The sequence below is a fragment of the Macrotis lagotis genome, chromosome X (assembly GCF_037893015.1).
Source record: "Macrotis lagotis isolate mMagLag1 chromosome X, bilby.v1.9.chrom.fasta, whole genome shotgun sequence".
In the NCBI taxonomy this organism is placed as follows: Eukaryota; Metazoa; Chordata; class Mammalia; order Peramelemorphia; family Peramelidae; genus Macrotis; species Macrotis lagotis.
The window spans coordinates 186,902,626-187,406,200 of record NC_133666.1 but is presented as its reverse complement, the minus strand read 5'-3'; the positions used below and the strand labels follow the sequence as shown (position 1 = coordinate 187,406,200).

Genomic DNA, 503,575 nt, shown 5'->3' with positions numbered 1-503,575 from the left:
CCCCCCCCCCTAGATTTGCATACTGAGGGAGTTCCCAGAAGGCATAGCAAGCGCAGGTGCTAATTTAATTTTCACCCGAGCAAGACCCGGTCAAAGCTTCTGCCGTCCCTGCGAGGCCCGCGGCGGGGGAGGGAGGGACAAGCGGGGAGGGCGAGGGCAAGGCTCCGGGCCGGCGAGGGTCCAGCCACGAGGAGAGCGCGAAGGAAGCGGAGGAGGACGGGGCGGCACCTCGCGCCACGTGACTTCCGCCAAGCCGGGGCCGGAAGCCGGCGAGCGCTCCGTGCGTCACATGACCGCCGTTGGGGGGAGGGCGAGGCCGGCAGGCTCGATGGCTTGCGTGGCTGCTCTGCGCCTGCGCGCCGCCTCGCCCGCCGCGGCTTCCCCTCGGCGGCGGCTCGCCCGTCAGCCGTCCTGCGGGCGGGAGCCCGGGCCCCGAAGCCCGCTGCGATGGGGGCCGGCCGTCCGGTGAGTCCCGGCACCCGGGGAGTGGGCAGAGCCGGGCCCTTCCGCGTGTCCCGCCTGCGGCGCGGCGGGCCGGAGGGCGCGGGGGCAGGCCTGGCCTCCCCCTCCCCCCCTGCTCGGCGGCCGGGCGGGGCCGGGAGGGCGGAGCCCGGGCCCCGCGGAGGGCGGCGGCTGTCCACCTGCGGCCCGCGGGGCGGGGGGAGGGGAGCGGGCCCGGGCGCGGCGGGGGCCCGCGCAGTGCCCCCGCTGCCCTCCTGCCCCGGAGGCGCGCCTGGCGGCCCCAGCCCGGGGCCTGGCTCAAGGGCGCCGCCGCCTCCGCGGGGCCGACGCGCTGCGTGCGTGCGTGTGTCTGTGTGTGGTTTGTGTGTGTGTCCGTGTGTGTGTCCGCGTGCGCGCGCGTGTGTGCGCGCGTGTGTCCGTGTGCGTATTTGTGTGTGCGCGCGCGTGTGTCTGTGTGCGTGTGTGTGTGTGTGTGTGTGCGCGCGCGTGTGTCTGTCTGTGTGTGTCGGGGTGCTGGACGCGTTCCTTGGGGAGCAGGACCCCGGTTGTCCCCAGTGTTGGGCACGTGCTGCCGCGCTGAGGACCCGTACCCCGGGGGCCCTGGGCAGCCACTCGTGGGGTCCAAGTCTCTAAACTGCTCTCCAATGTGGTAGGGCGTACCTACATTTTAAAAAATAATATTTAAACATTATCCTATATTTCCCCTATACCAGTGAAATCCCAATGCCTTAACGCTAAAAGAAAAAAAAATTAGTTTTTAGCAAATTTTGTTGGTATCCAAAAAAAAGGATCTTGTATCATTGGGAATTAACTTTCTCCCAATTTGCAGCCCGCTCCTTAACTTTTACCATCCTCCTAACCTGAGTAAGATATTTGTTGGGAGCTGAGCAAAAGGAATAATAAATTGAGTTTAAAGAGAGTTTACGGATCATTTCCTTCACTTAAAAAAATTTTATATCTAGAAATGTCCTTTTGGTGAACCTTAGAGGTCATCTAGTCTAGCTGATTCTTAATGGTGTCTGTACATTAAATGATTTGTCCAATATCACAGTACTAAGTGGCTGGAGTAGGCATTTGAATTCAGTTTTTCTGCAAATTAGAACTGCTGGCTATTTCTATAGTACACTGCACTGAATTTTTGTCCAAGTTGTTTTCCTGAGTGCCCATTTGGACTAAACTTGTATTTAAAAAAAAATTTCCAATTACACATAAAGATAGTTGTTAACATTTATTTTTTTTAACTTTTTGTAAGTGACTTGCAAAGGTCACACTGCTAGGTAATTTTTAGGTACTAGTTGAAGTTCGAACTCGGGTCCTCCAGACTTGAGAGCCGGTGCTGTATCCACTGCGCCACCTAGCTGCCCCCAACGTTCATTTGTTAAATTTTTTTTTAATTTTGCAAGTTTTTCCCTAATCTCTCTCCCTTCTCCCCACCCCCCACAGAAGGCAGTCTGATAGTCTTTACATTGTTTCCATGCTATATATTAATCAAAATTGAATGTGTTGAGAGAGAATATATTCTTAAGGAAAAAAAACATAGACAGCAAAATTACATAAGACAACTTTTTTAAAAAAATAGAGGTCTTTGGGCTTTGTTTTAAACTCTACAATTTTTTCTTTAGATACAGATGGTATTCTCCATTGCAGATACCCTAAAGTTGTCCCTGATTGCCCAACATTCATTTTTGTAAGATTTTGAGTTCCACATTTTCTGCCTCCCTCCCCTTGACAGTGACTGTATAGGAGGAAGCCACCTGTGTAGGAAATTTTTCTGCATTATCTTTGGTGGGAAGAGAAAGTTAAATCACAGTAACTTCAAAATGCATGTTTATGACTGTACATGTTTAACCTATATGCTTAACTTTGCTGAGTATGGTATTTTCCAGAGAAACCTCAGTTCTTTTGCTCCTCAATTGTAGCATTTCAAGACCTGCAATCTTTTATCAATTAGCCAGTTATATTTTGTATAATTCCAGTTCAGCCATAATTGAATTTTTTTTGCTCTGAATATTTTCTTAACCTGGGGTTTTTGGAATTTATTCCTGTCAGTTTTCATCCTAGAATCCTTTTCAGGTGGTGATTGGTGAATATTTTTCTGTTTCTCTTTTCCCATATTGCTCTAACACCTTACTATAACTTTCTTTCATTATTTCTTATATTATTGATACAGGATTCCTTTTTTGTTTTTTGATCATAGCTTTCAGGTAAAGTCAGATTATTCTTGTGTTTACTCTTTTTGATCTGTCCTCCAGATTGGTTGTTTTTCTTATGAGATGTTTCACATTTTTTTTCTACTTTTTTCATTCATTATATTTGGTTTTATTATTTCTTGGTCTCTTTCTTCTAACTTCACTGGTTTCCCCTTGCCCAATTCTAATTTTCAGAGTCATTTTCACCCTTAAGATTCTGGATTTCCTTTTCCAGTTGGGTTATTTACTTTTCATAATCTTGTTTTTCTTGGATTGTTCTTATTTTCTTCTCGTTTTTCCCTCAGTCTCTCCTGTTTGACTTTAAAGTCTTTTTTTGAGTTATTCTATGAATTCTTTTTGAGCAGGAATCCATTTAATATTACTCTTTGGGTGGGGATAGGAGAGCCTTTTCTTTTTTTATTTTTTGCTTCAAAATCTTCCTCTGAAAAAGAATCCCTGTCTTTTTTATTTCCATAGTCATTGTCTATGGTTGGATTCTTTCTCCTTTGCCTGCTCATTAAAAAAATTTTTTTAGCTTATTGTTATATTCACCTCTAGTCCTGGAGTGCGGAGGATAGTACCTCTGGCCTCAGCTCTGTCCTGAGTCCCAACTTCTGGACTCCTTTCCCTTTCCAGGTTACAGCTGGAACCCCATAGTATACTATGCTGGAAATGCTCTTACTCTCTGGGACCTTTCCAGTGGCTATAGCTTTCTGTTTTCCTCTCTGGCCTAGTGTCCACAGCCAGTAACATTTCCCCACCACAGCTTGTACACTCACCTGGTGTCTGCTGGTTCCTTCTTGCCCAGGACCAACTTGACCTCCCTTATCAGCAGCAGTTCCATTTTCTTCAGCTGCTCAGACATCCCACTCTTAAACTGTCCTGGAAGTAAAGAGTCCTGTGGCTGAGGTGAGCACCGTGACTGCTCTGAGGGCTGGCTTCTTGCTGTTTCAGGGAGCTAACCTGGAGGTGTTTACATTTCACTAGGCTGAACCTGGGTCTTCTGATCTTCTCCAGTTGTCCCAGGAGGAACACTATTCTGCCCCAAGTCTTTTTTTTTTCCTTCCCACTACTCTATATTCATCCTGAGATGATTTATTTTGACTTATTCATGAATGAAATCTGGAGAGCTTGGAATTTTCTGTTCTACTCCACCTTCTTCCCAGAACCCTTTCCCTCAGGTTTTAGATTTTTTAAAAAAATATTTTTCACATCTGGGGAAAAGCAGAATGGAATGGAGTAAAGTACAGTACCTACTTTCTTGATGTATTGGGTTAAAGTTAATGTAGTATGTATGCAACTGTGGACAAGTTTTCTCTGGAAAAAATACTGTTAATGTCTTTTTGTTTTCATATAACCTAGATTTCTTCCTGTATCCCTGTTGCTGATCCTGCACCACCACCATCACTATCACTTCTTTCCTCTTTAAACCTCCTCAGGGAGCCATGTCATATAACAAAGACATTTTTTAAAAGAACAGTAATAATGAGAGAAAAAAAGTCAAATCTAGTGAAAAAAAATCTGTCAGTATATGTAATTTTCTACTCCTGCAGTCTCTCCACCTCTGGAAAATAGTGGGGAGAAGTGTCTTTTCACATTTCTTTTGAGACCTAGTTTGTTCTTTGTAATTTTGCCACATTCATCTTAGATTGTTTTATAGTTGCTGTTATTTCAATTTACATTCTATTATAGTCATTATGCATATTGTTTCCTGTTTACTTCACCTTACATAAAATTTACGTAAGTATTTCCATGCTTCTCTTTTAATCATATGATTGTTATTTTTTACACTACAGTAGTATTCCGTTACTTTGCTATACTACAGTTTTAGTCATTCTCCAGTTGATGTGCATCTAATGTACTTTGTTTCAGTTTTCTGTTATCACAAAAAAGTGCTGCTATCTATATCTTGTTGTATATATAAGGTATATTTCTAGCAATGAAATTTCTGGGTCAAAAGATATTGGGGGGGGCAGCTAGGTGGCATAATGGATAAAGCACCAGCCTTGGAGTCAGGAGTACCTGGGTTCAAATTCGGTCTCAGACACTTAATAATGACCTAGCTGTGTGGCCTTGGGCAAGCCACTTAACCCCATTTGCCTTGCAAAAAAACCTTATAAAAAATATTTGCAGGTACTTGCATAATTTCAAAATATTTGTACTAATTCACAGCTTCATGAACAATGTACTAGTGTAGCTATCTTTACCCAACCCTCCAAAAACAAATTTTTGTCATCTTTGTGTTTTACAAGATATAGGTTGAAACTAATGCCATTTGCATTACTCTCATTAGACCTGGCTAGTCTGACTTAACCACTTAGTATCTTTAAGCAGCCCTTTAAGACTAGAAGTGAAGATAGATGAAAAAAATAACTTTATATAGAGCCCATTATAAGTCTAACCTTAATTTTTGCCAGACACTGTGCTAAACTACTTATTTTTACAAATCTGTGGGTTAGGTGCTATTATTATCTCATTTTACATTTGGGGAAACTGAGTCAAGCAGAAATTAAGTGGCTTTCCCAGGGTCATACTCTAAAGTGTTTGATGCTGTATTTGAACTCAGCTTTTTATGATTCTGGATTCAACACTCTCCACTGTGCCACTAGTTATAGAGTCTAATTCTTAAGTTACGAAATCTATGAAATCATAGGAGATAACCGTCGCATTCTCCACCCCACCCTACAACTGACTGAATACTGGTAATAAATGTTATAAACTTGATTTTTCTCAATTATAAATTTTGTCAGAAAATGAAAACTACTCATCTGTATAAATGTTTTTTCAAGCAGTGCTATTGGATCTGTATTAGAGGAGGGTAGGCTTTGGAGGAGGTATTATTATTAAACTTAACCTTGAAAGAATGGTGAAAATGGTGAAACCTTTGGAGGGCAACATTAGCCATGAAATAATGAGGGTCTGAATTATGATGGTAGCCACTAAGTAGAGAAGACAAGATGGAATTCCTCCCACCCAGAGCACATGATTCCCTATTAGCCCTTGGGTCAAATATAAATTCCTTTGGTTTATAAAGCTTTTCACAATCTGGTCCCTTTCTCTTACCCATTATTTCATACCTTCTGGTTCTCACCCATAAAACTCCTTCAATTGGCTGCCCTCCATGCATGGAATTCTTTTCCTTCTCACTTTTTGGAATCCCTAGACTTGTGAAAATTTGAGTTTTAAGGACTACCTCATACATGCAGCTTTTCTTGATTCTCTCCTAATTGCTAATACTATTCCTCAAAATATTTTATATTCATTTTGTATAGTCTGTTGTCTCCTGTTAGCTCCTTAAAGTTAGGGACTATTTATTTCACTTTTTTTAAATTTATTTTTTTAATTTTTTAATTTTCTTTTTTTCTTTTTTTAATTTATTTTTTATTAAAGATATTATTTGAGTTTTACAATTCCCCCCATCTTACTTCCCTCCCCCCCATGGAAAGCAATCTGTCAGTCTTTACTTTGTTTCCATGTTGTACTTTGATCCAAATTGGGTGTGATGAGAGAGAACTCATATCCTTAAAGAGAATTCTCAGAGGTAACAAGATCAGACAATAAGATATCTGGTTTTTTCTGAATTAAAGGGAATAGTCCTTGTACTTTGTTCAAACTCCACATCTCCTTATCTGGATACAGATGGCACTCTCCTTATTTCACTTTTTTCTTTGCATTCCTAGCACCACATATGTGGTGATTGTCCAATGGATGTGAGATGTTTTACAGAAAATAAGCAGCAAAACTGAGTCAGTTGGAAGGGTGAAGAGTCAGATTGATCCAAATTGTGAAACTATATGAGGACCCATTCTGGGTGATGGTGAGGGCATTTCTTGTATGTTGAGTTTCCAGGACCAGTGAAAATTCAAGTGATATCTAGGAAACTGTTGGTGGTGTGCAACTGGAGGTCAGAAAAGATGTTACAAGACTGCAGAGAGTTAGGAATCATCTGCACAGAGGTGACAAAGCCAATGACTCAGTCATTAAAAGAGAGAGTAGAACAAAAAGAAGATGGGTCAACCGCACATTTGAAAGGTCAAAGAAGGATGTCAAGATTGTTAACATTTTGCAAGTCATATACATATATAGGTTGAACTGAAAAGCAAGAGAAAACTGATCCTTTTCTGTGTGCTTTGTCAATATGTGCTGAGATATGGGCTTAAAAAGTTAAACTGGAGCAAGTTGGTTTTATTAGTGATTGTAAAAACTATCCTCTGTAACTCAAGGAAATTGTTATTAATAATACACCATTGGGTGGGATTTAGTAGAATTTGTGCATCTTCCTAAAGTATATGTTCACTGTGTGCTTAGCAGTATATGAGTTTAAACAGCTGTTTTGGTATCTTTGGGTATTTTTTTTTTAGGTTTTTGCAAGGCAAATGGGGTTAAGTGACTTGCTCAGGGCCACACAGCTAGGTAATTATTGTCTGAGACCGGATTTGAACCTAGGTACTCCTGATTCCAGGGCCAGTACTTTATTCACTGCCCCACCTAGCTGCCCCTCTTTTTGGATATTATAGTACATCTAGATGAGTGGAACTTTGCAACTCTAGGATATGGGCTATACAGTTAAAAAAAAAATCAGTCACTGTTTAGTTTTCAGTGTTTGACCTCATGATCTCATGAAAGTTTTCTTGGCAAAGATACTGGAGTGGTTTGCCATTTCCTTCTCCAAATTATTTTACATACAGATGAGGAAGCTGAAGCTAACAGGGTTAAATGCCTTTTTACACAGCTTCTAAATGCTTGAGGCCGGATTTGATCTCAATGAGATGAGTCTTCCTGACTCCAGGTCCAACACATTGTCCACTACACCACTTAGCTGTCCTAAACAACTATTAATTAGCAGAGCTGAGACTCAAACTCAGTTTCATTTGACTCCAAAATCCAGTGTTTTTATACTCTGCCACATCACCATTTCTTGGTGTAGTCAACTTAATAAATGTCTGGTGGTAAAATAATATGATGATCTTAAGAATTTTAACTCTTAGATCAGTAGTGCCAGTATAGCCTTGCACCCTAAGGAGACCAAGGTGATGCTCTACAAGGAGTTCAGTCCAGCTTGGGCCTATCCTCTTCATGGATCTGCAAGGACAAGATCACTCACCATTCCCTAAGCTGTGTCAACTTTCAGCAGCTGATGGACACACTGAATACTCATTAGATAAGAATTTTGATGTTATTAAGGGCAGTGCTAATCATGTAGTCTCAGTGTGATATATTACTTTGTAAAAGATATGTGGGCATTATTGTCATCAAAAATTTAAACTTCATTGATGATAAGGGATCATCATATCGTACATTTTCTGCTTTTTGAAAACAATCCTATCTTGTAAGGTCATATGTATAAAATGAGTCAGAAGGCTTTGGAGTTGTAGCTGCTGAAAGGACTATTTAGAAAATGATTGCAAGATCTTAGTAAGTTGGTTTAAATCAGTAAAGACAGAGTAGCAGAAATTGGAGCTAGAGTAAAAGAGTTCCCCAGTTTTTACGCCAAAAATATGCATGCATGGTGAAAGACTAAAAACCCTTTGGCAAATTTGGACCTATGTTAAGTGTAAAAATAATGACTAATAAAGTGGAAAATTCAAAAAGAAAGCTCACTTTCAAAGCTTTCTTATAGAACAATGATATTACATAGTATTCATGTGCCATAACTTGTTTAGCCATTCCCTAATTGATGGGCATTCCCTCAATTTCCAATTCTTTGCCACTTCAAAAAGAGGTGCTATGAATATTTTGGAACATGTAGGATTTTCCCCATTTTTTACAATTTCTTCTGCATACAGTCCTAGGTTTGGAATTGGTGTGGGTCATTTGATAGTGAGCTTTGGAAGACATGAAGATGCAGAAAAAAGCTATAGAGAAATGAATGGAAAAGAAATTTATGTTGGCTGAGCTCAGAAAAAGTGGAACTCAGAACAAATGCCTTGATGGTATTGATGAGTTTCTCATCATTTGTTAAGGTGATGGTGGAAGGTGGTGGGTTTAGGTGTTTCACTTTGAAGACCAGAGGAAGCCACCAAAGCATTCACAAAAATAAATGACATGATCATTATCCCCAAGCCACTGATTGTATGGTAGCTTTTAGCCCAAGCAAAGAGGAGCAAATGGTGAGCTGTGCCCAACCCTGTAATCTATCCTATTAACTTCTTTCATATTACTTCATGGCAGGTCTTCCTCAGACTCAGAAACATGCTCTATACTATCCGCTAGCCATATTGTTCAATTCAGACCGAGTTCTCACTGGATTGCTGCTCATGCTATTCTAGAACATGCCCAGTGTCATCCAGTTCGTAGGCTGCCATTCAGTACAAGAGACCAACTTTATGGTCTCCACAAAATGTTGCGAGCACATCAGATGCACAGTTGATGGGTCTGTTGCTGTTGCAGCTATTCCTTTGTCTGCACAGTTCCACAGATATTCACAATCCTTAACAGCGTCTCGGTGCACAACTACAAGTTACCATGAAGTAGTAGCTTGCTATTAATGTGCAAGGTCAGCAATCTTTAGCTGTTTCCATGTTGGTATTCATCCCTCCTCAGGATCAGAAGTAGTTGTTGAGTGAATTCCATGCCCTATTTAGGATAGAAAAATCCTGGCAGATTGCTTGAAACTGAGAACTCTGAGTTTCTTCTTGAGTCACCTCAAATCTTTCCATTGTAAGGTTAGTGCAAGTACACTAAGCTAAAGTAGCAGCCTAGAAAACTGCTAAGATTAGGGACCATGAAAAAGGAACCTTAGCTTCACTGCAAAAAAATATTTAACCATTGAAAAAATTTAAATATTGAAAAAATTACAAAATATAAAAAGAGCAAACTGAAAATAAAATACTTAATACTATTTTTAATACTTTTTCTTGCTGTATTGGTGGCTTTTGCTGATTTTTTTGTCTCTTTTAAAAAAAGATTGTTATATGGGATGACTCTTCAAGAGGGAAAGCAGGGAGGGATAATAACTGGGAGAAATTTTTACAATATAAAAACAAAAATTTTTTTAAAAATTTGTAATTTTCCATCCAGAAAGACTGTCAACTGTTCAGATATCTTAGTCATTTTTCCTAAGTCAAGAACTAGCAGAGAAATGAAGATATTAACAAAAATTAGTCATCTTACCACAGAGTGGGAACTATTGTTCATGATTACTCAGTAAAAACAATACTTTTTAGAGGAAATAAGTATGCTTTCCCTTCCTATGTTAAAGTCATACAAGATTCTTAAATAGGTGTACCCACTTAGATGGTTTTCTTTAGTTATGCTTTAATTATCAAGCCAGGTATAAAATAAGACAACTTGTATTTGCAAAAGTTATTTGCTATTGAGAATGTCCAACGTAAAGTCAGAATTGAAGGGATTCCCTATAAATAGGTTTTCCAGATGGTTTTGAATCCCATCATAATTTTAGGACCTGAGAGGAAATCCAAAGTGACTCAAAATCATTGACCTTTTTTGTGTTGATTTTGACTTGCTCTGACTGGTTCATGGTTTAATTATACAGAAATGATTCTGAAATAATTCCTAAGTTAATGATTGATTTCCTTTCTATTAAAATAGTCAATTTTAGGGGTGGCTAGGTGACACAGTGGATAAAGCACCGGCCCTGGAGTTAGGAGTACCTGGGTTCAAATCCAACTTCAGACACTTGTTAATTACCTAGCTGTGTGGCCTTGGGCAAGGCACTTAACCCCATTGCCTTGAAAAATCTAAAAAAATAAAAAGCTAGTCAATTTTATATATGATGACATTAGATACTAAAAGTTAGCAGAGAGTAGCTGTGTGACCCTGGGCAAATAGCTTAACCTTGATTGCCTAAAATAAAAAAAAGTTATACAGGAGTGAAGCTCTTAAGTTGTCTATAAATCTTCAGTCTTCCCTCTCCCCATCTTCATATTAGAATGTCCATTTTTGGAGGATCAGGTTACTTTAGGGGGGGCAAGGCAATGGGGTTAAGTGACTTTTCCAAGGTCACACAGTGAGGCAATTAAGTGTCTGAGTTCGGATTTGAACTCAGGTCCTCCTGACTTCAGGGCCGGTGCTCTATCCACTGTGCTGCCTAGCTGCCACAAGGATCAGGTTCTTAAAAGGATTCTTCTGCCTCTTCATTCTGTAGAATTAGATGCTAGAGTGTAAACTATAGTTAACTTGATGGTGGTCTTTTTTGCAGTATTCACAGTGAGGTAATGCAAGTTACCTCACTGTTGTTTCTTTTTGGAAGTAACTCTTCTATTTTTTTTTTTCTCTTAAGAGAACCTGTGAGCCAGTCTTACGTCCTGATATCTGGTATATCGAGAACATGGACGTGATTCATTTCTTGTAGATCTCACCTTGAGTACTAATACTTAATATTTATAATTCATCTCTAAAATGTTATTTCTTCTGTCCCCTTTTTTCTCACTTCCAGAAAGATATCCTTTATTCTGACACACTTTTGACTGAACTTTTCCTATGAACCTTCTCTCTACTTATATATTTGATATATTATTTTTCTGTATACATTTTCACAATGTTTTATAAATGTTCCAAATGAGTTTTGTGTGAATATGATATTGTTCTAGCTACTGTAATTTCTTAGAGGACAGGCACCTTTTCTTTCTTTTTTTTTTTTTAAAGATTTTATTTTGAGTTTTACAATTTTCCCCCTAATCTTCCTTCCCCCCATCCCCTGCAGAAGGCAATTTGTCAATCTTTACTTTGTTTCGAGGGTTTACATTGATCCAAATTAAATGTGATGAGAGAGAAATCATATCCTTAAGAAGCATAAAGTATAAGAGATAGCAAGATCGGGCAATAAGATATCAGGTTTTTTTTTTTCTAAATTAAAGGTAATAGTCTTTGGTCTTTGTTCAAACTCCACAGTTGTTTCTCTGGATACAGATGGTATTCTCCATTGCAGACAGCCCCAAATTGTTCCTGATTGTTGCACTGATGGAATGTGCGAGTCCATCGTGCCCCCATGTTGCTGTTGTTAGGGTGTGCCATGTTTTTCTGATTCTACTCATCTCACTCAGCATCAGTTCCTGCAGATCCCTCCAGGCTTCCCTGAATTCTCATCCCTCCTGGTTTCTAATAGAACAATAGTGGAACCTTTTCTTTCAGTTTGGAAGGGAAGATTTTAGCAGAATAAGCCTGGAATGATCTTTCTCCTCTCCTCCTGACCACCAAGCCCTCTTACTTCCTTAAAATTCAGCTAGAATCCCATCTGTTAGAAGAAGCCTTCTCCAACCCTTCTTAATGAATCTTCCTTGTTAATTATTTACTATTTTTCTTGTAGCAGCTAGGTGATGCAGCAGCTAGAGCAAGAGCTGGAATTCAGGAAGCCTTATCTTCATGACTTCAAATCTGACTACAGGTACTTACTAGCTGTGTGATTCTGGGCAAGTCACTTTACCTTTTTGCCTTAGTTTCTCATCTAAAAATGAGTTGAAGAAGAAGAAAATGGCATACTTCAGTATCTCTACCAAGAAAACCAAACAAATGGGTCATGAAGAGTTGCACATGATTGAAAGACAACCCATTTATCTTGTACATAGTTTGTCTTTATATATATATGTTTTCATGTGGTCTTCCCTATTAAATTATAAGTTGTCTCTTTTTGTATCCCTGGCACTTAGCATACTGCCTGCTTCAGAGTACATTATTAATAAATGTTTGATTGATCTGATTGTCTATGATCACAGAATTGGGGACATTCTATTGCTCTTCCACTATTCTTTAGCATGTTTTGGTCACTGCTTTGCCCTGAATGCTTACTAAAGTAACTAGAATGTGAAATTGAAAGAAAATTTTGATGCTTGATTTTGTTCCAAAAATTTCTCATTTCTTTAGACAATGACTTCTTAGTTCAGTTTTTCTGAGGTATTTTTTTAGATTTTGATCCAGTATTTTAATCATCTAAGAGTTTTCTCTCATTTGAATGTAATTTAGAATTCTGCAATTAGAAGAATGGGTTTTTTTTAAGGTTTTTTAGTGTTCTTTAATGTTTATAAGCCCCCAAATTAAAGTCATTCACAGAATCATCCTTACTAGTTGCTATTTATTTGTCCAGTTCATCATGGGACAAACCTCACTATATCCTATATTCTATCTTATCATCCTTTTTTAAAAATTTATTTTTATTGAAGATATTATTTGAGTTTTACATTTTTCCCCCAGTCTTGCTTCCCTCACCCCTCCTCCCCACAGAAAGCACTCTGTCAGTCTTTACTTTGTTTCCATGTTGTACCTTGATCCAAATTGTGTGTGATGAGAGAGAAAGCATATCCTTAAAGAGAATTCTCAGAGGTAACAAGATCAGACTGTTTTATCATCCTTCAAGAGAAATTTGAAAGAAAAAAAATCATAAAGAAGAGTTATGTTGGGGTGGGATCTGGAAATGAAAATATATTTTTTGAAGAATACTTTTTTTTGTTTTTGCTTTTTTTTTTTTGCAAGGCAATGGGGTTAAGTGGCTTGCCCAAGGCCACACAGCTAGGTAATTATCAAGTTATCTGAGACTGGATTTGAACCCAGGTACTCCTGACTCCAAGGCCGGTGCTTTATCCACTATACCACCTAGCCGCCCCTGAAGAATACTTTTTAAAAAAACAGCAGCTAACAAAGTCACCACTTCCCTCTCCCCACAACTATTTTCCTTTGTCTTGAATGCTATTAAAATGTTACTGAGATATTTGTGAAATAAAAAATAAATTTAAAGAATTTTATTTCGTTCCCCAAATTATTTCTAGTGTTTTTAGGTAGTGATTTATATTGAGTTACCTTGTGAAAGTTTTAATCCAAATTTTTAAAATCCCATGTGGGGCAAGATAGGCTGATTTACTCTAGTTCTAGGAATTCTGTTTTTCACTGTAATTTAATTAGAATATGTGTTAGGCTAAGGAAAGCAAATTGTCAAAAATTCAGCAAATATTTTGAATTTGGGGGAAAAGATTTGTGGATCAAATCATATAACTTACTCACATGCTATGCCTTTTGTAGGTAAAAAAAATTCCCAAATGAAGAAGACTTTTTTCAATATGATGGATTCAGAAGCTCATGAGAAGAGGCGAAAAATCTTGACTTCTTCCCAGCAAGATATATCTCATCATGCTGTTAATGAGTTTAAGCATTACCTTTGTGGCTGCTGTGCAGCCTTTAACAACATTGCAATCACATATCCCATTCAGAAGATCCTTTTTCGTCAACAACTGTATGGACTCAAAACCCGAGGTGCACTACTTCAGTTACAGAAAGAGGGATTGCGAAACTTGTACAGAGGAATTTTGCCTCCATTAATGCAGAAGACCACAACATTAGCACTTATGTTTGGTCTCTATGAAGATTTCTCTTACATTCTCCATCAGCATATCAGTTCTCCTGAAATTGTGACTCGAAGTGCAGCCGCTGTCCTGGCTGGAGCAACTGAGGCCCTTCTTACACCACTGGAACGTGTGCAGACGTTGCTGCAAGACCACAAGCATCACGATAAATTTACAAACACTTACCATGCTTTCAAGGTTTTGAAGTCCTATGGAATTGGAGAATATTATCGAGGTTTGATACCCATTCTTTTCCGTAATGGAATCAGCAATGTACTCTTTTTTGGCCTTCGAGGACCCATCAAAGAACAATTGCCTGAAGCAAAATCTTGTACCGCTCATTTGATTGATGATTTTATCAGTGGAGGTCTATTGGGAGCCATGTTGGGATTTTTGTTTTTCCCAGTGAATGTTGTCAAAACTCGAATGCAGTCTCAGATTGGTGGGGAATTTCAGTCTTTTCCCAAAGTTTTTGAAAAAATATGGCTAGAGCGTAATGGGAAATTGACACATCTTTTCAGAGGTGCCCATCTGAATTACCACCGGTCCCTCATATCCTGGGGTATAATCAATGCAACTTATGAGTTCTTGATAAAGCTTTTATGAAAGATGTCATCAATAAAAAGCTCAATAGAGCTTCTGAGAAGACTTTCAGTTATGCCCTGGTTATTAACAGGCTGAATGCTAAACAGTGTCCTAAGTCAAACTGAGCAAGATGAAATATGAGCAAAATAATTTTTCTTGGGGATAAAAAAAATGAGAATAAAGGTTTATGGACCGGAAAGTTAAATTATTTTTATTGATACTTGCTAGGTTTAGACTTTTGTTGTCAATCACCATCAGTATTGATGGAAAGGTTCAAAGGTTGTTAAGAGTGATTTTTTTTTTAAAGAAAAAAGTGTAAATTCTTTGAACCACTATATTAAAACTTGAGCTGCCATGAACAGCTGGAGAAAAGAGTAATAGTGTCCTGAGATTTCTCAGACTTCTTATGCCTCACTTCCTTGTTTACTCTCTAGAGAAAAATTTTTCTCTAGTTTTTGTGAGGTTTAAAATTTAGAGGGACCGAGAGGAAAGCAAAATAGAGTAGAGAAAACCTATCTGTAAGGTATGGGCTTTTCATGAAAACTGCCTACCTTCATCATAAAGCCAAATGTGCATATTTACCAAAATTGTGTTGCTCTTAAGTCATGTGATGGTACTGAGTGCAACCTTTAGTCACAGAATTATTTTTTGTTCTGAAAAACTCAAATCTAAACAATTACAACCTCCACTTTTCCTTCTTAGATGCAATTCTCTTAATTGATCCAAGATTTATGTTGAGCCATTCTTGAATGACTTTAGATGTTGATTTATCCAGGTTTAAAGTTAAATTTAATTACAAAAATGAGGGAACTTGAATCTGTTAGTTTGTTCTTTGAAACAAAAATTTTCATTACATTTTCATGTGGCATAGAACTGTTTTTTTGAGTTAGTACGTCATCAGCAAAGATATTTTGTTTCCTTGCATAGTAATAGTTGGGTAACTTGAAATTCCACTCTCTTTCTCCATACCTCTTCCCCCCCCCCCCTTTAAAAAGAAGCAGCTTTATTTAGTTGCTACTTCATTTCCATCTCTGCTGTGAGTACTGGCTTGCAAAAGTTCATTATTTTGTAGGCTATACTTTTTTCTGATTTCTGAATATAAAGAAAAAATGAACTCTTGCTTTCTGTAATACTAGCTAATTTTTTGCATTCACCTATAAATTTCTTGGGACCCTAATTTTAGATCATCTTCATAAATCATAACTAGTAAAACTCAGCCAAGTCTCAAGCTCCTTGAAATTTTAGCAGTTGATATAATTGAAAGTTAGTAGCTAAACAGGTTGGAAATAACACTTACTAAAGAAATGGGATTTAAATATTTTTCCAGCATGATAGAAATGAAACAACATTCAGAATGTTATGAACAGAAACATCCTAGGAAAATTATTTTACCCATTAAAATAAGTTGGTTTTAAATATCTTAGATCAGTGACTTCAAATTAGAGAGATCTGCTGCATCCTTTTTTTATAGGAATGGTAAATGGAGTTACAAAACAACTTAATGGCCTGACCTTGCCATTCAAATGAGCATCTATGCTTAAAATCAAAACTTTGACAAGTGGCAGTTTATTAAGTGTTACATGAGATAAGTTAGTGAAAAATCCAGAAAGGATTCATACTTCTAAATACAGTATGAGACTGGCTCCAACTATATAAGATGAGAAATTCAGCAAACACCATTTTAAAAAATTAATAGAATAGTATTAACAGCTTTAAAAGTCCTATTTTGTTCTGCTGGAAATGGAAAGGTAGCTTATAAAGTAGCATTAAAGATATTAACACTGTTCAGGGTTAAATGTTACCTTTTTAAATCGCCAAATATATGTGTATGGCAACCTAAATGTTAATAAATGGAAGATGATTTGATCAAATGGATTGGAACCTTTCAGAGTTTGAATTTTTAAAAAATGTATGAGGTAGGCTTTGACTTTGGTCATGTTTTCTTTCAACATCTTTGGAAATATTTCCAGATACTAGCACTTATGCATGCATGCATTGTAAATTATTTCCCCCTCCATTGTACATTGGTCTACTGAATTGACTGTATTATCTTTATTCCATCTTGGTCTAGTCCTGTGTTTACACTCCATTTGGTAGAAGTTGTATTCTTAGGCACTTTTGTAGACTGACTTCAAATGAAATTAGAAGTCAGGGAGAATGCCTTAGTTTTCTCTCTCTAAAAATGTGTTTAGTTTTGTTTTCTTTTTTTTTTAAATAAACAGGTTGGCTCATAAAATAATATTTTTAATGCTCCTAACTCTGATGTTATTTTGAATTTCTTTGTCACTTTTCTACAGCATGTGAAACCCAGATTGCATATGTATAAAAGAAAATTATTTTGCTTCACATTAGACAGCCTAAATTCAACAAAAAAGATTGAATGATACTTATGTGGATCATTTCACCATTGGCTTTATTCTGGACTTTAAAAGTAATAGTGGGCTAGGCAAAAAGGATTAATCACTGAAATTTTAACTTCAGTATAACTGACTGGCTGTCAGACTTTTGAAAAGGTAAATATTGATGGAATAACTATCTGGAAAAAGTGGTCTTTGTGTCAGTCCATTGTCTACATGTGAATGTGGGAAGTCCTTTTGCCTTTTTGTGCTAATTTCTAATGCTTCCATGATGGAAGTTATGGTTTTGTGAACAGAGCCTAAGAGTTTCTATGTGGCCTCAATGTAGTAAAACATAGCTTTTGTATGTTAACAGCTTCTATTGTTACGTCTACTTAATTACGGGTGGCAAGAAAAAAATTGTTTTTGTTATAGTGTCAGCATTTATCTTAACTAAGATTGTACAAACCATGTAATATATGTTGTTAACAGTGCTGTAAAATGGGATTGTGTGGATGGAGAACTGAAATTCATAAGTTTAAAATACTTAGTAATATTTATAGTTTGATGCAACGTAGTAGAAAGATAATTGTAAGAAAGAGTAAGGGCATAGTAACGAAACTGGGCTTCATTGTAAGCCAATCATGTTTAAAAAGTAGATTCAGTATAAGTGAATGTACACATATGTACTGTGTGATATTCAGTCATGAAGTAAAATTTGCAGTAAAGGGAAATGGGGAAAAGCACTGGGATCTAACTTTGTTTTTTTTAACTATAATAAAAGGATTCTCCATCTGTTTTCTCATAAAAAGGTGTTATGTATATTTCAGAAACTTTAAAGTTTTCTTTAATCTTTAAAATTTATCTTGTTTTTTAAAAATTCTGTCCTTGGATTATTTAGATTACTCTAAATTGAATAATTAGCAAATAGCATACCATATGCATTGCATTAAAACTATTTTCATTTGATATATAGAATTTAGTGATTTTATGAATTTATAAATGAAGCCTACTAAAATGTCTGATTTTTCTTTGGATATTTGGTGTAATGTATTTCTCAGTCTTCCCTACTTTGGTCTTGTGTAGTTTAGTGCATTTTTTTTGCAAGGCAGTAGGGTTAAGTGACTTGTCCAAGGTCACACAGCTAGTCATTAAATGTCTGAGGCCACATTTGAACTCTGGTGCTCCATCACTGCACCATCCAGCTACCCCAGTGCAATTTTCTTTGACCCATTTTTTTTTCTGAGTCAACTGACAGAATTATATATGCCACATGAGGCTGCAGATCATTTACCATTTCATTTGAGTCTCTTAACCTGGGGCAGCTAGGGAGCCCAGTTGATAGTGCATTGACCTTGGAGTCAAGAGGATGGGAATTGGAATCTGGCCCTCAGACACTGGACACTTACAAGCTGTGTGACTTTGGGCAAGTCTGATTGCCTAACCATTTCCAGTCTTTCTGATTCACACCTGACCATGACCCAGATGGCTCTAGAGAAAGCACTCACTCAAATCCAGAGCAAAATATCATTGTGTCTCAGCCAAAATCAACCTTTATCATCCACATATTCATTGTGCCTTAGCTGTATTACTTTTCTATTTCTTAGTTCTAGAACTTTCTGCTCGTGTTAACTGGTCAATTTGCTTCATCCATAATAATTTTTTTTGTATACTATGCCAAATTTTTACTTGGAAAACCTTTTAGTAATAATTTCTTTAACTGGCTAAAGAGAATAGCTCAAGATGATTTCCATATACCTGAAGCTTACTGCTCTAAACTTTAAAATTTGCTAAATGATTGGAATGTATTTCACTGTTAACCATTTTCTTAAACAGATTGAATGGAATTAACCTTGTTTTTGAGGGCTGAGTCATTATTATTGTAGTCCATGGTGTTACATAGATCTTTTTGTCTTATTTAGGTGTATACTGTTATTCAGTCCTGCAATATAGCCCTCAGCTGGTACACTTTTTGAGTTCTTCTGTTTCTACTTTTTGATAATTTTTAACTGTTCTGATGTTTTCAATATTACTTGAGCATTCTACAATTTAGGCATCTGGGGAGCCATATAACCAGGTTTATTATAATTCTTAGAAGTCAGCTCTAAGCAAATACCTGAGGAATGAGTAAAATTCAAAAACTTTAATATATTGTCAGATCAGCCACGTTAACTGAGTTTTATTTTGTTGTGTTCTGAAAAGACTGCTGGTTCTTTCTTCATAGGAATAATGAAATGGATATAGAGCTGCCAGATTTCCTGTCCTTGTCATTTGAATGTTTTAATACTATGTGTGAATCTAGAATAAAATCAAGGCCTCAAAAATGGTAGTTTAACTGCTGCATGGGATTAACAACTGCACCAAGTCTGGAATGGATATATCTTTCTAAATGTACTAACTAGTTGAACCAGAGAATATGATAGCCTTGCATAAAGGATGAAAATCTAGCACTTTTTAAAAACTGTTTTATAATATTAATATCATTAATGCAGTACAATCTTGTCATATTTGAAATGAGATTTCATAAACTAGGACAATCTATTACAAGTATCCTTTGGATTTAAATTCTAACATTTGAAATTGCCACAAAAATGAATTCTACCTTATTTTAAGAGCTCCTTGTAACCAAACTTAAAACTTAGAGAATTAACAACATAGTAAATTATTTTATGGAATATAAAACTTTACATTTGACGTTTATAGTAGAGGTGGAAGGATATCATAAAAGCATAAAAAAATTTTCACGTAAATATCCAATTTAGCAGTGGAAGTCAGTATTAAAGAATTTAATCAATCTGATTACTAAACAGTCCTCTACAAAGTTAGATACCCATATATTAGAAAACTATATCAATTTTTTATTTGACTCTTATTGGCAGATTCCTAAGTTCCTTAGGAATTTTTTTTTTAGGTTTTTGCAAGGCAAATGGGGTTAAGTGGCTTACCCAAGGCCACACAGCTAGGTAATTATTAAGTGTCCGAGACCGGATTTGAACCCAGGTACTCCTGACTCCAGGGCCAGTGCTTTATGCACTATGCCACCTAGCTGCCCCTCCTTAGGAAATCTTAATTAACTTAGTTTAGCTTATCCTGGGTTATTTCTCCCATCTCTTTAAAAGAATAAACTGACCTTTTATGCTTTAAGATGCCTATTGACTTGAGATATTTAATTTTAGAAGTGTCCCAAAGCCAGAAGAATAATTCTCAGACATTTTATATTTCTTAGGTTACTTATAGACTATGCCAATCCCTCAGACTCCTCTGACGAAAAGTGTGGACAAGATGGAGAGGACTGCACCATCCAGTGACTTGAAAACTCTTTTATCAAACATGCAGATGATAAAAATTGGGAGGAATTCTCAGATATTCAAAGAAGCTAAAAAGGTGACCATGTTGGAAAGTGGGCTGAAAGTAATGGGAAGCTTAATAGGGATAAACAAACTGGAAATGACACTGAAGACAAGGATGATGATCAGTTAGACTAAATTTACAATAGTATCTATGCTTAAGGTAGATTCACAGGTGCTGTCCTCTCAAGATTCATAAAATTGTCCTGCCTAGAGGCATCTAGATGATGCAATAGTTTGGGTCTGAAATTGAGACCACAGTTCAAATTTAGCCTTAGACACAAAGCCGTTAAGACTTCAGGCAAGCTCTGCCTGTCTCAGTTTCCTCATGTATAAAATGTGAATCATAATAGAACCTACCCCTCAAGCTTGTTGGAAGTCAATTGACATTTCTAAAGTATTTTGCAGACCTTAAAGTTTAAACTATAAAGGCTAGAATTTTAACAAAAAAAGTCAGTAAGTCAGTAATTACGTTTACTATCCCATCTCTACAAAAGTTTTATGAGGATAATCTGCATACAAGAAAATTCTTAAGTTTTGAGAAAGGAACAGAAATACTTATGTAGGAGAATGACCACTTCTTTATAGGCACAAGATTCAAAGGTGTAAACAATACAATGAGCCCATTATGCTTACTTTTTATTGATTATAAAAAGCATTTGATACAGGAAAAAGCCACTTTTTTAAAGGCAAGAAAAAACCAACTAGATCAAGAATAATTGTACAGATGGATGGCTAGGACATAGAACTGGTCCATTTATCTTAGACACTTCAAATGGATCTTGAGCCTGATTGGGTAGTTAACAAGAGCAAAGCAGTTTAGATTGTATTTGAAAAATGCAAGATGCTTTTTTCAGTGACTCTGGGCTTCTCACTGAAAAACAGTATTCCCCTGGTGATAACTGTATGACCAGTTTCTGAAGAATTAGAAATTGAGGATTACTGAAATGATAGAGGGACACAGTGAGCATAAGCAAGCAACAAATTGTACAGGGAGATAGTCATGGGACAAATACATGAGCAGGAAAAAAAGGCCTGTCATGTAGTAAGAAAAAAGATAATATGATATTGTCAAGTTGAAGGACAATGGGAAAAGATTGGCCAGTCACATGTAATATTTAGGCACCAGTAAGTTGGGATTTGCATTGTAAGGGAATACACAGATGGATACATAGATGAATATATAAATCCATCTAAGGAAATGTAAAAGGGCTACAGTGAATTTTTTTCATTTGCACAATTGGGGAATGTTAGTCTAAGACACCAGTTCATGTGAAAAAAGTACTTGGAAATTTTAATGCCTGCAAACCCAATTTGAATAAGCAGTATGATGTGGAAGCCTAAACAAAACCATAATGCTTTGGCAAGTAAGTCTATACCTTTAGTATTTGGGCTTAGACACTGAATTTGAGAGGGAGTCTAACAATCTAGGGTATCTAATGGAGAGAACTAATTAATCCATAGAAGAGTGTTACTGGAAATTTTTATTAGTATGGTAAAGAAAAGACTGGGGCGGGGGAGCAAGGGTCAGAGCTGATAATTTAAAATATATTAAAGGACTGTCATGTAGAAAAGGAAATGGATGTGTTTTTGTTTGGTGTCAGAAGGTAATACTATGTCAAGGAGCAACCAGTAAGAGTTTGAAAAAAGAATTCAAGGCAAATCTAAGTCATAAAGGAAATACATTCTCTATCACTGAAGGTCAATATCTACTTAGCTGCCATGTTTTAAAAGGAGATTCCTTCTTAAGTTACCATGTCTTCCAATTCAAGTGAGGGGAGAGAATGTTTTATTTATTTAAAGCAGTGAGGTTAAGTGACTTGCTCAAGGTCACAAAACAAAGTAATTATAGAACATTCTTTAAATTGTCCATAAGCATTGTTCTGAAGGTTACTCATTTTTAAATCTTAGTTTGAGGCAAAGCATCTCCCTAGATTCTTATTTCCTGTGATGAAAGGCAAATGGTTACCATTCAGAGTTCTGTGTCACTACTTGACATTGTGAATTAGATGATCCTGTATCCTCTCTGCTTATGCCTGTTATAGAATTTGGAAAATATAGTAATTCATTAAGTAAATTAATAAACTGGTTAAGGACATATAAATTGATGAACTGATTTGTTACAATTAGTTTTATTGAGAATTAGTAACCCTTTTTTTTAGACAAAATAAGAACCAGTGAAATGATGCTTACATTTTCAAGTTTCATTTACAGCTGATTCTCTATTTCTGCCTGAAAAGAAGGTTAAAGCAGTTTGAATGGTAGGAAAGTATACATGCTAGTGGAATTGTACTGTGAAGGATGCTACATATAGTGAAGTCACTTTAAAAGGGTCCTTAGGTAGTACCTAAAAAAGCAGAATGGGGAAAGACAGTTCTAAATATGGAAATACTGCCATTGAATAATAATTTGAACTCGATATGGACACTTAATTGAAATTTAGATTACTCTTTGCTGCAGATGAAATTTTTAATGTTATAGAAAAATCTAGAAACCTGCATTCTTTTACATCCTTAAGAAAAATAGTCTGTACACTAATTTGGTCCATATGTAAGGTCAGTGACTCTGGCTGTTGGTTTTTAACTTTTAGCTCTAACCAGAATGGAAGAGAGTGCCAATTGAACAGATAAAAACAAGTCATTTGCTCTTGCATTTTTTGACAGTGTACTATCAAATATACTACTTAAGGGGCAGCTAGGTGGTACAATGGATAGAGCACTGGCCCTGGAATCAGGAGTACCTGAGTCCAAATCCAGCCTCAGACAATAATTACCTAGTTGTTTGACCTTGGGCAAGTCACTTAACCCCATTGCCTTTCAACCCCCCCCCCCAAAAAAAATATACTACTTAAATGCTTGATTTTGTAGAGCAGGGCTTAAAAGGTTTAAGTGCCTACAGAACACTCTGGTCCCTAGAGAAAAATAATTAAAAGTATGAACAAAAAGACTGCATTAATCATTTGGTTATGCTGATATAGTAAATAGGAATTTGATTTAAACTATACAGCTGATATTAATAATACAGAGCAAACATAAAAGGAAATGTACTCTGATAAGATGACATATATTGAGGGACACATTTTTGAGAACTGAAAGCTTGTGCATTAACGTTTTAATTATCTATATACTTTCCTACCTACCTGACTTAACATGTTAAGATAACTATAATAGAGGGCACAGGTCTGCAGCAAAAGAAAAAAGATTAAAGTAAATAATTCAGGGGTGGCTAGGTGGCACAGTGGATAAAGCACTGGCCCTGGAGTCAGGAGTACCTGGGTTCAAATCCAGTCTCAGACACTTAATAATTACCCAGCTGAGTGGCCTTGGTCAACCCACTTAACCCCATTTGCCTTGCAAAAAGACTAAAAATAATAATAATAATAATAATTCACTAATATTCTATTGATGGGCACATGCTTCATAGTAATATGGAAATGATTATGTTTTTAAAGTCAGCACAAAGAAAACATAAGGCTCTGAGGCAACAGGAAACAATACAGTAAAAAAATTGTAGTAACATAACAATGAGTCCTTGAAATATATAGTAAGTAGCTATTGGCATCAGAGAATGTTTTAGTAAGTTTTGTAAAAATAAAGTTCCTCAGGGAAGGAGGTTGTTCTGAGGTTCAAATTTAGTATCTGTAGCATACTGGTTAATGAGTTCTTACTAATTTCACAGATCCAGCAAAACAATACTGTTCATTTCAAAACTGAAAATGACATGTTATAACCTCCCTCAACCCTAAGAAAAATAAGATTGCCACAAGTAGATCACAAGGTACAGAGGTATGCCTCATTTTGCCCTTAGTTCAAAAAGTTTTTGAATGTGATCTATGCCTTCCAAGCAACCTGGTAAGATACCTACTTGGGGGCAGCTAGGTGGCACAGTGGATAAAGCACCGGCCCTGCACCAGCCCTGGAGTCAGGGGTACCTGGGTTCAAATCCGGTCTCAGACGCTTAATAATTACCTAGCTGTGTGGCCTTAGGCAAGCCACTTAACCCCATTTGCCTTACAAAAAAAAAACCTAAAAAAGATACCTACTCAACCTATTGTACTAATAATGCCTAAAACAAGTTGTGCTAATGATTGGATTATGTGGATTATTAATTATTTGAATTGGATTATTAAGAGAAATTACTTTTAGCTTTTAAAAACGTAATGAAGTCATTTATTCATTTTGCTTTGTTCATGTATTTGGAACAAATCTGATTTTTTTTGGCATTCTGTGTAACCTAGATTTTTTTTAAAACATATCTACCTCTAATTGGTTAGAGAATAATTTAGTTCTGACAATTGTATTTTATGATAAAAGTTCTGGGGAAGCTAGGTAGCACAGTGGATAGAACCTGGCCCTGTTCAAATTTGACCTCAGACACTTAGTAATAATTGCCTAGCTGTATGACCTTGGGCAAGTCACCCCATTGCCTTAAATAAATAAAAAAATTTAAAGTACTAATGCTTTTTTTTCCAATACTCTGATATAAATCTTTTTTTTTTTTGCAAGGCAAATGGGGTTAAGTGGCTTGCCCAAGGCCACACAGCTAGGTAATTTTTAAGTGTCTGAGGCGGGATTTGAACTCAGGTACTCCTGACTCCCAAGGCCGGTGCTTTATCCACTGAGCCACCTAGCTGCCCCCGATATAAATTTTATATATAAATTTTTTGTCTTTCCTAGGCAGTGGGGTTAAGTGACTTGCCCAAGGTTGCACAGCTAGGTAGAGAAGTATCAGGTCACATTTGAACTCAGGTCCTCCTGACTCCAGTGCCAGTGCTCTATCCACTGTACTACCTAGCTGCCCCTCTGATATAATCTTAACTTTAAATAAACTTAATATGATTCAAAGCTACTTTCAGATTTTATGCAAACATTAGGTTCAAAAACTCATTTTTTGTGATAGTATTTTAGGATTTTAAGTGATAGCCTTCTGGAGTTTTTTCTGTTCAGACAGGGCCATAACAACTTGGGTTAACTATGAAAAAGCTTAATGGTACTCATGTTAAAGTTAATACCAAAAATGCCATCCTAATCCTTTGCCTCAAGAGTAGCAACAGGAGAATTAAGAGTTAGATATGCCCAAACCAGCATCAACTTCTTACATCAATTGTAGGATTGTCATTTTCAGCCTTGTGCACCTAATTTTTATGGCTGTTCTTCTATAGCCAATTAGTATTCTATTCCCTTTACTGTTGAGATCTGGCAAATTATTCTTGGCATCGATATGGAAGGAGACAAATACACAGAACACCTGACTCTTGTGAATTCTAATAATTTAATAGTGTCATGAGTTAGCCATTTCATTAATCCTCAGAATCTCTCCTAAAAAATCTGGTGAAAAATGAGGTCTTAGATCTTTTAAAAAAAAAAACTTTGCTTTATCTTTAACTGCATTTCACAAAATGGTGTTATAAACTTTTTTTTATAATATGGTGATATAGCCCTAATCAAATTAATCATGCTAACTTAAAATAGAAAATTTTCCATTAATATAAACAAATTCAGCCACAACTTTTTTGAAAGAGACAGTTATACCTCTTTGTGACCCTAGTGTGAACCTGAGCCAGAGTTCCTTATCCTTTTGGGGCCTATCTCTTTCTCCATAATGTAGAAATTATACTTGGATTACCCAACTCACAGCATTGTCAGAAATGTTTTGAAACTTTCAAGTGTTATGGAAATGTTAATTATTAGAAAAAGCAAACAGATCACACAATCCAAGAGCAAATAGTCAGAAAAATCATACCTGTGATCTTATCATACAACATCTCCTAGAAACACCACAGATACTACCTCTGTTATTTACTGGTTTCTTCTGGGCTACAAGTGTATGCCTGGATTATTTAAACTAAAAGTGCATGCTTCATAGTAATAGTCTTTCAATTAAGAATGAGGTAGAACATAATGTTATGAGGTAGAATTTAATCAAGTGTCGGTTAGCTTTTATTTCCATGAACTTTCATGTATTAAAATCCGTGATGCTTTATCTTCTTAGTTTATAGGCCTTGATACCTGATAAGGGTTTTGTTGGAGATTTTTAAAATCCTAAAGCACTGGGAATTATTATGTATGAACTCAAAAAGTAAATGAGAAAATTACTGGTAAGCATAATCTGTATAAGTAAATTGTATTGGGCTAAGCTATCTGGTATCCATACTAAGTCTGGCTCCTTGGAGTGAGAGGGGGCCACAGGGTTTACCTAGAGGACTGAACTGTCGAGGATAAATAAACAGCTAATTAAACAAATAAATAAATAAGTGGCTAAATAATTATACATGCATACAATGAATTAATAATATTTTTTTTCTGCTTAACTTTTCTAGTGGCATTTTATTCTTGGATGAAATTTTCAGATTTCCTTTTCAGTTTATATTTATATCTGCTGTATACAAACTATAAATGAAACTGATTTTTTTCACCTGTTTTCATTTAAAGGCGCATTAGGGCTTAATGCCATTTGAGTTCATTACATTTTTTTAAATCTAAGGAAAGCTACATGAAGTCACAAATATTACATAAATGTGAAGACTATAAATGATCAGTGGTTTAAGTTTATGCTACAAACATTTACCTGTTGGAGCTGAACAGATTCCAAACAGTTCCTAAGGTAATGGTTTAAAGTTTTGTCTTAAGGATGAAATTTTATCTGGAAAGTCTTCAAGATTATTCAATATATCTAATTCCTAATTATTTTCTGCACTTTTTTCCATATTTAAAAAAATCATGAAATACATCTATACAACTATAGAATCAGTTTATCATACTAGATTTCTCTATCATACATAGACATTTAGACATGGAAAGGACCCCTTTTCTCATTTATAGATGAGGAAACTGAGTACCAAAGAGTGACAAAGTAACAGAGTTGGGAATTTAAGCTCATGTGTGTGTTTTTTTTTAAAGACAATGGTGTTAAAAGTGGCTTGCTTTAAATACTTGTATTATGTATCTGAGGCTGCATTTAGAACTCAGGTCCTCCTGACTCCAGGGCCAGTGCTCTATCCACTGCCCCTACCTAGCTAACCCCAAGCTCAGGTTTTCTGACTCTAAATCCAGTTCCTGTTGATTTCTGACTTAAAATTTTCATTTTTGAATATGTTTAGTCTTTATTATTGAATGTGGGGAATTTTAAGTGTATATACAGAGCCCATTTGTGATTCTGTAGCTGCTTTTTAAGAATGCAAATCTGGTTGTCCTTTCAGTTCACACCAGTTTAGAAGCAGGACATGGGATTTTGTGCTAAAGGCAAACATAGAAAGATAACCAAAAGAAAAACTAATAACAACAAAAAAGTCATGGTTTAAGTCTATGGTCATTTATCATAGGGTCTATTGGCCCTATCACATTTTGGGAACATCACTGTACAATAACTGATTTTCATAATGATCTAGAATATAAGTTTAAATTTTGGAAATTTTCAATCAAAAGTCGTTTTTCAAACGTATAAACTTTACCTGGAAAATTCATTTTGGTATAATAATAATAATTCCTGGAAAGATACCAGATGAAGGGTTAATGTATATTTTATACATCATTTATTGTTAATTCACAATTATTTGATTGTCATCAACTATTAGAATGTTTCCATATCTCCTTTTATTATCTACTCTAGAGGATAAAACCAAGTGGGGAAAAAAAGATCTATTTTCCAAAAAAAAAAAAAACCTACCAAGAACAACTAGTTTAACAATCTTTTTCCTACTTGTCCCCCTAATAGTGTAACAGTGTTATCAAGTAATACTTGTACCTTTTCCAGGGATATGTAGTAAAAATAAATGAAAGAAGTCCTTTAGCACCTTGGGACAAAGGTTAAATATATTCAAACACACACTAAAATGGAATTTGCTATCCACTTCTGTACCCCTGAATGCAGTTATGTATACATTTGTTTATGCTCAGGTCCCCCAACAAAGATCAAAAGTTCTGTTCTCTTAACACTGTACAATATGTTATGACTTTAAGTAAGTTATAGAAATGATGGGGGCTAAAAGCTCTTTAAAGGTGGAATGCTGTTCAATATACCCATAAGTTTTACAACCTATTTTGAATAAAAATGAATAAATTTAACATGAAATAATAAGATTGAATTTTTATTACTATAAGATGTAACTAGTTTGAAAAAAATTAACTTGAAATAGAAATTATAGAAATAAAAAAGGTTCATTGCTTCAGATAAAGTACATCACTCCTTATGCTGTTTTCTTCTACTTAATACATGCTGGTTACTGTGCAGTCATTACAGAACATTATTAAAAAAAATTTAGGATCTACAGAATCTAAACAGTTCTTAAATTTTTAATTTTTCATTTGGGGCTTATCTCCACTCCCTTTTCATTATATTATAATATCTACCTGTTCCTTGAGGCATTTCTGTTAAGAAATTGTGTTCCAATTAAAGATGATTTAATTTGCTACATGTGGAATTCACTCTCAAGGACATAAAGCATAAGGTATCCGATACCCCAACTGTGTAGAAAGTTATACCAATACTTTCCATAATGAACTTTTGAGTATACTAAATAGTTTGACAGTCACTAACAGCCCCTAACTAACCATCTACCCTGAGACTTTTGAAAAACTTTTCAGTCTCAACAACCTTTAGTGCTTAAAAACCAATAATTGTCTTTACCAATGAATGAATTGTAAAAGACCAAGGAACATGACTTCACAACAGCTTTCTCTTAAGGATTTGTTCCCAAGAGAACACAATTTGTGATATGGTTTTAAAGTTTCCATGTAATAAATTGCATTTTGTGGCTTCATTTATTTTGGCTAGTAGCGTTGAGGGCTTTTGCCCCAGAAAATTTTTTTTCTCTAAATATATTACATATAGAGGTTCTCTGCATGCACAAGAGTGGTTTTTATTATGTCTTGTGGCAACATTTTTTCTACAGAAAAGCATCTCCCAATTGTATAATACAAATCAGTGAGAAAATGATTGAATGGAAATTAATTTCCCCAATATATGAGGAGTGTATCTACTGGCTAACATGAGGCACATTTGTACATTTGAATGATTGGTTATGAGGGCTTATTAAGAAAAGTCACATATGTTGATTACTGAAATACTAAATATACAAAAAAATACCCTTTTCTCCTTATGAATGAAATTCTTAGAATCCAATTGGCTCAACAGGTTTAGAAACTGGCTTCATTTGATATAATTATGTCAATATTTTCGTTGTTCTGAAGTTTACTGCCTAAGCTGGGATATGTGATCTCTAGTCCAAGAGAGGCCTGAGCTACTTACTAAATTTATAATCTAACTCTTCACAAGTATTCTACCAATACAGATCTATGAAAGTAATATTTTAATACATGCAAGTACCAATGATAGTTACTTAGCAATAACAGTGGATGGGATATTTGCATTGACATGGCAACCTGTGAACAATAGTCATTTCTTAAGTATGGCCCTTGATTGTTGCTTAACAGGCCAATGATTTTCAGGCCCATGATAAAAAAAAAGAAAGAAGGGAGGAAAAGATAAGGTAAAAAAAAATTTCCAGCCCTGGTTTAAATATGAAACCTATTCAGTATGTGCTCTTATGTTACATTTCATTCAATACAGTCACAATATCAATAATATTATAACTAGACAATTAGCTTGGAAATAGTGCTGGAGTTCTCAGCTTAACAAATATAACACTAATGAAACAAATTAAGAGTTCTCAAAGAACTCAGTATTCTTACACACAATTTTTCCCAATGGGAATAAGGGAAGAAAGCAGAGTAAGAGAGGGCATCTTTACTCACTGATTTGCCCCAGGTAGTATAACAATTTGTACTACGCTATATAGATTGCAGCAAAGAAGATGACAGAAGTGTCTAAATGATGCTTCTCCCATCACTCAATAATAAATGCATTCTGCTAAGCAGCAGAACCTTTTTTTGCACCACAGGAAAAAGATAAGTCCCTTTCTTCACTTCACAGAGCTGTCAATAAAAACAAGTATACACAGTTAAGGAAACTAGCAATTTAACTTCACACAAAGGAAACAATTACAGACATGACAACATTTTTCTATTATTTTACAATAAACAAAATCCCCCACATTGTGAAAACTAGTATAGCAATTTTAATAAACTTCAAAGGTCATTATGATAAAATCTAATCTAATACGTATGAGAACATTTTTCATTATCTAGTGTTTGTAGTGAAATAATGGCAATTTAAAAGGGCCAAATGAATGGACAAGATAAAATTTCACTTCTAAACCAATATGCCAACATCAAACTTCTAGGTTTTATTCAGTACTAGGACCAGTTTCCTTCTACCCCAACCAAAAATCCTGCCCAGTGTCTACAAAGAGTCACACCCAAAGAAAAACCTTGACCAAGAGCTACTGTGCAACATAACCAGAGGAACAATGGCACAGGATCAGCAGGAGCAGAGGAATGCTGAAGAGGAAAGACAATGCATAGAGTCTGACTTAGAGATGCAGTACCGAACATCCAGTGCTAGACTGAGTACTCCTATGTCATTGTTAAGATGTTCATGGACCCCTAGGAACGAGGATCTTGAACCACACTTACAAGATCTATAAAGAAAATACTTCACCTAAACTGAAGTAATTTAAAAGTCAAACACCAGAAGAGTTCCTTTTTTGATGTCAGTTGTGCCTAAAACTTTGGCTGATACAAAGAAACACGTCCACTAAGGCACCCTGAGGCAATCTGACAATGTGTGGGAGAGAACTTGGTTGTCAGAACCACATCATTGTGAGAGTAGAGAGAACGAATCTCCTGCAAGGGACTAACTTCTTGGGGTAGGCAGTCAACAAGTTCATTGCACTGGGTGTCAAATCCCAACAAGCGGATCCCATAGCCATGTGGGGAAGAAATCATCCGACCATCAGGGCTGAAACAAAGTTCTTTGATGTACCCCCTGCCTACATTAGCTTCCTCAATATAATGAGTCAATCTTAGAGAACAACGAGGTGAGACAGGTCGTACTGGAGCCCCTTCTTGAAATTCATAAACACAGGTCCACTAAAAAAAAGAAGAAAAGGAAATGAAAATCAGTGATTCTCAAATGTTTTATATTAATATTAAAAAATTCAGCATCATGATAATAGAGGAAAAAGCATAGGATTTGAAGATCTGGCTTCAAGTCCTATTGGCACAGGATGATCTCTATTTTTCTTTCATTTCTAAAGTCTATGATCCTATAAAATAAATGAAAAATTTTTAATCAATGGAATTTATAAAATCAGATAATTGAAATGCATAATGGTAGTTTACCCAGATATCCTCAAATCCCTCAACTTGTCTTCATTTAAAGAGCAGTAGTTGCTGTGACTACACTCTCTACTTGGAAGTTTTTTTCCTAGCTTCTTCTACAGGATTTTGTGCAGTATTTTAAAACAATGAAAATGGTAGATGCCCACTGAAGTTTCAAAAAGTACCAAGAAAAGGATATCTCCCTCAAGTCCTATTTCCCTCTGCCTTGTAAGGGAATTGGAATAGCAAGGAGTAGAGTGAATCATACTGATTCCATCTTGTAACAACTAGTTCAGTTTCCTTTTTATTCAATAACAGGTCTAATCCAGTTCTGTCTTGTGAATAAACTATATTTAATTGTAGGAATTTCAAGAAAACTTTATTATACTATTTGACCCTATAACTATGTTGAACCAAATCTATCTGTTGCTTTAGAGAATCTTAACTAAGGACCTATATATGTTAGGCTGATCAGAAACCCAGTCAGACTCAAAATTGAGTTTTCTCACAATTATACATCTCATGGTATCTGAATACAGACCAAAGCACACTGGTTTTTTTCTCTCATTTTACTTTTCTTGATGTTTTCTCTCTTTGTGAGGAGGAAGGGGGATTATATTTACTTTTACAAGACTATCATAATATGAAAAAAAATAAATTCAGAAAAAAAAGAATTATACATTTCAAGTAAACCTGAAAAATGGCCCTGAACTGGTCAGTTATTGTTTTCATGTTCCTTTGATTGAAAACAGGCACTTGGGGAGAGTGCAACACCTCTTTTTCTGTTTTCAAGTAATTGCACCTTTTTGCTCTCCCCCCTCTCAACTTGGAAAATCCCTAATCTTTCCTCTAGATTACCTAATTTCATATCCTGGTTAATTGTTTCTTTTTAATTAATTGGTCTTCTTTGATTGTTTTAAATGAATAAAAATACGGGGTCCAGTCCTAAGCTGAGGAAGTCTGGTCCTAATTTATTAGGCAGTTGGCATGCATTGCTTAATAAAACTAATATGCTCAGAAGTTCAAATCTTTCCTTAGTTTTTCACTTTCTAATCCACCATACTTCCAAACTTTATAAAACAGAACTTTAAATTTCATATTAAGTTTAGCATAGATAACTCTACTGAAATATTTTATATCTATAAAGTCAAGGGAGTCACCAGATGACCTTTTACACATTAACCAAAAACTTTTTATGACATGGTCTGTCAAATGTTTTCACATCAAAGAAAAGACTGGTATTTTTAAAGCCCATCCTTCCATATATAATCTCTATGAGAAAGTTGCCACTCAATATTAGTTAAAAGGATAGACCTCAAACATTCACTAAAAATAGAGCACAGTACAGGTTCTACTTGAAAACAATTATTAATCCAATTAACACCACTTCTGTAAGCTAATGTTTTTCAAGAACAAACAGAAGCTATAAACCTTTGGTTTCTTACCTCCTGATCATCTGTATTACTAGAACACCGTAGAAGGGTAGCCCAACCTTTAGGATGTAGCTGCAAAGAGGTAATGCAATTACCACGGTCCCTCTCACCAGGAACTTCTGGCGTTAAAACTTCAAGACTATTACGAGGCGACACACCTAAGACCACAAAAAAGTTTAAAAACGGTAAATACAAGCATTTTCATTAAATACAATATTAGAACCTGTACTTTATCAAAAGATGTTTACAACTAATCAACTGCTCTTATAAACTTTTATAGATTGTTATTAACAAGCTCAACTTAAACTATAGGACAGTTAAATATAAAAAATTAATGGGCATAATTCTTTCTACTTGCTGAGATGAAAATAATTTAGCTCCTGTCATTCATTTCATTCCATTTTCTAGAGATTTTTTTTATGTATATTTTCCATATAAACATGAGAGACTACAATTAGCTTTTTAACAGTGTGCTTTTTAATATTCTTGATTTTTTTCCATGTAAATTTCATCATCACTTTTTATTCCTTAAACAAGCACCTGGAAATTGATCGGTATTGCATTAAATATATGTCAATTTGGAAGTACTGCCATTTTTACTATATTAATCTAATCAACATCAATATATACTGTCATTCTAGTTGTTCTGGCCTTATGTTACTTTGGTAATTATAGTTTTATAATTCTTTTCCTGAACTAGATCTTTTGTATTCTTAAGTAACTGATCCTTATTACTAATAAGAATATTAAATATTTTTGCAAGTTAGTCTAGCCTTCAAATTTACTGATCTAATTTACTGTCTTCAATAAATTTTTAATTGAAGTGGCTAAATCTTTAGGACACATAAATATGAATGATAATATTTTATGTTCATTTCCAATATCAATAATTACTTTTCCCTATCTTATGGCAATTGCTAAACTTTCCAAGACCTCATCAAATACAAGTACTGAAAGAATACTTATTTTGTATCTGTTTTGGGTAGAAATTATTCTAAGGTTTCTTCATGACTGGCTCTTGACTTAGGTTAAATACTTTTGATTGTGTTTAATAAAAACTGATTTACATTTATTTCCATTTCTTGTTTTTAATCTTGAATGAATTGAATTTTGTCAAATGAAAATGCTAATAGGAAAATGAGAAAGATGAACATTTATTCATTGCTGGTAGCACTGTAAACTTATAAAAATATTTCTGGAGAGGAATCAAGCAATAGGAAATCATAAGCTACAAAAATTATCATGTCCTTGGACCCATTCTTTAGTATTAACAAAAATTGTAAAACTTGTCTGCTGAAAAAATTTCCTGGCATTTTTATGTTAAACATAAATATCTGAAATAATCTGAAACAACATGTTAAACAAAATTATCTGAAATAATCTGAATATCCAATGGTTAAATAAATTGTGGTACATTATTGCACCGTTGTGTAATGAAATACTATAAAGCAATTAGTTGACCAAATAAAATGGATGCAAATAACTTTAGAAAGACTTTTTTTGGGAACAATACAGTGTTTAAAAAATAGCAGGGGGCAGATAGGTGGGCAGTGGATAGAGCACTGGCCCTGGAGTCAGGAGTACCTGGGTTCCAATCTGGCATCAAACACTTAATAATTACCTAGCTGTGTGGATTTGGGCAAGCCACTTAACCCCATTGCCTTGCAAAAACCTAAAAAAATAAAAATAAAAAAAATAGCAGAACTAGAAGACTGACCACAAAAATGTGAAAAAGTAAATGAAAATGAATGAACAAAGAATTCTAATGGGAATTTAGAGTGAACTATAAAAGAACTATAGTTCTTTTATAGGCATTTAACAGTTTTTCTAAAAATATTTCATTTTTAAGTTAATGCAAATAAAGGACTTATTAATGATAAATGCCAAATTAATAACTGACATTTACAAAGCAGTTTAAAATCTGCAAAGTAATATACATGTATTATCTCAGCTGAATCTTAAAACAACCCTAAGAAGTTCAAAGTGCTGGAGAGGTTTGGAAAAAGATACTGCTTTGGGCTGAAAAGCTTTATATGAGTGGTAGAATTTTTTTTTTTAGGTATTTTTGCAAGACAAACGGGGTTAATTGGCTTGCCCAAGGCCACGCAGCTAGGTAATTAAGTGTCTGAGGCCATATTTGAACTCAGGTACTCCTGACTCCAGGGCTGGTGCTCTATCCATTGTACCACCTAGCTGCTCCTTTGAGTGGTAGAATTTAAAGTTAAACAGGACCTAAATTACAGAGAGTTGATTTCCAATGGGAGAAGCAGTTGGAAAGAAAAGATATCTAATCCTCTCATAATCCAGTAATACAACTTAGAAAACAACTAGATAGGAGTTAAATTTTACAGATAAAGAAATAGTCACAAAGACGTCAAATGATAAGTCCAGTTAGCTAACCATTTAGTTACAAACTAATCAGAAAATTAGTAGTAAAAACAGGTATAAATTCAGTCTTTTGGAGTCTAGGTTAACATTCTTTTCCAGACTAAATGACACAATTTCCTCCTAATCAAACAACAATACAAACTCCCACACAGGACTATGTGGAAAGAATTCAATATTAATGGAGATTTAAAAAAAACTGAGGAGACAAATGCTTTTATGGATTAAAACTAAAGAGAAAACTCCTTGCTTATTTAGTGGAATTCATTTTTCCAAGATATGAACATACTATTATTTTAACTACCTTCTCGCTGAGAGGATCGTGCCACATTTTTCTCAGATAATGAATTAGCATCACTATGATGACAAGGTGAACCAGAAGCTCTGGGAGCAGATGAACTTGGAGAAGTAGCTGCATCTTGAAAATACAAAAGACACCACCATGAATGCAACAAATTTGTGATTTTGGCAATTACATTTTTTATATTTCTGAACCATTCTTTAAAATGTCCCCCAAAGTACATAATAATAAATATACATGTCACACTGCAACTAAGATTAAATACAGCAAACATACCCCAAACACTGGTCTACTTCCAAAAATCTCCTTTTATTAACTCCAAGATTTAAGTGAAATAAAAATGAAAAACATACATAATTTTAGTACAGTATCATTTCTTTTGAATTTGAGTAAGATAAATCTAATAAGTTTAATGGTGTCAACTTAAACTTATGTAATATCTTCTTGTTTTTTTTTTTTAGGTTTTTGCAAGGCAAACGGGGTTAAGTGGCTTGCCCAAGGCCACACGGCTAGGTAATTATTACGTGTCTGAGACCTGAGATTTGAACCCAGGTACTCCTGACTCTAAGGCCGGTGCTTTATCCACTACGCCACCTAGCTGCCCCTATGTAATCTTCTAAAGCACTTAATATACATTATTTTATTTGAATCTCACAACAACCCTGTGCCCCTTAGGTACTTAGGGTATTATTGCTTCCATTTTACAAATGAGAAAACAGAAACTTGAAGAAGTGGCTTGTTTTATAGTAATTTATAGTAGTTTACACTAATGATGGTAATAGGAGGAAAAAATCTAAACTTAGTTCTTACTGATTCCAAGTCCAGAACGTTTTCCATCACAGCTATACTCAGTGTCTCAATGTAAATATTTGTTGTATTATGAATACTGTTTCTAATGCTAGAAAAGGAATAGATTCATTACACGAATTTCCTCGTTGGGATCAATTCATAAAAATTGATTTCAAAAGCATATTTAAATTTTTTTTTAAACATTAATTATTTTAAAACCAGGAACAATGTACTATTTAAAAAAACACTGTAAGGGGCAGCTAGGTGGCGTAGTGGATAAAGCACCGGCCCTGGAGTCAGGAGTAGCTGGGTTCAAATCCGGTCTCAGACACTTAATAATTACCTAGCCATGTGGCCTTGGGCAAGCCACTTAACCCCGTTTGCCTTGCCAAAAAACCTAAAAAAAAAAAAACCAACTCTAAAAAACACTATAAAAGATTATAATTAGGAGCATGAATTAAGAATTGGAAAGGACTTTAGATGACATCTAGTTCAGTATGGTGAATTTATTGCTGAGGAAACAGACTAAGAGAAGAAATGATTTCTTCAAAGTCAACAAGGTAATAAGTGAAAAGGGTGGAACTTGAACCCAGAACTTCTTCACTGCAAGGTCAGGACTTCAGTCACTATTTCATACTGCCTTTCAGCCTCACAAATAAACTGAAACTGCTTTCTCCAGAGACTTTATGTGAAAAATACAAAGGTGTTTTTCTCAATTCTCATTCTTCTTAAACCTCTCTGTAGTATCAGACACTGTTGAATCCTCTTTCCCCCTGGTTAATATTCTCTCCTCTGCTATTTTTTGCCTAGATTCTCTTCTTACCTATCTAACTGCTCCTTTTTCAGTTTCTTTTGCTAGCTAATCACCCATATCCTATATATCCTATCTGCTGACTGGGGATAATCTTTTTTTTTTTTTTTTTTTAGATTTTTCAAGGCAATGGGGTTCAGTGGCTTGCCCAAGACCACACGGCTAGGTAATTATTAAGTGTCTGAGGTCGGATTTGAACCCAGGTACTCCTGACTCCAAGGCTGGTGTTCTATCCACTGCACCACCTAGCCACCCTGACTGGGGATATAATCTAAAGCTTTCTCCTGGGTCCTTCAGTAGAAGCTCCTCAACAGAAGCTCCTTGCACTGACAAAAATCACAGTTCTTATCCAAGTAAGTATATTACATTATATATTTGCATGTATATGTATTTAGTGTGCACATGCGTATGTCTGCACTATAGCCACGATACATATATGTATACATAATATACACAAAAAAACAAACCTATATATGTGCCTGCTGACTCTTTGAGGGTAGGAACTAGTCAACTTTTGGCCTCTGTATTCATAGCCCCTACCAGAGTACCTGGCATAGGGCAAGTACTTAATAAATTCATGTGGATTAGCAGATGCTGTAGAGAAGAGTTAGGTTTCAGGATACCCTCTGCAATCTCTTCCATCTCTGGGATTCTATAAAATATTTCTCCCCACTCCAGTGCCTATTGTAAGGCACCATGACACAATGAAAAGACAATAAAACTCCCAGCCAAGAAAATCTTGTCTTTAAACTAGAATGACTGACACCCTAGGCAAGTCATCTCTTTTCTAGCAACTCTAAGACAATAATATTGCAGAGCAGTTGGAGATCTGCACTGGTAGGAGTTTCCTCACTGGAAACCAGTTTCCAAAGTTCACCTAAACCGATGAAATCACAGTTCCTGGCAACAAAAACAAACAAACAAAAAAAACCACCTAAAAAACCCCCATCTTCTTCTCCATCTCTCTTATTTCCCATCCTACTTATCAATCTGCATTAATCCTTGCGGATCTTATTCTCCAGGCTTATCATTTAATGTCAGACTCATTCTTACAACCTTTAACTCTTAAGTAATCAACATGTTCTTGCCAAACCCCAAGAGTGTAGCAGGTCTGAGATATTTAGTGCAAAAAGGAAAAAGAAATTAACAAAAACTAGTATCACTCTGGGTTCTACCACCCAGTGCCATGTTGGGATGCTTGTATCAATTGGTAATTATAAAAGAAAATACTTAAGATCCTCTCTAATCATGTGATCCAATCTGGATGTCCCTAGAAAAACTGTCTTTTTAACTGTAAATCAAAACACAAGGCAGTTCTTTCAAATTACTACCTCCCTTCAGCCTACAACTGATTATAAATAATTCGGGCATTCACATGTGTATGGGTTTGTAAAACAGCAAGCTAAAAAGGAAATTTTCTTAGTATTAGTATAATTTTAGGATGTTGTATTACTTTTCGAAACTGGGTATGTGAGGGAAGCATTTGTTGTTTCATTGTTCCACTTCCTGAACATTTGTGGTTTGCCATTTTCTTCTCCAGTTCATCAGAGGCAAAGAGAGTTAAGTGACCTGCCCAGGGTCACATAGGTAGATCTGAGGCTAGATCTGAAGAAAATAGTCTTCTGATTCCAGGCCTGGAGTTCTATCCACTGTACCACGTAGCTGCCTTACATAGTATTCATGATTAGCATAAGAAGATAATTGAAACACATATAGCTAACAGCTGCTGGAAAAGATAAAGAAGTAAATAAAGTTTGTGAGAAATTTGAAAAGTTCTTCCAAACCAAATTACCACATATTTTGATGCCAGTTGATATCAATTCAATTATGGACACAGGAAAATATGGCAAAAAAAAATTGTATGTATGTAGAGATGTGTATGTGTGCATGCATACAGACACATATATATGTATATATATATATATACATGTGTGTATATATATTATATATATATGAAAATATGGTTAAATTTCAGATAAAAGAATCCAAAGGCTTGTAAGACTATAAGTCTTATCCTACAATTATTATTAATATTATTATTATTATTACTCAATAAAGAGTTGGAAGGTGCTAGATATGGCAAATTTTATCTTCTCTCCTACCAAAAAAAGGAAAAATGATTAATATTGTGAAAAAGACTAGTCACTGACGTAGAAGTAACTTTAGAATCATGTTGGTGTGCAGTCAAACTATCAATTAGTTCATGGAAAGGTCAAAAAATCTATATTGAATTCAAGAAAAGGATAAATATGAGAAGAACACCATATACAATTCCAACAGCTTTAATCTGCCCAATTCAATAAGTCACAGATAGCAAAAACGGGAAAACTAATGAATGGGCAGATATTAACAATGGTTATCTGCCATTTCTGCCAAAGTTTACCAATATGAAAGCATTAGGCAGCCACCAAAGAGACCAAAAAAAGCCCACAAACTGCCATAGTCAACAGACATGGCAATAGTTTATTAGAATTCAAACTCATTTATAAAATACCATTGAAGAGAATGATAAAAGAGTATGAATACTTTAACTTCTTAGCATAGCAAAAGGGATTAGAGGAGTAAATAAATCTGCAAGAAACTTGGGATAATGTTTAGGAACTATTGTGTATGGGAGCACTGCAAACTATCATCATCACCTGGTGTCCTTGAGCACCAGAGCCTTGTCTTACTAAATGCCAGGGGAGTGGGAGTAGACTAGAGACTGGGAAAGCACTGGTATTTGGTTCAATAAATGGAGACCTTGGAGATCTTGGTACAAAGGGAGAACTTGTCTTCCTTACCTCCCCATCCCTTCAACGCTCACCTGGGGAAGATTGAGGGAGTCCAGAAAAGGACTCAGCATATGGCATCTGGAAAAGGGACTCCACAGGATAAGCATCAGTAAAGCTAGATTAACAAAGATTATCCATAGATGCAAATGACAAGAAGAAAAATATATATATATATATAATGGTACAGATGTCAGTTTCTCTACTGATCATTCACTTTGTAACACAGGCATTCTTAACCTTTTTGTCAGATAATACTGTATAAAGATGATAGTCTTTGATGAGCAGTTGTGCTACTTAATATTGTGCAGCCTCATAGACAGGCCTCCTTGGAGGTTAATGATTTTCCTTTGTTTATAGATAAATATTTCCTTCTCTTTTGGTATAGGGTGGTCACCTTGGATAGATGGCTTCCACCTATAGGTTTTGTGGTAAATCCCAGAGATTAGATCTTCATATCTAATCTATATTTTCTGTCATTTTATTTTAGCCCTAATATTCTGAGACATATTAGTTTCTATTTGAGTTTAATGTCACTGATCTAGAGGACCTAATTCCTTTTCATCCTGGGCTCTGTAATGGATCTCCTTCCCATCAAGGTGGGAAATATTTTTTGGTCAATTTAAATTTTCGTATATGTATTATAGGAGGGTCAATAAACAGGATACTTTCTGTTGTTACAACTCCAAGGAATCTTGAATGATCCTGTTATATGGATAGGAGACAAGTTGCGGTAAAAGAGCTCATTGGAAGACATTTAATTCATTTATTCACTCATTTATTCATTCATTCATTCATGGCAATGGGGTCAAGTGACTTGCCCAAGGTCACACAGCTAGACAATTATTAAGTGGCTGAGGCTGAATTTGAATTCAGGTCTTCCTGACTCCAGGGCCGGTGCTCTATGCACTGCACTGCCCAGCTGCCCCAAAGATATTTAATTTTACTGAATCAAATACTTTTTAAACATAATCAACAAATAAGCACAATGGAATCTTATAATTTTCTTTATCTTCAGTTAATTGAGATGGTAAAGATGAAGTCCATTATTGATTATATCTTATGAAAGCTTGTTTTTTCTCTACTAATATCCTCATCAGGGATGCCCTTACTTTATGATCACTTTTTTCCAGTATTAACATGATCCAAGATACCTTTCTTCTTCAGATAACTATTATATTAATTCCCCTATCTCCCTTACAATTACCATCTCCAATATAGATCTCTATATAGTCTTTTTTTTTTTTTTAGATTTTTGCAAGGCAAATAGGTTTAAGTGGTTTGCCCAAGGCCACACAGCTAGGTAATTATTAAGTGTCTGAGACTGGATTTGAACCCAAGTACTCCTGACTCCAGGGCTGGTGCTTTATCCACTGCGCCACCTAGCCACCCCCGATCTCCATATATTCTTGATCCAATATAGTTATTTTTCTCGTTCTGCAAATAAGTCAAGAAAGATACTAAGGTCACTTTTGATCTCAATGTGACAAATAAAACTGGTTAAATTTCTAAATATAAATAGTACTTCTTATATCTAGGAAATATACTGTATATGGTCCCATTGAGTACTCGAACTGAAAGGAAGAAAAGGGGAAGTGGTCTGAATTTGGAAAATTAAATAGTGCTTTTAATGACCCCACCTTCCTTGAAATACTGTCTTTTTAACATAGTTGTTCTCCTAAAGAAGCTACATCATTGTAAATGTTGAAACACCAGAATTCTCTTAAGGCTAAAAAAAAAAAAAACAAAAAAAAACTAGTGTAATCCAAAGGGCAATAGAGACACTTAGACAATATAAGTAGGCAATAGTATTCTTTATAATTAATTACAAGGAAATAACAGAGATGTTACTGAGGAAGTGAATGATAGGAAATGAAGGTATAGATAGGGAGAACAAGGTTAATACATAGATAGAATAGCCTAAGAACTGCACTAGTAAGCCTGGAATGTTTAAGGACCCGGGGTGGGGGGGGCAGTTTCCTGGGTAAATCGTTTGTGGAAAATTGATAGGAGAATATGGACAAAAATCACAAGAAAACTATGATCTACGGTAAAAAGAATACCCATGCTGATAAGATTATGAATGTAGAGTTAACTCAAATTACCTGACCTCACTGACAAAAGGAATGTTGCACTTCATAAACCAGTTGGATTACTGGTGCTGCCATCTAGAGTCTATAGATATTAACAATCTCAAAAGAATTAGAAAGATTGTCTCAACTTCCAAGGATATTGCATTCTAAAAATTAATTTATTTCAGTTTATGGGAATTTAGAACATATTTTCCCCCAAAAAAATCATATTAAAAATAACAGGGTCCCATAAAACCCTAATGAACACACTAAATAATTCAACTAATCTGTACTCAAATCCTATTAATTGCCCCATCAAGGCATGGGAAAGTCTCTGGGTTCTTAAAAGCTACATGGACTCTAGCAAGTGCTGCCTGCCATGAGAAAGGCTTCAATATATATCATATGAGAATCAATTAAAGCTTGGAATTCATGAGAAAATTTGTCCCTATGTATTGAATTACTTTGGTCTCTGTAACTTATAAAGGTATGGAGAAACTGTGATCTGCTTAAGTATGGGAAGTTCTCACAATGCATGAATTCTTGGACCTTTTCAATTATAGTTGAACAACAGAGACTAATCAATCTGGAGTCCCCCTGAGGTCATGAATAAGTCTGGTGCCAAGAAAAGGGAAAGACTCCGCAGGAGTCTTGAGTATTAGCACATGTCTATGAGTTTGTGTGTGTCTCTATGAAGAAGCATGTGTGTCTATATGTATGGGAGTGAGCCCATTAAAATGTGAGCTCCTTGAGGGCAAGAAGTATATATTTGCCTTCCTTTGTATCCCCATAGTTTAGCACAGTGCCTGACATATATTACTTAATGCTTGTTGAATGGCAAGCAACTGGTCATGGATGTATATGGATATTTATTATCAAGTATTTCTTAGCTGAAGACTACATGGAATAAAATACACATAAAACTAGTAAATACATAGTAATTCTTCGTTTGAAAATTCCAAAAGGTACTTTAGGGTCTTACAGCTTTTATTTTCTTTATGAACATTTATCTTAATTATAGTGATGAATCCTTGAAGAGTTCATTAATAATGGAACTAACAAGTTAAGAGAATTTAGAAAAAAAGCATTTGTGTACTTAGTATTATCTCCTGTAACAACTGTTTGCAATGAACCATAGACTAATGAACACCTAGATTCAAGAAAGATACTATGTCAAGGATATAAGAACAACATGTTCTGAAAGTTTCATTCAATGATATTCATTCAGAATCTTTTGAACTGAGTTGCTTCTTTTCTTTTTCTCATTAATATTGGAAGTCTTTTGAATTTTAAGAATTTTTTTTTTTACCAAAAAAGCAAGCCTTACCTGAACTTGACGTAGTTCTTCTTGCCCTCAAGATTGGATAACTTCCAACCTCTAAAGATTTTGTTAAATCAAGATCATGTAAAATTAGAAGATAACCAGAAGAGGTTGAAATCAGCATTTTGGAACAATCTGGAGTTAACCTCATTCTCATAAGAAACCGTGTATGAAAGAATTTCTTATGTGGGCATCCATCTTCTGTGCACCTATGGATCAGAAATAGTTAATAGTTATTCAAATACTTCCCAAACATTGCTTTTTAAAACACTGTTAATTACTGGAGAAAAAGCTAACCTAACTAACCTAACAATAATACATTTCCATTTGTCCAAAATAGCTGGAGAATGAAGCACAGAGTATTTATCACCCTTCAAATCCAAGACTACTACCATGCAATAGTAGATAGTTTCATGAATTGCAGTGTCCAAAAGTAATTTGTTGCCTGATGGTCAATTTCTTGGTTAAATCTCTCTGAATCAGATAAGACAAAATATCTGTTGCTGATTTGTACCCAAATCCTTCCAGCTTACAATCTATCGGTACAGACTTTGGGAACTCGGGGTCACTGCCATGTCAAAATGAGGCACTGGAATAAGACTGGAGAATAGAGTTTATAAATCACCAATTTTCTAAGTATTGACATATGATAAAGTAGACAAACTAAAAGGAAAATAATAATACTTCTTTCAAAACCGAGAGGTCTTATGGTATTTAAAGTTCATCATTATGAACATTAATGATTACTGTAGGATGTAAAAAAGGTATAGATGATAATGAATCTGTACTATATTTATAATACTCAAAATTGCCCCCTTCTTAGTCTTTTTTAAAATAAATACAGTAACAGTTTGATAACTTGTTCTATGCATCTCTCATGAAAAAGGGATAAAATGGGTTTATAAACTCTCTACTTCTTTGAATACTAGATAGATAAGTTTACAGACACTTTTTGATTCCCTATCCCATCAATGAAGAAAAACCACTTTCAAAAAGCATGAGCAGTAAAGAAGAGAAGAAACCAAAAGAGCCCAGAAACTGCTTCCATCAACAAAACTTTATATCTTTGCCAGGTGGAGAGAAGATGGGAGTAACATGGATTCAAGAGATGTCTGAACTTAGGGGGGGGAAAAGTTGTATCTTTATTTCATTATAACTGGTTTCCTTTGTAATCCCACCTGAGCTAGAGAAGGAAATGGCAAACCACTCCAATATCTTTGTCAAAACCTTAAATAGGGTCACAAAGAGTTGAACATGACTGAAAAACAACTGAACTGAAATATTTGATACATTTAAAAAATTATTCTGAGAATAAGTTCATATGATTCAGCAAAATGACAAAGGGGTCAATGACATAAAAAGTTTAAGAATGCCTACATTACAAAGCAAAGTGAGCAGAACCAGAAGAACACTGTACACAATAATAGCATAATGTCATGATTGTGAAACTCTTAGCTAATCTATTCCATACAAAGATCCAAGACAATTCCAAAGGACTCACAAAGGAAAAAAATTATCTACATCCAGAGAGAAAATTAAGGAACTCTGAGTACATAGTGAAATATACTTTTTTTCACTTAAATTTTCTTGCTTTTTTTTTTGGGAGGGCAACATGGTTAATAAGTAAATATGTTTTTTATGACTTACATAATTGATATCATATTGCTTGCCTTCTCAATGGGTAAGGAAAGGACCTGAAGGGCGGGCAAAAACTGGGAACTCAAAATTTGAAAAAAAAATTAATGTTGAGACAGACAAATTATTTAAAAAATGACTCAGAGAACAAACTCATTTGTGAAACACTAAAGGAAGAAAGTGGAAGATATGTTATCTTAAAAAACAGTAAAATACAGTAGAGGGGGAAATGAGCCTGTTAAAAAGATTATCATATGTGATTCATTCCAGAGACAGAGCTGATGGTATCTGAATATAGATTGAAGTACATTTTTTCTTTTTCTCTCACTTTTTTTTTAAGGTTTCTCATTGTATGGGTGTTGGGGCAAATGGAAATGGCTTTCGACAAGAAAGAAACTGCTAAACCTAACTAAATACATAACATACAAAAGAAATCTTTGTTATAAGCATAGATTTACACAATGGTAAAGGTATTTGGGGAATCTATCTTTAAAAATATCCAAAAGAAAGAAAATTCCAGAAAAATGAAAAATATCATAAATGTTATTGTCTCCCTCTCCCTCTCAAAATAAAACAAAAACAAAATTAATGAGAGCAGCAACTACTGACACATAGGATGACTTTCTCATCTTCATTATGAAATGGATTTATTCAATGGATAATTTTGATTATAAGCCGCTGAAAAGTTTTTGCACAAATAAAAGCAATAGTTACATTCAGAAGGGGAAGCCTTAATGAGAGGGAAATGTCTTCAACAAAGTTCTCTGAAAAAGGTTTGAAATGAAAAATGTATAGGGAATATTTTATATATATATATTTTAAACTGTCATTCCTCAATAGACAATAAGTCCAAGGATATGAAAAGACAGTTCTCAAGAAAAGACAAGCTGTTAACATTATGAAAAAATGCTCCAAATCACTAATAATAGGAAAAATACAAGTTGGAATAACTCTAAAGTTTCATATCACACATATCAGACTGATGTGGAGACATCAAAATATCTTTATACTAATACACAAATGGAGGAGCTGTGAATTAGTTGAGTGTTCTAGAAAAAAATTTAGAACTTTATCAAAAAATTCACTAAGCCGTGCTTTACCCTGTGAGTCAACTATTTCTTTCTAGGTTCAAAGATTCATGCTCTAAAGATTTATAAACAAATAGATGAATTTGTTTAGAGTTTACTCTGTTCTCCTTCTGACAAACCTGTTAGTGTCCCAAATGATGACATTTCCATTGAATCCTGACCTAACTAAAAGTCTTGTATTAGTATCATCCCTGAGGGAAAGGATTGCTTTTTGTAACAAATAACTGGAAAATTGTGGAATGGTTGAACAGAAAAACTGCATATGAATTTGACACCATATTAATGTACAAAAAAATGTGGGAAGATTTGAATGAACTGATGCAGAGAGCAGTGACCAGAACCATATGATTATTATACAATAACCATTCACAATAAAGCAGAGGAAAACTGTGAGAGACTTAAGAACTCTTGATCAGTGTAATGAAGAATCACGACTCCAGTGGACTGATGATACAATTTACCCCTTGGCAGGGATATCATAGGACATAAGTAAAATGAGACATTAATGAAACACATATTTTTAGATTTGCCCTTACCAAAAGAAATTGTTTTGTTTTATTAAGCTCAATTTTTACAAGGTGAGGGTGAAGGGAATTGGGAGGGAGGGAGGCTAGATTAATGAGGCAGCAAAGTAATGTTTAAAAATGTTAATGAAACATTTTTTAAAAAATACATGAGAACAAAAGAACATTCAGAAGAGATCAAAGACAAGCAGAGCAATGTTTGTTATAATCCCATAACATTTAATATGTATTTAAAAAAACAAACTCCATGTAACCAATTCAGCTTTATACAATCCATTTTTCTATCCTTTGTATAAAACAATGTTTATTGACGATTTCTGGGTCATAATAAATTTTTTAAATCAACTGAATCATAAAACAGGGAGACTATCGAAGATATTAAAGGTATTAGCAGTATCATATAGGGTAGTAGCATCAAGTACCAATGGGAACAGAGGTCCCTACACTGTATCTAAGGCTCTCTTGGTGGTCACATACTGACTTAGAAAAACCACATTAAACATTATCTATGTTGAATCAAAGGTGTCAAAACCCAATTTAACACTCTTGAGTGAAGTCCAAGCATTAAAATCTAATTGGGAAATATTTATTAAAATGAATAAAAATTAAATAGAACATAGATAACATTAATATGGGGTTTTCTAAGTCAATATATGGTCTGAATATATTGGCACAATCCAGTAACTCCCACTTCTATTTCAGTTTGACATCACATCATCATTATACTAGGAGCAGCCTCTCTTTAACATTTTTTTTAAAATCAGATTGCATCTGGCTTGGACAGTGGAAATATTTATAAAATTTCACTTTTTATACCATTTGTATTCTGAAAGACATTTTTAGATCTGGCCTGGCCATGTCGGTTATTATAGAAATTAAGGCTGCACCTGTGATTTAACTGGTATGAAATTTTCCTTACTGAGGAAAACTTCCTCTACCAATACAGGCTGGTACTTTATTTGAAAGTGGGAATCTTAGAGAGTTGCACATAACAAAGAGGATAAGTAACTTGCCAGTGTATGTAAGAGGTAGAATATGAAGCAGTCTTTCTGGTTTAAAAAACAGCTCTGTATGAAGTTTTTAAAATGACAGTTATTTTTCACTTAGGCAATTAACATTTTAGCACAAGGATATTCAAATAAAAATAGCACATTAATAAATGCTTAGATAGGAAGAGGTTCAGAGGAAACATTTTTCATAAAAGACTTTTTGGTAAAAAGCATTATTTGTATACAGTACTAGAGAAGTAATCTATTAATGTAATTCACTTCACTTCTAAGTAGGGAATTATGAAAAAATTATTTTTAAATCAGACTCATTTTATAGGCATTTATTAAGTAGTCTATTAATTTATGACATATTTTTCAAATTTTATATGACTAGGAGATAGCAAATAGATCTCATGATCTGGATTTTTTTTTGTTCAGTCACCTTCTGCTCTAAAGATTTATAAAAAAATAAATGAATTTGATCAGTTTACTTTGTTCTTCTCACAAACCTGTTAGTGTCCCAAATGATGACATTTCCATCGAATCCTGACGTAACTAAGAGTCTTGTGTTAGTATCATATTCAATGTTCTTCACCCAGCTAGTGTGACCATGTAAAGTGCACACCTTTGAATTTAATTTTCTCAGGTCCCAAAGGGCTATTGTAGTATCATCAGAGCATGTTGCAAACAGTCTATTATCTAGAAACCTACCAAAAAAGGAAAAAGGAAAATCAGTTCATTCCATCTCTCAATAAATAAAATATGGAAATAGTATTAATACCCTCACTTCATAATAGTAAAAAAAAAATCATGTAACAAAATGTTTTTTTAAAGATATTCACCAGTATTAGGAGGGTCAAGTTGAAATAAAATCAAGACAAAGGAAAACATTCTCAGTTTTTGTTTGGAATGAGAACTAGAATAGGCAAGTGAAAATAGAAATCTTAAGGTTTACCTCATAATCAAAGCACATTTGGCAAAGCACATTTGGCACATGTGACATAAGTGATACATATAAAAGAAACTTTAGTACCAGTGGAAAATAAGATTGGCAAGGGAATTACTATCAATATAACTGTTTAAGGTTAATTACCATTACTAATGAAATTTAGCCAAAATGGAAAGCTTCCAGTCTGTTCATAAACATGGAACTAGAAAGAATCTTGGAGGTCCATCTCTTTCCATCTTTTCATTTTCAAGATAAGGACACTGAGCCCATACAGGTTAAAATAAATGACTTGCCCAGGGCATACTAAGAGCAAAAAATTTATAATGGCTAATAAGCTTTCCCCTTCTAGAAGTAAACTGATTTATAACCATTAACACCAAAAGCTGTCAAGTGGCAAATTCAATGTATTTGGCCAAATAGTAATAAAAAATAAGCTTTTATTAGATCAACTAAAGAAAAGAATTTCAGACTTAGAATTTTATAATAATATGAATAATAAAATTTATATCTACTTATTTTCAGGTTTTTAAAAGCCTATTACAATGTAATCCCAGATTACAATGCTGATTCCCAATCCAAAAGTTCTCCATTATGACACAATGACTCTCAATTTTTATCTTTTCTTTAATTTTGATTTAAGTAGATTTTAAAATTGCATTAATTTTTAAAATTTACAAATATAAAAAAACTTCACTAAATGGGAATATATTCCATTCCACCCCACCATCTGGCAAAATCTTATCATTGAACCAACTACTTCAAAGTAATAAAATTATTTTTAACATGTATTCCTGATGATTTATTCTCTCACCAATCCATTTTCCCTCTTTAAGAATACATTCCAAACAGTATAATGGCAAGTAAGCAACCAAAGAATGGCACTCAAGTATCAGGATTCCCTAAAATGAACTGCAACTTTGAATTTGAAAGACATGACCTACTATTCCCTTAATCATCTACTTAATTGTCAAAGACAATATGGGAAAAGAGGATTTTTTTGGGGGGTGAGGTGGAACCCTTACAAATAAGTAATGCTAGGATTAAACAATCAATCAAATTAAGGAAGCAGTTTACCAGGAGAATTTTCCTCCCCTCACTCGATTAATCCATAAAAGGGAAAAAACACATTGTCAGATATACAAATTTTAACTACAAAATACAATTCATTTGGGGGAAAATAATAATTAAAAGAACACTTCATGTATATACCAACTGTAATTCTCAATTCTGTGGCCAACAATGATTAGATTTTTCATGGTAATGTAAAATAACAATAACATAGATAAATAAAACCTATAGGTTTAAAAAAACCCAAACTCATATTTTTTTCATTAATCATAGCCTCCTCTTTCTCCCCCATCTCCCAGCCATTATTCTAAAGCTGACAAAGCAGTGGAAAATTGACAAAAGTGTATTTCTTTTCTTTCCTTCTACTGTAATTTATTTGAAGCTGCACATACATTAAATGTATAGATAGTAGCCAAGTTCACTAACTTCTAAGAAAATTTCTGCTTACCAGCAGAAGTATTAAGGTGGTGCAAAATATAGAAGACAGGCAGAAATTCAAGAAGTTCAATCAGCCCTCCCTCCAATCCCCAAAGTTCACTTTCTAAGAATTGCCACCTCAATGCAAACTTATAAAAAAGCAAAAGTCTTAAGACAACTAGGAAACCTAAAACCTATCATTACTAAGTTAATTCCAAGAAAATATACTAGGCTAAAATCAGAAGACACTAGGGGAAAAAAAATGAGTCCTGAACACTCCTTATTCACTCATACATACCTGGAGAAACCCAGTTCAGTTCTATTGCATCAAAATTCCACCTACATATCCACAAAGACACCTAGGAGTACAAACAATATAAGATCCTACAATATTATAAAGCTTCAGTAACATCTTAAACTGTCTTGAACATTCTATTAATTGGTAATGGCAATGGCTAAAATAGAACAAAATACCTTGTCTTTTTTTCCCCAATTCTCCCAATTTGTGTTCCTTGCAAAGTTGAATCCTTATTAAAATATCTGAGATATATGTTTTAATACTCATGGCAAAAATATAGTAAAGCATAAGTTTAATTATTAAAGAAAAATACAAAAAAACAATCTCCATTTAAAATTCTAGAGATGAACATGACTATTTTCCACATTCCATAATGATTAGACATACTTGCCTTAACAAAAGTATAATTTACTTCAAAGTATAAAACATGAGTCCCTAACATGCTAAACAGATGAGAATTTATATGAACTCTTCAAGAAAACATTAAGAACAAAAATGTGGCATTACAAGAGTACTAAAGTACTAGATTTAACAGCAAATTACCATGTAAAAACCACTACCAGAATAAACTATTTTAAGGAGTGCAATTTAAATGTCATCTTTTTTCTAACACCAGAAGGAAAAAAAGGCTCTGCATAATGATAAATTTTTATTTCATATATTCTCACAAGATAACATTTTTGGGAATTCCCACTATCTACATGTAACACCTCACTTAACCAGATGTCACTCATCATTCACCTTTCTCTAACAATGACCAATAAACCCAAACCTCTGTGACCCCTAAAACCTCTGAAATGAAACTCATATTTTAATCATGGCAGAACTTTTGCTAACTAGAAGCAGATTTAATAAACAGATACATAAATTTTATAAATGTGGCAGAATAGAAATACTGTGAATTGGGAGTTCTAGTTCTGACAGCCATTAATTAGCTATGTGTCTTTGGGGGAAGTAATTTCAACTCAGTGGGACTCAAATTTCACATCTGTAAAATGGAAAGACCGTACAAAATGAAAGGCAAGGACCCTTTTGATACTAAAAATCCAAGAACTGAGGAACCCAGATTATGTTTCCCCAATCCATAAAAGACACAATAAATAGGGTTAGAGCAAGCACTGACACCAAAAGAAGAGACACATAAAACTATTAAAAACAAGTAAAAGGAACCAAAAGTCAAAGTAAGACAGAGCTACCTCTATGGAGGCAAGAACAAAACAAAACAAAAACTATACCTGAAACTATACATGAAAACACCAGAGGGCATCACTGTACTGTAGCACAGCATAAGTGCAGATCAAAATGAGGATCCTGAGTCATAAAGACAAGTTTAAATGGTCACATTATGTTTACACAGTAAGAAATATAAAATATATTCTGGGACTACAAGCTAGAGACAGAGATGTATAGGTATAGGCACACACATAAATTACAAACATACATGCATACATCTATATGTATGTGTAGATGCACATGTTTATGTATATATTCAAAGTTTAATTCCCAGGAGGTTATCTAAAATATTTAAAAGTATGGAACATTTCACTCCTCAGTGATATACAAAAGTGAGACATTATAGGTTTTCAACATTTTGCAAAACATAGCATTCAGGTCACACTGAGTTTTTATTATTTTCTACTAAATAACTTACTAACCTGATATTATTTACACAGTCTTCATGAGCTTCAGAAAGTGTTTTTATATGTTTTGAAGATATGGGGTCAAAAAGAAGAACTTCAGTCTGTTCACAAGCAACTGTTAACACTGACCTAAAAGAAAGTAAACATTTCATTTTTTTAAAAAAGATTCTTAGTATTTCTTTTAGTCAATAGTCATATTACTCTTTTCTGTGAAATCATGTTTCCTATTATCTGTTTTACATTCAATTCCTAAATTCAACATTTACCAAGATCCAAATACCAATATTCACAAGGCTTACAATATGTTTATCAAAAATTATTTATAGTCCTCCAAAACAAATAATTACAAAGTGGAAAATGTTAAAAATAAAATAAGTCATATTGTAAAACATGCAGTTATTTTATTTCACATTAAAAAAACACATTAAAATAGTAGGAAAAATATACTTTGGAACATATAATATCTACCAATCTAAATAGGCTAAGGTGATAAACTAAATCTTAAATACTATCCACAAAGTCTATTTGGTTAAATCTGATCAAATAGGGGCAGCTAGGTGGCTCAGTGGACAGAGCACCGGCCCTGGAGTCAGGAGTACCTGGGTTCAAATCCGACCTCAGACACTGAATAATTACCTAGCTGTGTGGCGTCTGGCAAGCCACTTAACCCAATTTGCCTTGCAAAAATAAAAAAAAAAATCTGATCAAATAGTTCATGATCATTTATATATTAGCTGCCTATCTATATATGTAAATACTTCACAGAATAACAATTATGTAAATAATTACACAAGTTTAAATAAGTAATTATTTAATCTGACTTCTGACCTATCACTAAACTGAAACAGCTCTTTCTTGATACTTTTTTTAATTAGTTTTTTTTTTTATTTTTGCAAGGCAATGGGTTAAGTGGCTTGCCCGAGGCCACACAGCTAGGTAATTATTCAGTGTCTGAGGTCGGATTTGAACCCAGGTACTCCTGACTCCAGGGCCGGTGCTCTGTCCACTGCGCCACCTAGCTGCCCCCTGAAACAGCTCTTTCCAAAATTACTAATGATCTTTTTTTCTTTTTATAAAACATTTTGTTTTCCCAACTACACACAGTGCTAGTTTTTATTGATCATTTTTTTGTAAAGTTTTGAGTTTTACAATTTTTCTCTCTCCCTCCCTTCCCTTACCCCCTACCACCAATAGAAAGCAATCCAATAAAGGCTTTACATTTGTAACCAGGCTGAACATAGATCAAAATTGACAGTGTTGTAAGAGAAGAATCAGATCCAAAAGGAAGAAAGAAAACATAAGGGAAAACAAAATGATATGATATATAAGACAACTTTTAAAAATTGAAGATAGGGGCAGCTAGGTGGCACAATGGACAGAGCACCGGCCCTGGAGTCAGGAGGACCTGAGTTCAAATGTGACCTCAGACACTGAATAATTCACCTAGCTGTGTGGCCTCGGGCAAGCCACTTAACCCCACTGCCTTACAAAAAACCTAAAAAAAAATTGAAGATAATAAGCTTTGGTCTTCATTTAAACTGTTCCTTCTCTAGATATGGATGACATTTTCCATCACAGTTAGTGCATAAAATGTTCTTCTGGATCTGCTCATTTCCTTCAGTATCAATTCATGCAAGTCCTTTAGGTTTTTCTGAAATCCTGTCCCTCAAGATTTCTCATAGAAACCATGGTGTCTTCAATAATCGCTAATTGCCAGATTTGATGTTTTTTTCCTCAATTCTTCAATGCGTCATTTGATATTGTACCACCATCTCTTTTTGAATAGATTCTCCTCTCTGGCCTCTTCTGAAAGTACTCTTCTCTTGATTTTCTTATCTCAAACTCAAAATATCCAAAACCAAATCCAGTACTTTTCCTCTCAAACCTATCCCTCTTCCAGACTTCCCTAATTCTATTCCAAGTCCTTAACTTTGGCATTATATTAAACTCATTATTCTCTCTCACCTTTTATATCTACTGTCTGATTAACTGCTAAATCTGAAGTTTGACTCCATAACATTTTTCACATTCACCACCTTTGTTTCTTTAGTTCAGGTCCTCAAATACCTCTCCCCTACATTAATGTAAATATCCTCCGAACTGGTCTCCTGATTCAAGTATCTCTCCAAATTCAGTCCAAACTCCAATGTATTTTAGGCATAATCTGGGATTTCTCTCAGGTCCTTAAACAGAACACTCCATCTCCTGTCTCAGTGCCCTTGCAATGGCCTCTACTCCAAGTTTAGAATGTACTCACTCCTCACCTCTTACGTCACAGAATCTCTAAGACAGTGCAAGAAGCATCTTCTGTATAAAGTCTTTCCCAACATGCTATCTTCCTGGGTCTCTAATGTAGATTGAACAGCTTTCTGTTTATTTGCATTTATTTTCTTTATATTTATTTCATGAATACATATGTCTTTGCTTCTAGTGAGTACAAATTGCATCATTGATTGTTTTTCTATCTCTAGGGTCTAGCACAGTGACAAGTACATAGAGATGTTTAGCAAATGCTTATTGATTTTTTGAATGATATATACTGAACTCTAAAATGTCTGTTGCCACTTCAAAATTATTTTCTACAGCTGTAGTTTTTAAGAGGTTTTACTACCTTTGTCTTAAAAATATTGAACTTGTGATCTAAGTATGCTACCACCAGAGAACAGTAATACCTCAACCACATAGTATCTAAATATCAAAATCATTAGTTTTATTTGACAGACAATAGGGCCATAGGCAACATGAGACAAGTACATAAAAATATCCTAGAAAGTAACAACTACAAGTAGTAGACCAAAGTAGAACAATTATCTGCATTATGACAATGACTGTAAGTCAAGAGATTTAGATAAATCCCAAGCAAGAAATGTTAACACACTACAAAAACATGGGAATCAATGAGGTCTTCCTTATTTGAACAGAAGTGGAACTGGGAAAAGGTATTTAAAGTGAATCAACTCAATCAGAGTTCAAAGAAAAAAGCAAATAGCAGATAAAATTTTTTTTTACTAGGTCTTTGTCCTGAAAAATATAAAATACACTAATTTTATCTTCTATTTAACAAAATTTAATATATAACTGCAACTATATGTTAATTTTTTTTTTAGGTTTTTGCAAGGCAAATGGGGTTAAGTGGCTTGCCCGAGGCCACACAGCTAGGTAATTATTAAGTGTCTGAGGTCGGATTTGAGCTCAGGTACTACTGGGTGCTCTATCCACTGTACCACCTAGCTGCCCCAACTATGTTAATTTTAAGAAAAAAGAGTAAATAAAATATTATTTTTGCTGTACTTATCCAACAAGATTGTATGACAGCACAGTAAGATATCCTTTTAAGTCTAACACTTCACAATCCCCCTGCCCCCCACAAAGATAGAGAAACCACAAGAAAAATAAAGTGAGGGGGAAAAAGTGTACTTCATTCTGTATAACATTTCATTTTTGATGTTCGCAGCTAATAATTAGCATGATTATTTAAGGTTTTTGCAAGGCAAATGGGGTTAAGTGGCTTGCCCAAGGCCACGCAGCTAGGTAATTATTAAGTGTCTGAGACCGGATTTGAAGCCAGGTACTCCTGACTCCAGGGCTGGTGCTTTATCCACTGTGCCACTTAGCAGCCCCTGTGCTAATTCTTAAAACAAAGAATATCAAGTGTTGCTATTTATGCTATAATTTACTCACAAAAATACATAACAGTATAGTAATACAGCCTTTATTTTTATTTTTTTTAGTTTTTACAGTACAGTCATAGTAAGAGTCACTGTAAAACTATTCAAGGACTTTATCAATTTTTCCCAAAGGTATTTAAAATTAAAATCATTCTTTCTTGAAATGGAGTCAAATGGTCAATGAAACAATGACCAAAGCTATTTTTTTTTTTAGGTTTTGGGTTTTTTTTTTTTTGCAAGGCAATGGGGTTAAGTGGCCACACAGCTAGGTGTCTGAGGTCGAATTTGAACTCAGGTCTTCCTGACTCCAGGGCCAGTGCTCTATCCACTGAACCACCTAGCCACCCCGACCAAAGCTATTCTTAAGGACCAAGAATAGGTAGAAATATACATCAGTGTTAAAGAGACAGAGAATGGGTACTAATTTTGCAAGTAGTTCACTAGTGAGTATATTTATGCTTATAGCAACTTTTGTTTTGCTGACTAATGTTTCCTTAGCAACCACAAGGTTAGGTACTCTGATAAGAGTTCTCTAAATCTAGGCCACCTGGATTCCACTCTCAACACATAATGTCAGTATCACTTGGGAAAATCACATTCACTCAGTGCCCCCAGGTTAACAGTCTAAAAACCAAATTACACAAGTGTTGCTAATTTACAATGGCAGAAGGATTTTCCTCAAGAGAAATCACAAGTCCAAACAAAAATAAAATGCTAACCCATAACCACAGGGAATGAGATAATACTGAAGTATACAGGATGCTTATAATTGTTTTCCACATCCACTATCTCAAAAAAAAAAGGAAGCAAGCACCAAATATGACCACAGTTGAAGCCACAAGTCAGGAAGACAGAAATACCTCACAAGATGAAAGCATCATGAAAGGAAAGGCACCAAAGTATTTAAATCTTTCTTCTTGAGTCTGCACCCCTAGCCAAAAACAAGGGTCTACTCAAACAACCTTATAGTTTGTGTTTTAGATTCCATTATGGAGACAAAAACTCATCCTGACACCCCGGAAGAAAAGACACTTTTAGCTCAGTTACTCAAAGGAAAAGGAGAGAACTTTTAGGAATATGCTAATAACAAAGAAACATATGCAAAATGAATTACAGGCACAAGTATTAATTTAAAGGAGAAGGATTTAAGAAATCAATAAAAAAAGGAGGAAAATATACTTAATGATCATAACTCTCACAATTATAATTAAGGAGAGAATGGTTTAAAAATAAAAATAATCAATAATTTCATTAAAGAGAATGACAACTGTGAGACAACAGACCAAAACTTGTAGGACATAGTCAAAGTACTTGGGGCAAAATTTATATTTTTCTTCTTTTTTTGGGGTACACTTTGGGGTTAAGTGACTTGCCCAAGGTCACACAGCTAGATAATTATTAAGTATCTGAGGTCGGATTTACACTCAACTCCTCCTGACTTGAGAGCCTATGCTCTATCCACTGCACCACCTAGCTGCCCCCCAACAAGCATTGTTAGTCACAATTTTAAGGATTTTGAAATATTTTGGAAGAAAACTCCTGGGAAAGCCTGTCCTCATGCTGCCATCTTTCCAAGCATTGTTAACAGAAATAAACAAGAAGCTTTCTCAATAAGATGAGGGTGAAGCAAGAATGTCCATTATCACCATTACTATTCAATATTGTACTAGACATGCTAGCTATTACAATATGACAAGAATAAGAAATTGAAAGAATAAAAATAGGCAATCAGAAAACAAACCATCATCACTCTAGATGACATCTAGAGTTTTATTTAGAAAGCCCTAGAGAATCAACTAAAAGAAATTAATTGAAATGATCAACTTAGCAAAGTTGCAGAATATAAAATAAAGATAAATTAACAGTATTTCTATTATTCAGACAGTTCTCTCTTTAGATAGATAAGTGAATCTATGGTAAAGTGATGTTTACATAATGTGAATTTGCCTGAGGACATGAAGAAGGGAGGGAAGGGGTCATATGCCCATCAAAAGACAGAGCCTGGGCATGGGTCAGGCATAGAGAAGGAATAGCTAGCCAGAACCAAGAGGAAGAACGATGTGGGGTTGGGGTTTGCAGACATATGGAGGTTAGAAACAGCTACAGTCAGTAGAAGAAAATCCACAAAGCAGTCAGGATAGACATTTGGTACTTGAATGCAGACAGAAACGACAGAAATATAGGTAGATAGGAAGAAGAGAGTAAAGGTCTTCTCTTGGTGCAGAAACTCTCAAGGTAAGTCCCTACTCTGGTGGCTTTGCATGCACACTCAGAAGGATTTTTTTTTTTTTTTTTTTTTGCTGATGGTGGTGGTGGTAGTGGTGATGGGGGAAAGGATAGGAAATGGTGGAGCACAGAGCCATGGAATAGGAGTAAAGAAAGAGCATAGTATTTTGTACTGAAAAGTTATCGTATTTGAGTTTTTTCGGAATGCTGACTTCTTTCAGCATTCTTTAAAGTCTAATTTGCATAATGCAAACATACACAAAGCAAAAACTGTCAGTATCACCAACAAATCCTGCAGGAAGAGAAGAAAAAGAAATTGTTACATTATAGACAGTATAAAATACTTGCAAATCTACTTGCCAAAACAAACCCAGGAACTAACTATAAGAACACAATTACAAAATACTTTTTATACAAGTAAGATAGATCTAAATAATTGGAGAAATATTCATTACCCATGAGTATACCATGCCAATATAATAAAAATGACAATTCTACCTAAGTTAATTTACTTATTCAGTGCCATATCAAAACTACAATGAATTATTTTAAAGAGAAAAATAATAACAAAATTCATCCTGAAGAACAAAAGGTCATGAATATCAAAACAATTCAATTTTCGAAGGAAAGCAGTACAAGAGTTCAAACAGTAATTCTCAAAACAATCTGATCTTACTTAAGAAATAGAATAGTGGATCAGTAGAATAGATTAGGTACACAAAATATAGTAGTAAATAACCATCGTAATCAACTGTCTGATAAACCTTAAGATCTAAGTTTTAGAGTCAAGTATTCACTACCTGACAAAAATTGCTGGGAAAATTAGAAAGAAGTTTGGCAGAAATAAAGCACAGACCAACAACTCATACCATATACCAAAATAAGGTCAAAATAGATAAATGATTTATACATAAAGGGTGATACAGAAGAAAAGTGGATCATTTTTACCATGAAATTTAAGAGGTATTGCAAAAACAAAACAAGAGTGAAAAAATTGAGGCAAAATTTTCAGCAAGTTTCTCTTGTAAAGTCCTCTTTTCTCAAATATATAGAAAACTGAGATAAATTTATAAAACTACAAGTCATTATTTCCCAAATGATAAATGGTCAAAGGAGGGGAATATGCAGTTTTCAGGAGAAATCAAAGCTATGTTCTAAATCACTAATGATTAGGGAAAACAACTTGGGAAATACCACCTTATACCTATTTTCTGGCTAATGTGACAGAAAAGGAATATGTTAAATGGTAGAGGGGATATGGAAAAATAGGGACACTGTTGACAGTGTTGTGAATGGATTCAACCATTATGGAGAACAATTTAGCTATGCCCAAAGGGTTATAAAACTGTGCACATATACTGAATCAGAAACATCACTACTGGGTCTGTATCCAAAAAGATTTAAAAAGACGGAGAAGGAGGGGAGGAAGAAAAGAAAGGATCTATTTGTACAAAAATATTTATCATAACTCTTGTGGTGGCAAAGAATTAGCTATTGTAAGGTTGTCCATCAAATGAGGAATGGCTGAACAAGAGGTAAATGACTGTGACGGATATTATTGGGCTACAAGAAATGATGAACAGATGGTTTCAGAAAAATTTAAGAAGTTTCAAATGAACTGATACAATGTAAAGTAAGCATTACCAGGAGAACATTATACACAATAGAAGCAATATTGAAATGATAATCAACAGTGAAAGACTTAGATTCTCTAATCAAGATAATTATTCAAGACAATTCCAAAAGATCCATGACGAAAAATGCTATCCATTTCCAGAGAGAAATGATGTCCAGATTGAAGCTTACTTTTTTTCACATCTGTTATTCTTTTTAATGTTTTTTTCTTTTGCCACATGGCTAATACAGAAACATGCTTTACTTGACTTCACATGTATTCTTATCATATTACTTGCCTTCTTAAGGAATAGGGGAGGAGCAGACGACAGGGAGACAATTTAGAACTCAAAATTTTTAAAAATGAATGCCAAAAATTTATTTAAATGTAATTGAGAAATAATAAACAAAATAAATATTTTTTTAAAAAATAAGACGGGGGCAGCTAGGTGGCGTAGTGGATAAAGCACCGGCCTTGGAGTCAGGAGTACCTGGGTTCAAATCTGGTCTCAGACACTTAATAATTACCTAGCTGTGTGGCCTTGGGCAAGCCACTTAACCCCATTTGCCTTGCAAAAACCTAAAAAAAAAAAAAAAAAAAAAAAAAAAAAAAAAAAAAGACGAATATCCAGAGGAGGGGAACCAAGGATAGTGAAGGGCTTTAAGTCTATGTCACATGAGAATCCATTGAACAAACTGGAGATGTTTACCCTCAAGAAAAGATTCAAGGGGAGCATGACAGCTATATTCTGGAGGGCCATTATTTGGAAGACACATTCAATTTGCCATGTGACCCATGAAGACAGAAGCAGGAAGAGATAGAAGTTATAAAAAAGACAAATTTAGATTTTAAGTTGAGAAAAACTTAATAATTTTTATTAACTGTCTAAAAGTGGAAGCAATAAATTTCCATTCCTTGGAGATGCTTCGAGGAAAGTGAATGATTCTTTTTTTAAAGTTTTTTTTATTAAAGGTATTATATGAGTTTTACAATTCCCCCCCATCTTACTTCCCCCCCCCCAGAAAGCAATCTGTCAGTCTTTACTTTGTTTCCATGTTGTACATTGATCCAAGTTGAGTGTGATGAGAGAGAAATCATATCCTTAAGGAAGAGACAAGAAGTCTAAGAGGTAACAACATCAGACAATAAGATATCTGTTTTTTTCTAAATTAAAGGGAATAGTCCTTGAACTTTGTTCAAACTCCACGGCTCTTTATCAGGATACAGATGGCACTCTCCTTTGCAGACAGCCCAAAATTGTTCCCGATTTTTGCACTGATTGAATGAGCGAATCCTTCAAGTTTGAACATCACCCCCCATGTTGCTGTTAGGGTATACAGTGCTTTTCTGGTTCTGCTCATCTCACTCAGCATCAGTTCATGCAAATCCCTCCAGGCTTCCCTGAAATCCCGTCGCTCCTGGTTTCTAATAGAACAATAGTGTTCCATGACATACATATACCACAGTTTGCTAAGCCATTCCCCAATTGAAGGACATTTACTTGATTTCCAATTCTTTGCCACCACAAACAAGGCTGCTATAAATATTTTTGTACAAGTGATGTTTTTACCCTTTTTCATCATCTCTTCAGGATATAGACCTTCAGTGGTATTGCTTGGTCAAAGGTTATGCACATTTTTGTTGCCCTTTGGGCATAGTTCCAAATAGCTCTCCAGAAAGGTTGGATGAGTTCCACCAACAGTGTAATAGTGTCCCAGATTTTCCACAACCCTTCTTCCAACGATGATCATTATCCTTTCTGGTTATATTTGGCCAGTCTGAGAGGTGTGAGGTGGTACCTCAGAGAAGCTTTAATTTGCATTTCTCTAATAATGATTTAGAGCAATTTTTCATATGGCTATGGATTGCTTTGATCTCCTCATCTGTAAATTGCCTTTGCATATCCTTTGACCATTTGTCAATTGGGAAATGGCTTTTTGTTTTAAAAATATGACTCAGTTCTCTGTATATTTTAGAAATGAGTCCTTTGTCAGAATCATTAGTTGTCAAGAATGTTTCAAAAGTGAATGATTCTTGATGGGTTTGTGATAATAAGAGTATTCTGAGCAGTTTGATTTGCACAAGATGGCTGTTAAGGTCCCTTCCAACTCTCAAAAAACTGATTCTGTGACTGTATATTTGGGTTAATTCAATATATACTTTAGATGTCCTTTATTAGAAATATTTGAAACAAATTCCCCACCCCAATCAATGGTTTTCTTTTTTATATAGATTACAATAATTTTATATAGGTAAAGGATTTTGAATTTCATGTAATAAGTCATTTTATCCTTTGTGATAAAAGATAAAATATCATTATTCTTATTCTACTGATTATCTAATTCCAATTTTTAAAAATACTATGAACATTAAAATTCAGTTCACATACCCATTTTGAACTTTGGGATTATCAAATACTGGATTATTGAGATTGTTTCTGTCTCACATGTATAACTAATGTATTCCACAGATTTATTTTTCTACTTTTTAATGGTAGCACCACTTACTTTTGATATTTCTTGCTGTATATGTGCAATTTGATGTCTGTAGGTGTCATTCCCCTTTTTATTTTTACTTTTTCTTATTATTTTTCTCAAAATTCTAGATCTTTTGTTCCTCTGAATAAATTTTATTATTTAGTCCAGCTCTGCCAAGTATTCTCATGGTAGTATTAAGAGGTATTGCATTAAATTAAGCAAAGTAAGCAAAATCATGAAAGCAATTTACACAGTGAATACACTGGAAATGGAAAGAATGATAAAACTGAACATCATATACCTAGAATGACTAACTAAGCTTTACCCCTGAAAGTAATTGAGAAAATTCATCTCCTTTCAGTTAAGAAGTAGGAGACCATGGACATAGAATATTATTTATGTTATAACAACTAGTGACCCTTTCCAGATATAAGCCAATTACAAATTCATGCATTTTATAACAAAATAATTCATAACCAAACCCTCAAAACGTATAGGAGGAGTTAATGTGGTTGACTGAGTAGCAGCAAAAAGCACCACAAATTTCCCTCCAAATTCTTCCAAACAGATCTAGATAATATATCGAACCTGCAAGGAAAAAAAAATCACAGGGAATCATTTTTTCCAGCCCAGATTAATATAGGGATACAGAGAGGTCTGTGGAAACTGGAAACATGGCCTAGCCATAAGGAGAGCATTCCAGCACATGGACAGGCTGTGCATCACTAGGGAAACAGGAAGTCCCAGATCTAGTTTAGAGAGATTCATGCATGTTGCCAAAACAGGTGTCAACTGCCATATTTGTTTCTCACTACCCACTTTCAGGTCCAGGAGTATATTAAGGAAAAGGACTTATTTCTAGGTGTGTCACTACAGTTGCAAGCCTTAGACTTTTTACAATGCTAGAATCAAGTTCAAAAGTAAGCAAAACTTTGTAGCTCTAACTCCAGGAACAGAGAAAGGTCTCAGTTGGATCCTCCAGCCCAGTTTGAAACCTGCAGCAAAATACTTGGGGCAAGACTCCAGGACCAAAGAGGTTCTACAGTTCTATCCTGGTGAACTAGTTCATAATGGTTCATAACAGCTGACTACAGTAGCAGTCTACAGAAATTCTCAAAGGGGCAAGCCCAAAGACCTGCAGCTCAGACCGAAGTCCAAAAACTTGCAGAGCCCAGACCAAGGAGGTTGACTTTACTTTGGATGAGATTATTAGAACCCTGAAAGCTTGCAGGTCCCCAGCTGATCCTGAGATAGATCTTGGATTAACACAGCATTCAGTACTCCAAGAAAGCAGCAGGAAGAACAACCCAGATATTCCCTACAGTGCACAAAGTCTGGCTCTAACATAAAGTTCATTATCAGCAAGTAGACTGGAAAAATGAACAAAAAAAAGAATCCCACCAAAGAGAGTTATTGTGGTGACTGATGGTGATGCTCAGGACACAGATCAAGAAGAGAATGATTTCAAAATAGCTACAAGCAAAACTTCAAAGAAAAACAGTTTGGGAACAAATTCAACTAGAATTCTTAGATGAGAGACAAGGCAAAAGTTTCTAAAAGAAGTTTTAAAATGTTTTTGTAAATGAAATGAGAGTACTTTAGGAAAAGAAACAGAAAAGAAACTAGAGCTATGGAATTAGAAAGGAAATTTAGAATTTGGTGCAAGTATACAAAATCTTGACCAAGCAACAATTCTCTGAAAATTAGCTAATAACTTAAGAAACAACAACAATAAAAAGACTGAAAAAACTAGAAAACTATCTCATAGCAAAAATCTAGACCTAGAAAATAGTTTGAGGAGAAAAAAAATTAGAATCAATAGATTACCTGAAAGCCACGAACAATAAATGGACTTGACTTCATATTTCAAGAAATTCTAAAACAAGGTTAAAAAAAAAAAATCCTGCCTAGATCCCTTAGAACTACAGTCAATGTATAAATAAAAGGTGTTGTTTCTGAAAGAAACTCCAAAAATGAAAACTTCTCCAAACAGCACAGCCAAAATCTGACTACAAGTAGTCAGAAAGAATTCAAGTACCAAGGAACTACAGTCAGGCTCACTCATGATTTAGCACCTACTACTATGAAGAATTGGGCAACTGACACAGTAGATAGAGTGCTGGGTCTAGAGTTGGCAAGCCTTCCTGAGCTCAAATCTGACCTCAGACATATACTAGCTGTGTGACTCTGGGCAAGTCACTTTATCCTGTTTACCTCAGTTTCCTCATCTGTAAAATGATCCAAAAAAGGAAATGCAAAATACTCTAGTATATTTGCCAAGAAAACCCCAAATGGGATTCCAAAGAGTCAGACATTACTGAAAATGACTCCACAACAAACTATGAAGATTCAGAGAGCTGAGAATGTGATATTCAAGAGGGCTAAGGATGTAAGTTTATAGCCAGAAATAACACAGTCAAAAATAATAATTTATCAAAACTGATTATAATCCTATTGGGGGAAAATGGACTTTTAATGAAATAAAGGACTTCCAGGTGTTCCTTGCAAAGCTGTATAGAAATCCTGAAGTTTAAACGCAGGAGCGAAAAGAAACAAAAAAGTAAACACAAATAGTGATAAAGGACTAAGCAAAAATAAGCTGTTTACATTCAAACATGGGAAGATGATAAATGTGCCTTCTCTGAACCATATAATCATCAGAAGTCACAGAGGGAGTCCAATTAAAATGGCAATTTCACAAAATTGGTTCTCATATGCCTTGGTGAACTTAAGGAATGGGTGGAAAGGAAAGGAGAAGGGAATATTCTAGGAGAGGAAAAGGTTATAGAAAATTATCTTACATAATTGAGTACAGAAGTAGAAGTCTATAAAACAGGAAGAAGGGGTGAGGGAGCAGGTGACATGAGTTTCACAGTCACCTGAACTGGTCAAAGGAGTTAATATAATAAACATAAAAAGGCTAACAATAGAAAGGAAGAAGAGGATTGATATCTCAGAGCAAACAGGTTAAAAATTTACTGAAATATTTTTAGCTATTTCCTTCTTTTCTCATTCCTTTCATCCATGTAATAAGGGAATTTGTTTGCAAAGGGCCCTGCTTTTCTTTCCCTCTCAATAGGTTGGGGAAGAGAATGGAAGAATTTGAACTATAAAAGAAAACTGAAGTTTAAAAAAATACATTTAGAACAAATAGAACTGACTTTATAAAGGAATAGTAAAGGCTAACAACATATATAGGCCATTAGATTTCTGAATGTAACCAAAAGTGGTCCATCACAAATAGAATCAAAAGAGGCTCTATGTATAGCATACACATGAACTCAATAGTCAACAAGATATAGATTTAGTCATGGAAATGGTTTAAATGGTTCTTGCAATGAGAAATTACAGAATAGTCATCCCATTTAAAAACAAAAAAGACTACTCGGTAGAGGAATTTTAATCTCAGGCTCAGGAACTGTAAGGAATAAAAAGAAAACTCAGGAAAAGTTATGTATTATTGATTGAGCTCAGAATTTGTTAATTATTGAATTTCTATCAATGACCTAGTCATAGTAAGTGGAAGGGACCTTAATGACTGCTGACTTAAATGAGAAAGAGAAAACTGGCCAAAAAGTAGACCCGTTGTGATATTCAATTTCAATTCAATTCAAATTCAATCAAGAATGATACCATAAATTTACCTGTGACAGATTTAGTTCCAATTCCCAAATCTTATAGCCAAGGAAACCCAGGTGTTAAATAACTAGTTGAAAAAGTTGAGTGGTGGCAAAGAATTGGAAATCAAGTAAATGTCCTTCAATTGGGGAATGGCTTAGCAAACTGTGGTATATGTATGTCATGGAACACTACTGTTCTATTAGAAACCAGGAGGGATTTGCATGAACTGATGCTGAGTGAGATGAGCAGAACCAGAAAAACACTGTACACCCTAACAGCAACATGGGAGTGATGTTCAACCTTGAAGGACTTGCTCATTCCATCAGTGCAACAATTGGGAACAATTTTGGGCTGTCTGCAAAGGAGAGTACCATCTGTACCCAGATAAGGAGCTGTGGAGTTTGAACAAAGTGCAAGGACTATTCCCTTTAATTTAGAAAAAAAAACAAACAAACATATTTTACTGTCTGATCTTGTTACCTCTTAGACTTCTCTTCTCTTCTCTTTAAGGATAAGATTTCTCTCTCATCACACCCAATTTGGATCAAGGTACAACATGGAAACAAAGTAAAGACTGACAGAGTGCTTTCTGGGGGGGGGGGGAGCAAGATTGGGGGAAAATTGTAAAACTCAAATAATATCTTTAATAAAAATAAATTTAAAACCTTAAAAAACATATAAATATAAGAATACTATATTTGTGAAATGTATACAATTTCAGATGAAGTCATTGTACTATTAATTTTATTTCAGTACATGGAGAGTGAGTAATCTATAAATTCATGTAATGTAAAAAATGAAACATACCATTAATATTGAAAGCTACAAAAATCTATAAATCTATGCAATAGATAAGTCTATGTGAACAGAATAAATTAAAGAATTTCAAAAAAAAAAGTTGAGTGGAGATTTCTACCAGCTTAGAAAACTGTGATAAAAAAAAGTTCTAGATCATTACTAGTTGAATGTATTCATCTTTAAAACAAGATAGTTATATATAAGCCAACAGAGATCCATTCTCATATTTGGCTTGCTGCTCTTGAGCTAATGAGTGTTAGGTTTCATTTCCTCTTCAATAGATCTCTTTTTCTATACAGCAACTAGGAGGCATTCAGAACTGTCTAAGATAATATCCCTTACATCAATCAAGGCTTGTCATCAGTCATCTCAAATGGTGGACTAGGGACCTATCTCTAGGCTCCCCCAGTGCATATTTGAGTTCATGGGCTGCAAGACAGATCACCTTCCTCTAGCACAATGTTTAAATTTTCAGTCATCTGGAGGAACAAAGGGTCAAGGATCTCAAAGAAAAATCAATTTTTTTGTTCTCTTTCTTTCTTTCTGGCAATGGGGTTAAGTGACTTGCTTAAAGTCACATACCTAGAAAAATCAGTTTTTAAAATTGGAAAGGAAGGGGATTTAGTAGTACCAAATCTCAAACCATACAACAAAAAAGTTATAAGTAACTATTTGGCATTGATTAAAAAAATAAAAAAAACTACTCAGCAGTGGAACAGAACATGAGCATAAGGCACAAAAAAGAACATAATAGCATAGTGTTATTGCCCAAAGGCAAAAAATGACTAGGGTATATCTCACTATGTGACAAAAACTTCTGGGAAAGACAAAAAATAAAATAAAATAAAAGGTCACATTATAAATTTGAATAGCAGGGAAGGAGATATCTTTCTCAACCAGCAATAAAAAGTGACCTTGACTCAACAAGTGAGTCACTGACAACTCATATAAATTTTACATGAACAAAATTGATGTACTTAAAATTAAGAAGAAAGATAGCCTTCTCTGATAATGACCTGATATCGAATTGTTCTGATATATGTAGGGTACCGATTTAATTATATCAATCTGTAATAAATAATCAAAGGTTATGAAGGGTATTTCTCAGAAGAAGGTCACGTTATCAACAACTGTATAAAAAATGCTAAAAAAAATAACAAGACAAATACAATTTAAAATTACCCCTAGGTTTAGTCTCATAGCCATAAGATTAGCAAAGATAACCAAAAAACAAAAAAAGGAAAATGCAGTTGTTAAAGGGAATAAAAAAAAATGGGTCCAATAATGTACTGTTGGTGGAGTTATGAATGAATCAAAATAACTTGAAAACAATCTGGAACTATACCCCCAGAATTACTATTACTCTGTGACCAAGTAAATGACTACTAGGCCTATGCCCCAGAAGGATTAAAGAAAATGAGACAAGACACATATAAACACATGAATTTATAAAAATACTTTTTGTTTGAGAAAAGATTTAGAAATTAAGGGGGGGGCAGCTAGGTGGCGTAGTGGATAAAGCACCGGCCTTGGAGTCAGGAGTACCTGGGTTCAAATCCGGCCTTGCAAAAACCTAAAAAAAAAAAAACCCCAACAAAACAAAACAAGAAATTAAGGGGGGTGCTCATCAACTGGGGAAAGGATGAATCAACTATGAAATAAAAATGTAATAGAATATTATTGCACCATGAAAAATGACAAAAGGAAATGGATTCAGAAAAAAACTTGAGACTTGTATATGGAATGTAGGGACCAGAACCATGAAAACATTTCATAGAATTCCTATAACAATGTACAGAAAAATAAATGAAAGACTTCAGAATGCTGATCAATGCAGTGATCAGCCACAATTCCAAAGGACAAGCAATACTACTCACCTCCGGATACTGAAATGATAGGCAAGAGATGCAAATAAAACATTCATTTAAAGACAAGATGATGAGTTTATTAGTTTTATTTGAATTATGCTTACTTGTTTCAAGGAAGGATGGTGGTGATTGTTGGTTTTTTCTCCAAATTGGGAGAAGTTAAAGATGAGCTAGTCATAGGATGCCTCCACCCCAAAAAAGAAAGAAATCATAAAGCAAAGATAAAGTACAGAGCAGAGAATTTCTGGGGAGCTATATCAAAAACCCCCAATAAAACCAAATGCCCTGACTCAAAGCAACCAACATTCCCCATTAGATTCCTCACAGCTGCATTAGTTAATGTAAAAAAATTAGAATCAGTTATGTTCTCAGACTCAACTCTATCACTCAAACCAAATTCTCCATCCTTCAAACAACTCAAACTGCTCTCAATACTTTCTGCCACAAATACCCAAGAAATGGCATCCAATATCAGCAACAGGGACCATCTTGATGCTCTGGTATGGTCCAAAAGGTAACTATCACAGATGGTTATACACCTGCTATTTCTTCCTGCACAGTTGTCTGTTCCTTTCTAGTTTTCAAATCCAACATATGCTACTAGAGCTATTGGGCTTTTTTTGTTGTTGTTTTTGTTTTGGAGGCAAATGGGGTTAAGTGACTTGCTCAGAGTCACAAGTTTTTTTTTTTTTAAATTTCTTTTATTTTTTTTAGAAAGATTTTATTTATTTTGAGTTTTACAATTTTCCCCCACTCTTTTTTTTTTAAGGTTTTTGCAAGGCAAATGGAGTTAAGTGGCTTTCCCAAGGTCACACAGCTAGGTAATTATTAAGTGTCTGAGACCGGATTTGAACCCAGGTACTCCTGACTCCAGGGCCTGTGCGCTATCCACTGCACCACCTAGGCGCTCCTCCCCCTACTCTTGCCTCCCTCTCCCCCGCCCCACAGAAGGCAGTCTGTTAGTCTTTACATTCTTTTCATGGTATACATTGATCTAAGTTGAATGTCATGAGAGAGAAATCATATCCTTAAGGGAAAAAAAATCAAGTATAAAAGATAGCAAAATCACTTAATAAGATGTCGGGTTTTTTTTTTTTAATTAAAGGTGATAGTCTTTGGTCTTTGTTCAAACTCCATAACTCTTTCTCTGGATACAGATGGTATTCTCCATCACAGACAGCCCAAAATTGTCCCTGATTGTTGCACTGATGGAATGAGTGAGTCCATCAAGGTTGATCATCACCCCCAAATTGCTGTTAGGGTGTACAGTGTTCTTCTGGCTCTGCTCATCTCCCGCAGCATCAGTTCATGAAAATTCCTCCAGGTTTCGCTGAATTCCCATCCCTCCTGGTTTCTAATAGAACAATAGTGTTCTGACCCATGACATACATACGTATATCATAGTTTGTTAAACCATTTCCCAATTGAAGGACATTTACTTAATTTCCAATTCTTTGCCACCACAAACAGGACTGCTATGAATATTTTTGTACAAGTGATGCTTTTACCCTTTTTTCATAATCTCTTCAGGGTACAGACCCAATAGTGGTATTGCTGGATCAAAGGGTATGCACATTTTTGTTGCTCTTTGGGCATAATTCCAAATTGCTCTCCAGAAAGGTTGGATGAGTTCACAGTTCTACCAACAGTGTCCCAGATTCCTCACATCCCTTCCAACATTGATTATTGTCCTTTCTGGTCATATTGGCCAGTCTGAGCAGTCACACAGTTCTTAAGTGTCTGAGGCCAAATTTGAATTCAGATCATTCTGATTCCAGGGCTGTAAGTTCCATTGACAGTAACACTTACCTGCCCCTAGAGAAATTATGACAAAATTGAATGGGTGTGAATTAGAATTAGGCTTTCAAAAGTTTAAACCCTGAAGTTCTCCAGGAAAAAACAGATGGGACAGACAAATGTCAAGATGTAGGTTCTACCAGAAAAACACTGTATACCCTAACAGCAACATGGGGGTGATGATCAACCTTGATGGACTCACTCATTCCATCAGTGCAACAATCAGGGACAATTCTAGGCTATCTTCGATGGAGAATACCATCTGTATCCAGAGAAAGAATTGTGGAGTTTGAATAAAGACCAAAGACCATTACCTTCGATTTAGAAAAAAAAAACACCTGTTATGTTATTATGTAATTTTGCTATCTCTTATACTTTATTTTTCTTCCTTAAGGATATGATTTCTCTCATCACATTCAACTTAGATTCAATTTATAGCATGGAAACAATGTAACAACTAACAGACTACCTTCTGTGGGGGGGGGGGGTTGGGGGGGAGGGAAGCAAGAATGGGGGAAAATTTTAAAACTGAAAATAAATAAAATCTTTCTTTATAAAAAAAAGTAAAAGCAAAAGCAAAAAAAAAAAAAAGATGTAGGTTCTAGTTTTAGTGCATCCCCAGGGCATCTTGGGCAAGTGTCTACCTGTTTCAGAACTTTAGTTTTCCTCATCTGTAAAATAAGGGGACTGGATAAAGTGACTGCTATAGTCCTTCACAGTTCCAACATTTTTTTGAGCTAACCTATCTATTCTCAAGATTTCCAAACCCATTTGACCATGCAGCCTTATCAATTAAAAACAAAAAAAAAATTGATTTCATACATTCAATATTTATATTCATAAATTACATATTGTATTAATGCATATTATAAACAAAATAAAAAACAAATGAGATAAACTAAAGATTTTAAAATAACTATTTTAATTGCATAAAACAGTTTATCTCACTAAAATGTTAATTTTTAGTTAGTGAAAATGCTGAAATACTTTATTTTTTAAATTCTTGATTTAATACAACATGATATAACAATTTCAAAATCACTTTTGAACTAATTGGATGGCACATAGTAAGGGTTTACTGAATTTTAGATGACTAACTAGGAAGAAGAAATAAATACTTTCAGCCATCTGATGAAACTCTCCAATAAAACCAATTGCTGCTGCTTCTTTTTTTTTAAAAGTTTTTTTTTTTTGCAAGGGGATGGAGTTAAATGGCTTGCCCAAGGCCACACAGCTAGATAATTATTAAAGTGTCTGAGGCCACATTTGAACTCAGGTACTCCTGACTCCAAGGCTGGTGCTCTATCTACTGTGTCACCTAGCCACCCCAAAACCAATAGCTTCCTGATTTGTTTTGCAGATTATCTCATCCTTTCAAAGGGAAATTTTATTTTGGATCTATTTAACTATTTTCTAAAAAAGAAAATGATGATAATTGTACTTCCTCTCTCTCTCCCTAGTTTGGGGCCACATTTGCCTCAAAAAAAAGTTTATTAGGATCCAATCTTTCTCTATTTTTGCAAACAATTTATTTAATTTAAGAAGGTACTTTATTCTGCCAGTTTCATAAAACAGTATTCTGTAAGGTCATTGTATACAACCTAAAGATTAAAATTCACCAATAGCTCACAAAATTTAAAAGTCAGAGAAGAATATACTTTTACAATGATAGGCCCAGTTTTCACTACCATACTATTCTACTAGTAAAAGGAATGAAAAGTGGTAATGTTTCAACATTACCAATACAGAAAAATGAATAACATAACAGATTATACAAAAGCACATTAAAAAACTCACAAAACTCCTAGAGCACTCCTAATTTTCTGAAGCATTTTTGTTCAATTTCTTTTTGATCCATGTTATATCCATCTACAGGAATATTTTCCATAACTGCTACTACCCTCCCTTCCTAAGAGCCTTGAATTTAAATATTTTGTATATGTATTCTCTACATATTTGTTCTGCATATACTTATATATTTCCTTTTTTGTCTCCTGTTTCTTTGTATTTATATTTCCAGTAGCTAACATACTACCTAGAATACAGGATTTTAATAAGTATCGTCATCTAAAATCTTAGGGTTCATCCTAAAGCTAGTCTTCATAAATATCTGCCAAGCCCAAGAGAGTAGGAGACCCAACCTTTTTTCCTCTTTTCCTTCTGTGATCCTTTTTTTTTTAACACGTCCCTCTTTCCTTCCAATGTACTATTTTGCTCCTGATTATAATCACTTCCCCAACCACTAAGGTTGCATTTGCAATCCTTCCCCACCCTCCTATATGAACAATAGATAAGCCACGTTTTTCTCTGGGACAAGCATAAAGGAATATACTGTGGCCTGTCTAGCTATAGAAGACATAACTTTTCTGACCCTGGTGTAGTTTGATAGCAGAAACAACAGGTGGTATCATATTTCATCCTCTCATACAGTATGATCATACTAGCAGACTCCTCAGTGCCTTCAGAATAGGAAATGAAAGATAGAATTAGGGAGAACCCCCATATCTAGAGTCAACCAGCTAACTGAGCTTCTTTTCTCCCTGATCCAAAGTGAGTCAACAGGTGTGGAGACAGATTCATGTCTTATGTTATGGTATCAGTATTCATTGTTCTCATGCCTCTTCTTCACTTTTTCAGTTTGACAGCTTTTCAGGGCAGTCAAAAAGAAAAAACGTTCAACTAATGGAGTAGTGCTGCCTTCCTTTAGGGAACAACAAAAGGTAACGGGAATCAAATCCTACAGTCAGACCTCACCTGTTTTAGGGAATTCAATAGCACAGCAGTAAAATTCTTGAAATTACTATCATGAATTCAAAGTACAGCAATTAGTATTATGCAATTTCTTTCCACTTGCCTCTATACCAATGGTGTCAAACTCAAAAAGAGGACTATTAATTGATAATAAAAAGATCCTTAAAGATATGTATGGATATATATACACACACACATGCACATAAATACACACATATATATGGAATCAATATGCAAATGACAATATACTGATAGTTTTAAAATGTAACATTATTCACTGTATTTTTATCTTTTTTTGAAAAATATTTCTCAATTACATTTTAATCTGGTTCCAGCAATACTCAGGAGTATTGCCTGTGACATTTGGCTATTTGGTAAACTCGGTTTAGTGTTTATGTGGGTATTTCTCAGTTTTAAATATTCAATTCAAAATTTTCTTTTGAGCTCCAGTCCTATGTTATCAATTTCCTTTTGGACATCTCAAATCGACATGCACAAAACAGAAAGAATTCATTATCTCTCCCCTACTATTGCCTAAGGTTCAACTATCCTTCCAGTCATCCAGGTTTCCTTCCTTGCCTCTTCATTCATTCACCCCACATATCTGTTCTCACCTCCTATTTTTGGATCCTCATATTTCTCTTCATCCAACACAACCATAACACTACCTTTAGTTTTACCTCATCATGTCTTGCTTAGACAATTGTTGCAAAAATCTTTTTTTTAAAGCTTAGCCTTGTGTCTGCCTCGCACACAGTAGGCACTTAACAAAGGTTTCCTGACTGCTAATTAAGTCTCCCTGCTTCAAATCTCACGTCATTCTAATTCATCCTCCAATCAGATGTCAGAGTTGACTATGTCTTTCACATCCATTCATTTATTTGACTCTTGATAACTCTCAGGTCCAATGGTCCACGCCTGATATTCAAACTTCCAGCAGTGGGCCTAGCTTTGCAGTGTTCCTTCGTTTCCCTCCTTTCCACACATACTCTCGGACCTGATCTGGCCGCTCAGGCCTTTCTTCTCTATTGCCTGGAGCTGTCTGAACCCAAGGACTACAATGTTGCCGCCGCCTCCTCCTCCTCCTCCTCCTGCTGTCACAGAATTTCCCCTGCTCTCTCCAAGATTCAAAAATACTGATAGCGGTTCTTGGCAGGGCAGTCAAAAAACAACAACAACAACAACAAAAAACCGTTCAGGTCACGGAGTAGTGCCGCCTTCCTTTAGGGAACAACAAAAGGTAACGCGAACTGCGCTCGCATCCTCCGGTGAGACCCCGCCTTTTTGCAGGCAGCTTTTCTCAGGGCCCGTCCCTCCGCCCCGCACCTCGCCACAGCTCGAGGTTGTCCTCCAGCTATTCTGGATACAGGTGTCCCAAAAGTTTTGGGACAGTTTTCAGCTTTTCCTAAAAATATATATGCACGTTTAGAGTCAGGAGGGCACTAAGACTTTTGGGACACCCTCAGCCCACGGTGATTCACCCCCCCCCCCGGGGGTGAGGCTGTCATCGCTATTCACGGTCCCTCGGGGCTTAGTAGTAAAAAATGATAATAATAAAAATGAGGCTCGAGTGAGCGCCGGGCCCGCAGTGCGCGCCCCACAAAAATGGCGTGGATGCGGCGCGGAGGCCCCGCGGGAGGCGGCCGGGCTCCCCACCTACCCGTCGGGCGAGTACTCCAGGTTGAAGACGGCGCCGTGCGTGCGCGTGCTGAGGTACACCGAGTCGGCCGGGTGGATGGAGCTGTACAGGCTGGTCATCGTGCGGAAGTTGTCCCGCGCGGGGTCCACGTACAGCCCGCGGCCCAGGCTGCGCGCCTTCAGCCAGCGGAACAGCGGGATGCCCACGGGGCGGCCCGTGGGCCCGGCCCCGCCGCGCTTGGGCTCCGGGGAGGCCGCGCCGCCGGCCGCGGCGGCGGCGCGGCTGGAGAAGAAGGTGAAGGCGGACGGGCAGGCGGCGACGGCGGCGGCCGTGGAGTGCGCCGTGGGCGAGTCCGGCGGCGAGGGCGCGAGGGCGGCGCGCGGGGCGCCGGGGCCCGGCTCGCCCTTGGCCCCGGCCGCCGGCTCCCCCGCGCGCGCCGCCGCCGAGGCCGCCGGGCTGGCGAGTCGGGCCAGGAAAGGCGTGCGAGGGTCGCAGGGGCCGTGCGCGTCTCGGGGTCCGCGCGGGGGGCTGCGGGTGGGGTCCGAGGAGTCGGAGGGCTGCGGCGAGGAGGGGGAGGAGGCGGGCCCGGCCGCGGCCGCCGAGCGCCCCTCGCCCGGGCTCACGAAGCCCAGCTCGTCCGCCTCCAGCCCGCCGGGGCTGCTGGGCCCGAAGGGGAACATGACGGACGGCGAGGCCGGCGCGCCGCCCCCGCCAGCGCCAGCTCCCGGGCCGCCCCTCAGCCGCCGCCGCCGCCGCCGCCGCCCGCCGCCGCCGCCGCCGCCACCCTACCGCGGCCAGACACTTCCGCCCGTGCCGCCGCCTAAGCGCGCCGGCGGGGGAACTGACGCCGAAGAGAATGTGGAGCCGGCGGGGACCCGGAAAGCGTGAACACCATGGCGGCCCCGGCGGCCCCGCTGCTGCGAGCGCCGGGGAGGCCGGCGGGAGGGGGTGTGGCGGAGGGGGGGAGGGGAGGGAGCGGCGGCCGCCCTCCGCTCCGGCTCCCGGCGACGCTTCTCCGAGTGCGCGTGCGCGCGCGTGCGCAGGGGCCCGCCCCGCCCCGCCCCGCCCCGGCGCCCGGCTTCCTCCCGCCGCCGATGCCGGGGTCCTCGCCGGCTGCCGCCTCCCCCTCCTTTTCCACGGACTGCGCCCTCGGGGTTTGGGGCAGAAGGGCTGCTCTGAATTCGGGTGCCCACTCCCCGCCTCCCAGGGCCCCTTTCCTCCGGTTAACACGGACGGATCGCGGCTCGTCTGGCCCGGGCCCTGTCGCGCCCCCCCCGCAAGCAGGTGTCTGCCCGGCCGCCCCGCCGCACAGTAGCTGCGCCGTAAAGGCTGCTTTTTTTCCTTTATGTTCTTGCAAGGCGATGGGGTTAAGGGACTTGCCCAAGGCCACACACAGCTAGGTCATTATTAAGGGTCCGAGGCCGGATTTGAACTCCTGACTCCAGGGCCGGTGCTCTGTCCGCGCCACCTAGTCGCCGCTACACTGAATTGTTTTGAAGATCAAACGAGATGCGTGGAAAGCCCTTTGGAAACGTGCGTGACCTCCAAGCCCACGAGTTCTCATTTCTGCCGACCCACGATGGACGGCTGAGGGAATTCTGCTCATCTCCATGACTTCCCAGGCCTCCGGCTATCCCCCGTCTTCCAGAAGAAGCCCTTCCTGACTCACCCGAGTGCTAGCTCTGTATTTACTGTATATCTTTTTTTCCATAGTAGCTCCGCAGGGACTGCCTTTTCCCAAGCATTTACCAAGGTTTGGCACATAAGTAGATAATTGACTGACTCGAAAACATATCTTTACTGCTTTTGCTAAAGAAATATCATTTCAGTACTACAAAATTACATGTAAAATATGCAAGCGATTATTTCCCAGGGGGGCAGGCAAGATGGTGCAGTGGATAGAACACCACTCCTGAGTCAGGAGGACCCAAGTTCAAATAGGCCTCAGACACTTAATAATGACCTAGCCGTAGGGGCGGCTCGGTGGCGCAGTGGATAGAGCAGCGGCCTTGGAGTCAGGTGTACCTCCGTCCAAATCTGACCTCAGACACTTAAAATTACCTACCTGTGTGGCCTTGGGCAAGCCGCTTAACCCCATCGCCTTGCAAAAAGTAATAAATAAATAAATAAACAAACAAACAAACAAATAAATGCCTAGCCTTGTGATCTTGGGCAAATCACTTTTTGCCTTGCAAAAACTAAAATGAAAAAATAAAGTTCATAGGGTTAAAGAAATCTCTCTTGAAACTGCTTTAGTACATTTTGTATGAACCCAATAGGATGTAAGCTACTTGAAGAAAAGACTTTCATTTTTATTTTATCTTCACAACTCACGTTAGTGCTTTTTATACCTATTATGTATCTCAGAAATTTTCATTGGAAAAAAATATTTAATGGTTCACATTTCAAGTCAAAGACCCAGGATGTTATCTATGTGACTTCAATTCCCATATCTTTATGATGAGATCATTGGACTCAGTGACTTCTTTGGAGCCATCCATCTCTGAATATAGGATGCTATCAAATGCTGATATGGACATAAAGTATTCAAAGATTTCAGGGAGACAAACAGGCAAGAGGGTCTTCAGAGGTCTCAAGAAGATGGTAGAAATTGAACTAAGATTAAGATTAAGTAGGCAGAAGTAAAAGAGTGATATTAGAAACCATTCACAGGCAAGAAATGGAAGTTTGTTTGAAGGACAATGAGTAGAGAAGTGCAGGTGTATCTTTTGAAGCCACATGGACAGTGATTTCCACCAAGCATTTTTAAAGACATGTACTGAATATAGAAACAAGAGTCGGTAAAAGAAAATGGAATGCAAAAATTTGGAACCATGTTGTGAAAAATAGTGTCACTAGTGCTGAGAGAGTTTGGGACTATGTTGAAAAGATGAAGTAGAAGAAAAGTCAAAAAAAGGGATGACTGCTGCTGGAGAAGGGGAGGATGGAATAATTAACTGACAACAGAATGGCATAGCATCTCAATTCTTTGTTTCTGTTTCACCTGATTCAAAATTTTAGATTGAGAAGGACATAACAAAAGTACCTAATATAGAATTAATATCTAAGATAAGGATACAGAAAGTGGCTTGATGAATTCAGATCACCTGAATGAACTACAATCTTGGGTACTCAAACGACAAATGTGAATGGTTGCTGAGCCACCATCAGTGATATTTCACAGAATCACAGCATTTTAAAATTGAAAAAGACCTTTGGGGGTACAGGTTGAGCTAGATGGCTGGTGTCCCTATTAATTGAAGTCAGTGAGCAGTCAATGAGCTTTTATTAGCACAATAACTTCTAGGCAGTCCCACTTATAATACAAAGTAGCAATATTATTGAACCTAATCCTGACCTAGAGAGGAGACTAAATTACAGTCCACAATTAACTACTCCTCCTAACCATTTTTAGGAAGTGATACTTATCTCCCATAGACATGAACAGAAAAATAACATTTTAATGGCCCAAACCTAGGGGCATGGTGAAGCGTCCCTTCCTGGGCAAACTATTATTAGGAATTCCAGCCAAATTTCACTCTTCTGTAGGCAGTATCTCTCCTTTAGCCAAAAAGATCAGGCACCTTAAAATTGGGATAAGGATCCAAGGGTGCATTGCTGTTTGATATTTTGGAGAAGGAAAGCATTGAACACTAGACTAAGGGCTCCAAATTTAAAGAAGAGGAACAATATGAGCATAGTGGTGGCTGAGGGGTTCTGGAGAAACCAAGTATTGATAATGGAAATGGAGAGGTTAGTGCCACTTCACTTTAGACCCTTAATTATACTGTGCCTATACTATAACCATTTCCTTCTAAACATGTTTTGTAGTTAATATTTTCTCCTAATCATGTTTCTGTGATTAAAATTACACAAGTTTTATTATTAAAAGTAGTTGAGAAATTCTAGGTTCTAGCATTGATACAGTGAGATCATGTTAAGCCCCGTGGCCCATTTTAGAGATCAATAAAATGTAGGCACTATGACCCCATATGCTAAATTTTCCAGTTTTAAAAGTCTTTTATTAGGTGTCTACTGAATGCTAGTGATCAGGGAAATATAAAATTTAGATAATCATCTCTGCCCTCACAGAACTTACTCTGGTAATGAGATTCTGAAAAGTTATATCCTTTTCCAGAATACATCTCAATTTTTTGAATCTGAAAATATGGTCATATTAGAGATAAGCTAACCAATATGATTTAGGGGTTGAACTACCTACTCTCAGAATATCTATCCCATCAATTTTCTAGGCTTAAAATTCGTACCATAGAGTTATGTTAGACAATAAAGGTATGTTTGCTAGAACACTACAGTTAAAAACATTCCTTATTAAAAAAAAAAAGTACAGTAGAGAACAGGTCAAAATCACAGACAAGTAGGACAGCTTTAAAAGTCACATACTGAATTTTCTTATAATTTTTAAAAAGCTCTACATAGGGGTGGCTAGGTGGTGCAGTGGATAAAGCACCGGCCCTGGAGTCAGGAGTGCCTGGGTTCAAATCCGGTCTCAGACACTTAATAATTACCTAGCTGTGTCCTTGGGCAAGCTACTTAACCCCATTTGCCTTGCAAAAACCTAAAAAAAAAAAAAGGCTCTACATAATGGAGCCATGGTTTCTGGCTACCCCATGTATATGAAAATGTTGATCAGTTAAACTAGAATTTATTAGTGCCTACTACTATTTTCCTGGCACTGTTGTAAGTACTAGGAAGACAAAGAAAGGTCTATGATAGTTGGTATTTAAGTTCAGAATTAAATGACTAACTTCTCTTAGAAGCCTTCATTCATTTGGCATTACATTAAGCAAGTTTAATTATGTTAGACATTTGACTCTCTTCTGGACTCCAAGAGCTTCACCTGGGGTGTAGACTCCGCAGCCCTCTCACCCTCAAAGAATCATGGTCTCCGAAGTGGCTTTTCCTCTTGTCCCTCAATGTATTTCTTAAAGAAACTCCCAATGCAGGTACTCCTATCAGAACTGTGATCTATGGACATTGCTACTGATGTCAGCAAACTCCAGATCTTCCAAGCTTTGGAAAGCTTAAAAGGTTGTCATCAGGTCAGTGGGATCCTCTAAGGGAAAGGCAAATATTGCTTAGTAGTCCTATGTCACGGGATTCAACTACTAAATTGATTTGCTTCAGACTAGCTTACTGTTTTCATAATCCCCCTTCACAGAATATGGGGGGGACTATATTATCTGCAACAAGGTACAAGATGGTTCCTATATGGCATCATCTCTGATCATCCAATGACTCAAGGCTATGATTCTTTTTAATTGCTTAAGGACCTAGTCATATGTAATTTACTTTTGATTGATTAGCTCAATCAAGATATCTGGACCTTCAGTGATTAATTAGGGTGGTTAGAAGAAATAGAAGGAAAAATTAGTACAATGAAAAGTCAATTTTTTAAAGGAAAGAGGACCCCTTCTGAAATATTTTCTTGACAGCCATAAACTCCTGGCATAGTCAATTCTCCAGCAAACCAGGATATAATATATTGATGACTTTATGTTATACTCAATCAGCAAATTTAGAATTTGACTACAGAATGTTTTTTTTTTTTTTGGGGGGGGGGATGAGTTGTCTTCATTATCCTAAGTCCACCAAAGAAGTTTCTTCAATATTTTTTCCCACGGTTGCTATTACTAGTTGTATTTCCCTCCACTCTATTCCTTCCCTCTTATTCTACTCTCTCCTTTTATCCTATTCCTGTTCAGAAGTGTGTTGTATGTGAGCACTCTCTCCCATGATCCTCCCTCCCCCCCATTCCCCCTTATCACATCCCTTTCTTATCATTTTTCTCTAGGGTAAGATAGATTTCTATATCCTATTGTGTATATTATTATTTCCTCTGAGCCATTTTGATGAGAATGAAGGCTCACTCATTCCCCCTCACCTTCCCCCATTCCACTCGATTGAAAAAGCTTTCTCTTGACTCTTAAATGAAATATCTTAGGCCCTTCTTCCTCTCCTTTCTCTTCCTCCCAGTACTTTCCTTTATCACCCATTGGCTCCATCTTTTATTATATTGTATTATATTATACCATTATATTTAGTTGCTTTCTGTGCCGTATTTATATATGCTCTTTCTAACTGCTTTTTTGTTAAGGTTTTTGCAAACCAAATGGGGGTAAAGTGGCTTGCCCAAGGCCACACAGCTAGGTAATCATTAAGTGCCGAGGCCGAATTTGAACCCAGGGCCTGTGCTCTATCCACTGTACCACCTAGCCTCCCCTAACTGTTCTTAAAAATGAGGAAGGTCATATGAATTATCAGTATCTTCTTCCCATGCAGGAATGCAAACAGTTCAACATGATTATGTTCCACATAATTAGTCCTTCTCTTCTACCTTCTTAGGTTCATCTGAGTCCTGTACTTGGAGATCAGCTTTTCTGTTCAGTTCTGGTTGTTTCAATAGGAAACTTTGAAAGTCCCCTCTTTTATTGAAAGTCCATCTTTTCCCCTGAAAGAGGATTTTTGCTGGGTAGTTAATTCTCAGTTGTAAACCAAGATCTTTTGCCTTCTGGAATATCATATTCTAAGCCCTGTGAGCCATTCCAAATGTAGATGCTGCCAGATTGACTATAGAGCCTGACTATAGAGCCACAGTAGTTGAATTGCTTGTTTCTGGCAGTTTTTGACTTGGGAATTGTGGAAGTTTTTCTTTAGGGATCTCTTTCAAGAAGTGATCAATGAATTCGCTCAATTTCTATTTTACCCTCTGCTTCTGGATCTCAGGGCAATTTTGTTGTATTATTTCTTGAAGAATGAAGTCTAGGCTCTTTTCCTGGTCATGACTTTCAGATATCCCAATAATTTTTAAGTTATCTCTCCTGGATGTGTTTTTTAAGTCACTTGTTTGTCCAATGAGATATTTCACATTTTCTTATAATTTTTGGGGGGGGGATAGTTTTATTTCTCACCAAGTCATCAGCTTCCTTTAGTTCCATTCTACATTTGAAGGAGTTATATTCTTCAAAGGTTTTTTAAAATCTCCCTTTCCTGCTGACCAATTCTGCTTTTTTAAGATATCTTCTCCTCAATTGCCTTTTGTGTTGCTTTTTCCATTTGGCTTAAACTGGTTTTTAACATTATTTTCATCAGTATTTTTTTTGTATTACTTTCACCAAGCTGCTGATTTGGTTTTCATATTTATCTGCATCACTCTCATTTCCCCTTCCAATTTTTCCTCTACCTCCTTAATTGCTTCTTTTTTGAGTTCATTCATTGCCTGAGCCCATTTTCTATTTCTCTTGAAGGTTTTGGGTACAGAAGCTTCAATTTTTGTCATCTTCTGAATCTTCCATAGGACTAGAGTAATTTTCTATGGCCAGATTCTTCTTTTCCTTTTGTTTGCTCATTTCCTCAGGCTATGACTGATTTACCTCACTTCCAAGGCTTTTTGGGGTTTGGGGGACAACCCATAGGTTTTTTAATTCCTCCAAGGTCTTATGAGAGGCTTTGACTGCTCTCTTGCCTGTGCTTTTTTTTTTAGGTTTTTTTTTGCAAGGCAAATGGGGTTAAGTGGCTTGCCCAAGGCCACACAGCTAGGTAATTATTAAGTGTCTGAGACTCGATTTGAACCCAGGTACTCCCGACTCCAAGGCCGGTGCTTTATCCACTATGCCACCTAGCTGCCCCTTGCCTGGGCTTTGATACATGGATAACCACAGGTACTCCTCTCTGCCCTGGAGCTGGGAGGAGGGGCCCTGCTTGGCTACGGTAGTGTCGTGGGGACCAAGACTGCAACCTGGATCTGAGTGTGGGCAAACAGTTGAGTCCTACCCCAGGGAGAACAGAGAAACCTCTGCAGTCTCCCCATACCCCTTAATATCTGTGAGCTGCAATCTGGAGGTGCAGGCTGTCTTCCCCAATTCCCAATGCAAGTTCTCACCACAGGGCTGCTCTAAGGCCAGTGCTTTCTCTGCACTCAATCTGGTATAGCAGAGTCTCTCACCATCACCCCTTCAAGCTGTTCTTAGTGATCTAAGGGCCAGTAGGCCTAGAAACCACTCCCTCTGCCCCCCCAGGGATCTAGGCACTTGGCCTGGCTGTGGCTGCACTTGCAGAGGCTTTTTCCAACCCCCAGTAACCAGTGAAACAAACCTTTCCCGTGGAACTTCTATGTTGTCTTGAACTGGGAAGTTGCCCCTCTAAATTTTGACTAGAGTCATAAATTGATGGCTTTTTGGAGTTTTGGGGGGAAGAAGTTTCCAGGAATTCTTACCTTCATGCCGCCATCTTGGCTTTGCCCCTCAATTTCATTACAGAACTTTCAATATTACACATTCATTAATTAGCTTTATTTGTGAAATTAAATTAACCCTACTTCAAAAGATATTTCAGGAGGTACAGTATTTGAGATGCAAGCCATAACAATTCCCTCATTTGAAATTTTGTTCACAGACTTAAGTTAATCCTTTTCACAGTTAAATCAAATCAAGCTTTACTATATCTGTTCTCAAAGTTGATTATGATTTGTTTACTAATTCAGAAAATATTGAGAAAAGACATTAATAGAGAAAATACTGTATAGGCTATATATGTCTTATAACCACATAAAAACTCTGGAAGCACTTTAAAAAGTCAGAGAACATACAAATTGAAAGAAGCAACAGTATAAGTACATAGAACCAATTCCCCTATAAAATAAATCTTGAAAGAATTGTTTGAATATAAGAAATTGTTTTCAAGTTTTGTAGTTCTTTGTAGTTCTTCTGCTCTTACTTCAGCAAGAGGATACCTATTGGCCAATGATATGAGGTCCTACTCCTCTCAAACAACCCTTATTTAAACCTAAAATAGAATAGTTATTTATGATTAAAATCCTACTTAAATAACCAATTTCACAATCTGTTAGTAAGTCACTGGAGGTTGGTCAACTGAGAAAGAAGGCACTCAGTACACCTCTATATCAGGTCTCATTGAAAGGTTTGGTTTTTGTTTTTTAAAAAGGTGGGGGGACTGGAAGAGGTATCCTAAAATAGGTTAAATGTTTTTTTTTTTAAATGGGTCTGCTCATGTTGACATGTCTTTCATTTGACAGTAAATATACTTCAGAAAAGAACTGTAATGTGTTTATACTTTGAACAGACTCATTTTTCATCTAACAGCTATTGGAAAATGACAGTTTTAAACCCTCAAGGCTTAAATTACAATGGCACATTTGATCCAGTTGGTTATACATTCGTAGAATTTCCCTGAGTGTCATCTGTTTCCCTTTCCTCTGAATGCTCTTTCCAGAGTAACAGTATACCAACACAATTATCAATAAATGGCTCAATATGGTATAGTATATTAATATAATGGAATATCATTACTGTACCAGCAAAACAAAGAATTCAGAGAAACCTAGGAAGACTTTTGAAGGCAGCAGAATCAGCAAAACAATGTACATAATGACAGCAATGTCAATTTAAGCTTAGCCCAAGCAAGGAGTTCAGAAACTAGATCTCCCTCCCTCCCTTCATAGAAGAGGTTGGAGACTGAATATACTGCATATACTGTTAGACTCAGCCAATGTACTTACTTCTTTTTATTTGGAAATGCTATGGGAAGGATAAAATGGAAGAGATAGTTGGAAATGAAAGTAATTTTTTTCATAATAAAAATATTTAGGATAGCTTCCTTTATGGGTAAAAGAGCTTCAGAATTATCAATGTTTACACAAGTGCTAAATTTCATCATTTCAACAAAGTACCATTAACTGTGATGAACTTAGCAAAACCAGTATTTTCAGGTAAAATAGTAAATTAGTTTATTTCCCAATGTGTATATAAACTAAACATTAGGGGAAAACTATTACTAGACACACCATATTTTGCACAAATAAAATAAATACATACATCTTATGGTGCATCTGTGGTGGACATGCTCTTACACATCTTGATTATTTTTTCTACCCAATGAATAAAATTCTTTGTTGGGCATCAGGTCAATAAAATGAGCAATACGGTTAGACATGGAAAAAAAGGCCGAAATAGAAGCTATGTCCCAGGCATCTTCCCGATCAAAACCTTGCAATTCCAGCTTTTTAAAATGTTCTTCTGTTATGTCATCAGCCCGACTAACAGCTAGAGCAAATTCTAGCATAGCCAACTCTCGAGGTGATAAGTCAGCCTTCTTCCAATTAACAATGACCTGTAGGAAAATAAGCAGAGAAAAAACTTGATGTACTGCCATAACTATGTGTCCATTATGCTTACTTACTAAATGAACTTGACATTAATAATAAAATATTGGGTTATATCAAAGAGCCAAAGTCAGAGGAAATAAACTATCTAAAAGTATGATTCACTTTTTTATCAAGCAAAGATTTTTTTCAAGATGGGGAAGACATTTTCATATCATAAGGCACAGGAAAAGAGGGAGACATTAAAGGTAAAAGTTAAACTGTTCTTTAGCAGTGGTTTCCAAACTTTGTATGGTGATGCTTTTGTTCCATCCTAAAAAACATCCTCTCAAACACTGTAATTTCCTCAGCAGAGCAAAGAAGACCTGAGTTCAGGTGACCTTAAGGCAAGTCTCTTACCCTTTCTGTGCTCTACACTATCTTTCCTTTTTTTTCACTATTTTATTTTTTTTATTAAAGATTTTATTTATTTTGAGTTTTGCAATTTTCTAAGCCTTTCTAAGGCAATTTTTTTGCAAAGAAATTGCTGACCTGCCTTGGTCAAGGATATTTATTCACCTAGAGTTCCCTATGTCAATGGAATCAAAGTTCCAGTCTCTAATACTAAAATTTTCATATCCAAAACAAAATAATTGTTAGTTATTAAAGTGATATTTTTGACAAATTCTTTAGAGAATTATACAAAAAGGACATAGATAGTCTTTATGGTAGTATAGTTTAAAAAAGGAAAAGATCCTGTTTCACATGACAATGAAGTTATGAAAAGTGGGAAAATATGCATCCTTTTTGTTCAGTTAAACCATGGAATTTTTTTTGCAACCACAGTAAAAAAATTCAAACATTTTTCCATGGACTATCACAAGTCAGGTCTATTAACTTTTCTTATTTGGATGGAATGAGATGAAACTACTGTATTTGTCCATGGGAAACAAATTTCTTATCTAATTATATATGAAAGTATCATGTGTTAGGGCAATAAAACTGTGCATACCCTTTGATTCAGCAATACCACACTACTGGGTCTGTATCCTGAAGAGAACATGAAAAAGGGTAAAAATCCACATGAAGGGGCAGCTAGGTGATGCAGTGGATAGAGCACCAGCCCTAGAGTCAGGAGGATCTGAGTTCAAATGTGACCTCAGACACTTAATAATTACTTAGTTGTGTAACCTTAACAAGTCACTTACCCCACTGCCTTGTAAAAAAACAAAACAAAAAACCAAAAACAACCTACATGGGGAAAAATACTCTTTTGACTTGGCAAAGAATTGGAAATTGAGGGGATGCCCATCAATTGGGGAAGGGTTGAACAAGTTATGGTAATGAATATGGAATATTATTATTCTATAAGAAATCATGAGGGTCAGGATATCAGAAAAGCCTGGAAAGACTTGCATGAATTATGCTAAGTGAGATGAGCAGAACCAGAAGAACATTGTACACAAGTGCAGTACAATAATCAAAGACAATTTTAAAGACTTTGTGATGGAAAATACAATTCATATCCAGAGAAGGAACTGTGAAATTTAAATGCTCAGTTTTTAAAAGATGTAATTTTTTCTCTCTGTTTTCTGTCTTCCATTTAGATCTGATTCTTCTCTCACATCATGATCAATATCTATGTAGCATGATTATCTCAGATTGCATTCTGGCAGGAGGGGAGAGGGAGAAAATGATCGGTAAAAGAGGGTTGCACATGGTTGGATAAATAATTATCAAAAAAAAAAAGTATCCTTTGTTGTTGTTCAATCATGTCCCATTTGGGGTTTACTTAGACTCTTCATTTTACAGAAAAGGAAATGGACAAACAGGGTGAAGTGACTTGAGGGTGGCATAGCTAGCTAATAAGCATCTGAGCCAGATTTGAACTCAGGAAGAAGAGTCTTCCTAATTTCAAGGTCAGTGTTCCATCCACTAGGCCACCTATCTTGCCTTAAAAGTATTTAAGTCTTTAAAATTAACTGTTGAGGGGGCAGTGGAAAGAGCACAGGCCCTGAAGTCAGTATGACTTGAATTCAAATCCAGCCTCAGACACTTAATAATTGCCTACCTGTGTGACCTTGAAGGTCAAGTCACTTAACCCCATTGCCTTAAAAGTAAATTTTTTAAAAAAATTAACTGTTGCCTGCTCAAGTCTTTAATAAACTGGTTTTTACATCAATTCCATTTTCAAGGCAGATGGTTCTTAATTTGTTAAACAGTTATCTAGACGCCAGTCTGGGAGCAGCTAGCGGCCTCGCGTCTGGGGGGATCCCTCCACATCCTCACTAGCCACCTCACTTCCTGCCCGGATTCACCCCAAAATGGGAACTTCTGTCAAGGATCAACTGATTTTGAATGTCCTAAAGGAAGACCATAACAAGATCGCTGTTGTGGGGGTTGGTACCGTTGGCATGGCATGTGCCATCAGTATCTTGATGAAGGACTTGGCTGATGAACTTGCCCTAGTTGATGTCATAGAAGATAAGCTAAAGGGAGAGATGATGGATCTCCAATATGGCAGCCTTTTCCTCAAAACACCAAAGATTGTTTCTGGCAAAGACTACAGTGTAACTGCAAACTCAAAACTGGTTGTTGTTACTGCTGGGGCACGTCAACAGGAGGGAGAAAGTCGTCTTAACTTGGTCCAGCGAAATGTGAATATTTTTAAATTCATCATTCCCAATATTGTTAAATACAGCCCTAATTGCAAGCTGCTTATTGTTTCCAACCCAGTGGATATTTTGAATATGTGGCCTGGAAGCTGAGTGGCTTTCCTAAAAATCGTGTTATTGGAAGTGGTTGCAATCTGGATTCTGCCCGTTTCTGTTACCTAATGGGGGAGAAACTTGGTATCAATTCTTCAAGTTGTCATGGATGGATTCTTGGGGAACATGGAGACTCCAGTGTTCCTGTGTGGAGTGGTGTGAATGTTGCCGGTGTATCTCTAAAGAATCTTTATCCTGCTTTGGGAACTGATAGTGATTCAGAAAATTGGAAGCAAGTTCACAAACAGGTGGTTGACAATGCTTATGAAGTCATCAAGCTGAAGGGCTACACTTCTTGGGCCATTGGCTTGTCTGTGGCAGATCTGGCAGACAGCATTATGAAAAATCTTAGGAGAGTGCATCCCATTTCCACCATGATTAAGGGTCTATATGGCATTAATGAAGATGTCTTCCTTAGTGTCCCTTGTGTCTTGGGGCAGAATGGTATTTCTGATGTGGTGATGGTAAATCTGACTCCGGAGGAGGAGGCTCGTTTAAAGAAGAGTGCAGAAAGTCTTTGGGGAATCCAGAAGGAGCTGCAATTTTAAAACTTTAAATGTGCTTCCATTTTACTGTCTTGAGAACATGACAGTGATTTAGGGATTGTGTATGACGTGCTATGGTCAAATCCTTCCTCTGATTTAGTAATTGAACACCAGAAATGTAAAACTTAAGAACACACTCTAGACTCTAGACTCTTCCTAAAGTTAGAAATGGGGAATACAATGTGACTGTTAAACCTTGTTATTTGCACAGTGATGCTGGATCAGACTTGTACAGTCATAAACATAGTTACTGTCAAGCAGAACCACAGGTTATGTCACTGCCTATTTTGTAGGTGCTAGTTTCCCAAAGGTCCATAACATTCTTGGACACAACACCATACATACTAATAAAGTAGCAATACTTTATTGATACATTTTATCCTTCCCTCCATTAGAGCTCTTTAGCATGGCCCCATGAATCACCTTTCCAGAGGACCTGATTTTGTCTACTTATGTATACTATTTCAATAGTTGTAAATTTCAATATTATATAAAGATCTATGTATGTATGACGCAACCAATTCGACAAGTGTCATACTAACCCAAATACTGAATAAACAACAAAATAACTGGAAAAAAAGTTATCTAATACTCTTTTTCATAAACCCAATCATTCATTAAATTTCAGGATCAAAGCACAGATTTGAGGACTTTGAATTGATTTAGAGAGACCGAAATTTTTCAATTTTTAGGAGATCTACCAAATATGCAAATTTCAAGAAAATGTTATAAAATGAAATTGATTATCTTTATTATTAAAAGAAAAAGTCATTTTTTTCTTCATTCAACATTAATACCCTTAAAGAAACTAACATATTTAAAAAACATGTGCAGACAGTTTGCTGCTATGGGGAGGAGGGAGGGTGGTAGAAAAATGTACAACTCAACTTGCAAATGAATGAATATTGAAAAACTATCATTGCATGTAATTGGAAAAAAATAAAGTTTCAATAAAAACAAGTGTGTATGTGTTTATATATATATATGAAAAATAGTATGTAATACTAGGTATGCCCCTTCCACCTTGCCTCCCCCTCCCCCTCCGTGGTTTGTCTCTCATTCAAAGTGATTTAATTCAGTGGTGTCAAATGCAAATAGAAAGAAGGGCCACTGAATTATAAAGATTCCTGCTGGCTACATGTTGACTTTAGAAAACTACGTTCTATTGTATCTTTATTCATTTCATTAAATATTTCTCAATCACATTATGAATTCAGTTCCTCCTGACTCCAGGGCCCAAGCTTTATCCACTGTGCCACCTAGCTGCCCCTTAAAATCACATTTTAATCTGGTTCTGCCACACTCCCACAATGTTTCTAGTGTGTTTGATACTTGGTTTAATTGTTAACTTTATAAAATTAAATTTTAGTTTCTTTAGTATATTTGACAAATAAGAATAATCTTTATTGAGTATTAAATAAATGTTTATCTTAAACACTTTTTTGTTTAGGTTTCTGCAAGGCAATGGGGTTAAATGACTTGCCCAAGGCCACACAGCTAGGTAATTATTAAAGTGTCTGAGGCCAAATTTGAACTTAGGTGCTACTGACTCCAGGGCCGGTGGCTCTATCCACTGTGCCACCTAGCCGCCCCTTAAACATTTCTTTTTAAATTTCCTAGGTGCACACTTTACTAGCTGGAACAACCTGTGTTTCATCCTAATATTGATTATGCTCCTCTTAACAGGGCAGTATCCATTGTGGTTTTCCCACATTATATCACTTTCATGGAAAAACTATCAATTTATATCAAAATTTTCTTTTGCTTTATGGATTTTGACACCAGTGGATTTGCAAAATAAGAAATTTCTAACACCAATTCCAACCAAGTATTGTAGATACATTAACCAAATAATTATCTTTCATTCTTGTTGCTTATCTATCAATTTACTGAAGTATTTTCCAAGCATCATTTTCAAATGCATCAAATCTATAGGTGGCAACACATTTGTCTTTTTAGATGAAGCAATTCTGTAAGCATTTTTTAACATGCAACTAGTCTTTTTGATGTCAAAGACATAGTTTTTGAAAACAATTTGCATTTCTTATTAAAAACATCTCATTTTATCTGGAAAAATTTTTGTGTTATCAAATTATTCTGTGCTTTTTAACAACTGTTTCGACTTACTGGGTTTTATTCTTTTGTCTGCTTAATCACGTGTACAAAATCAATTCAAGAGTTTTTCCTCATTGTCAATAACAGTACTTTGTGAGTTTCAGTGATATGGTGGGTAGTATTTTCTGAATTTACCCTTTTTACTTGCTATTTCTGATATTTAAATGGTGGCTTCTGTCTATGAATATACTAGTTTTAGCTACTTCAGTTGGGTTCCTCCTCAAAATGATTATTTATTCATTGGGAAATGCCATTTCACTTTTTAAAAATTGGAGCTAAAAGGATTTATAACAGTTAAATTTACTTGAACATTTTATTAGATTATAATTTCTCAAATTTGATTTATTTTTTAAATTGCAGGTTTTTGGAAACCAGATTATTGTATTTAACAAAAATGAATAACACTGAGAAAAGCAATCGATATTATGATAGTTTTAATTTCAAGTTTGTGCATATTACTATGTTATAGAAAGTTCACAAGTATGATAGAGCCATAACTAGAAATATTTTCATATAGAACAAAAACATTTGTGCAAGGGAGAGAGTTATAGGTAACATAGCTAAAGGGAAGGCTTGACCACTGACACAAGTCACAGTAATTGGAGGGACTCATGCCCCATGGCACCATGTGATCATTTGCCCCTCCCTTTCACAAAAACAAACACAACAAAAACTGCCAGAACTCTAGAACAAAGTCCTAGTTCCTCTTTAATAGTTATGGTTCTGGTCAAGGTTTGAAAATAATTGAGAAATACTATCTTAGAAGAAAGAAACAGATGTGGGTTATGTGAATGTAAACTTGATATATCAAAGATTGCATAAATATATATAAATTTAGGCAATGTTAAGCTACAAAAAATAACTGCTAACCAAAAGACTATTTCAAATGATCTGCACCAATGAAATATTCACACTGAAGCAAGTGATCATCACTCTTTCTACAGAAAGAGAAACACAAGAAGGTAAATGACTTTGTCAGGCACAAGCTACCACCAACTTATCACAACAGAATATTAATAGATAAAAGTTGCTAAATTCAACCAAGAATTGTATAGCATTAAACTAAAAAAAAATTAACCATAGAACAAAGTAAAACCCAAAGGCATAAATCTTTACTTTTGATAGAGAACCAAAATACTAACCTGATCAGCCAGAATGGCATTTTTAGAATATATCCTGTGTAGAGCACTATGGGCAATTACACAGTAGGGACACCTATTACTAGCACTTGTGGCTACGATGATGAGTTCTTTATCAGCCTTGCTGAGATGACCTGTTTAAAAAAAAAATACAGGAAAACATTTGTACACAAATTACTGATACAGAAAACTTGGGTATATAAGTAACAGAAATAAATGCTTAGAGTTTAAAGCCATTTCCAAAGGAATTGAGACTGTCATCACCAAAGTTAAGTGTCTTGCAAAGAAAGCACTCAAAGGAATCATTCAAGTCAAACAAATAAAAAATTCTTGTTGCATCCTTTTAATAATCTTAAGTAATTCTATGAACTGTGCTAGATGACTGATATTACCTTTTGACCATGACTTTATGATGAAGGTCATTTTCCCTCATTCTCATTGTCATTCCTGGTATCTGGAAGGTTGGAATTATTTCTTTTTACCCGTTCAGATCCCACCTCCTCTGAAATGCCCTCTTTCCCTGACCACTCCAACTGGAAAGTTTCAAGAGGATTACTCTTACAGCAAAGGGCAGAGGGAAGAAATCAGACCATTGAAGATAAAGGAGAGAAACTGCAGGGAACCGTCAGAGTAGTTTGGAAGTAAAGAGAACAGGATGGTAAAAAAGAAGGGTTATTTTTTAATAAAGCAAAGACTTTTTTTTTTCCCAGATGGGGGAGACATTTTCATATTATATGGTACAGGAAGGAGTTAACAGAGGGAGATGTTAAACTTCATGATCTAGAAAAGTGAAGAGATAAGATCAAGGCCTAATTCATGTTTCTTCTGGAAATCATTAGATGAAGGAAATAATGCAATGGCAGCCTTTAGTTTAACAGACTTAGACTATGCTTGGACATTATGAACTAGATAATATAGATTTCACTTGGTTCATTTTACCTGAATTGTGAGCTATCTACTGTATTCTTTTTTTTTAAAGGGATCCATGAAATGTTTTTTATGACAACATGCATAATCAATATATTACTTGCCTTCTCAAGGGAAGGGTGGAAGAGAATTTGAAACTTAAAAAACTCGATTTAATAAAAATAAAATTATATTTTTAAAATGAATTAAAAGTTACCAAGAATAATTGTACTGTCTTTTACTTTACCTGTTTCTTTGTTGATAATGGCATTGTAGTAAGCAAAAAATGCTCTGAATTCCCCTGGTCGATGTGCTAATGCTTTAAAGACATTTGGTAAAAATCCAGTCTGTTTTTAAAAAAGAGAAATCAATATCAAAGATTAGTATTTACTTAGCAATCACTAGAGTCTACATCAAAATTTGATATCAAAATTGTCAGCATCCTTTACCAGCATCTTGATCCCATGCCTCCCATCTTGTCCAAAAGACTGACCACACTATCCCTTTTATTCTCTTTATTCTTCATTCTCACTTTATGTACTGGTTCCTTTCCTGCTACCTATAAATGTATCCAAAATACTCCCATCTCACTGGATCCTACCATATCTTCTATGTCTTTTCCTCAAACTTGTCAGTTAAACTCACTGAAAAAGCCATCCACACTCAGCCCACTTCCTTTCCTCTCTCTCTCTCTCTCTTCTAAACCCTCTGCAATTCTTCTCCAGGCTCCTCTGTGTGGACTTCCTTTATCATCACTAGGACATTCATCCTGCTTCTGGACTTCTCACACTGGAAACACGCTACCCCAGCAGCCTCTTTGTCTGCTTCTTCCCAGAACCTGTAGTTTCAGGAAAACTTCCAGGCCAACCATGGTCCCAGAATCTAAAGGCTTCTTTCCAACCCCAGTTCCTGCCTCTCATGACTTTCTTCACCATAGGCTTGCTCAGGGATCATCCTCCTTTCCTCTCCTTTTCAACTTCTTAGAATATAAGCTCCTGGAGGGCAGGGATTGTTTTTCTGCACATAGTAAATTCTGGCACATTTTACTAAATGCTTGTTCATTTGACATGACTTCTAACCTTTCATTCAATCGAAACTTTTCTCCAAAATTAACTTGCTAATCTAACGGCCTCTTCTCAAACCTCCTTTCTTGACCTCTCTGCAGCATAAGACCACCTCTGCTCTCACATACTCTCTCCCACTTTGTGACACTATCTTCTTGGTTCTCCTATCTCCTCAGTTTCCTTTGTAGGTTTTGTTACCCACTTCATAACCACTAATCTGTTGTCAAGTCTGCCCTAGGTGCTGATCATTACTCTCTCACTTGGTAGTCTCATCATCTCCCAAAGAGTTCAATGACCATCTCTTTTTGAGGTGACTTAAGTTTCAAACCCCAGTCCCATATTACCAGAAGTGAACATTTTCTACTGGATGTCCTATAAATACAGCCCATTTCCTCATTCTGTCATGCTTCTAGGTTCATAATTTCCATGTCCATCCTCAACTCATTACTCACTCATCTCATATATCCAATCAATTACCAAGGCTTGACATTTAATATTTACCATTGCCCTGGTTCAGACAGACACCTCTCATCTTGGAATACTGAAACAACATTCTAATTGATCTCCCTGACTGAAGTCTCTACTTACCAAAAGGCACACAACATACTCCAGTGGCTTTGGATTACTTCTACAATCAAATATAAGCTGTTTAGCATGTAAAACTCTCCACAACCTGGTCTCTAAGTTTCTAGTCTTAACAACCCTGATCTTCATGTAGTCTATATCTGGCCCTTCCAGCCTACTTGGTCCTTTCATTCTACTCTCCATCTCGGGTCTCCTTGGCTTTGCCCTGGCTGTTCTCCTCACCTCTATTTCTCACAATCCCAGACTTCACTCAGGACTGGGCCGAGATGGAACCTTATAAAAGAGGCCTTTCTCATTCCCTCCAGCTGTTGTTCCTTTCCAGATAAGGTTATCTGCATATACTGATTTAGTAATCTTTTTTGTCCTTCATTTTGAAAAAGACCATGACATCAGGGAGGTGATGCCATGACAAGCACATGGATTTGGATCTGAGTGAGGGGGTGCTCGGCTAAGTCACCAGTCTCACTTTCTCCTCCAGAGTCATCTGGGTTCTGTGGTCAGATATGAATCAGGACGACTGTAGATGGTCCTAGATGTGAGTGACTTGCTCAAGAACACACAGCTAATAAAAGTCAAGTATCTGAGACCATATTTGGAATTCCTGTCCTCCTGAATTCAAGGCCTGTGTACTATTCCCCGCACCACCTAGCTGCCTTATATACCAATTTATGTTTAGAATAAAAGCTGCTTTTGCTTTGTTTTCCTAGCACTTCATATTTTGTGGGACACACAGAAACATAGAACAGAAAAATCATTCAATAAATGGGCTGCTTAACTGCTTAGTGCCAGAAATGGCAACCTAATCAATTAGTGTTTGTTAGGTACATAGCACTTAGTTGCTAACTCACCAATGGGGATATAAAAAGTCTGCCTTTATGTTTTTTTTTCTTATTGGTTATTTTTGGTTTCAGATGAATTTTTTATTTTTTAGCTTCTTTTTGGCATGTTAGATATTTTGATCTAATTTTGAGAGATGAGTCACAATAAAACCATAGAACCACTTATGTCTCACTACTTGTCTTATTTTTGTCCTGTCTCATCACTTCTATTTATCTATTTCCACAAAAAGATGAAAAACTTCATCATCATTTCAAACCACATTTATGAATGATTATGATTAAATAAGAGGCAGTGTGGCATAGTAGATAAAAAGATGGCAAAGAAGCAAGTAATTTTTTTTTTGGTTTTTACAAGGCAGTGGTGTTAGGTTATGTAACTTGCCCAAGGTAACACAGCTAGGTAATTATAAAGTATCTGAGGCCAGTTCCTTCTGACCCCAGGGCTGGTCCTCTATACACTGTGCCACCTAAATGTCCCAGAGACACTTTTTTTTTTTAAGGTTTTTGCAAGGCAATGGGGTTAAGTGGCTTGCTCAAGGCCACACAACTAGGTAATTATTAAGTGTCTGAGGCCAGATTTGAACTCAGGTACTCCTGACTTCAGGGTGGGTGCTCTATCCACTGCGCCACCTAGCCGCCCCAGAGTCATTGATTTATTCTCATTTTGTACAAATAATGTTTTTTTATTGACTCTTAACAGAAACTGTGGGACCCTGCATAAATAACTTGACCTCTCTATGCCTTAGACTCTTGAAGATTGTTAAGTTACAAAGAAGATAGCAACTTGCATTTCTAGGAGTTTCCTCACCTAGGAATATTATGATTAGGGTAAAATTGTTAAGGAGGTAAAGTTTGTTCTTGGCAGTCTGACTTTCTCTCAATAGTCCACCCCCCCCCCCCCACTTGGAGTCCAGTCTTCTATCCTCCAAAGCTATAACTCCTTTCCAAGATCCTCACTGAGGCAAAAGATAATAAGCCCTCAAATGTTATACCTTTAATTATATTACTTTTTGAGTTGAGACCAAAAAATAACAAAAGGAATGAATCTCTCATGGTGATTCCATGACAGGCTGATGGAATGTGGAACCCTTCCCAATGACCCTGAAGCCACTGGGAGGCAACTAACCCTCTCTGACTTCAATAGCCTTTGGGTTTCTAATAATCCATGTTGTTTCAGAGATCCTATGGTAAGGGGAATAGAGACGGGAACCATGTGAGCAAAATGAGGATGGGGATAGAACCTGGTGACATCTACATTCTGACAAACAAACTTTTCTTTCTATAAAGATCTTGCTCCATCTTCCTGAACATTTTAATACCAACATTTAACCTCTTTGTGAGTAGTTGTTTGCAACGTCTCCCCTTTTAGACTGTGAGCTTCTTGAAGGCAGGGATTGATTTTTTAACTTTTAGTGTATGTTCAATGGAGTCCTCCTGACTCCAGGGCTTGTGCCCTATCTTTTGTGCCACTCAGGTCCTCCTGATTCCAGGGCTTGTGCTTTATCTATTGTGCCACCTAGCTGCCCCCACTTAGTGCATAGCTTCTTGACTTGATGAGACTTCTTTCAAAGATCATACTTTTTTTTTCATGCAAAGTCCTCCCCTGAACTCTTCCTTCAATGGCTCAATATAGGGTGATCCTGATGGGTCCTACCAAAAACCTTTTGAGAATAATCCCACTGATAAACTTGCCTGTTGTCCAATGACAAGTCTAAATTCAGAGGGATTCATCACTAAAATGTGACATGACATCTGGTTGGCTAAAAGAGGGTAAGTTTTTTTGGCCACAGCAAAAGGGAAGAGCTTATAGAGTATCAGTGGAAGGAGTAACAATCCCTTTTCCTGAAGAAATGGAAGTATGCATCTATGTATCACATATATTTTTAACACATTAAATAATTTTAATCACACAAATTAAAGAGGTAGGAAAACATAGTTCATGAGAGATCTAATAAAATAATATTCTTTTGAGTGAGTAACTGGTTTTATTAACACTACAACCTTGAGGGTAATTTTTTTCTAAGGATTGTCTTGAATTCCTTTTATTCTATTTTTATATATTTTGAAATATATTTATATGTATTTCCCATGACTGATTTACATTCATTTTTTTGAAGGGGGGAAAAATCACCAAAAGGAGGCTATTGTGATACCTGTGGTTCACTTCCTGAAACAAAGTATATCTCTGGAAAATATTCTTGTTTGTTTTGTTTTTGCAAGGCAATAGGGCTAAGTGACTTGCCCAAGGTCACACAGCTAAATAAGTATTAAATGTCTGAGGTCATATTTGAACTTGAGTCCTCCTGACTCCAGGGCCACTGCTCTATCCACTGCACCATCTCACTGCCTGACTGGGAAATAATCTTTTTGCATATTTTACATATAATTTTGTACTACTGAAATGATATTATTTTTAGCAAAAACAGTAAAAATATAATAGCCTTTTGGTTCCTCCAAATCCCAGGAAAAGCAGGGCCAGTGGAGTGCAAAAGCCTTACCCTACTATCTTCTTTTAAAATCATTTGTTTTCTTTCCTAAGGGACAAAACTGTACTGTCTCCTTGTAGATATAAAAAGGTAGTTTACCAAATACATTAAACACACACACACACACACACACACACACACACAATTCCAGCAATGCACATGAATATCTACAAAAGACAAAACAGGATTAGAAACAATAATGATGTTTCCCAAATAATGCTCAATAGAGAATAGAGAGGACTCAGCTACTGGGGAGGGTTTCCTTGCATGCTTAGATATACGTGTTTCAACCAGCCCTGCCTCACCTAAGCTGAGACTTCCTAAAGTATTCACAAGTCAAGCCAGTGAGGGACATCTCACTGCCTTCATTTTTCTGATCCTCTTTCAGTGATATTACATTTTACAATATTGTGTTCAGTAGTTTCAGTCTTGTCCAATTCTCATAACCCCAGTTAGGGTTTTCTTGGCAAAGATACTGGAGTAGTTTGCCATTTCTTTCTCCAGCTCATTTTATAGATTGAAGAAACTGAGGCAAACAAAATTAAGTGACTTGTCCATGGTCACACACAAATTTGAATTCAGGAAATTGAGTCTTCCTGATTCTAAGCTTAGCCCTCTAATTGCTGTCATAATGCATTGTTTGTATCAAATTCACATGTACCTCAGTAGCACTGGGTGACAGTTAAATTCTATTTGCAAGACCAAATTAATCATATATACATAATGCATATATACATATAAAACAAAAAAAATTTTAGTTATAAGATATATGTTGAACAGTACAGTACATGATTTGAGTAAATGAGATGTGTGAGAAAGTGTTTTTATAAACACTAAAGTATTTCACAAATGTAAGATAATTATGTTGTTAAAGTCAGTAACATGATATATATCATATATAACAAAATAAATATAAACCTAAATATGATTAATAATTATTAAAATAATGATTTAAAGGGCACTTACATGAGTGAAGGCAGGTATTAGGACCAAACATTAACTAGAACAATATTATAGGGTACTTAATAGATAAGCCCATTAAAAAAGAAAAGCAATCCAAAGGTAAATATACAAGTAAGTATTAAAATAATTTTAGACATTCATAAGGCTGTATTTCTAATTTTTTTAAACTTACCTTTTTTTCTACCTCTTCCATAAGCTCCACTATATCAAAAGGTAGTTCCTTTTTATATGGAACAGGATAACGACCAATAGGCTTTGTAGGTTCTTCTGACTGGGTATCATTTGAATGGCTTGTTGCTTGAACTGTTGAAAGGGTTCCAAGTCCATTTGCTAATAATCGAGGAACACACTAAAAAGAGGGGGAGAAAAGGTCATGTTTGTTTGAGAACAAAATTTTTATATTTAAAAAAATTATTTTTCTGGTAAAAGTCCCCATTGGAGAATAGCTGAACAAGTTATGGGATATGAATGTTATGGAATGTTATATCCTTAGATCTTCATTTAATAACTCAAACAGATTTAAATGGTCTAATTTCCTCCAAATCAAGGTGAAACTAACAGCTTTTTTGGGTTAAAGAGGATGGAAACTTCTATAATGTTCAAAACAATTTGAAAAATGAATTTCCAAGAATCAGTGAGGCAAAAATCCTAAGGGAAGTTTTTTTTGTAACTTAATATTTATTCTCATTTTGTACAATTTTTTATACATTAATAAAATATTCTTGTTTAAGAGTAAACAAAGTATCCCCTCCCCCCCAAAAATAGACTCACTTGAGCGATAAAGTAAAGGGGAGAGAAAAAAATTAAAATTAAAAAAATAGTAATAATTGTAGGTATGACCAGGTGGTGCAGTGGATGGAGCACCAGCCCTGGAGCCAGGAGCACCTGAGCCCATATCCAGCCCCGTACACCCAACAATCACCCAGCTATGTGACATGCAAGCCACCCCAACCCCACTGCCCTGCATAAACCAAAAAAAGAAAAAAAAGACCTAAAATAAAATAAAATAATAATAGTAGGGGTGGCTGGGTGGCGGGACAGAGCTAACCCTAACCCTAACCCAAATAATAATAACAAAAAATGTGCTTCAGTCTTTGTTCCAACACCAACAACTCTGTCACGGGTGGATCACATTCTTTATGGTAAGTCCATCACAAAAGTTACTTCCATATTTTTCCACCATTGCCATTGCTGATCACATCTCCCTCCTTTCATATTTCTACCAATACCATGTCCTATATTTTCTCTCTGCTTTCACTCTGACTCTGCTGTAGGGTCGCTGAGTGGCGCAGCAGACAGATCCCCAGCTCTGGGGCCAAGAGGCCCCGAGCCCCCATACCACCCCTTAGGCCCAGAATCCACCTGGCCCTGTGGTCCTGGACAGGCCATCAAATCCCAGCCCCTTGCAAGAAGTAAAAAAGAAAATGTGTTATATCTGACCACTCTCCTGCCATGGTCCATCCTCTCCTCCTTTATTTACATCCCGCCCTTCCCCCTGTCCCCACCCCTCCTTCTTACTCCAGATGTCTATACCCCATTGAGTATATATGCTGTTTCCTCTCCTAGCCACCTCTGATGAGAGCAAAGGTTCCCTCATTCTCCCTTGCCTCCCCCCTTCCATATCATTGCAATAGCTCATTGTAATAAAGAAAAATCTTATTATATGAAATATCTTGGCCTATTCCCCCTCCTTTTTCTTTCTCCCATTACATTTCTCTTTTTTCTATTGACTCCATTTTTACACCATATTTTATCTTCAAATTCAGCTTTCTCCTGTGCTTCAACTATAAAAGCTCCCTCTACCTGCTCTATTAACCGAGAAGGTTCATATGAGTATTACCAGTGTCATTTTTCTATGCAGGAATACATGCAGTTCATCATCATCAAGTCCCTCATATTTTCCCCTTCTCCAATCTCTGTGCTTCACCTGAATCCTGTATCTGAAGATAAAACCTTCTGTTCAGCTCTGGCCATTCCAGGAACATTTGAAATTCCCCTGGTTCATTGAAAGTACATCTTTTTCCCTGGAAGAGGACATTCAGCCTTGCTGGGTAGTTCATTCTTGGCTGCATTCTAAGCTCTTTTGCTTTTGGTTATATTGTATTCCAAGCCCTACGAGCTTCCAATGTAGTTGCTGCTAAGTCCTGTGTGATCCTGACTGCAGCTCCACGATATTTGAACTGTGTCCTTCTGGCTGCTTGTAATATTTTCTCTTTGACTTGGGAGTTCTGGAACTTGGCTATAATATTCCTAGGAGTTGTTTTTTTGGGATCTCTTTCTCTGGGGGATCGGTGGATTCTCTCCATTTCTATTTTGCCCTCTGCTTCTAGAATATCAGGGCAATTTTCCAGTAGTAATTCTTTGAAAATGATGTCAAGGCTCTTTTCCTGATCATGACTTTCAGGTATTCCAATGATTTTTAAATTATCTTTTCTAAGTCTGTTTTCCATATCAGTTGTTTTTTCAATGAGATGTTTCACATTTTCTTCTAATTTTTCATTTTTTTGGTTTTGAAGTAATGATCCCTGATTCTTGTAAATTCATCAATCTCCCTGAGTTCCATTCTTTGTCTGAAGGATTTGTTCTCCTCAGAGTTTTCTTATCTCTTTTTCCATCTGGCCAATTTTGCTTTTTAAAGCATTCTTCTCCTCCATAACTTTTTGAACTGTTTTATCCTTTGACCTAAGCTGGTTTTTAGCATGCTATTTTCTTCAGCATTTTTTTGGATTTCCTTGACTAAGCTGCTGGCTTCATTTTCATGTTTTTTCCTGCATCTCTCTCATTTCTTTTCCCAGTTTTTCTTCTAACTCCCTCATTTGATTTTCAAAGTCTTTTTTGAGCTCTGTCATAGCCTCAGCCCAATTTCTGTTTTTCTTGGAGTCTTTAGATGCAGGAGCTTGTGCTTCCTCATCTTCAGATTGAGTGTTTTCATCCTTCTTGGGCTCACAGGCAACATATTTCTCAGTGGTGTTCCTTTTGTTTCTCTGCTTGCTCATTTTCCCAGCCTGGGCCTGGTTTTGGGGTGCTTCCTGAGCTTTTGGGACACTCCCACAAGGGTCTCAGTGTGTGAGGCTCTGTCCTCCCTCCTGGTCTGTGAATAAGCGCCCCCCTCTGCCATGGGGCTGAGGTAGGGGAGACCCTGCTGTTCTATGGGGAGACCTAGACTGCAATCAGGATCTAAATGTGGTCAGAGCCCCAGAGTCCTGTTTCAGGGGCAGAGGACAGAGCTCTGCAGTCTCTCTCCACTCCCCTCCCTCACTCAGCTCAATGGGCTCATGCCCTGGAGGCTCCTGCTTACCAGCTCCGCCTGCTTCAGTTTCCTGGACTGGGACTGCCCTGGCCAAGCTGCTGCTTGCTGTGTGCCCTGAGGGCTGGGCTTGGGCTCCACGTGCTCGCTCTGGCAGAGGTCCCCCGCTGTTCCCCCACTTTGTGCCTGGTGCTCCCCAGGGTGCAGCTCAGGAGACTCCCCCGCTGCTGTGAGCCTCGGCTCCCAGTGCCCTGGGGCTGCCTCTGGGAGGCTGAAGTTCTTTCACTCTGGCGGGCCACCCCTCTCTCTGGCGGGCCGCTCCTCCGACCCCGGGGAGCAGAGCCTTTCTGTTCTTTTCCAGGTTACCTTGAGTAGGAGAACTGCCTCGCTGGGTCCCTCTGTGGGCTCTGTCTCTCGAAAATTTAGTTACAGTCCTTAGTTTAGAAGTTTTATGAGAGAGTGCCCAAGACAAGATCTGCTCTTGTCACCATCTTGGCTCTGCCCCCTAAGGGGGTTTTTTTAAACCTCAAAAACAATGAAAGAAAAATGTTTGACTCATGAATGGTGTGATAAAAGTCAAATAGTAATTTTTAATTTAATTGGTTGGACTGTAGAGAGAAATGGAAAGAATTACAGGAACTGATGTTGCGGGAAAGGAGCAGAACCAAGAGAGCAATGTACATATTAGCAGCAACATTGTGAGATGACCAACTTCGATGGATGCAGCTCCTCAGCAGTTCAGAGAGCTGGGGCAATGCCACCCCACATCCAGAAGAAAACAAAACAACAAATTAAAAAAACTTCAAAATCTGAATGAACACTATGTTCACTTTTTTAAAAATTCTCTTTTGTTTTTCCTTCCTATCTCATGGTTCTTTCTTTTCCATTAGTCCTAATTCCTCATACAGAAAATGACTAAAATGTAAACATGTTAAACACAAAATGTATAATGTTCACTAGATTGTCACTAAGGGGAGGGAAATAGAAAGGGAAGATGGAAGAAAATTATGTAATTTATAAATATGCATGTGGATGAATGTTGAAAAACTTGTAACTAGAAAAATAAAATATCAATAACAAAAATTATTTTTCCTATCAAAAATGTTATTAATATAGTCTGTCATTTCAAAACATACTCAGCTCTATCCCCTCTCTCCCTCCAAACCTCATAACAAAAAGGGAAAACTCAAAACAAAAATCAAAAATGTTAAATACATTCTTTTCAGATCACAGTTCAATAAAATTATATTCAATAATTGCACATGGCAATATTCCACATTCAAACTCCTAAAAAAAGAAGGAAAGCTGACACTGAAATTTTAAAATTTTTTCCCCAAGACCAATCTAGATGTTTAGGTATTTATCAATAATAAAATGTTTCTTGATTCCCTTTACTATGATTACGTATAACCACTGCAAAATTTTCAGCAAGTTTCTCTTGTAAAGTCCTCTTTTCTCAAATATATAGAAAACTGAGATAAATTTATAAAACTACAAGTCATTGTTTCCCAAATGATAAATGGTCAAAGGAGGGGAATATGCAGTTTTCAGGAGAAATCAAAGCTATGTTCTAAATCACTAATGATTAGGGAAAACAACTTGGGAGATACCACCTTATACCTATTTTCTGGCTAATGTGACAGAAAAGGAATATGTTAAATGGTAGAGGGATTGACAGTGTTGTGAATGGATTCAACCATTATGGAGAACAATTTAGCTATGCCCAAAGGGTTATAAAAATGTGCACATATACTGAATCAGAAACATCACTACTGGGTCTGTATCCAAAAAGATTTAAAAAGATGGAGAAGGAGGCGATTCCTGATACTATTCTTAAAGGGCCAGGCCACTCTTTTGTATGCAAATTAAGTTTTTGTTGAATTGGACTGAATTGCAAGTGCAGCCCCATGGTTCTTTTTAGACCTTCTCCACTGCTTGATCCATGAGATGGTCTGTATTTCTTCTTCCTTTCCTCTTGAGCTGACTTCTTAGAATTTTTTTTTTTAGGTTTTTTGCAAGGCAAACGGGGTTAAGTGGCTTACCCAAGGCCACACAGCTAGGTTAATTATTAGGTGTCTGAGACCGGATTTGAACCCAGGTACTCCTCCGTTACGCCACCCAGCCGCCCCTGACTTCTTAGAATTTTAAGCCTAGAATTCTACCTACACTTTTTCTGATCTCCTTGAAGGATTATACCTAATTATAACAAAGTATGACTAATAGCTCTAGCCCAGTTACTCTCAAATCCACTTATTCAGCCCTGACCTCTGTTACAGTCTTCCAACTGCCTATTAGACATCTCAAACTGGATGTCTCATATATTTTTTGTGTGTTGTGTGGTGTATGTGTTAAGGTTCATTTTATTTAATATTTTATTTTTTTCCCAATTATGTGTAAAGACAATTTTAAACATTCATTTTTTTAATATTTTGAGTTTTCTCCCTTACCCCCCCACCATGGAAGAGGGTAAGCAATTTGATATAGGTTATATATGTGTAATCATGTAAAATATTTCCATATTAGTCCAATGAAAAGAAGAAACAGACTTTTAAACACAAAAAATAGAAAAAATGCTTCAATCAACATTTAGACTCAATCAGTTCTTTCTCTGAATATGGATAGCATTTTTCATCACCTCATATACATCAAACTTAACATGTCCAATATATTATAATTTTCCCAAAGCCTTCCTATCCTCCTAAATTCATATTTCTGTTGAGGGTACCCATCATCTGTTGAGGGTACCCATCATCCTCCCCATCATCCAGATTACAAATTTAAGCATTACCTTTGACTTCTCACTTTCTCAACCTCTAAATCCAATCTCTGGTCCAGGTCTCTGCTGCTTCTCTCCACTAATTGTCTTTTGGGGCAGTCAGGAGTACCTGAGTTCAAATCCTGCCTCAGACACTTACTAGCTGTGTGACCTTGCCATCTCTATTCCTCCTGTTCTGGCTCTGGCCACAGGACCCAAGATGGTTCCTGAGGATAAAGTGAGCCTGGTGCCTTAGCACAGCACCCCCTCACTCAGATCCAATTCACCTGCATCATCTCCCCGATGTAATGATCTTCTTTAAATATATTATCTCATTTAATTTTCAAAGTAATCCAAAGATAGCTATCTCTATATGGATATAGATATGTCTCCCTGTTTTATAGATGAAGAAACATAGAAAAGCTATGGGGATTTGTCCTTGGTCATAGGTCTCTGGTGAGAGGCAGGACTCAGAGTCAGGAATTTTCTGCTCCTAAGTCCAATGTTCTTTCCACTTCATCCTCTCACATGTTATCTACCCTGCTCTTCTACCAGAATCACAATTTAGGAGAGAAAAGGGAGATTTGATTGAAGAGAGGAGGGAGAAATGGGCTTCAGGGAGGGCAAGGTTAAGGATTTGTGTGAGTTGTTTGGTAAAGAATTTACAGCTCTGACTCAAGAAGTGAGAAAAAGCTTAAATTTTAATTCACAGGTTACTACAAAAAGTTCACAGGTTACTTTCTTTGGAGAAGCAACAAGATGGTGAGTAAACAACAGCTGGGAAGAAGTAAACAACAAGCTGGGCTGGTGAAACCATCAAGGATGGGAGAAAAGAGTGTGAGGATTTATTTGGGGGGTCACGCTCCCCAGAACACACTGCCTTCACAGCCTCTCTACAATACATAATCTTAGTAAGTGACCTGCCCAGGGTCAGAGCCATTGCATCAGGAGCTTGAACCCAAGTCCTTACTGATTTTTAAGGCCAGATTTCTCTATCAACTAGGCCATATGCTGCTACTGAAAAATATTTGTGTCATTTATATTGTATCATTTCATTTTTAGTATGTGTTTACTGTACTAGATCTCATAATCTTCCCTCTCAGGGAACACTTGCTCAGCATATAATATTGTACATGTTAAGGGCAGATAGTGGCGTGGATAGGACATGATGTCAGGAAGATCTGAGTTCAAATCAGACCTTGACATCTGTACTAACTGTGTGACCCTGGGCAGGTCTCAAAAAAAAAAAAACTGTACATGTATTTGTGTCTTTTCCCCTCCCTCAGGCCCTGCCCCTACCAACCCTCCTCAATAACTAGGCAGAGTGTGCACAAAGGAAGTTTAAAAATGTTGATTGATTAATTAATGTAACTTCAGTACATCCTACCTCAAACAACCTAGATTTAAAGATTAACTCATCTTTAGATCTTATCAGTTAGATAAACAATTCACTAGGACAAAGCAAGCAGGCAGTTAGGTGACTCAGGTAGAACAAGGGAGGAGCCTGGGATCTGGAAGAACTGAGTTCAAATCCCTGCCCACAAACTGCATAACCATAGCAACCCATGGTTTGCCACTGTTGAAGCAAACGCCAAACTCTATTATCTTTGCCAAGAAAACCGTGGGGTCCCCAGGGTCACTGGAGTAGGATAGGACTGAATGAGTGCACAATGAGTATATATACACATACTCAATTTGCTTTTCCAAGAAGAAAGAACACTAGTGACAAAATGTCCTGAGACTATCAAACAAGTTTATAGATCGACTGTTGTGTTTATAGAACTAAAGTCCTAATCATGATGGACAGTGACCTTGGTTTCCCAGAGGCAATCACCAGTAGCCCATAAGCCTGGACAACAGGTCCTGTCAAGCTGGAAAGATTTCAAGGACAGCCTTGATTGGACTAGAGTTTAGGTCCATGACCCTGAGGCCCAGCTTGCCTAAATGCAAAGAAACTCTTCACTGGAAGGTTGGTCATTAGGTAATGAGATATTTTCGATTCCCAGCTCATTATGAAACATTTACTAAGGCAGCAAGATAAGAGTAAATGATAGAATCGAGATTCCCTATATATTACTGTCTCCAAGAAGATTTGAGCCCTCACTCTAATATCTGGGACAGCCTTACAAAATTCATACATAAAGTATAGATGAACTATTAGAAATATCTTACACTAAGTCACCTAGTCACCTAGGCTGTTCATGTCCTTGGTGCTATCATTAACTCCCCCCACTTCCTTTCCTTTAACAGAGGGACTAGAAGTAAAGAAGGAATGACTTGCTGACTGTCATCCAAAGGACTCATCTAATTGGGGACTGAACACATAAAAAAGAAGCTAAAAAAGATTTCACACAAATGAAATAAATTAATTAAATTTTATTTAAGTTAAAAGTGAAACAGTTAAAAGGGGAGTTTCTTTGACAAATATAAAATATAACTAATCATAAAGAACTAAAGATAACCATAAACTTAAAGGATTAAATGAGATAGTATTTGTAAAAACCTCTAACCCATCATCTGGCACATACCATAGATAGGTTGGTGCTCCATAAATGCTTATTCCTTTCCCTTTACTAAACAAAGATGCATTGTTTACATTCTAATATGGGGAAATGATACATGTGTCTTCACAAAACCCTAATTATCACCAAGGGAGATACTGGGTTGTCTAGTAAGAATGAGGACCTGGGATTGTGTTTTTTGTGTTTCCATGATCTTAAAAGAAAAAAATAAAGAGGAGGAAAGAGAAAAAGGGTGGGAAAAGTGATCTCATAATTTGAGAGTGCAAACAGAAGGCTGTACAAAAGAAGGAAGGGCAAGGGGGAGCAGAGAACACTTGACTCATGCCATCTGAATTGTTGTAGTTTGTCATTTTGTTCTTAAAGAGTACCATGAATCAGGGAGGTGATGCCAAGACATGCAAGTGAATTGGATTTAAGTGAGAGGAGGCTGCACAAAGTCCCCAGACTCACTTTTTCCTCCAGAGTCATCTGAGTTCATTGGCCAGATGTGAATCAGGATAAGTGGAGTTGACCCTGGATGCAGTAGGAGATCTTGGCCTTCTTAAAGTCTTTAACAAGTTTCAGGTTGATTGAGGCAATGCCCATTGAAAGATTAAAGCCAGGTAAGAAATGAGGCAGAAAATGGCCTCTTTTATCTCGTTAAAAAAAAAAATCAGTCTGGGAGGGGAAGACACTCTGGGTTTCTGAACAAATTAAGAATTAAGATTAAGAATGGGTAGTCTTACACAAAACAAATTCTAACTAAAGGGTAGGACAGGGAAGATAATTTCAAAAGAATGAAAAGATAAATAAGAACCTATGATTAGGCTCAGGGCAGAGAACCTGAGATCTAGCCCAGATGTTAAAAAACCAAGGATAGAGAAAAATGAACATTGAATAAACACAATTCCACAAGCAATTTGCTATCTAGTTCCTGAGGTGGATAACTCAGTACATAATAAGACTTTTTTTCTTTATTTTTTGTACAGGACCAATGTAGAATTTGTTTTGATTGGCATGGGCAGGAAAAGAGAAAGTGAATTTTGTCGATAAAAAAAATGAAATTTTAAAAATGAAATGACCAAGCATGACTTCAGAGACCAGATGATAGATACAACATGCTTTCCACCTCTTATCAGAGGTAATAGATTAAAGGTGCATAGTAAGATGTATGGCCAAAAGGATGCGAATATGGATTTCTCAGAAGACATGCAAACTTATCAACCAACTTATGAACCAATATATGAACCTATGAACCCATTAACCAAATCACTAATAGGAGAAATGCAAATTAACATAACTAAAACTCTACCTTAAACCATGAGATTGCTAAACATTACAACTTTTCTGATACATTGTTCAGGGAGCTATGAATTCCTACAGCTGTTTGAGAAAGGAATTTGGAATTGCACTCCCCCCACAAAAATATCACTAAATTGGGCATAATTTTTTTAGGGTTTTTTTTTTTGCAGGCAAATGGGGTTAAGTGGCTTGCCCAAAGCCACACAGCTAGGTAATTATTAAGAGTCTGAGGCCACATTTGAACTCAGGTACTCCTGACTATCCATTGTGCCACCTAGCCGCCCCCTGGGCATAACTTCTAACCTGACAATAGTATCACTACTAGGCACAGTGATCAATGAAAGAAGATTCAGAGAAAGCACTTTTTGTTGTACCCAAAAACTGGAAATTAAGGATATACTCACTGATTAACTTAACAAATTATATATGAATGTAAACAGATCATATGTATTGTAAGAAAATATGAAAAGAACATGAACTTGTATAAAATGAAGTGTAACATTACAATGAAGAACAATTTTGAGAGACTTATGAACTCTGATCAATGCATTACTAACCTCACCAGATCATGAAACATGCTTCCCTCCCCTTAACAGATGATGGGCTAGAGGTAAAGGACACAAATATATATTTTCAGACATGGCCAATCTATAGATTTCTTTTACTTGAGCATATTTATTTGTAATAAGGGAGGGCTTTTGGGGGTGATTAATGATGCAAAAAAAAAAAAACAGAAAGAAAAGGGCATCAATGAAACATTTTTAAAAACCAGAAGAGAGTAAAAGGAAATTCAGAAGGAAAAAAAGATAAGCAAGGCAATATGAGTAAAATACTGTATTAAACTTATATAGAGGCATTATTGTCCTTTGAAGAGGTGATGCCATGATATGCAAGTGAATTGGATTTAAGTGAGGGAGGGCTGTGCAAAAGTCTCACTTTCTCCTCTGGAACCATCTGGGTGCAATGACCAAGAAGCCAGTTGATCATTTCTATATTACTGAAGGGAAAACTGAATCCAGAAACAGTGAAATAATGGGTCCCTGTTTGCACTGGCAGGGTCAAAATCCCAAGTCGGAAACACAGTCTATTCCTCATGCTGCCTCTCTGAGTATAGATTAAAAAAAAATGGCCCAACCTACCCAGGGAAAAGTTCCTCACTAGGAGCTCCTTATCCTGAGGAAAACAGGTCTGAGTCCCCCTTCCCCCCAAAAAAATTATGTCTTTCACATCACCCACTCTATCCTCGGGCACTGAAAAGAACCCGCAGATGTGATGGGACTGAATTTGGAAGCAGCTAGGTAGGGCAGGGGACAGGTCTGGAGTAAGGACAGATGTGAGTTCAAGTCTGACCTTAGGTAGCCATGTGACTTTGGGCAAGTCATTTAACATCTGTTAAAGAAACTGCAATACAAGTTTCTGTTAAATGGGTAAAACAGCAACTACCCCAAAGGGCTATTGTGAGAACCAAATTAGATATCTTCTTGGAGTATAGAACGCACAGTATCCTTCCTATGTTTGTGTTTGTGGACAAATAGTACCAGTTCCAACTGAATTTTAACCCTTACCCCCTTCTTTGAGAGCCAGTTTCCTCTATAATAGAATCCCAGGCATTTGTAAAAGGTTTTAAGGTTTGAAGAGGGAAAAAGCTTATTAAAAAGGAAGGGAGACTGGAGAGCCAATTTGGGATTATGCCCAAAGGGCAACAAAAATGTGCATACCCTTTGACCGAGCAATACTAGATGATGAAAAAGGGTAAAAACATCACAAGTACAAAAAATGTTCACAGCAGCCCTGTTTGTGGTGGCAAAGAATTAGAAATCAAGTAAATGTCCTTCAATCGGGGAATGGCTTAGCAAACTGTGGTATATGGATGTCATGGAACACTATTGTTCTATTAGAAACCAGGAGGGATGGGAATTCAGGGAAGCCTGGAGGGATTTGCATGAACTGATGCTGAGTGAGATGAGCAGAACCAGAGGAACACTGTACACCCTAACGGCAACATGGGAGGGATGCTCAACCTTGGACTTGCTCGTTCCGTCAGTGCTACAATTTTGAGCTATCTGCGATGGAGAAAACCGTCTGTGTCCAGAGAAAGAACGGTGGAGTTTGAACAAAGACCAAGGACTACTACCGTCAAATTAGAAAAAAAAAAAGTATACTATTATGTAATTCTGCTATCTCTTATACTTTATGTTTCTCCCTTAAGGATATGATTTCTCTCTCATCACATTCAATTTGGATCAATGTACACCATGGAACCAATGTAAACACTAACGAACCGCCTTCTGTGGGGGGAGGGAAGCAAGAATGGGGCGAAAGTTGTAAAATTCAAAATAAAAAAAAATCTTTCTAAAAAAAAAAAAGGAAGGAGAAACGATCACGTCCTCCTTTCACCAAGTAGTTCTGGCACTGAGGGCAGGGGGGTCCGGGGAGGATCCAGGCAGCTGAGCGGCGGCGGCGGCGGCGGCCCCGGCCCCGGCCCCGGCCCCGGCCCCGCCCGGCCCCGGCCCGCCTAGCCCGGAGGAGCCGGCCCCGCGGCAGCAGAGGACCCCCCCCCCCCCCCCCCGTGCAGTCAGCGGCGGCGCGCTCGGGGGGGGGAGTTGGCCACAACTCGGGCGCGCGTGCACGCCGGTGCGTCTGCGCACGCGCGCGCGTGTCGGTGTCCGTGCGCGGGGCGCGGGGTCGGGGCCGTGACCGTGACGGAGCCGCCGGCGCCCCTGCCCCCTCCTCCCCGCGGCCCCACGCGACGCCCCCTCCCCGCCCGGCGCTCCCCCCGGGCCCCCGGGCCCCCGACTCACCGCACCCAGCCCAGGGCGCAGAAGGCGAAGGAGGAGCCCCATGACGAGCGGCCCGGGCGGCTCGGCTCCCGCCCGGCCCGGCCGGCGCGGAGGAAGGCGGCAGGAAGACTGAGAGGCGGCCGCGGGCCCGGCCCTATAACCCCCGCCCCCGGGAGGGCCCCGCCCCCGGCCCCGCCCCCGCCCGCCCCCGGCTCCCCGGCTCCCTCCCGGACCCCGAGGTGAGACCGAGCAAGGCAGGCACCTTCCGCCGGCTCCCCGACCCCCAGCGCGGCTGCGGGGCCCCGGGGTTCCCGGAATTTAGACTTTTAGCAAGGACGGGCGCTTGTGGGCGCCGGAGCCATTTGGGAACAGCGTGTTTGTATTCTCCCGAGGGGCTCCGTCCCGTCTGTGGTCTGTGGGCGTGCGGGAGAAGCAACGCCGCCTGGAAAACTCTTCTCTTGGGGCTGCTTATCTTTTCCGCCGTCGTTTGTGTCTTGTAGATGTTGGTCACTTCACCGACTTTGGAAGTCAGACTTCATCAGAGGTGTTGCAGACGTGAGAAGCAGTGGAAAGCGACAAAGGAAAATTATAAAATGATAAGTTATTAAGAGCAGAAGAAACAATACTATCGCATGAATAGAAAGCTGGCCTTGGAGTCAGGAACACTAACATTTACATAGTGCTTTAAAGTTTGCAAAATACTTTCTTTGAAGCGCTATCCCCACTTTACAGAAGAGGGATTTTGGGAAAGATTGATTGCCCTGGGTCACACGTTTGATGAAGGTCTGAAAAAACTCAGATCTTGCTGATTCTGAGTGTACCCCTCTGTCCGCTGGGCAGAAGAATACAAAAGATTCACTCCCCATTAGATCTTTACTTTTATGAAGTTTGAAGCTAGCGTGTGTGATCATAGACAAAGCACTTGATTTCAGTGCCTCAAGCAGCTCTTTTTTTTTTTAGATTTTTCAAGGCAATGGGGTTAAGTGACTTGCCCAAGGCCACACAGCTAGCTGATTATTAAGTGTCTGAGGTCGGATTTGAACTCAGGTACTCCTGACTCCAAGGCCAGTACTCTATCTGCTGCACCACCTAGCCACCCCTCAAACAACTCTTAAAACAAGTTACAGCTGATTTCCAGAGCAGGGGCAATTTCTATGTCCACATTTAAAAAAAAAAACTAATGCAAAACTTTTTCTCCCATCTTTTCTCCTGATTTTAGCCACAGTTACTTTATGCAAAAGCTTTTAAATTCTATGAAATTTGAACAACTTATTTGTGTCTGTAAATGAAATTATTTTTTTGAGCGGTAATAGAATACTGGATCTGGAGTCAGCAAGACCTGAGATCATTATGTGTGACCTCAGCCACTTGCTAGTTTCAGTTAAGGGTATAAATGATTTAAAAAAATTGTCTGTTTTTAGTTCCTTGAATTATTTTGCTGTGTGTTTGTGTGTGTGTGTGTGTGTGTGTGTGTGTGTGTCTATGGTTATATACCTCAGAAGTTGGAACTGTTTCAATCCAGGACTCTGAATTTCTGAGAATGTAGAAATTATTACTGATTTATATACTGATTTGTTTATTATTTTATAATCATTGTTTATAAAGCAATTTGTAGAAAAATAAGAGCTAAATTTAGTTATCATAGTCAAAGTTTTCCTTTCAGGAGACAGAGCTCTTTGCTGATGAGAGACAGTGTAGAGGCAAGAACCCAGGGTTTGGAGTCAGAAACTTGGGATATGGTCATATGAAGTATATCTGAATTATTTATTACTGGGATGCCAATGAACAAGCCACTTTCCCTTTCTGGGTCTCAATTTCCTTTGTAAAATGTTTTAAGGAGAAATGGAGAAACATAGGAATTAACTGTTGTATGTTTTTTTTTCTTTTTTTTAAATTTATTTAAGTCAATGGGGTTAAGTGGCTTGCCCAAAGTCACAGGGCCAGGCAATTCTTAAATGTCTGAGGGCGAATTTGAACTCAGGTCCTCCCGACTCCAGGGCCGGTGCTCTGTCCACTGCGCCACCTAGCCGCCCCAGTTGCATGTGTTTTTAATTTTGTTTGATGATTTTTTTTTAATTTGTAGAAAAGAAGTCTCACTCGCAGAGAAGCAAAAGTAGAGGGTTAGATTCAAAATAAAAACAAAATTAAATGAGTTGAACTAGATGATTCCCCAAAAGTGCCATCTAAGATGTCTCCCTATGATCCCATAAAAACAGAGAAGTCTTTATTGCTCTCAGAAAAGTCCCACACTGGGGCGGCTAGGCGGCACGGGCCCTGGAGTCAGGAGGACCTGAGTTCAAATCCGACCTCAGACACTTAATAATCACCTAGCTGTGTGGCCTTGGGCAAGTCGCTTAACCCCATTGCCTTGTAAAAGAAATTTTTTTTAAATCCAATCCTTAGAACACTTTGGGCGCAGGGGGTAGTTGGAGAAAACCCAGGGGCCAGCCCTGACTCGGGGCCATTCGATTCTGGACGGGGTGGGCGGGGCGGCTCGGAGAGGCGGGGCCGAGATGGAGAGGGGCGTTGGCGTACGTTGGGGGCGGGGCCAGAAGGGAACCCCGGGAAAAGGCAGGCGGGGGGGGGGGGGTGTAGTTCAGGGCTCCGCCGCCTCCTCTACTCAGGACGGGGAGAGGAGGGCCCGGGACTGCTCTCGGGTCCCCCCGAAAGGTGGAGCTGTGGGGGCAGGGCTGTTCCTCTGCCATCCTCGGAGTTGGGGTTCAGGATGAGAGGGGCCGAGCCAGCATGGAGCCTCGGTGGAGGGGCGGCAGCACTTATCACGTGCCCCGGAGACAGGAAGGGGCGGAGCTTTGGGCCGAGCGCCCTATGGCTCCTTTACGCACGTGGGCTGTCAATGGCAGAGCCTGGGAGGGGCGGGGCCATGTCACGTGGAGTAGAACCGCCGGAGGAGGGCGGGACTCCGGGGCGGGGCCAACGCCGTGGTCCTATCACGGGAGAGAGAGCGCCCCGCCTCCGCGGAAGGGGCGGGCCCCTCGCGGAAGGGGCGGGCCCCTCGCGGAAGGGGCGGGCCCCTCGCGGAAGGGGCGGGGCAGAGGCGCGTTTTCCTGGGGCTGCGGAGGAAGGGGCGGCCGCGGGGCCCGTCCATCCGCCCCTCTCCCCGGACTGCAGGGGCCGCTCTAGGAGGCGCGGCGGAGGCGGTGGCCGAGCCATGGCGGCCGGCCCAGGTCCCGGCCCGGCCGCGCGGGCGGCGCGCACCGTGCTGGGGCAGGTGGTCCTGCCCGGGGAGGAGCTGCTGCTGCCCGAGGCGGCGGGGCCGGGCAGCGAGGGCTCGGCGGAGCAGATGCTGCGCTTGGGGGCCGTGGTGCGGCCCCGCGCCCGCGTGGTGTGCGGGCCGGGCCTGCGGCGCTGCGGGGACCGCCTGCTGGTGACCAAGTGCGGCCGGCTGCGCCACAAGGAGCCGGGCGGCGGCGGCGGCGGCGGCGGCGGCGGCGTGTACTGGGTGGACTCCCAGCAGAAGCGCGTGAGTGAGCGGGCGCGGGGGCGCGGCCGGCCCGGGGGGGGGGGCGCGGGGGCGCGGCCGGCCCGGGGGGGGGGGGCGCACATGGCGTCTTGGACCACCTTCCCTGGCGCGCATGCGCGGCCGCGCCGGCAACCCGGCCCTCCTAGTTGTCAGTTTTCTCCTTAATTGTCAAGTCGCAGGTTTGGGCTCCGCGGCCTCCAGGCTCTTGGTAAGATGCCGTTCTTTGAGCCCAGTGATTTAGCCGGGCTAGAGGTATTTTATATATCTATACACACACACACACACACATATATATACACATACATGCGCGCACACACACACTTTCATTGTCTCTTGTTAGCTCTACAAGGTATTTCCATCATTAACCAGAAAGCTATAGTATCCCACACATGGGACTATCAGAATAGGCCTTCTTGCCCCGGTCCTCTGTGTTGGGGCATCATGTGCCCTCTGCCCCCCACACCCTCACCTAGCGGACTACAGAATGAAGCTCCAAAGACTGACACCACCTCACTACTTATTGCCTATTCTCTACTGTCCTACCTTTGCTAGGGCCTGAAACCGGACCTTTACCCTCACTTCTCCAACTCTGCACCTTCCTGTATTAAAACCTTTCTTGGTCAGTTATATGTTCTTGAAGACAGGGACTATTTAATTTTTTGTTTTTGTTATCTCCAGTCACAAGTACTTATTGAAGGATTTTCTGCAATATCTCCACTTCCCACTCGATTAAGTCTCCTCTCTCCTTGACCTAACATTTTGTTTATAATGCATGTTCAGTTCAAATATATAAGTGCCTACTGTGTACAAGTCATTATGCTAGAGAAAATAGAGACAAATCACAAGTTCTTTCCCTTAAAAAAATCAAAATAATATCTTGAGACATGAAGCAAAGTCATACATTCCATAAAGATTGTGGGGTGATGGGGTAAAAGAAATTAACATAAACATCCAAGAATATTTGAGGTGAAAGAGAACATTGAGGATGTATTGTTGATGGGAGAGACTAGGAGCAAAATGATCAATTAGGATAGAAGTGCCTGGTCATTAGTTTAATTATAGTTGTACATGGGATACCCTTTTGCTACACTGAAAACTCCACAAATGCAGAGGTAATTCTTATCTGTCAGTGTCTGTGCCTCGTTGTTTGGTGAATGGAATGAATAAACTAAACACTTGTTAAAAGCTTTCCATATCCTTCCTATGTGCTTCCTAGGTACTGTTAATTAAATTGAATGGATAAAATTAGTGGATAAATCTCTCAAGTTTGAGATCTTTGAAGCAAAATTCAGTTATTAAGAAATTAATCGTTGAGATTGTTCTGTATTGGTTTGTACCATTTTCCTATATCTGGAATTCATAATTCCACAAATATTAATTTGTTTACTATGTGCAGGGCCCTGGACCGAGTGCTGTGTATTCTCACCTGTGGAATCTGTGGGATCTGATTGGTGCAGTTGTTCTCTTCCCTGACTGCCTGTTCTGTGCAGCTATCTAGGACCTTCATGAATTTGCTTGTAGATCCAAAGGCCAAAAATTAAATTGCAGCCCTAAAGCAGCTTACATATTTAGACAAATATTTATAAAATAATATTGATACTGAAATGTTAAAATATACTTTCTAAAAGGAGAAATGTATCAGTTTTGATCAATGTATAGCATGGAAGCAATGTAAACATTATCAGACTGCCTTCTGTTGGGGGGAGGGAAGGGGGGAAATTGTAAGATTCAAAACCTTACAGAAAAAAGATAGAAACTACTATTGTATGTGATTGGAAAACAAAATATTTATTAAAAAAATTTTTTAAAGAGTAAAGGCTATATAGAATGTTAAAAAAAAGTAGAAATGTAAAAATCTATTGGCAGGGCTTGCTGGTGAAATTTTTTTCTATTTTCAGGTGTCTATATGCTTATGTTTTATGACTTCTCTTTCAGTATGTCCCTGTGAAAGGAGACCATGTGATAGGCATTGTGACTGCTAAATCTGGTGACTTATTCAAGGTTGATGTTGGAGGAAGTGAACCAGCTTCTCTGTCTTACTTGGCATTTGAAGGAGCAACCAAAAGAAACAGACCAAATGTGCAGGTAACAGGTTCTTTTTTGTATTGTGACATCAAATCATGAGATCACATTAGATATTTGTACATTGCCTGGTACATTACTAGGTGTTTAATAAATGCTTGTTCCCCTCTCCTGTCCCCCTCTTCCATTTATCTGAAAGAACTGAGTTCTGAAGTCAATGTCACCCCTGCACCATGGTTTTACCCATTTGTTCAGCTAGTGTGTTTATTAGACCTGTTTAAGACTTCTGTAATTAGCTTCTTTTCCCTCATTTGTTTCAGCTCTTCTGCCGAAGAGGGCAGTATGGGAAAGTGTTAAATCACAGAAATCTCTCTCCCTAAATGAGCACCATGACTTGCTGCCTTACATTCCCTAAAAATCTGACTCTTCAAGTAGCACAGGTCACATTCATTCCTTCTACGTGTAATTGTGAAAGCAATAAATGTGTATTTGTTGTTTAGTTAGGAATTTTCTTTAAGTTGCCCACTTTGGGATTAGGGTGGAGAACTGAAACCCTGCTGCAAAAATTATTTTGATGCAGGCAGATTTGCCACCCTGAAATTTACCTGCAGTAACAGCTTTGGTAAATATAGAGCTAGCCTTGGAACCAGGAAGATCTGGGGTCAAATCCTACCTCTGACATACTGAGAGTTATGTTCCTGGTCAAATCACTTAACACTTTGGTGTTCTAGGGAACTTTCTAAAACTAAGGTTGCAGGGGTGGCTAGGTGGAAAAGTAGATTAGAGCACTGGCCCTGGAATCAGGAGTACCTGAGTTCAAATCCGGGCTCAGACACTTAATAATTACCTAGCTATGTGGCCTTGGGCAAGTCACTTAACCCCATTGCCTTGCAAAAAACCCCAAAAAACAACCCCCCCCCCAAAACTGAGGTTGCTAAACAAGGGCCCAATTGTATTGCTAGAGAGAATTCCCTTATCCAGTAATTCCAGATATATCGGGGCAGTCCCTTTACCTGTTTTAAGGATTTGGCATTTAATAAATACCTGTTGGTTTTGATTGGAAGAATGAACCTTGAGGTGTTTTCTGGATTCATGCAGCCCGTCCAGTTTGAGGAACTCCTATGGAAGAGTGATTTGTTAACTTTCCATGACTTCAAAGTGGCCCTGAGGTCTAGATGTATAGACTGAAGCACCTAACTATGGGTATCAGATCACCCAGACCCAGAAGTTACCTGAACTGGCTGACCTTCCTAAAACACAATGCTTCTCTGCTGCCTATAGGACAAAATATAGACTTCTGTTAGATATTTAAGGGCCTCACAATCTTGTGTGGGCCACAAAACTTTAATCTGTACAAGAGACACTTAGAGCTCTGAACATGCAGTTTCCTAACCAGTTGGGTCTAGGACTTTCCTCATAGTCTGGGACCCTTCTGCTTGAGGAAGAATAACTTTTATAGTCATCTGGGAATACTAGAAATAGAATGAGGTGGTATAATTCCATGGTTGATCAATTCTAAAAGTGGGGAAATTTTGTGATTGGCTAAGGAAAATGTCCATCAATCACCAACACTTTGCCAGCAGGTCTTCATATTCATTAGCCTACAAGTCATCAACTGTTGTTTTGTCTTAATATTAGTGCTTAATAAACACTTGTTGAATTTATCATTAGCTAGCTGTGACTGATAGGGAATAGCAGCCAAAAAGCAGATTGCTGGGATTGAACTGCCTTATATCTCATCACATAATATTATTTTAGGTGGGAGATCTCATTTATGGCCAGTTTGTTGTTGCCAATAAAGACATGGAACCAGAGATGGTCTGTATTGATAGCAATGGAAGAGCAAATGGAATGGGTGTAATTGGACAAGATGGCCTGTTGTTTAAGGTGACACTGGGTTTAATCAGAAAGTAAGTACTGTAGCCCAGTCTTCTTACTTTCCATATACTTTGCAGGGAAAAATGACCTGTTTGAATTTTTATTTTGCATTTGTAATCTGAAATTTTTCCTTCAGGGTTAAATAAATGGAAATTTCAGTACATAATTTAAAGACAAAATTTAAGTGTCTCTGACTTTCACTTAGTTTAAGGGTTTGGTACATTGTTTAGTCTATGACTGCATAACAGTTTATCTTCTTCTTGATATGGGCTATTAATAAGTATCTAGCCTGCTAGATAACTCTAAATGTTTCAATCCTGATTTAAATTTTCTATAGCTTCACAAGAAGCTCTTTTCGTAATAATGTTGCCTAAAATTTACATACCACTATATAATTTTCTAAATACCATTTTGCTATTCTGTGGTATTATGAAGACTCTTAAGTGGTGTCATGATGGATTGAAAGAATTAATTCTTCCTAAACATTGAACAAAAGAATCCCTACTCTGATAACTGACTATGGTGGTCTGAGCAAATCCCTTCATCTCTCTGAACTCTGATGTCTACTCTTTTCATCAGCAGGCATAATCATTAGACTACCTCTTTCCCGTGGTTATTGTGGAGAAATCACTTTGTATACTTTAAAAGTGCTGTATAAATTATTGTCATTATGTCTTTTGGGGGGGGGGCGATAGCATCCATAATCAGCTAAATTCAATTATTAGGAAGATAATGAGTGCATTGTTGTAGGTATTCAGAATATCTGTGGGCTCGATTAACATATTAAAAAGTGAGTTTTCTAGAGTATTTATGCATCTAAAGCATTCTGGGAACTAAAAAGGAAGAGAGTTCTACATTTAGAGCTAGAAGGAATTTCAGAGATCATCTGATCCAGCCTCCTTATTTTGTAGAACTATGGTTTTTGCTGCAAAGTTGGTGAAATGTCGGGGGTTGACTTTCTTTTAACCAGATACTTTTCACATGATTCTGAAATGGAAGAGGGAGGGACAAGGATTGATTAGGGGAAGAAAAAACATAATACATGTAATTTTTGTAGTTTATATAACTGAAAGCAGAGAGAAATTTGGGATATTTCTTTGACTTACACTTTTTAACATCATTTATTTCTCTAATCCCACAGACTGTTAGCTCCTGAATGTGAAATTATCCAAGAGATAGGAAAACTCTACCCACTGGAAATAGTATTTGGAATGAATGGAAGAATATGGGTAAAAGCAAGAACTATTCAACAGACTTTAATTCTGGCAAATGTTTTGGAAGCCTGCGAACACATGACAACAGATCAAAGAAAGCAAATATTTTCTAGGTTGTCAGAAAGTTGATGTTGCTTCTCTACTTCATTCCTTATATGGATTATGATATGAACCAGTAATAACATTGATGATTTTATAATTTTTCATCTTCAGATGAAACCTTTCCTTCTCACCAGTACCTTAAAATAACGTACAATAAAAATGTTTTGTTGAAATTTTTTTTATTAGTAAGAAAGCCATTAGAAAAGTCATTATCAGAAGGGATACCCCCCCCCCCAGTCAAATAGCCAATCCAAATTCAGCTAGGTAGAGCCAGGCCCAAGAGGACGTGGTTCACAAAGAGCAAGCATAAATTTGAGGTTGGGAGGGAATAGGGAAGAATGAACGCCAACCCTGCATTTACCATTTCTGCCACCTGACATATTTCCTCCTTTTTTGAAACTGAAAACACAGAACTTGTGAATGTACGTCAGTTGTTAACAAGTGTTTTTGGCTTTGCTGTATCCAGCCCTGTTGTGTGCTGTTTTTTACCCTACTGCCTTGGCCCTTTCCTTTCCTCCCCTCCCTGCTTTCCTCTTCATTTTCACAGCACATAGTTATTGCAGGTGAATGAAAGCTGCCATCAAGGATATGAGTTCTCTAGTTTGAGGCACTCCTGCATTTCCCTCCTAAGCTTTCTATATTTTCTGTGTTTTACTTTAGAAACACTGGTTAGACTTTGTTAAAACAACAATATTATTTTCTTTGGCTTTTCCTCACTTCACTTCTGACCCACATGTTTGGTTCTGGGTTACTGTGACTCAAAAAGCAAATAGGAAAGAATGGCCTAACAGGTTGGACCATCTATTGACCTACCCACACACAATTGGATGCCTTCTCTTAGGCTAGAGATCAAACACTGATATAGTCCTTACACCAGATCATAGATAGTTTCCTTTACCTTTTTCCCTACCACCTCTAAAATTCTTTCCATAAAAAGATAAATGATGCAAGCAGAATGGGATCCAATTTAAAAGAATATATCTAGGCATAGCTAAGTGACGCAATAAATGGGAACACCGACTCCAGAGTCAGGAGTACCTGAGTTCAAATCCGGCCTCAGACACTTAATAATGGCCTAGCTGTGTGAGCTTGGGCAAGTCACTTTATTGTCCTAAATAATTTTTAAAAAGAGAAATGACTTAAAAAATATATATCTGAAAATGTGGAGAAATAGGCATATTACCTTGGAGAACAATTGATTTCACTCCTACAGGTCTGTCAATATAGCTCTGCCCAAACCAAAATTCATACCAGAGAACTCCATTTATTAGGCAGATTAGATTGTATTTGCTTAACTATTGCAAACTCTGGGTTTTATATCACCTGGGATGAAGTAATTTGGGGGTTTGTGTTGCATTGTGGATCTATATCTAATTCAAGCATTAAAGATCGGTGAGTTTTTTAAAAATTAGGCAGTTTTCGGTGTTTGGTAAGTAACTGTTAAATGCAGACTTATACAGATAAAATTTTGTGTTGTGTTGGAAGAAGTGTAAAACTTTCTACCGTTGGCCACATATTTTGCAAGTAGCCCCAGTATTTGTCCTCAACTGTAAATAGTCAATAGTGAGATGCTATGCTCCTATCATTTTAAAAAATGGATCAAGAGAACTGAAAATTTAGGAATGTTGGGTCTCATTCAAGTAATCAAGAACCTTGAAACATCATGTGGGTAACTATAAATTTGAAGACCTGTGTCTCCTAGAACTCTGAAGGCTTATCAGGGCAAAATATTCAGGAAAACAAAAGTCTTTTAAGAATGGGTTTACCAATAGTTGGAAGCCAGTATTGTTAGGATTTCTTGAAAATTGCCCATTTGGGTCAGTCCACTTGGATATTTCCTCCTTCCACCTGTCACACTGTTCCAAAGATAAATCCTTTGTGTACACCAACATGTAAGAAAGCTATGTCATGATAATCAAAATGGATGTTTTCAGATGACCTACTTACATCTTTAATGGGTAAAAGATTAAGAACAGCAACAAAAATCTTAACAGTTAATCCATTTGTATTTTAAATGTGAGAATGGAATTCCAAATAACCCACTTGCTTCATGACTTAAATTTATGGTTATGGTATTGTGTCAATGATTTTTTTTTTAGGTTTTTTGCAAGGCAAATGAGGTTAAGTGGCTTGCCCAAGGTCACACAGCTAGGTAATTATCAAGTGTCTGAGACCAGATTTGAACCCAGGTACTCCTGACTCTAGGGTATCCACTGTGCCACAGTGATCTTTCAAATAAAAGAAAACGTTAAGTAATTTTTAAAAAGCCATTAAAATAGCAAAAAAAAAATTGCATATTGATTGAAACAAAAGCAGTTAATTGCTATTGCTTTGAAGGTCTTAGAGAAGACTAGTTTGCAGTTCCTTCACCTCTTAAAATAAGCCACACAATCAGATGCTGAACTTAAATATTAAAGGGAGATCTATAGGAACTTTTGCTAAACATTTAAGTTTACCTAAAGTGACAAAAAACAATTGTCCTTTTAAAACTTGATAGGTCAGCAGAAAGGATAATGATCATTGTTGGAAGGGTTGTGGGAAATCTGGGACACTATTACACTGTTGATGGAGCTGTGAACTCATCCAATCTTTCCAGAGAGCTATTTGGAACTATGCCCAAAGGGCAACAAAAATGTGCATACCCTTCGACCTAGCAATACCACTACTGTGTCTATACCCTGAAGAGATGATGAAAAAAGTGTAAAAACATCACTTGTACAAAAATATTCATAGCAGCCCTGTTTGTGGTGGTTAAGAATTGGAAATTAAGTAAATGACCTTCAATTGGGGAATAGTTTATCAAACTGTGGTATATGTATGTCATGGAACACTATTGTTCTATTAGAAACCAGGAGGGACAGGATTTCAGGGAAGCCTGGAGGGTTTTGCATGAACTGATGCTGAGCGAGATGAGCAGAACCAGGGAAAACACTATGCTCTAACAGCAACATGGGGGTGATGTTCAACCTTTATGGACTTGCTCATTCCATCAGTGCAACAATCGGACAATTTTGGGCTATCTGCGATGGAGAATACCATCTGTATCCAGATAAAGAACTGGAGTTTGAACAAAAACCGAAGACTATAACCTTTAATTTAGAAAAAAAATACCTGATATTGTCTGATCTTGTTACCTCTTAGACTTCTTGTCTCTTCCTTAAGGATATGATTTCTCTCTCATCACACTCAATTTGGATCACGGTACAACATGGAAACAGTGTAAAGACTGGCATTGCTTTCCATGGCGGGGAGCTAAGTAAGATTGGGGGAAAAATTGTAAAACTCTAAATATAATCTTTAATTTAAAAAAAAGCTTGATAGGTCAGTGTTCAAACATTTAAGCCTTCTTTGTGTTGGTTCTTCACCTGATAGCTTTCCCTTTTCAGGGGGAGATTGGTGCCTTATGCTTGCATTCCTGTTGATTCAGTTCTCTCATCTTTATCACTCTCAGAAAAGAATCATTGTGAAGTAAGTTTCTGAAGTAGAAATTTCACCTCTGACGACTGGATTTCTGCCTTTTAGCCACACAGATAAAAGAGTATGGAACCATGTAGAATAGTTGTATTTTTTCTTCTCTGTAAATTATTATTAAAATTACATGCTGATATATTGCTAACTTCATACAGATATACAAATGGATGAAAGAAGGAAACAGCTTTTGTTCCCCAGGGGATAGAAGCCTTGGAATTAATAACCTGTATTCTTAGAACACACAAATCAGCAGGCAGGTTTTAATTCCCTCTTAGTTTCAGCAGAACCCAAGGATGCTTTCAATCAGCTTCACCTATAACAAGTCTTTCTTTAATATGGGCTTCAGGTACTGTGATAGGACCTAGGGATTCAAATCCAAAATTTAAACTTCCTACTCAGCAGCAGGGAATCCTCTGGAGTAGGCAACAAGTGCATAAATCAGTACATAGAATAATATAGAGAAAATAAATACAAGGTAATGAAGGAGGGAAGGAACTGAGGAAGGATTCCATGGTGCCCAGGTGAGGATGCAGGCAGTTCTCATTCTGGGAACACTGGGCAAAGGCACAGGAGTGGTATGCTACAGGTGAGGCTGACTGTAGGCTTCTTTAGACATTTCTCCCCTGGAATCAGGTATGGACCTCCCAAAACACACACCCCTTCCACTTCTAGCTCTGAGATCTGACTCAAATTGGCATTAGCTCATCCTCTGCAAAAGACCTGTTAATCAACTGCCCTCACCATCTCCAACTTGCAATTTCAGAACTATTGTCCTGAGCCTCTACTCACACTAGGCATCATCTTCCCCAGTAGAATTTCTCATTGTGTCATTGAGTGCTAGACAGGACTAATGTATAGAAAGGCTGGAATGAGGGTCAGTTTGTGAAGGGGAATTTAATGAGTGAAGGAGTGATGTGATCAGATCATTGCGAAGGTAAAGTCATTGGCAGCTTGGTAAGGAATGTGCTAGAACTGGGAAAGACCTGGAGCCGAAAATAATTAGGAAAGCATTGCATTATTAATGCAAGAAGTATTGAACTACAGTATAGCTTGTGAGCAGACAGATATATTTGGTCATGAAAAATGACCAAAAATTTGGTCACTCAGTTGTAGAAGTAGAAAAGGCAACATTGGGTATTTCCTTGTCCCATATCAAATACAGCAGTGAACTTGAGGACCTGGGTGGCCAGAAAAATGGTGGTGGTACCTTTACAGAATAGAGAAGACCAGAACGGGAGTTTTGTGAGGAAAGAATGAATTCTGCTTTGGGCATGTTGAACTTGAAACGTCTTCAGAACAATCAGTTTGAAATGTGCAGGAGACATTTGGTAATATCTGGCCTAAGCTCAGGAAAGAGCCTTGAAGCACAGACATAGGGGCTTGATAGGGATAATGAAGCAGCAAAGGAGATCAGAGTAATCAGATAATCGGGAGGAGGAGAGTGTCATGAAAATCCCGAAGAATAAGTTGTAAATGATGATAGCCAGCAGTGGCATATAGGAGGAAGGAAAGAAGTTTGGGGACTAAGGGGGAAAAAATCATCTAACTTCGTAGGAGAGGAGATCACTACTAACTTCAGAAAGAACAGTTTTATCTCAGTGATAAGGTTGAATGTACAACTAAGGTTGGAGAGTGGAGGCAGGAAAATTGAGCTTTTTGAGGAGGTCAACTAAAAGAGAACGAGAGGATGCAAAAATGATTGAATCTCTAGTAAGGGTTTTTTTTTTTTTTAAGATGGGAGGATTTGGGTATTAGGAAGAAACCAGTAGATGGATAGAAATAAGTTGACTCCAAAGGAAAAAAAAAGGATGATTAAGGGGCCAGCTGCTAGACAGGTTATAAGAATGACATAAAGGATCTGTGGAGGTGATAAGAGTCACTTCCTTAATCCAAAAAGAGTGAGTGTCAAAGATGTCTCTGACCAATTCATTCCACATGCTGGACCACACTCATGTAATCAACTCTGATTTAGATTATATTCCAACAGAAGCTTTTTAAAACTGGAAGAAGAAGGCTGAAGTGATACCTTTTAGAATCATAAAGATTGTGGGGTAGTGGAACGAACAATGGCTGGCCCTCACATTTCTTTGTCAGATTCCCCCCTCCGCCCCGAAACAATGATATTAGGGTAAAGTACAATGATTGTTAGCAAAATCTAGTTTATATAAAAGTGTAATTTATTATCTTTTCACATTCCCTCATGCCATCAACCATATAAAAACTAAATAATTGCAACATCTTGTAAATTTACCCTTTTCAGATTACAGAGCAGAGAGAACCAAATCTGAAGAATTTTCTTTCTGGATGAAATATAGGACTACTGGATCCCCCTGAGTTTGTGTGCCTTAAATGAGAGAAACAATAAGGAAGGAGTTAGGAAACAAATAGGAAAACATATCAGGGATGGACAGTTTAAGATCTAATCATAATATAAACCAAAGAACAAATAGTTGTGTGACTGTGATATGATTCTGCTGTTCAAAAGTCTGGATTCTCCATTCTTCCTCACTCCCAACCTCTCAAACCAATTAATGAGCTACATGCAAGAAAACCAGTGTCTGCTTTAGTGACCAAAAATAGTAATAATCAAACTTGATCACCAATTTTTTATGTGACTTGGTTCCCAATGACTTTTATTTGATTCTAAAATGCAGAAAGACATGTGAAAAAGGGAAAAGATTCATCAGATCTATTTACTCCTGGAATGATTTGGCATCATTCTGGTTCTGCCGCTTATCTTGTGTTGTTCAGTAGTGTCTGACTCTGCAATCCTGTGGACTTGTACGTGGAGTGATTTGTCATTTCTTCTCCAGTGTATCCCTACACAACTCATGTCTAAAGTCAAATCTGAATGCAGATCTTCCTGACTCCAGGTCCAGTGTTCTATCTGCTACATCACCTAGCTCCCTCTTACTTACTTACTATGAAACCCTGGACAAATCACCTAAACTTTTAGGTTTCAGATTTCTCCACTGTAAAATAAAAAGGCTGGGTTTGTCTTTGATGCCCTTTCCAGTTCTATATCTCTGATCCTATTAACATTGAGACTCTTCAAAAGTGGTGATGATGGGAAGACTTAACATGTGCTGATACAAAGTGATGTGAGCAGAACCAGGAGAACCTTGTTCATGGTTTACAGCAATATTGCATAATGATCTTAGGCAATACAATGATTTAGGATAATTCCAAAGGACTTATGATGAAAAATACCAGCTACCTCCAGAAAAAGAACTGATGGGAGTCTGAATGTAGATTGAAGCATATTTTTTTTATTTTCTTAATTATTCTTTGGCTTTTAATCTGCATTTGCTTTTGCAATATGGCTAATATGGAAACATATTTTGTATGACTACACATATAGAATTTTTAACATCAACTGGACTAGAATCAGTCTCAAACTTGGGGATGACTGGAGCCAAAACAGACTAGGCTAGAAAAAAAGAGTTAAGACACAAACAGAAGTTTCATAAATTTCAGAATGAGGAAAATGATGCCTGCAGACAGAAGACCCCCCCCCCCTACACACACACACACACACACACACACACACACACACACACACACACACACACAACCTAAGGAGAGCTTAAATATATGGAAGGATTCACCCACAATGCAATCATACTTAGTTTTTTAGTTTATTTTTTTTGACAAGGCAATATAGTTAAATTGACTTGCCCAAAGTTACACAGCTAAGCAATAGTCTGAGGCTAAATTTGAACTCAGGTCCTTTAGACTCCATTGCACCACCTAGTTGCTTCTTATTCATTGTTCTTGAGATAGTTCTCAGGGTTAGTATTTCTAGGGATAATACAGCTGGTCTTGGGTCCTGTAGAAGAGTCACTGTCTTCAGTCTTGGGGGTTGTAGCCATTCTGCAGAGTAGAGAACCAGACTTCTGTGATGGGAACAGCAGTGCCATACCTATTAGTGACAAGGAACAGGCATAGTAAAAGTATGATGGATGGCCCTGGGAAATAAAGGGAGCTAAATCCTTAGTGTACACCAGGTGTTAGTTAAGCAATACCCTTTGCCTAAGGGTGAGATCATTCCAGGGTGCAAAGGAATACTATCATGCTAAACTATTTGGGGCACAGTCTGAGTTTTTGCAAGGCAATGGGGTTAAGTGACTTGCCCAAGGCCACACAGCTAGGTAATTATTAAGTGTCTGAGGCTGGATTTGAACTCAGGTAATCCTGACTCCAAGGCCAGTGTTCTATCCACTGTGCCACCTAGCTGCCCCAAAATTAAAGTTTTAAAAAAAGAATGGAGAACATTCAGCTCTGGGAGAAGCTACTTCAGAGGTTCCCAGTTATTAGCTTAAATACAGTTGATGGCCCAGTGGATTAGACCCGTAGGCCTGGAATCAGGAAGACCTGACTTCCAGCCTCAGGCCCTTACTAGTGGTGTGAACTTAAGACAAGTCACTTCCCCTCTGTTTGCCTCAGCTTCCTCAGCTATAAAATTGAGATAACAGAACCTATCTTATAGGGTTGTGGTGAGGAGCAGGGACATGATACCTATAAAGCCTTAAACCATGCCTAGTTCATTTCTCCTCTTCCCCCCACCATGCCATGGAACAGAGCCATCAGGACTCTGAGTGACCATCCTGGAGATTTAGTCGATAAAAGAACAGCCCTGAGCCAGGCCACTGGGGGAAGCAGGCACCATGAACAAGCCAGTTTTCTGCTCCTGCTCCTCCTTATCCATCTTGGCTGCCTCCATGCTGGAAGAGTCATCAGAGTCTCCATGTGCACTGTGCATGTGTGTAGGTGTGACAGGGACAGCCAGATACGGTCAGGGTTGGCAGGCACCATGTCCTTTGGAATTGTCTCACTGAGTTAGTTCCCTACTGCAAGGTTCTAGCAGGGCCTGTTCAGATGTCCTGGGGGTCAGAACTCCCAGGCATGTTCTCACACGTGCACGGAAGGCAATTCCCCCAAAGTGCTCTGGGCAATGTGTCATCTTCAAAGTGGTCAAAATCCAGTCGAAAGAAACATCCTGATACCTTTTATTTATGAAAACTAGTCATACCTAAGAGTCACACTTTGTACTTGTTCCTCTTCTTGGAAACTCAATGTTCTCAAAAAGGAAATCAATGCATCTTTGGGTTGATTTGCTGAAGAGACAGAGTACAGCAAAACAAAGTATTGCTACAAATAAGCCCCAGGACATCAAATGGGCCACATATGCACTGAAGTCCCAGAAATCTGATTACTCATGCTAAAGGGTGATGCTGATGGGCAGGAGACAGATGACTGAATCCATTATCATATCTGCTGGGAAAACTTTTGTTCCTCAATGCTTTCACCTAAGGAAAGGATTTCTCTTTAGAAAAGAAACAGATTATTCCACCCAGCCCTGGATAAACTGGCAAGGAAGAGCCTCCCCAAAACTGTCCACTGGATCTAAGCCTCCCTTACCTGAAGGACAGAGTCCATCCAGCCACCAGGGATAGATGCCTCTTAGTTACCATTCTCCTTCCATAAGTGATGTTTTTATTCATTGCTGTTCAGGGCTTTCAATGATCCCTTCTGGGGTATTCTTAATCAAAGACATTGGAGAGGTTTATCATTTCCTTCTCCAACTCATTTTACAGATGAGGAAAGTGAGGGAAACAGGGTTAAGTGACTTGCCAAGGGTCACACAGATAGTTAAGGATCTGAGGATAGATTTGAGCTCACAATTTATTAAAGATTTTATTTGAGTTTTACAATTTTTCTCCCAATCTTGCTTCCCTCCCCCACCCCACCACAGAAAGCAATCTGTCAGTCTTTACATTGTTTCCATGGTATACATTGATCCAAATTGAATGTGATGAGAGAGAAATCATATCCTTAAGGAAGAAACATAAAGTATAAGAGATAACAAGATTAGACAATAAGATATCAGTTTTTTTTTCTAAATTAAAGGGAATAGTCCTTGAATTTCGTTCAAACTCCACAACTCTTTATCTAGATACAGATGGTATTGTCCGTTGCAGACAGCCCAAAATTGTCCCTGGTTGTTGCACTGATGGAATGAGCAAGTCCATCAAGGCTGAACATCATCCCCATGTTGCTGTTAGAGCATACAGTGTTTTTCTGGTTCTGTTCATCTCACTCAGCATCAGTTCATGCAAATCTCCAGGCTTCCCTGAATTCCCATCCCTCCTGGTTTCTAATAGAACAATAGTGTTCCATGACATACATATACAACAGTTTGCTAAGCCATTCCCCAATTGAAGGACATTTACTTGATTTCCAATTCTTTGCCACCACAAACAGGGCTGCTATGAATATTTTTTGTACAAGTGATGTTTTTACTCTTTTTCATCATCTCTTCAGGGTATAGACCCAGTAGTGGTATTGCTGGATCAAAAGGGTATTGAGCTCACACTTAAAAGTTATATTTATGGTGGTGGTGGTTGTTTGTCTTTAGCTCTCAAAGCAGACCAAGCCATCAGGGAGGTGATGCCCTGACATGAAAGTGAATTGGATTTAAGTGAGAGAGGATTATGCAAAGTCACTAACCTCACTCTCTCCTCCTGAGCCATCTAGTGGCAAGATATAGATCAGGATGACTGGATCATCAGGGCCGAGATACAGTGGGAGACATAGACAATGTCCACTCAGTGATTAAAGGTGGGTAGGAAACAGAGAATGATCTCTTTTATCTAGTCAAAAAAACAAAGCAAAACAATCAATTTGGGAGGGGAAGACCCTCAGGATTTCTGACCAAAACAAATGTATATGGATAGGATTGAGAAAAACTCCAAGAAGTCACTTTTTAAAAAATAGTCAATCAGGTAGCCAAATGAAACTCCCAAGGATAAATGTTGTAAATAAACTTTGTCATGGTGAAACTAGAAAGGTGGAAATCTTGAGAACTATGAGGAGTGGAGTTTGGAGACAAGAATGGGAAGAAGGTTCTACAGTGCTCTCTAGACTGAATTAGCACAGAAAGTTTTTAAGGTCCTAATTTTTTAGGTATGATTAAGGAATCTGTTTAACAACTGTGAAACACCTATGAAAAACAAAATTTTCAAACTTTTACATAATGACAAATGTCATTATAAAGGGAACATTTTTATACCATTTAAATGAATATAAAAGCAAAAATTCAAATTAATTTGATAAGTATTTATTTTTTTAATTTAATGGTATTTTTAGAATTACATATAAAGACATTTTCTAACATTCATTTTTTTCAGGGCTGCTAGGTGGCACAGTGGATAAAACACTAGCCCTGGAGTCAGGAGCACCTGGATTCAAATCCAGCCTCAGACACTTAATAATTACCTAGCTGTGTGGCCTTGGGCAAGCTACTTAACCCCATTTACCTTGCAAAACAAACAAACATAAAAAACATTAAAAAAAAGCCATTCATTTTTTTCCCTAAAATTTTAAGTTCTAAATTTTCTCCTTTCCTCCTTTCTCCCTAAGTCAAATATGTACAATCATGTAAAACATATTAATCACATTGAGAAAGAAGAAACAGAACAAAAGGGGGGAAAAAACATAAAAAAATAGACTGCTTCAAATCTGCATTCAGCTTCCATCATTTCTTTCTAGGGATGATGATGAATTTGAAATTAATGTCCAAGGGACTGTGTTAAGCCTTGAAGATATATATATGCAAAACAGAAAAATCCCTGCCTTCAATATCTGAAGTATAAGATACTTTAGAAGGAAAACAGCTCACCTTTAACTGTAAAACAATTCAGATAGCCTTTAATAATGACGGAGCTGATTTAGTATAACTCCTTTCCAGTCATTACTAGAGGAGGAAAAAAACATCTCTGACATCATTTCATAAAAGATATACCATCTCTCATTCTACTGTATTTGGAATAACATAACCTTTTCCAAGAGAAACTCCTGTTTTCAGTGCTTCAGGCCAATTTCGAGTCTCCACATATGTTGACAGGATATCAAACACTATTAAAAAGCAGAGGATAAGTTATATTACTACAAAGAAAAGCGAGATGATCAATTTCTTTCTTTTTTTTTTTTGGTTTAGCAGGGCAATGAGGTTAAGTGTCTTGCCCAAGGCCACACAGCTAGGTAATTATTAAGTGTCTGAGGCCGAATTGAACTTAGGTACTCCTGACTCCAAGTCTGGTACTCTCTCCATAGCGCCATCGAGTTGCCCTTGATCAATTTCTTTTTAAAATTTTTCTTTTGGGAGACAACAAGGGTTAAGTGACTTGCCCAGGGTCACACAGCTAGTACATGATTTGAACTCAGGTCCTCCTGATTCCAGGACTGGTACTCTATCCACTGTAACATCTAGCTGCCCCAAGATGAACAGTTACAAAGAGGAAACATAATCTTTCTATATATTTTCAAAAAATTATTTACCCAATCTGAGCAGTGTGTTACTTAAAGGCTCCCTGATAAGACATACCTTGGGGGCTCTAATTCTTTGCATGTAGACAATGGTAATAAAAGCAATGAATTCTACTTGATGAATATCAAATCATGCTCCACATTACACTAACACTTCACTTCCCTAGAAAACTCAACTACAGGATAGTCTGAAATGAGGATGTAAGCAGAAGAGGCCCCAAAATAGCCCCCCAAAATGGCAAAATCCCCCCCCATGGTCTGTCTACTTAAATAAGAAGAAAAGTCCCCTAGATTTCTCTAATTTTGAGGCAGTTCTAACAAGCTTAGTCATCTCCTTTCAGAGATCATGGCAGAGACATGAATTAAAGGGTGGACTGGGAAACAAGGAGGGCCATGTTAAGCAGAAAGAAGTGACAGGTGACAACACAGAGAGGAAACACAAGTTACAAAAAGCAGCTCAGGGGCAACCTTATGTCCTGGCAAGCAACTCATAGACAACACAGGAGCAACACTGATATTTATGATGATATGAAATCTTTAAGAGAATTTATATTCACTTTAATTAAGAAGGCAGGGAACTATGCAACATATTCTTCAAAGATTTCTAACAGTTATGGTTAAAATAAAAAAAAATTTAGTGCTTAAAGGATTAAATTTTAGTTATGTGGAAAATTCAACTTAGTATAAGGTATCATACCCTGATAAGGTGAGACACCTGGGTGTTAAAGTTAGGCACTGCTATTTGTCCTCTCATACTGAGAACTATTTTCAGACTAATTTCACTGTATGTGACACTCTGTTAATGCTACAGGCATCTTTGTCTGAAACCAAAAGTGAAAAAACAACCATCTATAAGTAATTTGATCATCACCTTGATTGATTGCCAGGATCTCTGAATGGTAGTTCTTGGCATTGGCATTTTTAACCATGTATTCCTGGATTGGCAGACGGGCAGTCTGGATTGAGTTATCTTGAGCCTTCTGATATGTCAGCTTCTATAAATCATACAATTTAAATGTATTGTGTTAAATTATAAGTAACCAACCGATATCAGGAACACTAGAGATTCTGGAAATAACAAAAAATACCATACTAATATTTGTAAAACATAACAAGGAGTTGAATTTGACTTTATTTCCATATCCAGAACACCTTGCTTATTTGGAGGCTAGTACTGTAGCAGCCTCAGCTCCCTGAAGGTAACAAGCCACCAAAATGGATGTTGAAAATTCTTGTACTAGGAGGCAGCTAGGTGGTGTGGTGAACAGAACACACTGGCCCTGGAGTCAGGAGTTCAAATCCCACCTCAGACACTTAGAAGTGTTAAATCACTTAACCCCATTGCCTTGCAAAAGAAAAAAAAAAGAAAATCCATTCACTACAGCTCAAGCTCAAAGGATGCCTTCCTGGCTTTCTTCTTAAACTAGGCACAATTCTAACCTGCACATATACACATATACATAATTCACCAAGTCCTACTTTGGAGGAATTTACAACTCAGTGTCTATTTTCTGCTAATTAAAAAAAAAGGGGGGGGGAGCTTGTAGGTCCTCTCTTCTTCTAGGTCAAACTGAGCGATTTAGTTGTAGAGGAGCGTGTGGCACAGGGTAGGATGCTATATGTAAATCTTTAGCCCAGGCAGTAATATGCTTGCTCACATGTTGCTGAATGAGAAGCCAAGGCAACCTGTAAAAGCTGCACATTTTTAGGTTCTAAACAATGTTATAGCCTCTGTACTAAATGTCATATTCCTCAAGTAGAACCAATATCAATGATGTGGGAAAACAGTAATTCCCTTGGTGATCAGAAATTCTGCAAGAAGTCTAATCATGTTAACAAAAACATCACCAAAAGGAAAAACCTATATAACATACAAGTTCTGATGTCCCTGAGCCCTCTTAAATATTTAAACAAAATCCCATTAAAAAAGAATTTTATGTAAAATAAAATTTATATAAATTATGAATAATTTTATAAATAATAAATAAAATTTATATAAAATTAAAATTTTTGATCTCTATACATGTGGAAGTGACATTTGGAAAAGGAGTTGGCTTTTGTTTCCAAAGATGGAAAAGGAATATGGAAATATCTTGATTTGACCTTTTTTTTTTTTGGCAAGGCAATGACATTAAATGACTAGCCCAAGCTAGGTAATTATTAATTGTCTGAGACTGGATTTGAATTCAGGTCCTCCAGACTCCAGGGCCGATGCTTTACCCACTGTGCCACCTAGCTGCCCACCTTTCTATTTCCTCTTGATAAATTAGAACAGAAGAATTTTTAAAAAACCAGCTTTAGTAAAATTCAGTACTGTCCTTACACAAAGAAAGTGAGAGCCAGTGGAAGAAACTAGTCTCTTTTTGCCATTTTGATGTATACCCCACTTGATTCAAGGTCTTACAGGTAGACTCAGGATTTCTGACTGTTCTAGATTAAGTGGATAATGGAATTGCAGGGAGGTCACCAGTTAAGGAAAGAAATACTTTTCTGCTTCTTATTCTAAACTCAGGTAGCACAGTGGATAGAGCACCTAGGTCTGAAGCCAAAAGATTCAACTTCTGAGTCAAATCAGTCTCAGAAACTTACTAACCATGAGACCCTGGATAAGTCATTTAATTCTATTTGCCTCAAGATGTCAAAAACAAGATGAAGGAAATAACAAACCACTCCAGTATCTTTTCCAAGAAAATTCCCAAAGGGGTCACAAAGAGTCAGCTATGAATGAAAAATAACACTCTAAATTCTTAGACCATGGGTAAGATCAATATTTTAACTCTTCTGGGTCATATTGCCCAACAAGAACTTATCAAGATCTGCATATAGAATCTAATATTTCAAATATTAAATGTCTGAGGTCAGATTTGAACTCAGGTTTTCCTGACTTCAAGGCTGATGCTCTATCCACTGCACCACCTAGCTGACCCTCTAATATCTATTTATGACTACAATGTAATCCACATTACCAATGAGTATAATAATAAAATGTAATAATGTCAGATGAATGGGCTTTGAGGACCATATATAGCTGTCTGCCTAGGGTTAGATATACCTTTTGTGAGTTGATAAGGCAAAAGCTTTGAAATATATATATCAATTTAATTATTAACTATTAAAAATCAATTTAATATCTTGGAATGTCCACTCACCTTTTGAATGCTTTCATCCACAAGTCCACCAATGATATAAACCTTATCGAGATCAATATCTTCAAGGACTAACAATAAAGTAAATATGTCAAATTCACATAATAACTTTTAAATGGAACAGTTCAAATATTTAGTAATAGGAAAACCAGTATGGACAAATTCTTCAGATACTAGTAAAAGGATAGTCACCTATTGCTAAATAAAATATTAATTTAACCCAACTTTACATTATATACTCTTAGCTTGGAAGAGTGAACTTAAAAGGTCATTTAGCCCAACCTCAAACTCAAGGCAGGAATTTCATCTAGAGCATCTGTGAGAATCTGCTGGAGTATATCAAATAATAAATCGTGACAATGCACTAATAAAGTGTAGAGCATCTTACTTCTGGGCCACTCTTATGCTTACAAAGTTCTTCTTTATCTTGAGCTCAAATCAGCTTTCCTAAAAATCCTGTCTTTGTGCTTGGATATGGAAATGGAGATGCTTTTAAATTTTCTCCTAAGAGATTCTAGCTGAAGTTTCTGCATAATTTGTAGAACACTGAGAAAGAACCACCACCTTCTGAACACTCCTTTCTGACATGTAGAAGATATATTATGAAAATCATCATTCTGATGTATGTACGAGAGAGAAATCAGTTGGGAAAGGCTAAGATGAATGGTTTGTTGCTGTCACACCTCCCATTTTTCTCCATTTATCTGAATTTGTAAAAGGGAATGTGGGAAGCCAGGACAGCATGATCTGTCAGATGTATTGTCTGGTAACAAGTTGAGTACAAACCCTGTTCTGAATCAGGAGTTAAGTACACAAGGCTTTCCAGAGGAAATAAATTAAGACAGTCTTCTTCTGTTGTATCGATCTGAAAAATGGAAGATTTTAAGTGTGTTATTAGTTCAAAGACAACAGGAAGACTTCTTTACACTTAAAGTCTAAAGTTATTACACATACATAAACATGGATATTTTTTATAAATTGGAGACTTGGCAAAGATTTCCTGACTCCTAGTCAAGTCTGAAATAGTTTCAGTAAAGCACCACTGTCTTCTCAATTCCCAAAGAATAAGAGAAAAGGTATACATTTCAGGAAAAAAAATCTTAACATTACTTCTTTCAGGTTCTAGATTAAGCAAAATTTCAAAATTTCAAGCATTTTGTTAAGTTACCAAACAGTGAAAACAATGAAAAAATTTTTTTAAAATTTTTTAAATTCTTATTTTTTTTCTTGACAGTGAAAAAATTTTAAGAAAATGTTGAAGTCTGATAAATTTCAACCTATCTTTAACCTACAATAATGACAAGATTATATGTTTCATCTTCAGCACCAAACCTGAAACAATTTTAAAAGATAGTCTCAAATATTTACTTCACCAACATCCCAGAATCAATTTATCAGAGTACTCTGGAAAATACTTTCAGTGTCAGGGAACTTCCACACTAACTGGGAAGAAGACCACACAAGGGGGTGGTGTTTCAGAGTCTGGGACTTTGATCCCAGGGATCAAATACAAGGATGGGGGGTGAGTCCATAGCAGAGAGGTCTGATGCAATATTGTCAGCAGAAAGAACAAAGACTCAATCTGAATGCTACGTACATTGATTATAAAGACCCAAGAGCTTGGACCTGATAAGATGAGAAAATATGCCTGCCTTCTTTGTGGATGTGAGTGATGTGGAGGAACATCACATTTCCTATCAGACTATTATTTGATTTTGCTGAAAGGCTTTCAATGCCTTTTTTATAAAAAATGGTTTGCTGGGCAAGGGAGGAAGAAGGTACATGTATGGAAACGAATGTGATATAAAAACAAAGATGGCGAATATAAATGTTTTTTAAAAAGAAAGTTTCCAAGAAGAAACTTACAAGATAGTTAGAGAATCCATCATTCATCCTTAAACACTCTTCGTATAAAGGACTACTAGTGGTGAATCCAGTGAGGCAGATCCAGAATGGTTGCTTGGCTTTTTTATTTGAACCATATAACCTTCGGATCTGGCCAGCCAGTCGGCTCAATTCCTTCAGAGAGACGATAACATTTTTTAATGCATAAATGTCATGTTACTTAGTCATCTAAATACAACTTATTTGTAAAAACTCTGTGTACTTTTAGGGCTCTTTGCATTCAAGGAGTTCAGGATTTGAGTTCACGCAAGATTTGTTACTGTTTAACTTTTTACCAGGCAGTAAAGCCACATTTGCAAGAAACCAGGCCCAAAGAGGCCTGTGAGTACTTGGATAGAAAAGAAGCCAGAGAACCTTCCCTCATTCCCTCTGCCTGGAATGCCCTTCCAGGTGGTATCCCAACAGTTCAATTCAGGAAGCATCTGAAGGGAGTGAGGGGAGGCTTTTATAAAGCTCAAACAAATGGGGAGACAATAAGCAAATAAATACAGTTGGTTCTCATCAATCATGGTGGATGATTACCATGAAGTCATCACAACCACAGAAGCAGAGAATCCTGAACAATCTGCTCCCAGGAGAAATACAGGGTGTGGTTCCTTGGAGCTTCTGCACAATACTGACTGCAGCACTTCTGAAGCAGCCTCCCATAGAGATTTTCCCCTTCCATTTTCAGGATGTAACATATTCTTGGCTCATTAGCTAATACCTGAACAAAGCTTGGTGAACCCACATATTTTCTCCATAAGCCATCTCATAGCCTTTAGGCACTCAGGAATACTAGGGAGCACTTCAGCCCTACACCTGGTGTCATTTTAAACCAACAAAAAAACACAAAAATGCAAAAAATGAGATATTCAATAGACCTTGAAAAGGACACCTGTTTACAGTGTGAGAGCTAAAAGAAGGCCTTTCTTGTTCAGCCTCAGTCAGAAGTATTCAATGGACGACTCAAATTTCTAGCTGCTCTGCACACACCTGCAAATGTCTTCAAAGTGCCAGGAGAGTTGATTTTGGAGTTACAAATGAATTTCAGGGAGCAGGAGAATTTGCAAATAAGGAATTCACAAATAAAGGAAACACACACACACACACACACACACAAGATCTATATAGGAGAAAAAGAAAATAATTACCAGAGAGAAGGTTGGTTGGGAAAGACTTCCCATGAAAGGTATTATATTAAAACTGTGTAACTCCAACAAAAATAGAAGTTCCTAAGCTATTAATAATTGTTTTTGGTTTTATGCTTTGGTTAAGATTTAATGATTACATGATCTAATCTCAGATCTTTGAATTTTGGGTAAATTCCTATCCTCTAAAAATATCCTGCTAACATTTCTCATAGCACAGATTTTGGTGGTTAAATTTTTCCCTTCTCTTTGAATCAGACCCAAGGGCATATTTTCCAGCCTCTTCCTTTTCTTTACATTGAAAAGTGCAGTAAAATCCCACATATCCAACAATTAGACATTCAGCCACTTTAACCTTTTGGAATATAGCCTTGAGTAAGATGGGAAAACCTGGATTCAAACCTTAACTTTGCCAGCTCCTACCTATGTGACCCCAAGCAATTTTCTGAGACTTTTTGAGACTCAATTACCTCATCTGTGAAATAGGGACCCTCTCACCCTACAAAATTACTGAGATACTTCATTAATTTTGCTTATGAATACAAACTATAAAAAAATGATAAGGATGGCTAGAATTTTCAAGTAGTAGTTTATGTATTAATTCTCTCTCTCTCTCTCTCTCTCTCTCTGTTTTTTTATTATTCATTTAAGGCATTGGGATTAAGTGACTTGCCCAAAGTCACACAGTTCTTATTAAATTGGATTAAGCTGGATTTGAACTGAGATCTTCCTGACTCTGGGGCTGGTGCTCTATTCACTGCACCACCTAGCTGCCCTATTTAGTAATTCTCAATTCTCCATTCCTTTGTTTTCTTCCTCTCTAGTTGTGGTTTCATAAGGGACATTCACTAACTCTACCCTAGAACTCATACATTAATTCATGAGGAAATAGTAATTACATTTGAGTGATGACTGTGTGAAAAGCATCATTCATCTTCCCTCCCAAAATAATCTTCAAAGATTTTCACTTGTTTTCAATCAAGCTAGATATTTTCAGTCAAAATTAAAAGAAAAATATCCCAAACCATAAGTTAAAAAAAACACAATTAATTTTAATTTTAACATATGGCCTACCTTCTTAGTCATTCGATGGGTCATACTCAAATCTATACAAAGTTTGGGTCCTGAACTTTTGGCTGCCAAAAGCCTCTCTTTCATAATGGCTTTCAAAACCCGTTTGCTCTGCTGAGGGCTCACACCTGATACACAACCATAAAGAGAAAGCAAAAAAGTTCTTATCATGGAACAAAATTTAACAAGGAAAATGGGGCTCAGTATTCCTTTTCAGTTAAGTGATTTCAACATATTTAACATATAAATAAAAGGAAACTGTAGCTTCAAGAATGGTAATCAATAGAAAAAAGGACATCAGTCTTCATTAGTTTCACAATATAAAAGCAAAGATACCTATTGGACAAGAGATATTTTACTGATATAACTTGTAAAGTTGTTGCTTTGCTTCTATTTCTATACTACCTATCATAAAAAGAAGAAGAAAACAGGGTACAAATTCATGTGGACAATTTTTTTTCTTATTTATGATGTTTACCATCTAGTAACTGGGTGTGTGGAGGTCACCATCACAGATACTCACTCAATTAAAAGAAAACCTCAGCATATCCATAGTCAAGTCTGTTGGTACCTGCATTTTCTGTACGTTGTGCTTTTCTTCTTTCTCTTTCTTCTTTTCTTTTGCTCTTCTTTGCGGCAACTATCTTTTCCCAGTGCTTCTGTTTCCGCAAGACATTTTTCTTATGTCATCCAGAAAAAAAAAGTTTGAGAACCTCATAAGAATAACACATTCAAGTTATAACTATTAAAGTTTAGAGATTACAAGAGTTAGCAGTTCAGTGTTAAACTTCAGTTATTTAAGAATACTGAATTTCAATATTTAAAACCAAAATTTCAAGTATTCAAATATTGAAAATTTCAGCATTTCAATAACACAACAAAATGAGGTAAGTCCTCAAGGAGACAGGAATAGTAGACCATTTTACTACAGAGGAACCTTTATCCAGACTTAGAAGAAATATTAGAACTGAATATAGAACAACTGATTAGTTTGAGACTGGAAAAGGAGGGGCAGCCAGGTGCAGTGGGGACCCTGGAATCAGGAGGACCTGAGTTCAAATTCTGCCTCAGACATTGACTAGTTGTGTGACCTAGTCACTAAATTCCAATTGTCTCAAAAAAGATTGGAAAAGGAATTCAACAAAGATGTGCACTGTCACCTCTTAAGCAGAGTCCATCATGCAAAATGCCAGGCTGGATGAATCAAAAGCCAGAAGTGAGGTTGCAGAGAGGAAGACCAACCGTGATATGCACAGGATCCCTTTGGGAGTTCTCCTGTCTAGAGCTTGATGGCACTGAGCTGTCTGCAAGTCTTCTCCTCAGTAGAGGGCAGGGACTGCCTTTTGTCTTTCTTTGGATCCTCAGTGTTTAGCACAGGAGGAGATTAAATATCTGATGATTGTCAACTATGGGTTTCAAGACAATCGTGAGGGAGGCATGGCTGGTTTTCTCTTCAGGCTGAAAATGGATCACCTGGCATCTGCCCAGGTTTCCAAACTTTTTAGTGAATTGTACTGTGTCTGTTCAGGTTTTTCAATTAAAGGTCCCCCCCCCCTTCACTCAAAAGGACTATCAAGGTCCATTCACTGGTCCATTTGGAAGTATTCCCTCTTTCTTTCCACTAATACAAGGGCTGGAGAAGGGCTCTTTACTTGTGGAAGGATTACATCTGGCACCTACCGAGCACAGCATCTCTCCATCCCCAGGCAAGGCTCTTCCACTCTCAAACTCAGTATCAATCTGCAAAAGCCGGAAACTTTCAAGGGCTATCTCTTCATCTCCATCTTCCCAGCTGACTTCTTGCTCATTTAACAAGTGGCTTTCGGCCTGGGGGAAAGACTCTCCAGATCTGTGCTCCACATCCTTAATCATGCTTCTTGATTTTCCTACAAAAGAGAGTTTGCAGAAAGGGAATAACTTCTCAGACACTACATAAAAACGTTGGAACTGGAACTGCCTATCTCTGACTATGGCCAGCCTCACTGATACAGTGAGGCCCTGCCCAGGAGAGAGCCAAGCCCATCCCCTAACCTCCCCATCTGCTCCCTGAACCTGCCCCCAACAAGCAGCAAGCACCTGTGCCTGAGGAGCACCGGCGATGGTCCAATAGAAATGTCATGCTGATCTTGTGCGGGGCACTAGGATTAGAAGTTTATAATGATTTTTTTATTGGATCCTCACCACAACTCTTGGAGGTAGGTGGTATTATTATCCCCTTTTTACAGTGAAGGAAACTGAGGCAAACAAAGGTTTAGTGATGGAGCACACAACTACTAAGTGGCCAAGGGAGGATCTAACTCAGGTCTTCCCAGCACCAGGCCTGGCACTTGGTTCACTATACCACCCAGTACCTCGCACCATCCCACCCCACCCTTAGACCTTTTAATCCTGCTTCCAGGTCAGCCTTTACAGAGAACTCCTGTGGAGAAGAAGCGGGTCATCCAGGCCCAATATCAGCCACCTGCTCACTCAGAGCTGAAGCAGAGGGGCAACATGCTGACCACCACCTCTCCTCAGACCCTACTGAGGTAGCACAGGAGTCTGAACTCCAAAGCCTCAGGACGAGTGAGGTTGCTAACCTAAAACCCTCAGCCAATGTCCTGGGAAATAAAGCTTGTGGTGATGCAGCCGGCAGTCACCCCTGCAGAGACTGAAGCTGCAGGATGAAAACGGGAAAGAAATTCTTGTCAAGTCTTTGGCGCTGTCAACTGGTTTAACATCAGAAAATGACAGGATTGTATCAGTGGAAATGACGAGAAAGAAAAGACTTTGCTGAAGGACCCTAAGTACCATGGAACCTTTCCATCTGAAGCAGAGCTGAAACATTCCAAAAGTGAGTGTCCCTTATTAAAATGTGAGCTCCTTTCTTTGTACATAGTAATTGCTTAATAACTCCTTCCTTCCTTTCTTCCCTTTGAAGTAGGAGAAATGTTAAGAGAAATGTTTTATAAATAATCTGTTACCTCTGGACTGACCATGTCCTTGGACACCCCCACCCCCCACTACCATTGTCCAAGCTATGAAATGAGGTCAATGGACTTTTAGTAAAAGCTGGTTCCAGGCACAAAACAAGCCCCTATCAATAAAACAATGGATCTGGACCTTAGTCTGAAAGGATTGAGTCTTTGACCCACCTCAGCTACTTACCTCTCATTACCTCTCTGAGCTACTGGCCCCCACCTACATCTCTCCAAGTCTACCCTGTCCTCCTCCTCTGAGGAGCCTGTTCTGGGGAAGCATCATCCCTGAAACTCTCCTGCTCCTACACCTTTCCTTACTGCTCAATCTTTCTGCATTTGAGATGCTTGTTGTCCTGTCAGACTAGCCCACCCTGAGGGAGTGGGCTATCCTTCTGGTGTTCTCTGCTATTCATCCCCGCTTATCTTCCCATGGGCAGTAAGCCTGCTCTAGGGAGCAGGACTCCCAAACTCTCCCACCCTCTTCCTACTTCTGCTGAAACCCACCATCTTGTTGCTTCTCCAAGGAACTTAACCTGTGAACTTTATGTAGTAATTTGTGAACTTTTTGTATTAATTTGTAAACTTTATGTAGTAACCTATGAATTTTTTTTTTTTTAGTTTTTTGCAAGGCAAATGGGGTTAAGTGGCTTGCCCAAGGCCACACAGCTAGGTAATTATTAGTCTGAGACCGGATTTGAACCCAGGTACCTCTGACTCTAGGGCCGGTGCTTTATCCACTGCGCCACCTAGCTGCCCCGCCTATGAACTTTTTGTAATAACCTGTGAATTCGATTCTTTCTTATCTCCCTGCATCAGAAAAATTGATGAATTCTTCACAAAACAACTTTCATCTATCCTTAAGTCCCCCTACCCAAAGCCAGTCTTCAACTCTATCCCTCCCTTTCATCCTTCTTTCTTCCTTCCCTCTATCTCTCCATCTCTCCTTCCTTTCCTCCTTCTTTCATTCCTTCCTCCCATCTTTCCCTCATTCCTTCATAAGTAGATTATTTTGCAAATACAGCCAGCTAAAGGACTGTCAAAGAGAATTTTGATTTTCATATTGATCAGCATGATGTGTGTAATGAATTTACCAATTTACCAATAGTTTTGTTTCTAGAGATCCATTTTCCCATTTCTGGGGAGGCAGACTTACATGCAGCTGAGTTAGCTAATCAACCTTGACAATGGTGCTTGCCTATGTTAAGTGAAGTAGATCAGAAAAATCATTCTGTACCTAAGCAAAATCATAAAACACCTACCCCCAAGACCAAACAATTCCCTCAGACACTTGACACTTGTTTTGTCCTGCATGAGAAACTGCTCAAGTCTTAGAAGTTACCGTGAGGTGATTCACCTTCCCCTCCCTTTCCTTTTGTGAGTCAGGATATAATCACTGCCTGGACAACAGGAAGCTGGAATTTTGGGCAGGAAAATCTCAATCTGCAATCTGCTCCTTACATAGAAAGTAAGTCATTAAACATCTACTTAATTACTGGCACCTCTCTGCTCTGTTTCATCATATCCAGGTTAAAGATGGGCTCAGTAAAATTCTGTTAACTGGCCATAGTAGGCATATAAGGCAAAGCAGGAAAGAACATTACTGTCAAAAACTTGACTACCTTCCCTAATCAAATACGTGCAATTTTGCCTCTTCTTAACGAACAACCCCTTGTAACAAAAAAAAAAATAAAAATAAAAATAAAGGAAGGGGGAAGCAGTTTAGAAGTTTAGAAGAGCTCACCAATATATGTCTACCAACAAGCCTGACAGTTTAGGCAATATTCCACATCCACAGTTCCACCCCCCCCCACCCCCTCCAAAGAAAGGTGGGAGCTTAATGATAAAGCTAGGGGCAGCTAGGTGGCACAGTGGATAGAGCACCAGCCCTAGAGTCAGGAGGATGTGAGTTCAAATCTGGTCTCAGACACTTAATAATTACCTTAGCTGTGTGACCTTGGACAAGTCACTCAACCTCAGTGCCTTGCAAAAACAAAAAAAAAATTAAAAAGATGTTCATTCAAAAAAAAAAGATATGTCCAGCCATGTACCATGTTATCACAGATATGTACTTACAAGTACAGGCTATATATGCACACACATATATCTACATCTATCTACCTATACCACTTTGGGTGCCCACCCCCTCTTTCTCTCCTTTTTTTTTCCCTAGGGGCTAGCTGGATGTGACACCCATCCCTGCTCCTGCCTTTCCTCCCTTCTTGAGGAAGCTTTTAGGACTACAAAAAACTCAAAGTAAATGGGCAAGAATCTCCACAAAAAATTAAAAAAGGGTAAAATTATACAGATCAAATATGTCCCCAAATTAGAGATAAGATTCCCCCATTACTTTGCTTAAGTTATGGTTCACAGTGGTGGCATTTTGCAGATTTTTTTTGATGTATTAATCAATTTTTTTTTTAGGTTTTTGCAAGGCAAATGGGGTTAAGTGGCTTGCCCAAGGCCATACAGCTAGGTAATTATTAAGTGTCTGAGACCGGATTTGAACCCAGGTACTCCTGACTCCAAGGCCAGTGCTTTACTGACTATGCCAACTAGCCACCCCTGTATTAATCAATTTTGCTGATTTTTTCCTCTTCCCCTTTTTTCTTTTTGAATAAATGTTATTTGTTACATGAGATGACTCTCTGGGACAGGTTGGGGGATGAATATTGACAGAAATAGAGAAATAGATCAGTAAAATTTATTTTTAAAACATTCATATATATTTACACACACATAAACTCTCAATATAGATATATTTCAAAAATAAATTGTATAGAAATGTTAAATATAACACAGGTTATACACATATAAATACACATGGATACATGTACTGCACACACACTTATATTAATAAATATACAGAAACATATATTAACATTTTAATTTTATTTATTTATTCATTCATTTTATTTATTTTTTGGGGGGGTTTGCAAGGCAGTGGGGTTAAGTGGCTTGCCCAAGGCCACACAGCTAGGTAATTATTAAGTGTCTGAGGCCACATTTGAACTCAGGTCCTCCTGACTCCAGGGCCAGTGCTCTATCCACTATACCACCTAACTGCCCCTCCCTTCCTTTTTAATAAGTAGCTTTTTCCTTCTTCAAACCTTAAAGTCTTTTATAAATGTGTGGGATTCTATTATATTTATTTTTATAACAAACAACTATATTGAGGGTGTGTGTGTGTGTATGTACATAGGTGTGCAGACATCTACACACTTCTGGTTGTTGTGGTTAATCCTTTGTTCTTGATGTTAGGGAAGTGAGGCCATGACAAGCAAATGAATTGGATTTAAATGAGGGACCTCACTTTCTTCTCCAGAGATCAGGATGACTGGAGATGGCCCTGGCTACAGTAGGTACCTTGGCTGTTTTAACCTAAGGTTTTTCCAGGTCTCAGAAGTTTGGTTGAGACCAAGTCCATTCAGTGTTTAAAGCTAGATAAGAATGAAGCAGAAATTTAATTATCTAATTTAAAAAAAAATCAATCTGGGAGAGAATGATTCTCAAAGGTTCTGGTCAAAACAAAAACAATTGCTATTTACATTGTCTGAGCCAATCAGAGCCTAAAGAATGACCAAGTGGGGCTTGCCCTGGGACCTGTAGTTGGCAGTCCTAGAAAGCCAGATGATCTGGGTTTGCTTGTAGTATGAAATTGAACAGCAATTACTTGGTGAGTGGGGTGTGGGACACACATACATTACTGTGAACCCTAAAATTGTAATGCCCTTAAAAATATAGAGTTAAGACAACATAACAGAAAAATATAGATTAGACAATTTTATTCTCTGGAATTTACATGGGAGGGAATCATCTAAATCTGGTCACAGGGAAGGAGAGAACCACAGGCAAATTTATCCAAAAACAAAGAATAGGGGGGGAAAAACCCATTAACCATCCTCAGTGGCTAAAAAAAAAGGGTTTGCACACTACCTGTACCCTAATCTAACCACAAAGGTTGTCACCTCCTCCTGCTTCCTGGGAGGAAGGCCTCCTCACATCCCGAGCACTGTTTGTACTTGGCTCGAAGAGGAGGCCGAATATCCTCTAAATGCCAAATCTAGCTGGGGGAAATTATTTTTTCACACCAGCCCCGTGCATCCACGTGTGAAGCGTGCATCCCTCCAGAGGGAACACAAGCCAGCATCCTTCAGCACGTGCTCGGGGGGGGGGGCAAGGAGAGGGCCACGTGACCCACCCACCCAAGCCGGAAAGGCCAACCGCCCCGCCCCCCACGCCCGGCCCGCCCTTTGGCCCGGCCCACTTCCCCTAACTCCCAGCACCCGTTATCTCACCAGAGGTAGTACCGGAAGGCAAGCCTGATATCCGTCTTCTCGAGGTTACGGAAAGACTATGGAATCAACATGTCCGTAAGCCCTGGCACATAGGAGCCTCTAGACTCCAGAGGCAGGTAATACTGGTCCTAGCACACCGCACACATGGATGCGGCAACGGTCAAATCACCGCCATACTTCCTCCCCATGCGTCACTTCCGCTCCCTGGTGCCTCCTGCGATGTGCATTCTGGGAGTTGTAGTTCAAAATGTAGTCTTTGTTATACTTTGTGTACCCTGGGTGAATTAATACACCATAGAGGTGGAATGACAAGGTGTCCGAGCCGTCTCTTACATCACTTTAGAGATCATTCCCCTCACTTTACAGAGGACAAATCTGATTCCAGTTTCTTACCCAGGGTTTTTAACATACAATCATTTAAAATCATCATTAATTATCATTAAATATAAAAATGCATTTAACTCTAAGAAACTTGGCAGCATTACAGAAGTACATAATGAAGAAGGGAGCAGATTCAAGTCACGCAGTTTTGTTGTTTCATTTAAAATCTGCATGGTATTGGGTGATGAGAGATCTCCCTCCCAGCATCACAAGTAGCAGTCAGTCAACAAGTATTTATTAAGAAAGGTTAAATACTCTCTGTCCCCGAGGGACTCACAATCGAATGAGAAGATAAACGTCCAAAACACATTCATACATGCATGCATGCATACATACATACATACATATCAGAATGAATTGCAAATAATCAACAGAGGGCATGCACTACAATAAAGAAGGATGGATAAAGGCTTCTAGGAAGAGGCAGGATTTTGACTGCAAAGTCAGGAGGCAGAAATGAGAATTATTTTATGTATTTACCTTATAAAAAATCAGAACTTATTTTATTCTTTAACTTTATGTTATTGAAGGATGATTTCTTTTTTTTTTTAACAATTAACTAGCATTTATTTTTTTCTCCCACTGCCCTCCACAACTGAGGGGGGAAAAAAAAGAAAAAATCCTTGTAACAAATGTGCTTAGTCAAGAAAAAAAAAAATCCCCATATTGATTATGTTCAAAAATATATGTTTCATTCTTCATTTCTTTTTTTTTTTTAGTTTTTGCAAGGCTAATGAGGTTAAGTGACTTGCCCAAGGCCACACAGCTAGGTAATTATTAAGTGTCTGAGACCACATTTGAGTTCAAGTACTCCTGACTCCAGGGCTGGTGCTCTATCCACTGTGCCACCTAGCTGCCCCTGGGTTTTTTTAAATTAAAAAAAATTTTTTTTAATTTTTTTTATTTTATGGGGGGATTCTTGACAGAGAAACCAGAATGACTTGCCATTTTGTTTTCTTCTTCAGCTCATTTTATGGATGAGGAAACTGAGACAAACGGGATTGAGTGACTTGCCCAGGATCACACAACTAGTAAGTATCTGATGGGTTTTTTTTTTTTAGTTTTTGCAAGGCAATGGGGTTAAGTGGCTTGCCCGAGGCCACACGGCTAGGTAATCATTAAGTGTCTGAGGTTGGATTTGAACTCAGGTCCTCCTGACTCCAGGGCCGGTGCTCTATCCACTGCGCCACCTAGCCACCCCAAGTATCTGATGTTGAATTTGAATTCAGTTCTTTCTGTATCCTAACTCAGCACTCTAACTACTATGCCACTAACTGCCCCCTGTTCTTTGAAATATTATACCTCAGGGGTGGCTAGGTGGCACAGTGGATAGAGCACCGGCCCTGGAGTCAGGAGTACCTGGGTGCAAATCCAGCCTCAGACACTTAATGATTACATAGCCGTGTGGCCTCGGGCAAACCACTTAATCCCATTGCCTTGCAAAAACCTAAAATATATATATATATATATATATATATATATATATATATATATATATATATGTATGTATATACACTATACCTCTAAGAGGTTATCTAGTCCAATTTTCCCATTATATAGTTAAGGAAATTGGTTGTTTCTGCATTTATTGATTTGACCTTTATATTTTTCTTCTCAATAGATATTTTCTTAATATTAAGTAAATCTTGCATTCCTAATATTCTGAGATCTCTATTTTTGCTATATTTTAATGGTTTAATTACATCTATAGTCATATGAGATTTTCATACAATTTTATTTTTAGAATTGTCTTTATCAGGTTTTAGAATAAAGGCTATTATTTATCTGAGAAAAAACGTCGAGTAGCAATTTCAGTTTTCTCCACAATTAGCAAGTCTACATGAAAGTTATCAGTAATGAAAATCTCAATCCATTCCTACCTCCCAGCCCATGTAATAATTGTTTATATCCTTCCATAAGTTTGCCACAGAGGGTCCATACAAGGTGTGTAGGTGCTTCCTCAATTTCTCCAGAAACTATGAAAATACCAAAGAAATCCATCATTTTTCCTATCATACTTCTTGCTAATGCCATTTATTATCTCTGAATTTTTCTTATTTTATATATTATATCCAAGTCATACCCACCTTGACCCTCATCATTTCTCTTTGTATGATACTAATTTTCAATCCTTTGGAGACTATTGTGTTTCACGATTCACAGTCATTTACAACAACAGTAATAGAATACTGGCATTTAAAAAGAGGGGTTTTATTATGGGAGAGTTTTAGGATCATGGAAGCAATTGGATAGAGAGTGGTTTGGGGGGGGCATAAAGATTAAAAATGTATAAAGAACCAGACTATAGGAAGTTGTTGTTAATTTATTTTCAGTTATATCTGACTCTTTGTGACACACACCCTCCATTTGAAGTTTTTTTTTTTTTATTTTTGTTTAGGTTTTTGCAAGGCAATGGGGTTAAGTGGCTTGCCCAAGTCCACACAGCAAGGTAATTACTAAGTGTTTGAGGTCAGATTTGAACTCAGGTACTCCTGATTCCAGGGCTGGTGCTCTATCCACTGCACCACCTAGCTGCCCCTGAAGTTTTTTTTTTAGCAAAGATACTGGAATGGTTTGCCACTTTTTTCTTTTTTTTATGTTATGTTAAATCTTTTTGTTATATTTATTCTAATAGTTTTCAAAATTCATCTTTTTTATAAGCTTTTTAGTTCCACATTTTTTTACTATCCTCCCTTTCTTCCTTCCTCCCCATGGAAGTGAACAATCTCATAAAGGTTGTACACATGCAAACATACTTGCATTATTAGTCCTGTTGTGAAAGAAGAAGTAGAACTAAAGGGAGGAAAAACCATGAAAAAACATAAAAGAAGATTTTAAAAAATGAACATAGTATGTTTTGTTCTACATTCAGAGTCCATACTTCTTTCTCTGGATGTGCGTCTTACATTTTTTAAAACGTTTATTTATTTAAGGCAATAGGGTTAAGTGACTTGCCCAAGGTCACACAGCTAGGCAATTATTAAGTGTCTGAGGTCAGATTTGAACTCAAATCCTACTGACTCCAGTGCTCTGTCCACTACACCACCTAGCTGTCCCTCACAAGTCTTTTAGAATTGTTGTCGGTCACTGCACCGCTGAGAGGATCTAAGTTTGTCATAATTGATCATCTTATAATGTTGCTATTAATGTGTACAGTGTTCTCTTGATTCTGTTCACTCAGCATTAATTCATACAAGTCTTTCCAGGCTTTTCTGAAGTCTGACCACTCATGATTTACAGAACAATAGTAATCTACCACATTCATATACCATAACTTGTTTTGCCATTCCCCAATCGATGAGCATCCTTTCAGTTTCCAATCTTTGCCACTACAAAAAGAGCTGCTATAAATGCTTTTGTATATGTGGGTCTTTTCCTCTTTCCTAATGATTTGGGATGCAGACCTAGTAGTGGTATTGCTGGATCAAAGACTATACACAACTTTACTGCCCTTTAGGTATAGTTCCAAATTTCTTTCCAGAATTTGCCATTTCTTTCACAGCTCATTTTACAGAGGAGGAAAATGAGGCACATTGGATTAAATAACTTGGTCCGGGTCATATAGCTAATAAGTGTCTGAGGCTAGATTTTGAACTCAGATCCTTCTGTTCTAGGTTTGTGGTTCTAGTCATTGCACCATCTAAATTATTAATTGTTTGGGGTTCTCTGCAATGGAGAACACCATCTGTATCCAGAGAAACAACTGTGGAGTTTGAACAAAGACTAAGGACCATTACCTTAAATTTAGGAAAAAACCTGATTTTTTTTGTCTGATCTTGCTATCTCTTATACTTTATGTTTCTTCCTTAAGGATATGATTTCTCTCTCTCATCACACTCAATTTGGATCAATGTATACCATGGAAACAATGTAAAGACTGATAAATTGCCTTCTGTGGGGAGGGTGAGGGGAGGGAAGTAAGATTGAGGGAAAAAAATTGTAAAACTCAAAATAAATAAAATCTTTAATAAAAGAAAAAAAATATTAATTGTGTGACCATGAGTAAGTCATGAGGAGGCTGGATTCAATGAACTCTAAGACCCCCTTCCAGCTCTAAATCTATGCTTCTTTGTTCATTAAAAAAATAACTTTGCTCTTTCCTGAGAGTAATTCAGTTTCCTCTCATCTTCCTGTTAAAATCTGGGTCCAATTTGTCAATTTGTACCATCTCCCAAATAATCATGCTTTTGGATAGGCTATAAAGGTTGTCTTTCTGTTTGCTGGTCATGACATGGGAAAGAGAAATATTCCAGTCTTCAGTCTTATGTTGTATTTCAACAGGTTTCTTGAAAGATATTACAGAGTGACCTTGTTTGAAACCCTCTGATCATAACTGTCAGGCAATGTATAAAAGAGAGGCTGTTAGGTGGGGCAGGGGATGATGGAGTGGCCAGCCTCAAGTGAGGAAGACCTGAGGTCAGATCTGGCCTCAGATTACTAACTGTGTGACCCTAGGTCAGACACTTCACCCTATTTGCCTCAGTTTCCTCATCTGTAAAAATGAGCTGAAGAATGAAATGGAGAACCACAAGGATATCTTTGCCAAGAAATTGAGTCATAAAGAATGGAACATGACTGAAAACAACTCAACAGCAACAAGAAATCATAAAACAGGGAGATTTGTGTTTGCCAAAAGTATTCTCTCTAGTGGATGGAAGAGATGAATATAGAGTTCAAGTTGATTTGGAATTCTCTGCTCCTGTTTCTGGATTCATTGCTCTGGTTGGATAATTATGGTCTAGAACTGCTGAAAAGAGTTTGACACGTTCAACACTAATACATTTTGCTTATACAAACCACTTTGGCTATATCTCCTATGAAAGTTTGTAAGATATATTCATCATTGTCATCATTTTTGTATGAAATTTTTTCTTTTGTTTATCATCCTTTCACTTTTTCTTTCTTTTTAATGTGTTTTATTGATGCCTTTTTCTTTAGTCATTTAACTTTCCTTTTTTATTTCCAGTATGACAAAGTAAAATAATCAAGTAAAAAGTCAGATACAGAGATCACATCTGTACTAGTAATTCCCTTCCTTTCTTCCAGGAGAGGGTAAGGATGTTTCATTATTTATTCTTCAGGATCTTTTTTGGTTTTTCAGTTGCTCACTTTTCACCTTACTTTTAATGATCTTTTAATTTATATTGAATAATGAATTTTAATTCTGCTTATTTTGCTTATGAAACCTCATATTTTCCCCATTTCTCATATTTGTCATAGGTATACATTAATATTCCATATGATTTATTTCATCAATATTAATATTATTTATATGTAATAGAAACTATAACATTTCATAATTACGATCATAAGCCAAAATTTTTTTAAAATTATTCCCCAGTTGCGGCATTTTGTTTATAGATCTCTGCTATCTATTCTGGCACATGTTAAACCTTTGTTTCTCCATTTATTTTTCTTGGGATATATATACTTAGGGCTGGGATTAATGGATCAAAGGTTTTGGAGATGCCTGTCTTATACCACTGATTATTCCTGATTTTTTGGGGTCATTTTTTTTTTTTTTTAGGTTTTTGCAAGGCAATGGGGTTTAGTGGCTTTCCCAAGGCCACATGGCGAGGTAATTATTAAGTGTCTGAGGCTGGATTTGAACTCAGGTCCTCCTGACTCCAGGGCTGGTGCTCTATCCACTTTGTCACCTATCTGCCCCTTTTTGCCAATTTATAAAGATTGAAGTGAAACTTTGGTTGTTTTAATTTGCATTTTTCTTATTATTAATGATTTGGGATATATTTTCCAGTGGTCATTTATAGTGTACTATTCTTTTGAAATCTGTTTATTTGTATCTTTTGACCACTCATCTATTGGGGAGCAGTCTTATACACTGTGGATCTTGTTCTTATACATCTGTGTCAACTCCCTATATAAGTTGGACACTGTATATCTGACTTTATTGAATATGTTTGATGCCAATACTATTTTTCCACTTGATAGTTCATAATTCTAGAAACAGAATATTAAAATTTCAATTTTATAGGTGAATTAGAATTAAGAAAGGGTTTAATAGTACAGTGAAATTAACTAAACCTCTTAGCTGCTAAGAATCAAGAAAATTTGCCTATGTTCATGTTAGCATATATTGTAAGATATCTGAAGATACTAATTATTTTGCTATTAAGACAGATGGAAATAATTTAGGCCATTGTGACTTGTAATAACTTCATCACATCCTGATTTGCTTTCCTCCTCTATTAAATAAACATTCTATATTTAATTTGTAACTTTAATACAAGTCTTGTAGTCTTAGGTAATTCCTTTTTTAAAAATCCTTTATATGATAAACTTACACAATAACATTTTAATACATTAATAAAAGATTGTATATATAAATGTAAACTTTTATTATATAGTTTTTTAAAAAACTGTATTACTCTGCTTGCCTAGCTTCCTTCTAAATTCCACTGGGTTCTTTTCTGTTTGTTCTTTAAATGTTTACTCAATACTCTTTCCCTCTTTTCTGTTTTCTTTTCTTTTTCTTTTTGCATAACTATCACTACCCCACCCCCCAAATCCCATTAATTTTGGACACCATTCAACCCCATCTTCTCCTGGATAGTCTTTCTTCTCTAGGCTTTCATGACACTACTTTCCTACTCCCCTCCTATCTGCCTCAACATTTTTTCTCAGTTTTACTTGCTCGTTCTTCAGCAGGTTATTTGAAGTAACTCAAGATGTGCTCCAAAGTTCTAACTTGGGGCCTCTTATTTTCTCTAAACTGGTGGTTCTCAATGTTTTTGGTCTCAGGACCCCTTTATACTCTTAAGAAATCATTGTAGGGGCGGCTAGGTGGCATAGTGGATAGAGCACCGGCCCTGGAGTCAGGAGTACCTGGGTTCAAATCCGGTCTCAGACACTTAATAATTACCTAGCTGTGTAGCCTTTGGCAAGCCACTTAAAAAAAAAAAAGAAATCATTGTAGATCCCCTAGTGTTTTGTTTTTATGAGTTTAACATATTATAAATAGAAACATTTTAATATTATTGTGAAAATACAATTATCCCTTGCATATTGCAGGGGTTAGGGAAATGGTGCCTCCAAGATCTGGAAAATTTTTGTAAAATTTTTTGGCCTTCCTCTGTATCAGAGATGTCTGGATTTTTTTTTCTTTTATGGGATGTTTACAGTACCTTATTGCAAAATTTGGGATAAGTATTTGATCATAGGTTCTTTTTTTCCCTTGTTAGCCTTCCCATGTCTTCTGTGATCTCTGCAAAACACCCCCCAAATTCCCATTTAATTTCTTATGTTGACCCACAATATATCAAAACCACAATGGGGAAAGTTGCAATGTGAAAGGGATACTGTAATTTTAACCCTAAAGATTTGGTGAAAGTTTCAGGACCACCAAAGAATCCTTGGACCACACTTTGAGAACTGCATCTCTATTTACTATCTCACTTGGGGATGTTCAATTTTCTTCTCTATGAAGATGATTCCCAGATCTGTTTATACAATCCTAACCTCTCTCCTTACCTCCAGTTTTCACACTACTGTTTGCTTATTGGACATCTTGAACTGGATCTAAGCAGACATTTAAAACTAAACATATTCAGAACAGAATCATTACCTTTTCCCCAAAACCGGCCCTCTTCCCAGCTTTTCTGTTACTACACCACCATCTTCCCAGTCACCCAAGCTCACAAACTTGGTGTCATCCTCAATTCCTCAGTTGCCTTCACACACCACATTTAATCTGTTGTCCCATCTTATCATCTTACACCTGGCCCCATAAAGATGAATTCCTGTCACAGTTGGTTTCTTGATGGGGGGAACACTATTGATTTCATAGATTGGATTTACACAGGAGGGTTCCCCCAAACAGGGCCATAAATCCATGACCTCCAGGGGCTATTATTATCCTCCCTTTAGATAAAGTCACACAGGAATGACTTCCTACTTTAGTTATGGGTCTTCCTTGTAGCCAATGACTAGAGGAGTGGGCTGAGTTGGTCATATTTGAGTAGGAAGTCAAGAAAGTTGTGACAAGAGCAAATACTGCTGACAGTACTAGCTGACATTATGAAGCACCTACTGTGTACCTCGTTACAAATGTATATCAACAATGCTGTGAGATAAATGCTAATAGTATCCTCATTTTACAACTGAGGATATTGAGGCAAGCAGAGGTTGAATGACACACTCAGGTCACTCAGTCTAGATTTGAATTCAGGTCTTCTGAACTCCAGGCCCTGTATGACCTGGAGGTTAGCAATGACACCTAAAGATGTGGTTTTGAATTTAGCTAAGGCTAAGTTGGGACTATTTGAGACCCGGTCAGAGGAAGAACTATAGGGATACAGGTCAACTGCTACCTTCTACAGGAAGCCTTTCCTCCAACTTTTAGAACCATCCTTTCCTAATTGGCTTGCATTAATCTTGTGTTATTCTTTTTCATTCTATTGGTGGTTATTCTGTACACATTCTGCCTCCCTTGCTAGAATGTAAACTCTTTATGGCCTTAGTTCATGGCCCTCCATGCCTGCTGGACCACCCATCAATGGGTGCTTTCCAGGAGGATGCTAGAAAACATTGCTAAAGATTCTAGAGTTGTGGAAGGGAAGGTGAAGCCCCCAGCCAGCCTGAAGATGGAAGGGAGGTGACTGAAGAGGGAGCACACCAAGAATGCCTGGCTCCTATTGGATTGGTGACAAAGCCATTCCTTCAACCCACCCCTATTTAGCATTTGGAGTGGAAGCCAGGGCAAGGTACAGTTCAATTCCTGGTGCATCAGCATAGGTCTTACTGGAGTTCCTGCTCTGAGCCCTCCATGTTACAAAAGAAACAAATACAGCTCTTTTAGTGTTCCAGAAAGGCCATGGTGGTAACTCAAGCTGTCCTGGGCCCTGGGGGTTCAGTATTTGTCTAACAAGCAAGTCACTAGCATGTTTTTCCCATTCCCCAGGCTGAATGCTGTAGCACCTGGTTTGGGAAATGGCTGCATCTAGTGTACCTACTTGATTTGCCTTGTTATTTCACTTTATATTTTAATTAAATACTTCCTTTTTTGTTTGTTTGCTTGGTTTTTGTTTTTATAAAGCAAGAGGGTTAATTGATTTGTCCAAGGTCACACAGCTAAGTAATTATTAAGTGTCTGAGGCTACATTTGAACTCAGATCCTCCTGACTCCAGGGTTGGTGCTCTATCCACTGTGCTACCTAACTGCTCCCTAAATATTTCCTTTTTGAGTTAATGTACCCTGTGCTTTGGTTTGGTAAAAAAGCTTATGAACTGGAGTTTTGGCTAGGTACTGAAACAAAGTGTAACTTGAACCTGGAGGTAGTTTTATCAAATTTGTGTAGGGGGTGGGGGCTTGAGCTATTTTTGGAAGGCCATTGATAAGGGTGAAGTTATTCAGGAGGAGATTAATAGGGTAGTGAAGGTATCTAGATAGAAAAATGTGCCTTGAGAGCAGCATGGAGGCTATAAGACACTTGAGAGCAGCTTGATCCAGATTAAAATATAACCCAGAAATGGCAAAACAAGTAGTGGTAGAATATGATTGTGATGGAATACTACTGTACTGTGAGAAATAATGAGCAGATTGATTTTAGAAAAAAGATGCAAAGACTTGAATAAAATAATGAAGAATAAAATGAATAGAACCAAGAGATTGTTGTATCCATTAACAGCAACATTCTTTGAAGAATAACTGTAAATGGCTAAGCTATTTTGACATTATAAATATTCAATTAAACTATAAAAGACCTATGAAGGAAGATGCTATTCACCTCTAGAAAAAGAACTAATAAATATAAGAATGGTTAGTATGGCTTTATATATACATGCATACACACACACATGTGGATATACATCGAAATAGTCTTCTCTAGTGGGATGAGGAAAGAAGATAGGTCAGAACTGAAAAGGTAACAAAATGATAAATTAAATTTTACAAAGTTTCAGGATACAAAATAGAGTCATAAATCATCAACATTTCTATATATTACCATAAAGTCCAGTAGCAAGAGAGAGAAAGAGAAATTCTATTTAAAAATAACTGCAAGGGACAGCTAGGTAGCACAGTAGATAGAGCACCAGCCCTGGAGTCAGGAGGACCTGAGTTCGAATATGGCCTCAGACACTTAATTGCCTAGCTGTGTGGCCTTGGGCAAGCCACTTAACCCCGTTTGCCTTGCAAAAAACTAAATAAAAAAAAATAACTGCAGACATAATAAAATATTTGGGAGTCTTCCACATCAAGCCCAGGAACTATATAAAAGCAAATATAAGACACTTTTCAAATAAATAAGTCAGATCTAAATAATTGGGAAAATATTACTTGCTTGTGGGTAAGCCAAGACAATATAATAAAAAATATTAATTTTATATAAATTAATCTATTTATTTGGTGCCAATCAAATTATCAAAAATTGTTTTAGAGAGCTAGAAAAAATAAAATTCAGCTTGAAGAACAAAAGTTCAAGGATACCAAAGGAATCAATGAAAAAAATGCAAAAAAGTGGGCTAGCTATACACAACCTCAAATTTTATTATAAAGTGGTAATTATGCTAAGAAATAGAGTAGTGAATCAGTAAAGTAGATTAATTACAAAGTACATTATAATAAATGACTCTAAGAATCAAGCATATATTCAATCCAAACTCATTATTTGACCCAAACTTCTGGGAAAACAGGAAAGCAGTATGGCAGAAACTAGGTATACACCAACATCTTACACCATTTACCAAATTAAGTCAAATTGGGTATATGATTTACATATAAAGGATGATACCATAAGTATATTATCTGTCAAGATTTATGGATAAGGGAAGAATTTAGCAGCAAAGAAGATATAGAGAGCATTACAAAATGTAAAATAGATCATTTTGATTATAGAAAATTAAAAAGTTTTTGCATAAAGAAAACCAATGCAAACAAACATAAGAAAAGCAGAAAACTGGGAAAATTTTTCTGCAACAAGTATTTCTGATAAAAGGCCTCATTTCTCAAATATATAGAGAATTGAATCAAAGTCAATGGATATGAACAGGCTGTTTTCAGATAAATTAAATGTATGAAAAATACTCTAAATCACTATTGATTAGAGAAATTCAAATGAAAACAAATCTGAGGTACCATTTCCACCTATCAGATTGGTTAATATGACAAAAAAGGAAAATATTGGATGATGGAGGGGATATGGGGAAACTAGGATACTAATGCATTATTACTGGAGTTGAGATTGTATCCAATCATTCTGGAGAGCAATTTGAAACTATGTCCACAAGGCTATACAACTGTGCATGCCCTTTGATCCAGAAATTCCACTGCTAGATATAAAGCTCAAAAACATCTAAAAAAGGGGAAAAGACATATTTGTACAAAAATATTAATAATAGCTCTTTTTGTAGTGACTAAGACTTGGAAATCAAAGGGATGTCCATCAATTGATGATTGGCTAAATATACTGTGGTATATATTGTAGTTTAATTGTAATGAATATTACTGTGCTATAAGAAATGACATGTAGAATGATTTCAGAAAAACCTTCGAAGACCTGCAAGAACTGCATAGTGATGTACACAGTGCCATAGTGATGCATAATGAAGCACACAATGCCATGAGAATTTTGTATACAGTAATAGCAATATTGTTCAATAAAGAATTGTTATACTATGATACAAGACAATCCTAAAAGACTAATGATGAAACATATTATCTCCTTCTAGAGAAAGAACTGATACAGACTGAATATATCTTTCATACTTTCTTTCATTTTTTATTGAGTCTTCTTTTACAAAATGGATAATATGGAAATATTTTATGTAATTGCATGTGTATAACCTAGATCTGATTGCTTACCATCTCAGGGAGGGGGAAAGAACAGAAACTTTAAATAAAACTGTTAAAAATTTGAAAAAATAGCTACATAATTGAAAAATATGTCAAAATAAATAAAAATACAATAAAACATAAATAATATTACATTTGAAAACTAAGCCAATATGTGATCCACATGTATCTTTTTTGTGTTGTATAGTGGCCCTGTTTCCTTTGACTCTACTGCTTTAGATTATATCATATGAGCAGTGACTTCATATAGTTACATCATATGAAAGCCAGCTCTCTATCCACAACATTGTGAAACTAACTTATATTCTATCCTGCTTGGCCTTCTTTTGGAGGTGCTTCTTATAGGGCTGAGACTAAGGCAAGAAGGTTTATACCTACCCAGCATTAGTTTTTGCTATTTGTACTTAAATTTAAATTTTGGTTTGCCCTGGTAAAAAAAAAGCCAGGATGTTTTGCTTAGAGATACCCTGTTGCTGTTTCAAAACAGCAAGTTGTTAAAAACAAGGACTTAGGTCATGGATGAATAGTCATTGGTGATCTCTTAAAAATGATGGAGAATAGAATGTGTTTCATGAGCCTGGAGATGGTTTTCATTAAGAGAAAGAAGATCACATCTTAAAATTATAAGGTGAGCTTGACTTTAATTTTGAAGAATGCTAGAATGTATTTTTAAAGGGAAAGATGATTTATAAGATGGAAAGTAGAAGTCACTATGACCCAAATGGCTTTATTGAGAATAGGTAATGCCAGAACGGAGAGCCAGGTATGCAGTAGATAGTGGGCTGAGCCTGGAGTCTGAAGACTCATTTTCCTGAGTTAAGATGTGGTCCCAGAAACATACTAGCTCCATGATCCTAGGCAAGTTAATTTGTCCTGTTTGCGTCAGTTTCCTCATCTATTAAAAGAGCTGGAGAAAAAAATGGCAAACCACTTTAGGATCTTTTCCAGGAAAGCCTCAAATGGGCTAATGAGGAGTCAGACATGACTAAATCACTAAACCTCACAATCTACCAGACCAACTTGAAATAATTTTTTGACAGTATTACTAGGCAAGTAGATTAGAGGAATGATATAAACATGTTTAAGTGAAGCGTCTAACAAAGTTGCTCATAACATCCTTGAGTACAAAATTGAGATGAATCAATCAGCATACATTTCTCCATTTTTGTCTTTCTCAATCAAATAGTAAGAAAATATTTAGCACTTACTATGTGCCAGGCCCTCTGCTAAGTGCTGGTGGTATAAAGAAAAAACAAAAACAATCCTTGCCCTCAAGGAGTTTGTATTCTTTAAATATAAATATTGTTAAGAATGAAATAATATAGGGGCAGCTAGGTGGCACAGTGGATAAAGCACCGGCCCTGTAGTCAGGAGTACCTGGGTTCAAATCTGGTCTCAGACATTTCATAATTACCTAGCTGTGTGGTCTTGGGCAAACCACTTAACCCCATTTACCTTGCAAAAACCTAAAAAAAAAAGAAAAATGAAATAATATATATACAACTGAACATTATATGTGGGAGCTTACATTCTAATGATTAATATTGTGAATACTAGAAACCAAACATAATTTATATAGAACTTAAAGGTTTGCAAAGTACTTTACAAATTATCTTATTCAATCCTTAAAACCAGCCTGGGAGATAGGTACTATTATTTTATTCATTTTATAGATGAGGAAACTGAGGCAGAAAGAAATTAAAGGTCTTGCCTAGAGTCACACTGCTAGTAAATTTCTGGTATGTGTCTGAACTCAGGTCTTCTTGACTCAAGGTCCAGCAATCTGTCTCTTGTACTACCCATTTAGATCTTGTTCAACATCCAGGAAAAAAAAATCAAGAGATTGATGTCAGTCCAGAAGAAGGTCTTTAAGTGGCATTCCACAGAACCTTGTTCTGTTCAGAATTTTTTATAAAAGCACAGACAGCATGATTATCAAAGTGCTAAGGAACATACCTTAATAATTGGAAATCCAAAAAGATATTGGGTTTGAATAATGGGTCAAATGTAATAAGATAAAACTTCATTAGAAGTTAGGGAGTGGGAGGGCAACTAGGTGGCAAAGTGAATAAAGTACATGCCCTGGTGTCAGGAGGCTTTGAGTTCAAATTTGACCTCAGACACTTAATAATTGCCTAGCCGTGTGACCTTGGGCAAGTCACTCAACCCCATTGCCTGACATAAATATAAATTAAAAAAAAAACAAAGTTAGGGAGTGTGACAATGGACAAAGCAGGTCTTTCCTGATTCTGATACTCACTAGTTGTGTGATAAGGGGCAGACTCTTTAACCTCTCAAAATCGCAGTTTCCCTTTTTGTAAACCTCCCAGTGTTGTTGTGGAGAAAACATTGTGTAAGACTTAAAGTGCTATGGAAATGTGAGTTATCATTATGCCAGTCAAAAAAGCTAATATAATCACAAATTTCCAGAATTCAGATTAAGAAGTGATGGTTTTGCTCTATAAATCACATCTGAAGTCTTATGTTCAATTCTAGTACATTTTAATAATGGCATTGCCAGATTCATGGGGGATTGAAAACATACCATGTAAGAATTGCCTGAAGGAACTGGTTATAGCCCTGAAAAAGAGAGCATTTAAGAAGGTATTTATCTTTAAGAATTTCAAGATGTTAGGGGTGGCTAGGTGGCGTAGTGGATAAAGCCACCTGCCTTGGAGTCAGGAGTACCTAGGTTCACATCTGGTCTCAGACACTTAATAATTACCTAGATGTTGCAAGGATATACATTTTTTTTGTTCTGTTTCTTATTCCACAACATGACTAGTATGGAAATATGTTTTACATGATTGCACATATATAATCTCTTTTTTCTTTTTTCTTTTTTTTTTTAGATTTTTCAAGGCAATGGGGTTAAGTGGCTTGCCCAAGGCCACACGGCTAGGTAATTATTAAGTGTCTGAGGTCGGATTTGAACCCGGGTACTCCTGACTCCAGGGCCGGTGCTCTATCCACTGCGCCACCTAGCTGCCCCCACACATATAATCTCTATCAAACATTTAGCATCTTAGGGGAAAGAGAGGGAAAAGAGTAAGAAAAATTAAGAGCTCAAAATCTTATTAAAAATGAATGTTAGGGGTGGCTAGGTGGCGCAGTGGATAGAGCACCGGCCCTGGAGTCAGGAGTCCCTGGGTTCAAATCCACTCTCAGACACTTAATAATTGCCTAGCCGTGTGGCCTTGGGCAAACCACTTAACCCCATTGTCTAATAAAAAAAATGAATGTTATAAAGTATTTTTATATATAGTTGGAAAAAATAAAACACTTTAAAAAAAATTACAGGGAACCCACATTAGACTTGTTTTGCTTGCCTCCTGAAAGTGGAACTGGAACCAATGGGTAGAAGTTGTAGAGTCAAAATTTCAGATGAATAAATGAAAAAGTCTCCTAATAAGTCTAAAATTAGAAGAAACTTCTTTGAAAGATAGTGAAATTCCCATTTCTGGACATCTCCAAGCAGAGTTTGGATGGTCACTTGTAGGGGATGGTAGTGAGTAGATTTCTACTGTAGGTATGGTTTGGGCTAGGTACCTTCTGAAGTCCTTTCCAACTCTGAAATTCCATGATCGCCTAGCTAAGTGGGTCTCTTGAGATTTCACAGGTGCAGGGCCTATCTAGTCTGTTCCATCTACAACTCTCATTCATCTATAAAAAGATAAGAATAAATCAAAGACAGCCAGCAGCAAGAGGTCCTTTCTGTCATCATTACAACCCCTCACCTTTTTCTTTTGCAAGGCAGTAGGGTTAAGTGACTTGCTCAAGGTCACACGGCTAGGTAATTATTAAGTGTCTGAGGCCACATTTGAACTTAGACCCTCCTGACTCCGGGGCCATTACTCTATCCACTGTGCCGCCTGGCTGCCCCAAGCTCTCACCTTTCAGCTGTCCTTGCCTCCCTCCCCAACTGGGAGAGAGAGAGAATTTTGACCAAGATTGACCTTTTGTTGCACACTCAGTTCTGGCTGAACAGCCAACTAAGTGGCTTTTCTTCATCTTTGGTAAGTGGTTAGGAAACAGTAATAGAAGACCTGCTCATGCTCTGATGTCTGCATGGGCGATTGCAGAGGCAGAGCCTGCTGCCCATGCTCCTAGGGACCAAGCTGCCACTGACCATCCCTGCTACACTAAGGACCACCTGACCCCAGAGAACAGCACTGTCAATTGTAGAAGCATATCAAAGGGGGGAAAAATGGCTTATGTTTGTTTACAGTTTCCACATGTAAATTTTAAATGTCACATCCATTTACCTGCTTCAATTTTACAAATAATTCTATTTTATTAAATCATGAATAGGTATGTCAGAGTGGTAGATGAGTATCCAGAGAGGCCTGGATAGAAAATGGACACAGCTGGAAGAAACCTTAAGTGGTTCATAGAGTACAAACCTAATCACTTTATAAGTGGCGATATTGAGACCAGAGAGGTTAAATATTTTGCCCAAAGTTATACAAAGGCAAATCCTCTGATTCCTAATCCAGTATGCTTTCTTTGGTACCTAACTCTTTCTGGCTCCTTTCAGTGTATTTTTTTGACATGGAAACTGGATTTGGTTGTGAAATTACTGGATTTTGTTAATGCTTGATCCTGTAAAGTCAAAGAAACATGAACTTATTTACTTTAAATTAATTATTACTCTATTTTAAAAGGTAGGTATACAGAAAGGACAATGACTAATGTTCAACAGGATGTGGGAAATCTAGAACACTAATACATTGTTGGTGGAGCTGTGAACTCATCCAGCCTTTCTGGAGAGCAATTTGGAATTATGCCAAATGGCAACAAAAATATGCATACTCTTTGATCCAACAATACCACTACTGGGTCTATACCCTGAAGAGATCATGAAAATGGGTAAGAACATTAATTGCACAAAAATATTCATAGCAGCCCTGTTTGTGGTGGCAAAGAATTGGAAATCGAGTGAATGTTCATCAATTGGGGAATGGCTTAATAAATTGTGGTATATGTATGTGATGGAACATTATTGTTCTATTAGAAACCAGGAAGAATGGGAATTCAGGGAAGCCTGGAGGGATTTGCATGAACTGATGCTGAGTGAGATGAGCAGAACCAGAAAAACACTGTACACCCTAACAGTAACATGGGGGTGATGGTCAACCTTAATGGACTTGCTCATTCCATCAGTGCAACAACCAGGCACAATTTTGGGGGTATCTGTGATGGAGAATACCATCTAAATCCAGAGAAAGAATTGTGGAGTTTGAACAAGGACTATTACCTTTAATTTAAAAAAAAAACATTATCTCATGTAATTTTGCTGTCTCTTATACTTTATGTTTCTTCCTTAAGGATATGATTTCTCTCTCATCACATTCAACTCAGATTAATGTATACCATGGAACCAATGTAAAGACTAAGAGACTGCCTTCTGTGGGGGTGGGGGGGAGAGGAAGTAAGATTAGGGGGAAAAATTATAAAATTCAAAATAAATAAAATTTTTCTTTAAAAAATATTTAATGACTAAGCCTGAAATTTCTCTTTTATGTTTGTTTAGAGTTAGTTTGTTTAGAGTCTAATCTCTTCTGGAAAATGTCTCCCTCTTGGACTCCCAATTCCCATATCTGGGCTGTTCCCTCCAAACATGAAGAATAGCAATCACAGAAAGCCAGTCAAACATCTCCCTCTTCCTTACCTCCAACCCCAACAAAAGGATATGACCTATGGTTCTCTGGTGAAGCACACCTTGTGACACATATGATTCAGACTACTGTTAAACATCAGGGCATTTATTTTGATAACTTTCTAAATAGTAAATGCTTGTGTGTTGTTTCTTAGGGACCTTCCCTCGTAGGTGAGTCAGGAGTTATTGAACTAATGGGGTGATGTTCATAGGGCCATGGATGCCCGAAACTTCTGGGTGAGACAGAATACAGCTGCTGTGAGGGCAGTGCACTGGCGTGCTAATAACTTCACGCTTAAATCTCGATAGCCTCTCTCACAGGTGAGCTTTGCTGCCTGGACAAACTGATAGTAGGCGCAAACAACGTCCTTGAGGTTCACCATGACATCCCTGTGTGTCCTCACGCAGCGGCCACAGTTTGTAAACTGGAAGCACAGGCCCATCAGCTGGATGAGGTTTCGGAAAGTCTCTTGCACAGCACTCTGCATTTCTTCAGGAGACTGGTCGATTTTAATCACATGCTGACAGCTAGACATGAGCTTCTGGGATCCCGTACAGAGGCTATTCCTGTTTTCAGAAAAGTACCAGGCACATTTGTCTTGGGGGTGTTTGTTCCCATTTCCTCCAAACTGTTCTAAAATACCTTGTAATTCCACCACATGATCCAGGAGCTGGCGAAAGCCTTCGGGGGATTTGCAAAGTCCAACTTTTAACTGCTTCATGATTTTGGAGTAATACTCAGACCAGAGGCAGTTATTCCTCAGCCGGGGCTCACTGCCACAGCAGCTGTTGCTTCGGGTGAGCTCGGGTCTCCAGTGCACAGAATACTGGCTCCCTGAGGAAGGAGGAGTTGTGAGTGGCGCTGAGGAGAGCGTGGTTTCCAAATCTGAGTTCTCATCATCCATCTCAGGGTCTGAGCCACGAAAACAAGTGGTGTAGGGTAACTGGCAATTGCATTGGTCCATCCCAATTTTGGGTAAGATCACGCCTTTCATCCCTGAAAAATCCAAAGAACAATCTGACCTAGGATTTGTGGAAATAGTAGGATTGCTTTTATGAACAAAACACAGGAGAGGCTTCTTTGAAGAAGGAGGCACAATACTAAGGCTTTCCTTTTCCACTTCTAAGATATCACCACAGGTAGGGGAAAAATAATTAGGACACTTCAGTTTCTTTAGGTTGTACTCGGTTGCCTGCCTGAAAGCATCTCCTAGGTGATATGAAGGTGGATTCTGTGGGGATTGCCCCTGGTTAAAATCCACAGGTAGCAGAGCAACATTAGGCAACAACATTCCCCTTATTCCATTATCTGGGTGTTCTGGTACAGAACTCCTTTCTTGAAGTGACAGTAAGCCCGTGTTGATGGGCAGATGCCCCTTAAGGGCATCAGAACCTATATGCTTCTCAGACAATAATAACTCCTGCTCTTGGGGGAGGCTGGTTGGGCCTATCCTAAGGAGGAAGGCTGTTTCTCTCCCTTCTTCTTGCATGTGCAGTAGTGATGCATGATTAGTATTTGCTCCAAATGTCTGCCACTTGGAGAGAGGGGCTACTTCACCAGGTAGATCACTTTTCTCCAATGGCAGCCTTATATTATCTAAGGGTTTTTTACATGTATCATCAGTTGGACCTTCATTCAAATCTTTCCTGGGTTCCTCCAGAAATAAAATATTACTGTTCTGGTTGATGTCACATAAAGAAAAATCTGCTTCTTTGCTGCCTCTCGAATTTTTAACATAGTCACCATTTCTGGAATGGTCCCCTGAAGAAAACAAAGGTTCTAAGCATTTCTGGATTGTTTCCTGCATTGGGTTTTCAAACAAATGCCTGAATTCCATTTCAAATTGGGGTTCTGAACTGACCCCTAGGATTCCTTGTGTTATTTCTTGTTGTTCTGAGCTGATTGTCAAATTGTCTTTGGTTCTTGAAGGGATATTACAGGAGTTGGAGGTGCAGTCCTGAGTCTCTGCCATTTGGTCTGTGCAAACCCTGGCATTACCATCTTGAAGCTGAAAGGTCTTTTCAGATGACTCTGACTGGTCATTTTGTTCAAACAAACCTGAAGACTGATGATGATGAGGGATGCTGCTTGGAGTGCTATTCATGGACAAAGGGGCAACCCTAGAATTTTCTTTATTTTCTGGGTCAATCCTGAGGCGAACTGCTGAAATGGAAGAGACAAAGGAATCAATGACTGATTTGGTTTCCATTGTTTCAGGTTCCATTTCCATTAAATTAGAGGAGTGGTTTTTACCCTTGGTTTCCCTTGGAGGAGTCAACAGTCCAAGGGCTTTGGTTTCAAGAAGACCAGGCTCTCCTTGCATGTCTTGCAATGATGATACAGTTGGTGAGTGAGAGACGAAGGAAAGGTAGGGCTCCCTGTCATAGTAGCACATGTGGTCTACACTCTCCAGGGAATATGATGGTGCCAAAGGAAAGGTCACTTGAGATGTGTAGTCAGTTTGTAAGAAAGACCTTCTTTTTCTCAGTGTCTTTGCATACTTCTTCCCCCCAACTCTTCGGCTGTGCTCTCTCTTATGTGGTCTTGGAATCAAGCCTTCCTCTGAGTTTTCTCTCTTTTGAACTTTAGACCCCAAATCACTCCATTCCTCAGGAGGGACTATGCCATAATCTAAATATAAAGAAAGGAAGAGAAGTTCAGGACAAAGTTACATGTTATACTTGATATACCTGAACAACAATGGTTACACAATAAAGATGTAGTCTCAGAATGACAGATAAGATTTAGGGACATTCCCAGTAATTTAATTTTGCTTGTTGGGACAGAATGGTTGGGTCAGATCACTTAACTCATTAATCCTGATCTTCTGAGTCTCCATCCCCCATTCTGGTCCATCATTCTGCCTTCCCTACCTAGTTTTATATATATATGAATAGTTCCAACCTCTTTAAAAGATGCTTTTTTGGGGTGGCTAGGTAGCGCAGTGGATAGAACATCAGCCCTGGAGTCAGGAGGACCTGAGTTCAAATCTGGCCTCAGATACTTAATAATAACCTAGCTGTGTGACCTTGGGTAAGTCACTTAACCCCATTTGCCTTGCAAAAACTTAAAAAATAAGATGCTTTTCCCCCTCCACATACATCTTTAATTTTTAGCAAACTTTTGTGCATTGTACTCACATAATAGTCACATTAATTTTTAATTCTTTATTTAATTTTATTATTTAATATTTTATTTATTGAAATTTATTTAATTTGACTTACTTAATTTTTAGTGTGTATGAACATTTTGGAAGAATCTTTAGATCACTTGGGAATATGTGACATGTGTACATATGTATAGGTTTCTGTGTGCCCTTGGGGTAAAGGAGAATGATGGGTAAAGAGATAGAGGATCTGGCAGAAATATATTCATAAAGCTACCAACTTTCTCCACTGAGAGACCTAGAGCACCTCTAAGTCCTATGGGACCGTAACTAATTAGGAAGTACCTCCCTGCCTCATGGCACCGCTACGCACTCTTCCTAGATGAGTGACGATAGATCCACCTGCTGGGGGCTCACCTGAGAGGGAATTTGAGGGTGTCAGCTTATCAGCTGCATCATAAAATTCATCATCGGAGCTTGTGTCTTCAAAACTTGGAGAAGGATTTAAAAGCAGCGATTCTACCGCTGATGCTGAAATAGCTTTCCAGACTTTCCCCTCCTGCACAGGTCGAGATGGCCCATTCCTTGAAGAACTGCTCTCAGAGCTGTTGCTTAAGATGCTGGCAGGAGAAACGTTAGAGCACAGACTATAGTACTCCATGCTGCTGCTATCATACAACCTGGGGTCTACCGTGGATGCGTGCAGCTCGTTCCCTGGGCTAGATTTAAGGTTGCTTGTATAGTTGGACAACTCAGTCTTCTGGAGCTCGGCGTTGGCTCTCTGGGATAACTCCAGGAGGCAAAGGAAGTCATTAGTTTCAATGTGGCCTCTTTCCTCCCTGATGTCCAGAGAAGGTGGCAGATCATTTTTATCCAAATTTTCTTTAAAAGTGGGTGCATGGAAATGGAAAAACTCAGGCCTACTGGAGGAGCAGGCATCCAAGTCATCTTCTTCCAGGGCATCCATGGAATCACTGGAGCCACTGGTTTTGCAGCCCCGGCTCTCCGTGTTGGCTGAGTCGGAGCCCTCAGAGGTGTTGTCAGTGACATTGCTAACTTCATTGCATCTGCTTTTCTCAGCCTCTGCTGGGGTGATGCTCTCATCTCTCTGCTCCCTGGGCATTTCCTGTTCTTCTTCTTCACACAAGGGTGTGATGTGGTTAAATTTCACCAGGTGCCTGTCCGAAAGGAACTCCAGGGAAGAGTCAACTTCTGATGATTCCTCTGAGTCACTGCAGGCTCTGGATTCATAACCTGCAAGAGAGAAGGACAGCAAGGGTTCTGAATCTTGTTCGGGTTATGTGCAGCTCTGGCAGTCTGGTAAAGCCTGGGGATTCCTTCTCAGAATAATGTTTTGAAATAATTGAAGGTGGTTAGTGAAAATAAAGATGTAATTCTCCCCCCATTCAAATTCACTGAAGATTTCCAAGTTAAGAACCCTTGAAGTAGAGAATATATAACAATCATATCATTTTTATAGTGCTTTTGAGATTTGCAAAATGTTTTATCTGTATGATCTCATTTAATCCTAACAACAATTCTGAGAGATAAGTCCTATTATTATCTCCATTTTAGAGATGAGGAAAATGAGCCCAAGAGAGGTTAAGTGACTTGCCTAGAGCTAATAACTCAGATTATTGAACTCAAGTGTTCCTGAGTCCAAGTCCAGTTCTCTATTCACTGCACTACCTATTAAGCTTCCTTTGCCTCCTGGAGTTATCTCAGAGAGCTGTGATGCCATCTGTGGAGGTAATTTCCCATCCCACACTTCTTTCCCAGAAGACCAAGTTCTCCACTTATATAAGTGACCTTAAATCTAGCTCAGGGAATGAGCTGAATGCATCCACACTGGACCCCAGGTTGTATCCAATTCAAGGCCAGCCTATGAAGGTGAGGGGATTCAAGGTGCCAGGAAGAACTCCTCTGACCTCCAAAATAATTTGCCCAACTCAAGTCTGAAATTCCAGGAGTCAAAGTCTTTCATTTTACAATAGGATTAGATAAGGCTTCAAATGAAAATGTACAAAAGTACACTATTTTAAATTAAAACTAAGATGTAAATAACTATCGTATGATCTTTTCCCATTGGACAATGAGCTTTCTCTCTGGGGGGGTGAGGGGGCAGGGAGAAGAGAGAGAAGGAGGGTACCCAAGATAAACTCACTTACACTACAATTTGTCTTGGATCAGACGTGTCAGTATTGGAGTTAGGAAAACCTGGGTTCAAATCTCATCTCTATCTGACACAGGCATTCAGGTGCTGGTGGGTGAGATGCTAATCTTGGAGTTAGGGGTTTACATCCTGCCTCAGACTCTTACTAACTGTGTGATCTCTCTCAGCCTCAGTTTGCTCATCTGTGAAATGATGATAACAATAGCACCAACCCCACAGGGTTATTGTAAGGATCACATGTAAAGTGCATACCTTAAAGTGCTATTTAAACACTGGCTATTAATTATTATTATTATTATTATTAGCCATTTAACTGTGGTCAAGTTAACCTTTTAGAGTCAATATTCAGAGAGGGAGTTTCCATACTGGGAACTTACCTCCACTGATGACATCACAGGCTCAGACCCCTTCTCCCAGAATGCTCCCGTTGGCCCTACACAGGCTCCAGTGGTTACATAAGAACATGGGAGCAGATTAAGTCTTGCATTACTGATCCCAGTTGTACTGAAAAACAGAACTCTATTATCTTTCCTCCTGAACCCCTTGCTCTTTTCTACTGTACTGTTTTGGTCAAGGCCATTACCATTCTTCCAGTCACCTCGGGCTTGTGAACCTGGGATCATCACTGACTGTTCCTGCTTAGCCATGGAAGCAGACACCAAATCTTGTCATTTCTACCTCTGCCACACCTCTTGGTATCTATTTCCTTCTCTCCATTCACAGAGCCACTACTTATTCAGGTGGTCAAACCATGCCATCATCCGACTATTGCAAATCTCCCCATTTCAACAGCTCCTCCACTCAGCAGCTGAAGGGATTTTTTTCCTAAACTGTAGTTCTGACCACATCAACCAACAACCCACTCATCTCCAGGAGATGCCCATTTATTACCATAGAATCAGCTAAAACTCCTTTGCTTTTCATCTAAAGCGCTTCACAACCTAGCCCTATGTTGCCTAATTATTCCCCTGAACACACTCTATGATCCAGCCAAATTGGCCTTTTTGCTCTTCTGACACCTTTTGCCTGGACTGTTGCAAGGGCCTCCCATTTGTGTCCCTTCAGCAAGTTTCCTCTTCTTTCTACTTTATAACTTAACAAAGTTACTTTCCTTAAGTCAGGTCTGATCTTATGATTCCCTACTCAATAAACTCCAATTGCCTCTAGAATAAATCATAAATTACTTTCTTTGTCTTTTAAAGTGCTTCTCAACCTGGTGTCAATCTACCTTTCCCACTTCTCATTGTTGTTAAAGTCTATCCAAACTAGCCTACTTTCTTCCTTAGGCATGGACGACCTCAATGGTGGTGCAGTAGATAGAGCACTGGCCCTAGAGTCACGAGGACCTGAGACACTTGATTTTTACTAGCTGTATGACCTTGGGCATGTCATTAGCCCTGATTGTCCAACATCCGGGGCCATCTCTGGTTATCTGGATTCCACAGCACCCCTCCCATGCATGTCATGGCATCACCTCTGTGATGTCATGGTCTTCAACATTAACATAACAATGTCCTGTCTCCATGTCTTTGCACTGGGATGCCAGCAATTCAATTGTTTTAGTCATGACTGACCTCATCTTGGGTTTTCTTGGTAAAAATACTGGAATGGTTTTGCTTTTTCCTTCTCTAGTTCATTTTACTGAAAAAGAAACTGAGGCAAACAGGGTTAAGCCACTTGCTCAGGGGCACACAATTAATAAATTATGTTTGAGGTCAGATTTGAACTCAAGTCTTCCTGATGCTAGGCCCAGGATTCAATCCACAATAACATTTATCTTCCTGTCTCAAATACTAAAATATACTTTTTTTCCCCCTCCCCTGACTCCTGGAACCCCTTCCTACTTTTTTTTTAGGTTTTTGCAAGGCAAATGGGGTTAAGTGGCTTGCCCAAGGCCACACAGCTAGGTAATTATTAAGTGTATGAGACAGGATTTGAACCCAGCTCCTGACTCCAGGGCTGGTACTTTATTCACTGTGCCACCTAGCCACCCCTCCTTCCTACTTTCAAGATACAACTCAAACATCCTCTCTGTATCCCACAGCTGCTAGTGCCTTCCACCAACATCTCCTTGTAACTGTTCTATATATGTCTATATAGGTGCAGCTAAGACCCTGGAAGGTAAGAGCCGTTTTATTTTTGTCTTTTTTTTTTGTCACCAGCAGCTAAAACAGGTCCTGGCATACAATAGGCACTAAATAAATGCTGGTTGAAAAGGAAACCTCTTCCCTACCTTATCCCTAAATAAGAGATATTCACCCTTTTTTGGGGGGGGGCATATTTTGAGCTCCTGGAATATAACACTGCCCCCTAAGAAGACTTCAACAGGTCATTTTGAATCATAACTCTCTCTCTGAGACCAAGAGACTTACCTTCTTCAGCAGAAATCCGATGAACTTGTTTATTCCTACCCCAGAGGAATATGGAGGCACTTGAATCCACAAACAGTCTGTAGTAGCCAGCAATGAGGCAGGCAAGGTCTTTAGCACTATTAGATTCCAGCAACAGAGTGAGAAGCTTCAAAAGTAAAACAAGATCTATATTTATATAAGGACAAGAGAATTTTCAGAACATAACGATGATGCCTACTCATGGCCCATAGACCAGCATGGCCAATACATTCCATTGTCTACTGCCCTATTGCTAATGAAATGGATGAATATATATAAAGGTACTTCTAGTAAATACGTCATAATAATGCCCTTTCCCCAAGACAATCAGTAACCCTACCATTCCCTAACATCTTCTAGTGCCATTTCCCTTCTATCTCTGAATCAGAAAAGGCAATATAGTGAGAAGAGGGAGAGGAGAAGGGAAAAAGCTTTCACATACCACCTACTATGTAATAGGCCCTGAGCTGAGAGCTTTTATTCATATTATCTCATTTGAAAAGGAAGAGAAGGGTTAAGAACAATTTGAGAGGGAGAGGATGGCAAAAGGGTCATCCCTGAATGCTTAAAAAAAAGGCTAGATTTAGAATTTCTCAAATAGCAAGCAGGATAATATTCTAAATTAATCTCTCAATTCAGTTCCTTTAACATCCCTAATCTAGCCTCTTGAACACTGACCTGGCTCCATGTGCATAGAGTATAATCCCCTTGTCCTCATATCTAATCTTTACAAACATATGGCAATTCCCCCACAGTTTATTTTCTCACTCTAATGTTTTTGTATTTTGTTTCAGGCAATGGAAACATTTCTGAACCTTCCTGGGGGTTGGTAGACTTTGTTGTAATAGGCACAATCAGCATTAGGACCAGAGGACCATAAATGTTTCATCTTTTATTTTATTTTCTTACAAATTACTTTTTTAATCTTTAAGTCATCATATATCCCTTCTCCACTGAAGTGGGCATATGTTTTGGAACTCTGATACAGAGTTGTCTAACCTTAGTTACCTTGACATCCTGAAGATAAATTTTGACCATGCTCACTTTCTCCGACTCTTCCATCAGCTCTACTTGGCTAATATTTGAGAACTCTGCCAATGTTGACATAATGTTGAGTTTACTGTTAATAATCTGGCTGATTCCATACTTGGCTCCAACTAGAAGGGCGATGTATGATTCTCTATCCTGTAACTATAGGAGAACAGGTCTATGAGGAATTAACTTTCTATAATATCCATGAGATAACACACCACATTCAGATTGGGAGAGGAAGGCAGGCAATTTATTTTTATTTAATAAAACATTTCTCATATATTTATTTGTCAAATTGGCACTTGTGTTATTTCACAATATTGTTTTCTGACAGGAACATTGATTACTATTAAGAAGAAGGCTGCCTGAATTCAATTAATTCAAAGGCAAGGACTGGCTATTTTATGAATAAGGTGATGCTTGGGCTTCTTTCCACTAAAAGATACCCATATCAGCAATCTAGTCATTTTCCATGGTAACTGTCACAGTATATGTGAGTTTTAATAGAAAATATATAAGACCTTAATGGATCCAATATAGAGACCTTTATGTTGTTGATGTTCAGTTGTGTCCCTTGGAGTTTTCTTGGCAAATGGAGTGGTTTGCCATTTCCTTCTCCAATTCATTTTACAGATAAGAAAACTGAAGCGAACAGGGTTGAATGACTTGTCTAGAGTCACACAACTAATGTCTGAGGTCAGATTTTATCTCAGATGTTCTTGCCTCCAGATCTAACCACTCTTTGCACCATGAAGGTGCCCTCTGGATTAGAACAGGATCTGTTAGTTGGGTTCCTTTATCCTCAACCCTCCTGTTCAGCAGTTGCCTGGATCCTCCAGGGGGATGGGAAGAAGGGAGAGGTTGGGGACTAGAAAGTAGATAAAACTTGCATTTCTGAATTCTCAAAGACCCTTCACTCTTCTATTCTTCCCCCTCAAGCTACTCCCAATTCCCCATTAAGGGTACTCTTGCTCTAGTGATCCTTTGTTCCTTCTCCACTCCACCAAAAATTCCATTCTCTCTTCCTTCCCCAGGTGTAAAGAAAGTAACCTGATTAAACTAGTCCTGCAGGAAGTTAATAGGGTAAGTAGACTCTCTTAGATCCTTAGATCTTTTATCCTTATTCACAAATTCTCCTTCCCTGGTCCCCGCCTATGATTTAATCAGATATAGAAACAGGAAGGGCTGCCTATAATATCTGAATTCAGGCCCTTCAGAATATCTTCCTGCTCCACTAAAATCACTTCTGCACAAGTGACCCCAGAATTGCCTGGCTTATCAGTTCAAAAGTAATATTAATTGGAGTTATTTCTAGGAACAGATTCCAATTTATGTCCAATTACTGAGGCAGAGAGAAATGATTATGCACAGCATTAAATGTAATAGATAAACTGGTGTATTTTTTATTTGATTACAAGATTAAATTGTTTTTATGTGCTGTTTTCAGTAATTTATAAAGCTTAGTCATTGGCTTAAATTTAAAGAACCAAACCAAACCAAACCAAACCAAATCATCCACTGGGTTTATATCCCTACTCTGTATCCCTTATATCCCTTACTCTGTATATTTGTCATCTGGTTTTGACTCTAGATTAAAACACACACATAATAAAGTAGTATTTGATGGATTATATACAACTTGCCTAATTATTATTATTATTATTGTTGTTGTTGTTTTGGTCAAAGAAAGAGGAGGGATAGATGATAGGGCTAAGGGTTCACAGGGAACTGGATCTGGTGAAGGGAACTTCTGGTAGGAAAAACTCCCTCTCTTGGGTGCATTGCTACCTGCTCAGTAATTTTATAATCTTAGAGAGTTGCCTCAGATGCTGAGAAGCTAAATAATTTGCCCAGGTTCAAATAGCCAGGATGTGTCAAAGGATGAACCCAAAGATGAATTTTGTGATTCTGGCTCTTCACTGGAAATCACGAAAAATTAAGACTAAATAATGGATGTAGAATGTTAAGGAAGGAAGATTATTGAGATAATATAATCCAGGGGATTTTAGCTTGGAAGCTGTGAACTTAATTTTTTTATTTTTAGTGGGGGGCCAATTGGGATTATGTGAATTGTTCAAGATTACTCAGCTAATTAATAACCAAGGCAAGATTTGAACTCAAGTATTCCTGATTCTAGGGACAGTGTACCATCCCCTCAACTATCTAACTGTCCCTGTGTGAGCTTAAAAAAATTTTTTTTTGATAACTGTGTTTCAATAACAATTAGTTTCCTTTGTAATTCTATGTATTTTATTTTATGCATTTAAAAAAGATTATTCTGTTAAGGAGTCCCTAGGTTTCAACAGAGTGCCAAGGGGGTCCACTACACAAAAAGGTAAAGAATCTTTACTCTTTGTTCAATAATCTCATTTCACTGATGAACATGGAAACACTTGATTTGAAAAGTAGCCTCCAATTTCTTATTCACTGTAAACTTGGAGATTCGTATCCCCTAAAATTAAATGGAGGAAAAGAAACTTCCTCATGTATAGTAAAAAGCCCAAAACAATACCAAAAAACATTCTGTATAACCCTAAGCCATATTGAAATTGTTGAGTCTGTCAACAAAGAAAGCTTCTTCTCCTGTGATGGCTTTAAAAAAACCAGCACGGTAACCCCAAGATCTCAGGAAAATAGCAGGTCCTTAAAAATATATAACCTCTATGGTTCCTCTGAACTCTTAACATTCTATGACTGTTTTTACACAGTGTAAAAATAACATACAACATTATCAAAAGTGTTCATGTGCAATGTTCTCACAAACAAATGATGTTATTGTGTAAATTTCATCCATTTTATTTTGCTTTTGCTTTCAAGAACAGAGTGAAAAAAAGGAAAAACAATCATGTGTTTTGCTGGTACTGTTGTGATCATGTATACCATTACTGTCTACAATGATGATATAATTGTGTGGTTGATTCCCCAGGAGCAGAGGCAGAGCTGGGAGCAGAAATGATATAAAAGGTTCTCATAATTTTGGTTATCAAACATTCTGTACCTCAGGGAACAGACTCCACCCCTTGGGATTTGAAAAGAACACTTTCCTGGGAGTGCAGGGGCTGATCCTCTGCCTGCATGGACACATAAGTCTATAGGGGCATGACAGAAAGGCAATATGCCTTTATTAAGCACTACTATGTACTAAGCATATTGCTAAGGAATTTTTAAAAATAAATATTATTTTATTTACTTTTCTGGAAGTAAAAGTAAAGTAAAAATTTATTCTGCATGATTTCATATTTGTGATGGGTTTTAATAGCTCTTTCCTTCTCAATGGGTAAGTGGGGGGAGAGGATTTAAAGACAGGAAGAGAATTTATAACTGAAAATAAAATAAAATAGAATAAAAAAATGTAGTGTCTACATTCTACCAAGGTGTATTCAATAAGGTTTCAATTTTATGTCTTGTGGATATGTGAAGTGATATCTGTTATGAAATAAAATTAAGACTTCATTAACTATAAATGTTACTTATTTTATAAATACTTTTAACTTCTATAAGAGTACTCTCATGTCTTTGAGAAAAATTTTTGCATTAAAATAAACAATAACCAAAAACCCCAAATATTATCTCATCTGATCCTCACCGTAACCAGAGGTTTTATTATTGTGTTCATGCATTTTGGTCTTGCCCATCCCTTCATGACCCCATTTGTGGATTTTCTTGGTAGAGATACTGAAATAGTTTGCCATTTCCTTCTGTGGCTGATTTTATAGATGAGAAAACTGAGGCAAACAGGGTGAAGTGACTTGCCCAGGGTCACACAGCTAGGTAATTATCCAGTGTCTGAGACCAGATTTGAACCCAGGTACTCCTGACTCCAGGGCCAGTGCTTTATTCACTGCACCACCTAGCTACTATGTTTTTGAGATCAGATGAGTCTTCCTGACTCCAGATCCAAACAGTTGCACCACCTAACTGCTCAAATGGTAGGGGGTAGGTGCTATTGTTATCTCCATTTCACAAACTAAGGTAGTCAGAAGTTAAATGACTTGTCTAAGGTCACACAGCCAATAAACATCTCAGGTATCAACTCAGGTCTTCCTCCAGATCCAGCAGTCAATCCATTGCACTACCTAGCTAAAAAATCTGGAAGAAGAAAGGGAGTGAGTTTGAAGAAGAACATGATAAAAGGGTGAATAAATATATACATGGATGGCAAAATGCACTAAATGAATGAATTTTTCTTGTTTATTATTTAGCACTTGTAATAGGAAAAACTGTGCCAAAGGGAAGAGTGAGTCAGAAGATCAGGGGCTTCATATCTTAATTCAGCTAGTTATAAACTTCTGTGATATAAGGCAAGTCATTTAACTTTCCTGAGCCTCAATTCCCTTAGATGTAAGAAAATAAGGTTGAATTTGATGTTCTCTGAGTCCCCTTGCAGCCCTAAACCTGGGCTCCAGTGAACTTTAAGATTTGTCTTTTTTGTATATTTGTCTATAATGTTAATGGATTGAAGAACAGTTTTTTCCATTTTTTTATCTTCTACTGAATGCTTAATTCCACTGCAGTAACTGGCCTAAGATTTAATTATCTACACAAATCCCATGAAACTACCCAAGTCAAAAATAAATTGTGACTTCCAATTGATACGTACCATTAATGTGGCATTAAAGATTTTTCCGCCATATGTTTTCAGTTCTCCAAGGATTTGTAGATAGTTCAAACGCAATTGTGCAGCGGATATGAGTTGCTTGAATAATAAAATAGACAAAGATTTGTTTAAAAAAGAGTAAACTGTCTTGATCCAAACTAGATCTGAAAATGCCCTGAAAATTTTACAAACAGAAATGAATGAATTTGGGAATAAAAATAATCTCTCTGCAGAGGTACTAAAGGGGGAAACTAGAAAATTGTGATGACTAAGAAGCCTACAGCTAAATACTAAGCACAACCACATTGAAAAGATAAAATGTGTTTTTTTAATCAATCAAAAATTTATTAAATCACTTACTCAGTTTCAATTACTCTCCTAAGCATCATAAAAAAAGAAGCCAAAAAAAGAGGAAAGCCATATTCTGAGAATCTCCCTTTTTTAAATATGCATTTGAAATGGGAGAAGAAATTACCTTCATGAAGCTTACAATCTAATGGGGGAAATTTGCAAGCAAATATATACAAAACAAGTTATATAGCTAATAAATAGAAGATAATTAACTGAGGGAAGGAACTAAGAGATGTTGGAGAAGACTTTCTACAAAAGATGTTATTTTGAAAATGTACAATATATTTGAAAGACAACATTTCTTTTCTAAAAAATTTTCAAAAAAAAGGCAAAGTTCCAAACCTAATAATTTTTTTCTCATCTATAAAGTATAATACCAAAAAAATTGTATGAAACCATGAATATTAATGTACAATTTGGCTTTAAAAATGTATTATAAGTTCAATATATTACTTCTGAAGCTATCCTGTGTGTGAAAGACAAATTTCTAAAAATATTTGCAATTATATATATATATGTGTGTGTAGCTGTTCAGTCATTTTAGTTGTTGAGCCCATTTGGTGTATTTTGGCAAAGACAATGAAATGGTTTGACATTTCCTTCTCCAACTAATTTTAAGATTAGGAAACTGATGCAAATAGGATTAAATGACTTGACTGGGGCAACACAGCCAGTAAGTGTCTGAGACCAGATTTGAACTCAGAAAGATGAGTTGTCCTGACTTTAGGCCCAGTATTTGAGGGCAGTTAGATGGTGAAATGGATAGACCCCTTTAGTTGGGAGCACCAGAGTTCAAATTTGGTCTCAGACACTTGACACTAACTAGCTGTGTGACCCTGGGGAAGTAACTTAACCTTGATTGCCTCATATGCAGGGCCATTTCCAGTCATTCTGATCCATATCTGGTCCCTGGACAGATGGTTCTAGAAGAGGAAGTGAGGCTGGTGACTTAGCACAGCCCCTCCCCACTCAAAACCAATTCATGTGCTTGTCATGGCATCACCTCCCTGAAACCATGGTCTTTTCCAGTTACCTACACCCCTTTTCTGGTTTTAGAGAATTGCCTAGGGCAGAGGTGTCAGACTCACCCTCTCAGAACACTCCCAAGAATAGCCTGGAAGGAGCTTAAATGAAAATGGGAAAACATTTAACAAATAAATATGATTTTCTAATCCATTAGGGTTTTTTTGTTTGTTTATTTATTTAAGACAGTGGGGTTAAGTGACTTGCCCAAGGTCACAAAAGTAGGTAATTGTTAAATGTCTGAGGCTGGATTTGAACTTGGGTCTTCCTGATTCCAAGGCCGGTGCTCTATCCACTGTGCCATCTAGCTGCCCCCAATCCATTGTTTTTTGTGGGGTTTATTTTTTTTTAATTTTATGATTTTTTTAAGTCAATATGCTACCCCTCAGGTATCAGTTTATGTTTGAGTTTGATACCATTGATACCATTGACAGAACTGTGATGGTTAGTTACAGCCCAGATGTTTAACAAAAAAAAAATTACACTGATTCAGGAGCCCATTTACCTGAATAATCCCATCACAGGATTATCCTAGATTCTGCTGCTCACCCTGCCAAGTCTAGTATCAGAGACTGGTTGAAACTTCTGAACAATCTTTGTCTCCACAACCCTCCTTTAGAATAAAGTCCTGTGATGTCTTTGCTTCAGAGTGGGCTATGCTTGCTAGGCGGTACAGTGGACAGAACACTGGCCTGAAGTCAGGAAGATGAGTCTTCCTGAATTCAAATCTGGCCTCAGTCACTTAGTAGCTATGTGACTCTAGACACATCATTTAACTCTGTTTGCCTCAGTTTCCTCATCTTTAAAATGAACAGAAGGAAATGGCAATCTTTGCAAAGAAAATCTCAAATGGGTCCCTGAAGAGTAGGACATGACTGAAAAGAACTAACCAACAAAATGGCTGTTCTGAATATTCAGTGTGGGCATTTTACCTAAATTCATTATCTAATTCTTTAACTATATCCATCATAGCAGTCTTATTCAGCAAGTGATACCTGGTTCACACCTTCCCTCAAGAAACCTCAGTCATCCAGGTGTGGCAGAGATGGGAGTTTTCACATACATCACTGCTAGGTTTCCATAAAGTTGCACCTATTCTTCCTCCATGGAAACTATGTATGATGCATATTGGGAGAGTGGGGCCAAGATTAATGAACAGATTATGCTTTGATTATCCTTTATTTTGCTGTTCTCTTTAGCAAATGCTTCCTATTTGAGTTAATGGCTTAGGGGTGGCTAGGTGGCAGTGGATAAAGCACCAGCCCTGGAGTCAGGAGTACCTGGGTTCAAATCTGGTCTCAGACATTTAATAATTACCTAGCTGTGTGGCTTTGGGCAAGCCACTTAACCCTGTTTGCCTTGCAAAAACCTAAAAGAAAGAGTTAATGGCTTCACTGTGATTGATTTGTGTGAATAGGAGACACACAGGTACCAAGGAACTAAGCTTGTTAGCTTAGGTGTACCACATCACATGAAGGTTTCCCTTAGAACACTGATAGTGGATTTTTAGCATGTTGTCTGTGGTCAGTTCCAGGTCTGGAAAACCCAAGTCTCTTTTGACTGTAGATTTCTATGATTCTATGAAATTTGCTATCTTACCAGAGGTTTTTGTCACTTGTACTTACTCTGGAGTACACAAACTTGGGTTTACTAATTCTTAGGACTTATTTGTCCATCACTTGCTAAGGGTTGGAAATATCCAAATAGGATATCCCACCAGTTATTGGTACAAAGGAATGGTACTTATCTGCCAGAATATAAAAGACAATATTCTTCAGGAGAACCACTGAAATGAAGAAAAATGCTACTTTGAGAGTCTCCCTTTCTAAATATTATCTGAAATGGGAGGAGAAATTTTAATATTAAACAAGAGATGACATTCCAGAGAAGATGGATCATGAACCACTAGAGAGGTAACTAACATTTTTTTTAGGTTTTTTTTTTTTGCAAGGCAAACGGGGTTAAGTGGCTTGCCCAAGGCCACACAGTGCATTATCCACTACGCCACCTAGCCGCCTGGACAACTAACATTTTTGCAACTTCTTTCAATTATACAGTCTCTGAGAAAGAATAGAATAGATAGAAACAAGTAGAAAGTCACTTCAAAAGGAAAACTCCTTGCTTGGAGGAATGGCTTTCTTTCCACTATGCTTCCTGCTTTTATCTATCTCAAACATGAGAATTATCAGAATGTACTCATGTGATTAAGTTTGTTCACTAATATTTTAATAGGATAGAATGACATTTTAGCAATTCCAAGAAATTTCAGACTAATGTGGTCTATAATGGGAACAATAATCCCAAAGGCCATTTGTCTCAGTTTATACAACATAAACACAATGTCAAGGACTCTGAGGATTTTTGTATTCTGAGAACTAAAAAGGCCTGGAGGATTGAGCATATCCCTACTTCAAATTCTCAGAGATACCTAAGGATTTACTTCACATAAAGGACATTCAAGGGTTCCCAGAAGGGTACATCAGACAATACCTGAATGGGTAGCCTGAACAGAGGTAATGTGTCTAAAACCTAAAGAGTTTTAGCAATTAAAAAAGAGAGACTAATCATAGTCATATAATAATAATAATAATAATAATAATAAAAACAACAGTAGTAACATATAGTACCTTAAAATTTGCAAAGACCTTTACATTTTTTTCTTATTTGGTCCTATAAAGTGGACATTTATTTCCCTCTTTTGTAGACAAGGAAACTGAGGTTGAGAGACGACATTCTGAAGGTCACATAGCTACATGGTATCTGAGGCAGGATTTGAATTCAGATCCTGTTGATTCCAATTCTATCACTGTAGGCACTGTATCATCCATACCTGACTGTGGGCAGTCAGATCCTATCAGGGACAAAATTCAAACCTAGGTCTTCCAATCCCAAATTCGCCCAATGTATTACAATAAATCTGTTAAGAGTTTTAAGTGAAGTCTAAGAAAAATTTAATTAAAAACAAAACAAACAAAAACCCTATCATGCTTACATAGGTCTCAATGACAGATTTATGAACAACAAACTGTACCTTCTGCCTGGGCTCCAGTAAGCTCTGATTCCTCTTCATATGGAAGCTAATGGCTTTTTTTATATCTTTGCCTCGCATGTTCCGGAGCAAAGTTGGAGATATAAAATTCTCTATTCCCCAGTCTTTCCTGTCAAGAGACAAAGATGATGATTTTTAAAGTGCACTTTACTCTGATGAAGAGTGTAATTATATTTTATCCTCTGCTTATTGTTCCCACAAGCCTATAATTATGAGGTCATTTTGCCAGTGGAGGGCCCTTTTATACCAACCTCCACAGCAATTATCAACAACTATTCAGGAATTAAGCAGCCAGTGGCATTTTCTGTGGTTAGTCCATTTACTCTGTTATTTGATACATCCAGTGGGTAGAGATAATACAAACCTAACAAGGACAGAATGGGTTGAGTGTCCAGGGTGCCAGAGTTGAGAATTAGAAGATAATTCTTATTACAACCACCAATATACCTTCAACTCTGGGGATCACCCTCCAGGGCTCAATTGTCATCTGGCTCTGTAAAGGGAATAACAGTCTATCTTACTGTGTATTTATGAGGGGGCCAACATGTATATATCTCAGGTTCTGGGGACCATCACTGTTTCTCATGCCTCTCAACTAATAAATGCACCACTATTTATTAACCCATAAAGAGGAGCTTCAGATCAAAAGGGAATATGGTTGGAAATAAGAGTAGAAGGAAAGCTATAGAGCACACATGGTTCTTTCTGGGGTGCTTTCTCAAACCCCTTCCATCTGTGTCACATAGAACTCAATTGCACCAACAATTCAATATTCATTAAGTGCCCATTTTGTGTCTGGTAGGGCAGCTCAGCTTGGTGGCACAATAGATAGAGGGCAGGGCTTGAAGTTAGGAAGACTCATCTTCCTGAGTTCAAATCTAGTTTCAGACACATATTAGCTGTGTGACCCTGGGAAAGTCACTTAACCTGTTTGCCTCAGTTTCCTCATCTGAGCTGGAGAAGGAAATGGAAAAACCACTCCAGTATCTATGCCAAGAAAATTCCAAAAAGAATCACAAAGAATCAGACATAATTGAAACAATTAAACAATAAGATGAGCCTGGCACTGTGCCCTTGAGATATAAAGAAAGTAAAAAAAAAATAAACCTGCTTTCAATGAGCTCATGTTACATTTTCTTCTCAGGTTAACTATCTCTGGTTCCTTTGATGGCAATGTTCTCTAGGCCCAGATAATCATCTTGGATTGCTATCTGGTCAGTGTGCTTCTAAATCACAAACTAATTCATTGTCTTCAGTGAAGGATCTATACTTTTTTTTATTGATATTTTATTTTTTTAATTACATGTCATGAATATTCCTCAACATTCATCCACCTGCGCATTCGCAAGTTATACATCCTTCACCCTCCTTTCACTGGATCTATACTTTCCAAAGTCATACCTTCAAGGTATAGATATTACCATTACTGATCCCCTTAACCAAAAATGAATGATCTTTTCTTCTTATCAACTCTTCAAGGTGTTCTTAGACATGTTACTCATGAAATCTACTCTTTACTTTCCATTTACACATACAATAAATAGTTGTTTGTGCATTGTCTTCTTCCATAAACACCTTGAGGACAGGGACTAGGCTTCTGCATTTCTTTATATCTCCAATGCTTATTTTAGCATAGAGCAATAAATTCTTGATTTATTGGTTGAATGATGTTTTTTATCTACCCCATTAGAATTCAATCTCTGCATGGGGAAGATGTCCTAACAAAAAGTTTGTGGTAGGCTGGAACATTGGGCCAAAACAAATACAATACAGATAAATGTGAAGTCTTACACCCTGGAGAAGTTGGGTGCCTCAGTAGATAGAGCACTAGGCCTGGAATCAGGAGGACCTAAGTTCAAATTTGACCTCAGACTCCTAATAATTACCTAGCTATATAATCTTGGGCAAATCACTTAACCCCAATGCCTTGCAAAAATAAAACAAAACAGAAAGTCTTATACCTTATAAGTGCAGATGGGAGGTATGGATTGGAAAGATGTGGGAGTCTTAGGGGACTGAAAGCTTGAGTTACTATAATAAGGACATCTAATGAAAATCTTGCAGGTTGGTCAGGTCCAGAAGCTCTAGGAAGCACATGTACCCATTCTCCCTTTTCTTCTCTAGTTAAAACAATTAACCAGTTTCGGGGCAGCTAGGTGGCGCAGTGGATAGAGTAGTGGCCCTGTAGTCAGAAGGACCTGAGTTCAAATCCGACCTCAGATGCTTAATAATTGCCTGGCTGTATGACCTTGGGCAAGCCACTTAACTCCATTGCCTTAAATAAATAAAAAATAAAAATAAAAATAAAACCAATTAATCAGTTTCTTAGTTTAAGACCAATGAGTGCAAAGATGAAGGATAAAAATACCTTGCAGTGCGGCTAGGTGACGCAGTGGACAGAGCAACGGCTCTGGAGTCAGGAGTACCTGGGTTCAAATCTGGTCTCAGACACTTAATAATTACCTAGCTGTGTGGCCTTGGGCAAGCCATTTAACCCCATTTTCTTGCAAAAAACCCCACCAAAAAACCAAAACCAAAAAAAAAAAACTTCCTGTGGGATAACTTGAAAGAATTATTGTTGAGGAACTGTCATTGGGAAGTTATCTTCCATAGTATATTATTGGGGTACCATAACTAAAGCTTGTTAGAGGCTGAAATGGAAGGAAAGAGCTAGGAGTTCTTAACCAACAGATCTGTGAACTTGGGTGGGAACAAACAAAAAAACCCATCTTTATTTTCACTAACCTCTAAGCAAAAGTGGATATTTCCTTAAATTTTTAAAACTATTATTCTGAGATGGAATCCATAAGCTTCACTACACCACCAAAAGGGTCCATGACCCCCCAAAGGGTTACAAATTCCTGCTTTAATTATTATTTAATTATCAAATATTATACATTGTTGACTACTTTTGTTACTTTGGGGTTATAGTCATAACAATAGTTTAACTGATGTTTAGATTATCTTTTAGTTTAATGGATTAACATGGTAAAAATTTATGAATAAAATCCCAGAATCCAAGAGTTTGAAGTTTTCTTGACCAACCTGTAAATATCTAAACAAGAATCCTTTCTATAATATGTCAAACATTAGTCATCCAGTCTGGATGTGAAGCCTTCTTGCAAGCGGGAAGCCACTGCTCCCTGTGGCAGGTCATTCCACTTTTGGATAGCTCTATTATTATGAAGTTTATACTTATAGGGGGCCTATATAGGCTTTCCTACAAATTTGACCCACTGCTCCGTGCTCTAGTACTCCAGTGCAAGAAGAGGCATAAGTCTAAAACCATTATCACATGACATCCCTTCAAATGCCTTAAGGCAACTTCAAAGCATTTTCTTCTCAGGTTAACTATCTCTGGTTCCTTTGATGGCAATGTTCTCTAGGCAGGGATAATCATCTTGGATTGCTATTTGGTCAATGTGCTTCTAAATCACAAAGTAATTCATTGTCTTCAGTGAATTTATTTACATGAAGACAAAAGATAGAATAATTTTTGGTTTTTTTTTTCAGCTAATATTATCTTATTTTTTTCCAACTACATGTAAAGATAGTTTTCAGCATTCATTTCTGTAAGATTTTGCATTCCAAACCTTTTTCCCTCCCTATCTTCCCTTTCTTCTCCCCAAAACAGCAAGTAATTTGCTATGTCATATATGTACAATCATTTTAATCCCTATTAGTCATGCAATCAGAACAAAAGGGGAAAAATCTCGTGAACAGAATAATTTTTGGACAGACTATCATAAATTTAGACCACAAGTCAGAATCTGTAGCAGGGAAAAAACTCATGAATTACAAATTGTATCCTTAAGGTTCTCTAATGAGTTTTCTCTTAATGACAACCTTTGACTTCTTTTTTGATAAGGAAAGAATCAAGTCATAGGAATCATCACACCTGCTGACTGGTGGGTTGAGTGGTGAACGCTCCTCCCCAAACCTCTGTGTAAGGAGGAGACCCAGGCCAGTCATCTCCCTTTCTCTTTCTCTTCCTTTTCCCCCCATCCCCTTTTCAATTTCCTTATGCTCCATTAAATCATAAACTCCTTGAGGGCAGCTTCTATCTTTGTTTTTCTTATTTGTATCCATAACACTTTGCACAATAATTAGCCCATGAAGGATTTAATAAATGTTTATTGACTGACAATACCCTGGCAGCACCTTTTCTTCCTATTTTTTTTTTTTAGGTTTTTGCAAGGCAAAAGGGGTTAAGTGGCTTGCCCAAGGCCACACAGCTAGGGAATTACTAAATGTCTGAGACCGGATTTGAACCCAGGTACTCCTGACTCCAGGGTCAGTGCTTTATCCACTGCACCACCTAGCTGCCCCTTTTTCTTCCCATTTCAAGAGCCCTTTTCGGATTTGAAAAGGCTGGATGATTAGATAGTAGCCCTTTGGGGTTTGTTGGTTTTAGTTCTCTTTGTTTTACTCCTGATGTGTCTGACCTGGACTGGTGCAGCCCTCCTTAGGCAACCTGGGTCAGCATATTGATGAGGAGCCAGTGAGGCCACCCAACTGGCCCAGTACATAGCAGCCCAGCATTCCTGGACTCAAGGGATCTTCCTGTCTCAGTCTACCAAGTGGCTAGGACTATAGGCTTGCACCACCATCACCATTCCTGATGTTTCTGGTTGATTGATACATGGTCTAAAAACAAATTAACTTTTTTTCAATTAACAAAAATCTATTTTCTCTCTCCTTGCCTTGGGTGGGTAGGGGGGATAAGAAAAACCGAAATGTTTGTAACCAATATGCATAGTTAAACTAAGCAAATTTCTGCACTGGCCACATCCAAAAACAATGTTTCATTCTGCATCCTGAATTCATCACCTTTCTATCAAGAGGCAGGTAGCATTCTTCATCATCAATCTTTTAAAATCATCAGTAATCATTAAACTGAACCAAAATTTCTTCATCTTTACAATATTGTTATTGTATAAATTGTTCTAGTCCTGGTCACCTCACTCTGTGCCTGATGGAAACTTACTGTTTCAAGCATTATTCCACTTTTGATTGATTCCAGGTTTAGAGAGACTCAAAAGAATGTTCTATAATTTAACCTTAGATTGTTTCTTCATAACAGAGCTGCAACCTCTGCTGGGCCCCAGAAAAATCATAGCATCATAGACTCTGATCTGGAAGAAGCCTTCTCTTTGGTTTTACAAAAAAGGAAAATAAAGCCCATCAATCTAGGCCCATCACCAGAGAGGTGAGGTAGTTGATAAAGCACTGGACTGGAGGTCAGGAAGATTTGAGTTCATCTCAGACACTGGCCAGCTGTGTGACCCTGGGCTAGTCACTTAACCTATGTCTACTTCAGTTTCTTCATCAGCAAAATGGGGATAATAATCCCAGGGTTGTTGTAAGAATCAAATGAGATAACATTTATTTGCAAGTTGTTTACAAATTTTAATGAGCTCTATTATTGCTGTTATCATTGCTATTATTGTTATTAGACACATCCAAGAACATATATCAATCAAGCTATCAAGGCAGAATTCAAATCCAGACCCTCCGACTCCAAAATCCAGTTCTAGTTCTACTGTATCATACTAACTCAAAATCTTCACACCCTCATCTCTCCTGTAGTTTTTATATATATGACCAGACTTACTGGGGTTTTTTTGTTCAAATGAGCTAGATCCACACAATAATCCACACAATATTTCAACCCTAACTTGTAGAATCTATTTGATTACTCTGACTGACCAAAGGCTTCAAGGATAGTCACACGATCTATAAAGCCAAAGAGAGAGCCAAAGCAAGTTCTGAATGAACTGCATAGGCCCCGCAGGCTCTGTTAGAGAAGAGAGTATCTGAATATCCCACTTACTCTATGTATTTCAAAGAGATCTTCTGTGGTTGGGCGCAAGCATAAATCCGTTCTTGAATGTGCAATGCTGCTAGTCGTAATGCAGAGCTGCATTTCATTTCAATCGCAAACCTTTCTTGAAGCACATCACTGCAGCTCTGAATTCAACAATATTGAACCAATGGGAAAACAGAAAAATGGTCCATTAGAAAGTTTTTTCATGTTCATAGGTTTGAAGGTAACAGGATGCAAAATTAGTCATGATAAACTGTAATTAAAAGTTGGATAAGGGTTTCTAAGCTTTGGAGGCAGCATAATCCTAGGAGGACCAGAGCACCTCATTTTGTTTGGCTAGAGTTCCTTAATTTATAAGATGTGGATAAATTCCAGGCATCCCTCTCAAACAGATTAACTGCATTGGGTGTATAGCTGTGGATTAGGATGGAAAGAAGGCCCAGGCCCAAGAACTCTCCTCTAGCTGTAGCAAGCTTCTGTGAATCTCAGTCTCCTGCAAAATGAAGGAATGGAGAGTATATATTTAAATTTTTTTGGGTGGGGAAATAGCCCTAATGATTTTTAAAAGATATTTTAAATCACATCATTTATTCAGAATCATCAAAAGCTGGAACCTGTGTTAGCAACATAAAGAAACAGAGATGTTTGGGGGCTGACCAGAAGACAAGAACAAAGTATAAAAGTCAGAGATTTTGTTGCTGACATATCCCCACAATAAAGGAAGGGATGTGTCCAGGTTTTTTTCCTCGCCTTTTGTCCTTATTCTAACTTCACAGACAAGCTCTTCAAAAAGGAATTACAGAGCAAGGTAGCTTTCACTGCCTCAATTCCACACAACTTCTGAAGGTTTGTTATAGTGTTTCAATAGTTTTTAGAGATGCCAGTTACAATCACATTGTTACAGATGTATAAGAAGTTTTCTATGTCTAAGTTGGTCTGCCGCTAAAGGCTTGAAATCAGCACCAGAAAAAGGTAGGGGGAAAAAAAAAAGACAGTTTTACCCAGGGGTAATTTTCTGGCTTTTCTGGCCTCGGTGACTCTTAGAGAGGCTGATAGCCTTTGGTTATCCCACAAAAGAATTGTTCTTTCTGACAGGGAGAGGCTTCCAAGTCATCACCTGCTAGCAGAGATAGTACCAGAGGGTAACAGCTGGCTCCAAAAAGATTATCTATCTGAATCCTAATGGATGGAGACTGATAGTATCTTGCAACTATAGACAAGGATGGGTACTCAATAGAGATAACGTGTAGAGTAGAAAGGCAACATCTATTGTGGATATGTTACATCCATAGGGAAAAATTATGGAGAAGGATATAACAAAATCACCCAAGAAAGCTGACCATCCTAAAGGATCAGAATTGCCTCGGATATGCTTGCTTTCTACTGATATACATTCCCCTACTAGCAGGCCCAGATAGGATAATGTGCCACATTTATAAATGTGGAGATTTATTACTTTAGCTACTATGCTGGTTTACTAAATGCTATTTGCTTTGGGCTAATTTGTCCTTAAAGCAGCTAGGTAGTGAAGTGGATAGAGCGCTGGCCTTGTCAGGAAGACTCATTTTCCTGAGTTCAAATCTGGCCTCAGATCCTTATTATCAAGTCACTTCACCCTGTTTGCCTCTGTTTCCTCATCTATAAAATGAACTGGAAAAGGAAGTGGCAGACCACTTCAGAATCTTTGCAAAGAAAACCCTAAATGAAGTTTAACATGATTAAAATGACTCAACAACAGCAATAACAATTTGCCCTTTGTTGCCTGGTAAAAGAAAAATAAATCAATGGATGCTCCTAAACTAGGGTTTTGAATGGATGCTGGCCCACAGAGTACTTTAAACTGGAAGTAGTTTTTCTGGAGTTCCAAGTGTGAGAGGCCATCCCCAGCATTGCACTGAAAAAAGAAGGCTAAGGAAAATCAAGTTTTGTTCCCTTGCAAGAAGAATTGTTGGGTTTGGGGTTTGTTCTTTTTTCTTTTTTTTGGTCAAAACAATGCATTGACTGTTGTTTTTCATTATTAAGGCTTAACTTTTTTTTCCTATTGAAAGAGATTCTAACAATTATAACATCTTTTGAGAAGGCAATCTGTCACTACATGATATAATACATATTCACCTGCAAATAGAGATATTCAAAGGCAACTGGATCTTCTTTCAGGAGATCCAATGGATCCTTTGGGACAAAACACAGTCTAAAAAGACATCTGTAGTCATGTGACTCTTTTCTTTGTACCACCTGCAATGTTTAAGTTAAAGGTAATTAGTTTTTTAATTTCAACCCTCAGATTACACAAATAGCATTTTAAAAGATAAGACAGTAAGAGATAGCCTTTGTCCATCCTGGTTATAAGCGAATGCACAATAAAAGGGCCATGAACCTTTAGTTCTATTTTTTGTACTACCAATCCTGAGAGGAACAGAAGAAATAAAAAACTTTAGTGTTGGGGAAAGAGGGGAATAAATGAGTTTGGGACCAGAATTCTTCTGTTATGAAAAATACTTTTAGACTCAGTGAACATATTCTTTCTCTTAAGTAGGAAAAGACTTTGTTATAATTCTTCATATCCAAGAATGTCAACATTCCATGAATTATGACCAATTTCTTTCCCTCATTTTTCCTCTTCTAATTTCATAGACTCATACCATTCCTCCTCTAACACAGAATTACCTAGTCCAAGTATAGTGGTGCAGGGAAGGTGGGACAGAAATCTGTCACTGACCAATTTTTAAAGGCCTACATATAGATGGGGAAAAGGAGATGTACTTACTTTGAAAATAACTACTAAGAAAGAAAAAGAAACACCTATTTAAAAAAGGACAGTGTTAGAAATGTAGAAGGTTTGACCAAGATGGGAGAGAAAAAGGAAGAAGAAAAAATATAAGGAAAAAACATTTAAGAAGTAAAAAAGTCAGAGGAGAAACAAAAGAAAAAAGAAAACATAGTTTTAAATCAATAATGCAGGGGTTCTTAACTTTTTAATGTCATTGCTCTCTTTGCCAGGATAATGAAGGTTATGTACTTTTTTGCAAATTTTTTAAGTGCATAAAATAAATTACTAGGAATAATAAGAGACAAAAAAATAGCAAAATATTTATTTTTTTAAAATTTGGAAGAGGATACAAACAAGGCAATTTTGTTACTGCCTCATTAAAGTTTTTATATATCCCAAAATAACTACAAAAATGATATTTTCATAAATAATACTCTTCTCCATCTTTGTATATTCATATATTTATATTTTCTATTGTTTATCATGTCCAAAAAAGGTAAATGGAGAAAATACAAATCATTATTGACTAAACAGAGTTCTCTTATATTAAATTCATTTTTTTTAAATTGATATTTTATTTTTCCAGATACATGTTATAAAAATTTTTGAATATTTGTCCATATGAATATTTTTAAGTTACATAATTTCCTTTCACCCTCCCCTTGCCATTCCCCCTCTCCTCAGTGGCAGTCAGGTGAATATTGCACATACACATTTGTAACACATCCATTATTAAGAAAAACAGATATACTAAGAATGACATAGAGTTTAATTCAGAAAAGATTAGGCACCAACTTACCTGCTCAATAAATTCATCTTCATGGAGAAGATGCAACTTGGAGATATTATACTGCTCTTCCAGGGCAAGAGCAAAGTGGTCAATACTACGAATGGACAGCTTCTCCTTCACAGTTAAGATGATGTCCTGGTAAGCAAGGAGAATAACCACAGCCACATTTCAATAATGGCATTTCTGAAAGCATCTTTGCCAGGGAATATCAAACATCTCTTTGTTAGAAGAAATTGGCTTTTGGCTGTATGTTTAGGAAAGGTGACAAAGATAAAATGCTCCCCTTGTCTGTCTTTAGGGCATAGGTAATCAAAGTGGGATACAGGCCCACCAAGAATTATTCAAGAATCTTATCAAGGATGTATGAGGAATAGTTGGTAAATACTTGCATTATGAAGTATTCCAAAAAGTAGTAGAATTGGTGGGAAAAAATTTTGAATTATATAAAGTTTTCTTTATGAAAATTAATTTCTTTGATTTTTATTTTTTATGCATATTCATTATAAAATCTAGGAGTTAATTTTTTATCACAGTGAAGAGGAAGTACATAGTAAGTACAAGCACTCTATGAATTTTAATGAAAGGCAAAGAATACAGGGATAGAAAAAATTTTGCAATGTGACAGAATAGTACTGTGCTGGAAGAAATGATGAGAATGTTGATATTAGAAAATCAGGGGGGCAGGCTAGGTGGCTCAGTGGATAAAGCACTGGCCCTGGAGTCAGGAGTACCTGGGTTCAAATCCGGTCTCAGACACTTAATAATTACCTAGCTGTGTGGCTTTGGGCAAGCCACTTAACCCCATTTGCCTTGCAAAAACCTAAAAAAATAAAAATAAAAATAGAAAAAAAAAGAAAATCAGGGAAAGACCTGCAAGAAATAATGGAGTGAAATGAAAAGAACCAAGAGAATGTTATTTTTAGTAATAGTAACAGTTTAAAGAACTGTGGGATTATTACCATTGGTTTAAAGCATCACCAAAGCTATTTTATTCTAAATCTATTGACCATGAATAAAATAAATATTAAAATACATAAACAACAGTAAAATGATGATACCCATAACGGGAAAGCTGGATTATTTATGATCAAATTCTAAATATATGATTTAATTTCAGTAAGTTTTTTTGGGGGAGGGAGATTGGTTTTATTATTTCACCAGCTCCTTCTACTAATGTGTACTGATACATCTGTAATTTATACTCTTAGAGAACTGAAAGAGAAACTGAGAGATGAAGTGATGGGTTCCCTAACCCAATCAGTCTAGGCTGGAGGCAGGTCTTGGGCCCAGCTGGTATAAACTCCAAGTCTAGCTCTGCATTCATTTAAACCATGTCATGTCCTCCTCTTTTAAAGAAGTTAATAACAAAAACCATTTCTTTATTTTCATACACTCTATGTACTCTTTAATGCATTTCTATGTATTTTTCAGATTTTATTGCTATTATGCTTAGTCATAATATATATTCATGTGAATAAATATATCTTATTGTTTTATTCACTCCCAGAAGTCTCTTCTAATTCTTTACCGACTCACTGAACAACACATGGGAACCAATGATGATTTGTTAGGGACTGTTGTGTATGGGAGCACTGTAAATTATCTTTACCCGGTGTCCTTGAGCACCAGAGTCCTAGCTTACTAAGTGCCACAGGAGTGGAAGTGGATTAGAGACTGAGGGGGCATTTAAGCACTGGTGTTTGGTTCAATAAATGGAGACCTTGGAGAACTTGTCATCCTTGTCTTCCTTGTCTCCTGCCCCTTCAATGGTTGCCTGGGGAAAATTGAAGGAGTCCAGAAAAGGGTGTCAACAATGATTAGCCACTAAATTGTTCTCCAAGACCTCCTGGGTTGCATAAAAGTTAGATGCAAAATCTTTTGTCTTGAGGCATCCACCCAATGATTTTTACCCATAACTTTGAAGAGCTACTATCTTCCCATCCCCTTCTCCTCTGTTTTCTTTTCATTTCAATTACTCATAGAAGTGATACTAAATAAAATGTAATACCCTCTGCCTTGCAGCTGAAACCCAAGAATGGCTTGCCCATACCACCAGCTCTGAAGTTGAATTTCCTAAAATAATAGTAGTTAACAGGCTCCTCGAGATTTGAAAAGTGCTTTGCATATTATCATCTCATTTGATCCTCACTACAATCCTCTAAGGTAGATGATATCGTCCTCTTTTTACAGAGGAGGAAACTGAAGCTGAGAGAAGTTAGGTTAAATAACTTGCCCAGGGTCTGAGGCAGGTAGTGAACTCTGGTTTTCCTGGTGAATCCAATGACAATCAATCACTGAGCATTTATTAAGTGCCCATCATGTACCAGCATGGGATACAAAGAAAAACAATCTCTGCTTTCAAGAAGTTTTCAGTTGGAAATTAAATGAATGTCATTCATTTGGGGAATGGCTTAACAAACTGTGGTATATGTATGTCATGGAACACTATTGTTCTATTAGAAACCAGGAGGGACAGGATTTCAGGGAAACCTGGAGGGATTTGCATGAACTGATGCTGAATGAGATGAGCAGAACCAGAAAAACATTGTGCACCCTAATAGAAACATGGGAGTGATGACCAACCTTGATGGACTCGATCATTCCATCAGTGCAACAACCAGGGACAATTTTGTGCTATCTGCGATGGAGAATACTATCTGTATACAGAGAGGGAGTTGTGGCGTTTGAACAAAGATCAAACACTATTACCTTCAATTTTGAAAAAAAATCCATTATCTTATTGTGTAGTTTTGCTATCTCTTATACTTTTTATCACATTCAACTGAGATCAGTGTATACCGTGGAAACAATGTAAAGACTAACAGAATGCCTTCTGTGGGGGGTGGGGGGAGGGAAGTAAGAATGGGGAAAAATTGTAAAACTCAAAATAAATAAAATGTTTCTAAAAAAAGAAGCTTTCAGTCTAATATTAGGGGAGACAATATGAAAACAATTCTGAACAAACAAGATATATACAGGATAAATGGGAAATAATAAATAGAGGGAGGGCATTAGCATTAAGGGGGGATCAGAAAAGGCTTCTAGAAGATGGGATTTTAATTGTGAGCTTATTGAGAGAGGGCTTGTCTTTCTTTTCTACTTATATCACTAACACTCAGCATGATTTAAATACAATAAACTCTTATAGTTATTCTTTCATTTATTTAAACCATTTTAGCCAAAGATATGGAAAACATCCCTACTACTAGAGGGGAATTGTAGTCACATTTTGATTCTAGTAATAGCTATGGAGCAAAAGCAAATAATATCTTAAAATGAGCCTTGAAAAACTCTCTGAGGTCCCAAATTATTGGAGGGTTGAAAACTGCCTATATGGAGGGAACTCTCACATTGACAGCATCCTTGATACTCCTTCCTTCACTTCTAAGAGGTGGGCAGTGGGATGCAGTGCCTAAACTATTGGGCTGTAGTAAAAAGAAGCTAGCTATTATTATATAAGAAGAATATAAATATATCTGGATTCAGCTTTAGGGAAGATATACTTAAGAGAGACCTGGAACAAATTCTACCTCTGATACTTAAAAGTCACTTAATTTTTCTGCACTTCAACAAACTCTTTAGGAAGAATCTTCTTTTATTTGTTGTTGTTTCTGACTCTTCATGAGCCCATTTAGGGTTTTCATGGCAAAGATACTGGAGTGGTTTGCCATTTCCTTCTTCAGCTTATTCTGTAGATGAGGAAATTGAGGCAAATAGGGCTAAGTGACTGGTCTAGGGTCACACAGCAAGTACATATCTGAGGTTAGATTTGAACTCAGGAAGAGGAGTCTTCCAGACACCAGACAACAGTGAGCAACATAGAAGGCTCGAAGAAAAAAAATCTCCTAAGACATAAATGGACTATGATTAGTGTTGGTTAAAGGAATTCTCACACCAGAAGACTATTATTCCTAACTCTGAAATTTATCTCATATCAGAGGTGTGTTAATATTGTTATCTTTATTCTTTCTAATTATACTTCAATGATTCATTAAGCAAAGAATAGATATCAGTATCCATGTGGGGTGTTTTATCAGCTTCATTATCTTCACCTCCTAAGTGTTTTCATTATATGTCAATCCTAAGGTAGAAAGCTGAAGGACAGGATTACAGGATACTAGTTCTCTTGCTAACAAGTTCATTGAGTAAATAAAAGATCAAAATAAACTCCCATTACCTTCACAGTTGTGTTTTTCTCAAATTTGAAGGCTTTGGTCTGTCCATTCTCCAGGTATACCTTGAGAACATTGGGCATACAAAGCAGAGCATTCCCCTGAAAAACAAAAACATTAATTAGAAACAAAACAAAACAGAAAAAAGAGAGAATTAAAGTCTCTTTTCCTTAATATTATAAAATTTTCAAGTAGTTAGATGTCTAAAAATCTATCAATAACTCCAGTTATTTAAAATTTAATTGCAGTATCAAGCCTATGTGCCATATACTATGATAAAGGCAAAAAAAAAAAGGGAAAGATACTTTAACATCTAAGGAACTCTTTTTTATATAATACAAGGCAATGGGGTTAAGCGACTTGCCCAAGGACACACAGCTAGGTCATTATTATGTGTCTGAGGCTGGATTTAAACTCAGGTACTCCTGACTCCAGGGCAGGTGCTCTATTCACTGCACTACCTAGCTGCCCCATCATCTAAGGAACTATTTTGTTTTTAGATTTTTGCAAGGCAAATGGGGTTAAGTGGCTTGCCCAAGGCCACATGGCTAGGTAATTATTAAGTGTCTGAGACAGGATTTGAACCCAGGGACTCCTGACTCCAAGGCCGGTGCTTTATCCACTACGCCATCTAGCTGCCCCATAAGGAACTATTAAAGGGGAATAGAATCAAATAAAATTTCATTGTGATATTGTTTTCTGCATTATTTATTAGTCATTGTTTTATTTTACTATTATTTTGGTTTTCAGTATTGTTTTGTGAGGATTTTTGTAAAAGACAATCTGTGGTTTCCTCAACTTCTAAAAAATTCTCTTATAGACTTGAAAAGCATCAACAAACACGAACACTTCTACTAAGAAAAAAGAATTATATATATGATATTATAAATGTACTTTACATATAGCTGTTTAAATACACACACACATATATGTGTGTGTGTGTAAGTGTGGACAAATATGCATATAAACCACACACACACACACACACACACACACACACACATATGATTTAACACAGTTTTTCCACAACTGGTCCTTTGGCTCTACAACTATTTAAAAAAAAATTCACTGAGGTTCTTTTCTTTCTTTTTAAAAATAATCATTCCAAGCAAAACTCCCTTTTTCAAACTCTGCCCATCTACCTCACCCCCCCCTCCCCCAGGCTTCTTTATAACAAATAAGTAGTTAAAATATATCCATACATTGACTGTGTCTGAAAAAATGTATATCTCATTCAATACCTTTGGTCCATTATGTCTGCCAAAAGATGAGAAGTATGAAACATGAGAATTCTGTATTTATTCCTCTTTGAGATTCCCCTTTGGCTCATTCATTTTTCCCTCTATTATTGAGTTCTGCTTTTTTTGGAATAAATTTTAATTGCTATATATTTTTTATAATACCAGAATTTCTCCTAGTATCCTTCCTTTTTCTTTTACAGAGTCATCCCATTTAAGAGGAGAAAGAGATAAAATATCAGCAAAACTTTTTAGTACATTAAAAAGTCTGAAAATATATGCAGTGTGCCACAATTGTGGACCTCATCTCAGCAAGGAAGGGAGATGGGGGAAGATATCTTTTCCTGTCTGTTCCTTGGGATCATGTTTGTTCTTTGTAATTTTGCAACATTTACTTTTTAATTAAAAAAATCACCAAAGGGTGATTGTTCTTTCCATTTACATTGCAGTAATTAGAATGTATGTTGGTTTCTTGATTGAGCTTACATCATTCTGCATCAGATCAAGTAAATCTTTCTATGTTTCTATAAGCATCATATCTGTCATTTCTTAAAGCACAATAATAATAATAATAATATCTCAATACAGTAATGTACTGCAATTTGTTTAAACATTCTCTAACTGATGATCTATTTTATTTTCAATTTCATGATGCCACAAAAAAGGGCTGCTAAAAATATTTTGGCCTATATGGGGATTTTTTGGGGGGGTCTAAGTCCAGTAGTGGAATCTTTAAAAGGTATGGAAATTTTAGTCACTTTATTTATACAAATTGGTTTCTAAAATGGCTGTACCACCAGCTCCACCAACAATGCATTAGTTTCTGCTTTCTAATCCCTTCTCCTACATTTCTTTATTTTATGGATGAATTCATACCATTCATAGACATCATAATGATTGTTAATCTGTGTAATTTCCTCCATCTTGTTCTCATTTATTTTTCTCTTTCCCCCTTCTCAACAAAGGAAGAAGAGAAAGAAGACTAAGAACAAGACCAGTCATTAGTAATTGTTTTCTTCCTTAAACCCAGACTCCAATTTTCAATTCTTGTATTTTTTCCTCTTTTTTATCCCCCTTTTATTATTAACTCTCCAAAGTTGAAGTATATCTTGTTTGTGACTATTTACTTCTATGTCCTCCCTCTTAAACTCTTCTCTACCCTCTCCCCATTTTCTTTTCTCTCTTTTTTTTTAAGGTTTTTTTTTTTTGCAAGGCAAATGGGGTTAAGTGGCTTGCCCAAGGCCACATGGCTAGGTAATTATTAAGTGTCTGAGACTGGATTTGAACCCAGGGACTCCTGACTCCAAGGCCGGTGCTTTATCCACTACACTACCTAGCTGCCCCTTTTCTTTTCTTTCTTTGATAAGTTTAATGTATATTTTACAACGAACTCATTATGAATGTATGTGTTCATTCCTTTGCCTGGTTCATATGTGAATATGATTCATGAGCTGTCTCCCCAGACCTTCCTCCACGTTTATATATGTATCTTCTTGTGAATTCCTATTATTCAAAATTCTGAGTTCTTTCTCATTCTTCCTTACTTCTTTCCTGCTTATTTCCTCTTAAAAGTTACAAACAGAACAAATAATAACAGTTAATATTTATATAGTGATTATTATGTGGCAAGTGTTTTATAATTATTATCTCATTTGCTCCCCATAACAAGTGGGAGATAGGTGAAATTATTATCCCCATTTTACAGATAAGGAAACTGAGACAAATAGAGATTAAATGACTTGTTGAGGTTACACAGCTAGTATTTGAGGCTCAATTTGAACTTAGGTCTAACGACTCGAAGTTCAGTCCTCTATCCACTGTTCTAACTAGCTAACTCAAACCAAAAGGACATGCAATCCCTATGTGTATAAGTTATTTAATTCCTTCTGTGATCTCTGTATACAATGGGATTCTGTACAGTTAATTATGTCTTTTTCCTTATTATCATTTTGCTTCTTCTAATTGTTTATATAGCTTTACCTTTTTCAGGGTTCTCTTACTTTCTGTGTTTGCTCAGCTCAAATTTTGTCTTTTATATCAAGAATATTTGAAATTCTGCTTTCTTAAAATTCCATTTTGGCCCCCACAGGATGATATTCATTTTTGCATGATAAGTTATTCTTAATTGCAAGCTTCATCCATTAACTTTTAAACTATCATATTCTGAGGTTTTCTCTCCTTAAAAAAGTATTTACGGATTTACAGATGAGGAGATCAAAGCAATCCATAGTCATATGAAAAATTGCTCTAAATAATTATTTATTAGAGAAATGTAAATTAAAGCTTCTCTGAGGTACCACCTCACATCTCTCAGACTGACCAATATGACCAGAAAGGATAGTGATCATTGTTGGAAGGGTTGTGGGAAATCTGGGACACTATTACATTGTTGATGGAATTGTGAACTCATCCAACCTTTTTGGAGAGCAGTCTGGAACTACGCCCAAAGGGCAACAAAAACATGCATACCCTTTGATCCAGCAATACTACTACTGGGTCTATACCCTAAAGAGATGATGAAAAAGGGTAAAAACATCACTTGTACAAAAATATTTATAGCAGCCCTGTTTATGGTGGCAAAAAATTGGAAATCAAGTAAATGTCCTTCAATTAGGGAATGGCTTAACAAACTGTGGTATATGTATGTCATGGAACACTATTGTTCTATTAGAAACCAGGAGGGATGGGAATTCAAGGAAGCCTGGAGGGATTTGCATGAACTGATGATCAATGAGATTGAGCAGAACCAAAAAAACACTGTACACCCTAACAGCAAAATGGGGGTGATGTTCAACCTTGATGGACTCGCTCATTCCATCAGTGCAACAATCAGGGACAATTTGGGGCTGTCTGCAATGGAGAATACCATCTGTATCCAGAGAAAGAATTGTGGAGGAGTTTGAACAAAAACCAAAGACTATTACCTTTAATTTTTTTTAAAACTATTATCTTGTATGTAATTATGCTATCTCTTATACTTTATTTTTCTTCCTTAAGGATATGACTTTTTTCTCATCACATTCAACTTAGATCAATGTATACCATGGAAACAATGTAAAGACTAACAGACTTCCTTCTGTGGGGGGTGGGGGGAGGAAGTGAGATTAGGGGAAAAATTGTAAAATTCAAAATAAATAAATTTATTTACTTTTTTTAAAAAAAGAATCTTTCCTTAATTTTGCAACAAATGAATGAATAAAAGTAATCAGAAAGTTACTACCTGAGAACAAATATAGATTCTTTTTTTAAAGGTTTTTGGCAAGGCAGTGGGGTTAAGTGGCTTGCCCAGGGCCACACAGCTAGGTAATTATTAAGTGTCTGAGGCTGGATTTGAACTCATGTACTCCTGACTCCAGGGCCGGTGCTCTATCCACTGGACCACCTAGCTGCCCCCAACAAATATAGATTCTAACTGCAAATCTTTAAAATTAAAAAAAAACCCTACAAATTACTAATAAATTACTAAATTACTGACCTGTGGTTTGTAAACTTTAAGAGTGGCAATACTTTCCCCAAGCATATGCCTAGGTCTTCTAAAGTTATTCTAAACTAAGCATAAAATGTCACCACAAGTTTTACTGTAATCCTGTATTCTCTCACATGCTAATGGGGCTTATAGATATCCATATTAAACTGTGAAAGTATTAGGGGTAGCTAGGTGGCGTAGTAGATAAAGCACTGGCCCTGGAGTCAGGAGTACCTGGGTTCAAATCCAATCTCAGACACTTAATAATTACCTAGCTGTGTGGCCCTGGGCAAGCCACTTAACCCCATTTGCCTTGCAAAAAACCCTAAAAATAAAATGTGAAGTATTAAACAAAATAATGATCTCAAAGTCTCAGATGATTCATTTCAATCTTGATGAGTTAATGGCTACAGACCTGAGAATGACCATTCACGAGCACTTCTTCAGCAAAGTGCACCTTCACAGGATTGGTTTTGAGCCTGGCTCTCTTCTCTTCTGTTAGAAAGGAGGACTTAGGGATACCCTGTGAGGCAACATATTAAGAATGACAAAACTGACCTTTAGAATCATGATTTTAGTGACTGACATAGTTATTTTTCTTATTAAAATTATTGTTCTTCACAAATCCTGAGACTTTAAATAGTGTCCATGGGAGAAGATACATCTAATTCAGATATAGTTCTAAAAATATTGGGACTCCCTCTTTATTATGGAAATACAGGGACTCAAATGTCACCATGCCCTCATCTTTTTCCTTTGGGAATGTTCCTCAAAGTCTTGAGGATGGTGAATGTTCAGTAAAAGGCATTAAGTCTAGTCAGCTTTGATTTCCAATCCAGCTTAAGACCATTCCCAAGAAAAAGTCAGGGCTTTCAGTACACAGAAGGAAGGAAAGAAAGAAGGAAAGGAAGAAAGAAGGAGAAAGAGAAGGAGGAAGGGGGGAAGGACAAAGGGAAGAAGGAAGGAAAGAAAGGTTGAAGGAGGAAGAGAGAAAAGAGAGAAAGAAAGGAAGATGGGAGAGAAAGGAGGGAAAGAGGAAAAGAAAGGGTGATGGAGGGAGGGAAAGAAGGGAAAGAAGGAAAGAAAGGAAGGCAGGAAATAAATGTTTATAAAGTACCTGCTACATGTTAGCACTATGCTAAGCACTTGACAAATGTCTCATTTAGTCTTCACAACAACGCTAGGAGGTGGGTGTCATCATTATCCCCATTTTGAAGATGAGGAAACTGAGACAGCAGAGTTGCAATGATTTGACCAAGCTCACACAGTCAGGAAATATCTGAGGCTGTACCTGAACTCAGGTCTTCCTGATTCCAGGTCCATACATCATCTAGCTGCTACTATGTCAGACTTTATTTATTCAGAAAGGTAAAGGACCCAAAACATTGTTAAGGAAGGCATGGGCTGTGATCTTATGCCATCCTTTGGCCCTCAGTGGCTCAGTTCTTTCACCTATAAATGAAAGCCTCAGCCTCCTGCCTTTGCTGACCTGGGACTCAGGGAACCATTCCTCCTTTCTTCTCCACTTCTGACTGTGACCCATTCTTAGCTGAGGCTGGGTGATGGCAGAAGTGAACTGTGCCTCCCTGATAACTCACACTGTGCCACCCAACATCTACACCTGCTTCCTTTATTATCTACCTGTGCCTACTTTGCACTGGTCAGACCCAGCACTGCAGAGTTCTGCCCTCAAGTCTGGGTAGCCTCCTTAACAAGGACACTGAGAGGCTGAAGAACAAGCAGAGGAAGGCACCAAGACCCTGAAGAACCTTGAAACCATGATATAGGAGGACTGTCATGGGGAAGAGAATGTAAGATTCATAGTTTATACTCAGGCAGAGTCACTGGCCCATAGTTTAAAACAATAGAGATCCTAGGAGGATTCAGCATAAGGCAATATCTGAAACAGAAATTGGGAGGACAGATAATAAAGGGTTTAAAAATTTATTTTATAGACACTAAAAAATTTGCTCAATTTTAATATCAATGAACCGTAGTGGTTTTCTTAAGGAAAATAATTCAAAGGAACTGGACATGGTGAGAACTCAGTAACATCACACACAAAAAAGAAATTTATTATATTTTAGCATATATCAAAAGACACATTACTGGTTTAAAAAACAACCCCAAACAAAACACATCAACCAAGGGAGGTGGTGAAAGCATTCATTTTTCTACCTTGGCCAGCAATGGAGGGAGGTATTTAGGGTCAAACCTTTTGACCATTGTAATGGCAGACTATTTCATTTCAGGTTGTTTTTAGCTATTATTTTCATTTGCATATAGTGCATATCATGCCACTAGTGCCTAATGCAAATAAAAAAAGTATGGATTTCTATCACCTCTTTCAGATCTTTATAAAGGTATGACAATAATCATGTTACTATCAGCTAGATGACACAATGGATAGAGGACAGGACCTGGATCCAAGAAGATCCGAGTTCAAATTTAATCTCAGATGCTTCCTAGCTGTGTGACCCTGGGCAAATTACTTAATTCTGTTTATCTCAGTTCCTCATCTGAAATGAACTAGAGAAGAAAATGGCAAACCAATTCAGTTTCTTTGCCCAGAAAATACCAAATAGGGTCACAAAGATTTGGATAAGACTGAATAACATAATGTTCACACCAGTAAAAGTTCCGCAATTTGGCTAAATACACCAATGGTACAAATTGGAGGAATGAAGAATTTCATGTGGAAAAAACCTAGGGCTTTTCAAAATCTAATGCAACCTTAGATGACATTAATAGAAGAATAATGTCCAGATAGCAGGAGATAGTAGACCCACCATGGTCTTCAGCAGTCAGATCACGCCAGACGATTGCATTCATTTCTGGCCATCTCAATTAAAGAATGATACCAACAAAGTCTTAAGACATTTATAGGGTACCCTGGAGAACTGAAGATCAGGAAACAATGTTCTGTAAGGTTGTTGATGGTTGTTTAGCCTTCAAAATCATATTGGAGCTTAAATCAGAATACCTGGGCTCAATGCTACCTGTCAGGATTCCCAAGCTAAGGCTACTCCTCTCTTGTACTATTAGGATACACTCCATTTTTCAGAGCTATAGCCCAACAAGCAAGCTCTGCCTGGAGTTCGGCATAACAACTCACCCTCTGGATGAACTCAGCCACAGCAAAATCCCACAATTGCTTCATACCAGCCCGATTCTGAGCTTGGACAAGCACCAGCCAGGCCCATGGTCTGGTCATGAAGTCCTGCTATGAATCAATTTGCTCCTTTGCTGTTGTTACCCTTCATCTTCAAGGCATATACATATTAAGATCTGGTCTCATGAAGAGAAAAACTTTGGAAGCTATAAACATGGTAGAGAAGTTGGCACTTCAAAGTGTTCCTGAATTCTGTCTTGCCTCCTTTGTGACTTTGCAGACAGAATTTCCCCTTGGGTAGGATTAAGAGCTCTCTATTGGATGAGCTGAGATCACAGCTCACTTCTATCTACAGAAATGTCACTCCTGTGTATCTTCTGGTATATTCTCAGATTTCTGTTTCTTGTTTGGATAAATGGGTTCACTCACAACTGTTTGCTTCTTCAGTGAAAGTGATGACATTGTCCTTCATTCTCGAAGAAGACAATGACACAAAGGAGGTGATGCCATAACATGCATGTGAATTGGCTTTGAGTGAGGTGTGTGTGCACTCAGTTACCAACCTCACTTTCTCCTGAGTCCAGTGGCCAGTTATGAATCAGGACGACTTGAAAAGGCCCTGGATGTGAGGCCATCATCATAAAGTGACTGGACCAAGGTCATACAGCTAGTAAGTATCTGAGGTTGGATTTGAACTCAGGTCTTCCTGATTTCAGGGCAAAGAGGGCTAAGAATGAGAGTTTTACACCATATGAACATTAACTTAGCCATTGATATAAGACTATGTAAGAATAGACTAACAACTCGATGACATTTTGGATTAAGTATATGCTTTCAACTAGAGATAACTAAGGAGGATGTGGATGCTCTGTATCCAAAGACCATATATCTACATGATAGCTAGGGAACTGTGCTATGAGTAAATGGCAGCCTAGATGAGAGTCTGGGGCTTCCATTTCACAGCAGGCCACCATTACATATTCTACCACCTTTTCTGTCCCTGTTATCTGTGTATGATTAGGAATGCGGGAAATTCCCTATATCAAACTATTTGTTGCCATGGTGGGGAAGAGGAGGAAAAAAGGAGGGTAGTAGAAAAATGTGGAACTCAAAAAGCTTACCAAAAAGGATGATTGTTGAAAACTATCTTTGCATATAATTGGGAGATAAATAATTAATTAATAGGAATGGGAGCAGTTGGCTGATGAGGGATTGAAAGAAGCCAGGAATAGTAGTGATGCTAAAGGACTCATTCCAGAACCTAGAAGGCTCAAGCAAAGTGCTGACATGATGAGAGAACTTAGAATTGTGCAATAAGAGTACTGGGATCAATGTACTGGCCTCATCACTGATCCCATATAGAGTACTGCCCAGTGACTGGTGCTAACCAGGATATGTCACAGAATCTTTACAGGAAGACTTGGATTTACAAGTCAAGAGGGGGTTCTAGGCTTTTAAGAAATAGGTTTGGGTTTTTTTTTTGTATAAGGAAAGGTACTACCAATTTCTGCTGCAATGCGGTTGGGTGGCACAATAGAGAGCATGCCAGACCTGGAGTCAGGAAGATTTAGGTTCATTAGTTCAAATCTGGCCTCAGATACTGTGTGACCCTGGGCAAGTCACTTGACCCTGTTTGCCTCAGTTTCCTCATCTATAAAATGAGCTGGAGAAGGAAATGCCAAACCACTCTAGGATCTTGGCCAAGAAAACCACAAAAGGGGTCACAAAGAACCAGGCATGACCAAAAACAACTAATCAATAAAATCACTAGCAAACTTTTGGAAATTGTCTTCATTAACTTTCCATTTCTGTAAATGGATAGTAAGAACACAAGCTAAATTTTGATGACTGACCATTCCATAAAATATATATAATCATATGCACCTAAAAATTAATGGTCATCTAGTAGGGTCAGTGGCAGAATTTAAACATTAGTTTGAATCTGACCTCAGATACTTTCTAGCCCTGTGATCCTGGGTAAGTCATTTAACCTTGTTTATCTCATTTTCCTCATCTGTAAAATGAGCTAGAGAAAGGAAGTGGCAAACTACTCCAGTATCTTTGCCAAGGAAACCCCAAATGGGATCATGAAGAGTCAGAAACAATTGAACTGAATGAGCAACTGAATGAATCCAAGTATAGCACTATATGCACTAACTCTCACAAAGTTCAAAATACTATAAAAAATGTCAACTATTATTACTAGTAATAATAAAATTTACTAAATACAGATCAAAAGTTTGAATCACTGCCCCCCTGAGAATTTTAATGCCTTATAATAAACCCAGAATATATAAAAAAGGGGAAAATAAGAAAATAAAGATCCTATACTTCCCCATTATCCTCAATAAAATAGGAATATATGATGATGCAATGTTCAAAAATCTAATTCCAATCTACATATTTTTTCAACATCTTAAGAAAGACCTATTTCATTTATGCCTCATTTTAAGTGTTTACTTTCAATTACAAGAACTGATACTAAGTGAAGGGAGCAGAACCAAGAGAACATGTATTTATTAACAATAAAGTTGTGAGTTGACCAAGTGTGATGGATGCAGTTCCTTTCAGCAGTTCAGAGATCAAGGTCAACCTTGGGACACCCACCATGGTCAATGCCATCCACATTCAGAGGAAAAAAAATGGAATCTGAGCACATACTATGTTCACTTAAAAAAAACAAACTTCCCTTATGTTTTTCTTTCCTATCTCATGGTTTTCTTTCTTTCCCCTTAGTTTTAATCCCTCATACACAAAATGACTAATATGCAAATATGATAAACACAAATGTGAATGTACAACTTTTACCAGATTGTTCATCATCATGGGAACTGGGGAGGGAAGGGAGAGTGGGAGAAAAATAGCAACTCATAAATTTTGCAAAAGCATGAATTTTGAAAAACTACCATAGCAGGTAATTGGAAATATAAAATAAAATTTCAGTTAAAAAATAAAGATCTATTTACTTTCTTCAAGCTCACTTTTCTCTCCCCTATATGAGATAGAAGGGAATGGCAGTTAAGAGAAATGAATCTCATCTCCCTAAAACAAAGCATGTCTTCAGAACTGCTGTGTGGTGGAGGTCAATCTGCACTTACTAGGATTCCTTATAATCTGCTAGGTATTTATGTTATTTTGTTTGTTTTGTTTTTTGAGGTAATTATTATTCAGTGACTTGCTCAGGGTCACACAGCTAGTAAATGTCTGAGGTTGGATTTGAATTCAGGTCCTCCTGGCTTCAGGGCCAGTGCCCTCCCCACTGTGCCACCCAGGTGCCCCAATACATTGTTTTAATAAGCATAGATCTTTTTCCAACACCAAATTTATCTATGAAATAATAAAATTCAATAAATTTATTGATTGATCTTACAAAAAACTATTAACTTGGGGCAGTTAGGTGGCGCAGTAAATACAGCACTGATCCTGAAGTCAGGAAGACCTGAGTTCAAATCTGCTTCAGGCACTTAATAATTACCTAGCTGTGTGACCTTGGGCAAGTCACTTAACCCCCATTGCTTTGCCAAAAAAAAACAACCCTGGAAAAAAAAGCTATTAACTTCCAAACAACATTCACCACCTGTAATTTACCTTCTTTCCCATTCTGTGGTAGATATCTCATTTAGTAGGTTTTAAGTATTCAAATCTCATCTCAAAAATTCAAATCTAAGTATTCAAATCTCATTCTCAAAAACATGATAAAGAAATTTACCGAAGTACATCGATTAACAGTGATGGAAAGAGAATCTTCTGTTTCCCTGAAAAAGAGACAAATAAATTTAGCTTTTTCAGATGAAAAGGGAGGGGGTAACAATATCCTTGGTCAGAGGACCAAAATGATGCATATAATTATCAAGAAGTCTCTCTTTTTTCAATTTGTCTTATTAAAATTTAACAGTATGTAGGGGTTAGGTTTAAAGAGTTTGCTCTGACTGTCCCCAGACATGTTCTTTCCCATTATCAAAATAAAATGATCCTGAGGACATCACAGATACAAGTCATAGGCACTTGAGGCAATGTGTTATGCTCAGTAATTAGATCACTGGGCTTGGGGTGGGAAGAGACAAATATATTTTTTTTATTAAGAGCCCATTTAATGAGGACCTGAGTTCAAATTTGACCTCACACACTTAATACTTGCTTAGCTGTGTGACCTTAGGTAAGCCAATTAATTCCAGTTGAAGTATATTATTACAGTTGAAGAGACTGAGGCCTAGGGAAGTTAAATATCTTGTTTATAGTCACAGAGTTATTAGTAAGTTTTTGAGGTTGGATCTGAACTCAAGTCTTCTTCACTCCAGGACCATCACACTATCCATTGTAGCATTAGCTGCCTCTGAATTCCTGGCTTGGGAAATATAGGATGGGCAGGAGCGAATGAGTTTCATTCAATGGTTTATTGTTGTTCAGGCATGACCAACTCTTCATGACCCCTTTTGGGGTTTTATTGGCAGAGATACTGGAGTGATTTGCCATTTCCTTCCCTGACTCATTTTACAAAGGAGGAAACTAAGACAAACAGGGTTAAGTGACTTCCCCAGGATCACACATCTAGTAAGTGTCTGAGGTTGGATTTGAATCCAGGAAGAGGAGTCTTCCTGAATCCAAGCCCAGCATCACCTAGCTCTCTTTGTTCACTGAAGGGAGTATTAAAGTTAATGAGATAACTGGTCCAACAAAGCCTCCAAGTAAGTTTTGAATTTTTTTTTTTTACCAAATGTTTTACCTTGGCTATTTATCTACCTAGAAAAAAAGATTTAACTAAATAATCTTGGGACTCTTTTATGTGGTAATTTGGCAGAGATCTTATGGAGTACCCACCAGGTTTATAGAGTTATTTGAGGTAAGATGAGGGAGGTGTGTGTGTGTGTGTGTGTGTGTGTGTGTGTGTGTGTGTGTGTGTGTGTGATAGGCAGAGGATAAGTCCAGACCTGTAGTTTCCTCAATGAAGGGAACTCCCATTGAGAAAACTTTCTGTGTAAACTGTCTGAACTCTAAAGTTAAGTGACTCAACAATCACAAAGTCAATAGGGGTAGGCCAATACATCACATACACATTCTTCTCTTGCCTTTTTTTTTATTATTTTCTATACATAACTGTAGATGGTGCTAAGTAGATTTTACAACATATACTAAGAAGGTCAAAAAAAAGAGAATGTATATCTAGTGTAATCTTCATAGAGACCAGTAGTTTCTCAAAATGTCATCCAAGGACATTTGAGGAATCCAAAAATTTTCCAGAGCAGCCCTGAGGTCAAAATTATTATAATACTACTAAACACTTACATTTCTAATATGGTAAATATTCATAAATAGAACCTATAGAAACAAAAACTTACAGGTTTTCAATAAATTCTAAGAGTGAAAAAAAGAATCTTAAGACCAGAAAGTTGGAGAACTGCTGATGTTGACATTTTTCTTTTTTCTCCAAGGATATTGCATTAGGTTAGGAAATCTTTCTCTCTCTCTCTCTCTCTCTCTCTCTCTCTCTCTCTCTCTCTCTCTCTCTCTCTCTCTCTCTCTCTCTCTCCCCCCATAGACACACACACACACACACACACACACACACACACACACACACACAAACACACACACACATTCTTCCTTCAGACTGAAGCAAGCCTCCAAGGGCAGCACTACCATGGGACTCTCCTTTCTCTGGCTAATAGGTGAGATTAGTATATGCATCTACAACTTGAAACAAGCAAACACTGCAAAGTGGGTCTTGATTTGTTGCTTTGTTGATTGTCATGGCTTATGAAAGCGATGAAGAAAATGTTAAAATGTGAATCAAACTTACAAATGAGACACGAGCACATTTTTTTGGAGTAATGATTGTTAAACATTTACCAGCATATCCCTTACTGAAAGACAGAAGCCAGTTTTCTATGTCTTTTATTAAGTACTTATGAAGTCCTAAAACTATAAAAATTAAAAACCAAGTAATCCCTGTCTTTAAGTTTATATCCTAATGGGATATAATTTCCAAATCTTAAGTGACAGGACTTAATGAAAGCTTTAGCAAGAGAGCCTGCTCAAAAAGTTAATTTCTCTAGGGTCTATTAACTTTACTGAGAATATAACAGAAATTATAAAAATAAATGCATTCAGTTTTAACAAAAGAAAGAAAATTTATTTTCCTTTTGCACTTTTCTTAGTTTCTCTAAGAACCAGAGTGACTTTTTCCTTATTTATTTATTATTCATTCATTTGTATGCTTATTTTCCAACTACTGTGACTTCTTTAAAACATTTGTTAACTGTGTATATATGTATATAGAAATATACATATGTATATACATATCTGTTAATATGGAACATACAATTTTGTACCTTAAAATATCAAGTGCTTGTTCATAGGAAAGGTCTTCCACAGACTGATTGTTCATTCGGAGGATCTGATCTCCTGGCAGAAGTTTCCCGTCAGCCGTGCTTCCTATTAAACATAAAATTAGTAACTGTATACTTAGTATGATTCTTGTAACCTAGCTTTCATGGTGCTGTATCTGAACTGGGAAAGTAGTCTAATTGCTAAACTTTTAGATTAGATACTAGGATCTCCTTCTTATTCTGTCCTGAATTTATGTGGTTTTCAATTTTCTTGTTTGCAAAATGAAGAGGAATGAGGTAAGCAGTAAAGTTTTGAAAATAATGTGTCTAGGGGCATGGATAGACATGGATAGACAGCACCAGCTGGAGTCAGGAGGACCTGAGTTCAAATCCAGTTTTGAATAATAAATACCTAGTTGGGTAACCTTGGGCAAGTCACTTAAACCATTCTCTTAAAAAACAAACAAGCAAAAATGAAAATAATATGTTTGGAATTTTCTTTTGTTTGACTATAGAAATGTTTCAAGTAATTTATTTCTTTAAAAAACTTTAATAATGTTTTATTTTTCCCAATTACATGTAAAATAATTTTTAATATTCATTTAAAAATTGTTTTACTTCCAAATTCTCTCCCTCCCTGAAACAGAAAACAAATTGATATTGGTTATATTGCAAAACATATTTCCATATTAGAAATGTTATGAAAAAAATTAAGTGAAAAAATAGGATGCTTCAATCTGCATTTAGCCTCCATCAATTCTTTATTGGGTATGATATCATTTATTTCTTTTTCAGTGGGAGGAGGAAAAGACATATTTTAGTTCACTAAAAAAATTAAATTAAAAATTTTAAATAGTTATCTATTAAAAATGTTTAAATAAATTCTTATCAAATTAAAAAAACCAACATGTTATGCACCTGGAGGGAGAAGCAGAGAGAATATGGTACAGATTCACAAGTTTCTGTCCTACTTTGTTATGTGAAATGTTCATCTTGTTTGATGTTTGTTAAATTTAGAATAACAATATATTCTAACTTTCCTCCTGCCTCCCCAAATAGGAAGAAAAACTTCTGCTATACATCAACGATGAATTTCTAGATAAGGGATTTTTTTCACTCTCAAGATTCTTTAACATTTGCACTTTTATTTGAACTGATCTTAAAGTCAGTGTACAGGTAAAGCTCCACTCCTCCCCCTAGATAAGGGATTCTTAACCTGGAGTCTATGAATAGAATTCAAGGGGGTCTGAAAAACTGAATGGGGAAAAAAATTACATCTTTGTTTTCATTAAGTAAAAATGAACATTTTCTTCAATGATTTAAAAAATTCTATTTTCAGAAGAAATCCACACTCTTCACCAGAATGCCAAAGGGGTTCCAGATACAACAAAAGGTTAAGAACACTAGATCTAGACAGACTGCTGTGATACACATAGCTCTAGCATCATAAGCACCCTCAACCCTGAGCCAGTGGCTCTTTTTGGACCATGCAACCTATGTTTCACAAATGGCAAAAGAAATCAAAATCATTATTTCTCTTTACTGGTCCAAAAAATTATTTTCAGGTTTAGGTATACAGGTACATTATTATGCATGAGAATATTACATGGTAGAAAGACATTTTTATTGAATCCAATACTTATTAAGCCAAAATAATAAAGCTTTGAATAGAAAAGGTCCTGCCCAAGATCAAGCATATATTTCCTTAACAAAGAAGAATGAGTCCTAGTACAAACTAATAATAGCTGACATGAATATAATACTTTGGAGAGTGATACGTATTATCTAGGCCCATAACATTCTGTGACACACACACACACATACACACACAAACATGCACACACAAATATATATACAGACACATAGCAAGTACATATTAATCCTATTTTCCAGAAAAGGAAAATGAGGCTCAGAAATAGTATTTTTCCAGGGTGATCTAGTTCTTTGAAATCAGCTCTTCCTGACTCCATTTTGTTTATCATATTACAAAGTTTCTTATAGAGATGGAATCCTTTTTCTCCTAGTGCTATTGGAGCACAGGAGGAAATGCACAAAAAAGGAAAGAGAAAAAAATCAACATATTAATTTCAAGAATTTGTCAATCAATCTAAAGGCATTTATATAGCTCTTACCATGTGCTACACATTTTGCTAAGCACAGAAGGATAAAAAGAATGGCAACTAGGTGACTTGGGGTATATTCAAACACTGGGCTTGGATCTGAGTTCAAATTTAGCTGTGTGACCCTGGGCAAGTTATTTAATCTGAATCTCAGTTTTCTCAACTGAAAAATAGCAATAACAGCTGCCCTTAACCTCTCTTAGCCCTGGTTTTTCCCATCTGCAAAATAATAACAAGAGATAATAAGATATGATAAGGGAAATAAGAGCAACTATTTTACAGCACTACTATGAGGATCAAATGAAATAATACATCTAAAGCACCTGTCAAACCTTAAAGCACTATTACTATTTGTCTTATTTAAAGTTATGAGTTGTTATTTGTGATAGTTGTTATTCTCATTTACAACAATAGCACTCTGATTATTGTTGAAAACAAGACCATAACTGTTATTATTGTTTAAAACAATAATACTGTGTTATAATTTAAAACACTCTGTGTCAATTATTACTATCAATTACAACAATGCGGCACTTTTATTGTTTAACACTGTGAGTGATATTCCTATCATTAAAAACAATAACAATGTTATTACTTAAAGCACTGTTAGTTTATATTATAATTATTTAAAATAATAGCATTGTAATCATTATTTATATTATCATTTAAAACAATAGCACTGTAATTATTATTGAAAACAATGCTATATGTTATTACTATCATCAAAAACACTTTGTTATAATTTAAAATAACACTAGGTTATTATTATTATTTAAAACAACTGTTATAATTTAAAACAACACTATAAATTTTAGTTATTATTATCATTTAAAACAACAATACGGCAAGTGTCGATTTAAAATAACACTATGAAAATTAGTTATTAATATTTAAAACAACACTGAAAATATTATTTAAAACAACACTGAGTTAACAATAATACTTTAAGTATCAGTTATTATTAATAAAAATAATCCTTGCCCCCCAAGAACTGATGTTATAATGGGAGAGATATTATATAAATAGATAGGTACAGACATATATACATATAAAAATCCTACCTGTGATAACTGAGGAGATACTCAAGGGAAGGCTCTGTGAAATGTGAAATCCATAGTCACCCAGGAAGACATCTCTGTCTATCTTTACTGTATGCTTCACAGAGGTCAGTGTTTGACTAAGGACCCCAGAGGAATTATCCGGTAAGGAAATCCTACGTCTGGAAGAGAATGAGAACAAGCATCCAGTCAACAGATGTATAGAGCAGATTCTAAGCAAGGTTATGAGGTAGTCAAACTGACCTCACAGTTTCTCAAACAAAACCTCCATTTCCTGAATCCAGGAATTTTCATGGATATCTCCCGTGCCTGGAATTCTGTCTCTTCATCCATGTCTCCTGGCTTCTCTGCCTTACTTCAAATCTCAGCTCACATACCATTTTCTGCAGCAAGCTTTTCCCTGTCCTCTTTAATCTTGTGCTTTAATGTAGAGATTGTCCTCTATAGGAAATTACATTCTCAATTGAAATTTACCTAAAATTAGCTCACTCTACCTCCTCACCCATCAAATTCCTATTTTCTTCGGAATTCTGAGAACCCTCAGATAGTTGCTCAGAGGTCAGACATTCTCTGGCTTAATTTCATTTTCACTCATAATAAATTGTCTCAAATTTCAACATTTTTTGAAAATTTTTCAGAAATGATATGTTTTGGTTCCACAATCCTGTTGCAGAAAAAAAAAACTATTTAAGAGAGACATCTTCCCAGTGTCCCACATTCCTTAATAGACAAAGTCTTCATGGTTCTCCTATTGTCAATTTAGTTAAATATTTATTAAATATCCACTGCCTTACATGCATGAAAAATACACATTTTAGTTATGATAGGGGCCCTGTTTTCATGGATCTTAAATCCTAGTAGTAGTCTATTGAATTAAATTGGGGAGGGGTTGTCAATCAATTAAGACCCTACCTAATTTTTTCAGCTTTATTTTCTTTAAAAAAAACCTTCCAATTAATTCTCTATTTTTTCTCCCTTCTACCTCCGGGTTCTTTACTTTTCACTATTCCTCAATACACAAATTTGGATTTCTGGCTGTTCCAGGAACATAATTTCTTATCATAGGTGCTTACATACTTCTCTAATTTAATTACTCATATTGTGCTTCCCCTTGGAAATTCCCTCCCTCTGTCCCTCCACTATCTTTCCAAAATCTAAATATCATTTCTATCTCAAATGTCCTTTCTTCATGAAACTTTTTAAAAATTCCTTCCCCTCAACCAGATATAATCTTTTCTCCCTTTGTATCTAATATAGTCTTCCTTGCAAAAAGATTTTATATTCTTACCATAGTCTTTCTAGAAATTCTTACATATTTTTATTTTTTTATACTATTTCATATTTTATAGACTAAAAACCAGAACTGTCAATTATTTTCCTTTAATTTTTAATTAATTTATTTTTAAGTTTTTTCTTTTATTAAAGATTTTGAGTTTTACAATTTCCCCCTAATTTTACTTCCCTCCTCCCACCCCCCATGGAAAGCAATCTGTCAGTCTTCAATTTGTTTCCATGTTGCATATTGATCCAAATTGAGTGTGATGAGAGAGAAACCATATCCTTAAGGAAGAAACATAAAGTAAAAGAGATAACAAGATCAGACATTAAGATGTTATTTTTCCTAAATTAAAGGGACTAGTCCTTGAACTTTGTTCAAAGTCCACGGCTCTTTATCTGGATACAGATGGTATTCTCCATTGCAGACAGCCCTAAATTGTCCCTGATTGTTGCACTGATGGAATGACCAAGTCCTTCAAGGTTGATTATCACCCCCATGTTAAGAATGTACAGTGTTTTTCTGGTTCTGCTCATCTCACTCAGCATCAGTTCAGGCAAATGCCTCCAAGATTCCCTGAATTCCCATCCCTCCTGGATTCTAATGGAACAATAGTGTTCCATGACATACATATACAACAGTTTGCTAAGCCATTCCCCAATTGAAGGACATTTACCTGATTTCCAATTCTTTGCCACCACAAACAGGGCTGCTATGAATATTTTTGTACAAGTGATGTTTTTACCCTTTTTCATCATCTTTTTAGGGTATAGACCCAGTAGTGGTATTGCTGGATCAAAAGGTATGCACATTCTTGTTGCCCTTTGGGCATAGTTCCAAATTTCTCTCCAGAAAGGTTGGATGAGTTCACAGCTCCACCAATGTAAAATAGTGTCCCAGATTTCCCAAACCCCTTCCAACAATGATCATTATCCTTTCTGGTCATGTTGGACAGTCTGAGAGGTGTGAGGTTGTACCTCACAGAAACTTTAATTTGTATTTCTCTAATAATTAATGATTTAGAACAATTTTTCATATGGCTATGGATTGCTTTGATCTCATTTGTAAATTGCCTTTGCATATCCTTTGACCATTTGTCAATTGGGGAATGGCTTTTTGTTTTAAAAATATGACTGTTCTCTGTATATTTTAGAAATGAGTCCTTTGTCAGAATCATTAATTGTAGATTGTTTCCCAACTTAATACATTTATTTTGATCTTGGTTACAGTGGTTTTATCTGTGCAAAAGCTTTTTAATTTAATGTAATTGAAATCATCTAGTTTATTTTTGGTGATGTTCTCCATCTCTTCCTTAGTCATAAATTGCTCCCCTTTCCATAGATCTGACAGGTAAACTAGTCCTTGATCTTCTAATTTGCTTATAGTATTGCTTTTTATGTCTAAATCTGGTATCCATTTGGATCTTATCTTGGTAAAGGGTGTTAGGTGTTGGTCTAATCCAAGTTTCTGCCATACTAACTTCCAATTTTTCCATCAGTTTTTATCGAAGAGAGTTTTTATCCAAATAGCTGGACTCTTTGGGTTTATCAAACAGCAGATTATTATAATCGTTTCCTGCTATTGCACCTAGTCTATTCCACTGGTTCACCACTCTATTTCTCAGCTAATACCAGACAGTTTTGATGACTGATACTTTATAATGTAATTTTAGATCAGGTAGGGCTAAGCCCCCTTCTTTTGCACTTTTTTCATTAAATTCCTGGAAATTCTTGACTTTTTATTTCTCCATATGAATTTACTTACAACTTTTTTCTAACTCATTAAAGTAATTTTTTGGAATTTTGATTGGTAGGGCACTAAACAGGTAGTTTAGTTTTGGTAGAATTGTCATTTTTATTATATTAGCTCTACCTATCCATGAGCAGTTGATATTTGCCCAGTTATTTAAAACTGATTTAATTTGTGTGAGAAGTATTTTATAATTGTTTTCAAAATGTTTCTGAGTCTGTCTTGTCAAATAGACTCCCAGGTATTTTATATTGTCTGAGGTTACTTTGAATGGGATTTCTTTTTCTAGCTCTTCCTGCTGTATCTTGCTAGTCATATATAGAAAAGTTAAGGATTTGTGAGGATTTATTTTTAGATCCTGCAACTTTACTAAAATTGCTAATTGTTTCCAGTAGTATTTTGGATGATTTCTTGGGATTCTATTGGTATACCATCATGACTATCATGTCATCTGCAAAGAGTGAGAGTATTGTCTCTTCCTTCCCAATTCTAATTCCTTCAATTTCTTTTTCTTCTCTAATTGCTGAAGCTAACATTTCTAATATGATATTGAATAGTAGTGGTGATAATGGGCACCCTTGTTTCACTCCTGATCTTATTGGGAATACCTCTAGCCTCTCCCCATTGAATATAATGCTTGTTGATAGTTTCAGATAGATACTGCTAATTATTCTAAGGAACATGTTGTCCATTTATTCCTACACTCTCTAGTGTTTTTAATAGGAATGGGTGCTGTATTTTGTCAAAAGCTGTTTTCAGCATCTATTGATATGATTATATAATTTCTGATAGGTTTGTTGTTGATATAATTGAGTATACTAATAGTTTTCCTAATATTGAACCAACCCTGAATCCCTAGGATAAATCCTACTTGATCATAATGTATTATCCCAGCGATAACTTGTTGTAATCATTTTGCTATGATTTTATTTAAGAGTTTTGCATCTACATTCATCAGGGAGATAGGTCTATACTTTTCTTTCTCTGTTTTAACTCTTCCTGGTTTAGGTATCAGCACCATATTGGTTTCATAGAAAGAGTTAGGCAGAGTTCCATCTTCTCCTATTTTTCCAAAGAGTTTATATAGAATTGGAACCAACTGTTCCTTAAATGTTTGGTAGAATTCACTTGTGAATCCATCAGGCCCTGGAGATTTTTTCTTAGGGAGTTCAATGATGGCTTATTGAATTTCTTTTTCTGAAATAGGATTATTTAAGTATTTAATCTTCTCTTCATTTCATCTGGGCAACTTATATTTTTGTAAATATTCATCCATTTCACTTTGATTATCAAATTTATTGGCATAGAGTTGGGCAAAATAATTTCAAATTATTACTTTAATTTCCTCCTCATTGTTGGTGAGTTTACCTTTTTCATTTATAATACTAGCAATTTGATTTTTTTTTAGGTTTTTGCAAGGCAAACGGGGTTAAGTGGCTTGCCCAAGGCCACACAGCTAGGTAATTATTGTCTGAGACTGGATTTGAACCCAGGTACTCCTGACTCCAGGGCTGGTGCTTTATCCACTACACCACCGAGCTGCCCCTCTTTCTTTTTTTTTTTATCAAAGTGATCAGAGGTTTATCAATTTTATTGGTTTTTTCATGAAACCAACCTTTGGTTTTATTTATTAATTCAATAACTTTTTTGCTCTTGGTTTTATTCATTTCTCCTTTAATATTTAGAAATTCTAATTTGGTATTTAATTGGGGATTTTTAATTTGTTCTTTCTCTAATTTTTTTAGTTGCATATTTAGTTCATTAGTTTCTTCTTTCTCCAGTTTATTCATGTAAGCATTTAAAGATATAATATATCCCCTGACAGCCACTTTGAGTGAATCCCATAGGTTTTGGTATGTTGTTTCATTACTGTCATTATCTAAGATAAAATGATAAATTCTTCCTATAATTTGTTTTTTGTTCCACTCATTCTTTAAAATGAGGTTATTCAGTTTCCAATTGGTTCTGGGTCTATGTCTCCTTGGCCCAATATTGCATATGACTTTTATTGAAGATGTATTCACTATTTCTGCTTTTCTGTAGTTGGTCCTTAGGTTTTTATGTCCTAGTATGTGGTCAATTTTTGTATAAGTGCCATGTACTGCAGAGAAAAAGGTATGTTCCTTTCTATCCCCATACGATTTCCTCCATAAGTCTACCATATCTAGCTTTTCTAACAATCTGTTTACGTCCTTAACTTCTTCTTCTTCTTTTTTATTTTTTAGGTTTTTGCAAGACAAATGGGGTTAAGTGGCTTGCCCAAGGCCACACAGCTAGGTAATTATTAAGTGTCTGAGACCGGATTTGAACCCAGGTACTCCTGACTCCAAGGCTGGTGCTTTATCCACTACGCCACCTAGCCTCCCCCTCCTTAACTTCTTTCTTGTTTATTTTATGATTTGATTTATCTAGAACTGAGAGCAGGAGGTTGAGGTCTCCCACTAGTAGAGTTTTGCTATGTCATCCTGTAGTTCTTTCAGCTTCTTCTCTAAGAATTTGGATGCTGTCCCATTGGGTGCATATATATTCAGTATTGAAATAACTTTATTGTCTATGGTACCTTTTAGGAGGATAAAGTTTCTTTTCTTATCTCTTTTTTTAATTTATTTTTTATTCTCATTTTGTACAAATGTTTTTTTACATTAATAAAATATTCTTGTTTACAAGTAAACAAAATACCCCTCCTCCCCCATGAATATAGATAGACTTGCTTGGGTGAAAAAAGTAAAGGGGAGAGAAAAAAAATTAAAATTAAAAAAAAATAGTAATAATCGTAGGTATGGCCAGGTGGCGCAATGGACAAAGCACCAGCCCTGGCGCCATGAGCACCCAAGCCCATATCCAGCATCATAAATCCAACCATCACCCAGCCGTGTGACATGCAAGCCACCCGATCCCCACTGCCCTGCAAAAACCAAAAAGAAGAAAAAAAAAGACCCAAAATAAAATAAAATAGTAATGATAATAGGGGTGGCTAGGTGGCAGACAGAGCATTGGCCCTTGAGCCAGGAGCACCTGGGTCCAAATCCGGCCCCAGACACCCAAAGATCACCCTGCTATGTGGCCCCAGACAGGCCATCCAGCCCCACTTGCCCTGCACCCTCCCCCAAATAATAATAACAAAAAAATGTGCTTGAGTCTTTGTTCCAACACCATCAGCTCTGTCGTGAGTGGATCACATTCTTTATGATAAGTCCATCACAGAAGTTACTTCCATATTTTTCCACTGTTGCCATTGCTGATCGCAACTCCCTCCTTTCTTATTTCTCCACCACCATGTACTCTATTTTCTCTCTCCTTTCACTATGACTCTACTGTAGGGTCATTGACTGGCTCAGCAGACAGATCCCTAGTCCTGGGACCAAGAAGCCCTGAGCCCCCATACCACCCCTTAGGCCCAGAATCCACCTGACCCTATGGTCCTGGGCAGGCCTTCCAATCCCAGCCCCTTGCATGAAGTAAGAAAGAAAATATGTTATATCTAGCCACTCTCCCCCCATGGTCCATCCTCTCCTCCTTTATTCACATCCCCACCCCTTCCCCCTGCTCCCCATTCCTTCTTACTCCAGATGTCTATACCCCATTGAATATATATGCTGTTTCCTCTCCTAGCCATCTCTGATGAGAGCAAATGGTTCCCTTATTCCCCCTTGCCTCCCCCCTTCCATATCATTGCAATAGCTCATTGTAATAAAAAAAAAAAACTTATGTGAAATATCTTGGACTATTCCCCCTCTCCTTTTTCTTTCTCCCATTACATTTCACTTTTTTTCTATTGACTCCATTTTTACACCATATTTTATCTTCAAATTCAGCTTTCTCCTGTGCTTCAACTATAAAAGCTCCCTTTACCTGCTCTATTAACTGAGAAGGTTCATATGAGTATTATCAGTGTCATTTTTCTATGCAGGAATACATGCAGCTCATCCTCATTAAGTCCCTCATATTTCCCCCCTCTCCTCTAATCTCCATGCTTCACCTGAGTCCTGTATCTGAAGATCAAACCTTCTGTTCAGCTCTGGCCATTCCAAAAGGAACATTTGAAATTCCCCTGGTTCATTGAAAGTTCATCTTTTTCTCTGGAAGAGGACATTCAGCCTTGCTGGGTAGTTCATTCTTGGCTGCATTCTAAGCTCTTTTGCTTTTGGTTATATTGTATTCCAAGCCCTACGAGCTTTTAATGTAGTTGCTGCTAAGTCCTGTGTGATCCTGACTGCAGCTCCACAATATTTGAACTGTGTCCTTCTGGCTACTTGTAATATTTTCTCTTTGACTTGGGAGTTCTGGAACTTGGCTATAATATTCCTAGGGGTTGTTTTTTTGGGATCTCTTTCTCTGGGGGATCGGTGGATTCTCTCCATTTCTATTTTGTCCTCTGCTTCTAGAATATCAGGGCAATTTTCCTGTAGTAATTCTTTGAAAATGATGTCAAGGCTCTTTCCCTGATCATGACTTTCAGGTATTCCAATGATTTTTAAATTATCTTTCCTTAGTCTGTTTTCCGTATCAGTTGTTTTTTCAATGAGATATTTCACATTTTCTTCTAATTTTTCATTTTTTTGGGTTTGAAGTATTGATTCCTGATTTCTGGTAAATTCATCAATCTCCCTTAATTCTATTCTGTCTGAAGGATTTGTTCTCCTCAGAGAGTTTTCTTATCTCTTTTTCCAACTGGCCAATTTTGCTTTTTAAAGCATTCTTCTCCTCAATGACTTTTTTAACTGTTTTATCCATTTGACCTAAGCTGGTTTTTAGCATGCTATTTTCTTCAGCATTTTTTTGGATTTCCTTGATTAAGCTGCTGACTTCATTTTCATGTTTTTCCTTCATCTCTCTCCTTTCTTTTCCCAGTTTTTCTTCCAACTCCCTCATTTGATTTTCAAAGTCTTTTTTTAGCTCTGTTCTGAGCCCAATTTCTGTTTTTCTTGGAGTCTTTAGATGCAGGAGCTTGTGCTTCCTCATCTTCAGACTGAGTATTTTGATCCTTCTTGGGCTCATTTGCAAAATATTTCTCAATAGTCTTCTTTTTGTTTCTCTGCTTGCTCATTTTCCCAGCCTGGGCCTGGTTTGGGGTGCTTCCTGAGCTTTTGGGACACTCCCACAAGGGTCTCAGTGTGTGAGGCTCTGTCCTCCCTCCTGGTCTGTGAATGACCATAAGCGCCCCCCTCTGCCACGGGGCTGAGGTGGGGGGGGGGGCCCTGCTGTTCTGTTGGGGGTCCTAGACTGGGATCAGGATCTGAATGTGGTCAGAGCCCCAGAGTCCTGTTCCAGGGGCAGAGGACCGAGCTCTCAGTTTCTCTTCACTCCCCTCCCTCAGCTCAATGGGCTTATGCCCTGGGGGCTTCTGCTTACCGGCTCTGCCTGCTTCTGTTTCCAGCTCTGGGCTGCAGAAAGACCAAGCTGCTCCCTGTGTGCCCCGAGGTCTGGGCTCCAGGTGCTCGCCCTGGCAGAGGTCTCCCACTGTTCCCCCACTTTGTGCCCGGTGCTCCTCAGGGTGCAGCTCAGGAGACTCCCCTGCTGCTGTGAGCTGAGACTCCCAGCGCCCTGGGGCTGCCTCCAGGAGGCTGAAGTTCTTTCGCTCTGTTGGGCCATCCCTCTGGTGGGCCGCCCCTCCGACCCCGGGGAGCAGAGCCTTTCTGCTCTTTTCCAAGTTACTTTGAGTAGGAGAACTGCCTCACTGGGTCCCTTTGTGGATTCTGTCTCTCCAAAGTTTAGTTAGAGTCCTTAGCTGATGAGTTTTATCAGAGAGCTCCTAAGACTGGATCCATTTTTGCAGTTGCTTTATCTGAGATAAGGATTGCCACCCCTGCTTTTTTCACTTCAGCTGAAGCAAAATATATTTTGCTCCAGCTTTACTCTATATGTATCTCTCTGCTTCAAATGAGTTTCTTGGAAGCAGCATATTGTAGGATTCTGGTTTTTAATCCACTCTGCTATTCACTTACGTTTTAAGGGAGAGTTCATCCAATTCACATTCAAAGTTATGATTACTAATTCCTTATTGCCCTCTGTGCTATCTTCCCTGTTTGTATTTTCCCCCTTCCCCCCTTATCCATATTCCCCAGTATTTTGTTTCTGAGTACCACCCCTTCAGTGTATTTGCCCTCCCATATCCACCCCTCTCCTTTCTTTCCCCTTCCTCTTTTTCCCTTTTCCCTTCCCTTCCTTTCGTTAGTTCCCCTTTTATCCCACCCCTCCTTTCTCCGCCCTCCCTTTTCCCCTTTTAGTACTTGAAAGGTTAGATGTTTTTTAAGTTAACTGAGTATGTATGTAAGTTGACTTTAAGCCAAGTCTGATGAGAAGAGGATTCAGGTGTTTCTCATCTCCTCCCTTCTTCCACTCTATTACCATAGGCATTTTGTACCTCTTAGTGTAATGAGATTTACCCCATTCAATCCCCTCCTTCCTCCCATCTCCTTCCTGTTCCCCCTTTTTAAGGAAGTAGTATTTTTAAAATCTTTCTATCTGAGTCATAGAAAATTCTGAGTATCTGTCACTTCTAGCTAAGTACATTCTATCTAATAGAGTTACAATTCTTGAGAGTTATTAGAGTCTTTCTCCCAAGTGGGGTTATAGCCAGTTTCATTCCATTGGATAGCAGCCTCATGGATAGGTCATGAATGTCCATCATTTCTGGCTAGGCATATTCTCTCTGTTAGAGTTACAATTCTCAAGAGTTATGAGAACCTTTCCCCCCATGCTGGGATATAGCCAGTTTCAACTTATTGGATAGCAGCTTTTTTTTCTTTACCCCCTCTTTCTTTTCTAAACCTTTTAATGTGTCCCTTGAACCTCCTGTTTGATGTCCAAATTTTCTATTTAGCTGTGGTCTTTTCATCAGGAATTTTTGGAATTCTTCCATTTCATTAAATATCCATCTTTTCCCCTGAAAGCGGAGGCTCAGCTTTTCGGGATAGTGGATACTTGGCTGCATTCCAAGCTCCCTTGCTCTTTGGAATATCTCCTTCCAGGCCCTTCAATCCCTAAACTTTGATGCAGCCAGGTCCTGCATAATCCTTACTGTGGCTCCTAGGTATTTAAATTGTTTCCTTCTGCCTGCTTGAAGGATTTTCTCTTTTATCTGATAATTCTGGAATTTGGCCACAACATTCCTTGGTGTTTTCATTTTAGGATCTCTTTCCGGAGGGGATCGATGTATTCTTTCAATAACTACAAAAGCACAGGATGTGAGATAGAGAACACTCTGGGATTCAGTGAATGAGGATCTGGTGGGGGGGGTTCCTAGGGATGCTACTTTTTGGGCACCAGACTGCTTGCAAAAATGATAAGGAATTTGCCAGGTGGTCGACTAGACATTCAGCATGCTAGGCTTCCCACTCTCTTTTCTTCCAATTCCTCTGCCCCCCCCCAATATGGAACTGAAGTCTCTCTTATTAAAATTTCAATTATATAATCTTAATATAAATAGGCATGTGGAATTTTTATATTTCAAAAAAAAGCAAAAACTTTGAACCAATTGTAACCTTCCTTTCACTTGAGTATGAGCCCTTGGTGGAAAACTTTAGACAAAGGTGGAGATAAATCATGGAAGGTCTTAAAAGAATTTTGTGTTTTTCCTACAGACCCTGGTCTAATAGTTTCAGAATGTCTGATTTGTGCATACTGTGACCTTTCCCATGATGTAAAGAAGAACATATTTGCTTTTCAGGATTTTTCTAACTACAAATGTCAAGTTTCCTTTATGAATATAAATGAATTAACATTGCACATGGGAGAATATATACATGCATACATTTTTTTCACATACTATATTGGTAGGTGAGGCCCCTTCCACCTAAAAAGTCAATAATAGTGACAAGAACTGGGCAAAATTGTGGGGCTACAAAGACAAAGTAAAACAGCCTCTCTCTTCCCCTACCCCCTTAAGGCTCATACATTCTAATGGGGGAAGCATTGTGGACAAATATAAACAGACTGATAATGGAACCAATTTCCCAACAAGTTACAGAGTGGTTCCTGAATCACTGCATGGAATTTGGGGGCTTATTCTCACAAAGAATAATGTGAGTTCCCTTTCCTCAAAATGTATTCCTACCTCCCACATAAGGGGAAGGATCATGAGATTGAAGGAAGACCTAAACCAAGATAGCTGAGCTTGAAACTCAGTTCAGGTTTAGAGAAAAGGAAGTGTGGGGGACTGAGAAATTCATATTTGGGAGATAAGAAATGATTCAGAAGGGACTCTAAATGGAGATTAAAAGTGGGAGTATTGATTAGGCAAGAGCTAATTCTTGGTTCCTGACCCCAACAAGATATTCTATAGTCTTCTAAGAATAGGAGTTTTTCCTGAAGCTATCTTCTGAGAAAACTACAATCCCCCAAATTCAACCACACTGCATTGGGCTGCAATTCCCAACTATATTAAGAAAATATGGATCAATGGACAGAGGACTAGTCTTGCAATCAGGAAGACCTAGTCTCTACTTCTGACATATACAAGCTGTGAGACTTAGGGCAAGTCACTTAATTTCTCAAAGGCCCTAGGTTACTGAGCTCCAAACTTTTTTGATTTTGTACCTCTAACATTTAAAACCTTTTTTTTTTTATCATTCATCCTTAATAGATTTGTATGTACTTATTATATGTATATATAGTATGTATATGTGTATTTACATATTATACTATTTATGTACATTATATTAAAATAGTCATTTTAAACAAATGACATCTTTTGAAAATAGTATTTATTTTTATTGACAAATATGGTTGATCTTATCAGTTTACCTGGTGGTAAAAGTTCAACGGTTGAATCATGGATCTAGAGTCCCCTCTAAAAAATAAAGGTGTAACCTAGCAGAATCTTACATTTGTAAGGGTAAATACTTAGCTTTTATTCTCTCTTAGCATATGACCTAAATAAATTAATCTTATAAGCAAATTTTCCAGAGAACTTCTCTATCAGTTTATTGTGGAATCCCTAGAAAAGATTATAATAGAGAGCATTAGTTCTCACTAAAATATGAAATATTTAAAATATGAAAAAAATCACTTCTATATACTAAGTCCTCACTCCACATGTATTCAGTGTATATTTTTCAGTGTATGCAGTTGAATAAATGTAATATGACAATATTGTTCATTTTTGTTCTTGTAGAGGACCAATGACCTCATTAGGATGATGTCTTGACTTGAACATGAATTGGATTTAAATCATCAGTCTCACTCTCTCCTCCAAAGTCATTGAAGCTCAATAGTAAGACAAAAGTCAAGGTGACTGGCAATGGTTCAAGGATGTAGTGGATTAACTTGGTTTTGGCCAATGTGTCTCCAAGAATCTGATGATTAGGGATGCCTAATACAGCTTTGGAACCAGATTATAAAGCTGAAGTCCCAAAGTGTCAGTTTAAGATGGAGCTGGGAGAGGTATTCCATCACTTTGGGAAGATACAACACATAGCAGACCAATGGATGACTAGCAGAGTCAGAGTACTAAGCTGCTGACAAATAGGGTCTCAAAAATCAACCAAATGCCCCTTCTGAAAAATATATATTTTTTAAAGTTTGAACTTATCCCAAACTTTTTTTTTTAGGTTTTTGCAAGGAAAATGGGATTAAGCAGCTTGCCCAAAACCACAAAGCCAGGTAATTATTAAGTGTCTGAGACTGGATTTGAACTCAGGTACTGCTGACTTCAGGGCCAGTGCTCTATTCACTGCGCCACCTAGCTGCCCCATTCTAAACTTTTCTATCCAATTTCAATTCCAATATTCATAGGATAAACATTATGACAGGCCTTGGACACCACTATCATAAGAAAATGAAAAACAAGTAAGGTATAGTGAAAGAAAGCCTGGTTTGGGGGAAATCAAAGGAATCCATGAAGTTTCAGAAAGGATTAACTGAGAGAGTCCTGTTGTAGGAAATGTCACTGGAAAAACTCTAGAGTCATCAATACAATTATTAAGCTTAGTCAACTGAATAAAAAAAATGCAACCCAGCTGATGGCAATATTTTCTTCCACTAATTTGATACATTAATACAATCAAAAAATGGTGAAATCAGCTTTGCCTATGGACATAGCCTACATTCTGCATGGATAGTGTTTTGCTGTTATGGTGATGTCTTCTCTAATATTGTATGGAAGAGAAAGGAAACAGGAAAGTGTCAAAGTAATAAGCTTTTAAACTTCTATTTCTGGTCAAAGATTGCTTTCTCAGCTTCTAATTTAAGGGTTATAAATCCGAATGTTGACTTTTTATGTAAAAATGCCAATTTGCCATGTCAAGATCTGCTCCTCGCCATCCTTAAACCTGAATGTTGACTCGTCTGTGTCAATATTGCCCAATCACCCTTATAATAGTATCAATAAATTCTTATACTTGTGTCAACAATCATGATAACGCACATCATGGGAGAGAAAAATCCTATGTTTGTTTAAGACATTCCTTCTCCTACCTAAATGGAATTCTTATCAGTAAGACAAGAAGAAAATATTTTAATTTTATAAGAAAATCATAAATGTTTATAATGACATCTTTATGAAAGAATATGTAATCTCATTGTTTGCCTAACTCAGTTTTATCACTCTTTGTTTTGTATAAATACACCTTCTAAAATTCTCTCAGGGAAGTCATTTTCAAAGATGACTTCCACTTGTAGGTTTTCTGTAAATATTAAGAGAATAAACTTCACGTCTAACCTAAACTTGTTTTATTTTAGACCAAAATAATTAGGTTTTCACAAAGGGAATGAGCATTTATTTATTAAGTACACTAAGCATTTTACAAACGTAAATGAAGTACTTCCCATAATTGAATTCCCAAACTAATTCAAGGAACAAATATTTACTGAAGACTTGCTTTGGGTAAGGAGTTGGGTTGAGGATATAGCATCACAGGGAATTTAACTTCCTGTATTATATATGGAGATGGGCCTAAAGGATGAACTGAATTGCCCTGGCCACTTCCAGTGAAATATGTAACTCACCTCTGAAAGACATATTGTTTGAAAAAACCCTGAAGATCAACTGGACCCCAGTCCAGTAATAATTGAAAGGGGAGTGTGGAGAGGAAGCTGTGTCAAAGCTAACTAAGAGGGGGTGGGCCATTAAATCAAAATGCAAGGAATACCTTAAGTGGACTTTTAGTGCTCTCTTCCTTCAACTCAACCTGTGGCAAAATAGTCTCTTCCCCCTGGGGAGGGGGAGGGAAATTTCCCCTTGGGAAATCTTGAATTGCTTGTAAATGAGACTGGATCTCAAAGATCTAGCTGCTTCCTGTGATTCACATTCTTTCCCCTGGGAGAAGTGATTAATAGATTCCCAAGATAAATGCTTTCAGCCTTAGTGGCAATCTTGTAAGGTCTAGTAAGGACTCTCCTGAGTCTTCAGTCAGTACCAGGTGAACTTCAGAGGACAGTGTTTCTTTAGAAGATTGGTGTTCAATATGAGCTTACCAACTAGCATGGATGAAGGTCCTCCCAGTAGTTCAGAGATTTAGGACAACCCTGGGAGACCTGTTATGGACAATGCCATCCACATCCACAGGGGAAAAACCCCCACAAAAGACCCCCCATAGAATCTGAATGGATACTATGTTCACTTTTTAAAAATTTTTCTTATGGTTTTCCTTCCTATTCCATGTTTTTTCTTTCCCCTTTGTCCTAATTCCTCATATATAACATGACTAATTGGAAATATGTTAAGCACAAAAGTACATACACAATTTTTATGTGGGGGAAGGAAGGTAGGTTGGTAGAAAAATGTGCAATCTATAAATATGCAAGTGGATAGATGTCAAAAAGCTTCCATAACATGTAATTGGAAAAATAAAATATTAATTTAAAAAACTGTTCTTGTTTTTCCTTTGTTCTTCAAGAGGACCGTGACATCAGGGAGGTGCTGTCATGACTTGCAAGTGAATTGGATTTAAATGGGGGGGGCTATACAAAGCCACCAGCTTCACTCTCTCCTCCTGAGTTATCATTATCTAGGTCCAATGTTCAGATAATAATAGATTAGGATGACTAAGATGGCTTTGGATGCAATGGGAGACCTGGTTTTTATAAGCTAAAGTCTAAGATTGACTGAGGTAATGCCCACTCAATGATTAAGGCTAGGTATGAACTGAGGCATAGAGTGGGCGGCTTTACCTGGTTTTTGCCTAATTTTTTTTCTAAATTTAAGGCAATGGGTTAAGTGACTTGCCCAAGGTCACACAGCTAGGTAATATTAAGTGTCTGAGAGGCTGGTGCTCTATCCACTGCACCACCTAGCTGCCCATGCTTTACCTAGTTCTTTTTTTTTTAAATCAGAACACAGAACCATTCTACTTATATTAAGTCTTAGTCAATCAGGGCCCAAAGATTGACTTGAGGGGGCTGGGTCTGGAACCGATTGTTGACCAATGAATGTATGAAAGTCAAGAGTGATCTGAATTTAAGGCATGGTCTTTAAGAAAGAAAAGTAGGCAGTACTCTAACATATCTTGAGAAGTTTCAGTGATCAAAATGTACATTCCTTTGGAAAGAGAACATCTGCAGTTAAGGTTATGATACCCTATGTGAACAAAGGAAAGGAAAGTTGAGGGAGGAAGAAAGGAAGAAACAAAAGAATGAGAAATGAGGTGGAATGTAAAATATCTATTCATCAGCCCTGAAAACTGCATCATATCTTGCATCAGAAACCTTTTGGAAGAAGGTTATACTTGTTATACCATAACAAGTTAAGTTTTTTGTTAATTTGTTCTTTCTTGTATACTTAGCATTGGTTTTGGATCAAAATAAAAACAAAGCTGTGTCACAGTACATTTGTGATAGCCAAGTTGTAAAATGCATATAGTGCCAGGCCTGAAGTTAGGAAAAGACTCATCTTCTTGAATTCAAATATGGTCTCAGGCATTTACTAGCTATGTGACCTTTGGCAAATCACTTTAATCCTCTTTGTCTCTGGTTCCTCAAAAAGTAGCTAGAGAAGGAAACGGCAAACCACTCTATTATCTTCACCAAGAAAACTCCAAATGGCATCAAGAAGAGTCAAGATACAATTGAACAACAACTAAATACCTTTTCTACTCCTTACTTTGGAGCAACCCTAGACATAAAATTTAAAAAGCTGAGTAATTTTCTCTAAGACTAAGATGGAGATATAAAAAGTCAAAGAGTAATAACTAGACAAAAAAGCCTACCCTTTTTTTTAGGACTGAATATGGTGATTTTAATTGATGATACATAACACAGGACTCAAACTCTCTCTCCCCCCCATTATAGGGGTGCTTTGAGGCAATGTCTCTGAATGGGATATGTTATCCCCAAGAAAGGAAAATAGGTTAGGGATATGGGCTCCCCAGTGTTGGAACTTCTCTTTTGCCTGGGGAAGATGATCAATGGCTTCTTACTTTATTCCTTGGTGGCCATATAGGCCATGAGGTCAACTACACGGTTGCTATAACCAAACTCATTGTCATACCAGGAAATCAGTTTCACAAAATTGTCATTGAGGGCAATACCAGCGTCAGCATCAAAGGTAGAAGAGTGGGTATCACCAAGGAAGTCAGTAGATACAATCTGCTCCTCTGTGTACCCCAAGATGCCCTTTAAGGGTCCCTCTGCTGCTTTCTTTATTGCTTCCTTAATATCATCATATTTGGCAGGTTTCTCCAGGCGGCAAGTCAGATCCACAACAGATACATCAGGAACAGGAACACGGAAGGCCATACCTGTGAGTTTCCCATTTAGCTCAGGGATGACCTTACCTACAGCCTTAGCAGCACCAGTTGAAGCAGGGATGATGTTTTGGGCAGCACCACGTCCATCTCGCCAAAGCTTACCAGGACCATCTACTGTCTTCTGGGTAGCAGTAGTAGCATGGACTGTGGTCATGAGTCCTTCCACAATGCAAAAATTGTCATTAATGACCTTGGCCAGAGGGGCCAAGCAATTGGTAGTACAGGAGGCATTACTGACAATCCTAAGGGAATTATTGTAATTTTCATGATTCACTCCCATCACAAACATAGGGGCATCAGCAGAAGGGGCAGAGATAATGACCCGCTTAGCTCCACCTTTCAAATGAGTTGCAGCCTTTTCCATAGTGGTAAAAACACCTGTGGACTCTACAACATAAGCAGCTCCAGCATCTTCCCACTTAATATTAGTGGGATCTCGCTCCTGGAAGATGATAATGTCTTTTCCATTGATCACCAGCTTTCCATCCTTCACCTTGACAGTGCCATTGAACCTTCCATGAGTGGAATCATATTTGAACAGATAAGACATGTAGTTAACATCAAGAAAGGGGTCATTTATGGCCACAATATCCACTTTCCCTGAGATGACTGCAGCCCTAGTCACCAGACGGCCAATGCGGCCAAATCCATTGATTCCGACCTTCACCATCTTCTTTCAGTGATGTGGCTGCAGAATAGATCCTGAAACCAAGTTTCAGAAAGGTGTGAATAACCTCCCTTCCTTTAACTAGTCAGACTCTCCAGATGTCAATCCCAACTAATATACACATAGGTCTAGGTCCACTAATGGAGAGGAACAAGATGACTGCTTTGGCCTTGTGGGTAATTACTGTTACATCACAATATGATATGATGTAAATAAAGGGTGGTACCATAAGCTTTAGTTATTTCTCAAATATATAAAGGAGTCAAACTGATAAGAATATGAGTCATTCCCCAATTGATAAATAGACAAAGAATATGAAAGACAGCTTTCAGTAGAAGAAATCAAAACCATCCAAAGCCACATGAAAAAAATGTTCTCAATAATTTGTCATTGTTATTCAATCATGTCTGACTCTTTACGGCCTACTATAGATTTCTCCATGTGGTTTTCTTGTCAGAAATACAGGCGTGGTTTGCCATTTCCTTTTCCAGTGTGTCCCTATTTTATATTTGAGGACCTGAGGCAAATAAGGGTTAAGGGACTTGCCTAAAGTCACATAATAAGTATCTGAGGGAAAATTGTTGTAGGAGTTGGTGGAGTTGTGGTCTAATCCAATCATTTGGGGGAGCAACTTGGAAATATGGTCAAAAGGCTCTAAAACTGCAAACACTTTGACCTAGCAATAACATGACTAGGTCTATATCCCAAACAAAATTTCTTTTTAAAAGAGAAAAAGATCCTAAATGTATAAAAATATTTATAGCAGCTCTTTTTTGTGGTGACAAAGAACTGAAAACTAAAGGGATACTCATCAATTGGGGAATGACTAAAAAAGTTGCAGTACTACTATGCTAATAAGAAATGATGAGCAGGATGCTTTCACCCAGAAAGGATTACAAGAACTGATGCAAAGTCAAGTGAGCAGAATCAACTGTGAATGACTTAGGTATTCTCAGCATATAGTAATCTAAGTTACTAAGTTCTGAAAACTTTTGATAAAAAAAAAGTCTAACTCTTGAAAAAGAAATGGATGGAGTCTGAATGCAGATCAAAACATTTTTAAAAATATTTAATATTTATTTATTCTCATTTTGTACAAATAATGTTTTTTATACATTAATAAAATATTCTTGTTTAAGAGTAAACAAAATACCCCCTTCCCCCAAAAAAATATAGACTCGCTTGAGTGAGAAAGTATAGGGGAGATAAAAAAAATTAAAGTTAAAAAAATAATAGTAGTAATTGTAGGTATGGCCAGGTGGAGCAATGGACAGAGTACCAGCCCTGGAGCCAGGAGCACCTGAGCCCATATCTGGCCCCACACTCCCAACAGTCACTCAGCCCCATGACATGCAAGCCACCCCAACCCCACTGCCCTGCAAGAAACAAAAAAAGAAAAAAAAGACCCAAAATAAAACAAAATAGTAACAATAGTAGGGGTGGCTGGGTGGTGGACAGAGCATTGGCCCTTGAACCAGGAGCACAGGGGTCCAAATCCAGAGGCCCCAGGCAGGCCACCCAGCCCCATTTGTACCTCCCCCAAATAATAATAATAAAAAATGTCCTTCAGTCTTTGTTGCAACACCAACAACTCTGTCACGGGTGGATCACATTCTTTATGATAAGTCCATCGCAAAAGTTACTTCCATATTTTTCCACCATTGCCATTGCTGATCGCAACTCCCTCCCTTTGTATTTCTCCACTACCATGTACTATATTTTCTCTCTCCTTTCACTGACTCTGCTGTAGGGTAGCTGAGTGGCACAGCAGAAAGATCCCTGGTCCTGGGGCCAAGAGGCCCTGAGCCCCCATACCACCCCTTAGGCCCAGCATCCACCTGGCCCTATGGCCCCGGACAGGCCATCCAATCCCAGCTCCTTGCTAGAAGTAAAAAGGAAAATGTGTTATATCTGACCACTCTCCCCCCATGGTCCATCCTCTCCTCCATCACTCACATCTCCCCCTTCTTCCCCCTGTCCCCACCCCTCCTTCTTACTCCAGATGTCTATACCCCATTGAGTATATGTGCTATTTCCTCTCCTAGCCACCTTTGATGAGAGCGAAGATTCCCTCATTCCCCCTTGCCTTCCCCCCTTTCTATATCATTGCAATAGCTCATTGTAATGAAGATAAATCTTATTATATGAAATATCTTGGCCTATTCCCCCTCTCCTTTTTCTTTCTCCCATTACATTTCCCTTTTTTCTATTGACTCCATTTTACACCATATTTTATCTTTAAATTCAGCTTTCTCCTGTGCTTCAACTATAAAAGCTCCCTCTACCTGCTCTATTAACTGAGAAGGTTCATATGAGTATTATCAGTGTCATTTTTCTATGCAGGAATATATGCAGTTCATCATCATTAAGTCTCTCATATTTTCCCCCCTCTCCTCCACTCTCTATGCTTCACTTGAGTCTTGTATTTGAAGATCAAACCTTCTGTTCAGCTCTGGCCATTCCAACAGGAACATTTGAAATTCCCCTGGTTCATTGAAAGTCCATCTTTTTTTCCTGGAAGAGGACATTCAGTTTTGCTGGGTAGTTGATTCTCGGTTGCATTCCAAGCTCTTTTGCCTTCTGGTATATTATATTCCAAGCCCTACGAGCTTTTAATGTAGTTGCTGCTACGTCCTGTGTGATCCTGACTGCAGCTCCACGGTATTTGAACTGTGTCCTTCTGGCTGCTTGTAATATTTTCTCTTTGACTTTGGAGTTCTGGAACTTGGCTATAATATTCCTAGGGGTTAGTTTTTTGGGATCTCTTTCTCAGGGGGGATCGGTGGATTCTCTCCATTTCTATTTTGCCCTCTGCTTCTGGGATATCAGGGCAATTTTCCTGTAGTAATTCTTTGAAAATGATGTCAAGGCTCTTTTCCTGATCATGACTTTCAGGTATTCCAATAATTTTTAAATTATCTTTCCTAAATCTGTTTTCCATATCAGTTGTTTTTTCAATGAGATGTTTCACATTTTCTTCTAATTTTTCATTTTTTTGGTTTTGAAGTAATGATTCCTGATTCTCGTAAATTCATCAATCTCCCTGAGTTCTATTCTTTGTCTGAAGGATTTATTTTCCTCAGAGAGTTTTCTTATCTCTTTTTCCATCTGGCCAATTCTGCTTTTTAAAGCATTCTTCTCCTCAATAACTTTTTTGAACTGTTTTATCCATTTGACCTAAGCTGGTTTTTAGCATGCTATTTTCTTCAGCATTTTTTTTGGATTTCCTTGACTAAGCTGCTGACTTCATTCATGTTTTCCCTGTATCTCTCTCATTTCTTTTCCCAGTTTTTCTTCTAACTCCCTCATTTGATTTTCAAAGTCTTTTTTGAGCTCTGTCATAGCCTGAGCCCAATTTCTGTTTTCCTTGGAGTCTTTAGATAAAGGAGCTTGTGCTTCCTCATCTTCAGACTGAGCATATTGATCCTTCTTGGGATCATAGATATTGTATTTCTCAATGGTGTTCCTCTTGTTTCTCTGCTTGCTCATTTTCCCAGCCTGAGCCTGTTTTTGGGGTGCTTCCTGAGCTTTTGGGACACTCCCACAAGGGTCTCAGTGTTGTGAGGCTCTGTCCTCCCTCCTGGTCTGTGAATGACCATAAGCTCCCCCCCTCTGCCACGGGGCTAAGATGGGGGGACCCTGCTGTTCTATGGGGGGCCTAGACTGCGATCAGGATCTGAATGTTGTCAGAGCCCCAGAGTCCTGTTCCAGGGGCAGAGGACAGAGCTAGGCAGTCTCTCTCTCTCTCTCTCTCTCTCTTCACTCCCCTCCCTAGGTTCAATGGGCTCATGCCCTGGGGGCTCCTACTTACAGGCTCGCCTGCTTATGTTTCCTGGATCTGGAATGCAGCGGCCCCTGGCTGTGAGGTCCCCCGCTGTTCCCCCAATTTGTGCTGGGTGCTCCCGGGGCATAGCTCAGGAAACTATCCCGCTGCTGTGAGCCATGGCTCCCAGATCCCTGGGGCTGCCACTGGGAGGCTGAAGTTCTTTCGCTCTGGTAGGCTGCCCCTCCGACCCTGGGGAGCAGAGCCTTTCTGCTCTTTCCAGGTTACCTTGAGTAGGAAAACTGTCTCACTGGGTCCCTCTGTGGGTTCTGTCTCTTGAAAATTTAGTTAAAGTCCTTAGTTTCGAAGATTTATGAGAGGGTACCCAAGACAGGATCCACTCTTGTCACCATCTTGGCTCCACCTCCCACAACATTTTTAAAGAACTCTTTTTTTTGGTATATTTTCTTATGCAATGTGGCTAATAAGGGAATATGTTTTGCATGACTATATAAGTATAATCACATGAAATTGCCTGTCTTCTCAAGGAGAGGAGAAGGAGGGAAAAAATATGGAACTTAAAATTTTAAAAAACATGTTAAAATTGTTTTTACATATAACTAAAAATAAAATATAAAAATTGCACATAAAACAATAGGATATTATGGAACCTTATCCCTTTAAAAAGCACAATTATTGCTACAAGTCATTTTTTCCCCCTTAAATTTAAGGCAATGGGGTAAAGTAATTTGCCCAAGGTCACACAGCTAGGTAATCATTAATCATTAGGTGTCTGAGGCTGTATATTCATTTATTCATCTATTTATTTATTTGTTTGTTTGTTTGTTTATTTATTTATTTGGAATTTTACAATTTTTCCCCTAATCTCACTTCTCTCCCCCCACCCCCCACAGAAGGCAGTCTGTTAGTCTTTACATTGTTTCCATGGTATACATTGATCTAAATTGAATGTGATGAGAGAGAAATCACATCCTTAAGGAAAAAAATAAAGTATGAGAGAGAGAAAAATTATATAATAAGATAATGGGTTGTTTTTTTTTTTTTTAAATTAAAGGTAATAGTCTTTGGTCTTTGTTCAAACTCCACAATTCTTTCTCTGGATACAGATTGTATTCACCATCGCAGATACCCCAAAATTGTGCCTGATTGCTGCACTGATGGAATGAGTGAGTCCATTAAGGTTGACCATCACCCCCATGTTCTGCTCATCTCTCTCAGCATCATCCTTCCAGGCTTCCCTGAATTCCCATCCCTCCTGGTTTCTAATAGAGCAATAGTGTTCCATCACATACATATACCACAATTTATTAAGCCATTCCCCAATTGATGGACATTCACTCAATTTCTAATTCTTTGCCACCACAAACAGGGATATTATGAATATTTTGTATAAATGATGTTTTTACCCTTTTCAAACACTACATGGATTTTTAAAACAGAGTAATTTAACCTTTCCTTGATGTGTTAAAGTACTCACTGATTATCACTGATTTCCCTAACTTTTTCAAGTTTGACGGATATCATTTCTTGTTACTCTCAGTATTATTACCTGACTCTAGTCACAACTCCTTTTAATAAGTGATCTCCTTCAAGTAAGACATTTAACTATAGTTAAAAACCATTGAAAATATTTGGAAATTAATTCACTTCTCTAATAGTTGTACTTAACTATAACCTTTTTATTCATTTTTCTGTGTCAGGAACTATGACTTCATTGAAAGTTGTAAAGAAAGACAAAGGTCATGAAATTCTCTATGCCAGAAGATACTTTTTTTTTTTAGATTTTTGCAAGGCAGTGAGGTTAAGTGACTTGTCCAAGGCCACACAGCTAGGTAATTATTAAATGTGTGAGGCTGGATTTGAACTCAGGTACTCCTGACTCCAAGGCCAGTGCTCTATCCACTGCACCACCTAGCAGTCCCCAGAAGATACTTTCAATGAAATTTGAGGAGTAATTTGTAATGACTTAGAGAATGAAATTAAAAATGAAAGGAATTTTCTAACCTTTGTTCAAAGATTAGGCAAATTCAAGGAGTTATGGTTAAGGCAAAAACAATGTAATGAAAAAGATAACCAGAATGCCTAAGGCTTAAGGGGAAGAGAGGCGTAGATAGGTCAAAGAGATAATTTATCTGGGGCTGAGAGCTAAATGAAGCAAAATTCCCCTCTCTGCTTCTAAGGCTGTCTCTGGGAGGTAATTCAGTAGTCTACCAGCAGATGACAGTGCAGCAGAGAGAATAGACCTGGAGAGGCCGGTAGCAGTTTTCAGAAGCAGAGAAGGTGACTTGTAGCCAGTGACACCAACTAAGGAGGGGTTCTGCAGCAGAAGCCAGCAACATCACTGGAGACACATGGAGGATTCAGCAGGGTCATAAACGAAGATAGAGATGTGAGATGACCTATTTGTATAGGTTTCCTGCCTATCTATCTTATTCAGGTTCCTCCATAAACATTCTCTACCTAAGTTTGTTTGCCTACCAGTGGTATAGTAATCTGGAGAGAAGGGTATACTAAAAGGGGAGGGAGAATCTACATTGCCACTGATACCCTGCTATTTCCTTAAATCTTTTTGCCTTGAACAAGTGTATCCTCTTGTTTTTCTGTCAAATTCATACACAAGACAAAAAAGAATAAGACATCTTGACATAAATTACCTCACAACAATCTTGTAAGAAATATACTATAGGTACTATTATCCCCATTTTACAGATAAGCAAATTGAGGCTCAGAGAATTTAAGTGAGAACCCAGGTCTTTCTCTTTCCCCTTAGCCTTCTTACCTATGAACCAGGACATTCTCTATATGGGATATCAATTAATCAAAAAAAATTGTTAATTAAGCTCTTATCTTATGTAGGGGCACTGAGCTCACTTGGAATTAGAAAATATGATCAAAACATCTATCCTCAGTTCAAAAACACTTGGTTATGACTTCTAAGAGAAAATTAAGAAACCCTCTGATTGGTGTCACTTTAAACTAAAGTTATCTCAACTGGGCCTTCCTCTTCAGGGCAACAAGATAAACATTTTATTTCATCCTAGTTAAACAAAGAAGGCAGATAGTGGAAGTAATCCCACTTAGCAAGGTGTGACTGACAACAAAGGGTCATGGGATTCAGAGCAGAGCTCAATGTTGAGTTGAGTTGGTCTAGATAGAAAGAGAGAAGAGTAGCTCTTGCAGAGAGTGATGGTCTGGGAAAGAACTGAAGGGCACAGGGAATGGAGGTCACAGTGAGGATGAAGGCCATAGGCATAGGAAAAGACAGAATGTAGAAAGATTATAATCCGATAAAGGAATTTCCACATTCATGAACAAGAATGTAGAACATTTGTGGGTGATGGTAAGATCAAGAACATGATCATCTCTGTGTGTAACTGAGGTGGAGTGGCAAGCCATGGGGATTGTGGAGATTTAGCACTGGGAAAATTCAAATATATGAGGTGGCATCAATAATTATCTTTAGATCTCCTACTAAGAGGAGAGATAGAACCAGGCATTGAACTCAATGAGGAAGGAAGGAGAATTTCCTAATGTTTAAAGGGGTGATTCAAATTATAGCTAGAACTCTCCAACGAGATGGAAGGAAAGACTCAAAGAAAACCAAAAGGGATAATTGAAAAACATTTTATGTCTGAAGGGGTTTTCTCCTATAGGGATACTTTTAAGTTTTAAAGAGAAAAGTTTTTAAAGGATGCTGCTACCCAGTCCTGAGATAGCTCAGTAACTTTCTTACCTATGCTTTTGTAATTCTTTATCAACTGAGAAAGATGTACTTAGGTTGGTTATTATTTTAATAAAACTACTATTATTCAAACACATTTAAATGATTTTGCCACATTCTTTTGTTCAATAGTTTCTGACTCTTTGTGACCCTATTTGGGGTTTTCTTGGCAAAGATACTGAAGTAGTGTGCTATTTCCTGCAAAAGGAAATAAAGTAAACAGGGTGAAGTGACTTGCTCAGGGTCACATAGCTAATAAATGCCTGAAATCAAATTTGAACTCAGGTCCTCCTGACTCCAGGACTGGTGTTCTCTCCACTGGACTACCATGCTCCTTTAACATTCATTTAAAAATTTTTTGTGTTCCACATTTTCTCTCTCTCTCCCTCCCTGCTCCTGAGATACTAAACAATTTGATGTGGGTTATATTTGTTCAGTCATGCAAAATATACATGATATTTGTTCAATCATGCAAAACTCATGTTGAATCATAGGAGTTTATTAAGGAGCAGCAGGAGGGTGATGGTTAGACATATCCTTTCAGAAAATCACTTTGACAATTACATAGAGGATGAATTAGAATAGAGGGGAGACCTAAAAGGTTATAGCAATAGTCCATGTGAAAAATGATGATGGCATGTGGTAGAATGTTGGGTTTATGACTGGAGAGAAAAAAATGAATGAGAGATATTGTGAGTAATGAAATGATGAGATTTACCAAGTGATTGATATGTACAATAGATAAAGTAAGGAGCTAAGGATGACATCAAGGTTTCAAACCTGGATGTCTAAAAAGATGATGTGTTTGGAAGTAAGAGAAGATTTTTGGAAGAGGGTGGATTTTGGAAAGAAAGATAATGTTTTCTTTTGGATATAAGTTTGAGATGACTATGGGATACAGTTTGAAATATCCAAAAAGCCAGGTTTGATCAATTTATTTATTCCTTCCCTAAATCCATGTATTCCTTTTAAAAAATAATTTATGAAAGAAATATTTCCATAATATAGAATTTAAAAAGACTGAAGGAACACATGAAACTGCAGACCTATTATGTACAACTTTTAAATATGTAATAGTTATATATATATATAATTCTTTTTCCATTTTCCCCTCTCCCAATAGATAACTGCCACTAGATATAAACATGTATACATACATACATATATATATATTCATTTTAAATACACTTCTATTTATCAGTTCATTCTCTAGATGCAGATAGCTTCTTCCTTCATAGGTCCTTTGTAGATAATTTGGTTATTTATAATAGTTAAAGTAACTTTGTTCAAAATTCTTCTCAAAACAATACTGTTGTTACTGTATACAACATTCTCTTGGTTTTGCTCTCATTCAGGGTCCCAGGAACCTTTTGGAAGGTAGGGTGAGAGCCTGGAGTGAATACTAGTTCTACAGTTAAAGGATTTCGGTATAATGCTCACTACCTGTTTGACATTAGGCAAATACTTCCTGAATCTCAATGTCCTCATCTTTAAGTTGAAGAAGTTGCACTCGATAGTTTCTGAGATCCCTTACTATCTCTCTAGAACTATGATCCTCTATACCTGACCATGAATCACAAAAGACAATTGACCCCGAGGCCACCCAGAGCATTCTGGACTTGGTATTACCTAGGAGTTTTGGAAGGAGTTGAAAAAATCAATTGAATCATTGCTATATTATGCTGGAAAAAAATCATCAATCTACTAAATCTCCCTACTAATTAGAAATAGTGTATAACCCAATATAGTAAATGCTTATGTCAGGAGGTTTTTTTTCTGGATTTTTAGCCAGTCTGTCAATGGAAGTGTAAAAATACCTAGATATCAGCATTATCTATAATTCATATAGATTGTTCATATTGATCTGGATCTAGCATCAGAACAGTGTGGCATAATAGACAGTACACTAGATTAAGACTCTACTAAGATCTACAGCTCTGCCACTTAGTAGCTGTGAGACTAATGGCAAATAATTTCCTTCATTTCTAAGGGTCTTCTCATCTATTAAATAAGAGAATTAGGAAGAGAACCTCTGGAGGCTTAAATGTGAATGGATGAATAGTTATACATCCTGTGATGTATATGAGATAAGTAGGGTCCCGTATTTTGATACAGATCACAGGTTATATTGAAAGGGGGTAATTCAACAATGATTGTGGGAAGCAATGGAAGGAGAAACTTCACGAGAAAAAAAATAAATCCATTTGAGTTGTTCAGTGCTCTCTGAGAGAAAACTTCTGAGTCACATCTCAAAGTCATTTGCAGGATATGATTCCACACGAGTCCACTATATACAAACATTAATGAAACACTAATGAGATGCTTCAAGTTGACTGGTTTTGTTATTCAGTTGTGGCCAACTCTTTGTGACTCCATTTCTTGGCAAAGATTCTTAGATTGGTTTGCCATTTCCTTCTCTGACTCATTTGAGAGATGAGAAACTGAGGCATAGAGGATTAAGTGATTTGCTCAGGGTCACACAGCTAGTAAATGTCTGAATCCAGATTTGAACTCAGATGAGTCTTCCTGACTTCAAGGCCCAGCACTCTATAGACTGAACCACCAAGCTGTCTATATTGGCTGGGCCTGGCCACTAAATCACCCATTAGCTTCTCTAACTGTATTTTCTTTTCTTTCTGTTTTTTTGTTTTTTGCAAGGCAATGGGGTTAAGTGACTTGCCCAAGGTCACACAGCTAGGTAATTATTAAGTGTCTGAGGCCACATTTGAACTCAGGCCCTCCTGACTCCAGGGCCAGTGCTCTATCCACTAAGCCACCTAACTGCCCCTCTAACTGTATTTTCAATCCAGCAATTTATCTTCTTGAAAATAGAAATTTAACTGTTTCTCAGTCAGGATCTAGACTACGGAACTGAAAGGAAACTTGGAAATTTTCTAAATACAACTTGCAATCAATTCTCTCTCTTCCAGTAATAATGAGTATACTTCTGGCTTTAATTTTAAAACTGTTCCAACTGGATCAGACTTGTGTAAAGCAATCTCTCTGGAGAGAAAAATAAAGGAGGTAAGAAATATGGTAGCTTCCCCTACCTGCTAAAATGAAGAAGGAGAGGGACTCAAAAACCAATCTGAGTTACTCTGATAGTAGTTAGGGTAGAAATGGTGATGTTCCCTTTGCTCATATTCAAGGAATTTAATTATCAGCTAACTTCCAATTCTCCCACATTCACTCATGCTCCCTCTGGCATGAGTCAGCATCAGTCCTGAAGCTTGACCTACAACCCAGGTCCAACTTCTCTACTCCCTGCCCTTGTCCTGGGCCTTGTTCTGTTTGGTTCAGATAGGTAAACCTATAAGCACCCACTCTGTTTTGCCTAACTCCATCCAGGGCTCCATTGAACTTCTTGGTGTCCACCCTCTCTTGTCCATTCCTCTGAGCTGTGTTTTCTCCTGTGGTACCATGCCTCTAAGTCACCCCAGTTAAGCTCCTAAGAACTAGTCATTCTTAGAAGCCAGAGTCATCATCCAGAACTGTGACTAACCTTCTCAGCAGCCACACAATAGGCCAAGTCTTTGACTTGGGGAACATAGAAAGAACTCAAAGGCTAGATCAGAACCATGTGTCTGGACAGCAGGGTCCTCCCCTTCTTTCTCCTCAATACTAGGGCTGTGGGTATTGCTTCAGTCAAATTGACTTTTGATTGAAAAGACCAATATTTCCCTGGGCATCTAGGGCCATCTTCAGCCTCAGGACCCAGATGGTTCCAGAGGAGTGAGTGAGGCTGGTGACTTTGCTCAGACCTCCCTCACTTAATTCCAAATCACTCACAAGACATGGCATCACCTCCCTGATATCAAGGTCCTCTTCAAGAAGGAAAGACAAATAATAACTGAGCTGTGACTAGAGGCCCTCGGGCTTTTACCACTAGCAAAGTGCCATTTAAGGGAGATTGTTGTCTTCTATACTGACTTTGGTATTCGAAACCTTAAGCCTGCAGTAAGATGCGCTCTTAGAGGTTGGCTTTTGGGAAATGTGGCCTCAAAGAGACTGTTGTGGAGAGCCTCAGAGACTCTTGAGAGCTCTGGGAAGGGGGCCAGGACAACAGCACAAAGAAGCTGGAGCTTGGGAGTTTCTCTTTAGCTTGGTGAAAGGAGAAGAGCTGAGCCTAGGGAATGAATGGAAGTCAAAAGAGAAAGGAGCTCTGGTGAGCACTTTGAGACTGGGAACCTCAGCTTTGAAGAAATGTGCTCAGGATGATAAGCAGTCAGTATGGACAGCTGGAGGGATTTGTGAGTAGGTGTGGAAACATATTTAAAACACCTTTTTTACTTTAACTGAAAAAAGTAAGGAAATAATATTTTATCTAGCCTAAAACCCTTTCCAGACTTTTCCCTTTATGAAAGTGAGTAAATCCAAGCTCTGATCACATCAACCTGCCCTACTCAACAAAATCCCAGTGGCTGCCTATTTCTTTCAGGATGAAATATAAAATAATCCTTTTGGTGTTTAAAACTCTTCCTGCCTTTCCAGGCTTTTTATATCATACTCCCTTCTACCTACTTTGTGTCCAGTGACATTGACCTCTTTGCTTTCCTTCCTCTATAAGACTTGGTCTCCCAGTCCATGTCTTTTTTCTTTTTCTTTTTTTGCAAGGCAATGGACTCAAGTGACTTGTCCAAGGTCACATAGCTAGGTAATTATTAAGTGTTTGAGGTGGGACTGACAACCCAATTTAACCTCTGTCAAGATCAGTTTACTGCTCCTTCTCATCTCCGAGTGCTAGGACCCAGGGTAAGGACACCATCTCTTTTACTCAAGGTTAGGATATTGATCACAGAGAGGAAGGTTTATTTGATTTACTTCAGGAGATTTAGAGGGTAAAGGAGCGAAAAAGGAACTGAATCGTGACTGTTCTTTTATAATGTTAACCCCAGATTGTACATTAACATAGTACAATCTTTTCCTTGTTCAAGATTCCTATAAATGTTACCTCAAATTATTTTTGGATAGAGGAATATCTGTAGATATGGAGAGTGGGGAAGGGAGAGGATCATGAAAATTTGGATATTTCTCTATTCTGGAAATATTTGGTTCTAGGATATTAAATTGTTTTTGGTAGATTGTGCCTAAAACACTGAGTTCAATATTAACATATTTTTTCTTTGGCAAGGAGAATAAGTTTCAGATTATAAAGTAAGGTCTCCCATTCATTCTCCCCCTTTTCTAATTGAATAGACAAAAAGCAAATCCCAAAGGTCATCTCTATTCTCTAAAGTTCCCTTTACAATTTCTATTTATGTTGCCTGAATTTGCTAAATGTCCAAAAGACTGGAGATGTTCCTGGTTATGTATTCATTGTTTGAGAAAGGGGATCACTATGGAAGAGGCCAACATATCAGAGTATATATGCAGAGAACAAATACCACTCAACCTGGAATTTCACCAAAGTGAACTCAATTGGGGACTTGATTTATTAGTAATTTTTAATTGCTTCCTAAAATCATAGAAAGATTAAGTCATAAGAAAAAAGCATGTTCTTTCTCCCCTCCACCCCTACCACATACAAACAACTCCATCAGAAGTAATTAGCATTAGACAATTTATTCCCTCCATGGTCCTCTTCCAGTTCAAAGTACTCCATCAGATTCTGAATGAAGGGAGGTCACAGAGGGAGCCACTGAGGGGAAGTCATAGAGGGGGACACTGAAGGGAGGTCATAGAGGGGGACACTGAAGGGAGGTCATAGAGGGGGACACTGAAAGGAGGTCATAGAGGGGGACACTGAAAGGAGGTCATAGAGGGGGCCACTGAAGGGAGGAATTAGGAAAGAGGGATTCAGCCCACATTACAAAAGCTTGGGATTTCCTCAAGTGTGGGCAAGTCTGTGATACTAACCATCCCTAAGCCCAGACTCTTCTACAACATCACTTCTAATTTTCTGAAGCAGGATAAAGATTTAATATTTTTAAAAATGGTTTGGAAACAAGATAATAGTTTTTGATTCTCTTGGAGAAATGGTACTTCAGAAATACTTGAACAAGCTGTATTTCTCTCTTTGGCAAACTAGGCAGAGAATCTGAGTACGAAAATTAACACTATTCAAAACTGAAAGCATTCAAAAGTTCTGCATCAGTAAAATTAGATCAGGATCTATCTGCTTTTATTTTAGGATATAGAAGATTCTGTTTAAAATAGTCAGAGTCCAGGAAAAAAAAGAAAAGAGCCATCAAAAGTCAGCATACGCACATGAGAAGGATGTTAAATAGCAAATTATTTGGGCATATAATCATGCTTTCATCTTCTCTCCAAAACTTATCCTTCCTCCTGGCCATGCAGGCTCTAAGTCTTTAGTGGGTTTTTTGTTTTTTACTTTCATCTTTTCTACCACATCCTATGAGTTGTCAAGTCCTGCAAATCTTTTTTATTGTTCTTTTTTCAAATCAATTGACAATGTGAATGGTGAATTCTGCCCTTTTAAGATAGAGAGATAGAGAGATAGATGGATGATAGATAGATAGATAATGATTTATTTTACTTGACCTTTAAGAATAGAATCAGGAAATTGGTTGGAACATCACAAAGTCACCTTTCACCTGGGTACAAAGAAAACCGTCTCTTAAATTAAATGAACAATTGTAAAAGTTGAACCTTGCCTTTAAGAGCAGATACAAATTTGATTTTAAAAATGTCAAACTTGAATGTACAAATATCAACTTAAGAAACGAAGACTTGTCTGCTTGTCTTTCAGATCCCATCAAGATTACAATTATAGCTTAGAAAGAGGAGAATTCCCATGCTTTGTGAGGGTCTTGGAGCATAACTGATATGGGGCACTTCTCCTAAATCAATGGAATTATTGATAATTATTGATAACAAACCCTCTGCCCTTAATGAACATAACAAAACACATCTTTGATGTACAAATACTAAAGATTTTACCTTCTGATTGTGCAAACAATATAAAACTATGCTCTCCAGAAAGCCTTTGGGAGTTTGGTTCAACTGAACTTCCTTTCATACATGATTGACTGCAGGCTTAGATAAATAATAAACACATATATTAACGTAATTCTGATTGTCTTTTATTAAGGCCAAACTCTGAAAGGTTACAATAGTATTTTTTTCTAATTACATGTAAAAGCAATAACATTTATTTTTTATAAAATTTTGAATTCCAAATTTCCTCTCTCCCTCTTTGACCTTCCCTCTCCCTAAGATGGTAGTTTTGATATAGGTTATATATATGCCACACATAAAACTTATTTCCTTATTAGTCATTCTGTGAAAGAAGAAACAGTTTGCAAAAACATTACTTTGCAAAAGGAAAAAACACATAAAATACCAAAAAAAATAGGTATGCTTTGATCTGCATTCAGACTCCATCAATTTTTCCTCTGGCTGTGGTTAGCATTTTCCATCATGAATCCTTTGGAACTGTCTTGGATCATTATATTGCTGAGAAGAGTTAAGTCACTCATAGTTGATCACTGTACAGTGTTGTGTTACTCTGTGGAGTGTTCTCCTGGTTCTGTTAAATTCATGTATGTCTTTCCAGGTCAGAATATCTGTTAAATTTCTCCCCTCCTTTCCACTGCCACCACTTTAGTCTTTTCAAAGTTATCATCCCTTTGAACCTCTTTTGCATAACTGTTGACCACCCTCTCATTCTGGATATTCTCCTCTCTGAACTTTTGTGATACTGTTCTCTTCTGGTTCTCCTCCTATTGTCTGATTGCTTTCTCTCAGTCTTCTTTGCTCCTAACTCTGGGTGTTCCCTAGGTCTCTATCCTAAGCCCTCTTCTATACCCTAACTTTACCAGTTCCTTTAGGTTTAACAATCATGACCATGTGGATGACTCAGATCTATTCATCCAGTCCTACAGCTCTTCCCTGAACTCAGACCCACAACATCAGTGAGGCAATCAATCAGTGAATAAACATTTATTGTCTACAAACTACAACAAGGCATTCATTTCAAACTAAATTATACTTCCCCCCTAAACTCTCCTCTCTTTCCCACTTCCCTCTTTTTCTTGGCGATCATTCCTCCCTTCCAGCTTCCTAAGGTTCATAACCTTGGCATTATTATTTCATTCTCCATTCTCCCCCACCCCATAGCCATAGTGGAGAAAGGACTGGAATTGAAATGAGGAAGACCTAAATTTAAATCCTGTTTCAGGCACTTAATGACCCTGTGCAAATCACATAAATTCTCTCAGCCTCAGTTTACTCATTTTTAAAATGAGGACAATAACAGCACCAATCTCACTGGATTTTATAGGCATCAATCAAAATAATATATATGTGAAAGAATCTGCCAATCTTAAAGTATCATATAAATGTTAGCCATTATTATTACTCACACAGTTGTTAACACCTTTCACAACTAACTTGTTTCTCAACTTGCATCACCACTATCTTTACAACAGCCTACTCACTAGTCTTTCTGCCTCAGGTCACTTTATTCAGACCATTCGACCATCCTACATGTTCCCACCAAAGTAATTTTCTTTACTGCAGAAGACCATGCTGACTTCTCATTTTCAATCAAGTTTTCTTGGTTTTCCATTGTCTCTACAACAAATTAAAAACTCTATTAAGCCTTTTACAACTGGGCTCCAACCTATCTTTTGAATCTCACTGAAACCCAATGACACAATTCTCAAAACAAAATACTTCATCTCTTAGTTCTGGGCATTCCCCCCCCTCTATTCTCTACCCCCCCCCATATGAATGTTCTTCCTCATTCCTTTTCCTGGTTTTCTTGCATGCCTTCAAGTCCCAATTAAAATTTCACCTTCATGAAGCCTTTTCTAATCCCTCTTAATTTTCATATTTTCCCTCTGTTGATTATTTCCTATTTTGGGGGGTTTGCAAGATTTCTTCCCCCCCCATTAGATTGTAAGCTCCTTGGGGCCAGGAACTGTTTTTTGGCCTCTTTTTATTTGCTCAGTGTTTATATGCCAGTGTCTGACATATAAAAGGCAGAGACCTAAGATAAAAAAAAAAAATAAGAGCTTATAGAAACAGCAAAAACTTCAGATTACTTGATTCTATGTGATCCCAAACTCTGAGCAAAACATTTATAAAATGAAATCTCTGTGTCTTACCTGGGTGAATTATCCCGAGATCGTCTGAGCCATCTTGCTACCATTTGTTCTATTCTGTGTGCTTTTCTTGTCTGTAATAAATTGTTCTCCAGATCTTCCATTTACCTAAAATTATAAGAAATAAGAATTTTCATTTGGAAACCAAACAAAAAAATCACTAAATTGCATTCAGTGAAAACATATGATGTTTCTGGCAAATGCATTTTCATTTTGCAGTTTGAATGTAGATATTGACAATAAGCAACATTTATATAGCACTATAAATGCTAGTTGTGATTATTATTATTACTATTTGAATCTCACAAAAGTTGTATGAGGTATCACAAATAATATTTTCCCCATTTTGCACATGATGAAACTGAGACTGGATAAAATATGTGCCCCAAATTTACATAGATGGTATCAGAAAGGCAGTTTTAATCCAGATTTAACTGCAAATTCAGCACTCCTAATTATACTATGTTCTCTCTTCTGATTGAACTACAGTCATCCATACCTTGGGGATTAGGGGCACAGCACCTTCCACGATCTGAAAAATCTGTGTAAAAATTTTTGGTCTTCCCTTTGTACCAGAGAAAAAGTCTTAACTATTATGTTATTAAACATAATTTCTGAGTTTCTAAACTTTTTTCTGTGCTACCTGCTGGCCTTAACATGTTGTCTGTGGCTTCTGTAAAACTCCCCCCAAATTCCCATTTAATTTCTTATGCCAACCCATATCAAAATCATGATGGGGCAAGTCACAATGTAGAAGGGAAACCTGTAAATCATTAAAATAATTACCTAATGTTTCCTTGACTAAGTTTCTCTTCCAGATGTCTCATTGTAAAGGGGGATCCTCAAATGCTTTATCATCTGAGTACTGGCAAATCTCAGCAACTTGGAAAGGCCTCATATGGTGCAGTAGAAAGAATGTTAATCTTTAATTTGGAAGACCATGATTTGAATCTAGGTTATGCTTACTACTTATGTGACCTTGAGCAGGGTCCCTAATTTCTCAGGATCTCCCTTTACGTCATTGAGGAGGGGTACGCCTGGATGGCCTCAGAAGTCAGGTTATCTATAATCCTATGATTTTCACATAAAAACAATGCCGTAAATATTGCTTCCATTGAGATAATTTACCCTTTGAAATGTTTGCAGGATCTTGTGATTTTTGAGTTGGAAGGGACTTTAGAGAACAACTCATTTTATAGATGAGCAAACAGACTTCTTAAGAGACTCACTCAGGTGAGCTGTCCAGTAAGTATGTAATAGAGTTGGCCTATGTTCTTCAAAGCTAGAATTCTACTATGGTTAGAAGTCAATTACGGTTTAAATGGGCTGGTATGGGACATCCTGGGAAACTAAACAATGTTTAGAACTTAGATTCTAAGGGAAAAGAACATTCCATCTTTTAAATGACTAAGAAAAGAACAGTGGTCAGTCATTACCTTGGGACTACCTATACTATTAGGGTATCGCTTTACCATTACTATCAGTATTTTAGAACAAGGAAGACGGTTACTATATAATACTTTAGTTTGAAGGTAAGGATGGAAGAGAGGAACTAAGTCACTTGGATAATATTTTTGTTTATTTATTTGTTTTTGGAGGCAATTAGGGTTAAGTGACTTGTCCGGGATCACTAAGGCTATATTTGAACTCAGATCCTTCTGACTCTAGTGTCAGTACTCCATCCACTACGCTACCAAGTTGCCCCTTGGATAGCATTTTGATGTGACAATAGCAATTAAGCCTCTGTAGTGCTGTTTCACTTTTTATATAAAACAGTTATTAGGAGATGGGTCCTATACATTTAGCCAGTGGGGTTAGGCAAAATACATTACTACCAATCTATATGTTATCTTTTCCCTATCCCTGAAAAAAAGTTCTGTGGCCCTAAGTTGGGACAGAATTCCAAAGGGAAGTCCAAAGTGATGATGAATATGATTTATATACATTTAATTTATATAATTAAAAGTTACATAATTTTAACTCATAAATCTCATAAGTCTTTTTTCCTCTAAAGAGCCTCATTATGAAGCATTGACATAAAATTTCTTTTTTAATGTTTGGAACACTTATCTAAGGATATTAAATGTGTTTATATAGTGCTATATCCACAAAGGCCTGGTAAGCTCTGGCCCATGGGGTCATAAAGAGTTGGACACTACTAAACAACATATCCCCAAAGATGTTTGTAATGTAAAGAAAAAAGATATATATACATGTTATTAATATAATACTAGGATCAGAATTATGAGCTGGAAGGGATCTTACCACACCTAGAAAATAAATAACAGTATATACATATGTTTCCTGGCTTCTCTCTTCATCTCTGGGATATGTTCTCATCCACGTGGGTTAGTAATTGAGAGGCATATGTTTTCAATCCAATCTGCATTCCTTACACTTGAAGAAATGTTCAACAGTGGAAGGATCCCAGGCTAATCACCCCAGAGAGTTAATAACCACAATTTCTTCTCTCAATTGCCAGAAGAAATTTAAAGGAAAAGTTTTTTTTTGATGCACACCAAGACAGATTATGTTTACAGGTTCATAGTATTATAGATGTTTATAGATTTATAGGTTCAGAGTGTTATAGATGTACAGCTGACATGGACCTTAAAAGATGCTTCCAAGCAGATATCACAAAAATTATTTTCAACATCCTCAAAATTATATCCCCAAGAAGTCTAGCAGCTTTCTCCACCTTCGATTTTTTTAGTGCCATTTCTTCTTCCTCTTCTGAAGAAGGAGATGTTAAGAGCCTAGGTATGATGGATCTACTTTTATTAATGGAGAAAAGATATTATTACAGAAATGTTTACAAGTTTTTTCTAATTTTTTCTATTCCTTGTCATCCTTTCAGTTTCATCTTCAAATGCCCTAAGATAATTAATTTTTCACCAATCTTTTTCTTTCTCACTATTGCTTCTTACTTGTTTTTAAAGCAATGCTGCTCATAAACTACCTTCACTGTTAAGACTTTCTAAGGAAGATCATATTCTGAACTAGCATGACTCTTCCCAGCCATCTCTCTCTCTCCATTTGGAAAGAAATCAACCATTTCCTGCCCAATGTAGTTTCTAGGGTTGTTCCCTCTCTCTGTCATTGTGATTTACATTGGTTAAACTCATTAGTAAATGGTGGTAGTCTATGTTGATTCTTTTATCTATTTCTTATTTATTGCCATGAACATGTGAATAGAAACAGGACAGAGCTGAGGAGGGAAAACCAACTCAAGTTGGACAGTGAGGATGGATTCATGGGAGGAAGATGAAGAAGAGAACTTTACAAACAAGTTGGTAAACAAAACAAGAGTTACTTCACAAAGTAAATGCAATGGAAAGATGAAAGGCCCCAAATTCCACCCTTGTGCATGCATTTATTTAATATTTTGTGTTTGAATCATTCCTCTTATCTCTCCTATATTCTAGACTGTGTCATTTTTTTTCATTTTCGTGTTCCAAGAACTTGACTTCATGCCTTTGCTCAAATGGGTGTTGGTTTAACTGTTTCTTTTATTGTGTGACTATTAAAAATATTCAACAGTTTCCTTCAATTCCTTTTTTTTGGGGGGGGGGAGGTTATAGTCCTATTCTTATTCTACCTCAAGATGCCAACAAAAATAAATATTTGAAACAAAAACATAGCCAAACAAAATCAATTCCTACCTTTTCCATGACTCCAAATGTATTATTTATTCAATACCTTGAACTGATCGAGAAATATCCCTTTATCAAAATAAGATATTCCTTGACATCTTCTGTGATTACAGCCTGGATCATACTGAAGTAATTAAATTAATTAGGAAAACAAATTATAGTTTTTTTTAAATTCACTCATGCAGAAATCACTGGATAGTAGTAAAATACATTACTACCATCTGGGGAGGTATTCTATCCACTTCTCCCTAGCTAGTGGTAGATATGATGGTAGATAAATGAGCTAACTTATTCTCTTTGTAAACCTTAAAGCACTATATACATAAGTACCATTTATTAATGGAATCCTCCACTACCAGAGAAATAGTGGTCAATCCATGCATCTAACGAGTTCAAGGAAGCTTGGTGGTATAGTAGAGTACTGGACTTATAGTTAGAAAGCCTTGAGTTCCAGTCCTATCTTACACACCTGGACAAATAACCTCTCAGTCTCAGTCTCCTCATCTGTAAAATGGGGAGAATAATAACATGTGAAATACAGAGTTGTGAAGCTAAAATAAGATAATGTATATAAAATACCTTACAAATGGGGACTGGTTGAACAAATAATGATATATGAAGATAATGGAATTCTTCTGAACCATAATAAATGACAAAAAGGATAAAAGGTTTGAGAGAAACTTGTGAAGACTTGTACTACTGATGCAGAATGAAATGAGCAGAAAAGAACAATTTATATAAGAATATGTTTAAAGACAAATAACTTAAGAAAAAGTTATTTGATCAAAGACCACACATGATTCCAGAAAACTTATGATGACCTGTGCTACACACTTTCTGAAAGACATCAGTGATTCAAGATACAGAATGAGACATACATACAGTTTTGGACATGGACAATGTTGGAATTTTTTTAGTTTCATTATGCACAACTATGACAAGTGCCTTGTTTTTTTTTTTAAATTAGGAAAATGGAAAAGAAAAAAAATAGAAGGAAATGGAAAGGAAAGGAAGGGCCACCGGATGCTACAGGGAGAGAGGGTGCTTTGGTAAAACATTTCTATCACTTGCTTTCTTATGCAGCAATAGCCTAAAGTCATTAGGTTGAAGATTATATTAAAATTGTCAACAAAGGTCAAGAGTGTTCACAGTGGTATTTGAAACACTGCATTTGGCCTCCAGCTGTAGACAAGGGTCACAACTACAGAAAGTTCTGGTTTCTCCCCTTTTTAATTCCCCCATCACAATTAGCTATTTAACTCTTATGGTGTTAAATGACATTAGGAAGTGGAGAATTACTTTTTGCTTTTCTAGGATTACAAATATCATGTACTTATGGTCCTTACAAGTGCAGTAACTATTTTTCCTTTCAATTTTGAAATTTCCACTATTATTGGTAAGTACCTTAGATGGCCCACTCTTAGGTCAGATTAGCTCTAGTCATAACTCACTTTCCTTTTCCTCTGACCATTTCCTATTATTTCCTATTATACTTTCCAGTTTTGGAACCACAATCAAATCAATACTGTTGATCTTACTGAAAAAGAATGTCAACATGCTCCTCTATGGCTCCATTCACCATCATCACAACTTGCTTTTCAAACCAAAATACCCTTTATAGGGTCTGATTGGGGGGGAAATCTTGGGGCAATCAATGGGTAGTCTGGTTTGCATCCCTTCTTTTTCCATCCCCTTATCAATATTGTAAATATGGGTATTATGACTAGGAAAATTCGCTAAATTTATATACCTGGATTAGATGAAGTTTGCTAAGCAGATGGTTGTACATTCCTGGTACTAAATGTTTGGCCAGTTGTTGGGTACACAGGAAATTCCAGATTAAAGGTAAGTCTTCTAGTGGTCAAACATGGAGTCACTTCTGTCAACTAGGGTCTAGCAATAAGTCAGTCATATACTTTTTCAGTGGAGATGGGTGTTCCAACAGCATTAAATAATATAAAATGCATAGTGTCTTGGTCATTCAAGTCCTTGGTCCTGACGGTTCACAGAATACTAGATACTTCTTCCACTCAGACTATTATGTATTTATTCTATGCAAGCATTTTAATTATATCTACTTTCTCCAACATGAAAAGAAATTGTTCTAAAGAACAGAAAATAGAAACAATTCCAGCAATAAAAGGTCTCTGAAATGAGAAGGGTGTATGGATGGTTCTATGCAAGATCCTGGAGAAGCAGAGACAAAAATGAAACAACAAATCAAGTACCTCCTATTTTCTAGTTACAAGAGGATAAAAGGATAAAAATGAACCAATCTGTGGCAGCTAGGTGGTACAGTGGAGAGACCACTATCCCTGGAGTCAGGAAGACTTGAATTCAAATTTAACCTCAGACAACTTAATAATTACCTAGCTGTGTCACTTAACCCTATTGCCTTGCAAAAACCTAAAAAAAAAAAGAACCAATCTATGCTTTGAAAGAGCCTACAAGAATTTATTTGAAGGGGCTGCTTGGTGATAAAGTGCACAAAAACCTTAAGCTTGGAGTCAAGAGGATCCTAGAGTCAGAAACTTACTAGCTGTGTGACCCTAGCAAGTCACTTTCTATATCAGGTTCTTAGATTCCTCATCTGTAAAAAGAAGACAATAATAGCACCTGCCTCCCAGAGGATTATAATTGTAAAGCATTTTGCAAACCTAAAAGTTGAGGAAACAACATACACACAAGTTTCTATAAAATATATATACAAATCAACATAAGGTAAGAAAGGGCTCTAGCAATTTAGAATTCTGCCCCAAGGGCAATAAAAATGTGCATACCCTTTTATCCAGCAACACCATTACTGAGTCTATTTGAAGAGATCATCAAAAAAGGTAAAAATTCTACATGTACAAAAAATATTCATAGCAGCTCTTTTTATCATGGCAAAGAATTGGAAATTGAAGAGATACCTATCAACTGGGGAAGTATTGAAGAAATTGTGGTATATGTATGTGATAGAACACCATTGTTTTCTTTTTTTCTTTTGGCTTTTTCAAGGCAATGGGGTTAAGTAATTTGCCCAAGGTCACACAGCTAGGTAATTATTAGGTGTCTGAGGCCACATTTGAACTCAGGTCCTCCTGATTCCAGGATTGGTGCTCTATCAACTAAACCACCTAGAGAACACTATTGTTTTATAAGAAATCATGATGGGGGCGGCTAGGTGGCATAGTGCATAAAGCACCGGCCTTGGAGTCAGGAGTACCTGGGTTCAAATCCAGTCTCAGACACTTAATAATTACCTAGCTGTGTGGCCTTGGGCAAGCCACTTAACCCCATTTGCCTTGCAAAAACCTAAAAAAAAATCATGATGGGATTTCAGAAAAGCCTGAAAAGACTTGCATGAATTGATGCTGAGTGAAATGAGCAGAACCAGAACATTGTACAAACTAACAACAACATAGGATGATGATCAACCTTGATGAACATGTTCATTTCAGCAATACAATAATCAAAGACAATTTTAGAAGTCTTACGTTGGGAAAATACCATCCAGATCCAGAGAAGGAACTGTAGAATTTAAATGAAGATCAAAACTTATTATCTTCAATTTTTTTTATCTTCAATTTTTAAAAGTTGTCTTACATACTGTGTCATTTTGTTTTCTCTGATGTTTTCTTTCTTCCTTTTGGATCTGATTCTTCTCTCACAACATGATCAATATCTATCTATATTAAGCATGATTACAAATGTAAAGCCCATATCGGATTGCTTTCTGTCAAGGGGAGAAGGGAGGGCAGGGAAGGAGGGAGTAAAATTGTAAAACTCTAAACCTTGACAAAAAAAAATGGTAAAAACTACCACTGGAAAAACAAAAAAAATTACTTAAAAAAAGAAAATAAAGGGTTCTTCTGGGTATCTGAACTGTAGCTTTGCAGTAAATTTGAAATTCAAAGAAGTGAGAAAGGAGTATATTCCATCCAAGGAGACAGGAGATGGAGTGTTGTGTGTGAAGAATCCCAACAAGGCCAGTTTGGCTGAACTGAAGAATGGGTGAAAGGGACTATTGTAGATGGAGCCAAATTGTGAAGGGTTTCAAATACCAAACAGAAGAGTTTATAGTTTATCCTGGAGGTATTAAAGGAGCTGACATGGTCAGACCCCGATAATAGGAATATAATCTGAGGAGTTGGCTGGAGAATGGACTGTAGAAGGGAACTACTTAAGCAAAGAATAAAATTAAAAGGTTATTGTATCAAGAGATGGTAAAGGCCTGAACTAGTAAGGTACCAGTGGAGAAGCGGGGGAGAGATTTTGAAAGATATTGCAGAGTTGGAATATTTAACAACTAACTAGATGAATCGTGAAAACAATTATATCATTTCCTTCCCTCGAGGAGTTTACATTCTACTGAAGATCGATGGCTCATATCCAAATAAGTATATTCACGATCATCTGAAGGGCAAGTAAGGTGGCACAGTGGATAGAGTGCTTGGCCTGGAGTCAGGAAGACATCTTCATGAGTTCAAATCTGGTCTCAAGACACTTAACTATGTGACCCTGGGCAAGTTGCTTAGCCCTATTTGCCTCAGTTTTCTCATCTGTAAAATGAGTTGGAGAAAGAATTGGCAAACCACTCTAATATCTTTGTCAAGAAAATCCCAATCAAGATCACAGAGAGTTGGACAAGACTAAAAAATGATGAAAGATAATGAATAAGAGTGAGCAGTCAAGGTTGTGAACCTGGAAGAACAAAATAATGGCAGCACTGTGGACAGGAACCAGGGAAATACAGAAGAGGGATAAGTTTATGGGTAAATAAAAAGACACTTTTGGGCTTGTTGAGTTTAGAATGCTTCCAAGACACACATCTAGCTTGAAATGTTCAGCAGGCAGATGCTGATTGCAGGATCAGAATTTGGGAGAGATGGCATGGCCAGTGAACAGATCTGGCAGTTGTGCTGGTAACTGAACCCATGGCAGTGGATGAGGTCACCAAGAGAGAAGAGAAGCCAGAACAGAACCTTAGGGGGACACTCACAGTTGGGGGGCATGTTATGTGGAAGATGAACCAGTATAAGACACTGAGAAGGAGTGATCAGAGGAAGAGGAAACAAGAGAGTGGAATGAAAAGCTGAAGAAGGGAGAAGGGAGATGGGGGGGAGGAGAGGAAAGGAGGGGAGAGGAGAGGAAAGAGGAAGGGGCAAGAGGAGGACATGAGAGAGGGTAGGAAAGAGGTAAGGAGAGGAAGAAGGTGAGAAAAGTAGAGAAAAGAGCAAAGAGGAGGGGGAAGAGAGGAGAGGAGATGAGAGAAGAGGAATAAAAAGGATGTGAGAAAGGGAAAAAAAGGAAGGGGAGGGAGAAACCAAAGTGAACCAGAGGCAGAGACAGACACTGACTGAAGAGACAATCTACTTGAAAAGACAAGATGGCATGAATGAGAATCAGGGTGAGAATAAGAACTCTTAATTTGTGGTCCATTAACAAAAATTTTTTTTTGACACTACAAAAATATTTTTTGACTGGTTGGTTGATTGTCCAGTCTTAAAAATGTCATCAAGAAAATGTTGACAATGCAAAGATATTTGGTTTCCTTTACAATATTATGTCTTTTATTTTACTCACATTCTTCTCAGGAGGGATCTATGATACACAAAAAAAAGGTTAAGAACTTTCAATATGGAGAATCATAGGACTCTAGATTTAGAACTGGAAGGGACTTCAGAGGCTACCTAGCCCAGCTTCCTCATTGTAGAGCTGGAAAAATAGAGACTAAAGTGTAGGAATATCATTAGCACTCAGTCTTGTGTCATTGTGGTGCTCAAGTAGAACTACAGTCTTTCAGTTTTGAATATATCATGACTTGCTAAGTGAAGTGGCAAATTGTTTTTCTGGAGAAAACAAATTTTTTTCCCTAAGAAATAATGTAATTAGAAATAATTTGTAAAAGTTCCCCAGAACTTTCAAATTTTACTAGGTTGATATTAAGTAATGAGGTTGTCTTGTAATACAGAAGCTTAAAATTTAAATAGACATGGATTAAAAAACAATTATCACATAATAATAAAATGAAATTTAACTTCACTTTGTTGTAGGAGAAATAGCTGTCTGATTTTTTAATATTAAGAAAATGTTATTTGTGCCTTTCTGATGTTTTGAGGGCTCCCTCTGCAGCATGGGTCCCAAACAGAAGCAGATGCTCAATTGTTCATTTGTAACTTTAGGGTTAAATGTAAATTTGCCAAGATAAGAGCAGCCTCAGTCCATCCCTCTACCCATTCTCCAGTTTCCTGTCTTTCAGTTTTCTAAAGTGAGTACCTGACTCCACTCACTTTGAGGTGGGTGGGGGGGAGTTCCCCTTTTACCTTTTTTTCCCCCTGCCTATACATTTGACTCATGTTCCCCTCCAATCCGGATTCACTCATTAGAGTCTGAGCCCAGTCATTTCTTACGGTTGTTTTCCTTTCTCTCTTTCCTTCAGGTATTCTCGCCTAGACTTTTTTTTTAGACTGCCCTCAAGTAACTTATTGTCTCTCTCTAGAAAAAAGTTTAATCTGTGAATTTTGCAGGTTGTGAAATAAACAAATCCTGAGCCTTCCCTAGGGCAGTCCTGAGTTTTTCACTTCCAAGAACCCAGATCTTTGTGGTGGCACCACCCATTTCCCCATCAACACCTGTACTGAGAGGAGTTTTTAGCATAAATGAGTTATTGTTTGTTCTTCACTCTCTCTAAAAGAGGATCATGACATTAAGAAGCTTATGCCATGACAAGCAATGGAACTGGATTTAAGTTTGGGGGGGGGGGGGGAAGGATGGACCGTGAAAAGTCACCAGCCTCACTTTGTCCCCCAGAGCCATCTGGGTCCAGGGGCCAGAAACGGATCAGGATGACTGTAGATGGCCTTGGATGTAGTAGAAGGCCTTGGCCTTTTAAAGCTAAGGTCTTTTCCAGGTCGAAGTTTGACAGAGGAAAAGCTCATTCGGACATTAAGTATCGGTAAGAGAGAGAGAGGTGAAGCCTAAAGGCCAAGAATCTCTACTTTTGCTTAAACATGAGGGTAAGACTCTCATGGCTTATCAGTGATTAAGGAAGATAAATAAGAAATGAAGCAAGGAATAGTCTCTTTTTTCATAGACATAAAAAAAATCAATCTGGCAGGGGAGGCCTCAGGGTTTCTGGCCAAAACAGAAACAAATGCTATATACATTCACTCTGAATCAATCAAGGCTCCTATAATGAGCCAGTGGACTTAGTCTGGGGTTTTGCTCTCTGAGGGGCTCAGACTTGGGAGCAAAGGGGGGAGGCAGTGTTGTGACTCATATTAGTAGGATGAGACTGGAGCAAGCAATTAATGCTGAAACATTTTTTCTCATCATTTGACAAGTTATGAAACCTATGAGTATTGAGGTACCACTGTACCTCCTCATCATGCTTCTCATGAAAGGGAGTAAAGTACTCCTTTTAAGGAAACTATCATAGATAGGGTGGGAGATTTAGAACATTGAATTCAACTTCTTCTTTTGAATATAAAACTAAGGCTTAGAGAGTAAGGACAGAAATGTCTGGTCTGCTGTATAAAGCCCAAGAAATCATTTGGTATGGCATTGCCCAGGAACTGGAGGTGGGACTTCTAATTCATAAATCTAGGAGCTTTTTTTTGGGGGGGGTTAATTAAATGTTTGACCAAATATAGCAGGCTAATTTTTAAGTTGATAATTTTATATGGCCCATAAATGATGTTATAAATATCCAAATGGCTCTTGGCAGAAGAAAGGTTCCCCATCCTAGGCTTGGAGAAAGGCAGAAAGGAAATCAGTCAACTAGCGTTATCTTCAATATTGTGGATGTTATTAATCAGCCCTTTCAGTTGTGTTTGAATCTTCACGACTATTTCTCGGCAAAGATACTGGAGTGGTTTGCTATTTTCCTTCTCTTGACCATTTTACAGATGAGGAAATGGAGGGAAAGTTAAAGAATTCAATCAGGATCACCCAGATAGTAAGTGCCTGAGTCCGATTTAAACTCAGGAAAAAAAGAGTCTTCCTGATTCCAAGCTCACTGTTCTATCCTTGTTTCCCTTGCTTCTTTTCTGCTTTAAATATTGAGATACTGCAAAGGTTTACTCTCAAGACAATTTTTTTTCTTTTGTGATAGTGATCTTTCTTGACCTCTTTGCCTCAGCTCCCTCTTACTTAGCTTTAATCACTGAATGGGTGGTTGCTTCAGTTAATTGAGACCTGGGAAAGACAGCTTTAAAAGACCAAGGTCCTCACTGCGTCCAGGGCCTCTCTAGTCATCTTGATGCATATCTATCTGGCCCCTAGACCCAGATGGCTCTGGAGGAGAAAATGAGTTCTCTCACTTAAATCCAACTCACTTGCATGTCATGGCATCACCTCCCTGATGTCATAGTCTTCTTCAAGAACAAAGGACAAACAACAACAACCTAGTGTCAAGTGTGACTTCTTGCAACAGTTTTGATTCATTGTGGGTTGGCATGAGAAATTAAATGGGAAATTTGGAATTTTACAGAAACTACTGATGACAGGTGAAGGCTAGTTGATGACAAAGAAAAAATTTACAAACTCATGAATGCATAAAATTTCTCTTTAAATACCATAATAATTCTGATGAATTCTCTGGTAAAAAAGGAGGGCCAAAAAACTTTACATGGCTTTTCCAGATCATGTGGGTACTGCAGCTCTAATCTCTGTGAGGTGGATAATTATGCTCTCTGCTCTCAAGACTCTCAAAGTCTAATGAGTCACCTGTCAGAACTCACATAAGTGATAAGAAGCATGAGTGGAACATATACCCATTTCCTTTGATTCTACATTCATCCCTCTGTCTACTACACTATATCTCTCTAAGAAAAGCAGTCTGGTTTGTACAAAGAGTATGTCACTAAGACTTGGATTCAAATCTTGCCTCAGACACTAACTAGCTGTATGACTCTTATTTCAACTTATTTCAATCATTTTAGCTTCAGTTTCCTCTTATGCAAAATGAGGTTAGACTAGATGACCTCCAAAGTCCTTCCAGCTCTAAATCTATGTGGCTATAAGAAAACTCTAGAAATTAAGTGAAATAAAAGAGAAACAACCAAGAAACAAGGATTATCATTGACTTTTCTGACTGGATGGTTTGCTGGGTGATGCCTGAGGGAAACATGCCTTAACATCATGTATCAACAAGGTTTTATAGTCTACTGCATTGCCTCGATAAGCTGTGGCACATGAGCAAACAAAATGACATTCTATGATAGAAAGAGAAAAACCTGCCTAAATGTAAAAGAATGATTCTTGTCCAAACCAGAAAGTCAAGGGAAGGCAGTATCAGTGAACCAAAGTAAAAAATAGTATTTATGACAAGTCAAGCTACTGAAAATTCCAGGTCTTAGTTTAAATTCAAACTCTATTTCTATCTTCAGGATTTCTATCTTCAAGGTTTTCTCTGTAACCAAGGTCTCTGCAACTAACAGAAAAAAAAAAAACTGTGGCAAGCATCCAGAGAAGTCAGGGAAAATTACTTAGATAAGATAGAGTGATGGTGAACTTTCTCCATCAGTCAATCACTCTACTCTATTTAAAGTAACTAAACAAAATGCTATGTCTTGATACCTTCATTGGGTAAGAAAACATCTATTGAATCAATCATCAATCAATCAATCAATCAATTGAAGTCATTAAATCCAAGTAGACCCTGTCATAATGAATGGATCTGTTTTATAAACCAGCAAGTAAGTCTGAAATTGGGCATTCTAGTGTCTGGTCAGCAAGTTGTGGAAGCAATCCTGGCTGTTGAGTCTTTCATGTGGGTTGACATCAGGTGGAAGATACTGTGCATTCCCCTCCCTGAGGACTGGGGTCAGTACACCTGCATTGTGTGGAGAATTCCCTCAATCCTCTGCTTGGCTTGGATTGAAGAGACCTGAATCTCTGTGCTGTTTCTTTTTTTCCATTGGAGAAAGATTTGATTTATATTAATTGTTAGCATTTATACAACACTTTAAATATTTTTAAAATAATATTTTAATTTTCCTGAGTTACAGGTAAAAAAAGAATTTTTAACATTTTCTCAAGTTTTCAGTTCCAAATTCTCCCCTTCTTTCTTCTTTCTTATTCCCCCTTCCTCAGACGGTAAGCATTCTGATATAGCTTATATCTTGTAAAATGTTAACTTATTAATCATTTTTGTACAAGAAAATTCAAACCAAAAAGAAAGAAATGTATGCTTCAGTCTATATTCAGTTCTTTATCTGGAGACAGAATTTTGCCATCATGAGTCTTTTGGGGCTGTCTTAGATTATTATATTGCTAAGAATAACTAAGTCAGCCTTCCTTACAATTTTTTTTTTTACTTTTGGCAAGGCAATTGGTGTTAAGTGACTTGTCCAGGGTCACACAGCTTGTAACTGTCAAGTGTCTGAGGTCACATTTGAACTCAGGTCCTCCTGAGATTCCAGGGCCAGTGTTCCATCCACTGTACCACCAAGCTAACCAACTCTACAGTATTTTTATTATGTACAATATTCTCTTGGTTCCACTCATTATGCTGCATGAGTCCATGTAACTCTTCCTAGGTTTTTCTGAACTCATCCTGCTCATCATTTCTTACATCTGTGACTGTTTCTTACTTGCAAAAGGGTATAGTGAACACTGGAAGAAAAGCAGTAGGTTGGTTCTTGTCATTTGTTATTGAAGAAGACCAAAGCAACATCACTATGTTTGAGACAAATTACAGTGTGTACAACTGTGAATATGAGCTCAGAATACTCTACCACAGGTTGGACACAAATAGTCCGTGTGAACACCTGGGCTGGGTACTCCAAACTTACAGATGTCACGTTTCCTCTGAGTTGCTTTAATTCTATCTTTCTCATACAGCACAGTCACTGATGAGGGCACACCATACTGGGAGGTCCCGTGAACAATCAATTTTAGAGTTCTTAGGAGTGACTTTTAGGGTGTCCCAGTATCTCTTCTTCTGATCCCTTTGTGAGTGCTGGTTCTGTGTGAGATTTTTTTCCATAGGCATACGTCTTTGCATCTCAACAATGTGTCCAGGCCATCATAGTTGCGTTCTCTGTAGTAATGTTGAAATGCCTGGCAGTTTAGCTCGAGAAAGGACTTCAGTGTCTGGTATCTTCCCATGCCAGGTGATCTTCAGAATCTTCTAAAGACAATTTAAAGGGAAGTGATTCATTTTCCTGACATGGCATTGGTAGGCTGTCCAGTATTTACAGGCATACAGAAATGATTGGAACACTAGCCCTGGAGTCAAGAGGACCTGAGTTCAAATATGGCCTCAGACATTTGATGTTTACTAGCTATATGACCTTGGGCAAGTCACTTAACCCTGACTGCCTCACATCCAGGGCCATCTCCAGTATTAACTCATATCTGGCCACTGGACCCAGATGGCTCTGGAAGAGAAACTGAGGCTGGTGACTTAGCACAGCCCCCCCACTCAAATCCAATTCATGTTCTTGTTATGGCATCACCTCCCTGATACTGTGATCTTCTTTGAAAATGGAGGGTAAAAACCATCGTCAATATAATGAATACTTTTTTTTTTTTGAAGAAAAGCAGTATCTCAAAAATTAAATGAAGGGGCGGCTAGGTGGCGTAGTGGATAAAGCACCAGCTCTGGAGTCAGGAGTACCTGGGTTCAAATCCAATCTCAGACACTTAATAATTACCTAGCTGTGTGGCCTTGGGCAAGCCACTTAACCCGTTTGCCTTGCAAAAACCTAAAAAAAATAAAACAAAACAAAAAAATTAAATGAAAAAAGCTATCTACTATTTGACTAAATTGTTGTTGTAGGGGCTTTGAAATCTAATAGTTTCCTTACCATTGCATTTTACTCCTCAACCACTTCCTGCCATGTTTAATACTTAGTATTTTTTTTTGATGGTCTACCCTTAGAGACCATTACTTAAAGGGGAACATTAAGAGGCTATTCAAGAAAATTCAAGAGGCTATTCAAAGCTCAATGAGAGCCATCTTGCTCAGGTTTTCCCTAGATAATCAGCAGTGATCTTTATTAAGCAAAATAAATGATATTTTTTGTAATAAACTATATTGTTATATATATACTATATTATATATGTTATATATATTATATATATATGTTATACATACACTATATTGTTATACATATTGTAATACACTATATTGTTATTTCTCACATTCATTATTTTGGAACTTGCCATCTTTAAAAATATATATATATACAGATATGTATATATATATATATTGACACACACATTCATATATATATATGTATATACACACACATTTGTATACATATATTCTTAGACACAGATTCACACACTCCAACAAAGACTTCAAAAGAGTCTAAAATCAAATAATGATCCAGAAATCCAGAGAAATAACAGCAAGCATTTTTGTCCAGGCCAACACTGAACAAAAAGTATTCTATAAACTAATAGGCACTGAATAAGAAATCCTGGAGGGGAAGCTAGAGTAAGATCAGGTGAACAATCTAGAATCCTATGGTACTCTGTTTTGTAGGGAGCCTGGACTCCTCAGTGAGGGTTTTGGGGAGGAGAGCTCTAAAACTAACACTGCATAGACCATTGGCATGGACTGGGATCAGAAAGTTGGTAGCAGTTTTATTAGAAGTCCACAGCACTATTACCCAAGATGCTTCAGAGGACCCTAAATTAGGCTAAATTAGACTTAGAAAAATCAAGTGACAACACTTTGGGCACAGAAATTCTAGTTAAGATGGAAATCAGCAGAAGGAGTTTAAAAAATAAAGAAAAAAAATCAAACAGGGTCTGACCTATTTAAAAGTGAGTAGGTAGAACCAGGTCCTTACACAGTCTCAAATTAGAAATTAAGATGAGAAATATGAATAAATAAAAGGCACTAAACACTATAAAAATATTATGGGTTAAGAGACACCCACAAGGTTAACTCAGAAAAGAATAAAATAACTCCACAAGAACTATAAGTAAAGCCTCAGAGAAAAAAATGGCTTAGTCATAAGAATTTTAAGAGTCTTTGGACGAAATGGAACAAGAGATGTAATATGAAATTATATGCTAAATAAAACTTCCAGAGGGGGAAAAATGAAAGGAGAGTAAATAGACCAGAAGGTAGAAAATCTTGCTCAAATAGTTGACTTCCTGAAAATTAGAATACAGCCAGCAGAAGTAAATGATTCCATGAGAAAAAAAATGAAAATAAAATTTTGAAAAATTGAAACTGTAGGAGGAAATGCAAAATATTTACTATCAACTGCAACTAACAAAAAGCAGAACAAGGATAGATAATTTTAAAATCATCAGAATTCTCAGAAGCCATAAACAAATTTAAAAAATTATCATATTTAAAGCATCCCTATTAAATACTATTTTGATTTAAAAATGAAAACAGAAAGGACACATCAATCATTTCCTTTAAAAAAACACACCAAAATGAAAATGTACAGTTAAAAACTTTTGTATTTAAAATTCAGATTTTAAAAAATTTCAATTACAGCTAAAAACAATTTTTAACATTCATTTTGTAAAAATTGAATTCCAAATTTTCTCCCTCTCTTCCCTTCTACCTTGTTGAAAAGGAAAGCAATTTGACATAAGTTATACACATTCAAGTCATGCAAAACATTTCTATATTACTCATGCTATGAAAGAAAACAGAAGGAAAAAAGAAAAAGAAAGTTTTAAAAATATGATTTATTCTACACTCAGACTCCATCAGTTCTTTCTCTGGAGGTGAATTAGCATTTTTCATCATGAATCCTTTGGAAATGTCTTGGATCATTGTATTGCTGAGAATAGCTAAGTCATTCACTTGCAAATAATCACTGTACAATATTGCTGTTACTGTGTACAATGTTCTCCTGGTTCTTCTCATTTCACTTTGTATCAGTTCATATCAATCTTTCCAAGTTTTTTTTCCCAAAGCATTCTGTTCATCATGTCTTATAGCATAACAATATTCCATCACAATCACATATCACTTATTTCACCAATCCTCAATTGATGAGCAACACTTCAGTTTCCAATTCTTTGTCACCACAAAAAGAACTACCATAAATATTTTGTACATATAAGTTTTTTTCCCTTTTTTTATCTCTTTGGGATACAGATCTAGTAGTAGGATTGCTGGGTCAAGACTAAACCAGAATGATTTGAATCAGTTCACAATACCAAAAGTGCATTAGTGTTTCAATTTTCCACATCATGCCCAACATTTATCATTTTCCTTTTCTGTCATATAAGCCAATCTGTTAGACATGAGGTGGTATCTCAGAGTTGTTTTAATCTGCTTTCTCTAATCAATAGGAATTTAGAGCCTTTTTTTTCATTTAAAACTTGTCTGTTCATATCCTTTGACTATCTATTAATTGGGGAATGATTAGGATTCCTTTAAATTTGACTCAGTTCTCTATATGTTGGAAAAATGAGGAATTTATCAGAGAAACCTGCTATAAAAAAAATTCCCCCAGTCTTCTGCTTTCCTTCTAATCTTGGCTACATTGGTTTTATTTGTACAAATCTGTTTTAATTTAAAATAATCAAAATTATACATTTCACCTTTCATAAGATCTCTTTTATTTGGTCATTTCTTCCCTTACCTAATGTTCTGACAGCTAAACTATTCCATGTTCCCCTAATTTGTTTATGGTATTACCCTTTATATAAAATCTGCATTTTCTAATTCAAAGAAAAAACATTATACGAGCAGAAAGCATTCAAGTCCCTAAGAAACACAGTCAGTATCACACAAGACTGAAGAAATTATTCTAAAAGAGAAAATCTTGGAATATCACATTGTACAAGGTAAAAGATAAAGTCGTACACCCAAGAAACATACCCTGCAAGACTGAGTATAATTCTAAAGTAGAAGAGAGACCTTTCAAACATTCGGGATGTTTTTCTTTTTTTCATTTTTTTAAAAAATTATTTAAGGCAATGGAGTTCCAAGGCCACACAGCTAGGTAATTATTAAATGTCTGAGGTCAGATTTGAGCTCAGGTGCTCCTGACTACAGTGCTGGTGCTCTATCCACTGTGCCACCTAGCTGCCCCAGGATTTTGTCTTAAAGAACTGACTAAAAGCGTTGAAGTGCAACCAAAGGATTAAAAAGAAACCTGAAAAGACAAGTAAGTACATTTGAGCATTTTGAAGTGGCTAAACAATAATGAAATGCTAAAACAGGGGAGGTGAGACAAGAGTTCCTCCTTCAATATTCTAATGTTATTATGGGTCAAAAAGTGAGTTAAAAAAGCAAACAGAAGAACTGGACATGGTTTGGTTTGGTTTTGATGTTTTTATGAGGAAAAAATGGAAAGGAATATCCAAGAGAAGAAATGAGAAAGAACAAAATAGATTTAACTTATTTTTTTTTTCTAATTGGAATTATGAAGAGAGTCAAAATGGAGGAAGGAGTGAAGTGAAAGAAAGGGCATCAACTAATACTCACTCTTATCTGAACCAAAGGATAGTTAAATACAATTACATACATAAATACATATGTAGTTTAGGGTAGAAATACATTAAACTCAATAGGGAAATAGGTGGAGATGGAAAAAGGAGAAGGAAGGATTTAAGAAAGAAAATTTGTGAGAGAATAGCTACAAGCAAAACAAGTTTTCAACTTTGGAGAGTGGCTTATAAAGAAAAAAATTTATGTAGCAGGAGATTAAGAAAAGGAGGATACATGACAAAAGTGTAAGAATCAGTGGTTGGGGTGAGTATAATGATGATGGTGATATGGGATGGAATCAATTACTGATTACTATTATTGATTTCATTCTTTCAGAGAAAAAGGACATGATGGATATGACCACAATCTTGAGTAGAAAGAATTCACTAAATATGGATTAGAAAGAAGATTTTAAAACATTATTTACAAGAAATACACTTTAAACAAAAATTGGACAGTTAAAATTGAACTGAAATAGATTTCATTATTTTTAGGTGAATTCAAAAAAGCAAGGTTTTAACAAGCTCAGATGTGGCAACAGTTTGAAAAGATAGATAAATTTGAAAGTAATAAACAAGAAAACTATAATGTGTTTAAAGACATCAGAAAATGAAATAATACCAGTATTTAATATATGTACCAAATGTCATATCATCTAATCACATGAAGGAAAAAGTTAGTGTAATTAATTAAAAGACTGACAGGAAAATTGTAATAGGCACTTCAATGTGCTACTTTCAGATCTAAACAAAACTAAAAAAAAGATAATTTAAAAAGAAGCTAAAGTCTTGAACAGAATTTTAGAAGACTACCTGGCAGCTATTGAATGGAAATAGAAAAGAGTATACATGTATCTAAGCTGTGTTTGGCATCTTTATAACAACTGATCATATATTGAGGCATTAAATATCTTATAATCAAATGCAAAAAATAAGAATTATTAAATCCTTTATTGACCATTATTATGGTAAAATTATAATAAAAACAGTCTTTTGAAAAAAGAAATTAAATTTAAACAGAGACTGATTAAACCCTAAAAATTGGATGGGTTAAAAAAACAACATAGCAAAACTGTAGGGATGACTTCTGTATTAGACTGACCTAACTCAAAGAAGTTCTCATAGTTTCAGTTTAATGTAAGAATGAATGAGACACTCATTTATCATATTCGACAGCTAGCAAAATGTAATTTCTTAGCTATAGTAGAAAGGATATTCAATACGATGCTGTAGTAATCTGTTCAATACAAGAACAAAATGAGACACTCATTTGTCAAATTCAATAGTTAACAAAAAGAAATTTCCTGAGCTATAACATAGAAAATATATTCAATATGATGCTGCAGCAATTAGTTTCGGTGAATAAGGTTCCTCCTCGTTTTAATACTGTGCCATATCTGGTAAACAGGGCAGTCATATGTTTAGAGTCTAAAAAGCCCTCATTCTATGTAATCAAATCTTTGTTTTATTCTTAGATGACCAGGAAGTCATATCAATATATTCAGATGCCACCAGGAACTCATCTGTTATTAGGGGCAGTTAGGTTGCATGGTGGATGGAGCACTGGCCCTGGAGTCAGGAGGACCTGATTTCAGATCTGACCTCAGAACTTAACAATTATCTAGCTGTATGACCTTGGGTAAGTCACTTAACTCCATTGCCTTAAATACATAAATTTTTTTAAAAATGAAATGTTATAGCAATAATAAAAGAAAACAAAATTTTGGGATTATAGTCAAAAAAGGAAAAAAAATTATTTCTGAAGATGACATGATGGTGTATTTAAGGAACATTAGAGAGTCACCTAAAAAATAATTGAAACAATAACTTCAGCAAAATAGCAGAATAGAAAATAAATCTATAAATATTTCTGCATATCATCTAATAGAAACAAACAGGAAGAGCAAGAATGAAGAAAGCCATGTGGGACATGGGTAGAGTGTCAGATCTGGAGTCAGCAAGACTTAATTTTCTGAGTTTAAATCTGGTCTCAGACACTTAATAGTTCTGTGACCCTGGACAAGTCATTTAACCCTGTTTGCCTCAGTTTCCTCCTTTGTAAAATAAGTTGGAGAAGGAAATGGCAAATCACTCCAGTATCTTTGCCAAGAAAATCCCAAATGAGGATACAAAGAGTCAGTCATCACTGAAATAACTGGGAACACTGGAAAATAGTCTTACAGAAATGGGACTTAGTATCATACAACATAAACCAAAATAAGTTCCAAATGTGTACATGACTTAGATATAAAAGATCACGTGTTAAAAAATGTAGGAACAAGAAAAGTGATACTTTTGCAATATTGAAAAGGAACAGAGTTCCTGAACAAAAGCAAGATGGAGAGAAAGATTACAGGAAATAAAACAGACAATTTTGATGACACAAAAATAAGAAGTTTTTTCTCAAAGAAAATCAAGGATGCTTTAAATTTAAAAGGGAACAGTTAACTAGGAAAAATATGCAGAAAATTTTTTTGATAAAGGTCTGATATTCAAGAAATAGAGAGAACTGATTCAAATATGTATAAACAAAAGTCATTTCCCAATTGATAAATAGTCAAAGAAGATAAACAGGAAATTGTCAAAAGAAGAAATTCAAGTGATCAATAACTATACCAAAAAATGTTCCAAATCATCAATAAGAAATGCAAATTCATACAACTCTGATGTTCCAGCTCACTTGCATCAGACTGGCAATCAGTTTATTGACTGACTGTAAATAAACATTTATTAATTTATATAATCTGCAAAGAATGGCCTAGAAAAAAATCCTTGTCTTCAAAAAACTCAAAGTCTAATGTCAGAGACAACACAAAAGCAAATATAATAAGACAGATATAGAATAAATTGGAGAGACCAGCAACAAAGAAGATGGAAAAGTTGACAAAAATAAAAAATGAAAGTTGTTGAAAGACCTGTGAAAGGTACACTAATGCACTGATGGAGTTTTGCATTGGTCCAGACATTCAGGAAAGCATTTTGGAGCTATATTTTTTAATGTCATTAAATTAGGTGTACCTTTTGATCCAGTGATACTACTGATAGACCATTATCTCAAAGAGATCAAAAAAAGAAGGAAATGATATATGTAAAATACAGTGGCACTTTTTGTTTTAGCAAAAGAGTATAGATTAAACATTAATAATAAATTAAGGGCAGCTAGATGGTGCAGTGGATAGAGAGCTGGGTTTAGACACAGGAAGACTCATCTTCATGAGTTCAAATATGGCCTTCAAACACTTAGGGTCATAAAGAATAGGACACAATTGAAAAATGACTGAACATATAAATTAAGCATCCACTAACTGGAGAATGGCTGAACAAAGTATGGCAAATTAGTATAACAAGATATTATTGTGCCATAAAAATGATTTAAGGGATGGATCCAGAGAAACCTGGGAAGACTTGCATAAATTAATGTAGAATGAAGTGAATAGCGTCAGAACAACTTGTCTTTGTTTCCCTAAAGCTTAGCATGATGTAGTAGTCATTTAATAAATTCTTGTTTAATAAATAACTGTTAGTGATTAAAAGGAAAATAAGAGAAATGATGAGTGTGATGAAGAGCATTCTCATATAAATGAAGAGTCTTCATTTTGGTTCTGCTTTATAATAACTGACTATAATAACTTAATATATATATATATATATGTATATTTGGTATTCTTGATTTGAAAAAGATTAACAAACATGAAGAGCCTTGGTGCACTCAAGGTCTATTGCTGGGAAGTAGCAAGTAAATAGAAAATTAATTACAAAATATATACAAAGTATGACCCTTTTTACATATGGGGCAGCTAGGATAGAGCACCGGTTCTGGAGTAAGGAGGACCTGAGTTCAAACCCAGCCTCAGATACTTAATAATTACCTAGATGTATGATATTGGGCAAGTCACTTAACCCCATTGCCTTTGCTCCCCTCCCCCCAAAAAACTAACGTAAGATTTAGCTCAAGTACCAGGGGTTTGCACTCTTTCCATATATCTATACTGTCTCCCCCTTTACATCCCAATTATTTTTGTGCATCTGAGAAACTCAAATGATGTGGCCATCAGAATACATTCACATACCTTGGGAGGGTGGCAGTAGGGCAGAACTCCTGATGGCTCTTGTGAAGCCTTCTCCATTCACTGGCCTAAAGAAATCTAACAGTGTTGGCAATCACATCCTTCTCTCTCACTTCCTCACACCTGCTTACTTTCCATCAGCATCTCTGCTACTGTAACAGAACACAGACAGCCTTTAACTGAACTGAATTCCTTTCCCAAATCCTCAAAGCAGTCAGATTCCAGGACCATGGATTATATTAGAGGATACTTTGCAGATCATCTAATGCACCCCAATTCCCTTTATATTGCTAAGGAGGAAACTGAGGCCTAAGGTCCCACAACCAAAGCCATCACTTTTTTCTCTGCATATAAAGGGCCAGAAAGTGGAAAGCTCTGGAACACAAATAAAACAGCAGATGAGGTGAGGGAGAGAAAAGCCAAGTTAAACTATTGCCATTGGTGAGAATAAGTGAGACTTTTCATCATGGAGATACAGCTGCCCTGCAGATGTTTTTTTCCTTCCAGGAGGGCCAGAAGTTTCTTATTTTAGTTGGATTGAAAGGGAAAAGAAAGGAAGGGTATGGAAAAGACTTTTCATTTAAAAATGGCCCAATCTGCCAATTTTCTTGATACTTTAAATAATATTTGGTTGAAGAGACAATGATTGGATGATTTAGTACTTATTAAGAATATCAAGTTGCTGATGAAATTTTTTAAACATGTTTCTGCCCACCATTGTGAAGCATAAGTTTGTCTTCTGGGTACCTGGCCTTTCCTCCTTTCTGAGCCCCTTTCCTTCTCTGAAACCTCTCCTTACATCTCCCAGGTACTACTTTTGGTCTCTCTTCTCCCTTTATCTAAAATCTAGTTGTAAAAATTAAGAAACTGAACTTATAATAATGTTTTATACTTCAAAGACCTTTTACAGATGATCTCCAGGAAAGATTGGATAAACTCATTCACACTAATGTGGAAAGAACTGATAAGGCTTGAGTATTGTCCTTCTTGAGGCATTTGAAATTTGTCAGATCAAAATCCTTAAACTAACTCCCATAAGTCAGTCCAAGAGGGTATTTCAGAGGTCATTAATGGGATCTTTCAGGAGTCTAAAATCTCTCTAAAAAGGAAGAAGGCCAAATCTACCTATCCTTAAACCTTTATTTGCCTATAAGCCTCAAGGTCATACATAGAAATAAGTAAACCTGTTTCACTTCAATCAAAGCTACTTTTTTTGTGTGTATGGGGTAATGGCATTAGGTGACTTGCCCTAAGGTCACACAGCTAGTATCAAATGTCTGAGACCACATTTGACCTTAGGTTGTGCTACCCATTGCATCCTTAAGCTATTCTTTAAAACTAGCATCAGAACCCAACATCTTGGCTATAAATATTTATAGTTAATATATTTTCTTCAATTTCAAAATGCTCCTCTGGGTTAGATCCATCTAGGGTTTTTCAACTATTTGGAGTCATAGACCCCTTCTCAGAATATATTTTCAAATAACTAAAAGAAATGCTAAATTGGGATGGCTAGGTGGCGCAGTGAATAGAGCACTGGCCTTGGAGTCAGGAGTACCTGGGTTCAAATCCAACCTCAGACACTTAATTACCTAGCCGTGTGGCCTTGGGCAAGCCACTTAACCCTATTGCCTTGAAAAAAAAATCTAAAAAAAAAAGAAATGCTAAAATTTCAGTTAATAAGATGTAATTTCCCCCCATGCAGGTTCACAGGCCCCCTGACAACAATCCATGGACCCCTTGAGGAGCTGTGAACCCCAAGTTAAGAAGGCATTTTCCCATTTAAAACAAAACACTAACATTTTTCCCTCAACTGCCCCAATTCTTGGTCATGGGTAATGGTGATTTATTTGCAATGATGATTATGACTTATTCTCACCCAGGGATTGTTTTACAGTGTATTTTTAAGGGAGAATTGTTTTGGCTAGGAATTCCCCTGCCTGGTTCTCTTTAGTTATGATTTAACAGCATATCTCAACATGTGCATCTGTTATGTTTGCAATAGAGAAAATATAAGGAAAGATAAAATAGAAATGAAGGGAATAGAGGCCATGTGATATAGGAGAAAGAGTCACTGGACTGTGGACCAGGAGACCTGGGTCTTGAAAGCCCAATCCCACAATTTACTAGCCATAGGACCTTCAAGGAAAGCCACTTTACTGTTCTGAAACTTGCTTTTCTCAGCAGTAAAGTGGGATTGCTATATTTATCTACCTCAGAGGACTGTTTTGTAAACAACTGGAGAAATATGAAATAATTCAGCATTAATAAATACTCTTCTAACACTGATTCAATTTCTCTCTGCAACAACTTTGGCTGTTTAGTTTAGAATAAGGCTTGAGATTTGCCCTTTTAGGGCACTGAATCTTTTCTTTAGAAAGCTACAAGAGTTATAAAATTTTGGTAATAGCCAAGGTAAATATCTGAAAAACTGACAAAACATATTCTATGTTAGAACCTAATTTTGTAGAATATTAAATATTCAAGTGAAACTCTATTCATGGTAGCTTGGGAGTCAGGTTTTGGTTTTTTGTTTTTTAATCCAAAATTCCATAGAATGAAAATCTAGGTTAGTCAAAGAGAAGAGAAGAAATGATCTGACATTTGGGTGCTTACCCAAATAAAAAGGAACAAATGAGGTCAGAAGCTCATTGATGATTTATTAGAGAATCTGTGGCAACTGGATAAAACTAAAAGTTTTTTCTTCAAAATCAATCATTTGATCTGGAAATAAAATTAAAATTGCTATTACCTACTCTGTAGGATTGTGATGAGGAAAGAGCTTTTTTTCCCCTTTGCAAAGGCAATGTGGTTAAATAACTTGCCCAAAGTCCCACAGCTAGGTAATTATTAAATGTCTAAGGTCACATTTGAACTCAGGTCCTTCTGACTCCAAGTGCTTTATTCATTGGCCACCTAGCTGCACTGAGGAAGGAGCTTTCATCAAAGAATTGCATAAATAGGTGAATTATTTCTACCTCCAAAATTTTTTTCAAATCATTCCTTTCCTTGAATGCCCTTCTCACTTCTTGCTACCTCTTTAAATTCTCTTCATTCTCAAGGGTCCCTCCCCAACATGTATCATGAATACAATTCACCTTACTTCCCCCTATTCTATCATATATCTCTTTTATAGAATTGTCGGTTTGAATGCTTATCAAAAGGAATTGACCAGAAAACAAAGGTGTATAAATCATATAGGCCCTATCTAAATTTCTGATTCTTTCAAGAATCATACTCATTGTTTTCTACAATCTTTAATCACTATTTACTGGCTTTACAGTTATCTGTACTTTCAAGGCTCTCTGATCTTTAAAAATCCCTCACTGGACCTTACCACCCCCTCAAGTCCTATTTCTCATATTCTTTTCACAAACAAACTCTTGGAAAAATTGCTTTCTCAAAAATTGTTAATGATCTTTCAATTGCCAATCTGTAGAGTTTTTTTAAAAATACTAATTTCCCTTGCTTTTCCTCCTACTCCTTCATCTCCTTTGTTGAAACATCATTCATATATTATTTCCCAAACTATGGAAGTACCTCAAGGCTCTGTCCTGGGACCTTCTTCTCTTCTCTTGACATGGTCTCACTTGGTGATCTTGATGATAAGCTCCCATAGGATTAATTATCATCTCTACTAATGACTCCCATATCTAAATATCTAGCCCTGCTCTCTCTCTTTCCTGAATTCTAGTCCCATATCACCAAGTACCTATTCCACATTTTGAACTGGATGTCCCAAGTAGATCTCAAATTCTACTTGACCAAAACAGAACTTATTATCTTCGACTCCACCTGCATCTCAATTTCTAATAAGGGCACTACTATGCTTCTAGATACCCATTCTCACAGTCTTGGTATCATCTTTACCACTTCACTCTCACTCATCTCACATATTCAATCAGTTGCCAAATCTCTATATGCCAAATCATTGATATCTCTAGCATTTGTCCCCTTCTCTCTCTTCATATGGCCATCACCAAGTTCATCATCAACTCTGGCCTAGACTACTAGAACTTTCCAATTGGTCACTTGCCTACTCCCCCTCCTCCAATCCATCTTCTGCATAGTCACCAAAGTTTATTTCTTTAAACTGCAAGTTTGACCATCTATTCCTCTATTTAATACAATCCAGTAGTATCCTATTACCACTAAGAACAAATTATACTCTTCTAGTTGACATTTAAAATTCTTCAAAACCTAGCCCCTTCCTACTTTTTTAGTCTTCTTCTGCCTTGTCTGACACTGATTGATCAAAAGTGGGATGATCTGAGTTCAAAATTTGCCTCTAATCCTTACTCTCTGTTTGACCATTTGACAAATTACTTCATATCCCTGGACTTATATTCTTATCTATTAAAATGAGAAGGTTCTTTCCAAAACTATCTGTGATACTATGATCCTTCCTCATCCTCAACCTCTCCTACTTTATAGAAAAATTTGTTTGAATGTCTGGTGTAGTTATTGTTAGCTACTAGGTTTCTTTCTGCATTCTGAAATCTTTTAGGTATACTCTGTTAATTGGTCTCTAGAAAACCAGTGAATTCAATTTGTAAGGAAAATAACAGGTGATCAGCCAAACACAATTAAAGAAATGTTTTGCAACTATACAGAAAGGTTTGATCATAATTTCATATGAGTATATTATTAGTAATGCTATTTTAAAAATGATGTTAGCATGCACTGGCTCTGTTGACTTGCAACAAGTCACTTAGCCTCTTATTGCTTCCAAAAAGCTCTCCAGAACTATAAATTGAAAAGCAAGTGCTGATTTGAATCAGCAAAGAAAATTCTTTTACTGTGAATTAATTCCTACATCAAAATGAAATCAGAATTTGGAACTCAAAATTTGAAAAAAAAATGTTTAAAAACTGGTCAGAAAATTGGTAGGAAAATAAAATATTATATTTTAAAAAAAGAAATCACTGACCAAGACAAAAATAAGTTATTAAACAGTGTTGCCTGGATCTTGTATAGAATATGCCTGTAAGAAATGAACTTGGTATTTGGATCAAAGATTTAGATTAGAAAGGATCTTTGAGGTCATCATTTCCATGCTCCTCTTCTTACAGCTAAGAAAACTGATGCACAGGGGTTAAGTGACTTAGGGATTTCAAAGTTAATAAGTTGTCCAAGGCAGGATTTGAACCCTACCCTCTTTGATTTCAAGGCTAGTGCTTTTGCCACCATTGCATGCTGGTTACCTCATCTCACCAACCGGGCCAGCACAGGAAGTCCCATACAAAACAGAATTTCAAGCCCAGGATGAGCCTGGGCTTTCAAATTTGTTTAACTGGATTAGATTCAATTTAAATAGGGCTTAACCTCCCAACCACCCTTCAGCCACTTAATAAGGATCACTACCGATGGCCTCAATTCAGTCACTTGTGTGCTTGTCCCCAAGCAGAGCCACTAACAAGGGATTTATTCTGTGTGTCTCTTTTGTTTGTAATCCAAAATTCCCCCAACCCATATAATTTCCTTTTTTAAAGCAGTCAAACAGCTGGATGTAGAAGTCAGCTGTTTAGTAAAGTGGGCAAGAAGCCCAAGAAAACTCCTATCAAAGAAAAGGCAGCTCAAGTGGCTAACTATGAGGGATATTTAGAATATTATCCACCCAGCTGTCAAGGACCTAATCCAAACACGTCTTTGTTTATTGAGGCCATCCAGGAAATGCAGTCCCTCCCCCATCCCTGCATCAGCAACTGCAAAGAACATTTAACACTGTGGATGGTTTATCCGACTAGGTCAGACTGGACAGGCAAAATCTCTTGAACTCAAATTTGGGCTCAGTAGGTGCTTTGAAAAAGTCATCTAACCTCTGAAGTTCAGTTTAATCAAAGCAAGAAGATAATTATAGTTATCCCTTCCACATCATGGGGGCTTAGCAACATGGCATCCCCCAAATCTGGAAAATTCATGCAAAAATTATTTTGGACCTCCCTTAGTACCAGAGAAATCTGAATGGTATTAAATGATAAAATAAACTGATATTATATATAATTCTATACATATATTTTATGTATTTCTGAGTTTCTAAACTTTTTCTCTGTCATCTGCTGGCCTTCCTTCTCAAAATTCCCATTTAATTTCTTATGCTGATCCAACATATATCAAAACCTTAATGGGAGAAAATCATCTTGTGGTAGGGATAACTGCAAAGAGGAGCTGGGAAAAGTGAAAATCACCATAGGCACCTTCCTGAAAGGGAGGAGTTATAAGGAAGGTCCACACAAACCTTTGTCACAAGGACTAAATGATCTAAGATCCCTCTTTGCTCAAAATTGTATGGTTTTTGTGAAAAAGAAAACATAGACACTGTTTTTGGGTGTGTCCATGATGCCATGCACACAAACATAAATACATACATAATTGATGGAACAGAAACTCATATTCTAACAAGGAAACAACATGTAAATAACTGTGTGTGTCCATGATACATACCCATATATGTGTATGTCCATGATATGTGCACATATATCCATGATACACCCATATATGCATATATGTATACATGTATGTATACATATAATTGATGGAACAGAAACTCGACTTCTAACACAGGAAATAATATGTAAATAACTGTGTGTGTCTATGACACACACACCATAATGCATACATACATATATGAAATCAATGGAATAGAAACACATGTTCTAACATAGAAAACAACATGTAAATAGCTGACTGTCCATGATACATACATGCAGGTGTGCATAAAACATACATATCTAATTGGTGAAATGGAAACATAGTCTAACACAGGAAACAACATGTAAATAATTGGGTGTGTTCATCATACATATATAAAATTGATAGCATGTTGCTATTGTTGGTCCTTCATTTTCAAAAAAGATCAATGACAAAAAAAGATCAATAGGGGATAATGGTGGATGTCTTGACTCTTTGGGTAAATTGTATTTAAGTGAGGAAGAGTTGCACAAAGTCACAAGCTCACTTTCTTTTCTGAATCATCAAAGTCCAGCATCAAAACAAAAGTCAGGATGACTGGTGGCAGTGGCCCAAAATGCAGTAGATGGATGACCTTGGTGTCTTCAATGGATGACCAGGTTCCAAGTGCTCCATAAAGCCTGCTTCAGATACCTTTGGGGACATTGGATTAAATTATTCTCATCTGTACATTCCACTAGGGAAAGTCTTCAAATATTTGGGTAGATCTCTCCCTAACTCAAAGACAGGTTTCAGGTTTATTGGTTCCCCTCAAGCTGATTTAGCCCATCTGGAGAGACAGTTTTATCAGAGTATGGCTTTGTAAAAAAAAATTTCTCATACCTATATTGTGATAGACTATTAATTCTCTTTAGAGAATTAGAGGCTTCATATGGGTCACCTTGCTTCTTAATTAAAAATTAAGACTCCAAAGGTATCTCCCCCTGTGTTAATCACAAATCCAAGAGAACAATGCTCAGGATGTATGGAGCTTATCCTCTCAGGAAGAGACAAGATTGGAAATTATACAAAGATGGTAATCTTTGTGGAGCCATCTTGGATAGTGATACTGTGCAATTTTTGTTAATTTTCCCCCCCATTTCTCAAATGGTATAAAGTCCAGTTTCTTTCCCAGTTCTGTGGGGTCATTACCCAAGAGTGGCTTCCATCTCTGAATCTTAGAGAATAAAACTTAAAAAATTTTCTGTGATTTTATTTTAACCTTAAATTTTTAAGGTTCTTACAATTTTAGGCTTCACATCTTGTACTCACTAGTTTCTTGGATAAGAGGTGGGTGAAAGGTGGACAGCAAAGGTTAAGCAGTCCTAAAAAGGGTTTAGTACCCTCACACCCGAGGTGCTAGTCCTCCCTTAATACCTCGTACACCCTGAGATGGAAGATAGTAATCTCAAAAGGGAAGATTCCAGCAGCTAACTGGAAAAAGCCTCCTACAGAAGATGAGAGTTGAACTGAGAGGAAAGGGAACAATACTTTATATAAGGCTGTTTCACCTAACTCTAATGCTAGGGATAAGGACTGACTTTTTAAATTTTAATATTTTATTTTTTTCCACAATTACATGTAAAAAGAATTTTAAAAATATAGTTTAAAATTTTTTTTGAATTCTCAATACTCTCACTTCCCCTCCCCCTCACTGAGAAGGAAAGCAATTTGATAAAAGTTATACATGCGCAATCATTTGAAACATTTTTATGTTAGGACTGAGAGTTTAAAATCAGGATTAGGGACATTAGTGCAGAGACCATGAATGTACAGCACAGTGATTCTTAGCTAGAGGTGCCATTCTCGGTGAACTGTGAATATTTGCCATCAGCCATTGTCCGGGGCTAGATAGTTAAAACCCAGGATTTGATCATTACAAAAGAGGGAAGAGGAAGTCTCAGATTTCTGATCTTTGTAATCTTCCATATTCATCCACTGGTTCCAGGGGTAATACTATGAGCTTTATAGTCCATTCTAGAGTTTGTATATTTGTGTGTATAGTTTTTAAAGTAAATATTCAAGTGTAAATGTTGATTTGATTGTTAGCTCAAGGTATGAGGGTAAAGAGGACTACAATTAGGGGATCCACTATCTTGGGGACTGGAGTCATTTGCAGGATCTAGAGACAATCCTCAAATCCCATTAAAGAGAATCTGGGGTTGGGATCAAAATGTACCTTACCAAGTCTTCAGGCAGTGAGGGCCCAGAAAATATACTTTTTAAAGTTAATCTGAATGAATACTTTTCCCATCACTTTCTTAAGTCTAAGATAATCAAACAAATCAATCACTACTTGTAGCATTTGCTGATTTCTGAGATGTAAATGCTCACCCCCTTGACCCTGAGTGCTTTTCCTACCTCTGACAGAAGAAGGTGAGAAGGAATATTGGAGAACCACCCCCTCTCAGATCCTCCACCCTTTAAGGAAGGTGCCCAAAGAATTCACCTCATCATTCCTTCCCCTACTACTTTCTAGGATTTCAAGATCTCCAAAAAAAGTCATCCCTCTGGAAAATGAAATCAAATCTGAAATTCTCACATCCTCAGATCATTTCCCTCCTCATTTGACTGCCTACCTTCCTCCCCATTCCCCCCTCCATTTTCTGCTCCTTTTGGTGTGCTATCTCCCTCTATTTGATTGTAAGCTCCTTGAGGGCAGGGATTTATGTCTTTCTTTGTATCTCTAGTGCTTAGCACAGTACTTAGTAGTACTTAATAAGTGTTTATTATTGACTGGAGACTTAATTGGCTCCAAGTACTAAAGCTAAAACCATGATGTAGCCTCTTGGTGGGCTGAGAAGGAAAACCAGTTCATAAGTAGGTAGGAGGTTACTCTTTCAGACTTTGGACCAGAGGACCACCATGGCTAACACAAAGGTCAGGGAAGTTTGGCCTAAATGAATTCTTACTATATATCCTCTCCATGCTAGAGCTAAGTAAAATTCCTTTTATTAGCCATTAGTTAGTACAAATTTGTGTTAATTAGAGCCGATCCTGAACCTGAACCACCAGTTTGGCTTTAGTTAGGCATGGCTTACAATAATATGAAACAAGATAGAGACCCAGTAAACTGGGAGCCCATTCAGAAAGTTGACACCAGGAGGAAAGAACTGATATGAGTGGGACATCCAAGAAAGAGCCAGTTATTGGCAGGCCAGGGACTCCAAAAGTGAAGAAACAGAAAAGTCCTCTTAAAAAAACCAAAACTTTTTGCAATTTGCAATCCAAGGAGGCTGGCTTTAAATAATGTAGAGAAAAGGAAGTGACTTAGGGAAAGACAAGTAAAAAAATTTTTTAATTAAAAAAAGGCAGAATTTCATTTTCTAGGAAGAGTTTGATTTGCCAAACCTCTATGAGCTTTTTTGATGATTTGGCAGAATTCCCCAGTCAATTATTAGCAAAATCACTGAAAAGAAATGACAATAAATCATGCATTTGCAAATTCTTAATGAAGAAACCAAATGGGAAATGTTTTACATGGCAACAAAGAAGAAATTGCCAATAAACCTAGATGGTCACCTCAGATCACCTAAAGGTTAATTGTGGTGGAGTGCAATGCAGAAGAAAGTTTCAGTGGGGAAAAAAAAGAAACTAGTCTGAAAACACAAATCAGAACCAAGATTTCTGATTTCTTTGAAAATGGCAGAAAAGCATAAGTTTGAGAAATTAGCAGTATTAGAAAGCAAAGAGGGAAGTGAAATATTAAATCAATATAAAGCAAAATTTGATTTTGTGATTTATAATAATTAGACTGAGTTAATCAATGTCAATAACTGACTACATAGACTTGAAGGTAAAAAGATAATAAATGTTCTTGAAAGTAAAACTTTTAAAAAAATATAATTTATTCTATACATAGTGATATTAACTCATCTATAGCTCAGTTAAGTGTCTTCAATTTTTGATGCACCAACAATAGGAAAATAGAATTATCACTTAAAGGGGTACTGATATAAGGTCTTCACATTTTGGGCAGCTATCACAATGATCTTCAGCATAGTGCAAGTAAAAAAAAATCTGAAAAAAAAAGAAAAATACAGCAATTGCAGAAAGTGGAAATGAAATTTTAAGGAAGTTTTTGAGTTATTTTTTTAAAGGCCTCATTGAGATAAGAGAAGACAGAGATTGTCAAAGCTTGTAGAGCTATGAATGCCTCTTGGAAGGTTTGTCTTCCCAAAGAGTTAGGAGTTCATTTTGAGATTCTGATGATTCTAAAGCTTAACTTCACAAAGAATGGTAGCTTTGGGATTTGGAAAAAAGTAGTTGGAGTCATATAACAAACTTTAGAGCTAATTTAAAATTTTAATTTACAGAACATTTAATAAAGTATTTAGGGATAGTTTTTTGTTGTTGAATCATCTTAACCATGTCTGACTCATTGTGACCCCACTTGGATTTTCTTTCTTTTTTAAAAAATTTTGGAAGGCAGTGGGATTAAGTGACTTGCCCAAGGTCACATAGCTAAGTAAATATTAAGTGTCTGAAGCTGAATTTGAACTCAGTTTCTCTTGATTCTAGGACCAGTGCTCTAAAATACTGAAGTAGTTTGTCATTTTCTTCTCTAGCCAATTTTACAGATTAGCAACTGAGGCAAACAGTGTTAAGTGACTTGCCCAGGGTCACAAAGCTACTGAGGTCAGATTTGAACTCGGGAAGATGCATTTTCTTGATTCCAAGCCCTATCCATTTTCCAGGGCAATAATCACCAAAAACAGTTGATCTGTGCTTTATGCAGTAATTGTTGATGCCAGATGTGGATTAGATTAAAAGTGATAACTCTAAGACAATTTCTGAATTCAAGAGCACAGAATGCCAAAACTGAAAGTCAAATGTGATGTTTTCCAATTACAATTTGGAGAGGCATTCAAGCAAATTAATATTATTACAGCACTAAGTTTTGTTTCACATTTAATGTTTTAAAGCTTTTTTTTTATGTCAGCGCTGTGGTTATAAGTTTCTTGCATTATAATTTTGTAAAATAATGCTTGTAAGATTAAGTTGCATCTTCCATGATCAGATCATTGTTGTTGATTTAATCTATTACAATTGTAGGGACAATTATCTAGAAGGCACCTTCAGTTTTGTTCCTCTCACTATTGAAAATATGCAAAGGTGTATCATTTGTTAGAGTTAATTTGGGATTAGTAAACAGTACAACAAAGATCAGAAAGTTGGAAGTGTTATCAGAAAACAGTTTGGAAGTAGTCAAGCTTGCAAAAGTCTGAGGATGTTTTATGTCATCAGAAAATGAACTATACTCTTTTTAATAAACTTGGTGATTATGACTTTCCACTTTAAGACTGTTAAACTTGTCTGCTTGTGCCTCCCTACTTTCACCCTCATTAGTACTGTCTGCAGACCCCTTCTCATCGACATGAAACATTCCAATATGTGAAGTTGTAGAAGGTTGCTGTCTGAGTGTAAATCATGTTTGAGGTTTAGTAGAGGCAATGAGGTGATACAGTGGATAACAGAGTACCAGCCCTAGAATCAGGAAGACCTGGGTTCAAATCCAGACTCAGGCACTTACTAGCTTTGAGATCCTAGACTAGTAACTTAACCTTGATTGTCTAAAAAAAAGTGCATTTAAGGAAAAAAGAGACTGCTTTAGAAGGCTAAAAGGTATAGGCCATGAACAAACTTTGTTTCTGTAACAGCATGAAGCTAAGCCCAAGTAGTTTTTTCTGAAGTCAGGATGGTTAGGATTGGACTGGCTCCATGGTCAAGATCAGTGGTCTTTAAACTTTTCAACTAGAGCAATGATGACTTGATCTAATTTCTCCCATAACTTTTATTAGTCATTCAAGAAGATTTTGCTCTCCTACCAGTCCAGATTATTTACACCTTCCTAACCTTAATTCTCTGCAAGTGAATAGAGGTGGAGGCAATTATATGTTAATTGGTTGCTGCTTCAGGTAAAAAAATTGGCTGAAATTTTTCATTAATAATTAATAATTCTACCTGCCTCATCAGCAAGGGATATAATGTTGGAAAAGCAAAACCAGAACAAAGACAGTAATATACATAATAGGTCTTCTCTTTTTGTTAATATATGTTTACTTTACTAAAAAAAAACAACCACCACCAAACAAATAATGTTATAAGGGTAAATGTATCTTTGTTGGCCTCTAAATTTTTTTAGGATGAATTGAAATTTACCTTTCTACCAAAACAGATTCCAAAGTAGTCCAAGGGAACTGCCAAAAGACTTGAATAATCAGATTTATTATTAATCATTAACCTCTGCTAAAAGATAGAATCTTCAATACTGAACTCTTGTATACCACTGTAAATATCACTGCTCCCATGAAGTTTAAGGCAAAAGACAAAGTGATGTATTATTTTGTCCTCTACTACAAAGAAGAGGATTTGTAATTCTAAGGCATGTACTTTCTTTTTTAAGAATTTACTTAAAATTTTAATTTCTGCAATTACATGTAAAAATAATTTTTAGCATTTTTTTCTTAAAGCTTTGAGTTCCAAATTCCCTTCATTTCTCTCTCTTCTCTCTCCCCCACATTAGGAAGGCAATTTGACATAGGTTATACATGTGCAGGCATGCAACACATTTCCATATTAGTCATCAAAAATGTATCTTCTGTTAGCATGTCTAACATCTCAAGTACAAAAAAAAGGACATTAATTCCTGATGAATAACTTTCTGGAAGAAGCTGTGAAATATGTAGCAGGGAAGTTGAGATGTATAAAATCTATTTTGGAGCATCCAGATGCAAGTATAATTTTGTTTCTTTACCTCTCACTCACTTCCTTCCTCAGTGACCATAAACATATTTTTTAAGAAGGACTTTTTTAAGGTTGTATACTAGCAAACAAAATGTTTGTCACACATAAATATTGGGTTTTTTGTTTGTTTTTTGTTTTTGCAAGGCAATGGGTTTTAAGTTACTTGCCCAAGGTCCCACAGAGTAGGTAATTTGAACTGAAGTCCTCCTGACTCCAGGGCTGGTGCTCTACCATTGCACCACCTAGCTCCCCACCTAAATGTTATTTTTTACACTGATAGTACTGCATCCTGTAAGATGAAAAAAGGTGATAGGATTTAGCTATGGTTCCTAATACTGATAATCTGGACAAGATGGGTTTATATTTAATTTTAAAATTGGGAAAGAAGGTAGATATTTGAGATTTTTTATAAATCACCATTTCTGTGGCTCTCCAATAGTTTCATTGCTCAAAGAGGACACCTTTCTGACTCGTACAACTTAGAAACTTAATTTTTTTTTAACATGTATATGTTGTCTTTTGTAAATGGCTATCAAAGTTCTAACCAATTGTTAGGAGTATGTGTATGTGCTTAAACTTGTTTTTGGAGTATTTATAATGGATTCCTATGTGATCTGGTCGCATCTCCTTTCTTGATGTATTAAAAAAAATGGTGCTGAACTTAGGTTCATTCATCCTAAGGAACTGAACACTCTAGTTTTGAGCTTAGCTGATATAATTTTAAAATTTTTAAATCTGCCCTTCCTTACTCTCTCTTATCTTTCTGGCTTCTCTGATCCTCAGTAAACAAATTCTCATCTTTGGTCTATAATAAGATAAATTATATTTGTCCTATCATCATCAACCTTTTCAGGTTTTCTGTCACTCCATTCCAACACAGAGACTTGACTAGCACCTGAGTGTTCTTACTTTCCAGGAAATGTAAACAAGATTAAACTGGCCACTTGTGTGATAAAGCCAACACTGTCATTTTAGTCTGGAATGTACCTGAAGGACTAGAAAGAGATCACCGAGTGATAATGATAGGAAAAATACTGACCATCTTCCAAAAGTTTGATGTATTAACTCCCAGGGAGGTTGGGAGAGGTTCCAGTCATTTCTACCTCCCTGTCTTATCCCTCCCCATACCAGTCAATGCTTACCTCAGCTATCCAAGAGACCTTCCTTGATGTTCTGACCCCATTCCCCACCCCACTTCAATAAAACTCCAGTGATTCCCTACTACTTCTATGATCAAATATAAAATCCTTTTTAGCATTCAATGCCCTTCTTAGCCTGGCCTTCACCTACCTTTCCAACATTTTTACATCTTAAGCTCCTCTACATACTCTATGATCCAATGACATGGGTCTCTTTGCTGTTCTTTATTAAGACTTCTAATTGTGTACTCATTGATTGCCCTCCCAAATGAGCAATAATCTCCTTCATCCTCTCTTCTCTGTCCTCTGGGTTCCTTTAGGTCTCAGATAAAATCTCACTTTCTGTAAAAAAAGTTTTTCCGGGTCCCCTTTAATACTGATGCCTTCCTTCTGAGATTATCTCCAAATTACCCTGTCAATATCTTGTTTGAATGTTGTCTCCTCACTCAGATTACTAGCTTCTTGAGGGCAGGAACTGTTTTTTTTTTCTTTGCATCCCCCAACACTAAGAACAATTCCTAGAATACGGTAGACACTGGACTTAACTTATACTTGGGCAAACATATGAGAATTTCCCTTTGCATTAATAAGTAAGATTGTCCAAGAGGCTGAGATATACCAGAGCATTCATCTTTTGAGGTACAGAATTTTCTTACCAGACATGTTAACTTCACTCATCAACACTGGTTCAACAGTTTAAAGAATCAAGGTTTGCTTCTGAGCTATGGCTATGGATTTGACTTGGAAATTCTCAGATTGGGAGTATAGCTCTTTACCATACATAAGACCTATTGAGGGAGTCTGAGACCTGAAAGAGTCTCAGGAACCCTAGGAGGGAATGCATGGGAGAACTGAGTAGTCTATCCAGATGTGAGTGAGAACAAGCCCCTGGAAAAGCCTAATCTACTTATTAGAGCTCCTGGAATAATACCAGATATTTGGTATAAAAGAGAGAATCATTGGGTTACTTTTGGACCTTTACAACCATTCAGTTGCAGTGCATACAAAAATATGAGATGAGCTTGTTACTGCTGTATATGAAAACTGAAAATTCCCTCCAGATGAGAGATAAAGGCAGCTATATGGGGTACCGGATAAATTACTGGATCTCAAGCCAGGAAGACCTAAATTCAAATTTGACCTCTGATATTATCTGTGTAACCCTGGACAAGTCACTTAATCTCTGTCTTAGTTTCCTCAACTGTAAAAATGGGTACAATAATAAGATTGTGGGCAGTTAGGTGATGTAGCAGTGACAGAGCATCTAGGGTCTGGAATGTGATCCTAGGCAAATCACTTCACCAGGTATGCCTCAGATGAACTGGAGAAGAAAATGGCAAACCATTTCAGTATTTTGGCCAGGAAAATCCCAAGTGGAGTCACAAAGAGTCTGATATGACTGAAATGAATTAAACAACAACAAATACCTCCCTGATTTGTTGAGAAAACAAACCAGTTCTAGCTAGTCTCTGGCTAGAGATTCAAGAATATCTTAAACACCAAGACTGGTTTCCACCTAATGCATTACTTTCTCTTCTCTAGTTCAAGGTAATGTGCTCTACCCTATATTGTTATGGCATCTAGAATAGTTTTTGTCGCCTCATTGCCTTTTTGCATCTGATGTGCTTAAATAAGATGCAGAATAAGCCAGCTGATTAATGTGCTGCTTCTGATTAGCAGGTACAAAAGTGAGATGATCAAATTATTACAGACTGTGCTTCAAAGAGTTGTACACAGTATAAACTAGGAAATGTGGAAGCATATTAAAAACTTTTATTTCAACTGAAAATATTAAAAAATAAATATTTTTCTAGGCTAAAGACTTTTCCCTTTGACAAAATTTGTAAAAGGTAGGCTAAGGGTCTGGGAAAATGATAATGTTAGAACCAGAGATATTTTTTGTCTAGGTAAAGCCATTGTCCTTGTATTAACAGAATGATTAAGGGTTATGACCCACCCAAGGACAGTATCTTCTTTATCCACTCTTAAGAGCTTACAGTATTGATCAAGAAGAGGAAGTCACTTTGATTACTTAGAGGAATGATTAAAAAAAAAGGAACTAAGGAGTCTTAGAATATTAAGTGATGTTCTATTTGATGAGGTAGGAAGAATTTTAACTACAAATTGTGTTTTATTATATTATTCCCTTTCCCATATTCAAGATTCCTATAAATATTTTTTCAAGTTGTCTTGGGGGAGAGAGATGTATGGGCCATGACTAAATTCGGTATAGAGTCATTTCTTCTCTAAGCCATAAATTCTTAGATTTAGAAAGATGTTAGATTAATAAAAATTATTTCTGGCAAAATTATGCATAAAATGCAGAGTAAAGTATTATTCTTGAATTCATGGTACTTGGTTGAAGGATCTACAGACACTTAGCCTAGAGAAGGTTTGGTGGGATGGACAGGGAAAGGGAGTAGGCTATGGTACAAGATCTTAACTTCAAGTTTTTAAAGGAAAAGAGACTAGTATCACTTTGTCTCAGAAGGCAGAAGTTGTAGCAAATGGTAGAAGCTATAGTGAGGCAGACTTAGGATTTAGCTTTCTAACATTTAAGCTATCTTAAACTTTCTAACAATTAAGTGCAATGAACTGACTTGACAGGTAGTGAATTGTTCTTCAAAAGCAAAGGCTCAACTATCAATTACTTGTTAGTTAGAAAATTAAGTGATAATTGTAGAGGAAATTCTGCTCACATCTGGAGGGGACAGAATGTGTGTGGCCTTGGGTTCATTCCAATTCTGAAACTGTGGCAGCTCTGGGGGTGTAGTACCTCTGGTACTACCCGGTGTAGTACCCCCCCCCCCAGCCCCATGAAAGAGAGGGCAAATTGACCCATCCTGGGACTGGACCTTTGTCCTTTCATGCCTCTTCAATAGGTTCTGACCACTTAAGTCAATGTTCTGAAACCCTGTTCAAGATCCTATTACAGAAGAGCAAAGAAGCAAAGCCTCCTAATACGTAGACTAGAAGCCTAAATAAACTGATGAATATTTACTAATCTACCTCTTCAATGTTGATACCTAAGAAAAAAACAATATTATGAGAGCAGAAAATCTTGATATAAAAATTTAGAACCCAGTGGATTTTTAAGGAAGAAAACAGTGATATTATGGAAGGCCAGATTTGGCAGAAACCATCAGCATTCATTTGACTTCATGTTCTTCCAAAGAATAGCTTTCAGCAAAGTGTCCTATAAAATGAATTTTTGTTAGATGATTTGTATTTTACTGGCTCCCATTCACAAAATTGGGTTTCTGTGTGCCTTGGGGAAAATGATTCCTTGGGCACACATTTAAGAATAGAGTAAAACTCTTTAAATTACATACTTAAAGAGTGGGTGGGGGAGAGAGACTGATAAAGCTTTAACAATGTTACATAAATATTAAAGTTAATGTATTTTTGTGGCTAATACAGAAATATGTTTTGCATGACTTCCTATGTCTAATGGGAATGTCTAAATGTTTTATTTCTTGCTTTCTCAATGTGTGGGGGGAGGGATAGAGGAAAGAAGAAAAGTTAGAACTGAAAATAAAAATAAAATAAAATTTTAAAGTTAATGTATTTTACATATATATTATTAGGATTTCTTATATTCTAACTATTCTAAACTACATTTAAAAAAATTCTCAAGATAAAATGTCACACTAAATCAGGAATTGTGCCTCATAAACTTAAAATTGTAGAGGCAGCCCACCATACAGCTTTGGCAATTAGACCATGTTATTTAGTTTTGTTGAATCAAATCTCAATTTCCTTAAAACCTCTAAGTATAGTTGAAGGCATCAGTTTATTTTTCCCATTTCTCTCTATTTATTTCTCTCTTAATCACTTCTTAAATCACTTAGCTGTTTTTAAAACATACACAGAATGAGACAGTAGAAAGAAATGAATTTGAAATCAAAGGACCTGTATTCAAATCCTGCTTCTGTCTGATTTTGAGCAAGTCACTTAACCTGTTGTTAACCAGAGGGAACTCTTTCACACCCTCCAGGTCTCAGTTCCCTTCTCTATCATTGAACTAGATAACTAGATAAATATATCACCACAACATCTAAAATTTTGCTCCTAACCTTGGAATGAATTGGGAAATTACTTGTTATTGCTGTTGTTTGTTCTTCATTCTCAAAGAAGACCATGACATCAGGGAGATGATGCCATGGCAAGCAAGTAAATTGGATTAAATTAGGGGGTGCTGTGCAACATTACCAGCTTTGTTTTCTCCTCTAGAGCCACATTGTTCAGTAGCCACATGTGGATCAGGATGATCCTTGGAGATGGCCATGGATGCAATGGGGGACCTTGGCCTTTAAACCTAAGGTTTTTAATAGGTCTTTGATGAAGGCTAGGTAGTTTAATTTTTTTCTTTTAACTAAGTAAAAGGAGTCATTCTTGGCCTGTCTGCTTTATCTCTCTTTTACCTTCAGTCAAATTGGGACCTGTTGAAAACTTTAGCTTTAAAAGACCAAGGTCCCCCACTGCATCTAGAGCCACCTCCAGTTGTCTTGATCCACATCTGGCCACTGGACTTAATTGTAAGAAACACCTAGCCAGCTTTTTAAGGCTGTCCACTTACAGTGAACTGATGGGGAAACAGTGCCTTAAATGAATTTTTGACTTGCCACTAAATTCTCTTAAATGAATTTCTATGTTTATTTGGAAGACATTTGTATTGTAGTATAAACATTTATTTAACAGCATGAATACTGTAACTTTATTGGGACTCTGTGATCTAAAACATGTAAAAGCAAAAAGGAAGTTTTCATTTCTATATAGTATTTCCAAACTAAATAGTAAAAATTTTAACTGCAGGGCAGAATAGGGGAAAGAGAAAGAGGAGGACCAAACCAGAGTAAAATAAAAAACAAAAATAACAGCAGATATCAAAAAAATTATAATACTGCTGTTCACATGTTTGAAATTCCAATTCTGCTACTGTTTTTGGCCTAGGATAAGCTATTTTCTAATCTCAGTTTCCTTGTTAGAAAAAGCAAGGAAGGAGGTGTGTCCCAGATGATCTCTATGGTCCTTTCCATCTCTAAGTTCTATAACCCTATGGAAAGATGCAAGTTGTCATTATAATTTACATAAATTCCCAGGAATTTATGAAAAATATACAAATCATCACATCCAAATTAAATGTTCAATTCTGATAATTACAATGAAACAATCTAGTTAGAATTAACAAATATATATATATGTATATGTATATAGCCTAAAGATATGTAATTTCTAGAATAGATAATGCACCTTGGTTATAATCTAAAAGAATTTCAGAACATTAAAGATTATTCAATAATGTCAGAGTTAACTTATGCATAGATATTGACTAAAGGGTTTTCTTAAAAGGGAGAAGAGAAAACCCCTCTCCTAGACTTGTTGTATCCTTGAACCCCACACAGATTCTAGAGGGGCCTTGGTGCAGAGCTAATTTTAAAGCTAAAAGTTCACATTACAAAGACTACAGCCACAAATATATTAATGTCAAATTATTTTCTTACATTTAAACATCAAAACATAAACAAAATTGATTATTCTCCATCTGGGAATACTGTGGTTTACTATGAAGAAGTCACTTCATTTCCTGTGTTTCCAACTGAGTTCACATATCTCAACTCAACTAAAGCTCTCTTTCTCTTTCTCTTTAATTATCATCTTTCCCAATGTTCTTCTGATTATGTTCCAATTATCATGATAGGCATTTGAACAATCTAAAAAAGAAAAAAAAATCTGGCCAGAATCATCTTTTCTGTGCATTCTATACTATAATTTAGAAAAGTATATTTTAAGGGGTTTAACAAAATGAATATATTCTAAGAAAATCAATTTTAAATTTATCAAGATGATATTGTACTATTGATGCTGAAAAATCTCTTCCAATGAGGTTAATGTTTTATATACAACATCTTTATCTTTCTAAGTCTCCCAACATTCCTATACATAAAGATGCTCCAAACATATTATCTCTACTTCGAAGATTGGATGACATTCATTACAGGAAAATTAAACAACTTGTCTAATATCAGACAGGAATCTAGAGACAGAACAGAGGGCCTCTCAACCTTCCTGAACTGCTCTTGAATAGACATTCCTTTTCCTAAATTTTACTTAGGGTAAATTACCAAAAGATAAGCAAAGGAAAAGGTGAGATAAGTAATATATAATGATTCACCTACAACATGAATCTACATCTATAACATAGATATATTACTTTTTCCTTCCCCTCCTCCTTTTCCTCAGAAGAAAAATATCAATAAGATTCTCAATACCCCCAAATTCCATGAAATTAGATGTATTCACTAAAATAAGAAGCATGGGAAAGAAAACATCCAACAAATGACGTGTCTCTTTTACTTTTAAATCTGATTTGTAGTCAGGAAATGTCCTAAATTTGCTGATAGTATATTGAATATCCACTCTATTCTGTCCCCAAATGGAGACCATAATTCTTGCCAAATAATTATTACAGAAGAATGTTGTGAAAATTAATGATGAGGTAATGTCTGTGAAGTACTCAAATCACTTTAGAGAGCTGTGGTAAAAGTACTGTTTTAATTAATATTTAAAAATATTCTATCTATATCTGATCTTTCTCTTCTCTGCAGAATAATTTCATATCCAAAATTCATACTAGTTCAACTATGAAATAAATTTATGTTATCAAAAGCATGCAAAATAAGCAAGATATGCCATTCTACTTACATGGGGATTATACCTACCAAATGAAGAAACAAATTACTAAGTTTCACTTGCTGATGACTTAGAGGCACAAGTTAAAACATGAAAAAAATAAGACCAAATTTGAGAAGGGAGTCTTTACTAGCATTATACATTGCAGCCCTGTTTGAAAGATTGGAACAAAATCCAATAAGCATTTCCAAATGAAATGACTTCAGTGGCAGCCACATCCTAAGCCAGTTAACATTTTTAGTACTAAAGTCATGCATAAGGAGGGAAGGAATAAGAATAGCGACCTGGGTCCTATTACTAATGTGCTATAAAAAAATTTTAAAAGTTCAAGGGGAAAAAAAAATCAATTGTTTCCTTCCACAAAGCTTTCATTTCTATAAGTATACTTGAAAAAGAAACTAAAGGCTTTTCTTTAGTGTGAGAATATTACCAATGAAATATATACAAGGTTTACCATGTCCTAATCATTACCCTATTGTCTATTTTTTTTACCTACAAAATGGTTTTACTTAATTTTTTTTTGCAAGGCAAATGGGTTCAAGTGGCTTGCCCAAGGCCACACGGCTAGGTAATATTAAGTATCTGAGGCTGGATTTGAACTCAAGTACTCCTGACTGCAGGGCCAGTGCTCTATCCACTGTGCCACCTAGCCACCCCTGGGTTTACTTATAAATTATGTACCCAAGATGATTTTTTTCATTTCTATGTAGTAACTATCTATTGCCATGCAAAGTCCTCCATTATTTGTCATCTCTTCTTTTCAACCATATCTCTCCAAATTACCCAAAGTCTAGCTTCTACTCCAGCCAAACCAGTATTCATATTATTCTACACACATGCCATGCTCATTCTCAGAACTGTACCTAAATCCAAGCAATCTCACCTTTGAGTACATCTTCCCTTTCTCCTTTGTGCTTATCAAAAATATATTCAAGATGTCAAAGTACAGGGACCAAATGGAATCTGTCTTCTTATATAATCTTACCCAAACATTCCTTCCTCCAACAAACATAAATACCAAACAAAACTGAGCAAAGAAAAGCATAAAGACAATCTGAAAAATACTAGAGCACAATGAAGTTCTAATAATATAAAAAATAGTATAGAGTAAGATTGAAGACTAGCTAACATATTATAGGCTATGGTATGTCTTGCCCAATATCAAGAGATATACAGAAAAGTCCATATCATGTTGGATGATATATATCCATATGATGACTATATCAGAGAATATGGACAATAGTTTAAGGATGAGAAAGCATGGATGTGTTATAATTTGCAAAACTGGACAGAATTGGGGCGGCTAGGTGGCACAGTGAATAGAGCACCGGCCTTGGAGTCAGGAGTACCTGGGTTCAAATCCGACCTCAGACACTTAATAAATACCTAGCCATGTGGCCTTGGGCAAGCCACTTAACCCCATTGCCTTGAAAAATCTAAAAAAACTGAATAGAATTAATTAAATCATTTTCAGAGTATCAAAGTTAAAGCAAATGAGTCAGAAGTACCAGAAGGAATGCTGCTGGCAAGAAGAAACCATGCAAAGTACCCTTAAAACAATCCTTAGATAAATAAATTAGATATTCAAAGAAAAAAAATAAGAACTTGCAAGTCTACAACATTACATAGTCAAATGACAGAACTTGAGGAAAAACAGAAAAATCTAGAAAAACCCAAAGAAGTTAAGTGAGAATTAAAATAAGTGAAAAAGAAGAGGGGGGAAAATAAGAAACAAAATGATAATTTAGTGTCTTTACTAGAAAATCTAAAGAATTTCAAAGAAAACAAAACTGTTAATTATGCAGGTTATCTGGGAAAACGGGCTAAAAAAAAAAGCACTGACTTATTCAAATTACTAGAACAAAGTGACAGGCTTGAATCATGGACCACTATTAAGAAAACTCAAGAAGACCTGAGTTCAAATCCAGCCTCAGAAACTTACTAGCTGTGTGACCCTGGGCAGGTCACTTAACCCTGATCACCTCACATCCAGGGCCATCTCCAGTCGTCCTGATTCATGTCTGCTGTGTGTGACTGAGCACAGCACCCTTCTCACTCAAATCCAATTCACTCATTTGTCATGGCATCACCTCTCTGATGTCATGGTCTTATTTGAAAATGAAGGAAAAAAACAAAATCAGTAAGCTAAAAGAAAATCTAAACACCATGTTTAAGGAAAATGACAATGAAAATTTCCTCAAATTTCTTAAAACAGCTGGTAAAGTACAAATAGTAATAATCCAGAAGTACATTGATAAGAAAGAACTCAAGATTTCATATACCTAGAAGCATTATAGTTACATGTCTAACTGCTAAAATAAATGAACAAGTCACTTAATAAAGAAAAACAGAATCACAGCAATCTTTTCAAGAAAATTATGTGAAGATTGTAGAAATTAGAATGGGGCATTTACAAAAACAAGAAGCATGAACAATGAATCCAGAATTATTTACTCAGTGAAACTAATTAGCAAGATGTACAAAGTGATGAATATCTGAAAAGCAAACACTTTTAAAAGTTTATGTAGAGACAGAGACACTTCAAGGAAGTCTTCAAACATCAAGCAAACACTCAATCTAATAAGTCTTTAAGGGAAGGGGAAAGGGAAGGGAATAACCATACATACATACATGCATGCATGCATACATACGTATACATACACACATATGGATATATAAGACAAAAGGGGGGATCAATTTAGAGGAAAAGGGTGGAGACAGGGCAAACCCAAAGTGAAAAGTCTATCTCTGATAAAATAAAAATCCAAGTTAAAGTAACATACATATTTCTTAATGTAAGACAGAAGAATGTTGTTTATGGTGGCTCTGTTAAGTTTGAAATAACTATAGAAAACTCCAAAAACTATAATAATCAATACAAATAGGCTAAATTACCCCAAAAAATAAAAGAGAATTAAGGAAGAGATTGGAAAGAAGAGTCTAAAAATGTGTTGTTTATAGGCAAACACATTTAATTCAAAGGATCTATAGATTCACATTTAAAGGCTATTTTAAAATTGACCATACTACCATTAAAACACAAAAAAACCAGGACTGGTACAAATGATATTAGATAAAATTTAATTCAAAACAGAAAAAGGCAATAGAGAAACATTAGATAACAGAGAGTGACAGAGTTCCTTTGACTGTAACTCCCACTTAAAAGAGCCTGGGGCAGAGGGAAGACTGAGGAAAAGGAGCTGCTCTCCCCATAGCTCTCTCTTTGAATGAAAGATAAAGAAAAAAGAAAAGAAAAAATCATCAAAACTGAGCTACTTAGTTAATCATGAATGTACCCACACCTGCAAAGTTGTAATTTTGCAACATTTACTTTATTTTGAAGTTGTTCTTTCCATTTATATTATATATATATATATGTATACATATATATGTGGGTTTCATATATTATATAGTATTTTACATATATGGCCTATATACATATATATTATTTTCTTGGTTCTTCATCATTAATTCATGTAAATTTTCCCATGCTTCTCTGTTCACTATAACCATCATTTCTTATAAGCACAGTAATATTTATTTCATTACCACATGTACCACATATTCATGTACCACAATTTATTAAGCTATTCCACAGTCAATGGATATTAACTTTGTTTCCAGTTAAGTAGAATTGACATAGGAGAAAAATTTTTAAATGTCACATTTTTGTGTGATAATCAACTATGATGGACTTGCTCATCTCAGCAGTACAATAATCAAAGACAATTCTAAAGAATTTGTAATGGAAAATACCATCCACATCCACAGATAGAACTACTGGAGCCTGAATGCAGACCAAAGCTTACTATTTTCAGTTTTAAAAATTTGTTTGTTTTATTCCCCCTCTCAACCTCTCATGACTTTTTTTTCTTTTTGTTCTGTTCTTTCCCCACATGATTAAAATGGAAATATGTTTAGCATAGTTATACATATATAACCTATATTAGAATGCTCTTTGTTGGGGAGAGGAGGCAAGGAAGAGAGGGAGAAAAATGTGAAACTCAAAACCTTACCAAAAACAATTGTTGAAAACTATCTTTGCATGTAGTCCGAAAAATAATTAAATAATTAAGGACAATAACAACCAAAAAATGTCACATTTTCTGGAGCTTATCCAGTATGGTACTGTGGAAAGGATGCTAGCTCTGCAGTCCAAAGGACCTGGATTCTAATCCTTGCTTTGCCCCTGTGAGTAGGCAAGAATCATCTCTCTGAACCTTAGGTTCTCCTCATCTTAAAATGAAAGGGTTCAATCTGATAATTTCTATGGTCCATCCAGACTAAACCTAAATCCAAATCATGAGAGATGCACGGACTCCAATTGCTTGGGCAACTGGAAGGTGGGTAGAGGGGTCACATCCCAGCTTCCCTCTGATCATTAGTCAAGAGGGAGGGTGAGATGACTCCAACCTGTATAAGTCTTCTCCATAGGGTTCATATACTCATAATCGACCCCCAACTGATACTGTGCAAGCTACCAACCTTCCACTTCTGCCCTCATGGAAGTTATAAGCAACCTTAGCTTGAACTCATCAACTACAGAAGCAGGTGCCCCATAGAAAATCCTCCCTTCTACATACCCATTCTCCTGTCCTTCGGATCACCTTGTGGTTTTGGCAGGAAGTCTCTGACTAGGCAATGACTGGTGAATAAACCTTCACTTCCACACTTCCCTGGTGAGACATAATGAGTCACACAGGTTGAGCAGGTGTGGATGAACTTTGATCAGCTGAGGATTTCATTACCTTACCTTATCCCCCATACTCACCTCCTCTTACAGATTGTCCTATTACTGTAAAGAGCATCTCTAGTTTTCCCATCATCCAGGTTCACCACCTTGGTTTTAGTCTTGATTCCTAACTTCCAGTCTCCTCACGTATCCAAGCAGCTTCCAAAGCCTTCTCTTTTCTATCCCTACAAGATTTCTCACATCCCTTCCCTTGAGACTCTCATCACCTCATCATTTTTCTGATGAATTTTTACAATGACTTTTTAACTGATTTCGGAGCCTCAAGTAACTTTAATCTTACTCCAGTCCATGTATCATCCTAATCTAATCTATACACTAGGCCCCCACCACATACACAAGTAATTTTACTAAAAAAAATGGTCTGGTCACATCATCCTTCTCCACAAACTCCCAATCTTCAATCAATAAACTACAATGACTTCTTGTTACCTCTTGAATGAAATGTAAACTTCTTTATTTAACATTTAAAACTCTTCAAATCTGGCCCCAATTTACCTTTCTAGACCTATTATATAATTACTCCCCTTCCTGCCCTCCAAAATCCACCCAAATTGGTTTCCTCCTCGAAGTCATAAAAAATACTAAAATATTCAAACATGAATAGATAATTTAAATAGGATGTTATCCATTAAGCAGAACCATGAAAGGAAGGAGGAACAGAATGATACTGAAAAGCTTTCTGAGTTGGAAATAGAGATAACACACCTTAGATTGGATAACACACCTTAGATTGTTGTTTTTTTCATGCATATATAAATATCTATACATAAAAAAATCAACCCTTGCTGAAAGGCTGTTATGTTCACAAATTGTTATGGTTTTTATTTAATTGTTGCATTCTGAAAATTTGACTTTTAAAATTATTCTTTAAACACTCACCAGTTCAACTACCTGCAGTTAAACCAACCAAATAATTAATTAGTAATAAACAATTATTATTTTTACAAATCTGGCCCATTTCCAAGACATTGAAAAGATATTTTTCAAAACAATGAAGCTCATTCAATCACTTTCCTCTAAAGAGCAAAACAGGTTTTTTGTTCCATTAATAAATTTTTAAAATGTTCATTTCATTTCTCTCCTTTTCGTTGTTGTTCAGTTGTGTCCCACTCTTTGTGACCCCATTTGAGCTTTTTCTTGGCAGAAGTACTAGAGTCATTTGTCATTTCCTTTTCTCAATCATTTTACAGATGAGGAAACAGAAGCAAATAGGGTTAAGTGACTTGCCCAGGGTCACATAGTTTGTAAGTGTCTGAAGCTGGATTTGAATTGAGGTCTTCCACCACTGATCCACTGTGTCAACTAGCTGCCCAACTCTCATTCTTTTAAAATATTTATTTTTGTGAAATTTTATAATGTGCATAATATATTAGTACAAAGGTACAAGTATATAATTTATAATTTACATCTACTGGAAGTGCATGCCTCCAATTTTATTTTTAAAAAAATCTTTTTTTAAATAATAAAAGTCTAAGCCTGATCAAGAATTTTGAAACCACTGGACCAGACCTCTCTCCCTTGCTACTATTCCCCCATCTTGTAATGCTTTCCTTTTATAGCTTCTTAATGAACTTAGTACACCTTTCTGTGTGTTTAGTGATGTCACTATAACTTATCTTTTTTGTTTGTTTGTTTTGTTTTTGCAAGGTAGTGGGGTTAAATGACTTGTCCAAGGCTACACCAATAATTATTGTCTGAGGCCTTATCTTAAATTCTGAGATCCATGGGGGAAGAAGACTTGTCTTATCAGAGGTATCAACAGTCAACAACTCTTCCAAGTGTAGAGAAACTAAGACTAAAATATAATTGGGGAATATTTAACAAAATAAAAATACAATAAAACAGACGATATTGCATTTTAAAATTAATTTATTATGAGGCTCATAGTGATCCTTATGCAACAATTAGTTCACCCCAATTTCTATGAGTTTCGAGACACCATTCTCAGTATCTGACACAGTGCTCTGAACCAGTAGCTTACTAAAATGAACTAAAAAAAGGGTTGGGGCCTAAGCAAGTGGCCTAATGTGGCAGCAGATTCTATTAAATTTTACTTTCAATTCAAACAAGTATTTATTCAAAACTGTTTCAGTCTATTACCTAATGTTTATAGATTAAGGCACTTGGGCACAGAGAATTTGAACAAAATTATACATGAGTAATTCACTGGCAGGAGTAAGAAGGGACTTCAGAGAGCCAACCTTCTCCTTGGCTTCTTGTCTTTATGCAAAGCAGGTTCACTGTAAATTTTTCCTGGAAATACAAGAATTGGTAGTAAATGTTTTAATATTTACAGTACCTGTTTTTCCAGTAATAAAAAAAAAACAACTTCACAAAATAATCTGATCATAATTTGGTTTAAACAAGTAAACAGACAAAACCCTTTGGGACTTTCTGTGGGGTTGGTACTCTTCGATTTGGGGGTAACTATAAGAGTCCTGGATTAATTAATAAATCAATTTACTTCTCTGGGCCTCAGTTTCCTCATTTGTAAATTAAGAGGGTGGAGTAAATGGCTTCTAAAGTTCTTTCCAGCTCACGTGTAAGGTTCTATGATCTTAAGTGTAGATAGGACAGGTTCCTGAGATGGTCCTCATGGCTTCTCTATTAGAGATATAAATATCCTTATTAATACCACATTTGGAAATGATTGAGTCAGAACTAAGTCATGAAAACTGAGTCACATCCTTGGACCTGGTCTTTGAAAGGGAAAGCAAGTACATAGATGGGGAGGACCAGAAGCAATAGAAGAAGCCTATACATTTTCCAGACTACCATGGGACACCCAAGCCCCTGGAAATGGCCCTAGAAAGTAGGGGAGGCAGAATTCCAGTGGTAATGAGTGTTGGACAATGTGAAAAGCTGTAGGAATGGGAGCAGAGGAATCCTTATGGAGTAAAAGGAGCTCAGGGATAAACTGTGAATTTGAGACTAAATTTCCTGGACATCAAAGAGAAATTCTAGATAATACCAGGTTCCTGGACCATGTCTCCTGGAGAGAAGATGCTGAATTCTGAGATCAAGCCAAAAAATAACCAGTCACACAATAGAAAGCAAGCCCAGACCTTGTTCTCTGCTACTTCACTGTAAAGCAGGCTATGTAGGTTTTGGGGTGGAGGGAAGGATGCATTCTTTAGCAACTCCAATTCTTTTATTTTGGGGAGAGACCCCTAAATAGGTAGTATTATAATCCATAAATAACTGTACAGGTCTCAAAGGAAGATGATACTAACTGGGAGAAAGGTCTATTCTTTATCAGTTCTAAATGCTTTTTTCCTTGCTGTTGGGGATGGGTGGGAGGCTTCAGTTTTAGAGTAATCAATCCCCCAGGAGGATGAAGACCAAATTAGAGAGGAAAGGAGAGGTGTCTTAATTGCTTATAGCAGAGATTCTTAACCTGGGGGTTAAGAACTGTTTTGATCACAAAGCAACTGACTTTCCTCATAACCATATGAATTTTATTTTATACACTTAAAAAAAAGACTCTGTGAAAGAGTCCATGGATTTCACTAAACTTAAAAAAAAATCCATGATTTATAATCTTTGGTGTAAGCCTTTCCTGTTTTATGAATCATGTTACACAAGACCTGTCCTATATTTGATGTATTGTTGGCCTTGGTACTTGCAGGGGAATTGACATCCTAGACATGAGACTTGGACATGATCTTAGGAAGTCTCCAGGAAAGACTCTTGATAGTGGCAAAATGAGTTGAGGTTCCTAAAAGAAGATCTGCATGTAAAGATAGAAGGTGAAATGAATCCTAACTGTGTAAATCCAGAATTTTGGCTTCAGACTACAGGCTACAAGTGAAATCAAGATACAATTAAGAAGCAAACAGAGAAGAGATAAGCAGACAGAGAGACATAGATAGACAGACAGAGCAAGAAAGCATAGAATGATGATAAATTAAGCATACTCTACTATAAGGCACTGTGTAATAAAATGTTAATTGAATAACATAGATAAGGAGTTTCAAGGTTCCTGTTCTTTGATTTAGATGCTGCTCTGTCAATTAGAATGGTCAGAGAAGGTTTGGTGGGCTCATGACTCTATAGAATGAGTAAGGTCTGAAAAGGCTATATATGTACCTACCAAGTGAAAAGAAAGCATCTAGTTAACATCATAGAACAAGAATTTAGAATTTTAGAACAAGGGAATCTTACAGATTATCCAGTCCAATCTCTTTATTTTGCAAATAAGAAAACTGAAGTCTTTACCCAAGGTCATCTAAGTAGCAAGAATAAAGTCTTGACTGGTCAACTAATTCTAAATTGCCCATAGACACAAGTTCTGATTTTCTTCAACATAGAGTTGAATTCTTTAAATCCAAGCTTTCTCAGAGATGTAACTGTAACTAACTTGAGTTTGTCAAAGTTTATTTGATACTAGATTGGGGAGAATGGGAATAGTTCGTTGGGGTATAGGAAGAGTAAAAATGTTTTTAACTTTCTTTAAATTCTAAGCACTTATTTTGGGCTTGAAACGTAGTAACCACTTTTAAATAAATGCCTGTTGGCTCACAGATTCCCAGAAAAAGGGAAATTAGAAGGGTGGGGGTAGTATGAATAAGCAGTACCTAATTGGAATTACAAGCATTAACACATATTTCAGGGCTTCAGTGAATCTCCCAGGTTTTCGCTGTTGATTTTTTTAAAGGAAACCAAAGAAACCACCTCCTGACTTTTAGCTGCAGTTTTAATAATCTTTACAAATAATGACTGCTACTCCCTTCCTCTGCTCCCTCCCAAGCTTTTTTTTTTCTATTGCCTTTTTCCTTGAATATCCTGCTGCCTTCCATTTTAAAAGATGGGGGGAGGGGAAAGTAAAATGAAAAAAGTAAATCAGTGAAGAAGGTAGAACCAGAAAAACAATATGCACAGTCACTAAATGTAAATGGAAAGCACAAAAAAGCAAACTGAAGCTATGTAACTATGACATTGCCATCTTCCCCCACGTAAGATATGAGAAAGACACACTTCCCTCCCCTTCTTTGCAGAGACATTATAGATGTGGATAATGTTAAAATTTGGGGTGTTTTTTTTAAAAGGTACTAATTGTTTAACAGCTAGGTTGGGACAGTCTGGATGCTTTTCTGATGACCAAAAAAAGAAAAAAAAATCCTAAAACACAGAACCACCTGTTCATGGAAATAACAGTTACTACATTTTGATCAACCCATTGACTATACTTATATTCAGAGTACTTTTTCATGCTCCCTCTTAAGTTAGGTTGTGAGACACATATAGGGAGACCTATTAGGAAAACTGGCAGCTAAGTGGAGAGGGTGCTGGGCTTGGAGACAAGAAGACTCTGCTTCCTGAGTTCAAGTCTGACCTCAGACACTTACTAGCTGTGTGACCCTGGGTGAGTCAATTCACCTATATGTTTCCTCACATGTAAAATGGAAATAAAAGCTCTTACCTCCCAGGGTGGTTGTGAGGACTAAATGACAGAATAACTGTAAAAGCATTTGACAGTGATCAGTTAATAGGAAACCCTACATAAATATTTATTATTATATTATTATTATAAGTATGTCATATAATTGATATATGTAATATATAATAATATGATGACAGCTATATGTAGCTATCATCATCTTCTCAGCTCCAAAGTTCTAATCCTCTTATAATGAAGAGTCCGGTGGATACTCAGTTGATATAGCTCCTCTCCCTGAAGGAGAATGGGGAGCTTGGCTCTAGAAGAATCATGATGGGGAGAGGGAGTCCCTGGACAAACTGTGGAGCCCTCAGAGATCTTCCAGAACTGGTTTAGGTTGACCAATTAAATGGTGAATAGGAAGCTCCAGCCAAGGCCTGGACATGGTCTTAGTCTGCTTCTGCCATTGTTCTTTGCCTCTCTTCAATTTCTTTGGTCATTTTTAGGAGCAGCTGGGTGATACAATGGAAAGAGCAATGGGACTGGAATTAGGAAGACTAAATTCAAATTCAGTATTGGGCACTTAGTAATTGTGTATGGTCCTGGGTAAGTCATTTAAGTGCTCTCTGCCTCAGTTTCCTCAAATGTAAAATGGGCATAACAGTACCTACAGTACCTAGGGTTGCTGGGAGGTTTAAATGAGATAGTGTTTATTAAGTGCTCAGCTCCCTTTTGCATCTAAAGATCTTCTAGTAATGGGAAAGGACTCTGCTTTCTGCTCTTTTAGGACATGTGGCTCCAAGAATGGCCTCACTCCTTGGCCTCTGTGCGTTGGTGTCTCTCTTGTTAGATTGTAAATTCCCTGAGGGCAGGGGCTATCTTTTGCCTCTTCTTTTGATCTTAGTACAATTCCTGGCTGATAGAAAGTAGTTAATAAATATCTATGGATTGACTGGTTGGCTGTCTGTTTCCATTCTAGATGGAGGTAGTAGACTATCCACTACCCTGTGACTTTGATGGGGCTGATGGGCCCCCCAGCATTTCATCCTTCTAGGCTGAGTTTTGTAGCCAATTGTCATCAATGCCTCCAGAAGCAAGAAGTGCCCTTCTAAATCTCCACTAATCAAAGTTGAAGCAAAACCTCATGCAGCAGCAATGCTATTTTTGTATATGAATTTGGTGAGACCAGTGCTATACAGGAAATGAGCTAAGTTTTAACCCTATTCTTCCAGTGTCTAAGGTGATAGGAGGGGAGAATATAGTCCAGAAGTATTGGGAGAACAGTTTGTACATTTGCTCTTGCTATATCATTGAAGCAAATATATCTTTGTAAAAGGTTACTGTTAAATACATGGAATGGGGTGCTAGTCGCTAGCCCCTAACAACAGTGGGGCACACAGATGATAGTGATGGTGAAAAGAAACACTCTAACCTCTCAGGATTACCCCCGTCCATCTCTGCAAGCTTGTGGAGTAGCTATAGCAGCCTGGCTCTGAGAGAGGAAGCCAAAGCATCCACATTATACTATGATCAGAGAATTAGTCTAGGCTGTTGGCTTAGGAAGTTCATAGCTAAGGAGTACCAACCTTAGGAGAAAGATATTTAAATGGTTGGTGATGGAAGGCACCACATCTTTCTACCCTACCTCTGCTTCAGAGGCTGTGTATCAACAAGCAGTTGCATTTCAGTGGTATTGCACCTTCCAAAATTCCAGAAGATTACACTCAGACTGCCAGAGACCCTGACTGATTTTCCCTTATCTCACAAATATTCATAGACTATTGGAACTAGAAGGAACTCAGAGTCCAACATTATCATTTAATGGGTGCAAACTGAGGTGGTATAGTGTCTGAAGGAGTCAGGAGGACTCATCTTCCTTAGTTCAAACCTGGCCTGAAATACTTACAAGCTGTGTTAACCTGGATAAGTCTCTTAACTCTGCTTGCCTCAGTTTCTTTGACTGTAAAATGAGTTGGAGAAGGAAAAAACAAGCCAGGAAGACCCCAAATTAGATCACAGAAGTCAGATCCAACCCCCCCCCAAAACACAATAACAACATTGAAGCCCAGAGGTGAAGTGACTTGCCCAAGGTCACACATGACCCAAGACTACAAAAACCTCATTGCTTTTCATATCCAACTCTGGTACTGTTTGGCACCTGGAAAAATGTACAGTAAGAACACTATTTTTCAAGACATACTTAGACAAATTAGAAGTAAATACTTAACACAGAGGAAAAAAATCATGGGTAAGTGGAGATCTAAAGACTGGGATTGCTTTTCCATCTTTTGGTAAAATTCCATCTCTTTATCATCTCTATAAAATTTTGAGTCTTCCAACAATGAGATGCTCCACAGAGGCTCAAGTCCCCTGAAATATGATTTATGTGCTAAACTAAGTACATTTAACAATTCTGTTTAATGTTAGAAAGCAGTGGTACAAATAACCATCGGATAACAAACCTAATTCCAGTAAAGGCAATGTTATGGGTTTGGTTTTTTTTTCTCAAGTTCATCTTTACAATTACGTTTTGCTTTGTTTAATTAAAGTGGAGGCTATCCTGAAATAAAATCTATTCTATTATATATTTGACTTACCAGTCCACACACAGATAATTGAGAGTTGACTACAATTTTAGAAACTACCATGAAAATATTGACTCAAAAAGTCTAAAGCAAGAAATTGGGGGTGGGTATGAGTTTCAGAGGAAACTATTATTTTCTATTATTTTATTTACCACTCATACAATAGTACAAAACCCTAAAATTCAAACACATGATTAGTTATGGAAATACCTTTATTTCTTTTTTTTTTTAGTTTTTTTTTTTTGCAAGGCAATGGGGTTAAGTAGCTTGCCCAAGGCCACACAACTAGGTAATTATTAAGTGTCTGAGGGCAGATTTGAACTCAGGTACTCCTGACTCCAGGGCTGATGCTCTATCCACTGCACCACCTAGCTGTCCCTGAAATACCTTTATTTCTAAAAATGCCTTTATAATAGCTCATATTTTATCAATAGCCTCCCTTTCCACTGAATCTTTTCTCTCCCTATTCAATTTTCCTGACTTTCGCCTTTAAATTTCATTTTCTTCTCCTTCCTTCAAAACATTGGTAAGCTCTTTCCAGTTTACATGATAACAAGGTAAAAAAAAACCACAAATAACCCAAGCCACTATAGTGTGTGTATGTAAACATGTCTATACATATTTTTATATAAGAATATATCTATAGTGATCTTTGGAGAGGACAGCTCCTCTAGTTAAGGAAGGGGTCCAGAACAGCCATCTCATCATTTCCCACTTGACTGACTATAAGGCTTCATGACACCCAGTCAGTAGGTTGTAAACTGCAGAACCATGTTTAAACCTAGGTCCCCTGATTCCACCCTTAGTGTCTTTTCCATTACACCATAGTTGACCTAGGATAATCATGCTGACAAATAAGATGGAAAAACAATAACAAATTGGTGAAGGGTTCCTGGGATGATTAAATTTTAATACACTTTGGGGCGGCTAGGTGGCATAGTGGATAAAGCAAGGGCCTTGGAGTCAGGAGTACCTGGGTTCAAGTCTGGTCTCAAGACACTTAATAATTACCTAGTTGTGTGGCCTTGGGCAAGCCACTTAACCCCATTTGCCTTGCAAAAACCTAAAAAAATTTTTTTTTAATACACGTGATAAAAAATTGTTCAGAATTTAATTTGGAGAAAGCAAGAACCCCTAAAATAGCTACATAAGAAAAAAACAGCTATTTTTCTGCTCTATTCCTACATGCATTTTCTGATTTGGGTCTTTTAATTTCATCAAGTTTGCAACTTCAAACCCAGTGATGGAGGAGAGATAAAAATCACTTTCAATAGAATTTCCTCATAATAAAATATTTTATGCACACACTGCTGAGCAGCTTATCCAGAGGCACAAGGGAGATCAGATAGGCAACTTGAGAACTAAGATAATCTTGCAATATTCCAGGACTAGCTGAATGATAACAATACTCATTCGCTATGTCTCAGCCGGAATTCACCTACTGTGTGTGAAGACAGAATGCCCCAGTCCCGTGGGCTAGTCCACACCCGGGGAGCCAGATAGGCAGGAAAATGTTTTTAAATAGGATCCATTTGATAGCATTTCAGAAATCACTTTACAGAATGCAGGGCAGCTGCAAGGATGCCAGCCATCCTGCACAGCCTGAGCGAAAGGCCCTCCTCAAAAGCAATAAATCTTTTCAATCCTGGGATTTTAGGGGTGTTTGTTTTGTTTTTAAGTAGCCGGACACCACATATAAACTGAAATGCCGCCTGATCTATAAAAGTCACTTTGAAACCAAATCATGCCGGCTGCTGGATGTGTGCCGACGCCCCAAGTCTCCCACAGAGCCGAGGGCTCCGTGACTCTGGCCCGGCCTGTTTGGGGGCTTCTGCAACAAGCCCGCCGCAACTCCATCTTTTGACTTTGTTCGGGGGGGGGCAGGTTGTCCGCGGGGCGCGGCCAAGGACGGGAGGGCGCCCTTCCCTGCCCGCCCCAGACACACAGACAGACACACGGACAGACCGACGGGCGGGCGCGTCTCTGCAGATGTGTGCCAGCCCCAAAGACTCGAGGGAGAGAAGCCGCCCGTGGGCTCCCCTTAGAGCCGGGCTGGCGCGGGGGGCTGGCGCGGGGCGTCCCGTCCTTCGCTCTCCCCAGGCCGGGCGGCCGGGCGGCCGGGCGGGCGCGCTCCGGTAACGGCCGGGCGGCCCAGGGCGGCCCGGGGCATCGCGCCTCCGCCCAAGGGCAGGGATGCTCGGGCACCTAATGACATACTGAAAACTTTTTTCCCCCCCAAGCGGGTCTGTACGAGAAATGTAACCGTTAAAGGCCCGGCCTCGGACTCCCCAAGCGCGCGCCGGGCCGGCCCGGTTCTCTCTGAATCGACGCGGGGCAAAGTCCGGCCCCGGAGGGGCGCCCGGCCCCGGCCCCCGGCTCGCGCCCCGGCCCGCCCCGAAGCGCCCACTCCCCGAGGGCGGCTCGGGGGCAAGGTCTCCCAGGCCGGCCGGCCCAGGCTCGGCCCGGCCCGGGGGCGAAGCTGGCTCTCCCGCGGTCCGCAGCGTCCCATCCCAAGTCCCGGAAACTTTCCGGGCGCCGGCCCCCTCCCCGGGGGCGTCCCCGCCCTCACCTGCAGGAGAGGCGCCGCCCCGGGGCCGCGGCGCCCAGGGCCCCGCGCCGGGCAGGTTCCCGAGGCCGGCCGCCCCCGGCCCGCTCCCGCTTCCTTCTTCTTCCTCGTCTCCTCCTCCTCCCCGAGCCACCGCAACCAGAGGCGGCGGCGCGCGGGCCGGGGGCCGAGCCGGGGCTGCCGGCAGGTGCCGAGCGCGGGCTCGGGGCGGGGACGGGGCGGCGACCCCAACCCGGCCCCGGTCCGGCCCGGCCCCGGCTCCCGGACTCGGGCGAGCCGGGCGGCCGCGAGGCGCTCACAGCGCTCCCGCCGCGTCCGCCCTGGGCCCTGGCAGAGCCGAGCCCCGCCGCAGTGGGCGTGTCCGCCCCCTCCCCTCGCGCACGCCCCAGCCGGGGCAGCCCCCGCGGCCGCGACCCTCCTCCTCGGGCAGCAAGTCTGACCCAGATCTGCGGGCCCCCGGGGCTCATCTCGGCCCCTGCATCCCCCCCGCCGCTTCTCCAGTCTTCGGCTCCCAAACTTGGCTCCCCTCTTCCAACCAGTCCCCCACCCCCATGCCCCTTTGTGGAGCCCAAGATACCTGAAGTTCCCCGGGGTCGCCTGCTGGTCTGCACCCTCTCGAGGGGACCAAAGCCTCTCCCGAATCCTCGCGCCCCTCGGGGACAATGCCTACCCAAAGAGCCCAGCAGCTCCGCTGAAGACCTCACAACCCCTTCTATTTATAGTGCTCCGGCCGCTATGAAATGTTTTCGAGCATCTCATTGGATTTCCACAATGCTGTGAGGTAAGCGGACCCCCTCCCCCTCCTCCCCCCAGCACAGAAGGGGAAAGTGGGATTCGGAGAGGTGAAGAGGTGGGGGAGGGGAGTAGATTTTTTTTTTTGGATGGTCCTGGCATACCATGCCCCAGTCACTTTCCCAAACATTTGAGCCTCAGGACAGCCTTGTAATGTAGGATGCTGTTATTATCCCCATCTTTACAGTTGAGGAAATTGAGGCAGAGCATAAGTGACTTCTCCAGGGTGACACAGTTAAGTGTCTGAAGTTGGATTGGACCTGGGGTCTTTCTGACTTGGGGCCCAGAGCTCTAGCTCACCATTTTCAGGTAGTTAATAAGCCAGGTCGGAGTCTTCTGTTTTTCAGTTGTGTCCAACGCTTCATGACTGCATCTGGGGTTATCTTGGTAGAAATACTGAAATGGTTTGCCTTTTTTTTTTTCTCCAGCTCATTTTACAGATGAGGAAACTGAAGCAAAAAGAGTTAAGTGACTTGTCTGGGGTCACACAGCTAGAAAGTGCCCGAGGTCAGGTTTGGATTCAGGAAGCAGAGTCCTGACTCTCTATTCACTTCTCCAGAATCTAATTTTCTAATTATTTCAACATTATGATCTGCCTGCAGTTTAACCCTCAGTATTTTTTAAGGTGTTGCCTCCAAATCACCCCTCCTGTCTCTTTTTCTCCCACTTTAACTTCACTCTAACTCACTTTCCGGCAGTTCTTCCTTCTAATTCCTCCCCGCCCCCACTTGGTTGAAACAAGGGATTAGATAGAGAATCTTTGGGGGGAATAAGGACAACAAATCATCTTGGGACAATCAGTGCCTTTCAGACATGAATATATTCATTTTGGTTTTCCTGTGACTCCCAGTGCCAGAAGTCAAAGGACTTTATCATCAGTTTGTGAGAAGATTAAACTAGAGATAACCTTTAAAGGTCACCTGTGTAGTTTGAGGATTCTTAAGGCACTGTTCTAGCCTGGAAGAATGGGACTTGACTTTCAAATCTAAGCACTCTATCCTGTTTTCCCTAGACTTAGAGCCAATCTTTTCTAGCTCTTCTAGTTCTCTCATGGTTCACATCTTGTCCAAGGTCATATGTATTTCCAACATAACTGCATTCATTTTGGACATCTTTGACTATTCTACTATGTCCCCAGTTAAATCACTGGGATCATCATGTAAGAGCCAATCAATCAACCTTGGTACTCATACCCCATTGGTACCCTCTGCCCCTCTGATTGAAGGGTGCAGCCATGAATTCTTCAACCTCCAATTAAGAAGAAGAGAAAGGAAAGACATCTAAATTCTCATTTCCCATATGCCACACTCATTTGGACTTCTTTGGTTTCTCCACCATGCCCCTTCCCCACCCCACTCCCACTTTTCAGTCTTTTTGTGTGCTTTCTTCCCCTCTTGGACTGTAAGCTCCTTGAGGGTAGGAACTCAATTTTTCTTTTCTTCTTTTCCTCTTCCTTTTTTTTTTTTTTTGGTATTTGTTTTTCTGAGTATGTAGCATATTGTAGGTATTTAATCAAGTTTACTGACTAAATAGGGCCATACAAACAATAAGTGGCAATGGTGAATTCCCATTCTTTTAATCCAAACCCAGCACTCTTTCCACCACACCGTGATGCTTTCCAGAATGTCAGCAGGAATATTATTGAGAACATTATGCTTTTTTAACAACATAATTTTTCAAAATTGCTAAATGCCTACTCCTATGCAAAGCACTGCTAGATGTTATTTTTAAAATCACTGATACAATTTATCTTGACACCAGAGACACTTTCCAACAAATTCCCCTAAACACAATGCCAGAAAATAGCTTATAAATAATAGAAAGTAGGTATGTGCCCTTTAACTTTGACAGAATGTCACTAATACTGACCATCACATTTAACTAAGGAGAACATTGTTTTTTAAAATAATTTTTCAAAATTACTCATAATTTTAACTTTTCTTGCAGTGATAGAAAAGTGCAATCTTATCCTACCAGATCTCTGTTGTTGAGTCAATATTGAGAACAGGCAAAGGGAGGAGGAAACCTTCTACATGACTAAAATTAATTATAAAAGAAATTACTCTGTGCAAAGCCCTAACTTGGAAATTGTACTGCCACCTTCAATTAAGTACTTACAGGGAACAAAACACTCAATACTTTGGAGGGAAACAAATAGCACCTTATTGAACCATAACATCTCAGTATTTGGACACAACAACTTTTACATTTTAATTACCAATTTTTAGAGGCAGAGAATCTCTGGGTTCAGCTTCTCCCTGTGATACTCCTGCACCTAACCCTCTAAGCCTCAGTTTCCCTCTCTCTAAAATGGAGATAATATAATCTGGAATATCTACTTCATAGGGTTACTGTGAAACTAGAAATAATATGTGTTGGTACTTTGTGCTATGTAGAAATAATAATAATAGCTAACATTTATATAGCACTTAATATAGCACTTTGCAACTATTATCTCATTTGACCCCCCCTCCCTCCCCATCAATTCTGGGAGGTAGATGCTATTATTATCTCCATTTTACAGATGAGGAAACTGAGGTTAGCAGAGATTAAGGGATTTGTCCAGGGATACAGTTATTTAGTATCTGAATTGAGATCTTCCTTACTCTTGGCCCAGCAAATTTTACACACCATTCTATGCTCATGGTACCACCTAACTGCTCCTTAACATCAGATTTGATTATCTGTTTTTCTAGCATTCTGTATTATATTAGCATTAGAAACACTAGGTAATTTCAATTCAGCAGCTTTGGAGGTCAGAGAATAATTCTTCCTTCCATTGGAGACTAGGGATTTTTCTTTTTCAAAATATCTGATATAGATTTGACAGTATGCATTCATTGTTAATGTACTACATAGTAATTAGGCAACATTGGTAAGCAGTTCAATGCAAATGACTTTGGTTAGCATTGCTTTTACACAGCTCTGGTGAATTTTTATTATTTTTTAAAGTTACTTTTACAATACAAGATACACTTTTTAAATAGTTGTAAAATGCAATTTCAAGGTTCATACACAACCCCCCTCTTGTTCTTATATGTATATATATATATGTTCTAAGAATAAAGTTTATTATTGATTTTTAAAATTTTGAATTTTTTTATTATTATGAACATTAACAAACATGAAATTTCTATATTCAAATAGAAAAAAGGTACTACATACAAAATCATGGATCTCTTTCATATAGAGTCTGTGTTTATCTGAAATTTATCCAGGCTGTATCAACATTGTCCTGTCTATTCAGAGTTTCCTTTAAAAATCTCTTGTTCCTTTTTTAAAAAGAAAATTTAAATCTGTGTGTACCTCTCTAAATGTTCTTTTGTTTTCCCTTTTATTATTATGAACTTGACAAATATCAACTAATATGAACTTTTCATAGATTTGAATATGGATGGAACAAGCTTACTCCTAAAATGCAGGAAGTTACCAGAACATATTAGAAAGAAGAATTCAACAAGATGTTACATACAAAAAATTACACTTGAAACATACATTTCAAAAATGAAGGACTGGAGCAAAATTTATTATGCTTCAAAAGAATCTAAAATAGCATGGATGGTAATCATGAACTCAGATGAAGCAATAATAAAAATAGACATGGTTAAAAGATATAGGTAAGAAAACTTTATTATGTTTAAAGGCTCAATAAGAAATAAAATACTATCATTATATTCATCAAGTAGCATAATACCTAAGTACTTAAAGGAAGAACTAATTAAATTACAGAAAAAACAGATAATAGTTGGAAATTCCAATATTCCCTCTCTCAGATCTAGACAAATCCAACATAATGATAAACAAGAAAGATATTAAGAACCTGAATAGAATTTTTGACAAGTTAGAAAAGATAACTCTCTGGCCATTACTAAATGGGAACTGAAAGGAATATAATATATTTTACAATTTTGTAGAAAGTGACTTTTTTTACATTTTACAGAATGTAATGACTAAGGGCTAGAGGAGAAACAATTTATAAATGAATGTAAAAATGCAGAAATATTTAATATTATCCTTTATTTATCACAACACAGTGACAATTATAATCAATAAGGAAATTTGAAGTAAGGATTTAAACTTTGATGAATATATATATATAAAATATAATCCAAGTGTACTTCAGGTTAAAGAACAAATTATAGAAACGATTTTATCAAAGAAAATGATGGGCCACCAAACCAAAACATCGAGAAAGCAACCAAAATAGTCCTTAGACAAACACATTAAATAGTTATATTAACAAAAGAGTGGTCAGATCAATTAATTAGACAAGTAACCAAAGGAATCAGAAAAGCAATTAATAAAAAACTCCAAATAAACACAAAAATAGAAAATCTGAAAATCAAAGAAAGAATCAAAACATATAGGAATTAGAACCAGAACAGAATTTGGAGGACACCTAATCCAATTTCTTCATTTTATAATGGAGGAACATAAGGTCTAGAGAGGTTAAGTGATTCAATAAAGTCATACATATAGCCAGAGGACAGAAAATTTGAATCCAGATTTTCTGATTCCGAAGTCCACTATACTGTTGAAAGAGAAATTTGGGGAGCTGAAAATAGTTTGTTAAGAATCAGCATACTGTATTCACCTTCCTTCCTTTCCTTCCTTCCTTCCTTCCTTCCTTCCTTCCTTCCTTCCTTCCTTCCTTCCTTCCTTCCTTTCTTTCTTTCCTTGCTTCTTTCTTTTCTTCCCTTTCTTGAACTTTGTGATGCCTCTGAAAGTATTTCAGGAACAGTTTAAAGCAGATTGACTTCTCTAATATCTCTTTTCCTTCTAATTCTTTAAGACTACCAAAGAAAACTCAAACTTTGATAATTAGTTCAAGATAATCAATTTTTTTTACTGAATGAAATATTCTCATATTCACCAAGTAGCATAGCATTTAAGTACTTAAAGGAAGAGCTAATTAACTTATTAAAAAAACAAACAATAGTTGGGGATCCTAGTATTCCCCTCCCCACCCCAGACCTGGACAAGTACAACATATAATAAACAAGAAAGATATTAAAACATATAGTAGGTACTAAATAAATGCTTGTTGACTAGTTGATTGACTAACTGATTTAGAAGATAGTTTTCTTTGGTCTAATGAAAATGGCTATGTTAACACTGACATACACTTTTGCTATGATAATGACTTTCTTTTCTTACCCATTGGTCTATCTACTCTTATCAAACTACTCAGTAAAAAAGCATATCTTGTCTTTTGTTACTCACTCTGGCTCTTGTAGTTTTGGAAGGAAGAATATACAAATGTAATCTACCCAGACATCAGGTACATGTTTCTATCAACTGTTGCTGGGGTATGCCACATTATAAGTATAAAATGTAAACTGCAGTAAAATATGATTTGCACTGGCTTATTGGCATTAGCTAGTCAAATGGAAAAGAAAATTCATGCAACAATTAAAAATTGAAAACAAAGAGGCAGGTGCAGTGTATAGAGCATGAGCCCAAGAGACAGGAGGAAACAGGGATGTGAGGTGTGGGGGCAGCAGGTGAGACAGAGCTGAGACTCACTTCTGATTGTGAAGAATTGAGCACATATACAGATAAAAATTATCTGACTGTTCATTGATTAGTAGTGCTATCAATCACTGACTCAACAATATAGTGTTAGTTTCTGCATTTTTGTTATCCTCAGAGTGCAAATTTCAGCAAGCATAAAACCAGTGAGCCCAGAGCATCAGTTTCAGCAACCTCATGAAGAATGTGATTTCATAAGCAGAATGAGTGTAGTGAAATTTTATAGAGAGCTGAAGGAGGAAACAAGCAACAGAAGAAAAAGATAAAGATGCTGGCATCAGAAAGATCAGGGAACTGGTTTTTGTACTAGTCTTGCTTTTTTGTAGACTTTAGAAGGATACATCAGTGACCTACTTGCTTCAAGCAAACAGTGTCAGGAAGCTCATGATAGTCTGGAGCAGTTTTTGTCAGCACAGTAGTGACAAGAGACCTGAGCTAGAAATTCTCTTGTCCCAATAGAATCCTACTAAACTTTTTCCCTAAAGATAAATGTGGTTTTGATACCCAAACCAGGGAGAGATGCAGTAGAGAAAGAAAAAGACCAAGATCTCTAATAAGTATTAACTCAAAAACAATTGAACAAAATTTTAGCAAAGCAGTTATAGAAATATACTAAAAACAAACATCTTCATACATGGCCCATGTGTTGATTTGTTTTAGTTGACTATACTTATTTGTTACAAGGACAGGTTTGTATTTGGGGGGGAAGTGATTTGGTGAATAGTGATAGTAATGAAAAGGAAGAAAAGAAAAGAATATTTACAAAATATTTTTTAAATGGAGAGAGAGAGAGAGAGAGAGAGAGAGAGAGAAGATTGTGTGGAAAGAGAGCAGAAGGAAATTTAGAAGGGTACTTAGGAAAGTAGGACAGTTTTGAAACTAGGGTCAGTTTTTTCATACACTTTTCAAAAGGAATAAACTGAATAATCAAAGTTTGCAGTATCAGTCACAAGGCTATTTTCTGTTCTTTGTATTATTGAAATGTTCTTATGTGTTGATATTGGTTAAGTTCTAAATCAAAAGAATATTTTACAAAAATTATTTGAAAGAGAACATTTGAAAACACGAACACATGAAAGAAATTGTGGACTTTATTATTTTGGAAACGCAAACAAGAATATATCAGTAACTACTGACCTATATGACTTCAGTTCATCTGTAAAATACTCTTAATAAGCAAACCACAAATATGGAAGTTTGAAAGATGACCAGGTTAGGATTTTCAAAAATCTTTAGTCACACAAGGTCCCCCTGGGTTTATTGATTTTTTTTTTCCTTCTCCATTTGCACTCATTTTGTACTTTCTTTGACTTCTCCACAATACTCTTAGGTCAAGTACCTTCAATCTACCTTCTTTTTCTTCCTCACTCTACTTTTCAGGCATCTTTTGTGTTTTCTTGCCTCATTAAATTGTAAACTCCTTGAAGGCAGGGACTGTCATTTTCTTATGTTTTTGTATCCCCTATTGCTTAGGACAGCAGCTGGCACATAGCAGATATTTGATAAATGTTTATTGTCTGTTGACTATTTATTGACTTTAAAATTCTTTTCCAACAAGATGTTTTGCACAAATATACCAAAACCATATAAGCTTCCATGGAAACACATTACGAACTTCCTTTTTTAGTGTAACCAAAAATACTAAAAAATAAATATTTCTTATTTCCAGACTTTCTCTGCTCTTAGGGCAAAACCTCTCTTTTAGAAAATGATATAGTGAACTCATCCAACCCTTCTGGAGAGCTATTTGGAACTATGCCCATAGGGCAACAAAAATGTGCATACCCTTTGACCCAGCAATACCACTACTGGGTCTATACCCTGAAGAGATGAGGAAAAAGGGTAAAAACATTACTTGTACAAAAATATTTATAGCAGCCCTGTTTGTGGTGGCAAAGAACTGGAAATCAAGTAAATGTACTTCAATTGGGGAATGGCTTAGCAAACTGTGGTATATGTATGTCATAGATCACTATTGTTCTATTAGAAACCAGGAGGGACAGGATTTCAGGGAAGCCTGGAGGGATTTGCATGAACTGATGCTGAGTGAGATGAGCAGAACCAGAAAAACACTGTACACTCTAAAAGCAACATGGGGGCAATGATCAACCTTGAATGACTCGCTCATCCTATCAGTGCAACAATCCAGAGCAATTTTGGGCTGTCTGCAAAGGAGAGTGCCATCTGTATCCAGATAAGGAGCTGTGGAGTTTGAACAAAGTTCAAGGACTATTCCCTTCAATTTAGAAAAACACAGATATCTTATTGTATGATCTTGTTACCTCTTAGACTTCTCTTCTTTAAGGATGATTTCTCTCTCATCACACCCAATTTGGATCAAGGTATAACATGGAAACAAAGTAAAGACTGACAGAGTGCTTTCCTTGGGGGTGGGGTGGGGGGAGGGAAGCAAGATTGGGGGGAAAATTGTAAAACTCAAATAATATCTTTAATAAAAATAAATTTAAAAAAAAGAATATGATACAAAAGGTCAAGAATAAAAGCTTATGGCCCTGGAAAGTGTATTGAAGTCGGTGAGCAGTCTTAGAACAAAAAGTACTGCAAGTCTAATTAAAATCACTGCCTTCCACATACCCTGAAGGGATTTGATTTATGATCTACCTAAGAGTAATAGTAATCTTTCTCCATCTTGGAAAAAGTAGAGAACCAATCAGAAGGAAAAAAAAATCTCTTTGATGATTTCAGGTGCCCTATGAATAGTGTATGGGGAGGGGAGGGGGAAGGAGTCATTAAGGAGAATTGTCAAAAAGGATGGGAGATCTTAGGAGACTGATTCTTCAGGAGAATTCCCCAAAAGATTAAGAGGCTATTATTCTTTTAGACATAGAGTGTTAACCCAAAACCATGTTTTTTCATATTGTGACATTTTCCTTGTACAAGATTCCTAAATAAATGTTCCTGCAAAATGTCTGTATTAGAGAGATGTCAGAGAGCCATAAAGGAACTGTGCCAGTTTGGACACTTCCTTTCAAGCAGAATGATATTTGAATTTAGAATAATGTTAAATTAATAAAAATGATTCTGACAAATTTTACTTAAAATACATTATATAATAATAATTTTTCCTTTGACAATTCTTTGAAAAACATAACAGAGAAAGTCTTGTTAAACAACCCACTGACTATTAAATATCAACTTAGGCATAATACAGGGAAGATTTTTTTCTTTTCACCAAAGATGGATACCACTATTGAATATCCAACACATGATCAAATGTGGACTATAGATGGTGAAGTCCTCCAGATGTTAATATTTACAGATGACATTGACCTAAATTTCAACAAGTACTAGAACATTGCAGAGCCTCCTTAATCAAAACCATGATCACTCAAAGAGTTCAAACTAACAATATACACAGGAAAAACCCTGACAAGACAAAAGGCTGGTTAGTTAGTACATGATTTTTGGATAGATATTACAGATGCAAAATGAACTGGTCCTAGGATTGAATAGGGAAAAAAGGACAAACTGGATTGAATTTGGGAAATTGTGCAGTGATTTTAAATTTAATTTTGTCCCTGAAGCAAAACTTATTTTTCCAACATAAATACTCTTCCAGGCATGCTATATGATTTTAAGTCTTAGAATACCATAGTGTCTAAAGAATGAAAGTTGTAGGTTACCCAAAGGGAAATAGGAAAGCATATTATCAATTATTGAATTGCACACATTATCAAGGAGAAACAACAAAGGATTTCTTCAGAAGGAGATGATTGAAAAGGGAGGGGAGCCCATCATATAGTAAAATCTAAGAATAACTGATAGGACTGAGTGTTCTGTTAGTATTTCCACAGTGTGAATAGATGCTGTTGTTGTTTGTTCTTTGTGTCAAAGAAGACCAACCATGACATCAGGGAGGTAGGTGATGCCATGGCAAGCACATGAATTGGATTTAAGTGAAGGGAGGCAGTGCTAAATCACTAGTATCATTTTTCTCCTCTGGAGCTATTTAGGTCCAGTGACTAGATTTGGATCAGTTCAACTGGATACAAGGCAGTACAGGTTAAGTGATTTGCCCAAGGTCACACAGCTAGTAAGTGTTAAGTGTCTGAGGTCAAATTTGAACTCAGGTCCTCTTAACTCCAAGGCCTAGTAGATGTAGGAAAGATCCTCTTTCCTCTCCCAGCACTTCCCAGCCCCCCCAGGGGGAGATTTATGGAAGGACTTAGACAAGAATCAAAAAGGATTAGAAAGTATGGGAAGGTGGGTACTAGAGATGTGTTGATAAATGTTTAACAGCCGTTCCTCTAGAGGGCTAAAATTCATGCATGATAAATTCTAAAGTTTAATTTGCTTTATTAACATTTTCTCCATCATTTTCTTAAGTCTGGACAACCTAAAAAACAATAAATGAAGCCTTAATCTGTAGAATTTGCTGATTTTGGAGACATTAGTGTTCACACTGAAAATTTTAAAATGGTTTTTGGGAGCAGGTTCAAATCTATTCCATGGTTGGTATTTATGATGTTGATACACACAATGATGAAGTATTCATATGCCACAATTCTCCCCCATCCAGTGTTATACATATATTTTGGTTCCAGCTTTTTGTTATCATAAATAATGATTTTATGGATTTTTTTGTATTTATAGGACTTTGTTTTCTTAGGGGTAGGATTGTCATATCAAAAAGTATGAACAATCATTAATTTTTCTCACACAATTCTTCCAGAACAGTTGGATTAATTACAAGTTCTATCAGAATTGACTTTTTTTCATCTTTTTACCATGTGTCAATTGGATGGGTATGAGGTCATCTCTTTCAGCTGTTTTAATTTGCATTTCTTTTATTATTAGTGATTTTAAATACTTTTTATATGGTTCTTGATAATTTATTTTTTCTCTGAATTACTTCTTTTTTTATGTTATGTTATTTTTTCCAATCAGTCTTCAAAGAGTTTTCAACTAAGTAACTTGCTCAGGATCACACAGTTAATAAATGTTAAGTGTCTAAGGTCAGATTTGTACTTAGGTCCTCCCGACTTTATGCCTTTTTGGGGTTATAATGAGTTTAATTATTATTATTATTATATAAGATTAATATATGTATACTAAGGATATTTTTTTCTACAGTATTTGATTGGCAAATGGCATTGCTAGCTTTTTAACATTCATCTTTTTTGTAAGCTTTGAGTTCCACATTTTCTACCACTCTCCCTTGCCTCCCCCCTCTTCCCATGACAGGGAATAACCTGATATAGGTTGTACATGTGCAATTGTGTTTAACATATTCCCATATTAGTCATTCTGTGGAAGAGAAATTAGAACTAAAGGGAATAAAACATCAGTAAGAAAAAGCATAAAAGAAGTTTTAACATAAAAAGAGTGAACACGTTTTACTCTGCATTCAGACTCCATAAACTTTTTCTCTAAGTGTGGATGACATCCTTGATCACTAAACTGTTGAGAGGAATTAAGTCTATCATAGTTGATCATCTCAGAATGTTGCTTTTAATGTGTACAATTGAACTCTGTTATTGCTTATAAAGTTTTCAAACCTTTTCCCAAATGAGTTGTCTTTGATACTATTTTGTTGCACATTCTGCCACCTATATCAATTTGCCCTCCAGTCTGAGAATGTTTTATTTCTAATGATTCCATTGCTTTATTCAATTGTGGGGGGGGGCAATTTTCTCAATTTGGTGACTTTTGCTCTAGTTTTGTTCTATTTTTAATATCGTCATGTTCTAGTTCTCTCATTACAAATGACAATTCAATCTTTACTGACATCGGATCTTCTTTCACTTTCTGGTTGCCATGTATTCTGTAATTTAATGTGCCTTGTACTATAGGTTCAGCTTCATTTTTTGAAGTTAATTTGTTGTTTTACCCTTCTAGTGACTTCTCTCCAGGATCTTTTAGCCCAAAATATTTCCTTGTTCATTTCCTTGTCTTTTTCTTACACAAAATGCTATTTTGTTCTGAAGGTCTTTGAATATTCTCATTTCTCTCCTTTATTTTAATTACTCATATTTTTTAATTGAAGGAGACTAAGGGGCTAATGAGGAGATAAATTATTTTATAACTTCTCATTTTTCCACTTGCTAGAAAACCTATTTTGCAAACCAGGCTAGTGTGAGTCCAAATATACAATCACTTCAATTTCTATCCTATGGTTTTTAAATTCAAGAGCTCTAAAGCAGCATCAACTTAAAGCAAAATTTCAATCATCTCTTTAAAAAATGTGAAGCTATACTTAGATTATCAAAAAATAGTTTAACCAATATCATTTCATTGTAAACAACTTTTCTTACTTGGTTTTATTTATGATTTTGAAGATTCTGTATATAAGTGCAACATTAAAGAATTAGATACTAATAAAGAGCAGAACTGAAATTCATCCTATTCTAATTTTGCCTTGTACTGTCCCCATCATATATCTCTTTTTTAAAAAAAATGTATCACAATGAAAATTCTTGCCAGATGGATCTTAAATGTATTTTTTGTACATATGGATGTTTTTCTTCATTCTTTAATCTCTTTGGGTTAGAAGTAAAAAATATTTCAATAAATTGTTTCCCATAAATAATATTACATTTAAGAGGGACCTAAAAAGGAGGTAAGCCAAACATGGAGTGAGAATGAGAGAGAATATTAACTTGGTATAAATTGATACTTCCAATATATTAAAACAATACATAGATGACCTCAAATATATTCTATAGGGGTTTTATAGAAAAATGTAATGGTAAGGTAAAAGGGGATATCATCTAAATCAATAATAGGAATCACCAACATCAGTGAAAGTAATAAATTCATTAAGGTACCAAGTTAAAACATTTCAAATAAAATTTCCTTATTTAAATAAATGCCATTTGTCAATCAAGTTCTATTGACAAAAACTGTTGTTAATATGCATATATTAATCCTATTTGCAACCCAATAAGGCTTAAAGCCAATAATACTGATTTTTCTATTACAATGTCTTATTAGCATATCTAATTCTTTCAAATTTCATTTCTATTGTTACCAGATTAATATTTCAATTTGAAATTTCAGTTTTACTTATAGCAGTGATTTGGCACAAATTTCTTTTCTTCCATAGGGCAATCCCATTCTATAGGATTAAAATAAATGAAAAATGACGCAATTTTTTTGTATGTACTATTCTTGGTTTTGATTAGAAGGTAGAAAACACTTAGTTTGTAACATTGGATTGTTTCAGATAATTGGCGGTTTTATTGATGTGATAGTTAATCAAATATATAATTCTTAGACTAGTCTATAAATATTAATTTAAATAACTGTTAGCAATATTAATTTGCTATCTTTGTCCAATGACCCATTAATTGGCACTCTACTATAAGAGATGAACTACATCCATATTGATATTTTAATTATTAGTGAAACCATAAGACATAAATAAAGTTGTTGTTAAATGCAAGGATGGCTTAAAAAGCTGTCCTCAGAGAGGCAAAGAAAGTTGCTTCCATTGTATACCCAAAGGCAACAAGAAATCATTTAATGGAATATTTGATTGTCTCATCTTATGCTACTCACAACAGACCACTATGAAGATAATTAGTTGTCTGTTGTGAGTAGCATAACACAACATTCACTGCAATGCCTTGACTAGCATTGTATCTGTATCTACTGTAAAAACATTGTATCTACCAATTCTATGCATTTTCATCGGCTGTCCCTGAGCCTTTTCATTTTCTTCCTCCTAATTTGCATTGCCCGCTTTTCCTGACTTCCTTCAAGTCCCAGCTAAAATCACACATACCAGAAGCTTCTTCTGGTCTTCCTTAATGTGAGTGTTCAGTCATTTTTCAATAGTTTCCAACTCTTTACACCCCCCATTTGGGGTTTTCTTGGAAAAGCTGAAGTGCTTTGTCATTTCCTTCTCCACTAATTTTATAGATGAGAAAATTGAGGCTAATCAAGGTTAATTGCCTTGCTCAAGATCACATAGGTAGAAAGTGCCTGAGGTCAAATTTGAACTCATGAAGATAAGTCTTCTTGACTCTAGGTCTGGCACTGTGCCACCTAGCTGCCAATTGATGATCACCTTTCCCTATGTAGACTGAGTTCCTTAGGAGATGGGACAGGTTTTTGCCTTTCTTTCTATCATTTAGCACTCAGCACATAGTAGGTCCTTAACAAATGCTTCTTCACTTGTTGGTGACATAAGTTGAACAGGAAAGCAAAAATATAAACTCCTAGTGAAGAATTCCCTCCACCAATGCAGAGCAACACCTTCTCTGAAACTTCTAGGCAAGGTTCAGTTATTTGAGATACTGGGAAGCATAGCCAGAGACAGAGGTAAGGCTGTTCAGATTCATAGGGGCTTGTCTCTGTCGTTCTATACTTCTGTCAATTAGATATAGATACACACACACACACACACACACACACACACACACACACACATACATATATACTATATGCAAAATCTATAATGTAGATGTGTGTGCTATATATATTTACATATAGTGTATATGTATACTATAATCTTTATTAGTGGAGATCGCTGAACCCCTCCTGCATGAGGGGCAGAGGTGGAAATTCTAAGAGCTTCTCCCAGTTTCTTTTCCTTCAGCAATGGGGTTGACTTCTATCTTTTCTCTCCAAATTGAAAAGCTGCTGTCTGAAGTGCCTGAAGCACCTGCAGAACCAGATAAAGAGACTTGAAGAGCCTGGAGCTCTCCTCTCTGGCAATTCCAACTTCTCTTCTCCTTTACCCCCCCCCCCCTTCTGGAGGTGCCAGAGAGTGATCTCCACTGTTAAGGAGAGAGGCTCATCCCAGTGAAGGAGGAAGAGGAGGAGGAGTAAGTGGTGCAGAAAAAGGAAGAGGAGAGATAGAGACAGAAAAACAGAGAGACAGAGAGAATCATAGAGACAGAAAGATAGAGATAGAGTGAGAGACATAGAAAGACAGAGACAGAGAGACAGACACAGAAACAGAGAGATAGAGAGAATGAGAGATAATAAGACAGACAGGCCATCAGAGCCAGAGAGAGAGAGAGAGAGAGAGAGAGAGAGAGAGAGAGAGAGAGAGAGAGAGAGAGAGGAGGCAAGGGCAGAGATACAGAGACAGAAAGACAAAGAGAGACTGAGAGAGACAAAGACAGACACAGACAGAAAGACAGAGAGGCAGAAGGAGAGAGACAGAGCAACAGAAAAAGAGTGAGAGACAAAGACAGAACAACAGAAAAAGAGTGAGAGAGAATCATAGAGAAAGAGAGGAAAGAAATTGTCTGATAGCTAATACCTAGATTGTACATCAAATACCTTTTTTTAGAAACTTTAGGGGAGATCCTAGACATGAACCTTATATAAACTTTGGATAAGAGATTTCCTTGGGTGAGGACAATGAACCAGAGAGCAAAACTTGACAAATAGGTATTTGGAGTCAGGGCAGTTAGCCCAGAATGAATCAATGCAATAGGACTATCAGAGACTTGTGAGAAAGGTCCCCTGGGCTATGCATCATAAAAATATATACAAAATATATAGAAAATAATACAAAGTAATTTCTAATAGAAAAGTGCAAATAACCTGACATGGAGATGGAATGTCATATTTGGGGAAGAGCTAACAAGTCAGTTTGATTAGAAAAGAGAGTATGTGAAAGCTAATAATAATATCTAGAAAGGTTGGTGACAGTTATATTGTAGAGATTTTTAAATACTAGACTGAAGACTTTATATTTTATCCTAGAGACAATAGGGAGATATTGAAGATTTTGGAGTAAGAAATTGCTTGACATTATATTTTAGGGAAATCAGCTTGATAATTTTTTTGTAGGAAAAAATCAGAGACTTATTTTATTCATGCATTTGTTTTACATACAAAAGGGCTATTAATCATTCTCCCTTACCCTTGAGAAAAGTCTTGAAATATGGAAGAAAGTGACCCATAAAAGGTCATTAGGTGGAGCCCCTATTAAGATTTATAGCAAGATATAGAAGAATTGCATAGGATGGGAAGAATTAGTAAATTTGTGATATATATGTATATATATATATATATATATATATATGTTGAAGTTAATATCACCTTAAATGCACAACTTAGTGGAAAGCGCACTAGCTTTGGGGCAGCTTACACTATCTATATATACTAGCAGCTACATGATATATACACTAGCAATGACATAGTGGATTAAGCGTTGGACCTGAAGTCAGGCAAATTCAAATTCAGCCTCAGACACTTACTAGCTGTGTGACCCTGAGCAAATCACTTAACCCTGTTTGCCTCAATTTCTTCATTAGTAAAATGAACTGGAAAAGAAAACAGCAAACCACTCCAATATCTTTGCCAAGAAAATCCCAAAAAGGGTCATGAAGAGCAGGATACAACTAATCAACAGTACAACTCTAGTATGGGAGTCATCTCTGATGTTTACTACCTATATGACACAGAGCAAATAACTTTGATTCCCTGATCCGTATTTCATTGTCTATAAATTGAAGTATCTGATTTAAATGTACTCTGAAACTCCTCCATAATTCCAAATATTTAAAATATCCAATTAATGGACAGGAGGATCAAAGCCAAGGAGCTTTTGAAACCAAATCTAAGGCTCAGTTCCTTAGAGTTAAAGAGGTCAAAGAGGAAAGGTATATCAGTAAATAATCTGTCAAAATTATGAAGAGGGCAATCAAGGGGCATTAACTTTACAAAATATATACTCAAAAGAAAGCTAGATATTTAGGGCAGGGTATAACATAATCTACTGGTTATCCCAAACCAATGGCCTGCATACCAAATACCTAGATATTAGAAAATGAATATCTAGTACCATCATTATGCATGTGTATTTAATAAATGGTTTTGAATGAATGAATGGTTTCTTAATAATTCCTTTTTGTAGAATTGACTTTAAGAAAAATGGTAATTTAAATATAAACTGTTTATACTGAATGGTTAGGAAATGAACTGTTGTGTTTAATTTAATAACTTGGTTAGTCAAGATTGGTCATATGTTTTATATATATATATATGTATATATATATATATATATATATATATATATATGTATACACAATATATCTATTTACAAGGGCTTATAAAATCTTTGTCTAACCACCAAGGAAAAGATGTGAGGTAGGCAAGTAGTCCTTTCCTCACTTTTAACCTGCACAAAATGGTACAAATGGTACAAATGGTGCCATTTTGGTGAGTGTCATTGGACTCAGTCAATACTAATTGACTGAATTAGGCTTGTGGGGGGGCTCTTCACATCTGTCTTTTTGGGATAGGCTTGAACCACAATTCAGGAAGAAGATAACAAATTCAGTTTTGGACATGTTGAGTTTGAGATGTCTATGACAGCTCAGTTCAAAATGTCCATCAATCAGGTGATGTAAATTGTAGTTCTAGAGAGGGAAAAGGGCTAGATACAAGGATATGCTAGTAAATTTTAACAAGAGGCTCTCCGCGGGGTGGGGGGGGATGACATCTGACATACTTTTAAGTTGAATCTACATTAATATTTTCTCCACTTATGTCTAGATAATCAACAAAATAGTAAACCAAACCCTGATTTGTAGAATTTACAGATTTCTGAGACATAAATGCTCACATGGAAAATTTAACCATTGGCTTTAAAAATGGTTGACCCAGCACACTCCTGGCTGGATACATGAATCATATATGTTATAAGAAGGGTGAGCCAGCAAAGGGGAATGAAATAGAGATGTCAGACAAGTAGAAGAGAAGCAAGCAATAATAGTCAGAAAAACCATCACAGAGGAAAGAGTATCCAGGAAGACAAAACTCATCAACAGTTTCACAGGCAGCAGTGAAGTCAAGAAGGATGAGAATTGAGAAAAAGGCTCAGTAAATTTGAAAACTAAAAGATCATTGGTAACTTTGGAGAGAGCAGTTTCAGTTGAGTAATGAGGTTGGAAGCCAAATAACATAAGAATTTAGGACATAAAGAAAGAAGTTCACTGATAACTCCTGAAAGGTAAAGAATCCAACTTATTACCAACTTTGATTAAAAGAAGCAAAGTGTTCATTAAAAGTTTTTTATCTTCTGTGGGGGGTAGGGTGGGGGATGGAAGTAAGATTGAGGGAAAAATTGTAAAACTAAAAATAAATAAAATCTTTAATAAATATAAAAAGAAAAAACTTTTATCTTTGTTAGTTTAGAAAACTAATTTAATTCTTTAGTAGATTTAAAATGCTGTTCAATCTTTTTCTTTTTTTTTTTCACCTTCTTAAATGACCATCCCTTCTTTAGAAATTTTTTAAAAAAGAAATACACTAAAAAACTACAAAACTTTCACATCTTACCACCAATGAGGAGGAAATTAAAGTAATAATTCAGAATTATTTTGCCCAACTGAATGCCAATAAATTTGATAATCTAGGTGAAATGGATGAATATTTACAAAAATGTAAATTACCCAGATTAAATGAAGAGGAAATTAAATACCTAAATAATCCTATCTCAGAAAAAAAAAGAAATTCATTAAGCCATTATTGACCTCCCTAAGAAAAAATCTCTAGGGCCAGATGGATTCACAAGTGAATTCTATCAAACATTTAAGGAACAATTGATTCCAATTCTAGATAAACTCTTTGGAAAAATAGGTGAAGACAGAACTCTGCCTAATTCTTTCTATGACACCAATATGGTGTTGATACCTAAACCAGAAAGAGTTAAAACAGAGAAAGAAAATTATAGACCTATCTCCCTGATGAATATAGATTCAAAAATCTTACATAAAATCTTAGCAAAACGATTACAGGAGCTTATCACTAGGATTAATACATTATGACCAAGTATTTATCCCAGGAATGCAGGATTGGTTCGATATTAGGAAAACTGTTAGTATAATTAATTATACCAATAGCAAACCCATCAGAAATCTGATTATATAAGTAGATGCTGAAAAAGCTTTTGACAAAATACAGCACCCATTCCTACTAAGAACACTAGAGAGCATAGGAATAAATGGACTGTTCCTCAGAATAATAAGCACTATCTGAAACCATCAACAAGCATTATATGCAATGGGGATAAGCTAGAGGCATTCCCAGTAAGATCAGTAGTAAAACAAGGATGCCCATTATCACCACTACTATTCAATCTTGTATTCGAAATATTAGCTGCAGGGGCGGCTAGGTAGCACAATGGATAGACCACCGGCCCTGGAGTCAGGAGTACCTGAGTTCAAATCTGGCCTCAGACACTTAATAATTACCCAGTTTTGTGGCCTTGGGCAAGTCACTTAACCCCATTGCCTTGCAAAAACTAAAAAAAAAAATTAGTTGCAGCAATAAGAGAAGAAAAAGAAATTGAAGGAATTAGAATTGGGAAGGAAGAGACGAAACTCTCACTTTTTGCAGATGACATGATGGTATACGTAGAGAATCCCAAAAAATCATCTACAAAAACTACTAGAATAATTAGCAACTTTAGCAAAGTCACAGGATATAAAATAAACCCTGATAAATCCTCAACATTTCTATATATGACTAGCAAGATACAACAGGAAGAGCTAGAAAGAGAAATCCCATTCAAAGTAACCTCAGACAATATAATACCTGGGAGTCTATTTGCCAAGGCAGACTCAGAAACTTTTTGAAAACAATTATAAAACACTTCTCATACAAATTAAATCAGATTTAAATAACTGGGCAAATATCAACTGCTCATGGATAGGCCAAGCTAGTATAATAAAAATGACAATTCTACCAAAATTAAACTACTTGTTTAGAGCTATAACAATCAAAATTTCAAAAAAAATTAATGCATTACAAAAAATTGTCAGTAAATTCATATGGAGAAATAAAACATCGAGAATTTCCAGGGATTTAATGAAAAAAAGTGCAAAAGAAGGTGGCTTAGCCCTACCCAATCTAAAATTATATTATAAAGCATCAGTCATCAAAACTGGTACTGGCTAAGAAATAGAGTGGTAGATCAGTGGAATAGACTAGATACAATAGCAGGAAATGATTATAGTAATCTGCTGTTTGATAAACCCAAAGAGTCCAGCTATTGGTATAAAAACTCTCTCTTTGATAAAAACTGATGGAAAAATTGGAAGTTAGTATGGCAGAAACTTGGATTAGACCAACACCTTACACCCTATACCAAGGTAAGATCAAAATGGATACAGGATTTAGACATAAAAAACAATATTATAAGCAAACTAGGAGATCAAGGAATCTATCAGATCTATGGAAAGGGAAGCAGTTTATGACCAAGGAAGAAATGGAGAACATTAATTTGATTACAATTAAATTAAAAAGCTTTTGCACAGACAAAACCACCATAACCAAGATCAAAAGAAATGTAGTAAATTAGGAAACAATTTTTATAACTAGTATTTCTGACAAAGGACTCAATTCTAAAATATACAGAGAACTTGAGTCAATTATTTTTAAAAAGCCATTCCCCAATTGACAAATGGTCAAAGAATAAGCAAAGGCAATTTACAGATGAGATCAAAGCAATCCATAGTCAAATGAAAAAATTGCTCTAAATCATTACTGATTAGAGAAATACAAATTAAAGCATCTCTGAGGTACCACCTCATACCTCTCAGACCAGCCAATATGACTAGAAAGGACAATGATCAATGTGGGAAGGGTTGTGGGAAATCTGGGACACTGATACATTGTTGGTAGATCTGTGAACTCATCCAACAATTCTAGAGAGCAATTTGGAATTACACCCAAAGGGCATGTGCATACCCTATGATCCAGCAATACCACTACTGGGGGCTTTACCCTGAAGAAGATGATGAAAAAGGGTAAAAACATCACTTGTATAAAAATAGTCATAGCAGCCTTGTTTGTGGTGGCAAAGAATTGGAAATTGAGTGACTGTCCATCAATTGGGGAATGGCTGAAAAAATTGTGGTATATGTATGTCATGGAACACTATTGTTCTATTAGAAACCAGGAGGGATGGGAATTCAGGGAAGCCTGGATTTGCATGAACTGATGCTGAGTGAGATGAGCTGAACCGGAAGAACATTGTACACCCTAACAGCAACATGGGAGTGATGATCAACCTTGAAGGACTCCCTCATTCCATCAGTGCAACAATCAGGCACAAATTTGGGGTATCTATACCATCTGTATCTAGAGAGAGAATTGTGGAGTTTGAACAGAGACCAAGGACTATTACCTTTAATTTTTTTAAAGAAGTTATCTTATGTAATTTTGCTATCTCTTATGCTTTATTTTTCTTTCTTAAGGATATGATTTCCCTTTTATCATATTCAACTGAGATGAATGGAAACAATGTAAAGCCTAACAGACTGCCTTCTGTGGGGGTGGGGGGTGGGGGGGAGTGAGATTAGGGGAAAAATTGTAAAATTCAAAGTAAATTAATTAATTTTTAAAAATTCATATATACTTTTTGAATTGTTTTTCAGAAGAGTCTGACTCTTCATGACTCCATTTGGGGTTTTAATGGCAAAGATACTAGCAAAGTTTTGTAATTTTCTTCTCCAGTTCATTTTACAAATGAGGAAACTGAAGCACATAGGGTTACAGGCCAGGGTCACACAAAACAGTAAAAAAAAAAACTGATTTGCAAGATTTCCTGGTTCCAGAACTGAAGATCTAGATTGCACCACTTAGGTGACCCTACATTTTTAATTTCTTCCACTTTCTGTCTCAATTGCAGGGAAATCAGCCTCTTCAGGAAGCCATAAAGCATGTAGTCCTCATACATCAACCCTATGAAGAAAAATCCTCAGAGTCAAGCACTTTGCTATGAAAACTTGCTTTCTTTTCCATATTTTTTTCTGGTTTCTCTGTGTCTTTAATTCCATTGTCCTATTATGTTGGATGCAGTTCTGGTTTTCAGAATTCATGCCTGGTTGTCCTGCCGGGGTGACATCCTGGAAGAGCTGGATGTACCATGAGGTAAATAGGGTTTTGTCCTAGGATGCCTAGGTAGAATTGGGGTGGTGTTTTTCCTCCCCTTAAGGAAGGGTCCTCCCTGTAGAGACTAGCCTCCCTATACCTATTTGTACTAGAGTTGAATAATTTTCACTTCCATGATCTCATCACCAGGGTATGCATCCCTTTCCAGGATACCAATCCCTATCAGAGTGAGAACTAGATTACCTCCTTCCCAGAGTGGCTAACCCAAAAGTAGTATGGAAGGAAGGAAACATTCATTTATTAAGTAATTATTATGTGCCTGACACACTATTTAAACACTTTGAAAATATCTCATTTGATTCACAGGACAATTCTGTGAGGAAGATGCTATTCATGCACTGATTTTTTATGTCTGGATTTCAAAATCACAAGTTGAGAACAATTTATATACAAGGATCATGGGAAAAACACTTCTCTGAATTTCAGTTTTCTAATCTATAAGGGGATAATGAAATTTATAGCACCTGCTCATCAGGTTGTAAGGCTCAAATGATATGCATAAAGTACATTGCAAATTTTAAATAATATAAATGTTAATTATCGTTATCATTTTTACTGTTATCATTAGCTCACGGGATGAATTTTAGTCCATACAATCTATGCCCTTTCCAGTACTAGACTTCTGAACAGTTATCCCTTCCACATAGCAACTTTCCTTAGCCTAATTTCCCCATCATGGTTTGGATGTGTTGTGGGTTGACATAAGAAATTAAAAGGGAATTTTAGGGGGGGATTTTGCAGAAACTGTGAACATGTGAAGGCCAGCAGATGACAAAAAGTTTAAAAACTCAGAAATGCATAAAATATATATGTAAAATAAGATATAATATCAACATATTTTATCTTTTAATACCACAATAATTCATTCTTCTCTGGCATGATGAAGGGAGGGCCAGAAATTTTTACACAGATTTTTCAGATCACAGGGTTGCTGCACCCCCAATCCCTGTGATATGGAATGGATAACTATATTTTGAGATGCCCCAAAAACTATGAAAAGCTCATTATAAGGTCAATACAACTCTCCCATTGAGTAAATTTAAGTTGTCTTTCAGGGCTAAGTCTTTCTCCTTCCCAATTCATCTTCCATATAGGTAACGAATGGATATTTCTAAATGTCTGACCATATCACTCTGCTGTTTAAAAAACACCAGAGACTACCTATTACTTTTAAGGTAAAGGACAAACACTTCTATTTTGTATTCAAAACCCTTCAGGATCTGGTTCCACCTTATCTTTCCAGATTTACTGTACTTTTATCTTTCCTATACAATACATTATAGCCAAATTAACCATCTTACTTGGACCCACAGAGAACATTCCAATTCCAGTCTCCATTCCTTTGTAGATGTAGTTCCCCATGCCTAGGATGCAGTCCCTTCTTACTTCCTCCTCTTAGAATTTCCTAGAGTCCTTAAAACTCAGTTCAAATGCTATTTCCTATGTGAAATTTTACTGGACTCCTTCCTGTACTTGCTGCCTGAAATTTTTTTCAACCCCAAATTAGTTTGCATTTACTTCATATATATTTTGTAGGTATATGTATACATATTGTTTACTTCGATAGAAATTCCTATGTAAGAATTTTCTCTGCAATTGTACAGCTTTTGTATATATATATATATATATATATATATGCATATATATGCATACACACACATATACACACACACACTGCCAGTAACAAGGACCTCATTGCTTATCAAGGCAGTCCATTATATTTTTTAATTGTTCTGATAGTTAAAAATTTTAAATTCTGTTGTGTTATAAGAAATGAGGGAGCAGCTAGGTGGCACAATGGTGACAGCACTGACCCTGGAGTCAGGAGGACCAGAGTTCAAATCTGGTCTCAGACATTTGATACTTACTAGCTTTGTGACTTGGGCAAGCCGATTAACCCCACTGCCTTGCAAAAACCAGTGGAAAAAAAGGAAATTGTGTTAAAAGAAATGATGAGCAGGTTGAATTTTAAAAAAGGAAAGACTTGCCTGAAATAAAGATAAGTGAAATGAAAAGTACCAATTGAACACTGAACTTAGTAAAAGATATTTTGTCCTAAGAATAACTGAATGACAAATTCATCCTGACAATCATAAATAATTAAACCAACTACAAAAGACCTATGAAGGAAGATGCTTATTTACCTCCAGAGAAAGAACCTATAAATAGAAGTATATATAGTATGGTTTTAACATGTATAGATATAGATTTAGATATAGTAGATATAGATATAGCTATATCTCTGTGTATATGTATGTATGTATTTATTTCTGTTTAATTTTAGCCTTCTCTAGAGTGTGGTGAGTAAGGAGAGAAAAAATACAACACAGAACAAAACAAAACTTAAAAGGAAGCATAGAAAATCAGGGTAGTTTTGGAAACAATGTGTTGTACTTAGTACATAGTTTTTGAAAAAAAGGCATTCTAAAATGGAAATTCACAGTTATACAATGAATCCTCTCTTGTGCTGAGAACATGAAATACTTCTTTTTATGTCTCTTTGTATTTAAGTTCAAAATGAATAAAAATTTAAAAATTAAAAAATAAAAATTACTTTATTATATTCATTGATTTTGGTTCTATCTTTTGGAGCTATATGAAACGAGCTTTCTTCCTTAAAACTTCAAAGTGTGGAGGCGGCTCGGTGGTGTAATGGATAAAGCACCGGCCCTGGAGTCAGGAGTACCTAGGTTCAAATCCAGCCTCAGATACTTAATAAGTACCTAGCTGTGTGGCCTTGGGCAAGCCACTTAACCCCATTTGCCTTGCAAAAACCAAAAAAAAAATTATTTTTAAAGCATGTTATCATATTTTTTCCATAAGTTTCCTGTTTTTATTCTGTGCTTTAACTTTTTATTTAAAAATTTTTCCATTTGATCAGTCATTTATTTGTCCATACATTCATCCTTGTAATTCATCCAATCATTTAACCAATATTTGAAAGTTATAATTTGATGGCTTACATTCAATAGCTTACATACAGCTTGTAGTTTTTGTTTAACCTGGATCTGTGATTTCATTATTGTATTCCTGATGAGGAACTTTGGTAATACAGAATGGCAGTTTCTCTGACTTGTCTTAGAAAGTTCTCTGGGAGGGGCAACTAGAGGGTGAAATGGCTAGAGTACAAGGCCTGGAGTCAAGAGGACCTGAATTCAAATCCCACTTCAGATACTTGCTAACTGTGTGACTTTGAGCAAGTCACTTAATCTGGATTGTCAAGAAAGAAAAAAAATAAGGGAGGGGGAGGGGGAAAAGAGAGGGGGGAGAGGGAGAGAGAGAGAGAGAGAGAGAGAGAGAGAGAGAGAGAGAGAGAGAGAGAGAGAGAGAGAGAGAGAGAGAGAAAGTCTAGGATTTCCCTATTTGCTGTCTCTGACTCTCCTGAACTATTCCTCAATTGCCTTGTTACTCTGGACCTTTCCTCAGCACCTGGAACCTTTTCTTCCTAAATCATCCCTTTGCTATTCTGGCCCCATTCTCCCAGTGGTGATTTCCTTCCAGGATCTTCATTTTGGGAATGGTTCCAGGGAAGCATTTCTTCATTCACATCCTTTCTGTGCTTCTTACTCTTTGGATTTGTTATATGTTCCCTCTCTGGTCCCCTCTCCCCTGCCCTTCCCTTATTAACTCCCTTCTATGTTATGACTCCCCCCAAAGACTTCCCCTTCTTGAGGGCAGGAATTTTCTTGTTTTTAAATTATATTTATAACCTCAGTGCTTAGCACAATACACACAGGAAGCATGTAATAATTGCTCATTGCCTTCTTACATGCCCGAGAAGTTAAGCAACTTTCCCAATGTCACTATGTATCCAAAGCGGGAAGTGAACCCACATTTTACTGACTCCAAGGCCATCTCTTTTACTCCATCTCACTTAGATTTTCAGACAATGTGATGATGATGATTTGTCCTTCCTAATCGAAGATGACTATGTCTTCATATATATGATAACATGACTTAATCCATCTGATTATGTTTATTATAGCAAGGGGAGTGTTGGGCAAAGACATCTTTATTACTTGCCCTTCCCAGAACCATTCTACCTCATGGTCCACTTGGTAGGAAACGGGACGTTTGGTGATGGCTTGGATCCTGCAGGAGTATCTTGACCTATGAATGCTATTCTCTTCCTCCCGTCTCAGCAAGGCAACTCAGCACACCATCATCCCAGACAAGCACTGCGTGTGATTTCTGACAACACAATGCCACAACTCAGGATATACAAACTTGTCTCTCAATGGACTAATCGTCATTTTGACCTTACCTCTCAGACCTTCCACTGTCAAGTCACACAACAAGCATGACAGACAGCTAGTTCAAACTTTTGATCCAGACGTATCGTTCAAACACTGTCAGGTGTAATTTGTTTCCAGCTTTTTGCTGTTATAAATAAACTATCATTTTCTTGTCAAAAATGAAGAAACTGAGCCTTAGAGAGGCCAAACAATCTATTTAAGCTTACACAACTCTCAAACACAGCTTTTAAATCTGTTTATCTTTGCCAGAGTTTGGGTGTTTGGTTTTGTTTAACATCGGCTGATTCAGGGCTGCTAGGTGGCGCAGTGGATAAAACACCGGCCCTGGAATCAAGAGGACCTGAGTTCAAACTTCAGACACTTAATAATGACCTAGCTGTGTGGCCTTGGGCAAGCCACTTAACCCATTTGCCTTACAAAAACCTAAAAAAAAACCCCTCTTTCTCACTTTCCGGGAGCCTTCCACGAGCCAAGATGTCTAAGCCAGGACGTGGTGGGTCTCCTGGAGCGAAGTTCCGAATTTCCTTGGGTCTCCCAGTTGGAGCTGACATCAATTGTGCTGATAATATAGGTGCCAAGAACCTGTACATCATCTCTGTGAAGGGGATCAAGGGAAGATTGAACAGGCTTTCTGCAGCTGGTGTGGGTGACATGGTAATGGCCACAGTCAAAAAGGGAAAACCAGAACTCCGGAAGAAGGGCCATCCAGCAGTGGTAAAACGGCAACGAAAGTCATATCGGAGAAAAGATGGTGTGTTCTTATATTTTGAGGACAATGCAGGGGTCATAGTAAACAACAAAGGCGAGATGAAAGGTTCAGTCATCACAGGACCTGTTGCCAAGGAGTATGCTGACTTGTGGCCCAGGATTGCATCTAATACCGGCAGCATTGCCCGATTCTCCTAAAAAGTTCATTTGCAAACAAAAACACCACCCCAATTAAAGTGTCTGCCTATCTAAAAAAACCAAAAACCTAAAAAAAAGCATAGGCCGATTCAGAGAGCATGGTCCTCTCTCAGAAAAAGAACACTGAAATCACCATAAAGGCAAGCTGGCTCATCATATAAAAAACAGCTTAACAATAGATGGCACAGAAAAAATGATGCTTTTTCAAAAATCTAGGAACAACTTTAGACCGTTGAAAAGAGAGTACAATGAGATGATTAGAATACAAGCCAGTGGCAAAATAACCCATTAAATATATCCTACAAACCTAATTTTTCACAGTTTGAGATGATGAGTTCCCCCCACATAAACAAACCAGAAGTCACTGGTTTTGAGAGGCAATATAAAATTTTAGCTTTAAAATCTACATCATTCTGTACAGGTGAGGTGTCAGCTAACAGAATTATTGGTAGACCTACAATACAATGAGATGCTTTACTGTATATTGAAGTCATGCTAGATTTCACATAATAGTCTAAGAATTGTTGCTATTTCCTTTAGATTTCTATGTAGGAACATTCCAGAGTATATGGCACCATCAGCTGACTCTAATGGGTCCATTAGTGCAGTCCCAAGGGGAATTCTAGTCTATGCCTACAGAGAGATCACTGGGGAGATGGAAATACCTCCAAGTGCATTTCTTTCCCACTATCTTCCTTTCTTTCCTTATTGGAGAAGAGGACTGCTTTAAAGGCATGGCAAGCCTCTGAGGCTAAGCCTTCCTTCATGAGGCAGAGAACAGAGGGAGGGTGTGTTCTTCTACTAACCATTCCCTAAGTCTTTTCCCCTTATGTCTACAGGGCTGTGTGGGCCTGAAGGGTGGTGGCAGAGAGGGGAGGCCAAGCCATTACAAGGTGGACTCTACCCTTAGCTGTGCTTAAGGTTAGTGCAAGCTCTCCCTTTGCCAAGAGATGTGCAGGTTGCTGTGTCTTCCAGGGACACCTCTTTTTTAAAATTTTTATTTATTTAAGGCAATGGGGTTAAGTGACTTGCCCAAGGCCACACAGCTAGGTAATTATTAAGTCTCTGAGGCTGGATCTGAACTCAGGTCCTCCTGACTCTAGGGCCAGTGCTCTATCCACTGTGCCACCTAGCTGCCCATGGGGTACCTCTCTTTTTTTTAGTTTTTTTTTTTTTTGCAAGGCAAATGGGGTTAAGTGGCTTGCCCAAGGCCACACAGCTAGGTAATTATTAAGTGTCTGAGACCGAATTTGAACCCAAGTACTCTTGACTCCAGGGCCAGTGCTTTATCCACTACGCCACCTAACTGCCCCAAGGGGTACCTTTTTCATACAAGTTTCATTTTCTTTTCCTTATGCCTGTGGAAGAAAGAAAATAACCTGACCAAGGTCCAAGGAATCAAATGTAACAATAGTTAAATATAATTTTTGTTGATATTTAGTTGTGTCCTATTCTTTATGACCCCATTCTGAGATTTTTATCAAAGATACTGGAGTAGTTTTTTTATTTCCTTCTCCAACTCATTTTACAGATGAAGAAACTGAGGCAAACAGGATTAAGTGACTTGCCCAGGGTCACACAGCTAGTAAATATCTAAGGCCAGATTTGAATTCAGAAAAAGTCTTCCTGACTCCAGGCCTGGTACTCCATACACTGTGTCACCCAGATGACCAAAAATAATCATAATACTGTATCACTAATATCTTGATTTTGTGCAAAATACAAGCTGTCTCCAGAGGTCCCTTTTTGTGAAGGACCTAGTAGTGAGAGGCAGTGCGGTTAGAGGCAGGAAGACCTTCAAATCTCATCTCTTACAAATATTTTGTGACCCTGGTCAAGTCACTGAAAATCTTAATACACTCAGGCAGTTCTATGAGTATATTTAATTTTTTTTAAATTATGAACTTAAACAAAAGCATTGCAATGTGTAAACAGTACAAAAAAGAGAATAATATATGAAACTATGAACTTCCATTTCACAGAATATTTTTATAAGATGTATGTTAAGTTTAACAAGGTAGTTAAAAAATTGCCATTTGTTTGTGTCCCTTTCTGAACTTTTTGTTTTCTTCTGTATATTTTTTAATGCTTAATTGGAGCCCTTTTGGAGAGTTATTTATCACTAACTCCCCTAATGCCTTCTGTAGTAATGAAGATGCAGACTCAAGCAAAGCAAGACAATATATTGTCTATATCTGAAAATATATGTCTATTTCTGTACCTCTATTCCATCACCTCTCTTTCAAGAGGTGAGAGATGTGCTTTATCATCAATCTCTAAGAATCTCAGTTTCAGAATAGTTGCTAATTTGCTTTGCTAGAGGAAATTTTCCCTTGAATTCCCTAGACTTATGAAATCACAAGATGTGGTCCAAAAACCATGCTATTGCTTCAAATTTTGGAGCACTAAAGAGTCCATAACAGATATGAATATAATGAACATGACCAAAGTGGAACCATAACTAGTCCTTCCTGTATATGATATCCAGAATGCCTGGATCCAAAGAACAATCACTTATTGGGAGAAGTTCCCATGGCTTTTTTCCCTATGAAAACTGTGTGCCTGTGGTAGTATTTGATTTTGTCATGAGGAGACAGTGGGACTCTAGGGTTTGAGTGAGGAAGCATATGAGAATAATTTAGGGACCTCAAACTCAGGGATTTTAGAATATTCCTGGAACCCTTTGGAAACAAGAAATCTGGTTTCCAAAGACAGAAATGATCTGGAAAAGTACAATACTGGCAGAAGTCTTCAAACAATGATGGCAAGAATATGTGTAGACTTCTATCATTTTCATTCTGCTTCCAGAAAGAGAATTCAGTCTTTGAGGTGAATCTTAGAGACAGTGAGTCCCTAGACTACTCCAATGAGAGTTACATATAGGTTGTTATCATTTAGGGGTTGTTGAACTATGATTTTCTAATGCTTTACTTTGCAATTCTCTGATGATGAAATATTTTTTTCTATTTTAGCATATACCAACAGAGAAATAGAAATAATGTTTGAGCTTATTGGTAAAAGTCAAATTTAGATAACTTTTGAAAGTTTCTAGAAAAAAAAGTTTCTAGGAAATTGGGAAGTGAATCAAGCCAAGGGTGATAATTATGATCCAAAATATCTCTTGATAATAAGTCTCTGATCTATGTGAATTCAGAATTAAATAGAAAAGAGCTACACATAGAGGAAATTGACCTGGAATTACAATTCATATTGGAAAAACTAAGTGTATGAAAAAGATATATTTCCCATACTCTGAATTATAGTTGATGGGTACCTCTTTGAATTATTCCACAAGAATTTATATTTAGTGAAGTAATGCAGATAGACAGTGAACTGAGCCGTCAGCTGGACCATCAGAATAGAATAAAAGGAAGAGATTGAGCTGAATCCTATGACCCCAAAATGTCCTTTGACATAAAAACCTATCTTTTTAATATGGTATCTTTTGGTAATGTTATATAATTATGAATCATGAATATCACAATCTCTGGAGACTTAAGTATGAATGACCATAGGACATTGGGGAAAAATTCATTGTAGTAATAAGTAGACTTTAGGATATTACCAAAGATGACTTACAAATATGAAGTTACATAAAAGATACCATTAAGGATGTCTTAATGATAGCCAGAAGAATAATAGATTAATCATTACAAAAGAGCAAGTGACAACAAATGAACAGTCCAAATGCTATACTGCAAGTGTAAAAGAATGTAGTAGAATGACTCCTGCAAATAAATAGATAAGAGCTAACAGTGAGAAAGTAGGTCTGAGTTACCACTTGCACTTGGAGAGGGAGTATTCATTCAATGAAATCATGTCTCCATCAAAGTATAGAATGCCTAACAACAACGATTAGTAATAATAATACTTTATTTTTTTTTAGGTTTTTGCAAGGCAAATGGGGTTAAGTGGCTTGCCCAAGGTCACACAGCTAGGTAATTATTAAGTGTCTGAGACTGGATTTGAACCCAGGTACTCCTGACTCCAAGGCCGGTGCTTTATCCACTACACCACCTAGCCACCCCATGATAATACTTTAAACAGAAGCTTAAAGTTTACAAAACACTCTGTTCAAAACAACTTTGTTAGTTAGGTTGTATAAGTGGTCTTATCCCATAATTAGAAGTGAGGAAGCTGAAGATGACTTGAGTTAACAAACTAACCACAGCCAGTGTCTGACTCGAGCCAAAGTCTAGGAATCCAAAAGTAAGAATCTTTCTACTTCATTACAAAGTATATGTTAGCAGTGAATTATCTGAGATTTCATTATGTAAATCAAAATTTGATAGGTATATTGATAGTTCAATATAAGACATAATCATTGTATGAGTTTTTGATTGTAATTCACTAAAGTGCTTTCTATTAGGAAGACTCATCTCAGATAAACCCTGTTTCTTCATCTGAAAAATTTCCTAGAGATGGAAATGACCAACCATTTTAGTATTTTTGCCAATAAAACCCCAAATGGGATCAGGAAGACTCAAACAAGACTGACAAGCAACTGAAAAAAAAATTCTACTCAGGTCAGTGGTGGATCTGGGCCCACCTCCTATAGACTTAGAAAACCATACATTAACATCATCTATGATAGGGCATTGTATTTTATTTATTTTCTTAAATATTTTCCAAAAACATTTTAATCTGGTGAGTATAGTTTATAGAATGTTGGACATGAAATCAGGAAGATCTGGGTTCAAATTCTGATTCAGCTGACTTTACATGTAGGTCTAATAATGGGACTCTATACCTGATATCTGAGGATCAGGTTAGCAAAGTTTGGCAAGGATTGCCAATCAGATAGACCATAGAGTCAGAAATTTTTCAGGCTCAGAAGCTTTATACAACTATGTACTAAATCAAAGAGGGGTTGCAATCTGCACTGAATGGACCTGAAGTCTGTGTCTGACTCTTCATGATCCCATTTGGGGTTTTCTTAGCAAAGATATTAGCGATGATTTGCCATTTCCTTCTTCATCTCATTCTCCATTTGAGGAAACTAAGGCAAACAGGATAAAGTGACTTGCCCAGGGTCACACAGCTAGTAAATGCCTAAGGCCAGATCTGAACCTAGAAAGGTGAGTTCTTGTGATGCCAGACCCAGCATTCTGTCTACCAAACCATCTAATTGTCTTGCCCAGAGTCATAAAGACCTGAGTTTGGGGGCAGCTAGGTGGTTAGAGTAGTGGCTAGAGTGGCTAGAGTACCAGCCCTAGAATCAAGAGGACTTGAGTTCAAATTCTACCTCAGGCAGTTAATAATTGCTTAGCTGTGTGACCTTGGGCAAGTCACTTAACCCCACTGTCTTAAATAAATAATTTTTTTAAAAAAGACCTGAGCTCAAATCTAATCTCAGACACCAGTAGCTGCATAACTCTGGAAAATCATTTAACCTCTGTTTGCTTCAAGTCCTTCAATTGTAAAATAACAGCACATCTCTCAGGGTTGTTTTGAGAATAAAATAAGATAAAATGTGGGAAATGCTTTACAAACCTTAAAGCACTGTAAAAATACCAGTTGCTATGATGATGATGATGATGAATACTTCAAGAAATTAAACCATAGATGCTTGAAGTATCCTCCAGGAAGTTAGCATACCATTACAGAAAGAGTGGTAGACTTGGAGACTTGAAGATAGGGGTACAAATCTCACCTTAGATGCTAACTGTATGAACTCTCTGAGTCCTGGTTTCCTCATCTGTTAATATAGAGATCATAATAGCGCCTAACATTCAGAGTTGTTGTGAGAGTCAAACAAGCTTATCTTAGGAACATAGACTCAGAGCTGAAATGGACTTCACAACACATCCAGACCAATTCCCTTATTTTACAGATGATGAAACCAAGGCATGGTGAAGTTGAGTCGTCCAAGGTCACACAGGCGGTCACACAGAGGTAGAATTTAAATCTGGGTTCTCAGATTCCCAAACCAATGTTATTTCCATTGCATCATGCTTAAAAGTCATATGACTGTTTACTATTATAAGTTTTCCAGATCTAATATTCTGTGATTCAATTTACTTTAATTTAATAAGCAATTTACATGTCTATGATGTATATACCCTTTCCTCTAGACACATCTCTCTGGACGATACTGACATGTTCTCCCTACTGGTAAGAATTGACTTCAATCAAACCTAGTTGGTATTACTGAATTTGCCTTGTCCATATCTAATGGGTATTTTTCTATAAATGGTAGAAGGATATTATGTAGTAACTTAACTAAACTTTCCAACTGTCCCAAGCTCAGCCTAATCTGGTGTGTGCTGGCATCTGGCATCTAGCTGCTGACTAATAAAAATAACAAATCTTATCCTAGGAACTCAAAGGATTTGACCAACTAAGGAACTTGTAAGACTTAGCAAAACCATCACATTTCACAAGGAAGAAAGGCTGCTGTTTTCTCTGTATTATAGAGGGAGACATTGAGGTCTAAAACAGTAAAATGTCTATTTTGGTGCAGGGTGAGGGAAGGACATAATTGTTAGGCCTGGACTCCCTTCAACAATAATTTTAAGATAACATTTTTACTCCTAACTAAGGACAGAGAGGAGAGTGCCTCAACATATGAAAGGATTTACTGAAGTGATTTAATGAAATTTGAGACTGACTTTGGGGTTTTCTTGAAAGCTCATTTGACAGATGAGGAAACTGAGGCAAACAGGGTTTTGTGACTTGTCTAGGGTCAGACAGTTAGTAAATGTTTGAGTCTAGATTTGATTTCAGGAAGATGAATCTTTATGACTTCAGACAAGTCATTTAACAAGCTTATTTATCTCAGTTTTCTCTTCTTAAATTGAACAAATCTTCAATCTCTGGATTGAACCATCAATTGATTCTTTTCCATCTTTACAAATATCCAAGTCTCCTCAGTCCTTAAGAGATCTGTATTAGGTTCTGCATTTCCTCAGGTTATTGTGCTTTATCTCTTCTCCCTTTCTTAGACAAACTCCCAGAAAAAACTTTCTGTATTTTCTGCCTTTATTTCCTTTCCTCAACTGACAAGTTCACTCCTCAGTTTTTTAAAAAATAATTTACTTTATTCTGAATTTAAGACATAAAACAAACATTTCCATAGCATAGTAGAACAAAAAAGATGATGTATATGAAACTGGCAATCTGCTCTGCACAACTTACATAACTTTAAAATATACAACAAAATTATCATCTAGATTTCTTTTTTAACCTTTCTTTCTCCCCTTCCTCTCCTCTCCCTAGATATGGCTACCATTATATACAATAGGTATATATAGCTATTTGTGTGTGTGTGTGTGTGTGTGTGTGTGTATACACAAATAAATGGCCATATATGTAAAATTATTCTATACATGCTTCTATTTATCAGTTCTTTCTCTGGATGGAGATTTCATCTTCATTTGTACTTTATAGCTAATTTGGTGTTTATAATAATCAAAATAACTTATTTGCTCAAAGTTGTTCTTAAAACAATATTGCTGTTACTGTATACAATGTTTTCTTGGTTCTGTTCATTTCACTCTTCATTATCTCATACAAGTCTTTCCATGTTTTTCACTCACTCCTCAATCCTTTTGCATTCTAGCTTCCTGTCCTATCACTCAACTGAAACTTCTCTTTCCAAAGTTACCAACCTCAGACATCATCCACCTTGACCTGTACTATTTTGCATTCTTGGCCACCTTTTTTTTTTCCTGAATAGTTTCTTTGGATTTTCCCGAGATTTCTCTTTCTTGAAACTTCCTCTTATCCTACATTTCTGACCATTCTTTCTCAGTCTTCTTTGTTACTTTGTCATCCATGTCTTTTTGACTGTGGGTATTTCCAGAGGTTCTGTCATAGGTACTCTTGCTTTCTCCCTCTAGTCTATCTCATTTGATTTCATCAGCTTCCATGGGCTTAATTGTCTAAGATCTAAATATAAAGCTCCAGGTTCTCCCAGATGTATAGTCTCACATAACTTATTACCTATTGGGTAATTTAAACTGAAGATCACAGAAACATCTCAAAACTCAAAATGTCCAAATCTGAGTTCATTACCTTTTATTCCCAAATTCTCCCCTTTTCCAAACTGCCCTATTTCTATTGAAGGCATCACCATCTCTCTAGACTCCCAGGTTTGTAATTTCAGGATTATTATGGCTTTCTCACTCTTCTTCACTCAACAAATCTAATCAGTTGTCAAATCTTTTCATTTCTACCCCAACAACATCTCCTACATCAGACAACACTCCCACAACAACCATCTTTCTTTGATCCTCTCATCACCTCTTGTCCAGATCATTGCAATAACTACCCAATCAGTCTTCCTGCCTCAGTTATCTCCTCACTCAAGTCTATCTTACCTACTAGCCAATTTTCAAAAACTACTTTTCCAAAGTAATTTTCCTTAAGTATAGATCTAGTGGTGTGACTCCCCTTTTCAATCAACATCAGAGACTTCCTACTGTCTCTAGGATAAAATAAAATGTCCTATGTTTAGTTTTTAAATTAAACTAACTGCCCCAATCTGTCTTTTCACCATCAATATCATTCTTTTTTCTACACCATGATATCCAGTCTTCTCTCTGTTCCTTACACAAAACATTCATTCTTCTATTCCCATGTATATCTGTTGTCTAACATGCCTATAACATACTCTCTCTCTCTCTCTCTCTCTCTCTCTCTCAGAGAAACTTTCTCTTTCTTTAGGATGCAACTCAAGCATGATTGGGTCTTTCCCACTTTTCCCATCCATTAGTACCCTCCTTCCCAAAGCATTATTTAATTATTTTGTATATATGTATATGTATATATATATGTGTATATATATATATTATATTTGTGTTTATGATTTATACAGGGTGTCCCAAAAGTCTTAGAGAAATTTTAAGCTATTTGGAACTATTAAAGCTTCAAATTTCCCTAAAGACTTCAGGTATATAATATACCTAAAGACTTCAGGTATATACTATATATTTATATTATAATTGTCTTTCATCTTCGAACATAAGCTCCTTAAAAGTAGGGATTGTTTTATTCTTCATATTTGCCTTCCCAGTCCCTAGCACAGTGCCTGAACATAGTAGGCACTTATTAAATGCTTGCTGATTGGTTATTCAAGATCATACTGGCAGCAATTGGCAAAGGCAAGATTCTAACTTCTTAAAATGTGAGATTGGCATTGGTGACTAAAGTTAGAACAGCAATAAAATGGTGAAACAATACTGGCACAGGAAGTCTATTTCCTAACCGTTGTAGTCAAAACCAGTTAGTATACAAAATTATGGAGAACTGTTGGGACAATGCATGACTTTAACAATATTTGAAGCAAATGTCCAATTCAAGTCTCAGGCAATCAATTTGAAATATTCAATGGGAAGAAACTCCCTCCAATGGCAATTAAGATAGAAGTTCTTAATGTAGCATGGCTTTTCTAGTGCCTCCTGGAAACGCTTGCCACTAATGGAATAGAGAGGCCGCAGAGAAGGTTGGAACTGTGTGGGGAAACTCATTTTCCAGAATACTTGGGTTGCCATTTCTTCTACTCATGAAGAGACTTCCTGCTGCACATTTTTACAGAAAAAAAAAAATTTGCAGAAAAGAGACTCCGCATTGGGGTTCCTTTCCGAGCAGCTAGAGGGAAGAGAATAGGAAGAAGGCTGCATACAGATGAGCAAAATGAAAACTGGGATCACTCTTGGGGAACTATGGCAGATGAGAAACAGTGCAATGGAAATGGAGTAGACCAGGGCTGATTTGAGTCTGATGAGATGAGCTTCCCATGAACCACAGTTGAGATGAAGCCATCTGGAGACATGTCAACCTACAGCAAGCAGCACTCCCTCCAAGCATTTGCTGAGGCAAACCTTGGCAAATTTCAAAAACCTGTGAAACTCTACCCTTATTTCCTCAGAACGGCTGCCAAGGAAATCTCAAGTAATAAAACTTGCCAAATTCTTTCTTTTTTCTTTCGTCTTTTCTACCAGCTGGTAGTAGGGATGGGAAAAGGAGAGGAGGGAGTCCATTTTGTATAGAAATCTCATTATGACCTTTTCTTTATAGTTTTGTTTTGTTTAGATTATTGCATGATGGCTATCTTACTATGCGTCAATAAATCACATAGCTGTTAAGGGGGGGGGGGGAACAAGTAAACTTTATAAATGAAAAGGCAGACCCTCCTAAAACAGAGATGGGATCTTAACAGCAGAGAAGAGTGAGAGAGATCTATCCTGTTTTTGTTATTTCTTGACATATTCAGGTCTTTTTCCTAAATCTGTGAAGAATCTGGAGTCTGAAGTGGCTGCTACCTGGGGGAAAGAGTGAGTAGCTTTGAGAGGAGGTGGGTTACTTCTGTGTATTCAAAATACTATCTGGTGACCACTGAGGCAGAGCTGTAATCACCGGTCACAAGCACGGTCCACTCCTTTGTAGTTATTTGATTGACAGCTTGAGGGGATTGTACCACCTGGTGATAAAATTACATCCAACATACACATACAGATGTACAGATGGTTGGTTAATTAATTAACTAATTAATTATAAAATAGAACACTGCACTCTGTAGATAAAGAAAGTAAAGGGAGCTGGATATGACTAAATAGAACTCTGACAGCACCACTATTAGTTGCACACCTAGCCCACCAATATTCCCTGTCATATTGATATATAAATAACAACCTACATTTATGTAGAATGTTCAGGTTTTCAAAGTGCTTTAGAAATATCTCATTTTAAAAAAAGAAATATCTCATTTTAGCTTCACAAAACTTTGGGGAAATAGGTGCTATTTCCCTTATTGTATAGATGAGAAAACTGAGATAGGCTAAGTGACTTGCTCAAGGTCACACAGCTAGTAAATGTATAAGTCAGGATTTGACCTCAGGTCATCCTGACTCCAGCTCTAGTGCTCTGACCTTTATACCACCTAGCTTTAAAAATAATCCTTTCATCCAATCCCATCTCAGGGTGGAAGTGGGATATAATTATCCCACAATGAGAGAATAATTTCCTCTGTTCTCATAGAGTAAAATAGCTTTAAAGCATTTAGCTAATCATCTTTCTTCCCAAAATACATGTCTCTTCTAAACTTCCCTACTATTTACCTAGGTTCATAAGTTTGAAGTCATTATTTTACACCTCTTTCCTATACTGCATCATGTCACCAAATCCTGTTGATTCTCTCTCTACGATATCTTTCCTGCTGATCCAGTGCTAATCATTTTCTCTGACACCCCTCTAATTCAGCCCTGTCTGTGTGATTTGTTATCTTCTAACAAATCTCCATGCCTCCCTGACCATTCCTTTCTATTAGATCCAATGAAGTTCTACCTATCTAAGTTATATCACTTGAGCTTCCTCCTAGTTTTTAATAGCTTCAAATCATCTTTTGGGGTACCTTTTTGAAAAAACACACAACTATATTTGTTTTTTGTAGGGTTTTTTTTCCCCTTCAGTTGTGTCTAATTCTTCATACCCCACTTGGGATTTTCTTTTTTTTTCTTTTTTTTTTAGGTTTTTTTTTTTTGCAAGGCAATGGGGTTAAGTGGCTTGCCCAAGGCCACACAGCTAGGTAATTATTAAGTGTCTGAGGCTGGATTTGAACCCAGGTACTCCTGACTCCAGGGCCGGTGCTCTATCCACTGCACCACCTAGCTGCCCCTTAGGATTTTCTTAACAAAGATTCTGGAGTGGTTTACTATTTCCTTCTTCAGTTTATTTTACAGTTGAGGAAACTGAGGCAGAAATAGACTTGCCTAGGGTCACATAGCAAGTAAGTGTCTGGGGCCAGATTGGACTTCAGGAAAATGAGTCTTCCTGATTCCAGCCAATACTCTATTCACTATACTCCTAAATGTCATATATAAATATATACTAAGGAGTTAAATGCAATGTAGTTTGGAGAGAGGGCAGTAGTAGATGGGAAAATCAGGAAAGATTCCATGTAGAAGATGATGCTTGAGTTGAATCTTAAAGGATACTACTGCCACTTTCCCTTCATTAGCATCAATTCCCCAGCCCCAAATAGCTCCTGACTATTTATTGAAACTCCCCTTCCTCCAAGGTCACCAATGCTATCTTTATATTGAAATCCAATGACCTCTTCTCAGTCCTCCATCTTCTTATGGTTGTTTGATGCTATTAACTACTCCCTTCTTTCTGGATACTCTCCTTTCCCTCAGGTTTTTGTGGTGGTTGTTGTTTTTTCCTTGCTGTTTAATTGCCATTCTCCTCCTTATCTGCTCAGCTTCCTTTGCAAGATCAATACCTATATTTTAATCCCTATGTGTGAATGTACCCCAGTCCTGGGTCTTTTCTTCTACACAGTCATAAGAAGGGGTTCTTAAACTTTTTTTGTGCCTCATGAACCCCTTTGGCAGTTTGGTGAAATCTCAGTGTGATTAACAACTACATCAATAACTCATGGAATTAATTCATTGTCTTCTTATTGCCTTAGGGATAAAAGACAAACTAATACCTAGAAGATTTCCCTTTTCATATATCTTTTGGAATGCCCTTACATTCCTCCAATTACTTATCTCAAGAGTCACATCCTTTAAGGGACTTTTCCTTCAGTCCCCTGTCATTAGTATAATCCTCTATTGTACCTAAAAATAACTTTTGTTTACATATCTTGTATTTATATATGCACCTACATGCTGTATCCACTTATACTATAAGCTACTCAAGGGCAGGGAATGTCCTTTTCCTTAGTTTTCATCCCAGGTCCAATCACAGTGTCCAGTTTGTGGTAGGTTGTTGTCACTGGTCCTTCAATTTTAAAGAGGGCCAATGACATTACTGGGTGATATCTTAATTTACTTATGAATTGTATTTAAGGGACCTAGAGTTGCACAAAATTGTTAACTTCACTCTTTCTTCTAGAGTCATGGAAGTCCATCAGCAAGACAAAAGTCAAGAGACTGGTGATGGTCTGGATGCAATTGATAACCTTGGTGTTTTCCATGTTTGACCATATTCGAAGCACTCCAAATTACTTAGATGCCTTCATGGTTATTGAAACAAATTGTTTTCATCCTCCCATTCTCATGTTTAGGGTAGACACCACACTAAGTCACCGACCAGGTTGAGGCCTATCCATTACTCTCAATCTAGTTTATCCTGCCTGCAGAAATAGTTTTATTGGAGTGTATTCACTGTGCATGTTACACCTTCTTGGAGCCACAGGTGAGAGCTGGGTGAAAGTGGACTCCAAAAGTAGCTGAGAAGCCCTGAAAAGGACTAGGCAAGTCCTTACACCTGGAATGCTAGTTCTCACCAAACACCCCATTCAATAGATGCTTATCAATTCAACAACAAGTGTTTATTAATACATCATTAAATGTTATTCATGGATATCAGTAATATAGTAATATTTAATAAAGCATGTTTATTGAATTATATACTCAACAATATTCTCTTTCTCATATTTAAGCTTTCATAAAGACATATTAAATATTTACTATATTAGAGCAACATTTTCTTTTTCTTTAGTATATCTGACATCAACACTAGAGTATTTTATATTCAGTGTAAATAATGAAACATTGTCCAAAACTCTGGTTCAAAATGCCAATTGTACTTTCTCAGTAGGCTTCACACTTCTTCCATTAAGGACATCATCCTATCAAAAATAAGCTCTCCCAATTGCCCATTAACCAAGGGTAGCTGAGACTGCTCAAAGAAGCCCAATGTGTCTTGATGCCCAGTGGGTAAAAATGTAATCACTGGCTTTTGTTATGACCAAGAAAATTTTGAGCTAAGGACAGAAATTGGGATCAAATTCAACTGATATTAACTTAGGCAGTGCTAAACTATATCTGATAGCAAAGCTTCATTATCATTCACATATACTTTTCCTATTATAGATCTCTTTAGACTCAGTAATAATAATGATAATAATAATAGTAATAGCATTTATTTGACACTTAAGTTTTATAAAGAGTTTTATATAATATCTCATTTGATTCCCACAACAACTTTGGGAAGGAGGTATTATTATTATTATTATTATTATTATTATTATTATTATTCCCATTTTACAAATAAGGAAATTGAGACACTAGGAGGTTCAGTGACTTACCTAGGGCCATACAGCTAAAAAGTATCTAAGACTGGATTTAAACTCAGATTGTGGCCTGGACTGATACCAAATAATGACTGATCTTTAGCTTCATTTATACACCAGCAGACTCCTACTTCCTAGAACTTATTCAGGGACTGTCTTCAACTCCTCCCTTTGCCAGCTATGCCTATGTTGGGGGGGGGGGGCTATTCCCTGATATTGATAGAAGGAAGGAATCACATGTGGCTGTTAAGATCAGAGAGGGCTTCATGGAGGAGGAGGTATTTGAATTTTAAAGAACAGGTAGGACTTCAATAGGAGAATGACTAAACAAATTATGAGGCATGAATATAATGGAATATTATTATCCTGTAAGAAATAATGTGTATTATAAATACAAAGAAACATGGAAAGATCTGTATTAACTGATAACAAAGTGATATAAACACAGCCAAGAAAATAATATAGGCAGTAACTACAACAATGTAAATGGAAAGAAGTAAATGGAAAGATCAAAAGTAAATTAACAAAATCATAAAGATTAACAAAGATTTGAATGAAGAGTTATGAGAAGACACCCCCAACCTATCCTTTCATGGAGAGAGAAGTTCCACAGGTATTATACATTGCACATGTTTTTAGACTTTCTCAGTGTATTGATCAGTTGTGCTTATTTCCCCCTCTCTAAATAAAATACTATTTGTCATACAGAATGGTTTATTGGAAGACAGGGGAGGATACTTAGGATAACTGTGATGATGTAAGCAACAGAAAATATCAATAAAAATTATTTTAAAATAAAATAAATTAAAAATAAAAACAAAATATAAAAATGTAAAAATAAAGATAAACAGAAAATAAAGAACCAATAGAATTTCTGTAAGACAGGACTGTTCCTGTGCATAAGAAAGAGAAGAGGAAAAATTGTGCTAGAAAAATGCTGTTTAGGCATTTCTTGAATGTAACTTAGATAAAAGCAGGACTAGTATTAAATGTTCTACCTAGTATTATTCCTCTTCTTTTTTTTTATTATTTATAATAGTCAGGAAAACATTTTGACCACTCTTATCTATCATTCTCTAATATAGGAATCTTTGCTTAGAATCAGATTTTCATAAGAAACATTCCAGCAAAGGATAAAAGAAACGTGTCTGAATAACTGTACTCAAAATGAAAGGGCCTTAATGGCCCTCCATTATCTTCTGTGGAGTTAATTGAGGCTAAAAGCTCTAGACACAGAATTTTAGGAGATTACACTTCGTGATTAGCAGTATGTATTTCTTGACATCTATCAGTATAATTACATTAAACTCTTTCGTTGACCAATGTGGTTAAGATCAGGATGTGAAGCCAGAGAAAAATTCTCGATCACTGAGCTCAGTGTCTAGAAGGCAAAATTTGAGGCATGTTTCAACCCCTACTTCAAGGAATATTTCTAATTCAATGAGAAATTATTGTAATACAGTGAAAAGAGCCTTAGACTTGGGTTTGAATCCCAGGCTCTTCTGTTGACTTCATTTTGGGACTAAGCAAGTCACAAGTTTCTCTAGACCTTAGTTTTCTGATCTGCAAAATGAGATAATTCTTCTAGTTTTAAATTCATGATTCTTTTGTAATGGGGGTCTGGCATTTTTCTCCCCCTTTATTATTTTCTATTTATCCAGTATATGAATTATTTGTACATATTTATTTGTTTATTATCTACCCCATTAAATTATGAGCTCCTTGAGAGCAGAGACTGTTTTTTGTCTCTTTTTGTATCTCCTCCCAAGCTTAGCGTAGAAGGCCCTTAATCAATGTTTATTGACTAATTGCCTAAATGGTATATAGTGTGCCTATATGAGCAGCTCCCCACATGGAGACTCTGGGGAGCTCCAATCCTGCTTCCAGGACAGTCATGATGATCTGGGATAGAAGTATCTTGGAGAGTCTGGATATTTCATAACTGTTTCCAGTTGACTAAAGTGAAAGTGAGACTAGCGAAGAAGAGACTCTTCTATTGGCTATGGAATGATTCAAAAAAAAGTCTATCAGACTCAGACTCTGCCATCTTTTGCCTCACTCATTCTTGGAGGGATCTTTATTGATTCTCTTGCTGAGAGTCTATGCTGTAAGGGATAAGGACTCCTCCACCTTCAGAACATATATCTGAAAAAAGTCCGAGCCTGGTCCTCTGCAATTATTCTTTTCTGATTGAAGTGGAGTAAGCAGAATTTCTGTGACTGTAGGTTGAAGAAGTCTGGAGGGAACCCAATATCCCAGATTTCTTTACAGCTAGCCCAATATCTTGAGAAGGGGGAAAGAAAAAAAGAATAAACTTCTGACTCCATTCCAGAGAAAATTAAAATAAGAATCCACCTGACAGTGAATTCACCTGTAGTCATGAATTTGGAGCAATTAGTGCTATGAAGGAATTGAGCTAAGTTTGTGTGTACTCCTCCAGATACTGGTGTGAGGGGATACTGTACCTTGGAGGTATTGGGAAATCTCTCAAAAGAGATGGGTGACAGATAATTGCTTATTCCCTTCCCCTTCCTACTCTGTTCTAGTGTGTGTGTGTGTGTGTGTGTGTGTGTGTGTGTGTGCATGTATTTGTTTTGCTTGGTGTTAATGTAAAAGCTATTGGTGGTAAGTTGTGAAATGGAATTGGTATTCTAGTAATAGACCCCTAATAACTGGAGGAAAATGCAGCCAGTTGGGGGTGGGAAGGTCAAGTCCATGGTAGATACAAGAAAAGATAGTGTTCAGAAATCTCTCAGAGTAACTGAGAACCCCAAGGGGTGATATCATAATACTGATCCTGCAAGAGGGAAAGAGAGGTGGCTTATATATTATTATTATATTAACAAGAGACAAAAGTAGCTAAATAGCTTAAATAAGTTTGGGTAATAGCTGAAGAAATTGTGATGCATGAATATAATGGAATATTATTGCACCATAAGAAATTATAAATATAAAGAATCCAGAGAAATATATGAAGACTCATGTTCTGGTGAAGAGTTCATAAGTATATATTATGATACATAGTTCATAAATAAGGAAAATAATATACACAATAACCCAAACAATGTAAGAAGAAAACCAAAAATGAGATAGGCAGCAGTTATTTGGTACCATAGATAAAGCACTGAGCCCGGAGTCAGAAAGACGAGTTGAAATCTAGTCTCAGATTGGGCAAGTCATCTAACCACTGCTTCAGTTTCAATTCTAAAATGTGTGTAAAAATAGTACCTACCTCCCAGAGTTATTGAGAAGAGCAAATAAAATAATAATAATTGAAAAGGCATAATAACTGACATGAAGTGAATGCTATATGTTAGTTGTTTCTGTTGTTAATGTTGCTGTTATTCAAAACCTGGATCTGCATTTAGGGAAGGATACCAGGGAAACCTGAAAACTGCCCAATTACTGGGAAACAGGTTCTGAAGCCAAAGAATCTTGGCTTTGGTCTCTTGGAGCCACAGCGAGGGAGGCAGCCCTAGAAGTTCTCTGTCCTAGGAGACAGAGCCAGGCAGGTATGCTCAATTCAGATCCCTTCAAGAGGCCTGAAGTCAGGGCTCCTGCCAGAGCTATATGAGGAGTCACCAGCCCTGGGGACCTACCATCAGGAGCTTCCAGGAAGTCTGAGTCCAGTGGGTGCTTTGACATCCAGTTGAGCCCTGACAGCATAGCAGCAAGAACCACGGTCAACTCCCTATTGTGGATTGTAAAGGGAGAAAGAGACAGAGAGAGAACAACACTCACAATGGGCCACCAGAAAAAGACAAAAGCTAAGATTTGTGACAGAGGCTGTGACCAAGTCCCAGTCACCCCCCTCCAGAAGTATGATATTCAAATTGTAGAGGGAACGGGACCAGGAGGAAGGGTCTGCAGAGCTCCATACCTAACCCTATCCAAAAGCTTAGTCAGGGGCTGAGTCTGGCAACCTGGGAAATATGAGGAAAATTCCAAATATAATGAAGAAATAGTACAAGTTAAGAGCAGTCCCAAGAGTAAACCCAAAAGACAAGAGTAATTTCATAAAATTACCTAGATATATTAGAACCAGAGCATAAAGGGAAAAAAAGAACATATTAATCACCTTTTGAAAGAATCCTGCAAATGAAACTTTCATGAATTTCACAGACCAAATCCAAAGCTTCTATATAAAAGAAAAATAAAATACTATATCCAGAAAGAAATCAGATATCAAGGAATCACAATCAGGATCACGTATGACTTTACTGCAACTACTTTAAAAGAGAGGAAATACTGGAATATGACATTCCAAAAAGAAAAAGAGACTCACAACCAAATTACTTATCTAAGTTCATGGGGTATCTATAACTTTTGCTTATAATACTTTTAATATTACAGTAATATTACCAAAGTCCTTTGTTCTAATAGAAAAAAATCTCATTTACAAACAAATCTCAAAACAAAACTCTTTGGAAACAAAGCTTCAACCAATTTAAGTTATGAGAATGATTCATTTCACATGTAAGTTGTGTAAAGATTTTGCTCAAAGTTTATAGTTCTGCTCATTTTATCAGCTAAGCCTTTTCAAGTGAACTTGTTAGGGAGGAACAAGTTTTCTGCCTTTTCTTTAAGGCATGAAAACCATGATCTTTATGAAGCATTTCGTTCCTTTTCTCCTAGCATGATCTAGTATAAGTATAGTATTTATACTGCAAAATGCATTATTTTTAATATCACAATTCCCAATATCCAAGTAAAGCAGAAGGCAAGATTTTCAGAATAACAGGAATCTGCCCCAAGATACCTTAATAAGAGATGGGGTTACCATAGCAACCTGAAAGTTAGATCTAGGGAAACTGATAAAGGAAAGGGATTAGGAAAGGAAAAAGAACTAGAATGTAAAGGGGTACACTTGACCTGATATTGGGGAATTGATGAGCAAATTATGATCTTTGAATTATAATGAAACATTATTTTGTCGTAATAAATGATGGGACAGCAAATATCAGAGAATAAACTGATACAAAATGAAGTGAACAGAACTGTGATAATAGATAAAGTAATAACATTTTAAACAAAACAAAGATATAAGAACTCTGATCAATTCAATGACCAACCATATTTCCAGAGAACATGTGATGAAACATCCTACTTACTCTTTGAAAGAGAAATTGTGAACTGAAGGTTCAGGAAGAAACATACATTTTTGGACACAGCCACTTATATAGACATGTTTTTCTTGACTCTGCTTATTTGTTACCCAGCTTATCCCCACCCACACACTCAGTTTTTAATTCTGTAGGGATTGAAAGTTGGGACTAGGGTACTGGTTGGGGAGAGCAATAATGATAAACCAAAGAAGGACCATTTAAGCATTTTTTAAATACACAAAAAAGAACACAAGAGAATTCCAAAAGAAGCACAGACTAGCAGAACAGTTTTAAATGTTAATGTGTAGGATTAATTATATACTTAAAAAAGGCAAGCAGCATGAAATAGAGATTTATGGTTCATATATGATCCTTTTTAGGGAGCTGCAATATATATAGATATGCTCATTTTGAGGCATGTTTAAGTTCAGCATAAATTTTTCAAATTGCAAATTATAAATGGTCATATGAAAATGTACTCCCAATCACTAATAATAGTAAGTGAAATACAAACTAAAACAATTCTGAGATTTAACTTCACACTTAGCAAACTGGAAAAAGACAACAAAAATAGTAGTAAATGATGGAAAAAGTTATAGGAGGTTGTGTACAATAATCCAGTGTGGATGGGGTTATCTATGCATTGGTCTAACCATTCTGTATATCAATTTGAAAACATGCAGAAAGAAGGGATAAAATTTATCGATACCTTTTGATCTAATGATCCTACTACTGAGAATTTACTGCAAGAAGTAGTAGACAGAAACAGAGTTCTAATTTGGACCAAAATATTCATAGTAGTAGGTAACAACTGAGAATAAAATAGAATACAAATTTATCACTTGTCACTGGTCTCAAGCCACTCTTGCTGACAGTTCTTGTCCATAACAATCATACCCACTTCCTTGCCTGTGCTAGTTCTTGTCCTGTTTGCTATATATTCTCACTACACTCAGGGTAAAAGAGAATCCTGCCTCTTCTGCAGCTCAGTGAGGAGAGTTGAGGGTATGATACTGATGGCATTAAGAGAGCACTGGCCAAACTTCCTTAGGAACCTTCCCTACCTCTCCACGCAGACTGCTGCTACTACTATTGTTCAGTTGTGTCTGATTCTTAGTGACTGCTTATAATACTTAGCAAAGATACTGAAATGGTTTGCTGTTTTCTTCTCCAGTGGATTGAGGTAGATAAAAGTTAAGTGACTTGTACAGGGTCCATAGCAAGAGTCTAAAGTTTAATTTGAACTCAGGTCTTCCTGACTCCAGGCCCAGTACTCTATTCACTGAGCCACCTCACTGGCTCTACCATGACTGTACTCAACCATAAATGACTTACAGAAAAGCCCCTTTCCCCTATCTTACAGTAAAATTGAAAGTTTGTGTGCCTTGAAGATGGGATCTATACCCAACAGGTGAGTTCTTCCAGATCCAACCCAACCTTGCTCCATTCCCATGGTTTTGACTTTGGTTCCCTTCTTCTACCACCGGACCCACCCATCCCCCTTATCCTAGGTGGTAGAATTTCTAGTTATGGTTCTGTATGGGAAAATCATTACAGTTAACTAGCAAACAACAAACATTTAAATTCTGGGTCTGCAAACTAAATGTTCTCTAAAGACCTCAGAAATTAATTTATGGAGACTCTTCAGGGAACCCCCCCCCCCCCCTTTAGATGGGTCTCTGTCTTAATTTAAATTAAGCTTGCATCCATTAACACTAATCCAGCAGCCACTTTCTGGCAGTGTGATTTAATGAGCAAGCTACCATGTGTCTCATGCTTTTTTTCAAAGAATATAATAGAAGAGTGCACTAGTATAAAGGGGAAAGACCAGTTCTCAGTCAATTAATTCTCACAGAGATCTTTAAAATGTCCTCTGGACTTTATTTCTAAGAAATTTCCAGAAACTAAGAGATGTTTGCTTACCGGGTTTTTGCTTCCTAAAGTTAAAAATAATGTTGCCACCTTAAAACTATACCTGTGGAAGTTGGGGTGGGGAAGAAGCCTTTTCGTGCCCTTGGACCAAGTAAGATAACTTCAAAAAGGACCAGGGGCAGCTAGTAGGTGGTGCAGTGGATAGAGCATTGGTGCTGAAATCAGGAGTACCTGAGTTCAAATCTGGCCTCAAACACTTAATAATTACCTAGCTGTGTGACCTTGGACAAGTCACTTAACCCCATTGCCTTGCAAAAAAAAACATTAAAAAAAGAGGGGGCCAGCAAACCAGCTCTCAGTTTTTTAATCTAGCTTCAATGATGCTCTATGCTCTTGGTTACTGATCTTTCTTTTCATTCTGTCAAGTCAAAGCACTTTTGCCTATTGTGTGGTAGGCTCTGTCCTAAGCACTGTCCTAAGTTCTGAGAGTAAAAGAAAGATAAACAAAAACCAGCTCCTGCTCTCAAAAAGCTCCCATTCTAATGGTCTGCTTGGTTCTGTACCTTTTTTCAGCATTGTGTTAAATTGCATAAAGTTGGTATTTTGGCCTTGATCATTCATTATCTTCTCTCCCATATCTATATATTTTTTGCAAGGTAATGGGTTAAGTGACTTGCCCAAGGCCACACAGCTAGGTAATTATTAAGTGTCTGAGGATGGATTTGAACTCAGGTCCTCCTGACTCCAGGGCTGGTGCTCTATCCACTGTACCACCTAGCCACCCCCTATATTTTTGTTACTAATAGAAGTAGAGCTTTGGCAGACACCACTAATAATGATACATGCTACTGAACTTGACTTTCCTGTGGGTTTGGTGCTTCCTCAGATGTCTGCACTAATCACCTGTGGCTGCTCCTGGGCTGCCCAGGACTCTGCTAATTTCTGTTAAATCCTGGTTACTCCTTTGCTTCTGGACATGCTATTATATTCTGTGGAGTTCTGTGGGATGAGGTCTGATTTACCTGTCTGACAAGTAGAGGTAAGTGAGAGGGTGGGATAGAATATACCTCAAAGACAGGGATTGTTGTTTTTGTCTTTTTTATTTCCAAGTCCACTCAAAGGGCTCTATTACTTAGTAGACAATAAACTGTAGATTTATCACTGAGTTGCTGGCCATTTTTGTTTGCTAATTGAAAGTGTCCGATCCCTGATAGACCTATTGGTCTCTAACTTAAAGCAGAATAAAGAATCAAATTGAAAATTGTGGGTGTGTGGAAGAAGGGAAGAAGAGATAAAGAGATAGAATAACAGACAGAGAATTAGAGGCAAAACAGAGACACAGAAAGAGGCAAAGAGGGAGGGAAACAGAGAAGAGGGAGGGAGAGAGAAAATGAAAGAGAGAAGCAGGGAAGAGTGAGAAAGAGACAGAAGAGGGAAGAAGAGATAAAAAGGAGAGAAGGAAAGAAGGAATGAAGAAGAAAGTGAAGGAAGGAAGGGAGGAGAAAGGGAAAGCGAGAGAGAGAGAGAGAGAGAGAGAGAGAGAGAGAGAGAACAAACACATTAACTAGAACCAGTGATCTTGGCCTTTTGCAGATCTTTGAAAGAGTTTCCTCCCTTCTCTAGTTTCCCTGTACCTTTCAGTATTGTTCCTAGAGTTCAGGAAAACGAATGCCTTAATATATATAGCACTTTAAGGTTTCTAAAATCTTTACATATGTTATCAATCTCACTGGAAAGGATTAATTAGAAAGAACCAGCTGTGATTCAAGGGGCAAAATTTAAGTCAGAAGGATTAGGGAATCCCTACTGTAAAAAAACCTTAACCAGGAAAGACAGTTAGGGAAGTTAAGAGAGGAAAGACAAAGAGAAGACAACAGTCGGTGGAGGATGGAAAGGGTGATAGAGAAGCTGATGAACCATGAAACTGTCAAATTAAATGACTTCTGGGATAGAAACAGGTGTGGTTCACCTGTGAATCATTTTGATTACACAGAAGCACAACTTTTGTGTTACCTTTGACCAATTGTTAATCAGCAACACCACAATGAGCTAATAGGTAACATTAATCTGAGAGATAGTCTAGTTTCAACCCTCAAAATAAAATATCCCCAAATAGTTACTTTTAATTTCATGACAGATTTGGGGGCTTTCTGAGTAATTCTGTCCCTCTCCAATGCACGTTTCATGCTATTGCCCAAGTCATCTTCCTAATACACCATTTGATCATGTAACTTTTCTAGTCAAAAGCTTTCAATGACTGCCCAGTACCTACTGAATTCCAAAGAGGCTGTTAATTCTGAAGCCTGGAAAGTGATCATGAGAGGACAGAGAAGAGGACTAAGGAACCTTCTTTCTTAAGAAGACTATTTTTTTAATGCTTCTTTGAAGAAACTTTATAATGAGAATATTTGATGTAACATGCACACACCCTTGCTCCATTCTATCTGGGTCTCTTAAATCCATCTCCCTGCTTGGTATTCCTAGGTACCCTGAAGGAGGTTGGGAGGGAAGTCTGTTTACTCTGCTTTGACTTGAACCCTGATCAGCTCTTTGTCCCATTTTTATTGATGCATTCCAGTAACATTTAACCAATTAGCCTTGGGCAGCTAGGGGGTGCCTGGATAAAACAAGAGGCCTAGAGTCAGAAAGACCCGAGTTCAAATTTGACATCAGACACTTATTAACTATGCAACCCTAGGCAAATCATTTAACCAAGTTAACTTAACCAAGTTTCCCTAAATTTCCTCATCTGTAAAATGAGAAAGAAATAGCAAACTGCTCAGTAATTTTGCCAAGAAAATTCCAAATGGGGTCATGAAGAAGCAGATATGACTGAATGACAGAATGAAAATGGCAGACAGGTCAGTGTGGCTTAATTTTAAAAGTGCATGAAGGAAAGTTCAATAAACCTGGAAAGTTGGGCTAAAGTCCAAATGTAAAGGTTTTTAAAGGACAAACAGAAGAATGTATTATCCTAGAGGCAAAAGGGAGCTATTGAAACTTTTTAAACTAGGGGATAATATAATCTGTGCTTTAGGAAGTGTGGGGGAGGATTTAAAAAGGGGTTCTAAAGGCAGAGTAAGAGATTAGAAAACTAGCATAATAATTCAGGTGAGGAGGGAATAAACTAGGGGAAGATTTTGTGAGGAGAAGAAAATAAAATGGTTATGAGAGATAAGAAGGCAGTATTAAAGAGACTTGGCAACTGAATACCGGAGAGAGCGAAGGAGAGAGCAGAAATGGGTTTGATTTCAAGATTTCAAACTAGGAAGATTGGAAAAATGCTAGTGCCCTCAAAAGAAATAGGAGCATTAGTAATAGAAATAGTTTGGGGAAAGACAAATAATTCTGCATGAGATGTGTTTTGAATTTGAGATGTCTCTAGGATATGTGCCTAGAAATATATTTGGCATTGTTAAATGATAGAAGGCTGTATAAATGCAATTCATTACAATAATTATTATTATTTTGTATCTGAACCTGTGATTTATCAGTAAAAGGCATTCCTAATATAGAAACTCTCTCTTTCAATGCAGATTGACAATTCTGCAATTTATAGTTTAGGGATTGTTGGGGGGTTGGGGGGAAGAGAGACTAGGAGATTAAGAGACTTTTGAATAATCACAGATTAAAATTCATAATTTCCTGACTTCAAAGCTGACCCTTTATCTATGATACTAAAATGTCTCTAGGACAGGATTCTTAACCTTTCAGAGTGTCATAAATTCTTTTGGTATTCTGATAGACCACTACTTAAAATGATGTTTTTAAATACAAAAAAAAAATACAAAGGAAGTCAATTATATTTAAATACAATAATCAGGGGTCAGCTAGGTGGTGCAGTGGATAGAGCATTGGCTCTGGATTCAGGAGGACCTGAATTCAAATCCAACCTCAGACACTTAATAATTGCCTACCTGTGTGACTTTGGGCAAGTTACTCAAACCCCATCGCCATAAGTAAATAAGTAAATAAGTAAATAAATAAATGAATAAATAAGAAATAAATAAGAAATACAATAATCAACAGTTTTAAAAAGAAGCCAGGTTCTCAGACCCAAGACAGGTCGAGAACCTTGACTCTTAATAACTTATAATGATAATTCAAGAGTTCCTTACCTACCTCCTTGCCCCAGTCAGCTGAGGGTTAGAGTCATAGTACTACAAAGCCAAAGGCCAGGAACCAAAGATGAAAGTGCTGAGGGAATAAACAGGATGTCCCAAAAGTCTTAATGTGGTTTAAGTTATTAAAGCTTAATATACTCAAAAAGCCTTAATATACTCAAAAGCCTTCAATGACTATCCGATGTCTACCTAGTAAAGTTAAAACTTCACTGAAGACTGGAAAGTGACTGAGAGAATAAAGAGCAAGGACTAAAAGGACATTCTTCTTGAAAGGACTTTTTTTGTTTTATATTGTTTTTGTTTAACTCATATCATGTGAAGTATTATAAAGAGAATTCTTAGTGTACCATAAACATCTTGGCCCCATTCTGTCAGGGTCAGGCCTCTTACATCTCCCTGCTCACTGTTTTCAGGTAACTTGAAAGAACTTGAAGAGGTCTCTTTGTTATTGGTTTGAGTTCCACATTGGTTATTTCCCCCATTTTTAGTCCTAGTGACTAACACTCTAGAAGCCTTTAAAGCTATTAAAGATTGAAACTTCACCAACTTTTAAGATAGCCTCTATACAGCTTAAGTACCCTTGCCCCAAAGAGAGCCAGAAAGAGAATGAAGGGGGGAAACCAAATCATTGCAGGGAAAATTATTCCCTCAATGAGTCTGTGATGGTGGTCACAAATTACAGGTCCTTTTTATTGAAACCCTTAGAGAAGTGCTTTGGGGACCATCCACTTGTCCCCCTTTTAGTTCTCCAAACTGAGGAGGAGCTGATGCTTTTTGGCTTTACTTCTTTTCCTTGTGCAATGACCCTTGGCAGATCACTTGTCTGGGGCATCAGTGTGCTCAAAGTAACTGGCTCACTATTTTTGTCTTACCTCATCTATGGGCAGGACTCCCATCAGCATTAACAGAAGCTCTTCACGAAGAGAAAAATCTCAGGGTGCAGATGAAAAAGATAATATAGAACTCACTTTTAAACCTATATCAAAGAAAGAGAGAGACTGAATGTTACTTATTCCTTCCCAAGCACTCTGAGCCCAGTATAAAAACGAAAAATTTCCCCATTTTGTATATAATTTTCATTAGGCACTTGTATTAGAGTAATAAAGTGATTTTTAAATGTAAAAAATTAAATACCCTGTTATATCTTCATAAATTAATCCAATCTGTAGCGGAAGTCAGGATGAGGTCAAACATATTATGTCTTATCTAAAAAGCTTAGGATGATAGATCTAGAGCTAGAAAGAATCTTAAAGTAATCTAATACAACTTCTTCATTTTACAACTGAAAGAACTAAAATCCAAAAAAGAGCATGTATTTTGCCCAAATCAATTTGATTCCAGATCCTTTCTCTTCCCCACACTATCAGGCTACTTATTAGTTTCAATGATTAAAAGACTTTTGTAAAATAACTGAAAAGTATATATAGCTTTTAAAACACTTTCATAGTCATTATTTCATGTGAACTTCTTTTGACATAGGTTAAGTAGATGTCACCATTTTACAGATGAGAAAATTGAGTCATATGTCACACAACTAAGTGTCAAAGTCAGAACTAGAACCCAGGTCTTCTGACTTTCAAGTTCTGAGTTCTTTCCAATCCATCAGACTATCTCACTACATTTTAGCAAGGTATTAGAAATATTATCCACCAGAGGTTCCATTTTTTCTCTTCTAATTCATTTCATTTTTATTCTTCCTCTCAAACAGAATGGAAGCAGGTATTGAAATAATACCTTTGACTTTTCAGCATCGTGGTACAATGTGGAGAGTGCTAAAACTGGAGTCAGGTCCTGGGTTCAAATCCCACTCTCATATTCTATGTTCCCTTGGACAATTCACTTAATCTTATTAAATTCTTTAACTGGAAAATGAGTGGGTTGCATCAGATGACCCATAAGGTCCTTTCCTTTTCTAACAGATCTCTAGTTGTAACATCTTTTTCTCGACACAAATATTCAAATAAGTTTATTTTTAAAAAAATCTTAATTTGCTTCCCTGTCATTTCCTGTCCATGCTGCCAAAATGACAGCCAACCTCCTTAACCTGCTCTCATTGTAATCACCTGGAGTCTGACTCTGTGTCCCAGGCCTCCTCAATCACTTCAAGGTCATTTCCAAAGCATGTGCACTAGAATAAACAATTCTTCTCCCCCTACTTTTTCTAATCTCCTTTATGTACTGCTGCCTTCTTCCCTTAGACCAGAAGTTCCTTGAGGGCAGGAACTGTCTTGCTAATTTGTATTTGTATAACCTAGCTCATAACACAGAGCCTTGCTTATGCAAACCCTTAAGAAATGGTTTATCCTTCACCTGTTATTTTTATTTTTATTTTTTATTTGTTTTTATATTTATATCATATATTCTTATATTTATTTATACTTTCTACATTCACTTGTTATTCTTTTACATTTGTTACATCTTTTGTCTTACATATCTCTTCATATCATATTTTCTTCTTTATATATTTTTTACCTTATACACTCTACATTTGTTATTCTTTTACATTTGTTACATCTTTTGTTTTTATATCACCTCATTTCTGAATATATCCCTTTCTCCTCCCCAACCCAGCAAGTCATCCCTTGTAACAAAGAATTCTGTTTTAAAAAAGATTTTTTTAAAAGCAGTTCTGCAAGTCAAAGGATATGATGAAGCAGTTTTCAGAAGATGAAATCAAAGACAATCAACAAATCAATGCTGTCTGACAGTCTATGCAATTTTCCACACCCAATAGTTTCCTGCCTTTGCAAAGAGGAAAAGGAGGTTCATTTTCTCAACTTTTCTTGGGGCCAAGCACAAAGAAGATTTAAAGAGTGAGAAGCTGAAATAATTGCCCAAATGGATAGTGAAAAAAGATAGTGTTTTGCAAAGTCTGGATGCTATTAAGCAGCATATCGATTGTTTTGATGAACAAATCAGGGGGCAAGTTACAGCAGGGCATTAGGATTTCAGAGCCAGCACAACAACAAAATGTTTCATCACTTAATTTCCTCTTGGGATGAGAATTTCTGATGGGCTCTGCTTTTAAATTTATTCCATTTTTGTTCTTAATAAAGTCTATGGAATGTTTTCTAGTAAACAAAAGGTCAATTTTTAGATTATTTATATATTTCTTTATTTTAGTTGTTATCCCTGAGGAGCAAAATATAGTGCTATCCATATGAATAAAGAGAGCAATTATTTTCCCCTTTTCTGTGTTTTTTGTTTTAGGCTTTTGCAAGGCAAATGGGGTTAAGTGGCTTGCCCAAGGCCACACAGCTAGGTAATTATTAAATGTCTGAGATCGGATTTGAACCCAGGTACTCCTGACTCCAGGGCCAGTAATTTATCCACTGTGCCACCTAGCCACCCCTTCTGTGTTTTTTAAAACTACATTCTTGTTAATGCCAATTGTGAAGTCAAAAGATCACAAGATCTCACCATTCAAAAGGATCCTAGAGGCAATCTATTCAAAGCCATACTTTAAAAAAAAATGAGTTCCCTGTATAAGTGTACCTGGGAAATAAGTCACACAGCTTTTGCTTAAAAGACCTGCAGGAAAGCTATTTGGAATTATGCATATAAAGTGTTCGTATCCTTTGATTCAGAGATTCCATTATTAAAGATATACCCTCAGAAGCTCATCAGTCAAAAAAAAAGACTTCCTGTAACCAAAATGATAGCAAAGAACTAGGGGAGAAAGTGAATGCCCATTGAGTGGGACATAATTAAACAAACTTTGGCAAATGAATGTAAAAGAATTTGCTTAGTGGTAAGAAATGATGAGTGTGACAAATATGAGAAGTATGGAAAGACTTAACATGAACTGATGCAAAGTAAGGTAAGGGAACAATTGGAAAAAACATAAATGGAAAGAAAAAATAGAATGTAGCAAAATTATAAAGACCAACCTCTGCCTTAAAGAAGAGAAATGAGAAGACAACTCCCTTACAAAGAGTGGGGTCCACAGATATGGAACACTACATATAATGTCAAACTTTCTTGTTAATCATTTTTATTAAAACTTTTCTTTTTCTTTCTTTTAAAAAAATCTTTGTTATAAGGTTATTTGGGGGAATTAATTTTTTTTTTAATTAAGGCAATGGGGTTAAGTGACTTGCCCAAGGTTACACAGCTAGACAATTAAGTATTTGAGGTCATATTTAAACTCTGGTCCTCCTGACTCCAGGGCCAGTGCCCTATCCTCTACACCACCTAGCTGCCCCTTTGGGGATTCTTTTTTTCTGCCAAGGGCCATTGGATATTTATTGCATCATTAGCAGGTCATACAAAATTATCAACTTGAAATTAACCTGCTATCTTTGGTCAAACATCTAATTAATTAACTTCTAAAAAGCTTCTAGATTTAATGAACTTTGAATCTTGTCTGCAGTTGCTGTGGCAGTGCCAGACCAAATGATTTTGAGGGCTTTATACTGCCTGTGGGTCAGACTTTCCCAATATGTCTAGGAGATGATTACTTTGTTAAAAGGGATTCTCCTTTTTGGGACATGAAAGATCCAAGGGGAAAATTTTTTTTTAAAAAAAGACTTCCAGCAAAGAAGAAACCTCCACCTTTGAAGATAGTTCATACTGTTAGTGAAGATCTAATTATTAGCAAGTTTTTCCTTGTAATGTAAAAATCTACATCTGTCTTTTAACAACTTCTCTTTGTTCTTGGTTCTATCCTCTGGGACCAAGTGTCATTCTAATCTATAGCTCTTCAAAGGCTTGAAGACCATGATCATAAAGCCCTAAGTCTTCTCTAGTTCTTTGATCCCCAGTTCCTTCAATTTATTCTCTTATGCAAGGCAATAATCCAGTTATCAGAGAGAATTTCCTCCTCTGGACATTCTCTTGATTATTAGTCTTCTTGATAAAATGCAGAATTCCCAAATGGAGCACAGCAATCACTCTTTTACTCCATCATGATATTCTTCTTAATAAAGCTGTGAAAATTATATTAATAGTTTTCTTAGTTGTCACACCACACTATAAACTCATATATTTCCTTTTCTTCCTAATTGCTAGTACCCTCCATCCCTAATTCTTTCATTTATTTATATTTATTCTTTATAAATGTGTAAACATATGAATAACACATATATACTCAAATGTGTGTGTATTCATAGATGTGTATTGTATAGAAAGATAAACAGATGGATAGATAGTTGGATAGAGAGTACTTGCTATCCTCTCCATTAGAATGGAGAGCTTCTATTAAGGAGGGATTATTTCATTATTTTCTAAGGAAAGACATTCCATGACTTCCATCACAGTTCACCTTTCAGTAAATGAAATCACAGCCTGTCCAGAATGTACTCAGTGAAAGAAAAGGAGTTTTCCTCCCTACCTCAATTGATTTAGGGACAGAATGATCCAATTGGTCAACAAATCAATCAATCAATTTTGACCCAGATAACAAAATCTGTATTCACAAATATAAATTTGTTAAGAAATTTTCCTAAAACTCCATAAGAATGTGTGATTAAGCCCTTCGTTAATTTGAAAAGACTATAGGATCTTGGACATTAGATGGAGATAACACCCCACAGGAAATATTTCATAATTAGTTGAGAAAAAAATCAGATATGCCCCTTGGGTCCATGGTTAAAAACAAATCATTTGACTGCTGAGAGTTCCAGGTTTAGGAACATGTTGCAGAGGAAAATCTTTTTACCTGTCCTAGAATGGGGAAAAGAATGACCATCCCTCTTCTTTCACCCTCTCCCCACCCCCATGTTAATAGAACCACTGGATCAGTCAGTAGTTCTTTGGATTTTCCCATCATGCTCCCAGGAACCTCACAAATGGAAAAGTTCACTACCCAGCAGGAACCAATCAGCCTTGATATTCTTCTATTTGGAGGGTAGAGTTATGAGTTTCAAAATCTACATTTAAGAAAGGGATCCAAACTAGCCATCTCTTTCCCACCTGGCTCTATATTCTTTTGGATTTCTCCATGATGTTCCATGGCATGATTCCTTCCCCAACTCAGTTTTTCAGTTTTCTTTTGTAGATGCATTGCAGGCAGGGGCAGTCTATCCCTACAACTTACCACTGTGCTTAATAAATGTTTATTGATTGACCGTAACCAAGATATGACTGAGAACAGAGATATGTTTGATGTAGGAGTAGGCAGTGTCAGGGTCTGTGGCCTCTTTGTGGATGACTCAAGCCTAGCCAGGTGATCCCACCCAGCAAAGGCTATATTACCCTTTGCCATGTGGATTTTCTACACATATTCTACCTTGTTGACAATATACTTTAAATATGAACCAACTTTTCCTGTCGGTGCCGTGAATATTTTGAGAGAGTGCTGGAAGATTTGGGTTGGGGGGCTGGCAGAAGCTTCTTGCTATTGTTACTGTTTGTTCTTTATTCTCAAAGAAGACCATGATATCAGGGAGGTGATGTCACAGCAAGCACATGAATTGGATTTCACTGAGGCTGTGCTAAGTCACCAGCCTCACTTTCTCCCAGAGCCACACGGGTCCAGGGCCCAGATATGAATTAGGAAGGCTGAAGAGGGCCCTGGATGCCAGGTAATCAGGATTAAGTGACTTGCCCAAGGTCACACAGCTAGTAAGCGCCAAGTGTCTGAGGCCGTATTGTACTCCCGGTCCTCCGGTCTTCAAGGCCAGTATTCTAGCCACTGCGGCACCCAGTGGCCCTTTGTGGGTCGGATACTGTGCTAACCACTGGGGATGAAAAAGGGCAAAAGTATAGTTCGTGGCTTTATGGAACTCATATTCCTCAGAATGAGGAAGACAACACTGAGGGAAAAAATACCTCCACATATATAGCTATAGTTGTTTCTCTAAAAATTTATATACATACATACATACATACATATATACATACATACACACATACACACATATCCAAACATATGCATACATACATACATACATACATACACACAGTAAGTTTTCACTTTACGTGAAAAAGGAAACTGTTCTGCAGATCTCTCTGTAAAATGATTTTTACATCAGGTAAGTTTACCTTTGGAAGGAAAGGGAGGGAGGAAGGAGGAGCTGCACACTGAAGTTTCCCTGGGATTTGTTTTGGAACCTTTATATAAGTCAGAGTTGCTTAATGTGAATGTGTGTAAAGTGAGAACTCTCCTCATCTCTATATACATATATTTATTTGCAAGTTCTCTCTCTTGCTACATATAAAAAAACTAAATCTATAAATATACACACATGTAATGTGTGTCACATACACATGTTGTTAAAGGAAAGTAATAAGTGTCTAAGGTTAGATTTAAATTTAGGAAGATGAGTCTTCCTGAGTCCAGGTCCAGATTACCAGACCACCTAACTGCCCAAAAAAACCCAATGAGTATCAAATATTTCTTCAGATTTATTCAATAATTCTTGATTTAGAGAAAAAAACAAAACAACCTGCAATAAATTAATCTGATAAGGACCAATCCTGGTCTCTTCCTTCCTAATAGTTTCCAGTAGGGAATAAGAAGATTGCTCCTTACTGGAATAACGTGTTTATTTTTTTCTCTGGGATCAGAAAATCTACATTTAAACCCTACTTCCAACACTTACCACACATGTAACTCTAGACAAATCGTTTCATCTCTCTAAAACTCAGTTTTTCATTTACAAAATAGGGACAATAATACCCAAAGTTTTGTGGGGAGGAAAATATCTTATAAATCATAGAGGTCCATATAAATATTAGTTACTGGTAATGATGACAAGGACAGCTTGGTGGTACAGTGGAGCACTGGGCCTGGAGGAAGGAAGACATGAGTGCAATCATTTACTAAATTTCTCTCATCAGGAAATATATAGAAACCAATGTATCAATGAGATTTGTGACCCCAGCCTATGATTGGCATGAATGGGACAGGAACAAAGCAAAGTACATAAAAGAGCTTGTATGATAGGATTTCCACACCCTCTCTCCTCTTTCCCACCATGAGAGTGGTGTGCCATTTTGTTAAGATATCTTAATAAAAACCATTTTAATAAAAAAATTAATAAATTTCTCTTATCAACCCTTTATGGCTAGCTATACCTGTATTTCTGGACACCAACCACAATCTTGGATTGTAAGGTTCTTGACAGCAAGAACTATCTTTTGCCTCTTATTCTATCCCCAGAGCTTAGTACAGTATCTCACACATCGCAGGTACTTAATATATCAATTGATTGATTGATTCTTTTAGACCTTTAAGAATTTCATGTTCGTAAATGAAAATAACTACAATTTTGTGGTCTAGGTACAGAACTATTTAATACCACATTTTGTCAACTCTTAGCAAATGATTGAGAAAGTGTTCTCCATAATTATGTCTATCTTAAAATCTTGTATAGTTCTTAATATATGTGAGTCACACCTTTTCAGAGAAGGGCCTTTAAACTTGACCCTTGCCAAATCAAGTCAAATGCTTTCTTAAAATCAATGTACAATAAAAATAAGCTCAGTGGGATCTTATATTTTCTGTACTTCTCAGAATTTATATTCTTTGCATCCACACAGTGTAACAATACAGATAAATCAATAAGCATTTCTTAACACAGAAAGATTTATATGAATTAATGTAAAATGAAGTTAAGCAGAACCAAGAGAACTTTGTACACACACACACACACACACACACACACACAGAGTAACATAGTGTAAGGAGGATCAGCTGTGAAACTCTGACTACTCTGTTCAAGATAATGATCCATGAACTCATAAATCTGCAATTGGATGAATGTTGGAAGCTACCTTTTCAAGTAATTGGAAAAAGATAAAAATAAAAATATTTAAAAATAATGCCTAGACAATTCTTAAACATGTGATGAAAAGTTCTGTAGAGAGAATTGAGGAGCTCTGAGTGCAGATAGAAGCATACTTTATTTTTTTTTTTTTTTTTTTTGGTAAGGCAATGGAGTTAAATGATTTGCTCAAGTTCAAATGGCTAGAACCAAGTGTCTTGAGTCTGGATTTAAACACAGGCCCTCCTGGCTCCAGGGCTGGTGCCCTATCCACTGTGCCATCTAGCTGTCACCCCAGAAACACACTTTTTAAAGCTGATTTTTCTTGGGGTTTTTGTCTGTAATTTTCATTATCAACTTGACTAATTTGGAAATATATTTTTCATGACTTCACATATATTGCTTAGGGATGAAAGAGAATTTGGAACTAAAGTTTTTTTTTTTTAAATGAATGTTAGAGGGGCAGCTAGGAGTCAGGAGTACCTTAGTTCAAATTCAGCCTCAGACACATAATAATTTCCTAACTGTGTGACCTTGGGCAAAATGTTAGAAATTTACAAATAATTGGGCAATATCAACAAAATAAATTAAAATATATTAGAAAAAAATCAAAAAGTCTTCTTAAATGCCTAGCATGACAGTCAGTCAACTAGCTTTAATTAAGCATTTGTTATGTACCAGGTAGGGAAGCTAGGTGGCACAGTAGATAGAGCTCCAGGCATGGAGTTAGAAGACCTGAGTTCAAATTCAGTCTCAGACCCTTACTAGCTGTGTGATTCTGGCTGTGTGATTCTAGGTAAATCATTGCACCCTGGTTGCCTCAGTTTCCTCATTTGTAAAATGAGCTGCAGAAAAAAAGGGCAAAACATTCCTGTATCTTTGCCAAGAAAATTCCAATAGGATCATGAAGAGTCAGACATGATTGAAATGACCAAGCAACATGTTATTTGCCAGATCCTGTGTTGAGTTTGCATTAGACTTTGGAAAATCAAATGCAAAAGGGAGACAGTTCCTTTTTTTAAAGTGTTTACATTCTCCTGGATGTGATCTACTATTGAAAACATCTTATGAAAGCCATTTGACTCCTTTCACATGTCTTCAAAGTCAAATGACCTCACAACCTCTCATCTATGTGTTCAGAAGGTGCTATCTAAGATGCAACTGTCATCGACAGTGACAGAATTGTCCTTGCCAGACCCCAAAGTCTTCCTGTGCCCAGGACAACAGGCATCCCTCACATACAATTCAAAGGGATACAGAGGTACATAGAAAAAAAAATCACTCAGGAACAACAGAAAAATGCCTGCTCTTTCTGTCTCACTGTCTCTGTCTCTCTGTCTCTGTTTCTCTGTTTCTCTGTCTCGCTGTCTCTGTCTCTGTCTCTGTCTCTGTCTCTCTGGCTCTCTCTCTCTCTCTCTCTCTCTCTCTCTCTCTCACACACACACACACACACACACACACACACACACACACACACACACAAAGAGGTTTCATGTGCCTCACTTTCTCTCTTTTTTTCCAAGAGACTCCACTCTACAACACAATAGAATGGACCAACATTTCAAATATTAATTTAGAAATTCTGTCTCTTCCTGCTTTTATTTGTTCCCCCTGGGTAGCTCTAGTGTGGGAGAATTCCCAGGGCTATTGCTCTTAACTATTGTTTAAATCCATTCCAGCCAGTACTATGACTTTCTTAAACCAATAATAGTTTATTATTACTTAGCACAGAACCTTACCCATAACAATTGAATTAAATAGAGAATTCTTATTTTAAAAAGAAGAGAAAACAACAATAATAGTCATAATAACTAACATTTATATAGGTCCAACTGTGAACCAGGTACCATTTTTACAATTATTTTATTTGATCCTTACAACACCCCTGGAATGTAGGTGCTGATATTATCCCAATTTTACAGTTGAGGAAACTGAGACAGAGATTAAGTGAGTTGCCCAGGGTCACCCAGGTAGTATCTGAAGTGGATTTGAATTCAAGTCTTCCTAACTCTAGCCTGGCATACTCTTTACCATGCCAGAGACAGAAGAGTCAGAAGTTAACATTATCTTAGTCTTTTTTTTTTGTTTGTTTTGTAAAAACACAGTTTGTAATCATAATTCTTTCATAATATTCTTGTTTTTGAGGATTTTGATCACCCCATCCCTGAATGCCTTTAAAATTATGAACTGTTCAGTATGGATTTCTTTTATGTCTATGGCTAATCCAAGTTGCTGTCTTTATCTTTGTAAAGATAAAGGGAGGGTGAGGGAGAGGCAGCCCACTATTCTTTGCTATATGTGGAGGGGAACATAACTCCTGATGGACAGAAAAAAGGCTGAGCTTAGCCTTCAGATCAGGGATCTTAGTAAGAGACATTCTGCAGTTGGTTCCAGAGAAACTTGGTCTTGGGTTTCTCTGCAAAAAACACTCTCCTCAATATTTTTCTTGACTTATCTCTCAATGAAGCTATGAAAATTATTTTAGCTTCCTTAGATGCCATGCCAAACTATGGACTCATAATTTAGCTTTTCCTGTTCTTCTCAATTGCTAACATCCTTCATCCCTAATTCTCTTTCATTTATTTATATTTATTCTGAATATATGCATACATGCAAATGTATATATGCATATGCATATGAATACATGCACAAGTGTATACTTATTACAGATTCATGTATATGTCTATGGTCACACATATTTGTGTATTTGTACATAGATACATGCTTATGTATGTGTGCAAAAAGATTAGTGTGTGTGGATAGATAAATAAATAGCTAGATGGATAGATAGTACTTTTTATTCCCTCCATTAGAATTCCTATTGAAGGGGCAGCTAGGTGGTACAGTGGATAAAGCACCGGCCCTGGAGTCAGGAGTACCTGGGTTCAAATCCGGTCTCAGACAGTTAATAATTACCTAGCTGTGTGGCCTTGGGCAAGCCACTTAACCCCATTTGCCTTGCAAAAAAAAAAACCCTAAAAAAAAGAATTCCTATTGAAGAGGGATTATTTCATTTTTTTTAAGGAAAGACATTCCATGACTCCCATCACAATTCCCACTTCAATAAATGAAGTCACAGCCTGTCCAGATGTAATATAATATGTCCTCTCCACGAACTTCTCTCCAAAATTGTCTGAAACCAACTTTTGTAAGTCAATTATTCAGATATGCAGCACTAAACTATCTCTGTATTCTGTTCACCATTCAGCAGTCATATCTCCCTCCACGTGAAGAATAGAAGCTCTTGACTGCCCTTCTCCTATATTTTGATAGAGTGGGATTCTGGATTACATTCATATATTATTACAGCAAGTGCTAAAGTCTAGGCATATTAATTTCCCTTTTGTTGTTGATGAGATAACAATAAAACCTACTCCAAAAACGGTAGCAGAGTTCCTTTTTGTAGTGGCAAAGAATGAAAAACTTGAGGGGATGCCTTTCAATTAAGGAATGACTGAACAAGTTATGGTGTATGAATATGATGAATATTATTGTTCTACAAGAAATGATGAAGGGGAGAAATCTGAGAAGATTTGTATGAATAGGAAGTGAGCAGAATCAGGAAAACTATTCCTATAAAAACAGCAATATTGTGAAAGTGAAAACTTTGAAAGACTGAGGAACTCTGATCAACCCAATGACTGACTACAATTTCCAAGGACAAATGATGAAGCATGGTATCCATTCCCTGTTAGAGAGGTGATGGAGGACTTCCGACCATAAGGGCAGAGAGAAGCCAGGCACTGTGCTAAGGTCTCCTGGCTTTCCCTCGGAACTAACATGAATCATGTCTCTTAATAGAATTTTAACATGAAGAGATACAAAGAACCTTATTGCAATAGGGGGAAGAAGTGAGAAGATAAGAACAGCCTGAATCTTACTCTCATCAAATTTGGCTCAAAGTTAACATACACACACTCATTTAAGTTAAGAAACTTATCTTAACTTTCAAGTATTAAAAGGGGAAAGGGGGAGGGTGAAGGAAAAAAGGAACTAACAGAAGGAAGGGAAGGAAGAAGGGGCAAAGGGAAAGGGGAAAGAAAGGAGGGGGATTGGATATTAAGGGGGTAAATACACTGAAGGTGGTGGTATTCAGAAGCAAAATACTGGGGAATATGGATAAAGTGAAAAAAGGGGGAAAATACAAACAGAGGGAAGTAAGCATGGATGGCAATAAAGAATTAGTAATTATAACTTTGATTGTGAATGGGATGAACTCTCCCATAAAAATGTAAGCAAATAGCAGGGTAGATTAAAAACCAGAATCCTACAATATGCTGCTTACAAGGAACTCATTTGAAGCAGAGAGATACATGTAGAGTAAAGGTAAAAGGTTGGAGCAGAATATATTTTGCTTCAGCTGAAGTGAAAAAGGCAGGGCTAGTAATCTTTATCTCAGACAAAACAGTTTCAAAAATAGATCTCATTAAAACAGATAAGGAAGGAAACTATATCTTCCTAAAAGGTACCATAGACAGTGAAGCAATTTCAATACTAAATATGTATGCACCAAGTGGTATAGCATCCAGATTCTTAGAAGAGAAGCTGAATGAGTTACAGGAAGACATAAACAGCAAAACTATTGGTGGGAGACCTCAACCTCCCTCTCTCAGATTTAGATAAATCTAACCATAAAATAAACAAGAAGAAGTTAAGGAGGTAAATAGAATGTTAGAAAACTTAGATATGATAGACCTCTGGAGAAAATTGCATGGGGATATAAAGGAATATACTTTTTCTCTGCAGTACATGGCATCTACACAAAAATTGACCATGTACTAAAGGACATAAAAAACCTTATAATCAAATGCAAAAAGGCAGAAATAGTGAATACTTCCTCAGATCATAATGCAATACAAATCACATGCAATAATGGGCCATGGAGAGATAGACCTAAAACTCATTGAAAACTAAATAACCTCATTTTGAAGAATGAATGGATCAAACAACAAATTATTGATGAATTAATGATTTCATCCTAGATAATGGCAATTTCAAGACAACATACTGAAACTTATGGGATATAGCCAAGGCAGTTATCAGGGGATATATCAGGGGATATCTTTAAATGCTTACTTGACTAAATTAGAGAAAGAGGAAATAAATGAACTAAATATACAATTAAAAAAATTAGAGAAAGAACAAATTAAAGACCCCAATTAAATAGCAAATTAGAACTTCTAAAAATTAAAGAAGAAATTAATAAAATCAAAAGCAAGAAAATTTTTGAATTAAATAAAACCAAGAGTTGCTTAAATGAAAAAAATCAATAAAATTGATAAACTTCTGGTTAATTTGATTAAAAAAAAGAAAGAAGAAAACCAAATTGCTAGTATCATAAGTGAAAAAGTTGAATTCACCAATGAGGAGGAAATTAAAGTAATAATTCAGAATTATTTTGCCCAACTGTATGCCAATAAATTTGATAATCTAAGTGAAATAGATGGATATTTACAAAAATATAAGTTGTCCAAGTTAAATGAAGAGGAAATTAAATATCTAAATAATTCTATCTCAGAAAAAAAGATATTCAACAAGCCATTCATTATTGAACTCCATAAGAAAAAAATCTCCAGGACCAGATGGATTCACAAGTGAATTCTGTCAAATATTTAAGGAAGAATTGGTTCCAATTCTATATAAACTCTTTGGAAAAATGGGTGAAGATGGAACTCTGCCTAACTCCTTCTATGATACCAATTGGTGGTGAAGAGTCAAAACAGAGAAAGAAAATTATAGTCCTATCCCCCTAATGAATATAGATGCAAAATCTGAAAAATCTTAGCAAAGAGATTACAGCAAGATATCATTAGGATAATACACTATGACCAAGTAGGATTTATCCCAGGAATGCAAGGTTGGTTCAATATTAGAAAAACTGTTAGTAGAGAGGTGATGGACCAGAGTACAGATCATAATGTCCCAATACTTAAGTTATTAAAGCTTTTCTGGGGACATAACCAATGAAGAAATTTATTCTGCCTGACTTTGTGTGTTTTTAAACATGACTTTTTTTTGGGGGAGGGAGTTAGTTTGATTTTGCTTTCACAATGGGCAGGAGGGATAGAAGGCAGATCTTCATGAAGATAAAATTTCATTTTAGAAATAAATAAGAAATAGTGGCCAATCCATACTATTTCCATGCTTGCATTCTCTTTATTTCTTTTGTTCCATGTCTATAATATTATAAAAGAAAAATTTTACATATAGCAACAAAGATTGCAGCATCTATCTTATTTAAATACTCTGATTTCAAGCAGCTTATTTTTTTTTAAAGGTTTTTGCAAGGCAAATGGGGTTGTGGTCTGCCCAAAGTCACACAGCTAGGTAATTATTAAGTGTCTAAGACCAGATTTGAACCTAGGTACTCCTGACTCCAGGGCCGGTGCTTCATCCACTGAACCACCTAGCCACCCCTCAAGCAGCTTCTTTTAAGGTTTTGTGAAACATTTGTTTTGACCTTGATTCATGAGATCATATACAACCAGAAGGGTCTTTAGAGACCATTTGGGGCCAGTTCAGTGCCCTCATTTCACAGTAAGTGTCAGAGTCAGGATTTAAACCCTGGTCTTCCTGACTACAAGTCCAGTGAAACTTTCATTACAGCCTCCCTTCCTCAGTGGCAGTGACCCTTTCTATTCCTTGGGTCAACATGGCTCCTTTTGCTGTTCTCCCTCCCCCCCCCCCCCCCCCCCCCCCCGCCCCGGGGACAATATAGTCATCATAGAGAGAAGTAGTGGCAGTCCCTTTGCTATTCCATCTCTAGGCTCATATCATTCTTGAGTTCTAGGGTCTGGAAGTTACATGCATTTGTTAAACATAAACTTCTCCCCATGGCATCTATGGTCAAATTCAGTCTCCTTTGCTCTTCTGGGAAAAACTTTTGTGCTACATTCATTTATCAAGGCACCTTATATTTTTATTTAAAAACATAAATTCCAAATATTTCCAATTTATTTTTCAGGACAATGGAAACCAATACACTCTGCTGGATAAGAAATTTTCCTAAGTTCCTCTGATGTTTTTCCTTATCTTTCTTTCTTTTTTTTTTTGCAAGGCAAATGGGGTTAAGTGGCTTGCCCAAGGCCACACAGCTAGGTAATTATTAAGTGTCTAAAACCGGATTTGAACCCAGATACTCCTGACTCCAAGGCCGGTGCTTTATCCACTACATCACCTAGCTGCCCCTTTTTCTTATCTTTCAAAGAAGACCATTATATCAGGGAGGTGATGCCTTGACAAGTGAATTGGACTTGAATGAGGGCCTTGGCAAAGATATTGGAGTGGTTTGCCATTTCCTTCTCTAGCTCATTTTACAAAAAAGAAAACTGAAGCAGTTAGGGTGAAGTGACTTGCCCAGGATCACAAACTAGCAAGTGTCTGAGGCTAGATTTGAGTTCAAGTTTTCCTGACTCCAGACCCTGCACTTTATCCACTGAACCACCTAGTTGGCTTTCTAAGAGTTGCCTTTTTCTAAGAAAGAGGGAAGAGGAAAAACCATGTAAAGGAAGTAAGAACAAAAAGCAGGAGAGGGAAGGATGAGATGAGGTGGAGGGCTGTTATTATTGTCACTATTATCAAATCTCAGGTTCTCCGTACCAGAGAAAGTAAAAGCAGAAATATTAAGGAGGCAGGGGCACAACTCTACTTGATCCATATATATATATATATAAGAATATCCTCTAGGATCTCATAACAGCTGCACCTCGAAGCTGAAATAGAGGAATAAGAGAATGGAAAAGCTAAATCCATGTCACTAAGAAGTTGGGGCAGAGATGTAGTGATATCACCAGAGTTGGACTCCAGGACCAAGAAGCCTGTCCAGGCAGATTTTGAATCTTTACTGGAAGGGACATATCTAAGAAGGGAGATTTGACTTCCCTTCTTCCTTTTCCATTTCTGGAATAGCATATACTTGCTTTGAGACTGGAATTACAAAAGTCTATTTAAATTCTTATCTAACTTGTCTTTTAAGCCTGTGTATTAAGATAAATCGGTGCCTAACCCATTCATTAACCATTTCTGACCTATATTGTACTAAAGTCTATTTAGATTCTTATCTAACTTGTCTTTTAAACTGATATTAAGATAATCCCCCTTCATTAACCATTTCTGGCCTGTATTGTCTTTCATTGCTAAAAGTCATCTGAGGGTGATGAGTGGCTAGGAGTGAGAAATGGATCTTGTTCCAGCACCTCGGGGGCTCAGAGCTGTGCAGGAGAGATGTGGACACTTTAGTGACTCATTTTGTAGCTTCCCAAAAGCAGGGAGCATTGTGGATCTGGGCCGGTCTAGGCAAATACACACCAAGCTTCAAAGTCTTGGAAGGTGGGAGGTAGGGATAAGGAAGAGACCTGGATTGTGAATAAATTGGAAACTATAATTTCTGAGGAAAATGCCTCTGGCATTGACCAAGAGAAAGCTGAGAGCATAGAGCAGTAGCAAATAAAACTAGAAGGGAGGAGCTAGACAAGACAGACACTGCCAACATGCTGCCAGAGAAAATAGAAAAAACAAAACAATCTTCCTGTTAACTTCCATGAGGCAATTGGGTGGTACAGTGGATACAGCCTGAAGACAGGTCTGAGTTCAAATGTGGCCTCAGACACTTATTAGCTGTATGATTCTAGACAAGTCACTTAACCCTGTTTGCTTTAGGTCCTCAGCTGTAAAATAAACTGGAAAAAGAAAATGGAACACCACCTCAGTATCTTTGCTAGATGGGGTCACAAAGTTGAATGTGATTGAACAACACATTGCTTCCATATCCCTCCCTGATTTATTTTGCCTCTTTGTGAGCTTCTATGGAGCAATGTGATGAGCAATGTGGAAGGCCATAGACTTTGGGCAAAACTTAGACATTTGATTATTTTTTGATTGAGCACTTGGGATGATGGCCTGAGGTATTGCCATCTGGTGGCCAGTTTACATATTGCATTTCCCACTGTTTATCAGTGAATCAATCCCACTATAGGCTGCTAGGTTGCCCAGTGGACAGAGCCTTGATCTTGGAGTCAGAAAGCTGGGAGTTCTAATTCAGCCTCAGATACTTGCCACTTACTAGCCATGTGACCTTGGACAAGTCACTTAACCCTCACTGCCTCAAATGCAGAGCCATTTCCAATCATCCTGTTTCATATCTGGTCACTGGACTTGGAGGAGGAGAAAGTAAGGCTGGTGACTTAGCACAGCACCCCCCTCACTCAAATCCAATTCATGTGCTTGTCATGGCATCAACCTCCCTGATATCATGGTCTTCTTTGAGAATAAAGAACAGGGACGGCTAGGTGGTGCAGTGGATAGAGCACACATCCTGGAGTCAGGAGGACCTGAGTTCAAATTTCACCTCAGACACTTAATGATTCCCTAGCTGTGTGACCTTGGGCAAGTCACCAAGAAAAAGAAGAATGGCAATGCTATTTTTTTTACATTTTTAAATACAATAAAACTTTATTTTAGATGTAAAAGCTGTTCCTAGCAAAGAGATGTACACAAATGCAGAAAGCCCAGGAATAAGCCAGGTTTAAATGGATCTAACCTTGGCAGAACTGCTTCACTCTACAACACCCATCATACATTTAAGGTCCATAGTATAGTCAGCATTTTTCAAATACTAGGCATGAGTTGATTCTAGTCTGGGATATCTTTCTCAATATTATGGATAAACAACATATGGTAAGATCATAAGATTTGGAACTTGAAGGGACATTTGAAATCTTCTAGAACAATTTCTCTCCTTTTACAGATGAGGAAAGTGAAGCCCAGGGAGGTCAAGTGTCTAACATAGTCTGTCAATGAACATTTATTAAATATCAACTCTGGGTCAGACATCATGCAAAGCATCAGAGTTACAAAAAGTGGCCAAAAACAGTCTCTGCCCTTAAGGAGCTTACAATGGAACCAGATCTTCCCATTCCAGAGTCAATGTTCATTCTAACAGTACTACCTCCTTCTATAAATATAAATGAATTGAAAAAGTTTTTTTTCTTTTCTATAACATCCTTAAAAATAGAGCTAGTAGTAGAATATGTGTGTTAAAGGAAATAGGAAGGAAAGAAACAGGCATTATGTAACAGGCACTACTTTATAAATATTATCTCATTGGATCCTCATAACAAACTTGGCTGCTATGATAGCCCCCTCCAAAATCACCTCCCAAATATGATAGTAATTCATAGTTTTATCTGTAGTTTAATAATTGTGATTTTTTTACCAATTCCATCAACATTGAATTTTACCATTTTAAGACATTCTTGTCAGTATAATCAATATAATTTAGTACCTCCGTATTATTTTAATTTACATTTCTTTGATCATCAGAGAGTTGAACATTTTTTTTGTTGCAGTTCAGTTGTCTTTTGAGTCATTTTCAACACTTCATATCACCTATTTAGGGTATTCTGGGCAAAGATACTTAAGTGGTTTTCTATTTCTTCTCCAGCTCATTTTACAAATGAGGAAGCAGAGGCAAACAGGGTTAAGTGACTTGCTCAGGGACTGAGGATGGATTTGAACTCAGGAAGATGACTCTGACTCCACTCTATCTACTTCACCACCCAGCTTCCCCTTGAACAATTTTAGATTATTATTAATAATGTCTGTTTCCTTTTTTTTTTCATGGGCTGCCTTTTCATATTCTTTGATCAAATGGGAACAGAGTAAATTTTTTAATTTATCTTTTTTGTAAACTGGACCAGTGATTTTATGGAATAAGAAATACTTGATGAGTATTGTTTACTTAACAGTAAAGCTTTCAGTAATCTTACAGAATTATTAATGGTATTAAGAGATTAAGTAGGTAATTTGCCTAGCATCACACTGTATATGTCAGATTTGAACCTAGGTCTTTTTGAATCTGAGACTCAATCTATATTCACTATACTATCTGTCTTTTGCCATATTTTGGGCAAATATTTTTAAAGATAGTTTTTTCCTATGATTCTTTTTTTATTTCTTTTTACAAAATGAATTGGCCTTGCTGTGAATTGTTTTGATTTTTAAATGTCTATTGTCTGCTATGATTATCTTCTATTTGTTCAGTGAAAAATAATTTTCCTTTCCACAACTGTGTTATGTCACTCAATTTTCTTCTATTTTAAATTTAAAAAAATTAGATTGTTGCTCCACTTGGAATTTATTGTCACATATAAGTTTTAAAAAATAAGTGTGTGGTACAGCTCAGTGGGTAGAGCTCAGTGGATAGTGGATAGAGGACCTCCTGAGTTCAAATCTGCCCTCAGACATTTAATAATGACTTGGCTATGTGACCTTGGACAAGTCACTTAACCCCCCCCAAAATAAGTGTGCTTTAATCAAAGGTCTTTTCTGCTTTAATTGATAAAATTATATATTATTTTATGGATTTTCTAATATATAATAATTATATTAAATGTTTCCCTGGTATCAAACTATCCTTGAATTCCTGGTATAAAACTTATTCAATTAAAATGACCAGTTTTTAAAAATATTATTACATCTCACCAGTATTTTACACTGATACTAATTAATACAGGAAGGAAGAGATGGCATTTTTATAAAATTTAGAAATAGCATGAAATTAAGAGACTGAGTTAAGAGAAATATAAAAAAAAGATGTCTGTCAGGTGCAATGATGGGCCAAGTCTAGTGTTCTACAGTGGAAAGATCTCTCAATTTGGAGTCAAAGGAATTGAGTTCACATTTTGCATTTGTCATCAACTGTTTGACTCTGAGAATGTCACAACCTCCTCAGGTCTCACTTTCCTCACTGTTGGATTAGATGGCTTCAAAGATCCCTTCTACATCTAAATCTATGGGTCTATCCAAAGAACTGCTACTGATCCCAGCAGACAGGGACACCACACTTATCTTCTAAGGAGCCCATCTGCTGTAGACCCATGAGACCTTCCTGGGGGAGGTTGGCTCATTCCATTTTCCACCTTGAAACTCTAAGAGTTAGGGGCGGCTAGATGGCGTAGTGGATAAAGCACCGACCTTGGAGTCAGGAGTACCTGGGTTCAAATCCAGTCTCAGACACTTAATAATTACCTAGCTGTGTGGCTTTGGGCAAGCCACTTAACCCCATTTGCCTTGCAAAAACCTAAAAAAAAAAAAGGAACTCTAAGAGTTAAAATTGCTTAAGATTTGGGTCATGACTGATGTCTAGACCCTCTCCAAAGGTGGAAATAGAAAAATAATCAGGAGATGAATGCTGAGTTACTACACCTGGTCGGCAAGCATCAGGAAAGGGTAGATTTATATAATCCATTCCTCCAATTTCACTCTGATCCTGAGATGAAGTTTAATAATAGGGATAAATATAAAATTCTATACTTGTGGTCAAAAATCAATTTCACAGGTAGGAATTGGAAGAGATGTGTCTGGACAGTAGCTCATTTGAAAAATATCTAAATGTTTTAGTGGGTTGTGAGATCATTATAAATAAGTAGTATGGTAAAGCAGGCATTTTCTCTGGTTGTCTGGACATTCTCACTGACTGTTCCCCCATTGAAATGCTCTCATTCCTCATTTCCTCCTGCTGGCTTCTTAGGCTTCTTTCAAATCTCCTATTACTGCCTACTAAGATCCTTTGCCTCATTTAAATCCAATTCACTTGCAGGTCAAGACATCACTCTCCTGATGTCATTGGTCTTTTTTGAGCATGAAGCCTTCAAAAGGGTAGATCAAACATACACCTTCAGGAAGCCTACTTGGATCCCAGTGAAGGGAAAATTTATTCTCCCTCCTCTGAACTTCTAAAGTTTTATTTTTTTCTGTAGTTGTTGTTTGTCCTTCATCCTTTTTTTTTTTGGTTTTGTTTTGTTTTGTTTTGTTTTGCTAAGCAATAGGGTTAAGTGACTTGCCCAAGGTCACACAGCTGGGTAATTATTAAGTGTCTGAGGTCAAATTTGAACTCAGGTCCTCTTGATTCCAGGGCTGGTGCTCTATCTACTGAGCAACCTAGCTGCCCTATCTCGGTAGTTGGGGAAGTAGGGACAGCTAGGTGGGAACAGTGAATAGAGTAGAAAAACAATAGCTTGGAATTAGAAAGACTCATCTTCTTGAGTTAAATCTGACCTTAGACACTACCTGTGTGACCCTGGGCAAGTCACTCAACTCTCTTACTACAGTTACAGAAACTTACAGTTTCCTGTTAAATGAGCTGCAGAAGAAAATGGCAAACTACTCCAATATCTCTGCCAAGAAAACACTAAATGGGGTAACTAAGAGTCAGACCCACTGAAACAACTGAATAACAGTGGGGGAAGGAAGTTGATCAAGAGATTGCTGATCAATTGATTTCCCCCCTTCCAACTGATGAAATTACTGAATATAAGAGACAGATAAAGACAATTAAGTGTTAAGAGATTAATTGAAGTGCAAATAGTATCTACTCTTAAAGAAACCCTTTTATATGGTACTTACAAGTCCTTTAATCCTTCTCTCCTTATTACTGTAGAGGACAGCACCATTCTCCCAGTCCCAAAGGCTCCAACCTTAGGAGTCATCCTGGTCTCTCTCTATCTCATGCTTCCCATATCCAAGCTATTGCCAAACTTTGTTGTTTTTACCTTCGCAACTATCTAATCTGATATTCTTTAATTTGGAATTAATATTTCTGATCTATATATATTTCCAGATAAAAAAAATTAGTTTCTTATCCCTTAATTAATAGTTATAAAATTTAGTGTATAAAAATGTCAGTCTGCTATGTAAATCCTGTCTCCTACATCTTAATTGTTGACCTGGCCTGTGTGAATACTCCCTGGTCACTCAGTGATAGCACCAATAAATTCCTTCACCTACATCAACAAACCACAAGATAAGAGACATCTTGGATGAGGATAGGAAATCCTATGGCTATTTGTAAACATTTATTCTCCAAGAATCTCTAAGTGAGATTCTTGTCTAAAGGAAATTGAAGCAAATATTATAGGATATGAGAGGATCATATTTAAAGCCATGTCATTTATGTGAAATCTCATTGGTTACTTAACTCAGTTTTATGATTCTTTGTCCTTTTTGTATAAAATGTTCTTAGAATTTTGTATCAGAGTTGGCATTCTTACCCATGGTACGATCCTAGAGAATAAAACTTCATTTATTAAAAAAAAAAACTTTATTTCATTTTTTAGCCTAAGAAAATTATGGTTAACACAATATATACTCCCTTCTCTCCTCTGATCCAACCCCATTCTATTGAAGGCTTTTATCCTCTTACACAGTAGTCTACTGGAGGCTCTTCCTGCCTCAAATCTGTCATCACTCTAATCTATCTCCCTTCAACCAATAAAGTGATTTTCCTAAAGTGCAGTTATGATAATATCATCTTACCTACCTTCCCTCCCCTTTTACTGGTCAGTAAACTCTAGTGGCTTCCTGTTGCCTCCAGTAGCAAATAAAATGTACTCTTTGGCATTCAGAGTCCTTCAGAACCTAGCCTCCCTCCTACTTTTCCAGTCTACTCTTTGATCTAGTAACTCTGCCCTCTCAGGCTGTTCTATGAATAGGACATCCATCTCTTAGCTCTGGGAATGTTTTTCTACTGTCCCCAATTCCTGGAATGCTTTCCCTCTTCTTTACCTACTGACTTCCTTCAAGTCCCATTTAAAATTCCATCTTTTAATGGAAGCCTACTTAACCTCTTTTAATTCTAGTGCTTTTTCTTTGTTATCTACTATTTATTCTGCATATTGTTTGCTTTGTATATATTTGTTTATATGTCATCTCCCCATTAGATTTTAAGTTCCTTGAGGTCAGGAACTGTCTTTTGCCTCTTTTAATATAATTAAGACACTGTTTAATATGGTTGTCTATCACATGCTTGGTTGGTTGGTTAGTAGGTTGTTTTTGTCCTTTGTTATTGAAGAAGATGAAAATGACATCACTGTGTTAGAGATGAATTACAGTGGGTCTGCCTGTGGTCGATCAGACCAATAGGAACTTAAAATGCTCTATGATGGGTCAGGCACAGATAATCCTTGTGATCGTAGGAGGTGCTTAATAAATGTTTATTGATTGGTTGATTGATTGACAATTGAAGTAGATGATAGCTAGCCATTGGAGGGTCAAAGGATGAGCCACACCCATAGTAGCCCTTTAAGAAGCACAATACACTTACTAGGCAAGGGACATCTCTGAGGAATATGAACATTATCAGCAGAGAAGAGAGTCAAATATAGAGGAAGAACCCACTCCAAAAAGGAGATCTGTCTTTACCTTTACCTTTGTGACTATAGATGAGGTTGGGGTGGGTGGGGGGGAAGAAAACAGAAGCAATCTTTGAGAAATGATAAAGGAAAGAGGGGAGAAGAGAAAGAAAAAGAAAAAAAACAACAGTCATCTCTTTTTTGTTACTCCCTCCTATCCCAATCACACATATTTGTGGTTTTTAGATACTATTCCCTACTCTGTTACTTATTGTATGATCTTAGGGAAATCAATTAACCTTTTTGAGTTTCAGTTTTCTCCTCTGTAAAATAAGGATAATAATATCTATTGTACCTCCCTTGAAACATTGTTGTACAGTCAAATAAGAGAATGTATATAAAGTAAAAAATTTGGTTATAATTATTACTATTTTTTTTTTTAGGTTTTTGCAAGGCAAATGGGATTAATTGGCTTGCCCAAGGCCACACAGCTAGGTAATTATTAAGTGTCTGGGGCCACATTTGAACTCAGGTCCTCCTGACTCCAGGGCCGGTGCTCTATCCACTGTGCCACCTAGCTGCCCCAATTATATTACTATTAATGATGACAATTAATAACAATAATAATGAGGATTCTCAGATTTTCCAAAATTTTCTGTTTTGTTTTTACATTACATTACATCATTAGATGACTCCATTTAAAAGTACATGCAATATTGTGGCAGCAAAAAAAACTGGAAACAAAGGGGATGTCCATCAATTAATAAATGACTTAAGTTGTACAGATTGTATGATAGAATACTATTGTACTCTAAAAAATGAAGAAATAGAAGACTTCAAAGACACTTGGAAAGACTTATATGAACGGATAGAGAGTGAAGTAACCAGAATGAAACATTTTAACAAACAAACTCAAAGTTAATTATTATTATTATTATTATGAGGTAGAACAAAAAGACGACTTGGAGTCCTACTTTTTCATTTTAAAAATAGGAAAGATAAAACCCAAAGAGAAGTACCTTTTTGGAAATTTTTAATATGTTTTTTTCAATTACATATTAAAAACAATTTTTAACGTTCATTTTTAAAATTTTTGAGTTTCAAAATATCTCTTTCACTCCCTATCCCCCCATCATTTGTATGGCAAGCAATTTGATATAAATTATACATATGCAGTCTTGCAAAACATATTTCCATAGAAGCCTGTTACAAAAGAAAATACAGAACAAAATAAAAGAAAAAGAAAATGAAAAAAACTATGTTTTGATCTACATTCAGACTCCTTCAGTTCATCTCAGGAGGCAGATAGCATTCTTCTTCATAAGTTTTTCAGAATAGTGTTGGATCACTGTATTGCTGAAAAGAACTAAATCACTCATAGTTGATCATTCTACAATACTACTATTACTGTGTCCAATATTCTGATTCTTCTCATTTCACTTTTTTTTTAGGTTTTTGCAAGGCAAATGGGGTTAAGTGGCTTGCCCAAGGCCACACAGCTAGGTAATTATTAAGTGTCTGAGACCGGATTTGAACCCAGGTACTCCTGACTCCAAGGTTGGTGCTTTATCCACTATGCCACCTAGCTGCCCTTCTCATTTCACTTTGCATCAGTTCAAATAAATCTTTGCAGGTTTTCTAGAGAGAAGTAATTAGCTAACCCCAACTCCATATGAATAATCTATAACAATGCAAGATTTGAAGTCAAATCTTCTGATTTGAGAAGGAAAATGAAAAAATGGGATCAATTAATGGATTGATGTTAGGAAACAAAGACCAATTTCTATCTGCATGTGCATTGAAGACATGCTGTCTTTTGGTCTGATATAGTTAAAAATCCAGTCTCAGACTGGAGTTTCACATTTTTTTCTCTCTGTCTCCCTTTTCTTCCCCCTCCCCCAGACAGAAAGCAATTGAATAGAGTTTATACATGTATAACTATATATTAATTATGTAGTGAAAGAATAATCAAATCAAAAAGGAATAAATCCATGAGAGGGCAAAAAATAACAAAGCTAATTTTAAAAATTAAAAATAGTAAGTTTGTTTGCTTTCAGACTCCATAGTTCCTTCTCTGGATGTGAATGGTCATAAGTCCTTTAGGATTGTCTTTGATTATTGGACTGTTGAGATGAGCAAGTCCATCATAGTTGCTCATCACATAATGAAACAAATGGCTTTTAAAACTAAAGCATTGTTTAAGTCTCTTCCAGTTTTAACTTTCTGTTTCTATAAATAAAAACCACATTTATAAACTGTACATAGCATTTCTAGAGTGCATTCTAGAGAGGTAAGTAAAATCTAGGAGAAATGAATCAATCTGCATTTTAGCTGAGCTGTGCCTACTATAATATTTCAGATAGTAACTAAACAACTAAGAAATCAGGGATGAGTTTTAAGAATGACTTTTACTGGGCAGCTAGGTGGAGTAGAAGATAGAGCACTGGCCCTGGAGTCAGGAGGACCTGAGTTTGAATCTAGACTTAGACACTTAATAATTACCTAGCTGTGTGATCTTGGGGAAATTACTTAACCCCATTGCCTTGCAAAAACCAAAAACTAAAAAGAAGAAGGAGGAGGAGGAGGAGGAAGATTCTTACCCTAATTCACTTGGTATACTACTATGTTTCTTCTCATTGCCTCAATAATGGCATATATACCATGGAAACTCAATCTAATGTAAAATATTCTGAATTGATAAAGCAGTCTCTTGAATACTTCAAAGACCTATGATTTCATCTCTAAACCTCACTTTCTTCATCCTTAAAATCAGAGGATTAGATAACATGATCTGAGAACTCTTCATATGCTAGATTTATCACCATAAATTCAGATCAAAGATTCATCATGCCTTTATGGAGCCTTCTTATTGATTTCTGTGCATATAACAGCTTTCTGTTGATCAGCCTCTCTGTTAGTTACATGCTACTGCCAAAATAATTTTCCTAAAATAAAATCATGATTTCTATACTGCTCAAAATTATTCAGTGGTTACTAGATCTATATCCCAAAGACATTCAGGGAGAAAGACCTATTTATAGAAAAAAATTTATAGCATATATATATATATACATATATAACCTATATCAGATTATTATTCATTATCATGGGAATGGAAGAGGAAAGGGAGGGAGGTAGAAAAATGTAGAACACAAAAGCTTTCAAAAAGATGAATATTGGAAACTATCTTTGCATGTAATTGAAAAAATAAAATAATATTAAAAAAGAAAGAAGTATTTAGAACAGTGTTTTTGTTGTGGTGGCTAAGAATTGAAAATGGAAATCATGTTCATAAATTGAGGAATGGCTAAATAAGCTGGGGAATATGATTGCAATGGAGTATTATTGTGCTATTAGAAATGACAAACAGAATGATTTCAGAAAAAATCTGGAAAGTTTAGATGTTTCAACATTAGATAATTTTACATTCCTTTAGATGAGCTTGAATGTTTGAAATATAGTCAAAATAACTTATTTTGTACCAGCACTTCACAATTATTATCTCAAGCTCACAATAACCCCAAGAGTTAGGTTCCTTTTATTAATCCCCATTTTATAGATGAAAAAAACTAAAGCAAAAAGAAGTCAAATGACTGGGAAAAAAGCCACAAAGCTAGTTAATATCTGAGGTTGGATTTGAACTCAGGTCTTCCTGATTCCAGGCCAGTGATCTATCTACTGCATCACGTAGCTACCCCCTCTAGGATAAATCATAAATTCTTTAGCTTGACTTTAAGTTCACTTACCTTCTTAAAATTATTTCTTATTACTCCCCTTTGCATAGTCCATATTTTTGCCACATTGACTTACCTTATCACACTAAACTTGGTATTCCATCTCCTGCCATTTGACCTTATTGCCCAGGACAACCTGACCTCCATTTTCCATTTGCCTCTTAGAATCCCTACCTTCCCTCATGTCTCAACTCAAGGTCACCTTCTGCAGGCGACTTTTCCTGATCTTCTTCTTTGTTATTGTCTTTTCAATCATGTCTGACTCTTCATTACCCCATTTGCGATTTTCTTGGCAAAGTTACTGGAGTGGTTTGTCGTTTCCTTCTCCTCTCTTTACAGATGAGGAAACTGAGGCACATGAGGTTAAGTGACATCCCCAGAGCTAGGAAGTGTCTTGAACTTTGGAAGATGAATGTTGTGACTCCAGCCTGGCACTGGCCCTTCAGAGAATTACAATATATTTATTTGTAGGGCAGGCACTGATATGATAGTTTTGTCTTTCTATTTCTAGTGTTTTACATTCTGTTTTTTTTTTTATTTAGATCAGTAATGCCCATTGGAGTGAAAAGAATCCTGTTGAGGAAATTCCCTCTACCAATATCAATCAGAAATTTTTTTCTGCAAATTAGTCTTTAGAGAGCTGCTTCGGGTATTTCCAGTTAAGTAGTTTACCCACTGTTATACAATCAGTAATTCTTAAGACCATTGGATCCCAGATTTAGAGAGGGAAGGGATCTTTAAGGTCATCTAGTCTAAATCCTTTATTTTACAGTTGAAGAAATTAAAGCCCAACAGGGTAAATGACTTGTCCAAAATCACACATGTGGAAAAATGGCAAAGTGGCAGTTCTCAACTCTCAATTCCAAATCCAAATCTATTCTACTGTATGGTCAATCAGTCAATAAACATATATTAAGCATCACCATGTTCTAGCCAGTAGGTAGGTGATAGAGCACTGGCCTTAGAGTCAGTAGGAGAGGAAATCTAATATTGCCTCGAACAATTTTGACACTTACTAACTAGTTGGGTGACCTTAGGCAAGTCATTAACCCTGATTGCCTGGCACCCAGCATCATCTCCAGTCTTCCTGATCCATATCTGACCATTGGATCCAGATCTTCCAGAGGAGAAAGTTAGGCTGGTAACTTAGCTCAGCACCACCTCACTCAGATCAAATTCACTTGCATGTCATGGTGTCACCTCCCTGATGTCAAATAGTCTTCTTTGAAAATGAAGGACAAATATCATCTTGATCATCATCATGCTTAGTTCTGGGCATACAAAGAAAGGTGAAAGTCTCTATTCTCAAGGGGCTCAAAGTTTAATGAGGGAAACAATTTATAAATAATTATGTACAAACAAGTCAACAAACAGGATAAATTAGGAATAAATTGGAAAAAGGAGAAGCATTGTCATTAAAGGGGATCAGGAAAGTCTTCCTGTAAAGCTAGATGTCCTGCTCTCAGGTCATTTGGTCTAGATGCTGCCATGGCAATTGCAGGCACAACCTGAAATTCAATAAATCTAGGAGACTTTTAGGGATGAACTAATTAAATGTTTGACCAAATATAATACACAAATGATATAATAAATATCTAAATGGCCCTCAGCAGAAAAAAAGTTCCCCAGCCCTGCTGTGAAAGGTGGGATTAGATGGGACTCAAAGTAAACCAGGGCAGATATTAGGCTGACAGGAGGAAGGAGGGTATTCCAGCTATAAGGGACAGCCTCTGAAAGCTCCCACAACAGAACCCAAATCTTCCTGAGACAGAGGCCAACACACTTTGCCTCATTTACCTCTCTAGAAAGTAAAGGATTGGATTGAATTAGATTAGTTAGATGCATCACCTTTAGTCCATCACCTCATGTCACCCATAATACTCCAAGGTGCTATTTGAACCAGATTAAAATGTAATAGGGAATTAGTTGACAAAATAAATAAAAATATAACAGAAATCCAGATACCATTACATAGTAAAACTAAGTCAAAATATCTAAATTTATTTTGCATAATTGCTCATATATAATCTAATTGCTTATCATCTCATGGAGGTAGCAAATTTGGAGCTCAGAATAAAAAAAACAGAAATGTTAAAAATTGCTTTTACATATAATTGAGAATAAAAATTAAAATATTATTTTAAAAAAATCTAAGTCAATATGTGGCCCACAGATGCTTATGAAAAGATTAGAGGCCTGGTATTTCTCTGAGTCTGACACCACTGAGTTGTTCCTTGGATACAGACACAATTAGTTACTGGGTCCAAAATCAAAGACTTTCTGACTTTAGATCTGCCAGAGATTTATTGTGTTATTGTTCATCCTTCTTGGAGAGCACCAATGACATCAGATGTCTCTACTTGCAAGTGAATTGGATTTAAGTGAGGCAGAGCTGTGCAAAGTCATCATGCTCACTCTCCTCCAGAGTCATCTGCCATAGATTTAGCTCAGGTAACATAGCTTCTAAGTCACTTCCATGCTGTTGTAACTATTACTGATGACAAAGTGCTTGGATTATTTGGTTTATTAATGAAATAAGACCATAGATTTGTTATTATTTTGATGGCTATCATATACTGTCTCTCATTTCCCATTTCTAAAAATGAGAGAAATGTTCTAAGATGACCTCCAAGGGCATTTCAGTTCTAATGTTATATGAGGCAATGAAACTGAAATCCATTTTTTCCTCTTCTCTTCTCTTTCTGTTTCTTGCAAATCTCTCCTTTCCTTCTCTCCATTTGTCAGAGCAATTTCTGTTCAGATATTTCCCCAAAGACTAAGGTATTTAGGTTATCTTTTGTCTTGAATTCAAGTGTCTTTTTATTTTCCCGTAACATTGCATGCTAGTCCAGCTGCTGCCTCATCAATTATCAAACAAGCAAAATAGAGATTATGTGCTCTAAGGAGGAGTGCACGTAGCCTCACAGAAAAAAAAGCTCTCTATGGAAACCCCAAATTCACAGCAATTAGTTGAAATGACACACACAGACATCAGCAATTATCTAGAGAAAAATTTAAAATACATTTTAATCAAAACACTAGGGATAAGAAAACCACATCATCTTCACTAAGTGATGTCACAATGCTAACCACTGATATTGTCAATGTTGCTTGAAACTAAGGACATGAATTTTGAACCACCCAAATTCATCCATTTCTAAGAATTTGCTTTATTTTTAAAATTACCATTTATATGATGGTATTTCTCTGTGATGTATTAATACTCCTCTCTCTTTACATTTCTTTCCTTTCTACCCTTTATATGTTGTTATGGAAGTAATGCTATTATTTCAGCTGCATTAAAGATTAAATAAGATTTTATGGAAACATTACACAAAATTACTTAATACAGATATGTAGATTAGATAGATTAGATATAGATATATATATAAATATAGATATAGATATAGATATAGGTCATCTAGGCAGAATCAAGCATATGCAGATATATTCCTACTTGTTTCCAATTGACCACATGAGTTCCCTCAGCCCAGTGGTAAGCTAGAAGTAAAAGCTGTTAAATTATCGTTGTTGGAAACTTTTTTCTGTCCTATCTAACTCTTGGTGATGCCATTTGGAGTTTTTTTTGGCAAAGATACCAGAGTAGTTTGCCATTAGTTCATTTTTCAGATAAGGAAACAGAAGCAAATAGGGTAAAGGGATTTTCCCAGGGTCACCCAGGTAATAAACATCTTGAGGCCAGATTTGAATTCTTGAAGATGAGTTGTTCTGACTCCAGACCAATACTCTATCTACTACACCACATAACTGACGTTTTGATATGACATAGCAAATACTGAATGGTCCTTTGGGTTTCACTTCATAAGGCAGCAGTAATAAAGTAGAGTGTTATGTTGATTAACAGAAGAAATAATTTCTGATGAGGACTCTGGCTTTAACTCTCTCATATGATAAGAAGTATGCTCTAACATCCTTCCTGCTGGTCCAGGTGGGGCATAGACTCATCTAGATAAACTTGTGTCTCGGAATCCTGGATAACTTTTCCACTTTGGGTTTCCTTTCCTGAATGAGTGACCAAACATCACCATGTTGTAAGTTTGAGACATGTGGAAATCCCAGGTCTGGGGGCAGGGGCATTGTGAGAGTCAATAAGAGAAATGGCTCAAGCCTGGTTATTTTACCAGCAGATATATACCAGAAGTTGTATGGACAATGCTGAACTGAGGTGAGACTTAAAATGACCAATCAGCAATCCCACAAATTGAGGTTTAAATATCAACCTCCCAAAAGAGTATAATGGTAGTTAGGTAGTTGAATCTTTTTTTTTTTGTCTTTCTGTCAATGCCCACCCTGAGTCTTTTGTATCTTATACTTTTTTTTGTATGTAGGAATTAAATATCTGATTTACATTAGACAATGAATTCCTTTCTACTCTTCCCTTTTGGGAAATTGTAGTCAGGAGTCTTAACCTAAGCTTATTTTAATTTGATCCTGGGCTAGAGAAGAATATGGTTTAATGAAGTGCAAGAGAAAAAGGAATATCTCTTCCCTCATTAGAGGTCAGGCTCCTCCAGGACCAAAACTTATCTGCCCACATGCTTGGGTCCAGAAAAGATTCTCTCTTAAGGAAAAAGGATGGCACAGTGCCTCAGGCCCTTGGCTCAGCAAGGCTTCCTCAAGGTTAAATATTGAAAATCCAAATTCATTTACAGTCTGGTCTCCACAATGTGATTCCTGTATTACTTTTGGACTTCCCTTTGCCCTCTGACAACTACTCTAGATACAACTATATCAGGTATACCCAGTACAGTGTAGTGTTTGCAGACTGTCTCTCAAGGAATTTACTAAAACATGATTCTATAGACTTATACAGGCATACATTGGAGATACAGCAGATTCAGCTCTAGACTACTGTAATAAAGTGAGGCATATTAATTTCTTGGTTTCCCAGTGCACATAAAAGTTATGTTCACTGTAGTCTATGAACTGTCTATGTCTTAAAAAATGTACGTATCTTGGGCGGCTAGGTGGTGTAGTGGATAAAGCACCGACCTTGGAGTCAGGAGTACCTGGGTTCAAATCCGGTCTCAGATGCTTAATAATTACCTAGCTGTGTGGCCTTGGGCAAGCCACTTAACCCCATTTGCCTTGCAAAAACCTAAAAAAAAAGTATGTATCTTAATTTAAAAAACATAATTTATGGCTAAAATGCTAATCATCATCTGAGTCTTTAGCAAGTTGTACATAATTTTTTTTTGGGGGGGGTGGAGTCTTGCCTCAATATTGATGGCTGCTGATTGATCAGGATGGTTGGGATAACTGTGGCAGTTTCTTAAAATAAAACAACAATCAAGTTTGCCCTATTAATTGACTCTTTCACTTCAACAATTGGAAGCAGTTATAGGGTTATTAATTGACCTAATTTCAATATTGTTGTATCTTGGAGTATAAGGGGAGAGAGAAGGGAATCCCTTGATTCAGCAAACAACTGTACAACCGGTATCTATTAAGTTCATCATCTTATGGGTTTGATTAGTACCACCCAAAAACAATTTCAATAGTAACATCAAAGATCGCTGATCTCAGATCATCATAATAGGTATCATAATAATGAAAAAGTTTGAAATATTGATAGAATTAACAAAAATGTAACACATAGACACAATGTAAGTACATGCTATTGGAAAAATGGCACCAATACAACTGTTTGACCCCAGGATGGCCACAAACCTTCCATTTGTAAAAATACCTAGTATCTACAAAGCACAATAAAACTAAGCACAACTAAATGAGTTATGCTTGTGTCCCCTCCCCTTTAAAAAAAATATTTTCATTCTACACTATTTTGCTTCTCAAACCATAAAAAAACCAGGGAATGAGTCCTTTGGTTGAGTTCACACCAAAGGAGAAGGCTCCTTCTGTGTGACCTCCCAGGTTCGTGCTGCTTCATTCATGATGAAAGTGTTCCAGGACACTCCTGTCAGTAATTGATAAAGAACCTGTCACTCAAAGACCTCTTTTAGATGCTTGGTCAGCAGAACTACTGAGATGAGAATAAAATGAGGCCTTATTGGAGAGTGCCAATCTTGCCATGTTGTGCAGCTTGTGGAGTGTACCTAGGCCAGTTTTCTCTTGACTTCCCACATGACTGTGCATCTTTATTTTCCATTATTCCCTCAAACCATTATGTCCATCTGCTTCCATTTCTTGCTGTTCTGTTTCCATTTGTATGTTGAATCCCCCCCATTAAATTGTAAACTTCTTGAGAAAAAGGACTGTCTTTCTTTTTTTGTATTTATATCCCTAGAGCTTAATGCAATGTCTGGCACAAAGTTTTTAATGATTATTAAATGCTTATTGACTGACTGAATTCTTTAGGCATCAAAATGTTCCATTGCTCCTCACCATTAAACTATTACTATAATTGATAGAAGGGCAGCAACTAGGTGGCATAATGGATAGAATATTGACCTAATCAGGCATATCTGCATTAAAATTTAGCCTCAGAAACTTACTAGATGGGTGACTCTGGGCAAGTCACTTCACCCTGTTTGCCTCAATTTCCTCATTTGTCAAATGAACTGGAGAAGAAAATGGCAAACTACCCCAGTCTTTGCCAAAAAGATCTCTAAAGACACAGAGTCAGATATAAACTAAAAAATAATCAAATTAAGACTTTTAAAGGATTAAAAAGATTTTACAGTTATCCCTTCCACATTGCAACTTCTCCTGTTGTGCTTTTGATGTATCTTAGGTCAGCCTAAGAAATTAAATTGGGGGGGGGGGGTGGCTAGGTGGCACAATGGATAAGAGCACCTGCCCTGGAGTCAGGAGTACCTGAGTTCAAATCCAGCCTCAGACACTTAATAATTACCTAGCTGCGTGACCTTGGGCAAGTCACTTAACCTCAATGCCTTGCAAAAACCTAAAAAAAAAAGAAATTAAATGGGAATTTTTGGGAGTTTTGCAGATACCATAGGGGACATGCAAAGCCCAGTAGATGACACAGAAAAAGTTTAGAAATGCTTAAAATATATGTATAGTAAACACCCCATAAAAGAAAAATAATTCCGATTTCTCTAGTACAGAAGGAAGGACAAAAAATTTTATATAGATTTTTCCAGATTGTGGAGTCACCCCAGGATTTGGAAGGGATAACTGTATTCATAAACCTTTATGGAACCTAAACAAGGAGGAGTTCTTAACTCAGGATCCATGGACTACTTTCTTAAACATCTATCAATCAACAAACCACAAATGTTTATTAAGCAACTACTATACCAGATACTGTGCTAAATGCTAGGGGTACAAAAAAAAAGCAAAAGATAGTCCCTTGCTCTCAAGAAGTTAAACTGAGGAGATAGAATACAAACAAATATATACAAAGCAAGCTATATACAGGATGAATAGGAAAAAATTAACAGAAGGAGAGTTTTGATATATTTCTCTATGATTGGTTTCCTCTATATATTTAATGCATTTAAAAACATTATCCTGAGAAGGCATCCATAAGCTTATCCGAATTGCCAAAGGAGTACATGACACAAAACGGGGCCAAGAACTATTCTAGAAAGAACATTTTGCACTCCAAAAGATTAGTTTGTCATAAAGACTAGCATGTTATAATGGAAATAAAATGGATCTTCATTAATCATTTCCTTAAATTTACTTGTCCAGAACAGGTGGGGAAACATTTTTTCTGCATTAAACTTGTCAAAATATTCAATTTCAGCTGTCTACTGATTCAACATTTCCCTACCTACACAGTAAAAGTAGAAGATTTAGTTCCTTTGACAAGTAACAGCTTTAAAATAATTTGACCATTTTTTTTTATTGTTTTAATCCTGGCCTAGGCTTCTGAAGTTGCTACTTGATTAACTAGTGACTGGATCTGATTAAAAAGTGTTTAGGCTGTATCTTCCTTAGGTCAGTTCCATATGATATTGGAACAAAATAAGGCATTTTCAGGTCACTGGAGAATTAACAAAAGGAAATTTACTAAACTATAGTAAGAGAAGAATGTTCAATAAGGATAGGCAATGAGTTCATTAAGCTGAACAAAGCTCCCTTGACTATATTGTGATCCATCATGACCACCTAGTCAAACTTCAAAGAACCCACCCAGGTTTTCATGGTTGCTTGGGACTCAGGTAGCAGCCTCAGTCTTTCTAGTCTCCTGAACTACCAAGTTTCTGGATATTCCTAGCATGTCTCCAATCCTAAAAAGTTGCAATTCTTTTTAAAGAAAAATTAGTCTATCCTGCAAGGGGAGAGGGACTAGATATTACTTATAATAGTAACAATAGCAAAAATAATAACTAACATTTATATAGCACTTTCTTTGCACTAGGCAAGGGACAGACAGCTAGGTGGTACAGTGGATAGAGCACCAGGTCTGGAGTCAAGGAAAACTCATCTTCATGAGTTCAAATTTGGCCTCAGACACTTCATAGTTGTGTGACCCTGGGTGAGTCACTTAACTCAGTTTCCTCCTCTATAAGATGGGCTAGAGAAGGAAAAGGCAAACCACTCCAGAATGTTTGACAAGAAAATACCAAAATGAGGTCACAAAAAAGTTGAATATGCCTGAAATGACTGAACAACAAATGTGTCAAGCAGGCAATAAACACTTTACAATTATTATCTCATTTGATAGGTATAAATATAAAAATATATCTCTAGGGCTGTAAAGTGGTAAGAATGTTAGATTTGGAGTCAAGAATCTGGGTGTAGTCTCTGTCACTTAATTCCTGTGTTTCTCGGGATTTCTCTTTATCACCATCAGAGATTCATGAACTTTCTAATTGAAGCTCTCCCTTAAAGATTATTCTGTAAAATGGCTATGTAGCTTCATAAACTATTGGACCTGGAAGTTATTTGAGAGTAAATTTTAATACCTACCTCATTTTATAGATAATTCCTTCATCTCAGTAAGATGAATTTGAATAGAATTGGATGTCATTTAGTCACATCAAGTACTTATGACTAGCTTTCGGATTTTCTTGGCAAAAATATTGTATTGGTTTGCCTTTTCCTTCTCCAGCTCTTTTACAAATGAGGAAACTGAAGCAAATGAGATTAAGTGACTTGCCCAGGGTCACCCAGCTAGTAAGTGCCTGAGGTTAGATATGAAGTCAGAAATAGATCCAAAATGATAGCCACTGCACTACCTAGCTTCCCCAAGTAAAGTCCCAATCCTACATAAAATCAAAATAATCAGCTCTTCAGAATTGAGAAGCAACAGTTCATTTGAAAAATTCTCTGAGAGTCTATTGACTGCAAGGTTTATATGAGATAACTGAGTAACAGAACAACCAAAATATCTATTTTCATCTTACACTACATTAATCGATATATCTAAAACAGGCAAACTGATAACATTGTTGTACTGTTCTTTGTCCTATTCAGACTATATTTGGGGCATTTATTGTAGTTAGGAAGGACAGTGACAAAACTGGAACATATCTAGAAAAATATTGTCTAGGATAGTAAGGGAACTAGAAACCATGCTCTACAAGGACTGGTTAAAACATCTAGGGATATATAGTCTAAAGATGGTAAGATTTAGCAGGAATATGAGTTCTTTGTTGTTTAATCATTTCACTCATGTCCGACTCTTCATGACCCAGTTGAGATTTTTTTTAGCAAAGACACTGAAGTGATTTGACATTTTCTTCTCCATCTCATTTTATAGATAGGTAATGAAGGTAATCAGGGTTAAGCAACTTGCTCAGGGTCACACAGCTAGTAAGAAAATTTGAACTCAGATCTTTTTGACTTCAGGCCTGGTGCCCAATCCACTCTGCCCACTAAGAGCTGTCTTCAGATAAATGAAGGATTGAAAAAAGGGCAAAAGTTACAAAGTAGCATAATGATGATGTAAGGAAAAAGTTCCTACCAATTTGAAATGTTCAAAAGTTGAATAGTTCTATATCACTGGAGGTTTTAAAACAGACTGAATGACTACTTCTTGAGGATAATGTAGGATGGATTCATATTCAGGGACGGGTGACCTCTTATATGATCTTTGAGGTCATTCACTAAGTTAATAATCATTTATTGAGTCCCTATTCTACCTCAGAAACAGTATTAAGTATTGATCCTTTCCAACTCCCAGATTCTGTGATTTTGTGAACTATTGCACATCACATTTTATATGTAAACACATGTTCTTATGTATGAGGGTCCTTCATTTAAGTATGTTTCCATTTAATTTTCATCATGTCTTTTTACTGTAATTTTTAAGAAGATGAAACTATATATGCATATAGCTATATAATTTTTAATTCTAAACACAGTAATACTGAATAATTATATTAAAAATATAGTAGGACCATACTCTCATGTCCCACCACTAGATGGGGTAGTTTTCAGATGAATGAGAAGCAGAGGAAAAGCATGGGAGCCAGAGCTCAGGATACTCAGATTTAGATTAACCAGGGCCAGAAAACAGAATGGTTGGGGCAAAGAGATCTCCAAGTTCAATGTAAAATGTCCCCATTTCACAAAGGAAAAAAACACCACCCAAAGAGGAGGAGTGCCTCACCTATGGTGATATAAGTAGCAGATCCCTACATGTGAATAATGCCAAACTGAGTGTAGTCAGGAACAGAGGTCAAGAATGCCAAAAATTTGGTTCACTTAAGGATCAAAGGAGACAGTAAGAGATAAAGATGAGATAAAATTAAAAAATCAGACACAAATCAAATAGGATTCCAAAGGATACTGAAGCATGTGCAGCTGAAAGAAGGGGATAGCATCTCCATTAAAGTTTGCTTTCAGCAATGGAAATTCCCTCATGCCATTGCTGGACTGTTTTGTAGTTTCAGGTTTTAGTTTGGAGGACTTGGAATTTCCTTTAGACATCACATAGAACTTTTCTTTGTTTCTCCTTGATGAACTGATCTTGTGTTTTTCATCATGACCAAAAAGTTACCTATGTTAATAGATTCATGAGGATCTATAACTATAAGATCCATGAGGACAGGGATCTATTGTATCAAAATTGTATATCCTTTCTATTTCACTCCTTTACTTCAGCCTATCCGGTGCTTCATGCAGTCCAAATGTTGAATAAATGTTTATTGATTTGATTTTATCACTATCGCACATTCCTAGTCTTTCCCCACCTGACTTCTCTGTAGTATACAAATCAGGTTCATTGGTCTTCCATTGTACTACTCCTTGATAGGACCATTATCAGACTTTCAGTCTATTGGTAGAGTTCTACCAGTACTCTTTCTGGCAACTTTCTCATTTTCCCTCTGATGTCTGCAACTCTAGAATCCACATCCTTAATCTGTGAAAAACAGCTTGGAACCCATTTTATGTAGAACCTATAGGACTAGGAAGGATCTGTGAAATTGAGCGTCTTGAAAAATTGATAACAGGGACTTGCCTGCAAACCATTTCCTTTTCATGATGACTCAGCTTTCTTAGACTTCTTAAAAGGGTCGATTCAACAGTTGATGCTTATATACCCTACCACCTTATAATAGCATTCTTTCTCCATTTCCTATTATTTCTTATGTCCTCCATGCTTTCAATTGCTGTTGCAATATGTTTATTTAGGGTAACTGAATTTAGAAATACAGTCAACTAAGTAAGTCTGAAACTATTGTCTGATGTATCAATTGATGATGCTATCAATTGAAAGACAGCTATGTGTCATCATTTCCAGCACTCAGAAATGAATAGGTCAGTTAGGAAAAGTTACTACCAATTAAGAGAGGGACTGATAATATTTCCTTCATGCATTCATTTATTCATTCAGTCATTTGATAAGCATTTATTATGTATCTACTATAATATGTTCTAAGTACTGAACTTGGTCCTGGATATGTAAAGATATAAATGAAAGCCCCTAATCTCAAGAAATTTACATTCTATTCAAAGGAAACAGCATAGACACAGAAAATGCAAGTACAAAATGCAAAGTAAATGCAAAATAATTTGGGGGGTGGGAGAGGGCAACAGCACCTGAGGGAATCAGGAAAGGCAGCAAACTGGACTGAATATCTAATGATGCTTAGGATGCTATGGCAGGGGTGAAGATGAGCTATAATCCAAGAAATTGGGGTAAAGAAGGGGAAAGTCCATGGAAAGGTACAGAGAATGGAAATAGAAAGTCATGTGCAAGGATCAGCATGTGGTCCAGTCTGACTGGAATATAGACTATATGTGGAAGAGCAATGTGTAAGTAGTCTGAAAGGTAAACTAAAGTCATATTATGAAGGAATTTGCATTTGATCCTTAAGACAAGGGGAAGTCATTGAACAATTTGAACAGGAGACTAGGAATCCTAATTTTGTAGATGTGGAGGATGAATTGGAGAGGGATAAGATTGCAGACACAAAAACTAATGAGGAGGCTATTGCAAAAGTCCAAGTGAATGATGATGAAAGTCTGAACCAGTAGTAAAGCTATGTGAGAAAGAAAAGGGGAGAAATGCTAAGTGTATTGTGAAGGTAGAACTGACAAGAATTGGCTAACTGGAGGGAGGGACAAAAGAGATGAAAAAATGTAAGAAATTAAGGATGACCCAGTTTGTGAACTTAGTTTGCAAATAGAAGATAATGATGTCATTAGAAATGGGCAAGTTAAGAAGAGAAGATTTTTTGGGAAAAAATACTAAGTTTTAGACAGGTTTTGTTAAAGACACCTATGAGAGATCTAAGGTGGAAATGTTCACTGGGGATTTGGTGGTGTGGAAGTGGAGTTTAAAAGAGGCTAAGACAGGATATAAGTCTGAGAATCTACTTCATACAAATGATAGTTGGTCATTAAAAAGAAAGATAAGGAAGATGATCTGGGACAGAGGCTTGAGTGGCACTCCCACAGAGGAAATAAAACATTGATAATAGTCTACCAAAGGAGTTTGAGAAGAGCCAGACAAGGAATAAGAAACCGATATTGAACCATGTTATTCCAAAATTGAAAAGTTTCCAAGAATAGGGGTAGTCAGCAGTGTCAGAGAGGTCAAGATGAATGAGGACTTTAAAAAAACTATCAAATTTGGTAATTTAATTAAGTAATAATTAGGTAACAATTAATTAGTTGGTAACTTTGAAATGAGAAATCTCAGTTGAGTGATGAAATTCAAAGTCAAATTGAAAAGTTTAAACAAAAAATTTAAACAATTTTTTAAATTTGTGAAGAAGAGAAGAGATTATAGGGTGGCAGCTTGAGGAAATGTAAGACCCAAGTTGTATATATTTTATAGGACGGGGAGACCTAAATACATTTATAAATAACAGGAAAAGAGGCAATCAATAAGAAGAGAATGAAAATTATAGAGAGGATTATTTGTGGTGGCAAGATGCTAAAGGATATAAGAGGTAATGGGATCAAGGGAAGAAACCGACCTTGGCAAATAGAAAAGCCATCTCCTCCCCAGACACTATCTTAGAGTATAGAATGAGAGTTTAATGAATGAAGATTCCTTTTAGAGTGCTATTATTGGACAGCAGAAGGGGAAGTTACCATTAATTGAGATTTTAATTGCTATTTTTTAAACCATATTTAAGTCAATTTGATGATTGATTTAGTGCTTTGAAAAACCAATGAAATTCCACATATGAGTGTAGATACATATGCATATCTCTGTGTATGAATGTATGTCTAAAAGCAATGATTTTGAAATTCAGTCCTTTAGACAGAAATAAAGAGTAAAGCTAGTACTCAGTGATGATACCATGTGACTGATTGCACTAAAAGGATTCATTTGACCAAAGTTAAGCTAAAATATGGTAGTTAAACAAGGCTAACTTTACATGTGGGTAGAGTTGCTAGTTATTTACATGATATAATTTGAGAAATCTGGAAAGTGCTCTTTCTTTACTATTGAAATTTATTAATAGATATATTCAATTCAATAAACACTTGTAGATGTCATCTGGCAAGGTTTTGGGAGTTTAGCATAGAAAATGAAATGAAAATAAGGGAGACTCACTCTTCTGACTCACTACTCTCATCAGGGAAGTGGACCAGCCCAACTCTTTCCAGATCATACTTCTCTCCTCCCACTTGGAAGCCCCAGAACTGTAACCTTTTCTAGGTTCATAACTCTATCCTTAAATAGAGATTCCCTGAGATTCCTTCACCATAAGCCCTATGTGATTCTGGTCCCACCTCATGTTTTAATATCTATCTCTGTTCTTTAGGAACTTATTAAAATTATTAATAAAGATAAAAACCACAAAAGTCTCTCACAATTATAGATCCAGGATAAAATCTTGTATATTTTAGTCAGAGATGCAAAATTCTGTCCTATATAAACTCTGTACATTCTTCGCTGGTAATTGATATCATTCATTACTTTCAATTAATATACAGACATATCACAAAGCAGAAATGATCACACGTAGTTTTATATAGAGAATAAAATCAGGAAATATAAACAGCTTAAATAAATTGAGAAAATCATTTAGAAAGCACATGATAGTGACAATCATTAGGAAGGCGATTAACTCTTTCTGTCCTTATGTTGATCCGTAAGGAGATATTACTGCCAGCAAAATCATTCCACTCTTGCTATTCTTGCAGAATTGTTCCCTCGTGAATAGAAGATTGTTCACTGAAGTCAAACCAAAACACCTAGAAACTTGTCACTGTCTTTCTCTTCACTTGCTATTGCCTTCACTGCTTGCTCATACTCCAATCCCATGCTCTCTAGCAGCCAGAAATGCCATAGCAAGTGCCTCCACTACCAGTGCTATCATGGGAAGGCTTCTTTATAAACTAAAAACTGAATTTGTGCTTAGCTACATCAGTCTAGTAGTCATTACTTAAGAAGCATAGAAATCACTCTTGGAATAGTTCTTTTCCCAAAACAGAGAAAACAGTGCTATCTCTACAGGATTACAGTGACTAGGATTCACTTTCAGCTTTCAGAACTGTTTAGTCTCTTTTAGAGAGGGAGAAAGGCAACCTATCTCTTTATAGTACAATCCCTCTTCTACTTGTTCATAGAACAAATTGAAGTTGTCCAACCTAACCCATAGGCATGTATTCCTCTCTTTTTGGCAAGGGACCATATCTAGACAGTATCTGGACATGTATAAAGAATAATACTAGATTTTAGAGATACTGAAACAAAAATGGACTAGTCCTTGCCCTAAAATCACCACTTTCCTTTCAGACTAAGGCATTTTTCCCTACTAAAATAAAAATATGGCATAGTAGATTAAAATTTGCACTTGCAATATTGGCACTGATTTTGTGACCTTGAGCCCTCAAGAAACTCCCTAGTACTACCAAGTTATGGGAATGTTGCTGCTGGTGGTTAAGAGACTTCCTATATCAACTTTACTAATTAAATCAGAGGTCCTTGGGTATTTTAGCAAAGTACAAATATTGTTTGTAAATAAATTTTTTATTGTTTTCTAATTATATGTTAAGCAATTTTAAAATTGTGAATTCCAAAACTCATGTAAAACAATTTTAACAGTTTTTTTAATTTTTGAATTCCATATTCTTTTCCTCTTTCCTTCCCTCCGATCTCCCTTCTTTGAAAAGGTAAGCAAATTGATATTGATTATACATGTGCATTCATGCAAAGCTTATTTCCATAGTATTCACATTGTGAAAGAAAAAACACATGAAAAAAAGAAAGAAAAAATAATATGTTTTGATCTACATTCAAATCCCAATAATTTTTTTTTCTGGATGTAGATAGCAATTTTCATCTTAAATCCTTCAGAATTGCCTTAGATCTTTGAACTACTGAGATTAGCTAAGCTATTCACAGTTGATCATCCTACTACTGCTATTACTAAGTATGTCCTGCTATTATTACTAAGTACAATCTTCTTCTGGTTCTGAACACTTCATTTTGCATTAATCCATATAAATGTATCCAGGTTTTTCTGAGTGCAAATAATGTTGGAAAATTCCTCACGATAAACCTCCTTGATCCTAAATTCTTAAACTGAGAATAGTTTATCAGATCCTTTCCAACAGGACATCTAAAAAAGATACAATTTTAATCTATTAAATATATTATAATTATAGTCATGCTATAACAAATTTAACGCATACAGAGGATAAGATAGATTAATAGGAAAAGGAAAAGAAAGGTCTTTTAAGATTGTACTTGTGGTTAACTTCGTTATAACTTGTATATATCTCTTCATTTTTTGATGCTATTTGGCATTAATAGATTGATTTTGGAAAAAAGCTATTATATACATGTGACATCAACACATGTAAAGAAATGTATTAAAAAGGGGTGGGATGGAGTGTAGGGATCTGATAATAAATCTCACCTCATATTTTTACTAGACATACCCAAACACATATATGCTTTCCTTTCATAAACAAGGTAAGTTTACTGCCACTGAGGTAGGTTTGGAAACTATTTTTTTCATTATCTGAGTCAAAGAGAATGACAGGTATGTTTTTAAAAACACACCAATGGATTCTTTTCTTTTCTTTTTTTAGGTTTTTTTTTTGCAAGGCAATGGAGTTAAGTGGCTTGCCCAAGGCCACACAGCTAGATAATTATTAAGTGTCTGAGACCGGATTTGAATTCAGGTACTCCTGACTCCAGGGCCGGTGCTTTATCCACTGCGCCACCTAGCCGCCCCCAATGGATTCTTAATATATTATCCAGTTGATACCTTATCAGCATTGTAAATGTGAATAGTACAGTTAATAAGGTAATAATACCTTACCTTATCTTAAAGTGATCTTACAAACAATTTTTAAGTATGGCAAATGTTTAAAATGCTACCTTAGTATTACTGAAAATACTCAATAGCTGTTTGATTTTTCTATCTTTGCCAACATGTTAAAAGTGAGTTTATCTCTTCCATGTGAAAAGGCTTTGGAGAGTTGACCAGCCTCATTTTATTCATTCATTCTTTCTTTCATTTGTTAATTCATTCATTCTTCATACATTCACTCATTCACATACTATGTAAATTAACTGAGTTTAATGATGGGGGGATAGAAAGATGAGTAAGATATGGTTATATCAATAATAGCTCATATTTACCTAATACCTAAATGCTCATTTTTTACAACCCTTTGGGGGAAATTATAACTATCAGCCTTCTTTTACAGATGAAGAAATTGAGACCAAGGGTGATTTGCTTGTGTTGACACAGCTAGTAAGTATCAGTTGAGATTTAAATGCTAGGTGGCACAGTGGATAAAGCACCGGCCCTGGAGTCAGGAGTACCTGGGTTCAAATCCGGTCTCAGACACTTAATAATTACCTAGCTGTGTGGCCTTGGGCAAGTCACAACCCCATTTGCCTTGCAAAACCTAAAAAAAAAAAAAGATTTAAATGCAGTTCTCTTGATTGCAGACATTTTTTTAAAGTTTTTGCAAGGCAATGGGGTTAAGTGACTTGTCAAAGGTCACATAGCTAGGTAATCATTGTCTAAGGTTGGATTTGAACTCAGGTCCTTCTAACTCCAGGGCCAGCACTCTATCCACTGCACCACCTAGATGCCCCAGATTATAGGGCTTTTTTACTGGTTGGTCTGCCATTCCTGGAATATTCTCTCTTCCTCTCTTGGCTTCTTTAAAATCCCAGCTAAAATCCCACTTTCTACAGAAAGACTTTCTCAATCCTCTTACATCTAGTACCTTCCCTCTGTGATTGTCTTTAATTTATCCTGTACATATTTTATTTGTATGAAGTTGTTTCCATATTGTCCCCTCTATTAAACTCTGAGCTCCTTGAGTGCAGAGACAATTTTTTGTCCTATTTTGATAGGATAGTTCCTGATAGGAGGCACTTTATAAATATTTATTGACTGGCACAAATTGGACACTTTTCTCTACACTATTTAAAAGAGGGAGAAGAAATTTTTTGGACTCTGAAGCTCATTTATGAACAATAACAACAAAAAACCCAACTCCAAACCCTATATTAAATTGCTATTTGACTAGTCTTTGTGCTAGGAAAAAAGTCTGAAAGAAATGAAAAAAAATAAGAACAATGACTCTCTGTTAACAAAATGAGGATAGATGAATGCAGATGGAATAGAATTGTCAATCTTCTTAATTATCTCCCAATGAGACAGTGATAATTCCAGGAACCAGGAACAAAAAATAGAATTATCTGAGAGCTGAGATTCCTTCCAGTTTGCCCAAAGTCAATTAACATCTAAAGTAGACAGACAATTCTTCAGAGCATATTTTTAAAATGATAAAATTTCATTGGTATGTGTTACATCACCTACATTTTCCATAGGAATACAAATCACTTCTCCCTTCCTTTCCAAGAGAGTTATCCTCCATGGCAAAAAAAAATTAAAAAATGGGGGAAAAGTTTGGTAAAATTAGCTACCAAAAAGGGTGAAAACTACATATTGTAGTCTATATTCATATTCTACTATTCCTGCAAAGAAACAAGGATAAGAGCAAATTTCCCATTAGTAAGCTTATCTTCAGGACCAACAAGTGTTTTTTATTCTTAGTTTCCTGTAGAATTACTAATTACTCTAAGGCAGAAATCTCTAATCTTTTTTTAAGAATCTCTCTTCAGATGGGGAGGTGGGGAACTAGGATTCAGTTGGGAACAACCCAATTGAACTCTCTCAACATTTCCCTCTATACAACTTGCAAATAATTCCTCAAATCAGATTTTGTAGTGGTACAGCCAACTAGAGGTAGGGTAAGACATTTTACCAACCTAAGAGATCTGCAGGAAAAGCCTGTATCACCCAACCCAGGTTGGTGCTGTCTTGATATATACATACATACATATATGTTAAAAGTATCAGTGATGGCAGTGATAGCAGCAGCTGCTGCAGCTTCAGGAACTCTCAGCCTAGAGATAGGCTAAGGGAGTTAGACAACTGCTCAGAAAGAGATTAGAGGGGATCCTTTGCTGGCACTAGGAAAAACAGATTTGCAATTCTATTGATGCTACACATGTCTGAGTCACAGTTCAGGGCAGAGGGGAGTATTGACAGTTAGTACAAAGAAGTAGGGGTCCTGGGTTTCTGTTCTAGGGTTAAAAGGAGCTGTGGATACTAGGGACCAGGGACCCTTTTTGGATAAATACCAGAGTGCAGACCAGGAGAACAGGGACCATACCTCTCTCCCAGTATCACATCATCTTGAAAACACCAAAAATTTGCAGAGCCCTAAGAATTAACTTTGAAAGCAACTAAAATTTGGGACTGTGCTTCCCCCATCCCTGGGTGAGCAGAACCTAACTTTAATATGAAGTTCAAAGTCTAAAATACAAAATTAATAGGCTGGAAAAATGAACAAACAACAAAAAGAGAGTTTGAGCACAAAAAAATTCCATAGTGGCAGGGAAGATGAAAACATAAACTCAGAAGACAGCAACAATATGAAAACAGTTATAAATAATATCCTCAAAGAAAAATGTTGACTCAAGCCCAACAAGAATTTCTGGAAGAGTTAAGGAAAGGGATAAGTTGAGAAAAATTGGAAAAAGAAATGAGAGAGAAACAAGAAAATTATGAAAAGAGAATTAATCGATAAAAGAGGTACACAAAAATATTGAAGAAAATATTTGCACCCTAAAAAAAAACAGAATATGCCAAAAGGAAAAAAAAGTACAAAATTTCACCTAAACTCCTTAAAGAACTCCTTAAAAAACAGAATTGTCCAAATGGAAAAAGTGGTACAAAATCTCACTGAAGAAAATAATTCCTTAAAAATCAGAATAGGATAATAGAAGTTAATGGTGCTATAAGACACCAATAAAGAATAAAACAAAGTCAAGAGAATAAAAAATAGAGAAAATATTAAATATCTCATCAGAAACCAACAGAACTAGAAAAAAAGATCAAGAAAAGATAATTTTAAAATTATTGGATTACCTGAAAGCCATAATTTAAAAAAATAACCTAGTCATATTTCAAGAAATTATCAAGGAAAACTGCCCTGATCCAAAAATGAAAACACCCAAAAACATTATGGCCAAATTCCAGACCTCCCAAATCAAAGAGAAAATACTTCTAGCAACCAAAAAGAAACGATTCAAATATTGGTAGCACCTCAGTCAGGATCACTCAAGATTTAGCAGCTTCCACTTTAAAGGAGCAGAGGGCTTGTAATATGATGTTCTAGAAGGCATTAGAACTAGGATTATAACCAAGAATCGCCAACCCAGCAAAAACTGAGTATAATCCTTCGGGATGGCAGTGGGGCTGGGGGGGTAGGATATGGTTATCTAATGATATAGAACACTTTCAAACATTCCTGATGAAAAGACTAGAGCTGAATAGAAAATTTGATATCTAAACACAAGACCCAAGATAAGCATAAAAGGGTAAGCATGAAAGATATTCATATGGGTCTCAATAAATTAAACTGTTTGCATTCCTACATGGAAAAATATATGTAACCCTGAAGAACTTTATTATTATTAGGGTAGTTAAAAGTTTACATAGACAGATGGCATGTATATGAGTCAATTATGCTGGAATGATCTCCAAAAAAAATGAAAGGGTGAGAACGAGGGATGCACTGGGATAAGGGCAAAGCAAGAGAAAGAATGGGGGAAATTTTCTCCTGTAAAAGAGGCAAGCAAGGAAGAGCTTTTTTAATAGTGGTGGCCAGTGATCCTGAGCATTGTTATCTGTCTTCATTTCCTCTCCTGTAAAATGGAGTTAATAATACCTAACTCCCAGGGTTGTGATTCAGGTAAAATAAGATAATATTTGTAAACCGAATTGCAAAGCTTAAAGTGTTAGTTATTCTTCTTAGCCATGGAGCAAGACTAGATGTATATTGGTCTCATTATTTTTTTTTTAGGTTTTTGCAAGGCAAACGGGGTTCAGTGGCTTGCCCAAGGCCACACAGCTAGGTCATTATCAAGTGTCTGAGACTGGATTTGAACCCAGGTACTCCTGACTCCAGGGCCGGTGCTTTATCCACTACGCCACCTAGCCACCCCTTATTGGTCTCAAAAGGGTAAACCTTTGCAAAAATAAGTAGCTTAGGAAAATACCTCATAGTTTCTTAATTGCAATCTAGCCTCATCTCTTTCTGAGTTTAGTCCTGGGTCCAACTTACTTTCCATCTTTATTAGTTAGCTAATGTAATATCTTATTTAGTCTTGAGTCATGTTTAATTATAATCTCATCAAATGCAATAATATACATGAGGTTCTTTATAAAACTTAAAGTCAAGAGGCGGCTAGGTGGCGCAGTGGATAAAGCACCGGCCCTGGAGTCAGGAGTACCTGGGTTCAAATCCAGTCTCAGACACTTGATAATGACCTAGCTGTGTGGCCTTGGGCAAGCCACTGAACCCCGTTTGCCTTGCAAAAACCTAAGAAAAAATTAACTTAAAGTCCGCTATAACTGTCAACTAGCATTATTATTATTATCATCATCATCATCATCATCATCCTCTAAGGACAGTCATGGTAGAAGGGAAAGGGGCTGGACCAGGAGTCTGAAAACTTGAGTTCAAATACTGACTTCGTCACAGGGGTCTTGCTGCCCAGTCATTTCAATATGTGTAAGCAATGGGACCTTAAATTTAAGACTCATTCAATCTTCTCTCTTTTTCTTTTTTGACTAGATTTATGATTTCTTTGCTGTAGGAAATTCCTAATTAATTGTATATCCACCCAAGCATACTGTTCTTCAATGTGTTGGCTTAGAGAACTGCCTAGGATATTCAGATGAGAGTTAAGTGATTTGCTTAACTTCACTAAGCCAGGAGAAAGCTTGATCTTGGGTTTCTCCAAACTCAAAGTTGGCTGTCAAATACAACCTCTGTCAGTGTAATACTGGAAGTATGGATTACAGAGTGAGGGAAGTGAGAGTCCTGAAGAGATATCTTGATAGCCTTATTCTTGCTGATAATACTTGTAATTACAGGGTTGTGAATAAGTGATAATAATAATAATAATAACAGCAGCAATAATAGCCAACATTTACATAATTATGTAAGATTTGCAAATTATTTTATATAATAATAATAGATAGCATATACTTAGTATGCTAAGATTTGTCAAGTGATATATATATATATATATATATATATATATGTATATATAATTATTTCATTTGATTTTCACCACAACCCTGGGAAAATAGGTACTATTATAAGCCTCATATTACAGATGAAGAAAGTTAAACAAAGAATGCTAAGCAATTTGTCTATGATCACATAGTTATCTGAGGCAAGATTTGAATTCAGGCCCTTCTGATTACAAGTCATCCAACTAAAGAGAAAAGTTTCTAAACCATAAAGAATATTAGAACTGAGGGGTGGCTAGGTGGTACAGTGGATAGAGTACTGGCCCTGGAGTCAGGAGTACCTGAGTTCAAATCTGACCTCAGACACTTAATAATTACCCAGCTATGTGGCCTTGGGCAAGCCATTTAACCTCATTTGCCTTGCAAAAACTTTACAAAGAAAAAAAGAATATTAGAACTGTGAGTTGTCATTATTTCCTTTGTGTTCATTCCTGGGTGCTGTATTTTAGGAAGAACAAGAGACCCTGAAGGGGAGAATGAATTTGCAGTCAAAGGATCTGGGATCACAATCTGGTGCTATCACTTCCTGAATGCTCTGGCAAAACATTTAATTTCTCTGGAGTTTCTGTTTCCTTACCTGTAAAAAGTGGGTATGGGGGGGCAGTGGAGAGTTGACTTAAGGACCTCTAAAGTCCTTTTCATCCTTAAACCTGTATTTCTATGCATCGATGACAAGCTAGAACATATTCAAAGATGAAGCAAGGAGTGGGGCCTGAATATGTCTCTATAGGTTGGTGGAGAAAATGAGGATATTTGGCCTTGAAAAGAGATAACCTATGGGTGGCTAGGTGGCGCAGTGAATAGAGCACTGGCCCTGGAGTCAGAGTACCTGAGTTCAAATTTGGCCTCAGACACTTAATAATTACCTGGCCGTGTGGCCTTGGGCAAGCCACTTAACTCCATCGCCTTGCAAAAAAAAAAAAAAAAAAAAAGAGAGATGACCTAGAGGGACATGACAATCATCTTTAACTATTTGAAGAATCACTATGGAGAAGAGGTATGTATTTTTGTTTTGTTTTTTGGTCCAGAGAATCAAGTGTATTGAGGCTATAGGGAGGCAGGTTATTTTACTACATGTAAGAAGGAACTTTCGAATAGTTAGAGCAGTCTCAAAATTACATAGGTTGCTTGCTTCAACATAGTGAGATCTCCATCTCTGGAGGTCTTTAAGTATGTTTATATATGATTCTTGCTTCAGGAACTGGCTAAAAATGATGACCTCTGAGGTCTCTTTCATCTCAGATTCTAGGATTCTCTGCCCAGCTAATCATATGACCTTGGGCAAGTCACTATGATAGCTCCAGTTTCTTATTCTGATCAAAACAATTCAAGACAATTCTGAAAGACCTATGGTGGAAAATGCTATCTATCTCCAGAGAAAGAACTAATAATTCTGAAGGAAGAATGAAGTGTAATTTTCTCACTTTTTAAATTTTTCTTGCCTTTTTTTGTGACATGGCTAGCATGGGAATGTGTTTTGTGAGATTTTACATGTTCAGTTGATATCAATGCTTTGTCTTCTCAGTGAGAGGATAAGAGGAGAGAGAGAGAGAGAGAGAGAGAATTTGGAACTTAATTTTAAAAAGAATTCAAAAAATAATAAATTAAAAAAGAACAGGCAGGAAAGAGTAGTCAGTATTCTTTTTAAAAAGAAAACAACAGATTTGACAAATGTGAAGGAGTATGATGATAACTATAACCTGGATTACTTTCTGGAGGCAGTCTAGTCTGACCCATCCTTTTCTTGTCTTTGAACTGCCAGATTCATTTGACAGGAACAACTACTTAAATCTGAAATCATTGAGTACCTCAAGAGAGCAGGAACATAAAAAGAATGAATAATAATGAGACTTTCTCATTTGAGATATATTGCTTTTGCTAATAATGTAACAACTCTTCAAATAAATTGATAGTAATCTTTGGCAATAGATTCCAAAATAACATAATTAATTACCACCCACCAGTTCCATTTTAGCCACCATTTTCAACCTCCAATCTCTACACAACACTCTCTCTAAATCTTTTGACAAATAAGCTAAAAGGTTTAAGTGATGAGTTTTAGTATTCCTTACATCCCATCACAATAAATCTGCTTTGTAAGGAACACAGTACATTTGATTTCTGTAAAACCAAATTCTTTCTCAGACACTAAATAGATGAATAAACTGGGGAAAATTATAGTGTTGGGATCCTAGATCTGGAGTTGGTAGGGTCCTCAGAGATCACCAAGTGCAACGTCCTCCTTTACAAATGAAAAAATTGAAGTTCAAAGAAGTGCACTTATTTATTCTTTCCACTGTTCCATCACCAATCTCTTATTTTTTTCTGAGTTTCAGTTTCTTCATCTGTAAAATGGAGATAATAATAGTACTTAATTCACAGGGATGTGAAAAACAAATGAAAGATGTTATATATGCAAAGTCCTTTGCAAAATTTGAAGTACTATATTAACGTAAGTTATTATTCAGAGTTCACTGAAAAGAAGGTTGATCATAAGGCCACTATTTTTTTCTGGCTGTAGCAACTCAGAAAGATTATTCACTAAGACAGTGAAAAGTTGCCTATGTGTATAATAATAATAATAATAATAATAATAGTAATAATGATAATTATTATAATGACATCTAACATTCATATAACATTTTATAGTTGCAAAGAGATTTACATATATTTTGATTTCATTCAACAACCTTCTGAAACATATAGAATAATGTTACCCCTTCTACATTGTGGGGGTTCGGGGCCTGGTGCAACTATGATCTGGAAAATCCACATAAAATTTTTTGATCTCTCCCTTTCATACCAGAGAAGAAGTCTGAATTATTATGTGTTAAAAGATAAAATATGGGGCAGCTAGGTGGCACAGTAGATAGAGCACCAGCCCTGGAGTCAGGAGGACCTGAGTTCAAATCCAACCTCAGACACTTAATAATTACCTAGCTGTATGGCCTTGGGCAAGTCACTTAACCCCATTGCCTTGCGAAAAATAATAAAATATGTTGATATTGTGAAATATTATACATATCTTTTATTCAATTCTGAGTTTCTAAACATTTTCTGTGTTGCCCACTGACCTCCACATGTAGTCTGTGGCTTCTGCAAACTCCTCCCAAATTCCCATTTGATTTCATATATCAGTTCATAAGATATAGAAATCTTGATGAGGAACATCACAATGTGGAAGAGATAACTACATTCCCAATGAGGAAATTGAACTTTGGAGAGAATTAGTGAATTGTTCAGGATGACAAAGCAGGTAAACAGTAGATCCATAATTTCTAAGATCCCAAATTCAGAATTATTTAGACTACAATATGAATGAAAAAGCATTTATGAGGTACTATGTTCCCAGCAAACTCTGAGTTCAAGAAGTTTGTTTTTATTCTAATAGGAAGAAGAATCACAAAAAGGGGAATAGTGGTCAAGGAAGATTGTTTTGGTCTGGGATTGTGAATTTATTGACAATTCTTCTCAGAAGTATTTTTCAAGTTCATTTGATTACACTTCCTTGAAAAGGCAAAAACAAAATGGTCAAAGACTCAAAAAGGGGTCAAAAGGAGAAGCAGGTACTTGAGGGGAGATGGCAAAAAGATGGATGGGGTGAAGGTTTATTAGTGCTTTCACTATTAGGTTGGCACTGTCCTGGGACAGGAATTCTAAAGGAACGTGAGCATAAATAAACCACAAACAAGACTTTGAATAGCCAAAAATTGGTTCTATAATATCGGCACAGTAAGGTCTTTTCAATCTTCCTATTCCCCAATATGCCACACTTTAATGACTGAAGAAAGAATAAGACATAACATCTGCCTCTAAAAATCAGTTAGGGTTATGTTTCCTGGCCCCCTTATTGGTGCCTAAACAAAAATGACAATTCACTTCAAAAAAAAAGGTTGGGGAAAGCAATTCCAAATGTAAGATGCTTCCATACATAATATCCAGAAAACAAATTTTGCATATCTATATATAAAAAGATAATCATAACTGACAGTATATAGTGCTTTAAGGTTTGACATAAACAGGGTGTTTGATATAAACATGATTTTATATATAATGTGTATATGTGTGTATATAGATACATATGTGTGCTTATATGTATATGTGTATGTGCATATGGAGAGTACCAAAAGTCTTAATACAGTTTAATACAGTTTAAATCTTTAATAGCTTAAAACTTTATTAAATCTTTTGGAACATTGACTGAATATATGTATACATAATACATACACACATAAACATGTGTGTTTATATATATATATATATATATATATATTTATATGCCTTTAAATGGACATCTAGGTGACACAAGGGATAAAATACTGGGCTGGAGTCAGGAAGACTTCTAAGTTCAAATATGGCCTTAGATTCATACTGTTTGTATGGCCCTGAGCTAATCACTTAACCCTGTTAGCCTTAGTTCCTTATCTATAAAACGAACTAGAGAAGGAAACAACACCCTAATATTTTTTACCAAGAAAATCCCAAATGGAGTGAGGAAGAGTTGGGCATGATTGAAAGAAACTCAACAACAACATACATGTAAATTCATACATCTATGTGTAGGCACACATAAATACATATATTTGTGCCTTTGTGTATATTTGTGTTCAGAGAGATTAACAAATGCATAATTGTCTGGTACAGGGAAAAATTGCCATCATGGTAAAGGGTCAAGTTAAAAGCTATTCCAAAGAAAACTTGACTCATAATAATAAAGATTTGAATATTATGTCCCCTAAGACAGTAACTCCCAGCTTTTTCCACTATGAAGATCCATTTTTTAATGTCAAAAACTATGCAGCTTCTACATAGTAATATTTTGTTAGCTCTAAATAAAGAACAAAATGAATTTGCTCAATACTCATGTATACTGACCCTCTTGTAATAACTGTTGTCTGGAAGCAGTTATGAAGGAATTGGGAGTCACTGCATAACACATGCAGACAGTTACAAACTCTTCTTCCTCTGTTCAAACCTGGCCTCAGACATTTACTATCTGTGTGACCCTGGGGAAGTCACTTAACTGGTTTGTCTCAGTTTTAAAATGACCTGGAGAAGCAAATGGCAAATCACTCCAGTATCTTTGACAAGAAAACCCTCACTGGGGTTACAAAAAATCTGACATGATAGAAGCACCTAAACAAAAATATGGTAAATAACAATATCTATAACATATTAAATAAAGCATTGAAGGGGAGATCTTCAACAATTTTTAAGAGTTTAAGTTTCTGAGGCCAGAAAGTTTGAAAACAGTTGGTCCAGTTGGTTCAAAAGAAGAAAATAGACACAGAATGTAGGATTATAGCTAATTGATATACAAAGGATTCACTTCAGACATTTTTTAAACTTTCCCTTTATACATTTATATGGTTCAGTTTATCAAAATCACATAGGTTTACACACACACACACACACACACACACACACACACACACACACACACTTCCAGGAACACAGTGCCTGACATATAATGGGAATTTAGTAAACAAATGACTGTTAATTGGATGAACATATTTATTTATAAAATGAGTTATTAAAATAATTTTTTAAAATTAAGTTAAATTCAGGTTTTCTAGCTAATCTATTTTTATTTATTTCTTTATTATTTTTTAATATATTTATTTATTTTATAATTTTTTTATTCTCATTTCGTACAAATGTTTTTTTACATTAATAAAATATACTTGTTTACAAGTAAACAAAATACCCCTCCCCCATGAATATAGATAGACTTGCTTGAGCGAAAAAGTAAAGGGGAGAGAAAAAAATTAAAATTAAAAAACAATAATAGTAATAATTGTAGGTATGGCCAGGTGGCACAATGGACGAAGCATCAGCCCTGGAGCCACGAGCACCCGAGCCCCTATCCAGCCCCGTAGACCCATTAATCACCCAGCCGTGTGACATGCAAGCCACCGGATCCCCACTGTCCTGCAAAAACCAAAAAGAAGAAAAAAAAAAGACCGAAAATAAAGTAAAATAGTAATAATAGTAGGGGTGGCTGGGTGGCAGACAGAACATTGGCCCTTGAGCCAGGAGCACCTGGGTCCGAATCCGGCCTCAGACACCCAAAGATCATTCTGCTATGTGGCTCCAGGCAGGCCACACAGCCCCACTTGCCCTGCACCCTCCCCCAAATAATAATAACAAAAAATGTGCTTCAGTCTTTGTTCCAACACCATCAGCTCTGTCATGAGTGGATCACATTCTTTATGATAAGTCCATCACAAAAGTTACTTCCATATTTTTCCAACGTTGCCATTGCTGATCGCAACTCCCTCCTTTCTTATTTCTCCACTACCACGTACTATATTTTCTCTCTCCTTTCACTCTGACTCTGCTGTAGGGTCGCTGAGTGGCACAGCAGACAGATCCCTGGTCCTGGGGCTAAGAGGCCCTGAGCCCCCATACCACCCCTTAGGCCCAGAATCCACCTGGCCCTATGGTCCTGGGCAGGCCATCCAATCCCAGCCCCTTGCAAGAAGTAAAAAAAATGTGTTATATCTGAACACTGTCCCCCCATGGTCCATCCTCTCCTCCTTTATTCACATCCCCACCCCTTCCCCCTGCTCCCCCCTCCTTCTTACTCCAGATGTCTGTACCCCATTGAGTATATTTGCTGTTTCCTCTCCTAGCCATCTCTGATGAGAGCAAAGGTTCCCTTATTCCCCCTTGCCTCCCCCCCCTTCCATATCATTGCAATATCTTATTATGTGAAATATCTTGGACTATTCCCCCTCTCCTTTTTCTTTCTCCCTTTCCATTTCCCTTTTTTTCCTATTGACTCCAGTTTTACACCATATTTTATCTTCAAATTCAGCTTTCTCCTGTGCTTCAACTATAAAAGCTCCCTCTACCTGCTCTATTAACTGAGATGGTTCATATGAATATTATCAGTATCATTTTTCTACACATGCAGTTCATCCTCATTAAGTCCCTCATATTTCCTCCCTCTCCTCCAATCTCCATGCTTCACCTGAGTCCTGTATCTGAAGATCAAACCTTCTGTTCAGCTCTGGCCATTCTAAAAGGAACCTTTGAAATTCCCCTGGTTCACTGAAAGTCCATCTTTTTCCCTGGAAGAGGACATTCAGCCTTGCTGGGTAGTTCATTCTTGGCTGCATTCTAAGCTCTTTTTGCCTTCTGGTATATTGTATTCCAAGCCCTACAAGCTTCCATTGTAGATGCTGCTAAGTCCTGAGTGATCCTGACTGCAGTTCCACGATATTTGAACTGTGTCCTTCTGGCTGCTTGTAATATTTTCTCTTTGACTTGGGAGTTCTGGAACTTGGCTATAATATTCCTAGGGGTTGGTTTTTTGGGAACTCTTTCTCGGGGGGATCGGTGGATTCTCTCCATTTCTATTTTGCCCTCTGCTTCTAGAATATCAGGGCAATTTTCCTGTAGTAATTCTTTGAAAATGATGTCAAGGCTCTTTTCCTGATCATGACTTTCAGGTATTCCAATAATTTTCAAATTATCTTTCCTAAGTCTGTTTTCCATATCAGTTGTTTTTTCAATGAGATATTTCACATTTTCTTCTAATTTTTCATTTTTTTGGTTTTGAAGTATTGATTCCTGATTTCTGTTAAATTCATCAATCTCCCTGAATTCTATTCTTTGTCTGAAGGATTTATTCTCCTCAGAGAGTTTTCTTATCTCTTTTTCCATCTGGCCAGTTTTGCTTTTTAAAGCATTCTTCTCCTCAATAACTTTTTTAACTGTTTTATCCATTTGACCTAAGCTGTTTTTTAGCATGCTATTTTCTTCAGCATTTTTTTTTGATTTCCTTGACTAAGCTGCTGACTTCATTTTCATGTTTTTCCTGCATCTCTCTCCTTTCTTTTCCCAGTTTTTCTTCCAACTCCCTCATTTGATTTTCAAAGTCTTTTTTGAGCTCTATCATAGCCTGAGCCCAATTTCTGTTTTTCTTGGAGTCTTTAGATGTAGGAGCTTGTGCTTCTTTATCTTCAGACTGAGTATTTTGATCCTTCTTGGGCTCATTTGCAAAATATTTCTCAATAGTATTCCTCTTATTTCTTTGCTTGTTCATTTTCCCAGCCTAAGCCTGTTTTTTGGGGGTGCTTCCTGAGCTTTTGGGACACTCCCACAAGGGTCTCAGTGTGTGAGGTTCTGTTCTCCCTCCTGGTTTGTATATGAACATAAGCACCCCCCTCTGCCATGGGGCCGAGGTGGGGGGGCCCTGTTGTTCTATGGGGGTGCTTAGACTGGGATCAGGATCTGAATGTGGTCAGAGCCCCAGAGTCCTGTTCCAGAGGCAGAGTGCTAATCTATTTCTTGATGAAAAATTTAGATTCAAATGTATCTGGTACAAAAATCCAATTTCTTTTTTTCCCCTGAACTTCTTTTTATTACAAATATAATAAACATCATCAAATATTAACATTTCAATAATCAAAGAAAAACAAAAAAGAATTATATTTGAAACTATAAATCTATGTTGATAATACTAGTATGTTGTAATACTATCCCAATAAAATCTTTGTGAAGTACAAGATTTCCAAGATTGTCTTTTGATACCTTGATTATTTAAAATAATTTCAATCAACCAATCAAAAGTTATTTAAGGAGAACCCACTCAGTAGTTAACATCAAAGTATATTGTATGTTTACAAATCATCTCCATATATTTAAATTTATTTCCAAGTAATAATAATAGCCAGCATTTAAATAGTGCTTTAAAACTTGCAAACCACTTTGAATATATTATCTTATTTTATCCTGAAAACAATTTAGAAAAGTAAGCACTTACTATTTCCATTTTACAGTTGAGAGAACACTCAAAGGTTGTGATGCCAGGGCACATGAATCACATTGCTAGTCAGCATCTGAGCCTAGAGATGAACTTATAACTTCCTGACTCCAGGTCCAGCACTCTGACTAGTGTATCATTTCTTAAGACACTGTTTAGATGTATACATATAGATGAAAATATATGCAGGGGCAGCTAGGTGGCACAGTGGATAGAGCACCGGCCCTGGAGTCAGGAGGACCTGAGTTCAAATTCAGTCTCAGACACTTAATAATTACCTAGCTGTGTGGCCTTGGGCAAGCCACTTTAACCCTATTGCCTTGCAAAAACTAAATACAGATATATATATATATATATAGATACATATATATATATATATATATATATACACACACATATATATGGTCTATATTTTATATATATTGTTTCTAGTAAGAAAATTTTAAAATAAGTTCTATAGTCTTATCTCTAATTTAAAAATAAAGAAGCCTAAGAATCAGAGAGAAATAAAGGAGAATAATCATAGCCAGTGACACCCCTAACCATCACCCAGAACAGCTAGTACTTCAGTTCAACAATTCATTTCTTGGGGGGGCGGCTAGGTGGCGTAGTGGATAAAGAACCGGCCCTGGAGTCAGGAGTACCTGGGTTCAAATCCAGTCTCAGACATTTAATAATTACCTAGCTGTGTGGCCTTGGGCAAGCTGCTTAACCCCATTTGCCTTGCAAAAAAAAAAACCTAAAAAAAAATTCATTTCTCTCAGAATGGCAATGTGTCTCAAGAATTCCCTTTAGGATATTATCTCTGTAGGGGTTTAGAGTTTACCTAAGTTCTGTTACAAAATATCTCTTCAGATGCTTTCTCCTGTGACAGTTAACTTACCCAGTCCCTCTGGAAAGCTCTCTTTGTTCTTTATCTCTGAACCACAGAAAGTTTCTCTCCGGTCTGGCTAGCAGCCTACAGATGATGATTAAACTGGTTCTTATAAGATTGTATCCCCTCTTAAAGGTACAATAACAGTATCCAAAATCTCTGCGCAGTGGCTCCGGAACCTGGGGTTACACAAAGGAATGACATAAAAAAGCCTGCCCATCACAAGCTTTCCCATTGAATAGTTAGTAGGAGTAGCAGAAGCAGCAGCACATTTGAATTGTATAGGTGAACTTTGAAGAAGGAAATGGAAAAATATCCCACCAGTGACAACCTGACTCATCTTTAAATGAGACCACTAAAACTGACAATATTTTTCCACAACCAAGATTAGAAGGAAAGCAGAAAACTGGGAAACAAGCTTTACAGTAAATGTCTCTGATAAAGGCTTCATTTCTCAAATATATAGAGAACTGAGTTAAATTTATAAGAATACAAATTATTCTTCAATGGATAAATAACCAAAGGATAAAAAACAGGCAATTTTCAGACAAAGAAATCAAAGTTATCATATAGTCATATGAAAAAATGCCCTAAATCACTACTGATTAGAAAGATTCAAATTAAAACAATTCTGAGATATCATCTCATACCTTTGAGATTGGTTAATATGACAGTAAAAGAAAATGACAGATTTTGGAGAGGAGGTAGTAAAATTAGGACATTAATACACTGTTGGACATTAATGGAACTAATCAGGAGAAAACTTTGGAGCTGTGTCCAAAGCACTATAAAACTGTGCATACTCTTTAACCCAGCAATACCATTACTAGGTCTGAGATCAAAGAGATCAAAGGAAAGGAAAAGGACACATATATACAAAAATATTTATAGCAATTCTTTTGTAGTGTCTAAGAAATGGAAACTGAGGAGATGGCCATCAATTGGGAAATGGCTGAATAAGTTGTGGCATATAATTATAATGAAATACTAGAAGTACTAGAAGAAATGATGAGTAGAATGCTTTCAGAAAAACCTGGAAAGATTTACATGAACTGACTTATGCAAAATTAAGTAAGCAGAACCAAGAGAACATCGTACATAGCAACAGTAATATTGTATGTATAATGTATTGTATAATGAATAACTGTGAATGACTTGGCTATTCTCAGCAATGCAATGATCTAAGACAATTCCTAAGGATTCGTGATGAAAAATACAATCCACCTCCCGAGAGAGCTGATGAAGTTGTGAATGCCAATCAAAGCACACGATTTTTTACTTCATTTTTCTTGGGATTTTTTTTGGTCTGCATTTTCTTTTACAACTTGACTAATATGGAAATATGTTTTGCATGATTAAACATATATAACCCATATACAATCACTTGCTTTCTCAACAAAAGAGAATTTGGAAGTCAAAATTATAAAAAAAAATAATGTTAAAATTGCTTTATACATAATTGGAAAAAATAGTTTTCAAAAATATTTTTCCAAATAAGAATATGAAGTTCAGTTTGTGTTCTGCCTCTGACAAGTATTGGTGTGAACCTGTACAAGTTACTTAACTTTCCTGCTATACATTCCCTAGAACTACATGTTGCAGAATTGTTTGTGGTAGTGGGAGTTTCTTCACACGGAGACATCTATATTCCATTAATTTATTCATTAAACATTTACTAAGTACCTACTATTTGGTACTTTGATAGTCACTGAACAGGAATAGAAAGAAAAAGACTGGATCATTGCCATTTATCTGGATTTAGGTGTTTCCATTGGATTCTGATAACTGAAGGAGAAAGTAAGGCTGGTGACTTGCACAATTCTGCCTCACTTAAATACAGTTTACTTGGGAGTGAAGACATCACTCTCCTGATGATGTCTTTGGTTCTCTTGGAGAACCAAGAATGAACAAGAAAGTCTCCTCAAAAAATTTAGATTGAGGTAGGGGTTTGGGGAGGGAAGAGAAGCTTCTATAAAGCTATAGAGCTCTATCTATAGATACATCTGTAGAGCTGTAGAACATATCACAAAGAGATATAAAGTAATTTTGGTTGAGGGGGCAAAGTGTGTGGGCAACTGAGGAGAACAGGATACACTTTCTGTAGAAGGTAATATCTGAGCTAAAAATTGAAAGAGGCCGAGGAAGGAAGGAAACAGAAGTTAGGAAGGAGAGCATTTTAAGTAAAGTCTCTGCAAATTCAGGAAGTGAAATGCCATGTTGATGTCACCACAAATAGGCCAATTTGTCTGCAATAAGAGCACATGAAGGAGAATAATGTGCAAGAAAGCATGGAAAGGGAAACTGGAGCCAGATTGTGAAGTAAGACTTAAAATGCCAAATAGATTTATATTTTATCCTAAAGGCAAGCCACTGGGGATTCTTATGCACAATAATGACAGTCAGATCTTTGCCTTAGGAATATAAATTTGGCAGCTGTGTAGAGAATGAACTAGAAGGGAACAGAAAGTAGGGAAACTAATTGGAAGGCTATTTCAACAGGCCAAGTGAAATACAATGACCTAACCCAGGGATGGAAAAAAAGGGAACATTGTGGAGGTAGAATTGACTTAGCAACTGATTGATAACATGGGATGAGGAGAGGAAAGAGTTGAGGATGACTGAGGATTCAAACATAGATGTCTGGAAGGAAAATAGAGCTCTCAACAGAAATTGCAATGTTTCAGAAGCAAAATTTTTGGGAAAAGTTGAATTCTGATTGAACAGGAAAGAAATTTTCCTGATACATGAAAAACTCTATTCTAAGCCCTGAGGATATAGATAGAGAAGTAAAAAAAAGTGGAACTTCCATTCTAGTGATGGAGACAACACAGTGTTACATTATATATGACTCCACTAAAAAACACATAAAACATCTCCTTCAGCTCAGGATATCTTTCTCAAATATACCAAAATGTCACTTGGATTGACATGTTCATAGTTAAGCCAAGGAAAGATAGAAACTGAAGACTTCAAGCTTGAATCTGGAGGTCACATTGAACTATTTTAAAAAGAAACCTACAAATGAGTTAGTCTCCTCCAAGCAAAACTCATCGAGCAAAATAAAGATATCAAAGAGAAGACTGGACTGAATTCATTAAGAGACTTACTGGCACCCTGAAATCAAAGTTGAATGGGAAGATCTTAAAAGCAATAAACACCTGGCTTAATGGCAAAATAAAATAAGCAGACTTAGAGTATACTTTCAGAACTATAAAATGGACCATAAGAGAATCAAAGAAATTCTACAAAAACCTGTACAATATTAACAATCACAGGACCTGTCACCCTAAGGCAGCTGGAGGAAGGTTAGCACTTTTTAAAAAGGAAAAGATTGGTTGACTTTCTAAAATAACATGATAAAAGATTTTAAAAAAACCCAAAATTAAACCTATAGAAATACTTTTTCAACAAGTAGACATTATTTTACTGAGCAACAGAAGAAGAAGATAATAATTACAAACCATTAGTTTTCTTTGGATAAGGTCAAAAGTTACTGAACCTCAATAAAGCCCAAGAGATGACTAAACTCTAGGAATGGATTTTTATAAAAGGGAGGGAGTAAGCGGCATCTGTGTGAATCCAGTCAATGATACAAGGTCAAAGAAATTTCAAATAAAAATCTGAGTCATGTTCATTTATTTATGAGAATGGAAGAATATTGATGGCAATAAGGATCAGGCCATCACTACCAGGAAAAATATGAATTGTCTTTAAGGGGAACAACCTTGGTAATCAATATTGATTAATCACATTTAACTCCTATTGAATTGTCCCCCTATTCCTAACTTGCACTATGTCTCCATAGTTTCCACAATATCAGTAGGAAGAGTGGATTGGTAGACTTTTGTTTTCTTGGGGGAGACCCTTATTCTGTTCCCCCACCAATCACAACATTTCTCCTGGAGAATTTGCTTGGCTAGATTCCTTAGGCCTGTTTACTCTAGAACTCAACTCACTACTGCTAAGGTTAACTATCTCTTGATAGTTGACTCTTTTCTCTCCTTCCAAAGTCACAAACACTACTCAAAGCTGCTTTAAAGACTAACTACAGATTGTTGCGATTTTAAAAGGGTTAACAGAACATAAGCTAATCCTATGGATTGAGGGGTTCTTTAAAAAAATTTAACACAACTGTTGGTGATGTAGGAGTATACAGAAGAATAATCCATCTACATGAAATTATAGGCAAGTCTTATTGTTTTTTTAAGTTGTTTTTCAATCATCTCCAATTCTTCCTTACTCCCTTAGGCAAAACTACTGCAGGGTTAAGTGACTTGCTAAAGGTTACATAGCTAGTAAGTATCTAAGGATGGATTTGAACTCAGGAAGAAGAGTTTTCCTGACTCAAGATCCAGTGTTCTAACCACTGTGCAACCTAGCTGCCTTCACCATCAAGTATAGACTGTCATCATAGTGCCATGGGAAAACCCTTGTCTAACAAGCATGTGCAGCATTGATTGAATTTTGACTCTCAGTAAATGCAACCTAGGATCAGGTTATTATTTGCACTAAACTGAATTTTGCATAATTTGAACTCAAATTAACTATTGACTTAGCTATACAGACAGCCCTACAGCAATAACTCAGGGAAAACTGTGAAAGCAGAAAATGTATAAGAATTGTCAAAGGGCAATAGTGTCTGTTATCTTAGCCAAGCAATGCTGGACTAACCTTATCTGTGCTGGAATCATTATCATCATTTAAAAAATAAAAGCATGGTATGTTATAGAGCAGGGGTGGAGAACCTTTTTTCTGCTAAGGACCATTTGGATATTTATAACATCAGCTGCAGGCCATACAAAATTATAAGCTTAAAAATTGGCTTGCTACATTTGGTCAAACATTTTATTAATTTACCCCTATAAAGCTCCTAGATTTATTGAATTTCTGGTCCCACCTGCAGTTGCTGGGTCAATGCCAGACCAAATCCTTTTGCAAGGCTGAGAGCTAGACATTTCCCAGCAGTACTGTATTTGCTAACAACATTGATAATGATATTTGACAATTATATTGTACTTTAAGGTATACAGTTCAGTCATGTTTCAATTGTGTCCAACTCTTTGTGACCACATTTGGGATGCACTTGGCTAAGATATTGGAATGATTTACCATTTCCTTCTCCAGTCCATTTACAGGTGAGAAAACTGAGACAAAGAGGGTCTTGCCCAGGTTCACCCAGCTAGGGTGAGGCTAGATTTGAACTCAGGAAAAGTAATCTTCCTGACTCCAGGCCTAGCATTCTATTTACTGGACCCTCTAACTGCCCCCACTTTAAGTTATAGAAAGTGTTATTCTGACTTGAAATCAAGTGATTATTAATGCATACTTGGAATGTTTTCACTTGGACATAAACAAGTGAGGGGACCTGGATGAGAAACAGTATAAAGACACAGACCATCTCTCACTTATCCTTCATCTGGAGGAATTTTAGGTGAAGCATGATGATGATGGATTCTACAAAGAAGGATCTTGCCTTCCTGGGAAAGAAGCATATTCCCATTAGATTTCAGTGTGCTGGGGTGAAGCCCTGCTCACCTCTGATCTCAATGATCCAATGGGAATAATAATATTCGTTCTATCTACTGTTGTAAGGAAAATGATCTGTAAACCTTAAAACATCAGAGTGTTTGTTATCATTAATATCTTCAGGAAAAAAATTTGTTCTGAAAAGTTTCAGATAACCATGCAAACAGCCAACCTGACTCCAATATTTCTTTGCATGGACAAGTCTTGTTCTCACGTCAGTTTTATCCTCCAACATCTTTGCTAAACCAACAGCAAACTGATGCCTATTTCTTCAAAACTTCGTCATTATTATCTGAAAAACATAGACATGAGTCTTCCCATTTTTTTGTACTACTGCCATGAAAGGTAATGTTAGTTTACTCCTCCCTGCTGGAATTCATAATCCTTCGTATTTTATAGATCATAACTTTAAAACTAGAAGGAATTTTAGATGCCTCTATTCCAATTTATAGAAGATTCTATTCCATGGGGCAGGTAGGTGGCACAGTGGATAGAGTACTAGGCTTGAAGTCATGAAGATTCATCTTAGTGAAGTCATATGTGACCTCAGATGCTTACTATGTTAACCTGGGCAAGTCCCTTAACTCTATTCACTTCAGTTTCCTCATCTGTAAAATGAGTTGGAGAAGGAAATACAAACCACTCCAGTATCTTTGCCAAGAAGATCCATAAGTGTGAGTGGCCAACTTCAGAAGAGCCTTGTATAAACTGATGCTGAGTGAAGTGAGAGTATTGTGTGAACAGAATTGTGTGATGATCAACTATGTTTGAACTAGCTTTTCACAGCAGTGTAACTATCAAAGACAATTCTAAAGGACTTGTGATGGAAAATACCATCCATATCCAGAGAAGGAACTACAGAGTCTAAATACAGACCAAAACATACTATTTTAAATTTTTAAAATTTATGTTTTTCCCTCTCATGTTTTTTTTCCTTTTTTTCTGATTCTTCTTTCACAATATGATTAACATGGAATATATTTAGCATTGTTATACATGTGTAACCTTTATTAGATTACTCACTGTCAAGGGGAGGAGAGAGGGAAGGGAGGGGGGAAAAAAGTGGAACTCCAAATCTTACCAAAAAATGAATGTTGAAAACAATCTTTGCATGTAGTTGTAAAAATAAATAAATAAATAAATAAATTTATTTTTTAGAAAAGATAGAAAGAAAATCCATGACTGACCCAAACACAAACTATGTTCTGCTCCCCTTGTTTTACAGATAAGGAAACTGAGACCCAGAAAAAGTTAATGATTTATCCAGTGTTTCTCAAAAAGTAAATAAAAGTTAGAGTGTGCCAAATCCTCTGAATGGAAACCCATAAATCTTTCCCCTACAACATTTTGTTATCTAATACAAAATCAAATTTCCTTTTCTTTCCTTTTCCCACTACTCAACTCTAGGAGTTAGATGGTATAAGCAGACAGAGGTGAAATGATTTGTCCAGGGTTACATGGCTAGTAAGTGCCAGAGGTTGAATCTGAACGCTTTCTTTCTGACTCCAAGCCCAATAAACTGGGTGACCTACCTGGGAAGTAGGGGTTAACTCTAGTTCAAAAAAGAAAGATGACCAAATCAAAAACAAACAAAAAATCTATGGACAAAACTCCACAGTCTTAATCACCCATATGGCACAGTTTGTTCCCAAATTCATCAGAAAATAGAAGTTTTTCTCCATCTGCCTTTTGGTAACTTTAACATCTTCATATACAATAATCATACCAAAATCAGGATCTTCACTGGAATATTATTTTTTACTCTCCTTATGCCTCCAGATCTCCTTGGAAACTAGGAATTTCAATGGTTGATAAAGATCACAAATGACATAATGTTCAGTTGTATTGTCTTTCTTCAATACTATGGCAAGAACTTTTACCATTTGCTCAAAATTAATAAACTACAAAAGGAATCCTGGGTTATTTTATTCAAATTTAGGCATTCCTAAATTTCCACTCATATTATATCAAGTCATTTGGCTCAAACTCTGAAGAACCTCAATTTGCCCAGTTGAAGAAGAGCAATCCAGGTGATAGTTCCCCTAACCAACCAATCTCCAGTGTTATTACTTTAACTACAGCACACACCTGAGTATATCTAGTTCAAAGCCAATAATAGATGGTGCAGAGAAATAAAATACACAAACTTTTCATAGGTGAATGAAATAAAGGATCAATTACCTTAAAGATACAAATAATATGTCCCTTCTGATGGGCCTTTTTCAAATTCTTGAGGCATAACAGTTCAATCTCTCTTTTTTCAGATTTCTTTGATTCCAAGGATTATTTCTAAACATCTTTATACTACCTAGGCTACTTTTGCAGAGGATTGCTTCTAGTCTGGAATTGCTAGTCATTCGTCTCACACCACTCCATGTGCTCTCTAGTCTCCTCTTCCTGTTGTCCTAGGGAGCTTGGCTCATGCCAAACTGGAGAGTCATCTTCCTATCCAGGCAGTCCCTTTCCAACCGGTTCTTTCAGTCTTTGCCCTAGTTGGCTTTTAACCTATGCAGAGGCCACACCCTCTCTAGATATTTCAGAAGCCTTCAGGGTTCCCTTGAACTGAGCTAAAAAAACCCCAACAAAAAAACAAGTTACCTGCCTGAGGTTCTAACTCTGCCATGTATTGAAGTGCCACGTAATTCAAAAACTTCAAAAAGAATTTAGAAATAGATGCTAGCTTCAGGTGAGTTTATAGTTGTCTGCTTACCTATCTTGTCAGGTTGGGGAAATAGGTAAAGTTTAAAGAGTAGGGTGATTCAATACTCCCTAGAGGTTATTAACTTTTTTCCCCATATATTTTATTTTATACTTTGGCAATACCAAAAAGTCATAAAGTGATAGATTGTATCATATCAAATAATTTCTCTTTTTTAAGGTTTTCAAAGCATTTTTTATTTTTTATTTTTTCCAGTTACATATATAGTTTTCAATATTCATTTTTTTCAAGATTTTGAATTCTATATTTTTCTCCCTTCCTCTCTTCCCTTCCCTCTCCCTATGACAGCAAGTTATCTGATATTGGTTATATATGTACAATGCAAAGTATTTTTAAAATAAATCTTTATCAATGTCATTATTCTGTGTATGCTTCCATTTTGTCCCTGAGACATCTCTTAAAACAAATAGTATTTTTTTAAAGAGAAAAAAAAGCAGCACAATTGGTTGATACATTGGAAAAAGTCTGAAAACATGTGCAATGTGTATACCTTATGAACCTCTCACATCTCCAAAGGAATGGGTTGGGAGTGATTTTTCATATCTCTTCATTTGAGTGTATGATCTTAATAATTTTGTCAGTCACTTTTGATTTTTTAGTGTGTGGTTGATTATTCCATTTTCATTGCAGTTATAGTGAAATTCTTAGCTCTGTTTACTTTATTCTGTAATAGTTTATGTAGATCTTTTCATGGTTCTCTGTATTCATCACAGATGTTTTCTTATACCACAGCTGTATTACATTTTGTTTAACAATTACCAAATAAATGGGCTTCTATATTTTTCCAATTCTTTGTTATCACAAAAAAAATGTTGCTATAACTACTTCGATGTACATGGTAATTTTCTATCAGTGGTCTTAGGGTATAAGCCCAGAAATGGGATCCCTGATCAAAGTGTTGGTTATTTTAATCACTTTATTTGATTAGGAATCACATAATTCCTAATCACTTTCCAAAAATGGTTATAACATTTCATAGTTCCACCAACAATGAATTAATGTGATTATCATTCCATTACACTAAGTATTGCACTTTTTGTCATCTTTGCCAATTCCAATGGTGTAAGGTGAAACTTCAGGGCTGTTCTGATTTGCATTTCTCTTATTATTAGTGATTTGGAGCATTTTTTCTTGTGGTCGAGAACACTTTGCACTTGTTTTGAAAACTGTTTGTTCATGTTCTTTGACCACTTATCTTTTGGAGAATGGTTATTAGTCACACATATATTATTTATATATTTTGGATGCCAAACCCTTATCACAGTAATCTGATGCTTAGATTTTTTTCCCATTTGACCATTTCCTTTCTCAACCACATTGTATTAATTTTGTCAGTGCAAAAAGTTTTTCAATTTCATGTAAAAAAGTTATGTATTTTATCTTTTGTTATTACCTCCATCTCTTGTTTAGTTAAGAAATACATCTCCTAATTATAATTATAAGAGGGGTATATACTTTGCTTCTATTCTAATTTTTATAGTCTGATCACTAATATCAAGGTAATTTAGAATATATTGTGGAACAATGAGCCAAGGCAATTCCAAAGGAATTCATGAGGAAAAATGCTAATTACCTCTAGAGAAAGAATTGATGGAGTCTAAATGCAGATTGAAACGTACTATTTTTCACTTTATTTTTTCATGTTTTTTCCCCCTTTGAGGCTCAGTTTTCTTTTATAAGATGACTAATATAGAAATATGTTTTACATGATTAAACATGTATAACCTATGTCAAATTGCTTACCATCTCAGAAAAGGGGAGATGAAAGGAGGGAGAAAATTTGCAGTTCAAAATTTTAAAAAAGAATGTTAAAATTTTATTTACATGTAATTGAGGAAAAATAAAATATTATTCTAAAAAATAGAATATATTGTGAAATGTGTTATAAGGAATCTGTCTAGACTTAAAGTGGAAAGCCAAACCTTTTCCAGTTTTTTTTAACAGTTTTTATAAGGGGCTTAATGTTTTCCCAGATAATTTATGTTTTCTATTTTTTCAAACACTAGGTTACTGATTTCCATTGTTTCTGATTCTCTTTGATTGGTCCATTGATTTATTTTTCTAACAACTAAATGGTTTTTATGACTGTTGCTTTATGGTAGTTTGACTTCTGGAAGAATTCTTCTTTACTTCTTTTTGTCATTTCTCTTGATATTCTTCATTTATTTTTTTAGGTTTTTTTTTTTTTTTTGGCAAGGCAATGGGGTTAAGTGGCTTGCCAAGGACACACAGCTAGGTCATTATTAAGTGTGTGAGGCTGGATTTGAACTCAGGTACTCCTGACTCCAAGGCCGGAGCTCTATCCACTATGCCACCTAGCCGCCCCTCATTTTTTTATTTTTCAAAATGAATTTTGTCATTATTTGATCAAGTTATATAAAGTATCCCCTTGTAATTTTATTAGGAAAGCATTAAAAGCATAAGTTAATTTTGGAAATATTTCATTTTTATAATATTGGCACAACCTCGCCATGAGCACTGAATATTTTTCCAACTATTTAAATTGTTCTATATTACTATAAGGAGTGCTTTGTAATTCATTCTATAGAAATCTTTTGTGTACTTTGGGAGATTGATCCCCAAATGTTTGATACAATTTGTAGTTATTTGGAGTAGGATTTTATTTTTTACTTTTAGTCCTTGGGTTTTATTATTGATGTAGTGGTTATTTTGAAATGCTGCTTTTTTTGTTTTTGAGGGTTTCTTATGTAACCTGCAACTTTGCTGAAACTATTAATTACCTCAATTATTATCTTTGCTGATTTCTTAGGATTTTTCAAATATACTATATATACTTAACATATATAGTTTTAACTCCTTTTTACTTATCTTTGTATTTTTAATTTCTTTCTCTTGTCATTACTATTACTAACATTTCCAGGATTATGTAAAATAATAATGGAAAGAATGGATATCCTTGCTTAACTTCTACATTTATTGGGAAGGATCCTAATATATCCCCAATATATATGATGTTGCTTTAGATTTTAGATAGATTCTCATATGTTATTTTAAAAAAAGTCCCTTTTTTACTTTGTAGGATTTTTAGCACAAAAGAGAATTGCCCTTTGTCTTTTTTTTTAGGTTTTGCAAGGCAAATGGGGTTTAGTGACTTGCCCAAGGCCACACAGCTAGGTAATTATTAAGTGTCTGAGACCGGATTTGAATCCAGATACTCCTGACTCCAGAGCTGGTGCTTTATCCATTGCGCCACCTAGCCACCCCTGAACTGCCCTTTGTTAAAGGTTTTTTCCCTATATCTATTGAGATGATTTTTTGTTTTTGATCTGATTGTTGTTTTCCTAATGTAAAACCCACACTTGTAGCCCTGGCATAATTCCCACTTGGTCATAATGAAGGATTTCTCGGATAAATTATTGTAGTCTATTTGATAGAATTGTCTAAAAATTTTGAGTCAATATTCATTAATGATATTATTTAATATTAATTAATTAATAATATTATTTCTTTTAGCTTTGCCTGATTTAGGTATTGAAATTTTTTTTGTTTCATAAAAGAATTCTTGTAGGGAGCTTTCTTTCTCAATTTTTGAGAATAATTTGTAAAGAACTGGTCATAACATTTCAATTTCCATTGCCTGATGGCAAGAAATATACCAAAATTCTCAAATTCTCATGGAACATCTAGGTGGTAAAGTGCATAGAATGATAGAACTGGAGTCAAAAAGTCTCAACTTTCTAAGTTCAAATCCAGTCTTACTAGCTGTGTGACTTTGTGCAAATCACTTAGCTCTGTTTGCCTCAGTTTCCTCAACTGTAAAATGAGCTGGAGAAAGAAACAGCTGACCATTCCAGTTATCTTTGCCAACAAAACTTCCAAAAATTTGGATCATGAAAAAGCAGATAGGACTGAACAACAAAAATTTGTTTTTATAAGTGCATTATAATTTTAACCATAAGGAAGAAGCATTCACTCACAGTCTTTATTTCTGGACTTTCTTTTTTTATATTTATTTTTTTCTAAATGTGGAATTCCAGATTCTCTTCCTCTCTCCATTCTGTTCCCCCAACCCCTTGAGAAGGCAACCAATATGATGCCCATTATCTTGAGATGGCTTTTGCTCTAAAAGATATTTAATATGGTTTTATGTTCTGATTAAGGGTAAGTAGGTGACTCGGTGGATAGACTGCTCTTCCTGAGTTCAATCTGGTCTCAGGTGATTCTGGGTGAGTCACTTACCCCTGTTTGCCTCAGTTCCTTATCTGTAAAATAAGCTGAGAAGGAAATGGCAAATCACTCCAGTATCTTCGCCAAGAAAACCCCCCGAAACCACAAAGCATCAGACATTACAGAAACAACTGAACAATAACAACATATTTTTGGCTAATACTCAAAGAACTGGGAGTGAAATGGACACAATCATTAGCATCCATTTATGGCTATAAAATAAATATTTGCTTAAAAGCCTCATTGGAGGATTGAGTAAATCTAAAAGCTCTGAACTTTGAGAAAAATTGAATGTTCACTCTTTTGGCTTTGGTGACCCTGAGATCACCAAAGGTTAAGCTATAATTCTTTATTAAAAGGATTAAGTGATCTGTTTTGAACTATTAAACTATATTTTTAGTTGAATTAGACTCTAGCATTATGTAATTTCAGAGTTATAATGGACCTTAAAGATCATCTCTTTTTCTCAAAATGAGGAGACTGAAGTTCAGAGTGATTAAAATCCAAGGTCATTTCATTACAGTTTCTTTAGTGTGGATGCTTCTTCCTCTGATTCTGTTTGCTATTGCCAGTTATAACACATCTTCATGAGTTGCTATTAGGGAAAAAAAAATTCACCAATGGATATGCTCTTGGTAATGACCCTCTCTGGACATCAGCTAGGATGGTTCTTGGATGAAGGGTCACCATCCATTATAAGGGCCGTATGTGAAGCATTTCTGGTTTGATAAGTCCTTCCAGACCTCAATCTGTGCTGATAAAGACATCCATTATGCAATGAGACAATGGAGCTTCAGGATATAGGTATTGTTTTCATAACCTATATGATGACTCATATGCCTACTTGTCTGTTTCTATAAAATCTTTAATAATTGATGTATGCATTGAGGGAATCCTTGATTAAAAATAGAAAAAGGAGACAGACATGCCAGTTAATGGCGCAAATATATCCCCTACTACTGGGAGGGCTGAGCTTAGTTGATCGAAGAATTGTGTAAGGTTAAAGTCTATGAATATTCCCACTTGGTCTATTACCAATATTAGAAGCCCCAAGGAGGGATGAACTAGGTAAGTTCAGAAACAGAACTAATCAAAATTTCTATGCTGTTCAATGTAGGATTGGGTCCATGAGTGGCATTGCACTTCTAGTTAGGAAGACTCAACCAAGAGAGAGGGGGAGGGGAGAGAGAGAGAGAGAGAGAGAGAGAGAGAGAGAGAGAGAGAGAGAGAGAGAGAGAGAGAAACAAGCACAGCACACTTTCATTGATAATTTTTATATTAAATACCTTTATATAATTAATTGAGAAGGTAAGAGATATTACATTCAATTATGTCCAATATTTCTTGATGACAAAAAAGCATTTGACACAAAAGAGCAAAGCGTTTGAGATTTTCTCAGGTGATATTTGCAAAGTATATATTAAAACCATACAAGATTCCATGAAAGATGCCAATCCATAAGATAACTTGGTTCAAGGATTCTTGGCATATCAACATCAAATGAAGTACTGAAGAGGGAAACATAGTCACAAGTGTTCAACTTGGAGAATGTCTTGTGCAAAGTCCAAACAGAAGAGGGATTCCCTATTTATGTAGCAGTTTTCCTTAGGATGCACTTGTTTCCAGATGTCACTGTACCAATTGCATCTAACCCAAGAATGCTACAACCTTTCCTCAAGAAGATTCAATCATTCAAAACAACGAAAACAAGTATTCAACTATCCACATGGGGGGGGGGGGAACGGAAGAATAAATATTGCCCAGATTATGACATGCACTTAATGTAAGCACTTCAGACTGTATAGATGGGCAATGAACTTTGTCCAAATAAGAAGAATATAATGGGCTGAACTGCATTTAGAAAACTGCACATAAATTATTCTGTTCATTGCTGAAAAAGTACAAAAGACCATCTTTTTAAAACACCTGTATCTTTCTAGTGTTGCTATCTGACTGGGAATCATATAATTGCACATGATCTAAAGGACTATAGTTGAAAACAAGTGGGCTCCCATTGAAGGCCCTCATCTCCCCAATGGTGTGCTGGTGTGCTCATATTGATCTAAGAGCCAATTGTTAAATTTTCAGTGCCAGCATTTATGCCTAGGTAATACACAAACAATGCAAATCAGGACTTGATTTATTGTTTTATTGATTGTTTTGATTTAGGAAAATGATGTGAAAATGTTCATCAGACAAAACTTAAATGTACATCTTGTGTACAATTTTTTATCTCTGACAGCCTGTTGTTAAACATTTACTAACACATCCCTAATTCTATCCTTCTCTGAGTCTTTCATTCTATTGCTATATTGAATTTAATTAATTATTAATTACTGAATGTAATTAATTATTGAACCTAAACTACCAGAAAACTGGTCTGAGTCAGTCCTAGATTAGAACACCCTAGAACTCTTAGGGGAGCTGTAACTAGCCAGAGAACTGATGACCCAAATCTCTCCATGAAAAATGTGTCCTCCAACTATCCATAGAAAGGAGGGTGTCCAGGGCAGTCATCTTATAGTTTCTCATCCTTTGCTTTCCTGGACTTCATTATCATTTCCTGCAAGATCCCTCAGCTCTGATACTCACACCTCCCCCCCCCCATCCCCTCTGAATCTGAGAGCCCATATCTGGTATTTGAGGGGAAGAAGCAGATGTATGCTAAGAGGAATGTAAGTTCTGCTGAAGAAATGTGAGGACAACCACTCTTTCCTGGTTTTCTTCCTACCTATCTGAACACTCCTTCTCTGACTCCTTTTCTGGTTCCTCTTTCAGATCATGCCCTCTACACCATGTCCTTTACAGGGAAGTACACATTGTCTGCAGAGGTCTACAGGGGTCAAAGCCATTGTGCTGACCTCACTCCTATATACCTTTGAAACCTGGACAGTCTACCAGCACCATGCCAGGAAACTGAACTTCTTCCATTTATATTGTCTTAGGAAGATTCTGAAGATCATCTGGAAGGAGAAGATACTAGACACTGAGGTCCTTTCTCAAGCTAAACAGCTAGCATTCCAACATTACTACAAAGAGTGCAAATAGGATGGACTGGACAGGTTGTTAAAATGCCATATGTCCACTTGCCAAATAGACTATTTTATTGACAACTCACGCAGAGCAAGTGCTCACAATGGGGTCAGAAGAAGCAATATCGAGACACCCTGAAGCTGTCGTTGAAGAACTTTAGAACTGATTGCACAGCATGAGAGATACTGGCACAGGACCGCAAAGGATACGTGACAACTGTAAGTTTAGAGTACCCACTCTAGATGTTCACATGGACTATTTGTGCCCAACCTGTGGTAGAGTATTCTGAACTCGTATTGGTCTGATCAGCCACAGTCAGACAAACTTAATTTTCCTCAAACATACTGATGTCATTTTGGTCTTCTTCAATAATGAAGAATAAGAATCAACTGATGTTTCTAAATGAAGCTAAGACAACCAAACATATATTTGTTATCAAGCATAAATAAACTAATTTAAATTAGGGCAAAACATTCAATTTTCAAAAGAGCAAAAAACAATTTTTAAAAAATTAATAGTAGGGGTAGCTAGGTGGCATAGTGGATGAAGCACCGGCCCTGGAGTCAGGAGTACCTGGGTTCAAATCCGGTCTCAGACACTTAATAATTACCTAGCTGTATGGCCTTGGGCAAGCCACTTAACCCCGTTTGCCTTGCAAACACCTAAAAAAATTGATAGTATTTTGTTTTTCCCAATTACATGTCAAGACAATTTTAGCATTAAATTTTGCAAGATTTTGGGTTCCAAATTTTTCTCTCATGAAGTATCATGAAAACATATTTCCATGGTAGACACAATTATGAATGAAGAAACCAATCAAAAAGAAAACACACAAAAAAAGAATAAAGTAAGTGAAAAAATATGTTTTGATCTGCATTCAGAGTATATCAGCTCTTTATGTGAATGTGGAATAGCATTTTCCTTCATGAATCCTTTGTACTTGTCTTGGATCATTGTGCTGCTGAGAAGAGTTGAGTCATTCATAGGTGATCATCACACAGTGTTATTGATACCATGTACAATGTTCTACTCATTTCACTTTGCATCTGTTAGTTTGTAAAAGTCTTTCCAGATTTTTCTGAAATCTTCCTGTTCATCATTTCTTAATGTGCAATAATATTCCATTACATCACAACTTGTTTCAATCATTTCCTAATAGATAGATATCCCCTCAGTTTCCAATATTTGGCCTCCACAAAAGGGTTGCAATAAATATTTTCACACATGAAGGTATTTCCCACTTTTTATGATCTTTTTGATCTATAGACCTAATAATGGTATTGCTGAATGAAAAGGTATGCACAGTTGGTTGTCCTCTGGTCATAGTTCCAAATTGCTCTCCAGAATGGTTAGGTCAGTTTTCAACTCCACCAACAATGCATTAGTATCCCAGTTTTTTCACATCCTTTCCAACATTTATAATTTTCCTGTTTTGTCATGTTAGCCAATCTGATAGGTATGAGTTGGTAACTCAGAGTTATTTTTCATTTCTCTAATCAATAATGATTTAGAACATTTTTTTGGTATCTCTTCCATTTGACCAATTGTTATTTTGCAGTTGTGTCCTTTTTTTAAGCTGCTCTTTTTTTCATAATTCTCTTGTGTCATTCATTTTTCCAATTTTTCTTCTACTGCAATTATATGATTTTTAGCTCTTCCATGAGTTCTTTCTCAGCTTGAGATCACTATTTCTCTTTGGGGTTTTGCCCATAGGTGTTTGATATTGTTGAGTTGTGTCTCGATCTTCCCTGTCACCATAATAACTTTCTGTGGTGATATCTTTTTGTTGTTGTTGTTCATTGCTCATCTTTTTTATTGTTTCCTCTTTCTTTTAAATTTGAGCTCTTCTCCTGGGAAGAAAGCCATTGTCCCAGGCTTCTTGTGTCACAGATTATAGGCCCTGACAATGTACTTAGTATTGACCTGATATTGCCCTAAGTCCCACGGGGGACCCTCATATATGATTCTGTGATGAGGGGGTAGGCTAGTGGGTGGTTGATTCTGCTAGAGATGGTGGGATCTTTCAGCTTACCTGGTGCTGAGCCTGAGTCCTAGTGGTAAGCATCTAGCATGTGCTGAGGTTAGTGGGGTGTTTCTGTGTTTCCCTGGGCCTGTGCTACTGGCCACTGGAGTCTACCCATTTCCTCAGCTATGTTGAAGCATGTAGGGTGAGGCAAGGGTCCCAGGGTTGGTGTTTCCTCACTTCTTGCCGGTATGTTTCCTGTCCCAGATTGCACTCCCTTTTTACCAAAGTGAGACAGAAATTTCTTGCCTATCTTCCAAGTTTCACTGGGTTTGCTGGTACAGGATTTGTTTTGGGGTGCTATTTTATGGTTGTTTGGAGGTGAATATGGGAGATTATGTTTTAAAGCAATAGGGTTAAGTGACTTGCCCAAAGTCACACAGCTAGGCAATTATTAAGTGTCTGAAGCCGATTCTGAACTCAGGTCCTCCTGACTCCAGGGTCAGAACTCTATCTACTGCACCACTAGCTGCTGGAGTTGTGTTTTACTGCTTATGCTGCCTCTTGGCTCCTGGATGTCTCTTAAAATTTTTTAAAAGCATCAGAAATAGACAGTTGAGAAAATGCAATGATTTTATAAAGTTCAATATGTCAAAGTTGGAGTCTTTAAAAACAAAAAAAATCACTTCCTTGTCTGAAAATGAGAACTTTCTCAGTCTATTTCTCTCTCTAAACTAGATATGGAAAACAAAATAGCCATTTTTATTATAATATGAACTGTTTTCTGTCTTAACAATATTTCTGGTGTGTAAATCCCAGAGGATGGCACTTCCTGATCTTTCTCATCCTTTCTATTCTTTGCCTCAATCATCTCTTGTCCTACATGAAGCCAAATTGTGATTTAAACTGGAGTTTGTATCATTTATTCATCTCCTATTGAACTGATAAAGGAGAGAGGTGGAGCAAGGAAGCAACAGAATCCAAATTAACAAGTGGAGGAGGATGAAGAAATATTGTAAGGACTGTCCCAATGCACACAGTCTGGAGGGTGCCCACCCTTCCTGTCATTCCCAAACTGCTGCTAAACAGCATGCCAATCTGTCATTTTTAAGGGTTGGGCTTCATCTGAATCTTACTCCTACTGGGTCCAGCTCTCTCCTCCAACTTTGTCTCCTTTATGTTTCATAAACAACACTACCTCCAAAACAAGCCAAAAAGAGAGAATGAGGAATTGGAATTTTATCTGTAACCTTGAAAAGAAAGATTATTCCCCAGTGACTAGAATCACATTGACTAAATTTTTATTGGGTTTACATTTTCTGTATCATTATGTACTTAAAGTTTATACATTTTGATATTTATCAGTCTTGTGGGAAGTTGAGATGAAAGGAAGGGTTACCAGTTTCCTTTAGGACTGTAAGAGAGTAAAAACAGGTCAAAACATCAGTTGCTATTTCCTCTATGAGAAACTAGATAATAAATGTAAAATTATACATGATTTTTTTTTCCTTTAGCGACTCACAAAGTCACAGCAGATGAAGTGCTGGATTATAGTCAAGAAGATCTAGATTTTTAAGTCTTGACTCTAATTTACTAGTAATGTGACCCTTAGCAAATCATTTGAGTGAAAGTAGGAAAAGTACTTTGGAATCACGGTCTGGATTCAAATCCCACTTCTAACAGTTATTACCTGTGTGACTTTGGGCAAATCACTGACCATCTATCTATAAACCATCTTTAAAATGAGGGAAGTTAGATTAGATGACCTCTAAGTTTCTTTCTAACTTTAAATTTATGATCACGAGTGCCTCAGGCAATTTCCTAGCTGTCTTCTAGCTTTAAATTCCAGTCCTGGAACAGGCATTGTATTGATTGATGAGTATATACACATTAGCACAAATTCACTGGGCTCACTACATCTAGTCTAACATAGGCATATTATTAATTCTTTTCTCCTCCTCATAGTCTTACCAATGTCTGGTGGCTGCCAACACCTTTCATTGATTGGGCTAGGAACCACAGTAGTGATAATAATAATATTAACTATAATAATAGCTGACATTTACAGAGCACTTTAAATTTTGCAAAGTTTTATATATATATATATATATATATATATATATATATACACACATATTTGTTTAAATTTATGTTGTATATGTGTATACAGACATACACACACACACATATAAAATCTTACTTGATCCTCACTACAATATTAGGAGGTAAATTCTATCCTTATTCCTAGTTTTAGACATGAAGAAGTTAAGCTGTCCAGAGTCACACAACTAATAAATTTATGGGGGGGGGGGGGATTCAAATTCAGATCTTTCTAACTCCCAAGTCTAGTGGCCTATCCAATATGCTACCTACTTGCCTCATAAGACCAACAAGGCCATTTCTATTTTAAAAAGGAATGTCAATCAATCCCTATAGTTAATTGAACCTTACTCAGCATCGTATGACTTTCTAAATCAGAACATCCTTTTCTGGCTATTGTCCCCCCTTTAATGTTATCTCTTCTGTTAGGATGTAAACTCTTTGAGGACAGAGCCTGTTGCATTTTGTGTCCCCCCCAGTGTTTGGCAGATAATAAATGCTTTTTCATTTATTCATTCATTCATTCATTCATATATTGCTAAATCATAGATGTTTCTATCCATAGTCAGAAGAACTCCACCCCTACATTGGGAGTTCCCCACACTAATGAAATCATGGATTCTTCAAATATTTACATGTTTCTTCATAATTTGTTATTACCTTCCATGACAGATAAGTCATAGGATGTCTATGTTGTTCCAGTTCACCATTTCAAATTATAAAAGGAAAACAGGGGAGTTGAAGGCAATAGAGAGAACCAAAAGAGAAAGAAAAAAAGTTTTTCTATCATCCTATCACAAATCCTTTTGTATTTTTTCCTGAGAGAATAACCAGAACAAGGGGCGGCTAGGTGGCGTAGTGGATAAAGCACCGGCCTTGGAGTCAGGAGTACCTGGGTTCAAATCTGGTCTCAGACACTTAATAATTACCTAGCTGTGTGGCCTTGGGCAAGCCACTTAACCCCGTTTGCCTTGCAAAAAACCTAAAAAAAAAAAAGCAAGAGAATAACCAGAACAAGCACATAAATAGAGGTCATGGTAAGGGAGATGGATGACTCACAGCCTACCTTTCTTGACTCTACCTCCATTTAAAACCTCACCATTCTGAACTTTTGCCACCTACTGTCTTGCAGGTGGACAAGCATTGGAGCTGTCTTGTTCAACCCCCCCCCATTGCAATATTCAAGGCTCCCCCAGTCTGATTCTGAAGAAAGAGGCCAAGTAGCTCCAGAATGATTGCATAAATCGTTTAATAATCAAAGTGAGATAATCATATTAAGGAGTCTAGGGTAGTGGCTAAACATCATATTGACATTCCCACAACATATTTCTGCAAAGACTACCCCCCCTTCCAAAAAATATGGAATTCAGATGAAGGGAGGAAGAGTTAGTGCAGATTTACTGATATTTTGGGGTTTACTCTGCTCATCTCTGGACTGGGATTACAGACATGTGGATGCCAAATCAGGATTGATTTGAATAAAATTCTGTATTGGCATTGATCAGGTCCCAGTCAATGTGTTTTCTTTTAGCTTACATTAATCTTAGGACATTATTCATTGAAAAGGATTTAATATTATTCTTATGATTTTTACTTTTTGCTGGGAACCCATGTTATTCATGACCTTTACTGCTAGACACTTTTGCTAGGAAACCCATATCATGGCTTTCACTTCTTAAAGGGGTCCATATCACAAATTTCACCAATGAGGACCCTACAAAAATTCTTCAAAATCATTTTCCTTAAGGATTCAATAGGGCAACTAAATGACTCAATGGATAGAGTGCTGAGCTTAGAGTCATGGAGACTCATCTTCCTGAGTTCAAATCTTGGATGTGTGACCCTAGGGTTACAAAATGTTGTACATGACTGAAACAACTGAACATTTCCAGATCCAGGTTCTTCCCTTGATCTTGGACTGGAAAGGGAGGATATGAGAAACCACTATGGGTAGCTTCAGGGGACTCTATCCTGGATTGATGAGGGGTGGGGAATGAAGGACACAGGCCTGGGGATTATTTGTTGAGGATCAGAAAGAGTAGTTTTGCCAGATCAATGAAAAAAAATGGCCTGATCAGATACCAGCATAACTGCAGGCAGGTGGAAGAGTTGGGGGTGATGCCTAGTGAGATTACAGTTTGGTAAACTCTGTTCTGCTCCCTCTCTGTCCATTTAAGAAGGAGCTGCCACTAAACTCTTATACTTTCTATTTTGACCTTTACTCACTGAGGAGATCAGACAAAACACAGCAATGTAAAGAGGTTGAGGCAGAGGAGGAAATAGGGTTTCAATTTCTCTAATAGGTATACTTTCATTGTCTGAATTATCTAAAAATTGCATCTATTAATCCTGATGGCCATTAAAATTGATGCATGTTTTTCAGTGCAGTTTGTAAAAGAGAAAAAAAAATTTCATCTTTCAAAGGCAGGAGATATTTTCTTCATTCCATAAAAAATGAAGTAAGGGCTAGAGTTACAAAGGATCAGAGCTAGCAGGGATATGCTGGTATATATTTAACAACCAGCTCTCTGGAAGAAAAAAAAATGTATTCTTGACATACTTGTAAATTTAATTTGCATTATTAACTTTTTCTTCATTACTTTCTAAAGTCCAGATAATATCATCGAAACAATAAATCAAGCCCTGATTTATAACATTTGTGAATTTCTGAAGAATAAATATACTGAACATGTAACAACCAGAATACCTCAGCCCAGGGTTGGTGATGTTTTTCATAAATCCTGAAGCCTGAATAAGGTCAGAATTTAGAAAGATGGTTCCCTGGGTTTATTTCCAGTGGTAGGATTCAGCTGGTTCACACCAGTACAGTGCCCTAATTTCATGTTGAGTTCATCTAATCAATTGTTAAAATGGCACTTGTAATCTCCAAGGTGGGTATTTGGGCAGTTGCCCAATGTGGAAATCACAAATTTACATGCCTTACACTTTTTTAACATTCATTTGTGTGTTTTCTAAGCATCCTTAGTAATGTTCATTCCATCCATAGGAGAAAACAAATTGACAGAACCATGCTTGCAGTAGTTATTTATTCATTTCTTAAAACTCATTATAGCTTGGATGAAATACATTTCAATCCCCCCCATTTTTGTTTCTTCAGTAAACAAATATATAACATAAAGAGAAAAAGTGCCAAACATTTTTGAGTTGACAAGCTGTCATTTGTTTCTGCATCCAAAATTCCCTTGAGATATTGAGTGTGCTGGTGTTCCCTGAATGGTGAAACCAATAGGAAGTTGGTACACAATGAACTAATAGAAATATATATTTCTTATCTTATTGCTCATTTCAGAAACTATGGATGTAGAAGAAGAACAAAAGAGAATAGGTAGAATGAGTTTTGTTTCTGAATGTGTTTCAACAATGGCCACTGTGGTCACGGGGCTGTTTTCACTCCATAAGGATAGGTTTGCTTTCTGTGAGTGACATAATCTAGTTTTGTGTACCTCTTTTATTATTGAGTATTAAATGTACGAAATATTAAACCACCTTTTGGTATATCTTTTTGTATGCATAAAATGGTCATTAGGGCAGAGAACTGGTTGTTAATTTATTTGAATCCCACTATTGCTTATTTCCCTTTGCTTTTGTGAAACTATGTCATAAAGAAAAGATCTGTGGGGATACAGAGTGAAGGAAATCACCTCAGTATCTTCAGTGAAAGACTTAGAGCTGTTTTAAACATTTTCCAAAACCTAATTCCGAAGGCCAGGAAGGAGAAGAGAGGGTATTGTTGCTCGCATGCAGTTACTATGACAACTCTTCCATAGCAACCTAGTAGAGGTACCAGTTCCTAAACAAACTAGCTCACGACCTCCACCTGGTGGTCAGATATTTTGAAGGGCTCAGAAAACATCTCATGTAGTAGGTAGCATTTAAGCTAAGCTTTGTTGGAAATTGGGGGTTTCAAAGGTAGAGGGGAGATGGAAATGCATGCCAGGAATGAGGTTCAACCTAGGGTGAAAGAGGAGAGAGGAAAGATGGAGGGTTGTGTCTCTCATATAATAAGAATTCCTTGCTTGGCTGGAATATATGAAGAGAAATAATGTGCAAGGAGGTTGCAAAGGTTGGTTGGAGCCAGACTGAGAAGAGCTTTAAATATCCAACAAAGGAATTTGAATTTTCTTCTACTTATTTGATGGTTTCACTAACTACTGTGGTCAAAAACTCCTACTTTCTCAGCACTCCATAGCAAACCTCCCTTTAGTTCAGTAAGGATGCTCATCAAATGACAGGCACATAGTCCATCAGTGGCCCTATATCTAAAGACTTGTGGTCCACTGTCATATCCTTTATGAAACCAAGGTCACCTCCATATTCTAAATGAATAAATGGAAAAGTCTTTCCTGGAGATTTATTTACTCATTGTTTACAACTTTCCACTAAGTGATAAGATTTGAGGTTAATGTGAATTAATGAATTAATTAAAAAGTGAATTAATCCTAGGTAGATTGCATCTGGAAAAGAAAAACTATTTTTGAATGGAGAAAGTTTCTCATTAGTTTGATATATAAGAATTAGGCATAACTTTTTTTTTAAACTGAGCATTGGGGCGGCTAGGTGACGCAGTGGATAGAGCACCAGCCCTGATGTCAGGAGTACCTGAGTTCAAAGCTGGCCTCAGACACTTAATAATTACCTAGCTGTGTGGCCTTGGGCAAGCCACTTAACCCCATTGACCTTGCAAAAAAACAAAAAAACAAAAACCCTAAAATGAGCATTAATCTCATCCCAGTGTCGGGAACTCCTGGTGAAGAAGTCGGAAACTCCCAGTGAGGAACTCCCTCTGGGTGCACAAAGTCTAAGGAGTTGCCTTAGGGCATTCCACCTCTCCCTCTGCCTTGCAACCCCACACCCTGTTCTCTGTCCTGACCATGACCTCCAATTCCCAGTGCTTCAGTTCCTTCCCAGGTCATCACCCCAAGAGTGGCTACACTTTCCTTCCTTCCCCATATTGGTACCTTGGTGAACCAATTCATCTTTACACTTTACACATCTTTACCTCTCTTGAATCCCTTATCCCCCTTATATCACTGATTATGCCTGACTAAACCTCAACCTTGAATCTCTCCCACTATTTGCAGCCTACATGAGAAAATCACACAACAAGCACAATTGGACAGTCATTGTTATTAGGCTATCCTACTATACAGTATTCATCAACCCACTATCCTAATCTCTAGAGGAGCACTTCCAAACCTTTTTGCCTCTTTTCAACCATGGCTTCCTCTTCTTTCACTCTCTTAGCTGAGAATGTTGCCTTATATTTCACTGAAAAATGAGAATATTCACTGAGTGCTCTCTTCTCTTTCCTCCTCCTCCTCTTTTCAGGATCAAGTAGACATCTTTTGCCATTATCTTTTGCTTCACCCCTGACTCATATGAAGAGGTGGCCCTTCTTCTTAGAAAGGCAAACCCAAGTGATTCCATTCCATCCCAACTGTTTCAGTTTATTATTACTTCCGTTATCCCTATTATCTTTTTCACCTTCATCTCTCTATATAAGCTATTTTCATGTTGCCTACAAATATGCCCATGTTTCCTCATCCTCAAAATACCACTACTTGAGCTGTCCATCCCTGCTAGCTAATATCCTAAATCTCTTCTCCCCTTTGTAGCTAAACTCCTTGAGGTCATCTACAATCAATTTCTCCATTTCCTTTCCTATCACTATCTTCTTAACTCTCTATGCTATAGTTGCCACTTCTACCTTCATTATTCAACTCTAAATGTTCTCTTCAAAATTGCTGATGATATCATAATTGCCAAATCTAATTAGTTTTTCTCAATTCTCATCTATTTGACTTTTCTTTAGCCTTTGATACTATTAATCACTCTTTTCCTTTATATTCTTTCCTCTAGGTTTCTGTGAAATTAGTCTACCTTGGTTTGTGTTCTAGCTATCTGGTCATTCTATCTCAGTCCCCTTTGCTAGATCTTCAAGTCATGTCCACTAATGGTGGGCACCTCCCAGGGTTCTGATCTGGTCCCTCTTCTCTTCATATACTATTTTGCTTGGTGATCTCATCAACTCCCAAAGGATTTGATTGCTATCTTTATGCTGATGAATCTACTTATCTAACTTTGACCTCTCTTCTAGCCTCTAGACTCATATCTACAACTACTTATTAGACTTCTAGAACTGGATATACCATAGACATCTTAAACTCAACATGTCCCAAATTGAACTCTTTATCTTTCTCCCTTAACTTTCTCCTCTGATTTATTACTATTACTGTCAAGGATACCACCATCCTTCCAGTTACTCAAGTTTACAGTTTAGGAGGGCAATTTAGGTGGTACAGTGGATAGAGCACTGCTTTTAGAGTCAGGAGAATGGGAGTTCAAATCCAGCCTCAGACACTTGATACTTACTAGTTGTGTGATTTTGGGCAAGTCACTTAATCCTGATTGTGTTGAATCCAGAGCCATCTCCAGTCATCCTGATCCATATCTGGTCACCAGAACCAGATGGCTCTGGAGGAGAAAGTGAAATTGGTGACTTAGCACAGCACCCCTTCATTCAAATCCAGTTCACATGCGTGTCATGGTATCACCTCCCTGATGTCATGGTCCTCTTTGAAAATGAAGAATAAACATCATCACAGTCTATGACACATCCTCAACTCCTTTCTCTCATGCCACTCACATCCAATCTATTGCCAAGACCTGTCAATTATATCTTCTTAACATCTATTGTATATAACCCCTTCTCTCTTCTGACAATACCTTCACCCTGGTGCTCACCTTCATCTCCTTATGTCTGAACTACTGTAATAATCTTTTAGTTAGTTTCTCTACCTCAAGTCTTTCCGTACCTCCAGTCTGTTCTTCGTTCAGTCAACAAACTGACCTTTCCAAAGTACAGGTCTGACCATATCACACCTATATTCAGTGAACTCCAATGATTCCCTATTACCTCCAAGATTAAATATAAAATCCTATATTTGGCATTCAAAGTCCTTCATAACCTGGGTCCCTTCTGACCTTCCAATTTTACACTTTACACACCATCCAGCAGCAAACTATTTCAGTGGACAGAACATTGGGCCTGGAGTCAGGAAGCCCTGAGTTCAAATCCAATCTCAGACATATACTGTGTGAATTTGGGCAAGTCAACTTGAATTCTGATTCAGTCCACTGGAAAAGGAAATGGCAAACTACTCCAGTTTCTTTGTCAAGAAAATACAATGGACAGTATTGGCATACTATGATGCCAGAATCATGAACATTTGGACACAACTGAACAAAAACAACAGCATTTACTCTACCTTGCTGCTCCTTGAACAAGCCACTCAAACCTCCCAACTCTGTACATTTTTACTGACTGTCCTCCATACCTGAGATGCTCTTCCTCCTTATCTCTGGTTCTAGTCTTCCCTTACTTCCTCCAGGTCACAGTTTTTGTAAATTCACTTTTCTTATATGTGCATTACACATATCCAGTGTAAAACATGGTCATAGGACTTTATCTAGCTCAACTTCCTATCTGATATAGGAATCACCTAAATGTGTCCATTGATTTATCTTCTTTCAAAGGTAGTTCTACTCCATTTTTGAACAGCTCTAATTAGAAGTTCTTCTTTACCTGAATGCAATAAAATTACAATCATGAAGCTTAGCCCTGAAGAAGAGAGGAGAAAATTCTATTTATACATGGGAGGCTATGGGCATAGAACATTGTGTATACCATCAAAATTTGATTGATATGTTGATCAGTTTTGTTGAACTCCTTTTCTCTTGCAGAAGGAAAGATATATTCAGAAATCAAGGTGATATTAAAATAAAAGATAGCAATTTTTAAAAAAAATTAATTTCTGAAGCCAATGGAGTTGGAGTAGGTCTTCTGTACATTGAGTTAGGGAGTTAAGTAGTAAATGCTTTATAAAAGTTAGGTGGTGTTGTTAGAAAAGGAATAGCAGCAGGGAAGCCAATGCTAACTCAGTTTAAAATAACCTGAAGCCTGAGGTTCTGAGAAAAGATTTACCCTGGTGAACAGGTCTGTGAGTGATGAGAGAGGTAAGGTTAGAGAAGCCAGTACGAACTCTGTTAACCAGGCTAAAAGTCAGCAGAGACTGGAAGAAAGATGATACAAGAGAATGCTACATAAGCCCTGGTCCATGGCCACACTGAAAAGACTACAAGCCAGCATAAGCTCTGGCAATCATGGACTTGATGCCAGAGCCTGACCCTGGACTCTCAGAACAAATGTAGGGGAGAGAACCTGCCCAAAAGGTTATTGCAGAGAGAGAGATAGGTCCTACCTAAGCACTCCTCAGAGACTTGGAACTTCAAAATAAGACAGAGCCATTAAGCACCTGGGAAGGAAAAAGAGGTGAAAGGTTTTTTTTTTTATTTGTTTCTTTGGGGGGGCAAGGTAATGGGGTTAAGTGACTTGTCCAAGGTCACACAGCTAGGTTAATTATTCCATGTCTGAGGTCACATTTAAACTCAGGTCCTCCTGACTCCTGCGACAGTGCTTTATCCACTATACCACCTAGCTGCCCCCAAAGAGTTTATGGGAAACCTGAGGTAAGCATGATTCCTCAGTGGAGACTCTTTGGGCTTTAGCAAAGATGGAAAACAGCTTTTGACAAGAGCTAATGCAAGTAGAAGGAGAAAAAGAAGGACTGAGGCCAGGACCCACAATGGACCACCAGGAGACTGAGATAAATGGCAGCACCAGGAAGTCCATCTAGAATGTCAGTGGTATTGACATCCAAACTAGAGACTGGATAGGAACACTCATGACCTATGTGGTTCATCCAAGAATGCCAAGGATTTATCCTGGCCCTAGCACAAAGTCTCCATTCAAGAACTGAGGCTAGAAATAGGAATAAACAGAACAAAATACTGAATACAGAGAAGAAATACTGTGAGAAGCCTAAGAGGTAAGCCCAGAAAAGGAGAGTAATTTCACAATAAGGATAAGCAAAGCCTCAAAGAAATGGCTTAGCCACAAGGACTACAAGAGTGACTAAAGGAAATGAAGTAAGAAATTACAGATTCAATTAAAATTCTTAAAGGAAAGAAATGGAAAAAATATTTAGTAATGGATTCCCTGAAAAATAGAGTGGATCATAATAACTCCATGCAATAACAAGAAATGGTAGAACAAAGTTAAAAGATTAGAAAAAAAAATCTAATGTAAGTTATCTACTGTGTTAAAACTACTGACCTGGGAAACTGGGCAAGGAGAGAGAGAGTCAAGAATCATCAGACTCCCTGAAAACCATGGCCTACACAAAAACCTGATGCCTAACAGAGGGAATCAATATTCTATACTACCACTGTCAGCACCATCCTATGCAAATTTTCCTTAAAATTATCTTTGAAAGGCAGCAGAACCAAGAAAACATTGTACACATCGACAACATTGTGAGTTGATCAACTACAATGGATGCAGCTCCTCTCAGCAGTTCGGAGATTTAGGATACCTCTGGGAGACTCCTTATGGACAATGCCATCCACGTGGAAAAAAACCCACAAAAACCATCACAGGATTTGAATGAACTCTATGTACACTTTTAAAAAATTTCTCTTATGTTTGTCCTTCCTATCCCATAGTTTTCTTTCGTTTCTCTTAGTCCTAATTCCTCATACAAAAAATGACTAATATGTAAACATGTTAAACACAAATGCACATATATAATATTCACCAGACTGTTTACCATTGAGGGGAGTGGGGAGGGAGGGTGGAAAGAAATTATGTTACTATATGCAAGTGAATGAATGTTGAAAAACTATCACAACATATAATTGGAAAAATAAAATATCCATAAAAGATAAAAATTAGACCTGGAAAAAAATTATCTTTGAAAGTTAACTGACTCAGGGGACTAAAACTTGGACCCTTGCCATAACTGGAAGGCAACAAAGTAGCCCCAGGGATAGGAGCCTTGGTTCAAGAAGATCAAGTGTATATCCAGTCTCTGTATTTCCTGTGTGACAGTGAGCAAGTTATTTGTTTACCTGACTCAGTTTCCTCAACTGCAAAATGAGGATACTAATAGTACCTATTTGGCCTAGGTTATTCAGAGGATCAAATTAGACATTTGTAGCGCCCTTAACCTAATCCCTGACACTAATATGTCGGTAGATATTTAATAAATGCATTGTTCCTTCCTTCTTAGTCATCTAGGATACCTAAGTATAAATCACATAGACCACAGACGCGCTTTATTTCATTTCATTTTCACTTGAGTCCAAGTCTTAAGAAGACCCCATTTGGGATTTTTTTGACAAAGATAGTGGAGTAGCTTGTCATAAGGGATTTGTCTAAGGTCACACAGCCAGAAAGGCTCTAAGGCTGGATTTGAACTCTTGACTCCAGGCCCAGCGCTCTAATCATTGCTTTCCCTAGCAGACCTTGACCGTGACACTGATCAGCAAAATAAAAAAACTAGAAACTGCTTCATTAACATTGTAAACCGGATTAACGACCTTTTCACGCTTTGAAAATCCTTCTGCTGCGGTTAAGGAAGCATCTTTTTGTTCGCTATTAGCTGGATTGTTTTTCTACTTGTACCTTATTCGGGTTAGAATAAAAATAAATAAAAAATGTAACGCCATAAAATGGCGAGGCCGCGCCGGATCTCTTCCGGCCTGACTCCTCCAAGCGCTTCCGATGTCATTCTAATCAGACCCACGGGGTTCGGTCGCCCAGCGCCCGGAAGCAGAACTTCGCGCCCCTGCGGCGCACGTGCTCAGGGCGACGTCATTTTCATGCGCCCCCAAGCTGTACTGTCCCCGTCGCCGACCCGTAGCTCCCCGCGCAGTCTAATAGCCCGGAAGGGGCGTGGCGGCGACTTCCGGAGAGCCGGCAACCCGCGAGAGCCGCTCGGCCGGAGGACGCGGAGTCCAAGGGACGGACCCAAGGCAGCATGTTCCGGATCGAGAACCTGGGGCCGAAGCTGGACCCGGAGGAGCTCAAGCGCAAGATGCGCGAGGACGTGGTCTCTTCGGTCCGCAACTTCCTCCTCTACGTGGCCCTGCTGCGCGTCAGTGAGTGACCTTTCCCAGCCGTGCAGGCCGGGGTGGGGGGCGGCCGGGAGGGGACGGGGGCAGAGGTGGCCTTCATCTTGGCGCGGCCCGTGCTCCTCCACCCACCTCCGCCCCACGCCCCCCGGGGCCGCGGTGCCCGCATTTGTGAAAGGCCAACCAGGCCCGTCGAGCCCCGGAGAAGTTCGTTGCCTTCCTCAGGGCTGGTCCAAATCCAGACTTCTTTACACGACACCACGGTTTAGACCACACGATCTTTTATAATTCCTTTCATTTTTAGAGTCCACGTGCTTATTCTGCTTTAATACTAATGTTTTGCTTTAATATGCTACTTTAATAATAGAATACTGATCTTGGGAGTCAGAAAGACCTGAGTTCCAATCCCTCAGCCGTTCCCCATCAGTGTAACGTTTGAGTACTTCACTTAACCTCTGCCTCAGTCTCCTCATATGTATAAAATGGAAGTGATAATAACAAAGTCACTTAACTTTGGCCTCAGTTTCCTCATTTGTAAAGTGGAGGTAATCATCTCAAGTCGCTTAACCGTTGCCTGCCTTGGTTTCCTTGCCTGTACAGTGTAGATAATAATTACAGTATCTCTCAATGTGTTATTAGGATAAATTGAAATCTTTATGTCGACTCAGTTTATAAGAGCTAGCTTTAATAATCTCAGTACTGTTGGTTTGTTTTGTAATCATGCGTATATTATACATTTAAAGTCATTCTTAGGTCTTTAAGCTTTACCAATTTTCCATAATGGTCCGTGACACAGAATAAGAATTAAAAACCCCCAGGGTGGCTAGGTGGCACAGTGGATAGAGCACCGCCCCTGGAGTCAGGAGTACCTAAGTTCAAATCCGAGCCTCAGACATTTATTACGTAACTGTGTGGCCTTGGGTAAGTCACTTAACCCCATTGCCCTGCAAAAAACTTAAAAAAAAAGAATTAAAAACCCCTGTTGCAGTTCTACAGATCTTTTTTATATAGGACAAGGAAAGGAATTGAACTTGTGGGTTCCGTCTATAGAGAACCTAGTGATGGAATTCTACTGATGAATGGCTTCTTAAAGACCACATAAAGAATTGCCTAGAGCATTTTTGAGATATACTGATTCATTCAGGGTAACATTGCCACATGTCAGAGGCAGGACTTGAATAGCAATGACTGGTAGGCACTTGATGTCCACCCATTATACTAGGCTGCTCAGTATGATGATGTTCAAAAGATCTCTCTGGAACTCCAAGAAGAGACTACTTAAGACCCTGGACCAGGCTAGTGAGAAAGAAAAAAATCAAACAGAAAAACAACTCTTGCCTGCCCTTTATTTCTGTAGTTTTCTGGAACAAAGCTCTTCTTTTTCTGTTTAATATAGAAGATCATTTGATCTTCACAACGTCTGGTAAGGAAAGTGAATCATGGATTATCTCCTATTTAGTGGACCATGGATTATCTCCCATTGCACAGATGGTTTATTGAGGAATTGGAGGACCAGAAAGAGAAAATGACTATCTCTTTTCGCCATCTGTATCTAGACCTAACTGGAAAGGAAGGTGATGTTGGTTAAAGATTTCTTCAAAATCCATAGGCAGTTCCTCTTAATTTCTGATATCTTTCTCCTTATTTCCATTGCTGTATTACCAAGTTCAGATTCTTATTACAATACCCTAACCCAACTGATATACAGCAACCAAGATAATCTTTATAAAACACAGATTCAATCATGTCACTTCTTGCTCAAAAACTTTCTTTGGCTGTCCACTGACTACCATATAATGGTTAAATTGCTTAACCTTTTATTCAAGGTTCTCCACAAAATCCTCTCTCTAAAGTACTGTGCTAATATTATCTCATAATTCTTCTCGTGTATTCTGTGATCCAAACCACTACTTACTGTCTTTTGAAAATGCTGTGCTTTCCTCTTCTGAGCATTTTAAAACTCCTTTATACACACACTATCCTTTATGTTGTCTTCTGCACCATTGTTTGGTGAAGCGGCCTTTCTCACTAAGCCCATTCCTTTTATACATGTACCTTTTATCTCATCTTCTGTCCTTTCAAGTAGATTGCCCCTCACAAATTATTTCCACCTCTCAAATCTTTCATCACACCTTATCTGCTGGATCCTTCTATGCCTGCTTACAAACATGTCCATTTCCCACCAAACTCCCATATTTGGAAAAAACCTCATAAGGCTCTACTGACCCCTTATGTGATTGTCTTATACCATAATTCCCCCAAAATAAGACCTAACCAGAAAATAAACTCTAGCATGAATTTTTTCAGGATGCTCACAATATAACTCCTACCCCCCAAATAAGTGCTAATTAAGATTGTCAGTCAGACAGACACATTTAGTATGTCATAACACATGATGGATACAATGAATTATAAAATAATATTTACATATAATTAAAAATAAATAATATTATTGACATTAATACTTAAAATAAATTATAATATAAATTATAATTATTTAAATTATCCTACCTGGTGCCTTTGGACAAGAGGTAAATTCTGATGTAAACAGATGAACTCAAAACTAAATGACCAATTGAAAGTGCAGAACCAAGGCACTAATAATAGGTGCACTGAATGGAAAGAAAGCCCCACCTCTAATCATCACTAAGGGCAAGAAAGGTAAGATTGAATGTGTTTCAGGTATTTTATGTTCTCAAAACCAAAAAAGCCTAGTGCACACAAATAATATTATAAGTAAGTGGATCGATTTAATGCTGCCACTTGTTTTTTTGAGGACCAAATCCTATTAGTCAACATTCAACTGCACTGAAGACATGAGGAACTTCCTGTAGAGAGAAGAATACATCAAATAATGATTCCCGCAGGAATGATTGCCTATCTCTAGACATCCTCTGAAAATAAGCCCTAATGCATCTTTTGGAGCAAAAAATAATAATATAAGGTCCAGTCTTATTTTGGGGAAATATGGTATCCCCCCCCCCTTTTAAAACCAAACTCTGAAAAAGCTATCTTATTCCTTTCCTTACCCATATCTCAACCCTTTTTTGGTCTGGCTAATGGCCTGTAGACTCAACTGAAACTGCCCTCTCCAAAGTTTACTTGTGAAAACTCAGTCCTCATTCTTTTTGACCACTGTACCAACTTTGACTCAACCAACCAGCTTCTGGTACTCTTTCCACTTTGGGTTTTCAAGACACTAATCTCTTGTTTCTCTTCCTACCTCTAGGACTATTTTCTCTTAGTGTCATTTCTTGATCTGCCCCTAGACCCAGTCTAATATTCTTTTTTTTTCTCTTTCCTCTTTCACTGACTAAACTCATCAATTTCCATGGATTTTATTATCTTCTCCATTCAAGTAGCTCCCTGATCTTTTTATTTGGGCAGTTGTTTATAGGATTGTATAGTTAGCTCATCTTCAACTGCCTATTAGATATTTCAGACTAGATAGGTATCTCAAACTCACCATGTCTAAAACAGGACTCATCAACTTTCACTCCAAAACTGTATCCTTCAAACCTTTCTTCCTTGCTGAGAGTTCCATCATCTCTTCAGTAATCCAGGTTCACATTCTTGACTCCTAACCTCATATTACCTTAATTGTCTTTTCAGTTGCCATTCTTGTAATTTTGACTTTCATAACATTTCTCCCATTTTTCCTCTCCTCTCTATTCACACAGTCACCACCTTAGTTCAGGACCTCATTTCCTGCCTAGACTGTTGTAGTAGCCTCTTAATTGGTCTTCTACCTTATTTTTCTCCATTTAACAATCTATCCTGGATGAACATGCCACAGTGAAATCACTGTGTTACCATGTAACTTTTCTACTAAACTCCATTGGCTTCTTGTTATTTGAAGGATCAAATATAAACCTTTCTGGTCTGGAGCCTTCTATGCAATTTTGCCAATCTGGTCTCTCTATTCCTTTCACTGGATACTCAATCACCCATCTTTTTATTGCACTGTCTACATGAAAATTCATGAAGTGGTCCATATTTTTTTTTTAGAAGAGTAAAATTTCATTGACATTAATAATAAAATTAAGAGTTTTCAACACTTAGGACTTTCACATTCTTGCTGTTCAAGCATTCCTTTTTCTAAATATACTTTGCTGAGTAAGATCCTGTGTGTGTTAGAACACATTCAAAATTTATACAATGGATTGTATTCTCCAGTCATGTCTTGGCGGGGAGAGAAATCAACTTTATTCATTGCAACCAGGACAGGATAAAATCCCACTCTCCTTTGTTCTTCTTAATTGAGATATTAATGCCTGCCTTATTTTTTAATTTGTTTTAAACTAGTATGATAGCCACTCATTTACCAGGCTATTAACATACTTCCCAAAGCATCTTCAGGAGAATCCTGAGACAAGGGTGGGGAATCAATGGAGTGGGAAGGACATGGTGTAGGCCAACCTGTGAGGAAGGGTGATAGACCACTGAATTTCAGTCCAGGCTTTCCTAGCCTTGGCAATCAGAAAGGAAGTGGTGGTGGAGGAAGGAAATAAGAATTCTAATGAGCAACTTTGGATTTGATATGATTCTATTTGCTCCCAGGTGATCTAGAGGGTTTTTTTACTTTCATCTGTTGAATACTGACTCTGACTTTTCATTTTCATGAATAGTGTCCTCATCACAGTCCATCATCATTCCTACTTCCTAGACTTCCTAGTTTTCTTCAAGACTCACCTCTAGCACTGCACTCTATATTAAATCTTCACTAAATCCCCCTACTAGTGCTTCCCTCCCCCTCCCCTCTATTTATTTTGTATGTACCCCAAAATCAGAATGCTGTCTCCCCTGATAGAATATAAATGACTCAAGACAGTGACTTTTCTGTCTTTGTATCCCCAGCACCTAGTATATAGTGTAGTTCATAGTAACTTAATAAATGCTTGTTAAAATATTGTAGGATGATCAAAGTGAATGACATAGCTTTTTTTTAGCAGTGCTGTGACCCAAGATCTCTGAAAAGACCTATGATAAAGAATGCCCTTCATCCCCAGAGAAAAGAAAGAGTTGATGGTGTCTAATGCAGATTGAAGCAAACTTTTTTTTTTAACTTTATTTTTCTTGTGGTTTCTTTTTTGGGAGGTGGAGGTGAAGAAGGGAGTCTTTTCTTTTATACCATAACTATTATGGAAATTTTTTGATATGACTGCATATTTATAACCTATGTCAGATTTCTTGCTTTCTCAATGGGGGATATGGGATAAGGCAGGAGGAAGGGAGAGAATTTGGAACTCAGGGGCAGCTAGGTGGCACGGTGGATAAAGCACCGGCCCTGGAGTCAGGAGTACCTGGGTTCAAGTCTGGTCTCAGACGCTTAATAATTACCTAGCTGTGTGGCCTTGGGCAAGCCACTTAACCCCATTTGCCTTGCAAAAAAAAAAAAAAGAATTTGGAACTCAGAGTTTTAAAAACAATTGTTTATACATGTAACTGGGGAAAAATAAAATACTAAATAATTTTTTAAAAGAAAAAGAAACAAGATATGAATAGCTAACATGTCCAATGTGCCAAGCATTGTGCTGATAATAAGCACTTGAAAATTATTATCTCGTTTGATCCTCAGAAGGACCCAGGGAGGTAGGTACTATTGTGGTCTCCATTTTGCAAATGAGGAAACTGAGGCAAACAGATTAAGTGATTTGCCCAGGATCATACTGAGACAAGTTTTGGGCTCAGTTCTTCCTATCTTCAGACTTAGCACTCTATCCACTATGCCAACTAGCTTTCCCAACTGGTACATCCTTGACTCATACTTAAAGCATGAAGACTGAGAAAATTAAAACCTTTTGCTCTGTTTTCCCCATTTTGACCAGCAGGTATTTTTTTTTTTTGCAAGGCAAATGGGGTTAAGTGGCTTGCCCAAGGCTACACAGCTAGGTAATTATTAAGTGTCTGAGACCAGACTTGAACCCAGGTACTCCTGACTCCAGGGCCGGTGCTTTATCTACTGCGCCACCAGCTGCCCCTATAGGTATCATTCTTGATCTTATATTTAATATATTGAGAAATGTTTCTTAACTATTAGCATATGATACATTTAGCATGATTGGATTTTTAATTAATATGGGGGGAAAGTGGTTCTAATATCAGAGTACTTTTTCAGACAAAGATTTATTGATTTTTGAAATGTTAAAAAAAAATGCCACGTGTGAACCCAGTCTACTGGCAATGATACTTTGTTCACAAAAAAAGAATAAATATAATTGAATCTGATGAAGGAATTTGTTTTCCTGATATCTAATTTTCCCTTTTGCTTTTTCTTCCATATTCTCCTTAGCACCCTATATTTTAAAGAAGTTGGACAGCATATGAAGATCATGGTAGAAGAGAGACATTGGCATGTGGGAGCATGAACTCCAGAATATAATGATTTCTCTTGTTTGCTAATAAACAGGCACAAAAAGACATCAGAGACTTCTGGTACTGAATAAATATGAAAACTCCACTTACACTAAGAATGAGATTGACCTTGGTGAAAATGCTAACAACTGAAAGAAAAGAAGTTTTTGTTCTCTTTGATATTATTTAAAAAAATGTTAAACTTCTTTGGTCTCATACTGCTGTGTCAGTATCATACAACCTTCATAAATTTTGGTTCAGTTGTAAATAGTTTTATCAAACTATATTATGTAGTGAGTACTCATTGTAAGGGAGCTACCTCTGATTATCTCATTATTTTTGTTGAACCTCCTACCTCTGAGGAATATGCATTGTGAAAGATTTTTCTTGTGAATACTTTTGTTGAAATTGATACATTATGGTAATTAGTACAGTACTGTTAGTCTTTATTTTTAATAAATGTGCCATTTTTAAAAAGTATTAGATTTGATTTAAATTTTCCCTTTTTTTCTCACTTCAGTGTTTGATGAAATTCCTAGAACTCTGTTGTGATATATATTTGTATCAAAACCAGCTTTGCCTTGTTAATTTTCTAATCCTGAATAATTACAACTTCAGTTTGCATTATTGCTTTAACTTCGTTTATGACAGGTGACCTATGGATTAAAAACAGCATCTACTATGTAACAAAAGAGGAAAATAATCATTCTGAAACAGGTGATTAGGTGATAAAGTAACCACTAGTTTTTATGTTGGAGGTTGGGAGTTTATGCAGTTACTAGTTGCCAAATCTTAGTAGTAATTCATGGTTCATCATCTCAACTCTACACTGAGGTAGATAAAGTTGAATTTCAGCAGCTGCTCTCTTAATTTTGATGATTTATCTCTCACTTGCTCTCAGTTCTAAGCCCTTAGTAGCATCATAATGACTTCTGTCACTCTGAGTCCCTGTAGAGGCTAAGGATAGCAAACATTCAGCACAACAGAAGCTTTTTTAAGACTGGTTACACAAGAATGTCAATAGAAATAACCCTCTTCACCTTAGGTTTAATATCAGCTCTGAAAACTCCTGGTCCATCACTTAGTGAATTGACTTGAGGAACTTGTGAAGGAGAAGCATCTCAATCAGTTAGCATTCACTAAGTGCCTATTATGGGCCTTGGCCAGGTCCTGGGCTAGTCTGGGATCACCAAGAAAGCAAAAAACAATCCCTGCTCTCAGGGAGCTCATAGTCTAAAAGAGTAGGGAGGGGGGGCCGCTTGGTGATGAAGTGGATAGAGCACCCGCCCTGGAGTCAGGAGTACCTTGAGTTCAAATTCAGCCTCAGACACTTAATAATTACCTAGCTGTGTGGCCTTGGGCAAGCCACTTAACCCCATTGCCTTGCAAAAACCTTAAAAAAAAAGAGTAGGGAGGAGATCAGATGCAAATGATGAGTGTACAAACAACTATCTGGACAAATTAGTGGTGATCTCGGGAGGAAAGCACTGAGATTAGGGTTCTGGTTTCTTGCTCATTTCCCTTGGGTTTGCTTGTCCCCTGGTGATATTAGGTATTACTGCTGTTGCTGGGAAGAATGTTCCAACTGACTTTTAATCTACACTCCAAAGTTTCCAGAGTTCTCATTTTGTGTTCTCAACCATGAAATAAATCCTTTAAAGCAAGCTGGATAATAAGGTTGATGACCACACCCATGTGTCCCCCCCCCAAAAAAATTATTGCGCCTAGATTGTAGTTTCCTGACATTGCCCCACCCCTTACCCTGGCACAGCTTTCAGTCCACACACTCCTCACCTGTTTTCTTCAGCTCCCCTTTCTATAGTGAAGCTTCTTACCTTCCTGAAACCTGATTGACTCCAGCTTCTCTGAAGTATTTCCAGGGCTAGGGCCAATAAAAAGCCAAAGCCTGGTCGACTCCAGACATTTCAGATTTGATGTACCCCCAACAGATTGGAAGTCATGATATCCTGAAACCTACCTAATGACTTACCAGACTCATTTTTAGCAGGGGGTGGGTAGGGGGAGGCTGCAGTAGCCTTGTTTGTGTTTGAGCAAAGTAAATCTCCTTTGTGAAATATTAAGTGATTCTCAAGTGTCTTATTTCTTCCCAACATTGAACTAGCCTTGCTGTAGTCAATAGGGTGGTATGAGATGATCTCTTGATTCACAAGATAGTTGAGTTGGGATAAGAACCTCACAAATACAGAGGATTGGGGGTGGGGACACTGAAAGCCTGGCAGGTACTAAGCTGGCTCTCCAAGGGCAGTTGTTGAAGTAAAGAGATCTTTCCTGAAGGGAGTGGGGAATGAGGGACCAAAGCTGAGAACCCACCCCATGATCTCTAACCAGTTCTGCTTCCTGCTGAGATAGGAGCCTAGGAACTGGGAGAATGGAGAAGGCTAACAGCCAGGAGACAGGAATGGCCAATTCCTTCACTGTCTCCAACCTGAGAGGATAAGCAGTGTGGACTCTGTCCACCCAGAAGTTCTGATGGTTGCAGGAAAAGTTTAAACAGAAAGCCTGAAGATCCCTGGAGTCATGGGCTTCGGTGAGTGTAGTCTGATGGGCAACTGCTTAAAGATTCTTTGCTTTAGTTTCTATGGTCCCTGGGCAATCTTTGAAGGCCTCCTTAAATTTGCAAAGCCCTTTACATGTGTTGTAGCCTCCAAAAAGATTTGCCCATTGTTTGTTCTTATGAAGCTAAATTGGGGACTTAATTGAACTTGAACTAATAAAGATGAATTTCCCTTGGAGTCAGCTTGCACTTGGGGATTTGTTTGGGGTAGGCAGGAGAGGAGTAGTTTCTAAAAGAAATAGGTTTGATGAAGGTTTGGATTTATTCAGTGTTCCCCACACCCTATCGTCTGACTGGGGCATTTAAGAACTTGCCCCCTGGGTAAAGCCCCACCAGAATGGGTCTCTCACTAAGCTGTCACACAGATCAATTGTTAAAATTTGAGCAGCTTATCGGGACTTTGTGCCAAGGCAAATAGTCACTTTGGGAATGGGGAACAAATCACAGTAACTGCCTGGGTGTGGCTTCTGAAATTTGGGGTTGATAAGAAAGTTAATGGTGGCCAATACTAGGATGCTTGTAAACTTGCATTATGAAATGTGGAATTTTAAGAAACAAAAGGCTTACTTCACCTATTTGTCTTTCTGGCTGCCACTGGGAGTCACCGACATTCTGGAGGGGGACGATTCCCATGCTTTGTGGAGCATAACTGATAAGGCACAAAAGTCCTAAGTCAGGAGGGTGCATTCTTGACCTGGAATTTCCGATAGTTCCCCCCCAACACCCTGAGTTGAGATATTATCAATTATGATCCCTCTGATCCCTGATTTATGCCTATAAATATGCTTCTCCAAAATTCCATTTTGGGTCCCACTCCTAACCAACCAGGCTCCCATATATCTGCAAAGAGAACCTTATAAACACATATGAGGTATAGCCTAATTCTGTTTGTTCCTTATTAGGATAAATTATGGAGATGCTGTTTTAATTCTGTTCATTTTTATAAATACACCAAACTCTACAAGGTTAACAGAAATTAAGCACCTTGCCATTAGGACCCTTCAGTCACACCTAAGCCTGAAATATCCTCCAAAACCCCTGCTTTAAATAAATTTGGATCAATTAAGGGAAGCTACAGAGAATGGTCCAGAGAGGAAAGGGGTACAATGTGTGAGGGGCAAAAATGCTGACTTTTCAGAAACAGTGCTAAATTAGTCTAAGCCACAGGCCTCAGTTTCTAGTTCTCAAGAATCAGGTGTGTGTGAGAACCCTGATCTCCAGCTAGAAAAATTATGTCACCCTAACCATATAAGGTGTAAACAAAGACAGGCAATCCCCCCCCCCTTCTCTTTGGACCATCAAGTTTGACCAATTGTAAGGGTTAGCAGAAAAGAGGGGAAGGGGGTTGCGGTTTTTGTGGTTTTTTTAACCCTGTAATTTGGCTTTTTCTGCTCTCCCTCTCTCATAGAGAGTTAGGAACTGCCTTGCTTCTTGCAAGAACCGAATTAAATTTTAACTCTTTGCTGCCACTTTGAGAGGACTCCAAGTAGTCATTTTGGGTTAGGGTCTCAATACCCTACACAAATGGGTTCAGTATCTATACCATTTGAGAAACCTCTAAGCATGTTACTGTTAGTAGGGTTAAGTGAAAACCCTTAAAAATTACTGGATCTATCCCATGTAATTAATGCAATATTGGATGCACAGGGAGGTGACAGATAGTTCTCTAGTGATGGAGATAAAGGAAGCTGGTGTAATTTGTTATACCAGATCCCCTTACTACAATCCTATGTTACCTGTGAGGAAGACAGCTGGTACATGGCAGTTTACAGGGGACTAGAGGAAATGAAGGTCATCAGGCCCATCTCCAGCTATCCTGATCTTCTCTACATTGTAGACCAAGTAACCTAGGTCCAGGGTTTCAACCTTGACAATACCATTTTTCTCCAAATCTGTGGCTGAAACTAGTCAGATACAGTGTGCTTTCACCTGGGAAAGGAGTCCAATATATCATCACAGTCCCTCCACAAAACCATCTGAACTCTCCATATTGCCACATTATAAAAGGCTTCCCTTCCTGGGAGCATTGGTGTATACCATCACAGTGATGAGTTTGAGAATTAATCTTTCTTCAGAAGTTAAGGACAGGCTTATGACTTATGATTTTTGTATTCCTTCCCATTTTTGTATTGTATGTTTTTTGTTTTCTCCCTTTTCCCTTTTTAAATTGGTATTGCATATTAGGAGGATTGTTTATCTATTTAAATGATGGCAGGTCCATTAGAAGATCATTAGGACCTTGCCACCAAGGAGTGGTTTGTGGTAGAAAAGCAGTTTTCTGGCAAAGTTCCATGTAGCTTATTCCAAAATACACAACCCTACACACAACTTATTTCAGTCCATTTCCCTAGAAGCTTTTCAGATCAAGCTTCCTGCCCTTATGAAAGCTGACTGACAAGCCAGGCAGGGTTCCATGCCTCTCAGACTTGATGGGTACCCAACACTCTGTGAGTCATTCCCACCCCCCCCCCATGACTAACTGACCTGATATCTTTCCAGGTGGAGACAAGGGAACAGCAGATGCTGAGAAGTTAAGTACTGATGTATCCTTTCTGTATATACTTGCTACATATCCTTGCTATTTTAGGGCAAAATAAACTTCTTCCTTTGTTAAATGTTCCATGAATCATCTGTCTTATTTCATCTCAACATTAAACCCCAACTAAGAGGATGCTGATTTTAGTCATGCTCGCAATATCATCTTTTATCAGCTCTCTTCTTAGAACTACTTGAGACCCTTCCAAGTATCCCATGACACACTGGTTTTGACCAAATATTTAAATATTATGTTGTTATTCAACTTTGCACTCCCAGTTTCTTTTGTTGGAAACTGCAATTAGTAGGAAAAGCCCTGCCCAGTACACGTGTAAGGATTTTTTAAATTATTAAATTAATGTATTTATTTTCATCCATACACACACATACACACACATATTAGGTTTTTGCAAGGCAAATGGGGTTAAGTGGCTTGCCCAAGGCCACACAGCTAGGTAATTATTAAGTGTCTGAGACTAGATTTGAACCCAGGTACTCCTGACTCCAGGGCTGGTACTTTATCCACTGTACCACCTAGCCATCCCCCAACTGCAAGAATCTTAAAGGACTCTAAGTACTGGGAGGTTATGGAGGTCTCACCTGAGAACTTTACAAAAGATATAAGTTACAAAGACACTGACTCAGGACCTCACAGTTCAGGCAGTTTATGATGCCTTCATTAGAAAAGGTACTAACATTTTTCAGCACAGCAGAATTAAATTGGTTCAAAAGATAATAAGATATTTAAATTTAAAGTTAACACCCCTGCTTTTTATCAGGGCTTTTTGTCTCAAACATAAGTGTTGTCATCTTGGGCCTTTTCAATGGAGAGACAAGACGCAACTATACCCTTATCCTTTAAGTGCAATCTCTTCAATTATTTTAAGAGAAGTAAATTTCTCAAGAATTATTGGCCCCCCTCCTTCTGAACACTGGAGAGCAACTTGAGCCCCTTGCTAGCTTGATTAGTTTGAGTCAGTCAGTCAGTCAGGATGTGCAGAGCAGGGCTGAGGCTGAGGCCAGGCTGGGCTACTGAAGAAGGAGGGGAGGAGCTGCCACCTCCTCGGCCAAGGAAAGGAGCATGTATGCAACTAGAGACAAGAAAGTGAAAATGACCACCAAATCCTGCCTGGAATGTAATCAACAGGTTCCTGTTGCATATAAATCATTCCCCTGTGGTTATATATTTATTAGTAAAAAGCTCCTAAATTCAAAACATTCAGAGAAATCTCCCTCTTCTGCAGAAAATAAGCATGATGCCAGGAGAAGATGAACAGAGAAAGTTAGGAGAGAGATTAATTCTACAGTAAATAAAGATTTAGAAAACAAAAAAGGTCTCGAAATAGCCACCAATCTGATCATATCAGACGAGGAAGAGGAAGACCCAAAAGTGCATCTGCCAAAAAACATGTGGAAGAAAGAGGGAGACAGGAAAAAGAAGTTGATTTTCAGTTGCCTTAGCAGAAATTAATAGGAAAATTATCAATCAAAGATTTATTCTCTAATACTTATCTGCAGAACTGCTGGAACTTTCTTCAGAATTACATCAACAAATTCTCAAATTCTTAAGGACTCTCAGGAGTACTCTGCCTACATCTACAAGGGCCATTGATTCTTCCCTCTCCTCTCCCTCCCCTTTTATTCTTCACATTGTTTAGCCTGTGCAACACTTTAGGAATAGAGTTGTAGACTTGGACAGTTCTGTGTCTCTCTTGTTTACTAAGAAACAGTGTCAATGTTTCATGTCTGGAATATGGTGACTATATTTGGTCTTAGAAAGTGTATTTTGGATGAATGCAAAGGGGGAGAGTAGTGGGGGAAGAGCAGGGAAACAAAATACTTGTTAGCATTTATATTTTCAACCAGAAATGAAATATTTTAAATACTTTCAGAGAGAGTGATTTTGCTTTTTAAAAAAATTCAAATTTTTCAGCTCTAACAGTTTACATATGTATAGTTTATCTAAGCTTTAATAAATTGGTAATTGTTATTTTATTTAACTATTAAGAGAATATATAATGTAATTTTTCTCTTAAATTAAGGTTTGTTCTTGGCCTTTTATTTTTATGGTTGAAGGTCTAGGTGATGCTTCTAGGTAACTAGTTGAGAAGTTGAGTGATGCTTGAAGATAAATATTAAGGATATGTCATACAATTCAGAAATACCACCATGTCCTCTTGTATATGATTTATTTTTTTAGTTGAACAAAAGATTTTGGGGTTTTTTCCTGCTCTCAAATTGGTGCCTATTAACCTAAATATAAATTGTATTTATTATAGGCAAAAAAAAAAGAATTAGAAGTGTTATATATTCCCTTTTAAGGTTGTATACAATTTGATGGTCATGAGTAACATTTGTTTTGCTTTGTTTTTTCCTTCCCCTTTTCATTTACCTCTTAATGCAACTCTTGAGTCCTGTATTTGATGATTGAATTCTCTGTTCAATTCTGGTCTTTGTGTCAGGAAATTCTGAAAATCCTCCATTTCATTGAACATCCTTCTTTTTCCCTTATAATATATGCTGAATTTTTCAGGGTAGTATATTCTGGGTTGTAATCCCAGGTCCCTTGCTCTCCAATATAAGTTATTTCAGGTCTTCTGATCCTTCAATGTAGAGGTTGCTAGGTCCTGTGTGAATCTGATTATGTTTCCTTTGTATTTGAATTGTTTTCATTTAGCTGCTTGCAATATTCTCTCCTTTATTTATGAGCTCTGGAATTTGGCTATAACAGACTGGAGTTTTTATCCTGGGATCTCTTTCTGGAGGGGTTTTGTGGATTCTTTCAATGGTTATATTGTTTTCCTTTTCTAGAAGATTTGGACAGTTTCCCTTTATAATTTCCTGAATGATATTTTCCAGGTTCTTGTTTTGATCTAGTCTTTCTAGTAGTCTGTTGATTCATAGATTGTCTCTTCTGGATCTATTTTCCAGGTCATTCATTTTGCCTAAAAGGCACTTTACATTTTCTTCACTTTTTTCAATCTTTTTATTTTGTTTGATAGAATCTTGTAGTCTTGAAGATTCATTGGTTTCTTTTTGTTAAATTATAATTTTTAGGGTTTTATTTTCTTCATTTAGTGTTTCCTTTTCTAGTTATTTTTACTTTTAATAGAGTTGATTTCTTTGGTCAATTTTTCATAATTTTCCTTCATGACTCACTTCTTTTTTCCATCTTTTCTTCTTCCTCTCTTCTTTGGTTTTTAAATTCTTCTTAAAGTACTTCAATGGGACAGTTAGGTGGTGAAGTGGATAGAGCACTGGTCCTGAAGTCAGGAGTACCTGAGTTCAAATCCAGCCTCAGACACTTAATAATTACCTAGCTGTGTGGCCTTGGGCAAGCCACTTAACCCTATTTGCCTTGCAAAATCCTAAAAAAAAAAGTTACTTGAATGAGCTTTTGTTTTTGAGTCCAATTTATAGATTGTTTTGATACTTCCCATGTGAGTGATTTTTCACTAATTTTTCTTCAGACATGGCATTGCTGTCATCTTTGTCTGTAAAGTAGTTTTCTGTAATGAGCACTCTTGTAGCTTTTGTGCTCATCTTTGTTGTTTGAACTCTGCTTCTGAGGTATAGGGAGTATAGATCCAAGCTTTTTTTTTGCTGAGGTTTGGGGTCTGATCCCTGGCTTGTTGTTGACCAAGATATTGTCTATGCAGTCCAGGCCTTGCTTTTATAGGTTTATTTCCTCCTTAATGTCCAGGTTCTGACTTAGTAGTTTGTTCCTGACCCAGTCCTGTCTTTTACCTCGATGTTCCCAGGGTTCAGCCTTTGTTTGGTGTTGGGACCCTCCTGGCTGGCTTGCTATCTAGCTGCGGGGACCACCGCTGTTGTCTAGTTGTTGGGACCTAGATTGCACTGTGGCTAAGAGCTTCCTGTTGGCTTTCCCCACTTTCCCTTCTCCTGGACTTTACTTCTCCTTTTCCTCCAAAGAGACAGACCTTCATTGAAGATCCTCTACAATGTCTACCTTTGAAAACTTATTTGAATCTTCTCTTTTTCTTGGTGGGATCTGTGGTTGAAATGTCAGAATAGAGACTTCATTTATCTTTGGAAGGGAAAAGCTCCAAGCCACCAGCTTGGCCCTGCCCCAGAACTCCCATGGTGTAAGGATTGTGCTACTGCTTAAGCATCAAACTTCATGCTCTCCATTGATGGATCCTTGACAATAAGAAGAAGCTAATTTTTTAATTGGAAAAACATTTTGAAAATGAAAGTTCCATTTTATAATCATTCATTAAATCGTTTGTTAAATGCTTTTGTAAAATATCATGTTATTGTTCAGTTGTATCCAACTCAACATGATTGCATTTGTAGTTTTCTTGAGACTGATAGAGTGGTTTGCCATTTTCTTCTCCATTTTACAGATGAATAAACTGAAGCAAACAGGGGTAAGTGACTTGCTCAGGGTCACATAGCTGGTAAGGGTATATAAGAATCTCGGTGTCTGTTCTTTAAAGTCAAACTTGATTATATTAATTTCATAGCATTCAGTAGTGTTAGGTTGTTAGATTCCTGTTGATCATTCCCATTTTTATCATTATTGTCTTCATGAACATTATTTTCCTAGTTCCTTATTGTTTTCTATCCCTTGAGAAAGTTACCCAGATGAATAACTCCTGAGTTCTTCCTGACTCCAGGCCCAGTGTTCTATTCACTGTGTGCCTAGATAGTTTACAAAGTATATTAAATGGTCTCCACTCTATTTAGGGATAAAGAACTTTATTTCTAGATGAAAGAGAAACCTAAACACAAACTACTAATGCTAATAAATCTCAGAGAGATTGGGATTCTCTGGGGAAGAGAACAGAGAACAGAGAGATTCCTAGGGATATCCAAAATGTTAAGTTGCAATGAATAGTTCAGATATTGAACCAATACTTCTACCAATATTTATTTTTAAAAAGTAATAATTTATTCCCAATTACATGTAATGATAATTTGTAACATTCATTTTTTTAAATGTTGAGTTCCAAATTTTCTTCTTTTCTCTTATCTCCACCCCTTCCTGAGATAGTAAGCAATTTGACATAGGTTATACATATGCAATCATGAAGCATTTTCATGTTAGTCATGTTGAGAAAGAAGAAATAAATTAAAAGGAGAAAAATATGAAAAAAGGTTAAAAAGTAATCGATCTTCATTCAGATTCTATCAGTTTTCTCTCTAGGTGTGGATAGCATTTTTCATCATGAGTCCTTGGAAATTGTTTTGGATCATTGTATTGCTGAGAATATCCAAGTCATTCACAGTTGATCATCTTACAATATTGCTGTTACTGTATGCCATGTTCTCTTTCCCCTAAGGATGTTTAGGGAAGCCATATAATGGGAAAGGAGCTGATAGCATCATAGATTTAGGGCTAAGAACTAGTGTGGCAAGAATGATCAGGAGAGAGAAATTGATTAAGAATGGGAATAATGGTTTAGCTATTAGTGTTTGATGTTTGTTCTTGAGTCTTTCTCCTTTATTTTATTGAAGGAAAAGGATATTTATGGGTATCTCTGTGTGGGTTGTACTATTTCATGGCTACATGGCATTTACTAAAATTGATTAACAATGTTGAAAGATGGGGTGGCTAGGTGGCAAAGTAGATAGAGTGCACTGGCCCTGGAGTCCAGGAGTACCTGAGTTCAAATCTGTTCTCAGACACTTAATAATTACCTAGCTGTGCGGCCTTGGGCAAGCCACTTAACCCCATTGCCTTGCAAAAAAAAAAAAAAACCAAAAAAAAAAAAACAATGTTGAAAGTTATAGACAATTTCAGCCTAAAGATACACATCTCGTTTTCTTTTCCTTTTATTTTTAAAAGAAACAGCAGGCTTTAGACAGCTGACCTCTGAACCTGGAAGAACTGAACTCAAGTTTCTACCTTTTGCATTCTCAATAACTAGGAAGGTTACTTAGTATCCTATGCAACATTTTAACCTCTAAGATACAGAGAAGATGCTGACCTGTATTGGTAGAGACAATTTCCTTTACAAATGAATTAACAGTCCAGCCCCTATGCCTTCCTTTCAAAACATTTATTATTATTATTGTTATTATTTTTAAGAGGTTTTTTTTGCAAGGCAATGGGGTTAAATGACTTGCCCAAGGTCGCACAGCTAGGTAATTATTAAGTGTCTGAGGTCGGATTTGAACTCAGGTTCTCCTGACTCCAGGGCCAATGCTCTATCCACTGTGCCACCTAGCTGCTCCTTTATTATTATTTTTATTTGTTTTTATATCACCTACATTTCTCAGTACATCCTTCCCTCCTTCCAGAGATATAACTCAATAATGCAAAATTTAAAAGAGGGAGGAAAGGTGGAACTAACTAGCACATCAAAAAAGTCTGTCATATTCAGTGTTCCACACTCATAATTCTATGTGGCACAGTGAGGTAGAGAGGGGAATGGACTGGTAACCAGGAATATCTGGGTTCAAAATCCTTCCTCGTCTCTTTGACCTTGGCCAAATCACCAGTAACTTCTCTCAGTCTTCATTTCATCATCTTTTAAATGAAGATTATCTCACTTCTAGTGCTACATTTAGGATTCTATGATCATTACGCAGGGAAGGAGGCACAGTCTTGGTGTCTGTTCTTTAAAGTCAAACTTTATATTAATTTCATAGCATTCCAGTAGTGTTAGGTTGTTAGGTTCCTGTTAATCATTCCCATTTTTATCATTACTGTCATCATGAATATTATTTTCCTAGTTCCTTACTGTTTTCTATCCCTTGAGAAAGTTACCCAGATAAATAATAAAAGAAATGATTCAAAACCTGCAGTGTAGTTCATTAAAGAATCTTCTTTCCTTGAGGAAGATATGACATAGTGACAAGTAGTAGAGACTAGATGATAATATGGTTAGGTGGATTCAGAACCAATAGAGAGGCTGCATTGATTAAGATTCAGAAGATTGACAGAGAGTTACAGTACGTTTAAATAACTCAGTTTAGCTACAGGGTATCCCCCCCCCCAATTCATGAAATCCTTCTTTAGAGTTCCTTTTGTAGTGGTACAATTTCAGGCCTATTCCTGAAATCTTTTTGTTACTTGTCTTGCATATATATATATATATATATATATATATATATATATATATATATATATACTTGATACTGCATATGTGATGCAGCATATCTTATATATTGCTTATATATTGCTGCATATCTTAACTCAGGGCACAAAAACTGTTTCCTATGTTAGAAGAGAGGAACGTGCCTTTTTGTTTTATGGCTTTTTTTGATTATCAAGACAATATCCCTTGATAAATAGCCAAGGTCTATATAGTATTGTCAAAACTGTTTATTTTACAGGAAGTCTCTTTCAAGAATGTCAGAAATATGACTGCTAAGCAAACAAAATCTTTATAGAAACATATTTCTTTTATAAAATCTTCCCACTTAGAAAAGATGCAACCACAAAGATGGAAAGAAGGGAAAAAAAGATCTTTTATCAGGTGAAAACTGTCAGATAAGATTTTCTTAGGTAGCCAAGCATTAATTAATTGTCTCTTCCTTGGGTTTACATAGATATTGTGTCTCAAGGGATGAGTCCCTCTCTTTCAGAAATGACTGTCTCACTCATTCATTTCCATGTGCTTACTTTATCTGGGCAGTCAAATTGTATAATCTTGTTCCAAATCATGTTTAACACCAGTTTCCAGGATTTTGTACCCCCCTAGGTGAAGGCCAAATGTGTCCTGACATCACTAAAGTCTGATTACTTCCTTTCCATGGTGTAGCTTCCATATGTCTGCATAAATATGCCATTATTTTGAGATTCATTATGCTGAAAAGAAAATGAATCTCACAGCTTTGTTAAATGACTTTATTAAGAGTGACAGTTCACTACACCCTGAACAATTTACCTGCTAACCAGATTATTTTTGCATTGCTATTATGCTATAAACATTGGCTTTACATAAATAATCCACCTCACCCCATTATTAACGAAAGCTCTATTGTGCCTTATCCTAACTTGGGAAATCCCTTGACCTTCAATAACAGAAATATGTGTCAGAAATATATCTGAAAAAATCTTGCTTGTTTGGCAATCATATCCCTGTTATTCCTGAAAGAGACTCCTTCTTTTTTATTAATTGATATTTTATTTTTCCAAATACATGTTACAAAAGTTTTTTCAACATTCATTCATATGCTTTTGTATATTTTTAAGCTACAAAATTTCCTTCCACCTTCCCTCCCCACCCCACTCCCCTCAGCGGTGAACAGTCAGGCTAGCATTGTACATACATATTTTTGATAAACATGTTTACAGATTAGTCATTTTTAGTATGAGGAATTAGGGATTAAGGGAAAGAGATACATAAGAGATAATTTTTATAAAGTGTTCACCAGTATTCTGAAAGGTTGTTTTTGTTTTGTTTTGTTTTTCTTCCTCTGGATGGGGATAACATTGTCCACAGTCGATCTAATAATACATTTGTCCCAGCTCTCTGAACTGCTGAGAGGAGCTGCTTCCATCAAAGTTGATCATCTCACAATGTTGTTGTTAATGTGTGCATTGTTCTCTTGGTTCTACTCCCTTCTCTCAGCATCAGATCCTGTAACTCATTCCATGCTTCCCTAGAGTTCAACCATTTATGATTTCCTTATACAACAAAAACATTCCATAGTATTATGTGTCATAACTAGTTTAGCATCCCCTCAATTTCCGATTCTTTGCCACTACAAAAAGAACTGCTATGGATATTTTGGAACATGTGGGGCTTTTCCCATTTTTTATGATTTCTTTTGGATATAGACCTAGAATTGGAATTGCTGGGTCAAAGGGAATGAACAGTTTTATTGCTCTTTGGGCATAGTTCCATATTGCTCTCAAGAATGGTTGGATCATAGGGGCGGCTAGATGGCATAGTGGATAAAGCACCAGCCTTGGAGTCAGGAGTAACTGGGTTCAAATCCAGTCTCAGACACTTAATAATTTTAATAATTACCTAGCTGTGTGGCCTTGGGCAAGCCACTTAACCCCATTTGCCTTGAAAAAGCCTTAAAAAAAAAGAATGGTTGGATATTTTTACAACTCCACCAGCAATGCATCAATGTCCCAATCCTCCCACAACCTCTCCAACATTGATCATTTCCCCTTTTTCTCATCTTGGCCAATCTGATAGGTGTGAGGTGATACCTCTTTATTGGTTTAATTTGAATTTCTCTAATCAGTAATGATTTGGAGTATTTTTTCATTTGATTATATACATATATATATATATATATATATATATATATATATATATATATAGTGTGTGTGTGTGTGTGTGTATATATATATTTAATTTCTTCATCTGAAAACTGTCTATTCATATCCTTTGACCATTTATCAATTGGAGAACAATTTGTGATCTTATAAATTTGATGCAATTCTCTTTATATTTTAGAAATGAGACCTTTATCAGAACTCCTAGTTATGAAAATTGTTTCTCAGCTTTCTGCTTTCCTTCTAATTTTGTCGGTATTGATTTTATTAGTGCAAAACCTTTTTAATATAGTCAAAATCATTCAATTTGCAGTTTATAATGTACTCTAGTTCTTGTTTGGTCATAAATTTATCCCCTTTCCATATATATAATTAGAGTATTTCTTGGCTTATTAATTTATCCATGGTGTCGCCCTTTATGTCTAAATCCTGTACCCATTTTGACCTTATTTTGGTTTAGGGTGTGAGATGTGGGTCTGTGTCTAATTTTTGCCATACTATTTTCCAGTTTTCCCAACAATTTTTGTCTAATAGTGAGTTCTTATTGCAGAAGCTGATGTCTTTGGGTTTATCAAACAGTAGATTGCTGTAGTCATTTACTGTGGTTTCTTTTGAACCCATCCTAATCCATTGATCTATTGCTCTATTTCTTTTTTTTATTTTGAATTTTTTACAATTTTACTCTGTTTCTTAACCAGTACCAGGCTGTGTTGATGGCTGCTGCTTTATAGTATAGTTTTAGATCTGGTAAAGCTAGGTCACCATCCTTTACATTTTTTCCATCAGTTCCCTTGCTATTCTTGCTCTTGTGTTGCTCCAGATGAATTTTGTTACTATGAGAACACTCCTCCTCCTTTTTTTAAAATTTTTTTTAAATTTAAGGCAATGGGACTAAATGACTTGCCCAAGGTTACACAGCCAATTTGAACTCTAATCCTTCTGACTCCAGGGCCGCTGCTCTATACACTGCACCACCTAGCTGCCCCTGAGACCCATCCTTCTTATAAAAAGTTTTGACAAGATTATATAGATCTTGGATATTTATCAAGGAATGCTCTTATAAAGCAAGACCCTGAGCAATCAAAAAATGCCAAAGGATACCAAATTGAAGAATGAGAAGCCTTCAAGGCAAAGGGATGGGTTTCTCATTTCCTCAGCAGTTAGAAAAGATGAAAAGTCCAAGGGAGAAATCAAGGTGTGCAGTTCAGAGAAAACAACTCAGAGTGAATATTAAATAATAGAGATGGCCAATTAGATTACCACCATCTGGGGTTTTTGTTTTTGTTTTAAGATTAGACTTTCAGGGTGGCTAGGTGGCGCAGTGGATAAAGCACAGGCCCTGGAGTCAGGAGTACCTGGGTTCAAATCTGGTCTCAGACACTTAATAATTACCTAGCTGTGTGGCCTTGGGCAAGCTACTTAACCCCATTTGCCTTGCAAAAACCTAAAAAAAAAATTAAAAAAAATTAGACTTCCTATCTCACCTAGGCTGGAAGTATAGAACCACTCCTGTATTTGATCCCAATTTCTGATTTCCATGAAAGCCTTAACCTGCTTCATTTTTATGGGCTACTATAGTTTACTTCCCCCTCTCCCTGCCCCCCCCCATGACTCTCTTTCCCCAGAGGCACTATATTGTGCTAAACATCTTTTAGCCCTGCTGCAGCTCAAAACAGCCAAACTTAAGCAATTCAGCTTCAAATCTCCCTAGAAGTGGGCATAACATGCATGTGCCACCACAGCTGATTTGTTACCTCTGTTTTTTTAGACACAGTTCACACACCCATGTGTAATGACCAGAGACATGGGATGAAGGGACAACAGGTGAGACAGAGCTGAGCCTCACCTGTGATTGACTGTATACAATAAGCCAAAGCCAGTTGTATGTGTTCAACCCTTCCCAATCAGAGGTGAAGTTCAGTTCTACCTCATCAGCCATCCCATTCACTGCACAGAAATGTATCCTGTAGATTGCAATTATCACATTTAGGGAGGCCAAAGTCCTCTCTCTCACTTTACTAACATATCATCCTTACTAAGACTGATTATGGGCCCTTGTGGATATCACTGAATAAAAGTAGAAACAAGGGGAAGTATCTATGTTCATGGAGTTATTTTCATGCTAAGGAAAGCACTGCTTTGCTAAGAGATCTCAAAACTATGAGGGATTGGTCACCTCATTCACCAATATTAAGCTTGTATTTAACCATAACTCAAGAGCAATGGCCAAGACTATTACAACCTCAAGATTGAAAGGGTGGTGATGACTAATTCAATGTCAACTTGGTCAAAGGTCTCTGTGAGAGTACCCCAGATATCTATCCATGACCCTTTACTGTTTAACTTATTTTTTAATATCTTGGATAAAGTTTTTTTGGGGGGTAGTTTGTTTGTTTGTTTCCCAGCTTATGATTTCATTGAATAGAAAACTCTGGGCAAGGAAACTCCATCTTCTAGTGCAGGTCAACAATCAGTTTCCTGGGACAGCTAGTACTTAGAGGTTAGATGACTTTCACACAGTCATATGTGACAAAGGCAAGACGTAAACTCACATCTTCCTAATTCTGAGGCTAGTTCTGCCATACTGCTGCTCTTTTTTTTTATTTTAGAAAGGTTTTATTTATTTTGAGTTTTACATTTTTCCTCCAATCTTGCTTCCCTCCCCACAGAAGACAGTTTGTTAGTCTTTACATCATTGCCATAGTATGCATTGATCTAAGATGAATGTGATGAGAGAAATCATATCCTTAAGGAAGAAACATAGTATGAGATATAGCAGAATTACATAATAAGACTTTTTTTTTAATTAAAGGTACATAGAAAGTCTTTGGTCTTTGTTCAAACTCCACAATTCTTTCTCAGTATACAGATGGCATTCTCCATTGCAGATATCCCAAAATTGTGCCTAATTGATGCCCTCTTGGTATGAACAAGTCCATTGAGGTGGATCATTACTCCCATGTTGCTGTTAGGGTGTACAATGTTCTTCTGGTTCTGCTCATCTCACTCAGTATCAGTTCATGCAGATCCTTCCAGGCTTCTTTGAATTCCCATCCCTCCTGGTTTCTAATAGAACAATAGTGTTCCATGACATACATATACCACAGTTTGCTAAGCCATTCCCCAATTGACAAATGGTCAAAGGATATGCAAAGGCAATTTACAGATGAGGAGATCAAAGCAATCCATAGTCATATGAAAAATTACTCTAAATCACTAATTATTAGAGAAATTCAAATTAAAACATCCCTGAGGTACCACCTCACACCTCTCAGACTGGCCAATATGACCAGAAAGGACAATGATCAATACTGGAAGGGATGTGGGAAATCTGGGACACTAATACATTGTTGGTGGAGCTGTGAACTCATCCAACCTTTCTGGAGAATAATTTGGTATTATGTCCAAAAGACAACAAAAATGTGCATACCCTTTGATCCAGCAATACCACTATTAGGTCTATACCCTGAAAAAATGATGAAAAAGGCTAAAAAAAATCACCTGTACAAAAATATTCATAGCAGCTGTTTGTGGTGGCAAAGAAATGGAAACTGAGGGAATGTTCATCAATTGGGGAATGGCTTAACATACTTCTGCTCTTTAAGTGATATGTTTATCATGATCCAAGACAATTCTAAGCAACACATAATGAAAAACGTTATCCATCTCCAGAGATAAATCTGATGGATTTTGAATGAAAATTGAAGCATACTTTTTAAAATTGTCTTTTTTTTTTGTCTTTTGTTTGTATTTTCTTTTCTTTTCTTTTTTTTTGTGGGCCAGGTCCACAACTTTATTGGGAGCTCCAGGTAAACACATATGTGCATACACACACATACACACACACACATGCACACACACAGACACACAGGCTTGCTCACATGCTCACAGCATCACTGCCATGACAGCAGGGTTACAGGATGTATGGCACCACACACAGGGGACTCTCCTCCTCCAGAGCCTGGTCAGGGGGTGGTCCCACCGTCCCAGAGGGTAACTTCAGAGCATTTTCTGGGGGAGAAGGAGGAGGACAGAGGGGCAGGGGCTGAAGACCACCGGGGCCCCCTCACTCCAGGGATTGCAGCATCAAAAGCTGCTTCAGCACCTTCGTCTGACTCGTCTCTCGGATTTCTCCAGCCAGAAACATCTCATCCACCACCGTGTAAACCTTATAGAAGTTGAAGACAAGGTCCAGTTCACAGACATTGTGGAAATATTCATTTAAGACTTCCACGAAGTTGTGGATGGCCTCCAGGTAGGCCAGGTTGTTGTCATTGACATCCACACAGATGCAGAAGTACAGGCCGGCTGAGGGCGATAAATGATCTTGAAGTTGCTGAACTCCACAAAGTTGGTGTGCTTGGCATCCCGGACTGTGACAACAGCGTGGACCTCCTCGATCAGCTTCTGCTTCTCGTCATCATCAAACTGCATGTACCACTTGGCCAGGTGGGTCTTGCCGGCTCGGTCCTGGATGAGGATGAATCGGATCATGGTGATCCCTCGGGGTCAAGGCCCCACCAGGGGTCCCACGGAGCCTGGGTGACTTCCAACCAGCACTTCAGGCTTCTCCTATATTTTCTTTTACAACATTATATGAGAAATTATTATTATTATTATTATTATTATTCACATTATTTATTGAACCAAAAAACCAAGGTTTTTTCCCCATTTCTGCTTCCTAACCAAGAAACCAATGATTATTAATAACTAATGATTTGGGGAGATTTTCCCCCTTTCTTTTTTATTTTCAAGAACTAGACTCTGAAGGTTAAGCTAAACTCTATTAATCCAAACTAGTCTCTCTTCTCTAATGAATTCCCTCAATCATGCTTGGGTGGAGACTGATCTAGATTGCTTCCAGGCTGGGGGTGATCTGGGTATAGAGACAGTTTCTCTAAAAAGGTGACATGATGTCATTCTCAGTTCCTCATTTTAATATAACCAATCTCCTATTGTGTTAACTATTCAGAGCTGATTACCACTTTTTTCAAAAGAACTTATAGATCATAAATCCACTGTCATAATTGTCTTTGGTCTAAGAGAGAGAACTTTTTAAATAATGTGCTGGATTGATTAATAAAATTTTTTCTCAAACCTTTTTAAGTGCCACAGTTAGTAGGGAAATATTCTTTGCATTATTATTAACGGAAATCAAATTGCTTGCCTTCTCAAGGAAGGGGGTGTAGGGGGAGGGAGAAAATTTAGAACTCAAAATTTTAAAAATTGTGTAAGTCTAATCAAGGAGAGCAAGATGTTTCACAAACCAATCCCATCCTCATTGCCAATTGCAAATCCAACAGAGTTTGGCTTCAGACAAATCCTGCCAGGTAAGGCAGAAGCTCTGAAGGTTTTTCTCCTCTTCTCCTGTCTGCTTTGCAGGTTCTTTATTCAGAGAGATCAAAGGAATACTGTGGAGACTTGGAGAGATTTATACTTTTTTATGGTACAATCTTAGCAGGCAGAGACTACAGGATCAATTCTATCTGCACAGTCCAAGTTTGCTTATCCAGTTCCCAAGGTCCTACTAGTCTGCTTTCCCTATTTTGTGAGTGCACTTGCCTTCACTTCCACGGTCTCATTTCCATAAGCTTTTCCTGTCTGTCCTGCACAATCTGCTGTCTACAAAGGAAATGAAGGTTTCTATGGCTGGGATTTGAAGAGAAAAATTATGAGCAGAGGAGTCAGCTTCTTAACTCAAATTTTGCTGGGGCCGAGAGCAAGAGATTTAACTGGAAGTTTCAGGTTATACTGAAAGGAAGTTCTATAGAAATTATTGAAAAAAATGTCTTTCTACAGGATATGTCTTCCAGATGGAGATGATCGTTAGAACTAGGCAACTGAATTTTATCATTGGAGAGATTTCAATATCATTTATGGATTGAGTTTATGTGAAATGAAGTTGGGAGAAAACTATATAGGATGATTCATTTCATATTTAAATTATCATGCTTATTTCATTTTAAACATGACAAAATAACTGGTTGCTGATTTTTAAATTATACTCTTAAACCAAATACAGTAAGGCAAGGTAAATTTCATATACACCTCAATTGTTTTCTGGAGGTCTATATGTTCCAAAGTAGATTTCACATCCATTTAAAGAAAACAGTTGTAATAAGATTTAAAAATTCATTTGATAAGACTTTTGGTTTTGTTATACTCATAGATCCCAGTTTTTGTAACATATATACATATATATATATATATATATATATATATATATATATATATTTTATTTTTTTTTTTAACTAATAGTCTCTTCTTACATCCCTTGGAAACCAAACACTATAATTCCTCATGGTTTGAATAACGTAGACTAAACTGGATTTTCTTTTTTTCTCTTTCTTTTTTTTTTTTGCTAGGCAATGAGGTTAAGTGGCTTGCCCAAGGCCACACAGCTAGGGTAATTATTAAGTGTCTGAGTCAGATTTGAACCCAGGTACTCCTGACTCCAAGGCTGATTCTCTATCCACTGCACCACCTAGCCACCCTAAACTGGATTTTCTTGTGTAGAGTTTTGAAATAACACTTAATAGTAAAAGCAAAGTTTCCAGCTTTGGGTACTAAGGAGATATTTTAAACTAATTAGGAAAGCAACCAGTCTATTTAACACTTTAAGTTTTTTACCTCATTGCAACTTGAATAAGCAAATCTGTTTTAACTGTTGAATTTGTGAAATACTGCATTCAATAGGAAAAAAATCTTAGTAAAAGCAAACCAACTGATTAATTAAACTATTTAGTATATCTTTTGAATGTGATTGAAAATAAACCAACTGATTAATTAAATTATTTTGTGTATCTTTTGAATGTAGATGAAAATTGTTCAGTCATAAATTCATAGATTTTTTAAATTGTTAAGAAAATTTTCCCCAATGAAAACAATCCAAATCTACAGGTTTAAAAAAAATAGGGAAAATTTCCAAATCTACAGGTTTAAAAAAAAAGGGAAAATTTCCTAAACAAGGAGTGCTCTCTAAAAGTGGATTTAAAACCAGGAATATTTGGATCAAAATGCTACCTCTGGCACTATGTATCCTAAGCACCTTCTTATACCCCAGGCATACCCCAAGTTCTCCTGCGCCCCAGTCTAGTTTCTCTCTGCTTTGTTAAGTGGATAAAATCACAGATCCTTCTCTGTTTTCACATGAAATGGCCTAAATGGTCTCAGAGGACCCTTCCAACTCTTGGAGGACTAAGAAAGTTGGTCCTAGTCCTGGCCTCTGAACTTTACTTTTCCTAGTCCTAAAATCTGAAAATTGGGCTAAAGGATCTCTAGGGTCCTTTTTATTTCTTATATTCTAGGAGAAAATGATTTTCAAGGAAATGCAATGTGTGCCCCAAATTAACTTTCAGAGTTTCTCTTGTTGTTTAGTTTTGTCTCACTCTTCATGAGGTTTTCTTGGAAAAGATCCTAGGGTGATTTGCCATTTTCCTCTCCAGTTCATTTTGCAGATGAGGAAACTGAGGTAAATAGCTTAAGTGACTTGTCCAGAGTCACACTGCTTCTAATTTATTTGGAGTACAGATTTGAATATAAGACAATGCATCCAGCATTAAGTTTACTCTGCCACCTAGCTGCCCCATTTTAGAGTGTCTTTGGGTCTGTAGCATATTGAGTCATTTAAATGATAGATGTCTGTGATTTATTAAGATATAATATTTAGTATGATATTATGATTATATGTAGATGGAGTGTTCAAGAAGGACTAGTACCTCTGGTGGGAGAGCTTGCCAAGTCCTTTTCAGGACCACTCATCTACTTTTTTTTTTTTTAGGTTTTTGCAAGGCAAATGGACTTAAGTGGCTTGCCCAAGGCTACACAACTAGGTAATTACTAAGTGTCTGAGGTCAGATTTGAACTCAGGTACTCCTGACTCCAGGGCCGGTGCTCTATGCCACCTAGCCACCCCCCATTTGTCTACTTTTAATGTCAACTTGGTCCTCAACTCTTACCTGTGGCTTGTATGTGGTGGACACACTCTAGAAAACCTTCTTGGAAGGCAGGCTAAATCAGGTTGAGCCTCCAACCTGTCACTGAGTTGGGGGGCTGTCTACCCTAAGCATGTAGAGACTTTCCTGGCAGAATGGGCAGGTAGGAACAATTTATTTCAAAAGCCTTGAAAGTGACTAAAGCAGGTGCTGGGAGTTTGGTCAGATATTCAAGATGTCAGGGTCATCCACCTCATCCCAGGCCATTGTCAGCCATCTTCACTTTTGTCTTGCCACTGGATTCAGGAAGAGAAAATGAGGGAGATGACTTTGCGTACAACTCTGCCTCACTTAAATCTAATTCAAGAATGAGACACCTATGATGTCATTGATCCTCTTGGAAAATGAAGGACAATTAACAAAATAACAACATGATTTATGTATATATATATGCATAATATTTAAAGCCTTAAATGAATATTTAATGTTTTAAATAATTAATAATTAGAGAAATGTAAATTCAAACAACTCTGAAGTACCTTCATGCACCCACCAAATTGGGTAAGATGATAAAAAAAAATGGAAAAAGACAAATGCTGGAGGGAATATAGAAAAATAGACAGAATTGTTGATGGAGCTATGAACTAGTCCCTGGAAATCAATTTAGAACTATGCCCCAAAACCTGTTTAACTTTATATAAACCCATTGACCTAGCAATACCACTACTAGATCTGTAGAAATAAAAGAAAGAAGAAAAGGGCCCATATATCCAAAAATATTTATAGCAGGTTTTTTTTTAAGTTTTTGCAAGGCAATGGGGTTAAGTGGCTTGCCCAAGGTCACAAAGCTAGGTAATTATTAAGTGTCTGAGGTCGCATTTAAACTCAGGTCCTCCTGACTCCAGGGCTGGTGCTCTATCCACTGTGTCACCTAGCTGCCTCCAGTTCTTTTTTTTTTTGATAGCAAAGAATTGGAACCTGAAGGGATGCCCTCAAATGGGGAGTGACTGAACAAGTTATAGTATAGGAATGCAATAAAATACTATTGTGCTATGGTAAATGATGAAGGGAATGGTTTCAGAAAATCCTGGGAAGACTTATAAGAACTGATACAGAGTGAAGAGAGTAAAATCAAGAGAATAATTTATTTAATAAGGGCAATATTATAAAGATAAACAACTTTGAAAGACTTAGGAACTGATCAATACAATGATCTCCTACAATTCAAAGCACTCACAGTAAAGATGCCATCTACCTCCAGAGCAAGAACTGACAAATAGTGCAGATGAAAGCATACTTTCTTTCTAATTCTTTCTTTGGGGGTAGGAGAGCCTTTGGGGGTAGATGAGTGGGGTCTGCATCACTTGACTCATCAACTGGCATCTGAAAGATTTAGTACTTCCAATGAGGGGAAAGGCTGGCCTTTTTTTTTTTTTGCAAGGGAAGAGAAAGTGAATTGGAAAATGGAGCTGATAACAAAATAAAAATGTATTAACAATGGGAAAGAAACATTAGAAGACAAGAAAAGAGGAAAAAACACATTTTTGTTGCTGTGCCAATAGATGTCAGCAAAATCATAGACTTTTCTTTTTCAGTTCAAAGACATCTCCTTAAAGTCACTTAATTAAATTAAAATTCCTTTTTAAATTATGAACTTAACAAACACAAATATATTAGCATAGTGCTTAGCTCATAGTAGGCTTAGTAAATGTTTATGGACTGATAAACATTTCCAAATAAAAAATAAAAATAAGGTTAGCATATGAAGTGATGTGTTTATATGTGTTTTTATTTTAGGTTTTTTTTGCAAGGCAAATGGGGTTAAGTGTCTTGCCCAAGGCCACACAGCTAGGTAATTATTAAGTGCCTGAGACCAGATTTGAACCCAGGTACTCCTGACTTCAGGGCCCGTGCTTTACCCACTGTGCCACCTAGCCGCCCCTATACATGTTTTTAAATTAAATGTAATATGATTTAAATTAACAAGTTCAATTTAACAATTTAGAAAAAAACAAGCTTTTTATAGTTTCATATATATGTCTCCTTTTCTGTTCATTGTGTAGTGGGGTGGGGGGGATGGAGGGGTATATACCAGAGCTCCCGTTTAGCATGTGCTATTTTTGGTCTGAATGACCATATGGATATTTAGGACAACATTTCAGCCACGTGGTAGCCCAAAGCTCAAATAATTTTGTGTTTTATTATGACATGGTTAGCCCTGAGTGATTCCTTGGTTGCCCCTCCTTTCTTACTCCACTCCCAGTTCCAACCCTGGCAGGACCAGAGGAGTGAGGTCTGCATCACTTGACTCACCAACTGGCATCTGATAGATTTAGGACTTCCAATGAGGGAAAATATCTGAGTAAGTACCTTGTTTTTGCAAGGTAATGAGGTTAAGTGACTAGCCTAAGGTCACACAGCTAAGTAAATATGAAGTGTCTGAGGCTAGATTTGAATTCAGGTCCTCCTGACTCTAGGGCTGGTGTTCTATCCATTGTGCCACCTAACTGCTCCTAGGTTGACATTTTTACATTCTCTGCATCATGGCAACCATTCTAAGGAAGGAGTTGGTGAAGGCAACTCAAGAAGGTAAACTTGCCCTTGTAACCTAGGCTGCCTTTTCCTCTTTTCTGTTTCCTCTCCTCAGTGGGAGACTGGATAGCAACCTTGAGGAAGATGAGTCCAGGCTTGGAGAAGACCTTGTGAGTTAAACAGTTCAGAAGTCTGAAAGTGAGGTGGTGAGAGTCCATTGCAATGTTGGTGGTGATATTCACTCAAGCAGAGGTTGAAGGCAAGAGAAATTTTGGCATCAGCCCAACAGGAATCTGAATTATTATTAATAATAAAATTATGAGTCATTCAAAAGACAGTTGAAAGATGAACTTGGGGTGTAAGTTGGCAGAAATATATTATCAGAGATATACATAAGAAGTGATATAAAAGAAATCATTCAGGCAATGTAATCAGAAAAGAAGGGCTGATCACATATTAAGAATAAAGGCTAACATATGAAGAGCTCATCTATAGTCATATGCAAAAGTTCTCCAAATCACTATTAATTAGAGAAATGCACATTGAAACAGCTCTGAAGTACCACCTCATACCTATCATACTGATATGATAGAAAAGGAAAATGATAAATGTTGAAGATGTTGAAAAAATGCAACACTATTTGTTTTCAGAGTTGTGAATAGATCCAACTGTTCTGGAGAGCACTTTGGAACTATACCAAAAGGGCTATAAAAACTGTGTATTCTCTTTGATCCAGATCAGAAAAAAAGGAACAAAGACCCATATGTAAAAAAAATATTCATAGAAGCTGTTTGTGTGGTGGCAAAGAATTGGAAATTGAGGGAATGCTCACCAACTGGATAATGACTGAGCAGGTTGTGATATATGAATGTAATAGAATATAATTGTTCTATAAGAAATGAAGAACATGCATATTTCAAAAAACCTGGAAAGACTCACATGCACTGATGCTCAGTGAAACAAGCAGAATCAGGACAACATTGTAGACACTGACAGCAACATTGTGTGATGATCAGCTATGATAGACTTAATTCTTCTCAGAAAAATATTGATCAAAGATAAATCTAAAAGACTTGTAATAGAAAATGTCATCCACATCCAGAGAAAGAACTATAGAGTTTAAATGCAGATCAAAGCATACTATTGTCACTTTTTTTCTTTCTTGTGGTTTTTTCTTTTGTTCTGATTCTTCTTTCCCAAGATGACTAATATGGAAATATGTGTAATATATTTGGTGGAGGGAAGATGAAAACTTTACAAAAATTAATTTTGAAAACTATCTTTACACATAATTGGTAAAATAAATAAACATTTTAAAATATGAGCAACTCAAGTGCTACGCTAGTATCCAAACAATATCAAAAGACTTCCACAAATCCTATAATCAGGATAAATGGAGGGACATGGATAAGAGTTGTCTGGAATAGGAAAGAGTAGAATGGTTAAGGACTACTAGAGAGAGTATGAATATTAAAGACATCACAAAGACTTTGAATCACACATAATAATATATATGGTACCCATATTCTCTTCTTGTGCATCTTAGTGCACTAGGTCCATCATTTCCATGAGTATAATATCATGAACAATGTGTTTTTCCTGCCCATACATGGTGGTGAGTGAAGACCTGCAGCAGTGAGGGACCAGTTAAGATTAAATAACATAAACATGTAATGGGTACCATCATCCTTTAATCTTACTAGTAGCTCTTCCCCAGAACTGTAAAGTAGATTCCCTCCCTCCATTCAGGTTAAAGTCCACTGAAACTCTATTTGGGGGTAAGCTGTCACTCCATGACCCGACTCTTTTCACTTCTCTTTGTTATAATAGGTCAATTAAATTTCAAAGCAGATCCTTTGGAAAATACATTGTTCATGATATTTAACTCATGGAGATGATGAAGTCAAAAAGTCTTGGGTAGGGGTGGCTAGGTGACACAGTGTACCCGCCCTGGAGTCAGGAGTCAAATAAGGTCTCAGACACTTAATAATTACCTAGCTGTGTGGCCTTGGGCAAGCCATTTAACTCCATTTGCCTTGCAAAAAACCTAAAACAACAACAACAACAACAAAGTCTTGGGTAAAAATAAATTATCTAATCTCCACTAGGCCTTACCAAAGCAAGAAAAGCCTTTTGAATGGGTCATTAGGGATGATCCCCTTCCCCAAAGATGTTTCAAACCTTACCTTTTCTTCTCAAATCACCCACTCCATTGCCTTTCCACTCCCTCTCAGCTGAAGATCTCTCTTCATTCTTTACTGAAAAAATAGAGGTCCTTCCCCATGGGCTGTCTTTTCATTCACTACATCACAAAAACCCTGATATTATTCCTCTTGTCTCTGATGAAGAGGTGGCACAGTGTGATAGAACTCTGGACCTGGAGTCAGGAGGACCTGAGTTCAAATACAGACTTGAACATGTATTAACTATGTATTCTTCTGCCTGTTTTATTTTGCTCAGTTGTAAAATAGTGTATTGATATCACCTACCTCCAATAGTGGTAAAGTGCTTAGTGCAGTGACTGGCACACAGCAGGTACGTAATAAATGTTTGTTTCCTTCCTATTTTTCTCCTTTCCCAGGTCAATTTTTTTGGGATTTGATCCCATTGATCCCATTATCTCCCCCTTCCTCTGGCAGATTGCCCCCCTCCCTAATCTTCAAACATACCTGTCTCCCTCATCCTGAAAAACCATCTCTAACTTCTACTATCTTCTCAAACTATTGTCCTATATTTGCCTTCCTACTCATAAATTCTTAAAAAGCTACCTACTGAATAGAATTTTGAAAAGTTAGATGTGAACTGAATGAAAATAAAAAGGAATATACCTCTTCTCAGCTGTACAAGGCACTTTTACAAAAAAATGACCAAGTATTATAACATAAAAAGCCTCACAAATGAAGAAAAGCAGAAATGTAAAATACATCCTTTTCAGACCATAATGCAAAACCTCTTCTTAGATCATACTACCTTGGAAGAATTGAAAACTTGCAAGTCCCTAGAAGTATCTCTGAAAGCAACTGCAAAAAAGTTCAAAAACTTGGGACAGTGTGTTAACGAAGAGTTAAAATCAAGGCCTAGACTGGAAAATGAGCAAACAGAAGAAAAAAAATATGACCATAGGTAGTTACTGGGGAGATAAGATCAAAATACACACCAGAAGAGGTTAACAAAATCAAGGTTTCTATATCCAGAGTCTCCAAGAAAAAATATGAATTGTTCCCAGGCCATGGAAGAGCTCAAAAAGGATTTTGAAAATCAAGGGAGGAGGAGGAAAAATGGGGAGAGAAATGAGACTGATGTGGAAAAATCATGAGAACTGAGTCAGCAGCTTAATGGAGGAGACATAAAAAATACTGAAGAAAAAAGCATCTTAAAAACCAGATTGAGACCATAAAATTTACATTCAATAAAGGGTAATAAAAATAAATTTTAAATAAATTGTATTCTACTTCTAAAGGATGAATGGATCACTGAACAAATCATAGAAACAATCCATTTCATAAAAGATAATGACAACAATGAGATTACATATCAAAATTTATGGGATACAGTCAAAGAGATACTTAGGGGAAAATTTATATCCCTTGACATCTCAATGAAATAGTGAAAGAGCAGTTCAATGAATTGGTCATTCAATTAAAAAAAAACTAGAGGAAAAGACAAATTAAAATCTTCAAACCCCAAATTGGATATCCTGAAAATCAAAAGACAGATTAATAAAATTGAAAGTTAAAAACTATTGAATTGGGGCAGTTATATGGCACAGTAGATAGAGCCCTAGCCTTAGAGTTAGGAGGATCTGAGGTCAAACTCAGCCTCAGACACTTGACACTTACTAGCTATGTGACCCTGGGCAACCCCAACTGCCTTGCCAAAAAAGAAGAAGCTATTCAATTAATAAATAAAACCAGAAGCCAGTTTTATGAAAAAAAAACAAAATAGATAAAGCACTGATAATTTGAATTTTTTAAAAGTAACCAAATTATCAATAAAGAGGTGAATGTCCATCTCTTTTATAAAGAGGAAAGAAAAGTATTTATTAGGAGCTATTTTGCCAATTTATATACCAATAAATCTGAGAATCTAAGTAAAATTGATGAATATTTACAAAAATTTAAATTGTCCAGATTAGCAGAAGAAAAAAATGGACTACTGAAATAATCTCATCTTAAAAAAAGACATTAAACAAGCCTTCAGTGAGTTCCCTAAGAAAAAATTCCCAGGACCAAATAGTTTCATGAGTAAATTATTTTTAGAAAATAGAGTCCCTCTAAATTCCTTTTATGACACAAATAGGATGCTGACACCTAAACCAGGAGGAGCAAAAAAAAGAGAAAGAAAATTATAAATTAATTTCTCTAATTAATATTGTTGTAAAAATTTTAAATAAAATACTAGCAAGGAGATTACAGTAATATGTAACAAAGATCATATCTGATCACTATGACCAGATGGGATTTAGACCAGGATTGAAGTACTGATTCAATATTAAAACTATCAGCATAATTGTCCATATCAATAACAAAAGCATCAAAAATCTTATGATTAACTCAATAGATGTATAAAAAGCTTTTGACCATTCATATTAAATGTACTAGAAAGCGTATAAGTAAATGGAACTTTCTTTAACATGATATAGTAACTATCAGCAAATATTATCTGTAAAAGGGATACACTAGAAGTCTTCCCAATAATAAGAGAGATGACTCAATAATGCTTATTATCAACAATCTTAAGCAATGTTCTATTAGAAATGCAAACTATAACAATGAGAAGAAAATGAAATTAAAGGAATAAGAATTAGACAATGAAGTAACAAAACTATCACTCTTTGCAGATGATGTGATATTTAGAGAATCAACAAAATACTAGTTGAAACAATAAACAATTTTAACAAAGTTACAGGATATAAAATAAAACCACATAAATCATAAGCATTTCTTTAAATTACCAACAAAATGTAGTAGGAAAAGATAAAAAAGAAATCATTTAAAATAACTACAGAAAAAACAAATTCAGGAACTATCTGATCCCAATTACAAAACAATTTTCACACAACTAAAGCCAGATCTAAACAATTAGAAAAATATTAATTGCTCATGACTAGGCTGAGTCAATGTAATAAAAATGACAAGTTTTGGAAATTAAGTGAATGTCCTTTAATTGGGGAATTAACAAATTGTGGTATATGGATGTCATGGATCACTATTGTTCTATGAGAAACCAGGAGGGATGTGAATTCAGGGAAACCTGGAGGGATTTGCATGAACTGATGCTGAGTGAGATGAGAAGAACCAGAAAAACACTGTACATCCTAACAGCAACATGGGGGTGATGATCAACCTTGATGGACACACTTATTTCATCAGTGCGACAATCGGGAGCAATTTTGGGCTGTCTGCAATGGACAGTGCCATCTGTATCCAGAGAAAGGATTGTGAAGTTTGAACAAAGACCAAAGACTATTACCTTCAATTTAGGGGAAAAAAAACCCATTATTTTATTATGTAATTTTGCTAACTCTTAATACTTTATTTTTCTTCCTTAAGAACATGATTTCTCTCTCATCACATTCAACTGAGATCAGTGTATACCATGGAAACAATGTAAAGAATAACAGAATGCCTTCTATGGGGGATGGGGGGAGAGAAGCAAGAATGGGGAAAAATTGCAAAACTCAAAATAAATAAAATCTTTCTAAAAATGACAATTTTACCAAGATTAATTTACTTATTCAAGGCCATACCAAATGACCAAAAATTATTTTATAGAGCTAGAAAAAAATAACAGAATTCATCTAGCCATAATGATCTCAAATTGTATTACAAAGTGGTAGTCCCAAAACAGAAATTATTTCATTTTTGTCTTTATTGCCAGTGTTTTGCATAGTGCCTATTACATAGTAGATGTTTAATAAATGCTTGTTGACTAATTGATAAACTTAACAGTGTCCAGAAATGGCAACCAAGATGTGAGCCAAGATCATACAAGATAAAATAAACTGAAATAACTTGGCATTTTTAACCATCAAAGAAGAGAGTTAAAGGGCAAATGATAGTAGTCTTCAAGTACCTGAAGGGTTATTATGTAGAAAAGAGATTAGCCTTGTTTCACTTGACTCCAGTGGATAGAACTAAGGATACAGGGTGGAAGTTGCAGAAAAGTCCATTTAAGTTAATTCAAAAACTTTTATTTAGGGAAGCATTTCGGTGTGTATTTAAAAAAAAAGACAAGGCCCTGCCTTCAAGGAGCTTATGATCTAATGGGGGAAGATGCCAAAGATGCAGTGGTAGGAGGGGGGCAACTAAAAAGTAGTCTATACCCATCATGGAGTTCTGTCTAGAAACTAAGCAGAGCTGCAGATGCAGACTGGAGGTACCTAGACAATTCTGAAGATCCAGAGCCTCTTTATTGGAAGGGAGGATGCTCCAGTCCTCCAATCAGAAAGGGGAGGCACCTGAGGGAAATGAGGTCTTGAGTCAATCTGCATGATGAGGAGATTTCGGATGATCAGCTTGATTTTTAGGTTTGATAGGCTGGGGAAAAGCTTAATTCTCAGATCTGTGGAAAACTGGAATAAGCTGCTTCAGAATGCAGTGAGTCTCACACTTGGCAGGTATGTTATAAAGGGGATTCTTTTTCAGGTATGGGTTAGACTAGGTAGATAAGGTCTTCTTGCTTTGACATTCCATGATTTCATGAAAGTGAAGTCTTTCCTTTTACAAATAAAGAAACCGGTTAAGTGACAGCTAGGTGGTGCAGTAGATAGAGCACCAGCCCTGGAATCAGGAGTACCTGAGTTCAAATCCAGCCTCAGACACTTAATAATTACCTAGCTGTGTGGCCTTGGGCATTGCCTTGCCAAAAAAAAAACTCTAAAAAGAAAAAAAACCTGTTAATTGGGAAAAGCTTTTAAAAATTTCAGTATTAAATTAGAAATCTAACATATGGTCTACAAAACAATCGATTCCTACCTTACTTTATGATGCTGACCTAAAAAATAAACTGGAAGAATATTATTAAATGTTTTCTATGCATAGGTCAGTCTAAGATGAAAGGAAGCAGAATAAATTTTTCACTGACCCAATGGCATCAATGTTTCAAATTTTACCATAGAAGATTCATTCCTTTGGGTTTAGATGTCACTGTCCCCTGTTAAAAGGGAGATGGGAGGGACCAAAAACAAATTTCATCTATTCCTTTTGCCACAACTGAAAAGAACTAGATAAAGGTGAACTTGTACTTAATGGAGATAAATAAATTCCTCCTTTATACTACAGTTTGCACTCAGGTACCTGCCAGCAGGTAACAGTTTCTGTCTGAAGTGGAGGTTTTCTTTGGTTTTAGATAACTGAAAGAATTCAGGGAAAAAAAAGACAGGCTCTCATCTAATTTAGGCTATAAATTAGTTCAAGGCCACTACTAATTGGCATGGAATCTTTGACCTGATCCATTTCCATCTTGGGCCAGTTTTTCCTTCTACACAAAGTCTAGTGACTCCCTTGTTCCTCATGTTGAACTTGTGCAGACATCAGATCTACCTAGTGAAGTGGTATTGCTTATTTCATTGCCCTAGAAAACACAATGCCAGAACAATTTTTAAATTTCTTTTTAATTTTCTATGTTCAGATTATAAATGTAACAGAAAAATTTCCACACATGAAACTTCGATTCTCCATCATAAACACTTTATTTTATTTTTTCATTAAAGATTTTATTTATTTTGAGTTTTACAATTCCCCCCCAACTTACTTCCCTTCCCTGCCACAGAAGGCAATCTGTCAGTCTTTACATTGTTTCCATGGTATACATTGATCCAAACTGATTGTGATGAGAGAGAAATCATATCCTTAAGGAAGAAACAAAGTATAAAAGATAACAAGATCAGACAACAAGGTATCAGTTTTTTCCCTAAATTAAGGGGTAGAGTCCTTGAACTTTGTTCAAACTCCACGGTTCTTTATCTGGATACAGATGGCACTCTCCTTTGCAGACAGCCCAAAATTGTCCCTGATTGTTGGACTGATGGAATGAGTGAGTCCTTCAAGGTTGAACATCACCCCCATGTTGCTGTTAGGGTGTACAGTGATAAACATTTTATTTAAAAAAAATTTATTAACTGTCATAAGAATTTTATTTTATTTTTTAAAAACTTTGAGTTCAGGGGCAGCTAGGTGGCATAGTGGATAAAGCACCGGCCCTGGAGTCAGTAGTACCTGAGTTCAAATCCGGCCTCAGACACTTAATAATTACGTAGCTGTGTGGCCTTGGGCAAGCCACTTAACCCCGTTTGTCTTGCAAAAAGAAAAACTAAAAAAAAAAAAAACTTTGAGTTCCAAACTCTCTCCCTCCCTCCAGCCCTTCCCTTGCTCATTGAGAAGACAATCAATATGATATTCTTTATACATGTGAATCATGCAAATCATATTTCCATTTTAGCCATGTTCCCCCTCAAATCTGCACTAAGAGTTCATTTCTTCTCTCTCTCTCTCTCTCTCTCTCTCTCTCTCTCTCTCTGGAAGTAGATAGCATTTTTCAATATGACCAGAACAATTTCTAATAAGTCTATCTATATATGATGCAATGGGTGATAATCTATTATCATGTATATGCAATAGAAGCCAGATGGTGCAGCATGAATGAGACTAAGAACACAGGAGAACATGAAGACAGACTCATAAATGAACAAATTGAATTATTTCTCATCAGCACCTACGCCTACTGAAAATCTGGGGCTATATCTCCAAGAAATAGACTCCACCTATATGAATGGTCTGATCACTACCATGAATCCTAGCTTACTAAATAGAAATTACTTATTGAAAAACAATTATTGTAGGGTGAAATCTTTATGTGATCTGCAAACTTGGATATTTTTTTTGGGGGGGCAGGGTCCTTTACATTGAGGAGATCCTTTACTATAGTGTTTGGGAATCCATTAGATTGTGTGCTCCTTGAGGTCAAGTACTCTTATTTCCCCCAGAATTTAGCACAGAAGGGACTTAACAAATGTTTATTAGTTGATTGATTTCTCAATTGATTCTTCATATAGGTTTATTTATCTGCCTTGATTAAAGTATAAGGCACAAGAGAGCTACGTTCTGTCCTTACCAGAAGAGTAGGGATTGTGGTGGAGAGGAAGAAACTGTGTTAATCTTGTCAATCAGTCTCTATGTTGTAGACTCTGTATTAAAACTCTGGGAGGCTCATCAATGATACATGTTTTAATGATAGTAAATATGAAGGTGCAACACCCAAACTCTAAAATAATTTTAAATCTCCTTTGTTCATGTTATCCAGCTTGGTCATGTCTGGCATATTCATATCTAAAGATGCCTGGGATCTACTTCTCCTAGATATATTTATAAAGCTGTCTGGGTGACTTTGAACAAATCATTAACTTCTCAGTTTCTTCATCTGAGCAATGTTGGATCTGAGCAATGTTTTTAAAATTTTTCTAAATAGCTACTTTTTTTTGTTCAGTCATTTCAGTCATGTCCAACACTTCATGACTCATTTTGGGGTTTTCTTGGCAAAGATACTGGAGTGATTTGCCATATCATTTTCCAGTTCATTTTCCAGATGAGGAATCTCAGGCAAGAGTAAAGTGACTTATCCACAGCTACACTTGAACTCAGAAAAATGAATCTTCCTGACTCTAGACTTGGCATTCTATCCACTGTGCCACATAGATGTGTATAAAGTCATCCTTACCCTTCCCACTAGGGACCCTTCAGAGTCAGCCTAGAGTTCTAGGTGGGTCTGATTTTCTGGGTGATTTACAGATGCTGCTTCATCTCTCATGACCAAAATAAAGATGGGAACTCAGGCAATGTTGGTGAGGCAGATTTACACTAGTCAAATTCCATATTTTTTTTTCCACAACAGAAGAGAACATGAAAAAAGATTTTTGAAAGATGTCATATAGGAATATAAGATATGATGTCACTTGAGAGGAACCATTTTCTAGGATGACTTCCACCCAAAAAGGAACCTATTATATTAATACAGTGTTGTATTTTGAAATTACATAAGAATAGAAACATGAAAAGCAAGTTCAACAGAAATTAGGCATCCCAGATATTCCAGGGATATCTATTTTACTATAATTTTTTGCCCATAATATAACTGGATTTTGTCAACCCTAGCTAGGTCATGGCATAATCTAAAATTTCACCAAAGGTTTATGGAAGACATCATTCTATTCATTTTGGAGAAGTAACAAAAGAGAAGAGAATTATAGCAGTTGGTGACAAGAAATGTCTTGCTCAGTAAATAGTAAATAATAGTAAAACAATAGTAAATAATAGTAAAACTATTTACTCTGATATAACTGGTTCTAAATGGGTCAGATTGACCAGGTCAGAAGTTGTTTTCTTCAGGGCACACTATGCAGTCAGCCTTCAGAACAATAATTATCCTTTATGGGCTAATGTGGAAAGCCTACTTTTTAAAGTAAAATTTAATTATTCATTTTGGGAAATGTATGTGCTATGTAGTTGTACAAAACTTATATTGTAAATTGATGTTTTATTTTTCAGATCTAGTATTTTTTTTAGGTTTTTTTTTTTTGCAAGGCAAATGGGGTTAAGTGGCTTGCCCAAGGCCACACAGCTAGGTAATTATTAAGTGTCTGAGTCCGGATTTGAACCCAGGTACTCCTGACTCCAAGGCCAGTGCTTTATCCACTACGCCACCTAGCCACCCCAAATGACCACATTTATATCACAGACTAATTCCTTTTGTTATCTTATGAGCCCAGGTCATTTTCCTTGTTCCTTTCCACTAGAGTGATAAAGGCAGCAAAATCTTTCTATCATTCATCTAAATATTTTCCCCCTCATTCCAGCTCCATCTACCTGAAACAATTGCTATGTAAATCAAAGAATCATAGATTTGAAAGTGGAAGATATCTCCCTCATTTTATAGATGAAGAAATGATTCAGATTGCTTCCCAACTCCCTTTCATAAAGTTGTTATTGCAAATAACTGTTTTCTGGATTTCTTTCAACATCTACTGTATATCTATATACAGTATAGGTTATCTATAGGTTATCTATAATTTTTCTCCATTGGTGATTCTAGGGCTTGGTCTCTTTCTTTTTACCTTGAAAACTTCCTGAATTTTAGAGGTCCATTTGGTAGCTCTGTCGTCCCCACTGCTTCTTGAATGATTTGAAGATCAGTTTCAAAAAATGTGACTAATACAACCTTCTTCCAAATTTCTTGATCTAGTGAAGAGATTCTTTCCCTCAATAAATATGGTATATGACTTGTTATATGTAAGATATTATGCCAAGGCTGAAGTGACTACAAAAAGGTAAGCTTTTTAATAGTAATAGTGTTCCTGGAGGCCCCGGCATTAATGGCCAAACTTAAACAGGGAAGAGTAGGACTCACCTATGTCTTGGACAGCTATTACTATTCTTGGGAATGGATCTTAGTTCCAAACTGAAGTCAAATTTAGGAGTCATAGAAAATATCATCAAGGCATATGTGAATTAGGGTCACTCTCTTAGCAATTTGAATGACAGCTATTTCTGTAAATTCTAGGAATTTTAAAATGAAGAGAAATCAGTATTTCCTACATATTTCAATTCTCCCCTTTGGTATCAAAGAATTCAAATGAATGACTGTTTGATAAGTCAGTGTCTGCACTAATAAAACTATGTTCAAATGAAATTTAGTAAATTTAGACTTTATAGTCAGAGATAAGAGGGACATTAGTCCTCAAATCTGCATTCAAATTGGAATAATGGGTGGTGGAGCAGCTCCTTTTTAGGAGATGTTACCAACTCTCTCCTTTTTTTTATAGGAAATGTCTCATCACTGATGTGAAGGCATGTTGTATTATTTTTCAGAGGCTTCAGAGTGATGATTAATGGAGAAGTTAAGTTCTTCTCTGATACTTCAGTTTCCAAATCTACACTGCTGTATCATTGCAAATAGGTTAGGGAGAATAAGATTGTAATGTTCCCTGTCTACTGGAAATCTACTACAAAAAAAAAATGGGGAAAATGAAAAATATCATATGTGATCTCAGGTACGTGATTTCCAAGTGGACAAATGTCTATGAAATTACAATGAGAGAAATAGGAACATGCAATGGGCTGGTTTTAAAAGTTAAATTAAAGGACAGTGAGAATTAATTAAAATTATATAGATAAACATGATAGAAGTCAATAAGTACTGATCTAAATTACCTGACTACTCTCAAAGAAAGGAATTTGATAAAGGTACTTACAGCATTTCTTTTGAGATTATACATATAAATGTCAACTGAGATTTTATGGGTGAGGATAAATTTTAAATAGACAAGGATAGCAACATGGGTTACATTTACATTTTTTGTCAAATCTGAAAACAAATGATCAAAAGATCATGGAGATTATACAACTACGTGTAAATTTTAAATATACCAAATAGCTTACACAGGTTATTACAACCAGAGTTAACTCTAAAAAATAAAATCAAAAACAAAAGAGCTCACAGATGCTATGCATAAAAAATTTTCTTTATTCCATTGGAGGAGGATATATGTGGTAGGGTTCCTAGTGGGAGACCTGCTTTAGTGAGGACAAATCTTAATACATATAACACTGGCTATGCAGTGAGCTATAGCCCTGAGAGTGGGGGTTAACAGCCACAATGAGAGTAGGGTTTCATGTGAGCGCTTGTCCTATTCCTTGGGATTGGTGTGGAAATAATTCTAGTCTCCTGCTGTGGCTGAGATCATCCAGAGTCTGAGCACAAAGCTCAGGCCAGCTTTCTTGCTAGTGTCTTAGCTCTGGAAAATAGGATGTCTCCTACTAGTAAAAAGAGAGGGGTGGCCTTGGCATAGGAATCCTGACAAAACACACACAATGTGTATGCATATATACAGTTTCTAGCAAGCAATATCAATTAACTTACTTTCCCAAAGGAAGAACAATTGCAGTTATAAAAAATGTTGAGGAATTTATTCACATCAAAGAAGGATAATAACTACAAATCAAACTATATGAAATGAATTGTGGCAGTCACAGAGTAATTAGGTGAGAACTACTAAGAGCAAGAAAGACTAAAATCTATTAAGATAATTATAGAAGTTTTGGTCATAAGAAGAGAAACAGTTTGCCATATGACATTCTCTGGTACAGAATTTAATGGTTGATTTGTGTTGACTGACTTGTAGTGGTTGTTGTTCAGTTGTACCTGACCCTGATTTGGGGTATTGGCAAAAATGCTGGAATGGTTTGCCATTTTCTTCTCCAGGTCATTTCACAGATGAGGAATCTAAGGCAAACTGGGTGAAGTGACTTGCCCAAGGTCACATAGTGTCTGAGGCTGGATCTGAACTCAGGTCCTCTTGACTTCAGGGTGAGCACTCTAGCTTCCTAATTGTCACACATATTGCATGTATATACATACATTCGCTCACATGTATGATAAGTATATCATACTATGATAGATATGTATACATTGTGTGAGGTATAAATTATAAGCACTTTGCATGTGATATGTAGTATACAATATATATAGTGAGATATGTATATTTTATATACACACTGATATGTATTATGTATTATATGCACTAGATGTAGTATGTATTTTATATTTTACATACATTTTGTGGCAGTATAATGTCAATATATATGTTCTATTTATATATTATTTACACACTGTGATTTATATTACATATTATATGCAGTGTATAATGTGTAATATAATTATACAATGGGTGATGTGTATTACAAATTATATATATATATATACTGTGTATAATGTATATTAAACTGAACCTTGGAATCTAAGGGGCAATGTCCTGACAAGAGGGACAGCCAGTGCGAAGGAATAGAGATGGGAGATGAACCTTGTGTGTTCAGAACATCATATGGGATGGGGAGAGCTGACCAAATGAGAGGCTCGACAGCACAGTGGATAGAGTGCTGGACCTAAATTCAGAAAGTCATCTTTATTCATTTCACTTTTCCTTATCTGTAAAATGAAGAAGGAAGTGGCCAATCTCTTCAAACGGGGAGCTTTCCAGGGTCTACCCTTTCTAATCAGAGGCGTGGAGCAATACTCAAAGGGAGGGGGGTACTGACTGACCAGGTGTGATTTTCAGATTTATTTTGAAGGATGATGACTTTCTGTAGACCATGATGAAGTCTAGGAGCATCCAGATGGGAAGTGTTGATAGAAAAATGATGATTGACTAGATAAAGGGAATTCTTTAAGATAATAATTACCTACCTCTGAAGTAGAAGTAGAGCTTCTCAAATCTTTCTGTGCTATGGATCCTCTTATAAAATTGGTGAAACCTATGGACACCTTCTCAGAATAATGTTTTGAATGTATAAAATACATAGTATGGCAAAGAAAAACATGAAACTAACTATGCCATCAATGTACTAAATGAATCAATCTCTCTCTCTCTCTCTCTCTCTCTCTCTCTCTCTCTCTCTCTCTCTCTCTCTTTAAAGTTCACAGACCCTAGCTTAAATGCCCTTGCCCCAGAATATGTAAGCTTTGGTTTTACTCAAGTTGACACCTCCATCCACCTTCTGATTATGATCGAAGTTAGAGTATTAGATAGAAATAATCAATGGTAAGAGGCTCATCTTACAAATTTAGCATACTTCAGATTAGCAAATGGCACAGTTAGAGGGAAGTGGGAAAAACTTCCTGGAGGAGGTGGTAGTTAAGGACAGTTAAAATGTGGATAGGCAGATGGGATTGGAAAGCATTCTGTGTGGGAGAAAAACAAAAGCTGTAAGCATAATATACTGAAAAACTGATTAGAAAAGAAGGGTCATATCCATTACATTAATTGGAAAATAAATTTGTTCTGATAGGTGGAAACCAAATGATGAATAGCCTTAAAGTCAGATAGGATAATCTGAATTTGGAATAGGGACCATTGTAGATCTTTGATCCAAAAGTATCATTATAGTGTATCATTTAAAATAGATTAGTTGGGGGGGCAGCTAGGTGTCGCAGTGCATAGAGCACTGGCCCTGGAGTCAGCAGAACCTGAGTTCAAATACAGCCTCAGACACTTAAAATTACCTATGTGACCTTAAGCAAGTCACTTAACACCACTGTCTTGCAAAAAAACAAAAAAATGAACAAGTAAAATAGATTAGTTGAGATTTGTCAAAGTTACACAGCTACTTACCGAGTGTCTGAATCAGGATTTGAACTCAGGAAGATGAGTCTCCCTGAATCAGGGTCCAGGCGTTCTATCCCTATCCTCTTAGACATCTATCTTGCAGTTTACAGTTAGAAATTATTTGAAAGTATAAACGACTCCCAGTTTTTCTCATGGCTATAACTAGCCACATGACTTACATGGCTATGTCTGAATGTTTTTTATTCTTTCAAACATTTGAACATCTATAATATGTGAGATACTGATCCTGTTAAACCCTAAATTCACTGTATGGCAGCAGAAATACTTGCTTCAGAGAACAGAAATTGAGAATAAATTTATGCAGTGGCTAGGTGGTGCAGTGGGTAGAGCACCGGCCCCGGAGTCAGAAGGACCTGAATTCAAATCCATCCTCAGATACTTAATACTTACCTGGCTGTGTGGCCTTGGGCAAGCCATTTAACCCCATTTGCCTTGAAAAAAAATCCTAAAAAAAAATAGAAAAGAGAATAAACTTGCTTTATACTATTTGTAATTTATTTTGAGTTCTTGAACTTAGTTATTTTCTTGCAGGGTATAGAAATGTCTCTTTTCTCATATTTTTCAAATGCATATATTATCCTTGTGGCTGGGTTTATAAATTTGTTTCAGTGAAATTTGTAGATGTTAGAATCAAGATGAATCTCTTAAATACTCAAAATGAATCTGATCTCATTGATTTGGATGTTCTCTCCCATGATCAATAACAAGCCTATTATTAAATGCCAACAGTGTACTAAGTGATGGGAATATAAAAACAGAAATAAAACAGGACCTTCACAAAAGGAACTTATATTCTACAGAGGGAGATATCATCATAGAATAAGTATATTTAGTCTTTATATTAAAAAAAAAACAAAGTAATTTTGGGAAGAAGGACCCTAGGATTTGGGAGAACAAAGATAGCTTCCTGTAGAATGTGGTGCTTGAGCAAAGAATCCTAAATCAAGTAATGAGAAAATATAGGCCAGTATAAAAGCACTTAGATGAGGGATGGATAGATAGATGTTCAAGGAATACCAACACCATATTGATTGGATCAGACTACAAAAGGGGGATTAAGCTGTGTAAAGAAGGGGAAATCTCATCTTAATTGGTATGATTATCAAAAATAAAGAACAGAAGAGGAATAAGGAAATAAATACACTCATTGACTGCTTTATGATGATGATGATGACCTTTCTCTGATAAGAAATAATATGTTCAAAGCAAGCAAATTAATCATATGCCCATGGAAGCTCTGGACTGAAGAAAGAAGTCTAGTCTCGGAGCAGATGTGGATTAAGAACTGAGAGGCTCCCTTCCCTGCCCCTCCTTCCTTTCTCCTACCCCCAGGTAACTTTGAAAGGAAGCTTCTCAGCTAATAGGAGACATTAAATCCAGTTGGAAATGTACTCAAGACAAATTGGGATATAGAGGCACCCTAGAGAAGAAGAAAGCAACTTTGAGAAATGGGACTCCTTAGTTGTCAACTCTGTACCCAAGGGAGCCATGTGAAGATTCTTATGGTTTTAGGTCTTTAGTTAGTTATAGGAATTAGGAGTAGCCTGTGCCCACATTCCCTTCACATGTGTCTCCCTAGGACTGCCCACTCTTCCCATGGACACTGCAAATTTATTTATGGGAAAGTGCACCCCAGGTTTACAAAGAGGAAGGTTTTATTACTCCTGGTCTTACCATGCCTTCTTAACCAGTGCCTTTGCTAAAATGCTAACTGAAGCTGCAGATTAATTGTACACTTAGTAGAAGCTCATATTTTGTAGCAGTATGCATTGACAGAATTACCCTTATCATCTGATGTAGCATTTATCCTTTTGGGGACTCAATCTAGGGGGAAGGGGGGTGAGTTGGGAGAGTAGTCCAGAGGCAGTACTAAATATAAATAGAAAAGGCTTTAAAATTACAACACAAAAGATCACTATTTCATCCTATAGGTAATGAAGGAGCACTATATTCAGCAGGGAAAATCTTAGATTTCCATTTTAAAAATAACATTTTGGTAGCTTAGGTGTAGATTAGACTAAAATGGGAGAGACTAAAGGCAGGAAGACCAAAAGAATGCTATTATAGAAGTCCAAATGAGAGGTGATAATGATTTATCTTATGGGTGAAGAGGAAAGATTTGAGAGATATTGAGTTAGAAACAAAATTTGGCAATTGATTTAATATGTAGTTTGAGAGTTAAGAGTCAAGGATGACACCAGGGTTTTCAGTCTGGGTACTTTGAAGGATAGTGGTGCCCTTGATAGAAATGAGTGTGAAAGAGTGGTGGGTTTGGAGGGAAAGACAATGAGATTTGTGCTGCTGTTTGAAACTCATCCATCCCTACTCGATCCTGTGCAACTGGACATAGAAATATCCAGGCTCTTACTGACCAAGGCTTCAGAACCTGGAGCTAAGGGGTATTTGTTAAAAGGTGATCTAGATAAAGCACCGGCCTTGGAGTCAGGAGTACCTGGGTTCAGATCCGGTCTCAGACACTTAATAATTACCTAGCTGTGTGGCCTTGGGCAAGCCACTTAACCCCATTTGCCTTGCAAAAAAAAAAAAAAAAAAAAACAAACCTAAAAAAAAAAAGGTGATCTGGAGAGGTGAGAGGGTAAGCATTCTGGGAGAGGAGTATCAAGTATCTGTGCACCTATTATAGGTGCCTGGGTCATGTTGGGTCAAAATTATCTTAAGCAATAGCAGAAACCACTTATTAAATGGTGCTTCAAGCAACCTGATTTATCTTATTTCTCTGCCAATTCAGAAAATTTAAAATCCTGCTCTTCTCAGGAACTTTTCAGAACTGATATAGATACCTACCTAATAAAGGTAGGTATATGAAAATCACATAGATCACTGTGTTTAGATATGTATTTTCTAAGAGTGGAAACTTTATGATATCATAGGTTCACAGAACCCCATTATTCTACTTTTCTAGCTCTTATTATCATTACCATTTAGTTATAATTTAAATTTATATAGCATATAATAGTTCTCATTAATACCTTCTATCAGTTTCTCACTGCTATTACTCTTCTAGCCTGAGTCACTATCACCTTCTATACTGTGGTACCACTTGACCACTTATTTTATTTTATTTTTTTTATTTTTTCAAGGCAAATAGGGTTAAGTGACTTGCCCAAGGTCACACATCTAGGTAATTATTAAGTGTCTGAGGTTGGATTTGAACTCAGGTACTCCTGACTGACTCCAGGGCAGGTGCTCTATCTACTGTGCCACCTAGGTGCCTCTCAACCACGTTTTTCCTCTACCCCCCTTGCCCTTTTACTCCCCTGATAACAACTCACAAATTTTTAATCATCTAGGAGGTAACCACTAAGTATTACAGGGTAATGTAAAAAATAAAATTAAAATAAAATAAAGAAGAAGGAAATGTGACAAATGGCAGCTATGAATAAAAATATGAATTATTATACCCCATTTTAAATTTCCCTTTCTTGTTCCAGATCTAGTTCTTAACTTCCATATAAATGATTTTTCTATTTCTAGCTGATAGGTTAAGTTTCTCCTTCTATACCCAGTTTCTCATTTGGGATGGAAAGGCACCCCTCTCACCCCACAAATAAGTATTATTGATAGTATATTATCAGAAGTTCAGGTGTCTACTTCCCAGTCTGGGGCCTGAAGAAATCCAGCCCTTGCCCCATGACTGAGAAAAACCATTCTCTGGTTCACAAATTATACTCCCTGGTTTTTACTCTCATGCAGACTTATCATCTGGTCCCTAGAAGCCTGCTTTCTTCTAATCCTATCCCTTTACCAAAGTATGCAAATATAGCAATACTATGTTACAGTTGGATAGACATAGTTCATCTAGTCTATTCTCCTTCCCTTTTATAGATTGAGAGATTAATAAGTATATTACTAGCTAATCACACAAACTAAAATATGACAGACCTAGAATTAGATCCCAAGTCTTGATTTCCAGCCTATAATTAAATGAAAAGTTTAGCTATGTATTTCAAACATAAAATATCACCTTGGTGTGAAGGCTGCCAAGCCCTCTTCAGGACTGCTTTCTACCTTTGATATCCACCTGAGCCACCTAACTCTCACCTGTGTCTCCAAGAAGCTGTAGCATGCACAGTGGTCACACCCTGGTAAACCATTTCAGCAGGTGGGCTAAACTATGGTGAGGGTAACCAAGGATGACTCAAAGTCATTGGTAAGTAGTTGGGGGGGGGGGTCTACCCCAAGCACGTGAAGTCTTTCACCGGTGGAATGGGAAGAGAACAATTTGTTCCAAAGGCCATGAAGCCAGCTGAAGCAGGTTCTGTGGAGTGCTTAGAGCTTGGTTAGACATTGAAGATGTCAAGGTCATCCACTGCATCTAGAGTCATCATCAGTTGGCTTGCTATGCTGGATCATGATGACTTTGAAAGAAAGAGTGAAGCAAATGACTTCATGCAATTTACATACACAACAAAAAGACATCACTTGTAATCATTCCCTTAAATCCTGTTGTGACAAGCAAGTGACAAACCAGCAAATGCCAATATATTCACTGGGAGCTGTAATCACAACCCTACACACAGGCGACCCAAGTCATAGGGTCGTTACTCTACTGAAAGCAGCAGGAGGATTTGGAAGCAATTTTAAGGATTGCACTGCTCATCTCCTGATGTGAGGAAGGGGCTGGAAAAAGTGCTCTAAAAATTGTCTATTTACCCAACCATGGCCTCATTACAGAGGCAGGTGGGGATCCCACAACGCGGTCAAGACACAAAAAAATCTACAAAAACTTCTTCAAAGAAGATTCCACACAACATCCATGGATGAAATGTACACACACACACACACACACAACACAAGATCCAATAGACCTGAAAAACAAACATCTCGTTACAAGAGAACTCAGTGGGTATCATTTTGAAATAGTAGCCCTGAGTGAAACAAGGCTGGCAAAGGAAGGCCAGCTTATTGAAGTTGGAGCTAGAACATGTTTTTCTGGAGTGACTGAAGTGAAAGTGAACTCTATGAAGTTGTGGTAGGATTTGCAATCAAAACTAATCTAGTCAGTATTCTTGAGTGCCTAACAAGATGGTCAGAGAGCCACTGTGTGGCTTCAGAAAGGGTAGAGAAACAGTCAATATGATGTTTGCTGCCCAACATCTCCAGGAAAAACACCAGGAAAGGAACAGAGGTCTATTTACAACATTTGTAGATCTGACCAAGGTCTTTGATGCTGTCAGTCATGAAGGTTTATGGGAAATTATGTCAAAATCAAAATCAAAAGTTCATCAATATTGTACATCAGTTCCATAATGGCATGCCTTCCCAGGTTCTAGACAGTGGACAATGCTCTTGAGATTTAACAGTCACCAATGAAGTAAAACAAGGATGTTTCCTTGCTCCCATACTTTTTAGCATGATGTTTTCAGCTATGTTATCAAATGCCTTCAATGAAGATGAACATGGTTTCAAGGTCAGTTACCCGACTGATGGCTAATTTTTCAACTTGAAAAGGCTACAAGCCAAGAACAAAGTAGAGAGAGAGTTGGTCATGATCTTCTGTTTGCAGATGATTGTGCCCTCAGTGCAGCCTCTGAAACTGAGATACAACAAAGTATGGATTGAATTCTCTTCTGCTAATTTTAGTCTAACAGTTAACACCAAGAAAACACAGGTCCTCCATCAGCCAGCACCACACCATCCATATGTGGAACCATTGATTAAAGCAAATAGAGAAGTTTTGAGTCCCATGGATAAGTTCACTTACCTTGGCAGTGTCCTTTCCAGGGAGGTACACATTGACAATGAGGTTGGCATAGACATTGCCAGAGCTAGCTCAATATTTGGGAGGTTCTGAAACAAAGTATGGGACAGAAGTGGTATTAGACAGACTACCAAACTGAAGATCTACAGAGCCAATTATGCTGACCTCATTGCTATATGCCTGTGAAACCTGGACAGTCTACCAGTGCCATGTCAGGAAACTTGAATCACTTCCATTTAAATTGCCTTAGGAAGATTTTGAAGATCACTTTGGCAGGAGAAGATACCAGACACTGAGGTCCTTTCTCAAGCTGAACTGCCTAGCATTCCAACATTACTTCAGTGAGTACAACTATGATGGACTGCGCATGTTGTTAGAATGCCAGAAATATGCTTGCCAAAAAGACTATTTTATGGAGAACTCAAAGAGGGCAAAAGAGCTCACAGGGGGATCAGAAGAGATACCAAGACACTGTGAAGGTCTCATTGAAGAACTTTAGACTCGATTGTACAGTATGGGAGATACTGGCGCAGCATGGCATGCCCTCATCAGTGAGGGTGCTGTACTCTATGAAGAAGGCAGAATTGAAACAGCTCAAAAGAAACATGACATCTGTAAGTTTAGAGTACCTACCCCAGGTGTTCACATGGAACTATTTGTGCCCAACCTATGGTAGAGCATTTCAAGCTCATATTGGTCTGATCAGTCATAGTTGGACTCACTAATTTGTCTCAAACATAATGATGTCATTTTGGTCTTCTTTGAAAATAAAGGACAGGAACAAAGTCTAAACCCCCTAGCGCCCAAGTCCTGGCATCCTCTCTTTTCAAAGTTTTCCTTTTGAGCTGGCTGGCTGCATCATCTTATCCGCAGGCTCGGCTTTAAGGTGGCTTTGACTTGAATGTCCAGATCTATAGGGGGATCCCACTTGTACCTGAATCTGAGAACAACACAACAGAGATCCTAGACCCATTTTTTTGAAACTAGAGTAAAAAGTGAATGGGGATAGTAGAAGCTCATGCTGTGGGTGGATTGTGATCTTTAACCTCTGGAAACAGCAGAAAAGAGTGAATAGGAGAGAACTTTTGCCAATCTGGCCATGTTTAGAGTTTTAGTCTCTTCTGGCTAAGAAGCCAATCAGAGGAGGTCTCTCTCATCCTTGTACTAGGAGAATTCTGGGAATCATTGCACTTCCATGTTAGGTGATCTAAGCAACCATAGCAGGTCAAGCCCTTACACGTTTGCCCATTTAAAATTTGCTATCTCTGGCAAATTGACAAGGCTGTACTTTTTTTTTTTAGGTTTTTGCAAGGCAAATGGGGTTAAGTGGCTTGCCCAAGGCCACACAGCTAGGTAATTATTAAGTGTCTGAGACCGATTTGAACCCAGGTACTCCTTACTCCAAGGCCAGTGCTTTATCCACTATGCCACCTAGCCGTCCCAAGCTGTACTTTTAAACAAAGTTCTTGTCCCAAATTGAGAACAGTTTTCTCTTATCGATGTCCTTTTATTTGCTTCCAAAGCATCACAGTAAATTTCCAAACAGCTGATGTTATAGTATCATATGCATTTCCACATGAACAGATGAAGACCCCAATTATCCTTGTATTGGGGCTTGGAGCATGCATAGAACATCTAACAGAGGCACCTTGCTTCTCCTACCACATTGGGGGGGGGGGGAGTCTCCTTTGATGAACACAAACAGAATGGTCCATGTCTGGCCAGAGAGGTACAGTCTGAAGGTCTCTTTCTGCCTTTCCTTTCCAATTGCATCCAGTGGATGAAGATCATAGTTTACCCCAAAATTCAGGTGCTACAAATTGAACCAGGAGATGGAAGACCTCCCCATGCCCTTTTATCCTGACTCCAAGAAATGGGTCTGGTTTGTCTGTTACTATTCTATTTTTTTATCTTCCATTTCAGGTGCCTCAAGCAGACTAGGAATTCAAACCACAGTGATCTTGAAGCCAGGATTCCAGAGGAGATACTGCATCTAGCCAGTCTGGCAAAAAAAAAAAAAAAAAAAAACTTGAGAAACCAGGGTTCCTGGGTCTGAAGACTAAAAGATTTGTAACTTGAAAGTGGGCCTGAGCTCTATAGGGACCCAAAAGTTCATGTTTGATTATTCCTTTGAAGTAAATATTTCTTTTGTAAAAGCTAATCTGATATGATTAAGTAGGAAAAAGTGTAGGGAAGACCCTCCAATACATATACATACACACACTTGAGGAAACACCATCACTGAGGACTGGAACAACAACTAAGAGAACCTAGACATAACCAACTTCATGATATTTATCCTTCATACTCAAAGACCATAACATCAGGGAAGTGATGCCATGACAAGCACATGAATTGAATGAGGACTCTAGAGCCTTCTGTGTCCAGTTGCCAGATATACTTAGCAGGACAACTGGAGATGGCCCTGGTTGTAAGGTAATCAGGGTAAAGTGACTTGCCTAAGGTCACAGCTAGTAAGTGGTAAGTGTCTGAGGCTGGATTCAAACTCCTGTCCTAACTCCAAAGCCAATGCTCTAACCACTGTAGCACCTAGCTGTCCCAACTTCATTAAGAGTGTAGGAGAGCCCTATAAAGATATGAAATATCACATAGTTGGCTTTCAGGCATCAGGGTTAGGGTAGTCAGTACTACCTAATACCTAACACAAGAAAGTGTGTTTTATAGAATTTACCAAACTATCTATTTGCTTAGCTTTAAAGAACCTTTTTCAACCCAATAAACAGAAGAAAGCAAAGATAGGGTAAGAACATTGACTTCTCGTTTTGGGCCACCTTGAGCTTTCCAAAGTCCATGGAGTTCCCACAAGAATTTGGGACATACATTGTCCAACCCGTAATCCTGGATGCAGGGATATCATCATGACTCAGGTCTATGGATTCCTTTCTCAGGAGAGCTAGAAAGTTTCAACTACAGATTCTGAATAACTCAAAAATGCTCTCAGTCCCTGGATGATAGACTGATTGTCAAAGGGGACAACATCCAACCAGTTGATTGAACTACATATAATCAATTACCCCAAAGTTCCTTTCCTTCCCCACTCTAACTCAGGAAATTATTTTTGTCTGGGAATCTGTTTAAAAATGTAAATAATCAGCAAAAGAAAAATGAAAAGTGGCAGACATTTAAATAAGCTGCCCATCAGGAGGCAACAAAACAGAAGAGAAAGAATATAATTTATCCTTGTTCCAGCAGTACCTGAAACAGATGAATACAGAAGATACCCCAAATTTTCTTGTCATAGTTGGGACAGTATGCCAGTTCACAAGTTCCAACTGTTTCATCCTCTAGAAGCAGTAGGAAGGAATGGGGGAACCAAATCAACAATTCTTTATATTATACCATATGTGTAGTCTAGCTTGCCTAGAACATATTTTCAAAATTAATTAATTGATGACTGACCTTTAGGGTGATATTGCATCTTATTTTGTGAGGTGATCTAAATTATTAAAGATCCTGGTAGTTTTCTTTTCTAGCCTAAAAGAAAAAAAAATCCTGATATTTGGATTCATTTTCTATTTCAGTGTTTTAGGAAAAGGAAAAGGGATGAATTGTGGAGGGAACAGCAGTTGAAGAGACAGCTTTAAGCTCCAGAGCACATGATGCTACTTATTTTGGACAGCAAGAGAAATTGCCAAAATAATGATCAATTACATTCATTTTCTCTTGTTTTGTTGCCTCCTGAATAAGTATATTTAAGTGTCTACCATTTTACTTTTTTTTGCTGATTTTTTTAAAAATAATGTTAAGACAAATAATTTTGAGTTCTAAGTTAGTATTTATTAGTGTGATTGGGGAGGGAAAAGAACTTTGATTATATGTAGTTCCATTTGGATTCAGTATTTTAGAAATTTCAGAAATTGTAGTTTAGTTTTGCTGAGAAGGGAAGTCAAAGAATTAATACTTTTGCCCTTAACTAAAACCTTCAAGAACTAATTTCATTAACACTGAAATACAGGTCCCTTTGTACTAAGGACCTTTGGTTTTTCTCCAT

At 37.0% G+C, this 503,575-nt stretch overlaps 8 protein-coding genes and 4 pseudogenes across 21 annotated transcripts; 6 read left to right on the top strand and 6 right to left on the bottom strand.

Annotated features, from left to right (window-relative positions):
• The first annotated feature begins 300 nt into the window (after positions 1 to 300).
• SLC25A51 (solute carrier family 25 member 51) lies at positions 301 to 16,737 on the top strand. 3 transcript variants are annotated; one of them, XM_074204317.1, is made up of 3 exons: positions 301 to 465; positions 11,923 to 11,997; positions 13,623 to 16,737. In XM_074204317.1, the coding sequence occupies exons 2-3, from the start codon at positions 11,976 to 11,978 to the stop codon at positions 14,546 to 14,548; spliced, it is 948 nt and encodes a 315-aa protein (XP_074060418.1). In that variant the 5' UTR covers positions 301 to 465; positions 11,923 to 11,975; the 3' UTR covers positions 14,549 to 16,737. The 3 variants fall into 3 exon arrangements, with proteins under 3 accessions (XP_074060418.1, XP_074060417.1, XP_074060419.1); XM_074204316.1 differs by having other exon boundaries at positions 11,920 to 11,997; XM_074204318.1 differs by lacking the exon at positions 11,923 to 11,997 and having other exon boundaries at positions 305 to 465.
• An 11,543-nt stretch (positions 16,738 to 28,280) lies between these two features.
• On the bottom strand, positions 28,281 to 75,108 carry DCAF10 (DDB1 and CUL4 associated factor 10). The gene is made up of 7 exons (XM_074204315.1): positions 74,402 to 75,108; positions 51,936 to 52,049; positions 48,058 to 48,255; positions 43,319 to 43,521; positions 35,552 to 35,665; positions 32,875 to 33,020; positions 28,281 to 31,198 (listed from the first exon to the last, which is right to left on the bottom strand). Exons 1-7 carry the CDS (start codon positions 75,058 to 75,060, stop codon positions 30,830 to 30,832), a joined length of 1,803 nt encoding a protein of 600 aa, XP_074060416.1. The 5' UTR covers positions 75,061 to 75,108; the 3' UTR covers positions 28,281 to 30,829.
• Positions 75,109 to 82,677: 7,569 nt separating this feature from the next.
• Positions 82,678 to 113,200, bottom strand: LOC141498919 (uncharacterized). The gene is made up of 7 exons (XM_074201959.1): positions 112,951 to 113,200; positions 110,837 to 111,014; positions 110,517 to 110,787; positions 98,083 to 98,259; positions 92,221 to 92,320; positions 91,071 to 91,201; positions 82,678 to 84,529 (listed from the first exon to the last, which is right to left on the bottom strand). Exons 1-7 carry the CDS (start codon positions 113,198 to 113,200, stop codon positions 84,266 to 84,268), a joined length of 1,371 nt encoding a protein of 456 aa, XP_074058060.1. The 3' UTR covers positions 82,678 to 84,265.
• On the top strand, positions 86,825 to 88,339 carry LOC141502887 (L-lactate dehydrogenase A chain pseudogene; annotated as a pseudogene).
• A 315-nt stretch (positions 113,201 to 113,515) lies between the features above and the next one.
• Positions 113,516 to 119,365, top strand: EXOSC3 (exosome component 3). The gene is made up of 4 exons (XM_074207860.1): positions 113,516 to 113,976; positions 115,912 to 116,061; positions 117,757 to 117,908; positions 119,018 to 119,365. Exons 1-4 carry the CDS (start codon positions 113,665 to 113,667, stop codon positions 119,217 to 119,219), a joined length of 816 nt encoding a protein of 271 aa, XP_074063961.1. The 5' UTR covers positions 113,516 to 113,664; the 3' UTR covers positions 119,220 to 119,365.
• A 6,856-nt stretch (positions 119,366 to 126,221) lies between these two features.
• Positions 126,222 to 145,687, bottom strand: TRMT10B (tRNA methyltransferase 10B). 7 transcript variants are annotated; one of them, XM_074200161.1, is made up of 11 exons: positions 145,499 to 145,687; positions 139,924 to 140,129; positions 138,815 to 138,923; positions 138,247 to 138,371; positions 136,004 to 136,156; positions 134,924 to 135,002; positions 134,141 to 134,208; positions 131,863 to 131,986; positions 130,503 to 130,580; positions 130,345 to 130,419; positions 126,498 to 129,316 (listed from the first exon to the last, which is right to left on the bottom strand). In XM_074200161.1, exons 2-10 carry the CDS (start codon positions 140,113 to 140,115, stop codon positions 130,394 to 130,396), a joined length of 954 nt encoding a protein of 317 aa, XP_074056262.1. In that variant the 5' UTR covers positions 140,116 to 140,129; positions 145,499 to 145,687; the 3' UTR covers positions 126,498 to 129,316; positions 130,345 to 130,393. The 7 variants fall into 7 exon arrangements, 5 of the variants coding, with proteins under 5 accessions (XP_074056258.1, XP_074056262.1, XP_074056259.1 ...); XR_012471341.1 differs by lacking the exon at positions 130,345 to 130,419 and having other exon boundaries at positions 126,504 to 126,585; positions 129,174 to 129,316; XR_012471340.1 differs by lacking the exon at positions 130,345 to 130,419 and having other exon boundaries at positions 126,541 to 126,585; positions 127,696 to 129,316.
• Positions 145,688 to 160,991: 15,304 nt separating this feature from the next.
• On the bottom strand, positions 160,992 to 424,905 carry FRMPD1 (FERM and PDZ domain containing 1). 6 transcript variants are annotated; one of them, XM_074200548.1, is made up of 18 exons: positions 424,709 to 424,905; positions 417,011 to 417,180; positions 358,710 to 358,813; positions 245,905 to 246,009; positions 211,955 to 212,112; positions 208,777 to 208,879; positions 206,157 to 206,202; positions 199,751 to 199,858; positions 194,637 to 194,732; positions 190,469 to 190,594; positions 189,015 to 189,134; positions 186,906 to 187,042; positions 181,055 to 181,181; positions 176,653 to 176,748; positions 172,029 to 172,211; positions 171,003 to 171,147; positions 166,875 to 167,711; positions 160,992 to 165,982 (listed from the first exon to the last, which is right to left on the bottom strand). In XM_074200548.1, exons 4-18 carry the CDS (start codon positions 246,003 to 246,005, stop codon positions 163,557 to 163,559), a joined length of 4,809 nt encoding a protein of 1,602 aa, XP_074056649.1. In that variant the 5' UTR covers positions 246,006 to 246,009; positions 358,710 to 358,813; positions 417,011 to 417,180; positions 424,709 to 424,905; the 3' UTR covers positions 160,992 to 163,556. The 6 variants fall into 6 exon arrangements, with proteins under 6 accessions (XP_074056649.1, XP_074056650.1, XP_074056647.1 ...); XM_074200549.1 differs by lacking the exon at positions 417,011 to 417,180 and adding an exon at positions 350,336 to 350,427; XM_074200546.1 differs by lacking the exon at positions 417,011 to 417,180.
• LOC141499331 (glyceraldehyde-3-phosphate dehydrogenase pseudogene) lies at positions 228,312 to 229,506 on the bottom strand (annotated as a pseudogene).
• On the top strand, positions 332,280 to 332,713 carry LOC141498918 (large ribosomal subunit protein uL14-like). Its single transcript, XM_074201957.1, has one exon. The coding sequence runs from the start codon at positions 332,282 to 332,284 to the stop codon at positions 332,711 to 332,713; it is 432 nt and encodes a 143-aa protein (XP_074058058.1). The 5' UTR covers positions 332,280 to 332,281.
• Positions 424,906 to 447,349: 22,444 nt separating the features above from the next.
• Positions 447,350 to 454,359, top strand: TOMM5 (translocase of outer mitochondrial membrane 5). The gene is made up of 2 exons (XM_074202684.1): positions 447,350 to 447,552; positions 453,818 to 454,359. The coding sequence occupies exons 1-2, from the start codon at positions 447,432 to 447,434 to the stop codon at positions 453,850 to 453,852; spliced, it is 156 nt and encodes a 51-aa protein (XP_074058785.1). The 5' UTR covers positions 447,350 to 447,431; the 3' UTR covers positions 453,853 to 454,359.
• A 5,711-nt stretch (positions 454,360 to 460,070) lies between these two features.
• On the top strand, positions 460,071 to 460,494 carry LOC141497037 (UPF0547 protein C16orf87 pseudogene; annotated as a pseudogene).
• Positions 460,495 to 472,226: 11,732 nt separating this feature from the next.
• On the bottom strand, positions 472,227 to 472,712 carry LOC141500842 (AP-2 complex subunit sigma pseudogene; annotated as a pseudogene).
• Positions 472,713 to 503,575: the final 30,863 nt, after the last annotated feature.

Excerpts from the sequence above, each read along its gene's own strand:
- DCAF10 (XM_074204315.1), bottom strand. The coding sequence starts at position 75,060 with ATGTTCCCCTTCGGGCCCAGCAGCCCCGGCGGGCTGGAGGCGGACGAG. Across the intron at positions 35,666-43,318 it reads AAGAACTACGTCAAGTTCAG|ATGCAGCTACTTCTCCAAGT; the intron begins GTAAGGCTTGCT and ends TGTATTTTCAAG. Across the intron at positions 33,021-35,551 it reads ACGATCCTCTCAGCGAGAAG|GTGTGTCGCCTCGTAATAGT; the intron begins GTAGTTAAAATA and ends TTGTGGTCTTAG.
- TOMM5 (XM_074202684.1), top strand. The coding sequence starts at position 447,432 with ATGTTCCGGATCGAGAACCTGGGGCCGAAGCTGGACCCGGAGGAGCTC. Across the intron at positions 447,553-453,817 it reads CGTGGCCCTGCTGCGCGTCA|CACCCTATATTTTAAAGAAG; the intron begins GTGAGTGACCTT and ends TATTCTCCTTAG.
- EXOSC3 (XM_074207860.1), top strand. The coding sequence starts at position 113,665 with ATGGCGGCCGGCCCAGGTCCCGGCCCGGCCGCGCGGGCGGCGCGCACC. Across the intron at positions 116,062-117,756 it reads GAAACAGACCAAATGTGCAG|GTGGGAGATCTCATTTATGG; the intron begins GTAACAGGTTCT and ends ATATTATTTTAG. Across the intron at positions 117,909-119,017 it reads ACACTGGGTTTAATCAGAAA|ACTGTTAGCTCCTGAATGTG; the intron begins GTAAGTACTGTA and ends CTAATCCCACAG.
- LOC141498919 (XM_074201959.1), bottom strand. The coding sequence starts at position 113,200 with ATGGCAGAGGAACAGCCCTGCCCCCACAGCTCCACCTTTCGGGGGGAC. Across the intron at positions 110,788-110,836 it reads TGGCTCCGGCGCCCACAAGC|CCGCGCTGGGGGTCGGGGAG; the intron begins GCCCGTCCTTGC and ends GGGGCCCCGCAG. Across the intron at positions 84,530-91,070 it reads ATGCCATTCTGGCTGATCAG|GTCATTGTTAATTGGAAGAA; the intron begins GTTAGTATTTTG and ends ATTTTCCTACAG.
- LOC141498918 (XM_074201957.1), top strand. The coding sequence starts at position 332,282 with ATGTCTAAGCCAGGACGTGGTGGGTCTCCTGGAGCGAAGTTCCGAATT.
- FRMPD1 (XM_074200548.1), bottom strand. The coding sequence starts at position 246,005 with ATGGAAGATCTGGAGAACAATTTATTACAGACAAGAAAAGCACACAGA. Across the intron at positions 208,880-211,954 it reads TATCTCCTCAGTTATCACAG|GAAGCACGGCTGACGGGAAA; the intron begins GTAGGATTTTTA and ends TATGTTTAATAG. Across the intron at positions 199,859-206,156 it reads CTGTTAATCGATGTACTTCG|GGTATCCCTAAGTCCTCCTT; the intron begins GTAAATTTCTTT and ends GTTGCCTCACAG.
- SLC25A51 (XM_074204317.1), top strand. The coding sequence starts at position 11,976 with ATGACTTCAAATCTGACTACAG. Across the intron at positions 11,998-13,622 it reads GACTTCAAATCTGACTACAG|GTAAAAAAAATTCCCAAATG; the intron begins GTACTTACTAGC and ends TGCCTTTTGTAG.
- TRMT10B (XM_074200157.1), bottom strand. The coding sequence starts at position 140,115 with ATGATTAAGGATGTGGAGCACAGATCTGGAGAGTCTTTCCCCCAGGCC. Across the intron at positions 138,924-139,923 it reads ATGGAGAGATGCTGTGCTCG|AAAAATGTCTTGCGGAAACA; the intron begins GTAGGTGCCAGA and ends GGATGACATAAG. Across the intron at positions 130,581-131,862 it reads GATCCTGGCAATCAATCAAG|TGTTTGATATCCTGTCAACA; the intron begins GTGATGATCAAA and ends GCTTTTTAATAG.